General features: G+C 37.5%; 25 protein-coding genes and 2 pseudogenes across 47 annotated transcripts in view; 14 read left to right on the top strand and 13 right to left on the bottom strand.

Annotated features, from left to right (window-relative positions):
- Positions 1–5,129: 5,129 nt before the first annotated feature.
- On the bottom strand, positions 5,130–30,419 carry LOC127434688 (uncharacterized). The gene is made up of 20 exons (XM_051687603.1): positions 30,294–30,419; positions 21,138–21,210; positions 20,953–21,048; positions 20,559–20,631; positions 20,101–20,201; positions 16,731–16,849; positions 16,429–16,623; positions 16,122–16,308; positions 15,973–16,038; positions 15,512–15,580; positions 15,321–15,401; positions 15,075–15,212; positions 14,379–14,477; positions 13,662–13,770; positions 13,529–13,584; positions 11,335–11,796; positions 10,803–10,912; positions 10,025–10,113; positions 7,721–8,763; positions 5,130–6,421 (listed from the first exon to the last, which is right to left on the bottom strand). The coding sequence occupies exons 1-20, from the start codon at positions 30,332–30,334 to the stop codon at positions 6,407–6,409; spliced, it is 3,222 nt and encodes a 1,073-aa protein (XP_051543563.1). The 5' UTR covers positions 30,335–30,419; the 3' UTR covers positions 5,130–6,406.
- Positions 30,420–33,270: 2,851 nt separating this feature from the next.
- On the top strand, positions 33,271–35,125 carry LOC127434691 (pentraxin fusion protein-like). Its single transcript, XM_051687605.1, has 3 exons — positions 33,271–33,408; positions 34,187–34,269; positions 34,405–35,125. The coding sequence occupies exons 2-3, from the start codon at positions 34,209–34,211 to the stop codon at positions 35,022–35,024; spliced, it is 681 nt and encodes a 226-aa protein (XP_051543565.1). The 5' UTR covers positions 33,271–33,408; positions 34,187–34,208; the 3' UTR covers positions 35,025–35,125.
- Positions 35,126–39,539: 4,414 nt separating this feature from the next.
- On the top strand, positions 39,540–41,386 carry LOC127434689 (pentraxin fusion protein-like). The gene is made up of 3 exons (XM_051687604.1): positions 39,540–39,708; positions 40,133–40,262; positions 40,371–41,386. The coding sequence occupies exons 1-3, from the start codon at positions 39,706–39,708 to the stop codon at positions 41,039–41,041; spliced, it is 804 nt and encodes a 267-aa protein (XP_051543564.1). The 5' UTR covers positions 39,540–39,705; the 3' UTR covers positions 41,042–41,386.
- Positions 41,387–91,365: 49,979 nt separating this feature from the next.
- On the top strand, positions 91,366–94,672 carry LOC127434132 (proline-rich protein 35-like). Its single transcript, XM_051686648.1, has 2 exons — positions 91,366–92,786; positions 93,976–94,672. The coding sequence occupies exons 1-2, from the start codon at positions 91,366–91,368 to the stop codon at positions 94,670–94,672; spliced, it is 2,118 nt and encodes a 705-aa protein (XP_051542608.1).
- A 25,375-nt stretch (positions 94,673–120,047) lies between these two features.
- LOC127434136 (meteorin-like) lies at positions 120,048–127,608 on the top strand. The gene is made up of 4 exons (XM_051686655.1): positions 120,048–120,344; positions 121,975–122,417; positions 124,853–124,912; positions 125,518–127,608. Exons 1-4 carry the CDS (start codon positions 120,244–120,246, stop codon positions 125,829–125,831), a joined length of 918 nt encoding a protein of 305 aa, XP_051542615.1. The 5' UTR covers positions 120,048–120,243; the 3' UTR covers positions 125,832–127,608.
- A 29,776-nt stretch (positions 127,609–157,384) lies between these two features.
- LOC127434546 (intraflagellar transport protein 140 homolog) lies at positions 157,385–204,457 on the bottom strand (annotated as a pseudogene).
- LOC127434139 (transmembrane protein 204-like) lies at positions 168,098–185,101 on the top strand. Its single transcript, XM_051686662.1, has 3 exons — positions 168,098–168,830; positions 170,199–170,354; positions 179,891–185,101. Exons 1-3 carry the CDS (start codon positions 168,584–168,586, stop codon positions 180,133–180,135), a joined length of 648 nt encoding a protein of 215 aa, XP_051542622.1. The 5' UTR covers positions 168,098–168,583; the 3' UTR covers positions 180,136–185,101.
- On the bottom strand, positions 200,712–251,806 carry LOC127434130 (rab11 family-interacting protein 3-like). Of its 8 annotated transcripts, none has more exons than XM_051686641.1 (16): positions 247,759–251,806; positions 239,126–239,219; positions 235,420–235,493; positions 222,993–223,162; positions 215,947–216,159; positions 212,860–212,994; positions 209,351–209,386; positions 209,071–209,158; positions 208,738–208,982; positions 208,138–208,219; positions 207,569–207,706; positions 206,832–207,489; positions 205,125–205,484; positions 203,299–205,034; positions 203,031–203,200; positions 200,712–202,358 (listed from the first exon to the last, which is right to left on the bottom strand). In XM_051686641.1, exons 1-12 carry the CDS (start codon positions 250,528–250,530, stop codon positions 207,304–207,306), a joined length of 4,233 nt encoding a protein of 1,410 aa, XP_051542601.1. In that variant the 5' UTR covers positions 250,531–251,806; the 3' UTR covers positions 200,712–202,358; positions 203,031–203,200; positions 203,299–205,034; positions 205,125–205,484; positions 206,832–207,303. The 8 variants fall into 8 exon arrangements, with proteins under 8 accessions (XP_051542601.1, XP_051542602.1, XP_051542607.1 ...); XM_051686642.1 differs by having other exon boundaries at positions 200,712–203,200; positions 205,125–205,324; positions 205,445–205,484; XM_051686647.1 differs by having other exon boundaries at positions 200,712–203,200; positions 247,759–250,344; positions 250,486–251,806.
- A 1,673-nt stretch (positions 251,807–253,479) lies between these two features.
- Positions 253,480–259,283, bottom strand: LOC127434138 (peroxisomal 2,4-dienoyl-CoA reductase [(3E)-enoyl-CoA-producing]-like). 3 transcript variants are annotated; one of them, XM_051686661.1, is made up of 10 exons: positions 259,200–259,283; positions 258,371–258,478; positions 258,150–258,218; positions 257,916–257,967; positions 257,697–257,832; positions 257,103–257,227; positions 256,027–256,120; positions 255,689–255,793; positions 255,350–255,596; positions 253,480–254,323 (listed from the first exon to the last, which is right to left on the bottom strand). In XM_051686661.1, exons 2-9 carry the CDS (start codon positions 258,469–258,471, stop codon positions 255,376–255,378), a joined length of 903 nt encoding a protein of 300 aa, XP_051542621.1. In that variant the 5' UTR covers positions 258,472–258,478; positions 259,200–259,283; the 3' UTR covers positions 253,480–254,323; positions 255,350–255,375. The 3 variants fall into 3 exon arrangements, with proteins under 3 accessions (XP_051542621.1, XP_051542620.1, XP_051542618.1); XM_051686660.1 differs by having other exon boundaries at positions 255,370–255,596; XM_051686658.1 differs by lacking the exon at positions 253,480–254,323 and having other exon boundaries at positions 255,089–255,596.
- Positions 259,284–261,229: 1,946 nt separating this feature from the next.
- Positions 261,230–274,203, bottom strand: LOC127434137 (uncharacterized protein C7orf50 homolog). Of its 2 annotated transcripts, none has more exons than XM_051686656.1 (7): positions 274,163–274,203; positions 273,561–273,714; positions 270,798–270,914; positions 270,340–270,459; positions 262,625–262,860; positions 261,978–262,059; positions 261,230–261,561 (listed from the first exon to the last, which is right to left on the bottom strand). In XM_051686656.1, the coding sequence occupies exons 1-7, from the start codon at positions 274,180–274,182 to the stop codon at positions 261,379–261,381; spliced, it is 912 nt and encodes a 303-aa protein (XP_051542616.1). In that variant the 5' UTR covers positions 274,183–274,203; the 3' UTR covers positions 261,230–261,378. The 2 variants fall into 2 exon arrangements, with proteins under 2 accessions (XP_051542616.1, XP_051542617.1); XM_051686657.1 differs by having other exon boundaries at positions 274,121–274,202.
- Positions 262,867–268,225, top strand: LOC127434134 (G-protein coupled estrogen receptor 1-like). Of its 3 annotated transcripts, XM_051686652.1 has the most exons (3): positions 262,867–263,896; positions 265,857–266,258; positions 266,408–268,225. In XM_051686652.1, the coding sequence occupies exons 2-3, from the start codon at positions 266,209–266,211 to the stop codon at positions 267,654–267,656; spliced, it is 1,299 nt and encodes a 432-aa protein (XP_051542612.1). In that variant the 5' UTR covers positions 262,867–263,896; positions 265,857–266,208; the 3' UTR covers positions 267,657–268,225. The 3 variants fall into 3 exon arrangements, with proteins under 3 accessions (XP_051542612.1, XP_051542611.1, XP_051542613.1); XM_051686651.1 differs by having other exon boundaries at positions 262,867–266,258; XM_051686653.1 differs by lacking the exon at positions 265,857–266,258 and having other exon boundaries at positions 266,408–268,220.
- Positions 274,204–274,380: 177 nt separating the features above from the next.
- LOC127434141 (protein ccsmst1-like) lies at positions 274,381–276,176 on the top strand. Its single transcript, XM_051686664.1, has 2 exons — positions 274,381–274,693; positions 275,441–276,176. The coding sequence occupies exons 1-2, from the start codon at positions 274,602–274,604 to the stop codon at positions 275,772–275,774; spliced, it is 426 nt and encodes a 141-aa protein (XP_051542624.1). The 5' UTR covers positions 274,381–274,601; the 3' UTR covers positions 275,775–276,176.
- A 307-nt stretch (positions 276,177–276,483) lies between these two features.
- On the bottom strand, positions 276,484–279,920 carry LOC127434142 (histone H3.3A). Its single transcript, XM_051686665.1, has 4 exons — positions 279,809–279,920; positions 278,682–278,828; positions 277,236–277,389; positions 276,484–277,003 (listed from the first exon to the last, which is right to left on the bottom strand). Exons 2-4 carry the CDS (start codon positions 278,807–278,809, stop codon positions 276,875–276,877), a joined length of 411 nt encoding a protein of 136 aa, XP_051542625.1. The 5' UTR covers positions 278,810–278,828; positions 279,809–279,920; the 3' UTR covers positions 276,484–276,874.
- A 974-nt stretch (positions 279,921–280,894) lies between these two features.
- LOC127434544 (uncharacterized) lies at positions 280,895–286,146 on the top strand (annotated as a pseudogene).
- Positions 286,147–288,005: 1,859 nt separating this feature from the next.
- LOC127434135 (rhomboid-related protein 1-like) lies at positions 288,006–322,246 on the bottom strand. The gene is made up of 8 exons (XM_051686654.1): positions 321,747–322,246; positions 312,323–312,481; positions 308,287–308,511; positions 307,765–307,913; positions 306,382–306,494; positions 295,993–296,093; positions 295,260–295,320; positions 288,006–293,899 (listed from the first exon to the last, which is right to left on the bottom strand). Exons 1-8 carry the CDS (start codon positions 321,783–321,785, stop codon positions 293,628–293,630), a joined length of 1,119 nt encoding a protein of 372 aa, XP_051542614.1. The 5' UTR covers positions 321,786–322,246; the 3' UTR covers positions 288,006–293,627.
- Positions 322,247–330,244: 7,998 nt separating this feature from the next.
- On the top strand, positions 330,245–331,210 carry LOC127434140 (histone H1.0-like). The gene has a single exon (XM_051686663.1). The coding sequence runs from the start codon at positions 330,469–330,471 to the stop codon at positions 331,066–331,068; it is 600 nt and encodes a 199-aa protein (XP_051542623.1). The 5' UTR covers positions 330,245–330,468; the 3' UTR covers positions 331,069–331,210.
- A 2,200-nt stretch (positions 331,211–333,410) lies between these two features.
- LOC127434133 (mitochondrial Rho GTPase 2-like) lies at positions 333,411–353,167 on the bottom strand. Its single transcript, XM_051686649.1, has 19 exons — positions 353,010–353,167; positions 350,184–350,242; positions 350,001–350,082; positions 349,878–349,921; positions 347,615–347,668; positions 347,464–347,516; positions 347,257–347,365; positions 346,634–346,735; positions 346,439–346,537; positions 345,202–345,310; positions 342,156–342,276; positions 341,784–341,868; positions 341,555–341,700; positions 339,239–339,339; positions 339,002–339,132; positions 338,496–338,576; positions 336,955–337,077; positions 336,492–336,691; positions 333,411–335,200 (listed from the first exon to the last, which is right to left on the bottom strand). The coding sequence occupies exons 1-19, from the start codon at positions 353,044–353,046 to the stop codon at positions 335,083–335,085; spliced, it is 1,854 nt and encodes a 617-aa protein (XP_051542609.1). The 5' UTR covers positions 353,047–353,167; the 3' UTR covers positions 333,411–335,082.
- A 4,069-nt stretch (positions 353,168–357,236) lies between these two features.
- Positions 357,237–365,396, top strand: LOC127434454 (clusterin-associated protein 1 homolog). Of its 5 annotated transcripts, none has more exons than XM_051687226.1 (13): positions 357,237–357,285; positions 357,645–357,709; positions 358,669–358,780; positions 358,893–358,977; positions 359,258–359,437; positions 359,645–359,824; positions 360,347–360,480; positions 360,556–360,697; positions 360,964–361,036; positions 361,676–361,786; positions 362,117–362,169; positions 362,765–362,833; positions 365,146–365,396. In XM_051687226.1, the coding sequence occupies exons 2-13, from the start codon at positions 357,688–357,690 to the stop codon at positions 365,320–365,322; spliced, it is 1,338 nt and encodes a 445-aa protein (XP_051543186.1). In that variant the 5' UTR covers positions 357,237–357,285; positions 357,645–357,687; the 3' UTR covers positions 365,323–365,396. The 5 variants fall into 5 exon arrangements, with proteins under 5 accessions (XP_051543186.1, XP_051543187.1, XP_051543185.1 ...); XM_051687227.1 differs by having other exon boundaries at positions 361,673–361,786; positions 362,765–362,824; XM_051687225.1 differs by having other exon boundaries at positions 361,673–361,786.
- A 139-nt stretch (positions 365,397–365,535) lies between these two features.
- On the bottom strand, positions 365,536–380,767 carry LOC127434453 (NLR family CARD domain-containing protein 3-like). Of its 2 annotated transcripts, XM_051687224.1 has the most exons (19): positions 380,525–380,767; positions 376,936–377,095; positions 376,569–376,829; positions 372,069–373,884; positions 371,756–371,842; positions 371,564–371,647; positions 371,361–371,444; positions 370,808–370,891; positions 370,647–370,730; positions 370,006–370,089; positions 369,843–369,926; positions 369,541–369,624; positions 369,331–369,414; positions 367,877–367,960; positions 367,520–367,603; positions 367,346–367,429; positions 366,214–366,297; positions 366,042–366,125; positions 365,536–365,767 (listed from the first exon to the last, which is right to left on the bottom strand). In XM_051687224.1, the coding sequence occupies exons 2-19, from the start codon at positions 377,027–377,029 to the stop codon at positions 365,677–365,679; spliced, it is 3,441 nt and encodes a 1,146-aa protein (XP_051543184.1). In that variant the 5' UTR covers positions 377,030–377,095; positions 380,525–380,767; the 3' UTR covers positions 365,536–365,676. The 2 variants fall into 2 exon arrangements, with proteins under 2 accessions (XP_051543184.1, XP_051543182.1); XM_051687222.1 differs by lacking the exon at positions 380,525–380,767 and having other exon boundaries at positions 376,936–380,507.
- Positions 380,768–384,089: 3,322 nt separating this feature from the next.
- LOC127434611 (uncharacterized) lies at positions 384,090–406,325 on the bottom strand. The gene is made up of 13 exons (XM_051687453.1): positions 406,214–406,325; positions 400,164–401,036; positions 398,538–398,718; positions 398,303–398,442; positions 395,230–395,480; positions 394,641–394,943; positions 394,254–394,515; positions 392,530–392,722; positions 390,636–390,796; positions 387,983–388,057; positions 386,680–386,826; positions 386,463–386,559; positions 384,090–385,005 (listed from the first exon to the last, which is right to left on the bottom strand). The coding sequence occupies exons 2-13, from the start codon at positions 400,981–400,983 to the stop codon at positions 384,942–384,944; spliced, it is 2,694 nt and encodes an 897-aa protein (XP_051543413.1). The 5' UTR covers positions 400,984–401,036; positions 406,214–406,325; the 3' UTR covers positions 384,090–384,941.
- A 20,962-nt stretch (positions 406,326–427,287) lies between these two features.
- On the bottom strand, positions 427,288–439,374 carry LOC127434394 (serine/threonine-protein kinase SBK1-like). The gene is made up of 5 exons (XM_051687099.1): positions 439,326–439,374; positions 438,812–438,938; positions 433,382–433,566; positions 432,740–432,942; positions 427,288–431,024 (listed from the first exon to the last, which is right to left on the bottom strand). The coding sequence occupies exons 2-5, from the start codon at positions 438,847–438,849 to the stop codon at positions 430,251–430,253; spliced, it is 1,200 nt and encodes a 399-aa protein (XP_051543059.1). The 5' UTR covers positions 438,850–438,938; positions 439,326–439,374; the 3' UTR covers positions 427,288–430,250.
- A 7,611-nt stretch (positions 439,375–446,985) lies between these two features.
- On the bottom strand, positions 446,986–453,245 carry LOC127434612 (N-acetylglucosamine-1-phosphotransferase subunit gamma-like). Its single transcript, XM_051687454.1, has 10 exons — positions 452,941–453,245; positions 452,686–452,740; positions 452,460–452,582; positions 451,563–451,646; positions 451,335–451,428; positions 450,200–450,314; positions 448,691–448,773; positions 448,487–448,609; positions 448,307–448,388; positions 446,986–447,238 (listed from the first exon to the last, which is right to left on the bottom strand). Exons 1-10 carry the CDS (start codon positions 452,987–452,989, stop codon positions 447,147–447,149), a joined length of 900 nt encoding a protein of 299 aa, XP_051543414.1. The 5' UTR covers positions 452,990–453,245; the 3' UTR covers positions 446,986–447,146.
- Positions 453,246–454,501: 1,256 nt separating this feature from the next.
- Positions 454,502–474,750, top strand: LOC127434374 (3-phosphoinositide-dependent protein kinase 1-like). Its single transcript, XM_051687064.1, has 14 exons — positions 454,502–454,620; positions 457,017–457,211; positions 459,909–459,951; positions 460,078–460,215; positions 461,464–461,608; positions 465,146–465,243; positions 466,085–466,160; positions 467,121–467,189; positions 467,286–467,382; positions 467,465–467,638; positions 467,811–468,040; positions 468,134–468,191; positions 470,687–470,839; positions 472,957–474,750. Exons 1-14 carry the CDS (start codon positions 454,597–454,599, stop codon positions 473,068–473,070), a joined length of 1,614 nt encoding a protein of 537 aa, XP_051543024.1. The 5' UTR covers positions 454,502–454,596; the 3' UTR covers positions 473,071–474,750.
- Positions 474,751–478,918: 4,168 nt separating this feature from the next.
- On the top strand, positions 478,919–490,407 carry LOC127434375 (BTB/POZ domain-containing protein KCTD5-like). Of its 3 annotated transcripts, none has more exons than XM_051687065.1 (7): positions 478,919–479,469; positions 483,046–483,154; positions 483,239–483,330; positions 486,428–486,523; positions 486,652–486,762; positions 488,855–488,980; positions 489,260–490,407. In XM_051687065.1, the coding sequence occupies exons 1-7, from the start codon at positions 479,272–479,274 to the stop codon at positions 489,287–489,289; spliced, it is 762 nt and encodes a 253-aa protein (XP_051543025.1). In that variant the 5' UTR covers positions 478,919–479,271; the 3' UTR covers positions 489,290–490,407. The 3 variants fall into 3 exon arrangements, with proteins under 3 accessions (XP_051543025.1, XP_051543026.1, XP_051543027.1); XM_051687067.1 differs by lacking the exon at positions 478,919–479,469 and adding an exon at positions 482,217–482,928; XM_051687066.1 differs by lacking the exon at positions 486,652–486,762.
- A 1,808-nt stretch (positions 490,408–492,215) lies between these two features.
- LOC127434572 (SUMO-conjugating enzyme UBC9-B-like) lies at positions 492,216–502,281 on the top strand. Of its 2 annotated transcripts, XM_051687386.1 has the most exons (8): positions 492,259–492,358; positions 494,906–495,096; positions 495,542–495,618; positions 495,844–495,927; positions 496,013–496,085; positions 496,183–496,292; positions 496,632–496,711; positions 501,464–502,281. In XM_051687386.1, exons 3-8 carry the CDS (start codon positions 495,553–495,555, stop codon positions 501,525–501,527), a joined length of 477 nt encoding a protein of 158 aa, XP_051543346.1. In that variant the 5' UTR covers positions 492,259–492,358; positions 494,906–495,096; positions 495,542–495,552; the 3' UTR covers positions 501,528–502,281. The 2 variants fall into 2 exon arrangements, with proteins under 2 accessions (XP_051543345.1, XP_051543346.1); XM_051687385.1 differs by lacking the exon at positions 494,906–495,096 and having other exon boundaries at positions 492,216–492,358.
- Positions 502,282–506,423: 4,142 nt separating this feature from the next.
- LOC127434379 (interleukin-4 receptor subunit alpha-like) lies at positions 506,424–518,299 on the bottom strand. 2 transcript variants are annotated; one of them, XM_051687078.1, is made up of 10 exons: positions 518,172–518,203; positions 517,648–517,728; positions 516,332–516,416; positions 514,858–514,975; positions 514,522–514,697; positions 513,601–513,740; positions 512,876–513,044; positions 512,662–512,749; positions 512,499–512,565; positions 506,424–507,017 (listed from the first exon to the last, which is right to left on the bottom strand). In XM_051687078.1, the coding sequence occupies exons 3-10, from the start codon at positions 516,402–516,404 to the stop codon at positions 506,727–506,729; spliced, it is 1,122 nt and encodes a 373-aa protein (XP_051543038.1). In that variant the 5' UTR covers positions 516,405–516,416; positions 517,648–517,728; positions 518,172–518,203; the 3' UTR covers positions 506,424–506,726. The 2 variants fall into 2 exon arrangements, with proteins under 2 accessions (XP_051543038.1, XP_051543036.1); XM_051687076.1 differs by lacking the exon at positions 517,648–517,728 and having other exon boundaries at positions 518,172–518,299.
- A 6,057-nt stretch (positions 518,300–524,356) lies between these two features.
- The window catches only part of LOC127434513 (conserved oligomeric Golgi complex subunit 7-like), an 18,002-nt gene continuing 10,847 nt past the window's right edge, over positions 524,357–531,511 (top strand). For both annotated transcript variants that reach the window (XM_051687346.1, XM_051687345.1), the window contains exons 1-8: positions 524,357–524,584; positions 524,659–524,882; positions 526,279–526,427; positions 526,611–526,727; positions 526,862–527,030; positions 527,843–527,925; positions 529,817–529,939; positions 530,164–530,362. In XM_051687346.1, the coding sequence (XP_051543306.1) occupies positions 524,717–524,882; positions 526,279–526,427; positions 526,611–526,727; positions 526,862–527,030; positions 527,843–527,925; positions 529,817–529,939; positions 530,164–530,362 (1,006 nt within the window). In that variant the 5' untranslated portion in view covers positions 524,357–524,584; positions 524,659–524,716. The remainder of the gene's footprint in view (positions 524,585–524,658; positions 524,883–526,278; positions 526,428–526,610; positions 526,728–526,861; positions 527,031–527,842; positions 527,926–529,816; positions 529,940–530,163; positions 530,363–531,511) is intronic.

Here is a 531,511-nt window from a genome sequence, read left to right as displayed (position 1 = left end):
TGGAGAGCACCTGTTGTGACATCTGATCATATTATGGTCTGTTCAAAGATCATTAGATGGTTTGTCTAATAGCAAACACACACTCAAAGTCTCTCATTATGTTGTTTCATGCTATGGGAGTTTTAAAGGAATAGTTCACCCAAAAATGTTAATTCTGTCATAATTTACTCATGTTGTTCCAAACCTTATGTATGACTTTCTGTCCTCTGTGGAGCACAAAATGAGATGTTCAGCAGAATTTCAGCCCCAGTCACCATTCGCTTAAATTAAATGGAAAATATGCAATGAATGTGAATGGTGACTGAGACTTACAATCTCCTTTTGTGTTCCACAGAAGAAATAAAGTCATTCATTTAGTATTCAGTAAAAACTTAAACACTTGTTAAATAATTATATTATGTATTTTTGAGGTTATTAGTGTGTTGCATCATTAGTTTGGCAACATGTTAACATCTCACAAAGTTTCAAATGAGTCTCATGTGGTTCAGTGTTTCATGTCAGTCACTGAAGAGGTTTCATTTTTAGTTAGTATTCTACAGACAGCAAAGCAGCTCAGGAGGGTTTGAAACAGAGTCATTGATTGAACAGAGATGGAAAAATGTCTGATGAGCAAATCAAGTTCAGAAATGACTGAACACAGCATCTGAAATCAGGTGTTCAGTTCAATGATGGACAGAAAGTATCATGAGACCATTAATTACTCCTGAAGAATCATGATCACATCAACACGATGTCTAATGATTATCTTTAAAAATACTGACCAACAAAATATGTGTTCAATCCTTGTTTAAATATCCTTTTTGATTCTCCACATGGTGTGTGTTTGTGGGTTTGGGTGGTTTACGAGGACATTTCTTTTAGGTTACAAACCGGTAATTACAAGGTTATTATGCCATATAATACACTTATGCTATACGTTTACACCTGCACCATTGAGAGCATCCTGACAGGAAACATCAAAGTCTGGTTTGGAAACTGTACAAAAAAACATAGACTAGCTCAACAAAGAGTGGTGCGATCAGCTGAGTGCATCACCCACATCAAACTCCCTGACCTGCAGTCCATCTACAACAAACGATGCTGGACCAAAGCCAGGAAGATCATGAAAGACCTCAGCCATCCTAATAATGGACTCTTGTCTTTGTTGCGGTCAGGGAAACGCTTCCACTCCCTGATGGCCAAAACAGAGAGAATGAGAAGGAGCTTCTTTCCACAGGCCATCTGTGTCCTGAACCAAGGACAACACCAGGACTAGGTTCACTATTCAACACCACACACTTGAAGCAATATACAGTCTACATTATCATATTATTATATATCATTATTATACATCTACAACAACACCTCTATAACATTAGCCTGTTGCAGGTCAACATACTGCACAATTGCACTTAACCTTGCACATGTACATGTTGCTGTTACCACCTCTACAACTGTTACATTTCTTCTTTCTCCTATTTTATTGTGTTTTGCAATTGTGTTTTTTTACATCTATTTCTACTCCTTATATATATATAATTTTATCATATACTGTAAAACTGTGGGGAGAAAAGTCGTACCAAGAATTTCACTACATGTTGTACTGTGTATGATTATGTATGTGACCAATAAAATTTGAAATTGAAACTTGAAACTTGGTTTATGAGGACATTTCTAGTGTCCCCATGATTCAAATTGCTTAAACATACTAAACAATGTTTTTTGGAAAATGTAAAAATGCAGGAAGTTTTTGTGAGGGTTAGGTTTAGGGGTAGGGTTAGGGGATAGAATCTATAGTTCGTACAGTACAAAAATAATATGTCTATGGAGAGTCCTCATAATGATAGCCGCACCAACGTGTGTGTGTGTGTGTGTGTTTGTGTGAGCAGCTGCAGTATCTGTCAGTGTATCAGTGCAGTGTGACTGACAGAGGTTTTTGTACGACTCTTTATCACTGTGTGAACATATTAATACTGTTGATATAGTGTTCACTCTTACAGTAATAATGTGCTGCATCTTCAGTCTGGACTCCACTGATGGTCAGAGTGAAATCACTATCAGATCCACTGCCACTGAATCTAGATGGAGTTCCAGTGTAGCGGTGTGTTGCATCATGTATAAGGAGTTTAGGAGCTTCTCCAGGTTTCTATAAGTACCAGGCTTAATACAGTAATTACCTCCATTAACTCTCTCAGATCACTGAAGCATATGCTGAATATGTAAAGTGACTCATTGTGTTTTTAAATATTGCACACAACACTCCACTGGTCCTTTTCTGGTCATTTCTAAATATTTGGAAATGTAACACGCTCATGAAATGGCAATCGAATAATTAAACAGTTGAATGTATTCCACCTTAATTTATATAACCTATAAAATATAAAGAAATGTATTAATATTTGTATCCAATTTTATATGTAGATTGTGATGTTTCAGTAATTTTCTACTCTCTGTACTGGCTTCAATATTAGCACATCCAACAAATCTTCAACACAAAGATTTAAATGAAAAATAACCACAACAGAACCTTCTGAATTTCTAAGTTTTATTGATTTGTACTGATATTTTCTTTATTGCTTTTCATCATCCTTTTATATTTGTAATATTGTATTTCAGGGTCCTTTTAATTATTTTTCATTGTCATATATTTGATTATTTTTCATAAATGTTTCAAAGGTTACAGATAGACAACAGTTACTGACGTTAGCGAGCATTAAAGGTTCTGTGTCTTCCTCTGTGGGCAGAAATGGCAATTGCATTATTTTCCTCTTTGTCTATGGCAAGTTGCCCTATTTAACATTTTCAAAGAGAAGCAAGGCAATATCAGGCCTTATGGGCCATTCACACAGGACACATTATTGTGTTTAAAAAAGTGAGAAGGAGAAGAGTGGAATTAAACAAAATGCAGATGAGACACGCTTTTTAAAAGTGTTTAACTTGACATGTCTATCAATGGACCCTTTTCACAGACTGTGATTACACGTTTCTGCCTTATTTCGCAGCGTAAATGAAGCAAATATTTGTAGTTTTTAAATTTAGTGTAAATTAATAACATTATACTTTGCATTATATTATCCTGAAATAAGTTTTAAAAAAACAAGTTACCACAGATGCAATGAGGTTTCTAAAACAGCTAGTCAGAGAGTGCCGGTAAAAATGTCTTCGTCTCCTCTGACTGTCGTAATCTGTTGCTCTCTATTTTTTCTTCATTTGATAAGTTGTGGAAATGTAATAATGGCATTATTCTTTTGATGTTGGAGCAAATGGGTAAAATAAATAAATATATAATTTGTTGTGTGGTCTCCCATTCACCGCTGTCGAACCCTGCAATCCTTAACTTCTGCGTTCCAAAATCCGGAAGTGTGAAAAGGGTCGCCACTCATGGTGCGAGACGCTGAAATCATGTCTTCAGAAGACTTGGCCCACATATTCATAATGCTTTTTTTGGGTCATTTTTGGACCTTGACAGCCAAAGACATCGACCACTGTTTCTGTATGAAACAAAGAGCAGCTTGGATAGTCTTTAAAGTAGTTTAAAATGTGTTACAAGCAAGAAAATCATGTTTCGAGTACATGATGAAGGTGAGTAGATTTTCATTTTGGGGTGAACTCTCTGCTCTGTTTTTATTGCAATCCAACATTTCGAGGTTTACCTTAAATATGAATTTAAATATTCTGTAATATTTTAATAGGCAGTGGTCTAAGTTTAAGTTTTAAAACAAAAGCTTTAAATATGAGTTTAAAAAACAATTAAAACAGCATTACATATCTCTGAATATGACACATGAAAGTGCAACGTTCTGTTATTAAAATAACTTCTAACATTTTCAGACCATTAGCCACAGTGACTGATTTTGCCAATCAGGGATGGTCCTAAATATAAAACATAAAGGGTCAATACATAAATAGTTGGTAGAAATGTTGACCCAGGACGAACAAGGTTGATCTACTTGGCGAAATCATGACAAGCCCTTAATTATCCACACATGAGATTGCAGTGTTAGACAGTAGTAGTAAAAAATGTAAAATATTTTATTCTCAATAATGAATTTACTGTAAATCATTAACTTTTACAGTATTTCAGTATTTAGCTAGATTTTGGAAAATGTAGTGCATGTATGCATATGCTTTATGAAGTCTCATGTTCCTAAATGCAAAGTCTGTGACCAATTCTCAATAAAAACTGGCAGCTTTTTTGAAAAGTAGTTTTTCTCGTTGGACTGGTTGCATTTCTTGTCGTAGAATGGTACAATATCCAACTACACACCGTTCAGCATATGATGAAGGCAAACGGGTTCTTTTTCTTTATTAACTCGTTTCATTTTACGTGTTTTATTGCCTCTTTCCCTCACACTTTCAGCAGTCCCTCTAAACCACTGAATCTTCTCAACTAGTTTTTCTTCAGGACTCAGAGGCCTGTTGCACAAAGCCGGTTTCAGTGGCTACCCAGGTACATTTAGTTTGAGCAAACTCTGGTTTTTCGGGCTCGAGAAGCTGGGTCGGTTTTTACCGGTGCCATAGCAGCTTACGCTACACAGTTAACCTGCTCCAGAACAGTTTATTCCAGGTTACAGATTACAAACTGATGCTGAACCAATCAGCTGTGTGTAAAGTGACATCTCTGATGCAATAAAGTCACTCCCCCTGTATCTCTCTCTCTCTCTCTCTCTCCAAATTAAATCGCCAATCACAGGTAAATGTGTATATTTCATTAATTTATATATTAAGATTTGAGACAGCATTGAGACAGCACAACAACGGGATTTTTTTAAATTAATATTTCTGATTCAAAATCATCTCTTAAAGCACTAGAATCTATTAAAACTGATGCACGATGTCAGATAGGCCACTCGACTCGCACACAAATTTTTACTATCAGGGAAAAATCTCCACATAGAGTATGTGCATCATGTCACAGCCCACTGTCTATCAAACATATTTTATTGGATTGTAATATTTCTACTCCTGTGAGAAAACTCTTTTATTCTCTTGAAAAGGTTATTAACAAAATGAGGAGTTTTAAAAAAAAAAAAAAAGAAACTTTTATTATTTTAACCTGGTTTTCGCCATGAAAAAAGCCATCGAAGCTGGCATGGCGTTAAGAAACAAACAAACAAACAAACATAAATTAAATGTTATAAGATGGTTTATTTGAGAGATCGGGGAACCTTTTTATATTTTGAGCAGCACATTAAAAAAATTATTATTGAGTTTCTTTGCATTTCTTTACATACTGTAACTGTATTTAGTGTAGGAGATAAAAAAAAGAGGGAAAAGTAAGGAAATAAATACATAAAATACTGTTTGCAGAAGTGTTCATAAGGGGATTTTCACACTTTAAAATACAGTGTCCTGAAAAAGGACGTTTCTTTTTTTGCTGAGTTTATATAATTGTAACAAGTATCTGTGTTCATGTGGAAAGACTCGTCACACAATAAATGTGTTTTTAAAGATAATTTTGTAAAAATCCAAATAACTTTACAAATCTTTATTGTAAAGGGTTTAAACAATGTTTTCCATGTTTTGTTCAATGAACCATAAACAATTAATGAACATGCACCTGTGGAACGGTCGTTAAGACACTAACAGCTTAGAGACAGTAGGCAAATAAGATCACAATTATAAAAACTTACAACAGTAAAGAGACATTTCTATTGACTCTGAAAAACACCAAAAGAAAGATGCCCAGGGTCCCTGCTCATCTGCGTGAACATGCCTTAGGAATGCTGCATGGAGGCATGAGGACTGCAGATGTGGCCAGGGCAATAAATTGCAATGTCTGTACTGTGAGATGCCTAAGACAGCGCTACAGGGAGACAAGAAGGACAGCTGATCATTCTCGCAGTGGCAGACCATGTGTAACAACACCTGCACAGGATCGGTACATCTGAATATCACACCTGCGGGACAGGTACAGGATGGCAACAACTGCCCAAGTTACACCAGGAATGCACAATCCCTCCATCAGTGCTCAGACTGTCTGCAGTAGGCTGAGAGAGGCTGGACTGAGGGCTTGTAGGCCTGTTGTAAGGCAGGTCCTTACCAGACATCACCGGCAACAACGTCGCCTATGGGCACAAACCCACCTTCGCTGGACCAGACAGGACTGGCAAAAAGTGCTCTTAACTGACAAGTCACGGTTTTGTCTCACCAGGGGTGTTTGTCGGACTCACGTTTATCGTTGAAGGAATGAGCATTACACCGAGGCCTGCACTCTGGAGCGGGATTGATTTGGAGTGGAGGGTCCGTCATGGTCTGGTGCAGTGTGTCACAGCATCATCGGACTGAGCTTGTTGTCATTGCTGCAGGCAATCTCAACACTGTGCGTTACAGGGAAGACATCCTCCTCCCTCATGTGGTACCCTTCCTGCAGGCACATCCTGACATGACCCTCCAGCATGACAATGCCACCAGCCATACTGCTCGTTCAGTATGTGATTTCCTGCAAGACAGGATTGTCAGTGTTCTGCCATTGCCAGCGAAGAGCCCAGATTTCAATCCCATTGAGCACGTCTGGGACCTGTTGGATCAGAGGGTGAGGGCTAGGGCCATGCCCCCCAGAAATGTCTGGGAACTTGCAAGTGCCTTGGTGGTAGAGTGGGGTAACATCTCACAGCAAGAACTGACAAATCTGGTGCAGTCCATGAGGAGAAGATGCACTGCAGTACTTAATGCAGCTGGTGGACTGTTACTTTTGACCCCCCCTTTATTCAGGGACACATTATTCCATTTCTGTTAGTCACATGTCTGTGAAACTTGTTCAGTTTATGTCTTGAATAAATGTTGTTGAATCTTTTTATGTTCATACAAATATTTACACATGTTAAGTTTGCTGAAAATAAAAGCAGTTGAAAATGAGAGGACGTTTCTTTTTTTGCTGAGTTTAGTAGACTATCACAAAAAGTGGCATTGCTTGCACTTCATTACATTATATTAGGCTTTTAATTTAAATTAATATAAAAGCTTTAACATTTTAGATAAATACATAGATTTGTAAGCTTTTAAAATGAACAAGCCTGTATGTTCTGATTGTGAATCTATATAAATCTCTTGCAAGAATTAAATCGCGCAACTCTCTCCAAGCTTCACCCATTGTCTGTTCAAGACGAACGTTGCTCATTCACATTCACACGCTTCAGAGTTAATCATGAACTTAGGATCAATCTCTGAGTTGACAGAGAACATTTGTATGGAGCGTCTTGAGATCGCTGAACTCAATCTAAACCGGTTTGGCTCTATCTGGTTTTGTCAACCTGAAACATACTCTGAAACTGAGTTTGTTCAGCTAGTTTCATGCAACAGGCTTCAGACTGTATATTGAACATCAAGTTGCGGCCCAACACTAAGTACCAAACGTGACCCATATTTAATGTACTTAAGGTCATATTTCACCTTTGTTCATGAGGATGAGGTTTAATCTCTCTATGTTGGCATCTGCCTAATTTGGTAAGGTTTTCAAATTTGCTCAAATACTGTTGGGTTTGATTGGTTGTAGAGCCTTTAATATCAACCACAAAAGAAGTTGAATTGTTGATAAGTTGTAAGCTTATTTATTTTGCCATCCTAATTATGCATGATTAGATTAGTTGCATTTTATTATTTGCATTTATCATTGTTTTTCACTGCTGTTTGTGACAGAACAGACATGCCACCCATTTTTTGTGTTGTGATCACTATCAGTGGTCGTGACCCACCAGTTGAGAACCACTGCTATAAACTAGCGCTATAGGCTTGTGCTTACCATGGTTATACGTGGCCTGCAATCCTGGATGTGATGATTGACAACTGAACTCTTCATGACAGAGCTGTAAACCTTCTGCCCTTTTCCTCTCTTGCACATGACATCACTTCCTGTTCTACTCTTTGACACCTCCTGACATCTCTTGACCTCTGTATTTATTGTGCTGTACTCGCCATTAACATCACTGGCAGCTTTGTGATTGAGTGAGCGAGATGGTCCAAGATCATCATGTATGGTGAGGTTTGATAGCCGTGTTTCATCTCCACTGCTAGTATTTCTCTCCTCATTGGCATCTTTTGATCTGGGTGAGCTAAACTGGATTTCCTCATAGATGCACTGCTCTAGATTCGATTGATCAGAAGTGCATATCAATTGGTTGTCAGATGTTGCGATTGGTCGATTAGGTTGATTGGATATTTCATTGAGGTTTATGGAGTCTTTTCTTTTAGTTTGACTAAGATTTGCCATTATGAACGTTGTTTCGGGACTTTGGCCCTCCACACAATCTTCTCCATTTGAACCCTTTGAAACACTTGTTGGGTGTACAGGTTCAGCCAAATTACTGTGTCCAGATGATGAGATGTTTTCAATAAGTTGGCTGGCAAATGTATGATTGGTTTCTTGGTCTGATTGTTGGTATTCAACTGAAGGTATAGATGCTTGATGTTTTGGATCATGAGCATAGACTGGGACTAACTCACACCATTGTTTATTAGACAGAAAACATTCTGATTTCAGATTAGTGGAGACAGAAATTTTTTGTCCGTCAAAACTTCTTCTGTTCTTTTTTTGAGGGTTGTTTGTGTGTTTGTTTCCCTGATGTCCCTTAAATACAGTGAGAGTTGAAATGTGATTAATGGAGTGGCTTTCTATGACAATGATGTCATTGGAAAGTGATTGTTGTGTTGTCATATCCTCCAGTTCAGTGTGGATTCTTGCATCATCACATTGTGGCATTAGTGGGCTGACCGGCCGTTTGCTGTTGCTTTCTGTTTTGCGTCTGTCACCACTGTAGCCATTGCTCAAGTGTAGGACAGCCGAATCTAAAAGAACAAGAATAATTGTTGATCTTAAATCTCATAATTATATAATAAAAAAAAATAATATGAAAAAAACACTCACCGTGTTACACCAACAGATGCATAAAGCTGAAATTCTTTTCATATAATGATTTATTTTGATTTTGATAAAGTTTACAAAGTTTAACTGGAAAGGGCTGAATCAGTATTTTTTTTAAAGACATTATTAACTTTTACTAAATCAATGGTAAATTAATTCAAACTGTCACATACTTCAAATGTATATTCATTAAAATACAACAGACTGAAATTTTTATCAAGAAGGAAATTATAATACTTGCATATCTTAAGTATACACCGATCAGCTACAACATTTAAACCACCTGCCTAATATTGTGTAGGTCCCCCTCGTGCCACAAAAACAGCACCAACCATTCTGAGATTATATCTTTCTTACTACAGTTGTACAGAGCGGTTATCTGAGTTACCGTAGACTTTGTCAGTTCAAACCAGTCTGGCCATTCTCTGTTGACCTCTCTCATCAACAAGGCATTTCCATCCACAGAACTGCCACTCACTGGATATTTTTTGTTTTGGACATCATTCTGAGAAAATTCTAGAGACTGTTGTGCGTAAAAATCCCAGGAGATCAGCAGTTACAGAAATATTCAAATCAGCCCGTCAACACTGGATGATTACCAAAAATCATCCATGCGATTATCTAATCGGCCAATCGTGTGGCAGCAGTGCAGTGCATAAAATCATGCAGATACGGGTCAGGAGCTTCAGTTAATGTTCACATCAACCATCAACCACCAAAATTTGATCTCAGTGATTTGGACCGTAGCATGATTGCTGGTGCCAGATGGGCTGGTTTGAGTATTTCTGTAACTGTAACAGTCATAAAGGCAATGCTTTTTGTACTTCTTAATTTTGGACTGGAGTACTCTGAATTTTACGATAAACACTTGAAACACAAGTGCACATTGAGAAAAATTGCTGCCACCGAAAAGTACAAGGTGACAACAGCTACAGATGCGGATGCACCCTCTACTTCGCATAGATCTGCGCCTAGATTAGGATATGTCAATTTCATTTTTGCTGGGAGGCGGCTGTCCTGTTTTCCACAAGCAGGAATCTAGACACCCTATATTAGGAAGACTCGACATTTAAAGGAAGTAGCCTTTTCTCTGTTTGACAGACTGAGACCAGAATTGCTGCTAAGAGGAAAACAACAGAGATCTGCAATATGCTTTTGTCACCAGTCACCCCTTCAGACTTGTACCTGGTGTGTAGTTGATGTCTGTCTCTTTTTCATTGGCCGTAATGAGTTTCAGGGGATGAATATCGTCTATGAAGTTCTCTCTGGCTGCACTGAAAGTAAGAGAAGAAGAAAAAAAAAACCCAGAAGAAAGTAGTTTCAACAGTATAAGGGCTGTTCTTATTGGAAAAATGTAAGTAAAATAATTGTTCTGCTGTTTTGAGACAAATCCAAAACTGAATTAAATTATGACCTTACTCACGAGCTAAAATAAAGAATAAAAGGTTTTCCATAACAGCACAAAAAAACTAAAACCAGAAAAATGCAGCAGTGAAGCAAGACTGGCAGCAGTTTTAAAACAGTTGCACGTTGGATGTTGCAGCAAAGCAAGTGTTTGCACTGAAACACCACTGCAGTCTGTCAAAAGGAAAGAGTGAAGGCTGAAAACAACAAGGAGCCAAATCTTTGGAATTTGCTCATTTCGTTAGCATTACATGATGCTTGTCACTACATAACATGCTTATAAAAGCTCATATGGATTATAACATTTATCTTAAAAAAAAACCTTGAGTAGAGATATTTTTGGTTACATTGCCTTTCAGCTACGAATGAGTGCTGCAAAATAAACATTTTAACATTCTGTTTTTTTATGTGAGTTAAAGGGATAGTTCCCCAACAAATAACATTCTAATAGCAGAATTTTCATTTTTTGGGTAAACTATCCTTTTAAGATACATATTGTCACTACTGTATAGACTGAATTGTTTACAGGTTCCTGTGCCAAATGTATAGATGCTCATACCTCAGAACTCTGTGCTCCGTTTGTCTGAGTTTGGTTTCTTGATTCTGATTGGTCACGTCAGGGTCACAGTCAGACTCTGAGTTTGTTAGGCTCAAGGTTCCAGGCTCAAGCTGTAACATGCATTCATGCACACATGCACATAAACATTTCTATTTTCATTTTAACTACATTTCCCAGCATGCAGTGCACAACTTATCACCTGACTCTGACCTTGGCCCATCCAACATGGTGCTTAATGCAGCAGCAATTCAAGACTTTTGGATGTTGTAGGTTGAATGTGAATTACGTGATAATTCATGTGTGATACGGTAAGCTTACACATTGTGCATATGCAGTAAATATGTTTTAAAAGTGATGCATTTAATTTTTTCAATGTTGAAATACTTATTCTATCCAAGTTTAATATGCAGAGACAACTAGAAGTAAGCCATTTGTAGGTTGACTTCCTGAAGAGTGTAAATGCTCTCTAATGCTTTCAACACATTGCTTTGTTTGTTTGTAGAATAGTGTATTCAGAGATTAATAACTCTACCTCTTGCTGATGGGATGTCCAGCCCTTACTTTCAGGCATTGCAGAAAGTTCCTTATCTTTGTCCCGGCTGTTGGGATTTTGTGTTGATTTCTTTTGAGGCCTGTCCTCTGATACATCTGCCCAGTGGATATTTCTGTTCTTATTGGCCATCTCATGCAACATTCTGCTGGGTTTCTTTGGAACGCTTCTCTTGCTGTTCTTGAGCCCTGACTGCTGGGAGATTTGCAGCTCAGGAGAGGGGTCCTCTACAAAAATACGCTCAGCAATTAGTGCTGTTGGTAGAGTAGTCGTCAGAACATGCATCAAACGCAGCGGTTCATATGGTACGTTGGTGGCGTCATGTTCAGTGCTTGTCATGCTCTCATGGGCAGAGCTCTCATGGGCAGAGCTCTCATGGGGCCATCTCTTACAGCTCTGGGGAGTTTCCATAAAGTCCTGATGCTCCATATTGGTCGTACAGTCCTGTAACATAAGAGAAAATATATCATCTTATTATTTAAAGAAGAATGTGTAGGCCTAATCTCTTAGGTGATGGCAAGATGCTCCTTCTCTTGCTGTAAGTAAATAATGTCAACAGTTTTCTACTTTATTTTCTATATATGAATATTTAGACACTGAAGTCAAATGTAATGTCTGAATTTCATTGGAGAACAAAATTTGAAAGCAAATGTCATTTGCAAACAAATGATGCTAGAGCTTTTTTCAGGACCATTTTTACTTTTCTGAGCCATTTTTGTAATTACTTTTAACCAACTAGATGGCACATTTATAAGCCTTAAAGTTGAAGTGTGTAACTCTTTTGGTGTTAAAATATGTTTTCCTTTCCCAGCTTCGGCTACATCCACATTAATCAGGATAAATTTAAAAATGCCATTTTCGAAATGCTCTCCGTCCACACTTCCTTTGTCAAGCGTATTCCAAAAGTTGCTCGTCCACACTGAAACATCTGAAAATCCCCTTACTGCACATGCAGTTCATGTTCCGCTGCTGGACAGCAATTCAGAGTAAACTTCTCATCGCCTTTGAAGGAATGTAATGTAAAGGTTGTACAATGTAACAATTATCTTTAACAAAGCTATCAAAGTGGATAGCAGGCGCAACAGCACCCTACAACATGGGTTGCCCCCTTGATTGTTTTGGGTTGAATGGATTACATGACTGCGTCACATTACGACAAATACATAATCGTTTTCTAATATCTTCATTTCCCCTATCCACACTACAATGCGAAGCTGGCATTTTCAAATGTATCCACTTGGGAGAGTTTTTTCGAAAAGCTCAGTTTTCACGCCTTCGCAGTGTGGACGGAAGGCCAAAACATAACGAAACATTTTCAAGCGAAAACATATTAGTGTGGATGTGGTCTTAAAATGCAGAGACAACTATAAGTAAGCTTTATAGGTTTGTAATGAGTTCACGATGGACAAGGAAGAGGCGGGAACCGGCTGAACAGCAACGTAAACTTTAATGACAGATCTGAATTTAAACAACCATAAACACACACACACACACACACACACACACACAGCGGCCACATGTGTCTCTCTCACGAACTGGCGTCCCTGGCTGATAAAGGGCTAATTCAGTGCTGGGTGTCCATTGTTACGGCCCGGCCACGCCCTCCTCCTCATCACAGGGTTTTATAGTTTAATTTTCTAGAAACACTGTGGCTTTGTGGCACTTTAAAACTTCTGGTTTGTTTTGAGCGACCCAATGATATGAGTTGGGGGCGGTACTACCTGTTTGTTTGGTCAACAGCAGACGAGAGGACGTTTTTGAAAATACGTTTAGACAACAGGCTGGTATTAGTATGCGAAACGATGATGGGGCACTTGTATGTTTAGGGGGGGCAACATTGTTTGTATCGCTGTCAGTCAGGGTGGAGGCATCAGAAATTTCTGGGGGGACTCAAGGCAAATCTAGGTGGGTAATGCCCCCCTTTGACCTGGCAATTTTTGAAAACAATGTTTATTTTTGAAATTCCATTTGGTGGCGCTAGTGGCACAGATATCACACACTTTAGCTTTAAGTGTCTGAATACTTTTTGGGGACACTGCATTTAAGCAAGTTTGCTATGGTAAGAAAGCATCTTGGAACATAAATGTAATCTAACATGACTTTCAGGCTAGCGGATAAGTGTATAAAAGTCATCCGTGTGTGTACTGTAGATCTGTGTTCTGCCATGCCTCATTACCATGTTGTGAGCTCCTAATTCGCCCTCGAAGTAGGAAACATTTTTTGGCTGATGAACTGTGCAATAGAGAGAGAAAACAATTAACATATACGCACATTAATGCACATTTACACAGACAAACACATATACTCACCTCCCTGCGTCTGTAGACCCAGTAAGGCCATAAAGCGACTCTTGTTTAATCTCAGACCACACAAGATATCCTCCATCATCCAGAGCTGCCTCTGTGCCTGACACTGCTCCTGTGACAGAACAGAGTTTGATCACAGTCTTTCAGGACAGAAACGTGCTTAACGCTATTACCCAATAGGGCTATGAGATTAATTGCAATAAAAACACAATATAAGCATGTGCAATCTCTCTATCGCAGAGCTGCATTTTATGTTTGTATTTCTACTGATTGGTGATCATCTTTTGGACATAGACAAGATTTCGGCAATCAGAATGCAGCATGAACAAAAGGTACCAGTAAGAGATCAGAACAGAGCAGCTTAATAAGTGGAAAGAACAGAAGCCGAGAAGATGAAACAAGAAAAATGTAAAACAAAATGGCATACAAAAATAAACAATGCTCGCATATATTATTTATGCAAAGATAATTTATCTAAAAATGTTTTGAACACTGAAAAGCGTTTTTGAATATTACATTTATCAAAATTATAATTAAATCGCATTTAAATCAGTACTCAAGGGGGTGTGCAAATACGCACAAAATTGCAGAAGTTAAATGAACGTGTTTTACACAGTATTTGCTCCAATATATATGGAAACTAAAAATGCTTTTATCAACTAAGCAGTCATTGGTGTGTGTGTGTGTGTGTGTGTGTGTGTGTGTGTGTGTGTGTGTTACCTGTGCCGTTCCAAAGTGGAGAATATGCTGCAGATGTGAATAGAAAACAGACAGCTCACTCTCCATTCGCTCATAATCACTCCACGATCTTTCCATCTCCTGATGACAGGAGTAGAGGATAAGTCATTTATAATTTAATGAACCGTTGTCTTTTTATATAATAAAGCAAGAATCTGTCTTCCAAATTCAGGTATGTTCTGAATAGTATATTACCTACTGCATACTATTATTTCCCAAAATACGGTGCACAATATGCACATTTTCTGTATGCATTAAATACCCAGATGACCGAGATTTGTTTTGTTTCCAAAAGAATACTAATTTATATCCCACATTGCAATGCATTCTTCCTTCCTTTTCATGGCCAGTTCCCAGTGCTGAATGAACTGGGAGCAGATATCAACCTTGATCTCTTTCTTGATCCATTATTTGATTGTTCTGCCAAAAGCATTTTGAATCAAATTGCATGAGAACATTTTTTACACAAAACAGTAAAAAAAAAAAAAAAAAAAAAGGCAAAGTAACCATGAATATACTGAATATAACAAAATAAACCATAGTGAGGTTGCACAAGCAATTATTTCATTTAAAAAGATACAGTACATACTGTGTAGTATGCAGTATGCAGTAAGTAGTACACTAGTATTCCAGACTGAACACACACACACACACACAAACACACAAATGCTACTGTACCAGTGACATGTCACATATTCTGGCTCTCAGTGTGACCAGTTCCTCTTGAAGCAAAGCCTTCTGGGATACTTGTTGTTCTCCATGAAGTCCATCTTCCATATCGAGCCATCCCATTTCTAAAGTATACTCTACATTTTTCTAAAGAATAATGAAAGATGGATTAGAGAGCAGGCAAGAATATATTTAATGTCATCATGCATTTTTTTCTGTTTTCATGTTTGTTTATGGGTCCTTTGCGTGACTAACCTTATCTGCCTGTAACTGTGCCAGTTGCATAGAGAGCGACTGCAATACTTTATCACAACCACACAAACGAGTGAGCACCACCTGAAAGAGTTAAAAAGAGAGAGAGCAACAAAGTTTAACAAAAGCTCCAGGCCTGGACACTGCCAGGTAAATTTTCTCTGCACAACACTCACACATTACAGTGCACATACATCTGTATCATTTTCCAGATCTCTGATTGGCTGTATTTCTCTTTCCATGAGGATGTCAGATTGCCCTGTCTGAAATAGAGAAAAAAGTTAAAATAATAATTAAATGGTTGTAGTTTCGTGAAGACAAAGATAGATGGATGTCAAACTTTGATTATACATTTTGATTGTGAGACTTGTACAGGATGTATTTGCAGACTGAAATGAACTACCCAATTATTTCTGGAAATTACATCCAACCCAAGAAAGTCATTATTTACACTTCTCAGTCTCTATATCTTTATCCAACAAACAAAACAGCATGATTGAAAAGTGAACATGTGAGTTTGATTAGAACTATTTGCTACATTTCCTGGAACATTTGTTGATTTTATATACACTACCAATCCAGACTTTGGCACAATTACCTACCAGTCCAATTTCGACAGATTGAGAACAAAGTTATTATTAGAGATTTGTATTACCTTGCACATTGTCACATGTTCTGATGTGTGGTAGTTTGAGCAGTAGCACAGTGAACAAGTCTGAAACTCAAACACAGACACACAGTACTTGTAAGAGGTGTATGGAGTGTGGAATTTTTTAATATAATGTAGATGTTTTTGATTCTCACGTTGTCGGATAGATGTCCTCTCTCTGAGACCGCTGTGTAGATACAGGGTGACAGGGGAGCAGTTGAGCAGTTATCAAGTGGCCAAACATCTGATCTGCCCATAGAACCGTGATACTGTGACCCATAATGAAATGGAGGCAGCGTTCCTAAGGTTCCTTTTGAGGAGCCCTTGATAGCCTCAGGAGCTCTGACAGAAATAGAAAGAGAGCCATTCTAGCATCTTTACCTTGACAATTTCACCACAACGAGGGAGGCAGTTGGTAAATTCTCTGCGCAGCGTCATTGTGAAACCTCTCGGATTATTTACCTCTGTCTAGTCTCTTGTCTTCCTCTCAATTCTGGTGTCTTCTGGTGTTGATCCAGCAGAGTTGATTCTGTCTGAACCCTGCTAAATTTCGTTGCAATCTGGGCACTCCTCTCTGGAAATGTTGCCGTTTGCTGGAGCTCCATCGTTTCAGTGTCATCCCTCATCTGAGTGAAATCCTGAAAACTGACACAGCGTCTAGGGAAGAAGAAAAGACATAAAACAAAGTATGTAATACAAAGCAAATTGAACTGAAACCATTTCACATGTACAAGAGCAGTAACTGAGAGCTGAGGCTGGTTCACCTGTTGATGATGTCATCAGCTTCCATGCTTGCTGATTGGCTGAGAGCCCTGACCCAGCCCAACATGTCCTCCTGAGTATCAGCACTGAGAATATACGGGCGCATTCCCTGATGGACAACCTACATGTACACACACAAACGCATGTTGCTGAAGTATAAGAAGAACATACTGTTTGTACATGTAGTTAAAAGGGAGCCACAAAGGCTTTGTTCTCACTACAAAGGAAATTATATTTTAATTTTTTTAGACTAAACTGTTCAAACTTCAAGTTTCATGTGTCTAGATCAGATTTCTTTCTGTTCAGATGGCAGTCACTTTTGTTAGCATGTCCATATTGGTTACCATAGAAACTAGGGATGTGCATGAGTAATCGATTAATTGAGTACTCATTCAGCTTTAAATATATGACTAGTAAAAACACTACTCGAATTTTGAAATTAGTTTTTTTCTTTTGTGCCTTTGCCTGCCATGGGCAAGAATGAAACTGCTTCTCTCTCAGAAACCTTGCCTCTACAACTCAACGCATTGGTTGGCACTGTGGATCCATGATGTTGTTAAGGGAACAGTTCACCCCAAAAAAATGTTTTTGTCATTATTTAAAGTTATCATACTCCCTCAGAAAACTTGCACACTCCACAGACATAGGCTAAACAAAAATTCTGTTTCAGCAGATATTAATGTCAGAAATACCAGGAGAAACCAAAGTTAAAAACACATTCCACAATTAATGTAGCCTACATATCCAGCTTCATCTGGTGAGAAAAAAATAAAGAATATATCAATAATATAATTAAATAGTAATAATTATTATTAGGCAATAATAATAATAATAATAAATAATAATAATTATAATAATAATAATAATAGGCCTATCCTAGGCATATTTTATATACAGAAACTATAAATGTAAAAGAGTTACATTTTAAATTTCGTTTTGAGGCATTTCCTGTTTAAGCCACGCCTACATCCGGTTTTATCCGAATACAGAAACCAATACAAATAATTTTGTCATAGTAACAAATACAAATATATATACAGATAATGGCTTTGCTGCACACCCCTACTTAAAATATTTAGTTATTTTATTAAAGATTATTTCATTCAATTTGATGGAATTTTGTTTTGAGTTTGAAATGCGTAAATCTTAAAATTATTTTTTTGAGTGTATCCATAGTGACAATTTTTTTTCATAAGAAAAACTGGTTCAAAGGTTAAAAGTTTAACTTAAATAAAAAAAAATGTGTTTTAAAAAAGTTTTTTTTTGTTTTTTTATGTGTTAAGGCCTTTGCACACCCAACACAAATCTTCATTGTTATTTCTTGCCGCAAAAAAAAAAAACAAAACAAAAAAAACAATGGATTACTAAGGAGCCATTCTTACCTGGAGGGAACATTTGCTCCGAATCGCTCGGCAACAAAGCGAAGCTTTTTTTTTTTTTACAGTGAGTGTCAATTTCTTTTTTTTTTCACCAGGTGATGAAATGTCCTGACCAATGAAATATGAGATTTGGATTATGTGTCAGGAGCTGCTGCAGTTACCAAAACCAGTGCAACTGGTGGCGTTAAGCACAGAAAGCTGTTTTGACCACAGACATTAAAAGGGATTGTTCATCCAAAAATTTAAATCCTCTCATCATTTACTCACACTCATGCCATCCCAGATGTGTATGACTTTATTTCTTCTGCAGAACACAACTAAAGATTTTTAGAAGAATATCTCAGCTCTGTAGGTCCATACAATGCAAGTGAATGGTGATCAGCACTTTAAAGCTACAAAAAGAACAGACAATTGTAGTAAAAGTAATCCAAATGACTCCAGTGGTTCAGTTAATGTCTTCTAAAGTGATACGATCACTTTGGGTGAGAAACAGATCAACATTAAAGTCCTTTTCACTATAACTGTTTACTTACAATCGCTCTCCAGTGTGCCTTCCATGAGGCGAGTTTACACTACATGACGCGATAACCCTTATATCACCCCAAAAATTTGAATTCTCTCATTTAATCACCCTCATGCCAACCCAAATGTGTTTGTTGCTGAAGGAACTTGAGGATGAAATCCTGAACCAGCAGTGTGGATGTGTTCCTTTTGCACCAGATGCCATAAAAACTGAAAAAAAATAAAAAATAAAAATAATAATAATTCTCATGTGGGTTCTCATGTTAATGATATTGCTGCAACCTTTAAAAAAAAAAATAAAATAAAAAAAAAACAATTTTTAAAAACTCTGATCTTATGTGGATTCATAATGTATTCCAGATTTTTGCTTTTGCATTTAATGTAACGTGAGTTTTCTTTTATCTGTAATATAACATATTGTGGCATATTTGCCTTTGTATAACCTTTTTTAATAAACGACTTTACGGATCTTAAGTGTTTTTCTTTGCCAAATATGAATCGTATTATTAAAGCTATTGCTGAAACTTGCAGTGCACTGTATATATGTCTTTGTATCAAAATGCCTTTGTATACCAAAAATGTGGTGGCATCTCCACAAAATCGTTATTTCTGTGCAATTGTTAATAGTCGTTAACAGCTGTGCTGCCGATTGCAAGTATTAAAGTATCTAATAATGGGTCAGAATGAAGATAGGTTTTGTTGGGTGAGATCTGTCTTTTATTGCTTGCATTATATAACCTTTTGGAGCATTTAAATGTCATCATGTTTAATTAGTAATACGCAGGGTTTTGAGCAGATGTACTGTATAACACAAGTAGACATACATGCAATAAGATTCATCCATCCATCCATCTTCTCTGTTTTCTTTTTTCGATCTGCTTGTCAAATACTTCATATTTGTCATAGGTGGAGGGCAGTCTAGCTCAAAGATGTGTTGATACACCTACCGTACCAGGGTAGAATTTCTTGACGATTAGCGCCACCTATTGTAGTCGTGTTCTGTGTGCAAGGGCCATTTACTGGCGATTCGCCTCTCATAATTATGCTGCCTTTGGTGTGCAAAGGCCTTAAGAGTACTCCATTACATTATTACACGAAATACCCATCCCTCATAGAAACCACACAAACTTGCGTAGGTTCCACCAGGCATGAGACTTCAGCAATGGATGTTTCGCCATTGATTGTTTTTCACGAGTCTGAATACATTTGCAACAGACAACAGTGAAAAAAATGGAAAGGGGTGGCATATGCAATGACTTATGACATGTCTTCTTGTCACAGCACCTGATGCTACAACACATTGCACAGTGAATGACGACATTTTTTTTTAAATCCAATCTGACCGTTCAGACTGAGAAACAGATTTTAAACATACAAAGGTAGGATTTCATGTGTTTTTTCCTCAGTTCAGAGTCAGACCACAAAAAATAAAATAGATTTGCATAGGAGAGTCAATAGAAAAAATGCTCACCTTGAATGCATATTTACGGTTCCTGCACTCTCTTGGGGAGCAGTACAGAATCTTGTAGCTGGGAAGAGGAACACTGCCCAGCACGGATTCTTCTCTACTGTCTGCAAATCAGAAAACAGGTGAAGAGGGTAATGCCAGGAAATTATCCTATCAAAGGCTAAGACAATGGGATGTTAAAGTATCCAAATGACAGACTAAACTAGTTTCTCTGAAGAAAATGTGAGTGGTGCTTGTTCAAGCATAATTTGCTACCATGATGGTGGAGTTGGCCTGACAAATTTCCCAGTATTTGCTTAGCCATTGCCAAGTTGTGACAGTTGCTATGGTGTGCTTGATAGTTGCCAGGGTGTTGCTATATGGTTCTGAGTGGTTGTTAGTGCATTTACTAGGGTCTGTGTGGTGGCTTATTGGCCCAAGAAAAGAAAAGGAAGAACCTATTACATAATTATTTTTTTTACCTTTATAGTAAAACAGGCAGTAATTAGAGAGAACAAACCATCTTCTCTTCCACAACTTCAATCCAGTGCTGTCCTATAAAGGGAGAGACAGTGATGTTTTTGATTACACTGGATTTAAGATTGCTATGGATTACCTATCGGTTTTTTTTTCCTAAGAGAGGCATTATTATCTTAAGATGTCATTAGTTGACTGAAATAATCTGTTTGCTTGGGGAGCCAATTTAAATCACTTATTGCCATAACTACTGTATGCATTTGAATACATCATTATTAGCTGGTAATGTACATCAGTATATCCTGTTACTGCCAGACAGTCTCCCACATGTACAATAAAAGAGAGAGAGAGAGTTTAGTGCCCTAAATGTTTGCATCTGTGTGACTGAAACCATAATACCCTCTTGTAGAGCCATCCTCTGATGACCACTAGGCAGTTTGGGTCTCTCTTTACTGCTTGACACCTCTTTCCAAATGTCTGCACCTTTTCATGACACTGCACATACAGTATATACATTAATCAGTGTTGGTTATTGTGGTTTAAGTATGTATCCAACATATTTCTCCATGTGTGTAAATGACTACCTTGTCTCTGATTGGCAGAAAGGCCACTGTGGCAATGCTGGATGCCTGACTCACTCTGTCCTGATCTTCCATCCTAGAGAGACGATGGGGAGAGAAAGAATAACCCATCAATTCCCTTAAAACTACAAAGAAAAAGCTGTATATTTAAACTGCTCCAAAGCCAAAATGCAGTAACAGGCAAACCTGTTAGTCACAGGACTGTCAATTGTCTAAGGGACCCGATTTCACTCATAACTCAGCTTTGACAAACTGTTTAGTTACTTTGCTGGCAAAATTGCAATCTATCCCAAATAATGAGGGGACTGGTTGAATTAATTATTGCAATTGCAAAATCCAAGATGGACTGATATGTGGTGTATTTCTTGGCATTTTGGTGACTGACATAGAGCAGCGGCTCTCTACACAGAAGAATGGTTGCACAGTGAGTGTAAACACAGTGTGGCAAGTGATATGTCCTTAAATGCTTAATTCACTCAATGCTTTGCATCAATTATTGAGCAATGGTGGCTCAATAATGTCAAACACGATTTAGTTTTTCTAGTGAAATGTGGCAACACACCTCTACTTCATGCTGATAATGCCCATAAAATCACTAAGTACGTAAACAGATTCTTAGACTATATTCTTCTTGGTAAAATTTAGAATTTTCTAGAAAACATACTTTTTCAAATTTGCTCTATATGTCAGAATTGTGTGTCTGTTTCACTACATTACACTAGATGCCAAGTCATATTTCATTGATTCTTGAGATAAGGGACAAAACAGGTTTTAAATCTTAGTTTTTATATTTTTAATACTAAATTAATTTTAAAAAGATATATTTGTAGACAAAGGTCTCTGCTTATGAACCATGTAAGGGAATAGGTTTTTATGAAAATGCAAATTGACATTTGTTCACTTTATGACTTAAATCTTACTGTAATTTGTATCAACTTCATCAGACACACTAAAAAGCATGCTATTTTAATTCGATCCTCCAACAAGAGTGTAATGTCGTTAATTATCTAATAATGGTGTTCAGTAAAGTATTTTTTTTTGTCTGTTTTCATGCTTTTCTGAAAAAGAGTTGACAAAATGTAATATTTTTTCCATCTTAACCCATTTTTTTTTCATCAGTTAAAGCTGACTCTGTATAACCTAAACAAAATGCCAAAATGTATCTCAAATTTCTTAACAGAAATCATCACAATGGGACGACTGTGTTGACGTGTTGAAGCTGTGACCGCAGAGGCTTCAACACTGTTTGTTTAAAATATAAAAAACATAAAATTTACCAGACTGCGTGTCCTACTATTGCATCAACCTTGAGCAGCAGGTGCGAAAGAGGTTCTCAGAGTTATAGCTGACCATGACATTTATTCAGGATTCTAAAAACAATCTGACAGAGTTGATGAAAAGTGAGGACACAATTTTGATAGGCAGTTTTTCTTTATTTATTATTTTATGGAAAATAAAATTTCAATTTTACTTTATGCTGTATATTGTTTGCTTTATTACAGATCCCTATCTTTCATTTAATATTTATATTTATACATTGGTTGCATTTTTAAACACTTTGTTTGGCAGTTTAGCATTTTGTGACCACTTGCTGAGGACAGGTTCAGTTACATGTGCTTCCAAGTATAGAGTATGCATTTCAAAAAATTCTATTGAAATTATTTCAAATATACTGTGAGTAATGAATGCCCTGTGAATGCAAATTTCCTTTAGATTTACATTTTTCATTATTTTTATTATTATGAGGTTTTGGGGGGGTTTTTTTGCTTGTTTTTTTTTTTGTTTATTTTTTTTTTACACAAAATAGGACTTTTTTTTTTCTATGTAGGATATATTTTGTCCCTTATCTCAAGAATCAGTGATTTGATGTTTTGGTGCTACTGTTGCTCATTGCTTAATTAACTTCTAATATTTCACAATGCATTATCACATTATCATGCTTTATCATATCATGCTCCTCTTGCAACATCTCTGTGCTTTCTATATTGCGTTTTCTATAGTGAAAGACTCTTGCGCACCAGCTACCGCAAAATTGGAAGAAATACCCCACTTGGACAGTTATTTTTCTACTGAGAAAATAGGATGCATTTCACCAAAATGACATTATTTTCAGAAAGCTGACTAACACACTACAGCATCATCAACAGCTGATCGCACATGCGCCATCCTCTCCAAAACAACGCACATGTGATTTTTTTTTTAAATGTATTGTTCATTGAACTGTTGTATATAAGCAATATCACACTCACAATCGTGCTATGTGGCCCTAAATCAGCACTGCTGTTATTACCTACGGCACTCAGCCTGCGGTTAAATCACAGCAGTGCTGATATCACACTCTTGCTCGTTTGATATAGCTTAAATAACACTATGTAACACAATTTTTGTTCCTGGGTAGTAAGTGTTATTTCCTAATTGCTTATGCCTCAAAAGTATAGAAAATGGCTATTATTCCCAACAAACTTTTCATTTCCAATGAGAAAATGGGCAAATTGTGTCTTATTGTTCACATAAAGTCTGAAAAAAACCACAACATATGAATCCAAATTAACATGTATTTATATATAGTAATACAAAAATGACTACAAAAGATTTAGAAGTGAGTAGTTTTTCGAGATTTACGATTATACTGTAAATCACTTTCAGGCATCAGCCCCCAAATGTAGTCTCCCATCATGTTCTCATTATATTGTCCTTGCTAGCGACATTCAAAGTCAAGTATATCTTGATGGAAGCACTCGACTTGCTCCTCCGAGTACGCTCCCATGTTCTCCTTGAATTTATCAAGATGAGGATATGGACTTTAAGGGACATCCTACAGCCCATTGTGCTGTAGTTCTTCACCAGATTCTCAACCAGCTCCACACAGTTTTCAGCCTTGTGATTGCCCAGGAAGCCCCGAACCACTGCGACAAAGCTGTTCCAAGCCGATTTCTCCCTACTAGTGAGCTTCTTGGGGAATTCATTGCACTCCAGGATCTTCTTTATATGTGATCTGATAAAGACATGGCTTTGACCTTTGCCTCAGACATCTTAGAGATGTCTTGAAGGTACTTGAAGGCTGCCGACTCCTTATCTAGAGCTCTGACAAATTGTTTCATAAGGCCCGATTTGATGTGCAGTGGTGGTATCAGCACCTTCCGGGGGTCCAACTGTGGCTCCCATTTGACGATGTTCCTCCCCACAGAGAACTCAGTCCGCTGCGGCCAGTCCCGTCTGTGGTAGTGCGCCTTGGTGTCCCTGCTGTCCCAAAGACAAAGATAGCAGGCAAACTTGGTAAAACCGCCTTGGAGACCCATCAGGAATGCCACCATTTTGAAGTCTCCAATGACCTCCCAGCCATACTCATCATACTTCAAGGTGTCCAACAAGGTCTTGATATGTATCCACTTAGGCAGCTGGAACTAAACTGAACTGGTGGGCTTAAGGCCCCTGTATTTATACTACTATTTATATTACTGGAAAGTTCTAGAAAGTTCTAGAAGTTACTCCAAGTTTACTCAGCACTGAATCTATCTTGAATGTTCTGGAAAAGAGGTAAATAGGTACATTTCAAAATATCACTGTCCTGGTCACAAAAGCAAAGTTTGTGGGGAATAATAGCCATTTTGTATACTTTTGAGGCATAAGCAATTAGGAAATAACACTTACTACCCAGGAACCAAAAAAAAAATAAAAAAAAAAAAATACAATAATTTGTTACACAGTTTAATAAAATCAAATCCCTTTACTGTCACTCAACCATATACACAAGAGCAACAGTGGGTGAAAGTCTTGGGTGCAGTTCCAAGCAGCATAGCAGTATGACAATTTCAATAAACATCTGATTTACACATAACACAATTACACATCTGTTACACAACACAATATACACCTATTAATTTACAATATACAGTATACACAAAATAAGAAGACTGTATTCAGTGGAAATAAATATGAAGTGTTGTGTTGACATTCAGCTGTCAGTTGATAGTCAGTTGCCAGTGTGTTATTAAGAGAAGTATAAAATGTGAGTCCAGTCTGAGGCTAGTGCTGATATATGTATCGTGAGCAATCAATGCGATCACGACCGCCTGGTGTAGATCTCCTGGAGTGAGGGAAGCTCACCTTCGATGATGAGTCTGGCTGTTCACACCACTCTTTGCAGGGCTTTGCGGTTAAGGGCGGTGCTGTTGCCATACCAGGCAGTGATGCAGCCAGTCAGGATGCTCTCTACAGTGTGGATGAACATGTGAGTTCCCCAGTGATGTGGACACCGAGGAACTTGAAGCTGCTGACTCTCTCCACCGGTGCTCCATTGATGGTGATGGGGCTGTGTTCTCTGTCTTTTTTGCCTGAAGTCCACCACAAGCTCCTTGGTCTTGCTGAGGTTGAGGGAGAGGTTCTGCTCCTGACACCAGCGTGTCAGAGTGTGCACCTCCTCTCTGTTTCATCATTGTCAGTGATCAGACCTACCACCGTCATATCATCAGCGAACTTAATGATGGCATTGGAGCTATGTGTTGCCACACAGTCATGTACGTACAGGGAATACAGGAGTGGGCTGAGAGCACAGCCCTGCGGGGCTCCAGTGTAGAGGGTCAGTGATAAGGAGATGTTGCTGCCCATTCTAACCACCTGGCATCTGCCTGACAGGATGTCCAGGATCCAGCTGCACAGCGAGCTGTTTAAGACCAGAGCCCGGAGTTTCACATCAAGCTTGGAGAGCACTATGGTGTTGAATGATGAGCTGTAGTCTACAAACATCATTCTCACATATAGTTGTGCTCAAATGTTTGCTTACCCTGGAAAATATGATTAATCATGCAAAAAAAACTTCTTTTATTTAAGGAAAGTGATCATATGAAGCCATTTATCATCACATAGTTTTTTGGCTCCTTTTTAAATCATATTGATAACAGAAATCACTCGAATGGCCTGATCAAAAGTTTACATACCCTTGAATGTTTGGCCTTGTTACAGACACACAAGGTGACACACACAGGTTTAAATGGCAATTAAAGGTTAATTTCCCACACCTGTGGCTTTTTAAATTGCGATTAGTGTCTGTGTATAAATAGTCAATGAGTTTGTTAGCTCTCACGTGGATGCACTGAGCAGGCTAGATACTGAGCAATGGGGAGCAGAAAAGAACTGTCAAAAGACCTGCGTAACAAGGTAATGGAACTTTTTATAAAGATGGAAAAGGGTGTAAAAAATATCCAAAGCTTTGAAAATGCCAGTCAGTACTGTTCAATCACTTATTAAGAAGTGGAAAATTCAGGGATCTCTTGATTCCAAGCCAAGTTCAGGTAGACCAAGAAAGATTTCAGCCACAACTCCCAGAAGAATTGTTCGGGATACAAAGAAAAACCCACAGGTAACCTCAGGAGAAATACAGGCTGCTCTGGAAAAAGACAGTGTGGTTGTTTCAAGGAGCACAATACGACGATACTTGAACAAAAATGAGCTGCATGGTCAAGTTGGCATAAAGAAGCCTTTACTGTGCCAGTGCCACAAATAACAACATCTTGACACGCCTCAGAGTTTCTGGCACACTGTAATTTGGAGTGACGAGACCAAAATAGAGCTTTATGGTCACAACCATAAGCGCTATGTTTGGAGAGGGGTCAACAAGGCCTATAGTGAAAAGAATACCATCCCCACTGTGAAGCATGGTGGTGGTGGCTCACTGATGTTTTGGGGGTGTGTGAGCTCTTAAGGCACAGAGAATCTTGTGAAAATTGATGGCAAGATGAACGCAGCATGTTATCAGAAAATAAATTCAGAAAATTTGCATTCTTCTGCACAAAAGCTGCACATGGGACACTCTTGGACTTTCCAGCACGACAATGACCCTATGCACAAGGCCAAGTTGACCCTCCAGTGGTTACAGCAGAAAAAGGTGAAGGTTCTGGAGTGGCCATCACAGTCTCCTGACCTTACTATCATCGAGCCATTCTGGGGAGATCTCAAACGTGCGGTTCATGCAAGACGACCAAAGACTTTGCATGACCTGGAGGCATTTTGCCAAGACGAATGGGCAGCTATACCACCTGCAACAATTTGGGGCCTCATAGACAACTATTACAAAAGACTGCACGCTGTCATTGATGCTAAAGGGGGCAATACACAGTTTTAAGAACTAAGGGTATGCAGATTTTTGAACAGGGGTCATTTCATTTTTTTCTTTGTTGCCATGTTTTGTTTTATGATTGTGCCATTCTGTTATAACCTACAGTTGAATATGAATCCCATAAGAAATAAAATAAATGTGTTTTGCCTGCTCACTCATGTTTTCTTTAAAAATGGACATATATTACCAATTCTCCAAGGGTATGCAAATTTATGAGCACACCTGTATGTGTTCCTTTTTTCCAGGTGGGAGAGAGCAGTGTGTAGTGTAAGTGCAATGGCATTATCAGTGGAGTGGTTGTTGAGGTAAGCAAACTGCAGTGAGTTCAGTGAGGCAGGCAGCACAGAGCAGATGTAATGTCTGATTAGTCTCTCAAAGCATTTGCTGATGATGGGGGTCAGAGCAACAGGACGCCAGTCATTTAAGCAAGTGGTTTTGAGTTGCTTTGGTACAGGCACAATGGTGGACGTTTTAAAGCATGTGGGGACCACAAACAAGGAGAGGGAAAGGTTGAAATATATTATTTATATATATATATATATATATATATATATATATATATATATATATATATATATATATATATAATATTCGAGTTGAACTCAAAATTTGTTATGGTTCAGCTATACAATGTGTGTACATAGACCTTATATTAGGCATACTGAGAACTGTGGTTCCTTTCCATTGTTGTACTGTTTAGGGCTCAAAAATAAGGATGGCCCCAAAGCGTAGTACGCATGAAGCATCTACTCTTTGTAATATTTATCTTTCAGTCAGTTCCACTGCTTTATCTTTTAAAAATGCCAATTCTGCTTCAAGATCTTTCATGTTAGCCATGGCCGGGTCTAAGAGGTGGATTTTCCTTGTGCCCTCAGTTCTAGATGCATGGCAAAATGATCGAGCCCCCCATGACAAGCACCCCTAACCCCCACGGTAGCAATAGTAATAGAAATGCCCACTTATAAGGAAAGTGCAATCACATGCAAACAACAAAGTACAGTAAATCACAACATGTACTAGTATTCGTTCAGAAGCCAGTGCATGCACCTCCGCAGACAAAGTACTAACCAAGCTTGTTGATTTCAGCTAGTAAAGTGCTCCAGATGTGGTAGATTTTCTGTAAAAATGTCATAGAATGGCTCAAGACGTCTTACGGACCATACTGCCTGATCATTCTATTTTGGGTAATGCTGTCCCTTAGTTTAGAGTGTCACATAACAGCTGATGCCCTGGACACTGGATGGGTTCAATGGGTACATGAATGAGAGAGAGAGAATTGGACAGAGGCATTAAATGTCACAATGGCTAAAACTCATGTGCACAAACTCTGAAAAAAAATCCTGTTTACTCTAAAAAATAAAACAAACAGTAAACAATTTACTATAAAAAAAATAAAAAAACGAAGCTGTGGTTGACAGTTGTTCACTGAAAAGCGTGGTAGCGATTAAAGCGGCAGTCACACTAGGCTTTGAGCAATGGAACAGGATATGATGTGACACGGTAGGGCTTCTGGTGTAAGTAAATTATACATAACAAATAACAAAAAATATTATATTAAAATTTTAAATACTGTCTGCTCAATTTCCTGCAACATTAAATCAAGCAGTGTTGAAATACGTATTCGTTGTATTGAGCCAAGATATCATCGTGTGACTTTTCGATCTTCTATTAGTAACGCATCCTCTTGTTTTAGGGATTCACGTTTCAGAGTTCACCAAACTTGAACTTTTGACACGCAGCATATACAAATTTCTTTGTATGATTTTGGGTTTCCAGTCTCCCGTGTTTGGATTGGTTTGAATGGATGTGAATGGAGCACCAAGTGTAGTGTGACCGCCCCTTAAGGCGTTGTGGGAGGGAATTATCGTTAATGAATATATTGTAAATATACCAACTTACATGAATAGATTTTCCATACGAAAATACATAATTTTAACAAACTTTTGCAGTGAAATTATATGTATTGTTGTCTTAGATATAATGTAGGTTTTCACTGTAAATTAATTAATAGTTTTTACTTGCAAAAAAAAAAAAAAAAAAAAAAAAAAAAAACATTCTCATAGACTTTTAGAGCAAAATTATGTGTATTGTTTGTATTGTCTAATAATAGTTAACCAATTATCAGGCTCTCTAAAAAAAACCTCAAAGTTCTTAAAACTCTTAAAGTCAGTAAAGTTACATTTATATCAATTTCTTTCAACTTAAATTTTGTTGAGACAACAAAATAATCTATGAACTGTTTAATGTAAGTAATGTGGACTTAACAAGTATAGTTAAACCACAGTAAATGATCAGTACACTTAACTTTTATGTATAACGTACCATTTTTACATTTTCTATTAAAATTACTAAAAATGTTTTTTAGCAGGAATGCAATAATACGTGTGAATATTGAGCTGTAGGAGTGCGTGTGAGCATCTGCGAAATGGTTACACAATGTCTGTTGTGCACCACCCATACAAATGAAGCTTGTGCAAACAAAGGATGAATTGTTTGAGGCCTCATGAACAAAACAGTGTCTCATTGAGCAATGCTCACTTGTGGTTTCAACAGGATGACCACAGAATTTCAGCCTCTGTGTGGAAACAGAGCGAAAGACTTCTTTAGAAAGGTGATAATGAGGTTTATGACATTTCACATTATTTGTGGGTAAGGGAAGCATTTAGGGTTAAATTATAAATTGTACAGGCGCTTTATGGTTAGATATCATTTTCTGAGTTTTGAGGAGGAGTTTTGAAGTATATAATTAAGCTTAAATCAAAAGTTTGTGAGTGGTGGAGTTAAGAGAGTATGTTTATCTGCATAGCTGAGGTTTGCCAGGGAAGTACCACACAAGTTCACAATCTTCAAGAAAATACGTAGTACAACAGTGTTTCTCTGTGCTTGATTATGTTAAATATGACGGCAGCATCACCCACAACAACTGTAAAAACTAATGTTTAACTATAAATAGAACTCTAAAATACTCTAATCACAAACTCCAAATTAACACAATATCAAGTCCACTCACTTAATAGAAAATGAGAGAAAACAATTTGTTGTACCTGGTCTGTTTTCTGAACCCAACAGCAACCTCCAGCATCATGCCGCTTTAAGCATCTCTCCTCGTCTTTCTGTCCTTCAGTGCAGACGCACAATCACTGCGGAGGCTGAAATCTCTTTCATTCCTTCAACACTGAATCCTCTGTTTTCCCGGCCGGTTCACTCCCAGCTCTTACTCGCTTTATTCTTTTGATGTATTTTTGTCGCATTACGAAGCTTCATTTCTCTTTGTAGGAAATAAAAAACACACGTGAGATCTCAATTATGTTTCTAGATTATAATGAAAAATATATATTTTGCTTAAGCCTCCTGTTTCTCAGATTTTTTTATCTAAGTGTTTCAAAACTATTGAGTGCTAGTGTATATATTATAATTGTATTATTTAAAATAATAATTTTAGAGAAACATCAAAGGAAAAAGATTGTGAGCTTGTCTGGGATTTGTCTACCAAACTTCAGCCGTGCAGACAGAACAAAAACAGGTCTGCTAAACTTCTTGAGGTGTTTTATAAAGTTTCTAAGGATATCTACAGTTTATTTAACTCTTTACTATCTGAAATCCTTGAGCTTGGTTAGAACTTCATCTGTAGCAACCTAAACTTTGCGTGTGCATGTGTTTACTCACCCGCTTGCCATCCCAGATGTGTGACTTTCTTTCTTCAGCAGAAGATTTTTAGAAGAATATTTCAGCTCTGTAGGTCCATACAATGCAAGTGAATGGTAATCAGACCTTTTGTAGCTCCAAAAAGCACATAAATGCAGCATAAAAGTAATCCATAGGACTCCAGTGGTTAAATCCATATCTTCAGGAGTGATATGATAGGTGTGGGTGAGAAACAGATCAATATTTAAGTAATTTTTACTATAAATCTCCACTTTCACTTTCATATGTAAAAGTGAAACTAAACAGGCACCACTTGTGACTTTCAGATGAAAATTGAAAGTTAAAGTGGATATATCGAGTAAAAAAATGGCTTAAATATTGATCTGTTTCTCGTCCACACCAGCCATACCCAGCTGCGGACCGTGCATTTTAAGCCTAGGCCTTCAGTGCGATTCATGCCATTAAGAAAACACAGTTTCACAATGAATAAGACGCCATATGCCAATAATACATTACGTGGCAGTCAACTAATAATACCAGCTGACATTTTAATAACATGTCCATGCATGAAAGCCAGAACCAAGGAGGTCAAATACCAAGAAAAAGCTCTCTAATAATATTTGCGATTTAAATTTTGCTTGCAATAAATTGTTTCGTCAGGGTACACGGTTACTTTTCAAAACTTGCTCCGACACTGAATGCTCAAGCAGCCTAATTTACACTTAGAAAACTCCTGATATTGCTATAACAATGCAAAAAGCACTTACAAATTTACTTTGTGAAAATCAGTCCTTCTTTCCTGTTTGATTAATCAATCACATGATCATGCAGAACATCTCAGGTTTGTAAAACCATAAGGATCTCTTTCTCAACCAGTGGCAGAGCTAGGGGGTGGCCAGGGGTGGCCGTGGCCACCATGGACCGAAGCCTGGCCACCCCATTGGCCACCCCGCACGCAACTGCCGCTTTGGTCATTTTTTTGTCTTGGGCACAATTTAGTTTTTAGAGGTGGAACTGTCTCTGTACAACCGCGACACACAGGAGTCTTAACATGTGCGCACACCAAGGTCGCCGTCACCGGAAAGTTCGGTGCCACAACAGACTGATAGCTGGCCCCTACCAGGCCACCCCTGTGAAAAACTCCTGGCTCCGCCCCTGTTCTCAACGGCAATACCAGCAGTGATGACAGCTGACTCGTCAGCAAGATCTCGCACTCTTCGCTTTCAAGTTACGTACATCACTTAAAGCGTGATTGCATCACTCAAGGCCAGCTAGAAGGCCTGGACTGGGACACATCCTAAAGACCACACCCACCAAGAACACATTAATCAATCTGATTGGCTGATGAATCTGACAATCTGACTTTAGATGCCTATACACTTACACTGTTAAGGGATTCTGTGGAAATTCTGAAGGCCTGACGGGGTGGAGCTCAGACTCACGCGCTGCTTCGGCTAAGGAGCATGGCTTCGGGCTACGATTTGTGAAACAGAACTCGCCACTGGTCATATCCCTTCTGAAGATACACTACTGAGATTAACTGCTGGAGTCTTATGGATTACTTCAGTGTTTCCTTTATGTGATTTTTAGAGCTACAAAAGGTCTGATCACCATTCACTTTTATTGTATGGACTTACAGAGCTGAGATATTAAAAAAAAAAATGAAAAAAGAAAGAAGAAGAAAGAAATGCATTCCTTTTTATTGAATATTGATGGAGCAACATAATTTGTGTGAAAAAAATAATAACAGAAGGTTGTTTTTATTAAAGTTATTTTTCTTTATTTTTTTAAAGAAAAATTTAGCCACCAGGGGGTTATAGTGATACTGTGTAAATAAAGGGACAGTAGTCATAGGGCAAAATTTGTGAACTTGGGCAAATACTTTAAGACAGCAAGATGCTTTTTGAGTAACTATTTAAAATAACTTATTCAAAAAAGGGTTAACCATTTTCTATTCATTTCAATCACATTTGACATTTCATTACATCATCTCAAGTATTCTATAAACAAATGAATCTCTGTTGTAAATGGATCAGTCATTGTGAGCACACTTTGGACACTCTTTGAACACTTTTGATAACAAATCTATTTGCCCCACTTAAGAAAAAACAGTGTGTTAAATAGGGGCCTTTAGCCCCTGCAACAGGGGGGCTTTTTACCCCAAATATTATCTTTTCACTCATTGGACATTAATTGAAAAAATTTGATTGAAAAACCTTGAACAAAACTGGAAAGAACAGCCTTACAGACTTTCCATGTAGTCTTTCCATTATAAAACCAGCATGCATATTAATTATTACAGTAGAAGCATGCTGTTAAAATTGTTTTAGATGTCATTTTGACTCCCCGTTTTCTGGTTGACTTGAAAAAAGAGAAAATATAGATGGCAAGGGTGGATTCCTCTGGAACCTCCTACCTGAATCTGAGCTCAACCCCTGATGTATTTAAGTTCTCATGATGGCCATGATCATTACCAAACAGTTGATCTGAACAGAACTGAACTGAAACAACCTAGTGAGTATTCAGATTTTGAACCTCTTGTGCCATTTTTGTTATCTTTGAAAAAGTGAAATATCATGCATATTATTCATGAAATGTTGTGACAACAACATTATTTGATTATTGATTATTGAATGGCTCAAACATAGTCATTGAAAATGTTCAGACTTTAAGAATACTGGATATCTGCCTAAAGGAATATTCTGGGTTCAATACAAGTTACCACAAAAAGGCAATAACCTGGGTTACAGTGAGACACTTACAATGGAAGTCAATGGGGACAACTTTTGGAGGGTTTAAAGGCAGAAATGTGAAGCTTATAATTTATCTGTTAAAACTTGTGTATTATTTCAGCTTTAAAGTTTAAATTGTTATTTTTATGGTCGTCTTAGAATTTTAGGGTTTACAGCATTACGTTGTCATGGCAAATTAGCTATAACTTTACAAAGAAAAGGTTAGTATGTGATTTTATAACATTAAAATAATGTTAACACATATTGTTTATGTCTCGTGGCTGTACTTTTGAAGTAGTTAGTATTTTAAAGTTTATGGATTGGCCCCATTCACTTCCATTGTAAGTGACTCACCGTAATCCAGATTTTTGCCTTTTTGTGGTAATCAGCATTTTGCCACAAATGTTGTTGATTGAGCTTAACTTGTATTGAGCCCAGAATATTCCTTTAAGAAAATGAGTATGAAATTTCATTTGAAACTAGTCATCATTTGAATCCAGTGGCACTAATTGCCAAATTATTTAGGGAGTTATAAATCTTTTGCTGTTACTATTTATCAGTTTTCTTGAGACCTGCAGAAGAATGCTGCTCTCTGCAATTGTCCTTTTCCTCATGCTCTCTCTCACCCCAAGAGCCACTGAAGGTACCACATTTTATCTTATTAAAGAACATGTTACACATTGTTGCATTTCCAAAGCAGGACTTTGCTTAACTTTTCTAAAGGATGTATGCATGGTTGTTTTTATTAGCAGTTTATTTTCAAATTTTTATGTTGCAGTGGGTCTTGATGGTAAAGTGCTTCTGTTTCCAGCCAAGACAGATGACAGCTATGTTAAACTTGTTCCTAAAAAACCAATGATGCTTTCAGCATTCACTCTGTGTATGCGTGTTGCATCTGAGGATCGGAACTTGAGGGACTTTATTCTCTTTGCCTACCGTACACCAAATTATGACGAGCTTAATGTGTGGCATGAGAGAGACGGCCGTGTGTCCTTCTATATTCAGTCTAGTGATCATGGAGTGTTGTTCAATTGGCCTCCTTCCTCATCTCTACATACTCACATGTGCTTCACCTGGAGCTCAGAGACTGGTATTTCTGCCTTTTGGTTTAATGGACAACGCAGTGGATATCAGGTGTACAGAAAAGGTTTTATAGTCAATCGTGATGGCACCGTCCTGCTCGGCCAGGACCCTGATAATTTTCTGGGCAAGTTTAGCGCAAAGCAGAGCTTTGTAGGTGATATCTCAGATGTGAACATGTGGGATTATGTTCTCTCAGAGAACCAGATTAGGGCATTATATTTAAAACAGAAAAGCGCGCCAAACGGTAATGTGTTGGATTGGAAAACCATGGAATATGAGATAAAAGGAGAAGTGCTAGTGGTGGAAGATAATTGATTATGTTCAGTTGTAATGTCACTTACACACACACACACATCTGTGTCAATCTGTGTTAAGTCTATGACATACAGAGTTAATAAAACCAATAAAATTTTCTGAGCATCACCAATGCTAAGATTTGACATAATTTGTGAAAGTAGAAGTAAAGAAAAAAGTTTAGTGTCTTTATGGATGTTTAGCCTTGTTGAGCAACTGTGGCTCAACAAGGCTAAACATGACTGGCCATCTATGAAATGTGGTGAAAGGGCGGCTCATTAACACAGACTTCTGTTTCTGTTCCAAGTCACATTTAACCTTTTTGTGCCACAGTTGCTCAAAATGTTTTGTGAAACACCTAAATAGAAGGCTGAAATACCACATGCATGCAAAATGTAAATTTCTGCAGACTAAATTCTTACCAAGCTGAAGTATTTCTGCTGTAAAGAGCTCCAGATGCTATAGATGCCCTTTCAATATTTATAGAACAGCTCAAGAAGTCTTGCAGACCCATCTTTTACTTACAGGTAGGAGGTTTGCTAGAGCAATCCTACACAAGATCACAATTTCCAAGAAAATAAACAATGTTTTAACATGTTAAAACTATTAAAAGGAGTCTCTAAGCATAAATGGAACACTAAAACTATCACAATGTGTACACACGAACACAAATAGTCACACACAGACACACACACACATTCCTGTACAAAACAGACATAAAAGATGTAACAAACATAACAAATGAAAGGTACTACTGCCTAAAGGGTGTGTTGCGAAAGCAAAAGTTCATGCACACATTAGTCTAAATAGGGCTTGAAAGAGGAAATAATCCACATTTTACTTTGCAGCCATCTGATACTGAATCAGCTTGCAGTGTATTCACGCAATAACATTCGGCAGTTCATGAGAGTCAATAGAATAGATTTTGCTTTAAAACATAGTAGATGTATTAATGTTGTATTCTTGCATTATCCAGTTATTTTTATTTTTAGTTGAAAAAGAATATGTTGGTTTCATACATTTTAACCACAAGTTGCAATGAGCAGTTATGAGTAATAGGAAATTCATTCAAATTAAAAGTAATTCTCACATTAGATGTTAATATGCATTTTATATTATGTTATATTTAAATAACTGTAGTGGACAGTCGTTAAGGAGGACACGGGAGGCAGGTTCCTCTACTCACAGGTAAGGCTTTTTAATGACCACACTGATCTCAGCTTCACAATAATAATCTCTTCAACTTCACAATAATAAACTCTCAGCTTCACAATATGATCAGTGTCACAATAATAAACAGCTTCACAGTAATAACTCTGGGGACCCAGGCTCTCTCTCATCTACTGGCGGCGTGGCTCTTTTATGTCGCTCTCCCCATGCTCACTGAAATTAGAGACAGGTGTTAGACATAATTTAGCTCAGGTGTAAGCGCCCTTACCGCTTTCTCTCTCTCCAGAGAGATGCTTGACCACGCCCCCGCTGCCACAATAACATTTCACATAAATATTGATTAAAAAAAATTTCTTCAGATGTATCACACTGGATTTGAAGTAGTTAATGTATATTTTGTAATGTCAAAACATTTCTAAATGTTATTTCTAAAAAATATATATATATGACACGGACAGTGCGTTACATCTCCGGGCTTTCAGCTGTTCAGAGCGGATCGCATTGCAGAGTTAACGCGTAAAATGAGAGGCGATGGAACATGCTTTGACATCAATGAATGTTGGTGTACAACGTTAAAGATGATGTGCTGTTCTAATTTTGAAGCGCTCTTTATCAACTGTAAGCCTTTCTACTCGCCCCTGGAGTTTTCCTTGTTTATTCTGGTGAGTGTTTATATTTCTCCACAAGCGTGTGTGAGCGCAGCACTGTGACAGCTGGCTGATCAGATCACAGACACAGAACAGCAATACCTGGACTCACTTATTATTGTTCTCGGTGATTTTAACAGACATTACATGCCCCACCAGAGACAGAAATATACTGGATCACTGCTACACAACATTAAGGGTGCATATCGCTCTGCCCCTAGAGCAGCTTTGGGACACTCTGATCACTGTCTGGTTCATCTTCTTCCAGTCTACAGGCAAATCTTCCAACCATCAGCTATACCTGTAGTAAAGACTGTAAAAAGATGGACCAATGAAACAGAGCTGGAACTACAAGCCTGTTTTGACTGCACTGATTGGAGTGTTTTTGAAGCTGCAGACACCAATTTGGATGAGCTCACAGATACTGGGACATCATATATTAGTTTCTGTGAGAATATGTGCATTTATTTAACGTTCAACAATGACAAACCATGGTGTGACGAGGAGGAGGGCAGGGCTGGGGTGTGACTATGCACGCCTGGCCCCCAATTGGGCTAATCAGCCGAGGAGAGGGATAAATGCAGAGAGAGAGAGCCACATGCAGCTGCCATGTGTGCATTTGTGTTTTGTGTGTCTTTTTGTTTAAGTTCTTATTAAACATTATTTTGACTGATCAGCCGGTTCCTGCCTCCTCCTTTCCCATCCTTAACCTTTGTTACACATGATTTACAGCAAAACTCAGGCAGCTCGTCAGGCCAAAGAGGATGCTTATAGAATTGGGGATAAAATCTTGTACAAACAGACCAGAAACACACTGACAAAAAAGATTAGAGTGGCTAAAAGAAACTACAATGAGAAGACCCTGCATCAGTGTGGAGAGGCCTGAAAGACATTACTAACTACAAGACACCATCCCCCAACACTGTAGGGAATCAGCATCTGACTGACGACCTGAATGTGTTTTACTGTAGATTTGAAAAGCACATTCTCACACCCCACACCTGTTCTGACCTTCACTTCACACAAACATCAACACCTCATGCAACCAGCCCCTTCATGCTACTCAACCTGCACTTAAGATCTGTGAAGTGGATATGTGCCAGGTCTTCCGGAAACAAAAGACAAGGAAAGCACAGGGCCCAGGTGGTGTTTCACTCACTTGTATAAAATCCTATGCTGACCAGCTGCCCCGCCATCTTCACACAGATCTGGAGCAGTGTGAAGTTCCCTGCTGCTTCAAATGCTCCACCATCATCCCTGTCCCAAAGAAACCCAAAATCACAAGACTTAATGACTACAGACATGCCACTCTAACGTCTGTGGTCATGAAGTGAGACTGGTGTTGGCCCACCTGAAGGACATCACTGGACCCTTTCTGGATCCCCTTCAATTTGCTTATCGAGCAAACAGGTCTGTGGATGATGCAGTCAACTTGGGATTGCATCATATCCTGCAACATCTGGACAGACCAGGGACATATGCAAAGATCCTTTTTGTAGACTTCAGTTCGGCTTTCAACACCATCATCCCAGCTATCCTCTGGACTAAATTAAACCAATTCTCTGTTCCCGCCTCTATCTGTCAGTGGATCACCAGCTTTCTGACAGATAGGCAGCAGTTAGTGAGACTGGGGAAATTCATTTCCAGCACCTGTACGAAATTGTGAAAAAGGCTCAGCATAGGTTGTACTTCCTTCGCCAGTTGAGGAAGTTCAACCTGCCACAGATGCTGCTGATATAGTTCTACTCAACAGTCATTGAGTCTGTCCTCTGCACTACAGTAACTGTCTGGTTTGATTCAGCTACGAAATCAGACATCAGAAGACTACAAAGGACAGTTCGGACTCCTGAGCGGATTATTGTTTGCCCCCTTCCCTCCCCTCAAGAAATATACACTTCCAGAGAGAGGAAAAGGGCAGACAAAATTACTCTGGACCCCACTCACCCAGCCCACTACCTTTTTGAACTGTTGCTTTCTGACCGGCGCTACAGAGCAGTGAACACCAGAACCGTCAGGCACGTTTTTTCCTTCAGGCTATCCATCTCATGAACAGTTAAAACTGCCCCATTGAGCAATAATTAATGCGCAATACACAGCTTAGTCAATTTACTTTATCCAACATATCCTTCCTCTTCTGCCATTTCATTCCCTTGCACTATCTGTATATAACAGATTTGTATTTGTACATATGTATATATATTTTTGTCTTATTGTGTATTTATTTATATACTTATATTTTCTGTTCGCTTTTTATTTATTTATGTATTTATTTATTTATTTATTTTTTGTTTATTATCTCCGTTTTGTCATGTTTGTGCACTAGAAGATTCTGTCACCAAAACAAATTCCTTGTATGTGTAAGCATACTTGGCAATAAAGCTCATTCTGATATATATAAACCACTCTGTATACTTATGGTGCTTCAATGTACCATGGTATTATCATCTGATACCATCAGATATCACATTGTTATTGCACAGATATGCTCACACACACACAAGGAATTTTTGACTTATCACTAAGTAAAACGTCTGTTTCTAAGCAGATAACATAAGGAGACAGTTCATGTTATTGTTTTAGTTATTTGCATCAAATGTCAATATATAAAAACAGCTACAAAACCAGTCTGGCCCTTGATCCTCAATGCAGTCATCATTGTTGCTTCATATCAGATAGACATTTTGTCCACATAAACGTTTCCTGTTTTCACACACTTCCTTCAAAAAAATCTCCATCACAAAATCATGTTTTTGCAGTGGAGACATCAGTAGAAAAGGAAGAGAGCAGTAACTGATACCTACTCGATTAGCAAGATCTTTTGATTTGCAACGTTTTGTCACAGTTGATCTGAACTGAACTTACCTCTGATAATCAGTCTGTTGTACATGGTAAGTACTCTGATCTGAAACCTTGGTAGCACTTTATTTTACAGTACTGTTCTACATTTATGTACTAAGTAATTACATCAACTACAGTAATTACTAGGTACTAAACCTAACTCCAACCCCAACTTTAATTCATATTAAGTACATGTAGTTACTTTACATTACTCGTACTTTCTTGGGTACGTATGCTGTAAGTATTCAGAAAGAACACGTACTGTAAAATAAAGTGCAACCGAAACCTTTTGTGTCATTTATTTGCAATGCAACTTTAATAACAATGAAGAAGTTGCACGCTAAAGCACAGGAAAATGGAATTAAATGAGTATTCCGGGTTCAATACAAGTTAAGTTCAATTGACAGCATTTGTGGCATAATGTCGATTACCACAAAAATTTATTTCAACTTGTCCTTTCTTTTCTTTAAAAAGAAAAGCAAATATCAAGGTTACAGTGAGGCACTTAAAATGGAAGTGAATGGGGCCAATTTTTGGAGCAAGATGCTGATACCAGCGTTTTTATTTTTCTGTCTGCGCTCTCTGACCGGTGAAGCTACTGAAGGTATCGCATTTTATAGTAATAAATCAAAACTACATTAGTTTTGCTTGTCTATTTTAGATTATGCATTTGTGTTTGATTTAGTAGTTATTTCTTTTGTTCTTCTTGCAGTGGGTCTTGGTGGTAAAGTGCTTCTATTTCCAAGCAAGTCCAATTCCAGCTTTGTTAAACTCTTTCCTACAAAACCACTGGGGCTCTCTGCATTTACACTATGCATGCATGTTGCGATGGAGCTACAGGATGGGAGGGAGTTCATTCTCTTTGCCTATCGCACACAAGAGTGTGACGAACTTAACCTTTGGAAAGAAAAAGATGGCCGCGTGTCACTCTATATTCAATCTAGCATGGATGGAGTGTTGTTCCGACTGCCACCACTCACCAATTTACGGACCCACCTGTGCGTCACCTGGGACTCAGCAACTGGTCTTGCGGCCTTATGGGTGGATGGACGTCACAATGGATCCCAGGATTATAGAAAAGGTCGTCAAATCCGTCCTGGTGGCACCGTTCTGCTCGGCCAGGACCCTGATATTTTACTGGACATATTTGACCCAGAGCAGAGCTTTATAGGAGAAATTACAGATGTGAACATGTGGGATTATGTTCTCTCAGGAAACCAGATTATGCCGTTATATTTGAATAAGGAACGTGCACCAAAGGGAAATGTGTTTGATTGGAGCTCCATAAATTATGAGATAAATGGACATGTGATAGTCATTCGGTATGATAATGATAATTTATTACGTTCAGATGTAATGTCACAGCATTGTCAATCCTTATGATATTAAGAAACAAACCAATATATATACATATATATAGATTTTTTTTTTTTTTTGCACAATACAAAAGAGGTGTTCTTGCATAATTGCACTGCAGCACTGTTATGACATAGATTGTTTGTTGTGTTGGTTTCTCTTCCTCTCTTCTTTCTCTCTGTGATTTGATTCTCCTCCCCTCAGTTCAGTTGCTCTTCTTATTACCTCCTAGTTTAAACAATCTTTTAAAAGAGCTTTATTGGTTATCTTACATCTATGACAGATTTCAAGTTTCTTTTGCTTGTGCTAAGCCAATTAGAAAAAAGCTAAACTATAATATAGTAATTGTCCGTATTCTCACTCATACAAATAAATTCCATTTAAAATATCACTGTTTTGTATACTTTATCATGATGGTAATGTCATGGTATTCTCTGAGGTATTCTGGAGTGCCAGGTCAATAATATAGTTAGTAATATGGCAGAAGTACTAACCAAGCTCAAGGATTTCAGCTAGTAAAGATCTCCAAATAATGTAGAAATCCTTACAAACTTTCTAGAACAGCTCTCTGGCAGACCGTACTATATCTGTTATGCCAGATGAGGATTGAACTCAAACACAGCACAGAGACTCGTAAATAGTTTATTTACACAGTAAACTGAAGGTTAATGGCAGAGCAGATTGGCAAGCTGATGGTTAGGCGTGGCAAGCTGGATGAGGAGTGGGGCAGAGGAAAACTGAACAGGAACGGGCAAACTGAATGAGTGATGGACCTGGAGCAGAGGAGAAAGCAGGTAAGGGCACAAACAAATACTGAGAACATTTAGCAAGGTAATTATACACAAACCAGCCTTAGAATTTGTACCAATTTAACTGACCGAACAATCTCACGATGAATGGCTGAAACTCCGGGTTGGACAGACTGGTGATGGGATGATGAGAGGCAGGTGAGACAAATCAGTAGGAATGAGCCCCACCCCACAGGAACAGACCAACTCAAACATACAGGGGGAGAAACAGACAAACAGAAAAAACACTGAAGACCATCATCCTGACAATGTCATAATCCGCGTTCAACAGATAATCCTGCCCCAAACTGAAAGTTTTTTTTTAATCCTTGAAAAAAGCTGTTTGAAAACAAATCACTATTTTTGCAATTCCATTTGATGGCACTCGTGGCACAGAAATTACACTCTTTAGCTTTTCATCTCCTTAGGTATTTAAACAAACCTCTTGGGCAATTAAATTTTCCTCTGGGTCTTTCACACCCTCTCATAAAAAGTATTGTATTGTTCTATTATTAATCTTACAGCCTCTGAAATCTGCTCATTACTGTACATTGCTCATCAGGTCTCATTGTAAACCATTAAGGGGTCCAAACATTAAAGGAATGTATATTTAAACACCAAAGTTATCATTAATTGCATGTTGTGGAAAGTAGCATCTACACATAAATTTGCATAAGAGACCCCAGAAACACAGATGTAGATCTTCAAAGTAAAGTCATTTGTAAATAGTGAATTTTTGGAAGATGACCAATAACAGTGATTTATTTTTTCAACATCAAGATTTTGAGTTCAGTTTTATTTGAATATATAATGAACAGCCGCATCTCTACATTAGGAGCAAGTGGGGCTAAGCCCCACCAGAGGTGGCTCTGTGGTGCAAATTGCATGGCATCATCATCAATTTATTTTAAGAAATAATATATTTTCTGCAACTTAAACATGTTTTATGTCCATTATGCAAGAAAAAAAAGTATATATTCTTTTGATAAATTCTATTATTATAAAGGTATGTTGCGTAAATGCCATTTAATCGTTCTCATTTGCTATGCAAGGCGCTAGCCCTTCATCCTCAGTGTTAATCAACGGAGATCTGGAGAACATCATGCTTATGCATTCAACGATGGCCTGAGGAGTTACTTTGTCTTTGCCCCATAGCCAATCAAAAGCTTTGATCATATTTATGTCAAGCTGTTGACATGAGCATCGGAAGTTACCGCTCTTGACCTCAGACCTGCATAGTGAACTTCACTGTTAAGTTTTAAAAGCTAATTGTATTATAATGTGCTGCTGGTTGAATTAGTTAAAGTGCACTGTTCATCATTTAATTTAATTGTATGTCATTGCATTGAGGTGTTGTTAATGCATTGGTTTGTATTAGATTACAATGACTGATAAATATTGGAAGTCTATCGTTGTTTTGATTAGTTTTGTTATGCAGTTCATTCGAGTTAGTGAGATAATATGCACACCCTTTGACGATTTGCCTATTTGTGGTTTACTTTCACGGTCACTTGAGCTTTTTGACGTGGATGTGCATATCTTAGTGGTGTTTTGTGCTGAGATTCAACTATTAGGGATGTTTGTGTGGCATCTTGTTCAGAGGTTGCCCAAAAGATTTTTCTTTATTCATCACTCTCTGTAAAATTTCGGTCATGGTATATTTTTATCAGTCATACTTGTTTTCATTTTATAAGTATTAGGGCATTGATGGGCATAGCATCCATTATAATGGCACATATATGACAGTAGATAGGCTTTTATGATAGATTTTTTGACTCCCCTTGTTTGAGTCCGGTGAAACCAATGAGTTCTAGTGTGAAACTTCTACCTGTCAATCAACCGCTGTGCTAAAATTATTTATTTTTTCTCCCCAATTTCCAATGCGCTCTCAGTCCTCATGGTGGCGTAGTGACTCGCCTCAATCCAGGTGGCGGAGGATGAATCTCAGTTGCCTCCGCGTCTGAGACCGTCAATCCACGCATCTTGTAACGTGGCTTGTTGAGCACGTTACCGGGGAGACATAGCGCGTTTGGAGGCTTCACGCTATTCTCCGCGGCATCCACGCACAACTCACCATGTACCCCACCAACAGCGAACCACATTATAGTGACCACGAGGAGGTTACCCCATGTGACTACTCTCCCTAACAACCGGGCCAATTTGGTTGCTTAGGAGACCTGGCTGGAGTCACTCAGCACGCCCTGGATTCAAACTCACGACTCCAGGGGTGGTAGTCAGCGTCTTTACTTGCTGAGCTACCTAGGCCCCTAAAATGAGGTTTTTAAACTTTGCGGGTTAAAGCGCATACACACATGCACAAGTTCACAGAACTTCATAGTCCCTGATGTGAACATAAATTGTAACATGAGAAGCACATCTGAGAAACACAGTTACTCCACTAATATAACGGACAATTCTGCTCTTAATGTGATGTTTGTGCTTAACTGCATGCATAATTGGATGAAATGATGCGCTGCTTTTTTTTGTTTTCTTTTTTGTTATTATGCAGTTTATGCTTTATTATCATACATTAACACACTGAAGTAATGATTGATGTATGCAGTCATGAAATCAGATACCCTCTACTCAAAATCCAAACACAAAAGAGATGCACAATACCAGGTGTAAATGATGATGGTGCCAGTTAATACACATCTAATATGCATATTAATACCAGGGAATAAACAAGGCACATGTACAGTGGGAAAGAGTGAAGTCACAACTAATGCACCAGGTTATAATGTTTTTCTTGTTTCTTTTTTTATCTGTCAAAATGACAGACAGGAATTTTGAATTATTCTTCAATGTTTCAAAGATGGGTCAAATAATTGATTGTTCAGTGATTGTTTGAGCCCCACACTAAATAATGAACCTGAAATGCCACTGATAATGAAAAGTGTATACTTTTGAGATGCTGTAAGTGGCCACCAAGTTTTTTCGCCATTTTAATCACTTTTTTTATTGTTTGTGTTTAAATATTCCTGCAGTACGACATTATTATTATTATTATTATTTTAAGTACAAATATTCTCAGTCTCTCAATTAAGAGACACTGCTTTGATGTCAGCTTTCCATTTACAGGTTATTTGTGTGAAAAAAAAATATGACATGGAGGATGCTTCCCTGGGACCTCCTACCTGAATGTGGGCTCAATCCTCAATGCATTTAATTCCTCAAGACGCCCAAAATCATGACCAGGCATTCAATCTGATCTGAACTCCTCTCAGATAAACAACCTGGTAAGTCTTCAGTACTGAAGTATGGAATTAAAGAGTTGAAGGAATATTCTGGGTTCATTACAAGTTAAGCTTAATTGACAGCATTTGTGGCATAATGATTACCACAAAAATTAATTTAGACTCGTTTTCTAAAAAAAAAAGAAAAAAAAGAATCAAGGTTACGAGGCACTTACAATGGAAGTGAATGTGGCCAATTTCTGGAGGGTTTAAAGGTAGAAATTTGAAGCTTATAATTTAGCTTTAGCATTAATCCTTGTTGAAACTAAAACAAGAATTCTCTAATCATTTACTCACCCTCATGCCATTCCAGATGTGTATGACATTCTTTCATCAGCAGAACACAAACAAAGATTTTAGAACAATATTTCAGCTCTGATCCTCAATGCAAGTGAATGGTGACCAGAACTTTTATGCGGCCTCTATGTGCTTTCTGGAGCTTCAGAGTAATCCATACAACTCCAGTGGTGTCTTTGTAAGCAGAATAATATTTATTTATTTTTTTACTATAAATCTCCACCTTTGACCAGCCCTGCAGTAGGTCTGGATATACAAGAAGAATGTTAATCACAAACTTTTTCAAAACTTGTTTGTACAGCACTTTACCCTTGAACGTCATCCGACCGGGATCCATCTGGGCCCAGCTTAAATATATGAGACAAATCGCATTCTGTAATGATTCGATCCCGTATTTTACCCTAGTCAATCAGAGGAAAAGGTAAACACAACATTTTTATGCAATTTTTTTAAACACATTGGCGCAGCTGCTGTTGTTTTACATGTGCTATCTAAATAAAGTTTGACTTGACTTGATTTTACGAAATGCTCCACATTTTACTTTAATTCAAATATGTTTGCTGCAAGTGCTGATTTTAATGAACAGATCTCTTCCAAAGATTTCACCTTTTCCAAAAATTCACCAAACTCTCACTAGCGATTAATCACGGGAAACATTTAGAAAAATCCATTGATGGATCAGGACATCAAACCTTTTATTTGGGTTCCTGAGATCTGTACAAGCAAAAAAAGCAATGCTTGTCAAATCAGCAGACAATAAATGACTAAGAAGCAACAAGTTTGATAAAAAGGAACAACTCTCTATGTATTCGCGTCATTTAGCAAAAGATAAACCCAGTAATTAGACAGAAACCAAATGCTAATTAGTAGTTGGCAAATGAGATTGGAACAGATGTTAGAAGCGATTCAGAGGAACTCGAATGTAGACATTGATGACACTTGTTTAAGTTGCAAAAGAGACCTGAACAAAGCAATATGTGTCAGTACTCATTATGATAGGATCAGGCAAAGATCTGAAACAATGCGAAACAATTAAAAAGCAATCTGTTAAAACAATAAAATAAATATATTCATAATAAATTAAAAAAATAAATACAAAATTCTCTGACCCCCACAGACTTATGGCCCCAGCATTGAAAAAGGACCCTTGTGTGGCATTTTCTTTGTTTGCTTTAAGTAGAGCAGTGCTTTACAAACACGGCTCAGCGAGGTGTAAGGTGAGCATGAACACAATGTGGCATTGAGAAAATGTGGCACAACAACTGCAAACATGACTTCAGTTAGTACAGTTATTGGAGTAGAAAAAATGCGTGTGTGACAGTGAGCCAACAATCTCTAGAGCAAACCTGTTTCATGATCATAACATGGATTATTTTCATGAAATTCATCATAAAATACAATAACAGACGGCAACAGGTGCAATAAATGACCATGTGTAAGAGTGCAATGACATGATGCTCATTTTTTGTCCAGATCTATTACATTAAAAATATATAAAAAATGCAATTCACGCAAGCCACTTACATGAATACACCTTGAATACACTTGAATATTTTCTGAAAATAAAGTAAAATATGTCATGTGGTGTCCAGAGACAGTAAAAAAAATAATAAAAAATAAATAAAAATGAATTACTGAAATTCTTGAAAAAGAAATGCTGGCATAACCAGTGCAGAATAATCTTTTGTTGTTATTTCTTAAAAAATAAGCAGTGAAACAATTGTGTTTTAAAATAATTTTTACATTTTAAAATGCTTTTGTCCACCAAATCAAAGTCATGTGGTGTAACCAACATAAAGCCTAGATTGCTATTTTGTTGTTTATGTTGACAAAAACCATAAAAAAAGAACGGGCTCCTTTAGACCCTCCTTTAGAGTGTGAGGTTTTAAAAAACATCTGATATTTATTTTGACATTTTAATGAAAATGCACATTTTGTTCAGGTCATGTGTAACCCTGAGAAAACGTCTTGATATTTTTGACTCAAAAATTTATAATATTTATAAAAAATATTTTTTACCTTGAAAATGTGTCTGAAAACTGAAAGTAATGATTACAGTGCATCCGGAAAGTATTCACAGCGCTTCACTTTTTCCACATTTTGTTATGTTACAGCCTTATTCCAAAATGGATTAAATTCATTATTTTCCTCAAAATTCTACAAACAATACCCCATAATGACAACGTGAAAGAAGTTTGTTTGAAATCTTTGCAAATTTATTAAAAAGAAAAAAACGGAAATAAATCACATACATAAGTATTCACAGCCTTTGCCATGACACTCAAAATTGAGCTCAGGTGCATCCTGTTTCCACTGATCATCCTTGAGATGTTTCTACAACTTGATTGGAATCCACCTGTGGTAAATTCAGTTGATTGGACATGATTTGGAAAGGCACACACCTGTCTATATAAGGTCCCACAGTTAACAGTGCATGTCAGAGCACAAACCAAGCCATGAAGTCCAAGGAATTGTCTGTAGACCTCCGAGACAGGATTGTATCGAGGCACAGATCTGGGGAAGGGTACAAAAAAGTTTCTGCAGCATTGAAGGTCCCAATGAGCACAGTGGCCTCCATCAGCCGTAAATGGAAGAAGTTTGGAACCACCAGGACTCTTCCTAGAGCTGGCCGCCTGGCCAAACTGAGTGATCGGGGGAGAAGGGCCTTAGTCAGGGAGGTGACCAAGAACCCGATGGTCACTCTGACAGAGCTCCAGCATTTCTCTGTGGAGAAAGGAGAACCTTCCAGAAGAACAACCATCTCTGCAGCACTCCACCAATCAGGCCTGTATGGTAGAGTGGCCAGACGGAAGCCACTCCTCAGTAAAAGGCACATGACAGCCCGCCTGGAGTTTGCCAAAAAGGCACCTGAAGGACTCTCAGAACATGAGAAACAAAGATTGAACTCTTTGGCCTGAATGGCAAGCGTCGTGTCTAGAGGAAACCAGGCACCGCTCATCACCTGGCCAATACCATCCCTACAGTGAAGCATGGTGGTGGCAGCATCATGCTGTGGGGATGTTTTTCAGCGGAAGGAACTGGGAGACCAGTCAGGATCGAGGGAAAGATGAATGCAGCAATGTACAGAGACATCCTTGATGAAAACCTGCTCCAGAGTGCTCTGGACCTCAGACTGGGGCGAAGGTTCATCTTCTAACAGGACAACGACCCTAAGCACACAGCCAAGATAACAAAGGAGTGGCTCCGGGACAACTCTGTGAATGTCCTTGAGTGGCCCAGCCAGAGCCCAGACTTTAACCCGATTGAACATCTCTGGAGAGATCTGAAAATGGCTGTGCACCGACGCTCCCCATCCAACCTGATGGAGCTTGAGAGGTCCTGCAAAGAAGAATGGGAGAAACTGCCCAAAAATAGGTGTGCCAAGCTTGTAGCATCATACTCAAAAAGACTTGATGCTGTAATTGGTGCCAAAGGTGCTTCAACAAAGTACTGAGCAAAGGCTGTGAATACTCATGTATATGTGATTTTATTTTATTTATTTATTTATTTTTCGTTTATTTATTTGTAATAAATTTGCAAAGATTTCAAACAAACTTCTTTCACGTTGTCATTATGGGGTATTGTTTGAAGAATTTTGAGGAAAATAATGAATTTAATCCATTTTGGAATAAGGCTGTAACATAACAAAATGTGGAAAAAGTGAAGCCTGGGACATTTTATTTTTCACTGTCACATTGTTTTCATGACATAGTTTCCTTTTTTAATGCAGTATTGAAATTATACTCACCAGACACAATATATATATACTGAGTATACATAAACAGTATCTATATACTTTCACTTACTGGACAGTTTTTGAAAAATGTTTGATTTAATGACCTTAAACAAAACTGAAAATGATTAAGTATTTTGTCTCAAAAGAAATGTGTTAAGTTCAGGGATTTTCATTAGCCACATAAATTTGCAACATTAAAAAAAAAAAGATAAAATTGCCTCAATCAACCTATAGACACCACACACAAAGATCTCATTGATCAGTAAAATGTTGCAGTTCATAGTGACAGACAGGTGTTTAGGAAAGTTCTGTGGTAGTTTTTGTTACTATATAGTGTTTTGGAAGAAAATAAAATCAATGGAGCCTTTTAGCCCCGTTATACCCTATATATATTATTAAAATCAACATAAATTAATTTCTGTGAAACAAATACTACTATGATGTATAATAACAATTGTAGCCAACTTTACAGTGGTACAATGTAAATAATGGTCTTTTATCTTTTTTATTTTTTAACAAAATTGAGAATTTTTATTTTTTGGAGATAATGTCATAATACAAAAATCATTACAGGTTTTATGTACTTTGTGAAAAACATAATTTCTTATTTTTTCTTTTGATTTAGTTGTGAAATATAACAGGATTTTTTGTTTTTGTGAGATTTTGGCTACCCAAAGATTTTAATCATTTATTTCAGTCTTTTTCATTGTTTTTCCATCTTTCATATCAGGTGGCTTCAATTATCAGACACACTTATAAGAACAAATTTAATTATGTTGGTGCAACAAAGAAAACATACCGTTTTACTACAGACTTTGTTTAGGGTTTTTGCAAAATCCCTAAATAAAGACAAAATGTCTGATTGTAACTGCTGCACGAGCTTTCAAGCTACACCACCAAACTTGGTACAGAGCTTTAGACTGTTCTAACTGTCTTTGTTAGCCAGTAAAAATAGCCAATAATCCAATAGATTTACGTTGATGTATCTATCTGTTTGTCTGTCTACCTTTTCTTTTCTGTTGAGTTGGACCTGCAAAAATTCAACTTAACCCTTGTGTTGTATTTGTTTTGTGCTAAAACATTTGTGTTCCTGGTCAAAAATGACCGACGCACTAAGATTGTTTATAAATCTCTCATATTGCCTATATTATCACAACCTACTGCATCCTTTCATCAACTTCTTTTTTAGTTATTATGACAGGTTTTGTTCTCCTTTTTTGAACATATTTAAAAATATATATATATTTATTGATGGAAGGATTAATTGAACTGAGCATTTACCAGGCCAGAGGGGGCACTTCTATCCCGATTCAAATGAGCCCAAACACAACATAATATTGATAAGTAGATCTTTAAATATTCCTCAGAGACACATAGTGTGTGTGTGTGTGCGTGTGTGTGTGTGTGTGTGTGTGTGCGCGCGCACGTGTGTGTGTGCGTGTGTGTGCACATGTCCGAGGACTTTGTGTGTGCAAACACACATTCACATAATATGCTCATCTAAGGATTGGGATGCTCCTGAACACTTCATATTTCTGTATTTTGTAGTCTAATCCATTCATTTCCAGTGGCCGGTCATTTTTGACCGAGAACACAAAAATTGTAACAAAGTGAAATAAAACCGAAAAATGTAAAGAAAACGGTCCACATTTGTGTGTGTGTGTGTGTGTGTGTGTGTGTGTGTGTGTGTGTGTGTGTGTGTGTGTGTGTGTGTGTTTTCAGATACCATATGTGAACAAAGTCAAGAAATTTTATTCCAGTTGGATTAAGTAAGAAAAAAAAAAAAGTCGTCCAGGTCAAAATGACCAAAACACAACATAAGGGTTAAAATTATTTGATGTCTTGATAATCTTTTATTAGTCTATTTTATTCATGCTTTGTTTCCTTTAGACCTGCTGCAAAATGCTTGTACCAGTGGTTATCCTGTTTTGTGTGTTCTCTCTGACCTCAGCAGCTACAGAATGTATCGGACTTTACCTCAAGAAATCAAACAAATTTGTCTTAAGTATTTTTATCACAGGTCCAGGACTAAAATGCACATTTTGATCTTTAGGGTGGGCAAGTTGTTGTCTCTTCATTGGACCAGGAGGAGGGTATCAAAAGTTTTTGGGGGGTACAAGAAAAATAGTGCAGAGGTGAAGAAGTGCAGAGTTTTGCCGGCGAGCTCACAGACCTGAACATGTGGGATTATGTTCTCTCGGGGAGTCAGATTAAAGCATTGTGTTTAAACCAGGCACTGCGTGTGCCGAAGGGAAACGTGTTTGATCGAAACTCCATATAATATGAGATTAATGGAAATGTGCTAGTGGTGCAAGATGATTAAATATATTCAGCTGCAGTGTCACACACATTCTAACACACTCACCTCAATACACAAGTGTGCCACACCACTTATAACAATACCAGTGGCGGTCCGTGACAGAATTTTCAGAGGAGGCATATATAAATTATGCTGCCTTCATGTGCTATCGGAATTATCCTACTTCCCACTTCTGAAGTTGTAATTATGAGTACGTCTTTTTCAAGTGCTTTGTTGTCAGAAAGAACAGGAAACATGGAAGGTTCATTCATACATATTTCTTGAGGAACTTTTATTTTGACATATCATAATACATATCACTCAGTTAGCTTGCTGACAATAATGGAATTTTGGTCAAATACAAGCAATTGTCACAGTGTAAAAATGTTCAACATAGAATGTTTGCTGATATACATAAATGAATACGACCAAAACAGCAAGCACTCACAATTAGCTGTATTTAGAAAAATGAACAAAACCTGTCATTCACTACAGAAACTGTACTATCCTCTGCCATGTTGAAAGTTTGGGACTCCTCCCATCTCGGGAGGAGTCCCAAAGTACAGTATTACTATTCACAGCCTTTGCTCAATACTTTGTTGAAGCACCTTTGGCACCAATTACAGCCTCAAGTCTTTTTGAGTATGCTGCTACAAGCATGGTACACCTATTTTTGGGCAGTTTCTCCCATTCTTCTTTGCAGGACCTCTCAAGCTCCATCAGGTTGGATGGGGAGCGTCGGTGCACAGCCATTTTCAGATCTCTCCAGAGATGTTCAATCGGGTTCAAGTCTGGGCTCTGGCTGGGCCACTCAAGGACATTCACAGAGTTGTCCCGGAGCCACTCCTTTGTTATCTTGGCTGTGTGCTTAGGGTCGTTGTCCTGTTGGAAGATGAACCTTCGCCCCAGTCTGAGGTCCAGAGTGCTCTGGAGCAGGTTTTCATCAAGGATGTCTCTGTACATTGCTGCATTCATCTTTCCCTCGATCCTGACTAGTCTCCCAGTTTCTGCCGCTGAAAACATCCCCACAGCATGATGCTGCCACCACCATGCTTCACTGTAGGGATGGTATTGGCCAGGTGATGAGCGGTGCCTGGCTTCCTCCAGACATGACGCTTGCCATTCAGGCCAAAGAGTTCAATCTTTGTTTCTCATGGTCTGAGAGTCCTTCAGGTGCCTTTTGGCAAACTCCAGGCGGGCTGTCATGTGCCTTTTACTGAGGAGTGGCTTCCATCTGGCCACTCTACCATACAGGCCTGATTGGTGGAGTGCTGCAGAGATGGTTGTTCTTCTAGAAGGTTCTCCTCTCTCCACAGAGAAATGCTGGAGCTCTGTCAGAGTGACCATCGGGTTCTTGGTCACCTCCCTGACTAAGGCCCTTCTCCCCCGATCACTCAGTCTGGCCGGGCGGCCAGCTCTAGGAAGAGTCCTGGTGGTTCCAAACTTCTTCCATTTACGGATGATGGAGGCCACTGTGCTCATTGGGACCTTCAATGCTGCAGAAATTTTTCTGTACCCTTCCCCAGATCTGTGCCTCGATACAATCCTGTCTCGGAGGTCTACAGACAATTCCTTGGACTTCAGGGCTTGGTTTGTGCTCTGACATGCACTGTTAACTGTGGGACCTTATATAGACAGGGGTGTGCCTTTCCAAATCATGTCCAATCAACTGAATTTACCACAGGTGGACTCCAATCAAGTTGTAGAAACATCTCAAGGATGATCAGTGGAAACAGGATGCACCTGAGCTCAATTTTGAGTGTCATGGCAAAGGCTGTGAATACTTATGTACATGTGATTTTTTTTTTTTTTTTTTTCTTCTTTTTAATAAATTTGCAAAGATTTCAAACAAACTTCTTTCACGTTGTCATTATGGGGTATTGTTTGTAGAATTTTGAGGAAAATAATGAATTTAATCCATTTTGGAATAAGGCTGTAACATAACAAAATGTGGAAAAAGTGAAGCGCTGTGAATACTTTCTGGATGGACTGTATCTTAAAATAGTCTTGATAACTATCGATCACTCTTTCATCAACTCAACACTTAAATACAACAAACGAACAGAACAAATGACACAGCGCCAGCTAGACTACGATCAATGCAAACATTTAGAAATGATTGGAGAGCCCCCTTCCATGAACAGAAACAGCTACCCACCTAATAGTCTAATGTATGTGTAGATGAACTCCATCATCCACTGCTTCATTATGTCAAATATATATATGATCATGTCGTTCAGTCTTTCACATGTTTTTTAGATCTTCCAATAACTTTTATTCCATCGATATTTTGCCATATTTTGAAAGTAGGCTTGATGAAGTGTAAACGTGATACTGAAAGCTGATACCTCTGATAATGACTAGTTATGAACGCAGAAGGAGGCATTTTGGATGCTTTTTGAACGGAAGCAGATGACGTTGCGCATTTTGACTGGTCAGTCTACTAATGAGAGGAGGCATTATGTCGTCAGCCTCCTCTGGCTTTCATAACGATTCAGAGAGTAATTGAAACTCGCTTGCCAACTGCGCATGAAAGACAAATAAATAGAAAAACACATTTTTGCTTTAAAGGCATCTGAGTTGTGTATGCTAGTAAGTAAACTGAATAAAACAAGGTTCATTTTGAATACATTTTTGCGGAGGCTGAGCCGCCTTTGCCTCCTCGACACGCTGCCGCTGAACAATACAGAAGTTAGGGTTAGTGCTAATAAGTGCATCCTATGATTCTGCAGCATCACACAACAGAACATTACTGTCAGAATGGCGTTTATGTGAAGGTTTGGAGACTGTTTAATCTGAAGCCAAATTATAGTTTTATTTTAATAATAAGTGGCCTACTTTATTTTGATTAATAATAACATACATGAAAATAATGCTTTGCAAGTCTTACCTGCTCAAGCACGCACCCAGTACTTGCAATCTCATAAGTCGATTTGATAAGAAAGCATCTGTCTTGAAATGTAAAGTTAATGTAAACGTAACCATTTGTTTTTATTTAAAGACAAAGAGGATGTGATAAATTTGTATTTTCTAGGTGGGTTACATATGATGACTATGCTGCAGTACATGCATGTGACCATAAGAGAGAAGCATTGTATCAGACAAACGCTCAAGATGCCCTTTCTCAATCACATGTATTCAATGAAATCCTAAATAAATTCTATTTATATCTGTATTTAGGTTATAGACAAACCAAAGGGCAAAAACCTTGCATTGACTAACATTAACAACACAGTCCTTGCTCATTGTCAATCACAACATGAACTTTTAAAAGCAGCCGAAACCCTGATAACAGCTGCATAACTCAAAGGCATTACTGAGATTTGCCTTGTATTCTATGTTTGTCACAAGGGTTTAAATAATGATCGATTGGAACATGATTTATGTAGTATTATCTCCATTCATGACACATCAACCTCAGAGAAAAATTTCAAAGTTATGTATTTGCTAACCATTATTAACAAGTCAGCCTTTTCTTTTCCACATTATGTAGTATACACCGATCAGCCACAACATTAAAACCATCTGCCTAATTTTGTGTAGGTCCCCCTCGTGCCACCAAAACAGCGCCAACCTGCATCTCAGAATAGCATTTTGAGATGATATCCTTCTTACTACAATTGTACAGAGCAGGTTATCTGAGTTACTGTAGACTTTGTCAGTTTGAACCAGTCTGGCCATTCTCTGTTGACCTCTCTCATCAACAAGATCTGTTGACAGAAACGCCTTGTTGATGAGAGAGGTCAACAGAGAATGGCCAGACTGGTTCGAACTAACAAAGTCTATGGTAACTCGGATAACCGCTCTGTACAATTGTGGTGAGAAGAATATTATGTCAGAATGCTATTCTGAGATGCGGGTTGGCGCTGTTTTGGCGGCACGAGAGGGAGCTACATAATATTAGGCAGGTGGTTTTAATGCTGTGGCTGATAGGAGTATGTGTCCAGTGGCGTAAAATAGGCAACTCTATGTGTTGCCTGCCAATTGCTGTTCCTCCTTGTGACCACTAGATGGCACTGTAAAGATCTGTTCTTCAAGTTCATTATTCAGACTTCTAAATACAGTCTGCGAAAGCAGCTTTTTCCCGCTCACAACTTTTTTTTTTTTTTTGTCTACTGCAACATTTTTGATAACGTTTTTTTTTTTTTTTTTTCAATGGAACATTCAAAAACAACAATGTAAACAACAGAACAACCCACTGAAGGGACTTAAGGCGGACTCCAAACAACGTTTGTACACTGCGGGAAGGGAACAAGATTCTAAAGGTCATTTCAAACGAAAGTGAAAAAATTCATCTTTTCACGAAGGGTCCTTCCACAAGTGTTAGCGAGGGGTAGGCCTACATTCATACAGTGTCATGCTCCTTTCAGAGTACTAATTTCAAGGGATCTGTCCTTTGGAGTGATTAATGCATATCAAATCAAATATGGCACAACTCTAAATAAGGTCCGTGCATGGAGTTTGTGACGGCTGACATTCGACTCTTTCAGTTCAGGAAAAGGATCATAGATTGTAAGACCGAATTGTTTTGTTTTTTTAAGTATGAACCTGAAGTTGATAATAGATCAAACACAAAAAATGGCATCGCTAAACATGATTCTCTGTGAAGCTGTAGGTAACTGAGTGAATGACTCTGACTTATTGGGTGATGAAGTAGTTTATGTCAGCGGCGGTTGTAGGGTCTTAATAAAAAATAAAATAAAATAAAAAAACAACCCGCCACCGACTCACCGATTCAGGTCGCTCTACCGCTCACGTTTACCCAAAAATGAAAATTCGCTCATAATTTACTCACCCTCACGCCATCCCAGCTGTGTAGGACTTTCTTTCCTCTGCTGAACACATTTGAAGTAAAACAGAAAAATATCTCAGCTCAGTAGCTCCTTAAAATGCAAGTGAATGGTGATCTGACTTTTGAAGCTCTAAAAAGAACAGACAGTCAGCATAAACATCATCCATACGACTCCAGCGATTAAATTCATGTCTTCTATAGTGACGCGATTGCTTTTGGTGCAAAAAAGATCAATATTAAGCTGTTTCCGTATGCCGTTCCATCTCGCACATGGTCAAGTGCTCAGCCTTTCAAAGTATACTCTTTTGACCACAAACGCATTTGATGCATGTGCACTACGTCTGCTTTAAGTAAAGTCAATGGCAGGTGCATATGCCGACGATGAGCACAGACACATGTCCGCGTGTCGAGATAATCTGAGCCACACAAGGACAGTCCACGTTATCCAGTGGTTTTATCCATGTCTTCAGAAGTGATTTGATAACTATCGATCTGTTTCTCACCCACATTTAAGTAATTTTTTGCTATAAATCTCCACTTTGTCCAGCCCTCCTATGCACGTTCATGAGAGGAGCGAGTTCTTCTGTTTTTTGGCGATTCGCATTCTTCATGCAGGGAGGAGAATTTACAGTAAAAAAGGACTTAAATATTGATCTGTTTCTCCCACACACCTATCATATCACTTCTGAAGACATGGATTTAACCACTGGATTCGTTTGGATAACTTTTATGCTGCCTTTATGTCTTATTCAGAGTTCTGACCACCATTTACTTACATTGAATGGACCTACAGAACTCTAAATATCTTTGTTTGTGTTCAGGCAGAAGAAAAAAGTCATAAACATCTGGGATGGCATGCGGGTGGAAAAAATTATGAGATTTTAATTTTTGGGTGAACTATTCCTTTAAGGCTGTTATATGAAAGCCATGCACAATCAGCATGTTAATGGAATTTTACAATTTACAGCAGAAGCCTTAGCAGCATAATACATATAATAATATCTATTAAAAATATTTTGTTTTTAATTTTAGCTTAAATATTTATTATTATTTAAATATTGGTTTGCATCCCCCTAGGCCTAGGGGGTTGTAAGATTGTGATAGAAATGTCATTATTAAATTAAATTAAATAAAAAAATGTAAACATGAAGAATTTATTTAAATATTATTGGAAAAAAAGTTCACTAAAATGCAAGAAAAATATAAATATTTCATATATCAGCATCCAGAGATGATGTGAGAGATTTAGTGAAAGTTGAAATGTTTAAACTCTCAAGTAAATTTACAAAAAGTCATAGGTTCAGGTGATTTAAAAAGGTTGGAACCCTTGGTTTAAATGAATCTGTAAATACTGTGTCATTTGTGTGTCTTGAGGTTGGGGGGGTGTGCATTCTGGGCATGTGTCTGCGTGTATGTGCTGGTAAAAAGTTTTCCACATGACGGAAGAGAGACGGAGCGGGGCAGGCCGCTGGGGCAGACAGCAGGAGTGTGTGTGTGTAAGACAGCAGGACAACATTCTGGAGCCCTCCAAGCAACTCCAAATAGATTTCAAGGCAAAATATATTTGCATAAGTAAGACGGCTAAAAGCCATGGTGGAGCGAGGCATGTGTTCACTGAACAGATGGAGCGTTCTCTGGGCTTTCCTGCAGAAATTACAACATATTAGAACATGACTGTGTGTGTGTGTGTGTGTGTGTGTGTGTGTGTGTGTGTGTGTGTGTGTGTGTGTGTGTGTGTGTGTGTGTGTGTGTGTGTGTGTGTGTGCGTGTCACTACATAGCTCTGCTGTGTCCTGAAAAACCCGACCGCAGATACAGAGGTCTGGAGTTTGACTTCTGAAAGCCTTTCTGAGTCTGATTAGTCTAAAGAAGAAAAATGTTGTGCTTTAGTTTTTACATTTATTTTTAAGTAAGAAATATTAATACATGAGGTAATAGCAGTTTGTCAGTTGCACTATTATATGAAATTCTATGCAACTTTTTATTTGATGACAAAGAATGATCAATTAATTATTTTTTTATTTCAAATTTGTTCTATTCTAGAAGTTAGAATAAATAGCGTTAGCATTAGTTTACCCCAAAATAATAAAAAATAATAAAAATTCAGTGGAGGAAAAGGATACATTTTGTAGAATGTTCATGCTGATCTTTTCCATACAATGAAAGCAGACAGTGACCAATGGCTGTTAAAGGGATTGTTTACCCAAAAATGAAAAATATTTCTTCATTTATTCACCATCATGCCATCCTAGATGTGTATGACTTTCTTTCTTCTGCAAAACACAAACAAAGATTTTTCGAAGAATATCTCAGCTTTGTAGGTCCATACAATGCAAGTGAATGGTGATCAGACCTTTTGTAGCTCCAAAATTCACATAAAGGAAACATAAAAGTAATCCAAAATACTCCAGTGATTAAATCTCCTAAATTACTCTAAATCCATATATTCAGAAGCGATATAATAGGTGTGGGTGAGAATTAGAGTAAAAAAAGGACTGTTTCTCATCCACACCTATTATAGCAATTATTAGAGAATTAAAATTTTTGGGTGAACTATCCCTTTAAGCTCCATAAAGGACTATAAAGTACCATAAAAGTAGTCCATATGACTGGTGCACTATATTCAAAGTGATCTAAAGCCATAGCTTTGTGGGACGAAAATTTAAATAATTACTTTCTGAAAATCGGCGCTGTAGCTCTGAAATCTTTCGTTTATTCAAGCCTGGCACATCGTGATCGGTCACAAGACACGCAAAAACCAACAGTGTTCAATCAACGTCAAAACCTGACGTGGCGAGTCTTAAGACGCCATGTTAGAATATGCACAAGCGTGAATGAAATTTAAGCTTTTGTGTTCCAAGGAAGAAACTCCTATGGGTTTGAAACGACATGAGGGTGAGTAAATGATGACAGAATTTTCATTTTTGGGTGAACTGTTCTTTTAAAGTAATAAGACAGAAGAAGAAGAAAAACTTCACACCAATCAGTGTTTTGCAGGTGTATGACTGCTGTTCCGTACATGCATTAATTGCAACGGAAAAACCAGGTATGTCTATAAAGGACATTTCTCTCTCTCTCTCTCTCTCTCTCTCTCTCTGCTGTACGATGTTGCTTCCCTCTGGGCAGAATGAAAAATTCACCACTGGGCCCCATTAGAGTCAAACTGGATCAGGACAAAAAAGCAGCACTAACACACACCCACACACATACATACTGTAGACACACACACTTAGCAACGCAAATGTAGCATTTAAAACTATAGAGTTCCAGCCTCTGCGCTGCATATCACAGCCCTCGTTCCAAGATCTCTCCAGAAACATCTGAGGAAGACAATAACTCCAATCTTTTCTTACACCTTTAGTCTCAACGGTGACCTTTCAGAGGCATGTAAAGGCTCGCATATAACCCAAATGTGTGTGAGATGGTTAATTCATCCTTCTAGGCACAACAACTATATTACGCATATTATACATTTGCAATCACACACTTTAAACAAAAGTCATCTCTCTAAAGGAAAACTGCAGCACAAAGGCAAAATACAACAACTACACATTTGGTCAAAATTGAGTTATGACTGAAGGCAGGTCTTTTAGACTATGAGCTACAAAACAAAATCCACACAAGAACCAAGGAACTTTTAAGACGTTTTCTCAGTTTCAGTGTTGGTGTAGTTACTGCGTTTTGCCTTTGTAGGGCAGAACAGTTCCCCCAAAAATGAAAATCTGGTCATCATTTATTACCCTCATTGTCGTTCCAAACCCGTATGTCTTTATTTTTTTGTGGCACAAATTCACGGATATTTTACATGACTTTGGAAACTCTGAATATGACAAAGGAATGTTCTGGCTTCAGTACGAGTTAAGCTCAATTGACAGAATTTGGAGCATAATGTTGATTACCACAGAAAATATTGAAAGCCAATCTCATTTATAAAATAACAGGACTGACTGTGGGGATGATGTCATTCTTGTCATCACTTTGTCATCTTACTCCAGACGTACTGCTGACCCATGGGTGTAAAACTCATTTTCAGTTTAGTGTCATACGTCTGTAAAACCTTCTTCCAGGACTCCACAGGTCTTTCCTAATTACTTCTTGAATATTCAAGTCAGCATTTCCCTTGGTGAAGTTTTGCTTTCTTCCACACCCCAAGAAGGTTGCTGTTGTACCATATTTAAAAAAATGTATGAATGGTGCTGCCAACTTTGTCTACTGGAAATTGAAGTGCCTTGGAAATGTACTTTTAGCCATGACCTTTCTTGTGTAATGAAATATTCTCCTCTATTAGCTTTTGAGACAGCTTATTTTTAATTGCATTTTTTGCATAGAAATACATTTTTGCTTACAACGCTAAACTTACATTTTAAAACTTAAATAAGTGCCATTGCAGATTGATGAATTAATTTTGTTTTAAGACAATAACTTGTGTAGCCTTACATATTTAAGAAACAGCTACATGCAACAGGGGTTGAATAATTATGACATGGCTGTATTTTAAAATACAGCTATTTAGAAATATTAGGTTATATATTCACACTATGACTTTGAATGTGTCACTCAACTGATATAGATGTAATGTTAAAAAATTCTGTGTCATCAGACAAGCTTACCTTTGTAAATCCTTACTGTCTTGGTGGGGTTGAATAATTTCGATTGTAACTGTATATAATATATATATATATATATATATATATATATATATATATATATATATATATATATATATATGTAATAAACAATTAAAATAATGAGATACTTGGATCGTGGAACTAAACTGGAATCATTCGGACAGAGGGCAACAGCAACATGCCTTTGAGCGCTAAATTCTCCGGCCGTTGCCCCTAGATGATTTCAGAGGTGTCGTCACTCACCCTTATGAACATATGCAAGCTGCCAGTGAACAAGAGAGAGGGTGAGACTGGGGGCGATGGAGAGAGAGAGAAAGAGAGAGAGAGAGAGATGGGTAGAGCAAGAATGAGATGATTAAAAATCACATGTAGAGAGATTATTCACAGTGGGAATGTTATGGCTTAATATGCCTCCTGGCAAAGAGCCGGGCACAAACACACACACACACACATGCATATGCTAATATAAGTACGACTAATATGAAAACAACCACACAGAGACATAAAAAAGCATGCATAAGTGCTAAAAGGAAATGCATAAATAATTAACACACTAAAGAAAGACAAATAAAGGCGGAGAGGTGGCCCATAAAAGACACTTGCTCTACTGAGAAGGTCAAAGGCTAATCTGCCTGTCAGAGAATCCAAATAAACAATAGACACTTGTATTAATGGTCACTACAGATCCTTTACTCATTTCCGGGTTTGGAATGTGAAAGTAAACTATAGTGGGGTAAATGTCTATAGCGGTGAAATTGAGACCACAACAAATAGGAAAAATGAACTATAATATTTCCACGACTTTTCAAAAGAGTAAAAATAGAGAGAGATGGATTACAGCAGTCATAGCAGTGTTGACAATTTTGAAATGAATGCGGAGTAATATAACACAAAAGAACAATGATTTTTACATTCAATAATTAAAAAACTGAAAATATAAAAATGTTTTGCTAGATTTACGCTGCTAAATTAAAGCTGAAGTGCTTCATAGCTGTTTATGCGGGGTCCATTATTTCACAATGACTGTATTTTTTATGGATGTTTAATTCATTTCTGAACAAGAAGACTAAGAACAGCTCGAAACTTTTGTAAACTCACTGAAAGAGACCAAGGGGACGACTTTTAAATTTGTGCCGTTTTATTGTTAAAAGAATATTTGATCCAGAAATGGGAATTCTGTCACCATCTAATCAGCTTCATCTTCTGAAACCATGGGATATCTTTGGGGGTATTTATGAAGGTAAAACAGTAGCAAAACTCGAGAGCTTGTAGATTTTAATTTAAGAACTTGTACAAGAAATATTTGCATTTGTAAGTTGCAATTTACACTCACAGCAACGATGCGAATACTTGTAAAATAAGTTGAATGTTACAATCGGCACTTACAGACAGTAATCAGAAACCTGTGTTTTGAATTCAGAGTTGTAGACAAATAGTCACAAATGTGTAATATGACATTCACATAAATACAACAACATATTTACTTTTGTACTTGAATTCACTTTCGCAGTTACAACTTCTTAAATCTGACACTGCAACTTTAAATATTCCCATCTTGAATTTTGCAACTACTTTTGCGATAAACCTGTAGCAAAACTCATTTGTGCACTCGTAAATCTAGATGTGAGAGAGCAGACTGCCGGTGTTGAGTGGGGGCGGGGCCAATGAAGTGTGACCAATCACAAGAGCTGGAACAACTGATGCCGGACCAATCAAAATGGATCATAGTACTTGATGGCTGAATCTATTCTCCTGCTGCATCTGAACTAGAGATATAGAAATGTGCATTTTCTGGTGTTTTTAATATTCGCTGATTTGCCTTATTTAGATGTCAATATGTGATTTAAATTAAAAGTGCACACGACCACGGTAATCTCAAATAATCATGATTAAAGCAAGTCATCGCGGTCAGGCAATTATGTATTTTAATAAGTTCTAAATTATATATCTTATTCTTAAGGCATCAAGGTGATTTTGAGGATTGATCAGCATGGACGGGCTGATAAAACAGTTTACACAGACTTTTAACTAGAACTAAGAAATGAATTACTGTCATGTAAAAGACATTTAAAAATTCCCTTAGTTTTATTCTGAATGGATAAATATATGAACAGAGTCTAATTTCAAACAGAATGCACACTGTGTTCAATATTATCTTTATTTCACAAGTGGGTTTCTTACAATAATTACAGTTGCATTACAGTTAATCTGCAAGTACTGTATGACTTCTTTAGATTTAACATTTGCTTGCTAATTTGGAACAATGTAATATTACAGCACTGAAGCAGAAATACGCATAAGGGAAACAACTAACTGAAATAACAATAATGAAATAATAAAGGCATGATTTTTAATCTTCTATAGATAGTCAGCAAGTGTGAAAATAGTTACACATTCATGTGAAAATGAGAATTGTTTGGAAAGAATAACACTTCAAAACAATCAAAAATGTTTCCACAACATGATACCAGACTTTGTTCAGTTTAAACATTTTAATAAAAAATTAAATAAATGTCAGAAAACGACTGAAATATAGCAGAATGCTGCAATCTGACAATTTAAGGATTTGTCAGCTGTCTCTGTTGTCATCAATAATTCATCATATTTTATTTGTAAAAGATCAAAAAATGTAGGAATAGTTCTCTGGTGATAACTGAGAATCTTTCTTCACTCATATACCTATTGGTACCTAACCTCTATTTAAAGAGCACCTATTATGGTTTTTAAATGTGCCTAATTTTGTTTTAAAGGTCTCATACAATAGATTTACTTGCATCCAAGGTCAAAAAACACTTTAATTTGCTCATAATTTAAATAGCAGCATTACCTTTTTTCCCAGTGTCAAAAACGACTCTTTCAATGATCCGTTCAAAAGGATTCATTTAAAACTCCTCCTTTCAGAGAGCCTACTCTGCTCTGATTGGTCAGATGTCCCAGTCTGTTGTGATTGGTCTACCGCTTAGTGTAGTGTTTGAGGGCGGGTCAAAGCTGTTCGCGAGCAGCCAATGAAGACCAGAGGTGGGTTTTTTGTTACCAAATTTCATAGGTTAGTACAGGAAGTAAGTCTGGAATTACTAACGACTCGTTTCAGGTGTTCAGAATCGGTTCTTTCTTTTGGGAGTCAATAACTCCATTTGTCCTGCACTTTGATTTTTGAAACTTTGCAGACTTTTTTACATTCACAAACAGCTATATAACACACTACATGAAAGGTAATATTTGAAAAAACCATAATAGGTGCTCTTTAATATTTTCATGGAAATATGGAACTTGTGGCATATGACAGCTGGCTGGATTGACGCATCACATGTAGTTTTACCGAATACAAACATCCTGCAGAAACATTTCTTCAGAGAATTTCTCATTGCCATCCTTAGATATAACGTGTGGTCTGTCAGCGCCGAATTCTGTGATGATCAACTTGATAAAATCATCTCATTTGATTTGCTACATGATAAACTCACTCTAAATCATTTAATAGTCAAATTCCTTAATTTATCCTGCCACTGCATCAACTAGCCATTGCCACCGCTGGACTTTTAAGATGATCTATTTTAATCTGGCATCAGTTTTTCCAGCTCTTGTGATTGGTCACAACTTTGTTGGCCCTGCCCAGCACCAGTAGCCTGCTCTCTCATCTCACATCTAGATTTACAAGTGCATAAGTGAGTTTTGCTACAGGTTTATCGCAAAAGTAGTTGCAAAAGTCAAGGCAGGGGTGATTTGAAGTTGCAGTGTCAGATTTGAGAAGTCGTAACTGCAAAAGTGAATTAAAGTACAAAAGTAAATATGTAATGCAAGTTAATGTCTGTCGTTGTATTTATATGAATGTCATTTTACACATTTGTAACTCTTTGTCTACAACTTTGAATTCAAAACACAGGTTTTTGATTATTGTTTGTGAGTGCAGATTGCAACATTCAACTTCAGATTTTTATTTTACGAGTATTCACATCTTTGCTGTGAGTGTAAATTTCAACTTAAGAATACAAATATTTATTGTACAAGGTCTGAAATTAAAATCTACAAGCTCTCGAGTTTTGCTACTGTTTTACCTTCATAGTCTTTACATTTGAAAAGACCGAGTATATAAACGCTCTCCAAGACAGATTCGAGATGGATATTAATCCGATCACTCAAACCTCTGGAGGTAGTTTGAGATGCAATCCATTCGAAATTCGGTCAAGTGTAAATGTATCTGGCAGTTCAAGGCACATATGGAAGCTTTACTCCACCCAAACAGCGCTACGTCAGCATGGGGAAAATGCGAAAAATAACAGCTGTTACAAGTATTTGCATAGGGCTCATGTCGCACGATAAATAATACCAAATTAAGAAACAAATGCACGTTGTAGGAGAGACAGAACTTTTTTCTTCACTTGTTTGATGCAGATCGCTGACGAAAATGAAACTAAACACTGACACTGACTACGTGGACACCAGAAAGTGGGTTATTGTGAGAAAGCAGCGTATTACAAGAAAGCTGCGTTCTTGTTTACACGCACTGTTTAAGCGGCGTACGCTTTACTCCTGTATACATGCAGCTCGGTCAGTAAGCAGCATTCTCCAGAGCAACGTTACTACCCCGTGATGCTTGTGTAAATAACAAACATGGTATCCGAGGAAGACTTCACTATTTTGTTCTCTGTTGCTTCACTTTATTTCCAGATATTCCAGAGTTGATGCTGTGTTTGTTTCCTTACCTTTCTATCGCATCCTGCAGTGGAATTGCACTGCAATAGTGGGCTTTCCCTTTACGTAAAACTCTGGGATTCCCTCAATGTACAAGTGCATATATGCGAACGTGAAGGACCATCGATATTCTACAGTGGTGTTTATAAATGGGTATAGTTTACAGTGTATGTGCTTTTCCCACTGTACTCCCCGAAATGTTTTGTTGACTTGTTGTTGGGCTCCATCCTATGACGTTTGTTATCTGGTCTGTTCCACGCACATGTGCACTCTTCAAAAACCTGTTAGAACACCGCGTATGTATTTACATGGTCACATAAGCAGCTTTCTTCGGGAGAAACCTAGGTGAGTTAAACTGCTTTATCTTAACCCCTTAAACGGTGTATGGAAATCACCGTTCTTGTTTACATGACGTTTCAAAATGCCACTTTCTGCAAAAACCCTGGAATAACCTGCTTTCTTAAGTGCATGTAAACACGGTCAATGAGTGCAGCTGACGTGCATGACACATCTTACCTATGAGAAGCCCTGAGGGGAAAAATACACCGCGTGCACACACACAGATACACACACGCACTGGGAAAGTCACTTGGAATCAAATATTTGTTTTAAATTCGCTGCCCGGCATTAGCATGATCAGAGAAGTTAACTCTTTTTTTATTTGCATATAGCGCGGGAATTTATATCTGATTGGTGGAGGCCCGTTGATGTGGCCAAGTGCAACTGGGATATGCTTATTCCATCGGATAGCAATTAGATCAGTAAAAACTAATAAAGTGACCAAGTGTATAGGCTGAAGTGTAATACAAAATTTTATTAAAACTCTTGCCTTTTTATGATCTATTTGTATGCAAAAGATCAGCTTGGACATTCTAGATACTAGATACTGTAAGCCTTTATGTATTCCATGAGGGAACTTTAGGTTTGGAACGACATCAGTGTGAGTAAACTATGACATTTCCATTTTTGGTGAATTAACATTTCAAACAAAGAAACATATAATGAGTAAGACATACAGTATTTAAGATTCTGCTCTATGTTTAGGTCATTAGCCAAATAAACAAACCTGTGACAGTGGGCATGTTCACTTTGTAAAAATTATTCAGATTTCCTTGCTTCCACTAAAGTACACAAAATGCTCTTTGGAAAACTCTGTTTCAATACAAGGGATTATTATCAAAACATTGCATCATATCGCCAAAGATGGACATGTGATGCGGTCGTGCTACGTTATTTCAGTTCTTTTCTAGGGTGTATATTTACCACATACTAACACACTTTTACTCATTTAAATTAATTATTTATTACTTGCTTAAACAAACAAACAAAAATCTGTCATTTTCACTTCTGTCGTCATTTTAACAGAAGCTATCAATAAGAAGTCCTCTGCTGAAGTCACAATGAATATGCACACACACACACACACACACACACACACACACTCGTGTACCAGTACTTGGTGCCAGTAGGCAGGGACTTGCCTGAAAGATTGAAAGCAATTAAAACTATCATCTGCAATGGCTTTAGGCTGGCCTGTGGCTGCAAGCTAGAGCTGCCAACCTTCATCAGACTCTCAGAGAGAGCGAGAGAGACTGAGAGACACAGAGAGAGAGACAACCGGGGTGGAGTTAAGAGAAGCACAGTAGAATATTTTTATTTTGACACTAGATGGCCACCAACACTAGACAGTGATGCAGTGCAGCAGCTGTATGTGTTTGTATGAGACATGTTCTTTGAACATGAACAATTGCATGATATTTACATCCTAGTCATTTGTCTTTCTGAAATGTGGATATAAATGTAGAGTCTGTACTGGATCCACCAAGGAATCATTTACCATCAGATCCAAATTACTGTTAGAAAATTTGGACAGGAATCTACACAGGTTACGACCTCCCTGTCTCACATCCTGAGGCTCTGGAGCTTTACCAGAACTTAACTACCAATGTACTGTCATTCACCGTTAACTTCAGTCACACTCATTCCTGCTCGCTCTTCTGCTCTCATTTACATTTTCTTCATTGTTATATGCCAGAATGACCCTTTCACAATCTACCTGTAATTAGAGTTAGAAATAGAGTAGGTTTACAACTAGAGTAAGTTAGAAATAGTTATTACAGCTAGAAATGGAGTTAGATTTAGTATTCGTTTTTAGAGATAGAAATAGAAAATCTTAGATTTACATCTAGTTAGAATTAGTTATTAGCGTAAGAAACAGTCAGATTTACAATTAGAGTTAGACAGAACAAGAATTAAGAGTTATTCGAATTAGCGTTAGAATGTGAATTGGAAAGAGTTAGAATTGGGATTCTAACTCTAGTTGTAAATGTAACTCTATTCCTGAATCTAATTTTATATGTAAATCTAACTATTTCCAACCCTTAATTCTAATAACTCTAATTCTATCTAAACCTAGTTATACTGTAAATCTAACTGTTTCTAACTCATTCTAATAACTCTAATTTGATCTAACTCTAGTTGTACATCTAATTCTATATTCTAACTCTAATAACTAATTCTAACCTGTTGTAAATCTATTTCTAATTATAAAAACTAATTCAAAGTGCAGTTGTAAATATCAATTTCTAACTCTGATTCTGATACCTAATTCTTAAATCAAATTCTATTTTCTAATTCAAATAACTAATTCTAACCTGTTGTAAATCTATTTCAAAATCTAATTCTAACTAACTCTTGTTGTAAATCTAACTGTATTTCTAATTCTAATTTTATCTAACTCTATATGTAATTCTAACTATTTCTAACCCTTAATTCTAATAACTCTAATTCTATCTAAACCTAGTTATACTGTAAATCTAACTTTCTAACTAATTTGAATAACTCTAATTTTATCTAACTCTAGTTGTAAAGCTAACTCCATTTCTTACTCTAATTCTAATAACTAATTCTAACTCTAGTTGTATATCTAATTACAGTTGAAGTCAGAAGTTTACATACACATAGGTTGAAGTCCAGTGTTGGGGGTGATGCGATAAAAGTAACACGTGTTACGTAATCAGATTACTTTTTCGAGTAACGAGTAAAGTAACGCAATATTTTTTTATTTTAGACATAATATCTGAGTTACTTTTTAAATAAAGTAACGCGTTGCTTTTGTACACCTCTACTGTCCCTGTATTGTGAGAAATCAGGAGTAAAACTTTAGGGAGGAGACTTAGTCCATGGCATTGTAGTTCTATAGAGTGTGAGGCCAGAGACTATTTACCAGAGACGAGTCACTTCTATTTAAATGAATGGGAGAAATTGGAACGCCCAACCAAGAAGCTCTAACACCCAACAGTCAATGGATGTAGAAAGGAAGTCCCGCCTTGCAGGTAAAAGGGCCAATCATCTTTTAGATACAGACATTGCCTGTCAGTCAACTCGCTAATGCGCATGCACATTTCGTGTTTTAAAGTAATATGAGGTCAACATTCGGTTGAGTGAATCATGATTGATTCATGTGTTAATACACACTGCATTAAAAAATCAGTAAACGCGTTTAGGCAGAGGGATTATAGGACTAGTCTTCCACTGTACATGACATGATACACAGGGTGAAATACTCACTCAATTCACTGACATACTGCTCTGTGTTACAGCTCCCTGTAACTGGGAGAATGGGATGAGAAAAGACTCTGGATCAGTGGCTCCGAGCAACGTTCTACATCGATTGTGTACGCAGAGAAAATGTTTTAGTTTCTAAAAATATTCTACATTTTAGTAAGTAGTTTAATAAGTAGTTTGATTCATGAAACAAACAGTTTTTATGACATTTTGGAAGCATTAAAAATGACTCCATTCAAGTTGTATCAGCATGTGCCTTTGAAGATGTGGCGTCTGTACGCACCATGGATCAACTCAAAAAAAGCCTGCACTGAGATGACTTAAGTGAAAAATATTTATTTATTCCTCAGACTTATTCCTTAAACATGTTAGACTGGCATTCCCCACTGAATTTTATCCTGACTTCTGAAGAACTTCTCAAGTTGTCTCTGGCATTGTCGATGGGCACCACATATGATGACTTATATGATGCAGGTTCAAGTGTTGGACTTTGCTGCTTTAGGTAAGAAAGTGGTTATACTTCATTATTCATACTGGCTGCCATGTTGATGGAAAAACAAATCATACATATTCATGTTATTGATTCTTTATTATAAATATGACGTGAAGACCTACTTTTTAAATATCTGTTTGTTTACTGTTGTTTTGACATGAGTGTTTTACAGTAGCTAGCATGACCTGTAATGTATCTTGTATGCAATGCGTGGCTTTTGTATGGAATGCATAGCATAGCAGAAGAGAAAGTGGCTGTGAGAAAAAAGTAACGCAATAGTAACGCAAATTCTAAAAATTCTAATTCTATCTAAACTTCGTTATAATAAATCTAACAATTTCTAACAATTCTATTAACTCTAATTCTAACTCTAGTTGCAAGACTAATTCTGTTCCTAACTCTAATTCTAATAAATAAATCTAACTATTTTCTAAGAACTCTTATTCTAATTTACTATAACTCTGATTGTAATCCCAATCTGATTCAGTTCTAATTCAGTTTTAAAGATGTTGTGGCAGACCTTTGCCTTTCCTATGAAGGAGGAAGCGGGAGCTGGGTAAACATCCAACGAAACTTTTAATGACAACACTTTTCAGTCTAACATCATACAGATTTGCTTTTCAGCTTCACTACACATACACTCTGTTGGCTTTTCAGCTCAACACCACACACAGTCAGCTCCGGTCGTCTCTCTCTTCCCGTCTGCCGCTGTCTCCTCTCCTCAATTACGCCTGCCACTCCTCACTGGTACGCGAGACCGGTGTGGCGCACAGGTAGAACTCGTTCACCACTTATCTCTCCGGCCCCGATCTGCCCAGACGCCGCTTGGCCACGCCCTGCTTGCCAAATTTTGGTTGGATGACCAATCAACATCAAGGGATATAACATTACAACTCTTTGAACAAACTGTAAATCCCTCGCTTTTAACTGATGTTAAATTAAATACAGCATATAACAACTACCCTGACTAATTTCCACTGTAATTCTGTCTATAATTCTAATTGTAATCTAGTTCTCTTTTTTATTTCTCTCCTTCTTGTTCTTTTATTCAGTCTTCAAAGCTGTCACACTAACTCAGTGTCTACATTATCTCTGCTGATTTGTCCTGTCTCCCTCTTTCTTTCTCATTCTCTCCCTCTCCTCTTTTCTTTCAGTGACAGAAAGACTTGTTCAGAGTGACAGGCTGATATCAGAGTCCTAATCGCTGTCAATGCCACCAGTCCAGGACCAGTCGTCCCAGCCCCCGGGTGCCAGAACCCATCACTGTACAACACACACAGATTCATACACATACACCCACGTGTGTCAGTGCAGCGGGAGTCAGGAAGGCCCCTGCGGTTCTGAGCTACATCATTGTCCATGTATCCTGCAGCAACCAGGGACCAGACAGGAACACAAGCCTGTGTAGTAGGTACACACACCCACACACACACATACGAATGTCATAAGCCATCACTAATCCTTAAACACACAAACACAGATACATTTCAGTGCAGTGCCAGTCAGGGACGGCACCGTGGTGCCATGCCACATCACTGTCTACATCTGCCCTGGTATCCAGGGTTAAGACAGCAGGATACTACATCCACACACACACACACAGTTTTTGGGTGGTTTTGATAAGGAGATATTGAATAACAGTCTTTTCGGATCAACATAAAGAAAGTGTTCTCTAAAACACAAAGGTTCCATTTAGAACCAAAAAGGCTTTTATAATAATTACAGTATATATACAGTATATATATTTATGTATTCTGTAAAAATTCTCTAGTTCTTCATAAAACAATCTTATTAGATGACTCCCACGAAACCTGTGAAGAACACGTCCAGGCCATATTTCACCTCAAAATTAAAATAAATTAATAAGAAATTATATTTAAATCTGAAAGAAAATGAAGCCTATAGTGTTTTGCATTGCGAAATTAATTTCAGATATTCAGATTGAAATATATTGCATTATTGTGGCAGATGAGTAAAAGACTGATTAGACAATACAAAAAGTGGCATTAGAAGTCAATATATTGCTTGTTTTTATTCCCATTTCATTTAACAAGTCTACAGACGAAAGCAATCCATTTTGCCAGTAAGTAGGTGAATCTGTCCTGTTCTCGCAGGACTCGCTCTTGCGTTCCAGTGCAGTTTTTATTTGTCAGTTTATGTACACCTGTGTCAGACAAATATTTTGGGGTGTCTCGCTGGTTTTCAGCATCATAGACGCTATGTTTTTGGGATGCTGATTCAAGATAGAAGTAGTTGAAACATTAAAAATCATGTCTTCTGATCCCTGCATTCTGTTGTGCTTTGTCTGGCTATCAAGAACATGTCATTTGTGAAGATCTCCCATTCTGTGGCTGCGCTGCTTGTGAGGTTAGTTTAGGCGTACTGACTGCCCCTTGCTGACATTGCTCGTAAAAAAAATGGTTACATGTACTTGCTTGACTTGCTCCGATGGTAGGAATATATGTACTTTTATTATGAAATTTACATATGGTGCAGGGGGCATGATTAATTTAGTTGTTGTTGGGTTTATTTTATTTATTTTTTTATTTTTTTGCATTATTTTTTATATTACTAATCGCACTAAATTATTGCTTCAAAATGTATTTAAATAAAAGAAATTGCATTATTATGTAAAAAAAAAAAAAAAAAAAGACATTAGAATAACCATTGAGAATAATGGGAATAAAAAATAAATAAATAAAAAAAAAATGAAAAGTGAAATTTCCTGATGCATTACAGTATTTTGAGATTTTTATCCTTTAAAAAAAAACTACAAACTAAAATGAAAAGTGAAATATCCTGATTCATTACAGAATTTTGAGATTTTTCCTTTTAAAACATAAATAAATAAACTTCTTTTATGATATGTTCTGCTTGAAAAGTGTGCTTGTGCTATCTTTCTTTAAAATAAACGACACTTGCTTTGATAATTCGTCCTTATCTAATGCCAAATTTATTCATGCATTTTTTAGTGTGGCTTAAGCATCCAAATACTTTTGGGGCCACTCTGTCTATCTACAATCTCTCTCTATATATAGAGACAGAGAGATGTGCTCTTGGGCTAGTGAATTATTAAGGGTTACTAATATGTCCTAAAATGTCACTTTGCCCTGTCCATTAACATCCTGTCACATCTATTCTGTCCCTCACTCTCACACACACATATATTGTGTACACACAGGATTAAGGTCAGAAAAGGTAATGCTGTTGTTGTAGTAATGTCTATAGCATAACTTTGTGTGTGTGTGTGTGTGTGTGGAGTATGGAGGTTTGGATACTTTATGAGTTGTATTCTGGAGTTTTCTCTCTTGCTTTTCAGCTCTACCTCTTTCTCGCTCCCCCCACCCCCCTCTCTCTCTCACTATTTTTCTTGCTTCGCTTCGTGCCTGCCGGTCTATCTCCACAGCCGAGCTGGTCATTGCCGCGAGCGACGAGAAGCTGTCGTTTCTCGTTAACATCTTTGTGGTGACCATGCTCCTTGATTAGAGCAAGTGTGTGTCAAGGGGAGGGGGGGTGTTAAGGATGGTGCTCCTCTGCCCCCCCCCCCCCCAACACAACCCCCAGAGCTAGTCTTAAAGATCAGTGATTTGGTCAATTGGCCTGGCACATCATATAGCACTCAAACCCTGTGACACGCCAAAAGACCAGTCACACACACAGACGGCCACGGGCCACTCGTGCTAGCTTGTGTGGAAGTGCAAGTGGTGCTCTTAGAATACACTTATGAGCAAGATAATATAGATAGACTGACAGACAGACAGACAGACAGACTGATCAATATAATGACAGAGAGACAGGTAGGTAGGTAGGTAGATAGATAGATAGATAGATAGATAGATAGATAGTAGGGGTGGAAATCGTTTGGGGTCACAATTCTCGATTCGATATATGCATAGATTTGATTCTAGACTGTTGTTTTGTGCTACTTTTCCTATTTGCCTGCAGTAGACAGTTTAACAGGTCTCGAAGAAACAAATTCCACTGAGTCAAATTTTTGTCTCTTGGTATAGCTGAGGTACAGCTTTCTCAGTAAAAAGCCAATGGGATAGTGTGCTATACCTGGGCTCAATTGTGTGGATCATGTACCGAAAGCCTTCATTATCAATGATGCTGTAGGGTGCAGATCTTTTGAAATGAATTAAGATATGGAGTTATTTTCTTCGCCCGTTCAGAGTTGGCTGGAAGTTTAGAAAATTGCTGCAGAGTGCGTTGGCTGACCGGAATGTTTGCTACTGGAGGTTTTTGTTCCGTGTCTTTCATCTCTGGATGATAGCATTCGATGTGAGTCCTCATGTTTGTAGTGTTCCCAAAATATTTCACCTTCGCTTTACAAAGCCTGCATATGGTGTAAGTCTTGTCAAGCTCCTTCTGCCACTGGAGATGATAAAATCCAACGTTTGTTTAAATCGCTTGCCCTCACTGAAAATGGGGCAGGATGTATTTATTTTTCCTCCTCCATTGCTCGCGGATACTCCACTGCTGCTGCACTTCCTGCTCACGGCGTGAGGTGTGCGCTCTCTAAACTGTCCGGGTGCTGCACTGCTCTCGCAGGTGACTTCTGCCTTTTTTGTTCCGACAACCTAACGTTATTAACTAACATTTAGAAAATCGATTTTTTTAAATTTGTGAATCGATTCGAATTGGTAGAAGATAGAATCGCGAGTCATAAGTGAACCGATTTTTTTCCCCCACCCCTAAAAGATAGATACACAGATGCACCCCTCCATGCACTTCATTATGCCATAAACCAAGCACTTTGCTAAAGTACACAAGAATAAAGTTTCTGTAGAGTAGGGTAACAGTGTCAGGTCATGTGTGTGTCCTGTTTCCTCTTATGCTACTATACACTCATCTCCAAAAGAGAAAGTCTGTTAACTGAGATCAAATGTATATATGAGATAATGAGGTATGTTTGCAGCTCAGTGTGTTTGTAATGTCTATGAACTTATACTGTATGGCTACTGCTTCCCCCGAGGGGTCCTGAATGTGATGTCACTTCCTATTTTTTATATGCGCTGCTGTCAATAACTGACAGGTTTATTTTACATAAAGATATACACACAGCTATACATTCACAGAGTCTGAAAACATTGTAGTCTTTTCTAGTCTTGGCCTAGTGGTTAGTGCGTGTGCCTTAGACATGCTGAGCTGTGGTGCTTATGTGGGATACACAGGTTTGAATCCAGCCGGCATTGTGTTCTGATTCCATTTCCCTTCTCTCTCCAATGATGTCCTGTCTTCTCGCTACAGTCTCTATCATTAAAAAGTGGCAAAAAATCCCAAATGTGGCTGCACGTTTAATTAAACAGGATTAATGTGAGATCACTAAGAGATGCATATAGACACAGCTAAAGAAATGGCCTGCCAAATAGCGAACAGGGAAAAGGCAAGCAGAAAAAGGGCAGAGGGAAAAGATAAAGAGAGGCCAGCTGAGAATGTCGAAGGAAGAGAGTAACAGACAGAGAGAGACAGAGTGAGTAATACTGCAGCATGGCTTCCCTCTAGCTATAGCTTCTTGACTTGTTTATGTATGGCGGAGAGAGGGGTGAACATATGGTGTACTAAAGCGTGGACTTGTCTTCTCCACACCCACAGGGGGTCTGTCTCACTGCATAACTCACGCATGAACAGACAGGGCAGGGCGCTGTTTCCACTCTGTGCCCTGATTATCTGCCAACTGCATTTTCTTATATTCATTTGTATTAGCTCTTCTTTTCTGCATTTTCTTCCTATTTTCAGGCCAAAACCTCTGTAGAGCTTTCGCATGTCACTGAGCATTCTCTAGATAACTCTAAACAGTTCTCTTGTATCTTCTGAAAGCTCAAAAAAAGGCAGCTTTCCTAGCTGAGCCTTGTGTAGCCACCAGTACGAAACCTGCTTATGCAAACATGCTATGCTGAAGATATGTGGTCCGATCATGCATTTATTCTTCACTGCGAAAAGTCATTTTTTTACCAGTATTTTTGTCTTTTTTTCAAGGATAAAACATCTGTACATTCTTGAAGCAAAGTCTATTCAAAAAGTAAAATTGTATAATGTAATATAATAAGATTTGTTTTAAAAAAAGTGTCTTGAATTAAAGCTGAAGTGTGTAATTTTCATGTTAAAATACTTTCTCTGATCCCAGCTTATGTGCACAGATTTTAGTAATAATAATAAAAGAATATATATTTCTATAGCATTTTCACAAACACTAGGTCACTTCAAAATGTACATGAGTATAGCAAAAAAGAGAAAAAGAAAAAAGAAGTATAACAATAAGAAAAGAGCAAGAGGTATTATCACCAGAAAGACCAATAAAAAGCAGCAATAAGCCCTTAAAAAACATGGTTAGTTTTAATTGTTAATTTGTGGAACATGTACTATGGTTTTTTTACTACAAAAATGATTTTTTTACAGTCAAGGTTACTGCAGTTTTATTATAGTGAAACCATGGTTAATTTTCATAAGGTCATGTTTTTTTTTTTTTTTTTTTTTTTTGTGGAAATTATCATTTTTTTAAACACTGGTACTTGTACCACAAATCAACCATGGTGTGTTACTATAGTAAAACTATAATAATCATGTTTTTTGGCACAATGATCATTTTTATTACCATTTTTATTTTATTTGGTTTTCCTGTTTTATAACTTATAACGCAGTTTAACTATGAATATGCATACTGTATTTAAACCATAGTTAATGTTCATAAGGGATCGATAAAACTACATGCCACATCTATTATAAGGGTACACAAACTAATGAGGGGGAATGACAAATGTATTGTGAGGGAATGCAAACTATTGCGAGAGAATGCAAAACTTATTGTTAAGGGACGCAAACTTAATGTGATGTAACGCAAAACTTATTATGAGGTAAAGCAAACTTAATGTGATGTAATACAAATGTTGCGATGGAACACAAAACGTAATGTGAGGGAACGCAAACTATTGCAGGGGAACGCAAAAGTTATTGTGATGGGATGGAAACTATTGCAAAAAAAAAGGAAAACTTATTGAGAGGTAACAAACTATTGCGAGGGAATGCAAAACTTTTTGTGGGGGAACGCAAAACTATTGCGAGAATGCAAAAGTTGTTGTCAGGAAATGCAAACTACTGCAAGGGAACAGCACATGTATTGGGATGGAATGCAAAATATTGTGAGAGAATGGAAAACTTATTGTGAGGGAACGCAAACTATTGCAAGAAAAAGTAAAACTTATTGAGAAGTAACAAACTATTGCGATAGAATGCAAAACTATTGCGAGGGAATGCAAAACTTATTGAGAGGTAACACAAACTATTGCGAGGGAACGCAAACTGTTGTGATGGTGTGGTGGTGGCGTAGTAGGCTAAAGCACATAACTGGTAATCAGAAGGTTGCTGGTTCAATCCCCACAGCCATCACCATTGTGTCCTTGAGCAAGGCACTTAACTCCAGGTTGCTCCAAGGGGATTGTCCCTGTAATAAGGGCACTGTAAGTTGCTTTGGATAAAAGCGTCTGCCAAATGCATAAATGTAAATGTGATGGAATGCAAAACTTATTGAGAATTAACACAAACTATTGTGGGGGACAGCAAACTTATTGTGAGGGAACACCAAACTTATTGTGAGAGGAATGCAAACTTTTAGGATGGAATACAAAACTTATTGCAAGGTACCTCCAAACTTATAGTAAAGGACAGCAAAACATATTGCGATGGAATGCCAAACTTATTGTAAGGGAACAAAAACTGTAGTGTGAGGGAATCAAACTATTGTGAGAAAACAAAAATTATTGTGAAGAAACAAACTACTGCGAGGGAACACAAATCATTGTGAGGGAACACAAAACTTAGAGCTAGGGAATGTAAAACTTACAATGGTGGAACGCAATACTTAATGTGATGGAACTCAAAACTATTGCAAGATAACGCAAGATATATTCCAAGAGAATGCAAAATTACTGCGAGTGAACATAAACTATTGCGAGTGAACGCAAAACATATTGCAAGGGGACCCAAAACTTTTTGTGAGAGAAAACAAAATTATTTTAGAAAATAAATCCCCTTTCTGTCCTAAAAAGGGATTTGTAGATTTGTGTTTAAAAACAGAAAACATTTTGCAAAAGGGGTTAAAAAAAAAAGCCAATCTAATTCAAGATATATCCTTTGAAAACAAGTATTATAATTATCTTACACAGTTTTGCTTCTGAATTAACATTTATTTTCTTTTAAGAATGTTTTGATGGTTTTACTGCAAACGAGATAGAAATGCTGAATAACTTAACTATTTTTTGCAGTGTTTCTAGAACATGATTCGAATGAGGAAGAATCGGACCAACGTATGCTGAGACACAGGAAGATGCAAGATCGAGGAGAAATCATCAGGAACACACACACACTAACACATGGCATCCATGAAGGTCGAAGCATTTACAAATATATGGACACACTTACTCCCTACAGGTCAGTGAATTCACACAGTGGAAACCTGCAAGTTGTTTGCTGTGCACACAGACACGCTTACACACGCACACCCTAATGACACACTCGCGCCCTACGGGAGGGGTTGATTGACAGCTCTCCTGATGGCAGGTGGCAGCAGCTGATGTTTCCCCTCATTTCATCTTCCTGTTGCCTGGGTCAGGTGACACCCACAGGTGCAATGGTGAGCACTCCTAGAGCTCTCCCGTTAACTCACATATGTGCTGTGTGTGTGTGTTGACGTTTATATGCATGTGTTTGTCTCGGAGGATGTCGGGGGGGTCAGTTATTCATAGATCAGAATCACGGAGGCAGAAAGCAGATGTTACTCATCACTGTCAGACAAACAAATACACTGACATTAACGCCACACCAGCTACAGATCTAGTGTCTCGAACGCTCCTGGCCACAGATACACTGACATGAATGCCACTCAGAGTTGTCAAGCGAAGTGACGATCATGTTCAAAATACTATGTTGTTATACTTACATACACCCTCGTGTTCCAAACCCATATGACTTTCTTTCTACTGTAGAACAAAAAAGGAGATGTTCAGCAGAATGTTTAGTCTCAAGTCACCATTCACTTTTAGAATGTATGTCTGTCCCTAAGTTTTTTCTAACATCTCCTTTGTGTTCCACTGAAAAAAGAAAGAAAAAGAAAGTCATACAAGTTTGGAAAAACAAAAGGATGAGTAAATGATGACTGAATTTTCATTTTTTGGAGAACTGTCCCTTTAAATGTAGTATTGATAAAAAAATAACACACAGAGGGATAAAAGGAGAGAAACTGTGAGGGAAGGGAAAAAGGAAGAGGCAGAGAGACTGAAAGATGGGTTAGTTGAATAATTGATATTTGCTGAGAGCTATATGAGTTTTCTTAATGTGCTTCACAGCATTCGCTAAGAGTGCCGCTGTTAGCATCTAACACCACAGGGCCAAAAACAGACCAAGACGGACTACCAAAAACACTCTGCAACTCACCACCACGCTTAGTCATGCATTCACACACACTTACGTTCTGTAGCTATCTTAATGAGGACAAACCATAGACTTCTACTGTTTTTATATAAAGATACTCGTATGTCTCATATAAAGATAATTGTAATGACAAAAAAACATTTCACCATATCGGTGAGCAGTGTTTTCTGACAAAGTGGCTGAGTGTTGTATATCTTTATAATATATTATAAATAACTTTTAAGCGAATAATAATGTTTGAAATTAAGTGAATATATTACAGCTTATATTAATACACAGCTCGATTCTGATTGGTCAATTGCGCCATCTAGTGGTCTGATATTTTTCTGAGTAACAACCGCACATCCTCGTATCAGACCGTTCATCCGGGTATTGCGAGTCATCTTTAGTACTTCTCGGATCACTGTGTGATCTCTACAAGTAAGCAAATAAAATAAATAAATGGACATGAAACATTGATTTGAAATTATTTATTTGGCAAGTAGTCTTGTAGTAAGCTGGATAGTGAGCCGTTAGATGGTCATTTACTCAAAATAAACACCAACAGAACTCCGACGCAAACCGGAGGTGGATTTCAGCTATTCAGCGATTTCTTTCTTTTCATATAATTACATAATTTCAACCCAAATCAATATTTTATGCCCATGTATTTATTTATTTGGTTAGTAGCTGTAATAAGCCAGATAATGTAGAGTCAGCTGGTTGTTATCGCAAAATAAACCCCTTCAGGCTGATACAAGAGTCTTCTACTTTGCGTCAGATTTCTGATCTCCCTGTTTGTGTTTATTTAGCGCTAACAACCAGTTGACTGTACATTATCCCTTACATAATGAATGCATCTTTTGCTTAGATCTCATCTTTAAAATGTGGAAATGTCTCCTAATATTGAACGCAACAGGTTCTGAAAGTAAAAATCCCATTCATTTTCTCTATAGGGGAATTGATCATTAACGATAATTTATAAACCTTTAAAGACAGACCTCTTGGGGGGGCCTGGGTAGCTCAGCGAGTATTGACGCTGACTACCACGCGAGTTCGAATCATTCGGTGTGCTGAGTGACTCCAGCCAGGTCTCCTAAACAACCAAATTGGCCCGGTTGCTAGGGAGGGTAGAGTCACATTGGGTAACCTCCTCGCGGTCCCGATTAGTGGTTCTCGCTCTCAATGGGGCACGTGGTAAGTTGTGCGTGGATTGCGGAGAGTAGCATGACCCTCCACATGCTGTGAATTTCCGCGGTGTCATGCACAATGAGTCACATGATAAGATGTACGGACTGACGGTCTCAGAAGCGGAGGCAACTGAGACTTGTCCTCCGCCACCCGGATTGAGGTGAGTAACCGCACCACCACGAGGACCTACTTAGTAGTGGGAATTGGGCATTCCAAATTGGGAGAAAAAAAAAGACAGACCTCTGAGGTTTTTAATCGATGGTATATGCGTCAGTCCATGTCATTTCAAAAAATCATGTTTAAGAGTGAAATTGACCCTTCGCTAAGCTCCGCCATCCTTGATTACAGTCGCTTGCTCTGACAAGCTCTGCAGAACTCCCCATAGGAATGAATGGGAGATTGCTGTGAACGACGCAGATTTGGCAAAATATTCTCATAAACAGAATTGTTAAATTACAGCTTATAACTGCTTATAACGTCTCACAACACACTCATTTTGATGTTATGCACTCTTTATTAACTGTCACCTTTACTAAGACCTGAATCAATACGTAAATGATTTACCTTGAAGAAAATATAGGTGTCCTTGTTGATGTTACACATTACACACTTTAGTCCATAGCATGCTCTTCTCAATATTCATTTAAAGATTTTTTTTAAAGAAAGAAAAAACACCATGTGTATCCTCTCTAGGTACCTTGTATCACTAATACAAGTGACTCAGCAACAACGTTTTTAAATTTTTTTGGATCATTTTGATAAAATCCCATTTTAACTATTCAAACAAATATCCCCCCCATAGGCTGTCATTGTAAAAAGGCAAAAGCTTGTCAGAGAAATGGCGGCAGAGCAACAGCTGCTAAGATAGGATTGGTCAGAAGTGCTTTTAAGGCGGGGCTTAGAGAAGAGTCAATTCCTGGTGAAGAACTACACTTCCCATGATCCAGAAGAGAACGATCCACCAGAGAGTCGCGGCGAACAAAGTGCGGCAAAAGAGCTCTGCGGCGACCTGCCACTCCTATAACGCACAGTGAATGACGCAATCGAGTCTGAGAAAATGTATAAAAATACCTCCGGAACCAAGACGGCTAAAAAAAGTGGCCGGGCACTGTTGCGCTCTCTTGTACAAAAGTAGTTGGTCGACTGATTTCATAGAGTATCTTTTCCAAAATTGCTAGTAAAGTTACAAAAATGAAAATTCATCATTTACTCGCCCTCGTGTTGTTCCAAACTCATTTGACATTTTTATGGTTAAACTCTATGAATGGTTTAACGACAAGACATTCCGTACTATGTAGGGGTATATGAATGTGTGTGTATGTGCATAATCTTCTTTGATTAAAGTAATGGTGTACCCTGTGAAAATGCTATATATGGCTACACAGCTGGATTGCTGCATTGACACAGCAGCCTATGTGCATGTGTGTGTGTGTTGTGTGTCTTGGGTTGCTCTCTCTCTGACTCATAATGAAGTCTAACTTTCAGCCTCACAGATGCCTGAACATACGGATACACGATCTTCACTTTATCTTCAGGTTCACACACATGCACAGTTCATTATCTTCAGGTATCTTCATTATCACTCATGAAGCCTGTGAGTACTCTAAAATAATGTGGAAAAAAATGTATAGCTCTGGAGACTTTATGCGTTTATGTAAGTATCAACACTGTCTCAGATGTTTCTCCTAAAATTCCTTTGGAGGGATACAACTTGACACAAATTAGTCAATTGTTGAAATACAGATCACGAACCTGGTCTCATAGATCATAGATCATTTGTTCATAAACACTTTTTGCTCTTTTTCTCATAGAATGCTATCCGATGACATCTAAACACTTATACTACAGCGCATGACTTGTAAGGCGATACATTTTAACATTTCCATTACATGACCAACTACATTTACAAGCTTGTTCAAACACGGTCAAATTGTGCAGTAACAGCTGATAAAGAGTCCTGAAGAGCACTCGACATGTGAGCCAAAAGTGTCTTAGAAGCACCACAAAATGACTTTTTTCTCATGTCTTGGGAGAATCCTCTTCGCCGAAGCTCTGAAATCTCATTGGACTTTAGTTTTGGTCTGTTCCTCACACAAAGCTAATGTACGACTTTTTATACTTCCGAGATTTAGATGCAGTTACTATGAATGGTTGTTCTATAAAAAAAGCTTTGTGAAGATTTCCCAAAAATGTTTATTTTGTGTACCACAAAAAAATTATAACATACATGTTTGGAACAACATGAGAGTGAGCAAATAGAATTTTCATTTTTAGGTGTATTATTTCTCTTAAAGCCTCTATTTTGTACATATCAGAGGGTAGGGTTTCTCTGTTTCACCTATAACTCATAACATAAGTCTCTCTCTCTCTCAGTACCCCCACTCCTCCCCTCTTTCTCTCTTTCTACAGATGGTTAGGCCCTACGGATCACGCTGTCACAGTTCATCTCCTCTTGTGTGTCTGACAGCACGCCTGATCCTCCAGGAAGGACTCACCCCCCGACAAACACACTGACATTTCTCAAAGGACCCGTGCTCATAAACACTCACAAACCATCCCTACCTCTCTCTCTCTCTCTCTCTCTCTCTCTCTCTCTCTCTCTCTCTCTCTCTCTCTCTCTCTCTCTCTATATATATATATATATATATATATATATATATATATCTGTTCTAATACACAGAGATATGCAAAGGGATAAACGTGTCAGATATCGGTCACTAGGATCCTTTGGTGATGTGATGATTTTAGCCTCTTGATTAAACTACCTGGAGCCATCCAGCACTGTAAAATCATTTGCTATTTCAGTATGTTTGTCTTATTTTCCAGTAAAAGTATTTAAACCTTCTTTAAAAAATTACATTTACTAGCAAAATTCTGAAAGATTTTAAGACTTGTTTTTAGAGAACACATTTCAGAGTTTTTTTTTCTTAACCCGGTTGGCAATTTATTTAATTTTTTCGTGTTTTAAGCATAAATAAAAATGTAGTGCAGGAAAAAAAAAGAAAAAAAAAAGGAACAATTTACCAAGAAAAATAAACTTAATTCTTTTAATTCTAGTTTTATAATTACTGAGAAGTATAAACAAGTCATTATCCTATAGAATTTTGCTTTTCAAGTACATTTATCAATTTGCATTGATATTTGTATAAAAAAAATAAGACAAAATAATATAATTATTCTTTTTTTATTATTATTATTATTATTATTTTATTTTATTTATTTATTTATTTATTTATTTTTTGCAGTGTTGAATTGTCAGCTCCAGTGTAATTACAAACATCAAACACAGTGATTAAAATCAAAATACATGGCAAAAAAAAATAAAAATAAAATAAAAACCAGTAAAAAATTCCTAAACATCCTTAAAAAGGAAAAACGTCTTTGAGAAGACATAAGATATTAAGTCTTGCTTTCAGAGAAATCTAAAAAAAAAAAAAAAACAATTCCCCAGTTTATGATTAAAACAAGACAAATCTATTAGGGCTATAAAAACATATATAAAAAAATACACTTGTTTTCCCTTTGAATTATTATTATTATTATTATTATTATTATTATTATTATTATTAAAATAGTGGCAAATAATTGTTTTCTTATTTTAAGCAGTAACATTTCTACATACATTTTGTTAGATTTCTTTTAAAACAAGATAAAATATCTCATTTAATTTGTCAAAAATACTCAGTAAATGCTTTTTGCCGTGTATATACACAAACTCACCCTTTGTTTAATGCCATGTGCTAATATATGTGAGCTAACAAGAAACTGTCACAAGATTTACTCCTGGTATATCTTAGAAAACTTAAATGCACTCAAATTGTACATGTTATTATACATGAACAATATGTAAAAGTGTTTTCATTCACTTTCATTTTTACATTTATTATGCATAACTCAGTTTTACTCAAGATCAAACATTGTTTCTATTTCCACTGAGACAAACCATTAACTTCTCACAGTGATGTTGTTTTTAATTATAACAGTCATGAGTGAATTTTGTGGCTAGTTTGTGTTAAAGATATTAAATTATGTAGTTTGTGGAGAAAGACCACTGCATTACATTTGATAACCACAGACGGACCTGACCACAAAAACACTGATAAAGACAGTATTGGAACATCTCAATAATTTGGAGAAGAGGAGTCTTTTAGGTTACTCTAAAAGGAAAACCATTTATATGTGATTAATGATTAATGTTGGTTGACCTTTATTTACTTATCTGTCATGCACTGTTAGCAGAGCACATTAAAACTTGATTTTGCAGCTTTATGCCTGTCTACAGACCTAAACTGGGTCAAACCACAAACGCAGAGAATGGAAGAGACAGAGAGAAACAAGTCCACGAAGTGTTGCGGTAAAGATCCGTAAAGTTCCTGTCAGTGACTTTAAATTGCATTGCGGCCCATCATTTAGAATTAAATGTTTTTTTTCCACACAAGCTCCAAAAATAACACAAAATCCCCATGAAAGTATCATAAAAATGGTCCATACGGCTTGTGCTCCATATATCAAGTCTTGTTGCAGCATATCTGAATGCAATTGAGATTGAAAACTAAAGAAGAAGGGCAATATTCTCCATGAATAATTACTTAAATTTCAGTCTGTCATATGAATTACAAAGATAACAAACCATATGCACAACTTATATGTGCTTTTTTTGTCCTTTTTGGCACTTGACAGCCCCAGTTCCCCTCCACCTCCATTGTATGGAAAAGAGCATTGTGTATATTCCTCAAAACTTCTCCTTTTGTGAGAGAAAAATCCTACTGTTAGGAACGACATGAGGGTATGTAAATGATGACAGAATTTTAAATATAAAATAAGAATATAAATATAATGTATACACAAAAAATAACTGTACGCATTTCAATTTCACAACGAAATTCCGTTATATTGAACTGAGTAATCTTTAATAAAATAAAATGTAAAAAACTAAATATTTTGTTTTACTGACTTCATTTTATTAAACATTACACATTTCAATTTGATGGAATTTTATGAAATTGAAATGTGTAAATCTTAAAAATATGTTAAAACAGATCATTTTTATTAAATATTTTTATTTATAATACAATAAATATTGTAAACAAATAATTTTGTTATATATAGTAATCCATTATTTTGTAGAGGGGTTTAAAATGACAATTTCCAAAACCACAGGTCAAAAGAAATAACCTCAGAAAGGTGGCAGCATCATTATTTCTTATTTTTATACAGAGATAGGCACGTATATTACTAAAATCAGTTGACTTCAGCACCCCTTGTTGCATTATATGCCAATGTAGTGAGTCCATTTTTAAGGCCCTATATGGTTATATCTCCGATATATGGGGCTCTATACATGGCACCATGCATAAATTAAGTTTAATCCATTTCAATGGTCAAAAAACAAATGTGGTTCACATGGTATGAAACTTGTTTCTCTCGCCTAAAACAAAGTGCTGAAGTATAAGTAATGTAGAAATCTACCTTTTATGTATTAAAAAATCATTAATGTACATTTCTTGATTTTTTTCGAGTCCAAAAATAAAGTTATTACGAAAAAAAGACACATGTGGCTCTTCAGTTAATGCAGTATTTTTATCTAGTGTTTCTATTTCAGAAATGTACATCTGCAAACCTCTAGAATGCATCATTAGGGGTCCAAAGATGCAGAACTCCTACTGTATTTGTACTTTTTCTGCCCTAAATGTGCATCAGAGACCGTACATCATAGAGATCCCAAGAAATTATCAAAAACATTATATATTTTTTTTTGGTTCAGTTGACAAAAAAAGACCCACATGTACTGTCATGCATGTAAAGCACACTCAAATTAAATTTCACTGAAATTGTGAACTCCATAAAGTGCTGTGGTACGGTTTCTCAAAAATCAGTGACTTTAAAATGCACCATGGGCCAATTAAATAAACTGTCCCGGTACAGTCCTGACTTCTCCTCTATGGACTGTACCAGGCCAGTTTTCCTAATTTGGACCCACTTGTGCTTGTGCCAATAGCAGGGGAGGCAGGAGGGGCCTGCGCCTGATTGTACTGCCCCAAGGCATCCCTCCTAGAGAATATATATATATGCCTCTCTCTCTCTCTCTCTCTCGTTCATCCATGTGTGTGTATGAGTGTGTGTGCATGCATGCATCGCTCTCCCCACATAAAACACCCGAACACACATCATCACCCGCCTCTGGAACGGGACATGACACAGACACACAGCAGGTAAGTGAAGACCGTTATCTGTGGATTAAAGTTATTATGATGTAATAGTTTCGAACAGATTTATGTGTACTTGTGCTGATTGTTTCATGTAACTGGACTCTGATAGAACTGTTAATATGGCAATCAATTAAAAGTCTTAAGTAACTCTGAATATCTGTTTTAAAAGGATTTTATATGAGATGATATTAAAGTTATTTACTGATATTGTATATAATAACAGTATTTAATTAAATTTTTTGTGATGTCATATGAAGAAGTTGTCACAAGGGCTATATCTCAGTAACTATAAAGTTTTGAGTCAAAAATTTAATTACACAAATACTTGTTTTTTTCTAACAGTGCTATGTTGGTATTAAAAATCTAGTCTTAAATTTGAATAATTTTCTGAATTTTATGCTCCAAACTAAACTTCCAGTATCATCATATTTTTTGTAATAGCTCTTGGGTAAACAAGTAAACACAATTAAGTTTAACTGGGATATATTAAGAGAAGAGTCAACCACATGATGAAGGTAGATTTTAACTGAAAGATTGAAAAAAATGTGTTATGTGTATTTTATGTTATATACCAGTTTTGCCATTTAAAATGGCCATTTCTGTTAGCAAAAACAATGGTTTGATACTTTTGTACAGTGCATGCAGTCACCTTTTACATCTTTGCTCTTTCATAAATTGTTTTGTGTTTTAAATGGTTTTTCTTTCTGCTGAAAAGCCATTTAACAGCTTCTAATAAATTGCATACACATATAAATAGCTTACATGCTTAATGATAGGTTCTTGATGTGACAACTTACCCCATATATCGTATGACAAATGTTTTTTTACTATCAAGTGTTTTTTCTGTTTCCTCTACATTTTTCATTAAAACACCATTTCTAAAATTACTAATTTACAAAGCAAAAGAAAATCTATTTGCTGCATGAATTGAGGCTTATTGCCATTTTATTGTATTGTTTTCAATAGCATATTAAACCAGTGTTTATTGCAGATTGTCACATTGCACAGTCTCATAAATGTACAATCTATATCTGATTAATGAACTTACTGTAATATGTTTTAATGCTCGTTCACTTCTAGATCCTCCATAAAGAGAGTGATAAAACTTCATGTGTCTTGACTCATTCTGCTCAACTGCTATGAAGGTACAAGCTACATAACACTACCCAAAATTACAGCACATTAACATACATTCAACAAAAATGCTCAGAGTTCCTTTGATTTCAGATAAGGGCTACCTAAAACGTTAACATTTATTGGTGGGCAATATATTTTAAACTATTTAATTTTCTAATCAATTTATCCATCTCTTTTGTTAGTAGCTCTGTCTGTGCGTGTCATCAGTTTTTTGATTTGTCGAAGCACATCAATGCTTTTAGCAAGCGTCCCTTTTTAAATGAGACAATACATATTTAACAGACAATGATGAGAATGTGTCCATGAGAGTTTCATTCCCAATGCCCGACCGAACCCTGAGGGCCTTAAAACTCACACACACATGCACACACCACAAAGAATGTCCCGCAGTGAGAACAGCTCTAAAATAATTTTATTGATTAACGCTAACAGCAGCGTTTGATGTCCAGTTAAAAGAGAACGGGTCAGGGGGGAAAACATAACCACAATTTATCCAATACACACACATACAGTACATAGTGCCTGCATTGTAGGATTTCCTGTAAATTATGTAAAACATGCAAACTTAGATAGATAGACAGAAAGGCAGACAGATTTAGAGAGAGTCAGAGGAAGTTGTAGGAGTGAGTTAATTCTTACTCATACTGCTGTAATAGATGAAAGTTTGGTGAAATCCGTCCCCAGTCGTCTTCTTTAAAGTGAAATCACTGCAGGCTCTCATTTGTACACAGCACCCCGAGATACGAGCACCAAAACTCATTCCTTCCAGCGAAACATTTTATCCTCCTCTTTGTTTCCTGAACATCATGTCGGTATTCTTTTTCACTCCTTCATTTTCTTTCCCTTGTTCTCGTTTTTTTCTCTCTCTTTTTTCCCCAAAGAAAAATGCCAGGAGCAAAAAATATAATTAAAAAAAATGAATGCTTTTAACAATTGTTGTGGCATAATGGAGCATTTGGAAGAATGATACCATCCAAAGCTTTTCTTATTCACCTCTTGATATCACATTAATTTAATTGTTTACTGATCCCTACATTTTATTTTTAAATGCGAAACAAATTAATAGTTACATAATGTCAAATCATACCACACAAAAAATAAGTTGGTCCTTTCTGAATAACTGTACTAACTCTATTTAGGTGAATGGAAACATGAAAGAAGTTAAATGAAATGAAAGTTTAGTATAAAAAAATAAAAAAAACTCTTGGATGAGAAAAATTACAATAGAATTGTAAGTATATATATATTCAATAATATTGATTATTTTGTTATATTATTAATAATATTGAACAATTATGTGTTTTGCATACTATTGTCAAATTGCAGTGTGTTACAGAAGAGGGTCCCTAAGAGATTTGTGCTGTTTGCATTAGAAATTGTGAGTTTATTTTGTGGTTTCAAGCACTAATTACTATTTACACAATTGTAAGAATTACACATTAGCTCAGCTGTTTAATTTTGGCAGACATCATAAAATAATCGGTATAAAATAGTTTTGTAGAACAAATGATTTTGTATTTGAAAACAATTTATTTTTTATTTTTGTGTGTGTGTGTGTGTGTGTGTGTGTGTGTGTGTGTGTGCTTATGATCCTCATTTGTAAGTCGCTTTGTCTGCTAAATGACAATTTAATTGTAGAAGAAAGCAGCTTTTTCCAGAAAAAAAATAAAAATCTTAAATATAGTACATTTTCTGAAAAGTCACGCTTTAGAGTTTTTCTGAGAGGAAAAAAAAAAGTTTTTCTTTTATTTGATTCATCCAAAAATGTAAGGCAAATGTAATTCCATTAGATCATCTCAGATATTAGAAGACAAAGTGGAGAAGAAAGTGAGAAGATGATGTGGAATATAAAGAGACACAGAGATAGTGAATGAGAGAGACAGATGATCGTGGGTGGACAGACTGATACATACAGCAAAAGAGCATTCAGTCTGCCTTGACCCACATTCTTTCACTAACAATGCCTCGCGGGCTTGATGCCAATCTCTCATTAACACACATACACATGGGCATCCTCTCGTCCTGGTGCCCTTTGTCAGGATGTGCCTACAGATGACCTTCAGGGTCCTACTGCAGATACTACACTGAACATTAGAGTCACCGCACAGGTGCAACACCCTCAAGAAACACACACACCTCACTGGTGCAACCCTGAACGTAATGAAAGGTGGCAGATAGAGGACTTTCAACAGTTCCAAGACAGACACACACACACACACACACACACACACACATCAAACTAAAATACATCAACTCTCTTTAAGTAAACATGAAATCAAAATTGCACCTAGTTTCTTGGTGAAATGAACACAAGAGGCGATACGACAACACCATCTTTTATTCACTTTCACACAAGTAAAACTGCAGATTATCAGTGCATAAACACCTACTTTTCACTCTGTTCCTCCACAATGCTATACTGTATCTTATGACATCCAAACACTTTTATTATAGCGCATGACTTGTAAGGCGATACATTTTACACAGCTCAACGGTCCCACTTTATATTAGGTGTCTTTAACTATTATGTACTTTTGCATTTGATACAATGTACTTTTTTTGTACATACGTGTTGTTGCCGTGTACTAACATTTTAAGTTTCTGCATTTAATTACATCTGTATTTACGCTGTTAACCTTACCTCTAACTCTAAACCCAACCCAGCCCTTACCCTAAAACCTAACTCTAACCCCTAACCCTAAACCTATCAATACCTCAATCTCAGCTGCAGCAAATGGGAATCTTGTGAGAATTTTGCATAACAACATGTAGTTACACAATAAATACATTGTATTGTATGTATTTTAAAGTTAGTACATAGTAGTTAAGGACACCTAATATAAAGTGTGACCAGCTCAACTGATAGAGCGTTGCACTTGCGATGCAAAGGACCGGGGTACGAGTCCTGAAGAGCATGCGAGCCAGCGCGTGAGCCAAAAAAGTCACAGAAGCACCACAAAATGGCGTGGATGTGTTTTTAATTTTTCACTTTTTCTGAAACTATCGGTTTGGTTTAGGTTTAAGGGTTAGGGTAGGTAGGTCGATTTTGTTGATTTAAAATTCGATAGAGCATTAACCTCCAAAACATAATCTGTTTGCAAGAACATTTAACTCACTTTTAACACCTCAAAGTGGACATTTCACCTCAAAACTGCCGTGATACATGTTACAAACCATGTAATTTTCACTTCAAAGAATAGGCTGCACAATTGACACTATATACTTCAGTACTAATATGGTTCTGGTCTTATTGTGACCAGAAACATATTTAAATTTGTTTAAACTTGCTCCTCCTCTAAAACGATTGTTCTTTTTTTGATGACAACACCAGTTGCTGAAGGAAAATAAGTTTTAAATGCCATTACACGTTGACTTTAAAGGGACAGTTCACCCATAAATGAAAGTTCTGTCATCATTTACTCATCCTCATGTTGTTCTAAAAATATGATGGTCTGTATTCTGTGAAACACAAATGGCAGAATGCTAGACTCAGTCAACATTCACTTTCATTGTGTGTAAAAAAAAGCATCAGCATCATTACATTACATTAAATCTAATGCTGATCTGATTCTCATACATTACTTTTTTGCTCTTCTCTTTGTTTAATATTAAAAAAAAATTTGTTTTTCTCAACAGCTGAGATGAACATTTTGGTCGTCTGATGGATGCGTTCCTACTTGATTCCAGTTCTAATCAATTAAAAGTTTACCCACACATTTAAATCACTCCAAACACACTCACATGATTCAGTAGCACGCATAATAACCACATACTTGGAGGCAGACATAAAAATATACACAAAACTGGAAGAAACCCATTCTTAAACAATTACACATCCTCTCCAGCATTGCTGCTTTATCACCACACGTTCATATCGCTGTAATGTCGAAAGACGATTGTAAAGTGGGTTGTAAGCACAAGGAACGGAAACCTAAAAAGCCGCACTACATCCCGCGACCGTGGGGCAAACCCTACAACTACAAATGCTTCCAATGCCCTTTCACCTGCATGGAAAAATCCCACCTGTACAACCACATGAAGTACAGCTTGTGCAAAAACTCATTATCGTTGCTCATCGAGTCCGACTGGCCTTATAAAAAGGGCAGTCTGCTTCATCCAGACCAACTCCGGCCCCAGCAGGGAAGTCTACACTCCCACAGCCCCACCAAGAGTCACTCTGATCGTGCCGAGATGTCGGATGAGCCCCCTCATTCAGCTGCAAGCCTGGAGGTCGGTGTGAATGAAGACATAGAGGAAGTAGAAACAGAGAGGGAAGCAGAGAAAGATGAAGACATGGCCGAGACAAACGGGTCGGCGGTTTTGAGTCCAGACCCTGTGGAGACAAGAGGAGGAACCAAGCGATCCAAGCAAGAAGCAGAACTCGTGATGGCGGATGTGTTTTCACTGGAAGAGCAACTCTTGCGAGCACGCTCGGTTGAAGTAGAATCAAAACTGCGACACTATAGGCTCTCAAAAACCTGCCTTTCGGGGCCAGCGGCCTTGCTTTCAGAACAATGGCGCATCCTTAGCAGCCAAACGTCCAGTGTTAAACCCAAGTCTGACTCTGTGCCCTCTTCTTTACCTTGTTATCCCCCACCGGCATCAACTGGGCAACTTGAATGCTCTGACACCCCTAGTTTCAATCTATCTTTGCTTGGTGTTGGATACCCGTTGGCACCTGGGCTCCTTTCATACCTAAACCCAGCATTGAGCATACCTACATCAGCAAGCTCTGCGACCACCACCGCACAAGCTCAGATCTCTCCACTACCCTTTCTGGCATCAACCGCACAGCTCGCTCATCCACAAAGACACTCTGATCGATCTATACTTCCTCCTCACCTGTATTACCCTTTTCTTTGTGAGCACACCTTTGGAGCTACGACCTCCTCAACCTCGGCGTCCTCTGATACAGGTAAACTCATAAAACCACCCACAATGAGTCTACCACCTTCGTACCCATCTTTGTACCCTTCTAAACTAAACTTGTGGAAGGTCCCGGCTCTTCGGCCCACGTCCAGCCAAACCTCACCTGCAGCCTGGGTGTCTCCTACATGCTCTTCCCCAGAACCGAGTCAGGGCGTAAAGGAAAGGCTCAGATCGAGAGAAGGGAAGACTGGGTGGCAGCAGGATGCTTCTTTCATCAAAGAGCAAAGTTTGAAGAGAATGGCGGCATCATTGGACTCTCATGGTGTTCCAGTGGAGAAGAAACCGGCACTGGAGTTTCCCCTTGAGTCCCTCAAAAATGCTCACAAATCCACGTCTATTGCTGCCATGATGACCAGGCTCCCAATACACAACAGGTAAGACAATAAATTTAGACATGGTTATCACTTTTGAATATATATATATATACAGAATACAGAGTGACAGCCATTTTATTGTATGGAAAAAAGATGCAATTAAAGTCAAAAGTGACTAAGAAAAAGAAAGTCAGAGGGAGTTCGAAACAACAAGAGGGAAAGTAAATAATGAGAGATTTGTACTTATTTTTTTTTTGCGTTTTTTTTATTTTTATTTTACATTTAATTTGATGTTATTGTAAATTGGTATATGTCTCATCACTGTCACGACTGCTATGTTGATCGGAACTGCACCCAAGAATTTCACACACCATTGCACTCGTGTATATGGCTGTGTGACAATAAAGTGATTTGATTTGATTTGATTTGATTTATTTATTTATTTATTTATTTATTGTTGAACTACCCCTTTAAGGACATGTGGGAATCATGCAGCTGGTTGAAGAGAGCTTGAACAGGAAAATAATCTTAGAAGTCCCACTTTTTGCAACAGCTTTTGCATCAGAAGTGTGCATAGGATGCCTTAAAATGCTGCCTACATAGGCAGCTCACTAGGTTTAGGGAAAGAGCTAAATGTATTTTAACTGTGGCTACAATTCTTCATGAGAGCATAAAACTGATTATAAGGTGTATTATAAAAATTTGTTCGTATATATTTAAGATTATTTTTTACCTTAATAATTCATTTATATTTACACAGACATGTGGGTGTTTCTTCAACTTCAGAAAATTTAGTGCAGTGGATTTCTAAAAAGTCTCATTAAAATATTTTTCACGCTCTCACAGTTTGTTTTGTTGTTGTTTTGTCTACTTACAATGTTCAATGTTAATACATGCATCACAAGAGATTTCTGCCATTTTAGTGATTTTTTCTTTTCTTTTCTGCAAGTCATGAAACCTTCCAGCACACCTCAAATTCTGTGTTGTGTTTAATAGAATTCTGTGCTGGAAATTACACTGATGGAAATGACATTTTTAATGTTTTTGTCTGTTTGTTTGAATAAAAATCAACCCCATGGGACATTAAAGTGCATGAAGTTGAAGAAACACTCATATTTCGCAATAAATAGAAAACATTTCAGCCCAGAAAAAACAATATCTGAAACAGAGATAAAATAGTCTCAGGTTGGAGTTGATGAATGGGATTTAGATACAATTAAACCCTCTTTTTCACATGCAGCCCCCGAAGTGATGCCGCCTCCCCGCTGCATATGTCTGAACCGCTGGAGGCGAGACAGAGAGGAATGGAGAGAGACGCGGACCCGGCAGCTGCTCTCCTGCAGGATTTCTCCACCTTACTACAGGAGTACCAGAGCACAGAGCAGCGCGCCACAACACTTCCTGAGCAGCGCCACCTGTGGGCTCACCTGGGCAAGATCCGTTCGGAGCTCTCGCACATTAAACTGGCACTAGAGCGGACGGCTCGGTCTAACGAGGGACCGCTCGATTTATCCGTCAAAAAAGATTTGAACACAAACACGGCAGGAGATGCCACCGGAAGACGCATTGTAGGAGAAACAAAAGAAACAATAGATGAAAACTGCACAGATACGGAAGAGGAAGAAGATGATGATGATGATAAAGATGATGGAGAAACAGTGGAACGCAGAAGCAGTTTTAAAGAACGACGGAAGTGTTCTCTAGACGCGCTAATGAAACTGAATCAGTCACATGTACCTGTAGTGAAAACAGAGGTGTTGGCTGATGGAGGGTTTGTGGTACGGGCTGGAACTGCTGAAGCTCTGTGGCACAGCAGAACCACGAAGTGTGAAGCCGACTCAAGTGTTCTTCTTTGCTCCAAAACACCGAACAGACCTCCATCCATACAACACCTGGACACACTGTGTCCAACCAGCCCGTTAACAACCACTGATACAATGGTGTAGTGAAGAGAACTACACAACTTATGCTAAATAAAAAACTAAACTTATCATAACTTACATAATTTGCACATATACAGTCATGTCCAAAAGTCTGAGACCACTATGAAAATGCTTCTGATTTGCATTTTTTTTTTTTTTTTAAATACTGTATATATTAGGGCTGTCAATTTAGTGCATTAACTTGGTGTGATTAATAACATAAAAAATTTAAAAAACTGCGTAAAACAAATTAACGCAATTCATCATGTCCCTGGACTGTAATACAGAATATTCTGCATCCTATCATCGAAGCTGTTCAGTCTTGGAATACCACCTGTTTTCAGCAGGGCGCAGTAAGCGAAACACCATCTGTATAGGCAACGCGCAGCTGTACAGGCAACAAACCACACTCAGGCTCGCTTGACATGTTCTTGCGCTCAAACAGCTGGACGGAGCACAATTCTGAATGCATGCATCTCGAAATGTGTTTTCCTAAATTTCAAACTAAGTTTAACTTGACACAGCGACCTAAAAACTTTATGACGTGACACAACCAAAACGCTTTTTATAATATATATTATATTTATAATTATTTAAATATAACTATTTATAATTATTTGATCATTATACAGTATATTGAATTATAGTTATTTGAGGGGCTTTCTCAGCAAATATTTATATGTGATTAATTCTAGTAATTAATCACCTTATGTAATTAATTCAATTTAAAAAAATATTATTGATTGACAGCCCTAATATATATGATATATATATATTATATAATGATAGCAAAACCAACATGTGTGTGTGTGAGTGTGTGTTTGCTTATAGGATCAGCCTTAATCCTGGTATGCTGAACTGGACACACTCAAACACACATAATAATTGTTTTCTGAACAGAATCTTAATGCGATCTATAGAGATGTGACTCTTTCAGCTTGTTGTAAATTGAAATTTGACGAAGGACCAGAAATCCTTGTGAAAAAAATAGTGCTTATGGCATTTCTATTATCATTTCGAACCATTACTAATGGGATTATATATATATATATATATAATATTATAAGAGAATATTTTGAGTGAAAGACTGATTTGGAAAAAATATATATAATTAGCAGGAGTAGCAAAGAAATTTGACATTTAACAATGTAAAAATCACAAATTTGCTTAACCTCATAAAATATTTTAGCCTATTCTTAAGATTTACGCATTTCACTTTCATAACAAAATTCCATCAAATTCAGTTGTGCAAATTTTTTTTTTTTTTTTTTTTACAAATTTCCTATTTAATTTAAATTAAAAAAAATAATAATTGTTATTATTCATTTTAATAATGAATAATCTTTTTTTTTAAGATTACTTAAAATTTTATTGTATTTTGTTATGAAACTGAAATGCATAAATCTTAAAAAAAAAAAAAAAAAGAGTTTATTTGATAAGTGACCAAGAAATAGTGCCGAATCTTAAATATTGATTTTCAATGTGGTTTTCAACTTTTGGTACCTGTATGCTAAGTCACACTGTAAGATAACTTCAAATTAACAATCCATTCAGCACTATATTCAAAAAATTATACATTTCTTAATTTCTGATGCAGGCTGACATAGCCATTGCTTCTTTTTCCTTTTAGTCCACACAAGCAGCTCTGAACATTGGTGTATATTATATCAGCACATGGTTCTTGCTTAAAGACAATCATGATTCAAATTCCACATGCTATGAAGGATGAAAATAAACAATACTGATTCATGGAAGAATCATGGAAACAGAAGACAAAGTCAAGCACTTTAAAACAAACTAAAAAAGGACAAAATACAAATGCAATGAAATCCGTGTATCATTCGTACTTTTAATATTCAATTAAGAATCCAAAAATGAAAAACGACATGTTTTTTCATTAATCAATTACAAAACCAATATTAAAAAACAAATAAATACTTGTTTTTCAGACTTTCGATTTTATAATCCAGTTAAAATAGGAAATTGGAAAAATGGCCACGGGACACTATGCATTTTGATCATTTGATTTTCCTTCTAAAAAGAAACTAAAAGAGGTGAAAAATGTATTCACACCTGTGGGTGGCCCTGAAATGCCCCTTTCTTCTGACTGGTCAACCTGCAGCGTCGTCAGTACTTCCTCAGTGCCGTGAGACAGAATAACAGTTCACTGCTGTTAAATTGTTTAGATGAATGTGTCACAGTTAATATTAAATTCTTTATCATATACTCTCCAAAACGCGCCATGTTTATTGCACTGGTGCTATCTCTCTCGACACAATGCCTATAACACATACCTAACAGTAAAATGTTCACTGAATTCAGTCACTGATGAAGGGGCTTCACCTTCGTGCCAGCGTGCTCAAGCATGCGACTCAGCATTGGGACAATCAATGGTATGGGAAGCAAGTGATAATATCAAGAGCGATGAATGCTCTATATAGGCCTATATATTATTTTTTTTCGATGTTTATAAAATTAGTCCCTCGCACCATATGCCAAATGTCTTCTTACAGTTATCATTCCTCGTGCCACAAAAACTGTTCTATAAATTTATAAGTGGTACAACGCAGCGCAGCTGATCAGTTCTGGGCACTGCTGGCTAATGCATACTGCACTGGAGAACCGGCTGCAGTTGGGAATGGCATTCGCAGTTTAGGTTGGCCAGATGGCCCGATAAAACCGGAACAGTCCTGATTTTACAAGCCGTGTACCGTGTCCCGATGGACGTAAAATCGGGATGGTTTTTGTCCCGATAATTAGTCTTAGCTAGATTGATCGCTTTAAAAAAGAATTTTAAAATGGCATCACTGTTTCGTGATTTTTTTTATATGAGAAACCAACAGAGTAACGAAATAATCACTCACTGCAATTTTGTTTGGGTCATTTTTTCCGAGCAGCTAACGGCGCAAAACTTCCCTCGCCTCCACTGCAGGGGCAGTTCTAGAGGGGGGGCCCGGAGGATCAGCCTCCCGTGATAGAAGCCTGGCCCCCCCATGTACCCCCCCCTCCCGCCCCCCCAGGTCAGACAACACTCCACTCGTATGTTATGCTAATATGCTTCAGTGTTTACTGCATGATGAAGGGCAAAAAGTATAGAACAAAAACAAAGCACGAGAAAAGTCGGGGCACCGTTTCTGCCAATCCTCCCTGGCTATATATGCATTTAATCTAAACGCAAACATTATGATCATTCTCAGTTATACTGGGGCGTAGAATAGGAGGCTATGAGGCATTATTGTGTGCCTTATTATCAGACAAATCTGAAGGCTATTTGTAAATGCTTATTTTAAATTCACTGGTTGAGCTTTTGAGAGACGAGCATTCATCATGAACTATATATAATAAGCAAGTTGCTCACACCCAAGCACCCTGTGCTTGCTCGCTCTCACGAAAGTAAGATTATTTATTTAAAGTGTAGGTCTATGCCTCTATAATCTTGTAGATTTATGATTATTTTCGTTATTTCGGTAATATAAACTGAGACAAATTCATCTTAACAGAAGTGAACTCTTATTTTGTTTCATGGGCCATGGCCTTGAGGAAGAACAGACGACACTGCAGGTTGACCAATCAGAAAAAAGGGGCATTTCAGAGCCACCCACATATGCAAATTAATTTTTCATCACTTTTAGTTTCTTTTCAGATGGAATCAAATGATCAAAACACACAGTGTCCCGTGGCCATTTTTCCAAATTCATATATTTATGAAAAACATATCATTATTTGTTTTTCAATATTGGTTTTGTAAACGATTAATTAAATAATAAGTCGTTTTTCCGATTTTGAATTCTTAATTGAATATGAAAAGTACGAATGATACACGGATTGCAATGATCATGGACTTAAAGATCTCTCATCTAAATAATTAACTAATTATTAATAATTAAATACCAAGTACAGACTGAGTCCAATTACAAGCCAAAACAGATGAAAATAATCTGCGACAAGGAACACATTATGAACTGTATTTTTCATGTATTGTATTTGTAATATCTTAATGAAATTGTCTGACATACAGTATTTATTATATGCACATATTTTTATTTATTTTGCTTTGAATGACTCTTTCTTTAGTTTTTCAAGAAGTTAATATGTTTGCCATTTGTAAATAATCCCAGGTCTCTCACAGACACATTTCAATTACGATAATCCAAAGAGATGATTGTTTCACATGCAAGAACATTCAGCATTATTGTTTATACTGACACCTATTGTTCTCATCTGTGTATATATTATTTGTGATTATTTAAAATATTTAAAATTCTGTAAATAAAACTTCCAGCAATGAAAATATGAAATGAAATTAGATCTTTGTGTGAATATATTTGCCTATGCATTGCAAGACAATAGTGGAAACAAAGATGAACCTGTTTATGATAGAGAGCAGTATACAGTATGAATGCATAACATGCAGAATAAAAACTGGGGGACAGATTTTGTCTAAGAGGTTAATTCTACTGTCAGGAGAGTTTAGAATAGTCTGTCAGAAGGCGAGAGTAAAACAGTTCAAGCTAATATTCAGTGAAACAGTTTTATAGGTGCACAGTATTGGTTCTGACATGTTGCATTGCTGTGATAAAGGTGAACTTTATACCTGAGCAGAGAGGTCTTCCGGACTGAAAGGTTAAAGCTCCAGAGGGCGATGGGGAAGAGGTGCGTGTCAGACCCCTGAACCAGTCACCCCACATCACGACCCTCTCGTCTGCTTTCTTTTAACACACGCCCCTGAAGGTCACCTGCCACAAACACCGGTGTCAAAGTGCACCGTGGTCACAATGAAGATGTCAAACACAGATGCCACCAGGGTCAGAAATTTTGTGAGGCTTGGCACAAAGATGCCCCTGAATTACAAAATGTGGTGGCAAAAAATGCCCTTGTAATGAATTCTTCTGTTTTTTTTATTTTTTATATCTGATATAGTTATATATAACTATAGAAAGAATATTTCAAGTCTAATGGGTTTGGTGGGGGTTGGAGTCTCTATTTACACTAAGTGCAAATAGCCCATCTTGTTGGCAGAGGCTATTTACACTAACTCCGCCCACCACTGCTCAGACCAAACTTAAGACAGCCACCACAGATTTATTTGGGGTCAACTGCTGATCAGATGAAGGCGGACATATTTGACTTTTTCACGATGGGGCAGAGACATTAAACTGGTTAACGGGTTAGACATTTAGTGGATTAAGAGATTGGATAACTGAATGTCTGTCTGTGCTGCAATAGTGTGGTGGAAACGTGTAGTAGTAGCTCTGGGTGTAATGATGGTATGTGTATATGTTGTCACGCTGGAGATCCTGGTTCGAAGTGATGGGCAACTGGTGGCCCGTGGCCATATACGGCCCTCTGTATCCTTGAATACGGCCATTCGGACAAGACTGAGGACTGATTTGATTTCTTTGAAAAAGGGATTATGTAAAGATTACATTGAGTTTATGGTGTTATTACAACTATTGACCAGAAGAGGTCACTTGTTCTTAGCAGACCTGCTGATCACTCTAGGATTCTAGCATGCAACATCTTACACTTGCTCATCATTTATAAGGTAAATTGAGCTAAAGTTTTCGTTATTGTTAATGTACGCAGGTGGAACCCATGTCTTCTGTTTGCCTGGATACGAAATCTGTCATTAAAGATTTCAATTTGATTCGCAAATACACCATTGATCAAGTGATCTAAGAGACGTACAGTATGAGGGATACATACACCAGAGCTGCTCTCCTCACAGATGTAAAGACTACATAAAATATATGTATGGGCCCTCGCCCCCTTCAGAGTTGCCCATCCCTGGTGTAGGGTGTCTGTGGGACTCCAAATAAACTCATTAAAAATGCTGCAGTGATGCCACTATACTGTATGTTAGTATTTAAACAGGGGTGTAAGAGTATCTAACACTATTTGCACTAGAGTGCAAATAAGATGCTTTTTGTTGCTTTTTACCCTTTTTTTTTAATTCAGAAATAGTCCTGGATGACATGGTTTAGTGTGCACAACCTTAAACAAGGGTAACATTGATGTAAATATTAATCACACTCTTACCTGACTGACTGGAGGACTCTTGTGGTGAATATGTACAGTTCAATAGCGCCTCCTAGTGGATATGAAGAGAAGATGGCTTTAAAACTCTTTGCTCAAATAAGGCGTTTTTCCTTTATTTTTTGAGATGCATTTTCTAAAGAAAGGAACACCAATTAAAGGTTAAGTTACACTATACACCACAATCTCTAATCATTTTAAGTTACCACAACATATCAGTCGCATTTGATACAGCTTGTACAGCACCAGTCTGGAACTTCACGAGATGACAACTTCTAGAAACACATTTCACCACTGAAGGTTTTCAGTTCTTCAACTAAAAAAACTCATATTATTGAGTGATCAACACAGTTGTTTGTAGCAGCTTTAGCCGAGGGTTATTCCAGCACGGTGCTAGTCTAGAGGTCTTTTCTGCAATGATGCACACACACAGATTACAGTCTTGACTGTACTTTTATGTGATATATTTTGTATAGAATTTGTATTTTTCATTCCATGAAACACGGCTTTTACATTTTGGAAAGGTGAATTTTAAGGTAAATGTCTGTGAGATTAGACCTACCAGATAAAGAGTGTCTTTGAGAACTTTTACATTTCAAGTCATCTCAGGCTTATTAAATAAAATGTATATATTGGGATATTCTGGCTGCCTGTTGTCAAGGTTATGGTCAACTATATAACTTTTCAATAAAAAAAATAAAAAAATAATAATAATAATAATAAAAGCTTTTCGACTCTCTATTAAATATTTGGTATGTTTGACAAATCTTATTAAGCATGAAAAATAACAAATTAATTATTAAATATGATTAAATTATGAAATGTATGAACTTGGCTACTCAACTCAAATGATGTCACTTATTCTCTATTACAGTTCTCTATTATTTAAAACACAGATACATTATCCTATATGAAATATAATAAAAAGTTTTATATATTAATGTCATTGATCTAATTTGAATAAGAAAACCAATATACACTATATCATGGCAATTTTGGTATATAAAATATTTTTATATACTGTATGTATATACAAATATGGCTATATGGATAGGTAAAACGATAATAAAAAGTGGAATATTTTTCTAAGAACTGATATCCAAAATCATTAAGAACAAATGGTAGTGAGAGGCAAATATCTGGTCAAATTTCTTCTTGGTCTGTGGGTAAAATCATCCAGGATGTCAGAAAGGATCTTTAAAACAATTTTAAGGTCTCTCTTGTTTCACTTAAGCTCAGTTTATGACTCAATAGTCGGAAAGACAAATGGGCAAAATGTAGTTTATGTTGGAGAGGCAAAGTGAAAAACCATTGGTCAAGCGAAACCATTCCTAATCCTCATTCCTCATTAGCTAAAACATGCCTGGATGATCCCCAAGCCAAATGAAAAGTCTAACTTAAATTTCACCACTTGTCAAAACATGTAGAACAAATGAAAAATAGCACAAACAAGAATCATTTGATGATCAAAAGAGATCCTACTCGTGTGTGTATATATATATATATAATCCCATTAGTAATGGTTCCAAATGATAATAGAAATGCCATAAGCACTATTTTTTTACAAGGATTTCTGGTCCTTCGTCAAATTTCAATTTACAACAAGCTGAAAGAGTTACATCTCTATAGATCGCATTAAGATTCTGTTCAGAAAACAATTATTATGTGTGTTTGAGTGTGTCCAGTTCAGCATACCAGGATTACGGCTGATCCTATAAGCAAACACACACTCACACACAAACACACACACACATGTTGGTGCAGCTATCATTATGAGGACTCTCCATTGATATAATGATTTTTATACTGTATGAACTATAGATTCTATCCCCTAACCCTACCCCTAAACCTAACCCTCACAAACAACTTTCTGCATTTTTACATTTTCAATAAAACATCGTTTAGTATGTTTAAGTGATTTGAATTATGGGGACACTAGAATTGTCCTCATAAACCATATTTATAGCATAATACCCTTGTAATTACCAGTTTATAACCAAAACAAGTCCTCATAAACCATTTAAACCTGCCCGCCCACACACACACACACACACACACACACACACACACACACACAGCTAACACACCCATTAACACAGACACAGCTGTGAAGGCCAATCTCCAACAAAATCGCCAATGCCTAAACTCTAGATTTGCATCAAAGAAAGTATCAAGTAAAAGTACTTAGAAAGTAGAACGAAGTTATCAACATGATGGATACTGTCTTGAAATTTGAGACACAAACTTGAAATTTTGTCTTTAGGAACTTGTTCAGGTAATTGTCACATATGTAGTTATTTTGGTAAGAAAACGCCTGACAAGGACATAATTGTTAATGTTAATCAGTCGAAATACAACAGAAGTCATTGAAATGTCCTCAAGAATAGTGTAGCCTTTGTGTGTATTTAAATCCATTTAATTTTACTTTCTACAACTTTTTTTCTGCATTTTTAAATTTGAATTAAAGGGGTCATGACATGATGAATCTAATTTTCCTTGATCTTTTGACATATAAGAGGTTATTGTATTATAAAAACACACTGTAAGTTTCAGAACTCAAAACTCGCTGCAAAAAGAGTAATTGTTGAAACCAAGCTGCCAAAACGAACTGTACTCTAATTCCTCCACATTGTGATGTCACAATGACATTTGTATCTGATCACCTCCACAACAATACATCGATACCTACTTTACCTTATTACTTCCGTAGCCCCGCCCAGTAGTGGAGAGGTCAGTCAAAAGCAGAGAGCCAATCATAACAGTGGCCGTTTTACTGTCAAGTCTTAAAGGAGAAGCAACACCAAAACCGTGCGTTTCTGACAGAGGGTGAAAAATGAGCATGTTCTACAAATATATTACCTTTTTGTGTGTGTGTGTGTGTGTGTGCAAAAAAAAATCTTTACTAATATTATAAGTTAACCTCGGGGAACATATTAAAATAATTTATAAAATAATGTCATGACCCCTTTAAGACATTATTTGGCATATTTGTGAACCAATTTTATAGCGAGGACCTCTTAAAATATATCCTCACAAGATTTTAACTGGTTCCACTCTTTTTGCGAGGATCCATTTTCACAAATTTGACACACAAAATTATACCAAAACACATGCACACTCTCATGTTTACCTATCTAAATGACAACTTACTGTAGACTTCAATAGAGATAGAATTTCCTGTGGGTTTTTATAATAAATATATCTTTATTTATACAAAATACTATATAAAATATTGGATGCTTGAGGATTTTGAGCAGTTAAATACATGACCTTTCACAGTCCAATGGGGAGGATCCCTTTCAAGCATTTTACTGCTTCATTACAGAACAGAATACCTTCCAGTCGGGACCTCATCCGAAGCGTTTCGTCCCTCAGTTTTGACACGACTGGCCTTACTGACGATATCCCCTACATGATGCCTAAGGACGGGAAGTCCTGACTAATACAGGACTGTTGGCAGCCCTTCTGGCGTAAATTTTGTCCCCAAAGTATAGCCAAGTAAAATCACACATGCAAAATTACCTCTCTAACTCCCAAACCTGCTTCATTAAAATGTTTGAACTTTTGCAAAAAGACTGCTGACTTGAAAAAAGTGGCTGAAGGAAAAGAACCGTTTCTCTCTCTCTTGGCACAGTTTCACGTAATCCTGGTAATCTGAACAAGAGGTGCCACTTCACTGAGCACTAAACACAAAAGACTGCAATGTCCTCACAAATAGACTGTGTGTGTTTGAGTTTTGGCAGCCTGACAGAATGTGACAAACAGTTCATTCATTAACACTCATTCACAAGTATCGGAGTCTTTCATGAAATCAAAGTGTTAATTTGCATCAATCTCCATTCACTGTAACCACAGACTGAGGACGGTGGTATGGTTTCAGCTCTGTGTGCATGTTTAGGCATGACTTTATTTTTCCTGTATTAGTCAGGGGTCACCCATGCCCTCAGCTGCGGAGTCAAAGGTCACACACACCCTCTAATTAATGTTTCCTGTTTAAGGAGGTGTATAAAAACTCCCTGCCCAGAGGAGACATTTTTCAGTCGCACTATTTGAGCAATCACACTGGCTCACATTGGTGTTTTCGAAGACAATCATCACCATTATTATTGTTCATAAGATTGCAGATTTAAATGAAGCCCTAACCCTAAGTATTAGACTTTGGTGCGTAACACATACTGTTTTTATTTTATTTATTTTGCTACATACATGAATGATACCTGTCTGCGCTATTACATTTCTAAGCTATTTGAGTTATGATTGCCTGGCGTACAATAGAGTAGGTGAAAAAAAAACAATTGTTTTACAGTGAAGAAGGGACTCGAGCCATATCAGACAGATCACACTGTGAATTTGGCAATAGTAGGTTGAAAGTTTTGCTGCTGAAATCGGTCTGCGCTTACTGAAAATCTAATCACTGCCCCCAGTGGCTGAAGATGGAAGTGTTGGTCAGATTCCAGGTAAAAAATCCACAGATTGCCGCTAAAATCGAGTTGTATTTTTAATTGTAAATAATATACTGTAATACAGTCAGCACGACTGTGTGTATCAACTACACAACCATTCGTCCATGACTAAAGCCATGTGAACAACGGGTATTAAGATGCATTTTGGGTGATCGGATCACAAGTACACCTGGTTGTCTCTTTTGACAACTTGTGTGTGGATTTTGAGGGGAGAGTCTCTTGAGAGTGCATGACGATAAAGCGCAAAAAGTAGAAGAAGAAAAAAAAACGCTATGAACCGGCACACCGTTTCTCTTAATTATACTAACATTTAATCTAAGCACAAACATGACGTTTACAGCAGAATTCTGAGTTATTTTAGTGGAATACCTGTACTAACTGTCAGATGTTTGGGCTTCTCTTCTGTGTCAGTGCATGTTGATATCATGCATACTGAAGAAGATGCGTGACGTTCTTGTGCATGTATGTGTATTTGCTTTTTTACAGTTTCCAATAGGACAGTTATTTCCTTTCAAATCCGCACGTAACCGGCAACAGATGAAACAGATCGCCAGAAAACGCATCTTGAAGAAACTATCCCGAAATTCATACACAAACTCATGCACATAGCAATGGGAGAGTTTATTCATGATAACATGTCAACTAATAACATGAACGAAGGGCTCGCGTCAGTTTATTGCACTGATTAGCACAGAACAGAAAAATTAAAATAAATAAACAATTTTAAAAGATGATGAGACAGTGGGCAGGGAGATGTGGGTGATGTTTTATTTTAGTTTCCTGCATCTATTTCATTGGCTTTTGCTCATTTTCTGTCTCACAGCGGTTGGGGCAGTGTGCACACCTGATGACTCCTCGGCCAGATTTCAAGCAGATTTGCAATCTGTCGTAGTGTCTGCAACTAGTCTTGGCAAGTCGCAGAAGTGCATACATTACATAACCACTGGTTGTGCGATCTGAGACTTCTTGTTGCGCACACTACACAGCTAAAGCTCGTCTCTTCTGATGTTTTGATTCGGTGACTGGTCTGCTAGGCTTAAACCTCACTGTCAGTGGAGAAAAATGCAATTTTAGAGAGAAAATGAAATCTCTGAATAATTTACTGGTTCCTATGGGACCAGAACACATGCAACACGCTATCAGCTACAATTAAATTGATGACTGTAACACTACTTAGTGGAAAGGAAGAGGCGAGAAGCAGATTTCCTGGTTCAGGTAGGAGTTTTAATCTTGCACTCTGATGCTTACAGTTCCACACTCATCGGTTTTACAGGCAAACATTTACTTAAACACTTCCAGTTCAATACACTAATGATACAACAGAATGTCACGTCGTGGCCTTTCTTGCGCCAGTCTCTCTCTCACCGCTCTCCCCGTCCTCACTGAAATTAGAGACAGGTGTTAGACATAATTTAGCTCAGGTGTAAGCACCCTTACCACTATCTCTCTCTCTGGAGAGATGCTTGACCACGCCCCCGCTGCCACAATGACGCTTGTCAGTGATTTGCCTGAATAAGGGGTCGATTTCAGAGTACATGAATTTTCGGAAGCAACATGTCGATTTCCTTTTCTTGTTGGCTATATAAGTGACTAGAATAATATAGAGATTGGAGGTGAGATATTTTGACTTGGGCCAGTAAGTAACCACCGAGCATTCACCAAGAACACCCTAGCAACTGCATAGCAATGCCCTAGCATTGCTGCAGTGAGTTTTGCATGGGCATGCACCACAAAAACCCGATTACATTTCATGTTGTATCCATACACTTAATTTTCACACAAAACGGTGTTAACGCTGCTAACTTTTCTTGTGAAAACCCCTCCATCTAATCACTTACAGAACAATTTTATGTAAATGTTCTGTTGGAACAAACAGAACCACAAAAATGTGAAAAATGTTGTTTTTTGATGCACACTTTTTTCCATTTCGTTACAAACATATGCAAATACTCACATCATTAGAAAATATTTAGAGTTGAAACACTGTTAGCCGCATATAAATATATCAAACCAACACACATATGCACACAAAGATAATTCATTATCAATAATGAGTAAAGGGAATTCCCTCTAAAACCTGCACACACACACACATACACACACACACACACACTGACACAACCAACACAGAAAAAGAGAGGGCTGAAATTTACATACAAATTAACAGAATAAAAGAATCAAAAATAACTTGTTTCAATTATACAAACGTATTAGTATTTACCACCTTCTTTAGTACCATTCTTACCAAAAACACTTATGGAAAAGAGCATATTGTGAAAGTTACAATTAATAAAATCACAAAATAATAAACATAGAGAACCAAAAGAGAGACCACATTGATATATACAATTTCAATGGCAAATTGATATATGCATATACTAAGATGAGTATAAAATAACATGTGGTAATGACAAAACTTATAATATTAATATAGCTGCAGTGGTAGCCTATGTAAACTAGGAGTCATTTGTTATCTGAAGCTGTTTTGTTTTTAATTAAATTACATTAGATTAGACTCCACGTTGTCATTGTGTATAGTAGCAACTAACTATTGTCAAATCAAGGCAAATTCTGAAATGTGAATATAAGCTGTTCTTTAATTAATAACAAGAGAAATGTCTATACCTGACAAGGCTGGCTTCTGTTTTATTTGTATAGCAGCTGTTTATAGTTAAGTTTCACAGCACAAGGTAGTCAAGTAAATTGAGGAACCACAGTACATTGTAAAAGTGACAAAAAGAGCCCTCTTTTGAGTCTGCAATCTTTTCAGTCTTGTTTTAAGAAAGAATGGTGGCCCGTCTCTCCCCTGCTGTGTCTGCAGTGGTGAGACCCTGTGGGGCAAAACACACATATACACACACACACACACCGAGCCAATGTGGGTGTGGGTGTGTGTGTGTGTGTGTGTGTGTGTGTGTGTGTTTCCCCTGAGGGAGGTAGCTGGGCTGTTGAATGAGAAAATAATTTTTGGAGGGAACTTCTTGTTGAGTCAGGGGACACAAGACACCCTGCCTCCCTCCTCTCTCACACACAGTGTTGCGTCTGGCCAGACAGGGGTGTTTGACCCTGAGGGCACAGTCTTTGGAGTGTTGGAGTGGAAGGTGGTGTCACAAATGTGCTATCAGTTTCCCTCCAAAAGTGTACGAATTTACAATATATTGATGACAAAGGAGTCACTCACTCACATGACAGAGAGAAAAGGAGAGGGAAAGAGAAAGAATGAACGAATAACAAGCAGAAAACGATGGAGCAAAAGAGTCAGACATGTTGTTCTCGCTAAACAAATCTTGCTTTCAGAATTTATCACCAATAGCTTTCCTGCTGTCAGGACATTCATTAGTATCAATTCGACGTATGTTGTATGGGTAAGACAGTTAGATATAAATGCTGGTGAGGTGAGAAGAAATGAACGTGACAATAAATGTAACTTGAAAACCCGCAGGAAAGAGTTTCTCAATTTCTCAGTTCTAATTAGGGATGGGCGATCCAACTCATTTTCCTCTTGATTTGATACCAAGTAACTATAAAGGCTTATTTATATTGCAGATATCAATACCAACACTGATACCTCTATTAAACTGAAATTTTTATTGTGATTCCTGAGTCAGTTTCACAGGCAATTTTTTTTTATAGGCCTAAACTGCAAATTATCAGACATCTTAATTTTTATTTTAATACATTTATAACAAATGATGGCTGTGACTGAGTGCAATCTGTGACTGCTTGTGTCTTTCAGCATTTCTGTGTGTTATGCATGATTGGATCTAATTCCCATTCCACTGATGACATAAGTATTTTCTTGTAAAGTTCGCTTTTTTGTCATCTTATGAACCTTAAGATTCCATTGATGGAATTTGCTTAAGAAATTGAAATGCTTAAATCTTAAAATTCGTTAAGAGGGTAAAAAATAAGTTTCTTAAGATTCTTCTTTCAATTCAGAGCAATATTTTTAAAAAAATGTAGATTATTTTAAGTGTTATTAATTTAATTTAGTTAAAAATAACAGTTTGATTTGATGGAATTTTGTTATGAAATTAAAATGCCTAAATCTTAAAAATAGGCTAAAATGGGGGTCTGGGTATCTCAGCGAGTATTTACGCTGACTACTGACCCCTGGAGTCGTGAGTTTGAATCCAGGGAGTGCTTAGTGACTCCAGCCAGGTCTCCTAAGCAAACAAATTGGCCCGGTTGCTAGGGAGGGTAGTGTCAAATGGGGTAACCTTTTCGTGGTCACGATCAGTGGTTCTTGCTCTCAATGGGGTGTGTGGTAAGTTGTGTGTGGATCGTGGAGAGTAGCATGAGCCTCCACATGCTGTGAGTCTCCGCGGTGTCATGCACAGCGAGCCACGTGATAAGATGCGCGGATTGACGGTCTCAGAAGAGGAGGCAACTGAGACTTGTCCTCCGCCACCCAGATTAAGGTGAGTAACCGCACCACCACAAGGACCTAGTAAGCAGTGGGAATTGGGCATTCCATATTGGGGAGAAAAAGGGGATAAAAGTAAAATATATATATATATATATATATATATATATATATATATATATATATATATATATATATATATTAGCCTATCTTTTTAATTTTTTTTAAGCGCATGGTAAATAAATAATAAAATCACCCAATGTTACTGGGTGAAGTAGTTTTGCACACCCTGTTCACAAAAAAAAAAAAAAAGAAATTGTAAAAATATATGTAGGTAAATATTGCTTTTCTGTCAATGTATTGTGGAAAAACTGGAAAACATGCATTAATTATCTTTAACTAGATTTTTATTTCATTAAACATTTTGAATGTACTTGGCTATGACGGCTGATAGGATGGATTTAAAATTACGAATTAAAATCAGTTTTGTAATTTTTTAAGCAACTTTTTTTTTTAAATGGGGCTCTGGGTTGGTCGGTTGCTTGGGGCCTCAGAAATTGTAAACCCGCCCCTGCCTACGCCCTTGCATCTAAAAACTCCATTAACTCTTTTGAAGTGAAAGAGCAACATCTGACCAAAAACATTTTCCTCTGGGAACTTTATTTGATGAAATTGGGCTGACAAGCTAAAAACTGACTGTGGTAACAAGCATTAAGCAGTATAGCTGTCTTAATTGTGTCTTTGACAAAATAATTGTTTAAATTAATCTACTGTCTCCAAGACACATTCATATCAATTCAAACAGACAAGAGAGTGCGTAGGTGTGCTGATGCATGCGTGCATGCGTGTGTGTGAGCCCACACTTAAAACGTATTTTTTACTTCTTAAAAAATGCGGCATGATCTGTTTTCTGATTGGTCAATAATTAGATAAATGAAACACATTGACAAATGATCTTTGTGCAAGACAGCCAGTGTGTGTGTGTGTGTGTGTGTGTGTTTGACTAATGATCTCTGACAACACAGACTCAGGGGTCAGTTGGGGTCAAGGCAGGAGTTCAGAGGGCAGCTTTTCAGAATCGCAGAATTGCACTGCAATTAAATCGTGACATGCTACCATTTACCTATCTGCAAATGAGTTTTTTGTGTCATTCTTGTAAAACTGGATTTCTCTCAAAAACATTTTAAACTGAAGTCCTGAAGTCCAGAACTTTGTTCTAACCTTATTTCATTCCCAGTTTTATTTTTCAGAGCAGTTTGGTCACATTTTGCACATTCAGCGCTTTTGTGCTATTATTGATCAGTTCGCACACACGTAAACACTCAAATCCCCAGGGAAATTTTGTATATACTGGGTTTCTCCATTCCTGAATTCCTCTGTGATTCTAAATGGTGCTAAAATTGTCTTTTGAGCACATACTCAGCCAGACTGACTCTTTCTGTGTCCTGCCTTTGTATTTGAACGCTTCCACACGCATTACCATCACAAACGTCAGAACCCTCAATGACCCCGTCACAAACATTAAAATGAGACCAGTGTGAGTTTGAATTCTGTGTAGCAGGGACTTTTTGTCAGCCTAAGAAGAAATACCAACATTGAGGTGGCCAATAGCTGTGGATGTTCCTCAGGACTAGGCAATAAAAAGCAGGCTTTATGCATTTTGCCTTTATCCAAATTACCATGTTTCTTTTCAGTTTGAAAAACTGACAAGCAAATCAGGGGGGGAATCTGACTCTAAGGAAATCACAGTTTTCAATGAACAATAGCAGCTATTCTTTGTGAAACTACTTGTTTGCCAAAAACAAATTTTCTTGAAGTGCAAAAAAGGGTTAATTAATAAATATACTAAGAACATGGTGAAAAGAAAAACCGGATTGCATAGAAAAGTAACAACACACTTCTCCTTAAAGTTGCAATATTTGACATATCCCACACTGTTTGTGCTACAGATGTGAATGATGAGTTATTCATTGAAACTCAATACCTAGGGTTAGGGGTTTGTTTAAATTCTAACCATACATATGAGCAATAATAACAGTGATTTGTGCATTCATAAACATCCCTAATTACAGTCTCCTGGTTCACATGGCACCATAATGACATGATCACTAGTTTCACAGAGGTCAGTCACACCTTATGCCACTGTTAGATGTTCTATTCCTGCTCCGTTTGTGTGAAAAGACCACCAACTTGTAGGGAGTCCTTGTAGGGAAAGATCCTGATAACAGCTAATAAAACCACCTGAAATTCCCACTAAATCATATTAACAATGAAAAACAATGAGTGTCCAGTGATTAAGAATATATGAGATCATAATGTAACAATATTAGTTTGATTTACATTACTTTTAAATGCATTATCTTATACTTTAAAGAGTATAAGAAAGTCTTTAAAATAAGTTGCATTTGTTAACATTAGTCAAGATCAATATAGGCTGTAAAAGTATTGTTCATTGTTAGGTCATGTTAACTAATGTTGTAAACTAGTGTTCATTTCAACATACACTAATGCATTTTTAAAATCTTAACATTTTAAAAAGTTGTATGTTAACATTAGTTAATGCACTATGAACTCGCATGAAATAACATTGAACAATTGTATTTTTATTCATTAACAAATATACTGTCAATTAATACTGTAAAAAATATATTGTTAATTAGTTCATGATACCTAATGTATTTGATAATGTTAACAAATGTAACCTTATTATAAAGTGCTACCGAAAGATGCAGAGAAACAAATAACACGTTTGTTGCATTACAAAAGAATGCAATGCATTTTCTACTATTTAAACTTTCTTCCTTAAGAAGAAAATGTCTCTAAAATGTTGGTGCATCTGAAGTCATTTAAGGTTGCATTCACACAGGACCAATTTTATCACTCAGAAGTTGCTCTTCTTAAGCTCAAGAGATATCACAATTCCTCTGACACAAATAAGTCAATTGTTGACATACAGTAAGAGTTTAACTTGATGCTTTAAAATAAAGGTGGATAGCATAGCTCAGATAATTTCATCTTGGACGAATTAGAGTAATGTTTGAGTTCATTTTGAAACTGCAGTCAGATCTTGACAAATCTGAGCACAGTTTAAAGGAATATTCCAGGTTCAATACAGGTTAAGCTCAATGGACAGCATTTGCACCACAAAAATTAATATTGATTCACCCCTCCTTTTCTTTAAAAAAATAAATAAATAAAGCAAAAATTAGAGGTTACAGCGAGGCACTTACAATGGAAGTGAATGGGGCCAATGTTTGGAGGGTTTAAAAGCAGAAATTTGAAGTTTATAATTTTTATAAAAGCACTTACATTCATTCTTCTGTTAAATTTCATGTATTATTTGAGCTTTAAAGCGATTTAAATGGTAATTTTTACAGTCATTTTAGGATTTCAGGGTTTGCTGACATTACATTATCATGGCAACGAAGTTGTGAAATTGGCTATAACTTTACACAAAAAAGGTTAGTAAGTGATTTTATAACACTAAAATCATGTTAACATGCATATTGTTTATGTCTTGTGGCTATACTTAGTAAATAAAAAGTAATAAATACTTAGTAATAAAAAGTGTGTATTTTCACGTTAAAGGAATAATACATCAAGAGTTTAAAGTGGGTACTGCAGTCCAAATATTGGAGAAAGTTGTCTCCCCCGCCCCCTCCTCCCCAGACTCGAAGCTCACTCGGGTTGCCAGGTTGAAGACACGCAACAGGAATGAGCAAACTGACAGTGGCAATCGACAAGCTTTACACTGTAAGTTGATCAGCTAAAGTATACGTTTGCATTGTTTTTATTGTTTGCAAGTTATAAACCAGCTCATGTGGATTTTTTATTACTCTGTCAATGTTAGCTAGATGTATTGCTGGCTTCCATGGCTGCAGCGTGCTGTTCAAATCTGGCAACCCGGGGTGTCGAAATACTATTGGGAAATAGGCAGTGGGCGGGATCACACAAGCCAAATTATATTTTATATTACACCTTTTAAAAAATTGGCCCCCATTCACTTCCATTGTAAGTGGTGCACTGTAACCCAGATTTTTGCTTTTTTTTTTTAAGAAAAGGAGGGATGAGTCAAAATGAATTGTTGTGGTAATCAATATTATGCCACAAATGCTGTCGATTGTGCTTAAATTGTATTGAACCTGGAATATTCCTTTAAGCTCAATTGACAGAATTTGTGGTGTAATGATGATTACCACAAAAACTCATCCCTCATATATTTAAAAAAAAAGCAAAAATAGTAGTTACAGTAAGGTATTATAATGGAAAGTCTATAAAAGTTCAAATACTCGTAAAATAAGACGTAAACAATATACTTTTGTTAACATGTTTTTAATTACTTATGTGTAAAATGATATCCAATATTACAACATTGTTGTCATGACGATGTAACAGCGACAAGGACGTAGATCCATGGATCATGCTTTAAATATTGGGGGGGTTGTACTTGCTTGTTTTGATTATTGGGGGGTTACCTCCCCCATCCCCCCTGGAATCTACGCCCCTGAACGGCGATAAACCCTGTAATCCTGATATGTGATTTTATCACATAAAAATCATGGCAAGCAGAGATTTTATCACGCCAACATCATGTTAACACATGAAATGTTTATATTGTTCAAACAGAGCATATTTTAACGTTTATGGACTGGGCCCATTCACCTCCATGATTTTTGCCTCTTTTTTTAAATAAACACAGGATGAGTCGAAATTATTTTTATAGTAAACAACATTTTGCTACAAATGCTGTTAATTGAGCTTCTCTTATACTGAAATTGGAACGCTCCTTTAAGACCTTGTTGTGATCTCTTCTGAAACTAGAGGAGACACGTGAGATTAACATTGTCTTCTTCTCAAGAGAAAAACTAGGAGACGTAAGCAAATGTCTTCATTTGTGCTCCATTAATCTCATTGTTGTCTAGAAGAAACAATTGAGATATTAAAGAGATCTCATTAGTGATTTTTTTCTCTGCTAATGTGGCCCGTTTAAATGATCCTGTCTGACTTTGGTCTGAAAGGACTGCGGATATTTTAGACGGCAGAGGAGGGGCGAATCTCCCAGGGGTCAAACTGCATTGGCATGTGTTCAATGTCCATGAATGCGGCTGTGTATGTGTATGTGAGAGGGTATGAGCTAATCACGCTTAATGCAAACGGCCACACAATGAGAGAGGAGTCCAGACTGAGGGAGGGACGCTGAGGCAGAGAGAAAGTGCATAGATATCAGTCAATGAAGAAGAGAACGAGTGAATGAAGTGCCATCATTGAGGAAACACAATGCTGTATTTGCCAGCAAACCCCTATAAGAGAGCTGAGAAAAATGACACTGTTGTTCTCATTGCTGTTTCACATGTGAGTGTTTATGTGTGTCAAGGGGAAAGCTGCAAACACAGCTGGATCAAGATCTAAGGAGACCAACACTATTCCACCCCCAAACACACAACAGAAACCAATAATTGGACTTGAGAAACATGCTTGCATGAGAGTGAAAACACTAAGCATTCACTTTACGGATCACCGCACAGCCACTGAAGCAAACATTCATTCAGCTCTGAAATAAAGTTGAGGCAAAACTGATCTGTTGACAACTAGATAGTAGATGAGTTTGATTGGTTGGCTGTTGGTGTGGTTGAAAACTTATGATTATAAACCTGAACCATACTTAAAGAAAAATGGAAAATTATTCTTATTTACTGACTCTTATAACCTGCATTTTGCTGGGGGGGGGTTGTTCTGTGGAACACAAAAAAATTATTTGTAAATAATTTTCTCATAGAATTTTTCAGAAATGGCATCAGTTCATAGTGACCACTGGCTGTCATGTTCCATAAAGGACAAAAAAAGCACAATAAAAGCGGCATAAATGTAGTCCATATGACTCATGCGTAATATTCACAGACTTCTTTAAGGAATATTTTAATTACAATTCAAGTTAAACTCAATCGGCAGCATTTACAGGTGCATCTCAATAAATTAGAATGTCGTGGAAAAGTTCATTTATTTCAGTAATTCAACTCAAATTGTGAAACTCGTGTATTAAATAAATTCAGTGCACACAGACTGAAGTAGTTTAAGCCTTTGGTTCTTTTAATTGTGATGATTTTGGCTCACATTTAACAAAAACCCACCAATTCACTATCTCATAAAATTAGAATATGGTGACATGCCAATCAGCTAATCAACTCAAAACACCTGCAAAGGTTTCCTGAGCCTTCAAAATGGTCTCTCAGTTTGGTTCACTAGGCTACACAATCATGGGGAAGACTGCTGATCTGACAGTTGTCCAGAAGACAATCATTGACACCCTTCACAAGGAGGGTAAGCCACAAACATTCATTGCCAAAGAAGCTGGCTGTTCACAGAGTGCTGTATCCAAGCATGTTAACAGAAAGTTGAGTGGAAGGAAAAAGTGTGGAAGAAAAAGATGCACAACCAACCGAGAGAACCGCAGCCTTATGAGGATTGTCAAGCAAAATCGATTCAAGAATTTGGGTGAACTTCACAAGGAATGGACTGAGGCTGGGGTCAAGGCATCAAGAGCCACCACACACAGACATGTCAAGGAATTTGGCTACAGTTGTCGTATTCCTCTTGTTAAGCCACTCCTGAACCACAGACAACGTCAGAGGCGTCTTACCTGGGCTAAGGAGAAGAAGAACTGGACTGTTGCCCAGTGGTCCAAAGTCCTCTTTCAGATGAGAGCAAGTTTTGTATTTCATTTGGAAACCAAGGTCCTAGAGTCTGGAGGAAGGGTGGAGAAGCTCATAGCCTAAGTTGCTTGAAGTCCAGTGTTAAGTGTCCACAGTCTGTGATGATTTGGGGTGCAATGTCATCTGCTGGTGTTGGTCCATTGTGTTTTTTGAAAACCAAAGTCACTGCACCCGTTTACCAAGAAATTTTGGAGCACTTCATGCTTCCTTCTGCTGACCAGCTTTTTAAAGATGCTGATTTCATTTTCCAGCAGGATTTGGCACCTGCCCACACTGCCAAAAGCACCAAAAGTTGGTTAAATGACCATGATGTTGGTGTGCTTGACTGGCCAGCAAACTCACCAGACCTGAACCCCATAGAGAATCTATGGGGTATTGTCAAGAGGAAAATGAGAAACAAGAGACCATAAAATGCAGATGAACTGAAGGCCACTGTCAAAGAAACCTGGGCTTCCATACCACCTCAGCAGTGCCACAAACTGATCACCTCCATGCCACGCCGAATTGAGGCAGTAATTAAAGCAAAAGGAGCCCCTACCAAGTATTGAGTACATATACAGTAAATGAACATACTTTCCAGAAGGCCAACAATTCACTAAAAATGTTTTTTTTATTGGTCTTATGATGTATTCTAATTTTTTGAGATAGTGAATTGGTGGGTTTTTGTTAAATGTAAGCCAAAATCATCACAATTAAAAGAACCAAAGACTTAAACTACTTCAGTCTGTGTGCATTTAATTTATTTAATACACGAGTTTCACAATTTGAGTTGAATTACTGAAATAAATGAACTTTTCCACGACATTCTAATTTATTGAGATGCACCTGTATGGCATAATATTGATTACCAAAAAAATATATATATATTTTGACTTAAAAAAAACAAACAAAAAAAACAAAAAAAAAGAACGAATGAAAAAAGCAAAATCTGGGTTACATTGAGGCACTTACAATGGAAGTCAATGGGGCCAATTTTTTAAATGAAGGTTTAAAAGGCAGAAATGTGAAGCTTATAATTTTACAATAGCACTTAAATTCAAGTAACTTTATTGGTCAAATAATATATTCGTTTTAACAGAAGAATGTATGTAAGTTTTTACGGTCATTTTAGGGTTTACAGCGTTACATCATCATGACAATGAAGTTGTAAAATTGGCTATAACTTTCACACAGAAAAGGTTAGTTAGTGATTTTATCTCACTAAATCACATTTACATGGATATTGTTTACATCTTGTGGCTATACTTTTGAAACAGTGAGTATTTTAACATTTACGGATTGGCCCCCATTGACTTCCATTGTAAATGCATCACTGTAATCCAGATTTAGTTTTTTTTTTTTTTTTTAAGTAAATGAGGAACAAGTCAAAACATTTTTGTGGTAGCCAATATTATGCCACAAATGCTGTCGATTCAGCTTGACTTGTATTAAACCTGGAATATTCCTTTAAGACATACAATAACAAAATTCAAGTTGTTATTCATTGATGAGCTTCACCTCTACCGTGGCTCTACAGCACCTATGGCACAGTTTGATGTCATGACGTTTGGTTACGCAAGTCGAAACGCTCAAAAACGAATGACATTCCATGTTATTGACAAATCTTTTCGAACTATTCCTTTAAGATGCTTTGAAAACATAAGAAAATGTAATTGTTTAGCATTGTGAACCAACATCAATCCAAACCGGATCATGGTTAAACTTCTTTTTGTACAGTTTACATGCATGTACTAAAAATTATACCGCTGGCCGTCCTCAGCACATGCTTTCACAACATAACCACATTTTCAAAAGGCTAATGATATAAGTGTAAGTGTGCAAATGTTATTTACTCACCTTAATAAAGGTATACATCACTGCAGCATGCACAAAGCACACAAAGATGCATGCAAACATAGATGTACAATCACATGCACACAGACACACATACATGCACGTTCACATTTGCTTTCATGTGTCTGTTCTTTGAAGTGGCCACCAGAGAACAAAAGCCTTGCTTTATACACAGAAGATCAGTAGGGAACACAAAACACAATATACACACACCTCAGCAGGGCTACTGGACGCAAGGCTTTGAATATGTTAAAGGCCCTGTCATAGCCACATTAAAGACACACGCTTGTTTACGCACGCACGAAAACTATCCATAATGCAGTGGTAATACAAAAGAATATTTGATTTGCTTATAATGCAGTAAGATGAAAGCTCATCACAGCATGGGCCGAGCGAAGGGTAGGACAACATGCAGAGAGCTCCATTTACCCTAAACCACCCCCACCACATCCTTCCCCCTTTTCTTTGCTTCTCTCCACATGTCCACCCTCCACATAGGACTGGAGTGGATTTATCATGCGTTCAGCTGATTTCATCCTGATGCATCACTAATCAAACTTGATTCCAACACCAGATCCTACAGCTTTCTGCTCAGTTTTCATGCATTGCTTCCCCTTTTGTAGACTGAGATAAGTATTGCATTAAAATGGAAATGAATCCAGCCATCTTAATTGCATTACAATTACAATTTATACTGATTGTGTTACAATTGCAACTTTTGACAACATTCTAGCTATACCAGCATTACATACATGTTTGTAAATGGTTTGTTGATATAAAGCCGGGTTTGTTTGTTTTTTGCTAATAAAGCTAAAAGAATATTCTCAAATCTTGTTAAACTCAATACTTCCTGCTCTCTCCTGAAGTGAGTCAGAGGACTGATAAAAAGTGTGAAAACTCTGCAAAATGAACTAGTGATGTCCGATTCGCCAACTAATTATTATGAATCGATGCTTTTTAATTATTAAGTTGAACCAATTCACATTTGCATGTACATCACTCAACTGTGAGGGAAAAATTTTAAGAAATGTGAGGTGTGAACAATATTTTTAAGAATGTTTTAATCATTAACATTTATTACTATTAATAATGTTGGGAATATATGAACTTTTGAGAAATTGGCGAATCGTTTTTAAACAGCCCGTCCGGATGAACCCATTCAGAAATCTAAAAAATGGTAATATATATGTAAAACACATGTATGAAATGCAATATGTTCATATATGATTTTCAATGGAAAAAAAAGTCACAATAACAAATAAAAAAGTCACATACTTGTATATATGGTATGGAGCAGGGCCATAACCACCATAGACATTGAGGGGGACATGTGCCCCCCCAAACATTCATAATAGTGGTCTACTGATATGGGGGTTTTTACATGGTTAATTATTAAATTATTAGATTTGGTCCCCCCACCCCCCAATCCTGAACATGTGGTTGTATCTTTTGTGCGGAGTATTTAAAAAACTGCATATATGTAACACATATTTTCCAAAATACTATTGGAATTTGAATATGTATATGCATGCTCAAATATGTTCATGTATTTCATATTTCAGATTTCGGTATGGGAATCGATTCACTAAAAATCAGAGTTTTTATGGACAATTTAACTACAAAAATCGAATCATTTTCCTACAGAAACTAATCGTAATTTTCACGACACTTTTCGAGATATGACTCAAAAGAATAGATGAATCGATTGGTGCACGAACCGTCCAAACGAATCAATTCACTAAAAAGAATCGGACCACCGCATGTTATCTTTCAAATCCTTCAAATTTATTCAGAGGAGGCTGACTGAGACTGATTAAATATTCTTCTGTGGTCTTCCTTAACCTCATGTGAATAGAAGAGATGTCATTCTATGGACATTAACTCTGCTGAAGCCACGCCTCCTGCCCTGGGAGTGTTTTAAAGTTTAGTCCCGGTTCTCAAACTCACTGAAGCTTCAGTCTGCCGCTGTGCGCCCGGTATAGATGACGCACACTGGCCAAGCGGTACGGGCTGATCGACAGAAAGAGAGGGAAACTTTAGTTTAGAAAGGTCAGTCATTAGACCCTAGAACAGTATGGAATCAGTACGTTTTCAGTGGGTCTAATAATAGAGTTGGAAAGGCAGGGAAGAGAAGGAATTTACGCACGCTTCTCTCTGGATAACTGGAGTGTCCATTTGCGCGGAGTGATGGAGATTTGGGGTTCTTGGGGTTTTGCGGTTTGGATTTCATTTCTGACGGGTTTGACTACGGCCAGTTACTCAGAAGACCAGTGCAGCTGGAGAGGAAGGTAAATATCACTCATACATACATGCATGTTAAGAAAAATATTCCATATCTGGGTATTAAATTAATTCCGTGAATGTTCGAACCGATGCAATCTTGTTCTGCAATGCTTTATGAGTTTTGCTTCCTATCTATCTATCGGATAGCAATAGAATAGTGATAGTCATAGGATAGTTTGAATGATCAACTGGCCTGCAGGTTAATAGAAAAAGAAAAAAATCGCACAAATTGACTTGAAACATGTTGGAAAAGTTTGCGCAATTGCGCGCAGCGGCCAAACCTAGCGCGCAAAAGGGTAATATGAGAGTTTGAAAAGTGTGATATGGATGGAGATGCAATCCTCGAAGCCTGTAGTAATAATATTTCTGTTCGTGCAGGGAACTTTTGATTGCTTAATGGGTTGGCGAACTTGTATAGTTTAAACAGTAGAGGGCGTTTACTTTTCCTTCAACTTTACGCAGTGGCCAAATTACTCCAGATTCAAGGTTTAAAAGGAAACAGACCAAGAGAAATCAATGTCTTTCTTTGTGCATTCATTTTTGTGTGGATAAACTGACTCATAGTCAAGTCATTTTTATTTCTATGCACTTTTCACAATGCACATCATTTCAAAGCAGCCTGTAGTGTCTTAAAGTCCCCGTTAAACATATACAAAATATATTAGTTAGGGGAAAAAATTCAATCTTGGTGGAAAGAAAACAGACTCAGCTGGAAGAGACAGTTCTAATTTGGCTATACAGCATGAACATAATGGCAATATTATCATACACATAATACGCTTTTACAATGTGCATATTTGTGTGGTTTGGTCTGACATTTTGCCTCAGTTCCCATTTTTAAAAGGATAGTTCACCATAAATGAAAATCCTCTCATCGTTTACTCACCCTCATTCCATCACAGATGTGTATGACTTTCTTTCTTCTGCTGAACACAAATGAAGATATTTTGAAGAATATCTCAGCTCTGTAAGTCCATACAATGCAAGTGAATGGTGACCAAAACGTTGAAGCTCAAAAAGCACATATAGGCAGCATAAAAGTAATCCATACGACTCCAGTGGTTTAATCCACATCTTCGAAAGTGATACAAGTGTGGGTGAGAAACAGATTGATAATTAGGTCCTTTTTTACTATAAATCTCCACTTTCAAATAGTGTTCCTCAGCGCTCTTCTCTCATAAGAGTTCTTCTTCTTTTATTTGTGGCGATTCACATTCTTCGTGCATATCACCACCTACTGGGCAGGGAGGAGAATTTATAGTAAAAAAGGACTTAAGTATTGATCTGTTTCTCACACACACCTATCATATCACTTCAGAATACATGGATTGAACCACTGGAGTCTTCTGGATTATGTTTATGCTGCCTTTATATGCTTTTTGAGCTTCAAAGTTTTGATCACCATTCACTTGCATTGTATGGACCTACAGAGCTGAGATATTCGTCAAAAAAATTTCATTTGTGTTCTGCAGAAGAAAGAAAGTCATCCACATCTGGGATGGCATGAGGATGAGTAAATGATGAAAGAATTTTAAATTTTGGGTGAACTATCCCTTTAAGAGAATAACTGTGCACTAGAAAATAGTGAACTGCATTCCCTTAGTTTAGTAAGTCATATTCTCTCTGTCTCTGCAGTGGTCTTTCTCAGGCGGTGAAAAATGTGGAGCAGGTTTGGTTGAGGTGTGCAGAGGGCTCAGTTGAGTGGCTGTACCCTGCTGGAGCGTTACGTTTTACTCTTTCACCCCGTCTCCCATGGTGCGCCATGGGGCCGGGCGAGTCCAACAGAAGCCCAGTGTCAGCCTGCATTAAGCAAGATCCACACTGGGGTGGGGCTCAACTCTACCTGGAGCGAGACGGGGTCCTGGAGCTTCTGGTGGGAGATGAGGGCGAGACACCCGGCCCTGCCCATGTGCGCTGCTTCAGTGCCATGACTGGAGAACGACTGGCCCTCTTCCTTCAGGCAACACCCCACCAGGACATTAGCAAACGCATTGCAGCGTTTCGCTACGAGCTGAGAGGTGATTGGACAATGCAGTCAAATCAGCCGTCAGTCAACACGGATCCAATCAGCAGCGAAGGTGAGTTTTCTGAAAGAAACAGCAGTGATTTGTGAATGCACATTATGCGTATTATATATTCTAAAGGAATGTTCCGGGTTCAATACAAGTTAAGCTCAATCAACAGCATTTGTGGCATAATGTTGATTACCACAAAGAAATTATTTGACTAGCTCCTCATTAAAAAAAAATTTAAAATACGATTACACTAAGGCACTCACAATGGAAGTGAATGGGGCAAGTCCATATACATTGAAATACACACTGTTTTAAAAGTATAGCCAGATGTAAATATTATGCATGTTAACATGATGATAGTGTAATAGAATCGCTTACTAACCTTATCTGTGTAAAGTAATATCCAATACAGTGATTACAGGGTTTCATTGTCATGACAACAATGTTGTAATATTGGATATAATTTAACCCTTTAATCTTAACATGTCTTTAAACTCAAACATGCAATTATGTTAAGTAGAGTTTCACAATTCACAATTATTAAGGCTAATCACCAAGTGGTTGATCTTTATGGGTTTTTTTAATGGCTGATGCCAATATCTAGAGAGAAGGGTGGCCGATGGTCGATATTATGCCAAAATATACATAATACAACTTAATGATTGTGAAAGTGAAAAATCAGCCTAAAATTACTACTTCTAACATCTCAGTAACTTCAGAAATGTCTACCCAGGCAAATTCTGTCTTAGGTTTGCAGGAGAATTCTGGATTTCTTTGCAAACTGAGAAAATGTTTGCGCTAATGCATGCAGCAGCCAAACCTACCGTGCAGAAAAGGTAAATGAAGGGTGGTAGATGACCGAGCGAATGCAGATTTTACATAATACAACTCAATAATGAAAAATTAGATGCCCACAAAACTGATGAAATCAAACAAACAATTATTTTACAGAACATTTACAAAAAAATCACCAAAACCAAAATCACTATTACCAACATCTCAGACCTTCAAAATAATCTACACAGAAATCCAGAAGTCTTGTGCAATCCTGTGAAGGTTGATGGTTTTGCAAAAGTGTTAAGATGTTTTTATGGTAGTACAGTACTGTGAAACTATGCAAGGTTGGATGAAGTTCTAGCAAATTAAGTTAAGTTTGACTTGGCCTGTGACCTCTGAGTGGATGGGGGGTTGCAGTTAAGAGTGCCCATCAATTGATAGAGACAGGCTAACAACAACAGCATGAACAGAGCATGCTTGAACTTTTTCGTGGGTTTCGAGTTCATTACCACAACTCTGAAAAACAATGTGCAAGTTCTAAATAGCTTACTTTTAAATAATTGCATTGTTACAATAACAAGTTAAATGTAAACTGTCTAGGTCGTCTCAGCTGGGGAACTACTTCCAGCCAGTTGTGAGAAATGGGGGAGGGAGTGTTTGGATTTGAAAACAGGAAAAGATGAGGAGGGGGTAGGGAGAGAAAGACAAAAGCTTAGTATGGGGGGGTTGTCTCCATAGTGAGCCATTTCAGGGAACTGCATGAGAGTGCAGTCGCCATGGTAATGGGGGGTTGGGATGGGAACCACACAACTGAAAAGCAGATCCTTTGTCCTGAGTTTTGGTAGCAGAGAGGAAAGACGGGAAAGATGTTTAAAAGTTTTAAAGGGCCAACAACTTTCTCTTACACACCCACGCAGATACTTGGAAACACCTGTTGCACAGTTTGAAAATTTGCACGTGTATCTGCAGAAATACGTTGGGGCCTTTGAAGCTTTTATTTATTTAATACTTTTAGTAATGATTCAAAAAGATGATTTTGAGGGTACTTGGAAATGCATATGGCTTTTGGACACCATCATGATAGTAATATTATGGTTTTCCTTTGTAACTTGGAGTACCATGTAAATACCATACTATATAAACATTTTAATCATACAATACCATGTCTGTGAAGATTCTCAATTATCTAGGTCATAGTAGAATGTTCTAGTCACATTGTGCATTGATTTAACTTAAAATGTAACCTTATCATGCATGGTATATAAATCAAAGTAACACAATATTTCCATCAAGTAGCGCCATTATACTATTATTTTGCATGTTCTAAAGGGTTCAAACTCAAACTTTAGAGCCTTGGAGAATACAAGATGTTTCAAAGTAGATTAGGGTCTGTGTTGGTGGTTTTTGTGAGATTTATTCAGCTATCCCACTGCTGGCGCATGTAGATAGAAAGCCAAAGCAACTCCATGGGGGGAAGAGGGAAGTGTTAGGTGCTGAATTAAGAGGATACACACCTCTTAAACTAGCTTTGATCAGGTGAGGTGCGTCACACCTATCAGAAGGTCAGTTATATGGTGTCATAAACAGCCACCCATGCCACTGTTGCAGAGTTATAAAATAACAGCTGCACATTAAATCATGCATGCACGGCTTTGAATCATGCTGTTTCTTCTATGTGACTTCCATCTCTTACACTTTTTTCCCTTTTTTCTCTTTCTTAGGAGCTTGCAGACCGTGCAATAACACTGAGATTTTGATGGCTGTGTGCACCAGTGACTTTGGTAAGCCTTTGGACTTTTTGGTTCTTGATTTAATTTTAGCTTTGGTACTTTTTGGGGGTTGAGAGTCGTCAAAGTCAGCCCAAATGAAAGAAAAAATACAAACGAGATCTCTTTAATATCTCGATTGTTTATCACAGACAGCAATGGAGAAAAACGAGATTAAGTCTCTTGCTCCTCAGATGTATCTCCTGAGAAAAGGACCCCAGTAATCTCACTTGTGTCTTTTCTATTGTTTTAGAAAAAATCTCAATGAAGTCTCAAACTGTGCTCAAATTTGCCAAGATACCAAAAGTCTTGAGTAAAAAGTCTGAAATTTCAATATACAAAAATGAAGATTGATGCTTGACAAAGCCTGTCTGAAAGTTAAACACTATTAAAAAAAATGGATGGATGGATCAGTTAGAAAAGTGATAGCAACCCGAGTCAGAACAGTCTGAAGGTCTGTGCCAAATTTGGTGGATGTAGTTTGAAAGCTTGTGGAGGAGTTGCAGTCTGAAGTTTTGGTCTTTATGTATTAAAAAAATACGTGACCATGTCTTTAGAATACTGTTCTGTTGGCTTCATTATATTTTACCATTTAACACTTCTATTCTTTGTGTTTTCAGTGGTTCGTGGAAATATTCGTTCAGTGGAAAAGGACTTGGATCGTGGGGCAGCAGTGATCAAAGTGAGCGCTACGCGCGTCTACCGACAAAAGTTTGCACTGTTCCCTGATAGTGGCCGCCTGACGCGGTCAGGAGAGATTCGTACACCATTACAGTGCGGCGTTCGGCCCGGCGCTGGTAGCTTCCTGTTTACTGGGCGTGTGCACTTCGGAGAGGCATGGCTTGGCTGTGCTCCACGTTATAAAGACTTCCTGAAGGCATACGAGCAGGCCAAACAGTCCCTTACGATCCTTTGCACTCTGGTGAACGACTGATGGAATGTATGAGAAGAAACCAGGTGGACACTTGACTCTGTCACAGAATTGTTCATCTGAGAAGATTTGCCGTGAAATAAGGATCCGTCACTCTTTGTGAAAAACTCCTGATATTTCTCTAGTGATTCCCTGGAAAGGACAAGGTTGAGCAGTGAGAAATGGACAATGTGATATAGAAAGTCACTAGGGAAGAAGTCTCAGTGAAGTTCATTGGATCAAGAAGGATATCTGAATAAGGACTTTTGGGGTTTAATGTGTGTTGATATATCTAATCGCACTCGTTTAACCCAGAGCGCCCTGATTTCTCACAAAAGGGGCCCTTATTTAAACTCAGGAAATTGTGTCTTTGGACACTTTGGATATTTCGATGATATGATGTTCATATCACTAGTCCTCATGATGTAGGGGGCACACTCCAAACCCACCTGTGGGTTCAGTGCGTAAATAAGCTGGACGCAATACATGTAGCACAGTCGTTTTTTGCAGTATTTAATGCCACCGAAAAACTTTTTGATTTGTCATTCTGTACATGAACAGAGAACATTTTTAAAACACTTGGTTGAGATTTTGTTTTGAGAGAAAATATATATATATATATATATATATATATATACACACACTGGTGGCCAAAAGTTTGGAATAAATGTACAGATTTTGCTGGAAAAATTTTATGGAAAGAAATTGGTACTTTTATTCACCAAAGTGGCATTCAACTGATCACAATGTATAGTCAGGACATTAATAATGTGAAAAATTACTATTACAATTTGAAAAAATTATAAACTACTTCAAAGAGTTTTTATCAAAAAATCCTCCACGTTCAGCAATGACAGCTTTGCAGATCCTTGTTATTCTAGCTGTCAGTTTGTCCAGATACTCAGGTGACATTTCACCCCACACTTCCTGTAGCACTTGCCATAGATGTGACTGTCTTGTCGGGCACTTCTCACGCACCTTACAGTCTAGCTGATCCCACAAAAGCTCAATGGGGTTAAGATCCATAACACTCTTTTCCAATTATCTGTTGTCCAATGTCTGTGTTTCTTTGCCCACTCTAACATTTTCTTTTTGTTTTTCTGATTCAAAAGTGGCTTTTTCTTTGCAGTTCTTCCCATAAGGCCTGCACTCCTGAGTCTTCTCTTTACTGTTGTACATGAAACTGGTGTTGAGCGGGTAGAATTCAATGAAGCTGTCAGCTGAGGACATGTGAGGTGTCTATTTCTCAAACTAGAGACTCTGATGTACTTATCCTCTTGTTTAGTTGTACATCTGGTCTTCCACATCTCTTTCTGTCCTTGTTAGAGCCAGTTGTTCTTTGTCTTTGAAGACTGTAGTGTACACCTTTGTATGAAATCTTCAGTTTTTTGGCAGTTTCAAGCATTGTATAGCCTTCATTCCTCAAAACAATGATTGACTGATGAGTTTCTAGAGAAAGCTGTTTCTTATTTTGTCATTTTTGACCTAATATTGACCTTAAGACATGCCAGTCTATTACATACTGTGGCAACTCAAAAACAAACACAAAGACAATGTTAAACTTCATTTAACGAACCAAATAGCTTTCAACTGTGTTTGATATAATGGCAAGTGATTTTCTTGAACCAAATTAGCAATTTAGCATGATTACTCAAGGATAAGGTGTTGGAGTGATGGCTGCTGGAAATGATCAAAAATGACATTTTTTCAAATAGTAATGGTGTTTTTTCACATCAGTAATGTCCTGACTTTGCTTTGTGATCAGTTGAATGCCACTTTGGTGAATTAAAGTACCAATTTCCTTCCGAAACAGCAAAATCTGTACATTATTCCAAACTTTTGGACGCCACTGTATGTATATATATATATATATATATATATATATATATATATATATATATATATATATACACACACACACACACACACACACATACACACACATTTAGATAAAAAAATAAAAAATAAAATCGCATCTATTGTCTAAATTTGCACTGGTAAAAAGAAGGGAATGTGGGCGAGATCGCAATGCTGCAGGCACTGAGAACCAAAATGCACTATATGTAGCATAGCACAGGAAGATGTTTTATAAATATATATAAAATATTATCAACTATGGTTTATATGCTAACAGGCTGAGAACAGCTACCAGCTAATGTGAAAGTAAAAGTTACGGAAACAATACAATAGATACAATAGTGATAATATATTAATTACTCCTTACAGATAGCATGCGCTAATTACCTCATTGTTAACATCGCATTTTGTACTGTACCAATAGTTTGCTTTTTTGTTGGTAGTTTCTGACTAATGTTGTCAAGCTGATAGCATTTACTGTTAGCTATACTTAAGTTTACCCTTGTGCTAGCCATCATACTGCCACATTATCTTGATTTAGCTTAAGGCTAGGGTATACAATGTTTTTCCGTGTGCCGTTCCGTCTTGCGCACTATCAAGCGCTCAGCCTTTCAAAGTATATTCGTTTGAACGCAAGCTCATACAGATGCGTTTGATGTATGCGCACTATGAGTACTTTGAGATATGACACGTGCATACGAGGACTGTCTGCGTGTCTAGAAATACTAGGCTGCATGTGGACAGTCCGCATATTCAGTGCTGATGATGAAATTTGTGTTACACGTACTGTGCGTGAAATGTAGCGGCACACTGAAAAACAAAGGATACATTGGCCTTTATTCGCCAAGGAGGAAGCAGTTCAGAGCACTTTTACTCTGACTAAAATATGATGCCCAGAATTCCTTCAACAGACATTAAGCTCAATCATTAGCATTTGTGGCATAATGTTGATTACTATAAAAATTTGTTTCGACTCATCCCTCCTTTTCTTTGAAAAAATTAAAAATGTTGTAAGTGAGGCACTTACAGTGGAAGTGAATTTTATATAAAATTGTTTAATTTTATAAAAGCACTTTCTTCTGTTAAAACTTGTGTATTATTTAAACTGTAAAGTTGTTTAAATTGTCATTTTTACACTCATTTTAGGGTTTCAGGGTTTGTAGACATTACATCGTCATGGCAACGAAGTTGTAAAATTGGCTAAAACATTACACTGAAAAGGTTGTTTTTATCACACTAAAATCATGTTAACACACAGATTGTTTATGTCTTGTGGCTATACTTTTGAAAAAGTTAGTATTTTAATTTTCAAAAATTGGCCCCCATTCACTTCCATTGTAAGTGTTACGCAGTAACCTCGATTTTTGCTTTTTTTTTTAAAGAAAAGGAGGGACGAGTCAAAATTAATTGTGGTAATCGACATTATACATGCTGTCGACTGAACCTGGAATATTCCTTTAAATGTATAAATATGCATTCACACTGACCACGATTTTGTAGCGACAAAACAACCGAAAGTCATTTACTTTTAATGCCGTTGATGATGCGACAAAGTTGAGCAGAGTTTGACTTAATGCAAATGAGGTATGATGCAATATGCAATCGGCCAATGGGAGTGCAGACAGTGGAGGTCACATGATCCGCCTCCCAGTACTGTTGGATTCTGTAGTCGAGTAGGAAAGTCTTGGCCACTTCTAACGCTTACATCGCTGTCAATGTGAACACAACTTAACAGGGTACAATCAGAACTCTGGACACAGCTAGATATTATTAGTAGTTAATACTGAATATACAGTATATACTTAATATATTATCTATAAAGATTTATCTTTAATGCTAAACTTCCGGATGGTATGGGGTCATAAAATCAGATTCTATGTTTTCAGTAGTGAATTCAACACTGATGTTCCCTCTCTCTTTCAACACTAATTTTTTGGGAGCTGTACCAAAATATGCATTGCTACTGTTCCTATCAGAGCTTTTAGTGAGTTTTACTGCTGGTCTCGGGCATGACGGCAAACACTGTCCTCGTTCTAATTCCATTCATCCACAGTTGCTTTTGTCCTTTTATATCCATCATTGTCAACATTGTATGTGCACTAAACAAATGAACAGAGAAACCAAACATGGAGAGCGAACAGAAATGCAAAGCTGCCATATTTTATGCTGCCTGTGTTTGTCATTAATGTTGAACTGTGTCATTAAAAAACAATGTGACTGCTGTATGTAAAATTAATATGTGTTTATGTGGATATCAATGTATATAAGATGTTTTAGAAAAAACTGGATTGAAGAAATATTGTTAACATTGTAGAGTTTGTATGAAAGTCTTCTGCTTAAACAGAAGTCTCTTTTTATGATTAAACAAATCATACCTAATTTGTTTGTCTGGTTGACTATTTGTTACTTAGTTGCAAACTAGGCGCACAGTGATATTTAGAAACAAATATCTCAATCTATCCTTATATTCTACATAGAAAATAATGAAGATTAAAAGCCCATCCATTGTAAGTTTTAACGGCTGTATTGCCGTCATATAGGCCATGTTATGTATAGATGTAAGATGAATAACAGGAAAATGAGGAAGGGTGTTGGTGAGCTATCTAGGGTGTGTGTGTGTTCAGGTGTACTGTTGTATGTGAGCTTCAGAGATAGGACAGGAAATGAGAGCAGCCCAAACCTCAGACATGAGCACTCTGACCTGGATACACAACATCGCAAAAGTCTGTTACTATACTTCCATTTTTGCAAAAGGATTTTACGTGGCTCTTTGTACGTATCACGGCAGTTTCCTGGAGAAATGAACTCTAGAGGAGCTACAACAACAATGACTTTTATTCACTTTCACACAAATCATGAGTAAAACGGCTTTATCAGTTCATAAACACGAATACTTCGCCTCGTTTCTCATACAATGCTATCTTATGACATCTAAACTATTTTACTACAGTGTATGACTTGTAAGGCGATACATTTTAACGTTTGCATTACATAACCAACTACATCTGCAAGCTTGTTTGAGTGCAATCAAATTTCCCAGAAGCTCAACTAATGGAGCGTCGCACTTGTGATGTAAAGGATCGGGGTCTGAGTCCTGAAGAGCACGCGAGTGGACACGTAAGACAAAAGTGTCATAGAAGTACCTCAAAATGATGTGGTTGCTTCAGTAATTGCATTTGTGCTTTTTCTGACACTATCCGTTGGTTTTAGGTTTAAGGTTTAGGATAGGGAGGTTGGTTTTGTTGACTTTAAGCTCGATTACCTTAAAAACATAATCTGTTTGGAAGAATATTTAGCTCGCTTTTAGTGCTTCACAGTGGACATTTCACCTCGGAACTACTGCGATGCCTGCAATCAACCATTTAATGTCATCTTACAAAAATGTTGCCACAGTTACATGATTTTCATGAGATCACATGTTCATTCATATAGGATAACCAGATATTCCTGTAAGCATTAAACTAATTAAAAGAAAATAATTAATCAGTTAATATTAGATTAAATAAAATAAGAACATCTGGAACTTACTGTGCAAAACAAAGCCATTTGAATTACTAAACACATATACAAACTACTGGTAAGAGTATATTGTATATTGTCTGTGTGCACCACTGAGTTTATTGAGACACAGACAAACAGAAGTGCTTATAAACGATATATTACTACTGTTTCATTGTTGATGCGCTGAGCAGCCATTTTGGATTCTGAAGTCGGGGTTATTGCGGTTCCTCTAAGTTTCAGAGTTGGAACTCTGACTTGAGGGGGCGTTCCAGTAAAAAGTTCCAACAGGGAACTCGGAATGTCCGACTTACAAATACAAATGGAACGCACCATGTATTTGTTATGGTTACATAGCGTAACTATAGATTCCATAACAGTTACACCTCATTCATACAGATGTATAAATTTGGTTCAGATTAATACAAAATTGGTGTTGCAATATTTATATAAAATGCAATATTCCATTTGATGCATATGAAAGATTGTTTAACTAAGATCTGGGTTTTCTAAAGAGAATATCAGCTCTCTTGCATTGTGTACATCCTGACATAACACTCCAATCCCCTTAAGAACGCAAGTTCTTCAGGAACACACACTTTTGTTTCTTAAGAGTCTGCAGATGGCCGTAATCCCATTAAAATGCGGAGGGAAACCCAAGGGTGTGTGTGATTGTGTGTGTAGAGCAGAGCTCCTCAGGTCGGGTTGGGCAGTCTTTCTTATTTCCCGCCAAAATGAACCTAATTATCACCTCCAGCACAAAAAAAGGAGCTTCAAACTGAATTTGAGAAGCAACATATATTTATATAATCCCATCAATCACAACGCTGGGGGTGAAAAACAGCTGCATACTTCATTGCTGTTCAGCAATTCTTCTGGTCTCCCAATTCTACCATTTCTTTCCTAGGCCCAGAGTTGAAACTATGAAGCTTTAGCTTGACCTTTTTAAACAATATTCACACTATGAATATATAATATTGTTGATAATGAATGTGAACTCACTACTTTCTATAATGTGATGTTCACTCAACATTGGTTTCAAATCTGGAGGAACAAACTTTGTTCCAAAAATTAACCTCTGCCCCTCCTTGATTTAAAAAATAAAATAAAAAATTACACATGCTATCATTGTTTTCCATCTTGTGCAACACACACACATCTCAGTTGATGTCCAGATAAACATGTTTTTGGTGTTTCATGGGCCATTAAACTACAGGAAGTCTCAAACGTCTCACAGCCCCCAACTACTGTATATGTCAAGGACTAGTAGAAATCAGTGTTCAGTGTGTATGAGTATGTGTGACATGTTTAGCACAGTGGTGTAGTAGTGCCTGAAGAAGTGGGCATACAACCTCCCTTCTGTTCTGTTGTCAAATTCTGCTGTAATTATAGTCCCACGTGAACTACAGTACACTACTACAAACCATGGGACGGTAACTTGATGTTAAATATGTTAAATTAAAAGGTGCCATTAATGTTCCTTTCGTTAAGCTACTATGAAAATTGTTAATACTTTATAATTACTCTAATTAATAAACCAATACATACATAATATGCAATAAACTGTTAAGCATTGTATAGCATATATGAGTGTAGTAATGTTCACGTTAACACGTTATCTTTTATTACCATAGATTTAAGAATGAATGGTTATTTGTTTTATTTGTCTATAATGTGCTTTTCTGTGTATAGTGAAATTGTTTTCCTACTTATCAAATCATTCCAATTAATATTTCTATGACAAGAAAAAGGCACCACTGACAGCAGTAAAAGGCAAAATTAAAATAAATAAAAAAATGTTTTTTTAGATAATTACGGGACACAATTGTCCAGCATCTGCGAAGAGCATCAAAAACTAGCACGGGTGCAATAACAAGCGATTCATCTTTGTGAAAATACTGTATAAGTTAAATAAAAATGTATATGTATATATTTACGTTTAGCGGGAAAATAAATTTAAAGCGCAACTTATGGTTACTCCAGGTATGCTTGTGCATCAGCATTAGGCGCTGGAAATGTCCCGCCCCTTACTGAAACGGAAAATATGATTGGTTAGCAAATATCCAGTCACGTCTGAAATGAACGTTCTGATTGGTGGATCAGATTAATCGGACTGTCTGTCTTTCCTGTGCCATCAGTTGCGCTCCCGCCTCCCACTGCTCCGTGCACATTTTGAGAGAATCACTGTACCCTTATTAAAAACCCACACACACAATTCACTCATTGGTGCTGTGGCATCGCATTAGTAGATTGAAATAGTTCAGTGTCAAAAACCTACTCGTTGTTCTGGCGGCCATTCGTATAATCACTTATTTTAGGTGGGCATTCGCAAAATCCTAAAAAAGATAGGTTGGCATACGGCGTATGCCTGCGTATGTTCTAGACTACACTGCTGGTTTAGCATGTTTAGTGTCACTTTAAGAGCTATACTCTGAACAACACTGTTTTGATTCATGCGACATTATTACCACTGCAATTCAACAATCATTTCTCTTTAAGAAACATTCAACTAATCACAAACAGAAAAGGGCAGATTAGACACACTGAGTTCCCAAAACACGCTACACTTCACTGTTCAGTGTACATGATGCACATATTACCCATTGATATAATAAATAACAAAATTCAATCAATCAATCAATCAATCAATCAATCAATCAATTACTATCTGTAATCACAGGCTGTGATTTTTTTCAGTGCTAAAATATTTTCCCCAGTCCTAGTTTAATGTGCAGAGACATTCTGATCTTTTTTTAAAAAATTTTTACGATAACTCTCTACTTTCATTCTCAGATTCTTCTTCTTTTGTTTTTTGCCGATTTGCATTCTTCATTCACATCGCCACCTGCTGGTTGGGGCTGGTCAACAGTGGAGATTTAGAGTTAAAAATGACAAGTATTGATCTGTTTCTCACCAACACTTTTCATATCGCTTCAGAAGACATGGATTAAACCACTAGAGTCATATGGATTACTTTCATACTGCCTTAATGTGCTTTCTGGACCTTCAGACTTCTGGTCACCATTCACTTGCATTGTATGGACCTACAGAGATGAAATATTCTTCTAAAAATCTTATTTGTATTCAGCAGAAGAAAGAAAGTCATACACATCTGGGATGGCATGAGGGTGAGTAAATGATGAGAGAATTTTCATTTTTGGGTGAACTATCCCTTTAACTTGCTCCACTTCTGAATTAACTTTCCTTTTCAGTTGACGTCACCAAGCCCTCTTATTTTTCAATGCCTACCCTCCACCACCTGTCTTTAAGAGCGCACTTTACACCATCCAATCAATTCCTGATGGATAAAATCAAATCCCACCCTACATTTGTTTCTTGCTGAATATCCTGTTTCACTCAGGAACATGTCACATTATGTAAGTAAATGGATTGCGAACACTGTTTCATGAATTCATGTTGGTTGCTATTGTGATTGGCAAGTTGGCAGCCAATCACATGTACTCAGTATTTACTGTTTTTACACTGTAACATGATGGACACTGTAAAGGAAGAACGAATTAGACTATGACCTACTTTACCTGTATAAAAATTTGCATTGTTTCTAACATAGGAAAACAAAAATATATTTGATCCAAAAATAAAAAGTGTCATAATTTACTCATCCTCATGTCATTCCAACCCCAAATGACTTCCTTTCTTCAGTGGAACACAAAAGTATTCCACTGTCCCATTTGCTGATTTCAATACAATAGCAGTTAATAGTGCCTCACTTTAAGCTTAAAAAAGGACTCAAAACATCATGTGCGACTCGTGTGTCATATTCCAAGTCTTCTGAAAGCATGAAATAGGTTTCGGTGAGAAACAGAATGAAATTGAAGTTATTTTATTGTGAAAATCTTCTTCTTTGCACACAGTGTTAAATTTCACAGTTTTATTTGTTATTTTGATGAAAAGGTCCTTTAAATTTAGTCTACTGTTATTAATTTTAGTCAATTTTACTCTGACTTAAATAGCATATAATGACGATCATGTGCAAAATGACAAAAACATGTACCAAACTGTAACACACCAAATTTTAACCTAATGAGCTACTGAAATAATAGCATTTATTGAATATACTGAAGTATTAGCTACTTTTCCGAAGTTACTCTGCTGTGAATTCTTAACGTTTAATTTTTGGACATTGCATTATGCGTAATGCATTTTTAAGGAATTGGTGTGTTCACAATATTATGCATTCTGACCATCGCATAAATTAGTTCACGTTCACCTGTTCATTGACTTCATAGTCTGTGCAGATGTAAGTTGCAATACTACGTTTAAGTTGTGGACATTTATAGACGGGTCTCTCGAATACTCGATTCTGATTGGTCAATGGCGCCATCTAGCGGCCTGATATTTCTGAGTAACAACCGCACATCCAAGTATCAGACCGGTCATCCGGGTATTGCGAGCCATCTTTACTACTTCTCGGATCACTGTGCGATCTTTACAAGTAAGCTAATAAAATCATTTCAACTCAAATCAATGTTTCATGTCCATTAATTTATTTATTTGGCAAGTCGTCTTGTAATAAGCAGGATAATGAATGGTCAGATGGTTATTATTTATAAAACATTTTACAAACAGAACTCAGACGCAAACCGGAGGTGGAATTCAGCTGTTCAGCGATTTATTTCTTCCCACATAACTACATAATTTCAATGCAAATCAATGTTGCATGTCCTTTTATTTATTTATTTAGCAAGTAGTCTGGTAATAAGCTGGATAATGAGGAGTAGGCGCTTCGCGTCAGGGACCTGATCACCATGCTGTGTTTTATTTTGCAATTAGAACTGGTTGGCTGTACATACAGTATATAGGTAATTAACCCATTAATAAGAACAAACATCAGTGATACATCTGTGACAGATAGAGGCAGATCTGGTTTTTGTGTTCCAGTGAATCCCAGAGGTACAAACGATTCTGCTGTTAAACTTGTGTTATAATGGAGAAAATGTGTGAGCACATGGAAACGACTGTGAGAACTATATGTGTGTGTGTGAGAGAGCATGACAAGGAACAGAGCCAATGGTTTTGTACAGAGGAAAAGTTCAGACCTTTCAGGTTTGTAAGACAGTGTGAAAGGGTTGTTCATGTGTGTCAGTATGTGTGTGTGTGAGACAGACCGAGTAGAGAAATGCCTGTTCTTTGTGTCGAGTGGCTACAGGAGGGTGTCTGAATTTTCTCCTAATTATGACACGGATTAGACCAGAGAACATTCGGAACAGGAGTGTGGGAAAAACTCTCCAACCCCCCTTCTCTCTTACTGTCTCTCTCTCTCTCTCACTGTCTGTCTCGCTCATGCACACTTTCAAACTTTCCTTCAAATTATTGAATTTTACTCAAGTTGCTTTTAAAGTGACCGTTTTCCCAAAAATGAAAATTCTGTCATTATTTACTCACCCTTGTGTTGTTCCAAACCTGTATGACTTTCTTCGGTTGAGCACAAAAAGTAATCGCTAGGCAGAATGACAGCCTCAGTCAACATTCACTTTAATTGTATGTAAATAGTAAAGTAAATAGTTCCTAAACATCTTTTTTATTGCATATTGCACGGAAGAAAGAAAGTCATATGGGTTTGGAACAACATGGGGGTGAGTAAATGATTTTTCATTCAGAACTATCCTTCTAATTGTTACGTATGTTACTTCTCTTTATCTCTCCACTCGATCTCTTGTTGTTTCTCTTACTTTTGTCTCAAACTCTTGCACACTTTTTCTTCTCTGTCTAGAGTTATTGCGGTTCCTCCCCGTTTTACACTCTCTCTCCTGAGCTTCTGTGTCTTTCACTTCTCTAGACATGTGAAGGAGCTAAAAATCACTCAGAAACCGTTGAGATCAGCGAGCAGGTGCTTCTGACAGAGCAAGAAAGAGAGAGCAATGGGTGGTACATTTTGAAATGTACAATAAGAAAACAAAGTTTTGAAAAATCAGGGTTCCAACCACATTGACTTTTTATAATTACTGGATAAGCATTTTTCAAAAGTGCTTTATACTCTACTCACAAAGAGCAGTGTGTAGCTGAAGAAACACTTTAGAGCTGAGCATAACTAGAAACATGTATTTTGACTATAGAAATCCCCAGGACTTTTTAAGATTGCATTAATTTCCATGACAATTCCAAGCCTGGAAATCACATTTCTAAAATTCCACCAAAATGACCTATTAGGAAAGATGAAAGGCATTATTCATGAAATGCTTTTGTTTTTCCTCTATCAGATTTCTGAATGTGTGAATCCAGACAATCAAGTTAAAATCAGTGTCTTCTGGTCCACTGAAATTCCTCTCTCACGCGTCGCACATTCTTTCGCTTTTGTCACTTTTTTCCTCCTCCGTCTCACCCCTCCTCGTTCACATAAATTACTGATGTTCACAAGGCTTGTCTGGTCCACTTACACACACACACACACACACACACACACACTCACAATCTCTGACATGGGCTGCCAAAGTTTATTAAGCTTATATCAACTAAACATTAAACTTAAAACAAAAGACTCTAGAACAGTCTCATCGCAAGACTACATGCAGGTGTGTAAGTGTGATGCACTTCCTGTTTAATTGGCCGTACCCAGATGTCTAGCTGGAAAATTCCACGGTGCTCCAAGTTTTCCTACTGCTTGTATTATCAGACATACATTCAGCGATGCAAACTCATGAGAGGTGAAGAAGGTGAGAAAGTCATAGCAGGTGCTCCAGATGTATATTTTCAGTTTTTTCAACTTTTTGTTGTATTTAAAGCTTTTTTGTAAGTGTTTAAGCTTAAAGTAACCATTTCAAGTAATTTTAATAAGGAAAATGTCTAAAATTTTAACAAACGATTTGGGAGAATTAGCTTCAGGAAAGGTGGCTTTAGGTGAAAGGTGGGGAGTATGCATCCCTGTACATGTGTGTGTGTGTGTGTGTGTGTGTGTGTGTGTGTGTGTGTGTGAATAAGCTTACAGTACATTATATTAAAACACACTTTTATCATAATTTGTCAAATATATATATTTATATTTACCTTGGTTTTTCTTTATTTTCTTCAAACATCATTTATCTCATATTTCATGCTCTTCACTGACACTTTTGTGTCTCACAACACTAACTTTTGGAAAAACTTTTTAGAGGCAAAAATGTGTTTGTGGGACAGTCGTAATTTTTGAAAAATGTAAAAATATTTTTCACATGATAATTATTGAAATGGTTTATGCTTACTTCACTCTTTCTTTAGATTATTATAGTTTTAAACATGTAATAATTTTCATTTTTATAATGTATTTACATAGTTAAATACTGTTCAAGTCTGACAAAGCTAAAACTGTAAAATCTATACATAAAAGACATTTGAAAAGTGCCTGGAAAATAGTTTAAAATATTGTTTAAAATATTTGAAGTCTGTTTTAATGTGACCTCCATGTAACAAAAAGAAAATGTTATTTACCATATATCTACTGTAAATAGCTGAAATAAATATTATTATAGAATAAATACGGTAAAAAAGGGCAACTTTTTGGCACATATTTACATTATATATATATATATGTGTGTGTGTGTGTGTGTGTGTGTATGTGTGTGTGTTTTACAGTCCTGCCATAACAGTGAAGTACTGAGTTTAGATTTTTGCAACTATTTCTTCTCAGCGAGTCTTTCTTTCTCATTCTCTTTGGAGTTATGTTCTCATGATGTCAACATGTCTGAGCGGATGCCACCCAGTGTGAGCTGGCACACAGTCGGCCGACCAGCCAACCCCCAAACCCCCAAACCCCCGCCCCCCCCCAACCTATTACCCTCTCTACCCAGAGACCCCCCTCAACAGCCCTGCTCGTTTCCCAGGGGTTCAGGGGCCACTGTACTCACTACACCCTGTTTCCCAAATGCATAATTGTGATTTTTTTCCCTGGCTCATAAAGGAGCCGCTCGTACCCTCTCAGTCTGAAGCCCATTTCACAAACACTCTCCCTTTATCTGCCAAACCCACTGCGTCTCTTAGTTCCTTTTACAGACTCTTTCTGTAAGTAATCTGTGCTTCCAGTTTACAATGCAGTATCTCCAACTTAAATTTACTATGATAATGTTACTTTCTCAACCACTGTGTTCATTTTCTGCCTGTTTGCTGTTAAAATGGGCAAATGAGGGCAGTTTTTAAAAGTTTTGATGAGTTTGCTTATTTTTTTATAAAAGTTGTTATTTTCATTTCTAAAGCCTGACATTTTATACTTTTTAGGAATAAAAAAAAAAAAAAAAGCAATTATGACACTTTATTGCATAATTGTGACTTTATTTCTCATCATTTTGAGTTTGAATCACACAATTCGGGGAAATAAACTTGCAAATGCCAAATCCAAACTTCCAATTGTGAGACATAAACTTGCAATTGCAACTTTATATCTTGAAACTGCGACTAAATTTCTCATAATTGTGAGTTTATATCACGCAATTCTGACTATATCTCAGAATTGCAATGGCGACTTTATATAAACTCACAATTACGATATATATAAAGCAATTGCGACTTAATATCTCAGAATTGTGAGTTATAAATGTTGCAATTGCGAGAAATAATCAAAATTGTGAGATATAAAGTCACAACTGTGTGATATGAACTTGCTATTACAAGATATAAAGTCAGAATTAATTTTCTATTTTTTTTTTTTTTATAGCCATGGTGGGATCAAGGCACCATAAGTTTTAAGACACACAATTTCTATGGTAGATGCATATGGAAAACATAATTGTTACTGAAAATGCATTGTAAAGAAACACAAGCTAAGCAAACATATTAAAATAAGGGAATTTCATTACAATTATAAAGCCATCTAACATAACAGACTCTAAAACTGCTAAACATTCCTGAATCATTCTTATCCTTATTTATTAAGAGTAAAAACACTAAAACAAACCACTTAAGCGACAATTGCATTTGATTTATTATTTGTTTCTCTCCGTGTGTGAGAACTACATGCTCTGTAATTAAATTATCCTAAACCGTCAGACAATTATTTCTCAGTGGGTTTTCAATCCTGCAGCCCGTAAAATTGACATAAGCTTTACAGACATTCCACACATAGTTTCTCAGGAAGAGCAAAATTATTCACTAACACACACACACACTCACACACACACATGTTGGTGCAGCTATCATTATGAGAACTCTCCATAGACATAATGATTTTTATACTGTAAGAACTATAGATTCTATCACCTAACCCTAAACCTGACCCTCACAAAAAAACTTTCTGCATTTTTACATTTTCATTAAAACATCGTTTAGTATGTTTTTTTTTTTTTTTTTAAGCGATTTAAATTATGGGGACACTTGAAATGTCCTCATAATCCACATTTATAGCATAATACCCTTGTAATTACCAGTTTATAACCTAAAAAAAACTCCTCGTAAACCACATAAACCTGCCCACACACACACACACACACACACACACTCACTCACTCTCTCACACACACACACAATCAATCACACACACACTCACTCGCACTCACACACACACTCACACTCGAGCGCACACACACACACTCACACTCGAGCGCACACACACACACACTCACACTCGAGCGCGCACACACACACACTCACACACCCACACTCTCACACACACACTCACACATACTCACTCACACACACACTCACTCACACACACACTCACTCACACACACACACTCACACTCACTCACACTCACACACACTCACACACACTCACACACACTCACACACTCACTCACACACACACACTCACTCACTCACTCACTCACACTCACACATACACACACTCACTCGCACTCGAGCACACACACACACACTCACTCACACACTCACTCACTCACTCACTCACACACACACTCACTCACACACTCACTCACTCACACTCACTCACTCACACTCACTCACTCACACTCACTCACTCACTCACACTCACTCACACTCACTCACACACACATACACACACTCACACATACACACACTCACTCGCACACACTCACTCACACTCGAGCGCACACACACACTCACTCACACATTCATTCACACACACACACTCACACACTCACACACACACACACACACTCACTCACTCACTCACTCACTCACTCACTCATACTCTCACACACACTCACTCACTCACACACACACACACACTCACTCACTCACACACACACACACACACACTCACTCACTCACTCACTCACTCACTCACACATACACACACTCACTCACACTCGCGCACACACACACACTCACACTCACACACACACTCACTCACTCACTCACACACTCACTCACATACTCACTCACATACTCACTCACTCACTCATACTCTCACACACACTCACTCACTCACACACTCACTCACTCACACACACACTCACTCACACTCTCTCACACACACACACACTCACTCACTCACTCACACTCACACATACACACACTCACTCACACTCGAGCGCACACACTCACACTCACACACATACACACACTCACTCACTCACACACTCACTCACTCACTCATACTCTCACACACACTCACTCACTCACACACACACTCACTCACACTCTCTCACACACACACACACTCACTCACTCACACACTCACTCACTCACACATACACACACTCACTCGCACACACACACTCACTCACTCACTCACTCACTCACTCACACATACACACACTCACTCGCACACACTCACACAGCAAGATGAGCCAATCTGATATATTGCCATTGTTTGAATTAATAATAATTTAGCTATAATAATAAAGTACAAATTTAAATGCATTTTAACATGCAAATGACTGTATTGTACAACAAACGTTGATAACCATAAAAATTGGCTCATTCTAAAAATCAGATTTAAAGGGTTTTTACATGCAAATCAATAAACATGCAACACATGAAAACCGTCATGACATCAAAACATGCAGAAGAATAAGATGAAAGAATGCTGATAAAGGCATTTACAGTATATACAAAGCAAAACGGCAAACGTGTGTCAATGATGCACAAAGACGTGGACTGTCCACGTGTCTAGAAAAACAAGTCTGCACGTTCTGTGCCAATGACGAACTTTGCATCAGACGTTCCAGCGCACGGAAAACCGAAGGCCTTATTTGGGAGTTGGCTGGGTTGTACTTAAAACAATTATAAACCGTGCCAAACAATAAGTGTTTTATCAGTGAAAGGTCATAAACATTTTAATTAGGCAAGAAGGCTAATCACACCATGACAGATTCTTATTTAAATATTATTTGGTTTATTTAATCATGACTTTTTTGCAATCTGAAGAATTTCTAGTAGTCATTAGTACTATTTCTGTTTGCTTGACTGTTGTTGATTGATTTGTGAAGTGGGCGGGATTGTGGATTCCTGCACTATATCTCATAATTGGTTTTCTGATGATTTGTAGGGGTTTGTAGTTTTGAACTCTTTACACTATAGCTGATAAATGCTGTTTTTGACTGAAATAAGGAGTGGGTGGGGCTTACATACCACTGTACTTCATCTCATAACTGCTGTTTTTGATTGATTTGTGTAGTGGGCGGGGCTTTTTGACGCCTGCACTATTTGACCTTACCTCCTTCGATCCCAGCAGCCTGCGCAGTCGCTCTATCTCCAGTATACACCTGCACAAAGACGCCACACCTGAAGATTACAACGCCACCTACGAAGTCATTTTCTTCATAACAAAGGTGGGTGTTGAAATACCTGCCCAGGTGATTGTCCACATTGTCTTTCAGCTCATACCTGCTCCTCCTGGCAACTGTTGCCATGGTGATGAGCTGAGCATGCTCTATCTCTTGAGCTTCCTGTTGGAATTTTCGGTATTGTAGGTATTTAAATGATAAATAAGTCACGCTAACCACATGTATGATATGTGAGGACTTGTGTTGGTTACCTGTGTGGAGTTTACTTCCCTGAGCTGTTTCTTAATGTCATTCCATGTGTCAATCCATCCCTGCAGAGCAGCACAATGTTGCAAAAACATCCCATATAATCCGCCTGTAAACGGTAGCAAATATATAATATGCTTTATCAAGAAATAAATTATCTATAACTCACCTTTGAGATGACTCTGACAACATGGCCATCTGAAACACCAAACACGTGATCAAACTCACAGAACTAATCCATTCAGATCACACACACACACACCTGTTGTTGAGCCAGTTTCAGTTGGCTCCCCAGTCGGGCTTTGTCCTCTCTCAGTCTCTGTAGTTCTCTTTCTGTCTGTCCTCTCAGTTCAGTCCCGGCGGGACTGAAGTGGGCCTCAGTGGGTACTGCCTCTAAAGTGTGCTGAGGCAGTGCCAGGATTTGCTGGAATACAGAGACTCTACTTATCAGACTGAAACAAGACGTGTGTGTGTGTGTGTGTTTGTGTGTGTGTGTGTGTGTATGTGAGTGTGTAGGTTTTTCTGTCCTTATGCACTGAAAAAAAACGACAAAAAAAAAAATTTGTTGGCTCAACAACTATAACATATGAAAACAAATAGCTTCTACTCAGAAACGTACATATTTACTTATTTATTTACATTTTTTAGCTTTACTTAATTTGCATTAATGTGCACAACACACTAGCCACCATAACTACACCAAGTAAGGAATAAGTGACGTCAGATCATTGAATTATTGATAGTTAATGCACATCTGAGGTCCAAAGCCAATTATTGTGCTCATACCAGTGATATACATCATAACATGCTTTCTATTAGAATTACTATTGCTATTAGCATGTTTGAAAACAAACAAACAAACAAACAAAAACTAAATTTAACATTTACATTTTTAATTTAACATTATCATTTTTATCCATTGCACTTTCATAAAATTCTTAATAAAAGAGATGTAGGGGCCTGGGTGGTAAAGACGCTGGCTACCACCCCTGGAGTTCGCTAGTTCGCTAGTTCGAATCCCAGGGAGTGCTGAGTGACTCCAGCCATGTCTCCTAAGCAACCAAATTGGCACGGTTGCTAGGGAGGGTCGAGTCACATGGGGTAACCTCCTCGTGATCGCTATAATGTGGTTCGTTCTCGGTGGGGCGCGTGGTGAGTTGAGCGTGGATGCCGCGGTGGATGGCATTAGGCCTCCACATGCGCTATGTCTCCGTGGCAACGCACTCAACAAGCCACGTGATAAGATGTGCAGGTTGACGTTCTCAGACGCGGAGGCAGCTGGGATGCATCCTCCGCCACCCGGACTGAGGCGAATCACTACGTGACCACGAGGACTTAAAAGCACATTGGGAATTGGCCATTCCAAATTGGGAGAAAAAGGAAAATAAATAAATAAATAATTAAATAAAAGAGCTGTAATTCATGAATCAAACCAACCAGCTCTGAGGTGAATAACAACCTTACAATCTTTGATTTGAAGCAAACAATTATTTAAAATTCAGACAAAAAGACAAAGGTACAACATACTTAACGTCTTTAATGAGGGAATGAACTACACTTCAGTGAAGCACTGCCAGTGATGTAATATACTAAAAAAATGTATTCTAAGTATAGAAACTATATATTTTAATTCTACAGCGATATATTCAGATATCTGCAAATATATAAGCAGTTTGAGAGTGTAGGAAGACGTAATGGAAGTGAAGGCTTGCTGCAGAGCTCTTTTGGTGTGCTTTGTTAGTGGCAATTCTCTGATTGGTGGATTGTTTCACTTCTGCATCATGGGTAGTGTAGTTCTTCACCTGCAATTCTGCTATTAAACACAACTGCTAAAAAAATTACGTTGAAATTGCATGGACTGATGGCTTCAACTGAAGCATTTACCATCAATTAACAACCTCTGAGCTCACGGTAGGTCTCTCTTTAAAGGTTTATAAGTTATCATTAAATATTTATTTGCCTTCATAATAAAAAGAATGGGATTTTTACTTCTGGAACCCAACTGCTGCGCTCTGTACCATGGTACAAAAACAGACAATATACATGATCATCCAAACACTCTCTCATTATATGGAGATAGGATAGAGATGATTGATTTGCATACATACATTTCTCTCCAGTGGGCCCTTGCTCTGTTCAAACTCCTCTGGCTATACACCAAAAACAGGGTATAATGTACGTTTAAAGGGATATGTGGCAGTGGGGGCGTGGTCAAGCATCCATCCGGAGAGAGAGAAAGCGGTAAGGGTGCTTGCACCTGAGCTAGATTATGTTTAACACCTGTCTCTAATTCCAGTGAGCACGGGGAGAGCGGCATATAAACAGCCATGCCACCAGCAGCAGGGTGAGAGAGTCTGGCACAAGAAAGGCCACGGTGTACCCGAAGCTGAAGCAGTTTAATCTGTTATGTATGTGAAGCTGATGTGTTGAGGTTATTACGTTCCTGTGAATCTGATGTGTTTGTTTGACTACCTGCTGTGAATCCGACGAGTTTGTGAACTTGAAAAACCTTGAAGTGGCCGATTAAAAATCTTACCTGTGCCAGAAGAAACCCCGCTTCCCTGTATCTACTTCCTTCCTGCTGCTGAGTTGTCTCACAGGATAGTTCACCCAAAAATGAAATTCTCTCATCTTTTACTCACCTTCATGCCATCCCAGATGTGTGTGACTTTCTTTCTTCTGATGAACACAACATTTTTTTAGAAGAATATCTCAGCTCTGTGGGTCAGTACAATGCATGTGAATGGTGACTACAACTTTTATGCTGCCTTTATGTGCTTATTTGAAGCTTCAAAGTAATCCATAGGACTCCAGTGGTTAAATCCATGTCTTCAGAAGCAATATGGTAGGTGTTGGTGAGAAATCAATATTTAAGTCTCCTCCCTGCCCAGTAGGTGGCGATATGCACGAAGAATGTGAATTGCCAAAAACAAAATAATCTGGAAATGAAAGTGGATATTTATAGTAAAAAAGGACTTAATTATTGATCTGTTTCTCACCCACTCCAATTATATAGCTTCAGAAGACATGGATTAAACCACTGGAGTCGTATGGATTACTTTGAAGCTTCATAAAGCACACAAAGGCAGCATAAAAGTTTTGGTCACCATTCACTTGCATTATATGGACCTACAGAGCTGAGATATTCTTCTAAAATCTTGTGTTCAGCAGTAGAAAGTAAGTCATTAAAAGCATTAAATATATACATTTACTTCATTGGCCGATTGCACATCAGGTGTAATTTGCTTCATACTGCTCTCAATATTTTGAGCTAAATACATGGTAAACACATCGACAAATGCAGAGATCTTTATTTTATTGGCCTCTATCTGTACATCAACAAGGTCTTTGAGATTTGAAACACAAATTACATTTCCATAAGTGAACAGCAGAGATTTACTGTATCAAGTCCTAAAGTTCATTTCAGCTCCTACCTTCAGTTTATCTTCTTCACACTGGACCAGTTTTATGGACAGGTCGCTCTTTGATGCAGGCTGCTGGCCCAGTTTGTACTGGACCGACCCAAGCTTCTTGAGTTTCATTTCATTCCCGTAGCTGAACCTGCATATATCACAATCTCAACACTGCATGTCATTAAATGAATACACTGATGAATTAGTAGACATGCTTCCAATTTAAAGTACTCAATAATAACAACCCTGATTAATCCTGTAACACTGTATACAAACTTCACTCCAATTTGAGTTATTAATAGACAGAATATAATGCTTTACGTATTAACATAGTTAAACAATATAGACTTTTATTTTAGAAAAAAGTACAAAAATAAAACATTCACACATGCACATACCTTCATAACAACCAATTGCTTATAAAAAAAATGACTGTTTAATTAGTTTTTTTTTTCTATTTATTGAATACTTTGATTAAACCTGGAATGTTTCTTTAAAAGTCAAAGAAAGTGACTGCATTATAATAAATAAAAGTTTAGCTCATTCGACAGCATTTGTGGCATAATGTTGATTACCACAAAAAAATAATTTTGATTCCTTAAAAAAAGCAAAAAAGCTGGGTTACAGTGAGTCACTTACAATGGAAGTGAATGGGGGACCAATCTGTAAACGTTAAAATACTCACTGTTTCAAAAGTATAGCCACACACGACAAACAATATACTTGTTAACATGATTTTAGTCTGATGAAATCACCTTCTAACCTTTTCTGTGTAAAGTTATATCCAATTTTACAACTTCGTTGCCATGATGACGTAACACCATAAACTCTGTGATCGGGTAACTTTGTAGTCTGCTGCAAACATGATGATTTAAACAACTTTACAGTTCAAATAACACACAAGTTTTAACAAACAAATTAATGTAATTTGTCTAATAATAAAAATCTGCTTTTAAGCTTAAAATTATTTTTATCTTCACATTTCTGCTTTTAAACCCTCCGACAGTTTGCCCCATTCACTTCCATTGTAAGTGCCTCACTAGATTTTTGAGTTGAAATAATTTTTTGTTGTAATCAACATTTTGTGACAAAAGCTATGGATTGAGCTTAACTTGTACTGAACCAAGAATATTCCTTTAATTTCTGATATGTGAAGCACTTTAAGCTGCACTTAAAGAAAAAAATCAATTAAAAAATATAATGTGCGTTTCGTCCGGCTTGCGCATTATTTAGCAAGGTGTGCGATCTGTGTCTAATAATGCTGTAAAAACAAGTCACGTTCCATTTCCCAGCAATGCTTGGCATTATGAATAAATTATGCAGATTAGTGTGTACTGCTTAGCTTTACTTCTTTCCAATTTTAGATACGTATACTGCTGTTATTTTATTTGCTGTAACTTTCAGTTATTTGTTTTTTGGTGATTATTCAGAGCTCATTTTATACTTAATATGTTGTTTTTAGTTTTCACCATTCAGAAACCATTAGACTGTGAAGAATTTCAAAATAAGTCATCAATGTTAATTAATCTTATAACTTGTTCATTTACTTTGCGTGTGTTCGCGCCTTTGCGGGGCCCCCCCAGGCACGTCGGGGCCCTGGGTGGCCGCCTCTTTCGCCTGTAGGACAGGCCGGCCCTGAGTTGATGAGTTGAAGTGAACGAATCAGGCTTTTACACAAGATTTGCTGTTTATCGGAGAGACAAACATTTTTTTTAAAATTGCTTTTTAAGTGTGTACCATTATTATATAAAATACTAAGGATAAAAAATACGGGCTTTTAAATTTACATTTTTCTTTTTTATTATTTTTATTAGGAGCTGACTGGTTGTTTTGTATAAAAATAGTTCACATGTTACTTTAAAGTGATTATTTTTCTGCGAAATTATATAACATATGTACCAAAATTAGATAATATTAATAATTAGAAATATTCAGGCTACACTTACATTTTAAAACTTAGTAACATGTATGAAAGTTATATTGCTGGATCTGAGAAAAATCAAGTTTTGCAGACTAAATAAACAATGGAGAATATGGCCTTCAGGATATTTGTCATGGCTAGCATTGCCAGACGATGTATTGTCTGCTTTGACTATCTAGTTTTGCTCTGTTGTGGAAACAATGTTGCTGAATTGGTCATTCTGTTTGGTAAATATAAAATGGATCAAGGGTCCTTAAGGAGGCTCAACCCCCCTTTGTCCTTTACAATGGAAATGGGCTGTAAATCCAGAGCAATTATTGTTAAGCTTGTTTGAAGGCCTAACTGCTAAACAGAGCTGTGATCAGTATTTGCCTGAAACCATACAAAATCCTACTTTAAATCAAACTTTATTCTATAAACATTTCACAATTTAAATTAAAATATCTGTAGTGTAATTCATCTGGAAAAATGGGTTGGAGTACAATACCCGCACTGAAAAAACACATTTGTATTTGTCTTATTTTTCAGTAAAAATGTCTAACCATTCTTAAAACAAGATAAATTACTTGACAAGCAAAATGGCATAAGATATTTTGTCTTACTTTCAAAGAAATCTAACTAAATTTAGTGAGGTTTATGCTTAAAACAAGAAAAGCATGGTGTAGTGGGCTAAAGCACAAAGGTGGTAATCAGAAGGTTACTGGTTCGATCCCCACAGATCCCCACCATTGTGTCCTTGAGCAAGGCACTTAACTCCAGGTTGCTCCGGGGGGATTGTCCCTGTAATAAGTGTACTGTAAGTCACTTTGGATAAAAGCATCTGCTAAATGCATAAATGTAATGAAAAGCAATTTGCCAATGGGGTAAGAAAATTAAATGTTTTTCCTTTTGAAATAAAAGTTTTTAGTTGTTTAAGCCTTGAGGTTTACTCAACTTTGCCAGATTTCTCTAAAAAAAACTAAATTAATATCTTATGCCATTTTGCTTGTCAAATAAATCAATCTTGTTTTAAGAATATTTGATGTTTTTTACTTGAAAAGAAGAATAAATACTAATTAAGAAATCATTTTTGCAGTGCGGGTGCATAACAGCAATGAGAATTGTGGACATTTGCTTAAGTTTAATGAAAATAATTTCACAATACAAAAGTTTATTATGGTCCTAAAACAGGCTTTATTTTTATTTTTTATTTTTTTTGTGCATAAAGAAAATGAATTATGAATGTATGTTTCATTTTGATTGTGGGGTGAAATCACTGATATATACTGTATATAAAACTGGATCACTGATGCAACGTTAAACTGCCTGCAGGAGGTGAAGCCACCGGAAGTGTTCGAGCGGCCATCTTGGTATGCCCAACCTGGGCGAATTCCAGACGGTGTTTTTGCGCCCTTGAAGGGCACTGCGGGAAGGGGACACCGCACAAAGGGGTGTTCCATACGAAAGTGGGCTAATCAAGCCCTCCACAGAGGGCCCTTCCACAAGGCCGTCAGCGAAGGCTACATGCAATGGTCACTTCGAGGAAGTCATTTTACCATTTACGATCATGTGACCCTGGGTGGCGTGTCCTCGGGATATATTTTAAAGGTTGTCGATCAGAACATATTATATGTTACAAAAAGTATATTTATTTGCAACAACAAATTAACAGCAATAAATAAGAGGTTCCTGTTGTTGGAACAGCTGCGCTGCGTCGTCATGGTAACATTTCAGGCGAAGATAAAGTGGAAGTGAGGTATGTCTTTCATTTCATTACTTGAGACGTGAGTGCAGGGGCGTAGATTCCAGGGGTATGGGGGGGAGGTAACCAGCAAGTACAACCCCCCCATTATTTATACCATGATCAATGAAAACATGTAAATGCTTCATGCTGCAACCCTCCCAATGTTCAAGCCAAATCTACACCCTTATGTGAGTGCCCTACTCCCTTCAGAGTTCCCACTTCAAGGGCTCAGTCCTTCGGAGGGAGTAGGGTATAGGGATGCTCACTTCCGTTTGGAATTCGGCCACTGTCATAGAGCAGTAATGACAGGTGAAATAAAAACCCTGTTTCACCGTCTCCGACCTCCGCATACGACATACGTTGAATTTCACCCTCTAGTGACAATCATGTTTAATGTTCTTGCTATGGATAATATTCGTTACAAAGGAGAAGATGTACGCGCCGCGGATCGCGATGTTAGAGCATTCACCTGCCCCGGTGTTCAGTCTATCAGTGCAGCACAACAATCACCAAAGGAAGTGCCAAAACTGTCCACAAGTTGTAATGTAAGGATGAAAAACTGTAATATTTGCTTGTTTTGGAGGGTCCTTAAAAAAGTAAAACAGGGATTTTTAATTCGCCTAAAATGCCCGGGATCTGCCTGTTTTCATACTGAAGCGCTAGTCATACATGGACACGTGTCAAGTCATTTTTATTTGTATAGCGCTTTTCACAACATACATCGTTTCAAAGCAGCTTTACAGAAAATCATGCATTAACAAAAAAATGAAACTGTAATATCTAGACTTAGAGTGATCATTGTGTAGTTTGATTAAATATGATTGTAAGTTGTGTATAAAAAATAAATAATTCAATAATAATTGTATTTAGAACCCCAGTGAGCAAGCTGAAGTCGACTGCGGCAAGGCACACAAAACTCCATAAGATGTTGGTTAATGGAGAAAATATTGGGAGAAACCAGGCTCACTGTGGGGTCCAGTTCCCCTCTGGCTAAACAGCATGAATATAATGCCAATATTAGTTATTTATGTGCAGTGCAGGTCATATAATTCCTTACATTTATATAGCACTTTTCTAGGCACTTAAAGCGCTTTACATAGTATAGGGGGAATCTCCTCAACCACCACCAGTGTGCAGCATCCACCTGGATGACGCGACAGCAGCCATAGTGTGCCAGAATGCCCACCACACACTAGCTATTGGTGGAGAGGAGAGAGTAGAGTGATGTAGTCAATTCAGGGATGGAGATTATTAGGAGGCCATGATAGATAAGGGCCAATGGGGGGAATTTGGCCAGGACACTCTGGTTACACCACTACTCATTACGAGAAGTGCCCTGGGATTTTTAATGACCACAGAGAGTCAGGACATGGTTTAACGTCTCATCCAAAAGACAGTGTTTTTTTACAGTGTAGCGTCCCCGTCACTATACTGGGGCATTAGGACCCACACAGACCGCAGGGTGAGCACCCCCTGCTGGCCTCCCTAGGTCATGGTTTAAGATTAGTAAACTAAGTAAGTGTTAAGGTCCAGTGTTTAAACATTAATCTTATGGTTCATAAAAAATCTTTTTTTTTTTAGAACTATAAGATTAATGATTAATGTCTTTACATCTATGTGAACTTCTGCAGTTAATCCATTATGGACTTCATTGTCCTTCGTTAGTTGGCTGATGAAGTCTTTTGTTGGCAATTAAATGATAGTCTATGTATTCCATTTCAAGAGTGTTGTCCATTAATAGACAAAGATGATGCAGGCAAAGATCAGTGAGGTGCATCGCAGTTCAACTGGAAGGTCATTTCGGTGAGGTTCGGTGGGGTCCATCCTAAGTCCAAGGTTCAGGCAGTGGCATATGAAGTATGCGATGTCTTACAGTTGGAGATGGCATCAGTTCATCCTCTGAAGTCCATCGTAAAAGACTGAAGTGATGTCTGGCTAGCACCAGCTGCATTTAGTCGTCATCACTCAGAGACACATAGCAGTGAAGTCCGACACCAAAGAGGAAAGGAGCTGGATCTGGCCGGCTCTGGTAACCTCGGGATATGAATGGAAACAAATAGAATAATATTAGCGTAGATGTCATTCAATTTTATGCAGAGTTACAGATTATGATAGATGTTTCTGGTTCTGGCAGACCTAACTAAAGCAGCCTAATTGTGAGTTGATGGATAAATTATGTGTATGCCTGGCTAAATAATGAGTCTTTAGTCTAGACTTAAACTGAGCGAGTGTGTCTGCATCCCAAACAGTGTTAGGGAAATTATTCCATAGTTTAGGAGCCAAAAAGCAAAAGGGTCTACCTCCTTTTGTGGATTTTGATATTCTAGGAACTATTAACAAGCCAGAATTTTGTTATCATAATGAACATGATGGAATATAGCGTGTCAGAAGGTCACTTAAGTACTGTGGAGCTAGACCATTCAAAGCTTTGTATGTAGTTAACAGAATTTTAAATTGTTACATTGGCTACCTGTTAAATTTCGTATTAATGATAAAATGGGGCTAATATGATCAATTGGTTCAAAACGCAGCTGCCACAATGCTGACTAGAACCAAGAAATATGAAGTTTATTCATTAATCTTGCTGGACATCCTCCCAGTAATGCATTACAATAATCTAGTCTTGAGGTCATGAACGCATGAATTAGCAACAGAGAGCATGTGTCGTAATTTAGCAATATTTCTGAGGTGGAATAATGCTGTTCTACAAACATTGGAAATGTGTTTTTCAAAGGACAGATTGGTATCAAATATAACACCCAAGTTCTTTGCAGTAGAAGACGATGTAACAGTAGACAAGAGTCAATTTTATATTATATTTTAGCAGCTTTTTTTTTTTTTTTTTTGAGGTTTTTGGTCCAATAATTAGTGCTTCTGTTTGTTGGAATTGAGTAGAAGGAAATTTCTCATATCATTGATACACTGCTAATTTGGAGAATTGTGATTTTTTTTTTTTATAATTTAATTTATAATTGTATTTATTTATCACATGTTATACATTTGCACATAGAGAGTGAATTTCTTTTTTTTTTTTCACATATCCCAGCTAAGCTGGGGTCAGAGTGCAGGGTCAGCCATGACATGGCACCCCTGGAGCAGATAGGGTCAAGGGCCTTGCTCAGGGGCCCAACAGTGGCATCTTGGCAGTGCTGGGGCTTGAATCCCCAACCTTTTGATCAGTAAGCCAGAGCCTTAACCGCTGAGCCACCACTGCCCCCCTGAATTTTCATTGGGTTTAGAAGAAATATAAAGTTGGGTATCGTCAGCATATCAGTGGAAACTTATTCCATGATTCCTGATCATATCTCACAGGGGAAACATGTATAAGGAGAAAAACAGAGGCCCTAAAACTGATCCCTGTGGCACTCCATACTTAACTTTTGTTTGATTTGACAATTCCTCGTTTACACATACACCAAAACCATGCTAATGCAAGTCCACTAATGTCTACATAATTCTCCAGCCTATTCAAGAGAATGCCATGATCTATGGTGTTGAAGGCAGCACTAAGATCTAAAAGCACTAGAAGAGAAATGCAGCTGTGATCAGATGATAAGAGTAAGTCATTTGTAACTCTGATAATTGCAGTCTCTGTACTGTGATGGGGCCTAAATCCTGACTGAAATTGTTCATATATACTATTTCTCTGTAGAAGTTAACACAGTTGGGAGGACACTACCTTTTCTAGTATTTTCGACATAAATGGTAGATTTGAAATCGGTCTGTAATTAGCCAATTCCCCAGGATCAAGCTGTGGCTTCCTAATAAGCGGTTTGATAACTGCCATGTTAGTTTCTTGGGACATGTCCTAAGGATAGCGAGGAGTTCATAATATTAAGAAGAGGTTCTGTGATTACAGGGAATACCTTTTTTAAGAGCTTAGTTTGTATTGGATCTAAGCTTTTGATTATTTGATAAGTTTTGTTAGCTCTTCATGACCTATGACAGCGAAGGATTGAAGTTGCTCGTGAAGAGACCCTGTTTTCTGAGGTGCTGTGACAGTTGATTACTCATAAAATTGAAATAATCAGAAATCAAACTGGAACTACACAAAGAAATTCATGAAGTCATTACTCTTGTGCTGCAACGGAATTTTTGGTTCAGTCGAGGCTTTATTCCTAACCAATTTATCCACAGTACTGAATAAACACCTAGGATTGTTGTGGTTATTTTCTATGAGTTTGCTCAAATATGCTGACCTGGCAGCTTTTAGTGCCTGTCTGTAGCTACAGACACTATCCTTCCATGCACCACGAAATATCTCTAATTTTGTATTCTTCCGCTTGCATCATTGTACCATGGTGCAGGCCTTTTTTCTTGAATTTCCTTTAATCGAAGGAGGGCGACACTATCAAGAGTGCTAGAGAAGACTGTTTTTATATTTTCTGTTATTACATCAAGTTCTTCAAGACTTTTTGGCTTACTGAGTATTTGAGACAAATCTGGAAGATTATTAGTGAAGCTATCTTTAGTGGTCGAAAGAATAGTTCTACCTGAATGATACCATGGTGTAGATTGAGAGATCATTATCTCGTCTCTTCTTTGCTGCGATCGGCTAATGATAAAGATATCATCGCTCTGCAGTAGAATTTCTATAGTATCAACATCAACGCCATATGACAGAATTAAATCTAGCATATGATTATGGCGATGAGTTGGTCCTGTTACATATTGTCTGACTCCAAGAGAGTTGAGAATATCGATAAATGCTAATCCCAATGTGTCATTTTCATTATCTATGTAAATGTTGAAGTCACCAACAATTAAAGCTCTATCTACATTAACTACTAGATCAGATAGAAAATTTGCTAATTCACCAAGGGAGGCCCTGGGTGATCTATATACTGTAGCAAGGGCAAAAGACACCAGAAATTTTTATTTATATCTGACGTGGTCACATTAAGCATTATTAGTTCAAAAGACTTAGACTTATATCCTGTCCTCTGAGTAACACCAAAAACGTAACTGTAAATTGTAGCAACACCTCCTCTTCGACTCTTCAGACGAGGCTCATGTTTATAACAATAACCTGAGGGAGTAAATCCATTTAAACTAATACATTCATCCGGTTTAAGCCAGGTTTCAGTCAAACTATGATCTGTAATAATTTCATTTACAATTGCAATTTTGGTAGAAAGAGATCTAATGTTTAGTAGCCCTACCTTTATATGATGTTTATCTTCAATTTCTTTTCTTTCTTTTTTTCAAGTTTGACCTTAATCAAATTTTTTCTAAATGATTTATTGAGGGGTTTGTGTTTGGTAGTTCGGGGAACAGACACAGTCTTTATATGATATCTAGGTGATACAGTCTCTACGTGTTGTAGTTTGTGTGACCTGTGTGACGTCTCAAGGCAGCTAGCAGATGTTCGGATTAACCAGTTTGTCTGCTTCCTGACCTGGGCCCCAGTTAGTCAAATACTATCACTATTAAGACTATGAGCCAAATCACTAGAGAGGAGAGCGGCACCTTTCCTGGAGGGATGGAGTCCGTCTCTCTTTTGCAGGTCAAGTCTACCCCAAAAGCTCTTCCAATTGACTATAAATCTTGTGCTATTCTCTGGACACCTCTCAGACATCCAGCCATTCAGTGACACTGATCTACTATAAACCATAAGTCATAAATACGTGTTCATTAGCCATTTAAACCTAGCGTATCAGTTTAATTTTAACCAGCTTTGCTTGTCTCCCTCTCTGCGCATGATAGAGGGAGAGAGAGAGTGCACGCTCTTATTCAAGTGACCGCGAGAAAAAGGCACTTTTTGATGAAAACATAAAACATGTAACTCTGAACAAACACTTCAATGTTCCCAATAAATACATCTGAAAATGTCTGTTTGTATCTTACCTCAGTTTCAGTGAACTTGTTTGCATTCAGCTGATCTGTTTGTGGTGGATAATGTTTGACATAGATACACATAACTCACTCGCGCTTTCAAGAAACAGGAACAATTCCCAACTTTAAATAAATAAATAATTACATGTGTAGGATGTTTGAATTGCAGGGATGTACATGAACATTTCAGATATAAATCAGTGATTGAATGACTAATGTTTACTTGATGAAATGAGATGATTTCCTATTAAGTCAATAGGGACATTGGAGTGTTTGTGCATAGCCATATAGCGGCGCAGTGGCTTCACTGATATGACGTCATTAGCAATCCAGTTCTATATATCCCCTTGTATCCAGTGTTTTCACCCGCATCAGTGTTTATTCTTAGCTGGTAAAGTATTACATTTGTAGAAGTTGTCAAAAAACATGTGAATTTATAGCGCAGATACTTCACAGGGTAGAGATGTCCGTTTTTTTTTTCGATGACATGAAGCGATGGTCCGAGGTTAGTTACATTGATATCATTAACTACTCTGAGTTATGACAGCCAATAACTGCATAAGTTGAGCGTGAAATTAATTTGTACTCCAAATAACACTTAAACGGTTGATGTTTTTCCATCTGAATCACTTGTTTCGGTTAGTTTTACACTGCATCTTGAGACAAGAAACAGAAAACAGGCAGTTAGAATCATTATGGTGCCACCCAGTGGTTGCTCAGGAAAACTGTGGATATCAGTGAGTGAAATCTAAACAGGTTTTCTTTAGATTCACCCTCATATTTATTTTTGAAAATCAGTCTCTTGCTTTGGAGCGCACCTGCGGCGACCGTTGGGAGACCGAGAGAAAATCTTCAGACTTCGCTGAATAAAACAATTTACCTTACCTGTGTACATATCTATTACTAAAAAATTAAGCAGAAAAAAAAAAGTTATTCAAGCCAACGACGCTGAAATGTCAGATCCAAAGATTCACGTTGAGACACAATTTTGACAGACATACCGTGGAAAAAAACAGAGAACGTCCTGTGTGTGAATCGAACCAAGTATCTCGACCAAATTCCTTTCAGCTTGGACCAGCGCTCAAATTTCAACCACATCTGATTCGGGAGAAATGTGAAGAACTGATCATGGAAGGATTTGCTGGAAGACGATACAACCATGACGCTTGCCGGTCCATCTCAAAGAATGTGCGAGGGAATATTTTGTCCATGTTGAAGACGATGTTCGACCGTTATCGGTTTGTCATTCATATCGCGGTCGGCGGGAAAATGGGCCAATCAGTGAAGATTGCGAGCCGGGCTCTGTGGGACGCTAATGCCGACAACTACGTCACAATCAACTATGAAAATGGCGAACTGTATGCGGTGACAATGGTTTTCGCAATCTACTTCGAGTGATGCATTGAAATGCGTTAATTGTTTTTGCACAAATACATAAGCAACTTTGCCATTTTTTATTTTGTATCCTCTGAACAAAAAGTAAAACTATAAAGTCAGTATGTAGAAAAAATATTGTATGTATACAAGGAATATGATACAAAGATAGCAGAACAAGTCTGTTCATTAAATATATTGTACAAAATGACTGAAAGATTGTGTGTCCTCTTTCAAAAGGCCATGTTTACATCACATATATAAGTGCATCCTGCAATAACACAAGCTACTCTAAAGCTACTAACTAAGCAGTTAGCTTTAAGTAAAGTCAGTGCACATCCCTTTACACATTACACACATCCATTGATGTGCCCAAGAGAAAACCTGGCAGTCCCTTAGAGATATGGCACATTTTAAAGGACTATTCAGGATTCAACACAAGTTAAACTCAATCAGCAGCACTTGTGGCTTAACGTTGATTACCACAAAAAATAATATCAACTCGTCCCTCCTTTTCTTTAAAAAAAGTAAAAATCGAGGTTACAGCATCAGTGAGGCACTTACAATGGAAGTGAATGGGGCCAATTTTTATAGGGTTTAAAGACGGAAATGTGAAGCTTATAATTTTATAAAAGCACTTACATTCATTTTTCTGGTAAAACGTGTGTATTATTTGAGCTATAAAGTTGTTTAAATAATCTTTTTTATGGCCTTTTATGGTCGGTTGACAGTGTTACGTTGTCATGGCAACGAAGCTGCAAAATTGGAAATGACATTACATGGAAAATGTAAGCGATTTTACCACACTAAAATCATGTTAACACATAAAATGTTTACATCTTGTGGCTATACTTTAGAAACAGAGTATTTTAATGGTTACTGATTGGCCCCATTCACTTCCATTGCAAGTGCCTCACTGTAACCCAGATTTTTGCTTTTTTTTTTTTTTTTTTTTTTTAAGAAAAGGAGGGACAAATCAAAATTAATTTTTGTGGTAATCAACATAATGCCTATTCATTAAGCTTAACTTGTGCTGAACCCAGAATATTCCTTTAAGAGAGTGGATTAGCAAACCAAGAGTAAGTTCGACTTGTAGGCTAGTACCGTGCATTGGGAAATGCGTGCAAATAACTGCAGGTATCGTAAGGACCATCCCCTAAAGGCAATGACGCTTTCCTCAGTAATTGATGTTCTCATCTTCCTCCACCTCTTCATCATCCTCAGCAGCATGTGTACTGGAGGTATCTTCATAGACGAGGCAGATTCCAGCGGCATTAAGTAGCGCCTCAAGACTGCTTCGACTTACATATAAGCTCATATTTATGTTGGGGTGTGCCGATCTCAATTCTTCGAGTTTACTCCATGCCTAATACACATACAAAAACAGATTAAAATGAATTATATTGGAAATGGATGCTAAAACTTGAAGGGATAGTTCACCCAAAAATGAAAATTCTGTTCTCAATTACTCACATTTATGTCACTCATTGTATGGACAAAAAAAACATTATTTCAAAATATCTTCTTTAGTGTTCCACAGAAGAAAAAATGCATACAGGTTCGGAGTGAATAATAACAGAATTTTCATTTTTGAGTAAGTCAACATGAAATGAAGTTTGCAATCCGTTTTACTTGCGTAATGTGACATCTTTTCGAGTGAAACAGGATATTCAAAGAGAAATAAATGAAGGGCTGTACCTGATTCATCGATCATGAATTGATTGGATCTTGAAAATTGGTCTCTATTACAGGTGGTTAGAAAAAAAAGAAGGCTTAGTGATGTCAGTCGAAAAGGAAAGTCATTGCAAAGTTGGAGCAATTGCATTTTGATGAAAGATTGCAAAGACAAAATTTGCATTCTTTGGAAAAACGTGCACTGATTAACCGTTCGCAATAAGACCACGGAACATGTTTTAATAAAGTTAATGTGGTCAATTGTTTTTCTCCCAAATTTGGAATGCCCAATTCCCAATGCGCTCTAAGTCCTCGTGGTGGCGTAATGACTCGCCTCAATCCGGGTGGCGGAGGACGAATCTCAGTTGCCTCCTCGTCTGAGACCGTCAATCCGCACATCTTATCACGTGGCTTGTTGAGCGCGTTACCGAGGAGACATAGCACGTGTGGAGGCTTCACGCTATACTCCACAGCATCCACGCTCAACTCACCACGCTCCCCACCGAGAGCGAACCACATTATTGCGACCACAAGGAGGTTAACCCAATGTGACTCTACCCTCCCTAGCAACCAGGCCAATTTGGTTGCTTAGGAGACCTGACTGGAGTCACTCAGCACGCTCTGGATTCGAACTCGTGACTCCAGGGGTGGTAGTAATGTGGTCAATTTTGATTTCATGTTGACTTTACATCCCAGAACATGCCAAGGCAGTGATACCTCTTGAACTTTTCAAATTGAAAATACAACATGAGGCGCCTTTCCACCATTGGGCCAAATGGTTCTGAACATGGTGAGTAACACGGTTCGGTAATGTATGATTAAAAAAATCTTTCATCGGCTAGGATTTCTCAGCACTGTTAGCTAACCGTACTCAGGACAGAAAACCAGGCAGGTAGAACGGCTTTAGTGACGGAACGCCTCACAATTGGCCACATCATGTCAATAAGCCCAGATTGGTATTGAACGGCATGATGGTAGAAAAGTGACTACGGTAAGGACACACATACCTGCTGGAAGTTGCCTTGTTGGCAGCAGTGTTCCACTAGAAACCCATACACATCTCCAACATGTACCGCAGGGTCCAGATCCTTCTCTTTCAGCAGAGACTCACACACACGCACTGCTACCACTGTATCCTCTTCATGCAAACTAAACACACACAGGTGCATACACAAAAGTATACACAAGTGTTGACAGCGTGCACAAATAAAACATTAAAGAGAGAAAATGGAGAGAGACTTGAAAATGTTTCTTAAGTACCTTCATGCCTGAATGAATCTCTTAATAAGGCTGAGTCTGTGTGTTAGTATAAGAAGTCTGCTGTCTGCCTTGTCTTCACTATGACTCTTAGCTTTAGTCAAACACTTGCACGCCTACGTCAGAGCGCCATACGCCTTCTCATAATTCTGATAATCATCGATTTCCACCTGTCAAAGGAATCACTGCATTTCCTTTTTTTTACATTTACTTAAACTCGTATAACTTTTGTAGCTTCTGCAGAACACAAAGATATTTAGATGGAGATATGAGGTGTTTTTGTCAATATAATGCAAGTCAATGGGGTCACTTTTAAGCTCCAAAAAAGTAATCCATAACACTCGTATCACTTCAGAAGGCATGGATTAAACCACTGGAGTCACATGAGTAACCTTTATGTTGCCTTTATGTCCTTCTTGGAGCTTGAAATTTTTGGACCCCATTGACTTGCATTGTATGGACAAAAACACCTCATAGCTCCATCAAAATATCTTCGTTTGTGTTCTGCAGCAGATGGCAAAAGGGTGAGTAAATGATGAGAGAATTAGCATTTTTGGGAGAACTATTCCTTTAAAATCTTATGCCATTTTGCTTCTCAAGTAAATATATCTTGTTTTAAAGATGTTTAGATATTTTTACTGAAAAGCAAGACAATAATACTGATTAAGAAAGTTATTTTTGTAGTACTCCCGGACACACACTTTCCGTACCTCAGTACAGGCCTCATAGAAGCCAGCGAACAGGTCAAGGGCTCGTCCCTTTGTGTAGAAGCCAATAATATTCTTCATGATCTCTGGGTCATTCCTCCAGTCCAGTGACTGCAAGTAGTTTGCTGCCATAACATAAATTTCCTTCTGTCTGGAAACACCCGCAAAATACACGATTTTCTCTGTATCGTCAGATTTCAATAGTGCTCGCATCGCCTGTCAATAAAAAAGAAAAGAACAAAAACTGAAAAGCATGATATCAATTCTCTAGAGAAGGCTGGTGAAAACTTATTTCAGAGTGATATAAGATATATAAAATGACATGAAATACTGTTTTGAACTTTATTTGAGAGACATAAAACTAGCACAGCTTTGTAGGAAATTGTTACCTGGAACGACGGTCAATTATTCATTAATATTTGGACATGAAATGCAGCAAATACATAGTCTTATTTCACAGCTTTGTGGAAAATTTGGTTCTGATTGGTCAGTTGCAGCATTCTAAGTAAATTTGTGTCATTTACAAAGACGAAGAAAATCTTTCTTTCAAAATGAGAGTCTGAGTTTTAGCTGATCTAGCCAAACTTTGATCTTGTTGCCGGCCTGTGTGTATTTCTTAGTTGCTAGGTGGTAGTTGCCTTGCCACATACAACAGTCAGTGATTCTCTCCAGCAGTTCCTTTCGTTCTGTCTCAGACAGATGGGTTGAGTCTCACGACACCGTCAGACTTTCAGCCAGATCTTCGGTAATGATCAAACTCTGGTCCAAACACAACTGGAGCGCCTCATTGTACTACACACAGAAACACACAAATTCACATACGGTGTTTCTGCACTTTTTACACTGTGGACTTCTTGAAAGTAAAATCTCGATTAAACATTTTTTACACTCTCACTAATTTTATTTTATGTTTTACTTTGGCTACTAAAAGTGTATGTACATACATCACAGGAGATTTGTATAATTTTATCTGAACGTCCTGAAAATACCCATCACAGTGTGATTTCCAGCACATCTCAAATTCTGTGTTGTGTTTAATAGAATTCTGTGCTGGAAATGACACTGATGGAAATTACATTTTTAATGTTTGTGTTTATAGATATTTAATGATGTATATGGTCACCTTTTGGCTACCACCAATAATTCCACAGCTTTCTGGTACTGTGCGTGTTTTATGAAGAAATCAGAGCAGCGTGCTAGTAAGGCAGGATCACTGGTCTCATTCAGGTCCTCTGCAATCAACTGCAGGGCTCCAAACTGCTCTGTGGCAAAAGCTAATTCCAAAGCCTTGGAGACATGACCTGCTTAGAAAGAGAGAGAGAGAGAGAGAGAGAGAGAGAGAGAGAGAAATAAGTGGAATGTCTTATCATAAGCTATCAGCATCACCTGGTGGTAAACTCAGTCACAGCATGTACTTGTATGTAAAAAAGGAATGCATCTTATTGACAAATCTACCGTGTAGGTGCATGATACCTTATGATAAAGCATAACAGCTCTGTCCATGTGTGTTGCTTTTTCTTCGTAATACATGGCCGTGTCCATCATGTCCTCTGGGTTGCTAAACAATGCCAGATTCATGAGCTGCTCGTCCAAGTTATTCTCTTTACAAAGTCGGATGGCATTGTTATAGGCTTGAGCTCGTGTGTAGAAGTGCACTGATTGGCTGATTTCATCCTGACCTTCATACTGACGTGCAACATGATATGATGCAGCTCTATTTCCTGTCTCATTGGCTCACTTGCCTGTGAACAGATATTCAATTGGTTGCATCAAGATTGTAATGGTATTTTAAGGGGGAAGAATTACTGATAAAACGCATGTCAAAACATATAGATTAAATGCATGTAGTCAGAAAAACTTCATTTAATTTAGTTGAATAGAATAACACACCCCTCCTAATACCTTTTGAATGTTCCCCAGATAACAGTGAACGTGCACACGATGTGTGTCTGACTTCTCAAAACTACAGAGAAGGCAAAGATAGAAGAGAGTTAAAGGAATGTTCTGGGTTCAATACAAGTTAAGCTCAATTGACAGCATTTGTGACTTATTGTTGATTACATTTTTACATTTATGCATTTGGCAGACGCTTTTATCCAAAGCGACTTACAGTGTATTACATGTATACATTTTATCCGTTTGTGTGTTCCCTGAGAACCGAACCCATGATCTACAGGAACAGACATGATTACTATCAAAAATTATTTTTAGACATCCCCCCCTTTCTAAAAAAATAAAGAACTTGCCATTAAAGTAAATTGGACCAGTTTATGAATGTTAAATACACAGTTTTAAGAGTAAAACACAAGACACAAACATTATAGGTGTCAACATGATTTTAGTGTGATAGATTCAGGGATTTACCGGTGTTACGGCATTTACCAGATTACGTCGTCATGACAACAAAGTTGTAAAATTGGCTATTTTATCACATTAAAATCATGCTAACACATTTTAAATTTTAACTGAAGAATTAATATATATATATATATATATATATATATATATATATATATATATATATATATATATATATATATAATAAGTGCTTTTATAAAATTATAAGCTTTACATTTCTGCCTTTTAAAGAATGTTCCGGGTTCAATACCAGTTAAGCTCAATTGACAGCATTTGTTGCATAATGTTGATTACCACAAAAATTAGTTTTGACTCGTCCCTTTTTTTTAAAAAAAAAAAACTGAAAAGGTTATCACACTAAAATCATGTTTACACACATATCGTTTATGTCTTGTGGCTAAACTTTTGAAAAAGGGAGTATTTTCACATTCAAAAATTGACCCCCATTCACTTCCACTGTAAGTTGCTCACTGTAACACAGAAGGTTTTTTTTTTTTCTCCCATTTTCTCCCCAATTTGGAATGCCCAATTCCCAATGCGCTCTAAGTCCTCATGGTGGCATAGTGACACACCTCAATCCAGGTGGCGGAGGATGAATCTCAGTTGTCTCCACGTCTGAGACCGTCAATCCCCGCATTTAGTCAATTTAGTCAAATTCATTTATGCAAATTACGTAGCTACGGTGCTGTAGACGTAAAAATATATTATCACAGCAGTTTTTACAAGTGATGTCAGCTCATATGCACAATCATATTTAACAAAAGAGATATCGATGATGAAAAGCGAACCTACAAAGAAAATGCACAGAAAACATAGCTTTTTACCCCATGCTTCACATGTTAAACGGGTTTGTTTCATCTGTTTGTGGTCTGTAGAGCTCGTAAAAAAGTGTTAATGAAGCACCACTGATCATGCATACATGTATATAACCTGACTGTGTTTTTGCTCTATAGATGTGTGTCAGCATTCTCAATCCCGAACATCATCATCTCGGATTATCTCCACAAATATCTGTCTCTTGCACTGGCTCCTGTGTGCAAATAAACAATATCTGCAAGAAAAGGAAAGGCTAATTTTCCCCTCATTGAATGGGAGGATAATAAAGAAAGGAAGATTAGAAATGTTCTCTTTTTTTCCGTTTTAAATTTATACATAAAAGTTCTATATTTGATGGCCATTGTTTTCTTATGTGGGTTGATTTTGTCAAAGATATGGGCTTTAGCAAATCTTGATGTTCCTCGGCATTTTCATAGTTTGTAAAACAATAGCCCTGATATGTTAAAATCATTATGTTTATAGTTTTAAAGTAAAGTTATCAAAATGTATTTGTTAGATAAGGTTATTAAGTCATGTTTTTCCTTCAGCAAGATCTTAAGGACTTATGGCCAGACCTTAAAAAATCTTAATTGAATACCCGTGAATATTTTAATAAAACACACAGTTTTATGTAACATGTTATTTACAATAAAAGTGCTAGATAAATATAGTAAAATGTTTGGGCTCCATCAAGTTTTCATTTGGATAATCTGGCCCCTGCAAGAAAGTAATTGAAGAGCCCTGGTATAGATCATAGAGTAAAGAATATATAATCTTAAAGGAATATTCCAAATTTAATACAAATTAAGCTCAATCAACAGCATCTGTGGAAAAATGTTTATTACCATAAAAGAAAATTCAACTCATCCCTTGTTTAAACATATATATATATATATATATATACACACTCACAGACCACTTTATTAGGTGCACCTGTACATCTGCTTATTCATATCTGCATGATTTTATACATTACACTGCTGCCACACGATTGGCTGATTAGATAAATCGCATGAATAAGTAGGTGTACAGGTGTACCTAATAAAGTGGCCAGTGAGTATGTATATACTGTATATATACTGTTCATTTATTTGTTTATTTGGCAAGTAGTCTTGTAATAAGCTGAATAATGAGCAGTCAGACGGGCATATCCACAAAATAAACACTAACAGAACTCCGACGCAAACCGGAGGTTGATTTCAGCTGTTCAGTGATTTCTTTCTTCTCAAATTACATCATTTCAAATCAAATCAATATTTTATGTCCATGTATTTATATAATCGGTTAGTAGACTTGGAATAAGTGGTCGGGTTTATTGTGCGATAACAACCAGCTGACTGTACATTATCCCTTACTTAACCTTATCTGTGTTAGAACTTACTGTATATCCAATACCAGGATACAGAGTTTCGTTGTCATGACAACAAAGTTGTAATATTGGATATAATTTTAAACAGCTAAGGTTAGCAAGGAATGTTATCATCATTTGTTCCACTTCAAAGAGAACCGTTCCAGCTATGCATGGAATGAGCCCATCAACACCCAACACACTCTGACGCTCTCTTTCGTGCCCTTTCTGTCCACTCCCATCTGGTTTTTATTTATCCAAAATCCCCACATTCCCCCTCTCTCCATCTCTTGCTCGGTTCAGTGCTTTAGTAGACACAGATGTGAGCAATTTATTAAAGTTAGGCAACAGGAAATTCCCTCAAACTTCAGGGGCCCAGAACTACAGCAGGAAAAAAAAACAGCCAAGTACAGAGAGAAGTGAACGTCACCAAGCAAACCCACCCTGTACGGTTATGAAAAACATCAAAATAAACGAGATTTTAGAATTTTCTTAAGAGGTGCTTGTCTGTGCAAAAGTCCCCAGCACAATGCTAAGATGCTGCTGCTGTGTTGTTTCTAAAGTGTTCTGAGTGGCTTTGGTGTGTTGCTAAGTGGTTACTATGGTTTTCTGGGTGGTTGCTGACTGTCCCAAGTCAATAGAGCCCACCCCCAAGTCTCTATGAAATTCTGGTCACTAGATATGACTCGGATCACTCCTTCAATGTAAGAGATTTTCTTATCTTGATGTTGATAAAAAAAGATCTGCATCATGACACAATGGATTTTAAGTTAAAATGTATATAAATATAAAAGTGAAAGTGGATATTTTAGGTGCTGTAACTGGTTACAATTTCATTCTTTCTTTTTTTTTATATATTTGTAATCACATTTTTGCCTTCACTAGTAGTGATTGGAAAAGTAAGGAATTTGATTCCAGTTCTGATTCCTTTTAATAATTTTGGTTCCTTAACAGATCCATTAATTATTCTTTTTGGAAGAAATATTTGGAAATAAGAAATTCTTATTGGATTTACTGCCCTTAGCAGTCTGTTACCAAAAGATGAGATAATTTAATTAAAAAAATGTGCAAAGAATATGTTCTGTTCAAATATGAAATTATTTCATTCATTCACTTTTACAAAACACCACCAATTACAACAAAACTCATAATGTGTATCTTCAACTGGATGGCTGTTGAAATGTGTAGTTGTTGTAAATTACTCTGAAATCTTGGTTCAAGTCAAACAGGATGAAGTGAATTACTTGTGGTAATCGAAGTGTTTGATTCACTAAATAGAACCAGCTGATAAAATTAATTTGTACAGTAGGAATCACTGTATGTTTTCCAGTGTAGATTCAAAAGAATCGACTAGTAAGAGTCATTTGTTTGTGAACTGGGCTACACTGGTCGCACTATGTTATACGGTGTAGATTCAAAAGAATCGAATCATAAGGGTCACTTGTTTGTGAATTGGATTACACAGGTTGGGTGGTGTATTTTGTGCTGTAGATTCAAAAGAACCTGTTCATAAGAGTCATTCGTTTGTGAATCAGACAACACTGGTCACAATGTATGTTTCTCACTGTAGATTCAAAAGAACCGGCTCATAAGAGTCATTCGTTGGGGAATCGGGCTACACTGGTCGTGCTGAATGTTTCTCGCTGTAGATTCAAAAGAGCCAGCTCATAAGAGCTGTTCATTCGTGAACCGGGCTACATTGGTTGTGCTGAATGTTTCTCATATATTCAAAACCGGCTCATAAGATTCATTTGTTTATTATTCATTATTTGACTATTAAGCATGTTTTTGCAACCACATCGGCGGAAGAATGCACGTTTGTAAACCGTTAACGGAACCGAAAGCCATGGAAATCATTTGAATCTGTTTTTTTAAATGGGCTCTTCTTGGTTCCCAACCCTATTCACTTGTTCATTTTAAATTGTCCTGCATTGTGACAAATGTTCTCAGTTAATAAGACGTCATAAAAACTGCAGGCATTATAGCTATAAAGGAAAAAAGCTATTTAAAATAGTTTTACATGTACAGCTACATCACATGGCAGAATGTGTCAACTTCCCAAAATATTGAATCTCAATAACCCAATAGCACACCTCTCCTCTACAAGCTAAACGATTTGATGTATCATTCATGTGTGGGATGTTCAATACTTGTGGTTACGGGTATGTCCAAATCCCAAACCCCAAGAATGAACATTAGTAAAAGTGATGCATCTTTGGCAAATAACAATAAATACATATTTCATTCTCTGTTCCAATAATGTCCAGCACTTTGAGTCAAACAGAGAACGAGAAAGAGAGGACGGGTGTTGTATTCTGTTCTGTCTGATTTCCTTCCAGGAAACACATCCTGTAGCTACAGTAACGTGTTTGTCACAGAGAGAGAGAGAGAGAGAGAGAGAGAGAGAGAGAGAGAGAGAGAGAGAGAGAGAGAGAATCAATTCCACAGCACTCCCTTCTGTCTCATCACAGTTCTTCTGGGCTTTTCAGGGATCAAACCCCCACATTCCCACACTCGAACTTGAGAAACTATTTAAGACAAGTAATTTGAGATAAGAGCACTACAAAACGAGTCTGTGACAGAGAGAGGGAGTGTGTGTGTGTGTGGGGGGGGGGGGGGGGGGAATAAACATAGAGAGACCGCATCACACAGATCTTTCAGCATTCCACAGCATTCCCAGCAGGGAGACGAGGAGAAATAAAGATCCAGAAGACATCTGGAGGAGAAAGGGGGAGGAACGGACTGGCAGCAAGAGTTCGGTGAAGAAAGAAGGACCAGAATAGGACAACATTTGTGACAAAGTTAGAAGAGGACCTATTGCAAGAACATTTTGTGCATGTATGTGATGGCCTTGGAGGTCTACCATCCAGCCTTACGAGAATCTGTGGCCCCTGACTCTGAGGACGAGGGCTAAAGACTCCAATCGCCCCAGAAAACATCCTCAAAACACAAGAATGAGTGGCGATGTCCTCTAGCTAAACTTTCACTGTGCAAGTGTGTGCGTGTACTTGGGAGTGGATTTTTGTTGGAGTTGCAGGATTTTGGACACTCCGGCGGGCTTGGGGGTACTGTGAGTGGCCCAGCCCAGGCGCAGCAGGTACAGCGGGGGGCGTATGGCCGTGCGCAGGCTGGTGGTGGTGGCGGCAGCGGTGGCCCTGCTTTCTCTGGTGCTCAATAACTTGGCCACATTTAGTTCCAACTGGGTGCTGCAGGTGCTGGAGGATGGGCGGCGGCGAAGCGTCGGGCTCTGGAGAGTGTGTCCGCATGAGGATACGCATGCTCACACACTCACACCCTGTCAGAGGCTCAGCTGGGGATCGGACCTCGCAGGGTACCGGGAATCACGCAGCACTGTCAAACGTGAGTCCTCGTGAAATGCATGCAACTGTGCATGCATACAATTGTGTGCAAAACTTGAAGCACTAACATGTTTTGTTGATTTTCTAATGAAACAGGAGTTATACTCAATTGACAGCATTACCACAAAAAATATTTTTTTCTTTAAAAAAAAGCCAAAATCTTGGTTCCACACTTACAATGGAAGTGAATGGGGGCCAATCTGTAAACATTAAAATACTCAATGTTTCAAAAGTTTAGCCACAAGACATAAACAATATGCAGGTTAACATGATTTTAGTGTGATAAAAATAGCTTAATAACCTTTTCTGTGTAAAGTTCTAGCCAATTTTACAACTTCATTGCCATGACAATGCAACGCCAACGTAATGCAATAAACCCTAAAACTGTAAAACGACCGTAAAAATGACAATTTAACAACTTTACAGCTCAAATACTACTCAATTTTAACAGAAGAATTAATGTAAGTGCTTTTATAAAATTAGAAGCTTCACATTTCTGCCTTTTAAACCTTTAAAAATTGGCCCCATTGACTTCCATTGTAAGTGCCTCACTGTAACATTCATTCTTGTTTTTTTAAACCCTAACGAAAAGGAGGGACGAGTCAAATAACATTTTTGTGGTAATCAATATTATGCCTCAAGTGCTGTCGATTGAGCTTAACTTGTATTGAACCTGGAATATTCCATCTTAAAGTTCTTCTTAAAGGGATAGTTCACTTAAAAAAATCATTTACTCACCCTCAGGTTGTTCCAAACTCGTACGACTTTCTTCCATGAAAAAAACCCCCCAAAAAACATGTTAGCCCTGGTCACTATTTACTTTCATTGCATGAGTAAATGATGACCGAATGTTTTTGGGTAAACTTTTTCCCTTAAATGTTTTTCAAAAGATTTAGAATGAAGATACTGATCTCTAGAATTATACAATACTAAATTAAGGTGCTTCATTTAATTTGTCATCAACTTAGTTGCCATGGTGTAATGCTCACCAGATATCTATCTTTGAAAGAAAAACAAGCTAACGTATGTGGGCTTGTAACATGCGACCTGGCACGTCTGTCTATCTATCCTGATTTAGAAATAGGAAACGGATGGACACGCTGAAGGATTCAGGATGTGACACCCACATGGCAAAACTGTCCCTGAATGCACATCTGTGCCTGGATCTTCCATACAATGATTCAGATCCTTTACCCTTACCAGCACGCACGCACACACACATGCACATGCACAAACACACACACACACACACACACACACACACACATACGTAGTGGCCCTGTGACTTTCACAGACAGAAACAGTATTGTTCACCAATGTCTGAATTTTAGATTGAACGATAACTAATATTTTTGTTTTCTGATTTCAGTTCAGTTTGATATGATGCGTGCGTGTAACCTGATGGCTACGGTGGCTCTGACAGTGGGTCAACTGATCTTCCTGTTTGGGTTATTGGAGATAAGTCACATTAACCAGGATTCTCAGTGGTGGGAGGAGGCCATCGCTGCCCTGTTCCAGTTAGCCAGTGAGTGCATACCATGAAGTGATATACATCAACCCCATAACAACTCAATCTGTCAAAGTTCAAAACTATAAAGCCAGAGCAAAACACTTTGAGGAGTTCCACAATGCAAAAACACATTATTCTTAATCAGTATCTCAGTGAACAAGCACAGAACAAGACTATCTAGTTTTCACAGAAAATATCCAAACATCCTTAGAATTAGACACATTTACATGAGAAGCAAGACTGCATGAGATATTAAGAGTGATTTCAAAGGAAGTTTATGCTGAAAACAAGTTAAACAAGTCCGCTAATGGAGCAAGACAAAATGTGCAATTTTATGCCTCAGGTAGATGGATGATTCTCATACACCTGTCAAAAAACATGCCCAGGTGATATTTTACCTTAAATTCAAAGAAAGTGACAAAAACTATATTTTGTTGAAAGAAAATGAATTATGCATGTTGACATTATTTTCATGACAATTAAGTACATTTTATGCATTATTGCACTTACTGTAAAAAATGACTGTATTACAGTAGTGACAATTTACTTTTAGAATGATAAGAATTTAAAAAATATTTATTAAAGGAATGTTTATTCAATACAAGTTAAGCTCAATCGACAGCATTTGTGACATAATGTTGATTACCACAAAAATGTATTAATTTCAACTCATCCCTCCTTTTCTTTATAAAAAATTAATTAAAAAAATTGCAGTTCCAGAAAGGCACTTACAATGGAAGTGAATGGGGCCAGTCCATAAACATTAAAATACTCACTGTTTCAAAAGTATAGACACAGAACATAAACAATATGCATGTTAACATGATTTTAGTGTGATATAAAATTGCTTACTAACCTTTTCTGGGTAAGTTATTTCCAATATTACAATTTCAATGCAAAACTGGGAAACCCTTTAAGCAATTTTATCTCACTAAAATCATGTTAATACATATATGTTTATGTCTTGTTGCTATACTTTTTAAACAGTGTTTTTTAATGTTTATGGACTGGCCCCATTCACTTCCATTGTATGTGCTTTGGTGTAATTTTAATTTTATTTGTTTTATTTTTATTTATTTTTTCATTTTCTGTTGTAATTAATATTATGCTACAAATGGTTTCGGTTGAGCTTAACTTGTATTGAGCCTGGAATATTCCTTTTCTGGGGTGGTTTATTTTTCATTTATTTTGAGGTGAAATAAGAGCCAGACTTGTTTTTTCCTTTTCTCCCAATTTGGAATGCCCAATTCCCAATTCACTCTAAGTCCTCATGGTGGCATAGTGACACACCTCAATCCGGGTGGTGGAGGACGAATCTCAGTTGCCTCCGCGTCTGACACCGTCAATCCGTGCATCTTATCACGTGGCTTGGTGAGCACATTACCGCGGAGACACAGCGCATGTGGAGGCTTCACGCTATTCTCCGCGGCATCCACGCACCTCGTGGTCACTATAATGTGGTTCGCTCTCGGTGGGGCGCGCCACGAGGAGGTTAGCCCATGTGACTCTACCCTCCCTAGCAACCGGGCCAATAAAATGTTAAAAAAATGAAGTTGTGATATTATTACTGGAAAACAAAACAAATATTGATTAATATTAGACTTTTTGCAGTGCAATAAACAAAACTTCCAGTGCACATTAACGCCTGCTTAACTAAACACAGCTGACACATACTACACACTAGCAAACTCCCACCTTCAAAAGTCAAATCAGTTCTTGAATATGTAACCCAGCTCTGCTGATGTTGTCCACAGAGATATGCTCTCTATTGTCTTGTGTTTGTTGTTCTGCATTTTGGGAAAGGAAAGATGGAGCTTTGAGGATCTATAACAGAATGAACATCAACAAAGCACAGCAGCCTGTACACAGTGTGACTACACACATTTTAACAGGAAACAACAGAGCACTGGCCAGCATCCCACTGAGAAATTAAATCAAATCCCATTTGGGACATACGCTGGCATGTCTCTTCAAAAACTTGTTGATGTACAATAAAAGCATGCTGGCTGTGATGTTATCTTGTTGTATTGTGTACGACCTTCGGTTGCATGTGAATTTGCAGTTTGTGCACACCTGATGACATCAGTGTGTTGTACTTGAGGGTTTAAATGCTGACTAGCATCGTTACCATGTTTACTTGCTGCTATGCTTGCATATGGGCCATTAACATGTCCTGCACCGTTTGTACTACAGATATAAATAATACCTCAAATCATGTGGCTTGTTGAGAAGAGGTGTGCTATAAACATTCTAAGCTATCAGACAATTTTCACCTGGCCGATGATAATTGGGTAAAAATATCCCATAGATGTACACTGAAGGAGGGACCCAAGTAGGACTGAAGACATCAGTGATCATTAGATTTTTAAAATGACTAAAAATAGATTCTTTTAGATTCTTCTAAATCCACAATGGGGCACAACGAATACATATAAACCAAACAGCATCGCATTATATTGTTTATTGCAAAGAACATACCTGACTGTAAACAAAAATGCATTCCATTTTAAACTGAAGAGCATAATATTATTAAATCAAATGATATAGCCACTTCATATTCTCAAAACTTAAGCAAAAAAGTTAAACGGAAAAAAAAAAAGAAACGCTTCATTAGACAGTTGTATTTTAACTTAGTTTTGCTATGGTACGCTACTACCAGAGAACTCGAGCTTAAAGGAATAATTAAATTAAATTAAATTAAAAGAATATTCCGGGTTCAATACAAGTTAAGCTCAATCAAAAGCATTTGTGGCATAATATTGATTACCACAGAAAATAATTTTGACTTGTCTCTCGTTCATTAAAAGCAGAATTAAAAGCAAAAATGGCGGTTGCAGTAAGGCGTGTACAATGGAACTGAATGGGGGCCAATCCATAAATGGTGAAATACTCACTGTTTCAAAAGTATAGCCACAAGACATAAACAACATATGTGTTAACATGATTTTACTGTGATAAAACTGCTTACTAACCTTTTCTGTGTAAAGTTATGTTCAAAATTATAACTTCATTACCATGACAACGCAATGCTGGTAAAACCTGCAATCGATTTGATCACACAATAATCATGTTAACACACATATAATGTTTATATCTTGTGGCTATACTTTTGAAACAGTGAGTATCTGAACATTTACATATTGGCCCCATTCACTTCCATTGTAAGTGCCTTACTGTAAATTAGGGACGACAAAAATATTACAAAACTATTTTTGGTGGTAATCAACATTATGCTATAAATGCTGTCGATTAAGCTTCACTTGTAATGAACCCGGAATGTCCCTTTAATTACAGTAGTATGTTCGGTAGTAATATTCCAAGATAGAAGTGGTGTTCGGTTTAACTCGGTTGTGAAGCGGCATTTGCAGCTCAGACTCTACCTCACTGCGGTAACGGCATGTATTTAGATATTTTAATTTGACAGCCCTAAATCCGAGCCATATCTAGGGGCCAGAATATCATAGACACCTGAGGGTGGGTTCTTTTGATTTGGGCCTGTATGCAACCATGAACCATCCAGAGCACCATAGTAACCACATACAAAAAAAAAAAAAACACTCAGAACACACCAACAGCCACCTAGCAATGCCCTGGTAACCACCCACCACACCAAAGCATCATGGCGAGTTACCTAGAAAATATTTACTTTGTATTAAGTTGAAAAAAGACAGCGACAAGAGGTTGAAAGTTCTGAGGCTGAAATCAGTCTGTGCTTACTGAAATTCAAACCACTGCCCCCAGTGGCTGAACCTGGAAGTGTTGTTGACTAGTTTCCGGGTGAAATTTCCACAAGGTGGCGCCAAAAGTGAGTTGTGTTTTTAGTTGAAAATGACGTAATACAGTCAACAGGAATACATATTTTATTAACTCTACCCCCTAATCCAAACCCCAACACTAAACCTAACCGTTAGGAGAGTAAAAATATCATTTTAGAGCGAAAATGCAACCTCCAAATCGCACTCACAATTGTTTATGTGAACACGATTACTGGTAACCACCCACTTCACCATAGCATCATGGCAAGTTCTGCACGGGTGAGCACCATTCACATTTTCTTCAGAAAATGTAAAAATGTAGTTAATAAGAATTCTGTGATTGCTTCAAACACTGCTTCAACATAAAAACACTGTATTCTTTACCCCAGGTCCTTTATTATAGTTATATTCGTTTTGATAGCTTAATAGATAGGTTTTTTGAATGCAGATACGGACCACTGAATAGTCTTGTCCGTGGTTTGCCTATTGTGACGTTTTGCTATGACGGTGATATGCTAGTGTGTTAGTATATCAGTACAGCTAATAGTGCGAGTGCACTGTTTGCAAATGTGTGTGTGTGTTTTAAACATGACAAGTTATATTTAGCTAAATGGGGTCCAGATCACCAGCGGCAGGCGTGCAGCTGTACAGAGCGACAGTCAGGCGCCAGGATATCCCTCTTCAGGACGAGGAAGTGTCTGTAACTACCTGTTATGCAAACCCAGAGCAGCAGAGGAAAGACAGAAAGGGGGCGTGTGACTGTGAGACGTGGGGCGGCTGAGTGTCAGAGTTATTAGACATGGACTTTAACGGAAATTGACGATATTTTAAGAACGAAACACCAGTAGAAGACAGAGAACTGGACATACTGTATGTGATGCCAAGGAAGAGCATATTTCATTAAGACCGGTCTAAAAGCCCCCGGAATCTTCTGTATGTGTGTGTGTTAAGGGTGGAGGAGACAAGTGTAATGATTGACTGTCCCCGCTATACTGCGTCTGTTTACACAAACTCAAGGAACAGATTATGTCGGACAAAATGAAAACAATTACATGCTTACACCACAATATAAATTATAAACATGCACAAACTGCTTCCCTTAAGTAAATGGGAATGTCCAATCAGATGCAGCCAAACTATCAACTCTTTATAAACATGCAGATGCATATCAAACTCTGACCATATTGCAACTGTTTGCACACTAGAGTTCCAGTCTATTGACTGTGAGCAATTACTGCTGATCGCACAACCAGGCCTGGTGGAATTTGTTTCCATGACATTTAAACAATGAACTTATTACAGGCACAATGCCCCCTGGAGTAACCTATAGTTAAGTGCCCTAGGTCAAGGCCACAATGTCTTGTGATGTCTTGTGGCCCGCTTCTTGTAGGGCACGAACCAAAAACTTTTCTGTTATCAGCCATAAGCTATACCAGGGGTTTTCAAAGGTTTTGATGTCATGTACCCCCAAATATACCATGATATCAATGTACTGAAGACTAAAGAGAATATAAAATTTTTATTTTGACAATATTTACTTTGTGTTACGTTGAAAAGACTGATCACACTGTGAATTCGGTGACAAGGGGTCGAAAGTTCTGCTTCTGAAAGTGGTCTGTGCTTAGTGTAATTCAAACCACTGCCCCCAGTGGCCGAACCTGGAAGTGTTGTTGACCACCCATAAGGTGGCGTCAAAAGCGAGTTGTATTTTTTGTTTTAAATTATGTAATACAGTCGACAGTCATGCATATTTTATTAACTCTACCCCTGAACTCAAAACCTAATCATCAGTGGAGTAAAAATATAATTTTAGGATAAAAACAACCTCCAAATTGGGCTCATCATTGTTTACGTGAACTTGATTACTTGCTATTACTGGCCTCGCTATCAGTAACGCCACAAGGAAAGGTGAACATATTTGCTTTGATGGGGATGCCGCTTGTCAGCAATTTGTTAGAATGGGGTTGATGTCCTGGTACATGAACATTCGAAAGCAGCATGTCGATTTCCCGTGTGATCATGTTGAAAAGCGTATTTTTTTTTTATACCCATTATTAGATTCTACCCAGTAATGTTAGATGTAAAAAGCTGAGGAGAATCATTTTCAATTCAAATTTATTTGTAAAGTGTTTTTCACATTAAACATTGTTCCAAAGCAGCTTTACAGAAAATATTGCTTTTCCACACTACTTTTGCCCTTTAGCTTTCTCACTGAGGGTTGTAAAAGATAAAACACAAGTACAAACTATTCTTCAAAGTATGTACGCTGCAAAGAAGGAAAGATGAACACTGTTAAATATATTTGTATAATATTTTTTTCCACAATACCATATGCCTATTTTTTTTTTTTTTTTTTGCCAATTAAAAACAATAGCCATCAATAGAATAAAATAATCATGATTAATCTCATGATTTCTGACCAGTCTGCAGAAAGCAGAATGAAACACCAATGTCAGATTCGGTAAATGTTAATTTTTCTTTACTTGGAGGAAGACTGCTTATTGTTATTATGATCAATTCAATTATTTATTGAACATCAGAGCCTTTTATTATACTGCTGTTGCTGCCGATTTATAAAAGCTCCATTCATGAATTTTCCAGACGTTATAGCGTGATAATTAGAGAATTAATATTACAGACAAGAGAAAGTGATAAAAAAAAAGTATTTTTTTTTCTCCCAATTTGGAATGCCCAATTTCCAATGTGCTTTTTAAGTCTTCGTGGTGGCGTAGTGATTCACCTCAGTCCGGGTGGCGGAGGACGAATCCCAGTTGCCTCTGCGTATGAGATCGTCAACCCGTGCATCTTATCACGTGGCTTGTTGAGCGTGTTGCCACGGAGAAATAGGCAACCACCCTCAACTCACCACGTGCCCCACCGAGAGCGAACCACATTATAGCGATCACGAGGAGGTTATCCCATGTGACTCTACCCTCCCTAGCAACCGGGCCAATTTGGTTGCTTAGGAGACCTAGCTGGAGTCACTCAGCACACACTGGGATTCGAACTAGAGAACTAGCAAGCTCCAGGGGTGGTAGCCAACGTGATTACATTTTTAAATTCTGTCATCTGATGTTTTATCTGTGCTGGCTCAATGAGAAACTTAATGTCATCTCACGCCATGACAAATAAGTAAAAAAAAATGCAGAACATGCTGTTACAGACTGCAGTAAAGATAAGTGAGAATAAAGAGTCCATAAGAAACACAGAGAGATGGAGACACAGGGAGAGATCCGTAACGTTTGACAGTCAAACAAGCACACAGAGACAAATATCTGTTCCTAAAATAAAATTAATCGGGACTGTTATTGTACACAGTGTTCTAGTTCAATTGTATGCATTTGTGAGTAAGAATCGTCAGATTAAACTGAATGAAACGGTGGGAAGGAAGGAAAGAATGGAAGGATAGAAGAGAGGAAGGAAAAGAGATGACACTGAGCCAAAAACAGCTGCATTCAGAATAAAACAGAAAGAACAAATGACTCGCACGCTCCTTTTCCTGCCTAAATTTAACACTCTCACACACACAAATGTAATGTATTCTGAAATCTGTAACTTTTTGCATTTCTCTCCTCTCCTGCCCTGAATTCATATCACATACTCTGTATACTATATTTCTGGCAATACACTGTCTTGTTTTACAGGCTGCAGTTATTAATAACACATAACGCTCGCAGTTCTTACATGAAGAAACTCAAACCAGCCAAAACCAACACAAAACAAGGGCAGAGGGTTAACCATTTCACTTTGTAATTACTGTGATGAATTAACAAAACAAAAATGATCTGTGTGACTGTAAGTCCAACAGAGCCAGACTTCTGACTATCAGCATTAAGTCTGGTGCACTTTGAAGCTTATTCTGGCAATGAATCTCCCACTTAAACAGACCGAGGCTTTCTAAAAGACATGTAAAGTGACCAGTCACAGTTCACTTGATTTATGGGATGTTTAGAAGCAGGTAAATAAAATATCCGACATAGCCCTGAGACCAAAATGGAATATTGAGGTAAGCACACGGATATCTAATTTAAAGGTATAGTTCACCCAAAAAATTAAATTCTCTCATTATTTACTCACCCTCATGCCATCCCAGATGTGTATGACTTTCTTTCTTCTGCAGAACACAAATGAAGATTTTTAGAAGAATTTTTCAGCTCTGTAGGTCCATACAATGCAAGTGAATGGATGCCAACATTGACACTCCAAAAAGCACAAAGGCATTATATAAGTAATCCATATGATTCCAGTGTTTTAATCCACATCTTCAGAAGTGATATGATAGGTATGGGTGAGAAACAGATCAATATTTAAGTCCATTTTCGCTAGAAATTCTTCTCCCTGCCCAGTAGAGGGTGATATGCATGAAGAATGTGAATCACTAAAAACACAAGAAGAAGAAGGTGAAAGTGAAAGTGAAAGTGGAGATTGACTGATCAGGGAGGAGAATTTATTGTAAAAAACGAACCAAATAGCTTTCAGCTGTGTTTGATGTAATGGCAGGTGATTTTCTAGTACCAAATTAGCAATTTAGCATGATTACTCAAGGATAAGGTGCTGGAGTGATGGCTGCTGGAAATGGGGCCTTTCTAGATTTGATCAAATAGTGATGGTGTTTTTTACATCAGTAATGTCCTGACTATACTTTGTGATCAGTTGAATGCCACTTTGGTGAATTAAAGTACCAATTTCCTTCCGAAACAGCAAAATCTGTACATTATTCCAAACTTTTGGCCACCAGTGTATATTACTATTGCATAATCTTATACTAATATGATAAATACTATATTTTATTATATTATATTTTTTTTTTTAAATATAAGTAGACAAAAAAGATACACAGAATTTGAAAATTGCCTAATATTTTAAATATTATTTTAATTTATTATATTATTAAATATATTACTATTTATTTTTATTTATATTAAGTTTTAAAGCCTTACAGGAGATCATATATTCCTATTTTTTGTATGATTTCAAGTAAAATATGAATAAATAAAGTTTTATAGGGATAGTTCACCCAAAAATAAAAATTCAGTTATTATTTACTCACCCATGTGTTGTTCTAAACCCAAATCACTTTCTTTTTTGGTACACAAAGGGAGAAATTCTGAAAAATGTTCTGCTCACTGATGTCATACAATGGCAGTGGAAGCACTTCAAAAGGACACAAAAGTATAATTCAGAAGTCAAATAAATCATTCCTAGATCTGAAGGCATGCAATAATGTTCAGAGAAACAAACTAATTCTCATTTCTTATTTAGTGAAAATCTTCACCGACCGTTGCTCTCCTATGCACGTTCATGAGAGTGCACGAGAGCAGCAGTTCACACAGCCACCTCTCGCGAGATGGGTCTGTTTGTTTTGCTAAAACCGGACCACCACAGAGATATTAACAACAGAAAACAAAACAGCGGCATAAAAACCAGAGAACTGAACTTATAAAACTTGTCTGAAGAGTTTGAAGTCAAATGCCCAGCATTATTTGTTTAAACCGGAGTACTCGGATATCAAACTGAGACAGAACAAAACAGACAATTAAAGCATTAATTACAATTATTTTTGACAATTAATCATCAGCCAAATTTCATAATCATGACAGCCCTACTGTATACCCCATATATCTTATTACAGTGACAAGAATTGAGAGACTTACATTGGTAATGTGTCCAAAAAAATGGATTTGTCCAGAAAAAGGGAATTCACAGCAAAAAAAAAATTAACTCACACACAAAGGAAAGAACTTGTGGTCAACCGTTATGGGTTTTCGAAACTAAGTCCTGTCTGTCTCTCTGCAGGTTTTGTGCTGGTGATCGGTCTCGTGACGTTCTACAGGATTGGACCGTACACGCACCTGTCCTACTCATGCTATATCAACATTGCCGCATGCCTGTTCGCAACGCTAGCAGCTGCCATGCTAATCTGGAATATTCTGCATCGCCGTGAAGACTGTCTGTCACCACCTGTCATTGTCATCAGACGATCTTTGACCACGCCCTTCAGGCCACGCCTTGATAATGACTATGTGGAGTCACCGTGCTGACGGGTAAAGATAATGCACCCGTTTGAGACAAAAAGACACAATGGATATTTGCATGAGAGGGATACAAACGCATGAGGACAGGATTTTGTTTTCAGGATTTCTATACGAAATGGAACTCCTGGAACTTTGCAGACACATGATTACTTCTCTTTAGTGTAAAGATGAAGGAAATTATTTTCGTACTAAATGGAATATTTACGAAACTCATTTAAACACGGAAGTAGGACTGTGGATGTCGCGGCAAAGATTTATGAGGAATAAATCTGACCGCGGATAGAGATCAAGCTGGATCTTGACACGTTTATGTTCATGAGTGCACTTATGAAAAAGTAGAAGCACATTTGTATGCACATGTATCTAATATAGTTCTTCGAAACATAAAGCACCAATTTTAGATTTTTAAAAAAAAATAGATTTTCAAAATGTCAGGCACTGCATTGAATACAATATGGTCAAATTCTTTATCATCAATTAATGCATTGGCTATCATGAGCAAACAATGAATTAATGCATTTTTACATAATTTATTAATCTTGGTAAATGTTAATTTGTAAATATACTTTTATTAATTGTTAATTCATGTTAGTTCATAATGTACTGACTAATAATAAAAAAATCTATTAATATATTTAGAAATTAATATTTACCAAGACTAATAAATGTGGTAACACTTTACAATAAGGCTGTATTTGTTAATATCAGAACTACATTAGTTAACATGAACTAACAATGAACAATAATTTTACAGCACCTATTAATCTGGATTCATTTTACGTACAACATATCCTAAAACATTTTTTAAAAGTTAAAAGTTGCGCATTTTAACATTAGTTCACTGTTGGTTCATGTTAGTTCATAACGCATTAACTATAGTATATTTATAAATTAACATTAACCAAGAATAATAAATTATGCAATAAAATATTGTTATTTGTCAGTTTGTAATACCTAACATGCAGTAACTAGTGTTTAAAAAATACAACCTTATTGTAGTGTAAGTATTACCATAAATGCTGTAAAAGTACTGTTCTTTGTTAGTTTATGTTAATTATTGTGTTAACTGTTAACAAATATAAACTTATTGTAAGGTGTTACCAATTTATTTATTTTTTGCTGATTGTGAGAGAAGATCTGTATAATTCTGAAGAATGGATTTGAAAAGGTGAATCTCATGGAAACATTTGGTCAGATTTCATCCCAAAATCAACAGAAAAAAGTAAGAAGTTATGTTTTGCATAAAGATAACATTTTATGCATTGTGACATTATTTATGTTCTCATTGCCATAATGCATTTAGATGTTTACATTTAGAGTTGTTTTCAACTCTCATTTCTCATTGAAATCTCACAACTGTAGAACAGTAATTGTTATTTAACGATTTTTACTATATTATAACACAATGATTTTTATTAACAACATCATACATTATTCATAATTGCAGTATTTGTTGTACTGTTTTCTTTTTTAATTCTTTACCAATTAATGAAGCAGAGCAGGAACTACAAGGCTGCTTTGACTGCACTGATTGGAGTGTTTTTGAAGCTGCAGCCACAGACCTGGATGAGCTCACAGATACTGTGACATCATATATCAGTTTCTGTGAGGATATGTGCATCCCTACTAGGACATTTTAATCATATAATAACAATAAACTATGGTTTACAGGAAAACTCAGACAGATTCGTCATGCCAGAGAGGATGCTTACAGAAGTAGGGATAAAATATTGTACTACCAGGCCAGAAACACACTGACAAAGGAAATCATTGTGTCTAAAAGAAGCTACTCTGAAAAGCTGAAAAAACAGTTTTCAGCCAACGATCCTGCATCTGTGTGGAAAGGCCTGAAAAGAATGACCAAGTATAAGACACCTCCCCCTCGCTGTGTAGAGAGTCAACTAATGGCTGATGAACTGAATGTGTTTTACTGCAGGTTTGAAAAGCCCAGTCTCACACCCCTCCCCCACTCTAATCTTCACACACACACACACACACACACACACACAAACACCTCCTGGAACCACCCTCCTGCTACTCAACCTGCACTTATGGCCTGTGAGGAGGATGTGTGCCGGGTCTTCCGGAAACAAAATACTAGGAAAGCTTCAGGACCAGACGGTGCCTGTCTGAAAGTCTGCACTGACCAACTGGCCCTCAACTTCACATAGATCTTCAATAGATCACTGGAGCAGTTTGAAGTTCCCTGCTGCTTCAAACGCTCCACCATCATTCCGGTCCCCAAAAAACCCAAAATCACAGGACTTAATGACTACCGACCTGTCGCTCTCACGTCTGTGGTCATGAAGTCATTTGAGAGACTGGTTTTGGTCTACATGAAGGACATTACTGGACCCCTGCTAGACTCCCTTCAGTTTGCTTACTGAGCAAACAGGTCTGTAGATGATGCAAGGATCCTATTTATGGACTTCAGATCAGCCTTCAATACCATCATGCCTAATCTTCTCTCAACCAAACTGACCTAGCTCTCCCTGCCAACCACAATCTGTCAGTGGATCAACAGCTTTCTGACATATAGGCAGCAGCTAGTGAGACTGGGGAAAATAACATCCGGGACCCTCACTATTAGCACTGGTTCTCCTCAGGGATGCGTTCTCTCTCCACTGCTCTTCTCCATGTACACGAATGATGGCACTGCAAAGGACCCCTCTGTCAAGCTCCCGAAGTTTGCAGACTGCACCACGGTCACTGGCAGTCACAACAATCTTGAGATGAACATGCTCAAAACAGTGGAGATGATAATAGACTTCAGGAGAAATCTGCACCCCCCCACCCCATCCCACCCCACCCCACCAGCACTGTGGCAGCAGTGGAGTCATTCAGGTTCCTGGGCTCTACCATCTCTCAGGACCTGAAGTGGGACACCCACATGGACTCCATTGTGAAGAAGGCGCAGCAGAGGCTGTACTTCCTTCACCAGCTGAGGAAGTTCAACCTGCCACAGGAGCTGCTGACATGGTTCTCCTCAGCCTTCACTGAGTCTGTCCTGTGCACTTCAATAACTGTCTGGTTTGGTTCAGCCACCAAATCAGACAGAAGGAAACTACAACAGACAGTCAGGACTGCTGAAAGGATTATTGGTGCCCCCCTGCCCACCCTCCAAGACCTGTATGTCTCCAGAGTGAGGAAACGTGCAGTTAGAATCACTCTGGACCCCACACACCCTGCCCACTCCCTTTTTGAACTGTTGCCCTCTGGCCGGCGCTCTCAGTGCCAGGACAGCCAGGCACAAGAACAGTTTTTACCCTCAGGCCATTTACTACATGAACAATTAAACTGCCTTCAGGACTCCCCATAGTGCAATAATGTAAATAAATATCTCATGTACATATGTAAATTCACTCATATTTAATTCAATAACTGTACATACCCCTACCTTGCACATACATTACCACTTGCACATGTACATACGCCATTCTATGTTATATGTCCTATTTTTTTTTTTTTTTTTTTGTATGTCTATTTATACTCTTAACTTGTTTTATTTCTGTCTCACTGAAATGTTCTGTGTGCACTTGCCTGTTTCTTTTATCACCAAAAAAAACATTCCTTGTGTATGTGAGCACACTTGGCAATAAAGCTCATTCTGATTCTGAAATAACATATAACATTTTTGCCATTACACCAAGTAAAAAGTTGGATAGGTTCTCTACTTGTCATGAAAATAATGTCACAATGCAAAAAAATAGATAAATAAATATTATTATTTTGGGCTGAAATATGACCCAAACATCCCATGACTCTTTGCTAAGCTCTACCCCCTTGGTTACCTTTGCATTAATTTCCCATAGGAATGAACGGTGCGGTTTTTGGCAAAATATTCTCATAAATGTAATTGATAATATTCTTACGTGGGCTAGAATGAAGGGTGACATTTTAAAGCATACAGTATCTGATGTTTTTTGTAAAAGAAATGGTTAAATTATACAGTAATTTGACTGAAAACTGTGGAGACTGTGAATCAGAATCAAGGCAAACGATCACAGTCACTTGAAAAGAGAAAAGCGTCTTTAAATTGTGATTCCACACCTGATAACATTAGAGTAAGTGAACAGAACCGTTTATAACACACTCTCTATGACACTGTGAACTCTTTATTTACTAATTGCCTTAACTGATTGATGTATCGATTCAGGTCTTAGTAAAGTTATTAGAATGAATTTATCTTGAAGCAAATATAGGTGTCGTCACTGATGTTAAACTGTGTCAGCCCTCATTCCCAAATACACATGTATAATCCGTAACATGCTCTTCTCGAGATATATTTAAAGATTTAAAAAAAAAAAAAAACCTGTGTATCCTCTCTAGGGACCTTGTGTCACTATTGCAAGTGACCCAGCAACGTTTTCTTTCTTTTCTTTTTTTTTTTTTTGGATCATTTCTATAAAATCCTGCTTAATACTACTCAAACACACATTACTCCCGTAGACTCTCATTGGAAAAAATCAAGCGCTTGTCAGAGAAATGCCGTATGCCAACAGTGTCTAACATAGGATTGGTCAGAAATGCTTTTAAGGCGGGGCTTAGCGAAAGGTCAATTCTGTGGAAATCTGTGGGAGCACATTCTGTGCAGGCCTGGCCATTTTGTACCAAAAATGATCTGAATGGCTTCTGTCTGCTTATTCATCTCCATTCATACATGAATTCTAATAACATCAGATGAATTGTCAAGATTAGAAACTCTCCCAAATAATTTCAGCAAAGAAGACATTCCAAGGAGATGATCTGAAATTTAGCATAACTTTATCAAAGACAAACATATGAAATGTTGGAATGAAATAAGATCAGTATACAAAAGACAACATTTGCTGACCTGTGCCTGTGGTACCCGTACTGTATATATACTGTATATACGTTTATAATACAGAGCTATATTGAGTGTGTTCTTAAAATCACATTTCACTCTAGACAGGGCTGATAAGTGTAATAATAAATAAAAACATAAACCCATTCAACTCATATATAGGGTTTTTATTTGTGTATAAAATATATCTGTGACTGTTTAAGTGTGTGTGTGTGAGATCGGTGAGCACAGCAGAGAGTCAAGGACATTCTGAATGAGAGGAAATGATCGGCGACACACACACACACACACCATGCGACCATGACTCCCAGAATCCAGCAACTGACTCATGAAAGAGTGATAATATGAGGGTAAATTTATATTACTGCATGTGTACGTGCATTGCGTGCACATGATTGTTTACTGTTTTGTTGCATTCTAAACAATTATTTCCTTTTTAGGAATAGTTTACAAAACTGAAATCTGATTGTCATATTTACTCACCCTGTCATTGTCATTCCATACCCATATGACTTTCTTTTTTGCATGGCACACAAATAGAGAAATATTGTAGAATGTTCACATTGCTCTTTTCCATGCAAAGAAAACATCCAGTAAATAGTGGATTTCAATGTCAGAAATGGACAAAAGGTGCCATAAAAAAAGTTGCATACACTATATTCAAAGCCTTCTGAAGCCATACAATTTTGTGAGGAATAGATTAAAATGTAAGGCGTTATCCACTGAAAATCTTTACCTCCACCACAAACCTCAAATCTCATTTGTGCTTATACATATTTGGACTTAGTGCATCATGTTCGATTTTGAGACACTTGGTACAACTTGGTACGAGTCTTGACATGCTATATTTAATATACACAAACACAAATGAGTTTTGAGAGCAAGATTTTTAATGACTAACAACTTAAATTTTAGTCTGTTCTTCACACAAAGCTATTGTATGGCTTCAGAAGACTATATAGCTACTTTCATGGTACTTTTTTGTCCTTTATGGAGGAATATAATGCACGTTTGGACACATTTTATGGCACTTTAACGTGATTTGATTTTTTCTTTTTTATATAGCTCGACAGTCCCTGTACCAAAAAAAAAAAAAAAAACAGCATTAAACTTCTCCTTTTGTGTTCCACAGAAGAAAGGAAAAAAAAGTCATACAGGTTTGGAATGACGTGAGGGTGAGAAAATGAAAGAATTTTCATTTTTGGTTGAACTAACCCTTGTAAGGTGAAAAGTTAAGGGCTCCCTTCAAGAACTGTACACTTCCAGAGAAAGGAAAAGTGCTGGAAAAATTACTCTGGACCCCACTCACCCTGCCCACTACCTTTTTGAACTGTTGCCTTCTGGCTGACTCTACAGAGCAGTGAACACCAGAACCGTCAGGCACAAGAACAGTTTTTCCCCTCAGACTATCCATCTCATGAACAGTTAAAACTGCCCCATTGAGCAATAATTAATGTGCAATACACTGCTTAGTCTATTTATATTTATCCAACATATCCAACCTCTTCTGCCATTACATTCCCTTGCACTATCTGTATATAACAGAAGATTCCAGTGCACATGGACTTATGTACAAATACAAATCTGTCACCAAGACAAATTCCTTGTATGTGTAAGCATACTTGGCAATAAAGCTTATTCTGATTCTGGTTATAAAAACAAATATGACAGTCTATGACACATAAAAACTGTTGTGGGTTTCGGCACAGTTCAAATGAGTGTGTGTGTTAAAGATAGGCATCAATAGATCACTCAACTCGAGCTCTTTTCCTCCCCTCTGTGTTTCATCTGTTGCTAAAATGAACTAGAACAATACAGTGTACAGCACACACACCCTTGTACATTCACTGGAAATCTCTGTCTCTTACTGTAGCACTTATACACACACACACACACACACACACACACACAGAGAGAGAGAGAAAGACAAAGGTCTTTTGGGAAGCAGCTACACACACCTACATCTAAACATCAGTAGCCTTACAAGCACGCAAAGTAATTCCCATTATAAACATGAAACACACACATATTCCCAAGAGCCACTTCTGTATATTTTGTTCAAACAGGGTGTGTGTGTGCGTTTATTTCATTATATCCTCTCTGGAAATATGACTGGGAAAAGAAGTTTGTGTGTCTGAAACTAATGACAACACACACACAATATAAGTGTTTATTACCTCATTTATATTTTGAAAATTATTCGTATGATAAAGATCTCAGTAGCCATCATTAAATTGAATGTATGTATGTATATATATAAACTCAGCAAAAAAAAGAAATGTCCTCTCAATTTCAACTGCTTTTATTTTCAGCAAACTTAACATGTGTAAATATTTGTATGAACATAAATATATTCAACAACTAAGACATAAACTGAACAAGTTTCACAGACATGTGACTAACAGAAATGGAATAATGTGTCCCTGAACAAAGGGGGGGTCAAAAGTAACAGTCCACCAGCTGCATTAAGTACTGCAGTGCATCTTCTCCTCATGGACTGCACCAGATTTGTCAGTTCTTGCTGTGAGATGTTACACCACTCTTCCACCACGGCACTTGCAAGTTCCCGGACATTTCTGGAGGAATGGCTCTAGCCCTCACCCTCTGATCCAACAGGTCCCAGACGTGCTCTATGGGATTGAGATCTGGGCTCTTCGTTGGCAATGGCAGAACACTGACATTCCTGTCTTGCAGGAAATCACGTACAGAACGAGCAGTATGGCTGGTGGCACTGTCATGCTGGAGGGTCATGTCAGGATGTGCCTGCAGGAAGGGTACCACATGAGGGAGGAGGATGTCTTCCCTGTAACGCACAGTGTTGAGATTGCCTGCAATGACAACAAGCTCAGTCCGATGATGCTGTGACACACCGCACCAGACCATGAGGGACCCTCCACTCCAAATCAATCCCGCTCCAGAGTGCAGGCCTCGGTGTAACGCTCATTCCTTAGACGATAATCGTGAGTCCGACCATCACCCCTGGTGAGACAAAACCACGACTTGTCAGTGAAGAGCACTTTTTGCCAGTCCTGTCTGGTCCAGCGAAGGTGGGTTTGTGCCCATAGGCGACGTTGTTGCCGGTGATGTCTGGTAACATGACCTGCCTTACAACAGGCCTACAAGCCCTCAGTCCAGCCTCTCTCAGCCTACTGCGGACAGTCTGAGCACTGATGGAGGGATTGTACGTTTCTGGTGTAACTCGGGCAGTTATTGTTGCCATCCTGTACCTGTCCCACAGGTGCGATATTTGGATGTACCGATCCTGTGCAGGTGTTGTTACACATGGTCTGCCACTGCGAGTAAGATCAGCTGTCCTTCCTGTCTCCCTGTAGCACTGTCTTGGGCGTCTCACAGTACAGACATTGCAATTTATTGCCCTGGCCACATCTGCAGTCCTCATGCCTCCATGCAGCATGCCTAAGGCATGTTCACTAAGATGAGCAGGGACACTGGGCATATCCTTTTGGTGTTTTTCAGAGTCAGTAGAAAGGTCTCTTTAGTGTCCTAAGTTTTTATAACTGTGACCTTAATTGCCTACCGTCTGTAAGCTGTTAGTGTTTTAATGACCGTTCCACAGGTGCATGTTCATTAATTGTTTACGGTTCATTGAACAAGCATGGAAAACATTGTTTAAACCCTTTACAATAAAGATTTGTAAAGTTATCTTTTAAATGATCTTTAAAATACAGTGTCCTGTAAAAGGGACGTTTCTTTTTTTGCTGAGTTTATAAATATATATATATATATATATATAAATTATATTGGTCATCAGCAACCCTGTTCTGTAGACACTGGTAAAGGCAACAGCCATTTAAACGCAGAACTGCCGCTCACTGGATGTTTTTTGTTTTTGGCACCATTCAGAGTAAATTCTGGAGACTGATGTGTGTGAAAATTCCAGGATATCAGCAGTTACAGAAATACTCAAACCAGCCCGTCTGGCACCAACAATCATGCCACGGTCAAAATCACTAAGCACCACCGAACAGAATAGCAAAAATAAAAATTGCTTTCTGAAAATGCCCCCTCTCTGAAAACAGATGGTCCTGCCCCCAACTCATGCCATTGGTTGAGTCAATGTTGTTGTGTCGGGCTGGATGGTTTGCTCAAAACATGCAGAAGCATTTTTTAGCACCACAGAGACAAAGTGTTTTCGAGAAAATGTACCTATGAATGGCTTACTTATAGTTGTCTCTGCATATTAACCTGGGATATGAGAAAGTATTTAACACAGGTTTAAAGGAAATAACCTCAGTTATCATTAAGCAGACACTTTTACGTGACTTACAGAATCTTTAACCTCCATTTACTCGAGGGACTGAACCTCTAATAAGTGAACTGTAAGCGACTTTTTTCATGGAAAGGTATGCAAAAAATTTTCCTACTCCCTGAAAGATATTAATGAAATAAGTGTCCTGAGATGTCTCTGTGACAGCTTTAGACTCTGTAAACATCAAACAAAAATGTGTCCACAGGACGCGGTCTCTGATGCTTTCTGCCAGTCAATCATTTTGCACATTCTCATGGTACTGTGGTTGAAGAGGTTCACTGAATGCCATTTTCAGATTTATAATATTTGTCAGTTGAGGGCACCATTGTGCTACTGTTGGGGAACACACAATGCTGCTCTACTGCAATGTTATCTGTGGAGGATGGGGTTTTGGTAAGAGGGGGCATGGTAAATTCAACAGCTCAGTCTTGTGAAAATTGCAGAACGCTAAAATCACTTCAGCACCTTTAAGTGTCTCGACCAAAGACACATTGGTGACAGGTTACAGAGTCAGCATGAGGGCCTTGAACCTTAAAAACTGCAACATCACAGTGTATGTACCTCTTGATGAGTTTAATGGCTTTAAAGGCCTCGTCCATGTCTCCGATGGTGAGGTAGAAGCTGAAGTTAAGTATGGCGTCTCGGGTCTGTTTCTCGCAGCTCTCCGACCCAATAAAGTCTCGAAGGGCTCGCCAGACCACCATCTGAGGGGAGGTTGGCACCTGGGGCGCCACGACGGACGTAGAGACCACCTCGCCTTGTTCTCCACCCTCACTCAGCTGAGAGGACCAGAAGGAAACACATAATACATTTATATATAGTTTATCTGTAAAATAAGATATTCATATTTTGCAACTTAGAAATGATTTTAATAAATTATATGTTATGCGACTTTTAAGAGAAAAATAAAACTATTTCTGTTTACTTCTGGCCTTTAGCATATATGGAAAGTTCATGGATGGATGCATGGATGTGAACTTTTTTTTCAACATCAAGATTTTTGGTTCAGGGAAAGTGTATATTATATATACTGGGGGGTGACTGTCATGGTGCAGGGAAGGACAGGACCCAAAAGCAGAGAAAATAGTTCAATCAGGATTTATTAACAACTCAAAACCCCTGAAACACATAAGGGCAAAACGTAAACACGCTTTGACAGAAACAGACAAGGGAACGATGATGCCACGGTCCTCATAAGGCGAACACACAACCTGGCAAGGTACCATGACCGTGACATCACCGGAGGGCGCATGGTGGCAAATCGTGCACAGCGATAACCCACCGTCAGACATGTGCGCCCACACAAAACACGAACACAATACAGACATGGGACGATGATGTCATGGTTCTTGTCATACAAAACCCAACCTGACCGGTTGACAGAACCATGACATCACCGGAGAGTGCACGGCGGTGACACGCGCACGGGGGTCCAAACAACCGTCACCATTTCTTTCAAGTTTTTCACCATAATTAATAACCTTTGAGCTTTTTTGTCATTCAGTTTAATAGTCCCATGGTGTGACAAATTAATTTTTAAAAGTACAGTTATACCATGTAGACACTTAAAGTTCACAAAACTGCATGTATGATAATTACACAAAGAATTTGAAGGAAAAGAAAGCAAAATAATCTAAATGAAAATGCAAACACTCTTTGTAATGCATTGAAGCACATTTGGAAAGGTGAGCTGACATCATAAAGGAGTGAGAGAGAAAAAGCAAAGTTGTAGTGATGAGAAATGGATGATTCTTCTCCCAAAGGACCAAATGGAGGGATACTCACATCTGGGAGAAAGAGTCCTCCCCACGAAATAAGAGCTTAGCAGTTATTGAAAAAAAAACATTATATATATATATATATATATATATATATATATATATATATATTATTTATTTATTGTTTTCAACAACTGCTTCACAGTGCCCTGTGTATTCACACACACACACACACTTTCAAACATGCTGTTACTAACTAATTTAACATGTGACTTTGATCTAAAATAGACAAATTGTATTGTAAAGAATTGTATAATTATGTGTGTACCTGTGATGTACGGATCTGAACACGATTTGGTTCTACATTATAAATATTTTCTTCGTTCACCACAAGGGCAGGATACTCACACTGTAAAGAACCTGATGATAAATAAAACAGAATTCAACTGACATATAAGCCATACTATATTTATTAGATTTAATCAATTTATTGTCTGAAAGCCCGTTTATAGTACCTGTGGTGTGTAGATTTTGTCCTGATGGCTCATATACAGTGACGTGTTTCCCATTCCACACTGCAATCATATCCTACACACACAGATTTCAAAAACACAACAGTGCAACAAACTTCTCTGTTAATGTATTTTCTTTTTTCTGCTTTACAGTATTATAAACTATATGTATGAGCGGTATTACACCTTTTTAGCTGTCAAATTTGTTTAGCTATGTTATCACTAACATTATTATATGACATTATAATCTGACTTTTAACCCTTGTGCATCAATAAAAAAAAGTTACTCAGAGGTCCTTAAGAGGCAAATATGTCTGCGTCAAAAAACTGCCATAATATTATATATTAATATTATTTTCCACTTTCAATTAGTTAATTTTTTTTAACAAACATCAGTCCTGATCATAACTACCAAATATTCATTCATTTTCAGGATTTTAACCCTTTAAATGCCAGTTTGTTTATATAATGCCACTGTTGTTTTTTTACACACAGACACACACACACACACACACATTTCTCAATACACACATACAAAACACACTCTGACATCCATACCAACACACACACACAATTTTAGCTGCATCATTTATTCAGTTGGCCTGCAGTGCTCTATAATACAGCAAACAGAAAATAGGAAAAAAGCATTTATTTGCTCCATAGGCTAAACATGAGAAAAATGGCGCCATCTGGTGGAAAATATAAAATAAATCAATTTTGAAGCCAGGGCTCCAGAGTGAAAGGATTTTATGCTTTAATGGCACTGGGATCAAATATTGCAGTTTTAATGGGTTTCAATGGGGACATTTTTGTCCTGAAGGTCCTGAGTGTAACTATTTTGTGTACACAGTGTATTATAAATGTATTACATTATTATTAAAATTCCCCAAAAAATACACTCCTTTGGCAAAATTTATGCTGTTGGCATTAACACAGCCAAAATGATCGAAAAACCAAAAAGTCCCGAAGGTTGCACAAGGGTTAAAGGAAAAACTGACCTTCTCTCATCATTTACTCACCCTCATGCCATCCCAGTTGTGTATGACTTTACTTATTCTTCTAAAATGTTTGTGTTTAGCAGAAGATCTCAGCTCTGTAGATCCTTACAATGCAAGTAAGGGTCCAAAACTATGAAACTCAAAAAGCACATAAATGCAGCATAAAAGTAATCCATATGACTCCAGTGGTTTAATCCATGTTTTCAGAAGCGAAATGATAGGTGTGAGTGAGAAAGAGATCAATATTTAAGTCATTTTCTAACTATAAATTCTGCTCCCTGCCCAGTAGGTGGTAATATGCACAAAGAATATGAATCGCCAAAAACACAAGAAGAATGTGAAAGTGAAAGTGAATATTTACAGTAAAAAAGGACTTAAATAGTGATCCGTTTCTCACCCAGACCTATCATATCACTTCTAAAGACATGGATTTAACCACTGGAGTTGTATGGATTATTTTATGCTGCCTTTATGTGCTTTTTTTTGAGCTTCAAATTTTGGCCACCATTCACTTGCATTGTATGGACCAACAGAGCCAAGATATTCTTCTAAAAATCATCATTTGTGTTCAGCAGAAGAAAGAAAGTCATACACATCTGGGATGGCATGAGGGTGAGTAAATGATGAGAGAATTTTTATTTATGGGTGAACTATCCCTTTAAGAATCTTTGTTATTTTCCTATTTAATCAAACAAAATTATTTCTAATTTGTGGAATGAGTATTACACTACAGAGTGTTAAAAAATAAGGTCATTTCTTTTTAGGGTGTACAACTAAATGCATAAGGTGCGTGACTGTGCCACTTTAAATGTGTCTTACCTTTGTGACCTGTACAGATCTGATGTGTGTGTCAGTATGGAAGGTGATATGTGTGTTGGTGTGAGCTGCACTGCTGCCATCTGCTGGCTGTAATGAGAACACATCACATGCTCTGATAGAATCACCACACAGCTGCTACTGCAGAGGGCCAGCAGATGAGATGGCCTGCTGTGAGACAGAGACAAGAGGAATGACTTTAGAAAATGTTATTCACTCAATAATAATAATAACAACTTAATATATTGGAATTTGTTTCTTATTGTACAAGCTCTCAAATAAGCTGAAGATGTACAACTGTATATAAATCCATCTAGTTGCTACAAACCATAAAATTATATAATTGACCAAATTGCTTGAATAAATACTTAATTGTATTTATTAAGAAATTGAATTTTCCATTGAACTTTGGTTTCTATTGTATTAAAACAGTATTAAAACAACAATAAGTCACGGTTGATTTCACCACGGTGAAAGGGGATTTAAGGCATTCCACTTTGTGTTGTGCCTAACAACAGTCTCTTGTGGCTTATTGCTTTCATTTGAAATCCTGTTGTGATTTCTGCTCTATCGGAGCTACTTTAACAGAAGTGTGCTCTACCTGTAGTTGTGAGATGTTCCGTTCCACATCAGCTGGTGTTTGGAGTTTCCACTGTGTTTTCGTGTCTCCTTTCTGATTATTATCTGTCACCATGCGCCAGAGAGCAACACGACCCCTGCTGGTGCCTGCTGCAAGAACTTCTGCGAATGAAAACAGACACCGATTCAGATTGGTTCTGAATAAAATAACACAGGCAATGCTGTTTATCCTGTTGAAAATGAAGGTCTAAAGCTGGAAGTTGTGCATGTCAACAAGGTATTATTAACCCTTAATCACTGTTCATTAACGGTTTATAGTTTTACAGTTTGGGTCGAAATATCAAATGTGAAACCCAATCTTTTTTTTAAATAAATGTAATAATTCTAACATTAATAATGTTTAGTAATAACACTAAAGTTAAATTATTTTATGGTACTTTTGACCTTATTTACCTCTAGATCACTAACTTACTCCATTCATTTTCATATGAAATATTATGTTTTAAATTCTCACATTTTATGTTATCTTTACTGTATGTAAAATTAACTTCACAAAAAACATCACGTTGATGGCCTCACATTGGGGCCATCTGCTGGAATAAAATAACAATTGCATGAAATAACAATTATAACCAGTAGATGGCCTCAGTGCTCCATGCATTGGCTGATCTCTATGAACCCAATGTTGTAAAGCTGACCTGATGTGTCGTTCTCCAGCTGCTGTGATGAGCAAACCACTTTCTGTCCACACAATATCGGCGTGCTGAGCACCTCTGCCACTGAGCTTCACCTGCACAAACACACACACAACTAGTGTTTATCTCAGCGATCTGATGTCTTTCTGATTGTTGTGGTTGTATTTGGATAGCAGATTGGTTTAACTTCCAGTTACCTTACTGATCTCCTGGGCAAACCCGTCAGGTCCAAGACTGAGCTGAGAGAGCAGGAGAGTGTCGGTTACTAAGGCAAGAATGGCCCTCCGTTTAGAGTACCACATCTTCTGTACAGCGCTCTCCACAGAGAGCAACGCAACACTGTGAGCCTGCTCATCCACACTGTACACACTTCCTAAAACACACAAACCATTAGAACAACCCCAAAGCGACTGCTTAAAATTTGTCAGCATCTCTCTCACCGTCAGCGGTACTGATGTAGAACGCCAGCCCTTCCTGTGATCCCTGATGTTCAATGGTGCCAAGAGCAAAAAACATCCAGTGAGTGGCAGTTCTGTGGACAGAAACGCCTTGCTGATGAGAGAGATCAACAGAGAATGGCCAGACTGGTTTGAACTGACAAAGTCTATGGTAACTCAGATAACCACTCTGTACAATTGTGGTGAGAAGAATATAATCTCACAATGCTATTCTGAGATGCGGGTTGGTGCTGTTTTGGCGGCACGAGGGGGACCTACACGATATTAGGCAGGTGGTTTTAATGTTGTGGCTGGTCGATGTGTTTATATTGTGTATATAAACATTTTAACTTAAGGTAGTAATCTCTATTGGTAACTACTGAATATTTAGTCTGGGAGGGCATGCAAAAAATATAAAAACTTTTCAAATTATTTTCATGATTTAAACAAGCTGTAAATATGAAAATAAAGGCATTATTTGGATGAAAAACATGTAAATGTATTATTGGGCCCTAATTTCTTAGAAAACAGCAATAAAATAATTTCCTAATATGTTCATTGCGCGTCTTAGGGTTAATCACGGTGTTAAAATGTTAAAAATTTTGCAAGCATGAAGTTTTACTTATAGAGCTATGAAAAACGTTTCCCTAGAAGTCAACCAACATTGACTAATAATTGTATTCATTTAGCCTCAATTTGTGCCAATCTGTAAACGTTCAAATACTCACCGTTTCACAAGTATAATCACAAGACATAAACAATGTGTAAACATGATTTTAGTGTGATAAAATCACTTACCTTTTCTGTGTAAAGTTATATCCAATTTTACAACTTCGTTGCCATGACGACCTAACTCGTAAACCTATCAATTCCATTAAATGACTATTAAACGACTTTATTCAGCAACAACTTACAGCTCAAATAATACTCAAGTTTTAAAAGAAAAAATTGTGCTTTAATAAAATTATGAATATTATTTGAGCTGTAAGTTGTATGTATTACCAGAAAAAATTCTTTCAACTTGTCCCTCATTTTCTTTTAAAAAAGCAAAAATGGAGGTTACTGTGAGTCACTTACAATGGAAGTCAATGGGGCCAATTTTTGGAGGGTTCAAAGGCAGAAATGTGAAGCTTATAATTTTATAAAAGCACTTACATTAATTCTTCCATTAAAACTCATATTATTTGAGCTGTAAAGTTGTTTAAATAATCATTTTTATGGTCGTTTAAGAGTTTTAAGGGATTACACGTTATGTCGCCATGGCAACAGAGTTGTAAAATTGGATATACTGTATCTTTACACAGAAAAGGTAAGTGATTTTATCACACTAAAATCATGTTTACACACATATTGTTTATGTCTTGTGACTATACTTGTGAAACGGTGAGTATTTGAACGTTTACAGATTGGCCCCCATTTACTTTCATTGTAAGTGCCTCAGTGTAACCCAGATTTTTGCCTTTTTTGTGGTTAACCCAGTATTATTTTCTCTCTTTTGTGAAAAGAAATACAGACATACAGCCTAAAATCTCCTGTTTTCCAAACAATGAAAGTGGATGGTGACTTGTACTGCCAGGCTCCAAAAAAGGACAAAAGAAGCACCATAAAATGAGTTTAAATGTCTTGTCCACTATATCGCAAGTTTTCTGTAGCCATAAAATAGCTTTGTGTGAGGAACAGACCAATATTTAAGCAAATATTAAGCAAAGTCACCTTTGGATGAGTCGCTGACAGCAATGACGCCAAACAGCATTGGTTCTCATGTGTGATGTGACTGATCATGACATATTAAAAAAACGTGACTGCAAATGCTATTTGAGAGTTGTGACAGAGGGAAAGATTATCACTGAATAATGACTTGAATTAAGTCTGTTGTCACACAAAATTGTTTTTTTGTCCTGATTGGAGCTTGGCAGAGAAACTCACTATCCATAGAATAGTATGGTTAGGTTGCAAATGCCTGTTTTACAAAAAATTAAGTAATACTTGGTTTGAACGACATTACAGTAAGTAAATGACAGTTTTGTATGTCTTATATTAATATGTCTTTGATTCTAGATCACCTTCCAGACAGTCTCTGACATAACGTGGTGGAGCTGATTTCTTCTTCTCCTGGTCAGCTGACATGTCATAGGGAGTCAGATCATCAGATCATCATCACTGAGACCAGAAAAGTCATAATTTCAACACTAATGTTGTCAAGGAGAACTTCCTTGAGCATGCAGTTACCTTGTGCGTTTATTCGTGCAAATGTGCCTGTCGAGCTCAGAATCACTCCCATGGCCAGACTCCGATACCAGTGGCTGTTACAGCTCTGACCGTCCTGCCAAGGGTCTTTGACTCTGGTTGAAGTCCAGAAGGAACCTTATGTCATTCAGGTGCCACATATAGACAAAAACAAAAACTCAAATGAAGTGTGTGTGTTTTACCTATTGGATGCATCGGACTGGGTTTCCTCACTGTCTTCCACAGAATGAGACTCTATCAATGATTTCAGCTCTCTGCTTTCCTCATCTGACTCATACTAACACATAACAACAGTCGGAACGAGCACCATATTGGGGCCAATCCGTAAACTTTAAAATACTCACCGTTTCAAAAGTATAGCCACAAGACCTGAACAATATGCGTGTAAACATGATTTTAGTGTGATAAAATACTAACCTTACTAACCTTTTCTGTGTAAAGTTATAGCCAATTTTACAACTTTGCTGCCATGACATGCTAACACGTAAACCTCAAAACCCTCACATGTCCATAATAATAATGATTTATTATCATGTGATTTATGATTTTATAAAAGCACTTAAATAATACACATTTCTGCCAATATTGGCCCCATTCACTTCCATTGTAAGAGCCTCACTGTAACTACAATAAGTCGAAATTATTTTTATTATAATATTATATTTTATTATGCCACAAACACTAAAGCTTAACTTGTACTGAACCCGGAATATTCCTTTTAAAAATTGTTTCAGGTATGTCTGTTACATTGTAAAAGTGCAGATAGCCACCTGGAATTTTAATTGTGAGCCAGGTGTGTCCAATTTGTGACTAAGACACTCGTCCACGACCATAACCATCAATGGATCAGCTCAATATTGCTGTCTAGCCGAAATTGGACACCTCCCAGCATGCACTGCAGCATCTCTGTCAAACAGAACATTTCATGATACACCAGAAGCAAAATTCATAATGGTGTTAACAATGGAGAAGAGAGCAAACTGTGGTTGTTAAAAGCACACTTAAGACCCCATTTACACCTGGTATGAGTTTTTGGTGATCCGATGACAAGTGGTCAGTGCTAAATACAGGTCAGATCACAAAAACCACATACGAAGGTAGTCAAAAATGCATGTGACTACATTGCATTTGGGGTGTAAACAGTAATCCATGCTGTATGTGTCCCAAACCACAGTGAAGCACCACCCCTCACTTGTCAATCAACCACTGCACTAAAACAAGAGTGTAAACTTGCCAGTTACAAGCGGCTTTAAAAGGAAATTACTTTCCACTTTTTTTTACATTTTGCAATCGGATGGTTGAGGATACAAGCACGAGAACTATGCGGAACTTCTTCAGTGTTTCTGATATCAAAACAGATGAGAAGCACGAACATATAAAGCTCCTTTAATACAAGTAATCCACAAAATAATGGAGAATTCTGCTCAAAATGTAGTATTTTTGGTTAGCTTAAATTTTAGATGCATTTGGGAGTCACAGCGTGCTGTTTTTTTTTTTTTTTTTTTGTCTTTCTTTGTCTTTTCCGACTTGCACTATAATATCATGCAGTAACACACTGACATAGTGACTGATGTACTGTTTGTCGTCATGAAACGGAGACCCTTCCCTTGAAATCCAAACACAAGTGGTCACAGGAGACGCATTTAAGCAACCGGGTGTAAACAGCGATGTGTCTCGCCTGACCACATGTGATCAGATAACCCGAAACACATTTTAGACCACTTTTACACCCGGTATTAAAAGTTTTTAGTGTCACTGGAAAAATGGAAACAATTACAAAAAACTCAAAAAACACTTTTGGTTATAACTTAAAAAGGAAATACACTGTTTGTTACAAGCTAATTTAAACTTTCTTATGATCTTCATGGAAAAATAATGGTCCTAACACTGAACCTTGCAGGACACCCAACAAAATAAACATCATTTGAGCATGTAATGTTGATATGGTTGTCAACGAACACTCATATTTGTATTTTTTATGTGTGTGTGAGTGTGTGTTTCCTTCTCGTAGCTCCTTTACTGCTGTGTGGGTCTTTACTTGATGATTCAGAGATAAAGCTTGGCTGAAGTAGAGCTGCTGGACAGACGCATGTTACACAGCACTGCTGTTACACCATACCTGACATACACTCCGAAAGACCTACACACACATTTCAATTTTAATTTCTCTTGCACAGCCTTCTATACAAAAATGACCCATTTGTGCAATAAATTAGGCAATAACTAACACAAAGCAATGCCATAACTGTTTGAGCAGCAGCTGGTGTTCTTGATCCCGAGCCAAATAACCAAGAACAGATTTTAACCCGATCCCATGACGTCACAGAACCGGTCCTCGGCAGAAGATTCTGTTGAATGCAGCATCACTTTTGCGGCATAATGTCAGAACTGTAAAGTATGCCTTTGTATTACATTAGGATCTGATCAGCACAGTCCAGCTGTCACGTACACAGTTATTTATAGTTCATAAGTACTTGCAGTTTTCCATTTGTTGAATGGTAAAATAATTCACTGATAACAAAGCAAAGTGCATCAGTAGTGTTGACATTAACCCATGTGATTGTGCTCAAATAAATGTCCATGTGGAAGCAGACATTCAGCACAAGGTTTCCTATCAGTGACCATCACTCAATTCCATTATTTGTCACTAGAGGGCGCTGCTGGCTATATTATAAGTGGGAAACCGTAGTCTTCGAATTTTGCATTTAGTATTTGTATTAATTTACATTATTTATATTACATATTACATACAGTGCCCCCCACCCAAAAAAGTACTTGGACACTTATAAAACAAAATATCAAAGCAAGGGTTGTCTGCAAAAAAATTATGCAAGACATTTTCTCAAAACTATCTTTACTATCCAATGCAATTACTATTATTATTATTTATTTACACTTCAGAACACAAATGAAGGTTTTTAAAAGAATATCTCTGTAGCTCTGTAGTCCATGCAATACAAGTGAATGGTGACAAAACTTTGAAGCTTCAAGAAAGGCATAAATGCAGCATAAAAGTAATCCATACAACTCCAGATGTTTATTCCATGTCTTCTGAAGCGACTCAGTATGTTTTGGGTGTGAACAAACCAAAATATAATACTTTTTTTCACTGTACATTACATTACACTGTAGTGTAATCGAGCTTGAAATCATGATCGCCAAGGAGACTGCAATGGCAAGATGTACAGTGAAAAAGGAGTTATATTTTGGTCTGTTCTCACCCAAAACATGGAATAATCTACTGGAGTCGTATGGATTACATTTATGCTGCGTTTATGTGCTTTATGGAGTTTTTGGTCACCATTCACTTACAACGCATGGACCTTCAGAGCTGAGATATTCTACTAAAAATCTTCATTTGTGTTCTGCAGAAGAAAGTCATACACATCTGGGATGGCATGAGGGTGAGTAAATGATGAGAAAATTTTCATTTTTGGGTGAACTATTTCTTTAAGCATTTGACAGACCACAAAGTCTACAAAACAGGTATTTGCATTTAATTTATTGGTGACTTAATTTTATTTTCACTTTTCTTCTAACCTTCATACAATTATTTGAAAATCTATAAGACCCCAAACAGTAAAAGATACATCTCAGGGGGCATCTTCAAAATAAAGCAAAACATTCAACAGAAGACAATACTGATATTTTTCATTTATACAGTTACCTTAACAATTAAGAGTAAACATCATTTTTTTACAATTTTATCCTTCATTACAACTGTTTTTATTAACATTTATTTATAGCTATTATTAGTCTTTTAAAGTCTAAGTGGCAAGCTGAACTCTTTTCTTTGAAGTGTGTTAACATGAAATATTTTGTTTTTTTAAACCATATACACATTTTCAAACAGGAGTTGTTGAACATCAGACAGATCAATAGCAGTCAATTCAGTTCTTCCCTTATTGTCTCTATAAGGAAATTAATACGTGAGACAGCCGAAGACACAAACAAGCCCAAAGTTCAAAGAGGCAGAAATGTCCCCGTACTTCAATGTGTCCATCAGTATAGTTACAGTAGCTTGAAAACAGCCGTACAGACAATAACAGCAGTGGACCAGAAGGTCAGATCCTTCTTTGGTCAACAATGTTAACATTGAAGACAGCAGAATGGTTCTTAAATGTATTCCACCGTCCTCTTTTACAAAACATCCCTCATGTGAACTGATCCGACGCAACAAAACTGAAATATTTTTGTCTGAATAAAGGAAACGGAAAAAACAAAATGTGCACCGTGCATGAAACGCAGAAAGAAATATACTGCTGCCTTTGCACAAATTAAAAAGAGGAAAGAGTAATGATTAAGTCTCATCTGAGGACAGCATTACATTTTTCTTCACGTAAAAAAAAACATTAACTCTCCAAAGTAATCGCAACAATCCTGGAAGTATCACTGGCATTTCCTCCCATAAAAATCCATGGAAATCAAACATGCCTGTCCCAGATGAGAGAAATGTCCATCCATAATGGAGCACAGGAACAGAGGGAGAGAAAATTCTCTTGTGGAAGACGAAATGAAACAATTTCCTTTTGTCCATAAAATATGTGAAGCAATTCAAAACCAAGGAAAGAAAGATGAAATTGTATAGATAATTACGTACATCCAAGTTCAACAGAGAGAGTGAAGGAATGATACAAGAGTGTTGAAAAGCAAGAACGAAGCAACTGGCCTATTAAAAAGTCTCATTTCTCCCGTGTGTTAAATGTTTTCTTGTCTGTCAAGAGTTTTGAGTTCCATTCAGTGCCTGACGCTGCAGAATAAAAAGTGTCCTCTTCTCCACAGCAAAAACGTTCTTCTTTTTCATCTCCCCTTGAAAACAGCTTCACATTTCGTAAATCGTAAATAGTAGTTTCTCTTAATAAAATATCGGAGTGCAATTCATATTTTGCTCCAGTGAATGTTTCAAAGGAAATACATCTCATTTCAAAGGGTTTCAAGGAGTCTTTCTGTACAGGAAATCTTTATGAAATAATCCCAGACTGAGGAGGCAGATGGATATCCAGCTATGCAACTCAGAAAGAAATTGCACAGGGCCGACAAGTTTACCCACAATGTACCATTTCAAAAAAACCTTAACCTCACTTACATTTGTGGATCTTGGTCTCCTGTGATCCGTTGCATTCTGCATCATCCTAATAAATAAGAATTTAAAGTAGAAAAAAAAAAACGTAAAAAAAAAAAACGAGAACTACATAACTTACATTTTAACTAACAAATAAGCTGCTGATTTCAGCAAAACAAATCTGTAGGCATCAAACTCATTTTAAGAGCTAAATCATAACAACAGTCAAAATGCAAACAAATGCACACGTTTATCCCTCAGGTCAGCAAATGTCCCTCACATGGGCTAATAGTGTGACTGTTTTACCCAGAATTACATTGGTATTTAATTTAAAAACACCTTTAACACTGCACAAGCCTGCGTATGCATGTTTTTTTGTTGCACGAATTAAAAGATTGTGCAGACTGAAATTCAATCCACGAATATCTGCTTCCTCGTAAACACACATACGCTATTTTGCACACACAAACGGGGAATAGGTCCCTCAATCCCGACAGGGAAGTCACAGGAACCAATCTATTTTTGTCATGTCTTGCAGTAAAAATATTCAAACATCCTTTAAAAAAAGACACATTTACTTGTGTGAGATAATAAGGCTTGTTTTCAGAGAATATATTTTAAATTGTTTATTTTGCTAACCCATATGGAAAATGGTTACCCATGAAAACAAGGCTTAACATCTATTGCAATTTTGCTTTTCAGGTTAATTGATCTTGTTTTAAGGACGTTTAGATATTTTTACCAGACAATGAAGACGAAAATACGGTAGGGTCATGATAGAAGTCATCATCACGGCGATTATTTGACCTCCAGGATGGAGGGGTTGGATTCCATGATTGCGACGATGATGCGGTCGATATAATCCTGCAGACGGAAGTTGATCTCCTCCTGTTTATGGACCGCCTCCATCAACTGTTCACACACAAAAACATCAACCAAAACAATTTTTACAATCTCCTCACATTCAAAGCAAACACAAATGTCAAATTGTGCTGGTGTGTAATACAGACCTCGGCACGGGAGACGTTGTTGATCTCGGCAGCGAGGGACTCGGAGAGGGACTCGGTAAAGAGACTCTTTGCTCCCTGAATACTCAGATTAATAATCTGACCGTTCAATTCATCATTCTGTTCCTTCAGATTGCGATTGTCCTGAACACAAAGAGAGTGAAGGAAACTTAGTTTACCTGTTTCAGTGTGTTTACCCATTTTGTTTGTGTTTATCTGTTTTAATCAGAGTTAACCTGTTTTTAAATCTGCGTATATCTGTGTTTACCTGTTTTTTACTCTGTGTTTAATAGTTCGAGTCTGCATAAACTTGTTTGAGTCTGAGTTTGTTTACCTGAGGCCTGTTGCACAAAGCTAGTTGAACAAACTCAGGTTGACAAAACCATTTAGACAGGTCCGGTCAACCTATTAGGTGACATAGGCGACCGACTAGGGTGCCATCGCATTGGGGGCACCAATCTACCAAGCCAATTTCAGCATGTGTCCAAACTATGTAGAACAAAATGCGCCCTGTGTGTTCCGATAACGTGTTGTGGCGCCCTCCACAGCACATATAGACCGTGTACTACCACGCTACTCTTACTGTTTCTGTTATATCTGTGTTTGGCAAAAACAGTGATAGTATGGATAGTATGCCATTGTGAACACGGCCATGGACTTACGAGTGGGGCTCGTGAATCGGAGCAATGTCCGATGCGCGAGTCGGTTCTTCTCAATGAATTTGTCTAAGTGCAGGCTGAATCGTTTGAAGCACTTTGTCATGCAGTAAAACAGTAACGGGATGCTTTAGAAGACAGAGAACTAAAGCAGTGCTGAATGAAGTGGATATTTACTTACAATTCACTGAAACAAAACCTGCAACTGTATTCAATCGTTTGCCAGAGATGAAGGTTATGTACGACTGCATGTCCAGCCTGTGATCTACTAAAGACATTTTCTAAATAAAAGTGTTTCAAAATACTAACAATACATGAAAGCACTAAAAAGTACCAAAGAATTCCCAAGCCAATCCCATGTTTATTGGACAAGTTCCTTGGAGTAGCCTACCATATAAATGCCATGATATATTATAAGAATACAAGGTTTTACCATATTGTACCATCACTGTACCATGAAACTGCCATAGCAGGCATCTGAGGAAGGTAACTTTGATAAACATCATCTTGTGCTGTGTAATGTGAAAAGGTGTCAACATGTTTTTAGTCCATAGTTTCATTAATGCTGCACATTATATACAGTATAGGCTACTAAACAAAGGACCGTTTAGATTGGTTTCAGCAATCTCAAGACGCTCGCTATAAACGTTCTCTGTGTAATCCTGAATTCATGCTTAACCCAGAAGCGCATGCACATGAGTGATGTTTGCCACAAACAGCCAATGTGTGAAACTTGGAGAGAGTCAGCACGATTTACTTCTCACAACAAATTCAGTGTGGTTTACATCTCTGCTTTTAAGATCAATAGATTACTATGAAACTATGTAGAATTTGAACATTTACCTCTTTGCGTCTGTGTTTACCTGTTTGATTCTGAGTTTACCTCTTTGAGTCTGTGTTTACCTCTTTGAGTCTGTGTTTACCTGTTTGAGTCCGTGTTTACCTGTTTGAGTCCGTGTTTACCTGTTTGAGTCTGTGTTTACCTGTTTGAGTCTGTGTTTACCTGTTTGATTCTGAGTTTACCTCTTTGAGTCTGTGTTTACCTGTTTGAGTCCGTGTTTACCTGTTTGAGTCCGTGTTTACCTCTGGTCTGTGATTCTTGAGCTGGTTTACCTCTTTGAGTCTGTGTTTACCTCTTTGAGTCTGTGTTTACCTGTTTGAGTCCGTGTTTACCTGTTTGAGTCTGTGTTTACCTGTTTGAGTCTGTGTTTACCTGTTTGATTCTGAGTTTACCTCTTTGAGTCTGTGTTTACCTGTTTGAGTCCGTGTTTACCTGTTTGAGTCCGTGTTTACCTGTTTGAGTCTGTGTTTACCTGTTTGAGTCTGTGTTTACCTGTTTGATTCTGAGTTTACCTCTTTGAGTCTGTGTTTACCTCTTTGAGTCCGTGTTTACCTCTTTGAGTCCGTGTTTACCTGTTTGAGTCTGTGTTTACCTGTTTGAGTCTGTGTTTACCTGTTTGATTCTGAGTTTACCTCTTTGAGTCTGTGTTTACCTGTTTGAGTCCGTGTTTACCTGTTTGAGTCCGTGTTTACCTGTTTGATTCTGAGTTTACCTCTTTGAGTCTGTGTTTACCTCTTTGAGTCTGTGTTTATCTGTTTGAGTCTGTGTTTACCTGTTTGAGTCTGTGTTTACCTGCTTGAGTCTGTGTTTACCTGTTTGATTCTGAGTTTACCTCTTTGAGTCCGTGTTTACCTGTTTGAGTCCGTGTTTACCTGTTTGAGTCCGTGTTTACCTGTTTGATTCTGAGTTTACCTCTTTGAGTCTGTGTTTACCTGTTTGAGTCCGTGTTTACCTGTTTGAGTCCGTGTTTACCTGTTTGATTCTGAGTTTACCTCTTTGAGTCTGTGTTTACCTCTTTGAGTCTGTGTTTATCTGTTTGAGTCTGTGTTTACCTGTTTGAGTCTGTGTTTACCTGCTTGAGTCTGTGTTTACCTGTTTGAGTCTGTGTTTATCTTTTGAGTCTGTGTTTACCTGTTTGAGTCTCTCTGTGTTTACCTGTTTGAGTCTGTGTTTATCTGCTTGAGTCTGTGTTTACCTGTTTGAGTCTGTGTTTACCTGTTTGAGTCTGTGTTTATCTTTTGAGTCTGTGTTTACCTGTTTGAGTCTCTCTGTGTTTACTTGTTTGAGTCTGTCTGTGTTTACCTGCTTGAGTCTGAGTTAACCTGTTTGATTCTGAGTTTACCTGCTTGAGTCTGTTTACCTGTTTGATTCTGAGTTTACCTGCTTGAGTCTGTTTACCTGTTTGATTCTGAGTTTACCTGCTTGAGTCTGTGTTTACCTGTTTGAGTCTGTGTTTACCTGTTTGAGTCTGTGTTTACCTGTTTGAGTCTGTGTTTACCTGTTTGAGTCTGTGTTTATCTTTTGAGTCTGTGTTTACCTGTTTGAGTCTCTCTGTGTTTACTTGTTTGAGTCTGTCTGTGTTTACCTGCTTGAGTCTGAGTTAACCTGTTTGATTCTGAGTTTACCTGCTTGAGTCTGTTTACCTGTTTGATTCTGAGTTTACCTGCTTGAGTCTGTGTTTACCTGTTTGATTCTGAGTTTACCTGCTTGAGTCTGTGTTTACCTGTTTGAGTCTGTGTTTACCTGTTTGATTCTGAGTTTACCTGCTTGAGTCTGTGTTTACCTGTTTGAGTCTGTGTTTACCTGTTTGATTCTGTGTTTACCTGCTTGAGTCTGTGTTTACCTGTTTGAGTCTGTGTTTACCTGCTTGAGTCTGTCTGTGTTTACCTGCTTGAGTCTGTGTGTGTTTATCTGTTTGAGTCTGTATTTACCTGTTTGAGTCTGTGTTTACCTGCTTGAGTCTGTGTTTACCTGCTTGAGTCTGTCTGTGTTTACCTGCTTGACTCTGTCTGTGTTTACCTGCTTGACTCTGTGTTTACCTGTTTGAGTCTGTGTTTACCTGTTTGAGTCTGTCTGTGTTTATCTGTTTGATTCTGTCTGTGTTTACCTGCTTGAGTCTGTGTTTACCTGCTTGAGTCTGTGTTTACCTGTTTGAGTCTGTCTGTGTTTATCTGTTTGATTCTGTCTGTGTTTACCTGCTTGAGTCTGTGTTTACCTGTTTGAGTCTGTCTGTGTTTATCTGTTTGATTCTGTCTGTGTTTACCTGCTTGAGTCTGTGTTTACCTGCTTGAGTCTGTCTGTGTTTACCTGCTTCAGTCTGTCTGTGTTTACTTGTTTGAGTCTGTCTGTGTTTACTTGTTTGAGTCTGTCTGTGTTTACTTGTTTGATTCTGTCTGTGTTTACTTGTTTGAGTCTGAGTTTACATGTATGAGTCTGTATGTTTTTACCTGTTTGAGTCCAAGTTTATCTGTATGAGTCTGTCTGTTTTTACCTGTTTGAGTCTTTCTGTGTTTACCTGTTTGAGTCTGAGTTTGTGTTTACCTGTTTGAGTCGACGTATTTCCTGCTCGAGTTCATTCTCTCTCATGTGTGTGTTGTACTCCTGGAGACCCGAGCTGGACGATCTGCCTCTTCTTGCTTCTGTCTCCAACTTAAACAACTGCAGGTGTTCCAGCTGCTTTCTCAAGTCCTCGATCAACTACAAGCACACAGAGAAGCCATTAACAATGTGAAGAACACTCAAACCTCACCCATAAAATAAACAGAAGATCTCTCACCCCCTGAGTACACTCCTTCTCTTTCTGGTTGGTATGACGCTCATGGCTTAGTTTATCTGACATTTTACAGCGGGACTCGATTTCTTCATTTAATCGATCGGTGACATCCTCCACTTCATCCTGGAGTTTCCTCTTTTCCTGCAGAGAGACAGAGGAATAAATGCCCAATCTCACTGACAACTTAGACATTTGTGGGACATGAAATACTGTTCACATGTCCCATGGTCCACAAACTTAACCCTTTTAACAACTATTTTTGACAGCATTTTGCTATTTGTTTTTATAGGTATTATGCTTACAGCTTTTATGTGTTAATTGAGAGACTACAAGGAATAAATGTTCATTTAAAATTTCTTTTGTCACACTGCAGATCCAATTAAAACGAAACAGTGAAGGCTAAAATATTGTGAAAATTGTAAGATATACACTTTCCGTTATACATTTATACACATTCTAACCAAAAATTGATGCCGATAAAACATCACGTTCCATGGACACATAACGTGTCAACTACCTTTGTATGTGATCTACTTGTGTGAAACTATGTGTGTGTTTGCGTGTGTATGTACCTCCTCCAGTCTCTCAATGTTGGCTCTCAGGCAGGGAACACATGACCTCAGCTCACTGTTCTCCTCATCCAACTGTTGCAACCTGAACACATGCAGGCACATAGACAAAAATGCAGGATGTTATTTTCTTTTTGGGCAGAGCACACAATGAAAACATTTCAATTGTAATTAGTTTAAGAGAAAGATACAGTACTGGGTAAGAGATACGAAAGGTCTCTGTTAACACAGGCGGAATATATTAAACATAAGTCATTTCAAAATTCTGTCATCATTTATTCTCCATCATGTTGTTTCATGATCTTCTTTCTTCTGTGGAACACAAAAGGAAATGTTAGGCAGAACGTTAGGGACTGACAACCTCAGTCACCATACACTTTCAATGAAAGAAGAAGCAATTCAAAAGTGAATGGTGACTGAGACTAACACACTGCCTGACACATCCCCTTTTGAATAAATAATGTGAGTAAATAATGACAGAATTTTCAATGGGTGAACTTTCCCTTTAAATCACCAAACTGCATGACCAATGTTTTCCACGAGATGGCGGCAGAGAAAAATATACGCACACACAGCACACACAAACACCTCCATACTACAGACCTGGCCTGAAGGTTTTCGATCTCCACATCTCTATCTCGCTGAAGTTTGTTCAGAGCGTCTCTGTGTTTACGAGTGTGTACGAGTAAGTTCTCCTCTGCACGCAACTCCTGCTCCTTCAGTTGTTCCTCCAGAGCGTTTGCACGATGTACGAGCGTGAGATTCTCCTGTCGCAAACGCGCATGCTGCTCTTCGCTCTCCAATGAATCATTCTCTAGCTCACACACACGTTTCTCCAACAGTAACACCTGTAGAACACACACACACTGCAGTCACGCCTGTGGGCCAATATACTTGTGTATACTTGTATACTTGTGTAAGTATGAGGTTCTGAACCTTGTCAGTGATGTCCCGATCCGCAAGATCCAAAATATCTTGAGTCAGACCTCCCATGACCTCCAGAGTGCTGGACTGCTGCAAATGTCTTGGGAAAAAAGTACCAGAATTCATTTTTTATTTTGCAGCAGTCATACAACACGCTATCAGTGGGCACAATTTATTCTTAGTCAATTCCCCCCCAAAATGTTCATTTTTGGATGATGAAAACCAAGTTTTTGTTGACATTTTGTTTTTCTTTAAAACTGATGTTTGACACATTTAGAGGGAACATGCTCACCTCGCTGCTTTCTTGCTGGACAGCCTCTTACTGGAACTAAAAAAAAGAACAAACAGGAAATGAGAGGAAAAACTCTCTTTCCATCCATGACCTGTGAACCATAGGTCAAAAAACATTCAAGTGAAGTGTCGAAGTCTGGAGCGCTCGGCTCTTTTCAGCTGAATCAAAGCTCTTTTTTCAATGGTAATGACCTCACAGCGAACGAAAATAAACACGTTATTTTTATGGTTCGACATACACTGAGGTGTAATGTGGAAGCATGAAAGGAGATTTTGTGCAACTTTGTTTCTGTTACACAGGCCTAAATCCATATAAACTGCCCCATCTGTTTTATTCATGTTTGTTGACAAATTCAGAAAAATTCAGCCATCCAATTCCTAATGCTGTTTAGAAGGAGAATCCATGATGCCGCAGTAGACACAGTTCTTTAACAACAACAAAAACGATGTATTAGTAAAAAAACAAAAGCTAAAGCACTGAACCTACATAACTTCAAAAACTTCATAACACATGACCCCGTTTGAAAGGGATTATTTATCAGTATCCCTAAATGCTATGTTGCAGGAAATCGGGAATTCCACAATTCTATGATATAAATTATCCCAATTTTTCTTAAAGTTGAAAGAGGGGTTACGTTTTTTTCAGGTGGGAAAATGCCTGACGAATGTTCTGAGATTGAAATGTCTCAAATTCAGATCCATGTGACCAAAATTAACCTAAATGGGTTATTCTAATTACTTGTATTACATTTAAGATTCTTGTAATCAGATTACAGTTAGTGACTTTCAATTAAGATTAAGGATTTAACACGTTAATTCTGTGCAATTAATTATATAAACAAATAATGCATAGAGCCTGCGTAGCTCAGTGGTAAAATACGCTGGAGTTCGCTAGTTCGCTAGTTTGAATCCCAGGGCGTGCTGAGTGACTCCAGCCAGGTCTCCTAAGCAACCAAATTAGCCCGGTTGCTAGGGAGGGTAGAGTCACATGGGGTAACCTCCTCGTGGTCGCTATAATGTGGTTTGTTCTCGGTGGGGCGCATGGTGAATTGAGCGCGGATGCCGCGGTGGATGGCGTGAAGCCTCCACACGCGCTATGTCTCCGTGGCAACGCGCTCAACAAGCCACGTGATAAGATGCGCGGGTTGACTGTCTCAGACGCGGAGGCAACTGGGATTTGTCCTCCGCCACCCGGACTGAGGCGAATCACTATGCGACCACCAGGACTTAGAGCGCATTGGGAATTGGGCATTCCAAATTGGGAGAAAAAGGGGAAACCCCCCCCCAAAAAAAAAAATAATGCATAAAAACAATTAACACTATTAATCATGTCGCCAGCCCATAAGGTGGAATATTCCTACCATCGGAAGAATTCAATCTTGAAGTACCACCTGTTTTCAGCAGGGGGCAGTAAGTGAAACTCCAGCTGTACAGACAACAAAACACTCAGGCTTGTGCACATTAGCGACAGCACAAGATGAAAACACTTTCAAACACAGCTGGACGAAGTGCAATTCCGAATGCAGGAATCTTGAGATGTGTTTTTCTAAGTTTCAACCTATGTTTAACTTGACACAGCAACCTAAAAATGCTGTGTTTATGACACTACACAACCAAAGTGAGAAGCTACAAAATGTCCGTCTGAAGTGAACAAGACTGACGAATTCAATAGCAAAATGGATTGCTGTGGACTGTAGGCCAATGAAAGGCTTTTGTTCAAGAATATTGCTTTCTTCTTCTTCCTCAATATTGTAAATTATTTTAATTATCTTAATTATTTTTAGTATATACAGTACTGTGCAAAAGTCTTAGGCACATAAGATGTTTCGCAAAAGCATTTGTCTTAAGATGGTTATTTATATCTTCAGCTTTAGTGTGTCAATAGGAAATATAAATGTTAGACTCCCAAACATTACTTTTGCAAATAGAAAAGATTAGAATAGAAGAACAGGGAGCCCTGCAACAGATGGCATGTTCCCCACAGAGCCCCCTACTGAACATCATGTCAGTCTGAGATTACATAAAGAGACAGAAGTAATTGAGACAGCCGAAATAGATAGAAGAACTGTGGTGAATTCTCCAAGAAGCTTGGAACATCCTATCTGCCAACAACCAAGAAAAACTGTGTCCAGGTGTATCTAGGAGAATTGGTGCTGTTTTAAAGGCAAAGGTGGTCACACCAAATATTGATTTAGCTTTTTTATGTTTACTGGACTTTGTATGACATTAAGTGATAAATGAAAACTATTTATGTCATTATTTTTGAAGACATCCTCACTATGCAACATTTTTCACAAGTGTCTAAAACTTTTGCAGAGTACTGTATAATATATTTATAATTATTTAAATATAACTATTTAATCATATACTGAATTATTGCTATGTTGAGCTGAAAAATAGAAATGTTTCAGTGAAAAGCGTTTTAGGAAGTAACTTAAAAGTAAAGTAATTGATAATGTGATTACATTTTCAATGAAGTAATCAGTAAAGTAATTATACATTTGTAGTGGATTGCTTTTTTGAGTAACTAACCCAAGACTGGTCATTAGTAGGACTGGGTTTTGATACAGATATCCCGATTTGATTTGATTCACAAGTTCTCGATTCCATTTGATTCCGATTTCGGTTCGATATTGATTTATATGGGTATATTTTGCTTACATATGAAAGAAATTATTTTCCAGCTAATGCTGTTAATTATACAGAGGACCTTCTAACTAGGTACATTATAAAAATATTAATTATAATAATTATATTTGATTAGTTTTTCATCATTTTGGTCACATTTTAGCTTTTTAAAAACAAAATCCATGTATTCCATCAATAAATATAATTATATTGTATTAATTATATTTTGTTACATGTTTATTGTTAACATGCATAATTTGTACTATTTACTGGTATTTACATTGATTTGTTGAACACGTGCTAAAAATACAGTACTGTCTCTTTAAGCAAACCAGCAGTTCTGTAAAGATTGTCTGTAAATGAGCACATATTAATCAGAGAGGATTCAAATGGCTTTACATCATATGTGATAAGAAAATCGATATTTTTAGTCAACAGTGCTGTGCTAATATTATTTCTGTATTGTTTAGTATATATTATATTGAATTATATTGAATTGTGTTACACAGTTATATATTTCTCATATGAACTTAAAAACACTGCATATTATGCATCTGCATAATATTCTGCATGCATTAATCACACGCAATACAACCAAAACACACACCAAAAGCACAGCGTCTATGTTCATCAAAGCATAAACTTCACCCATATAAAAACACTATGACCTTTCAAAGATGCCTTGCATTACAATCAAAGAACACCAACACAAGCCATGTCACCATTTCAGATATTACAGAAATCAGTATGTTAATCAAAAACAAACACACACACACACACACACACACATGCAAGCAGTGAGGATACGAGTGTGTGTGTGTGTGTGTAGTCCTCAAACTCAACACACACAGAGGAAGCATGCACATGCTCTGAGAATGTTACCTATTCATCTCTAGTAACTGCAGTCGAGTGGACAGATCCTCCAGACGACTGATCTGCTTGTGACAGTGAGTGCAGAAAAACTCCAGCGACTCAGACTGAAGGAAACTCTGAAAACTAGCAGGAAAAGAGCTGGGGCTGAGAGAGGAGAGGAAAGGAGAGGATGATCATACAAACAAGGGAGAAAAACGGGTAAGTCTGTGAAGGACAGGAAGAGATCTACACAGAGGTGAGAAACAGTGCAGGAGTACAGGAGGAAGTGTAGAGCTGGAAGAGCCATCACAGCAGGAGGAGAAGTGTGTTGTATTTCCATGCTCGCTTATGTGTGTGTATGTGTGTGAGTGTATGTACTGGAACACATCCACCTGTATCACAAGCCCTTCTGACAAATAATGATGTGCAGTATATGAATTATATCTACCAACAATTTAATTTTCGCTATGGGTTTTTCAATGGCCGATACCGACATCCGATAAAAAATACAATTTAACATCAGCAGATCAGATGTACACAAGATTTCTAATGTGAAACTAAGACTTATTTTATGTAATGTTTACTCAAATTTGAAAAGAAAAAAACCTTGAAAACAGAAAGTCTTGACTATCCATTCACAAAATCTGTTGGTAGATTTTGGAACTGTCACAAGGTAAATTAACACATGTTAATCGGATAAGTGAACACGGTTATCGGCTGATGCAGATATACTAGTGATATATCGGTCCATCACTAGTAAAAATACTCATATTTAAGGTCAAGAATGGAATTACAACTGGTTAGGTTTAGGGTTAATTAGCTTTGCACTAGTAAACACGTTCAGTCTTGATATAAAAAATGATGTCATTATTCGCAGAAAACCCCTTTCTTGATATCAAAAATGGAATTTCAGTTAGTAAAAACAATTCTTGATATCTGTAATTGCATTTTTTTCTTGAAGAAATTCACAATTATCTGTCATTCACTCCAATTCAAAACACAAGTACAGATATTTACAGTATAATTCATTTCTTAATAGTTGAAATTCCCATTTCACATATCAGCAATGTACTACTTCCTTGTAAAAATGTAATGTTTTTTATATTTCACACTCCACAAAATTATTTGAAGATGTATGCATAGGGTTTAACGCATAGGCTTTTTAATTTCATGTTCATGTCAATGTTAATTTCAAAACAAAATTCCATCAAATTGAATTTAGTAATCTTTAACATAATAAAAACCCTATATACTTTCAGTTTTATTAATTTAGAAAGCCTTTAATATTGTCACACATTATACATTTTTCATATATACAGTGACATTTCTTTGTTTTCACATATCGCAGCTAAGCTGGGGTCAGGGTGCAGGGTCAGCCATGATATGGCGTCCCTTTAATTTAATGGAATTTGATGGAATTTTGTTATGAAACTGAAATGCAAAAATCTTAAAAACAGGCAAAACTTTTTTTGAGTGCAATAATAACATTGTTATTAGTACAAATACTTCCTGATTTCAAAAAATGAATTACAACTCGTAAAAATGCAGCTTTTTGATAATTTGGTTTTCACAAGTGGCAATGTTAATTTCAGATATCTATAATGTTACTGTAACAAGAAAGATTTCCTTTTAAGATTTGTTTAATTACTCTTCAGTTTATTGATATCTTAAATCCATTTCCAGAAATCTTAAATACCAAATCTCACATTTCAAAATACATTTACAGATATAAAAAATTACGTTTTGAACTAGTTGAAATTCCAGTTCTGATATCAAGAATTGTGCACGTCTGGGAATGATTTTTATTTCAAGAATTAACGTTTTTTAGAACAAATGTAATTACTGATATAAAAAATAAGCACTTTCACTAGAAGTAATTCCATTCCAGATATCAAGAACTAACATTTTAACTAGCGAAAATTTTCTCCCCAATTTGGAATGCCCAATTCCCAACGCGCTGTAAGTCCTTGTGGTGGCGTAGCGATTCGCCTCAATCCGGGTGGCGGAGGACGAATCTTAGTTGCCGTGTCTGAGACCGTCAATCCGCGCATCTCATCACGTGGCTTGTTGAGCGTGTTACCATGGAGACGTAGCGCGTGTGGAGGCTTCACGCTATTCTCCGCGGCATCCACGCACAACTCACCACGCGCTCCACCGAGAACGAACCACATTATAGTGACCACGAGGAGGTTACTCCATGTGACTCTACCCTCCCTAGCAACCGGGCCAATTTGGTTGCTTAGGAGGCCTGGCTGGAGTCACTCAGCACGCCCTGGATTCGAACTCACGACTCCAGGGGTGGTAGCCAGCGTCTTTACTCGCTGAGCTACACAGGCCCGAAAATTAACTTGTTGAAATCAATAATTCCTTTCCTGCATGTGATTAAATGTCAAAATGGCTTGCAATACACCTGACAACATCTGGATTTCAGTAAAACAATAACTACAACAACCCAACCTTCACCCAGTGTTAAACTTGAACAGGTTTCACGTGAGATGAGAAGATCAGTCAGCAGGATAGTGCACAGAAGTGTTGAAGGAAGTCGACATGGTGATTTATCTTTCACTACAAACACAAACGACTTTCATGTGACTGGCATCATATTAGCTCCTTTGTTGATTTGGCAACATCATAAAAAACACAACTTTCACCGGAACTTTAAAGGGGCCATATCACACGAACACAGAATAATCCTTGCTGTTTTGAAATAAAAGAGTTTATACTCAAACACTGACAACTCAAAACTCCTTCCCCATGCCATTCAGTCCACCTATTGAAACCAAACTTCAAAAACACCTCATTCAGAAAGCCTTCCCTAGTCACAAGTGTATCTACACCGACTGCTTGCACAATGTGCGCACTCACTCTTTCTGTAACAGTCTATTTCTATGTGTGAGACTGCTATTTATGGTCAAGCTGTTAATACTGTGCAGCCCACAATAACATGTACCTATTTATACTTTCCATGTTTAGCCCAGGATGAAATAATCACATACAAACTGATTGTCTTGAGTGTTTAATACGAGTGCACAGTCTATCTTACAAAATATAATGCAGTTTCTATTCCTGTTTAGGAAAAATTCAGTATTTTTAGGTTTAGTTTGTACTGTGTGTTACCTAGGGGACAGCAGCATCAGTGGGCGGGGCAATGGACTGTCAGGGTGTGGCTCTGCATCACCCTCCCCCTCTGGAGCCATCCTCTCCTCCTCCTCATTGGCCAGTGGCAGGTCTGACGTGTTGTTACTCTCTCCAAAATCCTCAAAGTGCTCCTCCTCTCCTCCAATCACGGCCACTAGGGTGTGGCCATTCAAATCAGAGCCCAGGGTGAACCTATCAGGCAAACATACAGAATATAATGTGTTTTTCATACTTTTACAATTGTGTCATCCAGGTACCTGATATTTCTGAATAATGTCCACACATCCAAGGATAAAGTGATATTTGACCAGCAGTGGTGGCTCAGCGGTTAAGGCTCTGGGTTACTGATCAGAAGGTTGGGGGTTCAAGCCCCAGCACTGCCAAGATGCCACTGTTGGGCCCTTGACCCTATCTGCTCCAGGGGCACCGTATCATGACTGACCCTGCACTCTGACCCCAGCTTAGCTGGGATATGTGAAAAAACCTTTGTTTATAAAATGTTAAAAACATTTATAATTAGAAATTACATATTATCTGGCAAACTTCTGGCATAATATTTGTCTTATTTACTCTTAATTTAGGACCATGGTACTCAACAGGCAGCCTGCAAACCATCTTTTTGTGGCCCACGTGTTTATGTCATCTCATAACATTAATGAATGTTTTTTTTTTTTTTTTCTTTTTTCCCCAATTTGGTGTGCCCAATTCCCAAAGCGCTCTAAGTCCTTGTGGTGGTGTAGTGACGCCAGGTCCGGGTGGTGGAGGACGAATCTCAGTTGCCTCCACGTCTGAGACCGTCAATCCGCATCTTATCATGTGGCTTGTTGAGCGTGTTACCGCGGAGACATGCCGCGGAGAATAGCGTGAAGCCTCCACACATGCTATCCACAAACAACTCACCACACACCCCACCGAGAGCAAGAACCACATTATAGCGACCACGAGGAGGATACCCCATGTGACTACCCTTCCTAGCAACCAGGCCAATTTGGTTGCTTAGGAGACCTGGCTGGAGTCACTCAGCATGCCCTGGACTCGAACCCGCGACTTCAGGGGTGGTAGTCAGCGTCTTTACTCGCTGAGCTACATTTATTATTTAATTTTTATGAATTTTGAGGTGTCAATTTTCTAGAGCATTTATGTTAATTCTCAGTATTGATAATTAAACTGCTGAACCATTATAGAAGAAAAGCAATGACAAACTGTTAAAACAAACATATTAAACTACAAATCCATGAATATAAATCTGATTTTAAGCCACTTTATATAACATGAGTGCGGCGTCAGTCTGAGCACGCGTTGATAGAAACAGTTTGTGCGCCCTTTCAGTCACTGTAAACATGCACACGCTTAGTCTCTCTTCCACACCTGCTCATCACTGCAACAGCGTGAGTCAACGGGTGTCGGTTGACAAACGAGCTCAACAGATATGCTTATCGCAAACAATAATTACAGGAAAAATAGTGATTTGCGTTACTTACCTAAAAATAAGTCTGAAAAGAGGGTAATAGACAATGATGTCTGTAGTCTCACTGAAGTGCTTTTGGAGCTAGTATTGCATTTAAATGTCTTGTTGTGAGGGTACTGTATATGTGTGTGTGTGTGTGTGTGTGTGTGTGTGTGAGTGTGTGTGTGTGTGTATGTGTGTGTGTGCAGGTTTGGGTGGTTTACGAGGACATTTTTTTAGGTTATAAACTGGTAATTACAAGGGTATTATGCTATAAATGTGGTTTATGAGGACATTTCTAGTGTCCCCATAAATTAAATTGCTTAAAAAAAAAAACATACTAAACGATGTTTTATTGAAAATTTAAAAATGCAGAAAGTTTTTTGTGAGGGTTAGGTTTAGGGGTAGGGTTAGGGTTAGGGGATAGAATCTATAGTTCATACAAGTATATCTATGGAAAGTCCTCATAAGGATAGTGGCACCAACATGTGTGTGTGTGTGTGTGTGTGTGTGTGTGTGTGTGTGTGTGTTCACTAGGTAGCCAGTGTGTCATGACAATCTTTGACAGTGACAACAGAACAGATAATCCTCTTTCTACATATGGCAAAAAAAATTGACATTTCTCAAAATGTACATTTTCTTAGTACATTGTAGTTTTTTTAAAGTGGTGCATTGCTGCAGTGTATGGCTAACAAAAAAACATATAGGTCTATATATGATCATTATAATAGTATATCATAGTTTTTATTTTTTATAGAACCATACTTTTACAAATATTTTGCTATATATTTATATATAATGATTTACTTTATTCTTGTTAATTACATGTGCCCATGATGTATTAAATAGCATGTAGCACAGTCTGCTCACCTCATTAACATAAAAAAATAATTACAATATTTTTTAATAATAATAAATATTAAAAAAGTGTGACCCTCGAGGCTAAAGGGATCCTGCTTTCCAGCCCCACTAGCTTTCCAAAGTTGAGTACCCCTGATTTAGGATCAACTTTACACAAACACAAATACTATATACTCTCAATAAAAAACTGGAAAGCTTTACCAAATCAGATTCATAACAACTTTAAGAATTTCAAATAATCCAATTATTTTCACAATTTCTGTTCTTTTCCATTCTTACTGTAAAAATCTATCCTAGACAAATCCCAAACGTCTTTGTGTTGAAGTTGAAAGGTTTGTCTTTTGGATGATAATCTGCTAATTCACTCTAATCTCTTGTCAGTCACAAAATGTCTGAAGAATCTGAGTTAGATTAACCGAAGAACAGCACTCAACTTTGATGATCCACGAACAACATGCTAACACAACACCTGTGGTTTTATTCATGGTCAGCACGGTGAACAGACTCAAATTAGGACAATGATCAAGTACAGATTAGGTTAAAACTCCACCTGGGTATCATGTGCGGTAAAAACTTCATAAAACCAACAAGTGTCATTGTCTGACAGAAGGGTCAGAGCATGTGTTTGATTGGTGAACTCAGTGACCCCTTGAATGACTTTTAAGCACAAATTAAGAAAACAATGACAAAAATGAAGACTAATGCATATACACAGTTACACACGATACACTGCAAAAAAATAATTGTGTTGCTCAGTAATCTTGTCATGCTTTCCAGTAAAATATCTAAACATTCTTTAAACATGACAAATGTACTTGAGAAGCAAAATGGCAAAAGATATTACTATGTCTTCTTGTCAGAGAAATTTACAGAAAAATCTATTTGCCAATGAGGGAAAGAAAAATAAACTGTTTTTCAAAAGTACAAGAAGATTATTTTTCTTTTTGCCTTTGGCAAATAGTGTTTTCTTGTTTTAAGCATACTGTAAACTTCACTACATTTTGTTAGACATATCTTAAGTCATTTTGTTTTTCAAGAAATGTATCTTGTTTTAGGAATGTTTACTTTAAATCATGACAAATGCACTAATTAAGGAAATTTTGCTTTTATTATTTTTTGCAGTGTAAAAGTGACAAATTAACACAATGCATATTGTACTAAATTTTTGTCTTTCTGTCCAGTAAAAATATCGAAACATCCTTAAAACAAGATACATTTCCTTATTAAGTTTCAACTGAATGTTAAAAACTACTTTTCAGAAAATGTACCTTTTGGCATTTTTTTTAATTAACAAATATTATAAAAATGTAGTAATCTTAAAACAAGGGAAAAAAAAACAAGTACAATGTAAGGTGTAAGAAAAATACACTCAAGACACATTCTCTGAAAATAAGCTTCACTATCTTGAACAATTTTCCCAAAAGGGGAATTTATATTGTTTTAAATATGTTTAAATATTTTTACTGCAAAACAAGACAACATACTAAGAAAATGTTGTTTTGTTTTGCTTTTTCCAGTCCAAAAACTGTTACTGATCCAACTTTTTCCATATTGTATTTCTACAGTGCAAATCCTACATAATAAAAACATAAATCTTTTAAAAACTTACCCCTGTCTCACTGTAACATTGTGTTTGGTCACACAAAGCACGCGTGAAGACAGCGATCGCATCCTTAAGCGATTCCGTCTGTCTTTGGAGACTCTGAGCAACTGGGCGCACAGGGTGTCAAAGCAAACCAAACTTCCACAGTTGCTAACAAAATGCTAATTACTCATATAAACCAGTTGAACAACTGTTAAAAGATAGTTTATTCTATTGCAATTTATAGTTGCTCCTCTGAGAGTAGAGTTCAACCTGCCGGACGTTCCAGTCGGACATTTGTGACCCAGTAAACCTGAATCAACTACTAAATCTCCTATATGAGCAAAGCTACATATGCTCATGAAGTACAGCTATACAGTGATATGAGTGTGTGTGTGTGTCACTTTAATCTGATTTAAAGCTCAGTACTGTGACCCAGAGTGTGTGCATGTGTGTGTGTGTGTTGGAAGAAGACTCTGTAATAACATACATCTGTTTAATCTGATTAATCCACATATGCATGATCTTGTATTGTCCAACTGACACTCTTAACACACACTGAACATTTAAATATACTAATAAGATGATTTTGATGATAACAATAAATGTATTGTATCTGACTAAATAAAAAGGCAACCAGTGAAGGCAATGATCACCATTACTGTTCATATTTGGGATTAGGAAACTGAATAATATCTAAATACTAAAATTTGGAACAACACTCATCCTGCATAGTGGATGAGAGTTGTGCTATTACTTTTCAAAGTGACCGGACTTACAATCTTTGCCTGGCAGACAATAAAAATTCACATTTTCTTCAGAAAGTTTGTGCATGTTGTTGGTGTAAGACACAAATCCTGTTGTGTGTATAAGGGTTTGAAAGAGAGAAGACACTTGAACTCGGTTCCAGAGAAAAATGTGCACGATATTGTCCAAATTAAGTGATGCATTTTCCACAACTATGAATAGAAATTTCGGGAATGTCACCATTTGAGAGACTGCGTGACTCTGACATGGTTGTAATGCTAAATAAAAAAAAAACATACATTCCAAATAAAAAAACAGCAGACAGCCAGAAGATTGTGAAATATGAGCCCAGAGTAAGAGAGCATGTCTTAAAGTGTCCGAATAAGAGAGAGAGAGGGAAATGGACCCTAGAGAGCGAGTGAAAGATGAACCACAGGCCGCAGAAAGACAGAAAGTGCAAACTCCACACTTCCTCAACAAGGAGACAGGAAAATAAAGACTGATACTGATAACACACATCCACTCAGAGGAAACAGGAACACCTTGGTCAGCTGACCTGGATTCTGGCAGCTCTTTTGGAAATAAGAATCTCTAGTCAGCAGATCCTTACACAAACACTACCACCCAAGACACTGGCTTTACAACTGCTGTAAGCTAAATAAAACTTCATTTTGGTCTGTGTAGTTCAGCGAGTATTGACGTTGACTATCACCCCTGAGTCGCGAGTTCAAATCCAGGGCGTGCTGAGTGACTCCAGCCAGGTCTCCTAAGCAACCAAATTGGCCCGGTTGCTAGGGAGGGTAGAGTCACATGGGGTAACCTCCTCGTGGTCGCTATAGTGTGGTTCTTGCTCTCGGTGGGGCGCGTGGTTAGTTGTGCATGGATGCTGTGGAGAATAGCGTGAAGCCTCCATGTGCACTACATCTCCGCGGCAACGGGCTCAACAAGCCACGTGATAAGATGCGTGGATTGATGGTCTCAGACGCGGAGGCAACTGAGATCCGTCCTCCGCCACCCGGATTGAGGCGAGTCACTACGCCACCACGAGGATTTAGAGCACATTGGGAATTGGGCATTCCAAATTGGGGAGAAAAAAATAAAAATAAAATAACTCCTAATTTTAATTAGGCCTGTCGATTTAACGTGCTAATTCAGTGCAATTAATAATACATAAAATAGCAAGCAAAAAACAAAATAAATAAATAAATGTACACAATTAATTATGCCACCAGACATAATAAGGAATATTCATACCACGGGAGCTATTCAATCTTGAAGTACCACCTGTTTTCAGCAGGGGGCAGTAAGCAAAACTCCAGCTGTATAGGCAACAAAACACACTCAGGCTTGCTTGACACTAGCGACAGCACAAGATGAAAATGAGTTCTTGTACTCAAAGAAAGCCGAACGGAGCGCAATTCCGAATGCAGGAATCTCAAGACATGTTTTTCTAAGTTTCAAATTACGTTTATCTTGACACAGTGACCTAAAAACGATGTGTTTGTGATGCGATGCAACCAAAGTGAGATACTCCAAAAGCATCCGACGCATGTGTCCATTGATGCGTCTTTAGAAAAGCCCTTATATTAAATCTATCTTGGACAGATAGCCGAATTCTTTTGCGAAATGGATTGCTGTAGGTCAATAATATGGAAATAAACAATATATTGCCTTTTAAAGCCACGTTTTGTATTGTCTTATCAATGCTTTACTCGTCTGCCACAATAATTTCATGCATTTTTTTATTTTCATTATTATTTTTCTAATATATATTATATTTATAATTATTTAATCATTATATATTGAATTACTGTTATTTGTGGGCCTTTCTCAGCAAATATTTATGTATGCAATTAACTGTGATTATTTCAATAAATGAATCTGCATATCATGTAATTAATTTGATTTAAAAAAAGTTATGGATTGACAGCCCTAATTTCATTTTTACATAATTTGGTCACATAAACAATTCAGGTGGAAGAAAATAATTTGTTTTATACGTTTATACTGTCTTTAAAGATTTAGTTCTTAGTTCATATTGTCACATTTTGTCAACACAAGTGCATGACTTCACAAGCGTTTTGTGGCACCTGCTTCATAAAACAACAAGAAGCTCACACAGCAGAAAATGCCAGACAATGTTTTCATCAAGAACTCAGTGTCCTGAGCAGAGAAACTATATCAGAAAGTTATTTCCTTATGAGATTACTGACACAAAATAAACCACTGCTGATACATTCAAGGTTACTTAAACGCCATGGTTTATAGGTCATAGGTCACCATTAAGCAGGATATCATGACATGTATTGTGCGTGTTTGAGTGATTTATGACCCATGGATTACTGCCCACTGTTTATGTATGCTTGTTAAAGCATGTGTATGTGTTACCTGCTGCGGTCGTCTCCATCCGTGAGTGTGTTTTCAATGCCGCTGTCTGTCTCCACGTCCTCGTGGAGTTCTGGATGAACGAGAGCCGTTGTGTCCTCATCCGTGAATGTTTCACACTCGCTGTAAGCACTCTCCGACCCGAGATAGGCACTGTCAGAGACCTCCGCCTGCTGAAGACACACACAAATGGGTTTGATACACATTCAAGTTAATAACTGCTAAAAAAGATCTTGATCATTCAATTTGAGCTTTTCATCTGTCACACAGAATATGTGCCAACGATTGTCCCTACAACATCATCAGGCAGATCAGGCAGACATAAATAGTTTTCATTGATCACTTAATGTCATACAAAGTCCAGTAAACATAAAAAAACTAAATCAATATTCGGTGTGACCACCTTTGCCTTTAAAACAGCCCCAATTCTCCTAGATACACCTGGACACAGTTTTTCTTGGTTGTTGGCAGATAGGATGTTCCAAGCTTCTTGGAGAATTCACCACAGTTCTTCTATTTATTTCGGCTGTCTCAATTGCTTCTGTCTCTTTATGTAATCTCAGACTGACACGATGTTCAGTGGGGGGCTCTGTGGGGAACATGCCATATGTTGCAGGGCTCCCTGTTCTTCTATTCTAATATTTTCTATATGCAAAAATAATGTTTGGGAGTCTAATATTTATATTTCCTGTTGACAGACTAAAGCTGAAGATATAAATAACCATCTTAAGACAAATGCTTTTGTGAAACATCTTATGTGCCTAAGACTTTTGCACAGTACTGTGTGTGTGTGTGTGTGTATATATATATACAGGTGCATCTCAATAAATTAGAATGTCGTGGAAAAGTTCATTTATTTCAGTAATTCAACTCAAATTGTGAAACTCGTGTATTAAATAAATTCAATGCACACAGACTGAAGTAGTTTAAGTCTTTGGTTCTTTTAATTGTGATGATTTTGGCTCACATTTAACAAAAACCCACCAATTCACTATCTCAAAAAATTAGAATATGGTGACATGCCAATCAGCTAATCAACTCAAAACACCTGCAAAGGTTTCCTGAGCCTTCAAAATGGTCTCTCAGTTTGGTTCACTAGGCTACACAATCATGGGGAAGACTGCTGATCTGACAGTTGTCCAGAAGACAATCATTGACACCCTTCACAAGGAGGGTAAGCCACAAACATTCATTGCCAAAGAAGCTGGCTGTTCACAGAGTGCTGTATCCAAGCATGTTAACAGAAAGTTGAGTGGAAGGAAAAAGTGTGGAAGAAAAAGATGCACAACCAACTGAGAGAACAACAGCCTTATGAGAATTGCCAAGCAAAATCGATTCAAGAATTTGGGTGAACTTCACAAGGAATGGACTGAGGCTGGGGTCAAGGCATCAAGAGCCACCACACACAGACATGTCAAGGAATTTGGCTACAGTTGTCGTATTCCTCTTGTTAAGCCACTCCTGAACCACAGACAACGTCAGAGGCGTCTTACCTGGGCTAAGGAGAAGAAGAACTGGACTGTTGCCCAGTGGTCCAAAGTCCTCTTTTCAGATGAGAGCAAGTTTTGTATTTCATTTGGAAACCAAGGTCCTAGAGTCTGGAGGAAGGGTGGGAAGCTCATAGCCCAAGTTGCTTGAAGTCCAGTGTTAAGTTTCCACAGTCTGTGATGATTTGGGGTGCAATGTCATCTGCTGGTGTTGGTCCATTGTGTTTTTTGAAAACCAAAGTCACTGCACCTGTTTACCAAGAAATTTTGGAGCACTTCATGCTTCCTTCTGCTGACCAGCTTTTTAAAGATGCTGATTTCATTTTCCAGCAGGATTTGGCACCTGCCCACACTGCCAAAAGCACCAAAAGTTGGTTAAATGACCATGGTGTTGGTGTGCTTGACTGGCCAGCAAACTCGCCAGACCTGAACCCCATAGAGAATCTATGGGGTATTGTCAAGAGGAAAATGAGAAACAAGAGACCAAAAAATGCAGATGAGCTGAAGGCCACTGTCAAAGAAACCTGGGCTTCCATACCACCTCAGCAGTGCCACAAACTGATCACCTCCATGCCACGCCGAATTGAGGCAGTAATTAAAGCAAAAGGAGCCCCTATCAAGTATTGAGTACATATACAGTAAATGAACATACTTTCCAGAAGGCCAACAATTCACTAAAAATGTTTTTTTTATTGGTCTTATGATGTATTCTAATTTTTTGAGATAGTGAATTGGTGGGTTTTTGTTAAATGTGAGCCAAAATCATCACAATTAAAAGAACCAAAGACTTAAACTACTTCAGTCTGTGTGCACTGAATTTATTTAATACACGAGTTTCACAATTTGAGTTGAATTACTGAAATAAATGAACTTTTCCACGACATTCTAATTTATTGAGATGCACCTGTATATATATATATATATATATATATATATATATATATATATATATATATATATATATATATATATATATATATAGCTCTGGAAAAAATTAAGAGACCACTGCAAAATGATCAGTTTTTCTGGATTTGCTATTTATAGATACAGTTGAAGTCAGAAGTTTACATACACTTAGGCTGAAGTCATTAAAGCTCATTTTTAACCACTTCACAGATTTCATATTAGCAAACTCTAGTTTTGGCAAGTCGTTTAGGAAATCTACTTTGTGCATGACATGAGTAATTTTTCCAACAATTGTTTACAGACAGATTGTTTCACTTTTAACTGACTATATCACAATTCCAGTGGGTCAGAAGTTTACATACACTAAGTTAACTGTGCATTTAAGCAGCTTGGAAAATTCCAGAAAATGATGTTAAGCCTTTAGGCAATTAGCCAATTAACTTCTGATAGGCTAATTGGAGTCAATTGGAGGTGTACCTGTGGCTGTATTTTAAGGCCTACCTTCAAACTCAGTGCCTCTTTGCTTGACATCATGGGGAAATTAAAAGAAATCACCCAAGAAAATAAAACTGTGGACCTCCACAAGTCTGGTTAATCCTTGGGAGCAATTTCCAAATGACTGAAAGTACCACGTTCATCTGTACAAACAATAGTACACAAGTATAAACACCATGGGACCACACAACCATCATACCACTCAGGAAGGAGGCACATTCAAGTCTCAAAGAGATGAATGTAGTTTGGTGTGAAAAGTGCAAATCAATCCAATAACAACAGCAAAGGACCTTATGAAGATGCTGGAGGAAACAGGTAGACAAGTATCTATATCCACAGCAAAACAAGTCCTATATCGACATAACCTGAAAGGCTGCTCAGCAAGGAAGAAGCCACTGCTCCAAAACCGTCATAAAGAAACCAGACTACAGTTTGCAAGTGCACATGGGGACAAAGATCTAACTTTTTGGAGAAATGACCTCTGGTCTGATGAAACAAAAATTAAACTGTTTGGCCATAATGACCATTGTTTTGTTTGGAGGAAAAGGGTGAGGCTTGCAAGCCAAAGCACACCATCCCAACCGTGAAGCATTGGGGTGGCAGCATCATGTTGTGGGGGTGCTTTGCTGCAGGAGAGGCTGGTGCACTTCACAAAATAGATGGTATCATGAGGAAGCAAAATTATGTGGATATATTGAAGCAACCTCTCAAGACATCAGCCAGGAAGTTAAAGCTCGGTCGCAAATGGGTCTTCCAAATGGACAATGACCCCAAGCATACCTCCAAAGTTTTGGCAAAATGGCTTAAGGACAACAAAGTCAAGGTATTGGAGTGGCCATCACAAAGCCCTGACCTCAATCCGATAGAAAATTTGTGGGCAGAACTGAAAAAGCGTGTGCGAGCAAGGAGGCCTACAAACCTGACTCAGTTACACCAGTTCTGTCTGGAGGAATGGGCCAAAATTCCAGCAACTTATTGTGAGAAGCTTGTGGAAGGCTACCCAAAACATTTGACCCAAGTTAAACAATTTAAAGGCAATGTTACCAAAATACTAACAAATTGTATGTAAACTTCTGACCCACTGGGAATGTGATGAAAGAAATAAAAGCTGAAATAAATCATTCTCTCTACTATTATTCTGACATTTCACATTCTTAAAATAAAGTAGTGATCCTAACTGTCCTAAGACAGGGAATGTTTTCTATGATTAAATGTCAGGAATTGTGAAAAACTGAGTTTAAATGTATTTGGCTAAGGTGTATGTAAACTTCTGACTTCAACTGTATTTGTTTGAGTAAAATGAAAAATTTTGTTTTAAGTACTGACAACATTTCTCCCAAATTCCAAATACAAATATTGTCATTTAGAGCATTTATTTGCAGAAAATGACAACAGTTAATTTTTAAACAACACAATACTAATGTTTTAACTTAGGAAGAGTTCAGAAATCAGTATTTGGTGGAATAACCCTGATTTTCAATCACAGCTTTCATGCGTCTTGGCATGCTCTCTACCAGTCTTTCACATTGCTGTTGGGTGACTTTATGCCACTCCTGGCGCAAAAATTCAAGCAGCTCGGCATTATTTGATGGCTTGTGGCCATCCATCTTCCTCTTGATCACATTCAGAGTTTCAGGTCTGGAGACTGGGCTGGGCTGGCTATGACAGGTCATCACTGATCCTCCACCAAATTTCACAGTGGGTGCAAGACACTGTGGTTTGAAGGGCTCTCCAGGTCTCCGTCTAACCATTAAACGACCAGGTGGAGGGTCGGTGATGATCTGGGGGTGCTTCAGCAAGGCTGGAATCAGGCAGATTTGTCTTTCAAAAGGACGCATGAATCAAGCCATGTACAAGGTTATCCTGGAAGAAAACTTGCTTCCTTCTGCTATGACAATGTTCCCCAACTCTGAGGATTGGTTTTTCCAGCAGGACAGTGCTCCATGCTACACAGCCAGGTCAATCAAGGTGTGGATGGAGGACCACCAGATCAAGACTCTGTCATGGCCGGCCCAATCTCCAGACCTGAACGCCATTGAAAACCTCTGAAATGTGATGCCATCAAACAAAGCCGAGCTGCTGGAATTTTTGCGCCAGGAGTGGCATAAAGTCACCCAACAGCAATGTGAAAGACTGGTAGAGAGCATGCCAAAGACGCATGAAAGCTGTGATTGAAAATCAGGGTTATTCCACCAAATATTGATTTCTGAACTTGTCCCAAGTTAAAATATTAGTATTGTATTGTTTAAAAATTAACTGTTGTCATTTTCTGCAAATAAATGCTCTAAATGACAATATTTGGGAGAAATGTTGTCCGTACTTTATAGAATAAAACAAAAATGTTCATTTTACTCAAACACATACCTATAAATAGTAAATCCAGAGAAACTGATCATTTTGCAGTGGTCACTTAATTTTTCCCAGAGCTGTATATATATATATATATATATATATATATATATATATATATATATATATATATATATATATACACATATTTCCCCAGGTGAGGGTTTTTATTATTATTCACAAGATATTAAGCTTGAGACACGATGTATGTGCTGATGGAGTGCGTTTCCATATAGTCACATCTTTCTTTTAACGCCCTCGCTTTATTTTAGAATACTTGATATGGATGAATATTGTCTGTCAGTGATTGTTTTTATTTCACCTCTAGAGGTTGCTGTTATACTGTAGAACCATGCTGTTCTTACTGTAGAATCCTCCAGCACCGGCCAGAGAGGAACATGTTTAAATAAAAAAACAACTATCTGCAACTATCGGCATAGATTTTGCCGATAACCAATAGTTCCAAAAAAACAGCTATCGGCACCGATTAATCGGTAAAACCGATATATATTAGACTACCTCTAGTTCCATAAGACAAAAAAAAATCTACTGTTCTGCTTTTATTTTATTGCTGAAATGTTGATGTCCTGTACACTGTCGGCAGACACAAACCGCTAAAACAACACTGCAGTGGCTGAACTGTTATCTCAGAAACTGTCTAGCTCATGGGTCAACCTAAATAAAAGTTGCAAAAGTTTATCACATGATAAATTATGAGTGACTAAGGTGCAGCAGGGTGATTCTCATAAAACCTGTCAACAAAATGTCCTGGTCATATTTAACCCCTAAATCCATACAAAAATATGAAATTATACTTTGCGTAAAGAAAATGAAGCCTACATTTAGGACCACAAAGATTTTTTAGCATTGTGGCATTATTTTCAGGACACTTCAAGCACATTTTACCACCCAACCTTCATTACTGCAACACATCTGAAAGATTTACTAATACTATTCCCATTGTTTTCAATGATTCTTATTACCGTAACATGGTAATTTAGTTTACTGTATTGAACAATGTTTTTTTTATTATTATTAAAATCAGCAAAAATACAAGGCAGTACCAAGGTAGAACTACTATGTGTGAACACAATTACAATTTATTCATTTTTTTACACTGTGGTAATGAAAATATCATAATGACCATCTTTTTTCACATTGTGGTAATGAAAATTGGGAGGTAAAATGTGCATGCCTGTAATGAAAATAATGTCACTATGTGAAAAAAAAAAAAATGGCCCTAAAAGATAGGCTTCATTTTCTATATGCAAAATAAGATTGCTTATTTGTTTCATTTGATTGGAGTAAAACAGGAACAGAACAATCATTGACAGATCGTGTGAGAATCAAAAAATCTGATCAGAATGGAAAGGCTACATCAAAACAGCACACTATAGATCAAAATGTACTGTAAAATATGATTTAATGTTTGTACCTCATTAAAAACCTTTACCTTATCTGTCATTCACTTAAAAAAAAATGACAGTAAATAGTAGTGCACACATTTTACAATGCTGAAATATGCAGTTAAAAATTACAAAAAAAAAACTTTCCAATGTCTTTATAGTCATTTTAATGAATACATAAGAAGACAACAGAACTACAACACAATCATAACACCACACAACTAAACTTTGATCATATGAACGCTCACATAACTGGACCTACAGTATGTTCCAGATATTCAGATCACTGTTGTGAATTAGTAACAAAAGTTCACAAAACACTCAAGCAAACATTGAACCTCGAACCTTCAGCCAGTCAATTAGATCCAAGCTTAAACAAGTATCTCAAATCCTGATGTACCTGTGTGAGTCCATGAGTGACTCGTAGAGCAGGAGAGGTCATAACCAGAACCATTCTACCTTCTAGAGTACCACAACACGGGAAAACTGGTTACCTAACAAAGCTCAGTCCTGACTGTTTCCTCTCTCATACACAGTCACATATAGAGTCAACAGAGAGAGAGAGAGACAAAGAGACATATTACTCCTCATCTGTTCCGCTGGAAAATAAGTACCAAAGTCTGAAGGGCACCAGCACCAGAAATGGGCGGAGTCATGGCCACTGACCACACCCCTTTAATTTAACATCAATGTGCCAACAGAACTTTTCAACACATTAATAAGGAGACTGTGTGCATACATTCAATGGCTGTGGCTCAAACTCTACCTAGGCAGTATTTTCCGGCAACAAAGGTGCAATCAAGCAGGTTTGCCCCAAAAATAGGTTTTGAGAAGCGCAATCACATCTATGATGCCCAAAAATGCTGTCTAGGTAGGCAGCTCACTAGGTTTTAAGACACAGCCTGTTACTGTTTTTTTCAGGGCGGTCTGTTCTCATGTGAACTAACAGCCACCGGCAGCAAAACATTAACAATTCCCACCCAACACACACACACTACACTTATTCATGACTGTGGCAATCATTTGTTCTGATAAATAACAGGTGTGTGTTATGAAAAAATCTGTTACCAGCTTTTCTGTATATTGCCAACTGTGTGTGTGTGTGTGTGTGTGTGTGTGTGTGTGTGTAGGCAGGTTTGGGTGGTTTACGAGGACATTTTTTAGGTTACAAACTGGTAATTACAAGGGTATTATGCTATAAATGTGGTTTATGAGGACATTTCTAGTGTCCCCATGATTCAAATCACTTAAACATACTAAACAATGTTTTTTTGAAAATGTAAAAATGCAGAAAGTTTTTTGTGAGGGTTAGGTTTAGGGGTAGGGTTAGGGGACAGAATTTATAGTTTGTACAGTATAAAAATCATTATGTCTATGGAGAGTCCTCATAATGATAGCCGCACCAGCATGTGTGTGCGTGTGTGAGAGTGTGTGTGTGTGTGTGTGTGTGTGTGTGTGTGTGTGTGTGTGTGTGTGTGAGAGAGAGTGTGCGAGTGTGTGACAGTAAGACAGAAATGAGGAAAAGGAAAGTCAGATACCAAAAACAAGTCTCTAAAATAGCAACTGGTACATTTCTATATTTGAGTGAATATGCTAAATATTTCTCAAGATAATACACACCATCTATCATTTGAAAAGTGTTTCGAAATCAACTCGTTCATTTATTGCCTCGTTATTGGTTGCTGTTGTGAGTGTTTTACTGCAGAGTGAACTCAAAATGAGTTATATAACTCATGTCATAATGAATTCTTATCATAGACAGGGCCGAAACCATCATAAATATTGAGAGGGACTCTTAAATTATTACATTTGATCTCTAAATATATATCTCAAACTAAATTACCCCAGTGTTTATATACTGTATACAGTAGTTATTCACAAACACACATAAGGTACACATACTGTACATACATATATATACTGGCTATTTAAATCATAATAAGTATATATATGAGTGTTTCTTTTGGCACTTTAATGTCTCAGGGATTGATTTTCATTAAGACAAACAGACTTCAACCTTTTTCTTTTTGATATACAGGTGCATCTCAATAAATTAGAATGTCGTGGAAAAGTTCATTAATTTCAGTAATTCAACTCAAATTGTGAAACTCGTGTATTAAATAAATTAAATGCACACAGACTGAAGTAGATTAAGTCATGTGGTTCTTCTAATTGTGATGATTTTGGCTCACATTTAACAAAAACCCACCAATTCACTATCTCAAAAAATTAGAATATGGTGACATGCCAATCAGCTAATCAACTCAAAACACCTGCAAAGGTTTCCTGAGCCTTCAAAATGGTCTCTCAGTTTGGTTCACTAGGCTACACAATCATGGGGAAGACTGCTGATCTGACAGTTGTCCAGAAGACAATCATTGACACCCTTCACAAGGAGGGTAAGCCACAAACATTCATTGCCAAAGAAGCTGGCTGTTCACAGAGTGCTGTATCCAAGCATGTTAACAGAAAGTTGAGTGGAAGGAAAAAGTGTGGAAGAAAAAGATGCACAACCAACCGAGAGAACCGCAGCCTTATGAGGATTGTCAAGCAAAATCGATTCAAGAATTTGGGTGAACTTCACAAGGAATGGACTGAGGCTGGGGTCAAGGCATCAAGAGCCACCACACACAGATGTGTCAAGGAATTTGGCTACAGTTGTCGTATTCCTCTTGTTAAGCCACTCCTGAACCACAGACAACGTCAGAGTCGTCTTACCTGGGCTAAGGAGAAGAAGAACTGGACTGTTGCCCAGTGTTCCAAAGTCCTCTTTTCAGATGAGAGCAAGTTTTGTATTTCATTTGGAAACCAAGGTCCTAGAGTCTGGAGGAAGGGTGGAGAAGCTCATAGCCCAAGTTGCTTGAAGTCCAGTGTTAAGTTTCCACAGTCTGTGATGATTTGAGGTGCAATGTCATCTGCTGGTGTTGGTCCATTGTGTTTTTTGAAAACCAAAGTCACTGCACCCGTTTACCAAGAAATTTTGGAGCACTTCATGCTTCCTTCTGCTGACCAGCTTTTTAAAGATGCTGATTTCATTTTCCAGCAGGATTTGGCACCTGCCCACACTGCCAAAAGCACCAAAAGTTGGTTAAATGACCATGGTGTTGGTGTGCTTGACTGGCCAGCAAACTCACCAGACCTGAACCCCGTAGAGAATCTATGGGGTATTGTCAAGAGGAAAATGAGAAACAAGAGACCAAAAAATGCAGATGAGCTGAAGGCCACTGTCAAAGAAACCTGGGCTTCCATACCACCTCAGCAGTGCCACAAACTGATCACCTCCATGCCACGCCGAATTGAGGCAGTAATTAAAGCAAAAGGAGCCCCTACCAAGTATTGAGTACATATACAGTAAATGAACATACTTTCCAGAAGGCCAACAATTCACTAAAAATGTTTTTTTTATTGGTCTTATGATGTATTCTAATTTTTTGAGATAGTGAATTGGTGGGTTTTTGTTAAATGTGAGACAAAATCATCACAATTAAAAGAACCAAAGACTTAAACTACTTCAGTCTGTGTGCATTTAATTTATTTAATACACGAGTTTCACAATTTGAGTTGAATTACTGAAATTAATGAACTTTTCCACGACATTCTAATTTATTGAGATGCACCTGTATAAAGGTCACATTAAAACTGAATTCGAAACTTTTTACCAGGCATTTGTCATTTATTTTTGGTACTTTTCAAATGCCTTTTATGTATAGATTTTACTATTTAGCCATGTCCTAGTCACAGACTTTCAATATGAAATAAAATTCACAAAAAATATATATAAATTATTGCATGTTTGAAACTTCAATTATCTAAAAGAGTGAAACATAAACCATATCAGCATTTATTGTGTGAAAATAATTTCTAACAATTGTTGGCCATTTTTTGTATAAAAAAAAAAACTTTAAAAATGTAATTTACATCAGTGTCATTTCCAGCACAGAATTCTATTAAACACAATACAGAATTTGAGATGTGCTGGAAATGAAATTGTCGTGGGAATTGTCAAAAATGACATAAATCTCTTGTGATGCTTGTACAGTTAAAGTCAGAAGTTTACATACATTTAGGTTGAAGTCATTAAAACTAATTTTTAACCACTCCACATATTTAATATTAGCAAACTATAGTTTTGGCAAGTCCTTTAGGACATCTACTTTGTGCATGACATGAGTAATTTTTCCAAAAATTGTTTACAGACACTGCCAGTTTCACTTTTAATTGACTATATCACAATTTCAGTGGGTCAGAAGTTTACATACACTATGTTAACTGTGCATTTAAGCAGCTTGGAAAATTCCAGAAAATTATGTCTAGCCTTTAGACAATTAGCTTCTGATAGGAGGTGTACTGAATTGGAGGTGTACCTGTGGATGTATTCTAAGGCCTACCTTCACATTTGTGCCTCTTTGCTTGACATCATGGGAAAATCAAAAGAAATCAGGCAAGACCTCAGAAAAAAAAGGGTGGACTTCCACAAGTCTGGTTCATCCTTGGGAGCAATTTCCAAACACCTGAAGGTACCACATTCGTCTGTACAAACAATAGTATGCAAGTATAAACACCATGGGACCACACAGCCATCATAAGGCTCAGGAAGGAGACACATTCTGTCTCCTAGAGATGAACGTAGTTTGGTGCGAAAAGTGCAAATCAATCCCAGAACAACAGCAAAGGACCTTGTGAAGATGCTGGAGGAAACAGGTAGACAAGTATCTATATCCACAGTAAAACGAGTCCTATGTCGACATAACCTGAAAGGCTGCTCAGCAAGGATGAAGTCTCTGCTCCAAAACTGCCATAAAAAAGCCAGACTACAGTTTACAAATGCACATGGAGACAAAGATCTTACTTTTTGGAGAAATTTCCTCTGGTCTGATGAAACAATAATGGAACATTTTGGCCATAATGTGAATCGTTATGTTGGAGGAAAAATGGTGAGGCTTGCAAGCCGAAGAACACCATCCCAACCGTGAAGTATGGGGGTGGCAGCATCATGTTGTGAGGGTGCTTTGCTGCAGGAGGGACTGGTGCACTTCACAAAATAGACGGCATCATGAGAAAAGAAAATTATGTTGATATACTAAAGCAACATCTCAAGACATCAGCCAGGAAGTTAAAGCTCAGTCGCAAATAGATCTTCCAAATGGACAATGACCCCAAGCATACCTCCAAAGATGTGGCAAAATGGCTTAAGGACAACAAAGTCAAGGTATTGGAGTGGCCATCACAAAACCCTGACCTCAATTTGATAGGAAATTTGTGGGCAGAACTGAAAAAGCATGTACAAGCAAGGAGGCCTACAAACCTGACTCAGTTACACCAGTTCTGTCTGGAGGAATGGGCCAAAATTCCAGCAACTTATTGTGAGAAGCTTGTGGAAGGCGACCCAAAACGTTTGACCCAAGTTAAACATTTAAAGGCAATGTTACCAAATACTAACAAAGTGTATGTAAACCTCTAACCCACTAGGAATGTGATGAAAGAAATAAAAGCTGAAATAAATCATTCTCTCTACTATTATTCTGACATTTCACATTCTTAAAATAAAGTAGTAATCCTAACTGTCCTAAGACAGGGAATGTTTTCTATGATTAAATGCCATGATTTTTACTAATGAATAAGCCACACACACATTTCAGCACTAAACCAGCAGGAGGCACTACAGCAGAACAATGCACACGCTCCAGTTTTCCATTTATTAAAGTTCTGAGCTGCTCTCCATGCGTCTTTCAATTTTCCGGGAATTTGTGGAATGTGCTGGTCTTTGTGTGTGTATGTGTGTGTTACCTCATCATACTCCTCTGGAGGTCCACTGGCTTCCACTGCACTGAGCTGAGTCTTATAAATATCTGGATCAGAACCTGTTGGAGAGAAAACATGAGGGTGAATACCAGTACATACATTTTCAGTTTTGGAGATGCAGTGGTTAATGACATTCGCATACTTTTAAATGCTTTACATCATTTGTAAGCAATCACACTGGAATAATTCAAACAAAGCTGAGCTGTCTAAATTCCAGGAAACAATATTTATATAAAAGCCTGCTCTAACTAACTGGAATTTCCAAATGCATGGGAAGATCTCGGGCATATACTCTTAAAAATAAAGGTTCTCTATCAGCATGTATGGTTCCATGAAGAACCTTTAACATCCATGGAACCATTCCATTGCACATTAGGTTCTTTGTAGTGGGAAAAGGTTCTTTAGACTGGAAAAAGGTTCTTAAAAATGGTTATTTGGGAATCAAAAATGGTTCGAAACCTTTATTTTTGGAGTATACTGATTTTTGTGTCTGGCTGTGGATCCTAATATTACAAGAAACATCCACTGTAAAATTTCTTATGCAGATCCTGATTATTATAGGCCAAAACATTCTGAAACATTTCCTTAAATACAGTATATTTATCCTTTTACCCAAATTTACCTTTCTTTAAAAAAAAAACTCAAATACAATGAGGTGATAATACATGCATGCTTTGGTCCACATTCGTTAATTTAACCTCGTGCGACCCCATGTCCACGTGTATGGACATTGTGTTCTGGTTTCGCTATAGGCTATGCTTAATTTATTGTGAACTGATCTCAGTTCAGGAGACTCTAGGCTGTCATTAAAGGGTTAAACTTTCAGCACACCAAGTCATGTGACAAAACAACACGGTGCCAATCTCAGCCGAGTTTGTCTTTCGGAGAAATTTTATTACAATTTTATTTTAACATGGTTGCCATTGATTTGATGATGCTTGCCATTACTTTTAATCAGAATTATTTATTCAGAAAATCAGCTGTAATGTCTGTAACATCTCAAAAACATGAATAACCAACACTCCTGGACACATAATAAACTATTTGCTTGAAATTACTTAAAATTTCACAACTTAGTCCCACTATCTACATATGTGGACATCAATTTTTAGGAGAACTATTTGCTCTAGAATTATTTTTTAGTTATTTATTTTTTGCTTGTTTGTTAGGCGCTACTAGTAACAAATCTAAAAGGGAAATGGAAAATGCACACAGCAGCCACGCGGGGGTCTCAGGAGGTTAAATTCAGTTACTGCGCCCCTCAGTGGTGTGGTTTTGCTGCCTGTGATGTTTGTTTATTTAATTGGTTGCCACAGCAACTTTTTTTTAAAAGGAAAACAAACGTTCACCGTTTACCATAGTAAAAGAAACATTTAAACGCTCAAGGAAACGTTCTGTCAATATTCTTAGTTTTATCTGTTCTATTCTACATCAGCTTTTTACTTGGTTTATTTGCCATTATTTTGTGGTATCCGCATTATAAAGCCAGGCCACACTTTGTTTGGTTGGAAATGTTTTACAGAGTAACTACTATTGAAGCATTAAAGGAAATGTACCCTGTAAAAGCAACAGAGTAAAAATAGATAGGAAGGGGTCAGAGATGTTCCAGTCACTGATATATTAATGAAGAGAGAAATCTGACTCGTGAAACATAGGATGCTCTACAGGCCATTAGAAACATGACACCAGACCTGCCATGACTCTGACATCATCCTTATTACTGAAAACGCTTTACCTTGATATCATTACAAAACCATTAAGTGCTTTAAAACAATTCCACCATCATCAAATAAGATCCAGAAAGAGAGAGAATATGCTCTAAATTGTATTTATATTAGTGTGCATTCACTAGTCTTAGTTAACAGAACCCAAATGAACCATATGGATGTATTACTGGAGAAATATTCAAATGTATTCAGCATCTCTTTTGGGAAATGTAACGTTTTCTTAACATTTACATTTTGCAACTAATAAATGAATAACAATGAATAATCTAACAATTAGCTCACCCAAAAATGAAAATTCTCTCATCATTTACTCACCCCCATGACATGAATTTCAGCTGTGTAGGTCCTTTAAGTGCAAGTGGATGGCGATCAGACTTTAAAGCTCCAAAAAGAACAGACAGTCAGCATAAACGTCATCCATACAACTCCAGAGGTTAAAATAATGTCTTCTAAAGCGACACGGTCGCTTTTTGATGCGAAAAAGATCAATATTTAAGTACTTTTTAATGCTAAATAATCGCATCTTGTCAGCAGCATTATGCGACACACCCGGAAGAGCAGCGCTGTTTACAACCGAGTAGGAGGAATGCTGTATAGAAGCTTAGTTGATTTTGGTTTAGATCTGTATTTGTATCTGTTTGTTTACTCACAATGGTCCTTTTGTGTACTTATTCTGGATGTCTCAATTGAGAGAAGAGCACGTGATTACGTCCGTAACATGCCAACACGAATACGTCACACGAGAGACCACGTGAGCTCGGCGCTCTCCTGAATGCGTATACCACTGCTGACCCTATGCAATGGTTTATAGTTAAAAAGTACTTAAATACTGGGGGGCCTGGGTAGCTCAGCGAGTACTGATGCTGACTACCACCCCTGGAGTCGCGAGTTCGAATCCAGGGCGTGCTGAGTGACTCCAGCCAGGTCTCCTAAGCAACCAAATTGGCCCGGTTGCTAGGGAGGGTAGAGTCACATGGGGTAACCTCCTTGTGGTCGCAATTAGTGGTTCTCGCTCTCAATGGGGTAAGTGGTGAGTTGTGCGTGGATCGCGGAGAGTAGCATGAGCCTCCACATGCTGTGAGTCTCTGCGGTGTCATGTACAACGAGTCACGTGATAAGATGCGTGGATTGATGGTCTCAGAAGCGGAGGCGACTGAGACTTGTCCTACGCCACCCGGATTGAGGTGAGTAACCGTGCCACCATGAGGACCTACTAATTAGTGGGAATTGGGCATTCCAAATTGGGAGAAAAAGGGGATATTAAAAAAAAATTATAATAATTACTTAAATATTGATCTTTTATCACACCAAAAGCGATCATATCACTTTAGAAGACATTAATTTAATCGCTGGAGTTGTATGGATCCAAAAAGAACATTTTTGGAGCTTCAAAAGTCTGATTACCATCCACTTAAATTTTAAGAACCTACTGAGCTGAGATATTTTTCTATTTTCCTTCAAATGTGTTCAGCAGGAGAAAGAAAGTCATACACATCATTTTTGGGTGGAACTATCCCTTTAAGTGTTCTTGGTAACAGACTATGTGAAAAGGATGTAACATATTGTCTCTGCCTTGTATTTTAATGTATCAAATAGCTATTAAACAGTAAATGTATAATGGTAATGTTAATGCTACTGTTTGCGTTTTGTGTTATACAGGTTCCAAAAATACCTGATACACACCGGAAAATAAAAGCACTTCTAACTGAGACTTTTCTTTAAATAAAACAAAATCTCCAACTTAACTGAGCAAATAGTTGTGATTCATTCTGAGTAATTCACAGATGCTCTGACTAATTTTGCATTGTGTATTTTTCTGCACCATAAACAATCTAAAAATGGCAAAGGTTGTATTTTAAGGCATGGGTTCATCTAATATAATTAAGCTTCAATTAAAACCAATTTAAGTTCATGAAAGTCCCACCATGATATGAAACATGATGTGTGTGTGTGTGGTTCTGCACCTTCACTGCTAATTGCACTGATGCCTCTGTGGAAATCCTCAAAACTGATCACACCCAGACCGCTGGGATCCAAGAAACGCGTCAGATCCTTTACCTGAAACCACAAACACACCCCACTTAACAAACAAACACAGAGGTATTCCCTTGCATTACCTACAAACACAACACACAAACATACAGACTGACCCTCCCACAAACACAAAGGAGGGAAATTTTATATTAAAGAGGGAAGAGGAGGATAAAAAATTCATTTCTAAATCTTACCAGTCATTTTATTCATATAACCATAATATAAAATAAATTATATTTATATATGATATATTCACAGATCATGAATAATCAATAAATGCCAGTAAGTCAATCAGAGACAGCTTGAGTGACAAGGACCTTGTCAGAGCAAATTAAGTTTTAATCTGTCCATAACTTTCTTTTTAGGGACAACACATTCCTAAGAACCCATTTGGGAACAAAGGGATTAACAAAACATAAGCAAAAGTATGTCCATCCCTGATATACAAAAAAACACACACATTCTCACACACACCCACACACAGTAAAGCTGCACTCCAGTGAGCAGACACAATCAGTAACACACACAAGCAGTATCCAGGCAACAGCAGATCTGATATCCAGGACGACAGTCGTGAGTTCTAGAACTAGAGTTCTCAACAAGTGAAGAGAAAACACAACACAAATTCTGAAAGCACCAGATTGAGAGATCAAAACATTAAACTGTTGCCTAAACAACAGTTCAACAGTTCACCCAAAAATGAGAATTATATCATCATTTACTCACCTTTATGCCATCCCAGAAATGTATGACTCTTTCTTCTGCAGAACACAAATGAAGATTTTTAGAAGAATATCTCAGTTCTGTAGGTCCATAAAATGCAAGTGAATGGTGGCCAGAACTTTGAAGCTCCATAAAGCACATAAATGCAGCATAAAAGTAACCCATATGACTCTAGTGGTTTAATCCATGTCTTCAGAAGCGATATGATAGGTGTGGGTGAGAAACAGATCAATATTTAAGTCCTTTTTTTTATTATGAATCTCCACTTTCACCTTCTTTTGTTTTTGGCTACTCATATTCTTTGTGCATATCACCACCGACTGGGCAGGGAGGATGATTTATAGTAAAAAAGGACTTAAATATTGATCTGTTTATCACCCACACCTATCATATCGTTTCAGAAGACATGGATTTAACCACTGAAGTCGTATGGATTACTTTTATGCTTCCTTTATGGGCTTTTTGGAGCTTCAAATTTCTGGCCACCATTCACTTGCATTGTATGGACCATCAGTGCGGAGATATTCTTATAAAAATCTTCATTTGTGTTCTGCAGAAGAAAGAAAGTCATACACATATGGGATGGCATGAGGGTGAGTAAATGATGACAACATTTTCATTTTTGGGTGAACTATCCCTTTAACTGTTTATTTGAAATGTTTTGTGCTTGTCTAGCTTTATCCTCATATATGATACTACCACCAATCATATATTATACAGTCCTGTACAAAAGTTATTACAGTTTTTTATTGGCAATTATATTATCGGTATAACACTTCAAGTGAGAAGTTACAGTGAAATATTAACATGATTTTTTTTTTTTTTTTTTTTTTTTGTATTTGGTATCTCCCCTTTTTGACGATCATGTTTTCCAGTATGATTTGAGCAGTTGCAGGCCGTAAGTTTTAAGTCTAGGCCTTCAGTGTGATTCATGCCATTAAGAAAACAGTTTCACAATGAATAAGACACCCTATGCCTTTGGGCATCATACATTATGTCGCAGCTAACTAGTAATACCAATTGACATTTTAAAAACAAATCCCCGCATGAAAGCAAGAACTTGAAATGACACAATGCTCAAGCAAGCCTAATTTTAACTGCAGCATGAATGTTTTGTGAAATGAACGTCAAAAATCATAATTTTTCATATAGAATCTACCAAGGAGGTCTATAATACCTGGAAAAATCGATCTAATAATATTTGCGATTTAAATGTTGCTGCTTGTAATAAATTTCGATTCATCAGGGTACACGGTTATGCTGCGTTCCATTCAAGTTGGATGTGGGATATTCCTACTTGATATCTCCGACCATAAATGCATTCCATTCCCCGATATTCGGAAGATGACGTTTAAGGAAACAAAACTGCAGTGCTCCCGTTAGCTTAGCAGGGGTTTGACTCTCATTAGAGATGTCTCTTAGCAACCCAACTGATAAACAGTGCTGCAGCGCTAGCATTTGTGCTTCAGGGGTACGATTATCAAAAGAGATTATAATGTTTTATACACCTGTTTCTGCAAATGTTTGTTAAACAAGCTTTAATATCATGTAATGTGGAAACGAACTCTTTTATAGATATTACTTAATAAAGTGAATGTTTATCACTCACTTTGTATATCTCCCTGAGTGTGGACATGTTTGTGTGACATCATGCCCCTGCATCTCGGCGAAATCGCAGTTGAGAATTTCTGCACGAGCCTACAAGTTGAAATTCTGACTTCAAGATGCATTCCATTGCACTTTTCCCAGTAGGAAGTTGTAAAATCCGACTTTCCGAGTTGAATGGAATGCAGCACTACTTTTCAAAACTTGCTCCGACACTGAATGCTCAAGCAGCCTAATTTACACTTAGAAAACTCCTGATGTTGCTATAACAATGCAAAAAGCACTTAGCAATTTACTTGAACTGAAAATCAGTCCTTCATTTCCTGTTTAATAAATTAAGCAATCACACGGTCATGCAGAACATCTCGTGTTTTTAAATCCATAAGGATCTCTTTCTCAATGGCAATAGCTGCAGTGATGGCAATCTCTCGCAATTCGCTTTCAAATTACGTACTTCACTTAAAGCATGATTGTGTCACTCAAGGCCAGCTAGAAGGCCTCGACCGGGACATATCCTAAAGATCACACCCATCAAGAACAAATAAATCAATCTGATTGGCTGATGAATCTGACAATCTGACTTTAGTTGCTCATTCATTTGCACTGTTGAGGGATTCTGTGGAAATTCTGAAGGACTGACGGGGTGGAGCTCAGACTCACACGCTGCTTCAGGCATGCGATTTGTGAAACAGCTGTCACACTTTGCTTGTAAGCATCAAGGAATAAATTCTGATTGGATAAACTTTGTTTTTCTCTATTTGTTTGTAGATTAATTAAGAGTGGAAAGCAGTTAAAAATACATAGGCAAAAAGGTGATTGAGAATTAAAGGATGAAAAATATTTATTTATTTGGCATGTTAGGCCACCAGAGAAAGCTTTGCTGGCCCTGAAAAAAATCACCACTGGATTTGAGAATGTTCCAAATGGAAGCAAAGAAAATGGGACCGTCTCTAAAAGGTCTTGATTAGTGACCTGGAAATAGTGCAAAATCTTAAATACTTCTTTGTCATTTTATGTCACAACCTTGTTCCTTCGCTTAAAACATTTCAAAATCCTTTCATAGGATACAGGTCTCGACATTAAGCATTGTCATGTGCTTGTCCTCCGGACAAGTAAATTGGTCATTCACTTGTCCGAGTAAAAAAAGTTACTTGTCCGGAGAGAAAAAAGGACATTTAAGTTATATGCTCAAGTAACAAGTCAAAGTTTATGTTGCATAATTTTCTAAAATGATGACCGATGCCCAACCTAATAGTGTACCTACGCAATCAACTATATTCTCTGCGACAGAAATGTAAACTCCACTGGGTAGGGGAGGAGGCTATTGTCATTATTGTCAATTATTTTATGTTACATATGGTAGTCAAATAAAGAAAAGCCTCCATCGCCATCAATTACAGCAGGGGTGCTCACACTTCCATGGAATGAGATCTACTTTTTCATCATTATTGCAGCAAGATCCACCATGTACAGTAAAGGCAATACATTATCAGTAGTCGGTAGTGAAATTTGACGATTCTCAATACCAGCTTCAAAACCACAACAAATAATAACACTAACTAATATGTGAATTATGGAAGAATGGTTTCAAGTTCTTAATTATTCAAGACTAGTAAACAGTCAGTAGTAAAATAACAATAAAAAAAAAAGCAATAAATAGAAATAGATTAAAAATAATAGAACAAAAAAATAAAAATGTTCAAGTATTCATGTAAATATTCAGAATGAAATGCAACATAAAACTACTACTGCTCTTCACTATATGATTATAATACATTAATACTTTTTAAAGCTACTAAAGTTACCCAGTCAAGAGCAGTGAGTGTTTTCTCGTTTTCTTGTTATGGTTGTTTGATTATTATAATGGCACACTAGACAGCAGCAGGTCTGTTAGCTTACATTTATACTTACAAGTCAGACATTTTAATACAAATCCGCTTTTTCTCTGCTGTTTACGTTCACTTTAGACATCACTCTCTGTTTACATGAATACCTCACCAAGACGGGCATTTTGGCGGAATTTGAAATGTATTTTGCCGCGAGCATTTTCGTAACACGCCCATGTTCAGCACACACACATATGCCACCTGTCAATCAAACGGGGCGCAGCTGTTACTAGATCGCTTGGGAATTATAAAATGACATGCTCTGGATTACTTTCAACAGCAGAATAAGAATATGAACTTTCTAATAAGTGACACAGGCCAAGGCTATCACAAATATAACTGGTTATTTTTCCTTATTGACGTATTAATCAGTCTGCTTGTCCGGTCGGGCAAGTAAAATTCTCTTTCACTTGCCCCTTCAAAAATCCACTTGTCCCAGACAAGCGGACAAGCGTTAATGTCGAGCCCTGGATATAATGTCTATATGTACTTTTACAATCTGAGGCGAAGAGTTGTTTTTGCCCCTGAATAGAAGCATCTCATTTCAGGTGTGAAACTGATAAATCACATGTGTGGCGTCACTTTGATTTCATGCTGCAAAAAAACACTGAGTCATCTTATTGATGTCTGACAATTAAGCAGAAAATAGTCATTAACAACCCCACCATAGAATATTTTAACGCTGATCCAATTGTAAACTTTTGAAGACTTCACAAGGGAATTCTACTAATTCTTCTTTTGAAGATTATTTAAAGGAATAGTTCACCCAAAAAGGAAAATGATGTGATCATTTACTCACCCTCATGTTGTTCATTCTGCCTCTCATCTCCTTTTGTGAAAGTCATACAGGCTTGGAACTACAATGAAGGTGAGTAAATAATGCATAAAAATAATAATGCATAAATACATATTATGATTAAGCCTATTTAATTAGTCATTCTCCATTTATATTCCTAAATGTCTCGTAGCATCTGTTTCTATAAGATACACACACAGTCAGACATATGAACATTTATGCTCCGTTACCTGATGTTCCCCCTACACTTCCTGAGAAAAGCTACTTCCGGGTAAGAATTTGCATCCAAAGTCATGCATTGCAGATAATACATATGATACAGCATGGAAATGAGCATTGTACTGAATGGCACATGCAGACACAAACACACATGCAATCTCTCTCCAGTGTGTACTGAAAACATTCTGTACGAGTATATTTTACCATCAATTCAAAAAGCTTTTGTGTTTAATATGGCCTGTCCCTTTCTCGCCACCTGGCTCAACCTCAACAACAGTTGTTCTTTCTCCACCCTTTCAGTGCATTTCTCCCATCCTTAAGTCAACTTCCATAAGTCAACCAGCTGAGCAAGCTATTATTCTGTAAACACATATCACATGATGAGAAGAAAGCTCAAAATCTCCTGTAGGGATTTTCATCCAGTCACAACATTAACGCAGACAAATGAGTGACCCTCGAGGCTGGGACTGTGTATGGGTGTCAATTTCATCCCTAAACTATAAACTACCTTATAAAAACACAGACAAACTTGCTTAGTGCTGCAAATTTGATGCTTTTCACATAAGAACATGGTTACTGTTTGAACCAGTATCACAAGGTCTTTAGATAATCTATTTCACAAAAATACAGAGACAGATGGACAAATGTTGAGAGAAATAAGTCCTATAAAATTTGACATATGCCCACTGTAACATGCATTTGGGAAAAGATGAATAAAAGTGACAAAAAGACAAATAAAAAAAATACAGTTGTCAGTTTACCCTCCCCTATCTCTCTCATCTGCTAGCTTAACCTTTCAGTTTTAACAGTCACTAAAGAGCCAGACTTCCTGCATCAAATCCACCCTCTCTTAAACATACAATGACACATGTCTGTAAGATCAAGAGTTAACAGAGGGATAGAAATCTATAAACTCATTTTAACAGCAAAATAACCACAGTGGGATTTTGAGAATGGCACATCCAGTGCTTCACTACATGAGTGAGTGTTAGATGTTGTCAAGGGGATGTTAAGGCCGAAACATACTGTACTATATACAAGCAGTAGCAGTTCTAGCTTGTATGGTGCCCTGGGTGAAACCCGCTTCAACACGCCCCCAGAGTTCTTGACCTTTGGGGGATGTCTGTGTGGGTGCCTCGTGCCGCTGCCCCCCCGCAAGATGCCGCCCTGGGCAACTGCCCATGTCGCCCATGCCTAAATCCGCTACTGTATACAAGTGAGTGAGTGCAGATGCTTCTTACTACGCAAGTTCGATTTTGTGCATAGTTGTATTCCAAAATGTGTCAGACCGCAATTAATAACACAATGCAAAAGCGCTATAGTGGACATGAGCATGAACCACAGACTGTTTAGCCCAAGATGGACCACTTGTATTAAAACCAGTGTTGGGTAAGTTACTCTAAAAAAAGTAATTAATTACTAACTACTAATTACATCTTCTACAGTGTAATTAGGTTACTGTACTAATGACTCTGTCTGAAATGTAATTGCACAACTTATTACTAATTACTTTCTTAAACCCTTATCAACCTCAATCAGATGAAAAATACAAGGATTAACATGAAACTGTTCTTTTAATTATTTCAAATAAATCATATTAAATCAAATAAATTATTAATGAACTGGGCAAAGAATTTAAGGGGGCGGCGTTTAATTAGAAAACATATATTTTAACATTAGACACTAAATTTCAATTTTAAATTCACTATTGTTTTATATATAATTGTTCTATAGTCTATTCAGTATTTAACGCAATTACATCAGAAGTAACTGTAATTAAATTACTGAAAAATTGAGAGTAATCAATGAAAAAGTAATTTAATTACAGTAATTAATTACTTAGTAATGCATTACACCCAACACTGATTTAAACAAATGTGAGAAATTGGAACGCCCAATATGGCGGATGTAGAAAAGGAAGTCCCGCCTTAAAGGTAAAAGAGCCAATCACCTTTTAGATACAGACATTGCCTATCAGTCAACATGAGAACGCGCATGTGCATTAGCTGGACCAGCCTGAAAAATAGCATCTCTTTAGCGTGATCTGAGCTAAAAAAGCACAATTTATGATACCATTGTAGTTATATTTTACTGCTCATTTGAAATATGTTCTTTGACAGATAATATAATCTTGACCAACCGTTTTGGAGATTTTGGTCTTTCCCCATTCAAGTAGATAGGAGCTGTACTTTCACACACACACATTGCCCTGGAGCGTTCCAACGATGGCCGCCGAGTGGACTGACTTGCCTTGAAAGGGACTTTGGTGGGAACTGTCCTCTTCTACGGTGAGATTTCTCTTTAAAGCTAACTATTGTTATGGCAGAGCAACAGTTTAAGCAAGCAAGGTAAGGCAAGGTCAATATATTTATAGCAACTGAGTTTAATGGCTCAGACATTTGATGGTAACTCTATCGGCCCTTTGAGAAATGAGATTTGTACTGCCACAGTAAAGCAAAAGCATGCTGGCAAAACGCTCGCATCTGCGTACGTGTACTTGCGTAAAGTATGTTTCTGGCCTTAGGCAGAATGTTAGCCTCAGTCACCAATCACTTTATTGCATCTTTTTTTTCCCATACTATTAAAGTAAATGGTGTCTAAGACTTTACATTCTGCCTAACATTTCCTTCATATGGGTTTGAATCAACATGGGGTTAATAAATGACAGAATTTTCATTTCTGGGTGAACTATCCCCTTAACTGCTGACCTGCCAAATACAGAACACATACTGTACATACAATAAACCCCACTCACATGCATCACAGACACAAGATATACAAGCACACAAAGAGCCACATTCCTGTCCTGTCACAAATAATCAGTAATTAATCTACCATCAATTTAGTGTCAATCATAAGACGACCACAAATTACTCACTCAAACGCAACTACTACCTTATAGAGGTGATTTTCAAGTTAAGGACAGTTAAATTTACTAGCCACTGTGTAATCTACAAGTTAATAGGTAAACATAAAAGGTACATACTAATATTACTACTATTATGACACGTACATGAAAATAGTACTTTTATAGTTTGCAAAAACTGTTGCAGACTAGCTTCGAAATAGTTAAGACAAAACTCTTTCTCTTTGTCTATAGAAAGGCACAGAGAAAGAGATACAGGGGAGGTGTGGTAGGGTTTGAGGGTTTGAATAATAAAAGAGTAGTTCTTGGGTGTCACCATGATCAAGTTTCACTTGGAGCTATGTGACCCAAGGGAAGACTTAGTGTGTCCTGAAATCATAAAGCAATGTTATGGCATTTACACTCCCCCATCCATTATTTTGCCACCAAAAAATTCAAACAAATAGACACTTTTGCAAACAAACTAACCTGTTCCGCTCCATACGCTCTTGCAAAGTCTATAAATTCCTCTATATGGACAAATCCATCTCCGTCCTGATCCAAAGCCTGGAATACTGCTCGGAGAGCTGACAGTTCCTCATCTCTATGGGCTGTCGAAGAAACTATAGGCACATTTATCAAATCCACAGGGACTCTCTGATCATAGAGTGACTTGTTCGGCAGAGCATCAGAGGCCTTGCAAAGATCCAGAGTCATTTCTGCATGTTTGGGAATGTTGGAAGTATCAGGATTATTCTCCATCAAGGTTAGGTAGGCCTCCCCATCCAGACTGGTTCCACAGTACAAGACATTTCTATGTGAGGGAGGAGAGCTGGGGGCCACTGAGCTCACTTGTTGCTCCTGTGGCAGATCTATCTGTGATAGCGTCACCTGTTGTGTGATATCCTCCTGATGTGTAGGCGGGACTCTCTCTACCATAGCCTCACTCAATTGGCTAGGAGTCTCTTTGGTCTCTCCTTGATCCCACCCTACAAGTTCATCAGTCATGGTCAGTTGATCACCTGTGCAGGTAAAGGGAGTAGACTCTCCAGAATCAGGATTACTTGCACAATCAAGAATGACTTGATTCTGACTTGACATTCTGCAATCTGATCTCTCCTCTTCCTGTAAAGTCACACTGTGAAGTTTCTTCACTACATTCAACGGTGTATTGTGACTGTCATGGCGAGGTGTTACATTTTCTTCAGTTGTATCTTTTACAAGTGCACTTGATTTCACAATCAAGCTGTCATTCAGTTGGCTAAGATTTTCCACAAGCATGCTCTCTGTATTTTGAGTAGTGGTGATTTGGTTCTGACATGCTTCACTCCTTGTATTTGAATCTTGATTGTTGTCAGGTATACCGCTATCTAAGTTTAAAGCATCAGTGCAAAGTGGAATTTGAATGTTTATTTGTAAGTTGCCTGATTCACTCTTGAAATTGGTTACCTCCTGATTTTGGAAATGTGAACGTGTGTGTGGCTCCTCAATGTTATCTGTTGTAGTTGCATTGTCTGCACACTGTATCTCTTTAGCCTCAAGGCCTCCGTCTGGGTTATTGCTTTCTGGAGGTATTATTTTATTCTGAAATTCATTTTTGAGTGTGTCCGATATGAGGTCAGGTGAGTTTGGATCACACTGTTGGTCCTGTTCTGTTGTTGGCTGTGCATTGTCAGTTTCAACAGATAAAGAGTCTGAAGATGGTACAGCTTCGCAAGAGTCACTGTCTATTGTCAAAATGTCAAACATGATGTCAGGAAAAAGGTCTCCATTTTTGTCATGGGGCAACTCAGATAAGGCTTCAACATAAGTTTTGGGCGTAGCCTGACAGTGGACCAATGGCAAGGTTTTAAACTCAGGTGAGAGCTCAAGAAAAGCATAATGTTCAGGCATGCTGACCGATAAGGCTGATTTGGACTCCATTGGTCCCTTGCTCTCAGGCGGGCTTTCTGTTAAAGGATCTTCACCTTGCAAACGTATAAGGGCGTTTGGATTATGTTCCGTTTTAGCTTCAGACAGACTCCTGTCAGCCTTGTGCATGGCCTCCTCCATTTCCTCTTTACCTACTGTTTCCAACATTATGTCAGAAGTGTACTCTGTAGATAAATTAGGTAAAATTTCCTCACAAGGTTCAGGTGATATGTAAGACTCTTCTAAAGGTCTCTCACAGACAGTCTCTAATCTAGATGATGGTGGTTTTGATTCTTGATGAGTACCTATGTTGGCATCTGTTATCTCCTGGCTCTGAGGATCATTGTCAAGAGTCTTGTTACAACTCAAGGGCTTACTACTCTCTTGTTCATAGCTGTACGAACCTCCAGCAAGCAGCTCGGGTAACAAAATCTCTACCTCATCCGTTGGAAAGATTGCACTGACATCATAATATGGCGGAGCAAGTGATTCAGCAGATGTCACCAGAGGGGTGGACTCATGAAGCAGTGCCGGGGATGAGAGGTAGCTGTGTTTACATGAAGGTGGAGGTGTCTGACATGTAATTGAAGACTTGGGATTTGAATGTGTATTGGTACATGACACCTCTACTGGAGAGACAGACAACAAACTTTTAGATTCCAGAGTCAAATTAGTCCCATGTGGAAGTGGGCTCTGAATGTTCTCATTCAGAAATATCCGTTCTGCTTGGGAATTATGGCTGAATTCACAGTTTGTTAAAAGTGCGTCTTCAAGCACAAGGTGGATTTCTTGTAATAGTGTTTTCTCAGTCTGAAAGCCAAGGTCAGCAATGCCGGTTCCATTTGTATGTATTTCTAAAGGGTTAATGGTGGCAGTATCCTCTGTGGGTTCCATGAAAACCTGCTCAGGTGAGTCATAAAGGCTGTTTGGAGTCTGCACAGGTCTTTTTGAGAATGTAGGACTAGTAGATGTGGAATGAAAACTGATGAGATCTCCAGCAACATCATCTGAACTTCCAGGACAACCATCACCTTTGAGGTCTTGGGGATGAGATGACTGAGTCTCCCATTCAGGACAGACACATTCCAGACCATTTTGCCATGGATAGGTCTGTCCGGAAAACTGAGAGGCCCAAAATAAGTCATCTAAGTTTATTGCATTCTCCTGAAAAATATGATCAAAGCTCAGAGGCGTTTGATGTCTGTCAATATTCTCTGTAGAATCACAAACAGAACTGCTTTCTTTATCCATAAGGAGAAATCCAAGGGGATTCTGGTCAGATTCCCACTCACCCTTCCCACTCACCTCCCACTCGGAACACCCTTGAGGGCTGGAGAGAACTTGCTCCATTGAGAAGTGGCGTTCTCTCCTCCGAAAAATGTAAATATTCCAGTACTTTATGATGATCCCACTAGGTAGTAATGTTCAGAATTTAAAAGCAATTGGTGACCTCTTCCAGCATACGCACCGAAAGCATTATCCTTGTTGATACCCATGCGTAAAAGTCCACTTTGCCTGTAAATAATCAACAGCTACTTTTTATGGAAATTGGGATAAAGTTTCACTGCCATAGCATGGCTCCACATTACCTGATGAGATATTTTTACCCATATGCAAAGATCTTTCAAACAGTCACATGAAATCCATATATTTCACGTCACTGAGCATGTTGATCCACATCACAAAATGTCACTATTGACTATTAAAGAGTAAACAAGAAATTCTTCCTTAAAAATACAATCTTAGAATCTGTAAACAAATATGCGAACACATTAAATTACATAAAATACAGAGCTATCTCAATGTTAATATTACACAAGAGTTTTTTTATTTTATTTTGAATTTTTGCTTTGAATTTCCCTTTGCGGCCTAATCATACCAGTGTTAAACAACAGTGCCTTCCTCATAGGCAAATCAATGTGACATTAATGATGTACTATTAACAGACTTGACACTTTCCTGGAATAACTACAGAAGTATTAAAGCCTTCTTATAAGATTACCTGGCACAGTTAAAACTTATTAAGAGGCACTGTGTTGAGTATTTTCACTTTTGAGAGAATAAAGCTTAACATATCTGCATGCGAAATGTTTCCCAGCAGACCATGTTTTTATAAGCCGTCTTTGAGTTATCAGATTACAGAAATAAAACCTTTAGATGACCGATTATAATCCTCGACAGATGAGTTAAAACCCACTAGCTGGTTAGCTGGCCCTTTAGACCCCCTCACTTTTGACTTTCTGTTTAAAAGACGACTCTTGGTATGACTCAGGTGACTTCCGTTGGTGTGTTTAATCCGTTAATTCGGTTCAATTAGGGATGTTTCATTCGTCTGTTTATCATTTTAAAACATCACAGATGAATATCCAGGTCGAGTCGCGCGAGTCATCCACCTGCGCTTGTTATTAGCTGTTAGCGGGATAAAATCACATCGAGACCACCGATAATCCCACAAATAAAGCGCGGTTCCCTTTTATAGTAATCCTTCGGCGGCGGTTGTATCCGCTAATCTGAAATCCGAGATTTAAGGTGCGCTCGTGCGGTCTTGTTGTTTTAGTCGATGGATGATGTTTCAGTTATATCTGTCTCTCTCTCTCATCAGCAGCAATACACAACCACTGCTGTCTCACTCACATTCACACTCACACACTAACTGACGTCAGAAACACGCATGCGCAACTCCAGCGACGCAGTCGGTCTCTTTAACCCTTGTGTGACCTTCGGGACATTTCTGTCTTTTTCATTTTCATTTTTTCGATCATTTTGGCCGTGTTAATGTCAACGGCATACATTTTCCCAAAGGTATGTATTTTTGAGGGATATTTCAACCTCAGTTCCTATAATACATCTATAATACACTGTGTACACAAAATAGTTACACTCAGGACCTTCAGGACAAAAATGTCCCCATTGAAACCCATTAAAACGGCAATATTTATCCCAGTGCCATTCAAGCATAAAAGCATGAATTCTATGATATTATGCTTTCATTCCGGAACACTGGCTTCAAAATTTAAATTTGTAATATTTTCCACCAGATGGCGCCATTTTTCTCATGTTTAGCCTATGGAGCAAATACATGCTTTTTTCCTATTTTCTGTTTGCTGAATTGAAAAAATGATGCAGCTAAAATTGTGTGGGTGTGTTGGTATGGATGTCAGAGTGTGTTTTGTATGTGCGTAGAAATGTGTGTGTGTGTGTGTGTGTGTGTGTGTGTAAAAAACAACAGTGGCATTATGTAAACAAACTGCCATTTAAAGGGTTAAAATCCTGAAAATGAATGAATATTTGGTAGTTATGATCAGGATTGATGTTGGTTAAAAATCTAAGTCAGTGAAAGTGGAAAATAATATTAATATATAATATTATGGCAGTTTTTTTTTACACAGACAATTTTGTCCTCTAAGGACCTCTGAGTAACTTTTTTTTTTTATTGACGCACAAGGGTTAAACCACAGGCGTCAAGAATCCATTCTTTCCGCAGTTATCTGTGCATTTGATGGAATGGAGATTTATAACAGCCTTTTTTAAATTCCCCGCACATTCCCGCCTCTCTGAATTGATATGCCGCAATCATTTGTGATTAAAAACATCACTGCTGGTAGTGAATAAGTGGTTAACATAATCGGGACAGTTTGCAAGAATTACATTTTAAAATCATCAACTTATTAAAAGTGCTTATTTGTTAACCAGAGTGATATTTTTACTTCATATACTTACTGTGGTTGAATCCAGTGGCATAGCCAAGGGTGGGCATGGGCCCACCCAAGTTCGACCCAGGCCCACCCTGAATATTAGAGATTATTCTTTGACATAAATATATATTTATAAATAGTTAAAAATTCATAAATTCTGATTTCTGAAAGTGTGAAAGAACTGTTTGAATGTGCCGCTTCTCTGTTGTTAAGGAAAATTTGGTAAAAAAATAAAAAATAAAATATTTGGGCAAAAACCTGGCCCATCCATTTTTGTTGAGGACCACCCAAAAGTAATTTCCTGGCTACACCCTTGGTTTTAGCAACTTTTCAGACTACCCTGGCAACTTTTATTTATTTATTTGGAACTTTTAGCAACATTTGAAAAGTGACTCAAACGCCCCCCCAGAGAAAGAGAGAATAGAATGGATATGAACCCCTGATCTATAATAAAGTGTAGAGTTGAGTGATATGAACAGATGAGGTGTCACTGTCAAAAACTCATTGTGACACAGTAACACTGGCACAAGTAATACACACTGATAGTTCAGCAGCATCACACAACAGATATGTTTTAAAATATATATATATATATAATCTCCAAAACAGTTCCATGTGAGGCATAATAAGGCATATAGATCCATGTTTAAAAATAAATAATAAAAAAAACATCCCCAACACTACACCGCTGCCTACCTCTGGTTACTATTGCTAGGATAAATTTGGACTTTGTCATTGTTCATTAATGCAGTTTAATTACAAAACAAAATAAATAGTCTGAATTTCTGACAAGTTCAATTGGTGATGGCTAAATGATTAGTAGTTAAATACTAATTGTTAAATCATTAGTTCATTAATAAATAAAAAAACATATGGTCCTGCACCTTTAAAGAACTGCCGTAGCTCTTTACAGCAATTCATTTACATATGTAAATTTGATGTATTACATAATAAATGAGGTCATCACATGATTTAGGTACTTTAAGCAATATTTCAGCGAGCCTTTGGCGACTTCCCATGCGACTGAATATGATTAATAGCTAACAACATTGCCTAAAATTGTAGTAAAAGCATTCTAAAATATTTTTTACGAAAACTGTTTATGCATATTAGAATACGAGGCAGGTTTTGGTTAAAAAATGATGCATGTAATGTTGCAGACAATTACACCACAAAAAGTAGTTACACTGGAAATGGACGCTTCAAGTAAATCAACATTTTGATCTGTAATTACTGATACTTTACATGAAACATGGTTGAAACATCTGGGAATGGCTATACAATGTGAAGGCACAGTTCATGTATCTAATATTAAACATTATGTAGTTGTCAATATCTTAACTCAATATATGCACAGACATGAAGGTGTTGTCAGCTGGTCCACTGTGGTTTATTTCATCCATTCTATTCAAGCTATTTTTCTTTTCTTTTTTCTGCAGACCAAATGCCTAGAAAAACATTGAGACAGAAAATTACAATGACATCTCATAAGACTTCATCAGATAATTGAGGTCAATCAAACAAAACATTTTTATTTTTTATTTTTTTGCTTTAAAGACGAGGTGTTCACAATAGCTATGTTTCCATCCAATTGCAAAAAAGCGATGTGTGAATAAAGCCGCATTTCCATCCCATTGTTCAAAAGAACAAAATCGTCACTTCCGGAGAAATTGTAGCAACTGTGACTCTTTTATTACAAAAACACTCATGGTTTAGAGCACGCAGACAAAATACTCGAAAGAACTTGGTCTCATGTCTGGGAGCGACAGCACGTCACACTGTTGTAGTAGCTATGTGTGTGCGTTCCTCCATGTCTTTGCTGTGGGGATCTGTAAGATATTATGGTTGGAAGCCCAGCTACTGTTGCCTTGCACACCTCATGAATACCATATATTGTGTTTTTGATTTTGGAAAACATTGATTTCTCAGAGTGTGTGACCATTATAATCTTTATAATTATGTAAATTTTTTTTTTTTTTTTTTTTTTATCCCCCTTTTTCTCCTAATTTGGAATGCCCAATTCCCACTACTTAGTAGGTCCTCATGGTGGTGCGGTTACTCACCTCAGTCCGGGTGGTGGAGGACAAGTCTCAGTTGCCTCCGCTTCTGAGACAGTCAGTCCGCGCATCTTATCAAGTGGCTCATTGTGCACGACACCGTGGAGACTCACAGCATGTGGAGGCTCATGCTACTCGCCGCAATCCACGCACAACTTACCATGTGCCCCACTGAGAGCGAGAACCACTAATCGCGACCACGAGGAGGTTACCCCATGTGACTCTACCCTCCCTAGCAACCGCGCCAATTTGGTTGCTTAGGAGACCTGGCTGGAGTCACTCAGCACACCCTGGATTCGAACTCGCGACTCCAGGGGTGGTAGTCAGCGTCAATACTCGCTGAGCTACCCAGGCCCACTCATAATTATGTAAAATTATAATTATCGAATATTTTTGTCCCCTATAACTAGCAGGCACCTGTCTTCTAATGCACGCACATCTTTTCAAAGTTTTGCAGAGCGAGATGAGAGTATACACAGCAGCCGTTCCACGTCATTTGCCGAGGTGAGCCACGCCCCTCCATCAGCAACCAGTAAAGAGCCAGTGACGTATGAAGCAGCACGGCTGGCCAGGAACAGAACCGAATGTGCCATCTCTGTCTTATTGCCGGCCCTTTGCAAAGGGATGCTGCGAAATGCCCCTGCTGTCTCAGCATGGGTACCACCTGACAGGAAGTGGGAGATTAAAAAAAAAAGTAATAGTAAGAGATGTGACACTGAAATTAGGCTGCTTGTCATGTAACACATTTGGTCTTACCCAGTCTACTGTATCCCTCTGTGCCAGAGATGGGCCCTGGAGCCACTGTATTCACCCTCACACCACTGGGACCCCACTCTACTGCCAAATGTCTGGTCATGGCATCTATAAACACATACATATATACATACATCTGATAAATAGTCATTATTATCATTATATGCACTAAGTTTTAGAAGTATTCACCCCCTCTGGACAATTAATGGCTCATCAGATCATAGAATGTCTCACATCCTCTAACAGAACTACTTGGTCCTCACTTGATCCACATTATATAACATTGTAATATGTATATAAATAATCATATGCCTTTAAAAAGCACTCATACAGAAACTAACCATTTGCAGCTTTTGCTGAGCCTGCATGCACCTGGAGAGCCTGACCTCTGAACCCCAGTGTGGCAGAAATGTTTACAATGGAGCCACCATGATCCTACAAGAGAAACACAGTCACAAACTATAAAGTAGCACAATAAACCACTGATCAATCAATAGATCTTCACATGTGAGGAAAAGCTTCATTAATGGTCTTATTTACCATGTGAGAACGAATCAATATTTAAGTCCTTTTTACTTTAAATTCTGCTCCCTGCCCACTAGATGGCGATATGCACAAATAATGTGAATCGCCAAAAACAGAAGAAAAATGTGAAAGTGGAGATTTATAGTAAAAAAAGGACTTAAATATTGATCTGTTTCTCACCCACACCATCATATCGCTTCTGAAGAAATGGATTAAACCACTGGAGTCTTACTGATTACTTTTATGCTGTCTTTATGTGCTTTTTGGAGCTTCAAATTTCTGTCCACCATTCACTTGCATTGTATGGACCTACACAGCTGAGATATTGAACTATTCCTAATTGAACTAATTGACCCTTCGCTAAGCCCCACCTTAAAAGCGCTTCTGACCAATCCTGTCTTAGCAACTGTTGCCCTGCCGCCATTACTCTGACACGCGTTTGCTATTTTACAATGACAGCCTATAGGAGTTGTGTGTATGAGTACTTTTAAGCAGGATAAAAAAAAAATAAAAAAAAATGTAAAACACATTGTAGCCTGGTCATTTGTAATAGTGACACGAGTTACACAGAGAGGATGCCTGCAGTGTTTTTCTTTCTTTTTAAAAAAATAAAAAAATAATCTAAATCTTATCTATATAAACAGTTCACAGCATCAAAATTAGTGTGTTATGAGATGTTGTAAACAGCTCTGTTCACTTACACTCTACAATCTCCCATTCATTCCAATGGGGAGTTCTGCAGAGCTTGTCAGAGCGAGCAACCGTAACTAAGGGGGGCGGAGCTTAGTGAAAGGTCAATTGACTATTCCTTTAACCCAATGCATACAGAGCCAGGAAAAGGTATTTCAGTTATAACTAATCTCATCCACACAGCCTGAAGAATCATATTTACCTTGAACCATTTGTCATACATCACTTTACTGGTGTTGAAAGTTCCCATGGTGTCAATCTCCATTACGGTCTTGAAGGCGTTAAATGACAATGATGTAGCAGGACACAGAAAATTACCTGCTGCATCTAAGTAATAAAAAAACAACACAATGGAAGAAAGAAATTCATACAGGTTTGGAACAACATGAGTGTGAGTGAATGAGGACAGTATTCATTTTTGTGTGAACCATCCCTATAAGGTATATTCTGGTTTTCTGTTGTGGTTGTTTGTGATGGTATACTACACACCTATTCTTTGACAGTACAGTGATCACTATTCTATGTATGATTAATTTAGGTTTTGCCTATGTCCTTCGAATGCAAATAATGAAACAATAGGTTTTCTTTATTTATTTAGAAGGGAAGACCTGATGTAAGAGTGCAGGTGGGCTACCCAAGTATGTACAAAAGTACATGTACTTGCAGAATATGTAATCAAGTTAGGCTGTCCTTGATATCTTTCTTTAAAATGAACATTTGTGACAGGATGTATATATGTTGTACACTGTGTTTGACTTTTTGTGACACTTGTGGTGACCCCTAGCTCAAGCCGTACTGTTAATAAGTATGTCAATGCGTCCAAACTCCTTCAGCGTCTTTTCCACGGCAGAAGAAATTGTCTCAGGCAGACGTACATCCATCACTGTTGGCAAACACCGCCTGCCTGTAGCGCCGGTCAGCTTCTTTGCTGCCTGAAACACACACATACACAGAGATTACTTGTAATGCAAGGAGCAACATTAATGAGTTTTCAGACAGATTTGTGAGAAAGTACCTCTGTAAGTTTCTCAAGGTTTCTACTGGCAATAACAGTGTCACAACCATGCCTAAAAGAATTCCAAAATTAGATAAAAATGAGAAAGCAAGGAGTAAAAAAGCTTGTAAAATGTACTAACATCAGAGAACATAATTAGGTGAAGGTAAAGTACGCAGGCAATTATAGAGCTTCAGCCTTTAGCTCTGCTAAAAATCTGCGATTACATGATCTCTCTTTGTGTTTACAACCCACCTCATGAAAACTTCTGCTATTCGAAAACCAATCCCTGACCCTCCACCTGTTATAAATGCCACCTGGTCACTGCAAACACAAACACAGTCACAAAAAGTCTGAATAAAGTTTCTTGTTAACATGTTTCAGAATGTTATTTTATCCATGCAGGGACAGTCATTCTACAATGCAAAAATAAACAATTTGATAAGTAAACATATAAAGGTGTTTATTCTGCTTACATGAGCAGATCAGGACTGTAAATGTGTGTGTAGGTGCTCATACAGTCATCAGTCTGAATGTCCTCTGGTGAATTATTGACCAGCTGAGGCTTCTCTGCCATGTTCTTTCTAAACACCCCACATGAAAAACACCAAAAAGATCGCTTAATGTATGAAAACTCACCTTTTCCATTCTACATTGCATTGGCAATTTTCAACAAAGTTTCATAACCAGTATTGGGTAAGTTACTCTAAAAAAGTAATTAATTACAAACTACTAATTGCATATTCTACAATGTAATAATGACTCTGTCTGAAAAGTAATTGCATTACTTATTACTAATTACTTTCAAAAACACTTAACCTCAATCAGATGAAAAATACAAGGATAAACTTGAAACTGTTCTTTTAATTATTGCAAATAAATCATATCAAACCAAATAAATTATTCATGACCTGGCCAAAGAATTTAAGGGGGCGGCGTTAAATTAGAAAACATAAATTTTAACATTAGACGTTAAATTTCGATTTTAAATTCACTATTGTTTTAAATATAATTGTTCTATAGTCTATTCAGTATTTAACACAATTACATCAGAAGTAACTAATTAAATTATTGAAAAATCAAGAGTAATCCCTTACTTTAGTTTTTTTCCAATGAAAAAGTAATTTAATTACAGTAATTAATTACTTAGTAATGCATTACACACAACACTGTTCGTAACCATGTCTAATGAAAATCTAATGGTGACTGCAACCTCTAACTTTACCTATTGCTTTCTTTAACAATCATGTTACTGTATGAAATAAGTTCTAGCATAGCTTAAAATAAGGTTTAAAGTTACTTTACCCAGACTATGTATCCGACGCCTCTTGTTATCTGCACTTGTGTAATAAATAAAGTTTATGCAAGAGTTGTTTTCATTTTGCAAGCTGGACCTCTGTACCTGCGAGATGGAACAATGGGAAATGTAGTCCTGTTAAATTAGCATTAGCATTAGCATTAGCAGTGCTAATGTTTCATTTTAGTATTACTTATGTAATTTGTTATTTTTACGGTTATATTTATGATTAAAACAGTTTATATAATACTCCGTAAATATGTTTGTATAGTACTGTGGCGCATACAGTCATGGAATCAGAATGTAATGCAATGTTACTTTAATGTATATACCATTGTTCTTCAATGACTTTCATTTGCCATGTGCCATGATACATGTTCAAAGAATCATGATAGTACCATGACACTTTTTTAGCTTGTTTTATCGTTAGTGAAATATTACATGTTCTGGTACAGAGGTCAGGCCTGTATGGAAGCAGGATCCCACCAGTAAATAAAAAATATAGAGAGGTAATTCTTTTAGTTTTAAAAACTTAAAGTTTTAATTATATGACATAAAGTCATACTTGCGGGATACAAACTCACAGTTGAGAGAAATAGTCACAATTGGCAGGATTAAGTCGCGATTGTGAGATATAAAGTAAGAATTACCTTTTTTTTCATGGCAGAATTCGGCTTCCATTATTTTTGCAGTCTATTACAAGAAATAAGTTCCAATTGTGAGATTCAAAGTCGCAGTTATGGGATATTAAGCAAGCAACTTTATTTTTCGCAATTGTGAGTTTCCATCACTCATCTGCAACTTTAAATCTCTCAGTTATGAGTTCACATCACGCAAGTGCGAGGAACTATTTTTTGGAATTATAAATTTGCTACTGCAAGAAATAAGGTCAGAATTGTGAAATACAAAGTCAGAATGACCCAAGATATATGATATATACTGCATATATATATATATTTTATACACACACACACGTTAGTTCCGGTCCTCGAATCTGATTGGACGAGAGACGTTCCATGAGTACTGATGGTCTCACACCATCAGCACTCGGAGGCTTCACTGTGTATCACTCCGCCTGTGTTCATGCTGTTCTAAACTAAAGTCTTAGAGTAGTGTAGATGTGTTTAGAGATATGTCTCTTTACATTTAACTTTGTGTTATTCCATATTTTAGCCAGCAGGTGGAGGCAAAACACCATTTTTGTGTATAATATGAGCCAGTTGGTGACATGATGTGAGTCAGCCTCACTTAGTATTTATATTCAACAGCACTCCGTGATCGCTCGTATTACTACTACACTACTAAAGCTAGGAAATAGCTTTAAACGGCTTTAAACTAACAACTTAAGCATTAAGGCTCATCAGAGCTGACATACACAACAGACTGATTAATTACACAAACTCAAGGTGCTTACCTCTTACCGGACTTGCCACAAAATGGCGGAGGAGAAAATACCCCCGCTTGGACCGCTATTCAGCCACTGAGAAAATAGGATGCATTTCACCAAAATGACATTATCTTCAGAAAGCTGACTAACACACTACAGCATCAACAGCTGATCGCACACGCTCCACCTCTCTCTCTCTCTCACTCACATCCTTGTTTCTCCAATAACATGTTAGAAACAGCTCAAGCTGTGATATTGGTAGTTCTGAAGTGATGTTTTTGAAAGGCTTGGACGCATCATTTGGTTTGAACCAGCAACAGCAGATTCTGATCCGTCGTGTAAGAAAGTAGTTCAATGCACAAATGCGTTTTTTTGTGACCGTACTCAGTTTTTCCTAATTTTTTTAAATGTACTTGTTCATTGAACTGTTGTATATAAGCAATATCACACACGCAATCGTGCGATATGGCCCTAAATCAGCACTGCTGTGATTACCTACGGCACTCGGCCTGTGGCCGAATCACAGCTGATGTAGGGCCATATCACACTCTTGCTCATGTGATAATGCTTAGATAGATAGATAGATATATAGATAAGTCTGTATTTACATACAATAAACACATAGATACATTAAACAACATATACATTAAGTTAGGGTCAGAAATTCTGTTTATTTTAGGAAATGCTGTTATTTTAACACATTTACAGGTAAAGACATAATGGCAGCTCACTTGAATGAGTGGAAAATGACATTCACAGTAACACAGAAAAAAATTCATTTTGATGTTTTGTTTGGTCCTCTACAGCATCTGAATAATCTGTTTGGCTCTCTCCTTTCTCTTGTCAGTATCTGCTGTATTTTTCTCTTCTCCTTGTCCTTCCCAGCGCACCAACGCTTCAGCTTTCTGCAGTGTGGTCGCTCGTGCAGCTCCACGAAGACCCTCAAGATAGGACAACAGCAACTCGAAGTGAGCATCAGGCACCTGAGAAAGAGAGCAAATGCAGAGGGAATAAAATGCATTTTATAACATCCTGGCATCAGGATAAAATAGTTCTAATTCCTTCTTCTGTCATGCATAAATGGAGATGTTAGGCAGAATGCAAAAGCTTCTAATTTCCATACAAGAAAAGTGAACGGTGATTTATACTGCCAAGCTACAAAAAGGAAAAAAACATCACCATGAACGTTCCTCACACAAAGCTCTTGTATGGATTGAGTTATTTGGACTTATCTGACAGTAAAAATCACCATCCATTTTCCTTGTATGGAAAAGAGCATCTCAGAAATGTCTTCTACATGGAAAAAAGAAAATAAATGGGGGAAGTAAAACATCAATCTTTAAAGCCCCAAAGTGATCAATAACGGATGATATTAATGGTATAACAGCGTTCTCTGTACCTTCATATCGTCATACATGTGCTGCAGTAACCACGTCTGCCTGGTTTTCTGAAACTTCCACTCCTCTTTTCTCTCAGACCAGCTGAATATAACATAAAAGATACCAGTAAAAACTAGATAGGTAAAGTCTGTCAAGACAAACATTAATGTTGGCTTGATAAAGCCTTTGTATGAAAGTTTAAAGAAAGATAGTCAAGTAGACCTTCAGATAACACCTTCAGAAAGATAGATGGATAGATTTTTTTTATTGTAACCTAAAGCCATGATATGTCCCGACCTTGTGTGTGTTTGTTTTCATTTGAATTTTTTGACGAGCATTCTATTGGCCCGTTTGAACATTCTGTCAATTCAAGTCTTTGGGATTTTTTGGATTTTTGATCGTCCGCTGTGCGAAAACCACTATTCCGATCAGTTAGGAAAGATTTAGCAATGTGAGCCAGAACAGTCTGAAGGTCTGTGGCAAGTTTCGTGGGTGTAGCTTGAAAGCTGTAAGAGGAGTTACAACTGATAATTTTGGTATTGGTTAAGGGATTTTGGAAAAACCCTAAACAAAGTTTGGAAATTAAGAGTCATCAAGCCAACATATCAATGTCTATCAATGTCTGGTAGAATTAGGATACATATGAAGATAACCGTTTGTGTCCTACCATGTGAGGTATTCCAGCGCCTGCTTCTCTGCAATATTTGTCTTGACCTTCTCCTTTTTTGTGCTTTTGCCTTCTTCTCTCAGTTTCTTCTTCTCCTCCTTTTTCCGAATCTTCTTCATCTTCCTCTCCAGCACTCGTATTTCCTCTGGACTCAGTTCTTCCTCTTTATTTGCACCTTCCTCACCCTCCACTCCAGAATGTTCTCGCTTCAATGAGGTGCTCACATCTCCAGAGCTCTGAGAGAGAGTCTTACATTTAATATTCACATTGACACAAATGTCTTGAGTTTATTTGATTATTTTGCACATAAGCAGAAAGTTGAAGACATATGACTGGAGCATATTTCAGGTCTCTTAATATGTGTTTGTGTGTGTAATAATCAATCTAATCTGCAGATGAGAGCAGAAATATACAGTGATGACAAGACAGCAATGTGCCTCAGGGCACTTTTGCTTACCGTGTACATGCAAAAGCACTTCTTGGAAAACTAGAATGTTTAGATGTTTTATGCTGCTGGCTGCCGACTCATCAAACTACATTGAAAAACTACACAGTTGATATCAGAATGTATTAACATTATACTTTGATATACAGTATATCTATTCCATTCCACTGATATGTGGTACAAAGTAATACAATATTTATAAATACATACCACCATGGTATTCACATTGTACACCAAGGTACCTCAAAGAATACCATGGTACTTTATTTTATGGTAACATAAATGGGAAAACATAATCATCACTGGAATGGAATTGCAAGAAATTACTTTTTTCAGAACACTCTCTGCGTCTGCCATAGGTCAGAAATGTGATCCGAAGTCAGAATTGATTCAAATAAGTGCATTTCTCTGGTTTGAACAAGAAACACTTCAAAGATCTTTCCATCCGTCTATCACACACACACAAACACACAACAGTACACACTTTCTCCTTCACTCTTGTAGTTTTCCAGCCAGTAGGGGAGGTAATGGAGCATTTCCCCATCATATTGTTTGGTGTAAACAGAGGCGGCCATTGTATGTGTCTATTTGGCATAACCTGGTCCTCCTGTATTTAACTATTTGTACATCAGACATCGTCACTTCAGCAGGAGAAACTTCTCCTTCAGTATTGCCAAACAGCGGAGAGGAACAAAGAATGGACTGGGAAAATAATAAAACAAACATCTGCCTTCATTTATTTCTCTGTGACCTTAAAGGACATATTGTGTGCATACGATATCAAAGCAGGAGAACAATGGATAAAAGTGGATAACTGAAAACATACGGTAAATCTGCTTTTTAAAACGTTTAATTTCAAACACTGGGCTGAGTACTATTGAAAGTATACATTTACTCTGTATAATTCCCAAAAATGACCAAATAACGTGATATTGGAAAATTTTCTGAATTTCATCATGACATTTTACTATAATGATCTGCACATTTTCTTAAGCTGAACAAAACCAGTTTTCATGTCAAGGTACACAATATTGTCAAAAGTTATATGAACATGCATGTTTAATTAACAAGTTTTGCCATTTCAGCTTTACATGTATTACTAACAGGTGTATTCAAGGAAGCATAGTCAACTGTTCCAATTCATCCCAAGGGTGTCCAATAGGGCTTCGGGTTTTGGCTTTGTGCAGGCTAGTTAGGTTCTTCTACACTCAACTTGGTAAATAATTTTTTTATTAGGCTTCACCTTCTGCTTGAGGTTGACCGATAGTGGATTTAGCCACTGATTTTGATACCGATAACTAAGGTGGCGGGAAAGGCCGGTAACTTTTAATCGGCCGATAGTTTTTAAAATCAAATTTATAGAATGTTTAAAAAAAAGAAAAGAAAAAAAAAAGATAATTTTTGCCTTACTATGATGGGCACAGACATAGAGGCTACAATGGTCCAAAATAAATACAATCCCAGATGCACTTTATTTTTCAACCAGAAAAAATAAAATACAAAAATTGGTGCATAACAAACAGTTCAATCTTTGTTTCACACAGTCTGAGAGTCCTTTAGGTGCTTTTTTGCGTGTCTTGCACTGAGGAGAAGCTTCTATCTGGCCACTCTGCCGTAAAGGCCAGATCGGTGGAGTGTTACAGGAATGGTTGTGCTTCTGCGAGTATCTCCCATCTCCACACATGATCTCTGGAGCTCAACCAAAGTGACCATCGGGTTCTTGGTCACCTCTCTTATCAAGGCCCTTCTCCCCTGATTGCTCAGTTTGGCCGGGCGGCCAGCTCTATGAAGAGTCCTGGTTGTTCCAAACTTCTTCCATTTAAGAATTATGGAGGCCACTGTGCTCTTGGGAACCTTCAATGCAACCGAAAAAAATTTGTAGCCTTCCCCAGATCTGTGCCTCGACACAATCCTGTCTCTGAGCTCTGTAGTCAGTCCCTTTGACCTCATGGCTTGGTTTTTGCTCTGATATGCATTTTCAGCTGCGAGACCTTATAAAGACAGATGTGTGCCTTTCCAAATCATGTCCAATCAATTTAATTTGCCATCGGTGGACCCTAATCAAAGTGTAGAAACATCTCAAAGATGTTCCAGAGAAATGGGATGCACCTGAGCTAAATTTTAAGTGTCATAGCAAAGGGTCTGAATACTTATGTCAATGCAATATTTCAGTTCTTTCTATTTAATACATTTGTAAAGTTAACAAAAATCTGTTTTTTGCTTTGTCATTATGGGGTATGGAGTGTAGACTGATGTGGAAACAATAAATAAATGTAAAGCATTTTAACATAAGACTGCAACATAACGAAATGTGAAAAAAAATGAAGGGGAATGAATACTTTCTGAATGCAATAGTCAAATTTTTGTTTGCATGAACTTGCTTCAATTTAGAACACTTATCTAATATCTAATAAAAAAAATGCATTGAGGTGAGGATAAAAATATGGATAAATTCTGTCAATCATGAAAGATTCAGATTTAGCAAATCTCCATGGGGATTCAGTGATTGTTTTTATTTCACCTCTAGAGGCTGCTGTTATACTGTAGGACCAAGCTGTTCTAACTGTAGTATCCTCCAGTGCCGGCAACAGAGGAACAAGGAGGAATAAAATAATAATAATAATGACAACTATCAACATGGATTTTTGCCAATAACTGATAGTTCCAAAAAGCAACTATCGGCACCGAATAATCGGTAAAACCGATATATCAGTCTACCTCTACTTTCTGCACAGGGGTAATGACATTCTTTTTTTTCCTCCCCAATTTGGAATGCCCAATTCCCAGTGCGCTCTAAGTCCTCGTGGTGGTGTAGTGACAGAGGACGAATCTCAGCTGCCTCCACGTCTGAGACGTCAATCCGTGCATCTTATCACATGACTTGCTGAGCGCGTAACCGCGGAGCCGTATTGTGTGGAAGCCCACGCTATTCTCCGCGGCATCCACGCACAACTCACCACGTGCCCCACCGAGAGCGAGAACCACATAATAGCGACCACGAGGAGGTTACCCCATGTGACCAATTTGGTTGCTTAGGAGACCTGGCTGGAGTCACTCCGCACGCCCTGGATTCGAACTCGCGACTCCAGGGGTGGTAGTCAGCTTCAATACTCGCTGAGCTACCCAGGCCCCCTGGGTAATGACATTCTTACACAAAAAATGCCTTTCCCAAAGTGTTGCAACAAAGTTGTAAGTAAAGAATTCTTTAGAATGTCCCTGTATGTTTTAAAATAAAGATTTGTTTTAGCACTGGAATTAATGGATAGCAAAGCCCATTAATTAGAAACATACTTTTGTCCATGTAGTGTACAATAATGTCATGTCTCTTTGTGTTTTAGACCTTGGAAAAGAGAAAAGCAATACGGAAAATTCCTGTATATTTCCTCACTATGTGATGGAAAAACAAAGGACGTGAGAGACGGGAAGATGATGGAACATCTGATAACCTCTGACCCCACCGTCCGTTCAAATCACTCGGGCCTGCACTGGCCTGCTACTGACATCAATGAAACAAACTCAACTTCCCAGGACACTTACATCATAAGTCTCATCCTCTCCTGCATCTACACCAGCTTCCTCTTCCCGCTCGGCCTTGCAGGTAACATCCTGATCCTACTGGTGAATTTTGACCCCCGTCAGCAGATGAGCACCCCTGACCTGTACTTCACCAACTTGGCTTTGGCCGACTTAGTGCTGGTTCTGGATTCGTTGATAGAGGTCTTTAACCTAAGTGAGCATTACTATGACAATGCAGTCCTGTGCTCCTGCATGGCACTATTCCTGCAGGTAAACATGTACAGCAGCGTGTTTTCGCTCACCTGGATGAGTTTGGATCGTTGCCTCGCGCTGACTGGTCTCAGCATGCGTGCACTACCCAAGAATGTTTCCACAACACACCGTTCGCGCATTGCGCGAAGAGCTTGCGCGACCATTTGGGCAGCGGCTACTCTATGCACCTTGATTCCATTCGCAAATGCACACATACATCATGGCTGGGGGCGTGGCTTCTGTTTTGCAGGAGTGGCAGAGGTGCAATGGTTGGAGGTGACCCTGGGATTTGCCCTGCCGTTTTGCATAATGGCCGTATGCTACACCCTAATCGCACGTGTTCTTCTCCGTTCTGAACGGCCACAACGAACCAAAGCTCTACGCATGATCGTCGCAGCTGTGACTGTGTTCTTCGTGTGCTGGTTGCCGGAAAACGTTTTTATTAGTGTGCATCTGTTGAGTGGTGACACAGAGGCCTCGCGGCGCCGTGGAAACCACACACTGTGGCAGCGATACCCCCTGACGGGGCATGTGGTGACCTTAGCAGCTTGTGCCAACAGCTGTCTGAACCCACTTGTATACAGTCTGCTGGGAAGCACTTTCCGACGTAAACTGCAGGTATTTGTTGCACACCACGTGCACTGCCTGCATACATGCACACAGACTGCAAACACAACGCCTCCTTGCCCCTGTGTCACATGCAAAAACACACACCATTCGTGCTCTCATGAAAATAAGGACTTGGAAGAGGAGCGTGACCTCAGGAGTGGAGAGGAGGGGGCTGAGGGCCGAGTGTGTGTCTGCGACAGAGTGGGATAAACACTGTCACATATTACATAGACATTATGAGAAGGACAATCCAGTAAGGGTGTTCAAAAAGACCAGGATCTGCACACTTGTAAAGTTGAGACAACAATATGACTGTAATTAAATGACAAAGTCAACATGAAATGGCATTCACAGCCCATTTCACCTCCATAACAGCACTAAGTAAAAATACAGATTTTCAGATGCATCACGATCTTCGTTTGAACGATCTCGATACTGATTCTTAAATCCCAAGATTGATCTTTTACTATGTGTAAAACAATGCACGTCATCTCTTGTTATATGCACTAACTAGCTGATGCCAGTAGTCTTAAAGAAACAGTACCAATTTAGCACATGTTCTACATATCAATGTAAATACTTATAAATAGTACAAATTATGCAAGTAAACAATAAACATTTAACAAATGTATATGCAACATAAATCCAATTTCAAGACATTTATTGATGGAATAGACTGAATTTGAACATTTTTCAAAACCTAAAATGTGACCAATATGATGAAAAACTGCAAAATGAACAGTTACAGAAATACCCATACAGTGCATCCGGAAAGTATTCACAGCGCTTCACTTTTTCCACATTTTGTCATGTTACAGCCTTATTCCAAAATGGATTAAATTCATTATTTTCCTCAAAATTCTACAAACAATACCCCATAATGACAACGTGAAAGAAATTTGTTTGAAATCTTTGCAAATTTAAAAAAAAAAAAAAAAAAAAAAAATCACATGTACATAAGTATTCACAGCCTTTGCCATGACACTCAAAATTGAGCTCCGATGCATCCTGTTTCCACTGATCATCCTTGAGATGTTTTTACAACTTGATTGGAGTCCACCTGTGGTAAATTCAGTTGATTGGACATGATTTGGAAAGGCACACACCTGTCTATATAAGGTCCCACAGTTAACAGTGCATGTCAGAGCACAAACCAAGCCATGAAGTCCAAGGAATTGTCTGTAGACCTCCGAGACAGGATTGTATCGAGGCACAGATCTGGGGAAGGGTACAGAAAAATTTCTGCAGCATTGAAGGTCCCAATGAGCACAGTGGCCTCCATCATCCGTAAATGGAAGAAGTTTGGAACCACCAGGACTCTTCCTAGAGCTGGCCGCCTGGCCAAACTGAGCGATCGGGGGAGAAGGGCCTTAGTCAGGGAGGTGACCAAGATCCCGATGGTCACTCTGACAGAGCTCCAGCATTTCTCTGTGGAGAGAGGAGAACCTTCCAGAAGAACAACCATCTCTGCAGCACTCCACCAATCAGGCCTGTATGGTAGAGTGGCCAGACGGAAGCCACTCCTCAGTAAAAGGCACATGACACCCCGCCTGGAGTTTGCCAAAAGGCACCTGAAGGACTCTCAGATCATGAGAAACAAAGACTGAACTCTTTGGCCTGAATGGCAAGCGTCATGTCTGGAGGAAACCAGGCACCGCTCATCACCTGGCCAATACCATCCCTACAGTGAAGCATGGTGGTGGCAGCATCATGCTGTGGGGATGTTTTTCAGCGGCAGGAACTGGGAGACTAGTCAGGATCAAGGGAAAGATGAATGCAGCAATGTACAGAGACATCCTTGATGAAAACCTGCTCCAGAGCGCTCTGGACCTCAGACTGGGGCGAAGGTTCATCTTCCAACAGGACAATGACCCTAAGCACACAGCCAAGATAACAAAGGAATGCCTCCGGGACAACTCTGTGAATGTCTTTGAGTGGCCCAGTCAGAGCCCAGACTTGAACCCGATTGAACATCTCTGGAGAGATCTGAAAATGGCTGTGCACTGACGCTCCCCATCCAACCTGATGGAGCCTGAGGTCCTGCAAAGAAGAATGGGAGAAACTGCCCAAAAATAGGTGTGCCAAGCTTGTAGCATCATACTCAAAAAGACTTGAGGCTGTAATTGGTGCTAAAGGTGCTTCAACAAAGTATTGAGCAAAGGCTGTGAATACTTATGTACATGTGATTTTTTCGTTTTTTATTTGTAATATATTTGCAAAGATTTCAAACAAACTTCTTTCACGTTGTCATTATGGGGTATTGTTTGTAGAATTTTGAGGAAAATAATGAATTTAATCCATTTTGGAATAAGGCTGTAACATAACAAAATGTGGAAAAAGTGAAGCGCTGTGAGTACTTTCCGGATGCACTGTATGAATCGATATTGAATCTAATCAAGAGCTTCTGAATTGGAATCGAATTGGGAAATCTGTATCCAATACCAAGCCCTACACGATAATGTGACGGACTTGAGTGAAACAGAATATTCTCTTGGAAAAAATGTAGGCAGAGCTTGATTTTATTAAATAGTAATTGACTGGATTGTGAAAAGTGGGCAATCCATACCAAAGAGACTTTTTTTTCCCCATTGGAATAATAATGTGCACTGATGAAATGAGTACAATAAGACAGTAAACAGGATCAAATCTGATTTCATGCTGACTTTACAGTCATACAATAGAGTTATCCATGGAAAATTCAATGAAATAATATCAATACCAATTTAATAAGTTTAAGTTTGTTGTCTTATCAATGCACAATACATGGATATTAATGCTTCATCATGCATAGATGTCATTTTTTTTAAAAGATGCGAGATACAGCGTATTTATATACTATGGTGTATATATAGCTGCAGATGTTTTTTTATTGATTATTGATATGTTAACTCACCTCAGATTTACTTTCTTTTTTCTTCATCTCTGCTTTTTCTTCTGTTGTTTGTGTGTTTGGTTCATCTCTGGCTACTTTTGTGTTCACCAGATTTGATTTAGGAACATTTTCTTCAGAGTCCTGTAAATGTATACTCACAGCATTCAATTAATTTCATACATAATATGCTGTATTAGCTGAAAACTGAAAATAGATTAGCAGTTCAGAAGATAGCACATTTTGATCTACAGAGAGGTGAATGGAATTTTACCAAAAACTAATTAAATTAAAACTAATTTGGACCAGACTATTTTAGGAAATGCATGCTAAAATAAAGCATGCTCTGTATAAACATTATAGCAGCATAATTCCCAAAACTCTTTCTTTATGGTCATTTTATTCTTCCAAACTCTTGCAAGGTTTAGGACTGATAGTTCAAATCTTTATACACAAGCAAATCCAACACATCTTCTCTTTACCTTGTGTTTCCCTTTCTTTTTCTTCTTCTTTGTGTGATCTTCCTGTCCATGTGTCATGTTCTCCGCCTGCTCACAATTCTGCGGCTCTTCTGTGATGTCTTCTACAGGAACACATGCCTGAAAATAACACATACATAGCACAATACTCTCTTTTAGACCACTTTTTACAGTGCTGTGAAAAAGTATTTGCACCCTAATTTCTTCTATTTTTGTGTATTTTTCATACTAAATAGTTTGAACTTCAAACGAGATATAACATAAAACAAAGGTAACCTGAGTAAACACAAAATACAGTTTTCAAATATATACTTTTTATATTGAAGCAAAAAAGTTATCCAACACCTATATCACCCATGTGAAAAACTAACTGCCCCCTTAAACTTAATAGCTGGCTGTGCCACCTTTAGCAGCAACAACTGCAACCAAACGCTTCTGATAACTGGAGATCAGTTTTTCACAAAGCTGTGGTGGAGTTTTGGCCCAATCTTCTTTGCAGAACTGCTTTAGTTCAGCCACATTGGAGGGTTTAAGCATGAACTGCCCATTTAAGGTCCTGCCACAGCATCTCAATCAGGTTCAAGTCAGGACTTTGACTAGGTCACTCCAAAACTTTAATTTAGCTTCTTTTAAGCCATTCAGAGGTGGACTTTCTCCTATGCTTTGGATCATTGTCTTGCTGCATAATCCAGTTGTGCTTGAGCTTCAACTCACAGACTGACAGACTGATGACGTTCTCTTTTAGGATCTTTTAGGATTTTCTGGTAGAAAGCAGAATTCACATTTCCCTCAATTATTGCAAGTCGCCCTGAAGCAGCAAAGCATCCCCACACCATCACACTACCACCACCATGCTTGACCGTAGGTATGATGTTCTTTTAGTGGAATACTGTGTTTGATTTACACCAGATGTAACGGGACCCCTGTCTTCCAAACAGTTCCACTTTCGACTCATCCGTCCACAGAACATTCTCCCAAAAGCTTTAAGGCTCATCTGAATTTTGCCAAAACACACCTTGATAATCCTCAATGTTCTTCTGGGTTAGCAGTGCATGGATGCCATTTTTGGCCGGTGTCTTTCTGATAGTGGAGTCATGAACAGTGACCTTTATTGATACGAGAGAGGCCTGCAGTTCCTTGGATGTTGTCCTTGGCTTTTTTGTGACTTTCTGGATGAGTCATTACTGTACTCTTGGAGGAATTTTGGAAGGTCAACCACTTCCGGGAAGGTTCACTACTGTGCCAAGTTTTCTCCATTTGAAGATTTCTCACTGTGGTGCTTTGGAGTCCCAGAGCCTTTGAAATAGCTTCCCAGACTGATGTATTTCAATCACCTTTTTCCTCATCATTTCAGGAATTACTTTCGACCTTGGTATAGTGTGCTACTGAGTGAGACCTTTTAGCCAACTTCATGCTGCTGAACAATTTCTATTTAGGTGTTGAGATGATTGAACAGGACTGGCAGTAATCAGGTCTGGGTGTGTCTAGTCCATCTGAACCCCATTATGAATGCAGTTTCATAGATTTGAGGATTCAGTAACTAAGGGTTTCACATAGACCCAGTTGGTATTGGGTAACTTTTTTACTTCAATAAATATCATTTAAAAACTGTATTTTGTGTTTTGTCAGACTGCCTTTGTTTTATGTTAGATTTTGTTTGAATTTTTGAAACAATTTAGTATAACATATATACACAAAAACAGAAGAAATAAGGATGGGGCCCAAATACTTTTTCAAAGCACTGTATATGTTGTCTATTAAAGGGATAGTTCACCATAAAATTGACATTTCCTCATCATTTACTCACCCCATGCCATCCCAGATGTGTATGACTTTCTTCTACTGAACACAAATGAAGATTTTTAGAAGAATATTTCAGCTCTGTAGACCTATTTAATGGTCAAGTGAATGGTGGCCAGAACTTTGAAGCTCCAAAAGCACATAAAGGCAGCATAAAATTAATGCTAATGGTTTAATCCATGTCTTTAGAAGCGATATGATAGGTGTGGGTGAGAAACAGATCAATATAAGTCCTTTTTAACTATAAATTCTCCTCCCTGTCCAGTAGGTGGCAATTTTCACGAAGAATGCGAATCACCCAAAAAAAAAAAAAAAAAAAAAAAAAAACGAACAAAAAAAAAGTGATAGTAAAAGTGGACATTTATAGTAAAAAAGGTCTTAATATTGATCCGTTTCTTACCTATCATTTTGATTCTGAAGATATAGATCAAAACACTGGAGTTGTATGGATTATTTTATGCTGCCTTAATGTGCTTTTTTGGAGCTTCAAAGTTTTGGTCACCATTCACTTGCATTGTATGGAACTACAGAGCTGAAATATTCTTCTAAAAATCTTCATTTGTGTTCTGCTGAAGAAAGAAAGTCATACACATCTGGGATGGCATGAGGGTGAGTAAAATGATGAGGGAACTTTCATTTATGGGTGAACTATCCATTTTAATGATAATACTGAAGAAAAAAAAACACTTTCACTCATTTTAGATTTATTTTTCTTCTTCTGAGTATTCCCTTCATGATGTCCATTCGTGTCTGAATTTGTTTCAGGTACCCTTTGTTTAACAACCAAAGAGATATATTCTCATATATACACAACAACAAACGCCAATTAAGCTTCTTACACTAACATCATATAAATCTCTTAAAGAAACAAAGAAAAAACAAAATCACCTAACCTCAATCTTCCTTTTATGTTTGTGTATCTCTGCATTTTGTTTCACACTGTAGAATATTTTCACAATCACTCACCTCATCATTAGATTTTCTCTTCTTCTTGTCATTCACCTCCTCTTTTCTCTCATCTTGTACATCTGTGATCTCATCTAGACCAGGTCTGAATTTCTTCTTCTTGACAGAATCAAACTTGCGTCCCGGAGCTTGTCTCTTCGTCATGGCAACAAATCTGGGGTGGTGGAACAACAGCACACATGTTGCTTCAGACGACAGCAGATATAAATCGTATTTTTCGTAGTTATGAAGATATTCATGTTCAAATTCATGCAGCTTTCCCCAGTTACCACCCACAAATTTCTCAATTAAAATGTTGTTGTTGACAAATGTACCACTGAAGGTAAATAAACTACAAAACATTTATATAATGTGACAGTGATCACACACACTAAACGTATGTCAATTTAAAATAATAAATAAGTTAAAAAAAAACTTGAAAGCATAACATTTTTTGGTCATTTAAAGCTCTTGTCACTGATACGGCAGCGAAGACACAGATAGTCATATATTTTAAACTAGTTACACTAAACGCATAATATCAGCTGGCCAAATTGACCAAAAGTACTCAATTTACTGACTTGCAGGCAAAATAAAGGCTTCCAACACTTTCATACACTCACGTGTCGTCGAACTCCGCCATGAAAACGGACCATTCTTGATGACGTTGCTATGGTTATGCAAAATTCTGCACGCTGATTGGTTAACGCACAGACTTCTGGGATATTGTAGTATTTATTTTACTATCTCGTGAATTTAAAGGGAGTCATATGGATTACGTTTATGCTGCCTTTATGTGCCACCATTCACTTGCATTATATGGACCTACAGAGCTGAAATATTCTTCTAAAAATCTTAATTTGTGTTCTGCGGAAAAAAGAAAGTCATCCACATCTGGAGTGGCATGAGGGTGAGTAAATTATTAGGGGATTAAAATTTTTGGCGGAACTACATTACAAGGCGGAACTACATTACAGTTTATTGTAGTTTCCGGACGGAATTAACAGTCGCACTCGTTACATGACCGGAGAAAATCATGCTCTGATGTAAGGAAACTTCAAGATGTCAGCTGCAGGACAACGAGTCTGCTCTAATTTTTCCAGATATGCTTTATATCACCATATTTTCACCAACACAAGACAGAGCACTTTAAGGCAAGTAAACGTTTTGTATATAAATTATGAAAAAGTCACCGTTAACCTCAACAGGGCTTATGCAGACAGCCTGCTGTAGTCAAAGCAAACCTTTAATTAAATTTGATTAACAAATCATATTTTTTGTTTCTATCTGTTGTTTAAATAGATTTATTGTCTTCAAATCCTATTTGATGGGCAGAATTAAGTCACAGCCTTTAAATGGTCAGCTGACCTTGGCTGGAGGCAGGGGCGGAGATTTCAAGGGGAACCCACCAATAATCAAAACAAACAAGTATCCTCGAGCCATGTCAAGATATGTATTAAATGCATGACGTGCATTCAGAAGAGGTTTTCAGCATTACCTGTTATGCACAGAGATTTGACCAGATTCCTTGAAGCTTTTATTTATATTGTGTACTGTAGAGGTTGAAATGCCCAAAATCCTTCCAATTTGTCTTTGGGGAACATTGTTCTCAAAGTACTAGATTATTTGCCGATGCATCTATTGGCAAAATGGTGAGCCTTGACCCATCTGCTGATTCAAACCACCTTATTTCAACTCATCAGGTTTTTATTAATCTGGAGTGTGTTGCAAACATGTGTTGTAGTGCTTTTGATATACAATAGCAGAGAGTGAATCATATTTACAAATCACTCCTTTTGGTTTTTATTAGCATTTTCGATACTATCCCAACTTTTCAGAATTGGGGGTGAACATCTTTAGAATTATGTGCCAAGTGATTGTTTTTTTTTTTTTACTTGTAGATCATGTGCCACAAGGACGCTGTCCATGACATCACAGCTTTACGCAAAGTCCAGAAAACCTCCGGATGGCGATGAAGAAACTTCTAAACCCATCAAGTTCTCCACCAGCAAGGCCAGCCACCAAACCTGGAACGTGGACCGCTCGCTGGGCAGCACTTACCAGCGGCCCTGGTGGAAAGTGTTACCCATCAGCATATTTGGAGTGGGCTTCCTCTTCTGGTGCATCTTCAGGAAGGAGTCAAAGATAGACGACTCTCTGGAGAAACATCTGTATGAACATTTACCAGGACTGCTGTCAGATGAAGAGGAAGAAACTGTCAAAAGTAAACCATGACAGTGGCTTAAAAAGGGACATCTATTTGGAATGTTTATTTATTGTTTAGTGATGCCTTCAGAAATAAAATGGTAGCCATTTTCTCTATACTGCAACTGATTTAAAGTATTCTATTAACTGTCCAGACAGAACTCCAGATCAAGCTGAATAAAAAGGCTTGAACTGCACATGTAATAGATTGTCAATTAAATAATCCCTGACTCAGACATGCCTAAAAAGGTAGACAAGAAACAAAATGTTAGTCTTAGATTTACACAATTTAATGGAAAAGAAATTGAAATATGGTAAATGTAAATATAGTTCATTGCATTGAGGACCAAATGATTAAATTGAAATGTGCAAATCAAAAAAAAAAAAAAAGTTTGCAAGATGGAGACCGATAATAAATGGACTGAATTCCAATTATAGTCCGACTGCTTTAACTACAAATCTCAAAAAACGCCAATGCACTGGATCAAATGCAAAACTTTCCAAGCCTATGCAGTCTGAAAGCATGCAACAATGAAACAATTTCATGAAATGAAAGCACAAATTTGTAAAACGTTATTAAAAATATTCTTGCATAAATGGTCCCATTCTATTCAGAGGCAATTCACAATGCAGTCACAAATTAGTTTTGTATTTAAAAAAACTATACAAAGTTTAATTCCATGTCAAGAAAGTATGTAACACTGACTATCAAAGCCAAAATAACGAGCAGCAACACAAATTGAGGTAGTGGAAAGTTTTTATTTACAACCAAATGGCCACAATAGAAGAGGAAAAAAAAAAAAAAATTCCAATAACAAATAAAACTGACACTAATTCATCATGAAGCATGCAGACTAGGCAGAGGTATATGAAAGTCTAAAATACAAACTTTAAAAACCTGAGGAGCTCCCGGAATGTTCTGACACTACTACTACCCCCCCCCCCCCTATCAACTGTACCCACAAAACACCCCTCCCCTACCAAAAAAGAAAAAAACCCTAACTTTAACTACACGGGCATTTATAGTAGTGTAAGAACCCTGATGTCCCACCCTCCTAACCCACCCTTGCACCAAACCCCTCCCACATATATTCCTCCACACAAAAAAGGTTGAGTAAATAGAAGAGAGTTTAGGCACGCTCTCCACGGATACGACGGGCCAGCTGGATGTCTTTGGGCATGATGGTGACACGTTTGGCGTGGATGGCACACAAGTTTGTGTCCTCAAACAGACCAACCAAGTACGCTTCACTTGCTTCCTACATGGAGAAAACATAATAGCTGAAGCTGGTAAAACAGGAAGAGTGCTTCAAGAACAAGGTTAATCACCAAGGCAGTCTATTCAACTCCAGTTCTGCAAAGTTTAGGTCCAACATTAATCAAACACACTTGAGCAAGCCAATCAAGGTCTTAAAGATTTAGGGTTGGAGCCAAACTATGCAGGACTGTAGCTGATCTCAGATTTCCATAATCCAGCACCAGGAAACACACCTGCAAGGCTCCAATGGCAGCGCTCTGGAAACGCAGGTCGGTTTTGAAGTCCTGAGCGATCTCACGAACCAGACGCTGGAATGGAAGCTTGCGGATCAGCAACTCAGTGGACTTTTGGTACCGACGAATCTCACGAAGAGCCACAGTACCAGGACTGGAGAAAAGGAACCAGAAAATCCCAATTTATTATTGCTGCCTTTTAGTACTCCGTTTAGTTGGAGTCTAGTTTTCTTTATGCATTCATGCTAGGACGAAAATAAATGCACTTGTATCTTCAGTAAACAGATTGAGAGCAGACTACATGCAACAGATTTGTCAATTTAGGACCAAAAATTCTGCATAGTCCTTAACGTATACAAGAGTGTACGGAATTTATTTTTTAAAACTCAATTAAATATGCGATACTCCAAGATGCTTGATGAAAATAAAAATGGCATTGCACCGTTATGTCCAAAATCATGACATCACTGCAGTACTTCTTTTGAAAAGTAATGTTTAACCCTATAACACCACCTCATTCAAGCAGCTCGTAACTTGATTCAGGTGTCCTTCACAAAGATGAATCCTTCCGATTCCAGTCTTGCTGAAGCACCCCCAGATCATCACCGATCCTCCACCAAATTTCACAGTGGGTGCGAGACACTGTGGGTTGAAGGCCTCTCCAGGCCTGCATCTAACCATTAGACGACCAGGTGGAGGATCAGTGATGATCTGGAGGTGCTTCAGCAAGGCTGGAATCGGACAAATTCGACTTTAAGGATGCATGAATCAAGCCACGTACAAGATTATCCCGGAAGAAAACTTCCTGTTCTGTTCTGACAATGTTCCCAAACTCTGAGGATTGGTTTTTCCCAGCAGGTCAATGCTCCATGCCACACAGCCAGGTCAATCAAGGTGTGGATGGAGGACCACCAGATCAAGACCCGGTCATGTCCAGCCCAATCTCCAGACCTGAACACCACTGAAAACCTCGGAAATGTGATCAAGAGGAAGAAGCCAAACAAATCTGAGCTGCTTGAATTTTTGCGCCAGGAGTGGCATAAAGTCACCCAACAGCAATGTGAAAGACTAGTAGAGAGCATGCCAAGACACATGAAAGCTGTGATAGAACTTCAGTTATTCCACCAAATATTGACTTCTGAACATTAGTATTGTCTAAAAATGAATACCAACTAGTTTTTTTTTTTTGCATTATTCGAGGTCTGAAAACACTGCATCTTTTGTTATTGTGACCAGTTGCCATTTTAGAGCATTTATTTGCAGAAATGGACAACATTTTTATTTGGGAGAAATTCAGTACTTCATAGAATAAAACAAAATGTTCATTTTACTCACACCTATAAATGGTAAATCCAGAGAAACTGATAATCTAGCAGTGGGCACTTAATCCTTTCCATAGCTGCATGACAAAATTGACGCCTACAAATTGACGTCACTGTTTCTTACCGGTATCTGTGGGGCTTCTTGACTCCACCGGTGGAGGGCGCACTCTTCCTGGCCGCCTTAGTGGCAAGCTGCTTCCTGGGGGCTTTGCCGCCGGTGGACTTACGGGCGGTCTGTTTGGTACGTGCCATGGCACTCTAATGAAGCAGTCTGAACGGAAAGAAAAAGCACTGATGAATACAGACAGCCGAGGGAAATTCCACATTGCATGACGTAATCCAAAACAAAAACCCCAGGTCACTGTCTCCGCCCACAATAGAGTGATGCACACGCATTTGTAGTGTTTAGGAAAATAGGAGACCATGAATAAACCATTTCCAAACTGTCCTTACTACAACTTGGGGGCGCCATTTAGGAGTTCATACGGTAGACTGGTGGCTACACGGGCTAAATAGACGGTTTTACATATAGAAAAAAGCAACTTGACGCATTATATTAAGGTGCATGCAATGTTTACGTTAGCATTTAAGCAAATATAAACAAGAGTAGCTATAACGTCATTAACAACTCGTAGTGAGACACTGAGTCACACACAAAACTGACTATAAGCCCCATTCAACAAACAAAACACACACATTGCCTGAAGGCAAAAACTACTATAGCCACATTCATTAGACCAATAAGCGACTAGTCTTGAAAACACGTTCCCTTGTCATTATGGCGAAGTAAACAAAATCATAGCTACAACAAAATCATAGCTACATTTAGAGGATAGACAACTAATGCAGTAGTCCTCCATCTCATGATGAGACTCAGACACGTTTCTGTCTTTATGAGTAACATGGCGCCCAAGAACACCTTTTCTTTGTCTACACCGACAATTCAATAACGCAGTCTGAAAGTGTCAAACTAAAGAACGACGTATATAATCGTGTTACGTATTTTAAACAAAGTACTTAAAGAACACCAAGGGAGCTCGTGAGATAAAACCGAAGTAAATATCTGCTCATCGCTTCCGCGACAAAAAATAATAAAAAAAAATGAACCGAAAGCAACCGATTCTCATTTAAACCGACAGAATAGGCTGAAACCCAAATACATTTTGTGTGCTAAAACGTTAGATACACACTTTATAATACAAGAAATTTCTAAACTAAGTTGTTTTAATAACGACCGTTAGCGATACTCACTGTTTTCTGTTTCTGTAATCACTCAACCCAAAATAAGGAACGTCGGTCACACGCCAGGAGAACTGCCTGAATTTATACAGTTAGTGACGTCGGTACGCGGCTAAGCCACGCCCACTGCATTTCTCATTGGCTGAAGGAGCGAGTGCGGAATTTGTCCCGCTTTAGTATTATTGTAATTACTATAAAAGTCCAAGCGCTCTTTTGATGCAACTTAAAGGGTTTTCCGTTTTCTGTTTCTGTAAATAAATCAGAATAAGCGTGATCTTGAAATCTCCATGGTTTCAAACGAATGTTTAATCAAGAATCTTTCTGAATCCTCAGATATTACAGCACTGGCTTCACTGTTGGGTAAGTTACTCTTAAAAAAGTAATAAATTACTAACTACTAATTACATCTTCTACAGTGTAATTAGATTGCTGTACTAATTAGTACTCTGTCTGAAAAGTAATTGCATTGCTTATTACTAATTACCTTCTAAAACCCTTATCAGCCTCGACCAGATGAAAAATACAAGGATAGACATGAAACTGTTCTTTTAATTATTTCAAATAAATCATATAAAAATCAAATAAATTATTCATGAACTGGCTAAAGCATTTAAGGGGGCAGCATTACATTAGAAAACATGCATTTTGGGGGTCTGGTTAGCTCAGTGAGTAACGCTGACTACCACACCTGGAGTCGTGAGTTCAAATCCAGGGTGTGCTGAGTGACTTCACCCAGGTCTCCTAAGCAACCAAATTGGCCCAGTTGCTAGGGAGGGTAGAGTCACATGGGGTAACCTCCTCGTGGTCACTCTCGGTGGGGCACATGGCAAGTTGTGCATGGATGCTGTGGAGAATAGCATGAAGGCTCCACACGCACTATGTCTCCACGGTAATGCGCTCAAAAAGTCACGTGATAAGATGCGCAGATTGCCGGTCTCAGACACGGAGGCAACTGAGATTCGTCCTCCACCACCTGGACTGAGGTGAGTCACTACACCACCACGAGGACTCAGAGCGCATTGGGAATTGGGCATTCCAAATAGGGGAGAAAAGATTGATTTTTTTTTTTTTTTAAAGATTGAATTTCAACCTTGAAGGATGAATCAACTGAATTGGGTAAGATTCAATGTTTCACTACAGATCAGTTTATAAACAATTGGATGCCTCTTCTGGAATCTTGTCTCTAGTCATATCAGTAACCTTTTAAAAGCTGTTTTATTCTTCATGGAGAGGGTCCCCATCATGTAAGGATCACATGACCAGCCATACGATCATGGCTGACTGTGAATATTGACAATCCACAATGGCATTGGTAAATGAAAACTATTGCTTTTGAATGATGCTGCATCCAGGCCCCTAGGTGTCAGTATAAGTCCAAGACGACATAAACAAAAACTACTGAGTTCACCTTTAACTGTACCCCCATAAAAAAATAGCATTTTCCCAATTCACTGCACTTTATAACTTAATAAAAATCAAGTTGACGGAGGAGAGAAAGTCTCTGGATATGCAAGCAATGTCTCAATCCTTTTTAGAAAAACACCATTGTCCAGAGTGGAGAGGCAGAGACTGTGGCAGTGCACCCCAAATCAGCAACCCAAAGGTCTGAGGCTCCTACCTATGCTCAAAAACCCAAGAAGAAGAAAAAGAAAGGCGAAGGCAAGCATAAGCCACAGAAAGAGATGATGAGCACTGCTAAGGAAACACCTAAACAAGATAGCACAGAATTAGTAAGCACTAAAATTGATTAACTATTAAAACATATTTAGATGACCCCTTGAGCATATTTTAATGTAGTATTCTGTACACTTATTATTTTTAATGATAAGTGTTTTAGACTCCAGATGAGCAGCTAAGTCAAGAGTTGGCTGGTGCATAGAACAGCTCGATCTGGGCCTGAGAGCACAAAAAACTTCCAGTAAACAAAGTGAATGTGTCAATATGCAAATGTCTATATATTATTCACACACTACTGAAAAGAAATTAATTCAGACTATACAACAACTCATCGCTTTTTGTCATTTCATCTGATTGCATTTAGGGGAAGAGTCCAGTGGCCTGTACCATGAAGGTCGTTGAACGAACTCAGGGTTTCAGGATTGGTTTCAGGTTGGTCTCAGGCTTCGATCCTGAATTTAAGATTAGATTACGCGCTCGTGCACATGAATGAGTGACGTTTGCAGTGCACAACCAATCGTGTGATAGAACGCGATTCACTTCTTGCTAGAGACTCAGTGGGATTTACCTCTCTGCTGAAAGCTGATGATTATGAAAGTAAGAATTTAAGAGACGATTTTGTGGATTTCTCAGATTTTATTTGTAAAGTGTGCTTTGAGACATGGGGGAGTGGCTTGATTGCATCAGAGATGTCATTTTACTCACAGCTGATTGGTTCAGCATCTGTAATCCAGAACGAAACCTGCTATGGAGCAGATTATCCATGTAGTGTAAATTACTATGGAGATGAACACTGCTAAAAGCCGACCAACTTTCATGGTGCCTAAAACCTGGGGTTGAGGCAAACTAAACTAAAACTTGCCTGGCTAGACACCGAAACCGGCTTCATGGTACAGGCCTCAGGTTGTGTAAATTATCTTGTTTTCTTTGTTTCTCTCATCGAGTGCAGCACTCACCTCTTTCATACTGAAGCTACGGTAAAATAAATTGGTAAAATAAACTGAACAGTATTTGAGTTAGTCAAACAGGTTTGGATTCAGACATCAAAGATCAGATGGGGTTATGGAAGTACCTGTTGACGAGGGGGAGATTCCCTGATTTATTCAGATTGTGACTGGTTGACAAGGACAGATTAGCTGGCTCTGAAAACATAATTTACAGCATTGTCCATGTGGTTGATTCCTATAGAAACACACACACACACACACACACACACACACACACACACACACAACAACAACAACAACAACAACAACTCAAAATTCAATAAAACTCAAATACTCACCAAAACAAAAAAAAAAAAAAACTTAATTTGTACCTGAGGTCTTTTGAGACTCTTGACGACTTGAGCGCTGTGCTCATAGGGTTCAGCTAACTGTTTCCCATTCAGCAGGTAACTTTGCATGTACATATACTGTTGGACATTGTTAACAGACAAATTAAATAAACAAGTGAATGTGTGAAACATGTTTTATTGAGACTTTACTTTCTAGAAATCCACAGTGACCGAAGTTGAAGAAAGACTCTTATAGAAAGATATATATTCTAATAAATGTTTGGTAAATTTGTCCGTTCAGTCGTTCATGAATGCTTCACTAAGTCCACATCCAAATGTGCATGCTACCTGTATACAGTATGCAAGATTTGGATGAGTTTAACACAAATCACAGTATGTTTAAAATAATGTTCAAAAAATGCCAAAATGCTATACTATTTACACCAATCAGCCACAACATTAAAATCACCTGCCTAATACTGTGTAGCTCCTCCTCGATCCCAGGAGATCAGCAGTTACAGAAATACTCAAACCAGCCCATCTGGCACCAACAATCATCCATGCGATTATCTAATCAGCCAATCGTGTGGCAGTGCATAAGATCATGCAGATACGGGTCAGGAGCTTCAGTTAATGTTCACATCAACCATCATAATGGGGAAAAAATGTGATCTCAGTGATTTGGACCGTGGCATGATTGTTGGTGCCAGATGGGCTGGTTTGAGTATTTCTGTAACTGCTGATCTCCTGGGATTTTCATCCACGACAGTCTCTAGAATTTACTCTGAATGGTGCCAAAAACAAAAAACATCCAGTGAGCGGCAGTTCTGTGGACGGAAACACCTTGTTGATGAGAGAGGTCAACAGAGAATGGCCAGACTGGTTCAAACTGACAAAGTCTACGGTAACTCAGATAACCACTCTGTACAATTGTGGTGAGAAGAATATCATGTCATCTGCTATTCTGAGATGCAGGTTGACGCTGTTTTGGCGGCACGAGGGGGACCTACACAATATTAGGCAGGTGCTTTTAATGTTGTGGCTGATCGGTGTGTGTATATATATATATATATACAGGTGCATCTCAATAAATTAGAATGTCGTGGAAAAGTTCATTTATTTCAGTAATTCAACTCAAATTGTAAAACTCGTGTATTAAATAAATTCAATGCACACAGACTGAAGTAGTTTAAGTCTTTGGTTCTTTTAATTGTGATGATTTTGGCTCACATTTAACAAAAACCCACCAATTCACTATCTCAAAAAATTAGAATAAGGTGACATGCCAATCAGCTAATCAACTCAAAACACCTGCAAAGGTTTCCTGAGCCTTCAAAATGGTCTCTCAGTTTGGTTCACTAGGCTACACAATCATGGGGAAGACTGCTGATCTGACAGTTGTCCAGAAGACAATCACTGACACCCTTCACAAGGAGGGTAAGCCACAAACATTCATTGCCAAAGAAGCTGGCTGTTCACAGAGTGCTGTATCCAAGCATGTTAACAGAAAAAGATGCACAACCAACCGAGAGAACCGCAGCCTTATGAGGATTGTCAAGCAAAATCGATTCAAGAATTTGGGTGAACTTCACAAGGAATGGACTGAGGCTGGGGTCAAGGCATCAAGAGCCACCACACACAGACATGTCAAGGAATTTGGCTACAGTTGTCGTATTCCTCTTGTTAAGCCACTCCTGAACTACAGACAACGTCAGAGGCGTCTTACCTGGGCTAAGGAGAAGAACTGGACTGTTGCCCAGTGGTCCAAAGTCCTCTTTTCAGATGAGAGCAAGTTTTGTATTTCATTTGGAAACCAAGGTCCTAGAGTCTGGAGGAAGGGTGGAGAAGCTCATAGCCCAAGTTGCTTGAAGTCCAGTGTTAAGTTTCCACAGTCTGTGATGATTTGGGGTGCAATGTCATCTGCTGGTGTTGGTACATTGTGTTTTTTGAAAACCAATGTCACTGCACCCGTTTACCAAGAAATTTTGGAGCACTTCATGCTTCCTTCTGCTGACCAGCTTTTTAAAGATGCTGATTTCATTTTCCAGCAGGATTTGGCACCTGCCCACACTGCCAAAAGCACCAAAAGTTGGTTAAATGACCATGGTGTTGGCGTGCTTGACTGGCCAGCAAACTCATCAGACCTGAACCCCGTAGAGAATCTATGGGGTATTGTCAAGAGGAAAATGAGAAACAAGAGACCAAAAAATGTAGATGAGCTGAAGGCCACTGTCAAAGAAACCTGGGCTTCCATACCACCTCAGCAGTGCCACAAACTGATCACCTCCATGCCACGCCGAATTGAGGCAGTAATTAAAGCAAAAGGAGCCCCTACCAAGTATTGAGTACATATACAGTAAATGAACATACTTTCCAGAAGGCCAACAATTCACTAAAAATGTTTTTTTTATTGCTCTTATGATGTATTCTAATTTTTTGAGATAGTGAATTGGTGGGTTTTTGTTAAATGTGAGCCAAAATCATCACAATTAAAAGAACCAAAGACTTAAACTACTTCAGTCTGTGTGCACTGAATTTATTTAATACACGAGTTTCACAATTTGAGTTGAATTACTGTAATAAATGAACTTTTCCACGATATTCTAATTTATTGAGATGCACCTGTATAATTTATGAATGAGAAATTTATTCTGCATGTGTTTAATGAACAAGGCCTATTAACTGGCACAAACCAAGAGGTTTTCTCTTGTTTTGCCATCCAGAAATTTTAAATGCATTTTGAACAGAGGATTTGCATTCTGAGCAGTCTGGCGGCCCCCCTGTAGAAGGCCACACTTTGCATTGATTCCAGACCTCAGATCACAACTGTCTTAGATGATTTGCTGCTTTCTCTCTGAGAGGGAAGTTCCGACCATGTTTGCAGCAGCTGATTGGCTCAAACAGCGAGGAGGCGTTCCATAGCATGACCAGCAATGCGTGCATTTTTTGCCTGTTGTCCAAGCAGCAATTACAGAGCTGTGTAAACTCAAAGGTGTCGGACCAGCAACGGCTTCAGGTACACATACATTCACATAGCCATCATATCAATAACTGTAAAAATACACTTTTAAACTATCTTTAAATTACATTTAAAGCCGTGTTGGTGGCCGTAGCTCCTGGTGAAGTCACCTTCATGACTGATGAAGCTGTCGAGAGCATTGCCGAGTTGAGACACGGCCAAACATTACACTCTGTTCCTCCAGAAAATACTGCACAAAACTTCTCAGCTTAACAGTGGTAACAACCACCTTTATCTCATTCCAAACCTGTTTCTTTCCTCTGTGAATCACAAATAAAGCTGATGGATGCAGCAGGCAAATTGACCAATCAGAAGCCAGAGAAGAGGAAGGCAACTGATGAAAAACCCTCAAAGAGACAGAAGACTGTCCAGTCTTAGGAATTTATGCATTAATCTCCATTTAATTACCTAATTATTGACTATTCTTGGGGTGCAATCTTCCTGTTGAATCTGAGAAATTTAAATTCACCACTCTTTAGGTGTTTATCAGTTCTATGAGCTAGAAAAAACTTTAATTTAATTATCTTTAAGTTTTAATGGTCCCTGATCTTGCTAGAGCTGCACAGATCACAAAGTGCAACACTTTTTGAAGATACCTGTCTGTATGTTCAGAACTGCTTTAGCAAATGTGTAATTTTCATGTGTACATTTTTAAAATAAAGCAATAAAACCTTTGTAAAAAAAAAAATATGTTGTTGTTTTATAAATGGGTACGACTTTGAGTCCTGTTCCCTTTTAAATGCAATAAAGGCACAATCCCAGAGAGAGAGAGAGAGAACTACTATGATACAAATACAAATATTTTTAATTATTAACTTATTTTAATGACCAAAAAACACAATGTTAGCTGTGCAAGACTGCATGATTTTTGCCCATTAAAAAAAATGGAACATTCCTTAAAATTGCAAAACAAATAAATAATCTTATAATGATTTTGAGAAAACAGAATTAAGAAAAGTGAGCATTAAAATAAATATTTATATTTAATATATATAATTTAAATAATTCTAACTAATTATTTATAATGTAATAATTATTTAATACATTTTATTATGAATTACATTATTTAATTTTATATATTTTCATTTAATTTAAATATTTAATTTTACAAATATAATTTTTTGCTAACACTTAAGGTTCCATTTGTTAACATTAGTTAATGCATTAGGTATCATGAAAACAATTAACAATATTTTTTTTAAAGCAATTATCGATCTTTGTTAATGTTAGTTAATAAACTAAATTGTTAGTTCATGTAAATTCATAGTGCATTAACTAATGTTAACATATACAACTTTTGAGAATGTATTAGTCTATTTTGAAATTAACATTGACCAAGATTAATATATGGAACCTTACTGTAAAGAAAAACAAATATTTTAAATTAAATATTCAATATGAAATATTTTAATTAAAATAATTAAATATTTATAATGTAATTTTATTGATGTAATAATTAAATTAATGAATATATTCAATACATTGTACGGTATATATTTATGATTAATTTAAATATTTAATTTTAATAATTAAAACAGTTTCATAAATAATTCAAAACCAATGTTTGGTCCCAAACAAGCTAGCAACAACGAAGGCTAAATCAGCAACCCTGTTACTTTCAAATATTAAAACAATTATGAAATGTACTTTAATTTTAATTTTGAATGTAATTTAATTGTTGCTAGAACATTACAAAAAAACACAGGATTTTAATCTGTATTCCTAAATTTTGGTAACAAGTATTCCAAGAATGGCAAACTTATAAAATAAATAGAAAATAAAACATTTTGTGTGACACCTAGTGGTGTGGATGCAGCATCATTAAAAAAATCAGTAGTTTTCAGTTACAGATGCCATTGTGGAAATTCACTATTCACAATCAGACATGATTAATTTAATCCAAGAGTGAAAGTGTTAAATAAAAAGATGGTTACTGAGATTAAGCGAGTAATATTCAACTGGTCATGTGATTCTAAAATGGCAGCACCCATGAGGGCGCCCCTGCTCCATGTAGAATAAAACAGCTATTATAAGGTTACTGGCTAGAGTCCTCATCTCATGTGAGTGGTCATGATCAAAATTACAATACATTTTTTTAGGAGTAAAACTTTTTAATAGGGAAAAAATTAATGAGTACACCTTTAATTGACCTTTTGTTTAAAAGTTTCCAATCAGTCTTATTTTGTCTCCAAAAATTATGCCTTATGGTGACTTTGCTTTGCAGTTCATTCCTACTCACTCACACACACACACACACACACACACACACACAGACAGATGTCTCCTCACAGTATGATCTTTATTTCATACAGCTGAGAAATGAAAGCAAACACAAAACCACACAAAATAAAACTACAAAAACAAAATTGCTTCAGTTTGTCCCAGTATTTTAGAAGTACAATACATCATGAAATGATAACAAAGAATTTGATAGAAACTATCAATATTTACATCTTTTTTAATTTTCATCTGATCCAGAGAAAACTAATAGCCTTAATATATTTTGAGTTTAATTTTCTTGTTGTAAACAGCATATTTTACTGCAACGAGACGTCATCTCTCGTATTTTGGCACCATTTTGAAAATCTGTAAATGGACTACATTTCTCAGTAGGACTACGGTTGTGGCAGCAACACAAACGATCTCACTGGAATACAGCGATGATCTCAAAGCAACACTCTTGCGAACCTACACCTACAACAGCATGGAAAAATCAACGCACAACACCATGATCTGTGCTGACTGGCCAGCTACTGATGTTAAGTATGAGATACCAGAGCCGCTATTGGCTGGGACATAAAGTGGGTGGGGTTAGAAGGGGAGGTCCTTGGTAAATAGGTTCATTCACAGTTTCAAGAGGACTTTGCTTAGATTGTTTTTGGAACAGCATGCCACCACCATACTACTCGTAATATTTGTGCAGTATTTATCCATTGCACACTGTTTTACATACTATAAAAAAAAAAAGTAAGCAGTATACAGTATACTGCACAGTATGCAGTAACAAGTACACTAGTGTTACATTCCAAACACAGCCCAACTGTTTTAGGCTGTGCTGAGTGTTTCTTACACTCATTAAAACAACACATTCAGACACACACTGTAACAGTCTGAAAACCAGCAATGGTCATACAGCACATTAAAGCGGGTCACACACACACACACACACACACACACACACACACACACACACACACACACACACACACATACACACACACACAACACACAACACACACACACACACACACAACACAACACACACACACAGACACACACACACACACAATTCCAGCATCTGTTTGATGAGTGTTCTAATAATCACACACTGTAACAGTCTGAAAACCAGCAATGGTCATACAGCACATTAAAGCAGGTCACACACACACACACACACACACACACACACACACACACACACACACACACACACACACACACAACACACACACACGACACAACACACACACACACACAACACAACACACACACACACACACACACACACACACACATATACACACTTACAGACACAACACACACACACACACACACACACACACACACACACACACACACACAATTCCAGCATCTGTTTGATGAGTGTTCTAATAATCAAAATAATGGATCCATCATTTGCTGTTCTCTCTCAGTTTTCCATCATTTTAGCAATATCTCACATATCCACATGGCTTTTCACTTTTTTTTATTTTTTTTTTTAATAACATTTATTTCTCTATTTCTCACTGTTAATGTGCATGTCTCATACATTTTCATAAGCTTTTCATTTTTCACCTGTCCAAAAGAGCCAGCCAAGTGGATATAACAGGAATTATACAGTACTGTATATTTCGCTCTGACACATCATTACATGCTGAATCAGAACATTTAAAGTCAACATGAAATCAAAATCGACCATATTTAATTTTTTATAACACGTTCCTGGTCTTACTGTGCGCTCAACTCATGCAACATGATCTCACGGGAAATCGTCATGTTGCTTTTCTGAAGCTAACATGTGCCCATATGTTTAACAACACTTCCAGCTTCGGCCACTGGAGGCAGTGATTCGAGTTTCGGTAAGCACAGACCGATTTCAGCAGTTGAACTTTCGGCCTATTCCAAAGAAAAAATGCTTGTCTTTGTAATCTTCTAAATAAAATTGTAATAATAAAAAACTTGCTCCGCCTCTGAAACAACTTTCCCTTTTGCGAACTTTCATTTTCAACTCTTCCTCTCCAAAAATCTGGCTCCATTCTGGTACATCATTCCCACTTTTCAAAATCCAATCAATATCTCATGGGTAAAATCAAGTCCCGCACTACATCTTTTTTTCTTCTTTTATATCCTGTTTTATGGGACACAAACACCATTTTATGTTGACTTTAAAATATTCACATAACTCATGTTCCCTCAAAAGCATGAATGTGTTATAATATATTACCATGACCTTTGGGCACAGCACAGATAGTGAGAATTTATAATTAAACATTTTGTATTGTTCATTTGGGTTTTTTGCTTTAAATCTTCCAGCACTTTCTGTTTGCATGGGTTTTGCATCATCACACCCCTCAGTATTTAAAACAATCTGTACAGAAGCCACAATCCAACAACGATAGCCACTCTGAATAAATATAAATATAAGCCTATGGCATGAAATCCACAACATTAAAGACTTCAACATACTGTTGTGCTTTTTGAAAATGAAAAGAAATCAAGTCCAAACATATCACTCTTATATAAACATTTCTTTAACAATGTCATTAATTCCTTTTAATTATCTTGTTAGCAGCTTAGCGAATGACAACTTGGCACTACAGAATTTGTAATTATTTGCTTTGTCTAAGGTCCAAAATATACTCCACTCAAGTACGTGAAGGCAATTCATAATGCAATGCAAGTACACTTACACCCTGTTGCCACAAGGGGTGCTGCTGAAGTGTACAGTAAATGGTCCTCTCCTACTCTATGGTCAGTTTAAAAAGAGTTTAAAAAGAGTTCAAAGTAAAGAGTTTGAAGACAATTTTACTGAGAAACTGTTGGTGTTTATAGCTAGCTACCTGAATGATAGATAACTATCACCCGCTTGAGTACTGAGATTTGTTACTGCCACAGTAACACAATAACACACGTCAAGTTTGTTCAAAAGCACAGTGCGCTTGCAATGTGTTAGCATCCATGTTAGCATACATTTGTGAAGTATGTTTCTAGCCAAAGAGTTAAGGGCACTGCTGTCATCATAAAGTACTCCAGTGTTTACCTTTTGTATACTTTTGCAATCTGGTAATGAACATGAGGATAAAAGTAAACATTCCTATAAAATCCAGTTATGATCTTTCTTCTTCTTCTTATTATTATTATCTAAGACAACCCTCACTGGCAGACTGACTTTTTAACAAGACTTTGTATTATTACAGTTTCAATACAAGTTAAGCTCAATCGACAGCATTTGTGGCATAATGTTGATTAACACGAAAACGTATTTGACTCGTCCTTCCTTTTCTTTAAAAAAAAAACAACAACAACAAAAAAACAAGTATGGAGGTTACAGTGAGGCACTTACAATGGAAGTCAATGGGGCCAATTTTTGGAGAGTTCAAAGGCAGAAATGTGAAGCTTATAATTTTTGTAAAAGCACTTACATTAATTCCCTGTTAAAACTCATGTAATATTTGAGCTGTAAGTTGTTTAAATCATTTTTACAGTCATTTTAGGGTTTGTTGACATTACATCGTCATGGCGATGAAGTTGTAAAATTGGCTATAACTTTACACTGAAAAGGTTAGTAAGTGATTTATATCACACTAAAATCATGTTAACACACATATTGTTTATGTCTTGCGGCTATACTATTGAAACAGTATTTTAACGTTTGCGGATTGGCCCCATTGACTTCCATTGTAAGTGCCTCAGTAAGTAAAGGTAGGGCAAGTCAGCATTTATTTTGTGGTAATCAACATCGTCACATATGCTGTTGATTGAGCGTAACTTGTATTAAACCCGGAATATTCCTTTAAGATTGGTGGTCGTGACATCCGTTTCTCTGTCAAATGTACCTCATGATACTGCAGTTACCATAACAACTGTTACCTGCACTGCAATAACTAAAGAAATAATTACTGTGTGGCACAAACAAATTGGCTGCAGTATTGTCTTTTTTTTTGTTTTTTTGTTTTTTGTTTTTTGCTTGTTAACTCCTTACTAACTTGCGTTTGAATGTGCAATGGAAATATTTGTGAATTTAAAAATGAAGGGCCAGATATGTACTCTGTTCCAAAACCTAGTGAGCTGCCTTGCTGTCTACTGATTAAAAGGCAGCATCCTACCTGTAATGGAACCCGATAAGTGATCTGGAATGACCTACATCGGCAGCATCTCAGTGAATTATAAAAATAACGGGAGACTTGACACTGCAATTGATTTCTATAGAGTAAGCTAATGACACGATAAGCTAATAAGCATAGACAATTGGGTCAATTTGGGTAAAATGATTATTTTTTTATATGCGTCTAGAGATCAATTGACATATAGGTTTTACAGATTCATCAGTTTGATTTTGGAACTTTTGCTTATTTGCAAAAATGAATTACTGCTCATACAGTATTTATTAGTCTATATCACAATGTTTGCTTGATAGTGTTTACATTTTAACACATTGTAGATGATTGTAAGCGCATGTTTTGTTTCCCTTATGTGTTTGTGTGAGCTGGAAGCAGATACATTTCAAAATAAGAGTCCCCGGTGTATTTTAGCCTATTTCATACTTACTTGAAAGTTCCACGTTCTGCAACAAATCATTTTTTCCAGTTATTTTGGGGATTCTGCATGCACAATAAACTGCATCTGGGATTTTATTTATTTTGGACTCTTGATGCCTCAATGTTTGTTCCCGCCATAGTAAAGAAAGAATGTTTTCCAACATTCTATAAATCCATTTTTAAAAACTATAGGCCGATTAATCAGTTATCTACCTTTTCCGTCAGCTTAGTTATCGGTATCGGCAAAATCCCAGTCGACCTATCTCGCCTTGTCGACCATCTTGGACGACTTTTTTTCACCCTCAATGCATTCTGGGATTGCTATATTCGCGATGAATCTATGCGATGGTGTCTTAGAATTTGGCCATAACTTCTGAAACTTTGCATCGTAAGCGTGCCTACGATACCTTAAAATGCCGCCTATGTAGGCAGCTCACTGTTTTGAAACAGAGCTCTTGTTTCTTGGCCTTGGTGTTTGCGTGTGTGTGTGTGTGTGTACAGCTAACGATAACATAAACAAAAATTTCAAACTTCAGGTCTTTAGAAACGTGATTTTGTTCACAATTTCTACCTTGAAAGAACGCTACTTATACGAGCCATAATTTTCGACAACAAACACTATCAAATGATATCAACAATCCCTCATACCTCTACGAGGACCGTATCTTCAAACATACGGATCATATCTGTAATGCATAACAGGCTTAGATGAGGCTGTCAAATCAAAACAAAACAAATCAAAAAAAGGCATCGTGAATGAGCCTTAGGCTGAAATACACACAGAAGAAAGAAGAAAACAAATCTGATGTGTGTGTGTGTGTTTTTTGTGTATGTTTTTGTTGTAAGACTAAGTACTGACAGTCTTTTCAAATAAGCTCATTGGACTCTTGAGCTGCCTCGAAGTGTTTATTAAAAATATCACGCCGTTTTGTACTGTTACTGTATGGAATGTGAGTATGTTTCTCATTTTGCGCCGTTTCAAATCCTGCTTGTTTTCATGTCCATTTCTCCAGCGCTGGTCTAGTGGAGTATATTGAGGTCGGACCTGTTTTAGACCGAGATCTGGGGGCGTGGCTTCTTAGCCACTGGGGAGGCGTGTCATCAGGGAGGGGGCGGGATTTGTACCCCGAGCAATTCATAGGCGAAAATGTTCCAAAAGATGGCGAAGAGGAGGAAGGTGATGAAGGAGAAGATGAGGACCCACCAGGAGCACTGTTTATGCAGGGATTCCTCGTAGCTGCGTAGGATAAGGAGTCCCATGCTGATGCCCACAACGGCGCCAGACAGGTGTGCCATGAAACTGGGCTGTGGCCCGGAGGAGGGAAGGGGCGGGGAGAAGCGTAACCATACGGCCCGGCCCACTTCAGAACTCACTGTAAGAAAGAGAAAATGTGATTAGCATGCTACCTTACTACTCATGCTATTTATCCAGAATGCTGCAGAATGTATACTGTGCACAGTTAGAATCACATTACTGAACCTACATTTTTGCAAAATGGCTCATTGTACGTATCGTGTCATTTTTCTGGTGAAATGAACACTAGAGGCGCTACAACAACTATGACATTTATTCCCTTTCACACAAATCACGAGTAAAACTGCAGATTATCAGTTCATAAATGCTGTTCTTCACACAACGCTCTCTTATTAAACACTTTTACTATAGCGCATGACTTGTAAAGAGATACATGTTTACATTACATAACCAACTACATTGTAAGCTTGTTCGAATGCATCAAATTGCATGGTTGCTCAACTGATAGAGCGTTGCACTGGCAATGTAAAGGACCGGGTACGAGTCCTGAAGAGCATGCAAGTCGACACGTGAGCCAAAAGTGTCATAGAAGAATCACAAAATGATATGGTTGCTTCAGCAGTTGTTTTTTATCTCACATTTGCTTTTTATGACACTATCGGTTAGGTTTAGATTTAAGGTTTAGGGTAGGGAGGTAAGTTTTGTTGATTTAATACTCGATAGAGCATTAACCTGAAAACAAATCTCTTTGGGAGGACATTTAGCTCGCTTTTAGCGCTACGCAATGGACATTTCAAATGCCACAATATGTACTGAAACACGTAATATTATTTTGCAAAAACGACGCCACAGTCACGTAATTTTCAAGAGATCAGGCTGTTCTTGGCTCAATATTTGATCGCACTGACAAAAGTTAAGACATTTTAACACAAAATTCAATTTAAAATGCACAAAGTTTCTTTTTAAAAGGTAATGTGTGTAATTCTTTGCTTAACTGCAAACATTCAGTTTCTTAATTAGTGCTTTTGTCTTGTTTTCCAGAAAAAAAATATCCACACTCTTAAAACAAGATGCATTTACTTGACAAGCAAACTGGCATTGCCTTATTTTATTTATTTATTTATTTATTTATTTATTTTGAGAAATCTGTCAAAATTGAGTGAACTTTAAGCTTAAAACATGAAAAGAATCTTCCAATGGGGTAATAAAAATAAATTCGTTTTCCCTTTGAAAACAAATCTTGTTTTAAGCATACAACTCACTAAATATCTTATGCCATTTTGCTCAAGTAGATTCATCTTGTTTAAAGAATATTACAAAATATAGATATTTTTTGCTGGAAAACAAGACAAAAATACTAATTAAGAAAATTATTTTTTTTGCAGTGTTGTTGGAATACTTCCTTATATCCCAACTCCTAAGTTAATTCCCCTGAAAGTGCAAACACTATATAATTTTAATACAGCAAAATTACTCACTGCAAACCAGTGCAAGAATCATCCGTAGCAGTTTGTATGGACACTTCATACCTGCCCAGTTCTGCAATAAAAACACACACATGTTAAACAGTCCCTTTCTGGTATCCTTGCACATATCATGCAAAAGTTACCATGTTTTGCAGTTTTACATGGTCATGACAGAAGTTGAAAGATTGGATACAACTTTACACTGTCAAGAGCAGTAAGCAATTTTATCACACTAGTCTCATATTAACACATAAAATGTTTAAATCTTGTGGTTAAACTTTCAAAACAGTGTTTATTTTAATGTATGTACACTGGTGTAATGTCTTACCCCAGACTTTCATTACAAGTCTATTACTGCAAACACGGTTTGTGCTTGTTTTTACAAACTGAGGAAAGAACTAAGGAAAGAAATTAATTCTTGCGGTAAATGACAGATTGCCACAGATGCTATCCAAAGAACATTCCTGTAACTCAAACAAATTAAAAAGCACTTATATTTCCCTAATAACATCTCTTTGAGCTTTCATCAAAATACAGCCTGTGATCAAGAGATTGTATGACTCTTGGAGGCCTGTTTTAATCTGTCTGTGATTACAGACTCTTTTGATCTTTATGGAATCCCTAATATAAAGCATCCGGCGAGATTTATCCGTCAGCTTTCTCTCTCTGTCTAAATCTCTTCTTCTGCCTCCCTTTTCATACATGCTGTCAGAAGTCGCCATGGCAGCAAGTTAGTGTTGGTTACCATGACAACGTTAGCGAGATGTGCTGAGCAAAGTGCATAGACCCCGCCGGACCCGCCCACCACCGGCGCTCGCATATCCGTGATGGACACCGTCAATGAACCTGAGAAAACAGATGGAAAAACACAAGTTTAGTCTGCTGGACAGTTCTTGCTAAATCAATGTTCTGACAATCAGTGAAATTATTTGGCTTATTTCATATGCATGGCCGTTTTTCTTGATTATTTGGAGTTTAACAGAGTCTTACTGGTGTCATAAGAATACGTGGAAGTCTGTTCTTTGTGCTGTAGTCCAAACAAGAAGCTAATTTACAGCCGTATGTCATATGTCCTAGACATTTTCAGAGAAACATGTGAGACAAAGACACTTAAATTAAACAACTGAGAATTCTTTATTAAAAATTAGTCTGGAATACCAAAGCAAAGTGCTCTGCGTTAAAATATAGATGGTTGACATGCTATGGTTTAAATTCAAGGTCAACCAATAGTGGATTTTGCCGATTCCAATAACTAGGGTGGTGGAAAAGGCCAGTAAGATATTAATGTGACGATAGTTTTTAAAATCGATTTAGAGAATGTTAAATCCTAAATGAAAAAAAAATTCACAATCCCAATAATAACCAGAAAAAAAAAAAACATTTAAGATTTGGTGCATAATGCACGACTTTCAACTTTAAACAAGCCCAAAATACACATTCATATTTAGGGACTTTTATTTTGAACTGACAGAGACTTGGCTCCATAACAATGCTCTATATGACTATTTACCAAATAAAATGTTTTATAGCCTATATATTCACCAGATTAAAGATTATATCTATCTATCTATCTATCTATATATATATATATATATATGTACATCACTATATGTTTTTTATTACTATTTAGAAGATATGAATTTGGAAGCACAATATATGTGCTTCCAAAACAGGGCACATTTCCAAAAAGTCACATTTTTCTTTGCATGCCCTCGCTTTAATTTAGAACACGTGATTTATCTAATCAAAATAACAAAATATGCATAAAAGTGAGGAAATATGGATGAGAACTGTTTTTTAAATTTTTTTTTATCCCCTTTTCTCCCCAATTTTGAATGCCCAATTCCCACTACTTACTAGGTCCTCATGGTGGTGCGGTTACTCAACTCAATCCGGGTGGCAGAGGACAAGTCTCAGTTGCCTCCGCTTCTGAGACAGTCAATCCGCGCATCTTATCACGTGGCACGTTGTGCATGACACCACAGAGACTCACAGCATGTGGAGGCTTATGCTACTCTCCGCAATCCACACACAACTTACCACATGTCCCACTGAGAGCGAGAACCAATAATCGAGGAGGTTACCCCATGTGACTCTACCCTCCCTAGCAACCGGGCCAATTTGGTTGCTTATGAGACCTGGCTGGAGTCACTCAGCACACCCTGGATTCGAACTCGTGACTCCAGGGGTGGTAGTCAGCATCAGTACTCGCTGAGCTACCCAGGCCCCCGGATGAGAACTGTTAATGATTAAAGACAGTGGAACTGTAGTATCCTCTGGAGGAGGAACACGGAGAAATCGGCAACTATCGCATTGATTTTTACAGATAACCAATACTTCTAAAAATCAACTATCGGCACAGATTAATCAGTAAAACCGATATATATCAGTCTACCTCTAGTTTAAATGGCTTTCTTTCTTGTATTTTATCTGTCAAAATGACAGACATGATTTGGAATTATCCATCCATGTTCTTAAAATGTGGAAAATAGTGGGAAAAGTTAGGTTAAAACAACCTCATAGTCATTTACATATGGTAGCCTTTGACCCGCCAAGTAACCAACTAGCCAACCAACTATATATATATATATATATATAATAATATATATATATATATATATATATATATATATATATATATATATATATATATATATATATATATATAAAATCAACATTTAAACCCCACAACCCCCCCTCCCCGACCCCCCCCCCCCCAAAATAAAAACAACCCTGTGGTCAATATACATACATACATATACATACATAAATACATATACATATATATACACACATACATACATACATACACACACATAATAATCATACAAACTATAATACACTACTCTCTCCACACCCTAACCGAGAGCCCTCCAAAAACTCCAAATACCTGCCCCATTTCCGAACAAACTTATCCAAGCCACCCCGTCTTCCAGATGACACCTCCTCATAAGCTGCCACCCTCCCCACCTCCGTGTACCACTCCGGATATGGGGGCGCACCAGCTGACCTCCAACCCCTCAAAAAAACCTGCCTGCCGATCATCACACGTCAGAACCCAGTTCCCTATATGGCCATCCCCCACATCGATGACCGCCCCATCGCCCAGAACACAAAGTCTGGGACAAAAAGAAACTTGAGTGCCCACCACGTCGCACACAAAATTCTGAACCTTCGACCAGAATTTTTGGATCTCGACACACCACCAAAAAATATGGGCCATATCTCCATCCTCCGATTGGCATCTCCAGCAGGTGGGTGTGTCTTTAAGACTGAGCCTATACAGTCTAGAGGGGGTCCAATAAAATCTATGCAAAATTTTGAATTGTATAAGACGCACCCTTGCATCACTAGATGCAGACTTAACGTTTTTAAGAATCTTAGCCCACACTCCTTCCTCCAATGCCAAGTTGAAATCTTTCTCCCATACTCTCTTGAGAGAAGTTAAGGGTCCGTCCCCCATACTCTGAATTAACAGGGAGTAGTACACTGATGCCTCATGACCTTTTCCAAAAGCCACAATCACCTCTCCCGAAGCATCTGCCTCCTTAGGGGGATGTGTGCTACTCCCAAAAATAGTGCAAAGCAGGTGGCGCAGTTGTAAATACCTATAAAACTGAGGTCTGGGGATCCCAAAATGTTGGACCAAGTTTTCAAATGATCTCAACACACCACCTTCATATAGGTCACCGAGTGTAGCAACCCCCCTCACAATCCACTCCGGCCAGCAGAAAGGAGACTTGCCAATACACAATCTTGGGTTCTGCCATATGCTCGAGGCAGCATTTAAATAAGTGTCCAATTTAAACAATCTGGACACTTTAGTCCATACCGAGTGTAAATGCGAAATAACGGGGTGTAACTTAACTTTTCCGATTAGTTTGATAGAGATGCTTTGTAATGCCGAAATAGGGGCAAGAACTGCCTGTTCAATAACAAACCAGGGAGGAGCTCTCTCAGGTGGAAGTGACCAATGAGCCAAATGTCTGAGACTGAACGCATAGTAATAAAATAAAATCTTGGGTAGGCCTAGCCCTCCTTTGTCTATCGGCCTATGTAATTTATTAAAATGCAATCTGGGACGTTTACCATTCCAAATGAAGGACTTCGCTATCCTATCAAATTCCTTGAAATAAGAGAGGGGACATCTACAGGGAGAAATTGTAGCAGGTAGTTAAATTTTGGAATACAATTCATTTTAATAACATTAACCTTCCCAATCATCGATAAATGTAATGAAGCCCACCTGCCCACATCGCTCAAAAACCTTTTTATTAAAGGGTCAAAATTAACACTAATTAAATCAGACAAATTTGCTGGGAATAAAATCCCCAAATACTTAATGCCCTGTCTGGGCCACTGGAAGGCGCCCGGCTGAAAAGCCGTTACTGGGCAGTATGCTATCAAAGCCAAAGCTACGGATTTAGCCCAATTGACTTTGTATACTGAGAACTTGGAAAAGGAATTAATAATTCTGTGGAGGCAAGGCAAAGATCTAGTAGGTTCAGAGACAAATAATAAAATATCATCTGCGTAAAGCAAGAGTTTATGCGGCACACCTCCCGCCACCACACCTGGAAAATCATCCTCTTTTCTTATCGCAGCTGCTAATGGTTCCAGGGCAAGACAGGACAATAATGGGGAAAGAGGGCAACCCTGCTGAGTGCCTCTTTACAAAGTAAAATAATCTGAGATTAATCCATTTGTTTGTACCGCTGCTACAGGGTGTCTATAAAGTAACTTAATCCAACCAATAAATGTACTCCCAAACCCATACATTTCCAAAATCTTAAAAAGATAATCCCATTCTACCATATCAAACGCCTTTTCGGCATCAAGTGAGATGGCAGCGACTGGAGATTGATCATTCGCTACTGACCACATGATATTGATGAGACGCCTGATGTTATCAGAAGAGCTGCGGACCCGAATAAATCCCACCTGATCTATATGTATAAGAGATGTCATAACTTTACTTAATCGATTAGCCAAAATTTTTGACAATATTTTTACATCTAGTTGGATCAGGGAAATTGGATGGTAACTTTTACACTCGCTTGGATCTTTGTCCTTTTTAAGAATCAGACTGATCCGGGCTTGTGTCATGGTTGGAGGAAGCTTTCCATTCTTTAATGATTCAGTATAAACTTCTAACAAAAGTGGAGCCAGTTCTGTAGCATAAGATCTAAAAAATTCTGCGGCAAAACCATCTGGCCCTGGAGCCTTGCTAGTAGGTAGGGACTTAATTACCTCGTCAAGCTCCTCCAAGTTTATCTCAGAATCAAGAGAGTTTTTTTTGCTCAATCGTCAGTTTAGGAAGATCTAATGGTTCCACAAAGTTTCTAATGTCTTCATCAGTAGACGAAGACGTGGAACTATAAAGATCAATATAGAACTCTTTAAAGGCATTATTAATATCAATGGCTGAGGTAAATATTTCACCACCAGCAGATTTCACTGAGGGAATGGTAGAAAAAGACTCTCTCTGCTTTATATATCTAGCCAAAAGCTTCCCTGCTTTGTCACCTGACTCAAAGTATGACTGTCTTGCCCTGAATAACCAAAACTCCACTTTCCGTGACAAAATAGTATTATATCTATATTCCAATCGGGTCAGTTCTCTGAGGCCATCAGCTGACATACGGTGCTTCAGCTCTGCCTCTGCACTTTTAATATTTCCTTCCAACTCCATGAGTTCTCGTGCTTTGGATTTTTTGATGAATGAGGCATACTGTATGATCCAGCCCCTAAGAACTACTTTAAGTGCCTCCCAAGCCATGCTCACAGAGGGTACTGAGGACCAGTTGGTCTCCATATAAACATTGATTTCAGTCTTTAACATTTGTTGGAAATCAGGATTTTACAGAAGGGATACATTAAGGAGCCAACTATATGGTTTATTTTTCTCTGTATATGGCAACACTCTAAACTCACCAGGGCGTGATCCGAGACTAAAATGTTTCCAACTGAGCAATCAACAACAAATGAAATTAGGGATTTGGATATCAAAAAAAAAAAAAATCTATTCTAGAATAAATCTTATGGACTGATGGAAAAAAATGTATAGTCCCTACCAGATGGGTTCAAAAGTCTCCAAATATCCGAAAGACCAAGATTTTTACACATCCTGTGAAGCGTCAGTGTTGCTCTAGGGGGCTTACACACTTTTGCTTCGCTATGATCAAGGACTGAATCCATCAAAAGATTGAAGTCTCCTCCCAATATTATATCATGAGGGGTGCCAGCAGCTTGCAACATCCCTTCAAGATCTATAAAAAAGCCCTGATCATCAGCGTTAGGTGCGTAAATATTAGCCAAAATCAACCTTTGCCCTTGAATTTCAGCTAAAACTATAATTACTCTTCCTAATTTATCTTTAATCTGTTTGAGACATTTGAATTGTAAATGTTTATTAATCAATATAATGACTCCCTTGCTCTTACTTGTGCCAGCAATAAAGAAAGCATGTCCACCCCATATCTTCCCAAATTTTTCAGCTTCCTGCAGGGAGAGATGTGTTTCTTGAAGAAACACTATATCATATTTCTTACGTTTAAGAAAAGAAATAACCTTCCTTCTTTTTATGGGGTGCCCCAACCCATTCACATTCCATGTGGAGAGAGATAGTACACTTATATTAACAACTGACATATTGATATAATAGAAAAAATAAATTGTGTGCCAAAAACAAAATTATGAAGACCACATTCCCCATTAGTGAAACAATCAACCCCCGAAGATCCCCCCGAAGAAAACAAACAGAAAAAAGAAAAACGTGCGCATTAACCCCGCGCACGATAGCGCCAACTGGCGACAATCCCTCTAAACTCAAAAGGTCCATGAACGCCCACGAGTCCCCACGACAACTTTGCTATCGGATTGCTCAATTTAATTACATAACACAAAAAACTTTGTGAAATAAACCCATTCAATAAGAAGAATGAACACAAAGAACATGTAAATTCATTCACAGAACTGTCTCAAAGGTGTGATCTTCCACAAATCAAATTTCAGCTGATATAAAACCATTCAGATTCCTTGGACAGACAAATGAATGTTCAGTGAGCTGGCTGTTATGAGTTCAGCGGATGACGTAATCTTTCCAATGTCTCGTTAAAAAAAAAAAAAAAACTCAACAAAACAAACCACAGCCAGCAGGAGGAATAAGCATGAAGAATGAACAGATGAATCAACAGCTGTTCCAAAGGAATGTTATTCAACAGAACAAGCTCCAGCCGCTAGGCAGAACCAATACAAAAAGAAACAAAACCGGCATCCCGGTTCTCCCGGATGATCGAGTCAATTCAATCAGAGGCTGCATAAAAGTATATACCATGACTTACACCATCCATCAACTTTATAAAAGACATCCTTTGTGTGAGCATGTAGATATTTTGCGGTCATCCATAATGTCCACTCTCAATCTGTCCGGGAACTTCAATGCAAAAGTTTCTTTAAGGAAAGTGTTATTCACAAAACAAGCTCCAGCCGCACGGCGGAGCCAACGCAAAAAACCTAAAATGTCGCCCAGCTTCCTCAAGAGTAAGTACAGTGAGTCAGGCCCACTCACATGAGGAACATCCAATGGTTTACTCAGACATTGATTCTATAAAAGACATTGCCAGATTTGGACATGTGAATACTTTGCGACCGACTTTCGTTTCTATTCTCAATTTGGCTGGGAACATTAGAGCAAACGAGATCTTTTTCTGATGTAAGAGTTTCTTGCATTCCTTGAACCGATCGCATTTCTCTCTTGTCGAACTCGCAAAGTCCGGGAACAAGAAAATATTATGGTTCTTCCAAGAAAGCTTCTCTTTGCTCCTCGCCTGGTGCAACACAAGATCTTTATCGGATGATCTCAGAAATCTGGCCAGAATCGATCTGGCCCGTCTCCCTCAGCAGATCTCCGAGCTGGCACTCTGTGAGCTCGCTCGATTTCCAGCTTGTGGCCTGTTATGTCAAGCAGACTCGGGAAAAACTCGTCTAGGAATTTCACCATATCTCTGCCCTCCTCATGCTCAGGAATTCCAACAATTCGAACGTTATTCCTGTGGTTTCTATTCTCAAGATCTTCAAGCTTTTCAAGGAGATGTTCCAGATCAACTTTGGTCGCGGGCGGATTAGCAGTTAATTCCCTCTCCGAAGATTCCAGAAAATCGATTCGTTTTTCAACATCAGTCACTCTTGTAGCTAACTTGGAGAATTTTGTTTCCATCGCCGTAATCGATCGACGTATTACAGCAAGATCCTCCAAGTCAGCAAGAGTCTTCGTTAACATCACTGACATGTTGGACAACTGACGCTGGATCTCCTCTCCCGCCGCGCCATCCAAATCGAGTCCCCGGTCTGTAGGCCTGTCAGGGCTTTCATCCTGAACACGTAAGTGTCTTTTAATGTCTCCAGAGCCCGAGGATTTTGACTTCTTTACCATGTTTTGCAACAAAGGGCAAATATGTAACTGGGTGTATCAAATTTCACCAGATTATAACATGAAAATAATCGAAAATTCAGCAAAGTGCGCAGAGCTCATCACTCACACGTCTGCTCCTTGCATGGCGTCACGTGACCCCAATGATAAACATTTAAAACATTATGCTACATTATTGTCTCATGACCTCGGCAAGATGTGTCCGGTTGTTATCTTTGAAACAAAAATGGCTAGGTTGCATTTTAAGTCCAATTATAGTCAAAGGAGATATAAAAAAGTTTGTCTGTTATTATCATTTGTGACAGTAGAACTGGAAGGTCAAGTTAAGCACATTGTATCGCAGGATACAGTATTCCACACAGTGTGTTCTATACTGTTGTACACCGCACATTTGGCATATACAGTATAGTTGGTCATCCTGGTATTTTATGCATGGAGAAAGTATGTACACTATATACTGCAGAAATAATAAGAGTAGTATGGAGTATACCAGCCCATGTCTCCTGAGCTATAAAAGAGCAACATTTGAAAAACACTCAGTTTTAATACAGACTCTCTGGTTTGTCATTTTCGCAGATGTTTACATGTTTTAGATTGTTTGGATGTTTTACATTAACAGATGTTCACACAAATATTCATACCAGAGGCCCTACAGTAAAACTAATACTCTACCCTAAACTAAAATCTCATTTGAAAGCAAACATACATGCATAATACAGCAGAAACAGGGTGAGATAATTAAATATTGGCATATCTTGAGTGTGTGTATGTGTGTGTGTGTGTGACAGATTGTCCATATCGCTCACACTGTACACTGATTTGTGCTATGCTCAGCACTCTGCCTCCTTTTCGTCATTCTCTCTTTTATCTGGTTCATTTTCTTGTTACTCTTTCTTCTCGAATACCCTCCAAACTTGTTCCTCTCTTCTTTTCTTACACATATTATCACAATTTTCTCTTCTGACTGCCCTTACTTTCTACTAGCAGTTCTTGCAAACTCTAATTTTTCCTTTCTGTAATTCCCATTTCACTATCCTCAACACTGACAGTCGGTCATAGGGGCCGTTCACACAGGACGCGTTGTTGCAGCCATAAACATGAGGAATATGGGCATTTTCAAAGACTCCCTTAATTTGGGACAGTAAATCTAGCTATTTTTTATTTAATTATTTTTTTATTATTTCATGTATATTTATATGAGTTTGTGTCATATTACTCATTCATTTAAAAATACAAGTCAACACTGCTGTAATGGGGTTTCAGTATAGCTGCTGAGGGAGTGACAGTAAATTTGGCATCTTTCTCTCTTCTGATTGACGTAATCCATAACTCTTTCTCCATATCTAGATATTTACACTTTTCCACATAATCGGTTATTTAATATCAGGTATACTGATAAAGTTGAACACAAAAGTTGCAAGAGATAATCTCCCCTTTTCTCCCCAATTTGGAATGCCCAATTCCCAATGCGCTCTAAGTCCTCGTGGTGGCGTAGTGACTCACCTCAATCTGGATGGCGAAGGACAAATCTCAGTTGCCTTCCCATCTGAGACCATCAATCCATGCATCTGATCACATGGCTTGTTGAGGGCATTACCGTGGAGACCTAGCATGTGTGGAGGCTTCACGCTATTCTCCGCGGCATCCACGCACAACTCACCACGTGCCCCACCGAGAGCAAATCACATTATAGCAACCACGAGGAGGTTACCCCATGTGACTCTACCCTCCCTAGCAACCGGGCCAATTTGGTTGCTTAGGAAGCCTGACTGGAGTCACTCAGCACGCCCTGGATTCGAACTTGCAACTCCAGGTGTGGTAGTCAGCGTCTTTACTCGCTGAGCTACACAGGCCCCTCAAAACTTTACATTTGAAATATTAATTAAAAGAGGGGCTTTGAACAAGTGTACTGTATATTGCAACTAAAACTATTCAAATTAAATCTCTGTAGACTGTGCAATATTAGTTTTTTAAAGCAGTTCACCAGAGGTAAGTGATAAATGATTAAGTTGTTAACGTGCTTAAAAGCAGAAATAAAACAAGAATTAAAAATGGGTAGTGCATATCGGTTATTGGACTCTTAAACACAAATTTAATCAGTATCGTGTCAGTCATTAAACCCCAATATCGGTCCATCTCTATTTTTCTTTCTTTTTTAGAAAGTTGAGGAAATATGCATTTTTAAAAGTGCATTTATTCTTTTGCTGTTGAACCAAACTGGAATGCAGTTCACCGCTGTAGTTTAATTCTGCATTTCAAACCTAAAAAATTTAAAAGGGTCCACTGCAGCACATCTTCACACCAAAAGTGCCACATTTTTAAGATGACAAACAGAACTTCTTAAATTGCTTCTCGAGACACCAGCATTCCATTAAGTCTGTGCACGCAGTCTTGATGTTTTAAACGCAAGGAAGCTACCTGTGTGTAGTAGGTGAAAAAACTTTTAGTTTGTGTGTGTCAGTATTCAATGTTGGTTGCAAATTCATCTGCAAAAATTCTTGCACTGTGTGTGTGTGTGTGCATGATAGTGAGTGACAGTATTAGACAGAGACAGAGAGAGCGAGAGTGTGTGAGTTTGTGTGAATAATTCAAAGATTATTGATTGGATCATTGCCCCCTGGTGATATGTCCATCATAAATATGAGCACATTTTTACAGTACAAGGACAGCAAGACTTATGTGGACACACACACACAGACTCACCAGCGACGACTCCTGCCATATACAGCAGACTGATTCTCAGGATCCCATGAACCATCTCTAACGGAACTCCAATCATCAGCTGGAGAAGAGCATTGAAGCCCAGCTGCTCTAATCTGCACACACACACACACACACACACACAAATTAAATTGAAAAGCCTTAGAACAAAGTCAAACTTTTGTCTCTCATCTTAAAAGAGTTGAATCTTGTTCAAAAACAATAGTGTAGTATTCTACAGGCAATCTTTACAAACAACATGTTGAGGTCCTAACACATAGCCCTGCGGAATCCCAAACAGAGTTAACGAACCAAATATCATCAATTACAACAAAGTCTTACAGTATGAATCTCTCATGCTATATTATTTTAAATCACAAAATGAGAATTTGCTTTTTCAGAGGGTTTGCAATGAAATCTCCTCGCTGAACATGTTCTGAGTGACTCTATGATTAATAAACCTACTAAGTGTAACCTACTATAATTTGTGAATCGATGTTGTTGAGTTAATGCTTGCTGCTCGGGCTGTATTTACTATAAATAAAGCACCACAAATAGCATACCACAAATAAAGACACTGCCTAATAGCATAAAATTCCAATTACATTATTACCCATTGCCACCTCCTATTACCACAAAAATGATCGTTCCTTTTTTTGTACTTTTGCGCAGTTACACTTTTGCTCTCCTTGATTATTCTGAAAGTCAGTATTGCAGCACTGCTATAACAGTATTACATGTAATACTGTATATAGTATTTATAATTAATTCTGTTTTTCCTTTGTAAGTCACTTTGGATAAACATGTCTGCTAAATGAATATTAATAGGTCAATGTATTTACAGCCTGTAAAACTCAAATAGACTGTTGCCGAACCTGTTAACACCTGGATTCATTCGAGGAACAGAGAGACTATGTTGTGGTGGTTCAGACTTTCAGCAAAAAAAGTCAAATCTGGTACTCATACTTTACATTTTGAGAGATAAAACAAATGTATCTCTTAAAGGGATAGTTTGCCCAAAAATGGAGATTCTGTCATTATTTACTCACCCTGGTGTTTTTCCGAGCCTATTTGGCTTTCTTTCTACCATGGAATGCAAAAGGGCAGTACAGTTTGTAAGTCTCAGTCACCATTCACTTTATTGCATCTTTTGTTTTTCCATACAATGAAAGTAAATGGTGACTGAAACTAACATACTACCCAACATTTCCTTATCTGTTCCATGGATGAAAGAAACTCATACGTTTTTGCAACAACATGAAAGTAAACGATGACAGAATTTTTATTTTTAGGTGAACTTTAAGGGTGTCCAGTGGTCACTCATTAAATCAGAGAGCTTAAATCCCTCTTTCTGGAGTGTAAATATGTATATGGACATGTTCCTACCCAACATGCATGAACATGTAGCTGAAGAATCTCCAGATCTGTGCCCGGTGCCTGGGATGATAAACAAGCGGACTCTTCATGAAATCTGGCTGGTATGTTTGCAACACCCATTTATTCAGCATCACTCCATAACACATAAACACAATGATCTGTAACACACAAACACATTTCACAGTCTTAAAAATAACATTTCCAATTAGAAAACAAAAGGCTTTTTTGCTTGATGCCATAGGAGAACCTATTTAAGTTTCACAAAGTACTTTTTATTATTCTCTAGTTCTTTAGAAAACCATCTGTGTATTGGTGCTTTAAAGAACCTTTAAAGAAACAGCAAGAACTTTTCTCAATCTCCAGAGAACCATATAACAGGTCTAGAACCACATACACAGCCATAAATGGTTAATGGAAAGAACAGGATTCTTTTTATTAACCTATTTTTGTAATGTGATGACAAAAGCAGATATCTCTCAACTTTTTTGTCTATGGCAACAGTGCCAGTGGAAAAATGTGTTTTAGGTGTACCTGTGCAATAGTTATGATGGCCATAAACACAGGCGGTGGGCAGAGCCTGTTCTGATGGAAGTACCATCGTCGGTCCGTCTCGCACGGTAGAATTTCATAAGCCACATAGCGCACAAAGCGCTTATACACCCCCAGTCCCGTCTCATCCAATAGGATCTCTCGCTGCAGTGTGCGACGTCCATTTGCAATGGCTCGGCGAAAACTACTGGAACGTTTACTGTTCAGCTGAGAGTGAGAGGGAGAAAATGTACATGTCATTTTTTGTTTAAGTAACTGAATTAATTCAGAAAGTCTTAAAGTCAACATGAAACAACAATTGCACAACATTTTACTTCCGTAATGTGACACATTTCAGAGTAAAACAGGACATTCAATGGGGGGAAAAACATAGGACGGGACCTGATTTTATCTATCAAGAATTGATTGGATCGTGTAAACATGGGTGTGTCACACCAGAATGGATTTAGGGCTGAATGTTTGTGAAGCTTGCAGTGGATTGTGGGGGTTGACTCTTCTCCTGAACACACACTTTTGAGGATGTTTTTTGACCAGGACTTGGAAGCTGAATCTCTAAAACACAGGTGTCAAACTTGAGCATTAAACCTGATGCATCCCTGATGTCAAGAGTCCAGGTATTTTTCTAAAAAATGTATCTGTGCAACTTTCAATAGAAGAAAATGTTGATAAACTGCTCCAGGTGGTCCACTTCAATGACTGTTATTTTTTTTTTAATGAATACATCTTCTGAAGCTGACATTTCACCAGACAACTAATATATTAACATTTACATGGACAATTTTGACATTAAGGGTTATTTATTTTTTTAGTTGGAAGTGAATTCTGATAGGTAGCACTGACAAGATGTGCTACAGGGGTTTCATATTTAAAGCCTTTCAAAGTATACTCTTTTGACTCCAAGCCCGTATGGACGTGTCTGGCACATGTGCATTACGACTGCTTTGTGATACTCTTTTAGCGCAGTTCACGGCAGGTGCATGGCAAATCGCTTAATAACCTTTTCTGTGTAAAGTTATATCCAATTTTACAACTGCGTTGCCATGACGATGTAATGTCAGCAAACCCTAAAATGACTGTAAAAATTATGATTTAAACAACGTTACAGCTCAAATAGTACATGAGTTTTAACAGAAGAATTAATGTAAGTGCTTTTATAAAATTATAAGCTTCACATTTCTGCCTTTAAACCCTCCAAAAATTGGCCCCATTCACTTCCATTGTAAGTATCTCACTGTAATATCGATTTTTGCTTTTTTTAAAGAAAAGGAGGGACGAATCAAAATAAATTTTTGTGGTAATCAACATTATGCCACAAATGCTGTCAATTTAGCTTAACTTGTATCGAACCCAGAATATTCCTTTAAATAATAACTCAAATCAAGGTTTCATGTCATTTTATTTGTATTTATGTGGCATGTAGTCTTGTAATAAGCTGAATAATGAGGAGTCATTATTTATTAAATAAACACCACAGAACTTCAATGCAAGTTGGAGGTGGAATCAGTAGCGGATTTAGGAATGGGCCACATGTGCAGTTGACGGCAGTGACATCTTGTGGGGGGGTGGCACGAGGCACCCACACGGCACCCCAACCCCAATCCCTACACCCCCTAACCCCCCCCCCCGGTCAACCCCGGTCAACAACTTTGGGGGTGTATTGAAGAGTGTTTCACACAGAGTGCCATACAACCACCACCAACCCCCCGGTCAACAACTTTGGGGGCGTGTTGAAGAGGGTTTCACACAGGGCGCCATACAACCACCCCCTCCCGCACCCCCCCCCCCCACCCCCGGTCAACAACTTTGGGGGCATGTTGAAGAGGTTTTCGCAGAGGGCATCATACAACCACCATCGCCCTCCCCCCCAGGTCAACAACTTTGGTGGCTTGTTGAAGAGGGTTGCGCCCAAGGCACCATACAACCACCCCCACAGCACCCCCACCCCGTCAAAAACTTTTAAACAACACCAGCCCCCCTCTACCCCCCACCCCGTCAACAACTTTGGGGGCGTGTTGAAGAGGGTTTCGCACAGGGCGCCATACAAGCTAGAACCGCCACTGGGTGGAATTCAGCTATTTCATTCTTCTCACATAATTACATAATTTCAATGCAAATCAATGTTTCATGTCCATTTATTTTATAAGCAGGATAATGCACAGTCAGCCAGTTGTTATCACAAAATAAACCCCTTCAGGGTGATACAAGACCCAACCTGTCTGGGTTTATTTTGCGATAACAACTGGCTGACTGTGCATTATCAATTACTTATTGCAGTAACCTTTATTGCGTTAACCGATTTCCTGTGTTAACTTTTGGCAAGATTTTCGAGAGATTGCATTACCTACAACAGTAGCCTAAAACAATGCATAAATAGCAAGTTATTACACTTCGATAAAAATTAAGACAAACATGTTTTTTATTTTATTTTATTTTTATATAGAAAAATAACATGCATTAATGAAATGTGCACCGTAAGACAAGAAACCTATGGAAACCCACATCTGGAACAGACATGGTGTGTATATACAGTATGTACAGTATATGTATGTATATAAACACATATATTTTTTTAAATGACCTCACAATAGTAATACACAACAAATCAGCCAAATGGATGAGTTTATGACTGTATTGCCTGATCTCTCCCCCTCTCCTCATTGCCCCCCTCCCACTCCCCCCACCCCCCGCTGCCCTAGATTTACATTTCACCCAAATCCTTTTAAATTCATCCATTTCTCCCTTTGCCTCTGTCTCAGTCTTTGACTCTGTCTCTCGCCCTCTAAAACATAATTTTAAATCACCATATGTCTTAAATTCCAGCAAGAGACAGTAAAAAGCATCTTTGTGTGTGTTTCTTAAATTACATGAGGGTTTGTACCACATCTCTAAAAGTGTAGAGCATCAAAACTGTCACCACTGAGCACCACAGTCGCGTGTGTGTGTGTGTGTGTGTGTGTGTGTGTGTGTGTGTGTATTACACGGGCCTGTGGCAAAATTGATTAAACTGTCTGTGCCAGAGCGAAAACACTTACGCCCCCTCGTATCAAGAGCAAGAGAGTGAAAAACAGAGGAAGGGAGAAAAAGATCCTGAGAGGAGCATGGGTGGATTTCTAACAGAAACACGTGGAACACGATAAAATTGTGCACGACAAAACGTTTTCTCAGAGAAAATATCTTAAATTCAGTTTATTTTCTTACCCTATTGGCATTTTTTAAAATCTTGTTTTAAAGGAATATTCCAGGTTCAATACAAGTTAAGCTCAGCTGACAGCGTTTTTTGGCAAAAATATTGATTACTACAAAAATACATTTTGACTCATCCCTTCTTGAAAAAAGCAAATATCTGGGTTACAGTGAGGCACTTACAATGGAAGTAAATGGGGAACTTTAAAATACTCACTGTTTCAAAATGATAGCCACAAGACATAAACATTATGTGTTAACATGATTTTAGTGTGATAAAATCACTTACTAACATTTTTTGTTTAAATTATTGCCAATTTTGTAACTTTGTTGCCATGACGATGTAATGTCAACAAACCTTAAAACTCCAAAATGATTAAAAATGACACTGCACCTTTTTTCCATACAATGACAGTGAATGGTGACTGAACTAGTTAACTTTTTAAGTGCCTCAAACAAAACTCTTGAATATTTTTAAACAATTTGATGCTATGATCTTCGTAAACATAGGCAAATCCAATAATTAGTTCTTCCTCAAAAGCAATTATTGCTGCAAGCACAGTACCTTGTAAACGTGATGTTATATTTTGATGGACTGATATAAACCTCTGTGCCCCAAAGTTGTGTAGCAGCCAGCCAATCAGCCAGCTCTTGTCATTTTTGTGCACAATATGATGTCCAAAAGCCAAATATAATCACAAACCAACCAGATGAAGGCACTGTCGAGACATGCTGTTTAACAAATAAAACCTAGCTCTGTGTACAGCCTGAGAAGGCAGCATTTTACAGCTTCCAGACATGGAGATAGAAGTTAGTATGCATGCTTGTGTCTCACCAGTTCTATGAGTTCCTGGTAGCAGACGTGTCCATGTTCATTGCTCTGTACCAGCGCGAGCAGCATCTCCAGTTTACTGGGGTCCAGCTGTAACTCATGATGCTCAGCTAGACTGGTAACATTTTCCACAGTTATGAAACCAGTCTGTTCTGGGTCCAGCTGCCCAAAAACAGAGAGAGAAGTGTGTTTAGCTTTTAACATACTCATTCATTAAATTTTAGCACTAAGTATCCCTTTTACTATAATTTACATATATTAGGCATTTGAACAAACTCATAAATCCAAGAATTAAACTTTAAGTCTCACAGTGTTCATGCTACGGATATAACATCTCAAACCGTTGAGGAGAGGTGTGCTATTATACTTTTAAGTGACAGGACTTACACCTGGTGGATGATATAACAGGTAAAAACATCCCTAGACTTACACTGAAGGAAGGACCCAAGCCATATCTAGAGACCAGAATATCATAGAAACTTGGGTTCATTTGACTTGGGCCAGTAAGCAGCCACCCAGAACATCCTAGCAGTAGCAACCACCTAACAATGCACTAGCAACCACCCAGAACACCCTAGCAACTGCACAGCAACAGGCTAACAACCACTCAGCACTGTGGTAACTGAATACAACTTTTGCATTGCCTTTGTTTACTCATATATTAATTTCAAATACATTAATTTTTGATCGATAACAGATAAACCTATGAATGTTCTGGAATACGGTTTGTGAATTTGTGACGTTTTTACAAGTTAGTATTAGTTAATTAGCAGTATTAGCAGTAATGTGAGCTGATCAAACTGTTAGTCATTTAGTCATTCTGCACAATTCCATCTGTCTGCTACACACATACAGTACACACACATACACTCACACAATCTGCAACTATTTCATATTTCTGTGTGAGTGTGAGTTTGTGTTTAGTTATCAGCCTGAAGCTCCTCCCGAAGAGATCCAGGCAGGAGATGCAACCCAGCAGAACACACATCTATTTTTACTGTGTGTGTTTACTCTGAATTATTTCTGTACGATGTATTTACATTTCACAGGGTAGAAGGGTAAAAGAGAGAGAGAAAGAAAGAAAGGAAGGGAAAAAGAAAGAAGGAATGATGAAAAGAAGGAAGAAAAGACAAGAAGGAAGAAAGGATGAAGAGAAAGAAAAAAAGGAAGAAAGGAAGGAAGAAAAGAAAGAAGGAAGGACAAAGAGAAGGAAGGAAGGAATGAAGGAAACACAAAAAGAGAGAAGGAATTAGCAAGGAAGGACAAAAAGAAGGAAGGATGGAAGGAAGGAAGGAGATAAGGATGGAAGGATAAAAAGAAGAAAGGAAAAAGGAAGTAAGGAAGGAAGGAAAGACAAAAAGAAAGAAGGAAGGAATGATGAAAAGGGGAAAGAAAGAAAGAAAAGAAAGGATGAAAAGAAGAAAGGAAGGAAGGGTAAAGAAAGGAAGAAAGAGAGAAAGAAGGAAGGAAGGTCAAAAAGAAGGGAGGAAGGAAGGATAAAAAGAAGCAAAGAAAAGACAAAAAGAAGGAAGGAAGGGAGGATGAAGAGAAAGGAAAAAAAGGATGGAACGAAGGAAGGAAGGAAAAAAGGAAGGAAGAAAAGAAGAAAAGAAAGAAGAAAGATGGAAGGACAAAAAGAAGGAAGGAAGGAAGAAAAGAAAGAAAGACAAGAGAAAGGAAGGAAGAAAAGAAAGAAGAAAAATAACAAGGATCAAGGAAACAAGGAAGGAAGGAACAATGAAAAGAGGGAAAGAAAGAAAGAAAAGAAAGGATGACAAGAAGAAAGGAAGGACAAAAAGAAAAAAGAAAGAAAGAAAGAAAGAAGGATGGAAGGATAAAAAGAAGGAAAAAAGAAAGGAAGGAAGGAAGGAAAGACAAAAAGAAAGAAGGAACGATGAAAAGGGGGAAAGAAAGAAAGGATGAAAATAAGAAAGGAAGGAAGTGTAAAAGAAAGAGAGAAAGAAAGGAAGGATGAAAAGAAAGAGGGAAGGAAGGAAAAAAGGCCAAAAAGAAAGAAGGAATGATGAAAAGAAGCAAGGAAGGACAAAAAGAAGGAAGGATGAAGAGAAAGAAAAAAGGAAGTAAGAAAGGAAGCAAGAAAAGAAGGAAGAAATGAAGAAAGAAGGACTAAAAGAAAGAAGAAAAGACAAGAGGAAGAAAGGAAGAAAAGAAAGAAAGAAGAAAAGTAACAAGGAAGGAAGAAAGGAAGGAGGCAAGGATGGAAGGATGAAAAGAAGGAAGGAAAAAGCAAGTAAGGAAGGAAAGAAAAAAGAAAGAAGGAAGGAATGACAAAAAGAGGGGACAAAAGAAAGAAAGAAAAGAAAGGATGAAAAGAAGAAAGGAAGGACAATAAGAAAGAAGGAAAGAAGGAAGGACACATCTATTTTTTCTGTGTGTGTTTACTCTTTATTATTTCAGAGCAGACACATGTGGAAAGAAAGAGATGGAAATGAAAGAAAGAATCAGTTAATGAAGAGAATTACTGCTGTCACAATGGTTACAAATTACCAATGTGTCACCCTGAGAACGAGCGACACTGTGTCTACACTTCGAGTGACGCGACAACAGCTTAGTTGTGAGCACATCATGCCACCTTCTCGAGTAGAAGGGGTGTTGAGACATCATTCAAAACTACTACTACTACTATTTTTTGGATATGTACTATGGTAATTCTTGGAATGGTATTCTTGGGAGTACCTTGAAATACCATTTAAAACCATGCTATTACCATCTGATACCATTAGTAATCCATAGCACCCACACAGGATTTAGAATGACTTGAGGTGAGTAAATTATGACAAAGCTTTCATTTCTAGGGTGAAGTATTGCTTTAATGAACTTGCTGAATGAATAGTCTGTCCTTAATATTTTAATTACGTAGAAACGATAAAAGCAATAAGACTCTCAAGGCTGTGAATACAAGTACTCCACTGTGTGTCGTGCCTAACGACGTCCTAATACCCTGTCTTATTCACTGAGAGCGAAGAAAGACAGAGGTAGATAGACTAGACAGTCATTAAAGAGGTGAAGGGTGAAGAGTGAACGAAACCTGTTTACCATCCACACCACCACCGTGAATGTAACATCAGCCTAATAAAAATCTGCTTCATTTCAAACTGATCATGCAAACAGCTCGGACAGCTTTAGCTCACTGTCCTCAATACATCTGAAGGCTTGTTCATTGATTATGTGAGTGCAAACAAAGCTGTATCCCTCCGACTGACATTCTGCTGCTAAAGTGTGCTAAAATGAGCCTTACTGTTGCCATGGTTTCCAAAAATACACTCCATATGACTGGGCCCAGAAACATGCGAGTAGTATTGCCATATATATAGCAATGATTTTTTAGTTGTAAAATATAATTTGTACATTTTACAGAATGAAAACTTCTGTAATAACATGGTATTCTTTGAATATCCTTGGAGGTCTATTTGTTATACAGTGCATCCGGAAAGTATTCACAGCGCTTCACTTTTTCCACATTTTGTTATGTTACAGCCTTATTCCAAGATGGATTAAATTAATTATTTTCCTCAAAATTCTACAAACAATACCCCATAATGACAACATGAAAGAAGTTTGTTTGAAATCTTTGCAAATTTATTAAAAAAAAACAACAACAAAAAACACATGTACATGAGTATTCACAGCCTTTGATCAATACTTGGTTGAAGCACCTTTGGCACCAATTACAGCCTCAAGTCTTTTTGAGTATGATGCTACAAGCTTGGCACACCTATTTTTGGGCAGTTTCTCCCATTCTTCTTTGCAGGACCTCTCAAGCTCCATCAGATCTCTCCAGAGATGTTCAATCGAGTTCAAGTCTGGGCTCTGGCTGGGCCACTCAAGGACATTCACAGAGTTGTCCCGGAGCCACTCCTTTGTTATCTTGGCTGTGTGCTTAGGGTTGTTGTCCTGTTGGAAGATGAACCTTCGCCCCAGTCTGAGGTCCAGAGCGCTCTGGAGCAGGTTTTCATCAAGGATGTCTCTGTACATTGCTGCATTCATCTTTCCCTCGATCCTGACTAGTCTCCCAGTTCCTGCCGCTGAAAAACATCCCCACAGCATGATGCTGCCACCACCATGCTTCACTGTAGGGATGGTATTGGCCAGGTGATGAGCGGTGCCTGGTTTCCTCCAGACATGACGCTTGCCATTCAGGCCAAAGAGTTCAGTCTTTGTTTCTCATGGTCTGAGAGTCCTTCAGGTGCCTTTTGGCAAACTCCAGGTGGGGTGTCATGTGCCTTTTACTGAGGAGTGGCTTCCGTCTGGCCACTCTACCATACAGGCCTGATTGATGGAGTGCTGCAGAGATGGTTGTTCTTCTGGAAGGTTCTCCTCTCTCCACAGAGAAATGCTGGAGCTCTGTCAGAGTGACCATCAGGTTCTTGGTCACCTCCCTGACTAAGGCCCTTCTCCCCCGATCACTCAGTTTGGCCAGGCGGCCAGCTCTAGGAAGAGTCCTGGTGGTTCCAAACTTCTTCCATTTATGGATGATGGAGGCCACTGTGCTCATTGGGACCTTCAATGCTGCAGAAATTTTTCTGTACCCTTCCCCAGATCTGTGCCTCGATACAATCCTGTCTCGGAGGTCTACAGACAATTCCTTGGACTTCATGGCTTGGTTTGTGCTCTGACATGCACTGTTAACTGTGGGACCTTATATAGACAGGTGTGTGCCTTTCCAAATCATGTCCAATCAACTGAATTTACCACAGGTGGACTCCAATCAAGTTGTAGAAACATCTCAAGGATGATCAGTGGAAACAGGATGCACCTGAGCTCAATTTTGAGTGTCATGGCAAAGGCTGTGAATACTTATGTACATGTGATTTTTTTTGTTTTTTTATTTTTAATAAATCTGCAAAGATTTCAAACAAACTTCTTTCACGTTGTCATTATGGGGTATTGTTTGAAGAATGTTGAGGAAAATAATGAATTTAATCAATTTTGGAATAAGGCTGTAACATAACAAAATGTGGAAAAAGTGAAGCGCTGTGAATACTTTCCGGATGCACTGTATGCTGTATGTCCAAGTACAGTTGAGATTATTCTTTCCTATGGGGAGTTAAATCAATGCAGCTGGTCATAAAGGAGGAGTCATAGAGGACGAACTGCAGCTATTTTATGCAAATATAATGCTAAATATGGTTCTGCAATCCAACTATCAGCTGCCCTCCTTCCTCTCAGAACAGCTGCTGCCAAAGCAAGTACTGCTTACACACACACTCATGTACTGTATGGTTGATATTTGAACTGTTGTTCATGTCTGTAGCACAAACAATGCTGGACAAGTTACACTCCAACGTTTAATACTAAGGATTATACTAAGGATTATAGCTTTAATCACACTTTTTAAGCCCAGAAGTATTTTTCCCATTCATTTTTTTTTCCATTGGCCTTTCATAAAATTCTTCATAAAAGAGTTGCAAGCCATGAATCAAACCAACCAACTCCGAGGTGAGTCACAACATTACAAACTTTGTTTGATGCAAAGAAAAACAAAGAAGAAAATTCTCTCATTATTTACTCACCCTCATGATATCCCAGGTGTGTATGAATTTCTTTCTTCACCAGAACACATTTGAAGAAAATTAGAAAAATATCTCACCTCAGTAGGTCGTTAAAATGCAAGTGAATGGTGATCTGATTATTGAAGCTCTAAAAAGAACAGACAGTCAGCATAAACGTCATCGATATGACTCCAGCGGTTAAATGAATGTCTTCTAAAGTGACACGATCGCTTTTGGTGCGAAAAAGATCAATAGTTAAGTATTCAATATTACCTTTTTACCTCTAAATCATAGCTTCCGTTCTGCAGCGGTATGCGTGTGTGACGTAATCATGTTGGCACATGCGACACACCAAGAAGAGCAGGGCTGTTTACAAGTGAGAAGGAGGAACGCTGTACAGTAGCTTGGTTGGTTTTGGTTTAGATCTGTATTTATCTGTTTCTTCACTCACAATGGTGTGTTTGTGTGCTCATCCTGGATGTCTCAACCGAGAGGAGAATGTGAGATTACGTCCGTATTATGGCAACACGCGTGATCTCCACCCTTTCGTGAAGCTTACCAGAAGCGTTAGATTACAGTTAAAAAGTACTTAAATATTGATCTTTTTTTGATCCAAAAGCGATCGTGTCACTTTAGAAGACATTCATTTAACCGCTGGAGTCGTATGAATGACATTTTTGCTGACTTTCTGAGATTTCTGGAGCTTCAATAATCGGATCACCATCCACTTGAATTTTAAGGATCTCCTGAGCTAAGATATTTTTCTGTTTTTCTTCAAATGTGTTCTGGTGAAGAAAGAAAGTCATACACCTGGGATATCATGAGGGTGAGTAAATAAATCTTGGGTGAAATATCCCTTATGTCTTTCATTATTTCCGTTTATTATACACAGTGCAGTGCATGTGTGTGTTTGCATGTGTGAACTGTGTACGTGTGCATTAGAGCCAGAAATACTCTGGCTCAGCACTGCAGAGTATAAAAACAAAATCATAAACTGAAAGGTTAAGCATCTTGCCGTTACACACACACATAGTTGCACTATACTCACACCATATGCACACTATCACACACACACCCACACAACACACAAAACTGCCAGTCTTTCCTTCTGTCATAGTACAAACTTACAGTACACACAAATTCAGAGATACACCATGTTAAAACATATGAAAAACAGCCACGGGAAAATATTATTGCTCGGAAGACTTAATGCGGATCTCATTTATGCAATGGACCTTTTTCACATTTCTAGGTTTGGAATGTGGAAAAAAACTATAGCAAGGTAAACTATAGCAATGAATGGGAGATCACAGCAAATATTATTTTTGTGTTTCCATATGCAAAAATTTGATGTGAAATGTTAGAGTTTATATTGAGATCTCTGGATAAAGACATCCTAAACAGTCACACACATTTTCTGTATGTGTCTGTGTGTGTGTCCCTCGTCCCCTGAAGGCAAAGATCAATTCTGCCCCTCCGACTGAATGATAGGCTTTTCTGTCTATCAATCAACCTAATCTCTCAACATCAGCATACAGTAGACAACAAAATCAAACACACTTGCACACACAGACATTGACTAGTATGACTTCTAGTCTCCCAAAATCATTGTTTTTTAAAATACAACCTCCATTTATATTTCAAATTCATATTCTCAGAAGTTTCTTACCAAAGCAGCTTATGAGAAAACGCATATATATTGTAGGTGTGGCGATTTTCTAAGAAAGCAATTATAGATATAACTGTGTTACTTACTAAGTTACTAACAAGACTAACAAATGTATTTAGGCAGTTCCTATGGCGTTGCTAAGCAGTTTTCTATAGGTAGCATATGTGTGGACAATAGTAATAGTGATACTTGCCTTAGCCAACACTAATAAGAACACAGAACTAGTATAATTGCAGATGCAGAGATAATCAAGCACAAAAAAGTATAACTTTTAGAACAAAACTAATTAACATATATTCATGCATATGCATTCAAACCAAGATGATTTGTGCATCCATATAAATACATTTTTGAGTGTAACTAATATGATTTGCACTACTAGGCACTGACAATACAGTTTTTACTAAAATCAAGCCATTAAAGAGCTTTCATAAGGTTTTGGTTTTGCCAAGAAAAAACTATCCAGGAAATTCCAACATTAGCTGCTCCTTTTAGGTATTTAGTAGTTGAAATAAGGAAGTCATCTGTAAATCTGGGTGAACAGCGCTGGATCTCCAAGCTCTTGAAGTTCTCACTGACCTCCTTCTATTTCTACTTCAGAACGGAAAGAGTAATGCACTCTGCACACTGCCAGGTCAGAATGAGTGTATAAATAAATAAAAGAGAATGTGTTTGCAATGTTTGTAAGCAAATAGGAGTGCAACCTCCCAGTACTAAAATAATTGATTAAAATTAAACAAATAGGACACGTGATTTCTAGTTTCATGGCTAAACATATCTCGATATTTATGTGATTTAAAAAAAAAAAACTTTGTTGGTTACTTACAGTACACACCTTAACTCTCCTGGATATTTTGAAGCGATATACTTTTATTGTTTAACTTCTAACTATTTATCTTTATGAATATTTATTCCAGAAGGCTGATCAGAGGGGGGTGGGTCTCCCCTTTGAGTCTTAGTTCCTCCCAAGGTTTCTCCCTCGCAATCACAGTTTTAGACTGTGCCACTAACATCCAGTGCTTGGATTGGAGGTTTGAAAGCCCACCATTACTTAGAGACAGTATATATTCTTAAGCGCTAAATAAAAAGTTGAATTAAACCAAACTGAATCTGACAATCTACTGTATATTCTTAAAAAACTAATGCAGTTGAATTAAATAGAATTTAATTGACCAATTTATCTTCTTAATAGCACTAATGAATGAGGGTATAAATGAGTAAAAGATCATGTTTTTCCGCAATGTTTGTCCGCAAATAGGAGGGTAACTTTCAGTAACAAAACAAAACATTAAACTGAAACAAAAAACAACAAAACATGAAACAAAACGAAAAACAAAACAAAATAAAAAACAAAACTCTGGGCAGTGTACGGTACATATAATGAACATAAATGATCATTTTAATCTGTATTGTTCAAATCACTTATATCAGGTTGAAATAAACTGAATAAATGAATTTTAACAATCTAAATTGTTAAAAGCACTCGTGAAGTTGAATTAATTGAGCATATAAATAAGTAAAAGATCATTTTTTAACAATTTTTGCATGCAAAAAAGAGGGTAACATTTTAGTTCTTAAAGAAAAATTACAAAACAAAAAACAAAATAACACTAATAAAAAATTTTGTTTGAAATGAACTAAATTTAATTTATTTTAACAATCTATATTTTTGAAAGCACTAATGAAGTATAACTGAAATTAATAGAATTTAACAATCTGTTGTTATAATCACAAATGAGGTTGAACTGAATTTAACTGAATAGAATAGAATAGAATAGAATAGAATAGAATAGAATAGAATAGAACAGAACAGAATGCTCGAGTAGTAGTTCCACTGCCATATTCTTGGATTTTTCATCTGCTGGTGACTGTGCAAAAAATATGATACAGGTAAATACATTCAAATATTATTTCAACATAATAAAAGGAAATAAAATATTAAGCAACCAGTATTTATGTATGATTTGCATATATTAGCATATGCCGAACCAGTCCAGTGTTGAGCAGCATCAGTGCCAATACTGATGTCTAGTGTAGTACTATTAGAGTAATAGCCATTGAATAAACAAGAGGACCACACACACACACACACACACACACACACACTCCTTACTCATTCATTCCAGCGCTCCATTCCTCTCAGCTCATCCCCTTCTGCATCGATCCTCAAGTATCAGCTTAGAAACATACATGCACATAGACATGCAGGAGGATGCAGTAACCATAGCAACCAGCTGCAGCTTACCTGCTCTTGTATGAGCTGAAACAGTGAGCTTCTATCCATATACTGGGCCCTGGTGCACGCACAGCCACCAAAAGAAGGACATAGGGGGATATCACTCAGAGATACACATACACACACCCACAAACACACACACAGCCAGTGAGTCCGTCCGTCTGTGCAGCACGCCTCCCCAACGCCAGCGAGACCCTCTCAAATGCACAGCAATAATGTCCGGGAGTGTATCACTGGGACTTCTACCAGTGCCGTCAGCCCAGGTTTAGATGATCCAAACTGGGTTCCAATCCAACACAGGCACTCCGAGTCCCAGTCACCATCCAGAACCTATAGATCTTTGTGGCACTTTAACACCTGCTTCCATTCACCAAAAAACTGCTTTCACCCTGCAGTTAAAACTGTCTCTCTGTCTCAATCCAGTGTCCTTCTGTCTCGTTTCTATCTCCACGTTCCTACCCTTCGGTGTCTCTCAATATGCCCCTCTTGTTGTGGTCCTATGCCTTTACCTAAATCTCTCTCCCTCTCGCCCTTTCTCCCCTCTGTCCTCCACAAAGACTGTACTACCTGAATACCAATGAGGGAGGGGAGGGAGGTGGTGCTGAGCGGCCAATCAGAGCAGAGGGGGGCGTGTCCTAAGATCTGCAGCTCTCTCTACCCTGCAGGAGTCTTGAAGAGACTAAACACACCAACACACGCTCACTGCAGTGCACACACACATATGCACACACACAAATAGTATGCAGGCGCACAGTGGTTTCCTAAATCAGACATTAATCACACACAGCAGATACTACAAACCCTAAACGCACTCTGAGACAGTTCAGTCCCTGCTTATATTGGCTACATATGCACATAACGTCTTGACAATCACATACATGCTGTAATCAGTTAAATCATTTGGGGAGGGGGGGGACCTGGGTAGCTCAGCGAGTATTGATGCCGACTACCACCCCTGGAGTCACGAGTTCGAATCCAGGGCATGCTGAGTGACTCCAGCCAGGTCTCCTAAGCAACCAAATTGGCCTAGTTGCTAGGGAGGTAGAGTCACATGGGGTAACCTCCTCGTGGTCGCGATTAGTGGTTATCGCTCTCAATGGGGCGCGTGGTAAGTTGTGCGTGGATCGTGGAGAGTAGCATGAGCCTCCACATGCTGTGAGTCTCCGCGGTGTCATGCACAACGAGCCACGTGATAAGATGCGCGGATTGACAGTCTCAGAAGGCAGTTGAGACGTGTCCTCCGCCACCCGGATTGAGGTGAGTAACTGCGCCATCACGAGGACCTAGTAAGTAGTGGGAATTGGGCATTCCGAATTCGGGAGAAAAGGGGATAAAAAAAAAAATAAAATAAAAAAGTCATATGGATTGATGACTATCTCTCTGGACTGTTTGAAGGTGGTAATAGTGTAATAAATATGAAAGAGAAGCCTCTAAAGTCCATTACATCTCCATGTTATTCACACTGTAATCTAAGTGCAGATGTTTAAAGGGATAGTTCTCCCAAAACATTTAACTGTCCATATTTCTTTATTAGACACAAATGATGATATGCTCTAATTGTTGGTGATTTTACAGACTACATGCAAACTGAATTTTTACATTTTCTGAAGAAAATGACAAAAGTTACCACCACAATGCTACATTCCTCAACAAGCCACACAATTTGAGGTATACATCCATCATGTGTGTAGCTCAAACGTGTGGGATGAGTTACATGCTGTGTTTTAATTCTTAGGGTTAGGGGTTTGTTCAAAATAGCAAAAGGTTCTAATAAGTGTTGTTAGAGTAAATGATGATGTTACACAGTGGTAAACACTCGACCATCACAGCTTCTTTGGAGTGTGTTGCAATCATCTGATTTGAAATGAGTGTACTGTGTATTTAAAAAAAAATTACTTCACAAGGTAAAACATAGAATAATGTGTTGTTGTAGTGCTTTCAATATAGTATAGGGTGAATAGAATTTACAAATCACTTCTTTATGTTTGGTGGGGGGGGGGAAACACAACATAGAGGTAGCTATTTTCTCCAGTGACAAAAATACATAAAACAGAGAGAGTGCCTTAAGACCCTAATTATTTTGTAAAGTACATAAACAAGACTTGCTCTTCATATTTAAATTAGATACTGACTATCTCTAAATTTCCCCATTAACAACATAATTTATGGTTACCAACATTTGTATGAATGTCTCTACTTGTGGTCTGTTAATGGATGGTGTACTTCCAAGCTGTGAGAAGAACTGCTGTGCGGTCTACCTGCATGATGTAGTGATTTACAGTCACACCTGGATGGAACCTCTCCAGCATCTCCATCAGATCCTGGAGCGGATCAATAACACTGGGCTGACAATTACCCGAGTGGCCAATACATCCACAGGTCAACATGTGACTTTATGATATTCGATTGGCTCCTTGTTATTGATACTTGCGTGCTATCAATCCATCAAAGGCAGCAGTCTTTAAGGATGAACTCCATGACCTCTTCACATACCAGTCTGCACACCAGCAGACAATACAGACCTAGGACAAACTGAAAAGATAAAACAAGAGTAGATCCCTCTGTTGGTGTTCTCAAACATTGAACATTATGCAGAACAGAAAAGTGCTGTCCTCTACTGGTAAAGCGCATGTTCGACATTCTCTATACATTTGTCAAATTGGCCTACATTCTGTACTTGGACATTCATCCCACTTGTATACACATTTCTCAGTCTTATTTGCAATTTTACACACAAATATCTATGATACTGATAAAATCACAAATTTTTAAGCCTTAATTAGCCTTCACTTACACTTTCTCCCTTGTCCAGAATGCTTCTTTGTGTCAACAATTTTAGGCAGTTTAAAGCTGAAGTGTGTAATTGTTTTGGTGTTAAACACTTTCTTCTATCCCAGCTTAAGATGCAGAGACAGCTATAGGTAAGCCATTCGCTGGTTAAATTTCCCGAAAACTGTAAACACTGTGTCTCTGTGGTGCTAGAAAAATTCTAGTTTGATTTGAGAAACCTGTCCAGCCCAATGCAACAACATTGGCTCGACCAACAGCAGTAGGGGGGTGTATTCGGAAAGCTGTTTGAAAACAATGTTTATATGTGCAATTCTGTTCGATGGCACAGAATTTAAACTCTTCAGCTTGAATATAGTACAATCAATGTAATGATGAATATTTCTGTGTACTTAGGACATCTAAAAGAAACTACATTCTTTTCTGGTCTGTTTTCTTTTATGAGATAGTCTGGAGTTAAAAGGATATACCAGGTTCAATACAAGTTAAGCTCAATCAACATTATTTGTGGCAAAATGTTGATTACTATCAAATAATAACAATAATAACTTAAACTTGTCCCTCCTTAAAAAAAAGAAGAAGCAAAAATCCAATTGTTTATATCATAATTTTTCCAATGAAAATGATCATATAAACAAATGTACAGCTCAAATAATACACGAGTTTTAATAAAGAATTCATGTAAATGCTTTTATAAAATATTAAGCTTAACATTTCTGTCTTTAAACCCTACAAAAATTGGCCCCATTCACTTCCATTGTAAGTGCCTCACATTTTTTTTTTATCATTATTATGTATTTATTTATTTTGAGAAAAGGAGGGACAAGTTGAAATAATTGTTTGTGATAATCAGTATTATGCCACAAATGCTGTCGATTGAGTTTAACTTGTATTGAACCTGGAAATGTACAAATAAATGTATTGCTATAACTTCTTAATAAATATAAACAAAATATTTATAACACCTGTATTAACATGGCAATGTGCTCTATGTCATGTGTACCTTCATATCAAATTATTCTAATAATTTTTTTAATTATATATATATTATTTAATACAATAATTTAAATATAGCATTAATAACTAAATGTACTATTATACATATTTTTTATGTAAAACACTCAAGTTTAAGCGACCTTTGGTTATGTCACACACATATGACAAGTAAATGACAGAATATCAACACTTGCTCTGTCACTCAAAATGCAGACACATGCACGCGCATCAACTCATGAGCTCGTTTAGGCGCACTTCCGCTGCCTTGTAGTGTGACGTCACAAGTAGACATGCTATAAGTATCAGGCCTACTTTTGTTTTTTAAAGCGGTTGCATGTCCAAAGCTGTAAAATTCTTGTCATTTAATATGCATGTATGAAATTACAGCATGTAAAATCCCAATTACAGGATCACAAATTAATTTCTGTAGAATTTAGAACATTTGAGCAGCACATGGTGGCCCAAAACTAATTTAGTTTCTCAGTCCCTGACTGTCCATCATCACTATTCTGGGATATACAGCTGTTTTGTCTGTCTGTCTGCCTGTCTGTCTATCTGTCAATCTGTCTGCACAGATCTGAAGAAAGGTGCTGTTTTCAGCACTAGACACCTGCATATGGCAAGCCGATTTATCTTTAAACTCGGCATAATTGCATTTTTACTAGTAAGAATTTAATTAGAGTTCTGCAGTTCCATTCTTACTAGTAATTAATCAATAACACAGCTCTCCAACTGATTTTTTTACAAGTAAAAATGTCAATTACAGAGCTCTACAATTGCATTCTTACTAGTAAAAACTTGTACTCATGAGATGCAAAGCACAAGTGGTTACACCCTGTGACGAGGAGGAGGGCGTGGCCGTGCCGTGAGGACGCACGCCCGGCCCTGAATTGTTCTAATCAGCCAGGAGGGGGATAAAGATGAGCCGGAGGAGCCAGTTCAAGAGAGAGAGACACATGTGGCCGCTTTGTGTGTGTTTAAGTTGATTTGTGTCATTAAAAGTTTCATTGACTGCTCAGCCGGCTCCCGCGTCCTCCTTGCCCATCCTTACCCGTTACATTGGTGCTGAAACCCGGGAAGGAGGAGGGATGCGCTGTAGTGGAGTCCTCGCTGCTGTCGTCCGCCAGATATTAAAATTGTTTTAAGCTTATTTAGCAAACATTTTAATTGCATCCAACAAGAATAAACAAAGATGAACAAGGGTATGTTTTTATTTATTTTTCAGTATCTTGAAACTTTCCTTCCAAGCTAGGCAGATCTGAATGCAGAGGATCATGAGCGCATAGCGCCCTCATGTGGCATTATAGCAATCTAATTGAAAACACTGCATGTTATCAAATGTTTGAAACATCCAGCAAATGATCATTTTCACTGTGTACAGTCTTCAGATTTATTAATAATGTAACCTCAGTAAATTAGTGAAAAATGAAATTACTTGCTATTTAACTTTTGCCAGAGTTAATGACAAAATCAAAATAAATAATCTTTATGATTACATCTGCATAATCATAACAATATCTTAACATAATAATTTTAATCAATCAATGACTTTCTAAAAAAGTAAAAACTTTAGAGCATGAAATAAAAGATTATTGGAATGAAGTAAAGTGCAAACTGGTGTCTCCTCCTTGATTTCTTTCTTGCTCCCTCTCTCTCTCTCTCCGCACATGCTCTCTTCAGCTTGTCGGTCCTCCTGTGGTGGTGGATCATGGGCAATATACCATCGGCGAGTGTACATTGGATGTACACATGAAATCACAATGCATTGAGGGTAAGAATCAGTTAACATACTGTACAGTGTGTAGTAAACGAATTAGGACACCACTACAAAATCGCAGACACAAACAAAAGTACACTATAAGTGGATAGGTGGCAATTTCGAAAACAGTCCCTGTTTACAGAATAGAATTGGTAATGATTTTAATATAATAGTTTTAATACATTTACTGTATAATAATATAATCATACATTTTCTCTCTCTCCCTCCAAACCCCCTACCCCAACCGGAGACCCCTCAAAAGTGTAATTCACATCCTGGTTTTCACAACAGAAATTATACTGTATGTAATAATATACATTTCCTGCCTGACAATTTATACAAGCCAGATGAATATGAATATGCATGAGGCATGATTACCATAATGGGATAGCACTGAATAGAGAGCTCTACAATTCAATTCTTACTAGTTACAATCGCTATTGTAGAGCTCTGCAATTACTTTCTTACTAGTAAGAATTGCAATTAAAGAGCTCTGCAATTAAACATATCTTTAATGTGATTTTTTATAAGTAAAAATTTAATTAGAGAGCTCTGTAATTGAAATTCTTACTAGTAACAATTAAACTAGAGAGCTTTCTAACTGGAATTCTTACTAGTAAAAATTTAATTACAGATCTCTCTAACTGGAATTCTTGCTAGTAAAAATGGAATTACAGATCTCTCTAACTGGAATTCTTGCTAGTAAAAATGGAATTACAGATCTCTCTAATTGGAATTCTTGCTAGTAAAAATGGAATTACAGATCTCTCTGATTGGAATTCTTAATAGTAAAAATGGAATTACAGATCTCTCTAATTGGAATTCTTATTAGTAAAAATGGAATTACAGATCTCTCTGATTGGGATTCTTGCTAGCAAAAATGGAATTACAGATCTCTCTGATTGGAATTCTTGCTAGTAAAAATGGAATTACAGATCTCTCTGATTGGAATTCTTACTAGTAATAATGGAATTACAGATTTCTCTAATTGGAATTCTTACTAGTAAAAATGGAATTACAGATATCTCTAATTGGAATTCTTATTAGTAAATATGTAATTACAGATCTCTCTAATTGGAATTCTTACTAGTAAAAGTGGAATTAAAGATCTCTCTATTTGGAATTCTTACTAGTAAAAATGGAATTACAGATCTCTCTAATTGGAATTCTTACTAATAAAAATGGAATTACAGATCTCTCTAATTGGAATTCTTGCTAGTAAAAATCTTATTACAGATCTCTATAATTGGAATTCTTGCTAGTTAAAATTTAATTACAGATCTCTCTAATTGGAAGTCTTACTAGTAAAAATTTAATTACAGAGCTCTTTAATGGGAATTCTTACTAGTAAAAATGCAATTGTGATGAGTAAGGCTGGGAACATTAAAAGCTAATTTGGCTTTCCATACCTGCAGACACCTTTATCTACATCACTAAGAGGAGCTGTACATAGAGCACGACACACAGACACACACACACACACACACACACACACACACACTGGCACACACGGATGTGTTTGGATTTAACAAAAGCAATCATAGTGTGTGATGTTCATTGGTTTTAATACTTACTGTATGGCATTCTGTTGGTAGCCTATCCAAAGTGGCACAAAAGAAAGCAACAAAAATCATATTCAAGGGTCTACAACTGTCTAGCGTCACTTAATAATTAATAGTACCAAAAGCAAAAATATTTAAAAACAATATTGTTCAATTTCAGTGTTATGAGCGAGAGACAACCAGCTCACCAGAGCGCGAGAGTCAAACAGTCGCGCGCTTAATCAACAAACTTGAGTACAAAGTTAAATGGTTAATCAATTTGTTTAATTACTGATATGCAGTGGGCTAATTAAAAGTTCTGTAAAGGGGGCTACACGTGAGGTGTTCACAGTAAAACCTGAAGTGAATAGATTCAAGATGGCGTTCTGACTGAAACAGCATCAACCCTGAAAATGTGCATAACGAAATAAGCCCGCGCGATGGGAACACAATGGTTAAGAAATCATTCAGTAGTCTGTAAACTGATCACTTTATTAGTGAACGATGCCAAAAATGAGGGAAAATATACCGATGGGGTACGCGTTTCCTTGCCAACGCAGTGATAACAAAAGAATGCGCGAGCGCTTAAACCATCAACTCAGTTTGATTCATGTCAATATGCCAGTCGTATTCATAAAGTGCAACCCATCGGGAATGTATACATAGACCGATATGTGCAACCTGACCACGGTACCGGTGGGTTCTGATCGGTAAAGCTGGTCTTTGAGTCGTTGGCAACTTTCCTAACAGCCGAGCAGTTCTGTCTGAACACCCAGCATTTGAGCTGCTGGTATATGTAATATAACCTTTTACTCGTATAGATATAAAGCACATGTGTTACACCAACACACCTTGACATGTGTGAATATGATGCATCATACGAGAGACACTTTAATTCGCGCACATTTAATTTATAGAAGGTTTAACAATAAATAATCGCAGTAACGTCACGCGGACTCGGTGGCTGGACTGTGTTAGTTCGTCAACTACTTCAGCTTATTAAAAACGAAAACGACATTTTCCATGAATCAAACCCATCCGGTCCTCCTGTGTGTTGATTGGGCTTTCATGTGCATTCGGTGTTTCCCAGATCGGTTTCGTTGTTTTGGGTTAATTTTACCTGAATTCTGCTAAATACATCACCGCGCTCGCCAGTTTGAGTCGATTTTCGGGGGAAAAAAGTTAAAGGCTCGATGAATTCAGGCCAAAGCGACACACGGACGTAAAGCCCAAAGCCTCCCCTCTTGGACCGTGGCGCTGGGAGGATCGGTACCGAACCAGGCTGGCTAAATTCGGCCTCAGTTCGAGGAGGAAGAAACACAAACCAGCCCGCGCAGATTTCATGGAAGCACGCTCGATCAGCTGCTGGCAGTTGGTGTTCTCAATCACGTCCGCGTGGAGGCTTCATATACAGTACAGGCGCACTTTGGCAGATAATATACACACTTTTCGGAGCGCGCTAATTTCTCATATCGAAATAAATATTTGAAATCACAAATCATCAAAGGACGCAAGTCAGGTGTGACGTGGCTGCAATTAGAAGAATTTTAGCGAGACTTTTTTGCGAGTGAGTTTTTGACAGTTCGCTCCAGGTTTTTGTTTGAAATCCTCCAGGACTAACCAAAACTCTTTTTTTTTTTTTTTGGCCATGGCTGAGACGGCAGCGGCCCCCGCGTCCAAGCCCAAGAAGGCGAAAAACGCCAAGAAAGCGACGTCGCATCCCAAATACTCCGACATGATCAAAGCGGCCATCGCCGCCGATCGGAGCCGCGGCGGCGCGTCGCGTCAGTCCATCCAGAAGTACGTGAAAAATCACTACAAGGTGGGAGATAACGCCGACTCCCAGATCAAACTCGCCCTCAAGCGCCTGGTGGCCAGCGGGCTCCTGCGTCACACCAAGGGCATCGGAGCTTCGGGCTCCTTCAAGCTGGCCAAAGCTGAGGACCCCAAGAAGCCCGAGAAACCCAAACCGGCGCCGGTGAAAGTCAAGAAACCAGCCAAAGCTGCCGCCAAACCCAAGAAAGCTCCCAAGCCCAAGAAAGTGGCGAAATCCCCCGCGAAGACCAAGAAAGTCGCCGAGAAAAAAGTGAAGAAGGTGGCCGAAAAGAAGAAGTCGCCCGTCAAAGCCAAGAAAGTTGCCAAGAAGGCGAAGGTGGCCAAACCGGCCAAGGCGAGCAAAGCGAAGAAGGTGAAAACGGCGAAACCCAAATCAAAAACAGCGGCCAGGAAAACGGGCAAAAAGAAGTAAACAAACTCCATTCCGTCGGACTGACTTGGTGTAAATACACTTTTGAAGCAAATGTTTTTTGGTATATTGTTATTTTTGTACGGGGTCTTTGTGCGCGGACTTCAACCCGACATTTTCAGAAACTTTTTTTGTGCACAATTAGACGAAGATTTCAAGATATTTCCACTGAAACGGCTAAGCAGTTATTTATTTGTGATTTTTACGAACATTGTTTAAATTGAACCCTGTGTTGGACACTTACCAGACAGACTAATTGAGATATGTCGCTACAATAATATGTTAAGAAATATTCTTAAAAAAAGTCTCATTGTTTGTATGATGATGTACATGACTGAACCAACCTAGTGACGTGGACTGTTGTAGTCTAGACTGTCATGTTCCATTGCTGTCCAGTAATACTGTCATTGCGCGTAATAAGTCACATTGCTGTGCATCAATAAACGTTTCTCATTTCCATGCAAGCACAAGCGTTTGCCTAGTATTTTAATGCGAAACTATGGAGAGCAGAGGGCTTGTGAGTTTACAGGGGTGTTACTATGATGACTAGTCCCGGGGTCTTGCATGGAGTTTTACTTGTGCCACAATTCTGCACGCACAAAATTATATTTTGAGTGCACAAAAAAGATGATATTTTGAGCATGCAAAAAGGTATTTTGCATGCAGAGTGGGTGAGGAGAAAGCACAATTTTAGAATTCTGAGCAAATTCACAATCAAATAAACTTTTTTCAAGCGCAAACTTGATTTTTGTTGAATTTATCTTTGCAAGAAGATACATTGCTTTACAAAATTGAGTTCAAGCACGTGCAAAATAACTTTTTGTGTGCTCAAAATATCATGCGCGTGCAGAATATTTTTTTGTGCTCAAAATATCATCTTGCGCATGCAAAATAACTTTGTGCGCTCAAAATTTCACCTTGTGCATGCAGAACATTTATTTTTTTTGCAATCAAAATATCATGCACATGCAGAACATATTTTTTTTTGTGCACTCAAAATTTCACCTTGTGCATGCAGAAATTTTTTATTTTTTTTTTGCAATCAAAATATCATCTTGCACATGCAGAACATTTTTTTTTTTTTTTTTTGCAATCAAAATATCATCTTGCACATGCAGAACATTTTTTTTTTTTTTTTTTTTTTGCAATCAAAATATCATCTTGTGCATGCAGAACATTTTTGTACGCTCTAAATATAATTTTGCACATCTTCTGAACTGAGGGGCATTTTTTGGCTCAATGCTGCCCCGCACTGTCTGGTCTGGGAACTTCATCAATGGCATTACGTGCGACATACTTCGTCTAAAACTATTTTGAACACTTTCTAATAATAAACGGTATACTTATTTAACCTAAAAACGTGCTTCATGTGGTAAAATCTAAATTAACCGGTTTTATTTAATTTAAAAATATTATTTAGCATCACTGAATCAACCTGACTACATTAGGTTACACCAACAAAACCAATTTTAATAGTTAGAATAAGTAGAAATAGCTCCTTAAGGTAACAATTCCAGGTTACCATGCACTTTTTAAAATGAAATAACAAGGTGATTAAAAATGAGGGGCCGGTTATAACATCCATACTTTCCCATGATACACTGGGGTCTATAAATCTAAGGCCACATTGAAAATAATAATAATATATTTAAACCTGGAAATAAACAAAGTTAGCCTTTTGAACATTTTTAAATGAAGAATTTTTTAAAGATTCTGCATTCATTTCACTAATCAAATGTAAGCAAAATCCTCAAATCATGCTGGATAACATGGATCAACAGATTTTACATGCCGCCTTTAAGTAAAAGGGTGGATGTACAAAATAATAAGAAATTCTTACATTTTTATTATGAAATTGTTTTGGATTTTATGGTGAAAATGCAATTTCACTTTTTTTAACCACATACAAGTTAACCTACAATCTTGATGTTACAAAAAATTACCCTTAATCATCCCATATGCTCCATCTATGCATATTGCATAGTGATCTTGAAACATGATGCTGTACCTAGCTCCAACAGTAATCAGATATGGGCTCACTGATACAGGCCATTACAATAAGAGGGCCTAGTCCAAATTTACATTTAGTGCCAAGGCATCTCTTCAACACCTTAAAATGTTAAAAACTGTATCCTATTACAGAAATGCACACATATAAATTGGTTAAATATAATGGTCTAGGCACAATGAGGTAGGTTTATAACTTCAAGCAAGAGTCTTTTAAACAGAAATCTGTAAAAGAAGCACAATGCCTTCACAAACAGAGGCAGTAAGCCAATCAGCTGCTTGCGCCGTGTCATATGACACCACATTTGCTGACATCACAGAGGACAGTAAACAAGATCACCAGAAAAAAAAGCTAGTTTATTACAAAATATTTCTATTAGAACACGCTGGCTCCATTCCAAGCATCTCATTTAATAGTGAGGCTGGAAGACCACAGTCACAAAGATACAAGCTTTCAGTACTTTAAAATTGGGCCCACCAACATTAACAGAAGTGATCCGTTTGGGTATTAATACTGAACAAGATAATTGACATTTTGAAAATTAAACTGACAAATCAGAACAGCCACAGAAATGCTTGCGTCCTCTTTTTACCCCCTCAATATTTTCAGGGTGATTCAAATGAATGAAAAAGACGGGGAGAGAATTTTTAGATTTGTGCTGATCCGACTAGTTTATAAAAAGGTTTAAACAAGTGTCTGATCATCTGAGATAATCGATAAACTGACAAAGTTCCTAGATAGATCCAGTATGGACGATCCTTCTAATTACAATCAGCGAGGCTGTTCTATACTGTTTATTCTGACCACTCATTTCCCTTTCTATCAATTACAGTGATGTAAGTAGTGATACCTGATTCTCTGTTTACTGTAACAATGGCATAACTCTGAACAGGACCATTATTCAGCATCAGAGCATTTACCTTAAAAATATCATTTACAATACACTTATTAACACCATCCATCTCTATTGTAATTTTAAAACAAAATCAGACATCATTCTCCCCTACAATTTAGGCCAATCTATTCTGAAAGTCATCAATGGATTTTGCCAAAACAATTAACATACATTTGTCAGTCATGGTCCACACACATTAATGTCCATCTGAAGGGCAGAAAATGGAAATGCAGAAGGACTGAGTTTTATTCTGTTTCAATTCAGCCAATTTTGATGATGTTCTAAATTTAGCATATTGTATATATTACAATTATAAAATGTATTTCTATCGAGCATATGTGGCATACTGTCAACTACCACAGAAAATAATTTCAACTCATACATCATTTTGAAAAGAAAACAAAAAGTGCCTTTCTGAATTATTTTTTTGTCTGTTTCTTTTTACAAACTGAGCTACGAATCGAAATTGTTTTATGTGATCAACAGCTCACAGATTCAGTTTAAGTTAGCGTTTAACCTGGAATTTTCCTTAAATTTCTTACATATTCTGAAACTGAATTGTAAATTATGTTACCTGAATTGGCCGAGTTAAAACTGAATAACTGACCCCAACACCGAGTTGTATTGAATATTCGTCCTATATGGTTCAGAGTTTGAACATATTCACATGAAATACATTCTTGATCCATTCTGATTTCTCTCTCTCTTAATTACATTTTTAACACATTTTAAATACAATTCAAAACACATGTCAGCTTGGAAAAAGCTCTCAATTTGGAAAAATGTTTCCTGGGGTCAAGCATGTAGATCATGAAGGTCAGGAAATTCATAATAAAAGCAAACCCATAAGTCTTTCCTCAATTTATGTGCATGTGTTTCTATGTGGAATCCTCTAGTTAACAATATCTAATTTAACAAAAACATTTGCTTACTTCTGTATGTTTGTCACTGTAACTAGTAGGGGTTCAGGCCCCGGTTCAAGCTCAAATGACTCTGTAAGGCCGAGACAGACAGCAATGAGTGAGAGTGTGTTTATCTGAATGCATTGCGGGTGTGTGTGTGTGTGTGTGTGTGTGTGTGTGTGTGTGTGTGTGTGTGTGTGTGTGTGTGTGCATTATTTGTGTCGGCTAAAGGCTCTGTAGAGAGCGAAGCCTAGCATGGCTGCTATTGTGGCGCCCAGAGTCACACGCAGCCAGAAAGACGTGCTGCTCATGTCTGATCCATTCAGGTGCCTGCAGACAGGAAGTGACAAAGAAACATTTAAGTACATTCAGTGACTTTTAGACTCCCTGATGACACACGTCCACCCACTTAAGGAGGCTTATTTTAGTCTGGCATCTAAAAAACTTTCGTCAACATGAAACTATTTTTGCAACCCATTTTACTTCCATAATCTGACGTATTTTGGAGTAAGATGTTATTTTTAACGTGGAAAAAATATTTAGGGTGGGACTGTATAATTATCCATCGAGAATGAAATAGATGGTGGTTAGGTGGTTGGAGAGGAGGGGTTGAAAAATAAAAGGCTTGGAAACATTAGTCAAAAAAGGAAATTTGATTTAGAGGCTGAGAAAGATATACATTTCGATGAAAGATTATGAAGTCAAACATTGTTTTCTTAGCAATAACATTCAATAATGAATCGTGCACAGTAACACCAGTAATGTGTATTAAAGGGATAGTTCACCCAAAAATGAAAATTCTTTCATCATTTACTCACCCTCATGCCATCCCAGTTGGGTATGTATTTCTTTCTTCTGCTGAAGACAAAGATTTTAGAAGAATATCTCAGCTCTGTAGATCCATACAATGCAAGTGAATGGTGACCAAAACTTTGAAGCTTCAAAAAGCACATAAAGGCAGCATAAAAGTAATCCATACGACTCCAGTGGTTTAATCCATGTCTTCATAAGCAACATGATAGGTGTGGGTGAGAAACAGACCAAAATTTAAGTCCTTTTTTCCTCTTAATCTCCACTTTCACTTTTACATCTGAAAGTGAATGTTAAAGTGGATACTGTTTCTCACCCACACCTATCATGTTTCATTTATAAGTTTCATTTATGTGCTTTTTGAAGCTTCAAAGTTCTGGTCACCATTCACTTGCATTGTATGGATCTACAGAGCTGAGATATTCTACTAAAATCTTTGTGTTCTGCAGAAGAAAGAAATACATACACAACTGCGATGGCATGAGGGTGAGTAAATGATGAAAGAACTTTCATTTTTGGGTGAACTATCCCTTTAAGAAAACATATAGGGTCAATTTTGATGTTTAAACAGCAGTTAAACTAATCAGTTAAACGATTATTTGAAATAATAATAATACATTTGACAATTACTAAATTAAATTTGGTAAGTCTTGGCATGTTTTCATCAGAATCACAAATTTTGGATTCCACTAAAAGCATACATTGGTTAACCTGCTATGTTATGATTTAGACAGAGAAATCTTTATAATCTTAACAAATGCACATTTTTAAACATATTATTTTGTGTATCAAAAGCTGTGTGTATACTTACGGGTACATGGCGGCCCAGGTGAGCTTGCTGTAGATGTGTGTGTGTGTGTTTGTGAGCAGTGTTGAGAAATGGAGAGGTGAAGGCAGCCGATGTTTGTAACAAAACTCAGACGGGCTCATCCCGTGATGCTGTTTAACTTCTATAAGATCAGCTTTAGAGCCCACCACCACACACGGGATCCCGCTGTCCATATAGTGCTGCTACAGATGACAAAAAAGCAGACTGATTTACCTGATGAAGGGTATCATACAGTGGAACATTTAAGAAAGGGAAAAGAATTCTGTCAAATAGGCACTCTGGAATAAATTACTCGCACAGTACTGATCTAATTTCTTAATGGTGCTTACGAATGCAAATAACCCGTGTCATACAGCAAATATGCATGTAATTATCTGTGTCAGAGTGTCTGTGAAGTATATACTACAGAGCTAAAGCATCTTGTGTATGTGCAGTCATTTCTTACCTTATATATACTAGCACAGTAATTGAATGAGTCTGGATCGCTGACATCATACATGAGACACGCCACATCACACGCCACATCTGCTGCTTTTAGGAACTCTGTTTCTACGTCAACCTCTTCCAGCTACATGAAATAACACACGTGTCAGACAAGAAAAAAACAACTACAGTTTGCGTAAAACTTGAGATGACACTTGAGTCAATGACGTGATGATTACTTTTTGTCCAGATCTATTGAGTTACTAAAAAAATAAAAATAAATAAAAATAAATAAAAATTTTTTTTATTAAAAATGCAATTCACACAAAACAATTACTTGAATACACCTCTGCTATGATGAACGTCAAAAAGGTTCAAAGTTTAAAGTTATTTTTTCTGGGGCTTAAAGTAAAAAATGTTTATTATATAAAAAAATAAAAAATAAGAAAAAAAAAGTGCCGCTGAGACGTTGGTATGAGTAGTTTGGAATAATATTTGTATTATTTTTCTTTACAAAAATTAGCATAATAAATAAAAAATATTAAATGTTAACTGTAAGCCAGTTGGAGTAATCAACATGGAAGTAGCCATTTTTTGTCATGTGACAAAATAATAAATGAATAATAAAAAAAAAAGAACACAACAAGGACGCTTTTAGACCCTCATGACAGTGTGTGAATTTTTTCAAAAATATCAGATATTTTGAAATTTGTATAAAAATGCACATTTTGTTAGGTCAAATGGGAAAACGTGATGTTTGTGACTCAAAAATTAATGTTATTTATTAAATAAAAAAAAAAAGATAAATAATTTTACCCTGAAAAATGTTTGAAAACTTTTTTTAAATGAATGATAACCTGTTTACTCCACACAAAAAAAAAAACAAAAAAAATAAAAAATAAAAAAGTATTTTAATAGGTTTTATTTGATGGTTATACCACATGACATTTAAGTAATAAAAACACTTTTTTGTATACAAATATTTTTATTTATTTATTTTTTAATTTTTTATTTTCTCCGCAATTTGGAATACCCAATCCCCAATGCGCTCTAAGTCCTCGTGGTGGCGTAGTGACTCGCCTCAATCCGGGTGGCGGAGTGGCGGAGTTGCCCCGCGTCGGAGACCGCCAATTCGCGCAATTTATCGCGTGGCTTGTTGAGCGCATTACCACGGAGACATAGCACGTGTGGAGGCTTCACGATATTCTCCGCGGCGTCCACGCACCCCACCGAGAGCGAGAACCACATTATAGCGACCACGAGGAGGTTAACCCAACGTGACTCTACCCTCCCTAGCAACCGGGCCAATTTGGTTGCTTAGGAGACCTGGCTGGAGTCACTCAGCACGGCCTGGATTCGAACTCACGACTCCAGGGGTGGTAGTCAGCGTCTTTACTCGCTGAGCTAACCAGGCCCACTAGAAATATTTTTCTAAATGTATGACACCAACATGGACACAAATGTTACACTTCTACAAACTTGTTACATGTTTTAAAATAGATTTTTAAAAGATTTCACATTTTTGTCATCTCAGACAACTTTATTAGTCAACGACCCACTTACTATTAGATACTTGTCCTGATTGGCTACTGAGACGCTGTTGATGGCATATACTGAAGGGGGACCAGGGTTGCAATCGTTTCTCTGAAAACAAACAAAATTCAGCATCATCATCACCTCTGTACACATTTGGTACATTTAAAATGCTACAATTGGCAGCAAATTAGATAAATATTTCCAAGACTGTGATAAGATCAAAGTTTTTAGAATAAAACGGTTTGAAACACAAATACTACCATCCGCTTGATGAAAAAACAACAATAAATAAAATAAATAGCAATAAATCCAATCTTTTTCATATTAAACTGTGATGAATGACAAGTTAACTAGTACGCTTTTTTTTGCGTCAACCTGGTTAGTTCCGCCCAGGCTGAAATCTTATTGGTCCAAAATCCCCTCCACAAAGCATTAAACATGAAAAACGTTTTGCACAACATGTTCGCTTTCAGTCAGGTCAGTAAAATTAGGTCAAACTGAAGTTTTGCTTTCAAGACGAGCCATTCGTTTACCTCAGCACTCCGCTGCAGAAAAGCTCGAAGGAAGTCGGTCTTTCCTGTTCCGCGAGGGCCGATCACTTTACAGAGGAACACAGTTCGCTGGGTCTGTCTCTTCTCCAGATCTAACGGCTTTTCCCTTGTTACTGAATCACACATACAGAAACAGACAGAAATACTCTGTAATCTCAGTCAGATCAAACAAACCAATGTACCTGAGTTTAAAGCAGGACTGGGTGTGAACCAGATTACCTGTGATGGCAGATGTCTGGGAGTCTTGCTCCATGAGAATCGGGTAGCCGAGGTAACCCAGATGCTCCAAACACCGGTGGACGTCCAGATATGCAGACAACCTGCAGGCAGTTCATTATGTGGCAGAGATTATGTATTTGGTTTAAAAGCTGAAATCACCACATCTGGAATGTGAATTAATGCTACAGCCTAAATAAGTAGTAAACTGTGGCTTTTTATTACAATCTACCGCTTCTGAAACTCATTTTGGTGCACAGTGTATTTATTTCTAGTTTTCAAAAACTTTCAAACTTAAAATAAACTTTAAGCTTAAAGGGATAGTTCATCCAAAAATGAAAATTCTCTCATCATTTACTCACCCTCATGCCTTCCCAGATGTGAGTAACTTACTTTCTTCTGCAGAACACAAATGAAGATTTTTATAAGATCATCTCAGGTCTGATGGTCCATACAATGCAAGTGAATGGCGACCAAAACTTTGAAGCTCCATAAAGCACATAAAGGCAGCATAAAAGTAATCCATATGACTCCATTGGTTTAATCCATGTCTTCAGAAGCAATATGATAGGTGTGGGTGAGAAACAGATCAATATTTAAGTTCTTTTTTACTATAAATCTCCACTTTCACATTGTTTTATTTTTGGCGATTCACATTCTTTGTGCATATCGCCACCTACTGGGCAGGGAGGAGGATTTATAGTTTTGGTCACCATTCACTTGCATTGTATGGACCTTCAGAGCTGAAATATTCTTCTAGAAATCTTAATTTGTGTTCTGCAGAAGAAAGTATGTCATACACATCTGGGATGGCATGAGGGTGAGTCAATGATGAGAGAATTTTCATTTTGGGTGACTATCCCTTTAATGTTTCTTCAAATTCAAGCACATTTAGCACTGGTGACTTCTAGAAAGTATTGTTTTTTTGGTTTTTTTTCTCCCAATTTGGAATGGCCAATTCCCAATGTGCTTTTAAGTCCTCGTGGTGGCGTAGTGATTCACCTCAGTCCGGGTGGCGGAGGACGAATCCCAGTTGCCTCCGCATCCGAGACCGTCAACCGCGCATCTTATCACGTGGCTTGTTGAGCGCATTGCCATGGAGACATAGCGCGTGTGGAGGCTTCATGCTATTCTCCGCGGCAACCACGCTCAACTCACCACGCGCCCCACCGAGAGCGAGAACCACATTATAGCGACCACGAGGAGGTTAACCCAACGTGACTCTACCCTCCCTAGCAACCGGGCCAATTTGGTTGCTTAGGAGACCTGGCTGGAGTCACTCAGCACGCCCTGGGATTTGAACTAGCGAACTCCAGGAGTGGTAGCCAGCGTCTTTACCACTGAGCTACCCAGGCCCCGAAAGTAAAGTATTATTAAAAAATGCATTATAGGAGATTTATGTCATTTCTGACAGTCATGGAAATTCTGTATTGTGTTAAATAGACTTTTGTGCTGGAAATGACAATTAAAAATAAAATAAAATAAAAAAATAGACAACTCCTTTGTCTTGCTAAGGCTAATTTCCTAGCTATCATTTTATTTATCCTAAACACACACAATTAAATCATATTTTCACACTTTTTCCATAATCTGGCAATCTGTTTAAATAAAAAAATAATAATAATAATAAAAAAAAAATAAAAAATAAAAAACTGTGAAATATAATTGTCTAAAGTTGAAGAAACATGTATTTAGGTGACTACATCTACCCTGCAACATTTACATTATTTGTTATATTTAAAGGAGCACAGATTAAGACATTTTGCTGATAATTATTTATATGACATGGCAGATAACTGATATGATGGCTGATATTATAAATCTGTACCATAATGCCTTTCTTATTTTATTTATTTATTATTATTATTTAAAAAATAAACAATTTTACAATCATTAAATTAAATCAGCCATTAAAACTTTACAATGTACACTAGAAAAGATGGATAACTGTTTAGTACTTTCGAACTTGTTTTGATTTGGAAAAGTAAGCCATGACATTATCTGCTCACAAATTCAGTCAAATCTGATGATGCTCATAATTATAAATAAAATAATCTATAAAATGTATCAAATACCGATATGGTCACCGTTATACAAAATCATAAAGCACTAGTCAAATCCAAATGGTTTACTGTCTCTTTGTGCTGTGTCTCATGGCACAACATGATTTACCTAAGTAGGACATGAATCAACATCGTTTTTAAAACCAATTAACCAATCAGTACCAACCATAGCCCTGGAACAACAAACAAACACGTTTTACTAGGTTTAATCATGTTAAACGTGTTATGCAGTTCAATTTTCTCTTCTTTCACTCACATCCACTGACAGAAGTAGCCAGGTTGAGATATATAGTTCTCTTCTGTTATGGGGATGTTACTGTACACTGACGGGCCCCAGGGCATGTAGGGTAAAACACTAAACAGATTTCTCAACTCTGCGGGAGAGAGAGCCGAGTCCTTATCCTATGAGAGAGAGACACTATCATTAGACCAATGAAACTCTATAAGTTCATTAGAAGGTGAAATCCATTAGTGTGATTGCTCACCTCATCATACTTATCAAATAGTTTCTGCAGGAACTGTTGACCCAGATCATTCAACTCTGTCGTACAACCGACAGGTACTCTCAATCTAAAAGCACACACATACATTCACTTAAAATCAGATATCTTGAGGCAATCAAATGCTTTTGCACTTAAAAGGATAGTGCACCCAAAAATGAAAATTCTGTCATTGTAAACTAGTATGTATGAAGGAAAAAAGATGCAAGGAAACTTACATTCTGCCTAACATCTCCTTTTGTGTTCAGCGTAAGAAAGAAAGTCATATGGGTTTGAAATAACACGAGGGTGAGTAAATGATGACAGAATTTACATTTTTTGGGTGAACTATACCTTTAAATATACAGACAGACATACTGTGGGTAGAGGTAGTCGTCTGTCAGTTCCAGTGTGTCATCGTAGCCAAATTTGCGCAGGATGGTCCAGGTAGTCTCATGACGTCCTCTCTGGATAAAGAGTGTGTTTAAAAACAGGAACCCTACAGAACACACACACAGGGGATGTGACAGTGTTGACAATCATAAAAACAAAAAAGACAAAAAAATAAAATACATTTTAACAAAAAACTAAACTGAAAATAAAAAGGAAAAACTAAACCAATTTAAAATGGCAAAAATAAAACATTCAATACTAACATAACCTTACAGCATTCCTAAAGCTTCTTTTTGTCTTACACTGTTTAAACCTGGACTCTCTTGCGTAAGGAATATAAATACTTTCTTGCTGTGCACAACTTCAGCCCTGCCCCTAGGAGCCTGTTTTGAACCGTCCTCGCCGTGCACTTCACCCCAGATGCCGTTTGCCATTCTTTTTGTAGGTCACTTGATATCATCCTACGGTTGTTGAGTGTTGAGTCTTCGAATGAGTTGCCGGTCATCCCGGTCAGTGAAGAGTTGTTTTCGCCGTCTGTCAGTCTGTAGCTTTGTTGTCCCCAATGTCTGCTGCTTGACCTTGTTCTTATGAACCGCCGTCTTTGAAATTTTAGGGATGATGATCTGGGGGTGCTTCAGCAAGGCTGGAATCGGGCAGATTTGTCTTTGTGAGTGGTGCATGAATCAAGCCACATTCAAGGTTATCCTGGAAGAAAACTTGCTTCCTTCTGCTCTGACAATGTTCCCCAACTCTGAGAATTAGTTTTTCCAGCAGGACAGTGCTCCATGCCACACAGACAGGTCAATCAAGGTGTGGATGGAGGACCACCAGATCATGGCCAGTCCAATCTCCAGACCTGAACCCCACTGAAAACCTCTGGAATGTGATCAAGAGGAAGATGGATGGCAACAAGCCATCAAACAAAGCTGAGCTGCTTGAATTTTTGTGCCAGGAGTGGCATAAAGTCACCCAACAGCAATGTGAAAGACTGGTAGAGAGCATGCCAAGACGCATGAAAGCTGTGATTGAAAAATCAGGGTTATTCCACCAAATATTGATTTCTGAACTCTTCCTAAATTAAAATATTAGTATTGTGTTGTTTAAAAATGAATATGAACTTGTTTTCTTTACATTACTCGAGGTCTGAAAACACTGCATCTTTTTTGCACTGTTATTTTGACCAGTTTCATTTCCTGCAAATAAATGCTCTAAATGACCATTTGTGTGGGGGAATTTGGGAGAAATTTTGTCAGTACTTTATAGAATAAAACAAAAATGTTCATTTTACTCAAACACATACCTATAAATAGTAAATCCAGAGAAACTGATAATTTTGCAGTGGTCTCTTAATTTTTTCCAGAGCTGTATTTACTTTATTTTGATAATACCAAATACTGACTCAATTCAGTACCCATACGCTGTCTTGTTTGGCGGCTGCTTTCCACCAGCACTCATGTATGTGCACGCAGGGGCGTAGTTTCCAGCGGGAATGGAGGGGAGGTAACCCCCCCAATAATCAAAACAAGCAAGTACAACCCCCCCCCCCCCCAATATTTATACCATGATCAATGGAAAAATTTAGATGCCTCATGCTGCATCCCCCCAATATTCAAGCCAAATCTACGCCCTTGTGTGCATGCATGCAAGAATATCACTCGTGATTGCGGCTGTCAACAGAGTCTGAATGGTCAAAATGCATGTCATGGTGAGATATTAGAAACTGCGTTGAAAGTTGTTTCATCCAGATGCGGTAAGGACCAAATATTAAAATATATAACCCTGAAAACAGAGTAATATAAACAGATGTGGTTGAGCAATTTGCAAACTTTAAGTAACGACATTTGCATTTTTTTGCTAAACTCTTTTATTAAGACACGACGCCATGAGCCTGGCAAACTTTGGCAAGTCTAGCAATTCATTTTTTTCTCATAAGCACATATTTTAGCCTATTTATAGCCAGCTAACATCTGAACAAGCTTAAAACATCCGGCGAATCAATAATAGACAAACAATGGCAAGCCGAAAGGGACAAAAATTGTTTTAAAAAGCATATTTATAAAAAAGCACATATTGTAATGTACATAGTGTTAAAAGCACGCAACTGTTCTTTGAGGGTTTCTGGAGCTTAGACAAAAGTTAGCGGGACCTTTTAGTTTTAGTTTCAATGATTTTTAAAGATTTACTATATAAATGACACCTCACAGATGTAGCATTTCAACTTTTATTATAAAGTGTATTATATTCCGATATTTCTTCAAAAGGATGGCCCATACGTATCCACAGAGGTCTAGGCTAAGCCCCGAATATTCACTGATCCTACAAACGCCCCTGCTGACTACCACCCCTGGAGTTGCAAATTCGAATCCAGGGGGTGCCTGGGCAATTAGCCCAGTTGCTAGGCTGGGTAGAGTCACGTGGGTTACCTTCCTTATGGCCGCTATGTGGTGGTTCTCGCTCTCGGTGGAGCACGAGGCGAATTGTGCGTGCATGTTGCGGTAAATAGCGTCAGCGTCCAAACATGTTAAAAGTCTCCTTAACACACTCAGCAAGTCATGTGATAAGATGCGTGGGCTGAAGGTCTCGGAAGCGGAGGCACCCCGCCACCCCACCAGTTATTGTGCCACCACGGGGAACTAGAGAGTATTGGCAATTGGGTATGCTAAATTGGGGAGAACAAGGGATATTTCAATATCACGATTAAATCAAATGATTGTGTTAAGGTGATGTAATAATCGCTAATTTTATTCAGTTAATATGCACTAAAATATTTACAGATAATTGCACTTGTACATCAATGACACAAATTATTTGTAAGCTTTTTATTGCAAAACAACACATAAAACGCAGTAAATGGCATCAACATTTTTGAGAAAAGCTGCAGCAAATTCAATCATTTTGGGCTGCAATAATCAAGAAAAAGTCCTGCGAAATCCTGGTGGGGCTAGTTAATTTTAAATGAGAGAGAGAGAGAGAGAGAGAGATGTGTGTGTGTGTGTGTGTGTGTGTGTGTGTGTGTATACGCGCGAGTTACCGTTGAGTGTGAGTCCGTTGTCCTGCACTCCATCACTGGTGTTCTTCCACACAACTGTTTTCACGTCCTCTAAAGCTTGAGGAGCGAGTGGATTCCCAAAACATAATTTCTACACACACACACACACACACACACACACACACACACACACACACACACAAATTCAGATCTCATTACGCCATACAAAACAATGGTAGATTCATATTTTATTTAATGTTAGTTACTTAAACTATTATTTAGCAAAACTACGATACATTTGTTAAAGTCAACATGAAATCAAAATGGACCTTACACACTTCCTTTGTAAATGTTCCTGGTCTTATCAGGGCTTTTCACACATCTTCTTTTTAAATCCTGCATTTAACCCTGAATATAGCAACGTTTAACTCTTGTAATTTTAAAGGGGTGTTAGCCATGGTCTAAGGGGGTATTGCCCCCCCTAGATTTCCCTTGTGCACACCCTAAAACTTCCAGACCAATGCCGAAACACTATCAACGGGGACCAACCCAAGTGCAATTACCCCGTCCCCCCCAAAAATCAATTTGCCCCCCCAAAGTTCACATCCTAGTACCACCACTGGTGTTGGCTTTTAACCCTGGGTTATAAAAGCAATTGTAAGCACTGCATTTGTGGGGTTAGCCCTGCATTGCGATGCCAAAGGTATACAGTGAGAAACGATGCAGTCTTGGAATATTTCAGAAAATATTTTGCAGTATGTTGTTTCAGAAGACGAAAGACAAACAGAGCGGATTTGCTTGGCAACGTTTCCACAGATACGCAGTTCCACTGATAAGCAGTTAACATGTTGTGTGCTGTCACAAGCTATTAAGAATGACCCTGGGTTAACGATTTCAAGTTTAGAAAGACCACTGTGAACGATTCATCAATGCATGTTATTCTAATAAAATGTTTTGTTTGTTTTCATAAACAATCAAAATGTAACAACTTTCTCCACCTTCACAAGAACTTTTCTGCTTACATCAGCAAGGCTGCATGCATGGGAAAAACATAATATTAACCAACATCATAGCCTATCATCCATCCAATCAAATCCCAATGAATAAAATCAGTCCCGCCTTACATTAATTCCAGCTGAATATCTGCTTTCATTCAAACATGTTGCATTTGAGAAGTTACTTGTGTTGCAAATGCTGTTCTGTGTTGTTGTTTTTTTAATTATATTCCCATTGTAAAAGCTGATACAGGTAAAACCCACACTGCTGTTTGTATGCTCACCTGAAAGCAGTTCAGTTCAGCATCACTGAGAATGTGATCGTTATCCTGATCAGAGATACTGAAGATCCGACTCAGAGCGTGCACGCACTGCGGCTTCAGCTGCACAAACACGCAGAAGAAATACAGAAACAATCATAATGCTCCCAAGCATGAGTGTATGTCCGTGAGAAGACATGCAGAGGAGTTTGTGTGTACCTGTTTGTCTTCAGGGTCATAGAGTGGAGCAGTCGGGTGTAGAACGGCTTTTTGAGCATAGTAGAAAAGCTCTGAAATATTCTTCAGATTCTTAGCAGAGCACTGTGGACACAGACACACACCATATTATAATAACTGCACAATAGATTTTTTTTCCTTAAGCATTCACAATTACAGAAGCAGGACACTGGCTGTGATTTACAACATAGTGAACAGCATTTTTGAGCATCATTCACACATTTAAAGAGTTTAAACACATCTATGAGTTGCGAATATGCTAAGTAGGCAGCTCACTAGGTTTTACAACAGCCATTAAAGGAATGTTCTGGGTTCAATGCAATGCAATCCATTAATCATGGTTGTGCATGCAAATAAATTCTAATCTACACACTATGCTGCAGACTATAGAGTTTAAGAGTGTTGGAAAGTTATTTCTGTGTATACGTGTACCGGTCAGACTTCAACTGAACACCTCTAACAGTCAACCTCCATGAACATCATTTAAACGCTCTACTAACATGCACAGACACTTGAAGGGTTTGCCTGCTGTGTCTATTAAGGGAAAGTGGCATCACAGTGCTTATGGTCAACATTTGTTTGTGTGTGTTGTCAGTGGCTCTGACCTCCACACAGGTCTCGATCTCAGAAAACTTGTTCATGATTGGAAGGATGGTTTCCATGGAGCTGCCAGAGCGAAGGTCAGACTTGTTGCCTACTAGGATAATGGGAATCCTAAGGTGAAAAAAAGAGACATTTTACATGAGACATTTTAAAACGCAGATGTATTTACACAGTGGCCAGAGAAGACACACTGAACATACAAAACGTACTTGCTTCCTTTTTCAGCTCCTCCGTTCACCAGAGGGATCCATTTAGTCCTGATCTGAGAGGAATTTTTTTTTTACAAAACAGTTTAGAGAATACAAGAGAAAATGTGAGGAAAAATACTGAAATAAGAGTCAAGGACACACTGATTGATACCTTGTCAATGGTTTCTTCTTGTGTGACATCATAAACCACACACACGACATTGGCCTACAGAGGAGATGACATAATAAACATTCATAATGAGCATTAGGGGAGGAAATTTACAAAATAAAATGATGCTTTAATGAAAACGTGGCCTTTCTATTATGTAGTAACTGTTTTATAAAAGCAATAAGTCGCCTGACGCCGTGCTATTTAGAGCGCAACAGTGCCCGAATTTTTCAGCCGTCTCGGTTCCGGAAGTATCTTCCCTATTAATTTTTTTTCATAGGGATTTCGTAAAATTCTTCATCTTTCAAGAGTTGTAAGCAATGAACCTAACCAACCAGCACCGAGGTGAATCACAACATTACAAACTTTGATTTGAAGCAAGAAAGTATTTGAAATTTATGTTATTTTTTTATTGACGTAATCGAAAGAAAAATGACAGTAATGTATAAATTTATCGATTTTAAGTTGCTGTACTACTACAGCAAGTACAGAAACAATATTTTAAATATATTGCAAAATATTCAGATACAAATATATAAGTAGTTTGAGAGTGTAGGGAGAACGACTTGATTGTGTCACACACAGTGTGTCATGGGAGTGGGTGGCTGCTGCAGAGCTCTTTTGGCGTGCTTTGTTTGCTGCTATTCTCTGATTGGTGGATCGTTTTCTTAACACTTCATTGCAGTTCTCAGTGCAGTTCTCCACCAGGAATTTTGCTATTTTGAAATAACATGGCCTGATGGCTTCAACAGAAGCATTTACCCTCTATTAACAACCACAGAGCTTGCAGTAGGTCTGTCTTCGAAGGTTTAGAAGTAGAGCTGTCAATCGATAAAAATTTGTAATCAAATTATTTACATATGCCGATTAATTAATCGGATTAAATCCCCTCAAATAACAATTCAATATATAATGATCAAATCATTGTAAATAGTTATATTTAAATCATTATAAATACATATATATTTTAAAAATAATACTTTAGATATGTAAAATTCCTTACATAATTATGACAGATGACTAAAGCATTGATAAAAAAAAAAAAAGTGGCTTTAGAAGGCAATACATTTATTTCCATATTTTTGCACATTAGTCTATCATTGGCCTACAGTCCACAGCAATCCATTTTGCTATTGAATTCGTCAACCTGTCAGAGATAGACTTATTATAAGGGCTTTTCTAAGGACACTCAAAGTACACATGCGTCAGACAAACACTTTTGTCGCGGTGCGTCATAAACACTGTTTTTAGGTCGCTGTGTCAAGTTAAACGTAGTTTCAAACTGACGGGGGCCTGGGTAGCTCAGTGGTAAAATATGCTGGCTATCACCCCTGGAGTTTGCTATTCCATGGCATGCTGAGTGGCTCCAGTCAGGTCTCCTAGGCAACCAAATTGGCCCGGTTGCTAGGGAGGGTAGAGTCACATGGGGTAACCTCCTTGTGGTCGCTATAATGTGGTTCGTTCTCGGTGGGCCACGTGGTGAGTCGGCGTGGTTGGCGTGGTTGCCGCGGTGGATAGCATGAAGCCTCCACACGCGCTATGTCTCCATGGCAACGCGCTCAACGTGCGCAGGTTGACAATCTCAGACGCGGAGGCAACTGGGATTCGTCCTCCGCCACCCGGACTGAGGAGAATCACTACGCCACCACGAGGACTTAAAAGCACATTGGGAATTGGGCATTCCAAATTGGGAGAAAAACAACAACTTTTTAAACTTAGAATAACACATTTCGAGATCACTGCCATTCAGAATTGCACTCTGTCCAGCTGTGTTTGGGCGCGAGAAAGCGTTCTCATCTTGTGCTGTCGCTAGTGTCAAGCAAGTGTGTTTTGTTGCATAAACAGCTGGAGTTTTGCTTACTGCCCCCTGCTGAAAACAGGTGGTACTTCAAAATTATATTGCACCGATGGATATTGCATATTATAGTCCAAGGACATGATTAATTGCGTTAATTTGTTCAGCACGTTATTTTTTATATCATTAATTGCACCAAATTAATGTGTTAAATCGACAGACTTATTTATAAGATATCATTAATAATCAATTCCCCCTATGGAAAAAAAAATGTATGTGATTTTTTACTTTCGGCACGTGACTGTTGCTCTCTATTGTGCATATAGTTACGTCGGCAGGGGTGGCACCAAATAACACCCTTTAGCTGTGCCTGTATTTACAAGACAGCATGATCTCTCATACCCTATTGCTTACAGTATTTATGGTGCATCTCAAAAAGACACAATGTGAAATTCATAGGTAAAGTCTCACCTTTACGATTTCTTCTCTCAACACATCCTCAGATTGCTCACTTTCTGTAGTGAAACCAAGAGTGTTAGTACAATTTTGCAGGGTGAATTTCAAGTAACTTTTCGCACATGCACCAGCACAGACCTGAATAGTCGACTATATGTGTGGGCACTTTCTCAGGTGTGACATCTGCAGGTATGGTGATCTCCTCTGCTCTGAGAGGAACCTGATGGCAAAAACAAATCATCTTCTTCCAGCTGCACCATTTACACACAGCTGCCATGCTGTATTAACAGAGAGGATTATAGGTAAACCAGTCAAACTCACCTGATCAGGAAACTCCTCTCCAACCAGAGACATGATAAGAGAGGTCTTCCCCACTTTGGCTAGAGGAAAAAAAACAAATAAGACATTCACTTCGTTTTATTTTACTCCGTACAGATTTATTCCCAACAGCTCACTTGACTTCATAGTAATATATAGGTGAGACGTAACATGATTAATGACTGCACCGCAATAACGAACTCTGTTGCCCTGATTCCTTTGGCAAATCTCTGTGATGTACTACTATTTTGAGTGGCAGTGGATGAAAACTCAATCAGATTTATTTCCAGTTTGATGCTAATGGGTCACTGACAAATAAGGTTGTCTGAGGTGTTAAAAATAAAAAATCATTTAAAAAAATGTTGTAAAATCTTTACAGCATTTTCTACAAAAAAGTGATTTAATGACTGAAAATATGTCATGTGGTGTAACCATCAAGTAAAAAGTATTAAAATACTTTTCTTGCATCTTGAATACATGAGAGTGTACAAAACATTATCATTAATTTCAAGAAGATTTCAAACATTTATTCAAGCTAAAAAATATCTTTTCTTAATAATTAGTAATATTACAAAAAATTCTCAGAGTTTTCTCACAGTTACATCGCATGACCTGAACAAAATGTGCCTTTTCAAAAAAAAAAAAAAAATCACACAAAGTGATGCGTGTCTAAATGTGTCCGCTCTGTTTTAGGGTTTTCGTAAATATAAACAACAAAACGGCAAACTAAGTGTTGGTGATACCACATGACTTTGATTTGGTGTACAAAAGTGCTTTTAAATGTTAATAATATTTTAAAACACAATTGTTTCACAGCTTTTTTTTTAAAAGAAATAATCATTCTGCACAACTCATGCCAACATTTCTTTTTTCAAGAATTTCAAATTTTAATGAGACTTTGATTTTTTTTTACCCTGTCTCTGGACAGTTACACCACATGACTTTTTTATTTATTTATTTATTTTTACTTTAAGCCTCAGAAAAAATATCAAAATGGCATTAAACTCAGAAACTGAAAATATGCTAATCAAAGAAGAGGTGTATTTAAGTTATTGTTTTGTGTGAATTGCAGTTTTTTAATGTATTTTTGAATAGTTTAATAGATCTGGACAAAAAAAATTTGCATCATGTTTTTGACCCAAATATTTCTTTGTTTTCAACAGTGCTGACAGTATACAGTATGTGTGTGTGTATATATATATATATATATATATATATATATATATACACACACACACACACACACACACACACACACAGGGCTGCCCATATGGGAGGAAAAAGGGACAGCTTTCAGGGGCCCAGCCACTGAGGGGGGCCCAAGAGAGATAGATCAAGTTCCTCGATAGAGCTACGTCATCCGGTGATCGCCCGTGCGCGCACATTGCCCACGATCCAACAAATAATGGTGCAGAATAGCATCTCCGAATGCACAACATGTCAGACCTTGAGACAGATGAGCTACAACAGCAAAATACCACATCGGGTTCCACTTCTGTCAGCCAAGAACAGAAAACTGAGGCTGCAGTGGGCCTACCATTTGTGCATCTCAGCAGAAATCCAGATTTGTCAGACCAGGTGATGTTTTTCCAATCATCTACTGTCCAGTTTTGGTGAGCCTGTGCCCACTGCAGCCTCAGTTTCCTGTTGTAAGCTGACAGTAGTGGTACCCGGAGGGGTCTTCTGCTGCTGCTGTAGCCCATCCGCCTCAATGTTCGACATGTTGTATGTTCAAAAATGCTTTTCTGCATAGAACTATTGTAACGTGTGGTTATTTGGGTTACTGTCACCTTCCTGTCAGCTTGGACCAGTCTGGCCATTCTCCTCTGACCTCTGTCATAAACAAGCCATTTTCACCCACAGAACTGCCGCTGGATGTTTTTCGCACCATTCTTTATACACTCTAGAGACTGTTGTGTGTGAAAATCCCAGGAGATCAGCAGTTACAGAAATACTCAAACCAGCCCATCCGGCACCAACAATCATGCCACGGTCCAAATCAATGAGATCACATTTTTTACCCATTTTGATGGTTGATGTGAACATTAACTGAAGCTCCTGACCCGTACCTGCTGATTTTATGCACTGCATCCACACGATTGGCTGATTAGATAATCACATGAATAAGTAGGTGTACAAGTGTACCTAATAAAGTGGTCTGTGAGTGTGTGTAATTATATATATATATATATATATATATATATATATATATATATATATATATATATATAGACAGACACACAGACTGACAGACAGATAGTAGTCAGCACTGGTAAAGGAGAAGAAATATCAAACTGGCAATAAATCGAAATATGTTTGGATATGTGACATCTGTCAACTGTCTAACTTTTATAAAATAGCTCTTATGAACAAGAAGGTAACAGGAAGTTAATAAAGATGCCCTCCAAAAAATGTGTCACTTTACAGGTGTTCTACTTGATCTCCTTGACTATGTGCTAGTGAACTCTCTCTAGGTTTGTCACACGTGCTGATGTTTTTTGTTTACAATTCATGCTCGTCTGATGTTTAACTAAGCACAAACTTCTCGCCCTAATGATAGTCACCATAGCAAAACCTACATTATCAATTCACAAAAATAAATAAATAAATAAATAAATAAATAAAGTGACTTTTCATATGAATTTCATTTCACGCGATGTCTAACACCTGAATAAAATGTAAACCGAAATAAAACGCAAAATTAACTAAGTCAAGTGAGTAGTGTGTGTACTTCAGTCTCATTCTGCAGTAGCTCAAGGTTGTGGGTTATGCTAACTTTCCTTTAACTGTCACATTTAGTTGTTTTGACATTTTAAAAGAGCATCTTACGTTCCCCCAGCAGCAGTATCCGGACATCGCGTTTCATTTCACTCCACTCTCTGTTCAGATTCCCGTCAAGTTGTGTTTATCTTGTGCTAAAACTTCAACCCGATTCAAAACTCTGTGCTACTTTCTTGCTAGCTCCATTCCAGTCAGAGAAACTGGCAGCGCTGTGTACTTCCGGTTGGAGCCAAAATGTGGCGCCCTCTGCTGATATAGGCGTGGGTTTCCTTATTTCACCTTTATTTTCTATATTGTTTATTTCAGTACTAAAAGAATTTTATACGCTTCGGAAATATTGTAAATGATAATCCCAATACAGCTTTGTTGAGTCTGGCTCTGGATGACTGAGTGGGGATTCAATAATAGCTTTACTTTGTATAAATTATTCCATATTGGTAACCGAGTAATTTAGGGATGACACATTATAAGAACTTTCAGTACAAGCATAAGCGAACACTATTACATTAAATAATGCATATGAGAACTGTTCTATATGAACATATTATATATATTCCTGTCAGCTTGGACCAGTCTGGCCATTCTCCTCTGACCTCTGTCATTAACAAGCCGTTTTCACCCACAGAACTGCCGCTGGATGTTTTTTGATGGTTGATGTGAACATTAACTGAAGCTCCTGACCTGAATATGCATGATTTTATGCACTGCACTGCTGCCACACGATTGGCTGATTAGATAATCGCATGGATGATTGTTGGTGTCAGATGGGCTGGTTTGAGTATTTCTGGGATTTTCACACACAACAGTCTCTAGAATTTACTCTGAATGGTGCCAAAAACAAAAAACATCCAGTGAGTGGCAGTTCTGTGGACAGAAATGTCTTGTTGATGAGAGAGGTCAACAGAGAATGGCCATATTGGTTCGAAATGACAAAGTCTACAGTAACTCAGATAACCGCTCTGTACAATTGTGGTGAGAATAATATAATCTCAGAATGCTATCCTGATATGCGGGTTGGTGCTGCTTTCGCAGCATGAGGGGGACCTACACGATATTAGGCAGGTGGTTTTAATGTTGTGGCTGATCGGTGTATATTGTAACTCAATGTTAAAAATTAATTAATACGATTAATAAGGTTAGTTAACATTAATGCATTAGGTATCATGAACTAACAAACAAAAATCCTTTTTACAGCATTTATTCATCTTTGTAAATCTACTATTTATACCAAGTAATATACCATTTTTAGTTCATAACTCATACTAACACAAAATTTGTAAAGTTAGAAATTATTTAATAAGTTAATAAATCAAGATTAAATAATTGCTGTAAAAGTATTACTCATTGTTAGTTTATTGCAGAAACAAGTGTTAACGGTACAACGTCTCATAATATAAATATTCGGTGCATTAATCACCTCTGGGGGGCTGGGGGCGGGGAACGTCAGTCAATCAAGCAGCTCACGTTTATCCTTCGTCCAATCAGCAGCCCAGATACGGACACGCCTGTCTGCACTCACGGCCAACCAGAGCTCACTTCCCTCGAGACCAAACTCCTCATACTATAAAAGATTTATATCAGCACACATACACAAACATTATAGATGTGTCTCGCCGTGAGTTCTACATACATAAATGTTTCACAAAATGTTATGAACTTTGCATTACAAAACAGAGAACCACAAAACAAGGACACATACTGTACACATCTACAAACCTGTTTGCTGGTGCACTGTAGTTATAGGCGCCCTCTTTGGGTCACTAACGGTGCGTACAGTGACTCCAGCAACGGGACTGCTGACTGTATGTAATAAGACCATCACGACCACCAGACAACACACATGCATACAGTGAACATAAACACAAACAATCAGATAGGAGATTGTGTCTCACACACACACACACACACACACACTCACACACACACACACACACACACACACACACACACACTCACCATTGTTTGAGTATTGCAGGGCACACACAGCTACAAAATGTGGTTGTAATTTCAGCTTCATCTCGGCTGACTCCAGACTGAAGATCCTCACTGTACCGTCACTGTAACCACGAATAAAGTTTTCGAATAATTTTCATATTCTTTCATATATAATTTCATACTTTTGTGACCCAGAAATAATACTAACCCTTGTGTGTCAATTTAAAAAAGTTACTCAGAGGTCCTTGGAGGACAAAAATGTCCACGTCAAAAAACTGCCATAATAATATTATAAATTAATATTATTTTCCACTTTCAATTATTTTTTTTTTTTAAACAAACATCAGTCCTGATCATAACTACCAAATATTCATTTTCAGGATTTTAACCCTTTAAGTAGTTTATATATATATATATATATATATATATATATATATATATATATATATATATATATATATATATATTTTTATTATTATTATTTTTATAAATATATATATTTTTCATATACTAAATGCTAAGGGGAATATTTTTTTTAACATATATATATATGTTAAAAAAATATTCTCTTTAGCATTTAGTATATGAAAAATATATATATTTATAAAAATAATAATAATATATATATATATATATATATATATATATAAGAATTTTAATTTTAATTTTTTTTTTCATATACTAAATGCTAAGGGGAATTTTTTATTTTTTGGATTTTCACAGTCGAGGATATGTCACTGATTAGCAGCAACATTGATTTTGATGCAACTGAGAGGATTATTGGTTGCCCCCCGCCCCCCTTTAAGAACTGTACACTTCCAGTGTGAGGAAAAATGCTGGAAAAATCACTCTGGTCCCCACTCACCCTGCCCACTACCTTTTTGAACTGTTGCCTTCTGGCTGAAGCTTCAAAGCTCTGAGCACCAGAACCGTCAGGCACAGGAACAGTTTTTTTCCCCTCAGGCTATCCATCTCATGAACAGTTAAATTGCCCCATTGAGCAATAACTATGTGCAATACACAGTTTAGTCTTTTTTATATTTATCCAACCTCTTCTGCCATTTCATTCCTCTGAAGAAAAAAAAAAAAAAAAACATTTACACTGTACACAACAGATTGTATTAGATTTGCACTACCCATGTGTATGTATGTATGTGTGTGTCTGTACGTATGTGTATAATTCAGTTTTATTTTTTTTATTTTTTTTTATCTATGTCTTGCTGCTGTTTTTGTATTGTTTTTGTATTGTTGTACACTGGAAGCTCCTGTCACCAAGACAAATTCCTTGTATGTGTAAGCATACTTGGCAATAAAGCTGATCCTGTTTCTGATTATTATTTTTTGTGCTGTGTCAGATAAACAAATAAAAAATAAAAAATAAAAAAATAAAAATAAAAACTCACATTCAGGACCTTAGAGTACATAAATGTCTGCGTCAAAAAACTGCCATAAAAATATTATATATTAATATTATTTTCCACTTTCACTGACTTAGATTTTTTTAACCTACATTCAGTCCTGATCATAACTACCAAATATTCATTCATTTTCAGGATTTTAACCCTTTAAATGCCAGTTTGTTTATATAATGCCACTGTTGTTGTTTTTTTAACACAGACACACACACACACACACACATTTCTCAATACACATACAAAACACACTCTGACATCCATACCAATACACCCACACAATTTTAGCTGCATCATTTATTCAATTGGCCTGCAGCGCTCTATAATACAGCAAACAGAAAACAGCAAAAAAGCATGTACTTGCTCCATAGGCTAAACATCTGAAAAATGGCGCCATCTGGTGCATTTTTTTTTAAATTAACATTTTGAAGCCAGGGCGCCGGAATGAAAGTATATCATAGAATTCATGATTTTATGCTTTAATGGCACTGGGATAAATATTGCAGTTTTAATGGGTTTCAATGGGGACATTTTTGTCCTGAAGGTCCTGAGTGTGACTATTTTGAGTACACAGTGTATTATAGATGTATTATAGGAACTGAGATTGAAATATCAAAATTCCCCCAACAATACACACCTTTGGCAAAATGTATGCCGTTGGCATTAACACAGCCAAAATGATCGAATAAACAAAAATGAAAAAGACAAAAATGTCCCGAAGGTCACACAAGGGTTAAAGGAAATACTCTATTTTTTATTTTCTAAGGCTTTTTCTAATGTTCAGATTGACAAGATCCAAATCAATTACATTTAATGTATATCCATAACATGAAGTAAGAAGACTGCTGGCTGTCAAGGGTTATCCACATTAATGAATTTTACAAATGCGTTTAAGATTTTGAATGTCCTTCCCTGGCTTCCGTAGGTCTGTTTCGCTGCCATAGTGACGAATACTGCAACACACGCTTTTGCTAAAGGCAAGAAATCCTGCTTTCGATAATAATTTTCACTCTTTATTGACATGATTAACGACGAAAAATGTCAAAAGAATCATTTGTAGTTCTCGATTAACCGCTTTACCCTGATTTTGACAATGTAGATACAGTTATGATGATCATAAACCATCTATTTCAAGCTAGCTTAACTAATTTGATCTGATCTGATTGTAATTTTGCCCCTAATATGTAAATTCATGGGTATATTGATGTATATTTTGGTTATTTTATGAGTTAGGTGTTATATCACTAGTTTCCAGGTAGTTTCAGTATATTTAAATGTTAACATTAATTAAATAAATAATAAATGTATTACTCTGATTACTCTTTTTGTCTTATAGGTGACAGTTGTCTGTGTACAGAATTAAAAGGAGAACAGTAGTCATGTCTTTTAGAGATCTGAGGAGTAAGTAAATCTACACTTTAATTGTATCAATCTATAACCATTTTTGGACAAGGCTAATTATTTAAAATAAGATATAGTCTAGTCAATATACTTTCAAAACTGTTTCAATATGTGTTTAACTACAGTATGGACTGTATAAATGTGTCCTTATGTGTTTCTAAAGCATCTTAGATCTTGAGAAATGTTTTGAGACCTGTTTTGTGACTAGCCACTTTTTTAATAGTAAAGCAATCTTAAAGGGATAGTTCACCCAAAAATGAAAATTCTCACATACTCACCCTCATGCCATCCAAGATTTGTAAGACGTTCTTTATGCAGAACACAAGTGAAGATTTTAGAAGATTATCTCAGCTCTGTAGTTCCATTCAAGGCAAGTAAATGGTGGCCAGAACTTTAAAGGTCCAAAAAGCACATAAAGGCAGCATAAAAGTAACCCATAAGACTCCAGTGGTTTAATCCATGTCTTCAGTAGCAATATGATAAGTGTAGGTGAGAAACAGATCAATATTTAAGTCCTTTTTTTTTAACGGTAAATCTCCACTTTCACTTTCACTTTCTTCTTCTTTTTTGTTTTTGGCGACTCATTGCCACCTACTGGGCAGGGAGGAGAATTTATAGTAAAAAAGGGCTTAAATATTTAGCAGTTTCTCACCCACACCTACCATATAAATTCTGTAGACATGGATTTAACCTCTGGAGCCTTATGGATTATTTTTATGCTGCCTTTTGGAGCTTCAAAAATGTGGTACTCATTCACTTGCATTGTGAGGACCTACAGAGCTGAAATATTCTTCTAAAAATCTTCATTTGTGTTCTGCAGAAGAAAGAAAGTCATTCACATCTGTGATGGTCTGAGAGTAAATGATGAGATAATTTTCATTTTTGGGTGAATGATGCCTTTATTGCATGGCTTAAGAGAGTGTGTGAAACCATATTTGTGTTATGGTTTGGATAAATAGATTTTACAGAGATGATGCGAGCACTCGGCTACCCTCGTCTCATCTCCATGGAGAACTTCCGATCTCCAAACTTCCCTTTAGTGGCTGAAATACTCATCTGGCTTGTCAAGAGGTGATACACATTTGTCTGTGTGTGTATGTGTGTGTGTGTCTATTTTATGATTTTATAAAAACTACATAACATTCATTTAAAAATGATTATAATTTTATGTGTTGTCCTATAGATATGAACCACAGATGGAAATTCCTAGTGACGTGGACACAGAGTCAGACAGAGTGTTTTTCATCAAAGCTGTGGCTCAATTCATGGTAAATTATATCATTACTAATAATTCATAAAATCTGTTAATTCAAATTTAGTGGAAAACGTGTTTCATAGTATTACTAGCATTTTTCCAGGCGTAATGAAGATGATTTTGGGGCATTAGATATCAGAAGATACATTTTTCCTTATATGATGCTAATAAAGTAATATTGTGTAATTTTATTACCAAATGAATGCTAATTATGTGTATGAACTTATGATATGCCTGTATGCACATGTTTGTGTTTGTGCATCTCGTATGTGTATTAATGTGTTTTTCTCTAGGCAACCAAGGCTCATGTGAAGTTGAATCTCAAGCGTTTATATCAGGCAGATGGTTACGCTGTGAAAGAGATGCTGAAAATCACCAGCATCCTCTACAACGCCATGAAGACCAAAGAGAACACCACTGGTGACCAGAACCACGATGAAAACAGCAAGTTCAAGTTTGACCTGGGCTCAAAGGTAACGGCCAAGTTTAGGAGAGATTAGACTAATACAATGAAATGATGTCATGTTTCTTCATAAATTCTCGAAATGCTTTGAAATCTATGAGTCAGCAAGACTTTTCAGGATAAGTTCGGATCAACTTAAACAATAATTTACATTGTTGATTTCACCTACAAACTAGAGTATGTATTTTTTTGGATGTTTTGTCACATGTCTGTGCAGATAGCAGATTTAAAGGTGGCACGTCAGCTGGGTTCTGAGATTACAGCAAAGGGAGCAGCTCTGTATGACCTGCTTGGGCATGAAGAGGACCTGAGAGAGAACAGGACGGCAGCGATTGCCCGACCACTGGAGATCACCGAGACAGAGAGAGCTCTCAGAGCAGCAGTGAAAGACGTTACGGTAAAATACAGATCCGCACTCAATCACAACCGCAATGCTCGTGTTTTATTAGTTATGTACATTTTCATGAGACATTTCTACAATTTTTAGTGTTTATAAATGGTCTTTGTGGTCTGGAAATCTCTTGAATCTCAAGAGAATGTCCACATAACACAACATGACAAACGTATTTCTAAAGCACCTGTTTTTTTAAGCTATGATAACTTTTAGCATTATAGAACCATAAGAACTTTATAAGAACTGTTAGTATCCAGAAATATAAAGTGTACCATAAATGTTCTTTGTAAGAGTGTTATGCAAGTCTCTAGAGGGCTGCAAGAACTCAAAATAACTTTCTGTTTTAGGTCAGCTCTTCATGGGCATGATTTTAGTGCATTCATCGAATAGTGTGCATGATTTATTTATTGTAAGAACATGAGGTTCTTTGGAGAATTTGGATCCAGTGGGCAAGTTGTTATTTTGGAGATGCAATGACATCTAGCTTTGTGTACTGATACATTGGGCATGTTTTTCTGTGTTCAGGAGAGCATCCAGATGACCAAGGATCTGCTCAATAACGTCTCGTCTGATGAGGCGAGTCTGGAGGCCAAAATCGAGAAGAAGAAACAGGATCTGGAGAGAAACCAGAAACGTTTACAAACTCTACAGAGCGTACGGTGAGCCGCAGGTGCACAAATACAACCACGCAAAAATACACAAATGATACTGTCTGACACTCTTTTGTTATGCAGTCCAGCGTTTATGGATGAATATGAGAAGATCGAAGACGACTTGCAAAAGCAGTACCAGACATATGTGGAGAAATTTCGAAACCTGAGCTTCCTGGAGCAACAGCTGGAGGACTATCACAGAGCAGAGCAGGAACGGTTTGAGGTGCAATAACACACTCTTGTTTTACAGTAGAAATGCATCAAAACAACTCCTTGATACTCGTATGAGGCCAAAACTCAACTATGACACTCCGTAATGGCATCATAATTGAATTTATTTAGCTACAAGTACAAATAACAAAAGACGAAATTTAAGATTTGAACATTGAATGTTTGTGTATTTAGCTTGTACATATTGCAGATGTTGTCATGAAGATTTAAGGATACTAAACTGATGGGATCACTGTATCCTTTGTTTTGTTTTTCTAGGAAGCAGAAATTACAATGAAAATGATACAAAACAAATTAAAAGAGGAAGAAAAGAGACTCATGAGGAGTGGAGGTAACACACACACAGAGAGAGTTATGTAGCTACTTCTATTGTTTTTATATAAATCAAAATACAATCTACGTAGCGCTGTAGATTGATTCCAGTGTATTGATTCCCGAACGAATGACTCTAATGAGCCGGTTCTTTTGAATCTACAGTGTGAAACATCCGGCGCTTACAGGCTTAGACAACAATACACATGAGCTTTGATGCAAAAAGTATGCAAACATGCTTTTTACAACAATTGTATGAAATTTATTTCTGATTTGTCTGTTATCTGCTCTGTGAAAATCTAAAATGATCTCACAATTTGGGAACAGGCCTCTGAGGGCAGTATAAGAATTGCATTTCTTATTTCCAAGTAATTCTTCCTCAAAAGTACTGAAAGAATCGGAACCGGAATACTTATATCCCTAACGATTCCCATTCCTAATTATTTATGTAGAATACATTTTTAAACATGAATTATGTTAAAAAGTAGACCTGTTTGAGAGAGGAAATGCAGACATTATTTTGAATTTGTTGAGTGGGGGAGCAAAAATGTTTTAGAAAGTAACTTAAAAGTAAAATAATTATTAATGTGATTACAAAGTAATCAATAAAGTAATCTCAACAAGGATCACAGATCTCTACATTTCTCTTTCTCAGTAGTGAGGGATGAAGACTCCGATGTGGACATCCCAGAGGATGAAGGATCTGACAGTGACATAGATGACGGACAGCAGCTCAGACCACATCCCACACGTCACACCCAGATATCAGGTGATTCATAAATCATGTTTTATAGAAAACTGGTTCCCAAAGCTAGAAAACAATTCACATTTTTTAAAGAGCTATACTACAATCAGCAGCACCAAAAGCTAAAATAAGGTCTTAAAGAACCAAGTTTAAAAATATAATATACTTTTAAAATATTAAATGAAATATTCTACTATTACAGTAATATCTACTTTTCAGCATGTTCACATAATGCATTAATTTTTAATTGCATTTTCAAATATACTCACACATTGATAAAACATATGGCTGTATCTGTTAATGAAAGTGAGTTTAAGTTCTCAAGCATGCCTGATGTGTTTTTTTCTGCTGTAGGTCGAGGTGGAGCTCAATTCATTGGCAGTATGAGAGGAGGAGACAGTGACGAGGTGAGAATGCACACGTTCATATACATTAACTCTCTGTTCCATAGACACACACTATGGAAGAGCAAAGACATGCATGAAATCAGAACACATCAAGGGTTTTCTTCCCTTTTATATTTCTGTTATGTAGAGTTTTCAGATTGTGCATGCAATAATGGCTTCCTACTGACCTACAAAGTCAAAACGTAGTAACTACGCCAACACTGAAACTGAGAAAAATGGTTTCAAAGTTACTTCGTTTTAGTGTGGATTTTGTAGTTACTGTACTACAAACTTTACACTTTTTTTTCTCTAAATCAGAGCTTAGTTGAGCCAAACCTGTCTGCCACAGGACTGAACATAGTCTAAAAGAGACCCAAGTTCAGTCATAGCTTAGTCTTGATAAAATGGGTAGTTACTGCATTTTGCCTTTGTATGGCAGCCTAGCTCTCTCGTTCTTTTTCCACATTTTTCTCCACAATTCTATACATGATTAGGAATCTACAGTGATTGTTGTCCTACGTTTTCTTTTCACTGTATATGCTGTCAGCTTTCATTTCATTCACTCTATTTTCACTCCTACATCTCTCTTTGTCTTCCTCTGCACTCGTTCATCAAGCCCAGAGTAAAGGAACGAGTCCGCCTATCCGGCAACGGCCGGAAACAAAAGAGAGAAAAGGTTTTGCATGTATGAGTGTGTTTATACTGTATGTGTGTACAAATGCAGAATACATAGTTGTTTGTTTTTAGACTAGAGCGCAACAGTGCCTGCCCATTTTTTCAGCCGTCTTGGTTCTGGATGTTTTTTCACATTAGTGTTTTCCATAAGGGTCTCATAAAATCATTCATAAAATAGTTCTAAGCCATGAACTCCGAGGTGAATCACAATATTACAAAATTTGATTTGAAGCAAAAAAGTATTTGAAAATCAGGCAAATATTTATATTCTCTCTAAATTTACTCATCCTCATGCCATCCCAGATGTGTATAACATTCTTTTTTCTGCTGAATACAAACGAAGATTTTTAGAAGAATATTTCAGCTCTGATACAATGCAAGTCAATGGGTACCAACATTTTCAAGCTCCAAAAAGCACATAAAGACAGCATAAAAGTTATCCATACGACTTCAGTGGTTTAATCTATGTCTTCAGAAGCGATATGATAGGTGTCCTTTTTTACTATAAATTCTTCTCCCTGCCCAGCAGGTGGCAATATGCATGACGAATGTGAATCGCCAAAAACACAAGAAGAAGAATATGGGGGGCCTGGGTAGCTCAGTGGTAAAATACGCTGGCTACCACCCCTGGAGTTCGCTAGTTCAAATCCCAGGGCGTGCTGAGTGACTCCAGCCAGGTCTCCTAAGCAACCAAATTGGCCTGGTTGCTAGGGAGGGTAGAGTCACATGGGGTAACCTCCTCACGGTCGCTATAATGTGATTTGTTCTCGGTGGGGCGCAGGATGCCGCGGTGGATGGCGTGAAGTCTCCGTGGCAACGCGCTCAACAAGCCACGTGATAAAATGCGCAGGTTGACTGTCTCAGACGCGGAGGCAACTGGGATTCGTCCTCCGCCACCCGGACTGAGGCGAATCACTATGCAACCACCAGGACTTAGAGCGCATTGGGAATTGGGCATTCCAAATTGAGAGAAAAAGGGGAACCCCCCCCAAAAAAAGAAGAAGAATATGGAAGTGAATGTGGCGATTGTTATAAAAAAATAAAAATAAAAAAAAGACAAATAATTATCTGTTTCTCACCCACACCTATCATATTTTCAAGAATTTTCATTTTTGGGGGGACTATCCCTTTAACGTCTTTAAATTAGGGATGAACTACAATCCCTAAGAATGATGTAGTCAAATTAAAAATGAATGGGAGTCACTGCATTTCTCTGATTGGTGGATCCTTTTCATTTAGGATCATGGGTATTGTAGTTCTTTACCAGGAGTTCCACTATTTAACACAACACTTTTAAAAATGTAAGTTCAGACTGATGCTTTAACAGAAGCATATTCCTTACAAAAAAAATCGAGAGTTCTGGCAAACTTTTCACAAACTTTCCGCAAATTTGCCACTCATTATTTTCACATGCAAATGAGCTTGTGATTCGCCACAGATGTTTGCCATATGTTTGTAGCTCTTCACCGGTAGTGGTGAACCTGCAGCAGACCTTTGGCAACAATGGACAATTTGCGGCAACTTTGTCATGAACTCTGGATTGTTTTTATTGTTTTTAAGGGATACCTTTGATTAACAACCTCATAGCCCATGGTCGGTCTGTCTTTAAAGGTTTAAAAGTTATCATAAATAATCAATTCTCCTATGGAAACAAATTATTTTTACTTTCAGAACCAGACTGTTGCGCTCTGTTGTTACTTGTAGCCTTACCATAGTGACTCAGAGTAAGGCAGGAACATGGTTTCGAACACGTATTTTACATGAAATGGCTCAATAATGGCATTTTGTTCTTTTGAAGCGAAAAATTGAACAAGAAATCCTCTGTAATGTACATTTAAACCAGAGGTGCTCACACATGCTATTACAGTAAGATCTACCATGCACAATTTAAATGTACATTTTAGGCACAGTGTTGTCAAGATACCAACATTTCAGTAGTCAAAACCAATTCCAGTGAAATGTATTGATTCTCGATGCAAAAACTAATCCTGACTAATTTGTTAATTGGGCGCTACCTGATTTGACAGAGGAATCAGGGCCCTACCCTTAATCATAATCAAACAGGTAGAGCTTTCCTCATAAATATTAACAAGTCTTCTCCTGCCATCCTACGTTTCGGAAATCACCCGTGTGGGAGCCGACATGAGGAAAGTAAAAAGTGAAAGAGAATTTCGTTATTTGAGTAGTTTCTCTCTCTACTTTACCGTTTGACCAGTTAACGAGACCGACCAGTGGTTGTCTTGCGATCGACGTAATGAGCACCCCTGCTTTAAAGTGTATTTTAGTCATGCTATATAATCGGTAATTTGCTTTGGTTTGCAGTCGGACAGTGAGATCGATGTTGACGATGATGATGAAGATGGTGATGAAGAGGAAGAGGAGGAAAACGAGGATCTGGATGAAGATAATGACAGCCTCGAGTGCTCGTCTGCCAAACCTGGACGATCAAACCGATCATTGAACCCGCAAATCCTCGAGGAGAGCGATAATGATTTTTAACACGTGCACACAACTGACATGCAATTAATAATTATATAATGGCTTACATGCATGAATCATAAATACAACAACACTCTTTTTAGTGTGCAATGCACTGCACATCTATGTAAATATTATAATGTATTTACTAATATATGTAAATGTATCTTCTTGTTTGAACTTGGGTGTGTCTGCCTGTTCAATTACCCTTAAAATTTGATTGAAAGTCTTGAATTAAAATAGTTGTAATTGTCTTTTATTAATATAAAATCTCTGTCAGTACCATAAAAATCAAATAGACATTATTACATGGAATAAATATATACATTAATTTACATTTTACAATGTTTGCTTTGTTGAGAGTATGTGTGCATGCTAGATGTCCACCACACACTCTGATGCACCAGCTTTGATGGCGTCGGAGATGACCTTTGCCCCTGACTCACCAATGCCGTTGCCCTGGAGACTGAATGAGAAATAGAAAATGTTTAGACAGACACAAATCACAGACAAACCACACACAAAAGCAATTACACTGATTGCAGATCACATCAAAATACGAAAGGTATTCAACACATATACGTATCTCAAAATCAGTAATCAGTCTTTCGAATCTCACCCAGTTTGAAAGTGTAAAATATTTACCACATGTGGTAGGCATAAATCTTGTGACACATTGTGGTTTAACCTTACACACATAGATGGCGGTTCACACATACTGTATACCCACACACACATACTTAATGTAGGTGAGTTGATGGTTCCCTCTCAAAGCTGTGGCGATGAAGATCGCTCCATCCATCCCCAGAGAATTCTCCTGTAGACTACAAACATGCAAACACACTCTTATAAGACTTTCAACTTTAGATTATTCATAGATCTGTTAGAGAGGTGCAGTGTCTATAGACGTACTTGAGACTTCTCAAACTCCTGTTAATCTTCAGAGCGCTGGAAAATGCCTTAGCTCCCTCCATCCCAATGGAGTTGCCACGAAGACTAGGACAAAAGTCATGGAAGATTATTGAGTTTATGTAAAGAGCTGATCATCCACTGCAGAGAATTATTTATTTTTTTTAGTCTCTGTCAGCAGGGGGCATTAAGCGCAACTACACACACAGTTGGACGGAGCGCAACTCCAAATGCAGGAGTCTTAAGATGTGTTTTTCTAAATTTCAAATGCTGCTTAAAGGCGATGCATCCAAAGCGTCCGTCTGACGTGCACATATACACATCTTTAGAAAAGTCCTTACAACAGATCTATCTTGGACAGATTGATCAATTCAACTGCAAAGTAGATTGCTGTGGACTGTAGGCCAATTATTGGCTTATTGTCCAATGATTATGGAAATAAATAACATGTTGTATTCCAAAGCAATTTTTTGTATTGTCTTGTCTGCCACAATATTGTGTATTAATAATATATAGTATATTTATAATATTATAACAATAATATATTACATTTGTAATTATTAATCTATAAATATTTAATCATTATCTATTAAATACATTTTTATTTGGGGGTCTTTCTCTGAAAATATTGATAGATGCGATTCATTGCCATTAATTTGATTAATCGCAACTAATAGTTGTGATTAATCGCAACTAATGTTAATGCATTTTAATTTGATTAATGCAATTTGAACTAACAATGAACAATTGTACCTATATCAATAAATGCTGTAATAAAATATTGCTTATTGTTAGTTATGCTGTGATACCTAATGCATTGACTATTTTAACAAATATAACCTTGTTGTAAAATAGCATTAATGTTTTGTCTACAAGGGAGACAAATCTTTTGAACATGCCAAATTTACCTTTGTTTTTTATTCAGTCCATTAAATTGAGCAATGAACTCAGTAACTGTTTCATTAAAATTTGCATTAACTGTGCATTAAAATAAAAATATGCATTCTATAAAATATGGGTTTGTTCAGTGCAAAGATTAGTTTTACTACAAAAGCAACAAAATGCAATTGAATCAGGAGTGCCAAAGCTTTGTCATTCATCTCCATTTACTAGAACATATACTGTATGCACTCACTCTAGTGTATGAAGGGTTTCATTGACCACTAGAGCATCAGCCAGCGCCACGGCCCCTGCTTTACCTGCAGATACACCCTGAAGACTACACACACAGACATCAGAGTGTCAGATATCAGCTTCATACAGTGAATGGACTAAATAGCCAAAAACTAATAAAAAAGGTCCGACTCACTAGAGGGTCTTGAGAGAGGAGTTTGTCTTCAGTGCACTGGCCAGTGAAATGACACCATTATCTCCCAGAGTGTTCTCCTGCAGACTGTCCACACAATGTGAGAGAGATATGAGCGATAATAAATCATGTTACAGATCCATATCCAATGACACATTTGAACCAATATTACAATAAAGTTGAGACATGCGCTCTACAAATAATGGTTTATTCCAATTAGAACCAAAAAGGTTTTACAGCCTGTAAGAGTGTGGAGTCAAAGAGGAATTAACAGAATGACAGTAATCTGTCTAGATAATGTTACACAGCTACACATGAACAGATGGACAGGTTAATGAATCAAACTGTAAATAGTCTTACTCCAGCAGCTGAATACAGGTGTTGCTCATGAGAGACTGTGATAAAGCTTTAGCCGCTCCAGCCTTCAGGAAGTTCCACTGGAGACTGAAACACACATGTTTTTTCACTATATAAGTGGACAACTCATAGCAAATTTTTTATACAGTGGTAATAGTATTTTCTATGTAAGTCTAACCTTATTCCTAAACCTTAACCCTCATAGTAAGTTACAGCAAAATATGATTTGACCTAAATATGAGCCATTTTCAGCTACAAATGTAATCACAACACTCAATAAAATATTTTAAAATATTTTGGTAACACTTTGCAACAAGGTTCCATTTGTTAAAATTAGTTAACAACATTAGTTAACATGAACTAACAATGAACAATACTTCTACAGCATTTATTAGTTTATTAGTGTTGCTTAATGTTAATTTCAACAGATACTAATACATTTTTTTTTAAAAATCAAAAAGTTGAATATATGTTAACATTAGTTAATGCATTGTGAACTAACATGAACTAACAATGAAAACTTGTATTTTTATTAATTATATAATTGACAAAGATAAATAAATGCAGTAAAATGATTTTGTTCATTGTTAATTCATGATAACTAATGCATTATTGCAAATATTTAGTTTTTTTTTATTTTATGAAAGAAATTTGTTATGAAATTTAAATGCGTAATTTATTTATTTTTTTATCATATATTATGTTTAATTGGTTTATTTTATTATATGCAATTAATTAGATTAATTAATCGGCATATGATGTAATTCACTGAATTAACATTTTTCATCTATTGGCAGCCCTAATTAAACATATACTTATATAAAAAAAAAATTTTTTATTTGATTTATTTATTGGTTTATTTGTATAAAACGAAAACATAATTTCTGTACAAAAACTAAAAAAGATGCATAGTACATTAAGATTTTATAGCACATGCTAATTTGCATCTCAGGTCCCTAGATAGGCTTTTTTCGAAATGAAAAGTTGTTTATGTTAACATTGTTGACATAGTGAAGTGAGTGAAGATGGTTTTCACACATTTCACTATTTTAGTGAGGACATTTTCAAAACATACACACATACACACACACACACACACAAACACTGGCGTTTCTTCAGTCATTTACACGAGAGATTGTCCTGGTATGAACATTAAGCCTCCTTTGTTCCACTGAGAAAGTGAATCATGAACGTCTATTCAATCAGACAAGTTTACATCTCATCACATTCTCTCACAGCTACAAATTCTTTAATCTTATAGACCATTTCTGGATTAATTAACAGAACAGTAAGTTTATGTTGTTTATTAATACGTTTGGTTTGTTTATCATTAATAAACTAAGCCAGGACAGATGACTGACTGCATTCAAGAAGACTGAATATACCTTTAGTCACACCTAGAGAAAACGATAGAAATCGTTTTTTGTGTTTTGGTGTAAAGCGTGTGTTTTACTCACTGTAATGAAGTGATCGCTCTGTTGACCCTCATGGCTTCAGCTATGGCTGTCACCCCCTCATCATGAAGAAGATTAGCTGTCAGACTTACACACACACACACACACACATGTCCAATTATTTTGAATACCAGTCAATTAATTTACCTGTTGTAGTTTTGTGTTAAAAACTTAATGTGACCATTTGACAGCAAAAAATGTATATGCACTCACTCAAGTTCTCTGAGACAGGTGTTGACTTTTAAGGCTTTGGCGATGTCTTTGGCACCTGAAACTCCTATGGAATTCTCCCTTAGACTGCCACAAAAAATAAACAAACAAAAAAACAACATTATTATTTATTGACCAGGATATTGACTCATGTATACTATAAATAAGGCATAATGTACATTCGGTAATGCCAGATTGACCAGAATCAAGTATTCCAGAAAGCCATGAGTTAGTATACAGTATATTTTACACATTACATGTATTGTATTCAACATAAAAAACACAGCACACATTTACTGACATACTTCAGACTGCTGAGTCCTCGGTTTGATTGAAGAGCATGTGAGAGAGCTTGAATTCCTCTGTCGCTAACAGAGTTACTCTGGAGACTGAAACAGACACAGAGAAGAAGATCCCTCACAACAAAGTTCCTAATCTGGAGTGGATTGTTTCAAATGTGTGTTTTACCTGAGTGTGTGGACTGAATGGTTGAATATAAGAGCTTGAGCCAGAGCCACTGTTCCCAAATCACCCAAATGATTGCTGGATACACTGTGAACACACACACACACACAAATACAAAAAAATAACCTTTATAATGGAAGCATAACAAATCGAAGGGAACACGGCTGTCTTTTTTGCCATCAATATGACATTAAGGGCTGATGTTTAATAGAGAATTTGATAGCCATATACATTACTTGAAAAAATTATTCTTATCATTATTAGAAAAAATAAATAAATTAGAAAATCAATTTTTATTAGAAAAGAAATCTAACTCAATGTTATGCCTTGTTTTCCAGTACAACATCCTAAAAACAGGACACATTTACTTATTAGAAGAAAAACTATAAGATGTTAAAACTTATTTTCAGAGAAATCAAATGTTTATGTTTAAGAAGAAATAAGTTTATTTTTCTTTTCTTTCTTTTCATGTCTTTTTCAAGCATAAACCTCTCTGAAAACAAGTTTTAATATCTTATGCCATTTTTCTTCTCAAAGAATATATTTTGATATCTTTTCTGTAAAACAAGACAAAAATTCGGACTATATATTGCTGTATATAGTCAGTCTAAACCTTTTAATATGCACACACACATTGCTCTTACTTTATTTCCTTTAGGGTTTGATTCTTTGTGAGCGCATCTGCGATTCTTTTCACTCCATCTGGTCCGATGCCGTTCTTCTGAACACTGAAACGCATAAAGATTTGTGTTTATGATTCTGTGGTTCTGTGAAAGTAAACTAATAAACTCTCAAACAGACTCACTTCAGTGTGGTGAGCTTTCGGTTAGACTGAAGAACGTCGGCCAGCGCACGGGCACCTTCATCCTCAATATGATTACTCTGCAGACTAAACACAAACATATGCTGAACATATGATGTACACACAAGCAGCACATACAATATTAACGTAATGTATTGATAATTTTCACTTTTTTCTTTATTAGTTATTTATCCTTGATACGTTAAACTTATTTGTATTCAAATATTAAATAAATATAATTAATCTAAATCTTTATCACGTATTTATTATAAGTCCTTTAATTTGATAAATAAAGAGTTTAAAAACAATAATAATAATTATTATTAATAATGGTGATAATAATAATAATAATAATAATAATAATAATAATAATAATTATGCAATAAAAATATTTATTTTATAATTTTTTTTGGAAATGTTGTATTTTTATAAATATAATATTTGTAGATTTTATATTATTTTTTATTTTTATTTATATTTATTAATTAAAGATTTCACAGCTGTAACAATTAGCTCAGACACTCTGTAAATAACATTCTGGTTTATTAGAACTCACTTTACTGAGACAAGGACCTGGTTCATTTTTAGGGCCTCACACAATGTCTTTGCTCCCTTGGCACTGATGTTGTTGCCACGGAGACTAAGAAAAAAAGATATACATTTTATTAGAAACTCTTAAATTTCCTTGAATAAAAATACCAGAAAGTTCTACAAGAAGGTAATTTCTTTAAAAAATATATATATATAAATATGACTGACTCGAGAGCTGTGAGGGTCCGGTTGACGAGTAAAGCTCGACTGAGCGGTTTGATTCCTTTACTGCTTATTGAGTTATCTGCAAGACTAGAAAGAGAGAGAGAGAGCAAGAAAGTTAGATGTGCTTAAATGTATTTAAACAGGCATGTATGTGTGTGAGTGTGTGTGTGTGTGTGTGTGCGTGAGTGTGTGTACCTGAGGGTCTGAATATGACACTCCTTGGCACTTAGCAAACTTCCCAACAACTCCATTGCACCTTCCTTAAATTCATTGTTTTCCATTCTGTAAAACACACACACACACACACACAGTAAATATATATTTCATTGCTCTAGCTTTTAGGATTTGAGTTTATGTTTTTAATCTTTATTATTATGAATATTATTTAGGTTTTAATGTTCTGAAAATGTGTGTATAACCTCATACAATTTATTATTATATAAACTTTTTTTTTTTTTTTTAGCATAAGGGATTTCTGTTAAACAGTGTGTTAGACTGTGTGTTTTACCTTAGCTTACTGCAGTACAGGAGCTGTGGGAGGAGCCTTTTCAGGGAGGAGGATTCTAGGCAATTGGACAGTTGCGTCTCGTCGGTACATGCATCTGATACCTGCAACAAGTATGCAAGCACAGCACAAACTCCGTCCTTTAGCTTTCCCCGCAGACCGCAGTTAATAAGATCCTCCTCCACTGACCTTAGCCACTCCCCCTGCTGCAACTCCGCCAGACATGTAACCATGGTGACACTGCGCATACTGACAGCGTCTCCTCCTGTATTGGTGATTGCATTCTGAAGCAAGCTTGTCGCTGTGGTGCGCTGGGTCACCTGCTCCTCACGTCCAATGCCCAGTGGACCACCCAACAAAGCACTTGTCGTTGGTGACAACAGTCCTGACAGAAATCGCATGAAGAGGTCGAGGTTGCCCTGGGCTGCAACGTCTGACTGGTTGGTTTTCTGAAGTGCAGCACGGTAGTGGCTATGGAAACCAATACGTGGCCAGGAGACGCCACTTTCTGAGAACAGATCGAACATTCCACGCCTCGAAGAAACGTAATAAAACAGCGCTCCCAGGAATTCCTGCACAGAAGGGTGCTTGAACTGCCACGCCACGTTATCGGACGACCAGCTTCGCTTGCGCCTCAGAATTTGGTAGCCAAGAGTCCCTACCTGAGGTGGGACATCAAAACCGTAAGTTCGCAATTCAGCTTCGCTGAACGTATGCCGTCGACGTAACATGCTATAGAAAGCCAAACGACCCAGAGAACTCAATGGCTTCCTGATACTGCCACTTGAATCAGAACCGGAGAGGTGTGGCCAACAAAAGTGGGCGTAGACCTCTGTTAGTGTTCGAGGAAGGGACGTTGCATCTGTTTCCGCCTTCAGAAGGCGAGACAGTGTTGTTATGATAATATGGCAGACAGCGGGTACAGTACACAAAATAAGCAATGGTTTCTGGGAATTCAGGTATGCCCACACCTGGGAGGAGACATCTTCTGGTATGTAGGTGTGGGAATCGCTTTGACTCGATGTTCTTGACTTTGAGTTGTCTTGCGGTAAAGAGTACACATCCAGTGTGTTCGTAATATAGTGATTAACGTAATCCTTTATTTGCATTTGCGATAGAGGCGGGACTTCCGTCACACGATCGACCAATCCGGCCGGCACTTTTGCCCCAACGCCAGGTCTTGACAAAAGCCAAAGATTTGCCCCTGGCAAAAGGTTACCACGAATGATATTTGTAATGAGGTCCGACACGGGAATTTCCCGCCGAGGGTCGCTATTGGACGGGGCATCGGCAAAATCAAGAGGCTGACGGAATTCTTCCAATCCGTCAAAGATGAGTAACACTTTGCAGGCTTCGTTACAAATAATTACATCCACGTTATCGTATGTAACAAACAATCGTAGCAAGCGTTCAACCGATAAGCGGTCATAATTGTTCAACTCCCAGCAAACAATAGGGATTACGAGACTCAGGTCAGGATAGATCTGCCCACCACTCCAGATGCGGACAAAACGGTGGACCAATCGGCTCTTCCCGCTACCGGCCACGCCCACTGTCAGTGTCACTCGTGGCGTGGTGCTAACCCTTGTCAAAGGTGCAATCAGCTTGTCCAATCCCAGTGCTCGGCCGTGAAGAGGCCCCGCCCCTCTGTTTACAGACACTTGTACGAGGTCATGTTCTCGTTGCTGTAGGTCAGAAACGCTCTCTATGAGGAGGAGCGTAGAGCCATATGAGTTACCAACACCCTGGTACGAAGAATTTACACTTTCTTCGTTAAGTCGCTGAAGGAGAGCGTCTTTATTCTGCTGAACCACAGAGTCTGTAGGGAAAGATAGAGGGTGAATTAGGGTGAGTCACTGGAAAATGACAAACACATTAACACTGATATACAGTATAAATACTCACACACTCACGGTGTGTTCAAACTGGCAGTGATTAAATTACTAAAAGTCGGCAAGTACTGTAGGCCTACTGCAACCACTGAAACTCCAACACGTTTGTGCGCCATTCAGAATTGAATTGAGAATGCCTTTTAAATTCCAATTCAGTTCTTGAGAAACAGAATGTACAGTAGAATTGTAATTCAAATTTGAATTTAAGGAAGTAGAATAAAAAATGAAATGGGGGGGCCTGGGTAGCTCAGCGAGTAAAGACACTGACTACCACCCCTGGAGTCGCAAGTTTGAATTCAGGGCGTGCTGAGTGACTCCAGCCAGGTCTCCTAAGCAACCAAATTGGTCCGGTTGCTAGGGAGGGTAGAGTCACATGGGGTAACCTCCTCGTGGTTGCTATAATGCGGTTCGCTCTCGGTGGGGCGTGTGGTGAGTTGTGCGTGGATGCCGAGGAGAATAGCGTGAAGTCTCCACACGCGCTGTCTCCGTGGTAACGCGCTCAACAAGCCACGTGATAAGATGTGCGGATTGACGGTCTCAGACATGGAGGCAACTGAGATTCATCCTAAACAACCCGGATTGAGGTGGGTCACTACGCCACCATGTGGACTTAGAGCATATTGGGAATTCCAAATTGGGGAGAAAAGGGGAGGAAATAAAAAAAAAAAAAAAAAAAAAATGGAATGAAATGAAATGAAATGAAATAAAAATAATTTAATAAATGCTGTAAATGTACAATAGTTTTAGTACCAGTCCAGAAAAACTTTCACAGAATTACACAGGCAGCTAAATGTTTGGAATAATATACAGATTTTGCTGTTTCAGAAGGAAATTGGTACTTTAATTCACCAAACTGGCATTCAACTGATCACAAAGTATAGTCAGCACATTACTGATGTAAAAAACACCATCACTATTTGATCAAATCTAGACAGGCCCCATTTCCAGCAGCCATTACTCCAACACCTTATCCTTGAGTAATTGTGCTAAATTGCTAATTTGGTACTAGAAAATCACTTGCCATTATATGAAACACAGTTGAAAGCTATTTGGTTCTTTAAATGAAGCTTAACATTGTCTTTGTGTTTGTTTTTGAGTTGCCACAGTATGCAATAGACTGGCATGTCTTAAGGTCAATATTAGGACAAAAATGGAAAATAAGAAACAGCTTTCTCTAGAAACTCATCAGTCAATCATTGTTTTGAGGAATGAAGTCTATACAATGCTTGAAATTGCCAAAAAACTGAAGATTTCATACAAAGGTGTACACTACAGTCTTCAAAGACAAAGGACAACTGGCTCTAACAAGGACAGAAAGAGATGTGGAAGACCAGATGTACAACTAAACAAGAGGATAAGCACATCAGAGTCTCTAGTTTGAGAAATAGACGCCTCACATGTCCTCAGCTGACAGCTTCATTGAATTCTACCCGCTCAACACCAGTTTCATGTGCAACAGTAAAGAGAAGACTCAGGGGTGCAGGCCTTATGGGAAGAATTGCAAAGAAAAAGACACTTTTGAAACAGAAAAACAAAAAGAAAATGTTAGAGTGGGCAAAGAAACACAGACATTGGACAACAGATAATTGGAAAAGAGTGTTATGGATCTTAACCCCATTGAGCTTTTGTGGGATCAGCTAGACTGTAAGGTGCGTGAGAAGTGCCCAACAAGACAGTCTCATCTATGACAAGTGCTACAGGAAGTGTGGGGTGAAATGTCACCTGAGTATCTGGACAAACTGACAGCTAGAATAACAAGGATCTGCAAAACTGTCATTGCTGAACGTGGAGGATTTTTTGATGAGAACTCTTTGAAGTAGTTTAAGAAGTTCTGAACATTTTTTTCAACTGTAATAGTAATTTTTCACGTTATTAATGTCCTGACTATACATTGTGATCAGTTGAATGCCACTTTGGTGAATAAAAGTACCAATTTCTTTCCATAAGAGCAAAATCTGTACATTATTCCAAACTTTTGGCTGCCAGTGTAAATTCTGTTAGATTCACCAAAAATGCATTATTAATTTACTTGTGTAGTTACAGCTCAATATATTATACAGTATATAATCAATTGATTCAGTTTTATTTATCAAAAAATGTAGTGGACATTTTATGGTGCTAATCAGTATAATCAGTTGAAAAACCTGTACTGTACATATCAGGAATAATAATTAGTTTAATGTACATAATTCCTGTCATGTGACTGTGTTGAATTTCTTTGTATTGCAGTTCAGTAAATTCCTCTTCATGTCATTCTAATTCAAATTTAAATTCAGCATCTTATTTTTAGAGTGGCCAATTCAATTAAAACAATTTTTTTTATTATTTAAAGGGAGAAAGTTAAAGCTAAAAGTAATTTCTATGGCACTAGCACGACCGAATGGAATTGCAAAAATAATAAAAAAATTAAAACGGCTTTCGGTACACATGTGCTCTTCACATTGATTGGTAGTTACAGCTCATTTGCATTAAGTTGAACTCAATTGCTCAGTTGCATTGCATTGGCAAATGTCACTGTCAATTATGTCACCTCAAATTGCCAACTTTCATTGAGAATGAATGATTCCCAGTCACTTTGCCACACCCCTTTATGGCCCTTTTACATACTTACCATGTACAGTTATAAGGTTATACTCTGTAGGGTAACATTTCTGAAGGTATGCCTGAAGGGTGGCACCTTGCGGATCCGTGACAGACAGGAACTCGACCAGTGAATGCACTTTATCCTTCAAAGAACCCATTTCCTGGATAAGCCCCACTTCCTGCACACTGAGTTTGTCTGATTTTCTCATGTGATGGACCACATTTACTAAGGTGGAGGTGGACAAAAACCGTTGCAGCAACGTCTTGTGCTTGCATAACCAACTGGGATCTAGAGAGTAAACACATATGTACACAAAGAAACATATTTAACAAAGACGGCATAACCTTTTAGAAGTGTATTGTGCAAATACAATGTGGTGGACGTGTATCTGTACCCTCCATCCTTTTGTTAGTCTCTTGTTTTTGAGCATTCGACTTTAGATCCAGGTAGCGGCATTCCTGCCATGGAATATGAGAGTTTCTCTCCATCCCAGAATGTGCTGGGAAAATGTGTGTCCAGGTGTGCTCAGCGCACTTCAGTTGTTGGGTCCATTCCTGTTGATTTATGAAAAAAAAAACAACAACAACAACAAAAAAAAAAAAACGAATGTTTTGCATAAAATACGTCAAGAAAAGTAATTGATTTGTCTGTTTTCACACATTTTCCCTGTGCACTTTGTATGCAGTTGGTTTATGCTTTATTGGAGGGACCCATCAGTTCAGTGGAAACAGATAAGGCCACAGTCTGAGACTAAGACATTACTGAACCTCATAATAACCCACATACACCAACAAACACTGTTACCATGGCAACAACACGACAGCTGTAACAAACAGTTGTGCACAAATGCACACAGGAGGAGGGGCGGTGGGGTGGAGAAGGCTACAAGCCTAGAGGGGCAATCAATAGAATTCTGCAAAACACATAATTTAGCCACAAAACTCTAAACAGTTTTACACAGACACCTTGTTAAATCAAAATTGGGGGGGGGGTGCAGAACCTATTAAAGATAATGAGGAGGAGGTGAGAGCACTTAGAAACTTTAGCCTCCTCCTCAAAACAAATATTGTTTCCATATTACAGACAAGCAAGAGGAAACCACAGAAATTTGTCTAGCGTTTGTTTTTGCAGACTGATAATGGTTCCCTCAGTAACCCCAACATAAGGGAAAGGCTTCAAGTCTCTTGAAATATACACTGCCTGGCCAAAAAAAAAGGTTGCATACTCTAATATTTCGTTTGACTGCCTTTAGCTTTGATTACGGCGCGCATTCATCATGGCATAGTTTCATCAACCTTATGCAACGTCACAACATTTATTTCCATCCAAAGTTCATTAATTTTTGGCCGAGATCTTGTATTGATGACGGGAGAGTCAAACCACTCCATAAAGTCTTCTCCAGCACATCCCAAAGACTTTCAATGGGGTTAAGGTCAGGAATCTGTGGTGGCCAATTAATGTGAAAATGATTCCTCACTCTCCCTGAACCACTCTTTCACAATTTGAGCCCAATGAATCATGACATTGTCATCCTGGAATATGCCCATGTAATCAGGGAAGAAAAATCCAGTACATTCAGGTAGTCAGCTGACTTCATTTTATTGCCGCATAATGTTGCTGACCCTACCTGACCAATTGAAGCAACCCCAGATCATAACACTGGCCAGTCAGTGTATCTTGAAGTTCCTTGAATGCATAAATATGATATTTGAAGCTCTTTTAAAGGCTGTCTGGTTGATCTCCAGAGGGTTCCTCCAGTGCATCATGTGAGGCATGTGTTATTTTATGTCTTGTTGCCTTTTCAAAGAAGCCAAGACCAGCTGAAATACTTCACAACTCCATTTAGTTATTTGCAATTGAATCATCACCTTTACACACTTTTCATTTTATTCTTATAAGACCACTTCTATTTCTCTTTTTTGCTTCCTTTATTTCTGCTCTGCAGATGCTGATATCGCTCCTAAATTATGAAAATCATAATCTAATAAAGCATCTTGATTGACTTCTCTAACCCCTTTAGTACGTTTAAGCGAGTGACAGGAATTTTACGTGTTTCTAAAAAATAAAAGAGCTATTAATTTATCTATCTATACAACATATATAGTACACAACAGTCAATATGAGGGGAAATGTGTGAAAAACTATCGCCATTAATCAACTTCTAAAATATATTACCATTCTTTGCATACACTTTGTCAGTGTCTCTGTATTTGACAAATTAAGCATTCAGCTATGGATACAAATCAAACACAAGAGCTAAACCACAAAAGCTATTGAAAACATATGTCATATACTGTATACTGTAGACTAGTCAATCAATTTATTCAGAATAACCTTTATAAGAAGCCAAAAGGAAGACTAATATTTTGGCTTAAAAAAAAGATATCCAAAAAGAATCCAATTTTGAGAGGTGCTTATTGCTGAGTGGGGCTGCCAACAACATCAAATTATAGAAAACGAGGCACTTAAAAAAAACTAAAAAACATTATATTATTTTATTAAGCAAAAAACATTAAAAAGCCAATGCGTATTGGTAGACAATCTGCCTTCATCAGGGCAATAACCTTTAGTTATAAAGTGTTAATAAAACTACAGTTAAGTTCAGTCATTCGGTTTCACAGGTTAGCCAAAGTTGTCACCATTATAATACATTTCACTATGAGATGCCTCAACTTTTACACAAAACTGTATCTCACTTCCTGTGTAATAACAAGTATAGCAAGTTTTTTTTTTAGTTTTTTTTACAAGGGTAAATAGATACCAGTTATATTTTTTAATGAACTAAGAGTGGCTCAAGTAAAAAAGAAAAAAGAAAAAAAAGAAGCTGATTTTGAATGAACTATCCTTGCAAAAATATGCCATGGTATCCAAATTTCCTCCAAATTATCATTGTCACCACAGAATTTGTCAATGCATTAAAACTGTGGTAACATATTGTTGCACTGTCATCAAAAAAGAAATCTGAAAGATTCTAACACTGTTTGAAGGAAATCCTGTATTAATCCCATTTGAATGTATTATGATTTTACAAGTTACAATAACTGTGGTTATTAGAGAAAATATAAAGCTGAGTGTCATCTGCATAACAATAAAAAATAAAAAAAAATCCATGTTTCCTGATAATGTCTTCCAAGGCAAGCATGTACAGTGAGAACAGCAGAGGACCTAATACAGAGCCTTGCGCCACGCCATAATTAACTTGTTTTTGATCTGACAGTTCTCCTTATGCAAAGAAAGTAGTAGCATTCAGATAAATTGAGTCTAAACATATTTATTTCTGTCCACAAATGCCAACGTAATTCACAAGCCTTTCCAAGAGAATGTCATGATCTATGGTGACAACGTTAGCACAAAGGTCTAATATTGGAAGGGAGATACAGCTGAGGTCATATGATAAGAGTAAATAATTTCTAAGTGCAGGCTCCATTCAATGATGGGCCTAAGACCTGACTGAAAATCTTCATAAATACAGTTTCTCTGCAAAATAAAAGCATAGTTGGGAGGATACAGCCTTTTTAGTATTTTTGAGATGGGTCTACACAATTAACCAATTCACCAGTTTGATTACTGCCATCTTAAAAGTTATTGATACATGTCCTGAAGATAAGGAGTTAATAATATTGAGAAGAGGTTCCAAAACTCCAGAAAACACCTCTTTCAGTAGCTTAGTGCATGTGGGGTCTAGCATACATGTTTTTAATTTTGATGGTCTAACAATAAATAAGACAACTTTATCAAAGCAAAAGAATGATGTTACAACAAATTTAACTTTCCAATTAAATTCTATGCTGAATTTTGAAATGACTTATTTAAATTCTCAAACTAGTAAAGAATGCATATACAAGCATTTTCACTAGTGGCCTCAGACTTTTGGACCTCACTGTGAATGATATACAATATTGTAACTATTGTTATTTGTGACATTCAGACAGACAGATCAAGACAGCTGATCAGGAAACTAAACACACATAGAGATCACTTACTATTGATTTAGGCTCATGGTCTTTAGAGAGTTTTTTCCAATCACAGAACCAGGATCACGCAGATATGAAAGGCAACTTCTTGTCAACAGGAATTATACTGCCATTCAATCGCTTCAGCTACTCTTTACTCTCTTTCTCACAGACTTCATCCTCCATTCTACAATTTCTCTATTTGAGTGTCTCTCTGTCACGCTATATGCCTTTCCCTCTCTTTCTATCCTTCCTGTCACACCTCCGTCTCTTCCTGTGCAGCAGGCCACAGATGCACTTTCGACGTGCAGCATCATCTGTGAAGTGCTGTCACTAAGTGCACAGAACCACACACATGCGCAGACATGCATAAACATGCACGTTTTTGCTTTACATAAAGCACTGGACTGTGCAGATGTGCAGACAAACAGAATACATACAGACACAAATTCTTACAGGTGTCTGCAAGTAATAAAATGAACACACTAAATTCAAGTGTGTAAGTAATATATTGCAATATATGCAAACCAGGTAAATAAATAAGACATCAAACTAGGACACTATATGTCTATGTGTATTTTAAGAAAAAATTGTCTGATACAGACAGGACAGGAAGTGCTGATGAAAGCACAAGAAGCGATAGAGAGAGAATGAGAGTTTGCTTTTTTAGAGCAGCTGTTAAAGTGCATAGAGAGGTTTCTGTGGAGCAGATTGTCTGAGATATATACCATGTACATTTTACATAGATATATATGATAGACAGAACATACAGTATACTGTTGAAGTCAGAAGTTTACATACACCTTAGCCAAATACATTTAAACTCAGTTTTTCACAATTCCTGACATTTAATCATAGAAAATATTCCCTGTCTTAGGTCAGTTAGGATCACTAATTTATTTTATGAATGTGAAATGTCAGAATAATAGTTGCGAGAATTATTTATTTCAGCTTTTATTTCTTTCATCACATTCCCAGTGGGTCAGAGGTTTACATACACTTTGTTAGTATTTGGTAGCATTGCCTTTAAATTGTTTAACTTGGGTCAAACATTTTGGGTAGCCTTCTACAAGCTTCTCACAATAAGTTGCTGGAATTTTGTCCCACTCCTCCAGACAGAACTGGTGTAACTCTGTCAGCACAACATGATGCTGTCACACCCATGCTTCACAGTTGCGATGGTGTTCTTCAGCTTGCAAGCCTCCAAACATAACGATGGTAATTATGGCCAAACAGTTCAATTTCTGTTTCATTAGACCAGAGGACATTTCTCCAAAAAGTTAGATCTTTGCCCCCATGTGCACTTGCAAACTGTAGTCTGGCTTTTTTATGGCAGTTTTGGAGCATTGGCTTCTTCCTTGCTGAGCAGCCTTTCAGGTTATTTTGATATAGGACTCATTTTACTGTAGATATAGATACTTGTCTACCTGTTTCCTCCAGCATCTTCACAAGGTCCTTTGCTGTTGTTCTGGGATTGATTTGCACTTTTCGCACCAAACTACGTTTATCTCTAGGAGACAGAACGCGTCTCCTTCCTGAGCGGTATGATGGCTGTGTGGTCCCATGGTGTTTATACTTGCGTACTATTGTTTGTACAGATGAACAAGGTACCTTCAGGCATTTGGAAATTGCTCCCATGGATGAACCAGACTTGTGGAGGTCCACAATTATTTATTTATTTTTATTTTCCAATGATGTCAAGCGAAGGTCTTAAAACACATCCACAGGTACACCTCCAATTCAGTACACCTCCTATCAGAAGCTAATTGCCTAAAGGCTTGACATAATTTTCTGGAATTTTCCAAGCTGCTTAAAGGCACTGTTGACTTAGTGTAAGTAAACTTTTGACCCACTGAAATTGTGATATAGTCAATTAAAAGTGAAACAATCTGTCTGTAAACAATTGTTGAAAAATTACTCACGTCATGCACAAAGTAGATGTCCTAAAGGACTTGCCAAAACTATAGTTTGCTAATATGAAATCTGTGTTTTAATGATTTCAACCTAAGTGTGTGCAAACTTCCGACTTCAACTGTATATAAGCTACATAAACTGTACATTAAAGATTGGAAGAGACCAAATATAAAAGTTAAGAAACGGGCATCTTTTAAGTCTAACATAGATTTTCACTTTTGAATGCTGTAACTATGTTCCTTTTTTTTTTTTACTTGGAAATAACATTTTAGGATTTTGATACATTTAAAAGAAATTTAAAACAAAGATGTAAAATGAGTTGCAAATATTTAAATTTGCACTAATCAAATGTAAGAATTTCTATTACTAGTGGTCTCAGATTTTTGGATCCCACTATATTATATTATAGACAAGGAGGTCATCCACAGCCAATATTAGCAAACAGTCCTTTATTTTGATTGTATTATTTTAACAAATGTGCAAAGGACTCATCATTAATAACTAGTGAGATCAAATAAAAATAATAATCCCTTCAAACGAAATGGAGCACATTGCAATTCCACAGTTATATTCAAAATCTTAAACAAAATATAGCTTTTCACCTGAAACCTTGATTTCATGTATGTGTATTGTCTGATCTATCTAGACCTGACTGAAGCAAAGCAGGCTGGAACATATAACTGCGGCTAGCCCTTTAATTTCAACACTGCGAAGACAGTCCTAGAATTACAAACAAGTGAAATGACAGTCTAATTTCTAAATAACATGCAGTTGTGATCAATATACAACTAATGAGAATGGAAGCTGATTAAGTGACAATTATACAAGTAACAAGTTGGAATTTCTTCAACATGGGCTCTACCAATCCTAATAACACGCTACTGTACACTATTACACACTGAAACCATTCTGTGGCCCCAGAGAATATTTTATAATACTTTGTAGATGCAGAAAATCTGTGAGCACATGAACACATAAATCACTTTATTAATTACAGGTGAGTAAATGTGAAAAATTCCCTAACATCTGCTTCTCTTTTAAATGAACAATTGGCCGCAAACATCAGGATTTTAGCAATAGCACAAATGCCTAGGAGCAAATGTCAAACAACAATGACAATGCTTCTTTATATCACCATGCTGAAAATTAAATGGGTAGTTCACCAAAAAATGACAAATGTCTTATCATTTACTCACCCTCATGCCATCCCAGATGTGTATTACTTTCTTCTGCAGTACACAAATGAAGATTTTTAGTAGAATATCTCAGCTCTGTAGGTCCATATAATGCAAGTGAATGGTGGCCAGAACTTTGAAGGTCCAAAGTAGACATAAAGGCAGCATAAAAGTAATCCATATGATTTCAGTGGTTAAATCCATATTTTGAAAAATTGAAAAATATCAATATTTAAGTCCTTTTTTACTATCAATCTCCACCTTTGACCAGCCCCAACCAGCAGGTGGCTGAAAGTGAAAGTGCAGATATATAATAAAAAGGACTTAAATATTAAACTGTTTCTCACCCACACTGATCATATAGCTTCAGAAGACATGGATTTAACCACTGGAGTCTTATGGATTACTTTTATGCTGCCTTTATATCTACTTTGGACCTTCAAAGTTCTGGTCACCATTCACTTGCATTATATGGACCTACAGAGCTGAGATATTCTCCTAGAAATCTTAATATGTGTTCTGCAGAAGAAAGAAAGTCATACACATCTGGGATAGAATAAGAGTGAGTAAATGATGAGAGAATTTTAATTTTTGGGTGAACCATCCCTTTAATATCTAACATACTAACATGAAATATTGCCATTTTTCATTGTTTTTGTTTTGTTTATTTCGGTTTGTAATTTCAAAGTTTTTCTCATTTAGAAAACACTGTTTTGTTTTGTTTGTTTTTTTCAACAGCTTCAGCAGAATTTGAGGAACACTGTGCATTTTGTATGTCTGAGATCTTTGGGTCTCATGGGTCTCATGTCCATAGTAAAATTGTAACATATCACAACAAGCTTTGCTAAAATTTGTTGTTATCTTATTCTGGATGCAGCAAATTTGTACTGGTATGTATTTTCAATTAACATTAGAAACTGTACCAAAATATGATGTGTAATCTTTTAGATTTTAAATTATTTCTCATACCCCAGCTAAATATGTGGAGTCAACTCAGGTTGGTAGAGGTTGGATCTGTTTGAAAACAGCGATTATTTTTGCAATTCTGTTTGGTGAAGCTAGTGGCACAGAAATTACACCCTATGGATGGATTTAATAAAAGAATGTTCTTTAGAACTTCGGTTTAAACATTCATCAAGTTAAACAATGTTAAACAAATGAAAATCATTGGGCTGTTTATATTGCAGGTTCAATAATATGGCTTTGAAAAAACTTGAAATCTGTGTGAATCTGTGTGCTTGCATTTCAAGCACAAGTAAGTAGTTAAAAACACTACACTTCATAAAAATACACAAACATATATGATTCTGCAAGCATTCACCCACACACAAACTCACATGCACACTCATGCAAACACACTAAAGTTGAAGTGGCGTCTCGGCCTGTTCGCTGAGCTGCATTGAGAGGTAGTCAGCAGGCCGCCTGTGAAAAGGCAATCACACAAAAACACATGAACTGCTGTTAAAGGAATGTTCCTACAGGGTTCAATACAAGTTCAGCTCAATCAACAGCATTTGCAGCATAATGTTGATTACCACAAAAAATTATTGACTCATCCCTCATTTATATATAAAAATAAATAAACAAACATCTCATTTGAAGTCTCTGACAATGGAAGTGAATGGGGCCAGTATATATACATTAAATTACACACAGTTTCCAAGTATAGTCACAAGAGGTAAACACTGTATGTTTTAATGTGATAAAATCTGGGATTTACCTGCGTTACAGCATTTTACAAGATTACATGGTTTACCGGTGTTTCTCCATCAAGACAACAAAGTTGTAATGTAATACTGGAGATGTCTTTACACAAATAAGTTTAGTAAGCTACTGAATCACACCAAAATCATGTTAAAGGGATAGTTCACCCAAAAATGAAAATTCTCTCTTCATTTACTCGCCCTCATGCCATCCCAGATGTGTGTGACTTTCTTCTGCTGAACACAAATGAAGATTTTTAGAAGAATAACTCAGCTCTGTAGATCCATACAATGTAAGTGAATGGTGATCAGACTTTTGTAGCTCTAAAAATCATAAAGGAAACACAGAAGTAATCCATACAACTCCAGTGGTTAAATCCATATCTTCAGAAGCGACAGAATAGGTGTGGGTGAGAAACAGACCAAAATGCAAGTTCTTTTTAACAATAAATCTCCACTTTAACCTTCATTTTCAGATGTAAAAGTGAAAGTGGAGATTTAGACTAAAAAAAGGACTCTCTCACCCACATTATATTGCTTCTGAAGATATGGATTTAACCACTGGAGTTGTATGGACTTTACTTTTATGCTGCCTTTACATGCTTTTTGGAGCTTCAAAGTTCTAGCCAGCATTCACTTGCATTGTATGGACCTACAGAGCTGAGATATTCTTTTAAAAATCTTTGTTTGTGTTCAGCAAAAGACAAAGTCATACATATCTGGGATGGCATGAGGGTGAGATGGCATGGGACCTTTCCAGTTGTTTACGATACCTGGATAGGGATTTGTAAAAATAATTTTGATTCAAACCGATCCATTAATTAATTCTTCAGACCAATTTTTGAACCAATTCAACTGATTAATTGTAAAGAATCAATTCAAAAGAGAAAGTTTTACTCTTCAAAGAGCATTATCTGCATGATTATATACAGTACTTGACAGCAAAACATACTGTAACTATAAAATGTGAATTCACTAAAGAAATCTCAATGACTTTTAGGATGTTATTTAATTCCATGACATTCCCAAGCCTGGACAGCTCACTATTTTAAAATTCCCATATATTTCCAGGTTTTCCATCATCATAGGAACTCTTCCTGAACCACCTTGTAGCATTGTGAAACATCACACATGCTCAACGCAAAACACACACACACAAAACTCTTCTGAACTCACCTTTTTTTGTACAGGTAAACAAACAATGCAGCACCCAATGCAAACAACAGAATCGCTGTAAGCACAAGCCCCACCTGCAGGCCGACAGATGCCCCTGCTGGAGATACAGATGGACGTTTTCTTATTTGACCAATACAAGCCCTGAACATCCACAAAAGCAAAGTTTTGTGGCATTAACAGATGTGTGTTTGTGTGTGTGTGTGTGTGTGGCCTGTACCTCCTTGAACCTGTCGTTCCTGTCCCGCTGGACACAAGAGTTTGTCGTCATTCAGTCTTGAGGTGAGACTCACCCTCTGCTCATCAAATGCAGCAAAGACAGACCCCACGGCATGCACTCTCTGCAATACACAGGATACATTCACACCTACAACACACAAACACATGAAGGTTAGTCTGTAGTTATTGTAATTGTGCATCAGTGTACCAATTGAAGTGTTATGGTATGTCCCATGGGCATAGAATGCACGGGGGACATGTGCCCCTCACTTTCAATAAAACCAAACTTCATCCCACTGAATGATCATTAGATATAATACATTAGTATTGATTCTTTGCTGTTTGAGTTTGACTGAGAAGTAGGTCTGTAAATTAAAATTAGCCATATAGGTAATTATGTATTATTGCTTGGTTTGAGATGGTTTATACAATCTGAAGTAATCCAGCCACAGGATTTTTCTCTAGCTAATTGTAGTCAAATTCTGCCCCACAAAAGGCTAAATGCAGTAACTACGCCAACACTGAAACTGAGAAATATGACCTTTTTTATTATTATTTTCCAGCCAAATTTTCATTTTCACATTTTTACAAAAAAAAAAATTCTTTGAATCTAAGGTTACAGAAGTTGAGTCAAACCCATCCGTCGCAGGATGCCTGTAAAAAGTGTTAACCTGCAATTGTCACCTGAAGGAGTTATTTCTACTTGATCTAACCCCCAAACCTAGCTTATTGTGGTGTAACCTAATGTAGTTAAGATAATCTAGTTAAATTAAATAATCGACTTCAATCAAAACAATTACATGTAAATAAGATGGTTAGGACATGAATCACATTTTTAGTCTAAAGAGACCCAATTCCAGTCTTGACTCAATTTGGACAAAATATGTTGTTACTGTGATTTCCCTTTGACATATACTGCATATGGAAAAATGTTGTCAGCTAGCTTGTGTTATGCAAAAATGTGCTTCATGTGATAACATCTAAATTAACTGCTTTCTTAAATGAAAAAGAAAAACAATTTTATGTTATTTGAATCAACCTGATTACATTAGGTTATACCAACAAACGTAATTTAAGGTTAGATCAGGTAGAAATAGATCTGAAATCTAAAGCTTTTTGGTAAATTAAATTACAAGAGCAGCATAAAGTTAATTCTGGACTTAATTAATTGAAAAATATATTTCTTATACACATATGTTCGTCTTGCGCTAAACATTCCGTCCCCCTTTATTTTTAAAATGATGGCTACGCCCCTGGTATATCCCCAGTTAGCCAACTAAACGTGTGCGTGTGTGATGTCTTACCCTTAAGATGTAAGCTTGTGATGCCGCATTTACAAAACTGTTCTAATAAATCAGCAAATCCCTCCTTGTCACAACCTATAAAAAACAGATTTCTATTAATTTTAAGAGGAATCATCCCAGCATTAACAGTTTATGTTCTCAATATAATACACACTTTGCAAAGAAGCTGTTATTAAAAGGGGAAGCAAAACCAGCAATATGCAACCAAGCACTGTTGCTCATTATACATGCGAAGACGTTAGCCAATGAAAACAGAAGGGGTTTTCACACAAGTCTTAAAAGGTACAGAGCGCAACAGTGCAAGTCCACTTTTTCAGCCGTCTTGGATCCAGAAGTATTTTTCCCATTTCATAAAATACTTCATAAAAGAGATCCAAGCAATGAACTGAAGCAACTAGCTCTGAGGTGAATCACAACATTACAAACTTTGATTTGAAGCTAAAAAATGACAACGGTACAAGACAATCCCATGTAGCAAATTACGTAATAGAGTTAAAAACGACTGAATTGATTGATTTGAAGTTGATGATTTCAAGTATAAAAACAACATATCTTAAGTATACTGCAAAATATTAAGATATAAACAAATATAAGTAGTTTGAGAGTGTAGGGAGACTGACTCGATTGCATCATTCACGGTGTGTCATGGGAGAAGGCGGTCGCTGCAGAGCTCTTGTGGCGTGCTTTGTTTGCCGAGATTCTCTGATTGGTAAATAATTTCCCTTCAGGATCATGGGTAGTGTAGTTCTTCACCAGGAATTCTGCTATTAAACACAGACCTCGCTGAAGGTCTGTTGTTAAAGATTAATAAGTTATTGTTTAAAATCTACTCTCCTATGAAGAAAATGAATGAGATGTTCCGGAACAGAATCTCAAACTGTTCCGCTCTAAAGTCTGTTTAATTCTAAGGGTCAGAGAGAATGTGGAACAGTCATGAAAAACTGCAATATGACAAAAAACATAGTTGTTTTTGGTGCATAAAAATGTAACATTATAATTGGAGAAAAACATAAAATTATAAAAATGCAGGATATGGCTCTTTTAAAGTGGCAGTTTACCCATAAATCTGCTTCCTTATAAACTTACACATACTAGCCATAAATATTCTCTCTTTTTACAGATTTGCTCTTTTTCCATTTCTCTGTTACAACAAAACACTAAAAATATACAGTTCAACAGCTTCTGTTTGAAACATGCACTAATGTGGCAATAAAAACGTTCGTATATTTTTAAAACATGATACAACTTATCGTGCACCATCTTTATGGAAAGGGTTGAGGTGGTTTGGATAAGGGGGAAATGAAGTTTTGGTAATGCTGTTTTACAGTGTCTGTGCTACACATATCACATGTTACTAAAATGAATTACTAATAACTATAACAAAGTGTATTTACATGCAGCTGCACAAAACAGTATGTACATGAAGTTGATTAATATTAATTTGTACTTCGGTAAATACACAGTAACAGTCTGTAAAATAAAGTGTGACTGAAGTTTTTTTTTTTTTTTAAGTTTGCATAGTTCTGTATTTGTATGAGCAGTCATAAACAACATTACATGCACAAACATGTCGAGAAAACACTCCCAAGGCATTATGGGAAAGCGATACAATAAATCACTGTGAACAGTTTTTAAGTCTATTTCATTTAAAGGTTCACCCAAAAATGAATTATTTGCTCACCCTCATGTTGTGCGAAGCTCATATCCTAATTGCTGTTGTCCATACAATGGTAGTGGATAGTGCCCATCTTTTCAAGCTCCAAAAGGATACAATAGTATATTTCAAAAGTCTAATATATAATTAAAAGGAAGAGTTCATCCAAAAATTTACTCACACTCATCCCAGATGAGTATGACTTTCTTTATTCAGCAGAACACAAATAAAGATTTTAGAAGAGTATCTCAGCTCTGTAGGTCCTCACAATGTAAGTGAATGGTGATCAGACCTTTGTAGCTCCAAAAAGCACATAAAGGCAGCATAAAAGTAATCCATACGACTCAAGTGGTTTAATCTGTAACTTTAAAAACAATATAACAGGTGTGGGTGAGAAACAGATCAAGTCTCCACTTTCACTTTTACATCTAAAAGTGAAAGTTAATGTGGAGATTTAGAGTAAAAAAATAGGACTTCAATTTTGATCTGTTTCCTCTCCCACATCTATTATATCGTTTCTGAAGATATGGATTTAACCACTGGAGTCATATTTTATTATTTTTATGTTTCATTTATGTGATTTTTGGAGCTACAAATGTCTGGTCACCATTCACTTGCATTGTATGGACGTAAAAATCTTAATTTGTGTTCTGCAGAAGAAAGAAAAAGAAAGTCCTACACATCTGGGATGGCATGAGTGCAAGTAAATAAGAGAATTTTCATTTTTGGGTGAATTATCCCTTTACTGCGATTTCTGATATGTTCTGAAGGCATTCGATGGGGTTTGGTGAGAAATGAAAAAAATATAATTTCAGCAATTCATTGTATGGAAAGTTTGGTTTGTACTTTCTGGAGCTTGACAGATGTGGTCACTATATATTTTAACTTTTGTGTTCCACATAAAAAAATATGAGTTTGGAATGACATGAAGGTGAGAAAATTATGAGAGAATTTGTATTTTAGGTGAACTGTTCCTTTACAAAAAATTATTCTGCATACTTCCTGATTTTCCCTGCCAATCATTATTTTCCGTCTGCAGGCACAGGTCCACAGAGATGGAACGGGCAGGACTTGGACAGAGGTTCTGTAGACGAGGAGTCCCTTGGGAATAAACCCACTGTGTAGGCCCATCTGTCGCGCAACGAGATGTAGAATCCAAACTATAGACACAAAGACACAGGTAGACATATGAACACAGCAGGTACAGTTGAAGTCAGAAGTTTACATACACTTAGGTTGAAGTCATTAAAACTCATTTTTAACCACTTCACAGATTTCATATTAGCAAACTCTAGTTTTGGCAAGTCGTTTAGGACATCTACTTTGTGCATGACATGAGTAATTTTTCCAACAATTGTTTACAGACAGATTGTTTCACTTTTAATTGACTATATCACAATTCCAGTGTGTCAGAAGTTTACATAAACTAAGTTAACTGTGCCTTTAAGCAGCTTGGAAAATTCCAGAAAATTATGTCTAGCCTTTAGACAATTAGCTTCTGATAGGAGGTATACTGAATTGGAGGTGTACCTGTGGATGTATTCTAAGGCCTACCTTCAAACTCGGTGCCTCTTTGCTTAACATCATGGGAAAATAAAAAGATTCAGCCAAAATCTCAGATAAAAAAAAATTGTGGACCTCCACAAGTCTGGTTCATCCTTGGGAGCAATTTCCAAGCACCTGAAAGTACCACGTTCATCTGTACAAACAATAGTACGCAAGTATAAACACCATGGGACCACACAGCCATCATACCACTCAGGAAGGAGACACATTCGGTCTCCTAGAGATGAACGTAGTTTGCTGCGAAAAGTGCAAATCAATCCCAGAACAACAGCAAAGGACCTTGTGAAGATGCTGGAGGAAACAGGTAGACAAGTATCTATATCCACAGTAAAACGAGTCCTATATCGACATAACCTGAAAGGCTGCTCAGAAAGGAAGAAGTCACTGCTCCAAAACAGCCATAAAAAAAGCCAGAATACGGTTTGCAAGTGCACATGGGGACAAAGATCTTACTTTTTAGAGAAATTTCCTCTGTTCTGATGAAGCAAAATGGAACTTTTTGGCCATATTGACCATTGTTTGGAGGAAAAAGTGTGAGGCTTGCAAGCCGAAGAACACAATCTCAACCGTGAAGCATGGGGGTGGCAGCATCATGTTGTGGGGGTGCTTTACTGCAGGAGGGACTGGTGCACTTCAAAACATAGATGGCATCATGAGGAAGGAAAATTATGTGGATATATTGAAGCAACATCTCAAGACATCAGCCAGGAAGTTAAAGCTCAGTCGCAAATAGGTCTTCCAAATGGACAATGACCCCAAGCATACCTCCAAAGTTGTGGCAAAATGGCTTAAGGACAACAAAGTCAAGGTACTGAAGTGGCCATCACAAAGCCCTGACCTCAATCCGATAGAAAATGTGTGGGCAGAACTGAAAAAGCGTGTGTGAGCAAAGAGGTCTAGAAACCTGACTCAGTTACACCAGCTCTGTCTGGAGGAATGGGCCAAAATTCCAGCAACTTACTGTGAGAAGCTTGTGGAAGGCTACCCAAATGTTTGACCCAAGTTAAACAATTTAAATGCAATGCTACCAAATACTAACAAAGTGTATGTAAACTTCTGACCCACTGGGAATGTGATGAAAGAAATAAAAGCTGAAATAAATCATTCTCTCTACTATTATTCAGACATTTCACATTCTTAAAATAAAGTAGTGATCCTAATTGACCTAAGACAGGGAATGTTTTCTATGATTAAATCTCAGGAATTGTGAAAAACTGAGTTTAAAGGTAATTGTAAACTTCTGACTTCAACCGTATGCTTACAAAACTGAATTGCAATAACCTTCTGAAACAGAACTGATTTACATACACACAGCACCCATACAAACCCTGGCACTGGGTATCTCATGTCTGGTAATTTGATGTCTGATGTGCTGTAACGGAGACTCCTCGGTAACCACGTTTCATTGGACATGATGAGCCGGTCCAAATGACGTGAGTCAGCCCCGCAAATGCCAGATCCTGACGGCTCAAAACACAAAACCACTGCGCTGAACTTATTAAGCACTGGCAAACCCCGATCTGCAGAGAGAGATTAATGAATGTATTAACAATTGAATAAAAAACAAAACAAATGAATCATCTGCTGAAGGTTTTCATAATTCAAACGCAGTTACATATCATTTTATTTATTATTGAAATATCAACAAGTGACCGAAGATGAAAATGATGAGCTGAAAGGAATAGTTCACCAAAACAATAAAAATTGTCATTATTTACCCATGTTGTTGCTCCAAATCAAAAAACAATTTGTTTCTGTGGAACACAAAAGGAGAATTTCTGAACAATCCTCAAGAAGCTCTTTTCCATACAACAACAGTTCATGTGACCATGTCTGTAAAGCTCCAAAAAGGACCAAAAAAAGTCCCATAAAATGGCCCATGCAACCAATTTTTAGTAATTATTCACTGATAATCTTCAAATCCAGATATGGTCAATATAAACTGTCAGGAGCATGATGTTCTCCTTTTTTGTTCCACGGAAAAATTAACAGCATTCGGGGTGGCACTACAAGAGGGTGAGTAAATGACTGAATTGAATTTTGGGGTGAACTAACCCTTTAAAGCTGGGGTGGGGAACGTTAGGCCTCAGGGGTATAAGGCCTGCGAGACCATTGATGATTCAAGAAATGATTTGAAAAACAAAAAAAGGCCTTGATTCCATTACAGTAAAAAATATATTTTTTTAAAAAAATAAAGCAAAATATTTTATAATAGAAAGACCTTTTTTACATATTTTTTTCTTGGTGCGCAAGCACGTAATGGAATGAGTCCATAAATTTCAACCCACAATCAGAAATTGCAAGCTATAGTATGGAACGCGAATAATTTTGTAAATACTCAAATGGTCCTTGATAGGAAAAAGGTTCCCCACCTCTGCTTTAAAAGAATATTCTTGGTTCATACAAGTGAAGCTCATTTAGCAGCATTTGTGGCATAATGTCAATTACCACAAAAATGTATTCCACCCCTCCTTTTCTTAAAAAAGAAGCAAAAATGGAGGTTACAGTGGGACACTTACAATGGAAGTGAATGGGGCCAATCTGTAAATGTTAAAATACTCACTGTTTCAAAAGTATAGCCAGATGACATATACGTGATAACATGATTTTAATGTGATAAAAATCGCTTACTAACCTTTTCTGTGTAAAGTTAGTGTATATGCAATTTTACAACTTTTTACAACGTGATTTAAACAACTTTACAGCTCAAATAATACAGGAGTTTTAACAGAAGAATAAATGTACAAGCATTTCACATTTCTGCTTTAATCCCTCCAAAAAATGGCCCCATTCACTTCCATTGTAAGTGCCCCACTGTTAGCTCGATTTTTACTTTTTAAAAGTTAAGGAGGGATGAGTTGAAATACATTTTTGTGGAAATCAACATTATGCCACAAATGCTGTTGATTGAGTTTAACTTGTATTGAACACAGAATATACCTTTAAGACAGATAAGCCTATTTATTGGCAAAACAAATACTAGCACTGCCTCTCAAAAAAGGCATTATGTTTTTGTTTGTTTATTTGTTTGTTTTTTAAAAACACACTCACCTGCACTAGAGTCATTCTTAAGAAGATAGAGTCCATCACTTCCTATGCTGCCAGTTAGCGGGTAGTTTATTGTTGTAGCTTTATCCACAAAAAATACCAAAATAATTCCAAGCAATGAAGTCAACGGTGGACCAGACAGCTCCACATAAGGATGCCACGAGTTGTCCACACCAAACTCATTTAAGATGACACCCTCTGGGGGCGGGGCTATAGTGGGTGTGGCTGGGCAGTCATTCCTTTTCCTTGGTGTTGGAGAAGCGACCTGTAGACACAGTAAATGGTTAATAGGGCTTTTTTTTGTGTACAGTACGGTCTTGAAATAGATGGTGATATTTGTACAGGTTCATCACAAGATATAAACACATGATCAGAAATACAAGATCTCACCCTGTAAGCATTGAGGTTGAGTCTGTCAGCTCCACATCGGGTGAGCGTCTCATCACCGGGAAACGCGTTGATGTCCTCCAGCAGGGGGAGCTGTCCAGGTGTCAGCACTTCAGTTAGCTCCGAAGCCTTTTTGTCAGATCCACGAGTACGGTAAACCACTGCATCAAGCAAACCTTCAGTAGGAATACTCTGACTCCCCTTGGAGGGCGGAGACTCGCTGCGATATAACGCTATGGCATCTGGTCCATTCTGAACAGTGTTGGCTTTGATGGTAATGTCTGCAGCTAGCTTAGCACTGCCAATCTGAGAATAACGGATTCAAAATGAGGGCAAAATTACAAAAGTAATAAGCTACACAATAAAAATGGAGGGCAAGATTATCAGTGAATAAAGACTTCAATTTTCATCTGTTGCTCACACAAGGTTAGTCATTTTGTAATTTCTTAAAGCTATTCCTCCTATCCCAGCTTAATACGCAGAGACAATAAATGCCTAGACCACAGCATAATTGACTCAACCAACGGCATGAGTTTGGGGCGGGACTATCTATTTGTTCGATCAACAGCCTGTTGCCTTTGTAGCGGCTTACCAGGAAGTATCCGTCATCATCAGTGTAGTATCCACTGAGCTCCTGTTCAAAGTAAACATCTCCAGTCTGTCCATTGATCATCACCAGCCAGATAAAGTCGAGGGACATACGGAAGCCAGATGGATGCCACAACTCGATGAACTCCTCGTCTTCTGCTGCTCCCTGTGAATCGGAGTTGATCTCGCTAAGCAGGAAATCATAATTGCTATGAAAGGGGGGCTGGAGCCGTCCTGTCGGTGATGTGTAAGAGGCTGAAATAACAGAAATGTAAATACTGTATAAGCCAGGACAAAATTATTCAGTATGCAGAATTACGTCCCAATCAGACACGATGCTGCAAGTTCACCTTTGACATGCTCACTAGGGGAATTTGCATGGCACTATTTTCTAATACTAGACTGATAATCAGTATACAGTACACATACATACATATAAACACACACACACACACACAGTTGTGCTCAAAAGTTTGCATACCCTGGCAGAAATTGTGAAATTTTGGCATTGATTTTGAAAATATGACTGATCATGCAAAAAACTGTCTTTTATTTAAGGATAGTGATCATATGAAGCCATTTATCATCACATAGTTGTTTGGCTCCTTTTTAAATCATAATGATAACAGAAATCACCCAAATGGCCCTGATCAAAAGTTTACATACCCCTGAATGTTTGGCCTTGTTACAGACACACAAGGTGACACACAGGTTTAAATGGCAATTAAAGGTTAATTTCCCACACCTGTGGCTTTTTAAATTGCGATTAGTGTCTGTGTATAAATAGTCAATGAGTTTGTTAGTTCTCACGTGGATGCACTGAGCAGGCTAGATACTGAGCCATGGGGAGCAGAAAAGAACTGTCAAAACACCTGCAAAACAAGGTAATGGAACTTTATAAAGATGGAAAAGGATATAAAAATATATCCAAAGCCTTGAAAATGCCAGTCAGTACTGTTCAATCACTTATTAAGAAGTGGGAAATTCGGGGATCTCTTGATACCAAGCCAAGGTCAGGTAGACCAAGAAAGATTTCAGCCACAACTGCCAGAAGAATTGTTCGGGATACAAAGAAAAGCTCACAGGTAACCTCAGGAGAAATACAGGCTGCTCTGGAAAAAGATGGTGTGGTTGTTTCAAGGAACACAATATGACGATACTTGAACAAAAATGAGCTGCATGGTCGAGTTGCCAGAAAGAAGCCTTTACTGCGCCAATGCCACAAAAAACACCTTGACACGCCTCACAGCTTCTGGCACACTGTAATTTGGAGTGACGAGACCAAAATAGAGCTTTATGGTCACAACCATAAGCACTATGTTTGGAGAGGGGTCAACAAGGCCTATAGTGAAAAGAATACCATCCCCACTGTGAAGCATGGTGGTGGCTCACTGATGTTTTGGGGGTGTGTGAGCTCTAAAGGCACGGGGAATCTTGTGAAAATTGATGGCAAGATGAATGCAGCATGTTATCAGAAAATACTGGCAGACAATTTGCATTCTTCTGCATGAAAGCTGCGCATGGGACGCTCTTGGACTTTCCAGCACGACAATGACACTAAGCACAAGGCCAAGTTGACCCTCCAGTGGTTACAGCAGAAAAAGGTGAAGGTTCTGGAGTGGCCATCACAGTCTCCTGACCTTAATATCATCGAACCACTCTGGGGAGATCTCAAACGTGCAGTTCATGCAAGACGACCAAAGACTTTGCATGACCTGGAGGCATTTTGCCAAGACGAATGGGCAGCTATACCACCTGCAAGAATTTGGGGCCTCATAGACAACTATTACAAAAGACTGCATGCTCGCATTGATGCTAAAGGGGGCAATACACAGTTTTAAGAACTAAGGTTATGCAGATTTTTGAACAGGGGTCATGTGTGTGTGTGTGTGTGTGTGTGTGTGTGTGCGTGTGTCAATTATGACAAAATAAACACGATTTTGCCATTTAGGAACAGATAACTGAAAAGTAGAAAAATTTGAATATCTGTTTAAAAAAAAAAAAATAATATATAAATAATTTTTTGGTCCACACTGAAAGCAAAAATACTCTGCCAGACAACAATATTACAGCCGATCTTAACATATTTATTATACAGCTATGTTGGGTGTGATTTTGGACCAATACGATTTTTATTCATGTAATTAATCAAATTAATGACACTATATGTGGATTAATGAATTTAATTAATCGCAATTAATTGCATATATAAATATTTACAGATAAAGGCCCTCAAATAACAATAATTCAATATATGATTAAATAATTATAAAGAGCTGTATTTAAATAATTCTAAATATAATACAGTATATAAATAATGCATTAAATTATTGTGGCAGATGACTAAAGCTTTGATAAAGCAATACAAAAAGTGGCTTTAGAAGGCAATATATTGTTTATTTCCATATTATTGCACATAAGCCTATCATTGGCCTACAGTGCACAGCAATTCATTTTGCACAAGAATTCATCAATCTGTCCGAGATTGCTTTTCTAAAGATGTGTCAATATACACGTGTCAGACGGATATTTTTTGGAGCATCTCATTTTGGTTGCATTGCGTCATAATCAGCAATTTTAGGTCAATGTGTCAAGGTAAAAGTAGTTTGAAACTAAGAAAAACATGTCTCGAGATCCCTGCATTTGGAATTTCACTCCATCAAGCTGTGTTTGAGCTCAAGAACACATCTGCCTACACAGCTGGAGTTTCATTTACTGTCCCCTGCTGAAAACTGGTGGTTCTTCAAGCTTGAATATTTATTATTACAGTCTGGGCACAAAATGAATTGTGTTACTTTTTTGAACACGTCATTTTTTTAAATATAATTAATCACGCTGAATGAACACGTTAAATCGGCAGCCCTAATATTTATATATAAACAAATCATGCAACTTACAAAATGTTGCTTGTCACGTTTGTCAAGGGTTGGAATTCAAATTGGGTGAACAACTGGTAGAGATATTGTAAATTGGTATCAGTAACCAAAGTATCCAAATAAATGTTTGTTTATAAAAAATAAAAAAAATGTTTTGTTTGGCTATATTCCATGAACAAGACAATAAGACAGGAGACCTACTGATGTTACGTGGACAGGACTGAAACCAAGCGCAGTCATTGGCTTTTCCGGGACTTCGCGGCCTCATTACAAACAGTCCCGGATCTCTCGTCCATTCAGCAACACCGCAGCGACTGCCATAAACACCAACTGTGTGAAAACTGGTGGGCAAACAAAAATAACATATGCACATGAAAACACATACAAACACAAAGTCCACAAAAAGGCATCATGCATTATTGAATATACAGATTACCTCTCTGTGAGTATGAATGGTTTTCTCCCAGGTATGAGCATCTCTGTGAGATTATCACTGGGCATGTGTATTGAATCACTATAAACAAAGGCATCGATTGGCTGCTGGTGGCTGAGGGTGCTGCCCTTGGGGAACTCTGACGCAGGGCCTTTATACACTGCCAAAGCCACACTTTGTGACACTGAAACATCAAATATTACATTAAAAGGGTCACATGGCTTAGCTCTTAACTATGCAAGTATTGGGGTGTTTTATCATATTTTACCTCAAAATAAAAAAAGTGAACAATTAAATAATTATAATTAAATCATTAATAAATTCAAGCCTATTTTTATGACCACTTGTCACGTTCTGCCTCCCTCATGTTCTCCATGGACTCTTATTTTGAAGTTTCCCAATGGACTCCATTTCCCATGGAGCACTGCTCTCATCACTACCAGCTGTTCCTGATTATCCTCACCTGTCTTTCATTCCCTTATTAGTTCCTTTGTGTATTTATACCCTCCTGTTACATTCATTCATTGTCAGTTCTCATCCATGTAATAGAGTCTGTCACGTGTTGTGGTAGTGATGATGATGATGATGATGATGATGATGATGATGATGATGATGATGATGATGGAGAGGTGAGAGAGGCAATGGATCTATTTGCAGGCTTTAATGAAGATGACAAAGGAGATATATAATAACATGGAGTGCCATAAACTAAATAAACAAATCATCACAACTATTACATGGACTAGAACTAACAATGAATGAACATAACAGGAGGGTATAAATACACAAAGGAACTAATGAGGGAATGAAAAACAGGTGAGGATAATCAGGAACAGCTGGTTGTGATGAGGGCAGTGCTCTATGGGAAATGGAGTCCAGGGGGAACTTCAAAATAAGAGTCTATGGAGAACATAAAGGAGACAGAACATGACACCACTATTTATTGCAGTGACATTACCATTTTTATGACAATTGAGCACATTTAAATGTCCCTTCTCCAAACTATTAGTAACCTAGAGTAATGTGAATTTTTTTTTTTTTTTTTTATAGTTATGTGAAATTATTACAATAATGTGAAAAAAAAGAGATTCAATAATTTAGTAAAGGCCATTTGTAAAGTGCAGTTTAATTCTTAATAATTTACATCATGGTATACTGTACATTCATGTACTGCATTTTTGCTTAATAACATGCTTACTGTAGTTTTATATCTATCTATCTATCTACATATATATATATAATTAGGGATGTACCCGAAGCCGAACACCTTATTCAGAAAGGCACAAATAATGACTTCAAAACGAATAACGGGTTCATCCGAATAATAGAAACAATATTCGTTTGACTGATTATCCAAGAAGCACAAGGATAAAGCAACATTTTAAATAAACATATCCAAAATTACAAAGAAATTACGAGTGATGTAATGATCCTAAAAATAGGCTTCACTTTCTTCAAGCAAAATAATTTCAAATTTTTTCCTTTTTATTTTGGGGTGAAATATGACATATATTTCTTAATGAGATTAATTCAATAGCGTATGAAAAAATAAACAACACTAAATGGTTTGGGCTAGCATCTGTTAAATTAGTTCACTGGTGAGTCTGTATCGTGTACAAGCAACATTACCTGACAAAACGGCAGTGTCCAAAGATAGGGTAAAGATTCCGGCCTCTGTTGCAATGAACTCAACACTTGAGCTGATCAGATCTGTGGTGACATCATAAAGAACCACAGAAAACGATCTGTTTACCATGCCAACACTGAGTTCCACAAGGCCCTTTTGATCCAGCCCACCGAGATCCACTTCATTGATCCAAACATGGCTAGGGGTCGGCGGTGGGCAGTGATTGATCCATCCAGGAGTGGGTGGGCCCGTATGGAATGTCCAGAGGTTTTCAGACTGCCAACAGCGTTGAATCGACTCGTCCCCTTCCAAAGCTCGCTCATCCTCCACGTACGGAACTGAACCTGGAGTCAGAACTGAAGCAAGACCATCAGCACCTTCTGTGGATTTACGAGAAGTGTACACCACTGCGTCTAACAAACCAACTCTGGAAACATGCCCACCAACTGGAACCGGAGTCCAATTGGGCCCGTAGAGCGCAATGGCATCAGGTCCGTTCTGAACAGAGTTGGGAAGGAGAACGATTGCGGGACGGGGATTCAGTTCAGAAGATCCAACTAAAAAGTAGCCTTGCTGATCCGTCTGGTGTCCAGTTAGATTGATGACATGGTAGGCAAAGTCTCCATTGCCGTTGTAGAACACGAGAGCATAGCCATCCAGAGAAGCAGGATTCGAGCCATCATTGTACAACTCCACGAATTCATGAGTGTCCAGTTTGGGATTGTCACAGTTTACCTCACTGATTATTAGACAGGTGGTCGCAACATTAAAAATACCCATAAGCACCATGCACACCAAGTTCAGCAAAAGTTTCACATGCATGGCTGCTGACCTCTTAAAAACTCTGGGGCTGATAGATTGAGTGCTCAAATGACCTGTGGACAAAACAGAAAATTCATTCCAGTGGCCACAAAAAGTTTTGAAATGCCAGAATTTGATGACAGATGACAGAATTTTCATAATTAAGTGCACTATTTCTTTAAATGTAGTATATTCATAGTAGTTGTAAAAGGAAGTGTAGTTCTGCAACATTAGTTCAAGTGTGATTCAGGAAGCCTGAAAAACACAAACCACATCCAAAAAAAAAAAACTGCTATCAAAGATTTTATCCACTAACCACAGACTTGACTCTGTCGAGAGTTATAAATGCAAACCAAAGAAAGCCTGTGCTCTCGAAGCAGGTACATACTTCAGTTCATGATACAAATAGCACAAATTCATTTATTTATTTTTTTAACTAAGAAAAACTTTTAATTTCACCAACATTGTGCAGTTATTTCATGCTCTCCCGGTAATAAGGATGTGCAGCTGTGCAACAGTGTGCAGCTGGTTGCATCCAGTTATCATCTTAAAAAGTTACTTTGCCTTTTTAATCCTTTAAAAGTCTCTTAAGTTTCCACTGTCAGAAATTATGAGTCATGAAAGAGATTTTTGAAAGAGAAATTTTTGGTAGATATTACTTTCGGTTCATTCATCACAATGGAAATGGAAAGTCCAGAGCATTGCATTGAGGGACGCAGTTTGCAGTGTTCAGTATACGCTGTACCGTTGTATACTGCACACTTACTGTAAGTAGATGTAGTGGGTCAGTCCAGGTATTCTAAGTGTAGCCAAGTGGAGAAATTTCAAGTAATTTAACTCATCATAAAGTGACCCTTTCAAGAACCAGAGTTTTGTGACACCAGAGTTCCGCGATACTTGCTTTCCGGTACTCTCTCGTGTTAGAAACTTGAGAACTGGTATTGTGCAAGAGAGCTCCCAGTTTTGTTCATTGGTTGAGAATTATTAAGGTACATATAAAATTTTACACAAAATGTTCATAAATTGCATTAAATATGTGTTCAGAAGAGTTGAATGTTAAAACTGAGTGTTTGTTATGGATAATTTTTGAAGGATGCATATGGATTGCATGTGTGGAGTTTGACCACGTTTTGGCACACAAGTGAGGACTGGGTATGTAAATTTAGTATTAATCATGTATGTGTTGAATGCATAAAATACTGTGAGTGTTTAAGCATGTGTTAAATGCATAGAATGCTTGGAGTGATTTAAGCATGTATTAAGTATGTGTTTAAGTATATGGTTAAACAGGCAGCCGTCAGAATAAAATCCCAAAATATATTTTTGTATCCTGTGGTGATTGTTTTCAACCCACCAGCTCCATAAGCATACAGAAAATTCACAAATGCTGCATCCGAATATCCATACTTGCCTACTATATAGTATGCCACAAACAATATGCCAATGGAGTAGTATGTCCGAATCCTCAGAAAAAACAGCAAGCGAGAAATAACCGGATGACCTACTATTTCCGGCAAGATTCTGAAGTGCGGAGAGATTGGACAATTTACAATCTCATAATCCCTTGAATCTGAGGAGATGTCACGTTCAATACGCTGGATTTAAAAGAACGATTGTGAATCGCGAGTTGTTATCTTTTTTAACTGTAAGTACTATATATACCAAGAAAGTTGTTCCTAGTGCTTCAATGGTGCTTGTTTAACAATACCAGAATAGATTTTCACTATTGTTATTACATCATAAATTGGGGTCACGAGTCAATACCAACGTTCCAGGATGAAGTATGTCCGGAATCTATTCATACTACTTGCATGGATATCTAAAGAACACCAGCCGAAAAGTGTGTCATTCATCAAATATAGTACATACTCTGAAAATAAAACTGTGCATAGCATACATACTATATTCTGCAGAAATAGTAGCAAGGGTGTAGGTTTGGTTTAAAAGCTGGTTGGGACATATTGCAAGGAGGACATTATTCAAAATGTTGATTTTAAGAATGTGAGATAGTATAGTGTCTATAGGCACAATATTTCCTCATACAAACCCAATTCCGAAAAAGTTGGGACAGTATGAAAAATGCAAATAAAAACAAAAAGGAGTGATTTGTAAATTATATTCACTCTTTGCTATATTGACAGCACTTACACTCGTGAATTTCATCGTTTTTTTTATGTACAGTAATTTCAAATCAGATGATTTCAATACACTCCAAAAAGGTTGAGACGTGCAATTTAAGACTAATAACAATTTGACGAGTTGAAATAACAAGGCGATGTGAAACAGGAGATGTTAAACAGGTGAGGCAATCGTGTCATAGTATATAAGGAGCCTCCAAAAACAGTATAGTCCTTCAAGAGCAAGGATCATTCATTGTCAATTTGCCAACAGATGCTTCAGAAAATAATCCAGCACTTTGAGAACAATGTTCCTCAAAGACAAATTGGAAGGATTTTCAGCATTTCACCCTCTACAGTGCACAATATAGTTAAAAGATTCAAGGAATATGGTCAAATCTCGGTGTGTAAAGGGAAGGATGAAAACCACTTCTGAATGCACGTGTTCTCTGATCCCTCAGACATCACTGTCTTAAAAAACATCATTCATCTGTAATGGACATCATGAACATGGGTTTGGGATTACTTTAGTAAACCTTTGTTAGTCAACACCACTCGCCGCTGCATCCACAGATGCAAGTTAAGACTTTACTATGCAAAGCAGAAGCCATACATCAAAGCACATACTGGCCAAATAAGCAGAGAGTGCAGGTGCTAGATTGGCCTGCCTGCAGTCCGGATAATCTCCAATTGAGAATGTGTGGTGCATTATGGCAACAAAGACTCTGTACAATGAATGCATTAAAATCATACCGCCAGTTAATTTGTTTACTGAAAAAAAAAATTATATATGGTGCAGCCTAACTGGCCACCACGAAATTCTTTATTTGGGATGGCAATCAGTTGTCTGTGCAGTTATATTAGCATTTTAAAATCCTGCAACTCTAGTCCACCCCCTGGCACAGTCGCTCAGATTCAAATGTGTTTTCCCCAAGAGAGCACTTACTGCCTGTGAAAGCAGAATCTTCCACTGGGACGCATATATAACTCTGATGTTTTGTGACTTAGTCTTAGATTGGAAACATTTGTACACAAGAAGTATGCTTGTTTAAATCTATCAGTTTAAAGGATTGGACCTAAGATACAAATAGAAATCCGACCGTGTAATCTACAGAGAATGATTGAAAAGCCCTTATACAGTAATCACAAACAAACGACTGTGATTGGTGCATCGTGAACAGCGCTGAGAAAAGTAACAGGTGCCATGTGACAACATCTTTTATGCACTGTTTCAGACCTGAGAAATTTTAATAGCCATTAAAATAAAAATATATTATAAATTTAAAGTATTTTCTAAGTGGTAAAACTGCCCAAATGCTAGTCAGGACATTTTTCGATTTTCTGAACGTTGGTAGGGACATGTCTCTATCATCCCTTCCTAAATCTATGCTTTTTAATAGTAGTATGGTAATCTTTTACCACATTGTATCCCATAATGCATGTAAGGGTTAGGCGTTGCACAACATTGTAAACTGTCTTTACTCAAGGAATTCACAAAAGAGTAACTTAAAATTAGCTAATGTGTTTAATATGTCATTTTCATACATTTTTCAAAATATTTGAATATTTGTCTGTCTGTTATGTTATGTTATCCATGTTTTTGTCATTTTTCACAGTGTCTGTGGTTGCACAGCATCACAGGTGATGGTGGTTGTTGGTGTAGAAAAATTACCAAAATGGCAATTGCGAGAGGGGTGGCCAATGGGGGGCCGTTCACACCGCAAGCGTTTTTGCCCGCATCTGTTCTGTTTTTCCCTTTTTTTTCCTATGTAAACACATGCTGGACGAATGTCTTTGACATTTGCACCACGTCTCGCTTTTTCTTCAGCGTCTCACGCAGGACTGGCACATTGTAAACACCGTATCACGTTAAAAAGAACTTGATATTTTCAAAAACGCATGTTGAGACACCTGCGCTCTGCTTCATTCTTTGCACTGCGTCTAAATTGTTTTTAGGGCAGTTGTCACAAATATTCAACATTCAGAACAAGTTCAGGCTGCATAGAGGGGACTGTTTCATTGTTTCATTTTATTCCAGATTGTTCTGCACCAAGTGAAGTTTCAGCAAATAAACAATAAGGCAATGCTTTTTTTCCCTTATGCTCTAGTGTACTGAGGGGCTACTGTACCCTGTTAAAACTGTGTATGTTTACTGTTTCAGTACTGTACGAATGTTGCCTATATGCTTGCATAAAATACAGCCTATTGCAACAGTACTTGCTATGAGAAGAAATTAGATAGTAAGTGATTTTGGGTTTGGGTAGGGTTCGGGCTTAAAATCTGACGGTATCATTCGGGCCGGGTAGGGTCGGACCACACGGTCTCAGGTACGGGTCAGGTTTCATTTTAAGGTCCATGCAGACCTCTAGTCCATGGTGGCCAAGGTCACCCCTGGCCACCCCCTAGCTCCGCCCCTGTCGTCAATTAAAAGACGCTATTTTTGTCACCTAAAATGATATGCCATTTTAGATTAAAATAAATAAATATGACTGAAATATGAGATGAAATACTGACTACCTTTAAATGTCACTTTCGTCAAAAGACAAAAAAAAAAAAAAAACTGTGCAAATAAACACTGTTGACTACAATGTAGCATAACACTGTGTGAAACACTCATAGTTGCACATACTATTACTAAATATACTAAATATACTAAATATACTAAAAACAAAACAGTATGCAGTAGCTTATAATACTGTATGTATACAAACACAGCCACTGTCATAGTGACGTCATAAAATGTATCTAATGGATCGTTCCAGGATTCCTGGACATCATGTTGATGGATACAGTAACTTTTATTGTATTTCTTACACACACGAAGCCATTAGACATTATAAAGACAAAAGTGACAAATGAAAAGAACATTACAAAATGGACTATTATAGTTATCTGATCTCACATCTGTGTTGCAGACAAAAACGATGCAATCAATGCACTTCAAAATACCACTCCATCAAACGTGATCCAACGTGAAACAGTCGGATTTGTAAGTGTAGAGTAAAAACGACAACAACAAAAAACACATATTCGGTTAACTCTGTAGTACCGTTAAGAAAATGACAAAGAAGACAACAGCGAGAAGAACCGCGGCCGTCGCGTTTTGTCTGGTTTAATGAGCTAATGTTGCTTACCGTGACGGCTGATGTCCGGTAGAACTCGATTAAAAGTGTTTTCGGAACTCTCGGTAACTTTCGAGCTGCGGCGCAACCGATTTGATCCGATCGGTCTCGCATGTGGTCGTGGGCGGATGGGTGGGGGTGAGTCTGGATGAGTTTACGCGTATTCCCGGAGACATACTCCCTGTTTCCCCGAAAGATGCCTTAATCTGTTGTGTTGACTGGAAAAATGCTATTTCTCTACATATTTCTTACAGTTTCTTTCTTACTCTTGCTTTATTATCAGTGCTGCTGAATCTGTTTTGTTGTTTGGACATTTAAGCCACAAGTAAAAATTTTAAGATTAGATAGTAAAATATCAAAACAAGTGGCATTTATTTGAAAGAAATATAGCACGAGCACACTTTTAAACCAAGTGTTTCACAAAATAAGTTTTAAGTAAATATAAGAAAAAAAAATAAATATATATATATATATATATATATATATATATATATATATATATATATATATATATATGTATATGTATATGTATATATATATATATATATATATATATATATATATATATATGTATGTATGTATATGTATATATATATATACATATACATATACATATATATATGTATATGTATATATATATATATATATATATATATATATATATATATATATATATATATATGTATATATGTATATATGTTAAAACTTTCTGGTTTACAAACATGAGTGGAACATGTCCATAGTTAATGTGATGAACTACACCTTTTGCTCTGCTAGGACACCTGTGTGAACTGGGAACTGACTTCATAAATGTACTAAACATTACCATAAGTGGCAAAATAAAAAAAATGGTCATTGCAAAATTTAGTTTTGAGAAAAGCCACATACCAAGTGGCCTTTCTCAGAACTGCATGCAGTGACATTTATGCATTTTGAAGTGTGACTTTATATTCCGGGAATATTCCAGGTTCAGTACATTTAACTGGTTCAAATGACCACAAAAATATATTTCGGCTTGTCCCTCCTTTTCTTAAAAAAAAAAAAAAAAAAAAAAATGTGGGATCCAGTGAGGCAATGCAAGTGAATGGGGCCAATCTGTTAACATCAAAACAGTTTCAAAAGTATAGACACAGCGTAATTTTAACAGTAAAAGACTGTAAAAATGCTACAGAAATTAAACATTAGTTGATTAACGAATATTAACTGTAAAATATACAGTAACATTTTTTTAAATATATTTAAAAAGACAATAGACAGTAGTTTTGTTGTAAAAATTAATTTTTTTTAGATGTCAAAAGTATGATTTTCCTGTCTAATTAATGGTAAAAAATGTACTTTATGTTTAACAAGAGATTACATGTACTTTTTACAGTAAATTATTGTTAAAATTACAGTAAAAAACAATAATTGGGCGTTCCCACAATTCCCTGCATGACTCATTACATTTAATTATATTTTATGGGAATAGTTATGTTTCTTCTTATTTTTAATATCAGTTACATACATTAGGCTGCTCTGTTTTATATTTGATGTAGTTTAGTAAATGTTTACTGCATTATTTTAATTTCACATGTGTTACCCTGATGGTGTTGGTCACTGAGTACTGTCTCTACATGTTAACTGGAACTTGGTCCTGGACAAGCCACTAGTGGTGAACTTCGTGTCATCATGTGCTCTTCTGTCATTTTTACAGTGATTAACAATACCTTATAAAGTAAAGCAGATATTTACAGTTTCAGAAGGTTAATATCAAGTTTATGACATTTTTTTTTCTGTAAATTTTTCATGTAAATTACAACAGTTTAAACTGTGAAATTTACAGGTTGTTCTGTAAAGTTGTTTACATTTTTACTGTATTTTTTACATAATTATTCTGGCAACCACAGCTTTGTTTTGTTTCTGTTTTTTCTTAAAAACTACAGGATTTTTTTTACAGTGCACAAGATGTAAACAATATGTGTGTTAACATGACTGTAGTGTGATAAAATTATTTACTAATCTTTTTTACATTACTATAAAGACATAACGCCATAAACTGTAAAAATGACCATTTAAACAACTTTACACCTCAAATAATAAACATTTTAACAGAAGAATTAATGTAAGTGCTTTTATAAAAATTAGAAGCTTCACATTTCTGCCTTTAAACCCTCCAAAAAATTGGCCCATTAACTTCTATTGTAAAAGCCTCACTGTAACATTCATTCCTTCTTTTCTTTTTCTTTTTACAGAAAAGTGACATTTAATCAATGTCTTCTGAAGCGATTCAATCGATTTTGGGTGAGAACAAAACAAAATATAACTCCTTTTTCACTGTACATCTTGCCATTACAGTCTCTAGGAATGATCATGATTTAATGCTCGATTACACTTCCTAGTGCTGAACACATGCGCAGAGCACCAGATGGCGATAGGAAGTGTAACTGAGCTTGAAATCATGATCGCCAAGGAGACTGCTGATGTCAAGATTCATTATGAAAAATGAGTTATATTTTGGTCTGTTCTCACCCAAAATCCATTAAATCGCTTCAGAAGACATGGATTAAACCACTGGAGTGGAGCTTTGTTCTGCAGAAGAAAGAATATGGTAGGGTATTGCTGTGTGGTTGCTAGGGTGTTTGCAAACTGGTCCAAGTCGAAAGAGACCACCCCCAAGTCTCAGTGATATTCTGGTCTTTAGATATGGCTTGGGTCCCTTAATGTAATTCTATTTTTTTTTTCAGCCGTTTTCACTATTTTTAAGCCTTTTAATTGTCTGCCTGACAGCAATCTTAAGACTGTTCACTTAAAAAAGTTACAGCACATCTCTCCTCAATAAGCGACATGATTTGAGATATTTTTGTCCGTAGCACAAACGGTGCACGATGAATTACATGCTGAAGTTTAATATTTTAGGTTAGGGGTATGTTCAAATCCCTAACCCTAACCATGAGCAACTGAATGCTTGCTTGCTTCAGGGATTGAAACATACATTTGCTTGTATGTTTTTTGATACATTTTCATTTTAAACACCAGAGGTCACTGTCTAAACCCCAGTCAAATCAAATCCCTCAATATTGTATGCATGTGTTTTCTAAATCCTCAAACCCCACTGAGCATTTTAGATGTTTTACTAATCTAACATACCTAATTCAGAACATGGAGCACATTGCTAATGAGCTGATGAAATGTATCTGGTGTGTTAGATGCCAAATCTAGTGCTGGTGACCCCAGGACTTTTTGTTTTAATTAATAGTGTGTCATGTCTCTTGTTCTGTCACCATGCTGTCTGGCTGCATTGAGTTGTCTTGTACATGTTATAACTGCATCACTTCCTTGTTCTCTATAATTGTGAATTTTGTAATCTATAATTGCTTCATTACGGATGTACCCTTGCCTGTTTTTCAATGTTCTAACAAAGCTGCTAAAAGCTGTTTTTAACATACACATCACACCCAAACCAGCCCCCACACAGCCACAAGTAAATATGGTCCATCGTTTGGTTGCACTTTTTTATGCCTGACACTGACTGGGTTGAAAGGAATAGTTCACCCAAAAAACAAAACAAAAAAAAAAAAAACTCTCATCATATACTCATGCCTCATGCCACCCCAGATGTGTATGACTTTCTTTCTTCTGCAGAACACAAATTAAGGTTTTTAGAAGAATATCTCAGCTCTGTTGGTCCTTACAGTGCAAGTGAATGGTGACCAGAAATGTAATGCTCCAAAAAAGCACATTAAGGCAGCGTAAAAGCAATCCATACAAATCCAGTGGTTAAATCCATGTCTTCGGAAGCGATATGATAGGTGTGGGTGAGAAACAGATCAATATTTATGTTTTTTTTTGTTTTTTACTATAAATCTCCACCTTTGACCAGCCCTGACCAGTAGGCGGCGATATGCACGAAGAATACGAATCGCCAAAAAACAAAAGAAGAAGAATGTGAAACTGGTGATATGGTAGTATAAAACCTCTTTGAAATGCAAAATTTCAAGTTTCATGCATGTCCATAGCATACTCTTACATGGCTCATTACATGTTTCATGGCATTTCCAATGTGAAATGTCCAGAGTGGCACTAAAAGCGAGTTATATTTTCTCAAACAGAAGAGGTTTTTAAGGTTAATGCTCTATTGAGTTTTAAAGCATCAAAACCTACTTTCCTACCCTAAACCTTAAACCTAAACCTAACCGATAGTGTCATAAAGAGCAAATGTGAGAACAAAAACACAATTGCTGAAGCTAACATATAATTTTGTTGTGCGACTATGACACTTTCAGCTCATGTGTTGACTCGCATGCTCTTCAGGATCCGTACCCAGATCCATTGCATCACAAGTGCAACGCTTCATCAGTTGAGCCACCGTGCAATTTGATTGTGCATGTGTGACGCTCCTGTTCTACTCGCTCCATACAGGACTCGAACCGGCATGGGAGGCGAGTGCGCTAACAAGGAGGCTAAAGGCTACAGCCCCTAACATCAGTCGCTAGTGCACCTTTTGAGGTCAGGAGAGTGAGGTTTATACACATTGCCCAGCTATCTATCAGCTGGCTCCCGTTAACACATGAACAAGTTTGTAAATGTGGTTGGTTATGTAATGCAAACGTTAAAATGTATCTCCTTATAAGTCATGCGCTCTAGTGAAAGTGTTTATATGTCATAAGATAGCACTGTGTGAGGAACAGGCTGCAAAATAAGTGTTTATGAACTGATAATCTGCCATTTTCCTTGTGATTTGTGTGAAAGTGAATAAAAGTCATTGTTTTGTCGTGCCTCTAGTGTTCATTTAATCAGGAAACCGCTGCATTACGTACAAAGAGCCACTTAAAAATAATTTTGCAAAAATGTAGGTATAGTAACGTGATTCTATGACACTAAGCTCCATGTTGCCAGCATCCCATGCTGGTCTTTTCAACAGGGCTGCCATCTTGGGTTTTGGATCATGTCAGCATGGACAGCATTGTAGCTGCATAGCTGTAACTTTTGTTTTTGTTTTCAAAGCAGGTTGTGCAGACAGTTTCATACCTGTCAGGGGGACACCTGAAGTTTTATTAGTTATGGAGCAGCTGTTGATCACGGTGACATATGAGGATTCTGATTTGAAGATCTCTTTCTCCCATTCCTCAGTAGAATTTCTCCATATGGTATTTTGAGTCAACCTCAAGACACCCGGGGAGCGTTTGACAGGCTGATTAAAGGAAAGTGATGTAGTTGTCATGTAGAGTGGAAATAGTGTGAGTAAATCAGAAGCTGGTGTTTCAGGATGTGTTTGGCTCATTCTGCAGCGTGCGTATGCAAGCATCTGTTCATTTATTTGTCAATGAGATGTTGACTCACTTTGACTCTAGCCAGGTCTCCAAAGCAACCAAATTGGCCCGGTTGCTAGGGAGGGTAGAGTCTCATGGGGTAACCTTCTTGTGGTCGCGATGGGGCATGTGGTAAGTTGTGCATGGATCGTGGAGAGCAGCATGAGCCTCCACATGCTGTGAGTCTCCGTGGTGTCATGCACAACGAGCCACGTGATAAGATGTGTGGATTGACTGTCTCAGAAGTGGAGGCAACTGAGACTTGTCCTCTGCCTCATGGATTGAGGTGAGTAACCGCACCACCACAAGGACCTACTTAGTAGTGGGAATTGGGCATTCCAAACTGAGGAGAAAAGGGGATAAAAACAAAAATACAAGTGCAATCATAGACACAATACAGCAATTACAGATATTTATATATCAGCATATAATGTATTTAACAGCTATTTAATTCCAGACATACTGTATTTTGAAGATTCTATTGATTGGAATTAATAATGAGAGCTGTGTGTAATAATTATAAATACTTTTTATTTGCATAGTGACTTTTATACATAAAATGACACTCAAAGTGCTTGTGTCAAGAGGACAGCACAGAATATAAGAACATAAATATCAAACAGGAAGAAAAATGAAAGCATTAAAAAAAATGAAAATGATATATAAAAAGACAAAGCATAAAGAGGCTTAAAATATTAATAAAAATATGAAAAATATATTATAAAATGATTACAAAAATATTAATAATATACAAAATTATATAAAATAAAATACTATATATATATATATATATATATATATATATATATATATATATATATATATGGGTTGTTGACATGACATGGGATTTTCACTGTCACACAAGATAAAAATTAATAAATAGTATTGTCATCATTTAAATACATTAAATGATTAAACATTTCTTGGCTTTACATTGACCTGTTATTATACAAACTGCATTGTCATTAGATTTTTTAATTTTTTGAGCCAAATTTCAAAATTGTCCTATGGTGTGACTGTCTCAAGCAAGGTTCAATAAATTCTAACTTTTATAAATTAAAAAGAAAAGCATAAAAATACTGATAAATACCACTGGCATAATTTTACAAGTGTCTATTTTATGTGTGTTATTCTATTTTACAAGTGTCTATTTTATGTGTGTTATTCATAATTTCATAATAAATAAAAAACACCATATGAAAATAAGCGTCTAACAATGAAAATAAATCTCTCTCATGCTCTTTGTATATTACCTAACTTTTTTTTTTTCTTCATTTTTGTTATGTCACACCATAGGACACATTTACAGTGCAGTTCAGTGAAAATGTTCAAAAAACAGTGAAAGAATTGACAAAGTTAGTGACCCCTTATATTTTCTTAAATATCAGACTTTACACTACATAAATGGATGTATTTTTTATTTTTTTCAAAATTTGTGCTTTACAAAAAAATCGTTTTTTTTACTGCATATTTGTCAACTACCCATATATATATATATATAAAGTTGACTTAAAATGATACAGTTGGGACCAAAGGTCTGAGACCAAGAGAAAAAATAAATGTTCATTTTTTTAAATGTAATTAAAAAATAACAATAATAATTAGAAATGATATGATCATAACACTTTGAGTAAAGAGTTCAGTTGTATTATTTGGTGTTATGATTTGAGAATGTTGCTTTCAACGTCTTGTGTGTTTCAATGGAAGCAAGAAAATCTGACTTTTTAAGGGAGTTACCATGCTCAATTTCACAAATTTGCTTAATTGATTTGTGACCAAGAAATAGTGAAGAATCTTAAGTATATCAACTTCACTGTATGTCACAACTTTTTTTGACATCATTGTTTATATCCAGGTTTAAATATAAAAAAAAAAGCTCAAATTTTCAATGTGGTCTCAGACTTTTGGATGCAACTGTATGTCTTCAAATGCATTTTTAAAATTTGAATGTAATGTTTTTCAATTGAACAGTTGATCTCTTTGTTTAAAATACACTAAGGAGTGATTTCGTGCCAGTATTGTCACATATCTGGGCAGACAGCTAAATTTAATGTGTTTGTCACATCTGTTTTTGACGAGAAGGAAAGAGTGTAAGACTGAATTGTACACGTGTGTGTGTGTGTATAATATATGTGACAGTGTGTTTTGGGTGTACAGTATGTGTGAATGCCATTTTAGCAGATGGTTATAGGCTGTGTGTTTTCATACGGAACATATGTAGGTCAGGTGTTGCATGGGTTGTCGTTACCGTGGAAACAAGGAGTCATCCATGACTGCAGTCTTATCTCTATGCTTTGAGAATGCCCAAACACATGTAGTTAATTTTTTGTATCCATGACTCAAATAAATGTAAATGACTTCATATACTGTAGATCTGGTACAGTTAAAGAAATAGTTATTAAATAGTCCTTTGAAACCCATATTACTTTTTTCAATGGAACACTTTTTGAAAAAGGAAAAATTTAAAAAATAATGAACTGATCGCTCTTTTCCATGCAATTTGATAAATGAGGACTGGAGCTTTTAAAAAGGATGCAAAAGCACCATAAAAGTAGTTCACATGACTCGGGAGCTATATTACAAGTTCATTGAAAAGATCCAACTAAAAAAATAAATAAACAAATAAATCATTCACAAATCGGACATCACTAATTCAAATAGTAAAAATGTCAAGATTTTCAGTGAATAATGACTATTTATTGAATTCGGAAGTGCATTCGGAATGTAACGCAATATACAGTATATACTGTACTTGGAATATAGAGTCATATGGACCATTTTTTGATACTTTCATGGTGCTTTTGTGTCCTATCGTAAGATTGAAAGCTCCATTTGTAATAATTGCACGGAAAAGAACAACTAAAACATTCTTCCAAATTACTCCTGTTGGATGAACTATTCCTTTAATAATACTGACATTAACAGGACACAGCCAAACAACTGCAAAACCCTCTTCTCATCTTTACCTGTTCTCCTCTCGTCCCCTTCACTCTGGTTTTCTTCTGGGCATTCTACCATTTAAAATAAGTACCCTTTTCTGCTCTATCCATCATTCAGATACCAGCGCAGGTAACAAATCTACTGTCTGGCCCAGAAGGCTCATGGGAAGACTCTGTTCTATTTTCCTTCTGAGAGAGAACGAAATAAAAAGTTGAGCAGAGGAAATAAAGGTATGTCTGGTGTGGGTAGATTGCTAGTTATCCACTTCATCATTTCTGTAGAAATTCAAACAAAACAGCTTTGATGAGCAAACAAATGTCACTCATGTAAGGCTGTATATAGTAGTACATTCACTGTATGTATTTTGTTTGATCAGATATTATATCTAAATGTCAAATGTTCCTGGAAATATAGCTGTTGTATCCAACCTGGTTTCTTAGAAACATTACGACACCTACATTTTTGTGAAATGATTTTACATGGCTCCTTGTGTGTATCAGTTTAGTAGTGAAATGAACACTAGAGGTGCTAAAACAACAATTCACACAAATTACTAGTATAACGGCAGATTATCAGTTCATAAACATGTACTTTTCGTTCTGTTACTCACACAATGCTGTCTTTTGACTTCAAAATATAAGATAGCACTGCGTGACTTGTAAGGCTACACATTTTAATGTTTGCTTTAGATAACCAACCACATTTACAAGCTTGTTGGAATGCAGTCAAATTGTGCGGTAGCTCAACTGGTAGAGCGTTGCACTTGCGATGCAAAGGACCGGGTATGAGTCCTGAAGAGCACGTGAGTCAACATATGAGACAAAAGTGTCATAGAAGCACCACAAAATGATGTGGTTGCTTTACAATTGCGTTTTTCATCTCACATTTGCTTTTTAAGAAACTATCGGTTAGGTTTAGGTTTAGAGTAGGGAGGTAGGTTTTGTTGATTTAAAACTGGATAGAGCATAACATTAAAAACATCTGTTTTGGAGATAATTTAACCCACTTTTAGCGGCACTTAGTAGACATTTCAACTCGGATGCGCTGCAATAGGCTACGTACAGTATAAGGACTCACGTAATATAATTTTGCAAAAATTACGCCACGTAATTTTCACATAAGGCTTCAATAGTCTTGGAATATAGCACCTAAGACATATGGACTAATTTTATGGTCTGTTTCTTTATCGTTTCGTTTATTTTGATTGCAAATTACTGTACATTTTACTTAGAAAAAATGCAGTAACTGAGAGTTTAAGAAAACCTGTTACTGACACCCTGCACTCAGTGCTATAACACCAAACATAGTTATGTAGGTCCATATAATGCAAGTAGATGGTGACCAGCACTTTAAAGGAATATTCCTGGTTCAGTACAAGTTAAGCTTAATCGACAGCATTTGTGGCATAATATTATTGCCACAAAAAATTTTTTGGACTTGCCCCTCTTTTTCTTTTACATTAAGTTACAGTGAAACACTTTCAATGGAAGTGAATGGGGCCAATTTTTTGAACGTTAAAATACTCACTTTTTCAAAAGTATAGCCACAAGACGTAAACAATATGTGTGTTAATATGATTTTAGTGTGATACAATCACTTACTAACCTTTTCTGTGTAAAGTTATAGCCAATTTTACAACCTCGTTGTCATGACGATGTAATGTCAACAAACCCTAAAACCCTAAAATGACTGTAAAAACGTCAATTTAAACAACTTTACCGCTCAAATAATACACAAGTTTAACAGAAGAATTAATGTTAGTGCTTTTATAAAATTATAAGCTTCACATTTCTGCTTTTAAACCCTCCAAAATTGGCCCCATTAATTTCCATTGTAAGTGCCTCACTGTAACCTTGATATTTGCTTTTTTAAAAGAAAAGGAGGGACGAGTCAAATACATTTTTGTGGTAATCAACATTATGCCACAAATGCTGTCGATTGAACTTAACTTGAATTGAACCTGAAATATTCCTTAAAAGCTCCAAAATGCACAGACAGCTGTAGTAAAAGTAATCCATATGACTCCAGTGGTTAAATTAATGTCTATATTAAAGTGATACGATCACTTTGGGTGAAAAAACAGATCAATATTGAAGTCCTTTTATAACTGTTTACTTCTGGACGCTCAAAGGTAATCAGTTCACTCTGCCTCTCACGTTACGCAAGTGTGCTGGCATGTTTATATGAAAGCAGAACCAATGAAGCTTGTGAACAGCGTTCTCTTGTTAACAAATCGAGCTGCATTCCGGCTGTATCACGTCAGTTCTTGCGTGAACATGCCAACACGCTTACATCACGTGAGAGTCAGTGTGAACAGAGTCCACTCATGGACGCGCATTTGTGAGCGACCGTAAGCAAACAATTAGAGCAAAGAGGACTTAAATATTGATCTGTTTCTCACTCAAAGTGATGGTATCACTTTAGAAGCCATTCATTTAACCCCTGGAGTCGTATGGACTAATTTTACTACAACTGTCTGTGCTTTTGGGAGCTTTAAAGTAATGGTCACCATCCACTTGCACTGTTTGGAACTACAGAGCTGAGATATTCTTCTAAAAATCTTTAATTTTGTTCTGCTGAAGAAAGAAAGTCACACACATCTGGGATTTTCATTTTTGGGTATACTATTCTTTTAAACAGTGACGTCAACACCATCAGCGTGCTTTTACAAGAGGGACATACTGTTGGGTTGGGAAATCTAAAAACAGCCTAGATATCTGGGGTAACCCACCTTGGGAATAACTGCAAATCTTTGTTCTTGTTTATCTGAATTATGAGAAATATCTCGCTTTAAAAAAATAAATAAATAAATAAAAAAAAAATGGCAAGGGAAGCTTTCCCCACCTTAAATAACACTGTGATTTTTGTTTTTATATACACCTAGGATATTAAATTAATAAAGCTATGGAACCATTTAAAATGTTTGCAATATTATTTTCATGCCAAAGAGTTTAATAATAAAGTAAAAGGTCTTTGATGACAATAAGCAATTTCAGATTAATGAAATGGAATTTCTGAAAAATGTATGTGTGTGTGTGTGTGCACAGGTAGAACAAATGTGCACACCACCTCAGACTCTCTCTTCCTCCCTTCCCTTGGGGTCTCACTAACTATAGCCATGCCTTTGTTTCTTGAAGGATGCAAAATAACAATGCATAAGCAAAGTGAGGCTGAGATAAGAAGAAATAGGAAAGAGAAGCAAAACCTCTCAGCTTACTGGGCTTATCACGCAAACACATTTTGCAGGCAGTCATAACTAAACTTTCTGCCACGATGCTAGAGCATTGTAAGTGGTTGCCATGGTGTTACTTTTTGGTCGCTAAGGTGTTCTAAGTGTTTTTTAGCCCATTGCTATGCGGTTGCTGTGGTGTTCTGGGCGGTTTCTTGGGTGTTCGGTCAACATGATCACATTGGAAATCGAAATGTTGCTTCCGAAAGTTCATAAACCCTGAATCAACGTAATTTAATTTGTATAGTTATATGTTGTTAATTTATTGTACTTTTTTGCATTTTGTTTAGTTAATGTATATTCCAATTTTAAGTTAACCCTTGTGCATCAATAAAAAAAAAATTACTCAGTGGTCCTTAGAGGACAAACATATCCACGTCAAAAAACTGCCATAATATTATATATTAATATTATTTTCCACTTTAATTAATATTTTTAACCACATCATCATATAATGATCATAACTATCAAATATTCATTCATTTTCAGGATGTTAACCCTTTAAATGCCAGTTTGTTTATATAATGCCACTGTTGTTTAAAAAAAAAAATATTGCAGTGCAGTGTCAGATTTAAAAAAAAAAAAAAATAATAATCTTCACACTCAGTACCTTAGAGGACAAAAATGTCCGTGTCAAAAACTGCCTTAAAATTATTATATATTAATATTATTTTCCACTTTCACTGATTTAGATTTTTTAACCAACATCAGTCCTGATCATAATTATCAAATATTCATTCATTTTCAGGATTTTAACCCTTTAAATGCCAGTTTGTTTATATAATGCCACTGTTGTTTTTTTTACATACACACACATTTCTCAATACACCATGCAAAATACACTCTGACATCAATACCAACACACCCACACAATTTTAGCTGCATCATTTATACAATTGGCCTGCAGCGCTCTATAATACAGCAAACAGAAAATAGGAAAAAAGCATGTATTTGCTCCATAGGCTAAACATGAGAAAAATGGCGCCATCTGGTGAAAAATATTTTAAATTAAAATTTTGAAGCCAGTGTTCCGGAATGAAAGCATAACATCATAGAATTCATGATTTTATGCTTTAATGGCACTGGGATCAAATATTGCAGTTTTAATGGGTTTCAATGGGGACATTTTTGTCCTGAAGGTCCTGAATGTAACTATTATGTGTACACAGTGTATTATAGATGTATTATAGGAACTAATAATAATAATTGTATTTATTTATCACACATTTGCACATATACAGTGAAATTCTTTTTTTCCCCACATCAGCCATGATACAGCACCCCTGGAGCAGATAGGGTCAAGGGCCTTGCTCAAGGGCCCAACAGTGGCATCTTGGCAGTGCTGGGACTTGACCCCCTGACCTTTTGATCAGTAACCCAGATCCTTAACCGCTGAGCCTGAAATATCAAAATTCCCCTCAAAATACACACCTTTGGCAAAATTTATGCCATTGGCATTAACAGCCAAAATGATTGAAAAAACAAAAATTAAAAAGACAAAAATGCCCCTAAGGTCGCACAAGGGTTAATATATTCCAATTTGTTGAAGACTGTATTACAGTGTCATTCTTGGGTGGGCCAGGATCCTGGTGGTGGGGTTGCCTCCAAGTAGGATTTCACATAGAGCCCCCTCAGAAAAGGCCCTGTTATTAATTTTCATTATCAATCCATTCATTGACTGTGTTTACTATAAATCCACACCATTCCCCAACCAATGTCCATATTCTTGCTAAACCTGAATTCCAAAAAGAGGTTTACATGGTCTTTTACATACAGTATAATAAAATATGCATTGTCTACATAGCAGTCGTGTTCTGGATAAACTACATGTGCATTATTTTCCTGCCGTTCTTTTCTGATCACTCTTGACATTAATTATGCTGCATTTTAGTCAAATCATTTGTTTTTATTTGTCCTCAACAGCAGTAGAGGCTGAAGGATGAATTTATAAAAAAGTGAGTTTTATATGAGACTGTTGCGGTGCTATTTAACCATCTGTATATTAATTTAGTTATGTTTTACTCGCTCCAAAAATGTGTTTGTGGGGCAGTGGTTTGCATTTTGGTCAACACAAACCGATATCAGCAGCAAAAATATCGACCTACTGTGCCGAATTCACAGTGAGACCAGTCTGGTTTGGTGCGGTTGCTAAGTGGCCGCTTACTGGCTTAAGTCAAAAGATCCCACCACCAAACCTCTATGATATTCGTCCCTAGAAATGGCTTGAGTCCCTTCTTCAATGTAAGTTTTTGCCCGTTTGACTCTCCGCCATACAAACACAACTTCATCACAATGAAAATGGATCAAATGCATTTTCACTGTGTGAATACAAAATCAAATCAAATTTGGATTGTGCCTCAGATGCAATCAATTGCATCTGTGTTAGTAAAAGTTGTAAACCAAATGGCCCATACTTTAAGTTACAAAGAGATTTTGAGAAAACCCATTGGCATGTTTCTCCTGTTTTCTCCTATTTTATATAATAGGCACTCTACATACTGCATATTTATTTTTGTGATGTTGATGTGATTTTTTTTATATTGTTTGTGGCACATTTGTTATCAGCTATAAAGGCGTGTTATGTTACACCTCAACTTTCAACAAGACGCTTCTAGCTACGCAAGCTTGATTTTGTGCGTAGTTGCGTTCCGAAATGTGTCAGGCCGTAATTCATAAAGTGAGAAACATTCTTTCCGCAAATATGCATACGCAAATGTGAGCGCTTGGCCAGCGCATTGCCTACATGCAGTCTGGTTGAACATGCGTTACATGAACAAACCTCAGTCCTCAAGGGGGCGATAGAGTTACCTTCAAAAGTTTGTGCCATAAAACTGGATGTGTTATTATTCAGGTTGCTATAAATATATTGACTTTAACTTACTTAACTCTATCGCCCTCTTGAGTACTGTGGTTAGTTACCGCCACATTAATGTAAGAACGCATGTTAAGCATGTTCATCCGGACCACGTGTTGATAATGTGTTCACCAAGCGCTGGCATCTGCATGCACATACTTGTAGTAGCCTGGGCCTATGTTTCTGGTCTAAGTCTAAGCAATAGTAATAGTGATGATTGCCTTTTCAAGCACCTCTAATTTAAAAGAAAGTTCAAGATTTTCAGTTACATGTGTGATCTAGTGTTCTGACAAACTTGCCGCAAACTTGCTGCAATTTGCCACAAATTTCCCACTCATTATTTTCACATGCAAATGAGCTTGCAATTCGCTGCAAATGTTTGCCAGACATTTGCAGCTCTTCAGTGGTAGTGGTGCACCTGCAGCAAACCTTTGGCGACAATGAAGAGTTTGCCAAAAAACTCATTTGCATGTGAAAATAATGAGTTCAGCAAGTTCACTCTCAATTTTTGTAAGGGTGTGTGTGTGTATCAGGTGGTGTTGACCTGTGCTGTGAACAGGTTCATCACTATTTACATTGAAAATATGAGATTTTGCTCAGTCCACCGAGACAGCACAGCCAAAAAATGAGAAATGTAAAGTAGACTGGAAAGTGAGATTATTATTAAATAAATCTGTGAACCAAAACAAAAAGTTGCCTGCAGTGGTTGCCATGGAAATTAGACTCACTCCCAGATTTAAAGTGTGCGTGGTCACAGTCAGGCATGCCTGTATGTGTGCACATAATAAAAAGTGAAAATATCAAGCTCTATTGCATTATTGTGTGCTGTTCACCAATCCGGTGGTAGCATAGTGCAGAAATGGTATCAGATGGTTAAACCATGGTACTTTGATATGATATATACCATCACACAACACCATATGGTAGAATCCAAAAAGCATGGAATTACCATGGTACCATTTCTCAAACTGTGCTCTGAATTGCTGCAATCAAGAAAATCTGCAATCAAAATGACGTGAATATGAACTCAAACATTTCATAACAAATTACCTGAGCTATTCTATCCACATTAATATAGCTTTACATTTTTACTCTGTCAACAATGGTTTATCATTTATGTCCCTTTTTATTTCTCCTAAGGAATTTTAGAAGAAACATCAGTGAAATGAAGTCTCATTAGCTATGAAAGAGTTACATCTGTGCCATAAAATTGTTAGCACACAAATCACAACATAGCAGAATCAAAGTTGTGTGTGGTTAAGTCTAGATTGCTTGAGTATGAGTCGCTTGTGAGGTGGAATATCAGATATTATAAAGAAGCAAAATTGAGATTAACAACTTTTCCATCTACCACATGGTAATGTGTGACTGTGTGTGTCAGTTTTGGTCTCTTGCGAATACAGCATGAGCAGAAAACATTAGCAGACTTTTAATTACTTTGATTAAGTTGCATAATGTGTCTTTGTGTACGTCTGTGTTGGGCTGAAAAGTTAATTACCCGCACAGATAGCTGTGAGTGATGAAGACTAAATGCCTTTGAACAAAAATCTCTCAAAGGTCACAGAAATGTTGTGTGTGTGATTGATTGTGTAAGACACAAAGAACCTTTTTTTACCCTTTGTCTTACTTTTTGCAATCAATCAATAGCAACGGTTTCTCAAATTACTGCACGGCCATGACTTTGAGTAACTGGATTAATAAAAGAATTAAACTTTAATATTCAGCTGTTCAATAAAGTATTAAATGCATTCTGTTCCTTCACACTGTGAACAAAATGTTACAAAAAGATTTGGTGGTAATTCACTTTGAGGACAATCTGATAAGACTTTTCATTTTATATTTTTTTTAACTTTTCATATTTACATGACTTCACTGTGATTCTGTAAATATTTACATGATCACTGTGATGCTGTAAATATTTACATGACTTCACTGTGATTCTGTAAATATTTACATGACTCCACTGTGATGCTGTAAATATTTACATGACTTCACTGTGATTCTGTAAATATTTACATGACTTCACTGTGATTCTGTAAATATTTACACAACTTCACTGTGTTTCTGTAAATATTTACATGACTTCACTGTGATTCTGTAAATATTTACACGACTTCACTGTGATTCTGTAAATATTTACATGACTTCACTGTGATTGCTGTAAATATTTACATGACTTCACTGTGATTCTGTAAATATTTACATTACTTCACTGTGATGCTGTAAATATTTACATTACTTCACTGCGGTTCTGTAAATGTTTACATTACTTCACTGTGATTCTGTAAATATTTACATTACTTCACTCTGTTGCTGTAAATATTTACATTACCTCACTCTGTTGCTGTAAATATTTACATTACTTCACTCTGTTGCTGTAAATATTTACATTACTTCACTGTGATTCTGTAAATATTTACACGACTTCACTGTGATTCTGTAAATATTTACATTACTTCACTGCGATTCTGTAAATATTTACATTACTTCACTGCGGTTCTGTAAATGCTTACATTACTTCACTGCGGTTCTGTAAATGTTTACATTACTTCACTGCGATTCTGTACATATTTACATTACTTCACTCTGATGCTGTAAATATTTACATTACTTCACTGTGATTCTGTAAATATTTACATTATTTTGCTGTGATTCTGTAAATATTTACATTACTTCACTGCGATTCTGTACATATTTACATTACTTCACTCTGATGCTGTAAATATTCACATTACTTCACTGTGATTATGTAAATATTTACATTACTTCACTGTGATGCTGTAAATATTTACATTACTTCACTGTGATGCTGTAAATATTTATATAACTTTACTGTGATGCTGTAAATATGTACATTACATCAGTGTGATGCTGTAAATAGTTTACATTAACTCACTGTGATGTTGTAAATATTTACTTCACTGTGATGCTCTAAATATTTACTTCACTGTGATGCTGTAAGTATTTACACTACTTCATTGTGATGCCGCAAATATTTACATCACTGTGACGACGTAAATATTTACATTAATTCACTGTGATGCTGTAAATAGTTTACATTACCTCACTGTGATTCTGTAAATATTTACATTACTTCACTGTGATGCCATAAATATTTACATTAATTCACTGTGATGCTGTAAATATTTACAATACCGCATTGTAAAGCTGTAAATATTTAAATAGCTTTACTGTGATGTTGTAAATGTTTACATTACTTCACTCTGATGATGTAAATATTAACATTACTTCACTGTGATGCCATAAATATTTACATTAATTCACTGTGATGCTGTAAATATTTACAATACCGCATTGTAAAGCTGTAAATATTTAAATAGCTTTACTGTGATGTTGTAAATGTTTACCTTACTTCACTCTGATGATGTAAATATTAACATTACTTCACTGTGATGCCATAAATATTTACCTTAATTCACTGTGATGCTGTAAATAGTTGACATTACCTCACTGTGATGCTGTAAATATTTACACTACTTCAATATGATGTCGCAAATATTACATTACTCCACTGTGATGCCGCAAATATTTACATTACTCCACTGTGATGCCGCAAATATTTACATTGCTTCACTGTGATGCTGTAAATAATTACATTACCTCACTGTGATGCTGTAAATATGTACATTAACTCAAAGTGATGCTGTAAATATTTACAGTACCACACTGTAAAGCTGTAAATATTTAAATTGCTTAACTGTGATGCTTTAAATATTTACATTACCTCACTATGATGCTGTAAATATTTACATTATATCACTGTTATGCTGTATATAGTTTACATCACTGCGATTTTGTAAAAATTTACTTTACTGTGATGCTGTAAATATTTACATTACTTCACTGTGATGCTGTACATATTTACATTACTTCACTATGATGATGTAAATATTTAGATTAGATTATTAAAATATGGTATTAGAGTGTTTTTACTGAGGAAAATGAACTTCATTGTCATGAAAACAATGTCACAATATTTTTCTTTTGATTATTTTGGGAAAATGTGATGTTGTCATGATATTCACCTAAGCAAAAAAGCCAGTCATATTTGCTGGCAAAGACTAGAAACTGTAGGGTGGAAAAGACATTCAGGATTACAGAAGACATCTCCAGGACGACATGGTTTAAGCTGACAGAAAGTACATGGTAAATTGTTCTGACCAGTTATAGAAAACCCCCCAGAGAGATGAAAAAAACCCTCCCTGCTGCTTTAGTCCCCATTTGTATGCATTTCATCACTGTGGGATATTTGAAGGATTTGAAACAAGGTCCTCTTGCCTTATCTGCATTTTGCCCTCTTTTTGTTCACTTCAATCATTTTCTTCGTTCTTTCATTCTTTTTTCTGTTGAACTCCCTTGTGACTGAATCAGAACACCCCTTATCTCCACAACTTAAAGAGCTCCCGAACATTACCGGCTACACACACACACACACACACACACACACACACACCACACACACCACACACATGTTGGTGCGGCTATCATTATGATGACTCTCCATTGACATAATTATTTTTATATTGTATGAACTATAGATTCTATCCCCTAACCCTCATAAAAACATTTGTGAGGGTTAGGCATTTAAAAAAAAATTTAGTATTTGAATTATGGGGAAATGTCCTCATAAACCACATTTATAGCATAATACCCTTGTAATTACCAGTTTGTAACCTAAAAAAATGTCCTCGTAAACCACCCAAACCCACCCACACACACACACTTTATATAACACTTTCTCACTTTGTCTGGCTGGTAGCGTCTACTTAGCTTTTATAGCTCCCCTCAAAACTCCCTGCAGTCTAATTGTGCATTTATTAATTTACTCTCTGAAACAACTCATTAGCGTTTTATATCAGAGAGAGACAGAGAGAGAGACCCAGTTTTAGTGACCTTCAGATTAACAGTAAAAGATGATGCACAGCAAAGTAGGGAAAAAAATGAATTAAGTAACAAGAAAAAATGGCCAGAGAAATAGCATGCGAGAAAGAGAGGCAGTTATCCATACATATCACATACATTATATGTAAACATATGTACTGTATATACTGTGTATGTATATATATATATATATATATATATATATATATATATATATATATATATATATATATATATATATATATATATATATATATATATACACATACAGTATATACACACACCTGGGCAAAAAACAAAACAAAAATCTATTTGTTCAATTCTTGCTAATTTCCAGACCAATGATTTGTTGTTAAGACCACTAAAAGGTTTTGCCATTTTGGCCTTGGCGCATTTTTTCTTTCTTTCTTTTTTTCTTTTTTGCCCAGGATATATATATATATATTAAAACACATGAGATATTGACAAAGACAGGTGAAATGTTATAATGTCATGAGATGTCATTCTCTTCAATAAGGAATAGGTTGTAAATGACGCTATTGATCTGGCTAAAGCTCTTAGGGCCTCTTGTGTCTACAGTATGCATCTTCATTGATGTGGTTCTGAGCTTGTCATCCACCTGGAAGACAATCAGTATCCTCTAAACAGACATGGATCTGGGAATTCTGAATTGAATGGAAGGGAACAAAGCCTCATAATTACTGTCAATACATTATAAAGCTATAAGTATTTACTTCACAGAAAGGCTGTAAATATTGACATAACCTCCCTGTAATCCTGTAAATATTTACATTTCATCAGTGTCATGCTGTAAATATTTACATTACCTCCCTGTAACACTGTAAACTTTTACTGCCTGTAATGCTGTAAATATTTTACATTATCTTCCTATAATCCTGAAAACATTTACATTACATCAGTGTGATGCTGTAATTATTTAAATAACCTTATTTTTAAATTTTACAGGACCTCAGTGTAACATAGTAAATATTTACATTATCTCATTGTAACGCAATACACTATTGTCAAAGTCCCTAAGGCAAGTCAGTTCACTTGGTGGCCAAGTTCATAATACCTACAGACAGCTATTTAAAGTCATACAAATACAGCTTCTCTACTTCAGTGGAGAAAGTGGGGAGATTTTTAAGATTACGTTCAAATAACATAAATCTGACAACTGCGCAACAAACGAATCAAATCAAGCTAATATAAAAGGTATTTTTAAGGCTGATCTAGATAATGTGCATGTTCTAGAGTAAACAAACAGTAACTGTATCAAAAATGCGATTGTCTCTTTTTAATGTAAGGCTGGACTACAGCCGGCATATTTAGCGTAACAATTTCTCCCATTCATATTTACATGAGTGCTCTATCTCCTCCCCTTATAATGTCTCTAAATATAAATATAGCTCATTATGTAGCAATGCAGCATACACTGTAATATTGCACAATAGAAAGCTACAGAATGTAATAAACCTTATGTTACTCTCACGTAACCTGTTGCTTTCTCTGTTTTTTTGTTTGTTTGTTTTTTGTTTTTTTGACTGATGCACATTACAACATCAGTTCATTCAGAGTGACAGTTTCAGAAAAAATAATAGTCTAGATAAAACAAGCAGAAAAAATCTATGTATCACAATTATTGTTTATTTTTATTTTTATTTATTTTTTAACCACTCTTGTAAGAAATAAGTTGTTATGGCCAGTAAAAGTAGTTACATCCTGAAGGCATGTTATGGATAAATAGTTGGTGGTTCAACAAATTAGTTGATACAGCTGACAAATAGAGCCATTCTGCATTATTTTTAACCTTTTTTTAAAGGACTGGTCATATAGCTAATAAAAACACAGGTAAAGGCAATTTGCTGTGCATTTAAGCTGTTTAATTAGCTGTTTATCAGTCAGAACAATCTACGACAAAATTCTTACAGCAGCTCAATAACATCCAATTTATATATATATATATATATATATATATATATATATATATATATATATATATATATATATATATATATATATATATATATAATCATTAAAAAACACCAACTATTGTTTCTTTAAGTGGATATTCCAATGTTCTTTGAACACTTTGTAATATAACCATACAAACAGTCTTTTAACAAATAACAAAATCCATCACTAATAAACCATTATGATTGTTATTTTTCATAACAGAGCATCCCTTCAATGTTTTTACATTGTGTGTAGTATGTCTTGTAATCTGACCTCTGACTTTGTTGTTGATGAGAAAATACTTGTGCTCATTTGCAACAGAAGTATCCTAAAATATTTGAAGACTTTAGCAGTTCCCTACCACCTAAATTAATATCTTACATTCCTTCTATGTAAACATACACTTAAATAAAGAAATAGTTTATCCCAAAATGAAAATGCTGTCATTATTTACTCACCCTCATGATGACAGTAAATCAGAGAATTTTCATTTTTGGGTGAACCATTGCGGATCCTTTAAAACTATAATAATCTCTGTTCAAGTTAGTTAATTAATTGTTTGTTCTCTGATATAAAATAATCTACAAGTTAGCACTATACCTGACAAAACAGAGTCACAATGTTCTAGAGAGCAGATGTTCTTGTGTTTTTGAACAGTCCCTTGAAGCTTTCCTCACCTAATTGTCCCATTATATGACAACACAGAAAACAGGTCTCAGTTGAGCTACTCTGAAACCCTCCCACGAAAATTAATGCTCCTGATGCATTTCTTCAAAGATCTCGTAGAAAGTTAGTGCTTGAATACACACAGCAATTACAAACACATAATAAATTCCCTGTAATATACGGAGACTGCCATTATTCCTAAAACAAATTCTATACATACAGCAAAGGAAGCTTAGAAGAATGTCTTTCTGTGTATCTGTGTCTTTCAAAAGTTCAACAAGTAGGCAGTGATGTCTCCAAATCAACGTGGCATTGAGTTTTGTTTTAAACTTTAGTCTCTTAAAACAAAACAGAGAGAGAAAAATCCAGTATCAAATATATCTTAATCTTCTGTTGGTGCATGTACATGTATGATTCTATCATAAGCTGGATTGAAAGTCACGTGATGATAAGCCTCCACAAAGAAAAGATGATGTGGAAAATACCTTTCGGTCATCAGGGAACTTTTTGGTTTCAATTCACTAAAAACTAAGAACTGGAAGCTACATCACATTAAAAAAAGGGTTAGTTCACTCAAAAATGAAAATTCTGCCATCTTTTCTTCCCTCTTGTAATTCTAGACCCATATGATTTTCTTTGTTCCATTGAAAAAAAGCTCCAAAAATGACAAAGTACAATATAATAGATAGAAGACTACATTCCAAGTCTTCTGAAGCCATATAATGGCTTTGTGTAAGGAAAAGGCCTAAATTTGAGACTGAAAACCTCATTCAACTCTAAATGTTGTCAACAATTTGACATAATTGATATTTAAACTGGCGCAACACGTCCTTACATGAACGTAAGCATGAATTAGATTTTCATAGATTTTTGTCTTTTCCTCCCACTAAACTATCGTTTGGCTTCAGAAGACTTCAAATGTAGCTTACAAGTTGGATGGACTACTTTAATTAGGATTCCTCCAGTATAGCTCAAGATCTCCTTGGTAAAAAGTTTTGAAATTTGGCACATTGATACTACAGGCCACGAGTATCTACCACACCAAAAATGGCCCAAGTGAGCCTATAGGTGGCGCTACAGGCAGCGCCACAATTTGTCCATTTTCAAAGTGATGCCATTTCCACCCCATAAGTCCAAAATTTCTGAAACCTGGTATATATGCCTCATTTCTCATGAGGAACAAAAAAGCCTCTAGAACCCATAAAGTCCGCCGTGATGGATTTTCCTGTACAATAAAAATTTGTCCAAAACTACAAAAATCTCCTCCTCCTGAACCGTAGCTCCAACTGATGTATGTGTAAGATACATGTCTTTCAATCTGATATTTAGCAAAAATGAATACAATACAAAATGGCTGAAAGGTGCGCATTTATGTAAATGTCCACATTGTCTCAATATCCATATGTCCAAAAAATCTAATGCCATTTTGACTAATGTTTTTTCCAACCTAACAGGCTTCAAGATGACATCACGCTGAAGTACTGTGCAAAATGTCACCTTGATATGTCGAAAGATGACAGAATTACAGTTTACTTTTATTTATCGCTAATGCTAAAATAATGCTTTACAAATCCGCTAGTCATAAAACTGATACTTTGATTCAATCACCAGTTCATATGAAGACTCTTGCAATGTTTAATAACAAATTAATGAAATGTTGTGTACATGCGTGAAGTACGTGTCTCTACCATGTCAATTTTTTTACATAATTTGCAGTTTTGAGGAGGAATCTGCATTGCTGATTGCAGCTTTAATTATCCTTTTTTTTTTTTTTTTTGGAGGCCCCAGTATTTCTTAAGGAAAAGACATGAGGGTGAGTACATGATGACAGAATTTTCATTTTTGGGTGAACTCTTCCTTTAAAATTAAAGCGGTAATGTTTAACTTCTTTTTTTCTTGTGAAACTTCTGGATAAATCGCTAGAGCTTAAGTGACAAATCTACAAAGATTGTTTGCATTTCCTATTCATATTTTAAAATCCTAAGTCAGCAGAGTTTCAGAGTCACCAGGTAATAGTTTAGAGAGTTTTTAGGACCCACATTTATGTCAGTTTATGTGCCATAGACTCCCAAATATGGAGCCTGTTGTCGTTCTTGCCGTCTAGTAAACATGGGAAGGGCTTTTTTTCCCAGTTAAAGTTAAATTGCTACCGTTTTGTTTGAAAAACCTCAGGTCATCCATTGAAAACCATACTTAAGACCCACGGTATTGGCTTCATACGCAAATTTCAATGGGAGTGGTCATCATAATTTTACTCTTGTCTTGACGGTTTGGAGATGGACTTTTGGATGTATCCTCCCTAGAAGAATGTGGCTCGGATAGGATGCTACGTTTGAGGGGGGTGGGGCGTAGACAGGATGTGCCTGAAGGAGGGGAGGGCTCGGCATGTCTGTGGGTGGAGTAACGCGTCGAAGCTCCTCTCGATGCCCGGCAGGAAGCTCTATGGCGATGATGATTCAGTAGGTCATATTTCAGGAAGTAAAACACCTCTTTAACGCCACAGCGCCGCTCTGGCTCCAGCGCCAACAGCCGGCTGAACATACGTAGTGCATTGTCAGAAAAGCGCCGCCACTGGGACGGTACGATGCCGGGCGGACACGCCCCCTGCTGCCAGTGCTGAAATTCTGAAAAGAATGCATCGCTAGGCAACGCGGCTTCCCAAGGAAAGTTTCCCGTAAGCATGCAGAACAGCAGAACTCCAAATGCCCACACGTCCTGGGTCGTTGCCACAACAATACCCTCCGATACCAAGGCCTGGCACACCTCGGCCGCGGTGTAGGGGATGGTACCGCTGATCCGTTTGATTCTGCTGCCCGCCCGGCGTGTCATTCCTAAATCAGCCAATTTGACACGTCGACATTCGCGGTCGAAAAGGAGAACATTTTCTGGCTTCACATCTCGATGGACGAGACTTTTACTGTGCATGAAGTCCAAAGCTAAACCCAGCTGCTGAACGCAACGTTTGACCATTTCCTCCGGCAAACCAGCCTGAGATGAGAAAGAAAAACACAAACAAAAGGAACATGGTGTTTAGGACAAATCAGCATACAGTATGACAAAGGGGAGGGGATATTGAGAGTATATATTATAATTATACAGCACTCAGTCTCATCGTGAATTAGGGATTAGGTAGCCAACTGCAGCTGACCTTGGTCAACCTAGTTTTCCATAGTCAAAGGTTAGATACTGATAGGGAAAATCTCAGCAACACATGTACAGGTCATTTTTTTTGTCCATATTTCACAAAAAATATTGGAATGACTATTTGCACTAGGTAAATAGCACCTGCCACACAGCATGGCTATTTGCACTCCAACAGCCTGGTGGAAATACAGAAATTGAAGACAAACTGCACCCCTTGTGTTGCTGAAGTGGAGTGGGGTGTAACGACAGTGTGCATGTGCTTTTTTTGTGTGGAAGTCCCAGGTTCGAAACAGTCTTTTGTCCCACTTTTCCCATCCTTTTCCTGTCTCCACTCATAATATTTACTTCAATGCAACTTTTAATAATATATACAAATTAATATAAATGTTGATTTTCTCACAGTGATTTGGTCACAATGAAAGTTGGAGAGTTTAGAGAAAGGTTTGATCCAGGTAAAATTAACCACAGTTTTAGTGTAGTAACCATGGTTTTTTTTGTGGTTTTTTTTGGTGGAAGCCATAGTTTTAATGCTAATTGCATAAGACCATGGTGTTAAAATATGGTGTTAATCCTATAATGTCGTATGTATCAGATATGATACACAATGTTTGATGGCTCCTGTCTCACTCTCTGTTCAAGCTAAATTGCAAAAGAACAATGGTATGTAAGTTTCACATGTTTATGGCACCATCTAGTGGTTATTTGTGGGAAAAAAGTGGTTTCGATGTTTATATCGATCTATTTAAAATGGCAGCAGACTTCTGCAAAAAATGACTCTGATGTTGGGATAAATGATATCTTATTTTAATAAAGTAAAAGTGACAGTAATGATTATATTGTTACTAATATTTTAAAATGAGTATTTGCTGAATATAAGCAACTTATGCTTGGTTAAAAATTATTTTATTGAAAAAGCATGTATCAAATATGATACAATAGGTTTTTGAGGAATATCTCTCAATCACCATTACATTCCATTCATGCCCACTATAAAAATAAAACCAAATTCAGAGAGCTTTGAAAATTCTGACATATACTTTTTATAAGATATATTTAAAGTGTGCACTAAAATTTCTGTGTATTTTCGTATATACAGCCTGCTCTGCCATTATAAAGATCTCATTATTTTACATTACAAGCTATGATGATGTCATCTTACCGTAAGTTCCTGAGACCCAGCAAAAAAAGTTTTACAATTTCCCTGTTTAAATGTCAATATTGTGTTTGGTGCATAAAATACATATGAAAAAGTTTTTTATTCATATTGTATTTGATGTGCTGAATTTAATTGTGATATATTTCAATCCATATTTATAGACGAAGGAGAAGAAGTTGTCATGGCCAAACTCTCAAACATTTGGTATCCCTGAAAAGCCAAGGGAGTCCTCTGATAATACCCCACTTGTTTCGGTAGTTTTTTGCATCTTATGGAGAACAGAACCAGAAAACAATTCAGCGGCAATTAGAATCATCATGGCACTGCCCAGTGGTTGCTCAGGAAAACTGTGGATAGTGTTAATATTAATATATGCTTTGATGTCATGGTTATGACATAATACCTGAGGTGGTATGATGTCAAACAGATCTCCCGCAGGTGCATACTCCTGGCCAAACACATAGCTGTCCTCCGTCTCGAACAGAATGTTCAGAACTTTAATGAGGAACGGACTGCAGCCCAGCGCAGCAGTCAGGCTGTATTCACGCAGAAAACTGCGCAACTTTGTCTTGTTCTTACTAACATACTTCAGAGCGAGCTTCGTGCCTGCAAAAGACACACGCACATACACACACACACACACACACACAAACATACACAAATGTATGAATCTAAATGATGAGTCACCCCCTAAATCCTGTGAAAGGCGTGTATTGATATTTAATTTATAATACAAATACAAACTACATGATTCTTTATTTAGCAGATTCATTTAGTACTTTCTTATACAAAGTGTCTACTCATCCTATATTGTTTTTGCAGTATTCCTTTATCTATACTGTGCACAGTGTGCAAATTGGCAAATTCTGTCATCATTTGCTCACCTTAATATCGTTCTTAACCTATAGGACTTAATTTCTTATGTGCAAAAATGCAAAAGATGATGTTAGGCAGAATGCTAAGGTGTCACAATGCACCCCACAACATTTCAGCCACTAGCCCAGATCTTCAACCATTAAGCCACATCACACTTATACATACTCACCCCGTGTCCGGTGCACCACCAGGTCAACTTTTCCGTAGGTGCCCTTCCCAAGAGGCGCAATCAGCTCATACTGCTGTTCTACCTCGGAGGCGGAGAGAGAGGTGATTGATAGTGTCTTCATGTCCTCAACCGGGACACCGCCCGTACTGCTGCCCCGCCCCACTGGAAGTACCCCCACCTGGGCACTGTGACATGCAAACACACACACACACACACATTATATTACACATACACACACTCGCAAACAGCCACTAACATAAAAACACACATTTATAAATGCTTGCAAAGTGTTTAATTGATTGTCATTGGATTGCCATGGCTTTTTTTAATTATTTTTTATAGACTGCTCTTTTAAAATTCAAAAGCCTCAAGAGTTCTTAGTTACATTTGATGGAAATTTTGACTTTGTCTCAAGTATTTCTCCAAAGATTCCTCCATAATTAAAATGTGACAATTGAACACTTACAGTAAGAGTGTATAGCTATACATTGCTAGTAAAAATGAAAAATTTTGGTATCATTAATTACATTGTTGCTAGTACAAATATCAGTTGCTAAATTCAAAAAAAAAAAAATGAAAATGTTCATTTTTTACTCAAACGTTTGCATGACCATTTATACACAGACACTAATTGCAATTTAAAAAGCCACAGGTGTGGGAAATTAACCTTTAATTGCCATTTAAAGCTGTGTGTGTCACCTTGTGTGTCTGTAACAAGGCCAAACATTCAAGGGTATGTAAACTTTTGATCAGGGCCATTTGGGTGATTTCTGTTATCATTATGATTTAAAAAGGAGCCAAACAACTATGTGATGATAAATGGCTTCATATGATCACTATCCTTAAATAAAAGAAGTTTTTTTTTGCATGATCAGTCATATTTTCAAAATCAATGCCAAAATTTCACAATTTCTGCCAGGGTAAGCAAAATTTTGAGCACAACTGTATATCTGTGAATGTATTTCAGCATCTTAGATTTGGTATTTTAGATATCTGAAAATTAATTTCAGATATCAGTAAATTGAGGAGTAATTAAAGATATCTTAAAATGCTTTCTTACTAGTTACAATCACATTATAGTTATCTGAAATTAACATTGCCACTTGTGAAAACCAAATTAACATTATCAAAAATTAGCATTTTTTCTAGTCGGAGTAACAAAGTAGCTGTTATTATTTTTTACTAGTTTTTGTTGATATCAGCCATTCATATGTGTACTAGTATGTGTACTCGTAATGTAATCATTTATATTAAAAACTATTGTTTTTACTAGCAAAAAGTATCTAGCTGACATGTAATATCTGAATTTTAACAAGTAAGAAATTAATTATAGATATCTTTAAATGCGTTTTGAACAGGAGTGATTGACGACAGATCATTGTGATCAATTCTACTAGTGAAAATGCAGTTACAGATATCATTAATTATGTTTTTTAAAATTCCATTTTTGATTTCAAGATTGGGTATTCCCGTGAGTAATTACATTTTTTTTATATCAAGAATTAACACTTTTACTAGTGCAATTGTATTTATTGATATCAAGAATTAGCATTTTCACTAGTAATTACATTGCTGATATCAAGTATTAGTATTTTATTTAGTGAAAACTGGATTGTAGACATTTATAATTCATATGATTAAATGTCAAGAGGGCTTTCGATACAAACTATCTTGGCAAATCTGAGCAGTTTAAGATTATGTTGAAATCTTTTCTAAAATTTTAGCTTTACTACGGTCCTTTTCTTAGGAGAAAATCACCATAAATTCTTGCTTTACTTTCCATTTAATATATTAGCTTGGAACATTGTTGAGATCTCTTCTGAAACTCTAAAAGGAGGCACGTGAGATTACAGTGGTGTTATTCTTAAGAGAAAAATCAGCAGGAGACTTAAGCAAAAGTCTCTATTCATACTCCATTCTATCTTTAAGAAATATTAGAGATATAAACAAGCTCTCATTTGTCATTTTTCTTTCCTATCGGTTTGCATGTCTATTTCTCTGTGTCCTCCTTTTCGATTCCTGTTGTCAGCCCTCTACACTCTACCCTGCTGTTCCCTAGTCATGTACCTGACTACATGCTCTTAGATGAAGCAGTCAAGCCATCGTAAATATTTCAGTAAACAACAAGAAAAGCCACTAACAGAATCACAGTCCTGATGTCTAGAACAGCTCACGGGAATAAAACTGTGACCTAGAATCATCATGCATCATGCAAAGTGACAGCATGTCGTGCTTGGGCTAAACAAGACCCTCAAAAACAACAAAAATAGTGACTGTCTCGGATTAAGATGCCAGGGTTTAGATGATCTTATGGTGACCTCCCAGGGGTTCTTGGTTCTGGACACAGGGAACCTCCTGTCCAGTTTAGCCTCCAACTGAGAAACCGATGAGAAATTGATTTGTGAGCATTCCTATTTTTACTGAGCTAGGTTTATCATAGATTTTAATTTGTACTGCATTGAACCAGCAATTTTTTCTCTCTTGCCTCTCACGGCTTTTTAACCACACAATCGAAGAAAAATTGAGTTTAATTCTCTAGCTGTGAATAAAAACTTCTGGGTAAATCTCACAAAAACATGTCTGGGTCATACTTCACTGCAAAACAAAAAATAAAAAGCAAGAAATTATAATTATATATACTCAAAGGTATAGTTCACCCAAAAATGAAAATTCTCTCATCATTTACTCACACTCATGTCATCCCAGATGACTTTCTTTCTTTTGCAGAACACAAATGAAGAATATCTCAGCACTGATGGTCCATACAAGGCAAGTGAATGGTGACCAGAACTTTGAAGCTCCAAAAAGCACTTAAAAGCAGCATAAAAGTAATCCAAATGACTCCAGTGTTTAAATCAATGTCATCAGAAGCTAAATGACAGGTGTGGGTGAGACTATGAGACTATTTACCAGTGGCTTGCGGTCTATATAAGCTGCGAATGCTCTGCATACCCGAGCCATTCAAGAGAATGAGTGAGGGGATTTACTTATTAGTATTAACATTAATATACATTTTATTGTAATTTGAGGCGTAACATAAATCTTATTTACATAATAAATATTATTCCACTGCCAAACAACGATAGTTTTCTGCAATCTGTTTCAGTTATGGAGGGATTCAGGCAAACGGATCCACAGTAGCTTTGGCGCTTACGCTCTATTGCTATGAATCTGCGTCATTGTTCCACATTCTCATTGGTTGGTTTGCATGTAGACGATTTAATGTGCTAGAAAAGCTGTACCCAAATTGCTCGCCCCAAGCGGAAAAATTAGGTACTGTTGCCATATTTCGATTACAGAAATTCACCTAAATTCAGCTGCGGCCAAACTAACTCAACTAAATCAAATGAACAAAAAGTAAACCATAACAGTATATATATATATATATATATATATATATATATATATATATATATATATATATATATATATATATATTATTTTTTTTTTTTCCTCCCCTTTTTCTCCACAATTTGGAATGCAAAATTCCCAGTGCACTCTAAGTCCTCGTGGTGGCGTAGTGATTCGCCTCAATCCAGGTGGTGGAGGACGAATGTCAGTTGGCTCCGCGTCTGAGACCGTCAACCCGCACATCTTATCATGTGGCTTGTTGAGCACATTACCGCGGCGACAGTGCGTGTGGAGGCTTCACGCTATTCCACTGTGGCATCCACGCACAACTCGCCACGCGCCCCACCGAGAGCGAACCACATTATAGCGACCACGAGGAGGTTACCCCATGTGACTCTACCCTCCCTAGCAACCGGGCCATTTGGTTGCATAGGAGACCTGGCTGTAGTCACTCAGCATGCCTGGATTCGAACTCGCGAACTCCAGGGGTGGTAGTCACCCAGGCCCCCTTATAACAGTATATTTTCATGTATTCTCAAACAAATCAATTTGTGAAAATTCACTAAAAGCATATCCCCCACATTTTTGGCATACACAAAGTACACATTATCTGGCAAAATGGAAAAAAATGTGGCTAACATAACCGTCACGTATCATAACATAACGACGCTTTAAGCAGCAGTTGCCGGTTGGCTCTTTGATACACCAAATATATTAGCTAGTATAGCCTTTACCCTGCTGGCTTTAAAGTGACGTAGGTTAAGATGATTGTTAAAGCTTCAGTTGCCAGCCGTGGTAGAAAAATGGGTATTCTTTTATATCTACATCTGCCATGGTGTTTCTGCGTTTGGTTTCTTTACTATAAATTCTCCTCCCTTCCCAGTAGGTGGTGATATACATGAAGAATGTGAATAGGCAAAAACAAAAGAAGAATGTGAAAGTAAAATTGGAGATTTACAGTAAAAAATGACTTAAATAGTGATCTCACCCACACCTATCAAATCATCACAAGCTTCATTTGTGTTCTGCAGAAGACAGGAAGTCATACACATCTGGGATGGCATGAGAGTGAGTAAATGATGAGAGAATTTTCATATTTGGGTGAACTATCCCTCAATAAGAAAATTAAGAATTTTTTGCATTGTTAATGTTATTTGTTATTATAATGTTATTTTCAAGACAAATTCTAATTATTCTCAATGCAGATTGTCATTAGTTTCACATACTGCACTACAGTAGTTTCTTATTGAGTTCAGCATACATTAAAGGCAGTAGTAAAACAAATAATACCATGATTTATAAATGGCAGTATGATTTTTCATTTTTATAGATAATAGTAACAATTAGATTTTTTTTTATGCATTACAGTTATGAGAATGGTTTGTGTGTATACTGTGTATATATATATATATCATAGAAAGGGTCTTATGTCAATGTGATATTTAAGTTTTTATTTTTTATACATTTGCAATAAAGAAATCTAAAAATCCTGTTTTTGTTTTTTTCTTTGTCATAATGGGGTATTGAGTGTTGATTGAGTGTAGATTGTAGCCCTACTTCACTGGTCATGTTACTTAATTTCACACATCTTTTTCATACCTGATGGTCTTTTCTTATGATCAAAAATATATACTTTACATCCACCATGTTAGTGCAGCTCACTTATGGAGACATATCTGTCAGCATTGCACACATACAGTATTAGGCTAATCATAAAAAATTTGGTTCTAAATAATTCCCATTTTATTTTTATCCTTTGTTTTCATTTTTATTTTGTTTTTTTTACTGTACTTTATTTTCCCTATTGTACATTTTCTGTACTGTAATACTGTATATTGTAAATGTAATATTGTAAATGTTAAGAATCATTCCAATGCAGCTTTGTTGACTCTGAAAAAAAAAACATTATCATCATTTAAAATTCATAAATAATTGACAGTGGCGCTAACAGTGCAAAACAAAACACAGCAAGTTCCTTTCCTCCACACCAGGTAAAACTGAACCATCTTCAAACAAAAGAAACCAATCCACTTGTCAGGATTCAGTTTCACACTGCGATGAGCAGACTCTTGAACTCACCTGCTGGTGCCCTGCTGCGTGCCCTCATGTTCCTGCATCCAAACGCTGTGTCCAGTTCTCTCCACCGAATCAGGATGTAGTGGCTATGAATTCATTCCTTGTCCACTATGATTCCAAAAATGCATGCCTTTTTATAAGATAAAAAAACAATGACTTTTATCAACACTTAGGATGGGTCAGGTCACTGCGCAGTGGAGATGTAGATCAATGCTCTTTTAAACAAAACACACTCTGCATTGTTCTTGCTCTATTTCCCCTGCTTATAAACCTTTTACATTCTGTGCATTTGTGAAAGAGGACAGTCCTGGTTTCCTTCGGCTGGTTTTGTATTGTTCTCTGGTCTTCTTTGTGCTCCTCAAGGATGCTGCGCTCTGAGAGCACGCTGCGAAGTGATGCACGATGTGTGTGTGTGTGTGTTCAGTCATCGGTGATGTACAGTGTGTGTGTTTATAAGGGGGGGGGGGGGGGGGGGGCTGGCTGCATGCGTATACGTATCTATGCGTGAATGACCTACTTCGTTGCGTTGCCGCTCCTGGATGTTGGAAGAATGGCGGTGCTCCTCGTCGCGTCTGTCTGTGTCTCGCAGCATCCAGGGTTCCTTTGGGGATGTCAGATGCGCTCAACCAGTGGCCATTCTTTCATTCCTGCGATCATGTGCTCACAAAGACTCTAGAGAGCCAGGAGCAACCCATAATTTAGGTGCGGGCTTGGATGGGTTCAGAGAAGGACGATAGGTGTGGGTGCGCGCGCAGTGGAGCGGACAGGTGTTTGTATCGGGTGCACGCGCTGCGCTTTTTACACGCATCAGACGCGAGTCTACGTTTTGGTGAATCTAACAAATTTTACCCCAAAATTCGTTGCATTGTGACATTATCATGCTAATTAATGGCAAAGCAGCACTAGAGCAGCACTTCATTTACGGGTCGTTGACGAATAAGGTCAAAAAATATTTTTTAAAATACTTTAATGTGCCAAGTTCATAGAAAAGTATTCTTCGTTTACACGTTGGTTTCATAAATAAATAAATAAATACATACATTAAAAAAAAAAAAGGAAACGAAAAAAAAAATGAGTCTATAATAATAATAATAGTAGTAACGATAATAATAATATATATATATATATATATATATATATATATATATATATATATATATATATATATATATATACATATATTTAAAATTACGAATTTTAAAAGTTTTTATGGTTACTCCATTTTACCAAAATATGCTTTTTCATAAAAATGTCGAAATAATATTATTAATATTATTATTGTTATTATTATTATTTTTTATCCCAAGTATTCATGAGGGTCTAAACGGGTCTCCTCTGTTTTTTGTTGTTTGTTTGTTTGTTTTTTGTCAGTTGACAATAAATTGGCTATGTTGGTTACACCACCTGACTTTGATTTAATCAAGTTGAATCAAGTTTTTTCAAATATTTATAGAAATATAAAAGAAAATTGTTTCACTGCTTGCTTATTTTATTTATTATAAATAAAAATAAAGGATTATTCCAAACTACTTATGCCATCATTTCTTTGTTTTCTTTTCTTTTTTTTAAGAATTTCAGCTTTTGGTGAGACATATAAAAATGACATAGAACTCGGAAACTGAAAACATTTACATCACAGAAGATGTGTACTGTAAATGTTTTGTGTGAACTGCATTATTAATGTATTTTTGAATACCTTAATGAGCTGGACATAATCTTTTGCTGCTCTCAGTCAAAAATAATCTCACATCTCCTTTCTGTTATGCCTCTGTCTCCCCTTTCTTCACTCTTTTTCTCTGATCTTACTGCTTGCACACATTTTGTCCTAGTTTTAGTTGCTGTCTCCTCACTTTATCCAGGTCAACATTTTTTTCCCCGGTATCTCTCTGTCTGCAAAACTAGCTTGAATGTATAATAATGCTGCAAATGTCTGACCAGTACGGCACAATTACTAATTATTCAATCACTGATAGAATAAAACTTGAAATAGCAATGTGAGATATAAGGTTCTGTACAACAATGGTTACATTAATCTTATTAAAAGTACAATTTAATGACAATTCTGTGCACAGGAAACACTGAAAAAATGCCTTGAATTTACATGATTTACATGAATCAATTAAGTTGCATCAACATATTTTTTCCCTATTGGTTTAGCTCATTAATTCTTTGTCAGAAAGCATCATTTGTTCACATAATTTAAACATAGTGGAATAGAGTTATTTTAAAATGACCCAATTAAGTCGCCACAAAGTGATTTTATATGTGACCTTAACATTAGTTTTACAGTTTTACATAATAGCTTTGAGTCACATTACTGTTTTATGCTAGCAATAGCATACATTAGCAGTAGAGGTGACTCCTCACCGGCCTTCCCAAAAAGACCATTTCGCAGCTGCAAGGATTGTCACCTGAACCAGTATATTATTCCAGTCCTCAGGTCTTTATACTGGCTTCCAGTTACATTTAGAATTGATTTGAAGGTACCTTTATTGGTTTATAAATCACTCAATGGCCCAGGACCTAAATACATTTCAGATATGCTTGTTGAATATAAACCTAACAGACCTCTCAGATCATTAGGAACAAGTCAGTTAAAAATACAGAGGGTTCAGTCAAAACAAGGTGAAACAGCGTTTAGTTATTATGCCACCTGCAGCTGGAACCAGCTCCCAGAAGAGGTCAGATGTGCTCCAACAATATAGTTCAAGTCCAGACTGAAAACACATCTGTTTAACTGATGCTGATCACTGTGCTGCACTCACTGATTGCACTGTAGCATTTTATTCGTATTCTTTTCCTTTTTCTGAATGTAAAAATGTTTAAATAGATTTTTTATGAATGACTTAATCTGAATTAAAAAACAAACAAAAATTATTTTTTTTAATGTATATTGTATTGTCTTTATGTCAAACACTTTGGCTACATAAACTTGCCTTGCCTAGTGTACCTATCCTCAGCCTAAGGGATAGGTTAGACCTTTTTTTTCCAGGGGGCTAGGCCTACTGCATGCTTCAGAACTAGTAAGATTACTATGTTAGCATGCTTTTCCAAACATAGCCATTATCAATTATGACACCAACACCTTTATTGTCTTTTTGATTCATCAGTGATGTTCTAAAATGAATATGATGACAACCTTGAACTTTAATCTTGTTATAATTACCAGATTCACGGATTTCATGCTGAATGCCGTTGTCAAGTTTGCTTTTTAGATTTAATTAGAGGAAAAGCATAACAACCCACATGATAGGCCCTGAAGTTCACCAAATGCATCTGTCATGGCTGCCAGGTCCTTCACAAAGCCGGTAGATGATAAGAGCTTCAGCACTGACCTTTCTGTGTTCTTCAAGCGTTTGTCATCTTCTGATGTTTACCTCATTTACTCAGTCAAAGCAGGGAAATTTGTTTAAACAGCTACTGGCTATATTGTTGTATGGAAATAACAGCATACAGGTTTGGAACAACATAGGGTGAATAAATAAATGACATACTTTTCAGTTTTTGGTGAACCAGGGAGGTCAACTCTGAGTCACCTGCCATTCTTAAGTGACTGTTGATCTAATGCATTCAACTGTGATAGAAATGGCTTAAACTGGTTGCACTATGTGACTGATTCTAGTGCGTCATTGTGAGGAAGGATGTCCTGCAGGCAGGAGTTGTCTCTCTCTTGAGTTTTGAAATAAGGTCTCTCTCTCTCTCTTCTGACTGTAGTTTTGCAGATCAGGTGGGACTTAAAATAATCATCATGGAGGTCAGCTTCCAATCCCAGATAGCACATGTATATCTCCAAGATGTCTGTTTAAAAGCGTTACATCTGGAAAACATCGCATTCTAATTAACATCAGCTAAACATCTTTAAAAGATCAGATTTACAAACAACTCAAATCATAAACATCTCAAAGACATCTGCTGAATGTCTTATTGACATCAGAGAGGAAATGCCTTATAGTCGTAGCGCAGATGAGCAAACAACCTAAAAAAATACATCTTCATGACGTAAACACAAACATGAAATTGACATCTGAGTGATGTACGTGTGCTATCAGGGTACTGTAAAAAAATTCCATTAAATTATGGTAAAATAATGTTTTACCGGTGGTTGCCAGAAATTTACCGTTAAAAAAATACGGTGACCATGTTTCAGGCTTTACATGATGTAATTCTGATGCCTGTATATTTTACAGTTCACTACCGTTTATATTATTAAATGATATGAACTTGATATATTAACCTTCTGGAACTATAAACATCTGCTTTCACTTTAAAATGTATTGTTAATCACCGCAGTAACTACAGAAGTCCACATGATGACTTAAAGTTCATCAAAAGTGGCCCTTCCAGGGACAATAATTAATACACATGTAGAGACATTAAAAATAATTTTTAAACAAAATATCAAAAACAAGAAGAAACATAAAAACTCCCATAAAATATGATGAACTTTTGGGTTGTTTTTCACCATATATTTAATAATAGTTTACAGTAAAAAGTACATGTATTTTCTTGTTAAACATAACATACATTTTTACCATTAATTCTATGGTAAAATCACACTTTTTATGATATTTTACTGTAAACTTACATGTATTGTCTTATATATACTGTATATGATCATTTTTTACCGATATGTTACGATAACTACCTGTTAACCAATTTACCTTTTTTTTACTGTAACATTTTTTAATTCTTTTACCATTAAAATTATATACATTTTTGATAGCACACGACAAATCAAATGTAATTTCTCCCTCAGACTCAATCAGTTTGAGAAATATTGACTTAAATTAGAGAGATTTGAGGGCTTTTTTTTTTTTTTTTTGTCTTGGGCCATTAAGCAACCACCTAGTAATGCCATAGGAACCACACAGAACACCTTAGCAACTGCATAGCAACAACCCACAACACCCTAACATCGTGTCTGCGAGTTTTTCATGGGGTAACACCACTAATTTGTTCTTAAAAAATTAAAACATACATTTGCGGGGGCCTGTGTAGCTCAGCGAGTATTGATGCTGACTACCAACCCTGGAGTCGCAAGTTTGAATCCAGGGGTGCTGAATGACTCCAGCCAGGTCTCCTAAGCAACCAAATTAGCCCGGTTGCTAGGGAGGGTTGGGTCACATGGGGTAACCTCCTCATGGTCACTATAATGTGGTTCTTGCTCTCAGTGGGGCACATGGTGAGTTGTGCGTGGACGCCCCGGAGAATAGCGTGAACCCTCCACAAGCTCTACGTCTCCATGTTAACGTGCTCAACAAACCACGTGATGAGATGCGCGGATTGACTGTTTCAGACGCAGAGGCAACTGAGATTCGTCCTCCGCCACCCGGATTGAGGCGAGTCACAATGCCACCATGAGGACTTAGAGCGCATTGGGAATTGGCCATTTCAAATTGGGGAGAAAAGAGGAGAAAATCCCAAATAAATAAATAAATACATTTGCTCTCAGGTGGGCACTGCTCTGTGTTTCTATTTAATTGGATTTTCTTTTCCGTGGTCTGGTCATTTTTAGCTGTGAACTCCCTCAAGGTCTCCTCCTCTGCTTGTTGTGGCTTAACAAGCTGTTTGAGATCTCGGCAGACGGTACATCCCAAGTTATTGCCACTTGTTTACAGCCTAGAATGAATACTGCTGCTTCAATGCTTCAGTGAGCTGATTGCTTGAGGGTCTCGTCTGATCTGCTCTGTGATGTAATTTGCTGGTTGTTGCTGTGCTGGATGGGGCTGTTTATTCTGCTGTTGGTCAAGGTGAAGAGTGAGAAAGGGGGGAATGAGAGAGTGTTGGGAGGGTATTTTGTTTAAATGGCAGCTGTATATTCAAGTAGCTCTAATCAGGGTGCATTGGCCAAGATGCACACTGCAGACAGAGTGCACAAGACAGAAACAATGAGGTTTAAGATGCTGCCATCTAACGGTTCAGAAAGATTATTACAAATCGGTTCTCTAGATCCACTGCGTTCGATTCATTTTATGCATCGGTTCGTTCTGACGGTTCAAGAAAATGACAAACCGATTAATCAACGTGGCATTTTCGCTGCATTTTCGTAGTAAGATAAATGTTTTGTTCAAATATGATACTGTTGTTATCACTGTGGTTTTTATGTGCCTACATTATATATAAAAATAAAAATGTGTGCTGTTTATGGTTCCGATCAGGTCACGCCAATAAATTTAAGTCTCAAAGTTATCCTGCAAAATTAATATATATAGGCCTATATATATATATACCGATCAGCCACAACATTAAAACCACCTGCCTAATATTGTGTAGGCCCCCCTTGTGCTGCCAAAACAGCACAAACTGGCATCTCAGAGATGATATTCTTCTCACCACAATTGTACAGAGTGGTTATCTGAGTTACTATAGACTTTATCAGTTCAAACCAGTCTGGCCATTCTCTGTTGACCTCTCTCATCAACAAAGCATTTCCATCCACAGAACTGCCGCTCACTGGATGTTTTTTGTTTTTGGAGTAAATTCTAGAGACTGTTGTATGTGAAAATCCCAGGAGATCAGCAGTTACAGAACTACTCAAACCAGCCCTTCTTCCCAATGTGCATCTTATTACGTGGCTTGTTGAGCGCATTATAGCAGAGACCTAGCGCGTGTGGAGGCTTCACGCTATTCTCCACGGCATCCGCGTACAACTCACCAAGCGCCCCATCGAGAGCGAGAACCACACGATACACGAGGAGGTTCACCACTCTACCCACCCTATAGCAACCGGGTGAATTGGTTGCTTAGGAGTCCTGGCTGGAGTCCTAAGAACAGGATTCGAACTCGCGACTCCAGGTGTGGTAATCATTGTCTTTACTTGCTGAGCTACCCAGGCCCCCAGGCAGGTGGTTTTAATTTTGTAATCGGTGTATATATACTGTATGTACGTATATTCTTGTTGTTTTCAATGATGCTTCTTATTGCCGTAACAGTTTTTTTACTAAATTACAATATAAAAGTTTCTGTTGTACTATTGTTATTTTCAGGAACTAAAGCTGGTTCAAGAAACAAAAACGAAAGCCCAAAACGAACGGAATTCTTTGCAGAAAGTAACTGAAAATTGGAACAAAGTCCCTTTCAGTTGTTCCGGAGTGAAAACATTATTTTTAAATGCTTGTAACTGGGTAATAATCAGTTAATTTCATTCTTATAATTTTTTTCATGAAACCAAAATCGAAATGGTTTACAACACTAAATTATTGCCCAAAAAATGGGGCTTCACTCTTTTTAGTTAAATATGAAAAGCATGTGCTTTAATCCTGAAGGAACCTGCTGCATTGCACATTTCTTTGCCTAGTTGCAGGTTGAAGATGTAGCCTTCTGTGACATGCTGAAGACCTTTCTGGCATATACATGCATGATTAATCCAGATACAAGGACAAAATATAGGTAAAATGTACATTTCTCAGTTGTTTCCTAGTCTTCACTGAATTATTGTCAGATATGATGCATCAGATTTGATGCTGCCTTGTTTTGACTGTGAAGCAGATCTGTAATTAAAACAAATAATTAAAATAAAATAATTAAACAAAAATACTGAAATATACAGTTTCTGCGGAGAACAAAATTAATGAAAAACATTTCGTTCTTTGTCTTTTTTGTTGGTATTAAAATCTGTGAAAATAAAAGGCAGTACCAAGGAAGTACTATTATGATATATAAATACTTTTATCATTTAATATAGCATTTTTTCACATTGTGGTAATGAGAATATCATAATGAGCATCTTCTTTGGCATTTGCAGTAATGAGAACTGAAAGGGAAAATGTGTGCACAGCTGTCATGAAAATAACGTCACATTGTAAAAATCTTAATGGCCCAAAACTAGGCTTCATTTTCTATATGCAAAATATAATATTTGTTTCTTTTGATTTTGGAGTAAAAATGCACCAGAACATTTTCTTGACGAGTTTCACGAGAATCACCCAAATTCTCATTGACAGAGCTAATTATAGTGGTTATGAAACATATTGTGTACAACCAAGATGTTTCCAGGATCCTTAATATAGCACTGATCCCTGGGACTGTTTGTTTACTTGTACAGATGCCCTTGATGGTTCTAACTAAGGTGATAATGGGCTGTTTCAGGAGAAAAACAAAACCTGAACAGGTCTGTGATGGTTCAAGCACAATTAGAGGATTGGATGAGTTGCATTTCGAAACAAACATTTCAAGCAAACTGTCATAAAACCTTTATTTTGCACAATACAATTAAAACTTAATCAAGTCAACTTAAAAACATTATTTCACAGTAATTTATTTTCATGATTGTTCAGAATAGTTCTGCCTGTTATACATATTGTGATCCCTGGGAATAAGGTTTCTGAAACTCTACATCTTAATTAAGATCAGCGATGAAGCCGGTGTCACCACGGAGGTGCTTGTCCTGGCGGGGTGAGGGATCTGGATTACCATGATCCTGTGTCCTGTCTGAGAAGGGGAGAAGCTTTTAATTTCACATGATATTACTAGACTGCAGTTATATTATAATAATATGGCTGGCAGAAATCTGATAAATGTACAAAATAAAACCTATATGAACATGTATTTCATATATCTGTTTTGCATATATTGTCATATATCAGATTTCTTTATGGGAGGTATTGACACTAGTTTCCCATTTTAATTTGATTCAGATTCACAAGCTCACGATTCAATTCAGATACAATTTGATCGGGAATGTTTCAGTTATAATGTCAATTTTGCTTACGTATGAAAGGAAGTCTCTCTCAACTAATGCTGTAAATCATACAGGGAACTTGGTACATTATGAAAATATTTAAAAAATAATTAACAACAGGGCCCAAACAATGCATTTCAATTGCTATTTCTTTAACAGATATAATAACCAAAACTGAAGTACAATTTAAAGCTGCACAACGGAAGATTTTTTGGTTAAAAATGAACAAAACGCCATTACTGATTAAGTACAAAAAAAAACAGGGTTCAAAACAAGGTCCTTACCTTAACCCTGATTTAACACAGTAAGCCAACAAAAATTATTTGTATTTTGAGCTGTCGGGTCAGATTTGGCGGATTTTTTCAAAGAAAAAACAGTGAGATTCAGCGCAACAGTCAAAGACGTCCGTCCAGCGCATGTTAACAGTATATAGAAAAACAGTGCAGACGCACACAAAAGCATGTTTGAACAGCCCCTAATTCGCCCTATACTCGAAAATTGCCCCAAACCCAGCTGGAAAACCCGACAGTTTGTCAAGACTCATTGAGAAACTTGGGTTGGGTTGAAGATCTCTATTGCACGTGTAGAATAACTTAATAGTGATTTTGGTATTCGAATAGTATAAAATGTGCACATTTTTTTTAACGTGTTATTTTTCATTGAATGAACTGCTCTAACTTAAAGCACTAAATCAACAGCCCTAATTATTAGATTACTAGAGTGTTTTGGTTATTTTTGGCCTTTACGTGTGGCCACTAGGCTAGAAAATAGTTATGGGGGGGGGGTGCAAGAGAATGTACTGTATTTGTGTGCCTCACCTGCTGTTGTGTCATAGGAGATGTTATGCTGTGTGAGGAGTGATCGTAGCCGTTCAAGCTCAGCTTTCTGCTTATTAATGTCCTGTTCAAATAAACACACAAGCAAACAGGATATTTAATTCTGAACTAAAGCCAAGCATACACTGATCACAGCACACGTCTTGCTCTTCTATCTCTGACCTGTGTACACTGCTCCAGACTCTGATGTGCGAGTGATGTCGTGCTCTCCTCTACTTTCTGCTGTTGAGATATTCTCAGGAGGCCAGCCTCTTCGAACAACTCCTTCAGCAGCTTATTATAGCCCTATACACACACACAAACACCTGTTATTGTTTTCACAGATGCATGAGTGGGATTGTGTTTCTGTGCATCTGCATGTGTCACCTGTTCAGTGATGAACTCCTCATATCGAGCTTGCTCAATCTCATCCCATTCCTTCTGCAGCTTTTCACTCAAAACTGGATACACTGCAAATGCACACATAAACCAAGACTTACTGAGTCCACTTATTGAATTATACAATATGTTAATAGTTAGGCTAAAAGAACCCAGAGCCTCTTGTTTCTGTCCTGTACATTTTTTTTTTTAATGTTTTGTTTTTGATTTTTGTTGATTGTGATATGACAGATTGTAAAGTGAGCTTGAGCTTTTAAAAAGGTCTTATTGAATTACTGAACATTTTATTATTATATCATGTAACTAGAGGTCGACCAAAAGTGGATTTTGCAAATACCGATAACTAAAGTGGTAATAACCGATTCACTGGATGATATTTTTTAAAATTGATTTATGAAATAAATAAATAAACTCCCGGATAGAGTTTATTGTGGAACCAAAATCCCAACAATATTTTTTAATTCATTTTTTTTATTTTTTATAATAGCACACATAAAAATAGTAAAAGTAATAAATAATTGTGTCAATTGAAAAGCATGAAAATAGAATGTACAATGTGATATGAAACATATTGAATGGATAGACACATTAAAGAATAAAAAAAAAAATATCCCAATATTAACCAGAAAAATAAATTACGATTTGGAGCAAATCTTTGTGAACAAGCCTGAAACACACTTACTTAGTTCGGGACTCTTATTTTGAAATGCCAAAGACTTGGCTCCATTACAATGTTTTATATTTAAGTATTTAAAAAATGTAGCTTTTTATAGACTCTATATTCACCAGATTTAGGATTTTGTATATATGTCGTATATTTCACCAGGTGAAGGTTTTTTATTATTATTATTATTATTATTATTATTCACAAGATATAAAGCTGGAGACACAATGTGCTGACTGGCACGTTTCCATATAGTCGCATTTTTTTTCCTGCCCTCGCTTCAATTAAAACACCTGATTAATCTAATCAAAATAACCAAATTTCCATTGAAGTGAGGATAAAAATATGGAAGAATACTGTCAGTCAGTGAACTACTGTGTGTTTTATTTCACCTATAGAGGCCGCTGATATACTGTTGAACCAAGTTGTTCGCCAAGTTGTTGAGAAGGGTATAGCTGCAGACAGAGCTCCAAAAAGGGGCGGGAGCTCCAAATCGCCAGCAAAGATATAGGGAGCCCCTTACCTAACCCTTTCCCAAACCCTATCCGTCTGTGGAGCTGTTGCCCATTTTTGGAGTTGGCGCAACACCCTTTTAGTAACTCCGTCCCATTCTGGAGAAACCACACCCTATTTTGGAGATTCTGCCCCCATTTGGAGATCTCCGACCTGCAGCTATACCTATTTGGAACTGTTCCCTGGCCACAGAGGAACACGGAGGGGGAAAAAACTACTGGTATAGATTTTTGCAGATAACCGATAATTCCAAAAAGCAACTATCGACACTGATTAATCGGTAAAACCGATATATCGGTCTATCTCTACAAGTAACTCACCCAAGAGGGAGTGCGAGTGGCAAACAAGTGGAGTCTCAAATGTCAGTGAGTAAACACATGTCTGTGGTTCCGAAACACTTGCTAGTTTACTGCTACTCCCACAGACCAGGAGCACCTAAAATACAACAAGACATAAAAGCTGAACACCTACATCATACACCGATCAGCCACAACATTAAAACCACCTGCCTAATATTGTGTAGGTCCACCTCATGCCACCAAACAGTACCAACCCGCATCTCAGAATAGCATTCAGATGCTGTTCTTCTCACCACAATTGTACAGAGTGGTTATCTGAGTTACCGTAGACTTTGGTTCGAACTGACAGTCTGGCCATTCTCCATTGACCTCTCTCATCAACAAGGCGTTTCCATCCACAAAACTGCCGCTCACTGGATGTTTTTTGTTTTTGGCACCATTCTGAGTAAATTCTAGAGACTGTTGTGTGTGACAATCCCAGGAGATCAGCAGTTACAGAAATACTCAAACCAGCCCGTCTGGCACCAACAATCATGCCACACTCCAAATCACTGAGAATAAATTTGTTCCCCATTCTAATGGTTGATGTGAACATTAACTGAAGCTCCTGACCCGTATCTGCATGATTTTATGCACTGTTGGTGCCAGATGGGCTGGTTTGAGTATTTCTGTAACTGCTGATCTCCTGGGATTTTCACACACAACAGTCTCTAGAATTTACTCCAAAAACAAAAAACATCCAGTGAGCGGCAGTTCTGCGGACAGAAATGCCTTGTCGATGAGAGAGGTCAACAGAGAATGGCCAGACTGGTTCGAACTGACAAAGTCTAGGGTAACTCAGATATCTGGTCTGTTCAGTTGTGGTGAGAAGAATATCATCTCAGAATAGCATTCTGAGACGCGGGTTGGTGCTGTTTTAGCGGCATGAGGGGGACCTACACAATATTAGGCAAGTGGTTTTAATATTGTGGCTGATCGGTGTATATCAGTTTAGGAAGAAGTCATCATTTACGTCCAGAAAATGGAAAGTCTATAATCTTAAACATACAAACAGATGCTACATTCCAAATACGCATGTTATTGCAAAACACACCAACTTACTGCAAATCAAATCTTACAAAAATATATATGCAATCATGTATGAACTAAACAATACCTTGGTCTGTCTGTTCTTGTTTCCACATGAATCTCCCTCTCTCATCCACATGCCGGTGAATGTGTTATTCTGAATCTCCCATTCCTGCCAAATACTACCCACACCGCAATCAATGAACACATTGATAAAAAAAAATGCAGTCTTTTAATATAATTACTAAAAACGAAAAGATACAAATACAAACAAAGGTAAGAATGTATACTAGTAATGTACATAAAAAACAATTACCCCAATATTCCACTGTAGGCATTCCATCTGAAAGTCTGCTCATGCTGGGTCACATTATGAAACGGACAGAACACGTATTTATATCTGACAACAGACACAGCGAAGAGGTTTATAGACATACACATAAACAGTACATGTTACAGTAAGGTATATACAGAATGTTCACCCAAAAACGAAACTTCTCTCATTATTTATTCACCCTCATGCCATCCCAGATGTGTTTGAGTTTCTTTCTTCGACAGAACACAAAGACTTTTAGAAGAATATTTCAGCTCTGTTGGTCCATACAATGCAAGGGAATGGTGGCGAAACTTTACAGCTGCAGAAAAGGCAGTATAAAAGTAATCCATATGACTCCAGTGGTTAAATCCATGCCTTCTGAAGCGATATGATAGGTGTGGGTAAAAATCTGATCAATATTTATGTCCTTTTTTACAATAAATCTACACTTTCACATTCTTCTTCTTATTCTTTTTGGCAAATTGGATGCTTCATGCATATCGCCACCTACTGGTCGGAGCTGGTCAAAGGTGGAGGTTTATAGTACAAAAGGACTTATATATTACTTATATCACTTCTGAAGACAAATTTAACCACTGGAGACATATGGATTTCTTTTATGCTGCTTTTATGTGCTTTTTGGACCTTCAAAGTTCTGGCCACCGTTCACTTGCATTAAATTGCCAAACAAAGCTAAGATATTCTTCTAAAAATCTCCAGCAGAAGGAAAAAATAATATACATCTGGGATGGCATGAGGGTGAGTAAATGATGTTAGGATTTTCATATAAGCAAACACACTCTTGTGTATATATATATTTAGGCCACTCAGCTTATAAACAACCCATATGATATTTCATTTCAACAGTTTTTGAGGATGTACAGATGTGTTACTAACGTGGCCTCAATGTAGTTGTAGCATTTCCCTGCCAGTCTGTGCAGATGTGGTGGTCCAGACACTGGAGATGGGCTGATTTTCGCCTGCAGTCGATTACTTTGAGCCACAAACTGATTATTCAACCTGAAAACAATGAGAGAAAAGTAGAAACAGGAACATTCAGTATTTGTTGTGCACAGAATAAATCTCATCACTGACACCTCAGAGGGTTTGATAGAAATATCACCCATATGTATTTGGTTCCTCCACAATCTTCATCTTCCCTCCCGATGAGACCACAACTGGAACATTTCAAAACAGCACAAGCAGATATGGACATTACTGCATTTAATATTAACTACTATTAATATCCCAAAGGCAACACAAAATCTAAATGTAAAGCCATAAAGAAGCTTCACTTTCAGTTCAATATGCACAACGCACTGTACAAAACACGTGATCCAGTCATCCAATAACACAAAAACTGTTATAAGACACTTACCCAATGCTGCCAGACACAACAGGCAACATTTCAAATATACACACTTCATAACTCTTTAAATACAGAGGTTTTCAAACTTCAAACTACATTTCTCTTTATCTTTCCGTCTGGTCATCTGACAAACACAAACATGACAGGATGATCTCAGCTGGTGGCGATTGCGTGTTTCTTGAAAGTGATGCGTGTGAAATGCAAATATTAGCAAAATAACAAAAATATATAATATTTTAATATTTTCATTGTTTTGATTATATTTAGTCGAAATAAATGTGTCATTTTGCTGCTTAAATTAATTACACAAAGCCGTAATATTCATAAAACATAAATGCATTTTCGAAATGCAGCGATGACAGAAAACCAAATATTATGTGACTCCATTTCCGGGGTCTCATTGTGCCAAAATAAAAGTCCTCATTCGTCGTTGTTCATTTGATTATTGTTAAAAAAAAAAAAAAAAAAAAAAAAAAAGATTTAACCCTTGTGCGACCTTAGGGACATTTTTGTCTTTTTACATTTTCGTTTTTTCGATAATTTTAGCTGTTAATGACAACGGCATACATTTTGCCCGAGGTGTGTATTTTTTGGGGAATTCTGATACTTCAACCTCATAATACATCTATAATACATCTATAATACACTGTGTACTCAAAATAGTTACACTCAGGACCTTCAGGACAAAAATGTCCCCATTGAAACCCATTAAAACTGCAATATTTGATCCCAGTGCCATTAAAGCATAAAATCATGAATTCTATAATATTATGCTTTCATTCCGGAGCACTGGCTTCAAAATGTAATTTTTTTTATATTTCCCACCAGATGGCGCCATTTTTCTCATGTTTAGCCTATGGAGCAAATACATGCTTTTTTCCTATTTTCTGTTTATTGTATTATAAAGCACTGCAGGCCAGCTGAATAAATGATGCAGCTAAAATTGTGTGGGTGTGTTGGTGTGGATGTCAGAGTGTGTTTTGTACATGTGTATTGAGAAATGTGTGTGTGTGTGTGTGTGTGTGTGTGTGTGTGTGTGTGTGTGTGTGTGTGTGTGTGTGTAAAAACAATAGTGTCATTATGTAAACAAACTGGTATTTAAAGAGTTAAAATCCTGAAAATGAATGAATATTTGGTAGTTATGATCAGGACTGATGTTGGTTAAAAATTCGGTGAAAGTGGAAAATAATTTAAATATATTATATTTTTATGGCGGTTATTTGACGCGGACATTTTTGTCCATTAAGGTCCCGAGTGTGAGGTTTTTTATTTTTTATTTTTATTGACGCACAAATGAATTTAATATATGTTTGTGATGCCCTTTAGTTTTGTTTTGATTTATTTTCTGTTGTGTTTTAATTTGTATATGTACTGTTTGTGTCAATGTCTGAAAACGTGTTGAATTGTTTTATATTTTTTAAATTTATAAAAAAATAAATAAATAAATAAATAAATAAAAGACAGATACACTTGATACACTTGTGTTTTTGGGGATTCACCATGTGGTGGCGCGCGGTAGTGCTCGTCCATTTTTCCGCTCTCGACTGCAGTAATGTTGTTGCGGCGTGACGTCACACAGCCGTGAAATGAAGGCGCAGAGAGGGCGGACATGACGCCAGTCTCCACAATTATTTAATCCCTAATAAATTACCCGCGGAAACTTCCATGGCAAGAGCCACGAGTCAGATCGTGAGTACCGCAGAGTATCGGCAGCGCGCGCTCGAAGCCGCTTTGTGCCGCGTTGCGCGCGCTGCTTGTTAACGCGTTTTTTTCCTGCTGCTGGTGGCGCGAGACCCGCTATTAGCTTTAGCCGTTAGCTTAGCGGTTAGCATTGCTAACCCACTAGTCCCCAAAACAAGCGCAAGTCAATTAACCAGGAAGTGTCAACTTTTGTTTCTTAACTTGTTTCGCACAGGGATTTCTGAATGAATGGTTAGGCTCGATGTTGATGTTTTCAAAGGAGTATCGATGATAAATGTTGATATTGTTATTTGTTAGCACCGCGAGCTCGTACTGTCAACAAATGAAGTTGCTTGTTTTCTTAGGCGTTAGCCTGAACGCTAACTCACGACACTGGGTTTTGATACTGGCCGTCTTAAACTTGGTTTCAGTGTACGCTAATTATTTATATTCCTAGCTATTAATTCATGTAATTTAAATAACATTCAGGACATGTTCTTAAAACTGACCATGACTCTATTTGACCTCGGAGTCAGTTACTAGTGCTGCTAGTCGCTTCTGTTTGCTTGTAGTTTATCATTTTTTCTAAATCATAGTTAAGAACAATTTAATTATTTAGATGGTTATTGTTTGTATAAAGATGGTTATTAACTTCCATGTATTATTATTGACTTGTTTGAGGGTATTATTTCCCCTCAGATTAACTCAGAGTTGAGGCCTATGAAGGTGGCTTGGGACATTTTGAGGTTTTACCTTCCAGGTGCTTCTGACAGGCAGTAGTTATCAGAATGTCTGCGTCCATTATGTCATATAAATCACTAGGACAAAAGTAGAGGTCGACCGATAGTGGATTTTGCCGATACTGATAACTAAGGTGATAGGCCGATAACAGATTAATCAGCCAATAGTTTTTAAAATCAATTTATAGAATGTTAAAAACATTTATTATTCTTGCTTTAATATGGCGGGTAAAGACAAAGAGTTCAAAATGAATAAATTCTCAGCGGCAGTTATTCGTTCAAACAAATTCCCAGTAATAACCAGAAAAAAATGAAGATTTGGTGCATAATACAGGACATTTGAGTATTAACAAGCCCAAAACACTGGGGACTCTTATTTTGAAATGATGAAAAAACTATCTGCGTAGATTTTTGCTGATAACCGATAGTTCCAAAAAGCAACTATCGGCATTGATTAATCGGCAGAACCGATATATCGGTCAGCCTCTAGACAAAAGTAAACCCTTATAAAGTTGATTGGTGATTTCTCAGCCCTGGCACAGATTATGTTGTTGGTACATTTTATAAAAAGATGTTATGAAAGTCAGTTTGGCTTTGATCCAGCAAATGTAACTGCCTGGGTTTTTTTCTTTTTTTTTTGGTCTTGTTGTTTATCTTTAATTTTTTATTTGCTTTCTACTGAGCTGTTTTGAGTTGTATAAATAAAATTGTACAATGCAACAGATGCTGAGTTGAAAAAAGGCCTGTTGTTAACTTTGTAATAGGTGCAAATCTGTCTAAAGTTCTTGTTGACATTCCTCATGTGTAACACATGTAGTTTTTATAGTGGTGTTTTGAAGCTGAATATTGTAGGAATGGTGATTATGAATAATGTTGTGCAGTTACAGTAAACTAGTGATTATATTCTGATGGGGTGTGGGAGTAAAAGAGTGACAAACTAAGTTGGTTGTAAAAGTTGATTGTATTATGATTTGTAGTCTGTATGGTTTCCTTTTGCAAGAATTTCACAATGATGTGTCCATTACAACTTAAAGGGAAAGTTCACCCAAAAAAAGAAAACCCATATGACTTTTTCTCTTCCTTGGAATGCAAATGGAGATTTTAGGCAGATTGTTAGGGACTGACAGCCTCAGTCGCCATTTACTTTCATTACATTGTTTTTTCCACTCAAACTGAAACTGAATGGTTACATTGTATTTTCCATTTGTGTTCCATGGAAGAAATAAATTCATACAGGTTTGGAACAACATGGGGGTGAGTAAATGACAACAGAATTTTTAGGTGAACTTACCCTTTAAGCGGTGTCTCAAATTAATGTGATTTTAATGCAGTTATGTATTGTGAGAACAGCATTTGGATCCTGTTTTGTTCATAAACTAATTTTTAACCATCAGGATGACACCTCAAGCCTATTACGTGTAAACATTAATAACTAGTGTTAATATGTAAACCAGGCAAAAGTGATTTTGTTTTTGTTTTTTGAGTCTGTTTTAATTATGCTTTCAACTCAGAATGATGTAATCAACACCTTAACACCTGTTGTCATGAAGTTAGCGCCATGACATGATGCATACCGTCATTACATCAGAAGCATGTTTGAGGAATGAGCATTGATCTGGAAACGTGAGTTGTACTAAGTACATCTCTCTCTTTCTTTCTCACTAGTATGATGTTGCATCCCTCCACTCCTCTGTTCTCATCTCCTGTCCATCCATGGTAAGAGGCCAGCAGGACGCGCCCCGTCTCCACGGCAACAGCATGGAGGGACCGGCCCCGACCCCTCAGCCCACCCAGCCTCGCAAGAAGAGACCCGAGGATTTCCGATTTGGCAAAATACTGGGAGAAGGCTCCTTTTCAACCGTAAGACTTACTATACTTACAAACTATACGTATTTCTGTTTCCACCTGGTATTATGCGTCTCAAATGCGTCTCCTATGACCACTTTTGCTCGAATTTGGAGGGGAGGGTCTCTGAGTTCATGACTACATACATCAGTGTGTTACTGCATGATAATAAAATGCAAAAAAAGACATAAATGACAAATTCGTGCTATTCACTTTAAAAAAAAATTTTTGTAGAACGGATGGTTATTTCCTTTTAAAGCTGCTCGTTACCGGCAAAGTTTAAACTTGTTTAAGCGCACCTGATTGACAAGTGAGGGGTGGTGCTTCGCTGTTGTCTAGGACACATTCGGGATTGATTGCGCTTCACACGTCAAATGCAATGTGATCACATGCGTTTTTGACTACCTCCATATGTGGTTTCAGTAATCTGATCACAAAACGTTTTGTACTCCGTTTCCACCTGTATGTAGCGCTGACCACTTGTGATTGGACCACCTGAAATGCATTTTAACACCAGGTAAAAATGGGCCAGTTTTGAGAGAAAAAGCTTAAAGTACAATAAAAACATGCTGTAACTTTTTGAACTTAAAAGTTTCATTAAGTCTTCAGCTGTCCCTGTCTGCATACAGGGTGCCCGCGGGTCCTTAAAAAGTCTTAAATTTGGAGCCTGGGTAGCTAAGTGAGTATTGACGCTGACTACCACCCCTGGAGTCGCAAGTTCGAATCCAGGGTGTGCTGAGTGACTCCAGCCAGGTCTCCTAAGCAACCAAATTGGCCTGGTTGCTAGGGAGAGTAGAGTCACATGGGGTAACCTCCATGTGGTCGTGATTAGTGGTTCTCACTCTCAATGGGGCGCGTGGTAAGTTGTGCTTGGATGGCGGAGAATAGCATGAGCCTCCCGTGCTTTGAGTGTCCGGTGTCATGCATAGCGAGCCACGCGATAAGATGCGCGGATTGACGGTCTCAGAAGCGGAGGCAACTGAGATTTGTCCTCCGCCACCCGGATTGAGGTGAGCAACTGCACCACCATGAGGACCCACCAAGCAGTGGGAATTAGGCATTCCAAATTGGGAGGAAAAAGGAAAAAAAAAAAAAAAAGTCTTAAATTTACTTATTAAAATGTAAGGCCATAAAAAGTCTTAAATTACAAGAAGTATTCAGTTTCGTTTCCTGATATCTTAAATTTTGGAGCGTGAATAGAGGAGATGCTTAAAACGCAAGAATCAAAATCATATCTCTCTCTCTCTTGCATCCATCATTTAGCAGCTGACGCTTGAGTTTAGTGTGAGCGCATGCAGGGAAGTGCATTTTTACTGAACTTATGATGTTACACATGTATAAACCTGTTAATCTGAAACGCAAATGCCGTTATTCTGTGTGTCTGTAAGTGAGCGATGCGCTAACACTATTGCTCCTGCTTATACGAAGCTGTCAATGTTGCAATTTGCAAGCGTGCGAGGTTGGCTTTTGACACCTTTCAAATCGCGGCACTTCTTTATTTTACATCACCTTTCACAAGAATTGTAAAATAAAAGAACTACTCAGCTGCAGAGTTACATCTGTTACATCTCTCATCTCCATCTCTCTAGAGCTCCATCTGACATATACAGGTATTTCCTTTGCCATCTGAACCAGTCAATTAATTTTCTTTTGTAATAATATGCAAAACAATAATATAATTATACAAATATTAATAATATATATATATATATATATATATGTATTTTCTCCCTTTTTCTTTCCAATTTGGAATGCCCTGTTTCCCAATGCACTAAGTTCTCAAGGTGGCATAGCTTCAATCCGGGTGGTGGAGGACGAATCTCAGTTGCCTCCGCATCTGAAACCATCAGTCCACACATCTTATCACGTGACTTGTTGAGCGCGTTACCACGGAGACATAGCATGTGTGGAGGCTTCACGCTATTCTCCGCGGCATCCACGCACAACTCACCACGCGCCCCACTGAGAGCAGGAACCACATTATAGCGACCACGAGGAGGTTACTCCTATGTGACTCTACCCTCTCTAGCAACCGGGCCAATTTGGTTGCTTAGGAGACCTGGCTGGAGTCACTCAGCACGCCCTGGATTCGAACTCATGACTCCAGGGGTGGTAGTCAGCGTCAATACTCGCTGAGCTACCAAGGCCCCCTATATTATCTATATTTAATAATTGTATATAATCTGTTTCAGTATACATCATAACTAATTATGCAGCAGAGTTCTCTTTCATAATTTAATCTATTAACATTTTCAATACATCAACTTTAAACGGACATTTTTTAAGTAACTAACGAGTTTTGACTTTATTTGGCCTCTAAAGTCTTAAATTTAATTCCTTCGAACCTGCAGGTACCCTGTGCGTAGCACCTGCTGCTCTGCATTTCCTTCTGAAGAATCTCAACGTTAGAAACGAGTGTCTGAATTTTATTTTTTACAAGATTCCAGATTGTTTCAGTCCGATCTTAACAGTTTGTGTGTCACATTTCAGCGCAGATCCTGTCAGAATGTAATGAACATTTTTGGAAAGAGACTGTTATTGAAGGACGGGGCAGTTCAAAACAAAAAATAAATAAGTAATACAAAATACATATGTGATATGACCCATTTAAACACCAGGCCATGTATGTCTTATTTACCCCAACTGTACTAGTACTTTTCATTGCAGAAAGTGAATTGATGCACTAACTTATGCCATCTTTGGTACTTGCAGGTTGTCTTAGCAAAAGAACACTCAACGGGGAAGGAATATGCAAGTAAGTCATGTCATCATCGGTCTGTGCTTTATATTGATTCATGTTTTAGTTGCATTAGATTTGACTTTATATATTGTATTGCCTGTACTGAAGAGTGTTTATTTGTGTGTGAATGTATTTAACCAGTTAAGATCCTGGAAAAGCGCCACATAATGAAGGAGAATAAAGCGCAGTATGTCAAAAGAGAGAGAGACATCATGTCACACCTGGATCATCCGTTCTTTGTCAAACTCTACTTTACCTTCCAGGACGAGGAGAAGCTCTGTATCCTTCACACACACAAACTCGTACCTAGTGGTCGACCAATATGGGTTTCCAGTGACTAATGTCAATAACTAGAGAGCACAGCAGGGTGGCCAATATGATGCTAGTATATTTGCTTATATACATTTATTTTAACACATAATTTATTCTCAAAATAATTGCAGACAGAAAATCTTCAAAATCAGTTGACTTAAGCTTTCTATAGATTTTGAAACTGACACTAGGGGGGGCTAACATGTTGTTTAACTGGCCAAACTGGCACGTTACATTTTCATTTAATCATTTAGCAGAGGCTTTTATCAAAGCAACTTGCAAACGAGTAACATCACAAGAGATGTGTTATTCAAGAGCCAATATTATTTGTAGGATGACACTGCTAAGTTTCTAATGGCACTTTTCCACTGCACGTTACGGTTCGACTCGACTCAACTCTGCTCGCTTTACTTTTCTGAGCTTGCTTTTCCACTGCAGTTTAGTGCAGCCTCAATGTGGGTGGGATTATAGGCTGATTGTCATAGTTGCGTTGCCCCATCCAGCTCTCATTGGATCCTCTCCTCGGCTACTAACAAGAGGAACGTCTGCACCTCGTTTATTAACCACGGCGTGGTTTTGCGTACAGCCATTTCTTTTTACAATTCGAAAGTCACTTGAACAAATGATACTGCTATCACTGTTGCTAACTTAAAAACTAGTGGGTTGATGTCCCTAGTCACAAATCCAGTGACGCTGGTAGTGACGATTCTCTCTGACCAATCAGTGATCTGCAGGGTTTTGACGTCACATTTAGTATCGGCTCAGCTCGCTTGAAACCTTGACCGAGGTGGTACTACAAAAAGTACCAGGTACTATCCACAGTGGAAAACCCCCAAAAAGCGAGCAGAGTCGAGCCATACCGTGCAGTGGAAAAGCCCCATTAGAGTCGGTTCTTCGTAGTTACTTAGCCAAAATGGTTCACAAATTGGTCTGAATGATTCGTTGGCGAATCACAAATGCCTAGAAAAGTCATGGAAATTCAATGGTTAAAAAGGCTGTGAACTTGTTCATTATTCTCAATTAATCTCATGTTATCATCTCATCATCTGAATATTCTCATAACTTGGAATTCTTGAGTCAGGACATGTTCGACCGCACCTGTCTGAGAAACATTTTAACATTACACTTCCTCTGAGAATGGTTTCGCATTTTATAAATAAACATTCTAATGTTGACCCTGCATTCCATCTAATGTTTTCTTGAGCATACTGTCAGATTTTGGTCTGAGCTACGCAAAAAATGGCGAACTGCTGAAATACATTCGGAAAATCGGCTCGTTTGACGAGACCTGCACACGGTTCTACTCTGCGGAGATAGTTTGTGCTCTTGAGTACTTGCACCAGAAAGGCATCATCCACAGGTCAGTACATTTATTTTTAAAGGAATCATTCACCCCAAAATTTAAATTATCTAATTATTTACTCACCCTCATGTTGTTCCAAACCCATGTGACTTTCTTCAGCAGAACACAAAAGGAGGAATTTTAATATAATTTTAAAAATATGATTAGGTTTTGGTGAAAAACAACCTGAAATGGAAAGGTAAAAGTGTTCAGCAGAAGAAAGTAAGTCCTATGGGTTTAGGACAACATGAAGGTGAGTAAATGATGACAGTTTTCCTTTTTGGGTGAACTATCCCTTTAAGGTGTCTGTGTCAACTGTTTTTCTAATACCAACAAAAATAGAATGATTTTAAGTTTATAAATCTAGCATATTTTTAGGGCTGCAATAACATCAATAATGGAAATCATAGATCATGATAATATTATATGTAAACATGCTATGAATTCAAAATCAGCCGTGTATTTCACAAAACTGTTTGTTCATACCACAAGCGAGTCTCCGTTAAACTTCACTGAGCAAGCGAGTGCGCGCATCCGCATCAATCAAACCGATCGCACTGGAGAAAGGGAGCGCAGTCATTTTAATTAAACTGTCCAACATCATACCACGATTTCAGTTTCAATGGTCTGAGTGAAGTCTCAGCAGTCAAGGTGTTTTCTCCTCATGTAAGCGCATGTAATAGAGTGAGCACCGGGATAAGTCTTTTCAGCGCGAGAGTGAATTTGCACAGGGTTTACAGATGATTGTACTATATTAAACTGTATGTAATGCTGAAATAATGTGTAATAATGCTAAGGGTCCTGATATTTGAAAGTCCTCCTGATAATGCCACATGTAATGTCTGATTTCACTGGTAAATTTATACCATGCCAAACATTATTTTACTGGATAAGCATACAATTTTTTTTGAAAAGAATACTTTAGAAACATGTACTCAGTGAAAATACTATTTTAAAAACTATAATATTAAAATACTTAAATGTGTATAATCAGTGACAGTGTACAAGCATGCTGTATGTATCTAACATATTTATGTATTTTTCAGCTGGGCAGAATTATTAACATTTCTATTCTCGTGTTGATTTTTTTTGTCCCACTCCATGCTCTGGATCATTGTACTCTTTAATGATGAGCATTTTTTGTTAAGTTTTAAAAGTAAAGGAACTATTCTGCATATGTCCTGAAAGTAATAATACATTTAAACTTTTCATGATTCAGGCTTTGTTCAAAGTTTTGTGAGAGTATAGATTCGTGAATTCAGTAATGTAAATCAAATCAAACCAAATCCTTAATCCTTTAATAAAATACAGGAAATAAAATTTAATTTATCCGATTAATTGTAGAAATAATGTAAGATTAATTGCTTGTCAAAATAATCGTTAGTTGCAGCCCTACGATATTTTATATTTTCTGTAGTGAAGTTTGTTGTAGTGAAATGTGTTCTTTCGTCTGACATTAAAGTCGCCATGAAACAGAAGTTGTGACTGACTTTATTACTGTATTGTGACGTATTTCCCAGTGAAACTGCTTTTCGAACGAGAAAAATGTAGGGCGGGGACTTGGTTTACATTTGGACAAGGCTGGAGCCGTTGTGCAAATACAAATTTACATTTACATTTATTCATTTGGCAGACGCTTTTATCCAAAGCGACTTACAAGAGAGGAAAACATAAGCGAATCATCTTAGGAGACAGTGGTATGAAAAGTGCTGTATTACAAAGTATCACTAGCATCATAATAGTATTCAAAATAGAATAAAGTGCAACAGAATTTATTTATTTATTTTATTTTTTTTTTCTAATGACTGGTTAAGTGCTCATGGAAAAGATGTGTTTTAGTCATTTTTGAAGACAGAGAGTGAGTCAGCTTCATGGATGGAGTTGGGAAGGTCGTTCCACCAACGTGGTATGATGAAGCTGAATGTCCGGGAAAGTGTTTTGGTGCCTCTTTGTGTTGGTACAACAAAGCGACGTTCCTTAGCCGACTGCAGGCTTCTAGTGGGCGCGTAGCTCTGCATAAATGATTTTAGGTATGCTGGTGCAGACCCAGTAACTGTTCTGTATGCCAGCATCAGAGCCTTGAATTTGATACGTGCATCAACCGGTAGCCAGTGGAGAGAGACAAGGAGTGGTTCATTAAAGACCAGACATGCTGCTGCATTCTGGATCATTTGCAGGGGTCTAGTTGCACATGCAGGGAGGCCTGCAATGAGAGCGTTACAGTAGTCCAGTCTAGTTATGACAAGTGACTGAACAAGCAGTTGTGTGGCATATTCAGAGAGGAAGGGTCTTATCTTCCTGATATTGTAGAGTGTAAATCTACATGATCTTGCGGTCTTTGAGATGTGGTCTGTGAAATTTAGTCTGTTGTCGATGGTTACCCCTAGATTTCTGACCGATTTGGAAGGCGTTACTGTAGTTGCACCCAGCTGCACGGTGATGTTGTGTTCAACAGCAGGGTTGGCTGGAAAGACAAGGAGTTCAGTCTTGGCTGGGTTGAGTTGCAGGTGGTGCTCCTTCATCCAGGCTGAGATGTCTGCCAGGCAGGCAGAAATTCAAGCAGTCACTGTGGTGTCATTGGGCTGGAAAGACAAGTAGAGTTGCGTGTCATCAGCGTAACAGTGGTAAGAGAAACCATGTGCTTGAATGATGGGTCCCAGTGATGTTGTATATATAGAGAAGAGAAGTGGCCCAAGCACTGATCCCTGTGGTACCCCAGTAAGTAGCTGATGTGGCTTGGATACCTCACCTCTCCAGGCTACCTTGAAGGACCTACCTGAGAGATAGGAATTAAACCAGTCAAGCACAGTTCCTGTGATGCCCAGCGAGGAAAGGGTAGAGAGTAATATCTGATGGTTGACTGTGTCAAAGGCTGCAGAAAGGATGAATGTAAAACAAGCAAGTAAAAGCTAATTTGTCCACATTTTGAATCACAATACGCTTAATCAGAAAGAACACTTACTCGAGTGGTATATCCAAGAAACGTCAGTCTGCAGAAAAATAGGAATAAACTCCAGCGAGTTTCCTTTCATCCAGCTTCGGCGTCAGTGTGTCTTATTTAGAAGTCATCATTCCTATGCCCTATTCTGTACGAAGACAATTACTCTCCACTGTGAGAGCTTCAGAAGGCTGAAAGGTGATAATGGTAAGTCAAAACTAATTTTTAAGCGATTCTTATCGTAAAATCTGTTTAGGATTGACCCTACAGCATGGATTGTGCTCATTTCGTAGTACCCTGCGAAGGCATGATCAGCAACAGTTAGAACACAGCCAGACACGCTAGGGGGAGGGAGTGTTCTCGTTCTAGAAAGCATTTGATTGGACAAAGATTCTCATGCCATTTGTGTCATCATGACTGTGCCTTGGTCTGTCAAGCCGGAAGAGAGAGATTGCTGATTTTAAATGCTTATATCTTCTGAAAACGAATTGTGTCAGCATTTGGATGTACACCAGCATATTGATAACCTTAAAGGGAATAAATATAGACTAAAAGCAGCAAAACTTTCATTTTGATTTCATGGTGACTTTAATAGTGTTATTGTGATTTCATTACAGAGATCTGAAGCCAGAGAATATTCTACTCAGTGAAGAGATGCACATTCAAATAACAGACTTTGGCACGGCAAAACAACTGTCCTCTGACAGTAAACAGGGTAAAACACACACACAGCATGACAACCGTCCTCTTACTGTAAACACTAGCTATGTTTCCATCCAAGTTGTGAATATAATTTATGCGAAAAACCATAATATCGCAAAAACGTGTGAATGAAGCTGCTTTTTCATCACATGTGTTCAGAATTGCCATTTCTGGAGAAATTGTCATGACTTTCTTAATAATAAAATACTTGCAGGTTAGAGCAAGCAGAAAAAACACTCTAAAGAACTTGTCTCATGTCTGGGAGCAACAGCGTGTCACACAGCTCTGGGAGCACTATGTGTGTGCGTTCCTCCATCCTTATGTCTTTGCCGTGCGTGTGTATATATATATATATATATATATATAAGAAATATATGTGAAAATAAACCTCTTCGACTTATTTCAAGTTTGTATTCGACATATTTGCTCTGCAAACTCTATGCAGGCTTTATATTTTCTAGACACCGTTATTTCAGGATGACCAGAGCAACATACAGATGCGATGATTGGTGCGCTAGTTAGTCCAGTTACGAACGAGTTATTCAGACACATTACTTATTTTATGCGCATCTTGTATTCCTAATAAATTCAATAGGAGTTTAATCGGTAAATTGGTTTCCATCATAGTTTATGCACATTTCTTCTTATCGAATAAAAAATTTATCCACCTCAAGCGAGCGTATGCACATTTTGGAGAATTTATTTGCATCTTGGTGTTTCCATCCAGCAGTTTTCATGTGATATCCCAAAATGCACATAAAAATACGTGGATGGAAACCCAGCTACAGAAACGCACAATATCATGTCATTGTAGTGCTTTAAGTAAAATTATCATTTTGATGTTTCCCCTGCAGCAAGAGCAAACTCATTTGTTGGTACGGCTCAGTACGTCTCTCCTGAATTACTGACTGAGAAATCTGCCTGCAAGAGGTAAACACTGCTAATGAATAGTTCATGTGTGTTGTTGTATTGCTTTCATAGGTAATGAAATAACTGATTCACTGAGGTTTAGTTGCTGTTTGTTAGTGATTCATCTTCTTTGCTTGGGATTGTTCACCCAAAAATTTAAATTCTATCATCATTTACTCACTCTGTTGCCGTCCCAGATTTGTATGACTTTGTTTCTTCTGCTGAACACAAACAAAGATTTCTAGAAGAATAGTTTAGCTCTATAGGCCCATACAATGCAAGTGAATGGTGACCGAAGTTTCGAAGCTCCAAAATGTACAAAGGCAGCATAAAAAGATCCATATCTTCAGAAGTGATATGATAACTGTGTGAGAAACATATCAATATTTAAGCCTTTTTTTTTTTTTTTTTTACTGTAAATGTTCACTTTTACATTTTGTTTTTGGCAATTCGCATTCTTCGTGCATATCGCCACCTACTGGGCAGGGAGAATAATTTATAGTAAAGGACTTAAATATTGATCTGTTTCTCATACATCTATTATATCGCTTCTGAAGATATAGATCATTGAAATAGACCACTGGAGTCGTATGGATTTCTTTTATGCTGCCTTTAAGTGCTTTTTGGAGCTTTAAAATTTTCACCATTCATTTGCATTATATGGACCTACAGAGCTGAGATATTCTTCTAAAAATCGTTGTTCAGCAGAAAGAAAGTCTTACACATCTGGGATGGCATGAGGGTGAGTAAATGATGAGAGAATTTTCATTTTTGGGTGAACTATTCCTTTCATGCAGAAAAAATAACACCAAAACATCTTAAAATCTTTTAAATGGCAAGAACAAGGTTTTATTTCAGGGTTTAGCTGCATCAGTGGCTTTTGATGCACTTTAAAGAGGTTTGTGGCTGTGCAATAATGAGTATGTTAGTTGTTGTTTTTTGTGTGTGTATTTGGTCTAACCATCTTATTTCCTGCCGTAGTTCGGATCTCTGGGCATTAGGCTGCATCATCTACCAGCTTGTTGCTGGATTACCACCATTCAGAGCTGGGTAAATTTACTTTGAGAATGCATCTGCCTTGTCTTTGTGAAAGAATATAAGCCTCCAGGTACTGAACTAACATTGTTTTCTTTCAATCCATCACAGGAATGAGTATCTAATATTCCAGAAGATTATAAAACTGGAGTACGAGTTTCCTGAGAAATTTTTCCCCAAAGCTAAGGATCTTGTGAAACAACTTCTGGTCAGCTTTATTTTATCATAGATGTTTTTGTGTTGATGTATATGTGTGGATCTGTGTATTAACCGGGGTCTTTTTTTCACAGTCATTGGATCCGTGCAAGCGGATTGGCTGTGAGGAGATGGGCGGATATGGACCACTGAAGTCCCATCCTTTCTTTGAGTCAGTTGGCTGGGATGCTGTACATTTGCAGACTCCACCCAAATTAACAGCGTATCTGCCAGCCATGTCCGAAGATGATGAGGATTGCTATGGAAACGTGAGTATTTTTTTTTTCTGTACAAACACTATTTTGTCTGCCGTGGGATCTTTTGACCTGGGCCTGTATATAGGTTCCTAGCAACTGCATGACACACCCTGGTAGAGGTGAGTTTTGCAGAGGCAAGCACTGATCAAATTGAGTTTATGAATACATTTTATTTCTTTTTCAGTATGATGATCTGTTGAGCCAGTTCAGCTGTATGCAAGTGGCACAACCTGGCCCCACCCCTTTAGTTCCCTTTACAGGAGAGATGAGTCATCCTACATATAACCCCTCCCCTAGTGTGGATCAGTTTATACATATTCATGAGCTTGACAGTAATAGCATGGAGCTTGACATGCAGTACAGCGAAGAGGAGAAACGCATTCTATTGGACAAGCAGTGTGCGGCTAACCCATGGTACGTACACACTCACACACTTTCATTTTCTCATTTGACTTACTTTCCATGCATGCCTTCTGTAAGTATGTTCTGTGTCTTGATTTTTAACAGGCACCAGTTTGTGGAGAATAACCTCATCCTAAAAATGGGCCCAGTGGACAAACGCAAAGTGAGTCTCTATTGATTTTTTTGTGATTTATTTTTTATTTTTTATGTTTATCTCTTTTAGACCACTTATTTAGTGGTGCTGAAGTAAGTATCACTATTACTATTGCTCATATGTTGTAAATAGGGATGCACCAATGTATCTGCTGCCAATATGTTTTGGCCAATTATTGGCCAAATTAAAACCATCAGCAATATCGGTTATAAGCATGAAAACGCTGATATGAAATCTCGATGGTTTATTTATAATTAATTAGTAACACACTTTGTAAAAACTATGTGAATTAAAATGCACAATACAGAAATAATAATAGCCAGAATATGTAGAAGGGTTGGTACTCCTAAGAACATGTAAAATTTAATTTTTATTCTTTCACGTTAATGTGGAAAAGCCGCCATAAACGGACGTGACAGTTGTGAAAGTGGCACTTACCTATAGGCTACATCATGAGGGACACCATCCAAAATGCTTTGAAACCAGCAGACTTTGACTTTTAGACGTTGGTATATGTAGGTTCTTAAGATGGGAAAGGAGGCGGCGGGAACCTGCTGAACAGTCAACGTAAAACTTCAATAACAATATGAACTCAAACATAACATAAAATGCAAATCGAACAAAACGCACATACAGCTTCGTGCGGCTCTCTCTCTCGAACTGGCGTCTCTGACCCTTCTTATCTCTCTCCCGCTGATTATTCAACTCAGTGCCAGGTGTGCGTCATCACGGCCTGGCCATGCCCCCCTTCTCGTCACGCTCTTCCACAACCAGATTCAGGCCAGGGAGACCTCTGGCCTGACTTACTCCCCCCATCCCCTTCCTGGAGGGGAGGTGTTGCCCTTTCGGCTGTCCTTCCTCTGGCCAGCCTTCCCCGCCTCCTGGGAAACTGAGAGAGAAGAGGTAGAGGGGAGAGAGAAAGAATGAAAGAGAGAGGAGAGAGAGAAAAAGTGGCTCGCCGGGCCCAGAACATGCTGTTGCCTGGTCCTCAGCCGCTCCTCCACTCCCTGGCGGACGACAGCCACTCCTCCACTCCCTGGCGGACGACAGCCGCGAGTCCTCCGCTTCATGGCGGACGGCCGCGAGTCCTCCGCTTCATGGCGGACGGCAACGGCTCCTCCGCTTCATGGCGGACGGCAACGGCTCCTCCGCTTCATGGCGGATGGCAGTGGTTCCTCCTGACGGAAAGCAGCTCTGACCCCTGGCGGACGGCAATGGCTCCTCCACCTGGCGGACGGCAGCGGCGAGGACTCGACGACAGTGCATCCCTCCTCCTTCCCGGGTTTCGGCACCAGTGTAACGAGGAGGTGGACAAGGAGGAGGTGGGAACCAGCTGAACAGTCAACATAAAACTTTAATAACAAACTGAACTCAAACATAACATAAAATGCAAATCAAACAAAGACATAGACACATAGCTTCGTGCGTCTCTCTCTCTCTCTCGAACTGGCGTCTCCGGCCCCCTTTATCTCTCTCCCACTGATTATTCAAATCAGCACCAGGCATGCGTCATCATGGCCCGGCCACGCCCCCTCCTCTTCACAGTATAATATCCATTTTATTCTGCATGATTGATTGAATTAAGATTGAAATTGCAATATGGTGTTGCGCGATTACTAAACCTTAAAAGGCTATGTTTCAAAATATAGTCTGCATTCATCGCTTTAGTCAGTGCTGTGTGAGCGAGCGGCACGCTGTAGCGGTCTGGACGGCATTATCCATTATACCACTATAATACAGAATTTAAAAGGGGGTTTTGTTTCTTTGGTTAAATCTTTTTATTTTCCCATGATTTGGTTGGTTGGGATTTCCATGGAATTGCCCAACATATGCATAATATGAATGTGTAATATTCTATCTTATACAGTCTTATGTGTACAATGTGAGTTCTGTTGTTTTGAACTGCAAAACCAGAAGTGCAAAAATGTTTTAGAAGTACAAAATATCCATTTTTCTTATCAATCATCATGTCATCATATTTAGTTACATTTTTTGTATCTTTTTAAATATGTTTATCTTCTATTTATCTTTTATTGTGGCTATTTATCTCTCTTTAAAATGTTGGCCTGTTATGTGTTCAACTGATCCACTCCATGTCCAGTAGAAATTTATATGTTAGAAGAGTAAAAAAAACCTTTTGTACCTCTTTTTACATTTTAAAGCTTAATTCTTAAGTAAAACCATGATCTGAAGACAAAATAAGGTGTGACAAAATATGTCCAGAATTTTACATATCATATATATGCATCCTTAGTTGTAAATAAATATTAAACTTTCTTTGTGCTACGAACATGAATGATTGTTGAGGAGAGGTGTCTGATTACGTGAATAAAGGGGGTGTAAAAATCTCATAGACTTGGAGGGACCTGAGCCACATCTAGAGACCAGAATATCATAGAGACTTGAGGAACGTGACAGTCTGTGAAAGTATGAGTAATAGTAAAATTTTCTTCCGAAAATGTAAGATGCTAGTTTGGTGTTTAACACTGTGTTTGTGTGTTCAGGGTCTGTTTGCGCGGAGGAGACAGTTGCTACTGACTGAGGGCCCTCATCTGTACTATGTGGACCCCGTCAATAAAGTTCTGAAAGGAGAGATCCCATGGTCACTTGAATTGCGGCCTGAAGCAAAGAACTTCAAAACTTTCTTTGTTCACACGGTAACCACTGTTTATATCGCTCAAACCTGTTGATCAGTTCCTCCAGACTTCTTCATCATCTTATATTTTGAGAGCATTAAAATAAACATAAAAAATTATGGGTGGGTGATTTTAAGCAAAACTTTATATTGCGATACTCTTTAATTTTCTGGTCCATGATTATTTTGATCACAAAATACACTTATGGAAAAGTGATTAAAAAAAATCCCTGAAAAAAATAATAATGAACGTTCCTTATTTAGGTGAAATAGACCTAATGTGTAAAGTAATGGACATTTCACACATTTGAAAAACTTTTTATTTTATTTTATTTGAACAGGCATGTACATGATAATGAAATTACTTGATCTGAAAAAAAAAAAAGTGATTAAAAATGATATCTATTTTACCTCCTTGACATGTTTTTCAATACAAGCAAAAGAAATTAGGCTTTAGTGAAATATTAGAAGTATTTGCTATGATTCTGATGCAAATTTACCCTTACGTCACACATTGTTTTTGATTTAAGCATTCCAGTATGTACTGGAAATATTTCTGGTGACTATAAACTATATGTAACGCCACTATTAATAAAGGTGTTGCTTGGGGCCTGGGTAGCTCAGTGGTAAAACACGCTGGCTACCACACCTGGAGTTCGCTAGATCGAAACCCAGGGCATGCTGAGTGACTCCAGCCAGGTCGCCTAAGCAACCAAATTGGCCCATTTGCTAGGGAGGATAGAGTCACATGGGGTAACCTCCTCGTGATCACTTTAATGTGGTTTGTTCTCGGTGGGGCGCGTGGCGAGTTGAGTGTGGTTGCCGCGGTGGATGGCGTGAAGCCTCCACACGCGCTATGTCTCCGTGGCAACGCACTCAACAAGCCACGTGATAAGATGCGTGGGTTGACGGTCTCAGACGCGGAGGCAGCTGGGATTCGTCCTCCGCCACCCGGACTGAGGCGAATCACTACGCGACCACAAGGACTTAAAAAAAGCACATTGGGAATTGGGCATTCCAAAACTGGGAGAAAAGGGGGAAAAATCCAAAAAAATAAAATAAAGGTGTAGCTTTATAATTTCTGAAGAAATGTAATCAGTGTGTTCACTTCTCTCTCCTTGGTGGCAGGTATGAAGGCTTGATGGTAATAACTGAGGAGCGGTGCTTAGAGCAGGGTTAATTCCACAGAAGCTTTTAATAAAGTTGACGTATAATTTCAAATGCTGACAGTCATTTTGTCCGATTAAAAACACTAGGAAGAAAAACCATTAAGGAGGCATGAAATAAAACTAGCATATCAGTTTTCAGTCTTTTTATGGCTTCTCTCCCAAGTTTACATGCAAAAATAAGTAAATAAAAGTAACATGACAGATAAAAACAGACCATGATTGAAATTGTACAACTCGGATCCATAATTTTTTGTAGAGCAACCATTTTTTGGAACGTGCATTCTGTTTCAATGTAATCGCTGACAAAAGCCTTTTTTCTAGTATAACGAATAAGAGGCGAAAAAGATGCATCCTGACAATTTTATCAATGCATACTGTTGACGAAAATATAATGAGAGAAAAAAATACTGCAAGATATTTACAGTTCAACTGAAGAAGAAACATCTAGAGATTTATCTCTTTATAGAAGATGATGTTGGATATGGATTCAATCCAGTATGTGTGGGATTTCCCTGCTTGAGCTGTGAGTTGAATGCGCTAAACACCGGCAATGTGAACCGCTTTAAAACTGGTAATAACCTCACTCAAACGCATCCTATTTATACGGGTACGTGAGATTAATCACTAAATCCACAATATATATCTAATATTACAACTTGCATCTGCACAGACAATGAAGCTAATAAAAAGGTTAACTTGAACTAAGTTACTCGTTAGTCATAATACACATAACTTGCATTGTGAGTTTCCGTAAAAATAAAAATAAACGCTACACGCAAGGCAGTATCCCAAAATGGCTAAAAGTTTGCCAGTATAGGATATTGACATTCTCTAAAGCATGAAGAATTCAGAATACAGTTGGCTAAACAGTTGACACATTTCTAACAGTATATTGGCCACCCCTAACTAAAATAATAATTTAGATTACAAGAAAGATGTTTAATGACTGATATTTTTTTTTCCACTGTAGCCAAACCGGACGTACTATCTAATGGACCCAAGTGGCAATGCTGATAAATGGTGCAAGAAAATCCAGGAAGTCTGGAGGAAGATCTACCACAAACATCAGAGCCCCAGCCTATAGGACTACAGCTCCACCTTATGGCCACACTCCCACAGTCCTCCAACCAATCACAGAGCAGGGACACGCCCCTGTAGAGACGCCTCTCCAGCTATATATTATCTTTCTGTCTCTTCATGTATCGCTCCCTGGCACTTTCTCCGTTCGGATTCAGTTTTCACGCATCGAGTGTGGAGCCTTCACAACCAAAAGCAGCGAGGTCTGCATGTTATGTTGGCTAGCAATGCATAGACAGCCTAAAGAAAACCTTACTCACATAGTTAGATGACTATACAAGTCTTTCCATCAGTTTTTAAGCGATGCAAGTAATGAACACTTTTGAGTCGTGCAATTCCCACCCGATTTTAACAAAACACATGTACACTTTCATTCTTACGCAACACATTCACACACACTCAACCCCTAACCTTGAAATACCTAAACACTTCTCTCCGGTGGAGTGTGTGTTGCTTTCGTCTGTGTTTAGAGTTAAGGCGGGTCCTTTTTACCCTTATTGGCTACAGTAGCTGGTCTTGCTGAATTCTGATTGGAGGATGTGGTGTTGAATGTCTCTGAGGTATCCCTTAGCATGTTTGTATTCTGAATAAATCTTTAAAAAAAAACACATCAGGAGATGTCACCACCACCACACCTCAACAATCACCACAGAAACCACATGAGTAATGTGGTTTGAGAGGGTAATTCTCCCCGGCCCAGAGCTAAAAGCAAGACTGATGTTCCTGTTTCGCTGTTTTCCTTTAAAAGGGAAAGTTCACCCCAAAATGAAAATTCTGCCATAATTTACTCACCCTCATGTTGCTCTAACTCCATATGACTGACTTTCATCTGTGGAACATAAAAGGAGATGTTAGGCAGAATGTTAGTCACCATTCAAGGCTTACATTCTGCTTTATGTCTCATTTTGCATTCCCCAAAAGAAAGAAAATATGTTTGGAACAACATGAGGGTGAGTGAATGACAGTTGTCATTTTTGGGTGAACTATCCCTTTAATTGCTTGCAATGTGACCATATGCATTGCTGACTGGAGGCTTTTGATGGAGGGGCAGCCTGTGAGTGTCTGTTTGGCTTCTCTCTCTCATATGGCCATTTTTAACAGGAAATCCGTGGGCATGAGTGCGACTGACAGACTGAGTGAGAATGTGTGCGCGTATGTGTGTGTCTTCCTGATTGGTAACAGATGACTGTGATGTACAGTTGATGTAATATTGAAATGGGAGGTGAGTATAGAGGCGACTCTAGGATCCAGGTTTTGTATTTTTATTCTTAAATAAGGTTATTGGGCTGCTCCGTTCTGCCCTGACTTCTCCGTGTTATTTAAATTCTAATATATGAAAGCATATTTGGATTGAAGTCATGTTCCAGGGCCTTGCTGTGTATGTATTGAATATGTAAAGCCTTTGAATGTGAAAAATTATTGTAAACTATGATATTTTACTGCTTTTGTTTTCTTACTATATCATATACATTTTCTATTTGCGCAGTGATTGGCTCATTTCTGATAATTTAATGCCTGTTTGCACACAGCCCCGCTTGTCTGTGTGTGGGCACGTGTGTTTGTGTGTGATACAGTGGGTGTGTGTGTGGGGCCCTTGTGCGCGTAGGCAATGTGTGTATTCTTGTCGGCCTTTTGCGCTCAGCAAAACCTAGAATTGAAATAAAGCATGTAGGGTTTTAGGCCAACAAACACGGTCTCCTTTGCTTTTTCTTTGCTTTTTCTGGTCAAATGTATTTTCACTTCAAATGATTAGGTCAAAAAGGCATTGAATTTTAATCTTGAATTTAATTCAAGAATTCTCTGGGTAATCCAATTATAACACCGTAAGCATCAGTTCAACATTAAATTGTATGTATATATACATACACTTAGGTTGAATCATCAAAACAATTTTTTTTTTAACCATTCAACAGATTTCATATTAGCAAACTATAGTTTTGGCAAGTCATTTATGAAATCTACTTTGTACATGACTCGACTCATTTTTCCAACAATTGTTTACAGACAGATTGTTTCACTTTTAATTGACTATATCACAATTCCAGTGGGTCAGAAGTTCATATAAACTAAGTTAACTGTACTTTTAAGCAGCTTGGAAAGTTCCATAAAATGATTTCAAGACTTTAGACAATTAGCCAATTAAATTCTGATAGGAGGTGTACTGAATTGGAGGTTTACCTGTGATGTATTTTAAGGCCTACCTTCAAATGCAGTGCCTCTTTGCTTGACATCATGGGAAAATCAGAAGAAATCAGGCAAGACCTCAGAAAAAAATTTTTGGACCTCCACAAGTCTGGTTCATCCTTGAGAGCAATTTCCAAATGGCAGAAGGTACCACGTTCATCTGTACAAAGTATGCAAGTATAAACACCATGGGACCACACAGCCATCATACCGCTCAGGAAGGAGACGCATTCTGTCTCCTAGAGATGAATGTAGTTTGGTGCGAAAAGTGCAAATCAATCCCAGAACAACGGCAAAGGACCTTGTGAAGATGCTACAGGAAACAGGTAGACAAGTATCTATATCCACAGTAAAACGAGTCCTATATTGACATAACCTGAAAGGCTGCTCAGCAAGGTAGAAGCCACTGCACCATAAAATAACCAGACTACAGTTTGCAAGTGCACATGGGGACAAGATCTTAGTTTTTGGAGAAATGTCCTCTGGTCTATTGAAACAAAAATTGAACTGTTTGGCCATAATGACCATCGTTATGTTTGGAGGAAAAAGGGTGAGGCTTGCAAGCTGAAGAACACCATCCCAACCGTGAAACATGGGGGTGGCAGCATCATGTTGTAAGGGTGCTTTACTGCAGGAGGGACTGGTGCACTTCACAAAATAGATGGCATCATGAGGAAGGAAAATTATGTGGAAATATTGAAGCAAAATCTCAAGACAGCCACGAAGTTAAAGCTTGGTCGCAAATGGGTCTTCCAAATGGACAATGACCCCAAGCATACCTCCAAAGTTGTGGCAAAATGGCTTAAGGACAACAAAGTCAAGGTATTGGAGTGGCCATCACAAAGCCCTGACCTCAGTCCGATAGAAAATTTATGGGCAGAATTGAAAAAGCATGTGCGAGCAAGGAGGCCTACAAACCTGACTCAGTTACACCAGTTCTGTCTGGAGGAATGGGCCAAAATTCCAGCAACTTATTGTGAGAAGCTTGTGGAAGGCTACCCAAAACATTTGACCCAAGTTAAACAATTTAAAGGCAATGCTACCAAATACTAGCAAAGTGTATGTAAACTTCTGACCCACTGGGAATGTGATGAAAGAAATAAAAGCTGAAATAAATAATTCTCTCTACTATTATTCAGATATTTCACATTCTTAAAATAAAGTATTAATCCTAATTGACCTGAGACAGGGAATGTTTTCTACGATTAAATGTCAGAAATTGTGAAAAACTGAGTTTAAATGTATTTGGCTAAGGTGTATGTAAACTTCTGACTTAAACTGTGTGTGTGTGTGTGTGTGTGTGTGTGTGTGTGTGTGTGTGTGTATGTGTGTATATATATATATATATATATATGTAAACTCAGCAAAAAAAGAAACCTCTCACTTTCAACTGCTTTTATTTTCAGCAAATTTACCATGTGTAAATATTTGTGTGAACATAAATATATTCAACAACTAAGACATAAACTGAACAAGTTTCACAGACATGTGACTAACAGAAATGGAATAATGTGTCCCTGAACAAAGGGGGGGGGGGAGGGGGGGGGTCAAAATCAAAAGTAACAGTCAGTATCTGGTGTGGCCACCAGCAGCATTAAGTACTGCAGTGCATCTCCTCCTCATGGACTGCACCAGATTTGCCAGTTCTTGCTGCGAGACGTTACCCCACTATTCCACCAAGGCACTTGCAAGTTCCCGGACATTTCTGGGGGGAATGGCTCTAGCCCTCACCCTCTGATCCAACAGGTCCCAGACATGCTCAATGGGATTGAGATTCGGGCTCTTCGCTGGCCATGGCAGAACACTGACATTCCTGTCTTGCAGGAAATCACGTACAGAACGAGCAGTCTGGCTGGTGGCATTGTCATGCTGGAGGGTCATGTCAGGATGTGCCTGCAGGAAGGGTACCACATGAGGGAGGAGGATATCTTCCCTGTAACGCACAGCATTGAGATTGCCTACAATGACAACAAGCTCAGTCCGATGATGCTGTGACACACCGCCCCAGACGGACCCTCCACTCCAAATCAATCCCACTCCAGAGTACAGGCCTCTGTGTAATGCTCATTCCTTAGACGATAAAAACGAGTCTGACCATCACCCCTGGTGAGACAAAACCGCGATTCGTCAGTGAAGAGCACTTTTTGCCAGTCCTTTCTGGTCCAACGAAGGTGGGATTGTGCCCATAGGTGACGTTGTTGCCGGTGATGTCTGGTAAGGACCTGCCTTACAACAGGCCTACAAGCCCTCAGTCCAGCCTCTCTCAGCCTATTGTGAACAGTCTGAGCACTGATGGAGGGATTGTGTGTTCCTGGTGTAACTCAGGCAGTTGTTGTTGCCATCCTGTACCTGTCCCACAGGTGTGATATTCGGATGTACCGATCCTGTGCAGGTGTTGTTACACATGGTTTGCCACTGCGAGGACAATCAGCTGTCCTTCCTGTCTCCCTGTAGTGCTGTCTTAGGCATCTCACAGTACGGACATTGCAATTTATTGCCCTGGTCACATCTGCAGTCCTCATGCCTCCATGCAGCATGCCTGAGGCATGTTCACGCAGATGAGCAGGGACACTGGGCATCTTTCTTTTGGTGTTTTTCAGATTCAGTAGAAAGGTCTCTTTAGTGTCCTAAGTTTTTATAACTGTGACCTTAATTACCTACCGTCTGTAAGCTGTTAGTGTCTTAATGACCGTTCCACAGGTGCATGTTCATTAATTGTTTATGGTTCATTGAACAAGCATGGAAAACATTGTTTAAACCCTTTTACAATAAAGATCTGTAAACTTATTTGGATTTGTACAAAATTATCTTTAAAACACAGTGTCCTGAAAAAGTGACATTTAGTTTATATATATATATATATATATGTGTGTGTGTGTGTGTGTGTGTGTGTGTACAAATGTAATATTTATATATTTTCCAAATTAAGTTTGTGTCAATGAGTGAATAATACTTTTTTTTACTTTGGATTGTTGCTTTTTGAACTGTGCACCCTATTATCTTTTGACTTGGATGTGCGTGCATCCAATTTTCTCCCCTTTTCTCCCCAGTTTGAAATGCCCAATTCCCAATGTGCTCTAAGTCCTCGTGGTGGCGTAGTGACTCGCCTCAATCCAGGTGGCGGAGGACGAATCTCAGTTGCCTCCATGTCTGAGACCGTCAGTCCGAGCATTTTATCACGTGGCTTGTTGAGCACGTTATTGCGGAGACCTAGTGCATGTGAAGGCTTCACGCTATTCTCCGCGGCATCCATGCACAACTCACCACGCGTGCCACCGAGAGTGAACCACATTATAGTGACCACGAGGAGGTTACCCCAACATGACTCTACCCACCCTAGCAACTGGGCCAATTAGTTGCTTAGGAAGCATGGCTGGAGTCACTCAGCACGCCCTCGATTTGAACTTGCAACTCCAGGTGTGGTAGTCAGCGTCTTTACTCGCTGAGCTACCCAGCCCCCCCTCTTTTTAGTTAAAATAAATATATATATATATATATATATATATATATATATATATATATATATATATATATATATATATATATTTTTTTATTAAATATGCATTTTAAGATTATAAACAATCATATTCCCAATATTAGTAATAGCCTAATGCAAATCATAAGGCTAATTATAGCATATTACTTATTCTACAAATTGTTCCCATCTCAGTTTTAATCTATCCCACATTCGAATGATCAACGGATCGTTTTCTCGAACGTCTTTCAAATCGGTTCGACCGATTAATTCGAAAGAATCGGTTCAAATGAACGAGTCGTTCGCGAATCGGACATCACTGGAAACTCAACCGCAGGAATACGTTGTGCAATGGATTTAGACATTGGAAAAAACAACACAGTAGCCTCTGTTCGTTGTCTGTGGCCTAAAAGAGAAATGTAATGGGTGTTTCTCATGTGAAATAAACAGCAGCGCCGTCAGTGCTTCGCGCTCTCCCGTGCGCGTTTGTTGGTTGTTGGAGAACCGCGCGGTCACCGTTACGCATTTCAGCAGAGCACCGAGCGCAGGATGGCCGAGAGTCACGGCGAGATCAGCGGGCACGACTGTCGGCGTCCGGCACAGACTTTTAACCACAGATCGTCCAAGTGGGTCCGTTTGAACGTCGGCGGCACGTATTTTCTGACCACCAGACAGACGCTCTGCCGGGACCCCAAATCATTCCTGTTCCGACTGTGCCAAGCGGACCCAGACCTGGATTCGGATAAGGTACAGTAAGATTTCTCCAATTTAGAAACAAATTTGTCCATTTTATTCACTTAAATCTCTATTATCTATAGGCCTTGACAAAATAGTATACAAGAATTTACAAAGAATGTGTTGGGAAAGAAGGTTAGAGAGTGAAGGAAGTGTGTAAAGTTTATTTACTTCTGTCAGTATATAAAACTAATACATTTAACATTCCTACCATTTTTTTTTTTTTTTTACAGTATTATGAAACCATTGTATTTAGCATAATTTAAAATATATATTTTGCATTATATTCTTTTTAATGTAGCTATTATTAAATAAATGTATGCAATATAATTTCTATAATAATTATTCAAAAATAACTTATTTTTTTAAGGTGTTTAGTGTACTGACCTGTTGCTAATGTAAATAACCGAAGCCAAAAGCTGTACAGAATTTCTGAGTTTATCTATTATTCTGCATTATGTTAATCATAATATTTAAATCCGTTTTAATTCAGTTTTTAAATTATTCATAAGTCAAAAGATCTCTCTCTCTCCACTGTTTTGAGGAGTTGCTGAAAAATGGGTCACGATGTCTTGTTATTTAACTTCATAATCATACATTTGTGAAGTGTTTATTCATATTGTGTTGTTCTGTTGAATTATTTCTATTGTCTCTTATGTTAATTGGGATTTGTCCATATGGTTGCTTTGAGGATGTTGTACGTTGTTTTTTTTTTCTTCTGTTGGATGGATTTGAACAAACACACTTTTACTACCCGCCCTGCCCCCTTCACCCCTCCCAGTCCCCAGAACAAAGTATGTACTGTTCTTTCTCTATGAATGTTCATAGCTGGGATGAATTCCCTCCATCTGTGCTCTTTATTTATTGGGAAAGCATGCAGGCAGATTGTGGCACCTTGTCTGCGGCACCCTGGGGTGCCCATATCGATGACATCATCAGCGTGCACATCTGCCCCAGGTTTGCCCTGTGACCTGGACACACTCCCACTTATAACACCTGTGCTGTGTCAGAGATCAGGGTCAAAGGTTACTGTGCTAGGTCAAATCAGGCAATGATCAGTGTTAGATGCAGGAACAAAAACGAATTTAGACTCTTCCCTCCTTTTCTTAAAAAAAATAAAAAAATAAAAATCAGTGAGGCACATACAATGGAAGTCAATGGGGCCAATTTGTTAACGTTAAAATGTTCACTGTTTCAATAGTAGCCAAAAGATGTAAACAATAAATGTGTTAATATGATTTTAGTGTGATAAAATAGTTTACTAACCTTTTCTGTGTAAAGTTGTAGCCAGTTTTACAACTTTGTTGCCATGAAGACGTAACGCTGTAAACCCTAAAATGTCCATAACAACGAGAATTTAAACAACTTTACAGTATAACAAGAATGAATGTAAGTGCTTTTATAAAATTATATGCTTCATATTTCTGTCTTCATACCCTCCAGAAAACTGGCACCTTTTTTTATTTTTGAATGGAATGAAAACGAGGCTGTGAGGGATAGATGTACAGTCTCTTCAATGGGCTGTACAGCTGTTTAAAGTGTTTTTGGAGCATTCTGCAGACGAAACATTCAGTAGACAAATAACTCTAGACAACATGAGTTGTGGAGAATCAGATATGATCTAAGAGCTTAATACAGCTTTATACCGTACATACCATTGAAGAGATGGTAAGTCGATCCCTCACAGCCTCATTGTCATTCCCATTAAAAATCAGAGATGATGCTGCTGTGAGGTCTGCTGTAAATGCCTCACTGTAACCTCGATTTTGGCTTTGTAAGGAAAAGGAGGGATGAGTTGAAATTCTTTTTGTGGTAATCAACTTTATACCACAAATGTTTTTGAAATGCTGTCAAATGCTTCTCTATAATTATAATCAGATTACTTTGATGATTGCTTCATGGGAAAACATTACAAATTACATTACTATTCAGTTATGCCCTTAAAAAACTTCACAGAAAAGTTTTGTTTTTCTGCTCATCAAACTCAAAATAATGTCTGTATTTCCTCCAGTCATACATATGAACATAAATGAATTCTAAATGTAAATAAAATGTATTCTACATTAAAGGTGATATATGTAAGATTGACAACAAGCGTTTGAAATGGGTACTGCAGTCCAAATTCAAAATATTGGAGAGTTGTGTTCCCCGCCCCAGACTTGAAGCTCATGCGGGTTGCCAGAATGAGGACACGCAACAGGACTCCAATATTTAACCTTGTTTTACTACGCCTCTGGTCATGGTGGATTTTAGATGGATGGCGAGGCTTTTTAGGTCGGGTGGAATCTGTTATCTCTGATCCAGTTTGTTTGCTGGCTTCCATGATGCAGCACGCAGTGTTGCTTGCCAGCAAACTTGTTCAAATCTGGCAACCCGGCGGTGTCGATATACTGTTGGTGAGTGGGCAGTGGGCGGGATCACACAGGACAAAACATAAACAGAAATTCCGTCCCGGAATGGAAACTTCAAAGTAGAATATACTTGCTGTAACATTGTTATCGGAGAAGCCAGTATTTCAACTTAGCGTGTTTCCTAATTCTCTAATGACATATGGCCATTTTATGATTTAGTACAGTAAAAATATTACATATAGCACCTTTAATAATATGATTTTAGAAATGTGTGAACTCCTAGTATTGTACTTATAATGTATTAACTTGATTGAAAGTCAGATACTGTAATCTGATTACAAGGATGTAAACTGTCAACATGAAACTGTGTTTGCAACCCATTATACTTCTATAATTACATAATGGATAATGCAGATGTTATAACATAATGATAATATAATTTTCTACAGTACAAATGTTTTTGAAATCCTACTGCCTCACATGTAAATGTATCACTGAATTTTGTCACATGATGAGCAGCAAAATTGCAGGTAACCATTATCAGCGTGCATTTAAATGATCTCATTTCACAACGGCATTCATAAATTAAAAATTTTTCGTGATTGAACAGTGTCACATTCGCTCATGCTCAATCTCACCTCCTCTCATCTTTAAATCTCAGACGGTAATCTCAAAATAACCCTAATCCAGAATAATCCCGCTCTCTAGGGGCTTTAACCCAGTAAAGAGCAGGAGTCCACTCATCAGCTGCGTGTGTGTGTGTGTGTCCCAGATTTTCCCTCCTAGTGATCTCACACACTCTATCAGGTTCATTTTTGGAATCTGAAGGTAGAACGGATTATTGGTTTGTCATGTTATGTGCCACAGTGACTGCGTTTGTGTTTATATTTTATGAATGTGGCCTGAATTCTATTAAAGAAAGAGATGCCGAGTCGCACACACTTTCACATGCACAGTTCATTAATGTTTAAACTCACTCTCCTCTAATGGCTTTCTCCTCTTCGTGCAGCATACACAGACTAAAACGTACATTCAAGGAAAAACACCCTCTTTTTCTACACTTCGTACTGTATTTTTGACCACACACATGCCTATTTTTATCTCTGTTGGGGTTTACAAAGTAACGTTTGCCGTGGCATGCACCACTGATCCTTACACTTATATGTAAGGAATATACAGTAAGTGTATGTAGTCTGTTTGTAACATCTCTTTCTCTGTTTTCTCCTTTACACTTCAGGATGAATCTGGGGCGTATTTGATTGACAGGGATCCAATGTATTTCGGGCCTGTACTGAATTACCTGAGACATGGAAAGCTGGTCCTTAACAAGAACCTGACAGAGGAGGGTATGACGCATATGCACAATCAAACTTGACAATCATGAAACATGAAGTCTTTTATTCTGTATGTATACTGTATGTGCATTTCAGGAGCTCTTGAAGAGGCGGAGTTCTACAATATCACATCGCTAATTAAACTAATCAAAGACAAGATCAGTGAAAGAGATGCCAAGACTACACACGTAAGCTAAGACGCCACACAAAATTCACTAAGACACTTGAATAGAGTGTGTTTACATGTGCAACAAAACAAAATGCTCAGAACTATCAAACAATAATGCTAATTTTATGGGTTTACAAGTAAATCAAACTGTCCCAGCATACAGTAGTCTCATGACAACTCATGAAGTTTGTACAAGATGGTGAAATCGTAAGATATTGTACGACTTTTCTTGCACGAAAAAATACAACTTGTGTTCTCATAGAGACCAACCAATCAACAAGCAGAATTTCAAATCAATACAGTACAGGCATAAAATTTTAGCTAGCCTAAAATCTGACATTTGTTTTAAGAAAGGAAAATGTCTGTGAACAAATTTGATTACTCATTTCATACTTGTGCAATACAAATTCGTAAGAAATCTTGAAAAGATCTTATGAAGAAATCATACAAATCGGAAGAAATCTTACAAAATCGTAAGATTTCTCATATCGCAGAAATCTTACGATTTTGTACAGTATGTCAATAACCTGTAACAAGTTTCCCTCATCTCTTTTCAAACCCATTTTTCTTCCGTGGTACACAAAAGTTAGTTTCTTATTAAAATCATGGCTAGGTTTAGGGTTTGGGTAAGGGGTTAAACTTGTCATGGTGAGTGAAGGTTTTTAGAACCCAGTTGCAGAGACTTCTTTATTGAAAATAATCCAGAGCAAGAGGAACCACAAAAGCAACAAGACTAAGTCTCACCAATCTCAACTCAATATAATTAACAATGCAAGACAAGGGAGAACACGAGGGCTATATATACACAGAACTAAATGACACACACTAGAAACACCTGTAAACAATTAGGAATGGAAAATGAACTAAGACAAGGCAATAACAGGGAAATCAAATTTAAAAATATAATTCCAGCTCTCTAGACACCCCTACTGGCCGCTAGGGGAGGTTATACATGACAGAGTCCCCCGTATAATAGGCAGCTCCTGACGCCCAATACAAAAACAAAACAAAATGAAAGAATGGGTCTGGCGGTTTGGGTGGCGGCTCTAGAAAGTGGCGGGGTCCGGAGACCAGGGAGGTGACTCCAGGAAGGGAACGTGGTTCGGAGGCTTCAAACTAGTCTAACAGAATAAACGTTACTATAACAACATTTTTGCAAACTGAGTTTTACGTGCTGCGATCTACGTTTCACCGCAGTTTCCTGGTGAAATGAACACTAGAGGTGCTACAACAACTGTGCGTTTTATTAACTGTTACACAAATCACGACTGTAAAGGCTGATTATGATTTTATAATCAGGTATTTTTTGCTCTATTTCTCACACTATTATATGTTTGATATTGAAACACTTTTACTTAAATGCATCATTTTAAAAATGATACATTTTTAGCGCTTGTATTACAGACCCACCTACAACTACACACTTATTCCAATGTGATTAGCTTCCATGGTAGCTCTCCTAGTGGATTGTTGGACTTGGAACTCGGAAGACTGCAACTCAAGCCCAGTCAAGCACGCAAGTAGACGTGAGAAGAGAGAGTCATAGAAGTGACGCAAAATGTCGTGCCTGCTTCAGAAAATGTGCTTTTCATTTAGCATTTCCTTTTAAGACACTAATGGTTAAGTTAGGTGCTGGTTTAGGGTAAGGATGTCTGTTTTGTTCACCTCTGATTTGCTTTAGGACACTATTGGTTAGATTTAGGTTAAAGTTTTTGGTTAGTGAGGTACGTTTTACTCATTAAATCCTCTATTTAACACTCACCTTAAAACCTTGTCTGATTACAACAACATTTCACTCGCTTTTGGCGCCCCCCGCTGGACATTTCACTGGAAAACTGCCGCCAAATGTAAAATGAATCACTTAATTTTGTTGTCAAATTCTAATAGTGGAAAATTATCCTATAAAACTAAATTATGGCGCTTTAGTTCCAGACACTTTTACTAAAATTCTAAGTGGACTTAAAGCAAAATCCAGAATATGCCCCATTTAATATCACAAAATATATATATATAGTGAAATTTATAATAAAATTTACAAGGCTTTGCATTGCTGTTATTTGCTTTGCAGATAGGCCTATTAAAGGAATGTTTAGGCTCAAAACAAGCTAACCTCAATAGACAGCATTTGTGGCATAATATTGATTACAGAAAAATAATAATATTTGTAGTTTTATTTAGTTTTTAGTTTTATTTATTTAGTTTCGCTGTTGTTTTCTGCATATCGCAGCCCGTTTGGCATAACGCGGCAGCCCTTTTCACCTTATCGCCGCCCATTCGGCACTGTTCGGCCCCATTTTGCGCCAGGCCCACTGGGAAAAGTCCCGGTTCTCCCTATGGCCAGTCCGCCCCTGGGGCCAATCCATAAACGTTAAAATACACACAGTTTCCAAAGTAAAGCCACAAGACATTAAATTGTTTACATGTTATCAAATATTAAAGTTATATCCAATATTATCATGGCGAGATAACCCCAGTAAACCCAGTAAGTGTTTTTGTTGCACTAAAATCAAGTAGAACAGACATTTTATCACACTAAAATCATTTTAACATGTGTAATGTTTACATCTCAAGGATATACTTTTAAAACAGTTTGTATTTTAATTTTTATGGATTGGCCCATTTCACTTACATTGTAAGTGTCTTCCTGCAACTGTGATTTTTGCTTTTTGTAAACAAACAAGTGACAAGTTGAAATAATTTTTGTGTGACAATCAACAATATGACACAAATGCTTTCGATTGAGCTTAAATAGTACTGAACCTGAATATTCCCAATTTGCTTAGAATAAACTGCATTACTTTAAGATGAACATTTAAAATCTAAATGTAATTTATATACAGTAGGTTTTCTTTCTCAAATTTACACACGCATAGAAGCAAAAAGTTGCATTTTACAGCCACTGATATTCAGGTGATTAACACAGTTGTCCAATGAAGATTTATCATTGTTAGTTTCATTCAGGCATAAACAGACAACACACAAATCCATACATGTCCTCAGGCACATTAAATGGACAGAATGCAGTACATGCTCATTTATATTTAAATTAAAATGCTTTAATTGCATATAACATGTAAATGATTAATAACATGTTCCTCCCTTGTCTCTCTCTGTAGACACCGGTCAAGCATGTTTACAGGGTGTTGCAGTGTCAAGAAGAGGAACTTACTCAGATGGTCTCAACAATGTCGGACGGATGGAAGTTTGAGCAGGTAAACAAGCACTTCACGTGTTCAGTCTGATCATTCCAGTTCCACAACGATCAGAATCGCTGCCGCTGGATCAGCTGACTGCGGTGTGTGATACAGGCCCTGCCTTATGCTCTGATTGGTTGTTGCAGCTTGTCAGTGTAGGTTATGGGCGGGCCCAGAAGTCAGAGTTTTTCCTGATTGTGTCTCGAGAGGTGAAGTGGGAGGAGCCAAGCCAAACTCACCCCGTCCACAGTGGAGAGGTGTGTCCAACAGTCGCGTGTCCTCCCACTTATTACTGCATGCACTGTGCATGTTAGTCATCTGCAACATTGCGTTTTATTGCAGTGGTCACAGGTGTACTCGATGCGACTTTGTGCTTGTGGGTGGGCTTGTTGTCAGTGCACATGTGTTTTGCATGTTTATAAATGTTAGCATGTTTACGTGTTTTTAACAAGGGGTAAGTCGGTGCTAAACCATTCCTGATTAAATCAATAGCAACCTGGTCTCATACAATAATGTTACTATACCTACATTGTTGCAAAATGGTTTTTATGTGGACCTTTGTATGTACTGCAGCAGTTTCCTGGTGAAATGAACATTAGAGGCTCTTCAGTAACTTCAAATTATCACTTCATAAACACTTACTTTTTACCCTTTTCCTCACACAATGCTATCTTATGTCATTGGAACACTTACTATAGTGCATGACTTGTAAACAGATACATTTTAACGTTTGCAATACTTAACCACCTATATTTACAAGCTTGTTTGAGTGTGATCAAATTGCGCAGTAGCTCAACTGATAGAGCGTTGTACTTGCGATGTAAAGGAGGGGGGTATGAGTCCTGAAGAGCATGCGAGTCAACACGTGAGCTGAAAGTGTCATAGAAGAATCTCAAAATGTGGTTGCTTTAGCAATTGCGATTTTCATCTCACATTTGCTTTTTATGACACTATCGGTTAGGTTTAGGTTAAGGTTTAGGATAATGAGGTAGGTTTTGTTGATTTAAAACTCGATTGAGCATTAATCTTAAAGGAATATTCCGGGTTCAATGCATATTAAGCTCAATCTACAGCATTTGTGGCATAATATTGATTACCACAAAAATTACAATGGAAGTGAATGGGGGCCAATCCGTAAACATTAAAATACAGTTTAAAAAGTATAGACAAAAGACATAAACAATATGTGTTAACATGATTTTAGTATCGTAAAATCACTTCCTAACCTTTTACAATTTTGTTGCCATGACGATGTAGTCAACAAACCCTAAAACCCCAAAACGACTGTAAAAATTAAGATTTAAACAACTTTACAGCTCAAATAATACATACGTTTTAACAGAATTAATGTTTGTGCTTTTATAAAATTATGTGCTTCACATTTCTGCCTTTTAAACCCTCAAAAATTGGCCCCATTGACTTCCATTGTATTGTAAGTGCCTCAATGGAACCTTGATTTTCCTTTTTTTTTTTTAAAAAAAGGAGGGACAAGTCAAAATTAGTTTTTGTGGTAATCAACATAATGCCACAAATGCTTTCGATTAAGCTTAACTTGTACTGAACCCGGAATGTTCCTTTAAAAACATCATCTGTTTGGAAGAACATTTAACTCGCTTTTAGTGCCACACAGTGGACATTTCACCTCAGAACTGCCGTGATTCATGTAATGAACCACGTAGTATCATTTTTGCAAAAATGTAGCCACATTCACAACATTTCATGAGATCAGGCTGAGCAATAGTTAACCCAAAAATGAAAATTCTGTCATCATTTACTCACCGCCATGTCGTTCCAAACCCGTATGTCTTTCTTTCTTCTGTGGAACACAAAAAGAGTTAGTTTTCAGAATGTCCTGGCTGCTCTTGTCCATGCGTTGAAAGCAAAAGAATACGGATGCTGTCAAGCTCCAAAAATGACAAAAAACTCCATAAAAGTAGTTCACAGCGCAATATGTGCATTATATTCCAAGCACTCCAAAACATATATGACAGCTTTATGTCAGAAACCAAAATTTGTATCTTTATTCACTGACAGCCTTTCCCTCCGCTGTATCTCTGAAATTTAATTTGTGCTTGTTCATATTCAAATATGGCGCATCAAACATAATTGGTTCGATGACCAAATGCGGTTGATGTCAAACCTGGCATGTTGCTTCAAAACGCATTGTATCTGAATATAAGCACATTAAAATATTTGATAAGCTGCAGCAGTGGGGAAAATGCACGAGGGTGAGTAAACGATGATGGTATTGTATTTTTTTTGCGCGAGCTATTCAGTATGTGTTTTACGATCACTTAATGAAAACAATTACTTTATTTCTGCCCTTCTCTTTCATGTATTATGGTGTAGTTGGTCAGTATCGGCTCCTCATATAATTATGGTAATGAAGATCAGGCGGAGTTCCTGTGTGTTGTTTCTAAGGAGCTGCACAACCAATCATATTGCGCCAACAGCCAACCTAGTGAGAAAGCTAAGGTAAGCAGTGAGTGTGTTTGACTATACCCTGAATAGAATACTATCATACAGCATACTGTGCCAACTACTTTTTAAAAATTGTGTATGGAATTCAAAACATGCAGAAAATTCATGTACTATGCACAGTACACACACTATGTATTGGAGAAATAATAAGTAAATAGAGTAGTATGTACTATGCTGTCCAGAACAAGCCGTTATGTGTTTCAGGCTGTTCATAATAGAATCTATAGTAATTTTTTGTTTGGATTATGTAATTCTCCACTGTTTTTTCTCTAGATTCTACAGGAGCGTGGTTCTAGAATATGATAATCTAGAACCCACATGGTTTTAAGACATATCAGTTCTTTCTAGAACTTTCCATGTGCTTGTTCTCTTCACGCCTCAAAAAGCATGTACACTGGCACATCGGACGTCCGAAGCACTCAAACAACACTTGAGGAGCATGTCATCTGTAAATGTGTCTTTATGGTGCCTGTCAATTTGAATAAAAACTGGAACACTTTGTTTTGATCTACACAGATTCAGAGACAGTTGTTGACTGGTTCTGATTCTGTCTGGTCAGGATTTGGAGAACTGGACCAATATAAATCTCAGGGATCAAATGGAAATGCACACTACACTCTCAGTCACAAAATCAGTAGAATGGACATTTAGAGTCTATATACATGTAATAATTCCAGTACATCCCGATAGAAATGTCCAGGACTAGTTTTAGTCTTGTGGTTTGCATACACAATGAAGAGATAACAATAGTGATTTGATAATCAGTAATACTGTTGGTGCAATAGCATCATGGTTTAGCACTCATTTTAATCTTTCAGTGTTTAATGCAAGGTTGTAGGAGTAAGATTTCCTAGCATCAAGATTTTATCTTTAAAAATTTTTTTTTACATTTTACTGATGCATGAAACCCCTAGGAAATGCTGTTTTATTTATATATTTTTTTTACTCCTTTTTTATCAAAACATTATTACTTTTGCACTGCGGCTATTTTTATTATTATTATTATATTTGTGCACTTGATCTTAAAGGGACAGTGCTTTTTGTCTGTAAAACTAGAGGAAAGGCAAGGATGCAGAAAGCATTTGAAAATGAACGTGGTGGTTAAAGGGTTGTGTGTAGAATAGACAGTCATTCTGTCCATGGTAAATAAACTTGATACACTCAAAGAAATTTAAATAAAAACATCTTCAAGTTTATATCAGATCTTCCTTGTCCAGACCTGGCACATTTTGATTTATTGAAAAATCGCTGTTCTATATCCTATAAGCTAATATACTGTACACACATTTGTGTGTAATGTTTGAAAATGCTAACTCTAAGTCTGACTATCTAAATGAATCACACCAGTTTTACTGCAGCTTTACTGCTAAATCTCACATCGCTGATTGTAGCCAACACACACCCACATGCTTTTAAGATAAAAATACAGTTTTAAAATCTAGTGGCTCTGTGTGGTTTTTACAGTCATTTTTGACAAAGCAGATCGTTAGGGATTGTCTTAGATGAATATTTCGACTTAAAGGGATGGTTTACCCAAAACTAAAAATGATGTCATCATTCGCTCACCCTCATGTTGTCCCTTAAAGGGGTTCTCCTTTGGGTATCGAGACCGTGGCCCCTTTGTGGCTTGGGGGACCTAAGCAGCCACTCATATGTAGAAATTACCCTGAGTTTGGGTCATATTTCCTTTAACCTTGCATAGTTTTGTTTATCGTTTTTGAGGGTGATGGCAAAGGTGTTCCTAAAGGTGTTAAATTGGGTTCAGGTTAGGGCTTTGTGCAGGCCAGTCAAGTTCTAGTCATTTAGACTGCTGAACAGTGGTAATCTGTGGCACCCAGATCTGACTTTGTTGCATAGTATTTGTAAGAGCTTGGCAAGCAGGTCATGACAAGCAAGGTCATGTCATGATTTGATTAAGTTGATCACATTAACAGCATCATTCCAAACATTTTGTAATTCCAGGCTTGGGTGCTAATGCTTCAACATGTGCAATGGAGTGCATCATTTGAATATTAAGGTTTAGCCATTTCATGCTGAGAGATTAATCCATGAGTCCACCCCATCACTGACACTGTACCATCTGTGCATGCACATGAGCAGCACTTCCATTACACTCTGGGGGAAAATGCGTTAAGATGCTCAAATGTGTGGTATTACCCACAAATGGTTTGTGGAACAGAATATGCTCATTGATACCCACAAAGAACAAATTCAACCAATCATTTTCTTTCTAACATCATCTGACTTGTCCAGTTTCATTTCAGAAAATGCAATTCATTTGTACTTTTCCTCAATTTACCAAATAATGTCTCCAGCCAAACATTAACTATATATAGAGAGTAATATGTTAACCCTATATCACAGAGTCATATATATATATATATATATGTATATATATCCTGCATATCTGAAGACTAAATAAATCATGGTCACCCATAAATATTTCTTAGTGGCAACGAAACTGCATTTTGTACCTTAATAGCTAATATAGGCTATAAAAGTAATTGTCAGTTTCTTTACAAAGAGGTTAAATATATTTTCAATGGAATGTTTTACAAATTAATTTTTTTTTTTTTGTACACAATTTAAAAATTACCCCAAACACAACAATTGATTTCATATTTCAATTGCAAGTTTATTTCTCGCAGTGTTGACTTTATATCTCGCAATTGCAACTATACCTTGCAATATCGACTTTATCTCTCTAAATTTAAACTTTATATTTTGCCATTTCAAATTTCTTTATTGCAACTCTAATACACGTAATTGCGTGTTTAAATCTCGCAATTGTGACTTTATACGAGAATGTGCAAGATACAGTTGCGACTTTATATTTTGCAATTTCAAAATGTATAGGCTTTTTTATTTTATATCGCTATCGCAAGATATTAAGTCAAGATTGAGAGATATAGCTGCAATTGTGAGATATAATGTCAGAATTACCTTTTTTTCTTTTTCTTTTATTCTGTTGTGAGATCAAGGCACAATATGGTTCCACAAAAATAGATAGACAGATAGATAGATATTTTTAATTGTGGTACGGTCCCTTTAAATATCAGTTGTCTAAAGAAATGCCTGCTCTAAATGTTTTCCTTCAGAGAAAAGACAGCGCCTCATATTACCAAACACATGGTGGCTCTGCTTCTGAATTGTTGTATATCAACGATTTAATATGTTAAACGATTAGCATGAGTATTATTTCAATAGTTGTGGGATTTCGTACAGGCGATCTGCGTGTTGTGCTACTGGTCCTGATCAGGCTGCTTCAGAACCGAATGTGTTTTCGGGAGGGAAACTTCACAGCTTCGGTTCAGAGTCAAACACGATTCGAGTGAGCGGACCCAAAAAACATATAATACTGGGATTCACAAGGTAAGGCGGTTCTGTCTCAACGGATGCGGGTTTATTGTGTTTTGGTGTCCGGTAAACGGCCGCATCGGTTTTGTTTGGCACGGTTGCTGTGTGAACGCGCGTTCGCGTCAAAGGAAGTCGAGTTTCTTTGTCCTGCGCGCTCATGAACGGCGTTCCAGCGCTGGACTAGATTATGATGTCATAATGTGATATTATTATAAACCATGCTTTTGATGTCATAATGTGGAGTTTAAATCCTTGATAATGAAGTCGTAAAATTAAAAGCGTCCATAATGATGTCATAGTATGGAGTCAAAACCCCTACTAATGATGTAATAGAATTAAAAGCGTCCATTATTATGTCACAATGTGTAGTTTAAGACCATGATTATGATGATGTAAAGTTAAAACCTGTGATTATGATGCCATAATGTAAAGCTAAAAACACCAATTGTGATGTCGTGACGTGCAGTTGAAAACCTGTGTCATAATAGTAAAACCCTTCATTATGATGTCATAATGAGGTGTTAAAAATGTGCTTATGTGAATGATCAAGTTACACTGTCGCTGTAATACCATGTTTTATGGGCATTTTTATTCCATAATGAAGATTTTTAGAAGAATATCTCAGCTCTATATGTAATATATACAGCTCTGGAAAAAATTATGGCCATTTAAAAATAATCCGTTTCTCTGGATTCACTATTTAAAGGTAGGACTGCAACTAACAATTATTTTGACAATTAATTAATCTAACGATTATTCGAATGATTATTCAACTATTCTGTGATTATTGCAACGATTAATCATTAGCTCTTAACCGATTTTTCAGCTTGTGCCCGACTTAGATGGTTGTATTAAACGTGCGTACTAACAATAAAAAGGACAAAATAATCTTTTTAAAATACCTCTAAATGACATTCACTGCATTAAAGAAAAAAAATACTTTTTATTAAATTTAATTCAGTAAAGAAATTCACTGCAGAAAATCCTATTATTATCAAATGTTTTTGTCTTGTTTTCCGTTTAAAATTCTCTAAAAATTCACAAGATAAATTTACTTGAGAAGCAACATATAAGATATTTATACTTGCTTTAAGAGAATGTATCTTAAATATAAGTGTATTTTTTCACATGGTTATACTTCTGCGAGTGCAGTAAAGACAAAATATACTTCTATTCAAGATCTATTCTCTAAAAGCAACTCTAAATATCTTATATGCTGCTTCTCAAGTGATTGCATCTTTTTTTAAGGATTTTTTGATATTTTAAAATACTTGTATTTTTTATATTATATTCAACATTCTCAGATAACATTGTTTTCTTCTGCAGTATAGCTGCTAAAGTAAATGTACATGTTTTAAAGGAGTTTTAGATATTTATATTGGAAAACAAGCCAAATCAAAAACAAATCAGAAAAGTATTTTGTTGCAGTGTATAATGGGGCGAAGACTACCCTCTCTCACCTTTCTGTTCACTTCAGTCCATCTTTAACTCACAAAAAAACAAACTCTCTCTTATTAATAAAGCTGCGTATTGCCAGTTTTCTTCACGATAAGTAATGCACAGTGATATATATTATGATTCAATAAGTCACGAGCCATCACGTTATAATCTTGCTGCAGCAAGTGCGTGCTCGAGGGACGAGCGTCCCCGCGACAGAGTGTGCATCAAATGGGTGCAGTTTCAATCTCTCCCCCTTAGATCGGGAAACTTCGTGCCACTCATAGAAGAGGCGCTGACCGCACAGAGAAATGCCAGTTTCGGAGTTTGTAGTTATTTGCATGATCTCCTTCCGTATTATTTGAACTATAATAAAGCTATAATGCATTAAATATAACTGCATTAAAGATGTAACGCCAGGGTGTTTCCTTTAAAAACGCGTGACGCAAGTTTTGCTCCACTTATTCCACAACGAGAGTGCTTCTGTATTTTCTTTTGCATTATAATTCCCTCATGCTTTGCGATCTACATCACCTGAAGCTGTTTGGAAAATTTAGAGTGCATCTGGACTGTGAGCTGTGTAATCCCTCCAATCCTCAATCAGGCGCGAGCTGCAGTGCTGCTCACGTGCGCCATCATTAGAGTTTAATGTGATCTCATGTTACATTAAATGAGATCAAACAACTATTTGACAATGAAAATTTTGGTCAACAATTTTTATTGTCGATGTTGTCGATAACATCGACTAATCATTTCAGCCCTATTTATAGGTATGTGTTTGAGTAAAATGAACATTTTTGTTTTATTCTATAAAGTACTGACAAAATTTCTCCCAAATTCCAAATAAAAATATTGTCATTTAGAACATTTATTTGAAGAAAATGACAACAGTTAATTTTTAAACAATACAATACTAATATTTTAACTTAGGAAGAGTTCAGAAATCAATATTTGTTGGAATAACCCTGATTTTCAATCACAGCTTTCATGCGTCTTGGCATGCTCTCTACCAGTCTTTCACATTGCTGTTGGGTGACTTTATGCCACTCCTGGTGCAAAAATTCAAGCAGCTCGGCTTTGTTTGATGGCTTGTGGCCATCCATCTTCCTCTTGTTCACATTTCAGAGGTTTTCAGTGGGGTTCAGGTCTGGAGATTGGGCTGGACATGACAGGGTCTTGATCTGGTGGTCCTCCATCCACACCTTGATTGACCTGGCTGTGTGGCATGGAGCATTGTCCTGCTGGAAAAACTAATCCACAGAGTTGGGGAACATTGTCAGAGCAGAAGGAAGCAGGTTTTCTTACAGGATAACCTTGTATGTGGCTTGATTCATGCATCCTTCACAAAGATTAATCTGCCCAATTCCAGCCTTGCTGAAGCACCCGAGATCATCTAAGTTCAAACATTAGTATTGTGTTGTTTAAAAATGAATATGAACTTGTATTCTTTGCATTACTCGAGGTCTGAAAACACTGCATCTTTTTTGTTATTTTGACCAGTTGTCATTTTCTGCAAATAAATGCTCTAAATGACAATATTTTTGGGGGAATTTAGGAGAAATGTTGTCAGTACTTTATAGAATACCTCAAAAATGTTCATTTTACTCAAACACATACCTATAAATAGTCAATCCAGAGAAACTGATAATTTTGCAGTGGTCTCTTAATTTCTAGAGCTGTATATATGGTAGGTCTGTTATAATATATATAGTATACATATGACATGTAGGCCTACTACAGTAAATGTTTACTTCTCTATAGGATCAGTGGTCATGTCTGGCATTGCTCTAAGTCGACTTGCACAAGAGCGCAAAGCATGGAGAAAAGACCATCCATTCGTGAGTGACTTTTACATTCTTTTACTAACAGAAGTAACAATCTGCACAAACTAGATTTACCCCTTTCATCCTGCAAACACTTACACCCAAAATCATTCACTAATATTTCTGCTTATGATATACAAATAAATCAAAAACCTTTGTTACATCATTAACCATGTAACACCAGTGTGTTGCATCCACTCATGTACACTTTGCACTTTTGTCCCAACCAAATGTCCACAGGGCTTTGTTGCTGTACCGACGAAAAACCCAGACGGAACGATGAATCTTATGAACTGGGAATGTGCTATTCCGGGAAAGAAGGGGGTAAGACTGTTCACTTAAGTGTTAAATAGATAATACTGCTGCATTAATGAAGCATCTTGTGATATCTCTCTCGTTCTCTCTGTAGACTCCATGGGAGGGTGGACTGTTTAAGTTAAGGATGCTGTTTAAAGACGATTACCCCTCCTCACCTCCAAAGTGTGAGTTTTGCACAAGCCTACCAAGTCCCTGTATGCATACATCTGCGGCCCATCAAACTTTATGAAATGCTCACCTATTTTTCTGCCACTTCCGTAGGCAAGTTTGAACCTCCGCTGTTCCATCCGAATGTGTACCCATCAGGAACAGTGTGTCTTTCCATCCTGGAGGAGGATAAAGACTGGAGACCTGCCATCACCATTAAACAGGTAAAAAGAAATAAAATAAACCTGAACGCCAGTCCTACAAGCCCTGTCCTACATTCATTTTCTGCTGAAAATTCTGTCACTCAAATATATCACATTATGAAAGTTAAATGCGTTGTGAAAACCATTTCATGTTGCTTTTTTCATGACAGTTTTAATGTTTCCTGTAGTGAGCATCAGTTTAGACACTTAATTTTTACACCTGTTTAAGAACACAGTGTTACTATATCATGTGTTGTGTTGTTAATTGTGTCTTTCACATTTATGAACTCTGTTCTAGTGCTTTATGGTTTGAAAATCCTCCATTATCGATACTAACTTGCTCTGTTTTTCCATCTGTAGATCCTGTTAGGGATTCAGGAGCTTCTAAATGAACCGAACATACAGGATCCAGCTCAGGCAGAGGCTTACACTATTTACTGGTATGATGAAAACAGTACATACTGAATTGTTAAGTTCTGTTTAAACCCTAGTGAGCTTTCTTGCTGGCTAACATCTTCTAAGGCAGCGTCCTAACCAAAACGGAACATCATAAGTGGTTGATTTGAAATGCACTACGTAGGCAGCAACTCTGATAATGCACAGAAATAGCACTCCTCATGAGAAACTTTACTAACGTTTGCAAGAAATCTCACATGAAAGCAGGTTATTTAATTGGAACTATTATCTATTAATACTCTATTCAGTACTCTTTAGTATATTTATTATTTATATTTCCTCCAGTCCACTATCTTGGATGAAACTTTTCACTGAGCATCTTCAGTTGCCTTATCTTTATAAGTATACACCGATCAGCCACAACATTAAACCACCTGCCTATATTGTGTAGGTCCCCCCTCATGCCGCCAAAACAGCGCCAACCCGCATATGATATTCTTCTCATCACAATTGTACAGAGCGGTTATCTGAGTTACCGGAGACTTTGTCAGTTCAAACCAGTCTGGCCATTCTCTGTTGTCCTCTCTCATCAACAAGGCATTTCTGTCCACAGAACTGCCACTCACTGGATGTTTTTTGTTTTTGGCACCATTCTGAGTAAATTCTAGAGACTGTTGTGTGTGAAAATCCCAGAAATACTCAAACCAGCCCATCTGACACCAACAATCAGCCATGTGATTATCTAATCAGCCAGTCATGTGGCAGCAATGCAGTGCATAAAATCATGCAGATACGGGTCAGGAGCTTCAGTTAATGTTCACATCAACCATCAGAATGGGTAAAAAAATGTGATCTCAGTGATTTGGACCGTGGCATGATTGTTGGTGCCAGATGGGCTGGTTTGAGTATTTCTGTAACTGCTGATCTCCTGGGATTTTCACACACAACAGTCTCTAGAATTTACTCAGAATGGTGCCAAAAACAAAAAACATCCAGTGAGTGGCAGTTCTGTGGACAGAAACGCCTTGTTGATGAGAGAGGACAATAGAGAATGGCCAGACTGGTTTGACCTGACAAAGTCTACGGTAACTCAGATAACCGCTCTGTACAATTGTGGTGAGAAAATATCATCTCAGAATGCTATTCTGAGATGCGGGTTGGTGCTGTTTTGGCGGCACAAGGGGGACCTACACGATATTAGGCAGGTGGTTTTAATGTTGTGGCTGATCGGTGTACATGCAGTGTTGCCCAGGGTTATTAAAAGTTTCGAATTTGTAATTTAGGTGTGATTTTGATTTTATTTTTAATTTGTTATTTTCTAGTTTCAGTTTAGTTACATTTTAGTTTTTGTGTTTTTGGGTGTGATTTAGGGTGGCCAAAGTTAACCAGTTAAATATGCAACCATCATTTTGATTCTTTGAAGGTTGAAGGTCTCATCTTTCTAATGTATAAAGTTCAAAAACCATTGCTGAGAGACAATAATTTAAATGATGGCTGTCATAAAACCTTGTTTTTGAGAAAACAGACTCTAAAGATTGCAAACCATTTTCAGACATTTTTTGACATAATTGGAAGATTTTTTTAAGCATACATTAAATAACTGGAACATAATTTACAGTTTAAAGAGTATAAAAACATTTATCATTTGAATTTCATGATAATACTGACAACTTGAAAGCTGAGACTTTATTAAAAACAAAAGAAATCCCAAAACAAAGCACGTTTTTGACCAACAGGGTTCCAATTCGTAATGGAAAACCTGGAATTTAACAGTGCAGTTTTCCAGTCATGGAAAAGTCATGGAAAATTAGAAAAATACCTAAATGTTCTGGAAAATACTTATTTGTCCTGGAAAATATTTTAGTGAATGAGTCTCTGTCACATACAGTACATTCTCTGCTCATCTGCTGTCATCTTTGCTTCACTCTGACAAAATAGTTTAAGTATTGATATAGTACAAAATACTATTTTTTACCAACATTGCTGTTAACCAAAAAACATTTGACTTATAAACTTTGGACAAGGATGACGGTTGGATGACTGATTTTATTTTTTTTAAACTCATTCACGCCCTGGGTTGGTAGCGTGGCGATTCGGCTGTAATACCTTGGGATGTGAATTAATTTTCAATAATTCAACGTTCGGAGTCAGCTTATACAGCGGTTACCACATGTAGTATGCGGAAAACACGGACAGAATCTAGTAATAAAAAAAAAAAATGGCTTTAGCTGTAAAACGCAGAAAGATATGGAATTTGGATGAAAATAAATGTTTGAATGCACAACTAATCAAATTAAAATTACGATATGTCCTAGTGTGATAATTAAACAGTAAAAGTATGTGATTTAATTAAATATATTATCTGCAAGTGATGCAAGCTTCAAAATGAATGTGTGAAGTGCTCATACACTGAAAACACCTCATGATCATCTCGTGCACTCTTGTGTGTGTGAGATGACAGAGCACTTTGAATTGCACAGCACTTACAGACTACTTATATGTATTTATTGAATTAAATCACAGCTTTACAGGGATTAATATTCACACTGGGCATGTAACAAACTGCTTATCTGGAGGCGAGAAACTACAATCAAAAACACACAGAAACGCCAAAATAAAAGCTCAATTTAAATGGCTGCATGTGTTTTTGCTTAAATATTTTACTTGTTGGGCACACAAAATGTCCTGGAAAATTTAGCTTTGAAAAGAGTGGGAACCGTGACCAACTTGAAATGTTTTTTCTTTTCTTTTTTCCAAAATTGGCTCATTACGACTTCCAACTCACTGTTAGTGTCATTTTCATATTTTGTAAAGGCGGGTTGTGAAGTTGTAAAAATTTTTAGTATACCGTGTATCTAAAACTAATTTGAGGCCATTTTTATTTTAATTCTTTTTGGAGTAGGACTGTCTATTTAAAGCGTTAATTTAGTGCAATTAATTATCTTAAAATATAACACATTAAATTTAACGCAATTAATCGTGTACCCTGATGTGTATGTAAATTCTGTAATAAAAGTATGGATTCTCCTACCATTCGAGCAATTCTAGCTTGATGTACATCTGTTTTTGCAAGCCACGTCAGTAGGTGGAAGCGCGCCTCAACAAATCTCAAAAGCAGCGTTGCCGCAGAATGAGAACCGCTTGCTGAGGAGAAAGCAGAACAGGATACAGGAATCTTGAGATGCGATTTTCAAAGTTTCCAATACTTAAAACTTGACACAGCTTCCTAAAAATGTGTCATTTATAACACTGAATACCAGTGAGTCGCTACAAACGCTTCTGTCTGAGGCACGTACATGTACATACTTTAGAGCAACAATTAAAAATTGCGTAGACGGAATGCAAGAATGCCTACTATATTTGCTATTACATATTAATTATACACCCTACATAGTACATTTATAAATATTTTAATTATTATGCATTTTTATATACATTATCTTTATTTAGGGGCCTTTCTCAGCATGATGTAATGATTGTATGTGATTAATTGCAATTAATTAATCAGCATGTCCAGTCATTAATTAGATTAAAAATTATAATCGATTGACAGCCCTATTTTGGAGTTATGAAAATTTACAATTTTTTTTTTTGTTTTTTTTTTTTACTATTTCAGTTATTTACTATTTTATATCAGTTAGCAAAAATATTTTCAAGTAGTATTCGTTAACAATAATAACACGGATGCTGCCTGAAGATTAGGGTATGCTTAATTTTCTCATCTGCTGTTACGTTTTACGCAGAGTTGAGCGTTCTACACTGAAAAAAAAAACAACCTAGAAAACAATTTCCATTCAGAAATTGTTAGTAAATGTAACAGACCATTGTTTCAAATAAATCGACACACAATTATTGGTGGCCTTAATTAGAAATTCTCCAGTAAAGTTGACTTTGCAATACACTTTTTTAAGTCAGTTTTACTCACTCTTTGCCTGTACATTTTACTCAAGCTATGTACCACTGAAGTAAGCCATGATTTTAAAGGTGTACTAACATTTTAGTGCTTTTTTTTTAACATACTATTCATGTACCACATGACAAACAGATGCCTTCCACGGGCAAGCTTGATTCATGCTATGTAATCTATTAGACAACATCACCTTGCATTACTGGCGATAGAAACAAGATCCGGAGCTGCACACGTAGACCTGAACACTTGGTGCACAAAACAAGATGACACTGACAATCAACAGATGATGCAAGCTCATTACTTTTTCAAGCTGGGAACACCAGCTTCGAAAAATTACAGAAAATGTACATATTTTACTTACCTGTGAAATGTACTCAAATAAGTGAACACATTTGACAAGATTTTCTACTTTAGGATTGATACATGATGTATTGTAAATATAACAAGCAATCGTAAATAATGTTTACTTATAAGCTAGAGCATACATTTTTACGTATTTGAATTGAGTACAAATGTAGAATTTACTTAATATTTTCAAGTTCATGCCTAAACTAACTTATTCAATGTAAAAAGTGCTTAATCTTTTCTGCCATATGTACTTCATCACAAGTGTTTTTCAATGTAGCATTTTAAAGTGTACTAAATTGGCTGTGAACACATATGGATGTGCTCAACGCATGCACACTACGACTGCAGTCTATTCCAGTCACATGCAGACGATGTGCACAGGCTTATTTAAGTCACGTGATTTTACACACCATGTACAACAGCCTTCGTATTGGGTGAACGTCTGAGATGCCTACAAATGTTGCTTTGGTAGGCAGCACACTTATTGAGTGTTTAATTTCTTATATATATTGCTCTGTGTGTTTGTTGTTGTTTGCAGTCAGAATAGAGTGGAGTACGAGAAGAGAGTTCGTGCACAGGCCAAAAAATTCTCTCCATCGTAAGTGGGACGGAAAGATGGACGAGTGGAATGAGGGAATATGTGAATACTCGTGCCATCCTCTCAACGGGACTAAAAGGACTTAAACATGACTTGTGTGCCATCAAATCCACTACCTTATACCCACAACCACCAAATTCACACTTTTACACACACCTCGTCCCTTTTACTTTCTTTTTCTCTCCGTTCCGTTCAAAATGATGTCACAAATTCAGTCTCCACAGGTCTCATTGTGTTCCCAAACCAACTTGTAAGAAATGAGAAAACAGTTTTCAGTCAGAGCGGACTGTTTGGATTTTAGCTCCTCGATCATTTGGTGTGTTTGTCTGTATGCGCTTGCATGAATGCGTCATTTTAGTATGTTTGCGAAGTTTCCCCCCTCAAAAGTGTGTGTGAGTCTGTGTGTATGTGTGCGTGTGGATCTGGTTTTGGTTGGTTTATTACGTTATATCATATGTATGTATGTATGTATGTGGGGAAGTGCCTCATGGTGAATTTCCCCTCAGAATTCTGATCTAAGACCAGTTTCTTCTCCACTGGAAGTGTTGTATTTGACCATTCTTGTGGTCTTAGATCTGTCTGGGATTGTCTGATGCTGTCGATTTGAAGTCCAGAACACTTGCTCCTGTAAGCAGCAGAACCAGAGTCCAATTCTCTTAAACATGCTGTACGTTATGTTTCTCGTTTGTTTGATGGGAACATGTGTCCTGTGTTCACACAGATTGTGTCTGTATGTTTAATAAAGCTCTTTCTACAAATTGTGGCTGCACACTGTTTTTTGTGTGTCCATGCAGTTTTGTGAATTATGTAGAGATATTGACTTTTCACATGAACAACAAAATTGCAAATTCATTATATGCAACAGGTATTATTGTAAATACTGTACATTAATTATTGCATTAACAGTAATTCAAAAACTGATCATTATAACAGACAAGACTAAAATTAGTAGCGGTCAACCAAGAGTATTGTATAGTAGCTCTAAAGATTTAAAAAGAAATAGAATTGGCAAACAAGTACAGGATGATATTTTCTTCTAATGTTAGAAACTTTAGTGCACATATTAATCCTTAAATGCATGAGAATTAACCAAACACTCTTACATATCTACATCTCTAGAGACCTGGCATGTACAGTGCTGTGCAAAAGTCTTAGGCACATAAGATGTTTCACAAAAATGGTTATTTATATCTTCAGCTTTGGTGTGTCAATAGGAAATATAAATGTTAAGACTCCCAAACATTACTTTGCCAATAGAAAAGATTAGAATAGAAGAACAGGGAGCCCTGCAACAGATGGCATGGCCTCCACAGAGCCCCCCACTGAACATCGTGCCAGTCTGAGATTACATAAAGAGACAGAAGCAATTGAGACAGCCTAAATTGATAGAAGAACTGTGGTGAATTCTCCAAGAAGCTTGGAACATCCTATCTGCCAACAACCAAGAAAAACTGTGTCCAGGTGTACCTAGGCGAATTGGGTATGTTTTAAAAGGAGAGCATGTGCAAAACAGAGTCCAAAGGCTCGAAGGGGGGCCCTGTGAGAGAAGTTCCAAGTCGGGACTGTAGCCAGCCGAGGTGGGTTTAATCATCTTGCTCCCTTAAGGAACTTTATGATTAAATCATGCTTGCCTATAGAGGCGCCGGCTTCATGTGCGTGATATGCTGAAATAGTTGCCACGCACACTTTGAGCGTTGATGGGGTTGAGTTCTGCGTCTGATCCCTCTTGAAGAAATATTAGAATTTCATATAAGGGGCAGTTTACTGGGTCTTTCCCATGTAAGAAACACCAGTCAGGGAACACCTTCCATTTTAGCGTGTAGAGGCGTCTCGTGGATGGTGCTCTGGCCTGTAAAATGTTGTTCATGACTGAATGCATCAGTTCTGGCACGTCTAGTGTGCCCCATTCAGGGGCCACACATGCAGGTTCCACAGCTGGGACTGTGGATGCCAGATTGTGTCTTGCGTTTGAGAGAGGAGATCCCTCCTCAGCAGTATTTCCCATGGCGAGCTGTACAACATCTCCATCATTTCCGGAAACCATGGCTGGTTGGGCCATTTCGGCGCAACTAATAGAACTGTTTCCTTGTCCTCTCAGATTTTGCATATGACAGAATGAATCAGGAATACCGGGGGAAATGCATATTTGCATTTCGCAAGACAATTGTGTGCCATTGCATCCACTCCCAGCGGGGCTTGAGACTTTGAGTACCAGAGGGGACAGTGGGCATTCTCCACTGAGGCAAATAGATAGATTTCTGCTTTGCCGAATATTTCCCATATCCTCAATACAGTTTGAGGATATAGTCTCCAATTGCCCGGTATCACCCCATGGTGTGACAGTAGGTCCGCGCCATAATTCAGGCAGCCTGGGATATATGTCGCTCTCAGGTAGAGGAGATGATGCTCACTCCATAGGAGGATGAGACGCATCAGTCACAACAGTGGTGAAAAATGAATTCCGCCTTGGCGGTTTATATAGGCCACAACTGTCATGTTGTCTGAGCGAACCAGGACATGACAGCTTGCTATTTCTGACTGAAAAGCAATTACGGCCAGAAATACAGCCGATAGCTCTAGGCAATTGATGTGCCACGCTTTCTTCACCCCTGTCCAGGTGCCAAAAGTTGGCCGTCCATTGCACACTGCCCCCCAACCTGTGTTGGTAGCATCCGTGGTCACCACTTGACAACTTGCCCCAGCGCAATACCTTGCTGGTAAAACGCAAGAGTTGTCCATGGTGCTAAAGCAGCTATACAGTGTTGGGATATAGTGATGCGCATGCGCTCTTGGTGGCAAGCATGTGGCACACGGTGCTTCAACCAGCACTACAGAGGTCTCACCTAATAGATTTATGGATACCAGTGGAAGTGTTCTCCCCAGCTTGAACTGAGACAGACACAGTAGAATGGCCTGAACGCGCTTGCTCGTGTGGTGTGCGTGCCTGCTCGTGGAGTCAAGGCGGACTCCCAAAAAGGAGATTTGTTGGCTGGAGGAGAGGCCCAAGCTGTATAGATGCTGAAGCAGTAAGTCTCTGTGCTGGCATGACAAAGCCTCTGATTGCACCAGTAACAGCCAGTCGTCGAGGTAGGTCAAGATGCGTACACCGCTCAGTCTCAGGGGGCGAGAACCGCATCGATGCACTTTGTGAATGTGCGAGGAGCCAGAGACAGTCTCAAGGGCAGTCCGCTACTGCCTCCTCCACAGGGGGTAATTGGGCATAACCCTTTTCTTCCCTGTGATACACATTAAAGAGGATGGCGTCACTGCGTGACCACGCCGAGAAGGGCATGCGCCAGAACTTAGATAGTTCGTTATAAACTTCAGGGAAGAATGGGGCAGATTTGCTTGATGCTGCCCTAAGATGGCATCCGGACTGCAGGAACCATCCATCGAGGCGAGACTGTTCAGGTTCATCTGGGTGTGACCACTCAAGGTGAAGCTCTTCAACCATCCTTGTAAGGATGCAGAACATCTCCCTGTCAGTGGTGCGTGCACGTTCCTCTCCCTCGCTGGGGGGAGGGATGGCAGCATCATCCACTGACCACTCGCCTGAGGCAGTGAGAGACATGACTTCGTCATTATCATCCCCAGCATTAGAACCGCTGCACGAGACAAGGCTGCCCGCTCTTTCAAAAGGTCTGAGTTCATCTCGCACATAGCGTATCAGAAAACGTGCGCTTTGGAGATATTGAGGGGCTCGCTGGGCGTGTACTGCCACGAGGACCACCTCAAAGATATCCTGCTCGAACTTGTGGCCCCGCTGTGCCTCCTCGTGTGAATCCTCGGGTATCACAGAAGAGGCAGGTGGGAGGACGCGTGAGGCTGTATCGTCCCTCAGAACGAGGGTGATTTGCGAGCAAAGCGTCTTGAGACTCATGCCCTCACAGTGAGGACAGTCTGTCTCCATGAGAGCTGACTCTGCATGGGCACAGCCCAGACAGTAAATGCAGCTCTCATGCTGATCTGCCGGCGGGATGTGCCTCTCGCACAAGGAGCACTTATGGAACGACATCTTTAAAAGACGCGAACACATGATAATGGCCTACTCGGACAACACATTGTTTCCTAGAGCTGGCAGGAAATACTCAAAACAGGCACAAGCAGCGTATCTATCAAACACAAATAATATAATATTGAACTGCAGCCGTCGGAGTTGCATTTGAGTGACGTCACCTCCCCTCTTCGAACGATTGGCTAGAGGAGGAGCTGTCAATCAAGAACTAGTGGACCAATGGGGACACAAAACGCCCCCTGATTTACATGAAACTCTACTCACAAGTTTTGAAAAAACAAATATGAAAATATGAGCAAAACTGTCAGAGCACAAAAAACAGTAATATAACCAAGGAAAACATGATTTTGTTTGCAATTCTGATGACTTTGCTTTAATTTTTTTGGTTTTTTGCAGCATATTTTAAATGTTTATATATTTTTTATCTGCGCTTATTATTTTTTGATTCCTGCTTATTATTTTTGGATCCGTGACCACAATACATTTGGCAGGATTTTGATCCCGTACATGGCAACGCTCATGATATGACATCACACCTCTACACACAGAAGTTTGTGCCCTGTGGGCGGATTGCAGCTGCCTGAATAGTGCAGACTGTTTGCGTCATAGAGCGGCGAAAAAAAGTCACCTGTCTGTCAGTGTTGTCAAAAGTGCTTTGCACAACAGGGGTGGCCAGAGGGGTGGCCAAGCTTCAATCAGGGGTGGCACTGGCCACCCATGGCCACCACGTAGCTACGCCCCTGACTAGGTTGTATATGAAGGTATTCCCCATATGCATTGCTATGCAATGTCGAGTGTACTGAGTTGTAAGGGAACTCTCTGGAAGTTTTGAGGAAGTTGTTCTTGTTTCAAAGGGGGCCATGACCCAAAAAAATTGAGAACCACTGGTTTAATGACTATATAATTTGTCTGTTTTAAAGTAACTGACAGTAAAATGAAGTAACTTACAATTGTTCAGATACAGTATGTAACAGTAATTTTTATATACATTGGATGCAACACAGTACTAATCCTTTTGGATTGTTTTGGCTTTTTAAAGGAACAGTAATTCATGTCAGCATACATTTTTTTCTTGATATTTTATCGAAAGTAATTCACCATAATGACCTAATTTGCAATAAAATTATCTTTATTGCTTTGATAAAAAAAGAAAACAACAACTTTTGTTCATCATATGACGTGTGTGTGTTAGATGCCGTAAGTGTGTTGGGAGAGCGGACAGTAGTCCTCGCTGCATGTGATGCTTCCACTCTCTGTTGTCGTGATGTCTCGAATCCAACAGCCTGAGTCAACCTCTGAGCCCACAAGAGAATGGGGAATGCTGAACGATTGGGGCATAGGCTCACTGGTCATTTCCATCATCTCGGTTAAGGTGGTTGGTTGAGGGGGTGTGTCTGGGCTCTCTGTCAGAATGTCAATCTGAAGAGACTCCTCCCCCTGCATTATATTTCTCAGCTCTCCTGATAACAATGTACAGATCTGAAAATATACACACTTATGCGTCATTTATCTGTGTGTGTTAAGAGAATGCCAGTTTGTTTGAGAACGGCTGAGTGCTGTTTTCCACCAATGCAAATCTTATGATCCTCTAAATTCTGCCACTAGAAGCCATTGTTGAAGTTTAGAGATTTATAGCTTTTAGTCCATGTCTCTTGAAAGCCATGGAGCCAACTACAGTATATACTACTGTACTCTTAAAAGTTTAGAAAAATAACCTCTAGCAGTTCAACACATTTCATTTTTACAGGCTGAGTTCGGAATGGCATACTACCCCTACTATTACTACTTGTGCCATATGTGGCTATGGCAGAAATATTATGAGTAGTATGCAATTCCGGACTCAGCCACAGTTTTTCTCTTCCCGGAATATGGACCAATTTTTGTCCAATGCTCTCTAGAACGTAAATGTCCCTCCCCCTAATACCACCTGCAGCCAATTAGCAAGTAGCAAATAATGGTTCATGGCTGTGATGTACCTAAAGCCTACTTGCTATTGAGCTGTTCAGGTTGTAGTCCAAAGACTTGGAAGAGCATTAGCATTTTCGAGCCATCGATTTCCTTTGAATTTTCCTATGGGTTTTTATAATGCTGGTTCTGGATTAATAAATAAAATAAAGTCTGTGGTAAACATTACTTTAAAATACTTGGACATTTTGTTCTACAACATAATGAATTTTGAAGCTGCATGTTTTTAAAAAAAGAATGTTGCTAACAAGTTGCAAGATAAGGACTACAACGGTTTTCCGTTTCGCCATGCACTTTCACTCACATGCTTGTGGTAGTTGTAGTCCTTCCGTATTTAGCAACTTGTTAGCAACGTACATTTTTTAAACACACTGAGGCTTAAAAATGTATGTTTGAGGTATGAGTGTGTGTAATTTATTTACACACATAAATTATACAGTAGGTATGTTTTGAGATATGACTGTGCATGCTTTTCATTAAAGAAATTTTGTTAAATTGCAACTGTTTCTCTGTCAAGCAGTTACCAAGAGGTGGTTGAAGAACCTCTTTACTCATAGAGTAGTAGAATTGTAGCCATAAGTTTACCATTATTCAGGAATTATTTTCTAAATTAATTCTGTAGTGTTCAAATCCCCACATACGTTTGTAGTCAGAAGCACATTTGATATCTGATATCACACCTCAAAACCATATTTGATATGAATCTTAAATCTGATTTGTAATAGCTCCTTATTGTTCTGAAACTGGCTGCTTTGGTGTACAAAGTGTCAAAACAAAGATTTCAAAGGATGCAATTTGGCATGCAAGTGTCGTGCATTGATCCCGCCCTGAAGAAAATAGTTTTTTGCTCACAATTGAGACTTTATTTCTTATAATAGCGAGTTTATATCTCGCAATTGCAACTTTATTGTAATAGCAACTTTATAGTATCTTGCAATTTCAAATTTAAATCTTGTAATTGCGACTTTATATCTTACAATTTAGACTTTGGGTCTTATAATTGCGAGTTTATATTCACAATCGTGACTTTTTTTTCATAATTGCGACTTCATATCTTGTAATTCGAGTTTACATCTTGCAATTACGACTTTATTTTTCGTAATTGTGACTATATCTCATGATTGCGACTATCTCACAGTTTTAAATTTGTAACTCACAATTGCAACTTTATTGTAATAGCAACTTTATAGTATCTCGCAATTTCAAATTTAAATCTTGCAATTGTGACTTTATTTCTCGTAATTGCGACTTTATATCTCAAAATTGCGACTTTATTTCTCGTAATTGCGACTTTATATCTCAAAATTGCGACTTTAAATCTCACAATTTCAAGTTTATGTCTCACAATTGCAACTTTATTGCAACTTTATTTAAAAGGTAATTCTGATTTTATATCTTGCAATTGCAATTTTATTTCTCACAACTGGGACTTTATTTCTTATAATTGCGAGGTTATATCTCGCAATCGCGACTTTTTTCGTAATTGTGACTTCATATCTAGCAATTTCGAGTTTATATCTTGCAATTGCAACTTTATTTCTTGTAATTGCGACTGTATCTCACAATTGTGGGTTTTCTCACAATTTCAGATTTATAACTCACAACTGCAACTGTATTGCAACTTTTTTTCAGATACCGTAATTCTGACTTTAGATCTCGCAATTGCTACTTTGTCACACAATTTCAAGTTTATATCTCACAATTGCGACATTATATCTCGCAGTTGCTACTTTATATATCACAATTTCAAATTTAAATCTTGCAATTGAGACTTTATTTCTTATAACAGCAAGTTTATATCTTGCAATCGCAACTTTATTGTAATAGCAACTTTATAGTATCTCACAATTTCAAATTAAATCTTGCAATTGTGACTTTATTTCTCGTAATTGCGACTTTATATCTCAAAGTTGCGACTTTATCTCGTAATTGTTTCTCGTAATTGCGAATTTCAAGTTTATGTCTCACAATTGCAACTTTATTGCAACTTTATTTAAAAGGTAATTCTGACTTTATATCTTGCAATTGCAATTTTATTTCTCACAACTGGGACTTTAATTCTTATAATTGCGAGGTTATATCTCGCAATCGTGACTTTTTGTCTCGCAATTTTGAGTTTATATCTTGCAATTGCTCCTTTATTTCTTGGAATTGCAACAATGTGTCACGATTGTAACTTTATCTCACAATCTAAAATCGGCAGAGGCTTATTTGCACTGAGTGTAAAAAGCAACAAAAAGCATCTTCTTTGCATTAAATGCAAATAGTGTTAGATGCATTACACCCCTGTTTAAATACTAACATTCAGTATAGTGGCATCACTGCAGCATTTTTATTGTGTTTATTTGGAGTCCAACAGACACCCTACACCAACCCCTAACCCTACCTTACAAAAATAACCATGGTTTTACTACAGTAACCATATTATCACCATGGTATTTTTCTAGTAAAATCATAGTAACCACAAAATTAAACATGGTTACTATTAACTACTGTTAACAACATGTTACTGTAGTAACACCATGGTTAGTACATCAGAACTACATAGTTTCCACCAAAACACATGGTTACTACAATATTACTATAGTAAAACCATGGTTAATTTTATCCGGATCAAATCCTTCTCTCAACTCCCCTGCCACTGTGACCAAATCACTGCGAGGAATCTCTTTTATTTATTACTATAAGTAGTATTATAGGAAATATTAAGAGTAGAGACTTGGGGAAAAAGTATGTCATGGGGTGGGATTCAAATCAGGATCTCCAGTGTGACAACATATACACATACCATCATTACACCCAGAGCTACTACTACACATGGGTGGTGGCTTGGCGGTTAAGGCTCTGGGTTAATGACTAGATGGTCAGGGGTTCAAGCCCCAACACTGCCACGATGCCACCGTTGGGCCCTTGAGCAAGGCCCCTGACCCCATCTGCTCCAGGGGCGCCGCATCATGGCTGACCCTGCGCTCTGACCCCAGCTTGGCTGGGATATGTGAAAACTAGGGGCAGTGGTAGCTCAGCAGTTAAGGCTCTGATCAGAAGGTCGGGGGTTCAAGCCCCAGCACTGCCAAGATGCCACTGTTGGGCCCTTGAGCAAGGCCCTTGACCCTATCTGCTCCAGGGGTGCTGTATCATGGCTGACCCTGCACTCTGACCCCAGCCTAGCTGGGATATGTGAAAAAGAAGAATTTCACTGTATATGTGCAAATGTATAATGTGTGATAAATAAAGAAAATTAATTATTATTAATTACATGTTTCCAGCAGACTATTGCAGCACAAACAGACATTTAGTTATCCAATCTCTTAATCCACTAAATATCTAACCCGTTAACCAGTTTAATGTCTCTGCCCCATCGTGAAAAATTCAAATATGCCCGCCTTCATTTGATCAGCAGTTGATCCCAAATAAATCTGTCATGGCTGTCTTGAGTTTGGTCTGAGCAGTGGTGGGCGGAGTTAGTTTAAACAGCCTCTGCCAACAACTATTTGCACTTAGTGTAAATAAAGAGACACTCCGTTTAAAATGTATAACTTGAAATTGCAATTTTATTACACAGTTTTTAGTTGCAGCTTTGTTTATCGCAATTGCGACTTTATATCTCACAACTGCAACTTTATATCTCGCAATTTCAAATTTAAATCTCACAATTGTGACTTAATTTCTAATAATTGTGACTTTATATCTCACCATTTTAAGTTTATATTGCAACTTTATTTCAAATGTAATTCTTACTTTATTTCTCGCAATTGCGACTTTATACCCAGAAATTTCGAGTTTATATCTTGCAATGGCAATGTATAAACTCTTAATTATGAGAAATAAAGTTGCAATTGCGAGAAATAGTCATAATTGTGACATATAAATTGAGAATCACCTTTTTTATTTTTCTCATCCCTGGCGGGATATGGCTTCAATAGACTTTAGTCCTTATCTTAGGAAAAAAAGTCCAAGACTATCTCTATCACTGTCAAGGTTGTTTTACAGCAGTCTGATTTTGGTTGTTCATGCTTGCCTTAGCAAAAACCACTTACAGCATCAGCCACAACATTAAAACCACCTGCCTAATATTGTGTAGGCCCCCCTCGTGCTGCCAAAACAGCACCAAACCGCATCTCAGAATAGCATTCTGAGATGATATCCTTCTCACCACAATTGTACAGAGTGGTTATCTGAGTTACCATAGACTTTGTCAATTTGAACCAGTCTGGCCATTCTCTATTGACCTCTCTCATCAACAAGGCGTTTCCATCCACAGAACTGCTGCTCACTGGATGTTTTTTGTTTTTGGCACCATTCTGAGTAAATTCTAGAGACTGTTGTGTGTGAAAATCCCAGTAGATCAGCAGTTACAGAAATACTCAAACCAGCCCATCTGGCACCAATAATCAACCACGTGATTATCTAATCAGCCAGTCATGTGGCAGAAGTGCATAAAATCATGCATGTATGGGTCAGGAGCTTCAGTTAATGTTCACATCAACCATCAGAATGGGGGAAAAAATTTATATCAGTGATTTGGAGCGTGGCATGACTGTTGTTGCCAAATGGGCTGGTTTGAGTATTTCTGTAACTGCTGATCTTCTGGGATTTTCACACACAACAGTCTCTAGAATTTACTCAGAATGGTGCCAAAAACAAAAAACATCCAGTGAGCAGCAGTTCTGTGGATGGAAACGCCTTGTTGATGAGAGAGGTCAACAGAGAATGGCCAGATTGGTTCGAACTGACAAAGTCTATGGTAACTCAGATAACTGGTCTGTTCAATTGTGGTGAGAAGAATATCATCTCTGAGTGCTATTCTGAGATGCAGGTTGGTGCTCTTTTGGCAGCACGAGGGGGACCTACTCAATATTAGTCAGGTGGTTTTAATGTGGCTGATCAGTGTATGTAGCATTGCATTTAAGTACATTCATAACAGATAAAAATACCCCCCACGAGCCAAGTCTATTTGTATATATGCATTGTTATATATGCTTTGGTGTAATTTACCTGAACATCTAAATTCCAGTCTTTTAAATAAGGGGCTGGTGATGGGATATAATCGCGCTTTCTCCATCTAAAACAAAAACATGTCTATAGTTTTAACTTGAAAACAGAAAATAAGGATGGTACAGATAATGTTTTGAAGTACAGTAAAGTGCATGTTTCAAACCTGGAATAAGGGATACAGGTGAGGAGGAACAGTGGCAAAGGCAAAAGCAGAAGATACCAGGCAACCTGGAATGATCTTTCCGGAGTTTCTTATTAAAAACACAAACCGCAGAAATTGAAAAGAATCTTAAACAAAAAGTAAGCTGTTGTGTTTACAGTTGAAATGCATGTAATGTTTCTTGCAGTTTTTTTGTGTGTTGTTCAAATTCACTCACTGTGAATGTGGCCTGACCTCCAGTGTAATGCAGGGGTCCACTGGCCCCACACACCTTTATAATATTCTTGATTTGGCCGTGATCGCACGCGTGCTGTGTAACTTGTGCAAGGTTCAAATTTAGATATGTCCACTGACATATTCTGGTCCATGACCTCTACCTCATAAAGCTGCAAATACACAAGCAAGTGTCACATGTGTCACAATTTGCAACCCCCCCTCCCCACCAAGGACTTAAACCCCAAAGGTCAAAATATTGTTTTTGTTTGATTAAGTTAGAAGTTAGTCAGAGCACATATTTTTTATCAGGCATCTGAAGCAGTATCACAAAAATAATCAGAGCAAATGTACGCTGCTCCAGCGCTATCTAGATCAGTATTGTGCAAAAGCTCACATGGAAAAACATAATGTCATTATTTATCTCTATATTTATAGGGGTCGTTGTGTCCTTTTCTGCATATTGCGGCCCCCTTCGGCATATCGCGGCACCATTTTGTGGCCCGTTTCAGCTTATGAAACCCCCGTTTCGCGGGGCCAGTCCGCCCCGGGTCAGAAATGCTCGGTTGTGGTGTTGCTTCTCCTTTAAGACTTGACAGTAACTTTTTCTTATTACTTTTGAAAGATTTGCTCTAATAGTTATAATATTTGTCTCTACTATACAGCACTTTGGCTCAACTACTGTTGTTTTTTTAATGTGCCTTATAAATACATTACTGTCACACACACCTGGTGTTCTTTGTGCAGGCTGAGCTGGTACTGGAGGTGGTGTATTAAAAGGATGTCTGGATCATATCCACTGTCCCACTGGAAAACAACAACATCCTTCTCCCAGTGCAAAGACAGGTTGTACGGAGAGACAGGGCGAACTGTAATATACATCAATGAAAGACAGAGAGACCCACATTAAAAGTGCATAAAAAAAGTAGCAAAAAACTTTCATTGTTTTAATGGGCATGCACCATGGTAATTCCGTTGTATTCCAAGTACCTTGTAGTGCCATGTAAATACCAAGGTATATGAATTTGTAATCATTTAGTACAACGGAGACCGAGACAAGTTGTCACACTTTTTACCCAGAGAACATTTCTCACAGTAAGTTTATTATTGACATTTAATTTGAGCATAGCCACATAGCATAAACTCTAGGCCACCAAAAAGCTATTGAATATTTTCACCATTATTGCCCAAGAAAAAGATACACTTCATTGAATACACAAACACCCAATAATAGGGAAATGTTGTCACAATGTAACCTGCCATTAAACAGCCTATTAAAGGCTTTTCAGTTGAATGTAAACAGGTAAACAATTATGAAACACAAAACAATTAATGAAACAGCAAAAATGTACCAAAATATGACTTTCTTTATTCGGTGGAACAAAAAAGAGATGTTATGCAGAATGTTAGCCTTTTAGTCACCATTCACTTTCACTGCATCTTGTTTTTTATACAATGAAAGTGAATGGTGACTGAAGATAACATTCTGCTAAACATCTCATTTTGTGTTCCACAGAATAAAGAAAGTCATACCTGGGAGGGTGAGTAAATAATGATAGAATTTTGGGGGTAAACTATCCCTTTAATTATTTGGCTTCCAAACCCCTGCACGATGGCATGTGCCTCTGACATGCACATTCTTGTTCTTACTGTGTTCTTTAGGCATGTAGTCACCATCCAGTACGACAGAGAAGTTGTTGCCATGGTAACTGGAATGGAGGGAGATTCTGTAGCTGTCCGTGTCCGTGAAAGAAACATCAGGAGATAAAACCAACACGCACACCAATGACTGTTCTCCATCCTTCAACGTACAATTATAATATTCCCTTTTGAAAGAAAAAAAAAAGCAGAGTTTCTGTAATTACTGCAAGCAGACAGGCATGCAATATAGCTCAAACCCTAGAATGGAACAAGACAAATAGGCTATACATATGGAATGTGATTGTAATTCAGTGTCATGATGATAACCAGCAACGGAATTCTCACCCATTTGCGCTGAACTGAAGCCAAGATGATTCGTTGCTTGGGGATTCAGCCGAGATGTTCACATAGCAGGTGATAGTGAAGAGATAATCATTGACACACTCCAAACTATACTGATCACCTAAACATATTTATACAGACAATATCACAATTGCATAACAACAGACATTGTGCATGCTGTTTGATGTCTATATATCATGATGTATCCAGCTTGACCAAACCTTAAAAATAGTTTGAAGGTTATTGAAAGACAGACTATCTATCTATCTATAGATAGATAGATAGATGGATGTTTGAATACACAAACATTCTGTGGATCTTTTGAACATTCTGTCAATGAAAGTCTATGGGATTTTTGAGAATTTGGATCGTCCACTAAAAAAAAAGAAAATGTTCAGTATAGCAAAGATATAGATAAAAGATATATCAACCCAAATCAGAACTGTCTAAAGGTCTGTGACACGTCTGATGGTTGTCGCTTGAATACGTAGGTGAAGTTATGTTTAATAATTTTGGTCTTTGTTTAGGAATTTTGAAAATGAAGATTTACTCATATTCAAAAACAAAAAAACTAAGACCACATCCACTAATCCATTTAAGTTCTAAAACTCTTTTCGAACATCACAGTAATGTTAAGTAATGTTATCTAGTTACAAGTAAACTTAACTCATCTGTGATCGAAGTATCGTTGTGTTGATGAAATAATTTAAATTGGGTTATAACATGTATTATACAGTGTAAAGGAATTTATGTTTAGATTCTAGGTTAATAATATGATACACTGGATTCTATTCAGTATTCCTTAGTGCATCTTAATCTGCACTTTTGTAAAGTACAGTTGAGTAAAGAAGAATGGCTTGAACTTAGCAGGCTCCAGGTAACACTAATTACCCTCATGGTGATTTCACACAAATCTCAATGATCAAACAGCAACAACAAAAAACATCAATAGTCATAAGAATTAAACCTATATACATTTTTAAACAAAAAAGTATTATTTTTCTACATAAATTCCCTTGTTTTATACAAACATAATTTATTCAAGCACAAGGGCTTATGGGTATTCCACACAGCCACAATTTTGTACTTGATAATTTCTGAGTTAGTAGTACTTGAACCCAAAGTTTAAAGAACGTATATTTTTGAGTTATGATTCCAAAATGTGACATTTCAAGAACTGTTTAATTAGGACCACTTAAATGTTTTTATTAATGACAACTTTAGGATTTCGAGAGTAACGGTAACTTAATTAAAACTAGTAAATAGTAAAAACATAAACACAAGTTGAGTAAACTATTTTTTTTACAATTTAAGGTTACAATTAGTATTTACAATACATTATTTTCCAAAGTAGGCGGTTATCCATTTTCGGTGGATGAAAATCGTAAAGCGTAAACGTAGCGAAATTAATGCACTTGTATTAACTTGTAGCCTAAAACATATATGGCACAAAGTGGACAATTAGTGAAATTTGTACCCGAAGCAACGATGAAGTTCCTCAGTCGATCAGAAAAACAAACGAATGTGAGGAAGAAGAGGGAGCACAGCATGTTCTCTTTATCCTGTTAAAAACAAAAGAATAAAAATGCAAATGAAATTGAAATGAACTGATAGTTGTTTATCGTTACTGTCAAACTACTACAGATTAAATTGCTTAGTTTATGACAAAAGATTGAATTTCAACTTGGGGGAACAACACTAAAGGAATATTCCGGGTTCAATACAAGTTAAACTCAATCGACAGCATTTGTGGCATAATGTGGATTATCCCCAAAATAATTTCAACTCGTCCCTCCTTTGAAAAAATACAAATAAATACAAATCAAGGTTACAGTGAGGAACTTACAATGGAAGTGGATGGGGCCAATTCTTGGAGGGTTTAAAGGCAGAAATGTGCTTATAATTTTATAAAAGCACACATTAATTCTTCTGTTAAAGCTCAGGTATTATTTGAGCTGCAAAGTTATGTAAATCGTAATTTATACAGTCATTTTAGGGTTTTCGCAATGTGTCGTCGTGGCAACGAAGTTGTAAAATTGACCAAACTTTACATAGAAATGGTAATTCGCTATTTTATCACACTAAAATCATGTTGACATGCATATTGTTTATGTCTTGTGAGTATTTTTTTATGTTTATGGATTGGCACCATTCACTTTCATTTTGTGTCTCACTGTATTCCAGATTTGTGCTTTTGTTTAAAGAAAAGGAGGGACGAGATTAAATTATTTTTTGAGGAAATCAGCATTGTGGCACAAATGCTCTCGACTGAGCTTAACTTGTGTTGAACCATGAATATTTCTTTAATTGTAATAAGTGTTGGGTAAGTTACTCAAAAAATGTAATTACTACAAATGACTAATTCCCTCTTGAAAATTGTAATCTAATTACTTAACTGATTACTTAATGGGGAAAGTAATCTCATTACTAATGACTTTACTTTTAAGTTACTTTCTAAAACACTTTTCACAGAAAAACTTTAGTTTTAGTCACACCATTCACATGTTAACAAAAACATATGAACATAATTAGTGTTTTAAATGTATTCTACATAAACCATATTATTTAAAAATATAATAATGCCATAATAATGTTATAGAAATGTGTGAAACACAACAGTTACTGTAATCTGATTACAAGATTTTAAAATGTAATGTTACACTTCCTTTTGAATAAAAGTAATTAGATTACTGTAGCTTATTACTTTGTAATCAGATTACATCCAACACTGATTGTAATGTTGACAATATGACAGTTTCCAAAAGTTGTTTCACCAGACTTTACACCCCTTACCACTGAATGCAATGATCATAATGCAGTAAACCAAATCATCAGTGACTGTACCACGAAGAAACACAGTTACCTGCAACATAACTTTTAAAAATATTCAGGAACACTGAAGTTATTTCAGAAATCCTCAAACAAGCCGTTATCTTGATAATTACTTTTCCTTGCTATACAGTGCAAGGAACACAAATTAATTGTTGCTCTTTTTGGCACAAACCTCTTTTGCATGTATATAAAGTACCATATTCTGAGGACTGTGGTGTTGCCATTTGCTGTGCTTCTTTTAATTTAAGTGCTTCTTAACATTTTGTAGCCCACAACAAAACTCAAAACTAGTATGTGTAGTGTTTTACCATGTGCAGTACAATATGATCAATTAACTGAAGAACTAAGGATTATACATGGAATAAAACAAGATAAAAGAGAATGAAGCCCAAAGTAACATAACAATATCGAAAAGACAACTATAACTTAAGTACTTGGCAGAAATTCAAGCATATTGAAAAGTAAGAGTATCTGAAAAACTATACCTGCATTTGCATCTGTTGTTTCACTCTTATCGCAAAAAGAGAATCTCTCTTGCTCGCTCGCTCTCTCTCTCTCTGCCTCTTCAACCGTTTGATGATACTGTCAATCAGACATCTGATATGTTTCCAGATTTTTTTGTCATATCTTTTAGAACCTTTTTACACGTTGGTATTCAGATCAGCAAATTCTGTGGCACTTCAGATGTTCACACTTCTGTTGGGTGCACTAAAAATACTTTGAAGTTACAATATGTATTAACTCAGTCACCATTCGCTTTCAGTGCATCTTTTTCCATACGATGAATGTGAATGGTGACTGAGGCTGTCAATTTCAAGCACTCTGGCTAGAAAGTCATACAAGTAAATGATGATGGAATTTGCATTTTTGTGTGAACTACTGTATCCCTTTAATATCATCAGCATTAGCATTATTATGCATTTCTAATTGTAACAAACTTTAACATATCTTGTTTGTATTGTACTATATTTCATGGTGTGCTTTTACCACTTAACTAAAAGTAACATTGCAAAAGCCAACACGTAAACAAGACTAAGCCCAAACATATGCATCTCTATTGCATGTTACAGTGTAAGGACTGGGTTAGGATTAGGCAGTGCCTGAATTGATTCCAGTTTTATGCGGGGATCCCCACCCCTTGAGGTTTTGATTTGGGGGGAGGGGTTGATTGGGGTGGTTGTGCTTAGCAGTATAGGGGCACAGTCGTGTTCAGGTTAATACAACTGGTGATGTATCACAACAGAGCATGCATGCATTAAAAATTACTACAGAATTTATAACACTCGCAACCCACCCCACCCCAAATCCCCCCATCAGACGACATAACACTAAAAATCCTGGCACCGCCCCACCACCCCAGTGAAAAAATTGCGCTTTTAATACAAAAATAACCAACGCGCCTCTTTTTAAAGTATTTGGTATATGAAGGAAGATACATTAGGCAGTTTTAATTCTGATGGTAGGCTGCAATAATAAGTTCATAACTTTTCTGCATTTGCAAACAGTAATTTTCACTCGCAAATGTGAGTAAAACCCTGGCACTGTAGAGCCCTGATTATTATAAATAATTCATTAAATTTACAGTATCCTAACTTTGAAAATTAAATAGTATTTGTCCTTATTATCTTTAATAAAATACAAATCTATTTTTTTTATCCCCAATTTGGAATGCCCAATTCCCACTACTTAGTAGGTCCTCACCTCAATCAGTTGCCTCCGCTTCTGAGACCGTCAATCCGCGCATCTTATCACGTGACTCGTTGTGCACGACACCGCGGAGACTCACAGTATGTGGAGACTCATGCTACTTTCCACGATCCACGCACAATTTACCACGTGCACTATTGAGAGCGAGAACCACTAATCGAAACCACGAGGAGGTTACCTCATATGACTCTACCCTCCCTAGCAACCGGGCCAATTTGGTTGCTTAGGAGACCTGGCTGGAGTCACTCAGCACACCCTGGATTCGAACTCACAACTCCAGGGGTGATAGTCAGCGTCAAAACTCGCTGAGCCACCCATGCCCTTTACCCAAGTCTATTTTTGACTTCTTATAGGGGGTTCTTAATGCCTTATGGGGGGTCCTGCTTTGATGCCAGCACTGGGTTTTGGGTTAGAGGTAAGGTTAAAAGTGTAACTACAAATGTAATTAAATGTAAGAACGATGCAACAACATGTATGTACACAGTGCTCGAATTGAATCAAGTCTTATGGGGGGTCCCCACCATAAGTTAGTCTCGCAATATACAATTTATACAAAATATACAATATATTTAATAGATCATAATATGCATAACTATATACTATTTATTAAAAACAGGCTTACATAAAAGAACAGGCTTTTATGTTGATAAAGAATAAAAAAAGATATACATTTTCAGTCCAATGTTATATAACAAAGAGAGATAAGCTACTATTCTTCTTTTAAATGGCTTACTCCAAGTAATACTGGATTTAGAGGGTGACAAAGCAGCAGACCCAAAAGGGCAACTATGGGAAATATACCAGGGGACTACATACAACTGTTTTCAACATTGATAATAATCAGAATTCTTGAGCATCAAATCAGCATATCAGAATGGTTTATGAAGGATCATGTGACACTGAAGACTGGAGTAATGATGCTGAAAATTCAGCTTTGATCACAGGAATAAATTACATTTTACTATTGTATTATTATTATTATTATTTTAAATTGTAATAATATTTCACAATATTACTGTTTTTACTGTATTTTGGATCAAATCAATGCAGGCTTGGTGAGCACAAGAGACTTTTGAACTTTTGAACAGTAGTGTACATAGAATAATTCTAGCATTATTTACCAATGTAGTATTTACTACCCTAAAAACAACTGGATGATTGATGTGACACTTTGTGATAATAATGTTTGTTCCAAAAGACTTGTTTAAATGCATGAAACTAGTTTATTAGATATTAAAAATATAAATTGTGACAAGACAGGCTGTCAGTCTGTGTGTAAGTGTTGGTGGGGATTTTTTCAACGATTTCAGTGCAGTTACATGTTACGTCAGTAGGTGGCGGCAAGGGACTGTTATGAGTGAGTCAGTCAGCATACTATTCAACCATTCAGTCAAAAAGGCTGCTTTATTCAGGAACAAACAATGCTATGGTTATCAATATGTCAATCATTGCTATTTCATGAGTGAATCCCGCATTTATATGCGGATGTAGTTCCCGAAATTTGCAGTGTGTACGTGGCCGTTGGTCCTCCTCTCAGCAGCATGAAAAACAAGTTTTATACAAATTCTGAATGGATTATATATAGCATAGAAATCGCACAATGAGCGCTCCCTTTATAATCACTAAAAAGCTGTCACTCATCTTCATCGCGATCTCTAGCACCCCCGTAGAACCAGGCCTATTAATAATGAAAAATGAGTAAGCCTAAATGTTTCCAATTTATGCAAGGAATACAAAAGCCCCAACATGGAGTGGATAGATATAGTAGAAAGATATAGAGAGAGAGAAAATTACCCCTCAAAAAAGTCAGTAAGAAGCTTTCTCTTCCCGACTGCGAGTGGAGGTTTTTTATTCTCCATTTTTTAGCTAAAGTTAGCTTCACCGGAGCGGCGCCAAGCAAGCAGACATGTCAACGATGTCATGTGCTTAGCGGTCTTTAGATGTGGGTGGGGCATTTACATTTTAAAGAGACTTGACAACTAGCCTATAAACAAACTTAATGTAAATTATTGTAAATAATTAATTCACGTAATTTACCGTATCCACTGCATGAATTTAATCAGATTTGTCATTATTATTTTTACTAAAATATAAGTATCTTGGGGACCACCCTAAGTCTATTTTTTACTTCTTATGGGGGGTCCTTAATGCCTTATGGGGGGTCCCGGATCCCCCCAGCCCCCCTTCAATTCGAGCACTGTATGTACATAATAAGAACATTGTATTGAATGCTTAAGTACATAGTAATTAAAGACAGCTAATATAAAGTGGGTCCAAATCTACTAGCCAGGCAGCCAGAAAGCAGTTTAAATGTGAGTGTAGCTGACTCAATTTTAGATATGAGAACATGCATATGGTTTATATTATTATTATTCACATAACAGAAAAACTTGAGGTGACATGCTAAACTGCACGTTTTTTAACTTCATGTGTAGGTTTATCAGAATCAAACAGAGGCCTATATTTATTCATGCAGCTTTAAAGAGCATGTGCTTTTGTCCTGGCTTGAAGACATTCTTGCACAGAAAATCAAACTAAAAAAGCTATTAATTATCTGTTTTTCTCAAGTTTTACGTGCAGACAGAAATTATGTAAATGTAAGATCCTTGTGCGTGTCAGATAAGCAGTAGTTTTGCAATATCTCTGATATCAATCCAATCTTTTGAGGACTTGAGGTGTGTTGCATCTGATTGGTTTGTCCTAAATAACATCGTTGGATGGCAACACCTAATTCTGTCTCATGATAAGTGCTACCCTGTAGCGTCCTACTTTCAAGCTTGCCCTACAAAGTAGCTTTCTCAACAAATGAGTCTTGCAATGTGTGTAAATATAGATGGCGAACTGAATGGTGCCAGCAAGTTTATTGTAAAAACACTTTGGGTAATATCACATGATATGATGTTGTGACATTATGTGCAAAGCCACATGTTTGTGGTATGTGGTTTTGATCTAAAAAATAATTTGGTCTATTGCTAAGACATAAGAAATGCCATATGACAAAATCATGCACAAATGAACACACTCTTATTACAAATAAAATTATTATAACAAAATATGTTATTATTTTCATAATTTTGTATATAATTGTAAATGAATTATTATAATTTGTATTTATAATCAATATATTTATATTTCTTTATATATATATATATATATATATATATATATATATATATATATATATATATATATACACACAGTATATGCGCTATATGCAGCAAGAAATGTATGACAAAGTCATACACAAATGAACACACTTATTAGAATTACACTTATTATAACAACAGATATTGTTATTATAATTTTATGTATAATTATAAATGAATTATTATAATTATTACAACTATATTTAAATATATTTAACCTGCCGTTTTGTGCAATAGCAAAGTTATTAATAGCCAAATCTATTTCCTTGAATCCAGAGAACATGCATCATGATTATTTGCCATTGCATCTGCACTTAGATGCTTCTTTTTGGCGATTAAGGCCTACTTTAGCAAGCATCATGTGTTCTCAGGTGGTATTTGCCAGCAATGTGATTTGTGCACCGTGTTACAAACATTTCTTTAAACACAAATGTGAATGTAATTAGATTATTCCATGTTTTGTGCTTGTTTTGTTTTCCATTCTTCAAAGACCTCATGTGTTAGTGTGGGTTAAAAATTGCCCAATCTTATCATTGTCAACACCTCTTATCTTGTGAACTGCTAACGGTTGTTTTAACAGATTTGTTTGATATGTTTCTGAACATCTCTGTGTGCTATCTGATGAGGTTCTGGCAGCGCAGAGTTACAGGAACTTTGTGGAAGATAAGGAAAGGAAGTAGCAAAACATGCTGAAATGAGTAAATATGTTTAGAAAAAAGCTGTCAGAGTAAAACAGACTATATTTCATTTTCAAAGTCCGAGGTCACTGTTTTTATTTTAATTGTTTTTTAAATATGGAGCAAAACTGGCCCCAGCAGAGGTGAAACTATAAATCAATTTTGCTTAAATTGCCAATTAGCTTTAAATATAAAAATCAAAACAAACTTCATATGCGAAAAAATCTATTTTCATTCAACAGTACTTTTAAGAATCGTAAGAGATTGTTACAAAGATAATTCATTGTTAATTCAGTCAAAAGTCTGAAAAGTGAGGTTAACAAGAGGGAATGGAGCAGATCAGATTAGACTTTATAATAAAAAAATAAATAAAACTTTGTTGATTAAGATTGGTTATTTAAAAAAAAAATTGGATGTGTTAATGTTGAAAGAAAATGATATATTTTTTAATGTCCCTTGCAGTAATGATTATGCAGCATATAACCTTAACTGTGTGTGTGTGTGTGTGTGTGTGTGTGTGTGTGTGTGTGTGTGTGTGTGTGTGTGTAAAAGAGCAGAAGGTGTAATTCAATAATGAGCCAGCAGGCTGCAGCAGTGAACCGATAGCGAGTGTCTGAGTGGAAAAATACCTTATAAAATCGCTGTACATCACTTGTGTGAGTAGATTAGAGCACGAATACGAATTCTTGACATATATTATACATATATAGTGTACAAAATATTTGACAGCGTTTAATGTCTCCAGTGAACCTTAATTAGACTACAGAGGCACTTTTGGCTTTTTGAAGTGCGGAACAAAATACCATTTAAAATGTATACTGTCTCCTCAACAGGATACAATTATTTTATTTATGTATTTATTTATTAATTTTTTAATTTTTTAATTTAATGGTTTTTTTTTTGTGTGTTCTTTGACCAGAGGGTTCGACCATGTGACCCACTCGAGCAACATAAGATGCAACACAGCCACGTCAGCACATTTTTTATGTTCATTAACAATAATTATAGTTATCTACTTTACTTCTGGACGTCCACACAAAGTTGTTTCATTGTATAAGGTTCCCTAATAAAAGTTCTTGTTCGCTAAAACAGTCGAAAGCGGAACGTTTCTTTGCCTTGTTTGTTTGCCGCCGGTGCGCAATAGGACGAGCGCAATCAGGAAGCTGCGTGCAAACATTGAGCTCAGAAAGTGTTTATTAAATTAATTTGAATAGTTCAACGCTGGAGGAAGCGATCGCATTGCTTGAACTGTATCTCGTGGTCATGATTATATCCTTTTCATGGGCTGTTTATTTTATGTTCGTGTCTAAGGCTGGTGTAGGGAAGAATTATGGAATAGACTGGTGAAGATCTGCAGGAGAGATTTCAGTGAGTTACTTAAAGAAATAAAACCCCCAGTTATTTCAGAACTATGCATTAAACATGCAGTTTTCTCTCTGCAGGGGGTTCTGTCTTTTTAAGATGGCGAATCTGGCTCTATAGGGTTATTAAAGATTGAAAATGGACTTCTCCAAGTTCCTGGCAGATGATTTTGATGTGAAGGAGTGGGTGAATGGAGCTTTTAAAGTGGCACAGAAAGATGCACCTGGAAAAGCAGATGCACACGCTTCTACTCTGGTCATGAAACTGCAGCTCTTTATTCAAGAGGTCAACAACTCTATAGAGGGTGAGTGATGTCGTTATTATAGGTCGACTGATAGTGGATTTCGCCGATTCCAATAACCGATTAATCGGCCAATAGTTTTTAAAATCGATTAATTGAAATTTAAAAGTGTTCGTAGTCTTTCCTTAATGTGACGGGCACAGACATAGGTGCTGCAACAGTCCAAAATGAGTAAAATCCAAGATGCTTGTTTGTTGTGCAACCAAAATCCCAATAATAACCCAAAAAAATGAAGATCTGGTGCATAACGCGGATCTTTTAATTATAAACTAGCCCGAAATACTCCAGGGATTTTTATTTTAAAACGTCTGTGCTTCCAGGGAAACAAAACTTGCACTTTTACAATCATCTACAATGAATTAGAGTAGAATCACATTAAAGTAAACATTGTCATATGGGCTAATAAATACTGTATGAGTATATCATCATAATGGTAGATCATCACTTTTCAATTCAATCACATTTCGCTTTAATAATCGTGAATTAGTCCAAAAAACAACAGTGATGATGACTAGAGATAGACTGATATATCGGTTTTACCAATTAATCGTTGCCGATAGTTGCTTTTTTGGACCTAATCTATGGTGGGGTTTTTTTTTTGTTCCTCTGTGAGTGTCTGTGCCCGTCATAGTAAGGAAAGACTAAGAAAGTTTGTTAAAATTCTATAAATAGATTTTGATCGATTAATCAGTTATCAGCCTTTTCCAACACCTTAGTTATCGGTATTGGCAAAATCCACTATCGGTCGACCTCTAATGGTGACAGAGTCTTGGCTCCGTTTAAATGCTCTATATGTAAATTTTCACCAAATTAAAGCTGTAATGTAATCTCTACACCACCAAATGGAATTGCATAAACAAACTTTGTGTTCAATACAGCTTTCTGAATGCGCCCCCCCACCCCGTCTGCCGTTGGCTAAACAAAGAGATAGTCCCGCCCCCATCTTACGCCATTGGTTGAGTAACATTGTTGGGGCAGGGCGCTCAAAACAACAAAGAATTTTCAAAGGGTCACTGAAAGACAGTGCTTACAGTCTTCGAGAAAATTAACCTATGAATGGCTTACTAACAGTTGTCTCTGCATATTAAGCGGGGATAAGAGAACGTATTTTAACACAGAAAAAGTTGCAAACTTCAGCTTTAAGCTTTTTGTAGCCTGCATATTCACTAGATGAAGGGTTTTGGCCACAGAGGAACACTGAGGAATAAAAAAAAAGAAGAAAACTATTGGCGTCTTTTTTTTTTTTTTTTTTGTGGCTAATAATCGATAGTTCCAAAAAGCATCTATCGGCGCAGATTAATCGGTAAAACCGACAAATCGGTCGAGCTCTAGTCGTTATATACTCATCTGTATCTTTACAACTCTACACATTGTAAGTTATATTTACCTTGAACTTTAGAGAGCAGTAATCAGGCCCTGCAGAATATGCCGCGTGTACTGAGGGATATTGAAGCTCTAAAGCAGGAGGCGTCATTCCTGAAGGACCAGATGGTTTTGGTTAAAGAGGACATCAAGAAGTTTGAACAGGACACGGTGCAGTCAATGCAGGTACTCCTATTTAAATCACTAACATGGGATATTCATAAGGCTCTGTAGCCTGACAATGAATAGAGGAGTGGTTGCTCACTCCTTGTGTTTTTTTGTTTGAAGAGAATGCTTTGTGCAAATGTTAAGGCAGAACTTTATATTGGACATAATTCATATGTCATATGTTCTTTATGCTTCTGACAGGTGTTGGTGGAGATCGATCAGGTGAAGTCTCGCATGCAGTTAGCAGCAGAAGCTTTACAGGAAGCTGATAAGTGGAGCACACTTAGCGCTGATATCGAGGGGACCTTTAAAACACAGGTTAAGTGTTTGAGCCTTTAAGTAACATAAGAGCAATACGATTTGTTAATATGCTCAATATAAGTGTCCATGTTTGAACTGAGTGTGCCGGTGATGAAGTGGAAGGTATCTGAGATTTGTGTGTTTGTTTGCAGGATGTAGCTCTGATCAGCAGTAAACTGGCCGCTATGCAGGGCAGTCTGGCGATGTTAGTGGACACTCCAGACTACAGTGAGAAGTGTGTTCAGCTGGAGGCTCTGAAGAACAGACTGGAAGCTCTCGCCAGCCCACAGATCGTCTCCACGTTCAACTCGCTGTCCATAGGTGAGACACACACAATTACATATAAGCATTCACCATCAACTGACTTACATTACTGGACAGAAGGACTTATATTTTGAAAGATTGCATCCATCTACATTCTTATTTGATCTACAGTTTTGGTTGCATGTTTGGCTGGGTGTTACAGTGATTTTAGTGGGATTAAGGGGCATTATTAGACATAAAGCAAAGCTTATTGCTTTTAAAAAATGGCAGCAACATACCAGTGTCCAATAAATAATAATGATTGTTTTTTTTGTTTTTTTCTCCCAATTTGGAATGCCCACTTCCCAATGTGCTTTTTAAGTCCTCGTGGTCGCATAGTGATTCGCCTCAATCCGGGTGGCGGAGGACGAATCCCAGTTGCCTCCGCGTCTGAGACCTTCAACCCACGCATCTTATCACGTGGCTTGTTGAGCGCGTTGCCACGGAGACATAGTACGTATGGAGGCTTCATGCCACCCGCCGCGGCAACCACGCTCAACTCACCACGTGCCCCACCGAGAACGAACCACATTATAGCGATCACGAGGAGGTTACCCCAAGTGACTCTACCCTCCATAGCAACTGGGCCAATTTGGTTGCTTAGGAGACCTGGCTGGAGTCACTCAGCATGCCCTGGGATTCGAACTAGCAAACTCCAGGGGTGGTAGCCAGCGTCTTTACCACTGAGCTACCCAGGCCCCCTAATAATGATAGATTTTTAATAATTTTCACTAACTTTAATGCTAAAATACATTAATACAGAAGTCAATTACAGTCACAAAAGTGCAGCTTTCATCTTTTCCATTCTTTATTTTTGTATTTTGTTTCAGATCAAGCAAAGCTGTTTGTTAGAGTTTTCACAGAAATGGAGAGAATGCCACAGCTACTGGCTTATTACTACAAATGCCACAAGGTAGAACACACACACATCATATATTGGGTATTTCTTTAAAGGAATATTTCGGGTTCAATACAAGTTAAACTCAGTCGACAGCATTTGTGGCATAATATTGATTACCACAAAATTATTTTTGACTTGCCCCTCCTATCTTGGCTACAGTGATGCACTTACAATGGAAGAGAATGGGGGGGCCAATTTTTTAATGTTAAAATACTCACTTTTTCAAAAATTCAGCCACAAGACTTGTGTGTGAACATGATTTTAGTGTGATAAAATCACTTACTAACCTTTTCTGTGTAAAGTTAAAGCCAATTTTACAACTTTGTTACCATGACGATGTAATGTCAACAAACCCTAAAATGACTGTAATTTGAACAACTTTACAGCTCAAATATTACATGAGTTTTAACAGAAGAATTAATGTAAGTGCTTTTATAAAATTATAAGCTTCACATTTCTGCCTTTAAACCCTCCAAAAATTGGCCCCATTGACTTCAATTGTAAGTGCCTCACTGTAACCGTGATTTTTGCGGAGGGACGAGTCAAATTTTGTTTTTGTGGTTTTCAGTATTATGCCACGAATGCTGTCAATTGAGCTTAACTTGTATTGAACCAGGAGTTGTTTTTTGCTAAAAATGAGCAGATTTCAACTTTTTTTCTTTTTGTTGTATGAAGGCCTCATTAAAACTGACTTGGAAACTTTTTACCAGGCTTTCATCATTTATATTTGGTTCTTTTCAGATGCCTTTTACGGATAGGTTTGACTGTTTTAGCCTTGTTACAGACCCAGACTTTCAATATTAAACAATGAAAATTAATTATAAAAATACAAATTTTTACATATTTAAAACTATAATCATCTAAACCAGGGTTCTCAACGGGGGCGTTCAAAGGATGCCAGGGGGCGCTGAGAGCAAATTAGTAGAGAGGGTGCCTTAGGTTAGAAATAAGGGACGTTTATCAGTCATAATAATCAAATCTATTGTCAAGTTCCTCTTTGCATTAAAACGTTTATCTAGACTTGGAGTATATCAGTTGATTCTCAATTATACGGGTTGATACGCATTTGTCCCGCGGTTCATCTGATTTTGAAGTCTAGTGACACATCTGAAACTGGGGTAAGGGAATGAAGTTGGGGGGCGTTCATCAAAAAAAGGTTGAGAACCACTGATCTGAACAAAGAGTAAAATAAACATAAACCATTTAAAAATTTGTTGTGTGAACTCTATTTTTATTTTTATTATGACTGCCCAGCAGTTGTGACGTCCTTTCCACCACACCATTAAATTTTGCCCCCAATAAATGTTTTTTTTTCTTTTTTCCAAAAGTAAGTGTAGTTGTTAACCAAGTCGACAAAAGTGTCAGTGAAGTGCATGAAATATGAGACAAGTGATGTTTGAAGAAAACAAAGAAAATTCAAGGTAAATATCACTTGTGAGCAGAATATTTTTATTAACATTTGATCAAGCTGTAATTTTGCCAAATTAAGGTAAAAGTGTGAAAATATTATTGCATTTAATGTGTATTTAGAGTACATAAAATGTTAGCTAGAAAATTTGTTTAGCAAGACAAAGGAGTCTGACATTTTATTTCAAATGCATTAAAAATATCATTCCCATCAGCGTCATTTCCAGCACACAATTCTATTAAACACAATACAGAATTTGATGTGCTGGGAATTTTCTTGACAATAATGACATAAATCTCCTGTGATGCATGTATATGAACTGTTGGACATGGTCAGTAGACGAATTAAATAAAAACGTAATTTTCCAGAAGTTCTGTTCATAGTGGAATAAATCCCTAGTTGAAGAAACACCCATATTTGTGCTTTCCAAACTGTAGTGCCAACATAAAATTTTTGGTTTGTATATAAATGTGTACATATATGTGTGTGTTTCAGGCACAGTTATTGACTGTATGGGAAAGCATCTGTCAGTCAGATGCCGCTCTGAAGCAGCAGCTCTCTGAGTTTTTTGACACGCTTCTGTCAACATGGCACTCACAACTACAGTGGAGCAGTCAGGTACATTTATATTACATTCACATTTAGTCAAGATGTTTTTATACAAAGTGACTTAAAAATGAGGAACATAACAAGCAATTTGTCCTACAAAAGGCAATGATATTTGCAGAATCGCAATGCCAAGTTTCCAGAGTAGCTAGAGAAGTACACGCAGCTTTACAGAGATATATTTTTAATGGCTGAGACTGTCGCACACACCCTAAAATGTTTATATTTGTGTGTAGGTCTTTAAAAACCCGTGTGAAGTGGTCACTGTGCTGATGATCCAGACGCTGGGGGCAATGGTGCCGTCTATTCCTGACTGCATCGCTGCAGCATTAAAGCGTTGCTCTGGAGACTGTCGTCTGGACGTTCTTCTAGACCTCCATCAGACGGCAGCTAACTTCAGTCGCAGTCTGGAAGCAGCGATGCAGCCACAGCTTGGTGTGTGTTTGTGTGTATGAAGAATGCACACTAACAGTAATTGTAGGTTGTGTGCTTCATTAATGGGAGAATTTCATGAAATTGTCAAGGCTTATAGTTCACTCTAAAATCAAAAGAAAAATAAATTAATAATAAATTGGATTTTGCATAAAAAACACAAAGTCAGGTTTAGAACCATTACAGTTTATTGTGTTGTGACATTATGTTCATGGCAACACTAGTGACCACCCATTATTTCAGTGGCTTTGGTTGTGAAATTATTTTTGCCATTCATTTTCTCCATAGGGATTTAAAAAAAGTTTCTTATTATAGAAACATTTTATTCATATTATTCTAAACCAGCGACCAAACCAACCAGCCCTGAGATGAATCGCGACATTACAAACTTTGATTTTGAGCAAAAAAAGACTATATATACACCAGTCAGCCACAACATTAAAACCACCTGCCTAATATTGTGTAGGTCCCCCTCGTACTGCCAAAACAGCACCAACCCGCATCTCAGAATACTATTAACTTTTTCTTTTTTTTTTATAAAATGTTTTGTTTTGTAATGAAATAAATTAATATGGTGGCACAATTATATTTTTGTATACAAAACTAATTTCAGACATTTAAACATATGCCTTCAAATCAAAAGGTTTTTAAGATCATGAGAACAGCAGTGTGTGTGTGTGTGTGTGTCATATATATATATATATATCAGGATATTTTAATATATTTAAAATATATTGTTTTTATTCTTGTTATCAAGATTATAGTCAACAGTTTTATACCATAACTTTTAATTTGATTACACAATTTGCAATGCTTCATGGGATGAATAGTTCCTAGATAGATTTCTCGTATACATTGTGTGTGTGTGTGTGTGTGTATGTATGTATATGTATGTATGTGTGTGTGTGTATATATGTGTATATATATGTATATATACACACACACACACACACACACACACATATATATATATATACATACCACACATACCATACATACATACATACATGATATATATATACACACACACACACAAAATATATATATATATATTTTATGTGTGTGTGTGTGTATATATCATGTATGTGTGGTATGTATGTGTATATATATATATATATACACACACACACACATACCATACATACATATATA

The sequence above is a fragment of the Myxocyprinus asiaticus genome, chromosome 44 (genome assembly GCF_019703515.2).
Source record: "Myxocyprinus asiaticus isolate MX2 ecotype Aquarium Trade chromosome 44, UBuf_Myxa_2, whole genome shotgun sequence".
Lineage (NCBI taxonomy): Eukaryota > Metazoa > Chordata > Actinopteri > Cypriniformes > Catostomidae > Myxocyprinus > Myxocyprinus asiaticus.
The sequence above is the reverse complement of the archived record's forward strand: the minus strand, read 5'-3'. Positions and strand labels throughout refer to the sequence as shown.

Bases quoted from the DNA above. Each gene is read 5' to 3' on its own strand.
- LOC127434688 (XM_051687603.1), bottom strand. From the start codon at position 30,334: ATGATGCTGGAGGTTGCTGTTGGGTTCAGAAAACAGACCAG. The intron at 16,624-16,730 runs GTGAACCAGCCT...CTTCTTCCCTAG, and splicing joins GCTGATGACATCATCAACAG to ACGCTGTGTCAGTTTTCAGG. The intron at 13,771-14,378 runs GTAACACACACA...GTTCTGTCACAG, and splicing joins TCCACTTTGGAACGGCACAG to GAGCAGTGTCAGGCACAGAG.
- LOC127434691 (XM_051687605.1), top strand. From the start codon at position 34,209: ATGCTGCTCTCTGCAATTGTCCTTTTCCTCATGCTCTCTCTCACCCCA. The intron at 34,270-34,404 runs GTACCACATTTT...TTTATGTTGCAG, and splicing joins CACCCCAAGAGCCACTGAAG to TGGGTCTTGATGGTAAAGTG.
- LOC127434689 (XM_051687604.1), top strand. The intron at 40,263-40,370 runs GTATCGCATTTT...TTCTTCTTGCAG, and splicing joins GACCGGTGAAGCTACTGAAG to TGGGTCTTGGTGGTAAAGTG.
- LOC127434132 (XM_051686648.1), top strand. From the start codon at position 91,366: ATGTCGAAAGACGATTGTAAAGTGGGTTGTAAGCACAAGGAACGGAAA. The intron at 92,787-93,975 runs GTAAGACAATAA...CAGCCCCCGAAG, and splicing joins AGGCTCCCAATACACAACAG to TGATGCCGCCTCCCCGCTGC.
- LOC127434136 (XM_051686655.1), top strand. From the start codon at position 120,244: ATGGAGATTTGGGGTTCTTGGGGTTTTGCGGTTTGGATTTCATTTCTG. The intron at 122,418-124,852 runs GTGAGTTTTCTG...TCTCTTTCTTAG, and splicing joins GGATCCAATCAGCAGCGAAG to GAGCTTGCAGACCGTGCAAT. The intron at 124,913-125,517 runs GTAAGCCTTTGG...TTGTGTTTTCAG, and splicing joins TGTGTGCACCAGTGACTTTG to TGGTTCGTGGAAATATTCGT.
- LOC127434139 (XM_051686662.1), top strand. From the start codon at position 168,584: ATGGCCGTGCGCAGGCTGGTGGTGGTGGCGGCAGCGGTGGCCCTGCTT. The intron at 168,831-170,198 runs GTGAGTCCTCGT...TTCTGATTTCAG, and splicing joins ATCACGCAGCACTGTCAAAC to TTCAGTTTGATATGATGCGT. The intron at 170,355-179,890 runs GTGAGTGCATAC...GTCTCTCTGCAG, and splicing joins TGCCCTGTTCCAGTTAGCCA to GTTTTGTGCTGGTGATCGGT.
- LOC127434130 (XM_051686640.1), bottom strand. From the start codon at position 250,530: ATGGAGCAAGTTCTCTCCAGCCCTCAAGGGTGTTCCGAGTGGGAGGTG. The intron at 235,494-239,125 runs GTGCAGAACCAC...TCTCTCCAACAG, and splicing joins CAGTGCAATTAGCAGTGAAG to GTTCTGATCCAGATATTTAT. The intron at 208,983-209,070 runs GTTCAGAACCTC...TGTGTTCTACAG, and splicing joins ATCGGGACATCACTGACAAG to GTGTTACTGTTGGAGAAACG.
- LOC127434138 (XM_051686661.1), bottom strand. From the start codon at position 258,471: ATGGCAGAGAAGCCTCAGCTGGTCAATAATTCACCAGAGGACATTCAG. The intron at 258,219-258,370 runs GTAAGCAGAATA...TTGTGTTTGCAG, and splicing joins TACAGTCCTGATCTGCTCAT to TGACCAGGTGGCATTTATAA. The intron at 257,228-257,696 runs GTACGGCTTGAG...TTTATTACTTAG, and splicing joins CATTGACATACTTATTAACA to ATGCAGCAGGTAATTTTCTG.
- LOC127434134 (XM_051686652.1), top strand. From the start codon at position 266,209: ATGACATTCTTACACAAAAAATGCCTTTCCCAAAGTGTTGCAACAAAG. The intron at 266,259-266,407 runs GTAAGTAAAGAA...TTTGTGTTTTAG, and splicing joins CAAAGTGTTGCAACAAAGTT to ACCTTGGAAAAGAGAAAAGC.
- LOC127434137 (XM_051686656.1), bottom strand. From the start codon at position 274,182: ATGGCGGAGTTCGACGACAC. The intron at 270,915-273,560 runs GTGAGTGATTGT...TGTTATTTTCAG, and splicing joins AGAGAAAATCTAATGATGAG to GCATGTGTTCCTGTAGAAGA. The intron at 270,460-270,797 runs GTAAAGAGAAGA...ATACATTTACAG, and splicing joins AAAAGAAAGGGAAACACAAG to GACTCTGAAGAAAATGTTCC.
- LOC127434141 (XM_051686664.1), top strand. From the start codon at position 274,602: ATGTCAGCTGCAGGACAACGAGTCTGCTCTAATTTTTCCAGATATGCT. The intron at 274,694-275,440 runs GCAAGTAAACGT...TTTTACTTGTAG, and splicing joins ACAAGACAGAGCACTTTAAG to ATCATGTGCCACAAGGACGC.
- LOC127434142 (XM_051686665.1), bottom strand. From the start codon at position 278,809: ATGGCACGTACCAAACAGACCGCCCGTAAGTCCACCGGCGGCAAAGCC. The intron at 277,390-278,681 runs GTAAGAAACAGT...CCTTTTCTCCAG, and splicing joins AAGAAGCCCCACAGATACCG to TCCTGGTACTGTGGCTCTTC. The intron at 277,004-277,235 runs GTGTGTTTCCTG...TTCTCCATGTAG, and splicing joins CTGCCATTGGAGCCTTGCAG to GAAGCAAGTGAAGCGTACTT.
- LOC127434135 (XM_051686654.1), bottom strand. From the start codon at position 321,785: ATGGATAGAAGCTCACTGTTTCAGCTCATACAAGAGCAG. The intron at 306,495-307,764 runs GTAGGAACATGT...GTGTGTGTGCAG, and splicing joins TACATGTTCATGCATGTTGG to ATTAGAGCAGCTGGGCTTCA. The intron at 293,900-295,259 runs GTGAGTAATTTT...TCTTTCTTACAG, and splicing joins GATTCTTGCACTGGTTTGCA to TGAGTTCTGAAGTGGGCCGG.
- LOC127434140 (XM_051686663.1), top strand. From the start codon at position 330,469: ATGGCTGAGACGGCAGCGGCCCCCGCGTCCAAGCCCAAGAAGGCGAAA.
- LOC127434133 (XM_051686649.1), bottom strand. From the start codon at position 353,046: ATGAAACGCGATGTCCGGATACTGCTGCTGGGGGAAC. The intron at 346,538-346,633 runs GTACACACAAAC...GTGTTTGTGCAG, and splicing joins ATGACCCTGAAGACAAACAG to CTGAAGCCGCAGTGCGTGCA. The intron at 338,577-339,001 runs GTAAACGAATGG...GTTTGTTTTCAG, and splicing joins TTCTGCAGCGGAGTGCTGAG to AGAAACGATTGCAACCCTGG.
- LOC127434454 (XM_051687225.1), top strand. From the start codon at position 357,688: ATGTCTTTTAGAGATCTGAGGA. The intron at 360,698-360,963 runs GTGCAATAACAC...TTGTTTTTCTAG, and splicing joins CAGAGCAGGAACGGTTTGAG to GAAGCAGAAATTACAATGAA. The intron at 362,834-365,145 runs GTATGAGTGTGT...TTTGGTTTGCAG, and splicing joins AGAGAGAAAAGGTTTTGCAT to TCGGACAGTGAGATCGATGT.
- LOC127434453 (XM_051687222.1), bottom strand. From the start codon at position 377,158: ATGCAAAACATTCGTTTTTTTTTTTTTGTTGTTGTTGTTGTTTTTTTT. The intron at 366,298-367,345 runs GTGAGTGCATAC...CTTTTGTCCTAG, and splicing joins GAAACCCTTCATACACTAGA to TCTTCGTGGCAACTCCATTG. The intron at 365,768-366,041 runs GTATGTGTGTGT...TTTCTCATTCAG, and splicing joins CATCAACTCACCTACATTAA to TCTCCAGGGCAACGGCATTG.
- LOC127434611 (XM_051687453.1), bottom strand. From the start codon at position 400,983: ATGCATGTGAAACTTTTGCTGAACTTGGTGTGCATGGTGCTTATGGGT. The intron at 398,443-398,537 runs GTAATCTGTATA...TTTGCCCACCAG, and splicing joins CCATTCATACTCACAGAGAG to TTTTCACACAGTTGGTGTTT. The intron at 394,944-395,229 runs GTAAGCCGCTAC...CGTTATTCTCAG, and splicing joins ATGATGACGGATACTTCCTG to ATTGGCAGTGCTAAGCTAGC.
- LOC127434394 (XM_051687099.1), bottom strand. From the start codon at position 438,849: ATGCAGGAACATGAGGGCACGCAGCAGGGCACCAGCAG. The intron at 432,943-433,381 runs GTGAGTATGTAT...TGTCTTTTGCAG, and splicing joins GGTGGTGCACCGGACACGGG to GCACGAAGCTCGCTCTGAAG. The intron at 431,025-432,739 runs GTATTATGTCAT...TTCTCATCTCAG, and splicing joins TTGACATCATACCACCTCAG to GCTGGTTTGCCGGAGGAAAT.
- LOC127434612 (XM_051687454.1), bottom strand. From the start codon at position 452,989: ATGAAGTGTGTATATTTGAAATGTTGCCTGTTGTGTCTGGCAGCATTG. The intron at 450,315-451,334 runs GTATTGTTTAGT...GTTGTATTTTAG, and splicing joins ACAAGAACAGACAGACCAAG to GTGCTCCTGGTCTGTGGGAG. The intron at 448,774-450,199 runs GTGAGTTACTTG...GTGCATTTGCAG, and splicing joins CCACTCGCACTCCCTCTTGG to TGTATCCAGTTTTGAGTGAA.
- LOC127434374 (XM_051687064.1), top strand. From the start codon at position 454,597: ATGGCAAGAGCCACGAGTCAGATC. The intron at 467,383-467,464 runs GTCAGCTTTATT...TTTTTTTCACAG, and splicing joins ATCTTGTGAAACAACTTCTG to TCATTGGATCCGTGCAAGCG. The intron at 470,840-472,956 runs GTAACCACTGTT...TTTCCACTGTAG, and splicing joins AAACTTTCTTTGTTCACACG to CCAAACCGGACGTACTATCT.
- LOC127434375 (XM_051687065.1), top strand. From the start codon at position 479,272: ATGGCCGAGAGTCACGGCGAGATCAGCGGGCACGACTGTCGGCGTCCG. The intron at 483,331-486,427 runs GTAAGCTAAGAC...CTCTCTCTGTAG, and splicing joins GAGATGCCAAGACTACACAC to ACACCGGTCAAGCATGTTTA. The intron at 486,524-486,651 runs GTAAACAAGCAC...TGGTTGTTGCAG, and splicing joins ACGGATGGAAGTTTGAGCAG to CTTGTCAGTGTAGGTTATGG.
- LOC127434572 (XM_051687385.1), top strand. From the start codon at position 495,553: ATGTCTGGCATTGCTCTAAGTCGACTTGCACAAGAGCGCAAAGCATGG. The intron at 495,619-495,843 runs GTGAGTGACTTT...AAATGTCCACAG, and splicing joins GGAGAAAAGACCATCCATTC to GGCTTTGTTGCTGTACCGAC. The intron at 496,086-496,182 runs GTGAGTTTTGCA...CCACTTCCGTAG, and splicing joins CCCCTCCTCACCTCCAAAGT to GCAAGTTTGAACCTCCGCTG.
- LOC127434379 (XM_051687076.1), bottom strand. The intron at 513,741-514,521 runs GTAAGAACAAGA...TGTATATTACAG, and splicing joins CTACATGCCTAAAGAACACA to TTCGCCCTGTCTCTCCGTAC. The intron at 513,045-513,600 runs GTGTGTGTGACA...GTGTATTTGCAG, and splicing joins GCCTGCACAAAGAACACCAG to CTTTATGAGGTAGAGGTCAT.